The sequence below is a fragment of the Chironomus tepperi genome, unplaced genomic scaffold (genome assembly GCF_022539635.2).
Source record: "Chironomus tepperi strain 1889 unplaced genomic scaffold, CSIRO-AGI_Ctep_v1 contig_223, whole genome shotgun sequence".
In the NCBI taxonomy this organism is placed as follows: domain Eukaryota; kingdom Metazoa; phylum Arthropoda; class Insecta; order Diptera; family Chironomidae; genus Chironomus; species Chironomus tepperi.
Genome location: NW_027226345.1, coordinates 2,157,701 through 2,734,416, shown reverse-complemented (window position 1 = coordinate 2,734,416; position 576,716 = coordinate 2,157,701). Strand labels below are relative to the sequence as shown.

General features: G+C 32.5%; 12 protein-coding genes, 2 long non-coding RNA genes and 1 other non-coding gene across 19 annotated transcripts; 7 read left to right on the top strand and 8 right to left on the bottom strand.

Annotated features, from left to right (window-relative positions):
* Positions 1–3,043: 3,043 nt before the first annotated feature.
* On the bottom strand, positions 3,044–4,778 carry LOC139091062 (uncharacterized). Its single transcript, XR_011544481.1, has 3 exons — positions 4,704–4,778; positions 3,647–3,797; positions 3,044–3,581 (listed from the first exon to the last, which is right to left on the bottom strand). It is a non-coding gene; the product is annotated as an uncharacterized lncRNA (long non-coding RNA).
* A 16,765-nt stretch (positions 4,779–21,543) lies between these two features.
* On the top strand, positions 21,544–23,734 carry LOC139090942 (alpha-2-macroglobulin receptor-associated protein). Its single transcript, XM_070640833.1, has 3 exons — positions 21,544–21,844; positions 21,902–22,422; positions 22,495–23,734. Exons 1-3 carry the CDS (start codon positions 21,708–21,710, stop codon positions 23,001–23,003), a joined length of 1,167 nt encoding a protein of 388 aa, XP_070496934.1. The 5' UTR covers positions 21,544–21,707; the 3' UTR covers positions 23,004–23,734.
* Positions 23,735–50,434: 26,700 nt separating this feature from the next.
* LOC139091074 (uncharacterized) lies at positions 50,435–56,464 on the top strand. Its single transcript, XM_070641011.1, has 3 exons — positions 50,435–50,553; positions 51,200–51,667; positions 51,723–56,464. Exons 1-3 carry the CDS (start codon positions 50,469–50,471, stop codon positions 56,309–56,311), a joined length of 5,142 nt encoding a protein of 1,713 aa, XP_070497112.1. The 5' UTR covers positions 50,435–50,468; the 3' UTR covers positions 56,312–56,464.
* Positions 56,465–60,963: 4,499 nt separating this feature from the next.
* Positions 60,964–79,708, top strand: LOC139091129 (uncharacterized). The gene is made up of 4 exons (XM_070641071.1): positions 60,964–61,033; positions 76,804–77,788; positions 78,372–78,508; positions 79,479–79,708. The coding sequence occupies exons 1-4, from the start codon at positions 60,964–60,966 to the stop codon at positions 79,706–79,708; spliced, it is 1,422 nt and encodes a 473-aa protein (XP_070497172.1).
* An 11,080-nt stretch (positions 79,709–90,788) lies between these two features.
* Positions 90,789–408,389, bottom strand: LOC139091076 (neural-cadherin-like). Of its 3 annotated transcripts, XM_070641014.1 has the most exons (18): positions 408,263–408,389; positions 315,858–315,892; positions 280,653–281,182; positions 127,238–127,381; positions 117,856–117,971; positions 117,496–117,582; positions 116,502–116,579; positions 112,016–112,153; positions 108,390–108,521; positions 102,233–102,925; positions 100,741–101,239; positions 98,686–98,787; positions 95,146–97,336; positions 94,476–94,646; positions 94,068–94,309; positions 91,908–92,117; positions 91,454–91,627; positions 90,789–91,362 (listed from the first exon to the last, which is right to left on the bottom strand). In XM_070641014.1, exons 3-18 carry the CDS (start codon positions 280,684–280,686, stop codon positions 91,238–91,240), a joined length of 5,136 nt encoding a protein of 1,711 aa, XP_070497115.1. In that variant the 5' UTR covers positions 280,687–281,182; positions 315,858–315,892; positions 408,263–408,389; the 3' UTR covers positions 90,789–91,237. The 3 variants fall into 3 exon arrangements, with proteins under 3 accessions (XP_070497115.1, XP_070497114.1, XP_070497117.1); XM_070641013.1 differs by lacking the exons at positions 280,653–281,182; positions 315,858–315,892; positions 408,263–408,389 and adding an exon at positions 247,300–247,356; XM_070641016.1 differs by lacking the exons at positions 280,653–281,182; positions 315,858–315,892; positions 408,263–408,389 and adding an exon at positions 247,300–247,356 and having other exon boundaries at positions 91,223–91,362; positions 91,441–91,627.
* TRNAS-GCU (transfer RNA serine (anticodon GCU)) lies at positions 267,716–267,797 on the bottom strand. Its single transcript has one exon. It is a non-coding gene; the product is annotated as a tRNA-Ser (tRNA).
* Positions 408,390–461,143: 52,754 nt separating the features above from the next.
* Positions 461,144–479,783, top strand: LOC139091025 (sodium/potassium-transporting ATPase subunit beta-1-like). 2 transcript variants are annotated; one of them, XM_070640949.1, is made up of 6 exons: positions 461,144–461,231; positions 462,716–463,357; positions 477,263–477,520; positions 477,589–478,023; positions 478,083–478,159; positions 478,227–479,783. In XM_070640949.1, the coding sequence occupies exons 2-6, from the start codon at positions 463,159–463,161 to the stop codon at positions 478,266–478,268; spliced, it is 1,011 nt and encodes a 336-aa protein (XP_070497050.1). In that variant the 5' UTR covers positions 461,144–461,231; positions 462,716–463,158; the 3' UTR covers positions 478,269–479,783. The 2 variants fall into 2 exon arrangements, with proteins under 2 accessions (XP_070497050.1, XP_070497051.1); XM_070640950.1 differs by lacking the exons at positions 461,144–461,231; positions 462,716–463,357 and adding an exon at positions 472,684–472,950.
* An 820-nt stretch (positions 479,784–480,603) lies between these two features.
* Positions 480,604–488,495, top strand: LOC139091075 (uncharacterized). The gene is made up of 3 exons (XM_070641012.1): positions 480,604–480,729; positions 481,259–482,939; positions 483,320–488,495. The coding sequence occupies exons 2-3, from the start codon at positions 481,266–481,268 to the stop codon at positions 487,304–487,306; spliced, it is 5,661 nt and encodes a 1,886-aa protein (XP_070497113.1). The 5' UTR covers positions 480,604–480,729; positions 481,259–481,265; the 3' UTR covers positions 487,307–488,495.
* Positions 488,496–521,975: 33,480 nt separating this feature from the next.
* Positions 521,976–523,103, bottom strand: LOC139091128 (slit homolog 2 protein-like). Its single transcript, XM_070641070.1, has one exon. The coding sequence runs from the start codon at positions 523,101–523,103 to the stop codon at positions 521,976–521,978; it is 1,128 nt and encodes a 375-aa protein (XP_070497171.1).
* Positions 523,104–524,455: 1,352 nt separating this feature from the next.
* Positions 524,456–526,880, bottom strand: LOC139091026 (apyrase-like). The gene is made up of 5 exons (XM_070640951.1): positions 526,730–526,880; positions 526,324–526,672; positions 526,072–526,108; positions 525,163–525,869; positions 524,456–525,107 (listed from the first exon to the last, which is right to left on the bottom strand). The coding sequence occupies exons 1-5, from the start codon at positions 526,735–526,737 to the stop codon at positions 524,586–524,588; spliced, it is 1,623 nt and encodes a 540-aa protein (XP_070497052.1). The 5' UTR covers positions 526,738–526,880; the 3' UTR covers positions 524,456–524,585.
* A 4,167-nt stretch (positions 526,881–531,047) lies between these two features.
* LOC139091050 (leucine-rich repeat-containing protein 15-like) lies at positions 531,048–536,863 on the bottom strand. Of its 2 annotated transcripts, none has more exons than XM_070640984.1 (6): positions 536,731–536,863; positions 535,060–535,922; positions 533,724–533,924; positions 532,644–533,007; positions 531,826–532,043; positions 531,048–531,387 (listed from the first exon to the last, which is right to left on the bottom strand). In XM_070640984.1, exons 2-6 carry the CDS (start codon positions 535,741–535,743, stop codon positions 531,157–531,159), a joined length of 1,698 nt encoding a protein of 565 aa, XP_070497085.1. In that variant the 5' UTR covers positions 535,744–535,922; positions 536,731–536,863; the 3' UTR covers positions 531,048–531,156. The 2 variants fall into 2 exon arrangements, with proteins under 2 accessions (XP_070497085.1, XP_070497084.1); XM_070640983.1 differs by lacking the exon at positions 536,731–536,863 and adding an exon at positions 536,489–536,724.
* An 8,295-nt stretch (positions 536,864–545,158) lies between these two features.
* LOC139091052 (uncharacterized) lies at positions 545,159–548,163 on the top strand. Its single transcript, XR_011544477.1, has 3 exons — positions 545,159–545,282; positions 546,858–547,016; positions 547,077–548,163. It is a non-coding gene; the product is annotated as an uncharacterized lncRNA (long non-coding RNA).
* A 7,464-nt stretch (positions 548,164–555,627) lies between these two features.
* LOC139091126 (uncharacterized) lies at positions 555,628–562,905 on the bottom strand. The gene is made up of 4 exons (XM_070641069.1): positions 562,575–562,905; positions 561,862–562,512; positions 556,509–556,754; positions 555,628–556,431 (listed from the first exon to the last, which is right to left on the bottom strand). The coding sequence occupies exons 1-4, from the start codon at positions 562,776–562,778 to the stop codon at positions 555,757–555,759; spliced, it is 1,776 nt and encodes a 591-aa protein (XP_070497170.1). The 5' UTR covers positions 562,779–562,905; the 3' UTR covers positions 555,628–555,756.
* LOC139090983 (brachyurin-like) lies at positions 558,434–559,574 on the top strand. Its single transcript, XM_070640902.1, has 2 exons — positions 558,434–558,733; positions 558,792–559,574. Exons 1-2 carry the CDS (start codon positions 558,521–558,523, stop codon positions 559,326–559,328), a joined length of 750 nt encoding a protein of 249 aa, XP_070497003.1. The 5' UTR covers positions 558,434–558,520; the 3' UTR covers positions 559,329–559,574.
* An 87-nt stretch (positions 562,906–562,992) lies between the features above and the next one.
* Positions 562,993–564,328, bottom strand: LOC139090982 (brachyurin-like). The gene is made up of 2 exons (XM_070640901.1): positions 564,077–564,328; positions 562,993–563,783 (listed from the first exon to the last, which is right to left on the bottom strand). Exons 1-2 carry the CDS (start codon positions 564,284–564,286, stop codon positions 563,145–563,147), a joined length of 849 nt encoding a protein of 282 aa, XP_070497002.1. The 5' UTR covers positions 564,287–564,328; the 3' UTR covers positions 562,993–563,144.
* Between the last annotated feature and the right edge of the window lie 12,388 nt (positions 564,329–576,716).

Below are 576,716 nucleotides of genomic sequence, written 5' to 3'. Positions count from 1 at the left end.
AGAGGTTAGAATTTTGTAGTAAGGTCAACTTTTATCCACAGAATCGTTAAATGCTTACGATTTTTGACCACTATTGAACCACAAAACGGTCACAAATTCGCTTACAGAATACGACTTTTGGCAACTTTTCATGTTATGATCACAAATTCGTTAACAACACACGATTACTGACCACTTTTTAAAATATGGTCACATAATCGTTTGCAGCATACGACTTTTGATAACGTTTCAAAATATGAACACAAATTCGTCGGCAGCACACGATTACTGACAAATTTAAAATAAATTGTCACAAAATCATTTGAGTCACACGATTCCTGAACAATTTTTAATCTGTTTGACCACAATTCAATATATTGTCACAAAAACGTTACCACTAAACGACTATTGACCACTTTGAAATATTCGACCACAAAATCGTTAACAGCACTTGAACAGCACATGATTTTTGACCACTTTTCAATGTATGATCAAATAATCGTTTGTTACATGCGATTCCTGACCAATTTTCAAAGTGTGAGCACCAAACCGTTTAAATCACACGATTAATGAACATTATTTAATACATGGTCACAAAATCGTATGAAACACACGACTATTGACAACTAACTTTCAAAATTCTGGACACAAATTCGTTGGCAGCACACGGTTTTTGTCCAATTTTCTAAAATTTGGTCACAAAATTTTGAACAATACACCACTACAGACAACATTTCAAAATCTGGTCATAAATTCGTGGGTATCACACGACTATTCACCACTTTTCAAGATTTGGTCGTTAGACACAATTTCTGGTCATTTTCAATTCATTCACCATTTCCTAAAGCAGAGTCCGAATTTGACTCGGATTTGTATGAAAAAGTCAACTCAAGTCGACTTGACTCTAAAGCACTTCTTCCAACTGAAACCGAAAACACTCAAAAACCCATCCTATCGTCATTCAATAATCCCTAAAAAAGCACAGCGCCATGCCATGACTTTAATTCTAGTAAAACAAGAACGATATCTAAATGTATCCATTGGCATCATGCTGTTTTATAGCTGCTAAACAGCAACTGTGCTTGAAGCCAATATCTAATTGAACAACAACAGCAACAAATACTAAAAATGAAACGGCACATGGCACATAATGTGGCGTGTTTCCATCTGTGACATATGTGCGAATATTTTTATTTATTTTTAAGGCTTTGAACTTAATCTGAATGGACTTCTATTGTGATCAATATAACAATAGCGATCGAGAATGACAGTTGAATGTGTATTTTGGTGGTGTCAATTAGCATTTTCGTCTGGTAACTGGATTGGAATTGGTTATGAATTATGATTTTGGAATGGATATGAAGGTAATGAAAATGAGCACTGGATATAAATATATGTACAATATTTGTCTGAAACTGTTGAGATGAGAAGTTTTGTAATAAGAATTTCGAAGTATGTAGGATTCGGCAGTGTTGTTCTATCGGAACTGTTGTCATTGACCAAAGATAATTTAAGGTCATCATGGATGTCAAAGTTAAACGGCTTCCATTTTTTATTAATAAAAGAGATTAATTCGATAGTGGTGGAGCCTTCTTCATTTGTGTTGCTAGGATCCAGACGTCTAAACTTACACAATTTTGAGTTAGAAGACGTCAAAGTTGGTAGGGCTTTAGGAATCCTGATTCTAAAAGTCCGAAATGGCACTTCTTCTGGAGTCTGACTGGAATCGTGAAACCAGTGCAGATGGCTTCACATTGGAGTCCTGTCAACTTTGCAAGACTTTTTTAATGTCTTGACTAACAGTACAATATTGTAGCTGAACCAGACAATTCCGAAAGAATCAGTCTTCGAACAGTTGATCTTATGTCTAGAACTTGACATTTCAGGAGCTAGCCAAAACCATGTTTTTAACTTGATCAACCTTTAAGTGCCAACTGTGATTAATCACAGTCTATTCCACTCGGGAATGCTGAGTCGAGACTTTACATTTGCAATGATTCTTACTAACCATCTGTGAACTGTGCTTCACATAAACATCTGAATAAGCAACACTGTGCTTTCAATTTTCTTTCTTTTTACTGCTATTCGAATTGATTTTTCTTTATGGATTTGGCTCATGTTGAATCGTAATCGTAAAGTGATGTGAGAAAAAAAAAATGAGAAAGTTGTTGAGATGCTTGTTAGGGATTTGAAAGGGTGTAAAGGCGCATTCTACTGGAAATTGGTAAGTGGAAGCCAGCGATAGAGTTAGCTTGAGTAGACACCTGTGGGAGGTCAAGAATCACGATTGATCTGTACGATTAGCTAAGTAAGTGAGTAAGTAAGTAGGTAAGAAGTTAAGTAAGAAAAGACCAAGAATGCGTCCTTAAGGAGAAGACCTAGAATTAGGTGGATCTTAATTTGCCGATTTGAAAATTGAGTTGGGAATATGTGTCATTTGACAATATTTTGTGATTGTCCTTTAAATTGTTAAATCATTGATAAATCAGTAATAAAATACGACTTTTGCCTACTTCGCTGGCAGTACAGATTAATCGTGACCCTTAACCTCTCATAGATATCTCCTAAAGTCAGTTCTATCGCGGGCTGTTTGTCAATTCCAAATTCCACTCTGACTTGGACAAGCTTGGTCCAGAATTCGATTGATATCAACAGCTTCCTACTTCAACTTCAAAACTACGATTCAATCTAAAGAACAATCTCATCTAGACAAACCAGCAACCCCAAAAAAATCCAAAACCAAATACTTCCATCATCCACACAAAAATAAATAAATATTAAACAATAACATGCAGCAACTGCACAACAATGGCATTGATTGAATTTTTTTCAGTTATCGAATTGGCATTTCCTGAAGGATATTGAATTGAATTCGAAAATTGCAATACGGTATGGCTTAAAATCAATCAGCACAAAAAGCATTCACAAGAAATTTTTCGATCCTTTTTACTGCTCGGTTCATTATTAATTTTATGAGGTCAATGAATGTGCTTTTTTGTGTATTGTGTTCCTGATAAAAGAGCACGGAACAAGGTAGCTGCAACAAAAAAGGAGATGAAAATTGTTGGTTTCAATTGTGAAATTGTTTAATTTGTAGGTATTCAATCAATCAAGTTGAGCAATAAATAATGTGGATTTATATATATACATGGAAGAATGAGCTGTTCCGGGCTGTTTATTGTGTTTCTACCTTTTATTGTTTTTAACGCCTTAATTTATATTTTTTTTGGGATTAATTGGCATTCACCTGCTGTGCTTTCCCATTATGATATTGTTTCAGATTTTATTTATTTATTAACTGGCTTGCTTTTGATCTTTTTGATTGATATTTATTTTTATACAGGCTGATTTGATTCATTTATTGTTGCTGTAGTAAAAGCATGTAAACGCGCAGCTATGGACATTAAGGAACAGCTAATGTTTGTTTTTTTAATGTTGTTGTAAAGGCTGAATTTAAGGATTTACTGTTTTTTGTTGAGAATTATGATGTAATTATGAACTTTGAAGTAATAGTTGAAGTCAATTCAAAACGAATACAGGACATCTTCATCATTTTTAAATATAAACATAGCCGGTATGATATGGATAAGTGTGAGCATAACCTGTTAGCAAAGATTATAATTTTTAATACAATTTCTCAATAAATTGTCAAAATGAATTGACTTACCAGTATGATAATAATATGGGCTTGGATGATAACTATAGGAGTTGACATAGCTGTAAGATGGTATATAGGAATAGTATGGACTTGCAAAATATTGTGGTTTGGCCATTATGGATGGAATTGCTGCTGCAATCACTCCAATGAGTAAAATGATCTGAAAATAATTAAAGTGATAGTTGTATTGAAGTTGATGTGAATTCAAATGCTATTTTAGTAACTGTAAAACTACTTGTTTAAGATGCCTAATGTTGGTATTCTGTAGCAGGCAAAGAGCGTGCACTTAAGAGCAAATTGGGCTAAGGTCAACCTCACGAGTATGCTCATTCAGTATAACTAAAATGAGCAAGCTCTGTATAGCATGCACCTGTCCTGTCAGCTTTTAACGCTGATCACTTTCCTATACCAAATGCAATACTGTCACTATTGACAGCATACTTCCATGAGTTCTTTGATCATCCACTTGTTCTTTTATTTCCTTGAGCACAACAAGCTGTGATTAATCGAAGTCTAGTTATAAAATTTCATGTTCTAATTTCAATTTTATAACTAATCTAACAGACTATCGTAAAATCCAATTTGAATTTTACTAGACAACCGGTCGACAAAATCACTGTCTGTTCCGCTCGAGTTTTATGCATCACCAAAATCTAAGCTTCTCCTAATTTACAAGGATATGCACAATGAGCACTTATTTAACTTGCAATGAGCTCACTGGGTACAGTAAAATGCTCATTGAGCATATGCTTATGTGTTAGGGTTCCATTTTGAACATGCTGACAAATTCAAGGATTTTGCAAAACTGAATTTATTCGGTAAATTTAAGATGCGTAAGCCTGCAGGTTGTTAGTGTTTCAGAGGTTTTTTAGTGCACACTCTAGTAATTTTGAATAAGATAAAGTTAAGTATTGTCGGCATCAAACTTTGATTGCCTTAATTGAATCGCTTATGACTCAAATTAATTAATATTCAATGAAATTCATCTCAAACTTTATAATGTCATCAAAATTTTTTAATATCTCCAAAAACTAATCAATTTATTCACAAATCCAAGCTAACTTACAGCCAAATATTTCATCTTCAAAATGAAAAAAAAAAAATCCGGAACTTCTTTTTTGCTATAAATCAAACTTAAAACTGACACATGACGCAGTCATAAATACAAAATTTATATGTTAAATATTCTTGCAAGTCATTATCATTCAAGAACGATAAAGTTGCGTGCATATTCTGTCAAACCGGAAGTCTGTCATGAGCAAAGACAAAAGTCACGATTGTCCGATGACAATTTTCTTTCAAGGTCGTGATTATAGATAAAAACAAGTTTTGGGGTCTGATGAGCTTGCTAAAATTGTTGTGACTTCACGGAACTGATCAGACTAATTAAGATTTGTTCATGCAAATCTCATAAAATTTCCAATAATGCAACAAGCATAGAATATGCTCATAAAATGTGTATCAAGTCATGCACTTAAGTCATACCACATCTCTCATCGGATGTCTTCACAAGACAACAACTAGCAATTTTCAATCATAATGCATTTCATTAAGAATGTAGACAAAAGCTCGGAGCACTATCAAGTCTCTCTATGTCTTTCATTTCATCAGTAATTTTGATATTCAATTAAATATGTATGAGGATTATTATGTATCTTCTTGCTTACTTCAACAAGTTGCAGTTGTGAGGTTAAAGGATTCACCCTTGTGGAATATTTGAGTGGGATGAATTGGAAATTTTAAGGAGTTGAGCTGGAACTAGGTTGGCAGTATACATTGAATAAAGTATAGAAGAGGATCTTTAGAATAACAACGAATAGAACAAGTCGGCTACAAGTTCTCAGGTTGTTCAACAAACTTGTATTTCTGTCCCAGCATTGACATTTGCGGGAAAGGGGAAAAGACGTCTAGGAACACAAAAATCTTTATGACGCAGAATGATGAAAAACAGTTTGACTTTCGAACTGAGAACGTATGCAATTAACCCAAACAGCACAGCGAAGACGCCTGTACGACATTGCATAAGACGTGAAGTTGGCCTGACGCATGATTTGACGTCACAATGAATTCGGATTTCTATGGTGGAAAATGCGGGTCGCTGAATTTTAATGTTCGGATAGATGACAAAGCCAGTAACAGACTTAAGTGAAAAGCATTTAGTTGTAACAGTTAGTAACCACAAATTGATTAATCGATATAAAATCTAGTGGACTAAGGCACAAAGCTGACTAAGACATTAGGCGGACTAGAACACTTAGTAGACAAGGCTATTATGCGGACAAGGCCACTAGGCGGACTTAGTCACAAAGCAGATTAGGATACTAGGCGGACTAAAGAAGTAGGTAAACTAGAGTACTAGGCGAATTGCAGCTTTAGACAGATTACGGCACTAGGCTGACTAGGGCACTATGTGGTTTAGAGCACTAAGCGGACTAGAGTACTAGACGGAGTAGAGCACTAGGCGGTTTAGGTCACTAGGTGGACTAGGGCACTTGACGGACTGAAACTTTAGGCTGACTAGGGCGCTAATTCGTTTTGGGCACTAGGCGGACTAGAGCACTTGAGCGGTTTACAATACTAGGCGGTCTAGGACAAGAATTAATCCTAATCCAAAGAAACACCCAAAAAATCTGACAAAATTTCTCACAACGGTCAAAAACTGCATAGATGTATGTTCATTAATATTTATTGAACAAGGAGACAGTCTTCTTGTCTTCACTGTAATTCATATGTATAAACACTTAAGAGCATTAAAAAGAATGCAATATTTTTTTTTCTACAAAACTAATATCGTCGTTGTTCCGTAAAATTCTTATTCATCGATGATGAAAAAATTTCTTTCAGGAACAAAAAACCCACGAGAAAAAAAATAAGAATTTCTACAGGTGATTCACATAAGTTCTTGATTTAAAACAAGAATCTCTTAAAATGTGAAATTTATGCATGACGCTCGAAGTGATTCAATGACGGCGCCTTGCTTTGTGATATTCGATATATCCGATTGTTGACGCTTCTCAATAATTCTAATTTCAATGTTTTGAGATTTTATGGAATTGATTTTGGAATTGGTGAAGGGTTTTTACCGAAAAATGACACAGCTAATTTTATGAGGTGAATGTGATTTTTTAAATGCAAATTTCAAGGAAATTCACAGGAATTTATGTTACTATAAATTATAAAACATGATTGTTATTGTTTGATATTTGCAAATATTCATGGAAATGATCAATGGAATGCAACATAGTTGTTACTCGTGTGAAGTTAACCTTTAAAAATATGTTCTTTTCTCTAGAAGTGAGTCTTGAATTGCCTTGCTTAGGAGAATGCCAACTCCTCCGCTATGATCGGTTTCTTGAACAGAATACGACAGCAGAATAGGTTGCAGGGTGATTTTGATAGACCAGCACAAGTCCACCTCAGTCCCAGCCCATCTAGTCCATATCTGCTGAATTGATTATTCACCTGTGCTAGTTCTATCGACTAATCATTGTCTGTGTTTGTTTGCATTGGGCCGTCATTGTTGTTCGAGTCCTAATATCCTTCTGTAGTCTTCTTTCTCTCATTACCAAAGAGCTCATGGGATTACTGTGTGAGAAACGATGCAAAAATGCTGGGAATTAGAAACTGACAAAAGTTATCTAAAGGCAGATCTAGCTTCCGACGAATTCTAAATGCAACCATAGGTCCTCGAGCGCCTTCGCCAAGGAAGTAAGTAAGTAAGTCTTCTTTGTACAGGTTGGGTTAAGAGATAGAAAGTTGTAAGCCTAATATCACTAGCATGTTTGATGGGCTGCCAACCTTCAAGCGAACGGTTTGAGTAAAGCGCCCATCTGCTGAATTAATGCCAGGACGCCCCTAAACTTTTCTACATTGCTGCTGTGTGTCAATAAAGCCTCAAAATGTCCCGATTTTTCAACAAATTGAAAACTCCATACAAATATTGGGATTTTTGATAAATTTTTGACAAACCGGGGCTCAAGCCCAGAACTGCAAGTTTCTAATTTAATTCAACTAGTTCTTTGAATATTAATACTCAAAATAGTCCAAAATGACTCCAAAAGTACCAAACTCAGAAATGTCTCGATTTTTTACTAAAAGTGTCCCGATATTTTGTGAAAATCTTCTGGCCACCCTAGGTTTGAGTAGGATTTTAATCTACTCTTTTCAGTACATATCCCGGCACAGCTTCGGTCTTCAGCGGTGTGCTTGGTGGAAACAAGGGATACCACGTGATGGTACACTCTTGACGTTATGTCAGCTTCTGAGTCAGGCTTCGGCTCAACAATCTCCTAAAAATTCATTTTAAAACTTAAAAATTTAGGTAATTTAAAAAATTCAAATTTTTTTTTCAAAAATTCACATAATATTTTAATAACTATATTTAAATAGTATTCAACACCAAACCTCAAGCATGTCTTAGACCATATTTAACGACAAAATCAAGCTACTAAACCCAATCCTAACATTAACAACCATAAATCTTATCTCACACACACCCCTGGTTCTTTTAAGGTGAGGAGTGAACGTTAATTAACAATAAAAATTAATTCACTTTAATATGCTACATTTAAGGTCACAAACAAACAGCAAAATTTCTTTAAATTCGCATGAGAAATAAAGCCAAGAGAGAATATATTCATCATTGTAACAATTACAGCAACAATAAAAGCAATAAATGTATCATGTTAAATTTTTAATATGAATAAATAAAAAAGGAATTAATTCGACATATGTGAAATGGCAGTTACTGCATACGAGTCGATATATATTGCCTTTATTTGTTACAAATATATAAATAATTTCACAAGAGCATTATCCACTTCACAAATTGCGAGTTTTTTGTGCTTCGCAATAATTTTTAAAATATTGCCAATTGTTGACTATCAAAATAGATCTGCTGGAGATAAAAAATTACAAAAGTACTCGTTCTTATCGAGTTACTTCAGCGCATTTTTGTCCCAGCGATCAGTAATTGATTTTTAAGTCAGCTTCCTGTCTATAGAACAAGATCCAGTAGGATCCATATAACTTCCAGATCCACAAAAACAAGATCCAGTAGGATCCAGGTCACTTCCAGATTCACAAAACAAGATCCAGTAGGATCCAAGTCACTTCCAGATCCACAAAACAATATCCAGTAGAATCCAGGTCACTTCCAGATTCACAAAACAAGATCCAGTAGGATCCAGGTCACTTCCAGATCTAAAAACAAAGATCCAGTAAGATCTAGGCCACTTCCAGACCTAAAACATAAGATCCAGTAACATCCAGTAAGATCCTGGTCACTTCCAGACCTAAAAACCAAGATCCAGTAAGATCCAGGTCACTTCCAGACCTAAATCATAAGATCCAGTAAGATCCAGGTTGCTTGCAGACCTAAAACACAAGATCCAGTAAATTCCAGGTCACATCCAGACCTAAAAAACAAGATCCGTATATAACTTCCAAAAATTTAAGAACTTCATCATTTAACGGATTTTCATAATTCAAACCTCATAACGGTCAAAAAAATTCAAACATTGTTCAGTAAACACTGTAAAAACATCGAAAAACATTGAAGAACACTGTAAAACAATGAAAAAACGTGTTGTTGTTTTTGTTGTTGTTGTATATGAAAATGAAAAATTGTTAATTATAGCATTTATGCTTTGATTTGAAACTTTTAAATGCCCGAGGCGCCAATAACTTTATGGAACTGATCTTTTAAAACCATTCCGAGCTCTCTACGATGTCTAGTTTTCGAGATCTCGCGTTCCAGCCGACCGACCGACCGACCGACCGACCGACCGACCGACCGACCGACCGAACAAAGTGTCTTATTAAGCTACCTTTTTGAAATAAATTTCAAAAATGCGCTAAAAAATGTGCTACGAATGAGGAACAAAAAAGAGAGAGCAAGTGAATTTTTTATGAAATATGAACATGCACAGGAATAAAAAAGTATTCATTTTATTGAATTTATTGATTCAATTTGTTGCTGGTTGTAGCTGCTTGTAAGTGCATGGAACAATTTTTTGTGAAATTTATAGCTGACTTATTTGGATGAAAATTGGGTTGGAGTCAAGTTGGAGCACATTTTGGGAACTTTGGTGCTTTGACTTGGCTTTAGCATTTGGCGTTCTTAAAGGTCGTGCATGTCCAAAATTACTTATTTACTTACTTTCTTGGCTGGAGTGCACGAGGGTCATTGCCGCACGTTGGAAACATCTAAAGTCAGCTCTATCCTTCGGAACATTCTGCTAGTTCGGAATATTAAAGACTAGGGTTCTTTACAAAACATCCAATTCAGGAATTCTTCGGTCTTCATCGTGATATCTTGCCATTCACGAAGTCTGCAATTGTTACTTTAAGAACAAACTTATCAAAGTTTAAGAACACACAATTGGTATCCCGAATGTATAGTTAAGGATTCATTCACTTATTATGTAACGTTGTAAGGGAAGGAAGGTAAATGATTGAGATTTTGTTACCGAGGGGGGTCAAATAGTCAAATTTTCACATACGTATCGCCTTTATCTCTAAATTTGTTTGAAAATTACAGTAAGTACAGTAAGTACAGTAAGTACAGTAAGTACAGTAAGTACAGTAAGTACAGTAAGTACAGTAAGTACAGTAAGTACAGTAAGTACAGTAAGTACAGTAAGTACAGTAAGTACAGTAAGTACAGTAAGTACAGTAAGTACAGTAAGTACAGTAAGTACAGTAAGTACAGTAAGTACAGTAAGTACAGTAAGTACAGTAAGTACAGTAAGTACAATATTGTCCATTGGAGAGTCTGACCCTTCCTCTAAAGAACTAGAACACTTAAAAATTCAAAATCCAACTCATTTAACTGCCAATTCCCCACCTAAAATTACAAAATGCGCTCCATACCTTACCCACCCTCAATTCCACATCAATTATTAATTCTCGTCCATGAGATACAAATTCATTTCATCACTAAAACATTTTAATTTCTCACACCATTGACCCACCCTGAAGTACTTGAGCTGCAAAAAAACACAAGCACATGATAGCAATCAACGAGTGCAATTTCTCGTTATAATTAAAAAAGCACAAGTGGATGATTGTTATGAATAAGTTGTGTATGACTAGCTTCGGACATGCAATAATATGAAAATTTATAATAATTTTGCTGTTGAAAGAAGCAAAACACGGTGCATTTTAATATGCTGTACTTTTTATGAGGTTTTTAATTTATTTTAATCTAAAACTTTTTTGTCACGACTTTAAATGACTTGGTCATAATTGTAAGGTTGAAGTGGGATAGATATTGAAAGTTGATCGGAACCTTGGGATCAAGGGCGTATCCAGAAGGGCTTAACTTCCTGCCTTAAACTTTTTGGTTAGAATTCTTCAATTAAGGACGGAAACTGCGCCTTATTCCCCACAATCAAATTTGCTACAAGATTGTTCCTGTCTAAATCAAGATGTGTCCATGTCTGACCCATTAGGAGCCATATAGGGCTATATTGCCCTCGTACAATACAGATTTAGATCATTCCTATTAACTTTGACTTAACTTTGCATTTTACTTAACAATTCGGGACTAAATACTGGTTAAATGCTCTTTGTGTTTCTTAGCGTTTGGTTTAAGAATACCGGCTTGCTAAGTCAACGCACCCTGTATTAACCAGGGCCTCGTTTGACTCCACCCCACCATGTGGCTTGGATTGACCTTGCTTGGTCTGCACCGCGCGAAGGTAAGATTGGTACTTAATTTGGTCAGGCTAAGTGCAGTACGTGACTGCATATGTTCCGCATTCGCACACCTTACAGAGACCACTTAAAGCCCTAAAAACACAAAAAATTGATTACCAGAATTTCAATAAAATGCTCAATAAATCCAATTGCACCTCAAGCAACTTTCAAACCTCAGTTCCCCTTTTTTCAATTTTACATCCCATCACAAAAATTCAACGGAGCTGCCAATCTACCTTAAAATGGTCATTAAATAATTTGCATTTACACGATACAGCATTCATCGAACTATAAAGACATTAAAAAATTGACCATAAAAATTCCCACAAACTTGCCTGCTTGTTATTTAATCTAAATTTATTTTTATATATTTTTGCACAAAAATGCACATTTGGAAATATTTTCTTGTTGAACAAATGATTTTAATGATTGTTTTTTATTGACACGTTCCTTACAATTGGCTGCAAATTAAAATATTTACAATTTTTGCAGTAATTTTTGAATGAAATCTATTTTTATTGGTAATTAGGAGGAATTGTATGCAATTTAATGGCATAGAATTGCAATCATTTTGAATTGTTTAGCTACCGAGGTTTATGTTTCTGTTTATGTTTAACTACCGAGGTTAGTGCTTAGAATATCTTGATGATGATGAATTGAACTTGAATTCCATCAATACCTTTATGGACTTTAATATTGTTTTGGGATCAGTTTTTTATGATGCTATTGTAGCAAATATGCTCCATTTGTTAGGTGACTAACTTTTTCGATGAGTATTTTGTTGTATGGATGACCTAAGCGCACTCAAGCGGCACAATGCGGTGAATCACATGTTTTGTCAAAAAGACAGATTGAAATCAGTTGCCATGATGCCATCATGACCACTTTGAATATTACCGTTAATACTGTTAATACCGTTAATAACCCAGGCTGAGAAACTACGCGGTAGTACCGCGGTACCCATACAAATACCGCAAAATACCGCCAAATACCGCCGATACCGCCTAATTTCTCAGTCTGGATTAGTACTGTAAGATACAGCGATGCAATTATGAACACTCTGTGCTGTTTGGATAAATGACTGACTGCCAATCAGGATAACTGTCTTTAATCCCTAGTATACAAAAAGAATTCTCATTTCAATAACCATATATATGAGACTACTTAACTTACCTAGTTACTTCGCTTGCCGATCAGATTAATTGCGTTCCATGGCATCCCTCAGATGGCGTTAAAATTTGGCTATATAACTGTCTTCCGTCCGTCAATTGACAATACCAAGCACAATAATTTTACAATAATGCATCTATTTACAGCTTCCTTCCAATAGTTCTTTGATCGTCCACGAGTTCGTTAAGTTTGCTTTATTAGACAGTTTCATGATGCAGGGTATACCAATACAATGTACCTAGCCACAATTTGTGTGTCGCGAATACGCAAATCGACTTAGTTTGACTAGAAATCCGTCTAGACTTTCCCTAGGATCTAACCCGGGTCCTTAGAACGGTAGGTGCTTTTTCGCTGTCTAACATGTTTTATTAGTATAATTAGGTACTTTAACAAGCAAAGAGCATATGATAGAGAAATACCACTATGGTATCTAAAAGCAGTCTCTTTGCCTGTCTGGGGTATGACTGTAAAAATGAGGATACTTGCTCAGATCCCAATTCAAGCATTGCATCTACAAAATTCTAGATATCCCCTATCTATACCCATCTGTCTTCCCCAATGCCTCATCCACTTTCTTCCGCTCATTACCCACTATAATCCTCAACATTTTTCATTTTAAATTCATTGTTTCATTCACAATTAATACACAACAATACAAAAATAAAAGAACGCAATTGAGTGAAATCCTCATTGATATATAATCCATTATTCACCGCACATCCATTCAATAATATTAAGTTATTTACGATAAAGTAATAAAATGACATTAATGGACCAACGGATGATAATAATTTGTTGTTAATTTGAGGCACAAAACTTTTTATTTTCAATATTTTATCATTTTTTATTGTTCATGTGATTTGTGTGACTTAATTCGATGCTGATATAGTGTTTAAATTAAGTTTGCTGTTATAATTTATGTCTCGTTGACTTTGAACTTCACAAATACTCCTTCCTCAATTTTTTTAAGTTCGACATTATGGCATTAAATATCATTACATTAAATCTCTGCCGCACATAAATCAGTAATGAAATTTATCTTCTACGGAATAGTTGAACAGTCGGTTTTTGGAACCATAAAAAGCGTCCCTCTGTATAGTGTTTGATGGGAATGGAGGTGGTTGATGCTGCTGCTGCCTGGATGACGGCGGTTTGAAAAATATTGAGAATGGTGGAAAATAATTCAATTGCTTTATGGAGGAGAAGAATTGAGGTTGGGATTTTGTTTTGGGAGGTTTTTGGGTTTAGGAAGCATTTTGAAGGATTTTACTGTCAATACTCAGAGTATTGAGCACTAGTGGGAAACCTGTGTGACGCGGAACACTAGTGTGCAACTTTGGTCTAGACATACCATAAAGATGTACTTCCTTACTTACTTCGCTGGCCGTACAGGTCAACTGTGATCCATGACCTCTCGCAGGTGTCGCCTACAACTAGTTCTATCGCCGGCTTCCGCCTGCAAATTGCCAATACCAAATTCAATGCTGTCTCTATCGACAGCTTCCTTCCACGAGTTTTTCGGTCTATCTCGAGCTCTCTTACCATCAAGATGTGTCGCGATGAATTAAATGACTGCCCATAGAGCCATATTTAATGTGTAAACTCTCTAGACTCGAAGTCAGGATTGGTGTGATGCCATCTTGAGCTAAGATTCAGTAAAATTCGACTTTAAGCTTGACTAATGCCAGCCTCGGCCATTTTATACCAAGTGGAGTGTCGGGATATAGTTTTAAATTGAAAACAACCACCAATCAATGATTCAAGCTTCTCTAATGTCAATCTGGGCCATTTTGCAAAGAGTGGAGTGCCGATATATAGCTCTAAAATGAAGGCTATGACCAATCAATTCACCATTCTTAGGATTCTGCAAATTTTACAGTGATACTCCCTTAAAAACATCCAAAATCAGCTTTTATACAGTCAACTGCATATCATCGTCTCAAATAAGACACAAACATGTCCAAATTGACATAATTAAGCAGATAAACTCACCAATATATGCTAAAGATCCCCAAAAATATTCCACAAGCAGTTCCCCAAAATATTTACAATTCCAAACACTTTACAAACATCCCCAACTCTACACAAAAATCCAATAAAAATTTTCCACTCAAACATCCGATGAAAAATCGCAATTAAAAATGTTTAAAATGGTTTGAAAAAAAGACCATAAAGCATGCACGCTTTTGCAAGTATTTAAACAGCATTTCCAACAGTTCAATGGAGTTTCACTTTTCAATATTTGTGCTAATTAATGGGCCGAGCAGATGAATAATTTTTTGTTTACACTCGTGCTGCATGCAATCTATAGTGCCATTATTTTTAGTCATTTGACACTGGCGTCGCGAGCACTCAATTAACGTTTTTAAATCTAATTATTGGATATTGAGGGAGCTATCAAAATGTCTATTAATTAATTAACTTTATACGAATGCCTAATGGACTGTTAAGAATGAATTTTATACTGGTATAATTTAAAAGTTTTTAGTAAATATTGGATATTTGAGTTAATTGAAATCTGTGACAGTTTTATTGATGTTGATGATACTTGTTCTGAATGTTTTGTATGGTAATGTATGGGGGGTATTGAGATTTGATATTCCGTTTTAAATTGAATTTTGAAGCTTCGTTTTGTATCGAGGATGGTGACTTGAAGAATCAAGAAGCATATCAACTTGATGTCAAAATTGAGTAACTTAATCTCAAAAATGAGCAACTTAACCTAAAAATTGAGCAACGTTTAAATTGATCTTTCAAATGTAAAACTGAGACCACTGCCGTTCGCTGCTTCCATAAATGTAAAACTGAATTCTCACGAGATTGATTCCATTGTTAATTTATAATATTTAATCGACATCGGTGGACTGGATTGTTATTCTATTAATAATTCTCCAAAGGGAAAATGAATCGATTATTTAATCTATTAATCTACGATGTAGAAATGGAAAAAATATGGTGCCAAGACTGGGATCAGGTCCAACTTCTTGCCAAAGACAAGTCGGACAATATGTGACCGGATTTTTTTCCATTTCTCCACCATGTGGCTTTCCGGAATGGGTAAGTTTGAAAAATAACGTTTAGAGGTTGAGGTTTCTAGAAATTTGTTACAAATTCTTAATTTTAGTCCATAATTTTGTTACAAAGTGATACGGTAGGGAGAGAGGCTATTTTAGGCACCACATAATTTTCGAACATTTCCAAATCATCAAAAATCTAGAATTAGAAATACCTGGAATTATATCGAATCTTCTTTAATCTTTCTGAGTTTTCTATTCTTAAATTAATCTTGTTTACCCCTTTTCGGATCATTGGATTAATTATTGAAGTACTTCTGCCAATATTGTTATAATTGATGGCTATTTTTGCAATTAATAAGATAATAATTCATGTTATCTTAATTATAATCTAATTTAATTGGATTTTTTTATGCTTTATTATCATCGACACATGTCAAAGTCCTCATTACAATCGGGTATGTCTAGCAATAGTGGGAAGTACAATTTAATTGCTTTAATTTTGTTGAATTTTATTAAATTTTATTTTTTTAAAATAAAATTCCTCAAAATTTAGCCAATAAAAATGTTTAAATCCTGTTGATTCTCCTGTCAAAAATCAATTTACGTCCTAATATAAATTGTCAATTAAATCCGCATGTCAATAATTTCAGTGGCTTATAAAGAATCACCGGAATGTTTAAATTATTTAATCCTCAAATACCACAATAGACTCATTCATTCATTATTTTGACAACACAAAAAATGCAAATTTTGCATAAAATATTTCAAAAAAAAAAATTTTTTTTCCATCCAATTTGCAGCTCTATTTTTCAATTATCGGTCCGGTATGAATAACAATAAAAATTATTTTGTGTTAAAAAAATATTTAAAGCAGTTTTTTGAGGAAGATTTGAATTCAAAAATAATATGGCTGACTGTCTTGAATTTTAAAATTTTAAAAGTTTGAAACTTTAAAAAAAAAGTTTAAAATTTTTAAAAAAAATTAAAATTTTTTAAAAATGAAATTTAAAACCTTTTAAAAAAAATTAAAATTAGAAATTTTAAATTTTTTTTAAAAAAAAAATTTGAAATTTAAAATTTTAAACTTTTCTAAAATTCAAAACTTTTTTAAATTTTAAATTTTTTAAAAATTCTAAATTTTTAGTTTTTAAAAATTAAAATATTTTTTAAATAGCTCTAAATGCGCCGCGTCATCCAACCCTTTAACATTCCTCATTTAACAACATTTAAAAAAAATTCATTTTAATTAAAAGAATGAAAAATCCTACGATGATTGCTCTGATGAACTTTTATATTTTTTTCATGTTGTTCCAAACTTCGAAAGTATTTTTTGGCCTTTTTTTTCATGAATTTTAAAAAATAAAACTTTTTTTTGTGCAACTCTCAGAACCTATTCATAAAATTTAATAAACTTTTTATTCGAGATTTTTTTTTTTTGCTGAATAAATGAAATTTTTGTTCCACAAAAAAAAGCACGAAGGAGACAAAAAGTTGGATTATGAAATTTAAACTCATCCTTTGGATAGGAATCTGTGAAAATCCAATGAAATAAACAAAATAAGCGATAAACTTTTGTTAATTTTATTTTTATGGGGAGTTAAAAGACTTGCTGCATCTTTTTGAGATATTTTTGCATATTTTTGTGCTGGATATTTGATTATCTGATTATGATATCGGAGGGGTTGTTGACTTTTGATGGATAAGATTGATGATTGAGGTAATTCAAGCAGAGAATGCTCAATTTTGAGGTTAAGTTGCCCATTTTTGAGATAAAATTGCTCAATTTTGAGGTAACGAAAGTGTAGAGTTTTCTCTGAAATATTTTATGCAAAATTTGCATTTTTTGTGTTGTCAAAATAATGAATGAATGAGTCTATTGTGGTATTTGAGGATTAAATAATTTAAACATTCCGATGATTCTTTATAAGCCACTGAAATTATTGACATGCGGATTTAATTGACAATTTATATTAGGACGTAAATTGATTTTTGACAGGAGAATCAACAGGATTTAAACATTTTTATTGGCTAAATTTTGAGGAATTTTATTTTAAAAAAATAAAATTTAATAAAATTCAACAAAATTAAAGCAATTAAATTGTACTTCCCACTACTGCTAGACATACCCGATTGAAATGAGAACTTTGACATGTGTCGATGATAATAAAGCATAAAAAAATCCAATTAAATTAGATTATAATTAAGATAACATGAATTATTATCTTATTAATTGCAAAAATAGCCATCAATTATAACAATATTGGCAGAAGTACTTCAATAATTAATCCAATGATCCGAAAAGGGGTAAACAAGATTAATCTAAGAATAGAAAACTCAGAAAGATTAAAGACGATTCGAAATGATTTCAGGTAATTCTAATTCTAGATTATTGGCGATGAGATTGATTTTGGAATGTTCGAAAATTATGTGGTGCTTAAAATAGCCTCTCTCCTTACCGTATCGTTTTGTAACAAAAATCATGGACTAAAATTAAGAATTTGTATTAAAATTCTAGACACCTCCTCCACTTATTTTTGCAAACTTTCACAGTTCCGAAAGCCACATGGCGGAGAAATGGACAAAAATCCGGTCACATATTGTCCGACTTGTCTTTGGCTAGAAGTTGGACCTGATCCCGGTCTTGGCACCATATTTTTTCCATTTCTTCATCGTAGATTAATAGATTAAATAATCGATTCATTTTCCCTCTCGAGAATTATGTATAGAATAGCGATCCAGTCCACTGATGTCGATTAAATATTATAAATTAACAATTGAATCAATCTCTTGAGAATTCAGTTTTACATTTATGGAAGCAGCGAACGGCAGTGGTCTCAGTTTTACATTTGAAAGATCAATTTAAACTCTACACAGACTAAACAGTGTTAATTTTTTTAAAAATACAATTCCAAAATTGTTGGCAACTTCAGAGTAGATGAGAAATTTGAATGTTTCAGAACTGTTTAGCATATATTTCTTATATTTCATATATTTCAAAGACAACAATTAAGCTTAATAAAGTAACCAAAATTAATTTTTGATATTATTTTAAAGCTTTTTTATAAAAAATTACTCGATTTAAAATTCAATTAAAAATATTTATTTCAACTTATATACTTGTCAATTTTATTTTGAAAAAGTGTATCCACTAGTGCCTTGACTACACAATTTAAATATTTTATGTTCGTTATGTATAAATATGCATCAATTTAAAATGGTAAATCAAAATTCAATAAATTTTTCAATTCTTCAATAATAATTTATTGATAATGTCAACTTGATATTATTATTTAATGATTTAGTAAATGTCATATGTTTATGGCATTTTCAGAAAGTCAATATTAATGAGACAATCTCAATGAAATTCAGCCAGTTGTCTTTTAAATTCTATTTTTTGGAAACATTCTAAATTTATGAATTTTTCTTAAAAATGGAAATTTAAAATTTTAAGGACAACTTTTTCGGTAAGTTTTGAGTAATTTGCTTATTTTTCAATTTATTCGCTTTTCACGCAAATTAGTTTTGGTCCAAGACCATCCAAAAATGCCCTGAAGTTTTATCACTAGCTAATGCTTAAGTATTTCTAATTATAAATCTGACAATTCTTTTTAGGGCTTCAAGCTTTCCTTAGAAACAAACCCAGACAAAGAGCATGCTCTCGAGAGTTTACTCACCATAAATATACTAGATGAGCATGCTTACTCAGCTCTTGGGACCACGCTCTTTGCCTGCTAGGGTTTGAAATTTCAATTGTTGGCTTGCAATAACAATGCAAATTATAAAGCCAAGAAGCGATTAGATTAGATTAAAAATTATTGTTTTTTTTTTTTAATTTTTTAATATATCAAAAATCCAAAAATACCACAAAAAATTATTAAAAATAACAAAAAGCTGTTGTCATGTCAGAAATTTTCAATTCTCATAACTTTTCACCTTTCATTTCCATCCAAAAATTTGTAATATTTTAAAAATAAATAAAAACAATTTTCATTCTCATTAATGAAGTACAAAGGAAGAAGAATAAGAAGTAGTTAATAAATTCCCGAATAGCAATTACGAGACACAATAAATTTCTCACTTCCATCTCATTTCATTTTCAACTCCTTCATTCATAACAACACCATTACTGTTCATTATTCAGTAAAATAAAAGAAAAGAGGAAAAATAATTAGAAAAAAAATATGAAAAATGAAATGAGCATAAACACCTGGAGCTATCTATACTGAGCTGTTCCCATTCTCATTCCTAAAGCAATTCTTTCCACTTTTTCATTATTATTCTTATTTCTGCCATATCACTCAACTCATCACTCCATCTCGTGAACGATGAAGAGTGTTGAACATTAAAATGAGGGAATGAATGAAAAAGATGAGATGATATTGGAGTCCTTCCTACAAATAAATAATTTTTGGAAATGTATCTCATTAATTTTTTCTAGAGCTGTGTAAAGGCGGTGGGGGGGGGGAACTTGCAAGGTTAAGATAGATGAAGGGAATGCTGTTTTTATAGACTAGTTTGGGGAAAGTCTGTTATTAGGAGCAGTCTACTACGTCAAGTATTTCTTCCGAGTGTGGACACGAAATTCGTCGAGGGACCAACGAGAATTTTGCAAATCATTAAAAATCTTGAAATATTTGAATTTTTTAACGATATTTTTCAAAAATTAACGGTCACCGTTCTCGTGTTTACATTCAGTGTTTTTAAAAAGTAAATGAATTTGGAAGCCTATCCTGAATGACACCTATCATAGAAAAGTTGAGAAAATGGTACCATGATAGTATGACTCTAGCTCAACTCTAGCTCTGAATTTTTCCAAATTTGATTCCGCATCAGATTCACCTTAGCCTGAATATGCATCTTAGTTGTCTTATCTACGCTAGGTGCTCTTCGGATCGAGACATAACATTGAATAACATTGAGGGAGAGAGGAATCAGGCAAGGTTGATATTATTTGGTTTGCAACCTAAATATTTTGGGTAGGGGAGGCAACCCAAACACTTTTAGGGAATTTTCTCGAGTACGACCAAAGAACTCTTGGAAATAAGTTGTCAATAGAGATAGTATGGCGCTTGGAATAGGAAAATGACAAATGGATAGAGCTAGCTTCAGACGACTCTCGTGGGAGCTAATGGACCACAATTGATATTTACAACCGGCGAAGTAAGTAAGTAAGTATGGACTTTTCTCAAAAAAGATCCAAGGAAAATTAAGAATTTTATCCGAAAACAAGGAATCTCTTTTCCATCTCGTTCTAGGGGGGTGAGTTGACTATCTGAATACACTAGATAGCATAATCCCACCTAGAGGGTTGACTACCTTCGATACATTAAATAGAACAATCCTATTCCAAATAACAAACTATTTGAATATTATGGTAGTTAAAAGTTTTGTAAGAACTTTTTAAATCCTAAATGTCATTACTTTAAAGTTAAAAATTACTTTAACCCCATAAATTCCCCTACATCATCAAATACCTCCAAATAAACCCAACCCCATCCTCATTAACCAAATCCATCTCCCATTCCATCTGACCACAAACAAGCAAGATCCATCCTCATTTATTTAAACTTGTTTTTCACAATTATTCTCTTTCGTGTTCACACAGCACTTTCATTCTAGGGGAGCATTGGCATTATTATTCAAGATTTTATGTTTTTTTTTCTTTTGCCACAAGCTGTTTGACGATTTTGTTTTAATTAAAAGAATCTTGATGCAATTTTTATTCATCACAGCTTTGGTTTCACACTTTTTTTTTCTTGGCTCTCTTCCTCATTTCAATTATATTCTGTTTTTTATGTCCTGAAGTGGTGATATAATTAAATAAATTAATTGGATTGAAGAATAAATCGAAGACGTCATTCAAAATGAGGACATTGGACTTGCTTTTTTAAGTAGAATCAAGGATACTTTGAGAAATTGTTTCTGAAATTGCAAAATAATTCAAAAATAATTGCTTTCATTGTAACGGATTTTTAAAATTCAAATAAATATTCAGGGGACTATCAACTACCCAAAGTAGTAACATTTCATCTTTTCTATTGTTTAGAAGTTTTCCTGTTGATTCTTAAATTAATATCCATTTATTAATTGAGCTAATTGAAATTTGATCAATATTTGCTGACGTAACACAGCAGCTACTTACTATAGTGTCAATTTTCATAAATTCCACCTAATTAAGAACCATGAAGACTGCTTTTTTGCAATTTTCTATTCTTCTATTTATAATTTCGTGTATTGTATTTACTTACGCTGATAAACACGACAAATATTCAAAGAAGGCAAACATCCAAGAGTCTGAAACTTATAATTCTGATTTTAGGTAAGTTAGTTCCTTTAAAAATAGCTCAAAATTTAATTCCAATTATTTTTCCGATAGAAATCTTCAAAAACCTTTCCGGGTAGCTAAACTTAATCTATTATGGTCAAAAGCAGTTCACCGATTGACAGAACCAAAGCTCAAGTCATTATTTACTGAATTAAAGTTACATGACAAGGAGGAACTGACATTTAAGCACCTAAAAAGTGAAAAGCCGAAAGAGTTCAATGATGGACTTAAAGAAGCAGAACTGCGTAAAAAATTAATTGGAATTATGTCAACTTATGGTTTACTGGAAGTACTTGACTTTGATGAAATTAATGATCCAGCCAATCACAAGCATCATAAGCCAAAAGAAGGTAAAGTCAAGACTGATAATTACAAGAATAAAAGTTTATTTAAAGACAAGAAATTGAACAAGTTATGGGAACGAGCTGAGGTTAGTGGTGGATTTACTCCAGAGGAGCTGCAGACATTAAAGGAGGAGTTCCAGCATCATGAAGATAAAGTTGACTTTTACTTCAATTTGATTGAGAATCTCGATAATACCAAGAATAAGAAGGATGATGATCATCATAAGAGTAAGTAGACATAAGATCATAGCTTTACATGCTTACTGACTTATATTTCCATCATCTTAATTGAATCCACAGATGTCATTAATGAAGAAGAACTCGATACATTCAATGAAATTACAATGAACGATGAAAATGAATCAAAAGACATTTATCATGATCAAAAGCGTAATAATAAGCATGATGAGTACATAAGTAAGGCAAATGAAGTAAGAGACAAGCATCGTGAAATACGCGATAATATTGACCGTCTTGAAAGAATTGTGGCACGAGGCGATGATGAATCTGATTTTATTGAACCAAAAGTTCAAGGCTTATGGAGAATTGCACAGCAAAGTAACTTTTCAGCCGAGGAACTGGCATCAATGAAGATTGAATTGCATCACTTTGAATCACGATTCTTAAAGCTTCGTCAGTTACACGCCGAACATGCATTGACTATGGAAAAATTTAAACATGTCAAGCCAGGTGACAAGCATCATGATCACGTTGACGAGCTAGAATCTAAAATTAAAAAGCAGTCAAGAAAGGTTGAGAAGCTACAGGAAGACATTGAGAATCGTTTAAGACGACATAGTGAACTGTAAAATGTGATGATTAACAATAATTTGCTCATACCTATTTCTGATGCCAAAAAAGAAGTCAAAAGAAACAAATAATGTGTGTTACAATGTTGGGGTGTCCATAGGTGAGGTTTTGATGGGGAATGTAAAGGGGAATGGATGAATTTTTTGGAAATTAGGGATTGATGGGTTCATAGGTCAAGAATTTGCTTTCAAAGGTCATCCGTGTCTTATTTGCATTCTTAAGTTGACATGGAAACTAGATACAGAGAATCAAATCAAGAAGTTTTGTCCAAATCAACCCAGAAGTCACATGACGTAGAAATGTCCAAAAAACCAGCCAAATGCTGACTTGCCATAAGCCTGAAGCCAGATTTCATCAAATCTGGTCAAGCCCAGATCCATGTTGGCCTAGTGCTGGATTTTTCGCCATTTCTACGCATTGTATCTTCCAGGCAAGAGACCAGACCCCTTTTGCACACTTCAGACAATACAAACCCAATTAAGGCAGCTCCAACAACCACCAAAATCTCAATGGTCACCCCACACATTGTGCAACATTCACTGATGAAATCTCACGTTAAAAAAGTAATTATATGTATGTTTTTTAAAAGATGTAAAGTATATGTGTGAAGATCTGTAGACAAAAATTTTTTTAGATGCCTTACTGATGAAAAGTTGATTTATTCCTCTCGTAATTTTTGTATTCGTAAAATAATGAAACAATAAAATAATTATTTTTTCCTTTGAAACTATTTTTTATGCGGTTTCTTTTTGTAATTAAGAGAGGTTTTGCATTTCTTTGAAGTGCTCGGATGTAGGCAGGGACGAAGTTAGATATTTTTTGAGATGGGATCAGTTGATTTGAATTTTTTTGTTGTATCCTCACTTCTTACTTTCTTGGCTGTGGCGCACGGAGGCCTATTGTCACGTTTAGAGAACGTCTGTAGACAATTCAATCTTTCGATATCTTTAACCAGTTCGGGATATTGAGAATTCTAGCGAATTCTTATCAACAAATCCAATTCAGGAACTTTTCGGTCTTTCTCTTGATCTTTTGACGTACACAAATTGGACATAAACTAAGGCATCCTGTGGTCATCTGTTCACATGATCTGCCCATCTCAAGAGATTCACATGTAGAACCATGACACTATCAACATCCTTTTTATTATTACTTACTTACTTACTGGAACAATGCTCCGACTTGGGGCCTAGGTTATTACATGAGGCCTTCCATCTGACTTTGTTACTGGCCACATCACAAAGCTTGTACAGATTCTCTGTTTTGACATCCTTTTTGTATGGACCGAATAAATTTAGGGGAATTTTAGGATTTTTTTCACGAAAACCCGACTTTTCGCTTCTATTGTACAGGACAGATAAAATAATTCTGCAGAATTCTGAAACACAATACTGCAGAATTATTCTGAAAAATTCTGCAGAATTATTCTATCTATCCTATGCAACATACTCGAACTTTTTCCAAAAAAAGAGTGGATGGGAGGGGTTTGACTTTACAAATTTAGCTAAAGAACGTAAACTGGTGTAGGAGACACTATGTATCCCTTTCAGCTCTGCTTTGAGAATGCTTAAGTAGGAGGGCAGGATTTAAAAATTTGTTATAGATTCTAAAGTTTGTCATAAAGTGTTTCGACCAGTGGAACATGAGATTATTCTAAAAATGCTATTTATAGCCCTACATAATTCCAGAACATTCCCTTTAAAGGTTTAGTGGACTAAAAATATTAATAGAAATTTGAAAGATTGACTTGTTATCATGGCAATCAAACGTTCCCTTAAAGAATTATTTTACCTCGTATTCAGCAGTTAGCATAGAATCAAAATAAGGTTATGGAGCTTTTAATTGACATTTTTATTAAGCTCCTCATTTCCTTGACTAATAAGCTTCTTATTTCATTTTCCTTACTACCAGTACTTCTTACAACCGTGTTAATGCTGCAGTCTGACCTGTCATTGCTACACCAACGGTCAATGCAGAAAGTAATTTAGAACAAAATGTTAATTTCCATTATCAGAAGCATGAATCATTGCAAAAATCAAACAAATTAATCAGAACTCATTCGTCCCCAAAAATATCTTTTGATCTTATCAACTTTCATCGTCCATCATTCATCCATCGTCCACTCATTCTCATTCAGATTCATCCAAAACTTATTTTAACATCACTTCATGTTTACTCTAATATAAAGCATATAGATATGTTCTTGATGAATGTGTTACGAAAGTTAATGAAAACTTATCCGCTTCGCCCTTTTTTTTCATACATTCTTCGAGGGTTGTGTGACAGTAATACTTGGCTTGATATCAAACTACTGTGATACGGTGGAGATATTCATTCACATACGAAAGTTTTTCACTATCAAATATAATTTAGTTTACTCTACATGACATTCATGCTATGCATTCACCAAGTGTTCATGAAAAAAAGAATAAGTTGAGTTGAAGAGGCATTGCTGGGTGATGGAATAGGGTGCATTTTGAGGTTTTTAAGAGTTGAGGTGTATGCCAGAGTTGGCATAATGGTTAACCAATGAATAGACTCCGATCTTCATTAGAATTGAAATTTGGAGTCTATATGGAGTTCGAGAATTGAAAAGTCGAACTGGAGTTCAATAAAATCCGAATTCTACAGCCAAATCTGGGATATCCACCATATAAAACTTTCCGCAAAACGGTTTTGCCCTATATAAAGTTCCCAGCAAAATGATTTTGCCCGCATAATAACTAATATTCAATACTCAGATGTTTCAGATGAAAATCGAAGTCAACCCTAAGTTTCAAGTTTACGTTAATAGCTAGTTATTAGTGGAAGGATACTCAATATTTGGTGGAATAACAGTCCAGAGGATTGGCCTTCAAATGAGAAGCTTCTGCCAAAAGCAGGTCAGCAAGACACCAATAAGGAAATACAGATGAGTAAGTACAGCTAGATATGACATACAATTCGAAAGAAGAATAGCAGAGGAAATGTCATCGCTGGGACAGAAACACAAATTTGTGGAAATCCGCCATTGATTGTAGTCCACAAAGCCAACGACGATCGCGAGCTCTTAAAGCTACTTGATGCAAAACAGTCAAAGAATGTCAACTTAACGTCCAGACAGAGAATTACACTATATTTACACACTCCATGACAGAGCCGGATACTATGGATCATAATTGATCTGTACAGCCAGCCAAGTAAGTAATTATGTGATAGAGCCAGCAACTGAGTCAGATGAAAAGCCTTTTGTTGAAACATAAGCTGCACAGGCTACAGTAAGTAAGTAAGTAAGTAAATATTTTGGAACTCCTCAAGTATTCATTCCTGGTCACTTTATCATCATAATCTACAATATCCCTTAACAGGCAAGATGTATGCTTTCATACTACAGAAAAACTCATAGGGCACCTAAAAGCAGCCTCTTTGCCTTTTAGGAATCACCTCTAAAATCAGACAACCAGTCAAAAAATCCCTCAAAAGAGCACCCCAAAACTTTCACAACATCAAAAAAGAACTTGTCACATAAAAAGGCATAAGAAGAAGAGTTAAACTTTCCATACCAAACACATACATAGCACAGCGAAACAAAGAGACAGAGAGCGTATAGCACATCTACACATAGTGATAACATAAAAATAAGTTACGTACAAGAAATACATCAGATCAGAATAAAAAGAAGGAAGCACATGTAAGGAACGAACAAAAATTCTTCATTCGTACGTGCATTGCTGTTCTTGTACACAACATTGCCATCCATCCTCTAAAGAGTCGAGAAACATTCTGCTTTATGTATACATTCATGAAAAATTAATATTCGAGTGAAAGCGGTGCCATAAAAAAAAGGAAGAAAAAAAATAACAAGTCAAACCAGGCAGCAATGGCAATGAAAAATAAAAAAAAAGCCAGTCGCAGTCGTCGTTTTGTTGGTTACTTTTAAAGATTATTTAATCCATAATTCATGGCTAAAGGAAATGACTCTTACTGTGTAGTGGATGTTATAAACATTTTCTGTATTTTTTTGCAACGTGACTGCACATATTTTTTCGCTATTTCATCGCTACTCAGTGACACTTTTTTTTTATAGGCTAAAAGATAAGACAGTGAATCTTGTGTAAACGGGTGGATGATGCTTCCACTGACTCACTTCCTCTCCACCATCGTCTGTACGTCAATTAAAATTTACATCCGGCTTCTTTTTTATGGACACTTCATGTTGCTTTTTATCGGACGTTCTGAATTATTTTTTTCTGTGTCTTCAGTTTTTTTTCAACTTTTGGAAACTGTGAAAAGCTTTTTATCATCATCAGGTCGGCTCTTTTTTGTTGCTTTTGCTCTTGAATTTTTGTGCGTGGTGAATGTTCTCATGGGAATTGTGTTAAGAGCTTTTAGCTATTTGTGAATATTTTCAGTACTTTCTTTTTTGTTGAGGAGTATGGTTAGACGCACATGAATGAACAATGTGGCTTTTTGTTGATGGCTGTAAAAAAAAAGTGGGACGAATTGAATTTTTAAGGGAAGATTTTTTTTAATCGGAACTAAATTTTTTTGATGTTGGATTTTTAAAGTTGTTGTGGAGTATTGGATGGATTGATGGATTTTTTTAATGGATGTTGGTTGTATAAGGAGTATGACTGAGTAGTTGATGAAAGTGTTATGTGTAATTGGTCGGCAACTCTTTGTCTATATGCAATTTATTGCAGAAGTTAAGTGTCTATATGGAGTAACTGGCAAGACGTTTGGCTCACATTCGTGGGTTCAAATCCTAGTCATATCCAAATTTGTCCTTTTTCGAAAGCGCAGATATTTCTACTGCTTAATTTACGAGATTAAGCAATGATTCCCAATTGAACAAAAATACGTTGTAAGTAGTTGATGGCAAATAAAAATGTTCAGTTGATGTCTTGCTTACTACTTGCTGACTCTTTTGCTAGCCGAATCACGAAACTTGAACAAATTTTCAGTTTTAACATCTAAATTGGAGCACCAGGACGCCAATTACCTTATGGATTCCAACCAAGTACAGAATAGATTGTGTTTCTCCCCCAGCTACAAACAGTTGATGTCTAGTTCTTAAGTTTTTTTTTTTTTGCCTCTCGGAATTGAGTCTTGTTGAAATCTGTAAATGCTGCGCTGTAGAATCTGCCCCTGTCCTGCACGAAACTCTTTTATTTTTTGGGCAACGTTTGATTAAAGGCGAGGAATTTGAAGTATTGCGGAAGAAATGGGATGTGTGCTAGTAACACAAATAAAGAAGGTTTATTTTCACAAAGAAAATACAGATGTTCTGTCTGTAAAGGCTTAACCAAACCTCATTTACTAAAACCAAATGGAAATCGCCTCTTTGGCAGCCATATGGACACCATTTTCGAAGCCTTCTTCATTTGTGTCGCTCGAAACAATATTGTCAGAACGGACCTAAAAACATCACATCACGCTCTCAGAGGATTGTAACAAGAGCCTTAAAATTTATGTTAAAAATGCTTTAATAGCTTGAAGCAAGCTTGAAGCTCTAGTTTCTCCATTTTATTCCAACATCGCAAGTGAATTTTATTAATATAAATCCTTTGATACTGTGTAATATTTCTGCTTTTTTCTATAATTTTATTATACATTTCTTTTGAAAAAAAAAGCAAACACAGACAACTGTTCAACACATAACAAGTATAAAGCATCCCATGTGTTTGAACATTAAAGCGAGTCTCACTGATACTCAAAAGAATCAAAAGATAAATAAAAAAATTACAAAAGTCCTCGTGTTATTGATCGAGGGACTTAAGCGCATTTTTGTCCCAGCGATCAGTAATTGATTAATAAGTCACTTCCAGACCTCCAAAACAAGATCCAGTAGGATCCAGTTTACTTCTTGGCCCACAAAACAAGATCTGGTAGGATCTAGGTCACTTCCAGACCTAAAAACAAAGATCCAGTAAGATCCAGGTCACTTCCAAACCTAAAAATCAAGATCCAGTAAGATCCAGTTCACTTCCAGGCCTAAAACACAAGATCCAGAAAGATTCAGGTCACTTCCAAACCTAAAAACCAAGATCCAGTAAGATCCAAGTAACTTTCAGATCTTAAAACAAGATCCATATAAAACTTCCACAAATTTAAGAACTTAATCATTTAATGGATTTTCATAATTCAAAACTCATAACGGTAAAAAAATTCAAACATTGTTCAGTAAACACTGAAAAAACATCGACAAACATTGAAAAACACTGTAAAACAATGAAAAAACGTGTTGTTGTTTTTGTTGTTGTTGTATTTGAAAATGAAAAACTGTTAATTATAGTATTTATGCGTTGATTTGAAACTTCTAAATGACCGATAACCCAATAACTTGATAGAACGAAGCTATTAAAACAAACCAGAGCTCTCTACAATGTCTAGTTTTTGAGATCTCGCGTTCCAGCCGACCGAACAGACGAACGAACGAACGAACAAAGTGTCTTATTAAGCTACCTTTTTGAAAAAAATTTCAAAAATGCGCTAAAAAAAGCTGCGAATGAAAACTACAAATATTTACAGATGAGAAGTCAAAGGTAAAATTTTGCTTTTTTTGAAGGAATAAGCAGCAGAAATTAGTTGAACGTAAAAGTTTAATCTTTAGTCAAATAAAGTAAATGATTTTGGTGTGGGAAATGGATTTTAAGTTGTTTTCTGAGAGATTTTTTGGAATTATTTTAATTTCTTGGAGTTTTTTGATTGCTTTTGGAGCTGAAAAAATAATCAAATGATCTGAAAATTGAAAAATTTTGTTGATTATTGAACTTTTAAGCAATGTTGCCATGCTGGTAGATGTGATTAGCGAAAGTTAATTAAATTATGGCTTCCATAAGCAATCAGAGTAAAATAGGCTGCGAATAGAAAAACTTATGTCTACCAGACCAGATGAAAGCCCATCGAATCATGATTACCACAAGGGAAGCAGATTCCTGCGAAAATCTTATCAGCGGTCTGTGGAAGTCGACAATATATTTGTGGAACAGACGATCTATCTGTGGAAGGAGCCATCGACGGAAGTCGACAATCTGTCTATGGAAGGGTCCACAAGCTAGAAGTCAACAATCTTTCTGTAGAAGGTATCATCAGTGGAAGTCAATAATCTAACTGTGGAAAGCATCATCGTCAGAAATTGACAATCTGCCTGTGGAAGAGATCATCGACGGAAGTCGACAATTTTTCTATGGACGGAGCCATCAGCTGAAGGCGTCAATCTTACTGTGTAAGGGATCATCGTTGGAAGTTGACAATCTGTTTATGAAAGCGACCATCGTCGGAAATCGGACAATTTGCCTGTAGAAGGGGCTATCGGCAGAAGGCTTCAACCTACGAAAGTATCCATGTTCTGAAAATGAACTAGTAAGTAGCAAAACACGACTTTATGCTGAATTCTGCTTTTCAATCAGTTTTTCGTATATTTTCCTTTATCCTAATATAGAACTAAACTGAATCTACTCAGATAACCATCCTCAATTTCCAAACTAATCCACAAAATCAAGGAGTAACTCCCCAAGCAATAACAATGCAAAAATCCAATTTCTATGCAAAAACTCTAAAAATTTATAGACAAAATCCATTCCAACAGTTCCAATTCATTAAATAACATTGCACTGCAAGATTCTATAGCAATAAAAGAAATGATTTTAAATTCCACAAGTTGAAAATTCGCAGCGAATCTAAAAAGATGAAATTTCTTTCATCGTCTCCGCAATAAATGAGCAAATTTTTAGCTAGGAATATAAAAAAAATCTTCAATTACACTTTCAGCAATGATTTTTCATTCAATTTTCATTTTCATGTCTCATAAATTTTAAAAATCTCGTCCTCGCAATTTCCATAAAAAGCACTGAATTCTTAAATGCAGAAGCTAAAAATTGCATTGTGATAATGCAACATCCTCTGTCTTTTTGCCATTTATTACGACAAGTCACAGACGAAAAGAGTTGTGAGTGCAATAATTTAATATAGAATTAAAGTAGCAAAATTGAAGATGCAGTGTGCAGTATGTGTGTCACAAGTTGTACAGTGCAAGATACAATTCAGCAATTATTTTGCAAATGGAAGTGAAAATTTTTCCTTATGTGTAACTTTTTGATTGAATAAATGAAGAACAAGGTGGTTTGTGACACATTTTGTGACAGGATTAAATTAAATGGATTTTGAACAGTCTTAGCATCATAAAGACTTTAGTGAAGTTAATTGAGCCGAATTGAACCGAATTCAACTAAATTGATTTTATTAGGACTGCATTGAACTGCATTGAACAGAATTTAACTGAATTGAACTTAACTAAACTGAATTGAACTAACTTGAATTAACTTGAACTAAATTCAGACCTAATTGAACTGATGTGAATTGAATGGAGCTTATTTGAATTGAATTGAACTAACCGGAACTGAATTGAGCTGTCTTGAACTATATTGAACTGACAAAAGTTGAATTGAGCTGAATTGAACTGAACTGAACCGAATTTAAGTAAATTGAATTGAGCTAAATTGAACTGAATTGAGTTAAATTGAGTTAAATTGAGTTAAATTGAGTTAAATTGAGTTAAACTGGGTTAATTGAGTTGAATTGAGTTGAACCGAATTCAACTGGTTTGAACTGATTTGGACTGAATTGAACTAAATAAGACTGAGTTGAGCTGAATTAAACCGAATTCAACTCCAAAAAATGAACTGAATTCAACTTTATTTAACTGAAATGAATTGATTTGGACTGAGTAGAACTGAATAGAACTGAATTGGACTGTATTAAGCAGAATTGAACTATATTGGACTGAATTGAACTAAATTTAGACTGAATTGAATTGACCCGAGTTAAATTGAGCTGAATTGAACTAAAATCAACTGAATCCAACCAAGTTGAACCAATTGAAACTCAGCTTTGCATCCATCAACTACAAAACACTTAAAATAAATTAATCATAAAATTTACGCCACACGCACGACATAAATTGCCGCAAAAACGTCACTCTAAATTTCACATAAAATTAATAATGCGACTACACTAATAAGTCTTCAGTTTCATTGTCATTTAAATGCGAATATGATGAAATATTATCAAAATTAATTGCACACTTCAAATGCAAGACAATGGTTTATCCTAATTGTATATTCAAATGACATAATTTACCGTCCATACGCATCACTTATTCTTCAAGATTAATTGCATTTCAAGTTGAAGTGTTTCGAACTTATTTGAGTTGTTGAACTCATTAGATGTGGACTTGGAGAGCTTTTGGTTGATTTTTTAAGGATTCTTGTTGGGTGATTTAAGGATGTCTTTGAAAAGTTCAAAATTGACGCTATTTGGTTGCCAGCTTTCCATTTTCAATAGAATTCATCAGAAATAATTCAATTTTTTCAACTTTTTTGATTCATTTTAAGCACCATCGTCCTTAACGTCAACAAAATTTATGCTGTAATCTCTTTGACATTCAAAAATCGTTAAGGTACAAAAAAAAAATCGTTCAAAGATACATAATAAAGTATCATGTAGCTTGTTGAACGTTGTTCAAGTGACGTTGTAAAACATTAAATATTCTGACGCTTTGTGCAAATATTTTCCGAGTGTTTTGATTTCAGGTTGAATCCTTTGTGATGAAATTTTGTTGAATTTGTAGACAATTTAAGAATTTATATGATAATGGTTGACTCCAGCTCATAAGGCTGGGCCCTTCAAGCATTATACGATAAAAATGGAGGGTTTCGCGCTTAATTATGTGCAAAACTTGTCTTAATCACTATTTAGTCTCTTTTAGGACCTCAATCAAACAATTGCATATACTATCACACGTCGAACAGGCTAACCTAGAGTTCGCATGCAGATAATTGTCAAAAAATAGGGTCCTATGTTGACGTCATCAGAACCCAACCACGATCTATATCCCCGACAGCCGGCACTCATTGTCAGCCTTTGTGTCCTTTGAATGATGGACATTGGGCGAAAAAGACAGTAATTAGGGTTGTACATTCTTATGGGATTGCTGTGTAAGTAACGATAGAAAATTGCTGGATATTAGAAACTTGCAGAAGTTATCTACAGACAGATCCAACTTTCGACGAATTCTAAATGCGTCAATGGGTCCCTGTGCGCCTTCGACGAGGAAGTCAGTAAATACATTCGAATTGGAATATCGTTTTGAGGAGCCCAAATGATTAGAATGAAGATGGCTCCTCCATGGCGGAGTATAAAGTCCTCCAGATGGAACTCAGCTATGGAGCTTTTAATACTCCACGATCGAGCTTTAATACTCCGCGATTGAGCTTTTAATACTCAATCATGGAACTTTTAAAGCTCTGCCGAGGCTCTGGTATAAAAACCAAATGATAGCCCCCTCCATATCGCATCCATATAGCTGTCATATGGCTTCCAAACAGAACCGGCTTCTATTTCGTATTATTTAAAGAGCTTTGGTCTAGACTCAACGGTACCCTCCAGAATATTCTTCTAACAGACAAATCGTTAGCTCTTATGGTAAATAGAGACCACTAAGGTACCTAAAACCGGTTTTTTTGCATTTTAGGGTTCTTCATTTGTGTCCATTGGGAGAAGAATGTTAGATTTTCGAATAAGACCCAACTGACTAAATCTCATTAAAATATTAACTGACACAAATCGCAAAGATAAGACTCAATGGACATATCCCCTAGTAACCAGCTAAATATTCTAAAATCACCACAAGGACCATCATCTCAAAAAAGTTATTTTTACACCAAAAAGGAATCCTTCACACTCAAACAAAAATTTAACAAGAAAATCAGATTATAATTTTAGCTGTCTTTTCCACTTCCTTTAGACATTTCTTTTTTCCCTCTTCTTTACATTTATGATGTCATTCTTTATTGACATTAAGATGAATAAAAGAAGAAGAAGATGAACAAAAAAAAAAGTGAAAATGGAAGCAAAAAGCGTCTGCTTTTGATTGATATCATAAAAAATGTCATGTATGTGTCGTTTATATTATTCGAGGAACAGAGAAAAAAAGAAGAGAGAACAAGAATGATGAAAAAGGATGAAGATATTAAGAAGTTAAAATTGTGTTGAGGATGGGAATAAAGCGCATTTTTTAAAAAGGTTGGAAGATTCAGTGGGGGACTTAAGTCAGAAATGAGGTTTGAAGGTGGTTTGAAGCTCTTCATTAAAGAGTCTCGAGGATCTTGGGAGAGATGTGCCGCGAAAAAAATAGATTGTCCACCCCTGATTCTATTTTTCACACCTACTTGATTCAAGCGTCTTGAGGATCTTGGGAGATACCCAGAAACCACGAGACACCGCGGAAATGCCATGAACCGTGTGCAGCTTCGACATGAGCTTATCGCCATGATGTGCCTGGAAAAACAATAGATTTCCCAATCCCGACCTAACAGATACTCAGTTAAATAGCACAATTTGGTTAATCGATCCAAAATTCAGCATCAGACCTGCATGACTTGAGCATGAAGCCAGATTCAAGCCAAATCAGTTACCAAGTCACCATCATGTCATTCTGGTGCCCGAATTTCAGATCAATTACCCAACTTAAGCTATTCTTGACAGCCCAACACTTCCTAACACCACACAACACCCCCATCCAAAATCCCAACCAACAACATTCTGACAAATTGCCGGAAATAACATAATTTTTTCCACCAAAAAACCTGTCCAAGTAAATCATAAGAGGTAGTATGTAATGTGTGATGAATGACATTCCATACAAATGTGCGAATGTACACATGAGTCTATCTATCAAGAAATGAATTCATGATGAAATCACAAAAAGGAAGAAGAATAAATATGGAAGGTTGAATTGTGCGTACATTTACGCTTTTTTTATTTTGTTTTATATAAACATATTAAGTCATAAATGAGAGATAGAAAGTGAAAATAAGGAAGGATGGAGATGAAATTGACAAAAAAGGAGGGGAAGTGAAAATGAAAGTTTTATTTATGTAATGATATTTGAAGTGCTAATGAAGATTTTTCATATTGATAGTTTTGTAGAATTTTGATGGTTTGTTTGGCATGGGAATTGGATGTTAAGGTACAATGTTTAATAGGGAGCCGTTCAGTCAAAACATGGGATAGGCGAGATTTTGTAACAGAGAGGAGAGATAGGAAGTAAGTTCAAATTGCCATTTCACTGCCATTCACATACAAATGGCCGTTCACTTATTACGTTACGCAAAAAAACGAATTTCTAGACCACCCCTCCCCCTCGTTACCCCTCGTTAAAAGCGAACGTAATAAGTGAACGATCCCTTAACATCAGAGCTTTGGTAGAGCTTTAAAAGCTCCATGTAGAAGCCTTCTTCATGCGTGCCACTCGGGTTTCTCAATTAAGTAAAACTAAAATAATCTAAATAATGCAAAAAAAAAATCATTTATAGCAAGTGACCGAGATTTTATTTAAAAATCGAGATTTGAACTCAATATTTAATTGGACTTCATGATTCTTAAACGTATTGTTTTTAATTATATACCTAACAATTTATTGCAATTTGTCTTACATATTTGAATTATTAGATATAGTTATGAAGTTGTTCAGAGAAGGGAAATTAGGATCTAGAATTATGAGATCCTGCATATAGGAATATAGGAGATTGGAGAAGCAATAGAGTCAGATGATGGGCTATTTCTAGCAACCTACCCTAACAGGCAAAGATAATGATATCATATAACGGAAAGACTATTACAATATCTAAAACCGGACTCTTTACCTGTTAGGGCTAGGCTTCAAGTTGAAGCCTAGTTCCATGACGTAAGTAAGTATAAGATTCCGTATGTGACCTAAAATCGAAATTATTATAAAAGGAAAATAATAGAAATGACTAGAGAGCATTATGATGTTGGGGCTTAATTCATCAAATTATAGAACGGATTCAATAAAATCCAGCTCCAAGTAAAGTCAGTTTGACTTAAGCACACATTTTTCTCAAAGCTAAGCGCTGAATTTTTGAATCTACCCGAGCATACAAGGGAAATCTTTATGAGAATGCTCACAAAAATGGATTTTCCTTAACTATTTCATATTTTCTTGACTAAGGCACTCGTAGGCCCATTGCCCCGTGGATAGAACGTCTAAATCTGGCTCTATCCTCCGAGAACTTCTGCCAGTTCGGAGCAATTTAATCTGCTCACTTATATTGATTTATTTTATTTATGAGCACAATCACTTAAGTAAGCATGTTTGTGTCTTAATGCAATCTCAAATCTGCTATACTTTACAACCCACATCTCCTAGTATCTACATCAATATATGCAAATCTTCGAGTTAAAAAGGCAAATCAAGAAACAAAAAATCTTCACTAAAATGATAACATTTAAACTTTTTGCACATACAAGGATATTTTACCATCAAAATCATTCCATTTGAATACGATTAATTAAAAGAAAAAATAAATTTTTCGTTTCCTTCCTTTCCTGGGATTTTCCATTTCCGTTAATTAATTTTTCACTTTGTGATGTGAAAAGTTTTTTTTTCTATTCTGCCTCTAACATTATCCATTCATTTATTCATTCATTCGTTTATCCATTTATTCTCATACATATGAGGTGTATCTAATGGAAATTTATTAGATTTTAAGCACATATACATACATATCTTTAGATTTTCGAGATAAAATTAAATTTTAATGAAGTTTTTAAGCTTTAAGAATGTTTAGAATGCGTATTGTGGTTGGAAACAGTCGGAAATGTCCGCGAGTAGCTTGTCTGTTTGTCTGTTGTGGGGATTGGAGGTTAATGTGATTCAAAACGAGCAGAACAATGTGACCAGGCGCATTTTTGGTCGTAAAATGGGTGAAATTCATCCTTTACGGTACCTGCAGTGTCTTACGCTTAATACAGCGACTTAGTGATGTCCTAGACAACACAAAATGTAAACTGCACCGGGAAATAGTAAAAAAATGCAAGAAAAATTATGATTTTCAAAAATTTACGTCAAAAATGCGCTATTAAACCTTAAAAAGACTTTCTTACTTGTTTTTTTTTCTTTCATGTGATTTAATCAAAATTTCCTTAACGAGTTCATCAAGTCGAATAAAATCAAAGAGAATGTTTTTTTTTTTTTTTCAATGTTATAAAAAATCTGTTGCCTAGAATTAGATTACGGTATGATATTTTGAAGGTTAAATACGTAATAAAATTATCTTGTGACTTAATTTTGAACAAAAATCCTAATTAATTAATTAGGATGAAAATAATTTTGGGGTTTTAAATGTGAAGTATTGTGGGATGGATTTAAAATGTTTATGTGTTATTAATTTCAAAGGGTTGAATTTTATGTATTATGTGGATATATAAAAAATTATTGAAGCATGAATATGTGGTGAATTTTGAAGGTAATTTTCAATATGATTAGCTTAAGTATTATTTGGATTTTGATTTTGAAATTGTTTAAATTTGTTGGAAATTTGATAGGTTTCTGAGGAAAAAAGTCGGCTTCAGACGTTAACTACGCATAGCAATCAACGCTGAGCAATAACTGAGGACTGAGGACCAAGGGACTTTGGGACTGTGGGACTGATGGACTGATGGACTGAGGAGATTGAGAACGGGACTCCGACCGAGACTGGGTCCAAACTGAACTACTTACGTACAAATGAAGCACCTTATACAATTTAAAATGTTCAACTCAAATTCAATTTAGAATTTAAAACATTCAATTTTTTTTTATAAAGAGATAAATTAAGCATCAGCACGTTTTGAATGTCAATGACAAATATAATATATAATGTCAAAGTACACATTCTTGAATTTTTCATTCTTTATTGAATATTCTCGTGAAAAAACAACGATCTGTAAATTTTCCATGAAATATTTTTTAAATTGAATGCTCAAAAAATCTTTTTAAAAAGAGAAATTTGACGGAAATGAAGAAAATTGATTCGATCATGACTTTTTTCCAGAACAAATAAAGAAAAATGGAAAATAAAGTTTAAAGGCAAAATGTGACAATGCTAAGGTTACAGAACTGACAAGTTTAATTCAAAAGTGCATATTGCGCAGCAAAAAATAATTAAAAAAAATTTTCGCAATTAGCAACTTAAATTTAATTTCTGTCGGATACATTGTGTGCTTTTTGTAAACGGAGAACACTGAGGTGGGTTGTGGGGTGAGTCTCAGAACGTTTGGGAATACAAAAAGTACATTTTTTTTCATTCAAATTTCGTGGGTTCGAATCCCGTCAAATCCAAAAAAAAGTAAAAAGAAAAATTTTTTTTTTCATACAAAATCACCATTTTTTGGGCATTTTTCACCTTTTTCTGGAGAAATTTGCATTAAAATTTTTTTTCTTTGATGCACAATTGTACATAAAATAATTCTACACATTTTCTGCCTTGACGAAAATTTGTGTTACACAGCGTAATGCGCAGAAAAACAAAATTAAAAAAAAATTTCGCAATTAGCAACTTAAATTTAATTTCTGCCGGATACATTGTGTGCTTTTTGTAAACGGAGAACACTGAGGTGGGTTGTGGAGTGAGTCTCAGAACGTTTGGGAATACAAAAAGTACATTTTTTTTCATTCAAATTTCGTGGGTTCGAATCCCGTCAAATCCAAAAAAAAGTAAAAAGAAAAATTTTTTTTTTCATACAAAATCACCATTTTTTGGGCATTTTTCACCTTTTTCTGGAGAAATTTGCATTAAAATTTTTTTTCTTTGATGCACAATTGTACATAAAATAATTCTACACATTTTCTGCCTTGACGAAAATTTGTGTTACACAGCGTAATGCGCAGAAAAACAAAATTAAAAAAAAATTTCGCAATTAGCAACTTAAATTTAATTTCTGCCGGATACATTGTGTGCTTTTTGTAAACGGAGAACACTGAGGTGGGTTGTGGAGTGAGTCTCAGAACGTTTGAGAATACAAAAAGTACATTTTTTTTTTTCATTCAAATTTCTTGGGTTCGAATCCCGTCAAATCCAAAAAAAAGTAAAAAGAAAAATTTTTTTTTTCATACAAAATCATCATTTTTTGGACATTTTTCACTTTTTCCAGGAGCAATTTGCATTAAATTTTTTTTTCTTTGATGCAGAATTGTACATGAAATCATTCTACACATTTTTTACCTTCATGGAAAATTGTGTTACACAGCGTAATGCGCAGCAAACAATAATTAAAAAAAAATTTCACAATTAGCAACTTAAATTTAATTTCTGCCGGATACATTGTGTGCTTTTTGTAAACGGAGAACACTGAGGTGGGTTGTGGAGTGAGTCTCAGAACGTTTGAGAATACAAAAAGTACATTTTTTTTTCATTCAAATTTCGTGGGTTCGAATCCCGTCAAATCCAAAAAAAAGTAAAAAGAAAAATTTTTTTTTTCATACAAAATCACCATTTTTTGGGCATTTTTCACCTTTTTCTGGAGAAATTTGCATTAAAATTTTTTTTCTTTGATGCACAATTGTACATAAAATAATTCTACACATTTTCTGCCTTGACGAAAATTTGTGTTACACAGCGTAATGCGCAGAAAAACAAAATTAAAAAAAAATTTCGCAATTAGCAACTTAAATTTAATTTCTGCCGGATACATTGTGTGCTTTTTGTAAACGGAGAACACTGAGGTGGGTTGTGGAGTGAGTCTCAGAACGTTTGAGAATACAAAAAGTACATTTTTTTTTCATTCAAATTTCGTGGGTTCGAATCCCGTCAAATCCAAAAAAAAAGTAAAAAGAAAAATTTTTTTTTTCATACAAAATCACCATTTTTTGGGCATTTTTCACCTTTTTCTGGAGAAATTTGCATTAAAATTTTTTTTCTTTGATGCACAATTGTACATAAAATAATTCTACACATTTTCTGCCTTGACGAAAATTTGTGTTACACAGCGTAATGCGCAGAAAAACAAAATTAAAAAAAAATTTCGCAATTAGCAACTTAAATTTAATTTCTGCCGGATACATTGTGTGCTTTTTGTAAACGGAGAACACTGAGGTGGGTTGTGGAGTGAGTCTCAGAACGTTTGAGAATACAAAAAGTACATTTTTTTTCATTCAAATTTCGTGGGTTCGAATCCCGTCAAATCCAAAAAAAAGTAAAAAGAAAAATTTTTTTTTCATACAAAATCATCATTTTTTGGACATTTTTCACTTTTTCCAGGAGCAATTTGCATTAAATTTTTTTTTTCTATGATGCAGAATTGTACATGAAATCATTCTACACATTTTTTACCTTCATGGAAAATTGTGTTACACAGCGTAATGCGCAGCAAACAATAATTAAAAAAAAATTTCACAATTAGCAACTTAAATTTAATTTCTGCCGGATACATTGTGTGCTTTTTGTAAACGGAGAACACTGAGGTGGGTTGTGGAGTGAGTCTCAGAACGTTTGAGAATACAAAAAGTACATTTTTTTTCATTCAAATTTCGTGGGTTCGAATCCCGTCAAATCCAAAAAAAGTAAAAAGAAAATTTTTTTTTTCATACAAAATCATCATTTTTTGGACATTTTTCTCTTTTTCCAGGAGCAAAAATCTCCAGTTACATCACCAATTCTCATCAAACATTTTCCTCATGCACATAATTCACTTCCGTCCATCTCTCATTGACCCTTAGATTATTTTAATTGAAATTTATTTGTATCAAAAAGCATTTATCATAAAATAGATGATATGCGACGGATGAGATGAGAAAAATGAAGAAGCAAACAACACAAAAAAATTTCCACGGCATAAACAGCATAAAGGAAGCAAGGGACACTGAAATAAAAAAAAAATGGTCAGCAGATAATGGTGATTTATAGCCATGTTTCTGTATTATATTTCTCGCCTTACCATGTCCTTCTATCATCATATGCAACGTCTACCCGCCACATACACACACATACATACATAATATATATAAAAAAACTGTCAACTATCCTATTGCTCTTTATAAAATTAATATAAATCATTTATGATCATGACAAAAAGTCAATTAATGTGTATTGTAACATGGCAGCTGAGAAGCAAAGAAAAAAAAATACATCATCATTCATTTGTTCCTTTCATTGTTATGTGTATCTAAATTTTTTGATGGCTTAACAATAAAAATGGAAAGGAACGAAAAAAAAATGTGTAGATAGAAAATTATTATGTGAAAGATGGAAAGAATGATCGAGAAAGGAAAGAAAAAGGGTTACAATCATTTTTATGTTAGACAGCTCGTGTGTGACTAAATTATGGTGGAATTTATTGGGGGTTCTGATTTATAGGCTTTTTGGAATTGAGCTTTTTAGGAACAATAATGAAGATGGTATCGCTTTGGAGGTTTTAAGGCTCGATTTTCCATATGCAGTGGAAACGCGGACCACAGCCTTCCTTTGCATTGTAGAGACAATAATCTGATAATTGCGTAATCAAAGGAGTGCTTCTGATTGCACTTTAAGCTGTAGGTCAACTGAGTGAAGAGCTCCAACACACCCTCACTCGTAAAACAATCAATAGCAGCAAAATATCCTAGTGCAGCTCTGGATCCCAATGATCTGAATAGCTAAATTTTTTTTAAGGCCTCACAAAATCTCTTTTATTAACACTAAATTCAAGGAAGTCTTTCTATTTTTCAGGCATGAGCAAGCTAACTAACATTTCTCTCAGCCAGGCTCTCAAATTAATATGTTCTTGAGAGCATGCTCTCTGTCTGCTAGAGGGAGCTAATAGGGTTCCATGGCGAAACCTTCTTCATTTGAATCGCTTTGGGTTTTAGAAGTCAAAGCATGGATGCTAGGAGAGCCAATATGGCTCAATAGCGGAGACTTCTTCATGAATTCCTTCTTCAAGCATGGATTCCATTTGTTGTGTTGATTTATTGGAAATTATCTGAATAAACGTATAAAATAATAATTCACAAAGAGATCTTACTCTTCCCTTAAATATATTAGCTGATCATTCTTGTGATCATTACTCTTAGCTTGCTCAGCTCTTGAGAGCATTCTCTTTGCTAGTTAGAGCCTTTTTATCACAACTATTGACTCAAAGTGTCTTATTGCTGTAGTGTCTTTGTCAGAGTCTCAAGGTCGACTCGAATTTTATATGGAAAAATCGACTTAAGTCAGCTCGACTCAATATAAATTTTGTATCGACTTCGAACTTTGGTTTTTGTTAAGTTTTAGTCCATCAGGACTCAAATTTTCACACTCCGATTCAGCGAGCATAGGTCCTGGCATACGTTCGAAGCTTGATAGCCCCATTCCAATAACAAAAATATACAATCATTCACCATTACTCATCACATCAACCCCAAAAGTCAATAAAATATTAATATTTCATGCTGTATTCTATCTCATCAAAAAAAGTATAAATTGTGAATAAATCATGTGCTTCGTCGCAAAGCTTGAACACTTTAAAGAACCGAGTTTCTCTTTTTTCTCGATTTTTCAGTCTGAATATCTAAGCCTTGATGACTCATGTCCATCAACAGCCCCAAAACCAATCATTGACCTATAATATGCACAATAATCTCTCATCATTCATATGCTACCCATGCATGCTCAACACGAATTATGGTTTTCCTAAATTTTAATCCCACCAGAACTAAGATGTGGTCATTTAAGGATGTGATAAAGTCCCAATGTCACATAAATATGATTTATTCTTAAAATTGGACTGAATTCAAAATTAAGTCAAAGAAAATTCATCAAGTAAGTCTAACTGTAACTATTGTGGTCTTTTTTTGCAATTCCCCATCACTTCAATCAGGAACAGCTTGTAAAATTGGAAGAAACCGCAAATTAATGAGTATGAACTGTAAACTTGAAATTGACAATTGGGAATACAAACTTGTGGTTATGAATTTTGTATTGAAGTGGTTAAGCTTTTGTTGATGATTCAAAGTGAAAAATTTTACTCATTTGAGGTCAAGTCAATTTTCTAAAGGAAGTAAGCATGAAGCATAAAAGGTACCACATTCAATATTCTCAAATGCATTGCAGAAAATCATGATAAATGGACACAAGATTCAGTATTAAATTACAGCATAAGACAGACAGCATGATCAAGAAGAGAACAGAGACAGACTAATAAATGACAGTAGACAGACACTTAAATGAAATTGGATGATCATGGACATGCTGAAGATGGAGAAATATTATTAGATGGAATGAAGAATCTAATACAAAAAATTACAAATGGAAAATGGAAAGATTGAGGATGAGCTGTATTTTTTAGGACAGAAGAAAAAGTATCGTAAATTATTTGCTTTGTTTGACTAATAACAAAAATAATTTTCGGTCATAATATGAATTGTGGATGTTCAAACTGAAAGCTTTGACCAAGAACAATGTTCTGTAATATTTAAGAATGCAAAGTAAGGTTTGATGTTGTTGACTACTTAAATTTGTCATTTAAATGTTTTGATAGATAATTCATCGTAGTTGGTATCTGTTGTTTACTTACTTGGACACTAGTTTGCTTCAAAAGACCGTTTGACTGGGAAGCTTTTTCCCTTATAGATTCCAGCCAAGGGCGGTAGAGCAAGCTTGTGTCTCTCCCCTACCTACAACACTATTCCATTTTTTTTTTTTTGTTGCATGACTTCTTGGAATAGAACAAGTCGGAGAATCTATCAAAAATCTGACACCAAGAGCCTCCATGATTCTGGTTTAAACTTAATCCAGCATCAAGTATGAGCAACGGTGGCATGATTGATTAACTGATTTATACAATTCGAGTTTCCTGACAACACAAGATGTAGAAATGGCCGAAAATTCGAGATTAAATGGACTTGATTCTTGCCTGAGATGGATTTCTTCGAATCTAACTTTAAACAAAAGTTACGCTGACCTGGTGCCGGTTTTGCACCGAGTACCTTACGGGTTTATAGCTTAAATTTTAAATCCAGTCATAGGCAGTGTAGTGGAGTGGGGTTGGGAAGTTTACTATAGCAGCGTCTTAATAGATTTATCATATTTTTGATTCTATTTCTAAAGACACTCATCGTGGAAAAGGTGAAAAAATTGTGCGGACTCGGTTTCAACTATCTGCACACCAGCCTTGGGTCAATTTTTTCTTCATCTGAATAGCATGTGCCCATCGAGATTCTGGTTATCATATTTGTCTTTTTCTTTGAATCCCTAACAGACTAAGAGCATGCTCTTAAGGGCTTACTCTCCTAAAATATACTACAATAGATTAGTATGTTCGTAAGCGTTGTAAGATGAGATCTTACTATGCTCTTGAGGGCACGCTCTTTGCTAGTTAGGGAATGTTTTGTCCAAGTTATCCTGACACAGACCTACATTAACAACCCTGTAAAAAATTAGATCAAGTTAAGGGTTATATCTCACTTTTTCATCGACATTTGTCGAATCTAGAGTAATTTATATATAGAATTAGATTACAATCCTACTGATCCTTAATTTAAATGTCATTTTATCATAATATCTCACATTTCAATTGCCATATCCATAATCTCATATTAATAATTTTTAATACATTTACTAAAATAATTTTACCACATTGATTTTAAATAACAAATTTATTTTTCATTAAAACTATTTCACCATAAAATATTTTGTAATATTTATTTCCACAAAATTATGTGCTCATCTCATCCTCCCTATTAAATTAATTCCATCTCCAATTTTTATAGGTTAATGAAGGAGGTTTAGCTGAATTTTGCCATAATTTTATGGTATCAATAGAGATGATGAGAGCATTTTAAGGTAGTTCCGTTAAAGAAATTTAGAACTTCAAATGAAATTCAATGTTAATGAAGCCACAAAATCCACATAAACATGCTCTAATGTGTGTATGTGTATATATTTTAAGAAGTTAATGTTCACCAACGATAATTACTAAATTTTCGCTAATAGCTCTAATAACAATGTAATATTAAATATTGAACTTTAAGCTCCCCTTCGCTGAACAATTGTGAGCAGGCAATGTCATTAATATTTTAATTATTCATGAACTTTATAACGAGCTGAAATGAAGGGAAGCTATAAAAATGATTAAAAAAAGAAAAATACTTGTTCTTTTGTGGGAAGATGTTAAGATGGAATGTCACGTAATAGTCGATGAATGCAGAGTTGGGGATTTGAGTTTAGATGATTTTTGATAAATTGACAGGAAAAATCGACTGATGGATGGATGACTTGAATCATAATCATATCGTGAACAGCTCAATATGTCCACAAAGGTATGCTTCGTCATCGTTTTAACCGTAAATTGCTCAAATGGCATCGTGACGTCAATGTGTAACAATTAATGAGATAAATGCATTAAAATGATCATTTTCGGGTACCAAATACTCCGTTTAGAATCCCACCTTTCTTCTAAAGCTAGAGCTTTGTGCCATCCATCCGTCCCTATGACGGACATTTCATCCACAACTATCAACCCTGACTCACAAACTTTCATAAAATGAAAAAAAGTTTCTCAAGGAAATTATTAAGAGTGGAATTCATTACATCAACATTAAAGTTGTTTCACAGGAAGAATAAGAAATGAATAAAAGTGAAAAAAAAAGAATAAAACAGAACTTTACATTGATTGTTAACACTTCCGTTCATAATTAAGACTCCTTGCTGCGTATTCATAATTAAGTGCTACAATTATTGTGATTGAGAACAATAAGGGGCTGGAACAAGTAAGAGAAGCATTAAAATGCATTTTTATTGACCAGGAAGTGCTTTATGGACTGTGACTGTGTGGAATTCAGAGTTAGAGGACGATTTGACTTCTCCGGATAGACAACAAACCGGGACTGCCAGCTAAAACGTCCAGACATGCCTGTAAAGCCCTATTCATGTGTTCAAGTTAAACACGGTAACGAAGTCCATCTCTAGAAGCTCGAAAATAGGCACTTGAGTACGAAAGGCTATTGCAACTGTCTACATGAATTGCACATCATGTCCTTAATCCCCAAATCCCCCAATAAGGCCCACTAAATTCTACCACAAATCTGTCAGACATAATAAAATCAAAAGACAAATTTATGCATTAAAATTTTAATTCTAAAGAATATTAAGAAACATTTTTTTAAATACTTTTAATGAGCATATCGTGCTGTGTGGGTAGAAAAAATTATAATAAAACTTTTTTATTTTAATGGCAGACGCAATTTTTTTTTCCTTGAATTTAATTTTTTAATCACTTTTGACTTCGCGACATGCCATTCACTTGTTAATTGTTCTTATTTTTTTTTGGTGGCTTTTGGTATTGTTGGAGCTTTAAAATGAATTATAATGGATGTTGTTTCAGAGGTTTGGTGATGAAGAACTGGAAGCGTATTTAAGGGGAGGGTTTGGGGAGTCAATGTCACCCTGAAACTCCCTTATATTAGGAACGAAGTGTTTAATTTGCTAGGATTTTACACACTTACTTAATTTTCAAGTTGGGGTGCACGAGATCTTATTTCCAGGCGTAGGGAATGTCTAAAGACAGCTTTATCTTTAAAACCATCTGCGAGCTAGGAGTTTTAAGAACTATAACGTCCTTTTCATCTCTTGCCATCCACAAAGTCTGCAGTCATTACTTATGAAACTAGGTTATATAATGCTTGAATGGCCCATCCTAGTGAGCTCCTGCCAAGGAAGTAAGTAAATAAGTAAGGAAGTGTGACAAATCCAAGCAAATTAAATACTTAATTCTAAAAATAGGACAGTTTGAGGAGGATATTGACCCCCTAATTCTCCCAACTTTGTGAGCTGGAGTCACTGCGATTTTAAATCTGTTGTACCACACCCTTTAGACCTACAGTTTATAGAGAGATCCGAAACACTTGCAAGCTCTGCACATTGCAAAGACACGAAACTAGGACATCACTTGGCCTTCTGTTTACATGGTCTGCGTTTCATAAGCGATTAGCATGTAGAACTGTCACTATATCATCATCGTGGAACAACGGATAAAGTTCATTATTATGTCTATTTTGAAATAATTCTCCTTCTTTCACAGGACCATAAATCGCTCGTAGCACGTGACTCTCAAAGACACTTAGTCCTTGTACACCCTCATCCGCTTGTGTTGAGTTCCAGGTTTCTGAGTCATATATTTAAACGATTCGGATAAGCGTCTTGTTCACACACATCCCTGCATTTTTCGTATTTTCCTCAAATCCCCCTAATAATTCTTTTACTACGTCCTTGAATTCGTAGAGTAAAAAGTCTACATTCAAATAACTTAAAGCTTTAAAGCTCTTTGCCTTAAAAAATTCCACAAAATTAATTCAACTATCTCAAAAATTCCCACCTGCCACACGACAAAAAGAAAAAATACCATCACATCCACATCCTCATGAGCTTTCTCATCATTTATACTAAAAAATATTCCATGCAGTCATAAAGCTCAAGATTAAAATCACATCCATATCATTCACATACAAAGTTTCTCATATGTTTCATTAGTTCTTCATCTGACATAATTTATCATAACTTTGTGTCCTACCTTGACCACTTGTATAATATTTTTTTTATTTATTTAAATCCTCTTGTTCTGCTGCAATATGCTGTTGACCTTGTTACTCATTTATTATTTTTTCATGTAGAAACATAAAAAAAAAAATCCTTTTTGCTAGCTTTTTAATAATTTTATGTGTTTTGTAGAGAGATGAATATAAAGCATTGCAGAGGATTTCTTTTTTTATTGTTGGTCATGTTATGTGTCTTCAATCATCAACGATGAACGGGTATGGAATGGAATATGTGAGTGATTTTATAGATACATGAGAATCTAAAGTGCTTGAATTATCTGGGGTAGGATACCGTGGAAGCAATAATATGATTTTGAGGGGTTTGAGCCAGTGGTGGTACAGACCTGAATCAGAATTGGTTCAGACCTGAACTAGAGTTAGGCACTCCAATATGGAGACGCTTTTGATGGATTCTGGATTCCTCTTTTTTGAGTTCGGATTTTATTGAAGTCCGAATCCTATTAGAGTCGAATATACTTTTTTTTGGGCGGTGACCCCATAATGAAGGGAATTTTTTGGAATATTGGAGTCCGGATTCCCAAAGTCCTACCAACTCATACCTGAACAAAGTAGAATCTCTAGAATCGAACTAAATATATGTGATTCTGCTAGTGTATGAGTAAGACCACTGTGGTTGAGTTGTTAGGCAGCAGACCAATATATCTGGATCATTCTTATTTTTTAAGTACATGGGTTCTAGTCTAATCAGAGAACGATCTCTCAATCAATATCTCAATCATTAAAGAAGGACTAAGAAAAAGCTCATGACATTGCAGGCATTGAGTATTTAATCCTTAAAAACCTGTGTACCAGGGATGTCAAATTGTCAAATTGTCAAATTGTCAAAAAGGAGTTAAATTCCGTCTTTTTAAATGGAAAACATTAGGAATAGACCAAAAACTTGAAGAATTTTGTCCAAAATTACAAGCCTGATGTTAAAAAAATGCAGCAATGCAGCCTTAGACCAACTAAAAGGTACAACCAAACACTACAGGCCTGGCCCCATCAATTTAAAATAAGTAAAGAGCAAGTTTAGAGAAACGAGGCAAAATCCAAGATGAAACTTGGGTAAAACCCATACAAAATCTGAAAAAATTCAATTGTTCCTCAAAGTATCCTACCTTCCAAAACCAAATCAACAACCCAAATAAAAAGTCAGTTGTAAAATAACAATAAATTTTAAATGAAATACAGTTTTAATGGCCGGGTCGATATCCTTTTGTATTATTTTCTAATACTAGCTTAGATGCGTACCATCTCATCCACGATATGAGACATAGAATTGAAAATAACCGAAAAATGGAAATAGAATTTTTTTTATGGCTACTCACATATATGAAATAGCAATTCGTGTAGCAGGGAAAATGTCGAATAAACGTGTCTCGCTCTAATTCTTCATGCTGGATATATACGATGAGAAAATTTGCCGATTACTGTTGTTTTATTTAATGGCACTATATTGAGCATAAATTTCATACAAAACACGCACAAAATTCAAGATGAACATTAATTTAATGTTCAATTGTTATGAATTGATATTGTTACTGGACAACGTGTTCATGTGACTATGGATTTCTATTTGATTTACGGTTGGAAATAAAAATATAAAAAAATATTAAATTGGATTAGGTGGAATTAAATTGTGCTGAGATGGTTTTAGTGTTGTTTGTGTGCTAAATTAGAACTTTTTGGAAGTTTGTACAGAATTCTGACAGATTCTGGTTCTTTTGCTTCTAATTCTGACAGAAAGTCAATTTGTATGCTGAATTCTGAAAGAATCTTGAATTCTGTCCTAATTTTTGACAGATTTTTGAATTTTGTCCTGAATTCTGACAGATTCTGGTTCTTTTGCTTCTAATTCTGACAGATAGTCAACTTGTATGCTGAATTCTGACAGAATCTTGAATTTTGTCCTGATTTTTGAGAGATTTTTGAATTTTGTCCTGAATTCTGATAGATTCTAGCTTTTTTGCTTCTAATTCTGTCATAATGCCAATTTATATGCTGAATTCTGACAGATTTTTGAATTCTGTCCTGATTTTTGACAGATTCTTGAATTTTGTCCTGAATTCTGACAGATTCTGGTTCTTTTGCTTTTAATTCTAACAGAATGACAATTTGTATGCTAAATTTTAACAGATTTTTGATGTCTGTCTTGATTGTGACTCGTGGATGTTAAAAAACTAAAATTATTCTTTTTTTGATTCCCCATCCACACTATATTCAAAACTTCATCTATTTTTACATCAACAATGAAAGCTTTCAACGCCATTTCAACATTTACTTCCATAAAATTTAATATCATTCAATAATTATGATGTTAGTGACATTAAACAATATTATTTTACTGGAAAATCTCACAACTGTATTAATGCTCGAAATGCGAATTTGTAATAAAAAAATCATTTCATAAAATTTGACTTGATTAGATGCTATAAAAAATAACGACTTTTGTTAACTTTTCAGCGCATAAAAATTACTTCATTAAAATTGAATTCAGTTGCAAATTTGGTGGATGAAAAGTCAGTAAATTTATTTGTTTTTTGGAGTGCATGCAAATGTAATTTTGCTTAACGATTTTTAGCGCAATTTATAAAAAAACTAGATTTTTTTAATTTTAGAATTTTTAAAATAATAATTTAGAATTTTTAATAAAAATTAGAATTTTTAATAAAAATTTGATAAAAATTAGAATTTTTTTTATATAAAAATCTAAAAAATTTAAAAAATATTTTTATGTTAAAAATTAAGAAAAAAGTTTTATTGAAAATTAACAAAAAAATTAACATAAAACTATAAACAGCTAATTTGTTGTGATCAGAGTTCAGCGATGAGAAGAGAAGAATAGGCCCAAAATCTCATTTTTTTTAACTAGACACAATGAGCGAATGACAACAAAAAGTGGAATTAAATTTACTGCACAACATCTTTTTCTCTCATTCAACTTCTCGTCTTTATCATCATCACTTTTAACAAATAGATTTGCATAAGCACGTTTTTTTGTTTGGTACCTCAAAAAAACATATATTTAAATAAGTAAAGTTTAATTTTTCAATATGTAAAGTGATTATGTTTATATAAACAATTAAAAATGAGTTACAAAATGAGAAATAAAGATGTGCAATTTCAAAATGTAGGAAATTGGAATGAAAAGATTCCGAAAGAGCAAATTCCTAGTGAGTACAAACAGGTTTTTGATGGTGAAATTATTAAAAATAGACACGATAATTGGATACACTCTGCAGCTAGAGGCTCTAAAACAGTGGTGAGCAACGTTTTATTTCGCAGTACACCTTTGTGGAGAACTACGACTGAAGCCGCACATGATTTACGGACCATGGCATTTCAAAAAAAATTTTTGGCGGCACACGGGTTGCTCACCACTGCTATAAAATCTCCGTTCACTTAAGGGGCCGTTCACTTATTGCGTTACGCAAAAAAACGAATTTCTAGACCCCCTCCCCCTTTTTAACTAAATATCTATTCAAAAAAAAAAATCTTCAGGCTATTACAAAATCTTAGACCCCTCCCCCCTAAAAAGCGAACGTAATAAGTGAACGGCCCCTAAGCTCTTCGAGATTTTTGTTCCTGATTGCAGATCCCCTACAATTATTCATAGTTCACAGATTCACAGATCAATTGTGATCCATGACCTCCTATAAATGTCGGCTAAAACTAGCTCTATCTCTGACTACTGCTGGCCAATTCCCGCTTCCAAGTGCAATACTGTCTCTATGTTCAGCTTCCCTTTATGAGCTCATAGTGCTATCCAACAAATTTTAAATCCTAATAAATTCAATCTTTTTTGTTCATTTAATCTAGCTTCTATTGAATTATCCATCATTCATGAAAAATGCGGTGAACATTTCATAAAGGAAGCACACACCAAACAAGTACAAAATAATGATCAATCCAGTTGGTTCCAAAATATAAAAACAATTGAGAATATTCATCTGATCCTTAATCAGTTTGAGAATGTTACAAAAGCTTTGAGATTCTTGAATAATCTTCAATATTCAACGATTATACAAAAAGTGTTAGTTGTCATGCTAAGCATCGATGAAGACATCGAGTCAGTCAGCCAAACTAAGTTAAAAATGTTGGGATATAAGTTGTCCAAAAAGTCAGTGATAATAATAATCATATGCAAAGAATTAGACAAGCCATTAATATTTTGGAAGTCAGAGGACATTGGACACTTTTTGACGCTTAAGAGCTACAGCAACATGCTTAATGTTTACGAGTTTATTGGAATGTTTTTAATTAATTCACTCAAAATTGGACATTTAGGTAAGTGATAAGAAGCTTTATCCTTAAGCATACTCTTAATTTACTCAAAATTCAGGAATCTTCAAGTTTATCTCAGCACATCAGGATACAAAAGTCATTGAACTTAATTTTCTGGCTGACTTACGTGACTACAATCTTCTGTTACTTGCTGCTGAGACTGGTGATGTCATAATAGCTGAACGTCTTTTAAAATTAGAAATCAGCACTAATTCATCAAATAAAGACATCGATGCACAACTTTTGGCCTATAAAAATGGACATTATGACGTCCTTTTGATGTTTTTGCAGAATAATTTAACATATCCATCGACTATAGACATCAGCAGTTGTTCTGTTGACATCAAGGAGTTCCATCAAGTCTCCGTTAAGCTTCATAATTCAATAGTAAGCGGCAACGAAGACAATATTCTTCAAATCATGTCACAGCATCCAAACCAGCGTCATTTCTACAATTCAAAAAACCAATCAGCACCAACAGTTGCTTTAATCAACAAACAGACCGACATCTACAAGCTTCTAATCACCAACAATGTCCATTTTGGTCCACATGAGAGTACAGACGAAATAATGGAGAACTTTGAATATGCTGAACGTCGAGACTTGCGAGAATTTCATAACCAGCATGCCAAGGACTTACCAGAAAAGCATTTGAATGCTTTAATGACAAGTTCTGTGGTTGCACATGATGTAACGGATGTCAATCGTAAGCCTGACTTGGTTATGGGTGCTTTTAAGTTACTCAATGAAATTATGCTGATTAGAATCATCCTTAAAGTCGTTGCGGCATCGAAAAAGCTTCAAATGGTCTTTGACTTTAATCGCGAGTCTGTTGAGGTTGCGGATCCAACAGTAGACTCGAAAACTTTTGGACTATTTTACTTAACGGGACGAATTTATATTGGAGCATTACAATTGCTTAATAATGGCACTAAATACGAAACTCTTGGAACTATGGCACATGAACTTTGTCACTATGCTATGCACTTGACATTTGGCAATGACGCAAATCCCTACCGGAAAGATGATAAAGTAACTAAAGCTGAATTTGAGAAAATTTCTAAACATTGTAGGAAGAACTGTGAATCCAATGGATTTATTAAAGCTGTTTATGATGAATATCCAGATGAAGCACATCATGCTGAGCTTATTGTTCGTGTTCCTCATATTCTTGCATTTTATGCCGATGAACCTGAAGAAATTGAAGAAAATCAGCAAATTTTTAAGCCTTTGTTTGACTTCTATGAGCATAAAGTTGTTCCTGAAATGGAAAAGGCACTGCCAGACATTGAAACCAGAATTGAACGAGAAATTGAACAAAAAGATAAGAAAATTGTAAATTTATTTAAGATTATTGTGATATTGGTCATATCATCTATTGTTGTTGTTGGTCTTTTGGTACTGGTACTTTACAAACCTGAACTTAAATATGAGACATTGTCAGGTAAAGATCAACAAATTGTAAGAAACTCCATCGTTAAGTATAAAAATGTTAAGGTTAAATTTAATGATTTAATTCCTGACAATTCAACGGTTTATAAGAAGTTAAGCTCTGATCATTTGCGGACGTTAATCGATAATGATGTTTTAGACCTAAATGACCCCCTTCTGAAATTTACGGACGATCATATCAGTCACAAATGGCAAACATTACCTAAACAGTTAAGACAGAAATTTTTAAGTTCAAATTTCACTTTTCAAAATCATACTTTGAAGCTCAATGACTTTTTTGAAGAATTTCCAAAAGTTTTTGATAAATTGTCCCATCAACAAATTTATGACGTATTAGATGGATCTAATTTGACCATTGGAACTCTCCATAAGTCGAGCATAGACAATTACATTGAACGAAAGTTTTTGGTTCAAAATTCAAAAAAAGTTAAAAATTTAACTCAAATTATTGAAGTAAGGGAAAAATCAAAATTGGTAATATTGTCAGCTGTTGCTGGGGCTGGAAAGACTGTGACATTTGAGTACTTGACCTATAAGATTAAAGACAAGTTTCCTAAGCGATGGGTGTCTTATGTGGACCTTAAAAAATACACATATTTATATAATGAAACCAATCCTTTTGTACTTTTAACGAAAATTCTAAATTTGGATCAAAAAAGTAAATTTGAGCAGGAAATTTTTAAAAAAACTTTTGAAATTGGAAAGGTTGATATTTTGTGGAATGGCTTTGATGAAATCTCGCCAACATATTCAAAATTCGTGACTGAAATTCTTAAAAATATTAAAGAAAAAACCAAAAATATTCAATTTATCAGCACAAGACCTTCATACGCACAAGAGCTACAATCTAGTCTAAAAGTTGTTCCATATGAGTTGATTCCTCTAAAAAAAATTGAACAGAATCGTTTTCTTATTGAATATTTTGGCTCACAAAGTAAAAATACGACAATAATTAACCAAAATGTTGAAAAAGTTGAGAACATTTTAAAAACCATTAATGTCGGTGAATCGAGGGACTTTAATACCCCTCTAATGCTAAAGATGGTTGCTGAAATTCTTGACGATCCAAAACTTATCAACTCGACAAATTTATATGGAATTTATGAACTGTTTATTATTAAAAAGAATCGAATTTGGTATGAAAAAGGTGAATTGGCTAAAAGTGCAAGCACTGATATATTTTTGACAAATTCTAGGGTTAATATTGTCCAGATTTATCAAAAATTTGCAATTCTTCAAGAAAAGTCAATGTTTGGCTCGGATGGATTATTGGTTAAAATGTTAAGCTTAAAAGTTTTAAAAAGGACAACATTTAATGAGGCATTGTTTCCTGAAATAACCAGAGTGGGTGTATTATTAATTGACGATGAACGCAGTTATGAATTTTGGCACAGAACCTTTGCTGACTTCTTCATAGCTCAATATGTCATTGAAAATATTTATTCATCAGATGATGACATTGGTCCTTATGAAGCTGAATTGAGATTAATTTTGCTGTATCAAATTATTTCCAGTGATCAGACAAATTTGATTATTAACCTAATGCATGCACATATTAAGGCACAAAATGAAAATGAAGTCGCATTTTCAGAATCAATTTTACAAAATTTAAAAACAAAATTTCGAGATCTTTTTCTTATTTGTTTAAAACGACATCCAAGTCAATTGACCTTTTTGCTTGATTTTATTAAGAAAGATCATGAACTTTTATTAGAACTGCTTCAAGTTAATCAAAAAGAGACGCTTTATACAAGAACATTTGATTTTAGTGAAGGAATATCTTTGAAATTATCACATAAATTAAAAAATATAACTCGAAACTATCTGACAGACGAAGAATATGATAAGTTTGTGAACGGTGTGGATCAAAAAGGCAAAATTCTAGTTGGTAAAAAATTTTATGAATTAACACACCAAGTAGAATCAACTGACGATATTGAAGGATCTGAAAATCATTCTATCAGGGACGATTCATATGATGAGGAAACAGAAAATTCAGAAGAATACGATGACGAGAGCAATGAAGAAGAGTCTATAGAAGATAATTCAGACGACTACAAGGAAAGTTCACCAAATGAAGGAAGTAGTGAAGACTCGGAAGAAGAATATGAGGAAAGTGATTACGGTTCGGGTGGAACTGATGACAATACCGAAAGTACAACACATGAAGGAACCAGTGAAGACTTCATAGATGAATCTGATGACAATGAGGAATCTGAAGAAAGTGATTACGATTCAAGTGAAAATGTTGAAGGCAGTGATGAGGAATTAGGTGAAGATAACGTTGACAAGTCACAGCCTGATTCCAACAACTCAACACTCTCGTATAATTCAGATGAATTATGGTTTTTTATTAATGAACTTAAGCAAAATTTAACTGAATTTGAAAGGAAAGAGCTTCTTTTGGAATTAGCTAGTCCAGAATTTTGGTCAAGTTCTTTGGTTCATTGGTTTAACATGACAGAATTTGAGCTTATTTGGAAAGAAATTAAAGATCTTAATTTAACAAAAGTTGAACTGAAAAAATTTATAGCAAAAATATTGTTTGATGTAGTCAAATGTCTCGTGTCCAGTCCACCAGTCCACCGCATTGATTGTGGTTCGATGTCTAATATGCTAATGAATATTACAAAAGAATTACTTTCAAATGATGAAATTTTTGAAATTTTTTATAACGAAAATTTACTTCATGAATTTATAAAATATGGTGGGATTGACTATAGTAAAGGATTCAATCCAATGCAAGACTTTTTCAATTCAGTCACAAGTTTTGAACAGCAACAAAAAATGAACGAAAAGTTTGACAATGGAGCTGATGTTTATTCTTCGATTGGATATCCGCCACTTAAAATTATACATCTCAGATTGATTAATACTGACGATGATAGTGATGTGAAATATTTATTTGATGGACAATCGAAAGAAAAATTACAAAAGTTATTCATGAGTTCCCAAAATTTTTTACTGTTTGCAAAAAATACTCTTTGTAGAAAGCTTGCACTAATTTTAAAAGAATTTTTTGAACTTAGTCAAATCCGTGAACTTTTAGAGCAAAAACTCAAACCATTAAATGTACCAATATTTCATTATGGATCAATTATGAGGGATGATCAATGTCTAAGATGGTTGTATTATTTAAAAAGTGGATTTGATATTGTATCATCAGAACATAGAGGCATAAGACACAAGAAATAATCTAATTTTCTGTGACAAAATTGATCATATTCTGAACTTTTGTATTAATTTCAGTCGGATTTCGTTCTCTGTCGTCAAAATCTGACAGATTCTGGCTTTTTGAGTGAAGTTCTGAGTCATTTCTGTCAACCACATTAGACTAAATAATTTAAAATGTCCAGAATTTAAAAAAAATTCCAAAAATGTTAAAATACATAAATTTCAATTTCTTGAATAAATTTCTTATTCCAAACAATCAGCCAAACTTATTCTTCTACATTTAAAAAAATTTTTGTTTACAGCAAACCGAGGAAAAAGAATTTTTTTCACCGACAAACCAAAAAAAAAAACTTTCCAACCAAATCAGGAAGCATTAAAACGTCATGTTGCATTTAGAAGCTCTGAGCAGACTTATTCATTCCATTCACAATCATAAAAACTTCCTACATCCGCTTGTCGGACGATGACTTGAGGCACCTTCATTAAATGAATTGTTCATAAATTATTTTATTTTTACTTCTATGTTTGTATAAAAAAAGCTTACAATTTAAGTATGGCAGAATTATGAATTTTTAAAAGATGTTCAAACTTCCTCAAGCATAACAGACAATTGGAAGTAGTGGATTTGAAATGAACAACAAGTTACCACAGCTCAGTTTACAAGCAGTTTGGTATTTTTTTGAATTTTAAGCTCTTTTTTTTGTTATTTTTATAATCCTATTGTGGCTTTTTTTGGATAATTATCTCAGCATAAGTTTGTTCTTGATGTGGTGAAGTAAAGTTTCATGGATTAAAAGTGATAACATTTATTAAAGCTGTTAACAGACAGAAAATGGATTTGTAACTTGAACAACTTATTTTGAAGTGAATTTTAACAAATTTTAACAGATTTCAAAAAAAAAATTCAAAACTTAACAAATTTTCAAAATGTAAATTGCATTAAAATTTCAAATCATTCAAAACTTAATTTAAAAATTTAAATAAAAATTCTAAAAATTTAAAAATTTAGAAATTAATTAAATCTTAAAAATGTTCAAAAAAATTAAAATAAATTCTTAAAAATATTAAAAAGCTTAAAAATTTAAAATTTTAGACATTTATAAAATCTTAAAATTTTAAAAAAAATTTAAAAATTTAAAAAGGGTTAAAAATTTAAAATATCAAAAACTAAAAAAATCTTAAAAATTTGAAAAAGCTTAAAAATTTGAAGAGTTTAAAAATTCCTAAAAATTTGAAAAATCTTAAAAATTTGAAAAATCTTAAAAATTAGAAAAATCTCAAAAGTTTAAAAAATTTAAAAAATCTTAAAAGTTTCAAAAGTCTTAAAAATTTGAAAAATCTTAAAAATAAATTTGTAAATTTTTATAAATTTTAAAAAAAACCTAAAAAATTCAATAAATGTTTTTAAACAAATTTTTCTCATCATTTCCTTCATTACCTTAATTCCAATATTTTCCAAAAAACTACTTCCTCCCAACCATCTACAACTCCTCGAACCACGATTGCCATTTCATATTTATGTTTCTCGTAACAAAATGTTGTATTTTTATTCAACAAACACCATATATGTATGTACATGCGATATTTCATCATCATCCATTCAGCTTAAATGTTTTTGAACTAAGCAACATTTCATATCTTTTATTTCCATCTTACATTTTCATCTCTTTAACCATTTTTTGATGCATGCATGTGAGCTTTGCGTGAGTAGTAAAAACAAATAATGATGAAAATACTTGGAAAATACAAGAAATGGAGATGAGTGTGGTTTTTTGGGTATTTTGGAAGTTGGAGTTATGAGTTTGTTGGAAAGCTTCAACCTTCCCCTCCCTTATGCTCCATTAGCTTCTATGTATTCAAACAATATCTTCGTTTTGCAAGAGATTTTCGAGGCTAAAATTCATAAAACCTGAAGGAAGTGGGGGTACCTTAAGGTTCACTTGTATGCTCACAAAATAGTGGTACCGATATCCGGTCTGATGCGTAACCACATGATTGCAGAGGTCTCATTCTTGAACTGGCACAACCGCCTGTATATGCCTTGATACCCAAGATTATACTCTGTTCAGACAACCACGAATTATTTGGGTAATTCTCAGTAATTCTAAATAGTCTCAGCAGACCCTACACAGTAAAGCATTTGGTATTAGTGAATGGCATGGAAAGTGGAAGCCAACGATAGAACAAGCTTCAGGCGACTCCTGTGGGAGGTCATGGATCCCAATTGATCTGTACGACAAGCGAAGTAAGTAACATGACATTTTAGACACAAATTGACAGAAGTCATGGATCACAGATGATCTGTACGACCATCGACTTACCCGGATCTAGACTTACTTGACGGTACCTGATGATCCACCTTCATGCTGTTATCCACCAAATCCTCAACATCCCCAAACAAACAGCTAAACTACAAACATTCCCATAAATTCTAAGAATCTTCCATATCTTCATACACATCATCCCTTTCAAGTCACTTCCTCCATTTCATCATTCATAAAGAAACGTTCTGGTTGATGTGGTAAGCCTCTGTTTGCTCTCCACCTTTTTCCAACACGTGAGATAAATTATTTTTCATATTTTTATACTTTTCATCATCTCGTCATCAAGTTAAGTACTCTTCTATCCCTAGTTGACGGGTAGATGATTTTCCGGATGAAAGACGATTGAAGATTATGGATGGGATGAGAAAGGTAATTTTTAAGGCTTATGGTGGGAAATAAGAGTTTTGAAGGTGTTTTAAAATGTTTTAAGGTATGGCTTTTTGTGGCTTATTGGGTGATTTTTGAGGAGCTTTAAATTCTGTGCATGTTTAATCATATTGGAATCTGGAGAATCGAACCCAATAATTCACAAAATTGTGGTACAGATGGACGGCTTGATGCTTAACTACTCAGCTGCAGAGACCTCATATTTAAATCGGAACAATCGCATTTATAAGAATTTATACCCAAGATTACACTCTATTCAGACTCTCAAAAATTCTTTGGCTGCTTGTGCAGATTGGAATATGGAGAATCGAACTTAGACTCTCAGGTCTGATGCCTAACCATTCGACTATCGAGTCCACATTCTGAAACTGACACAATCGCCTATGTATGACTTGATATCCAAGATTACACTATATTCAGATATCCACGAATTCTTTAAGTCCCTGAGCAAATTGGAATTTGGAGAATCAAACCCAAACTCTTAGGTCTGATGCCTAACCAGTCGGCTGCTAAGGCCTCAATCTTGAATCGGCACAATCGTCTATATCTGGCTTGATACACAAGATTACACTCTATTCTGACAGACATGAATTCCTTGGGAGCTTGAACAGATTTGAACCTGGAGAATCGAACCCTAGAACTCACAAAATAGTGATACTGACATCCTGTCTGATGCTCAACCATTCGACTGCAGAAGCCTCAGTCTCGAACTTGTACTTACTTCACTTGGGTTTACGTGGGCCCATTGCCGCATTATAGTGCAATAACTCGAATCAGCATCTTCTACAACATCCTCTTGGTTTCTCTTAGAAAGCTCCGTATGCCGATTATGTTGCGTAACTCCATGCTGAACTGGCAAATTCACTTAAACAACCAAGATACCACTCTGTTAAGGCACCACAAATACTTTTCAATTCTCAGTAAATTCAAATGTTTCCAGAAGCTTAAAGCAATTCCAATCACTCATAATTCTATGAACTATAAACTAATATTCATCTTAACTTTACAAACAATACCGTCCACAATAGCAACTTACTACAATGTCAATGCATTTAATTAGGTGGTCTGAACAAACTAGATGTTAATTTATCATCAGATTCACAGTCTTTAACAATAAATTCATTTATAATCAGCATAGAACAACCGCATGTTTAATTAATAGCAACATTTTCTATTTGAATTAACTTTAATGATTAAACACTACAAATTAATTTTCGTATCATATTGTTGTTTGGCTGTTTAACTAATCCTTAAACAGTATGAAATTGAATTCGAAAACATAAAGCTATACTGTCAGATACAAATATACATAGCTTGAAATATATTTTCTGTTTGAGGTTTTAATGAACTTAATTACATCTGTTTCTACTTGATTCTATTAATTATTGTTATCAATAAATTTCAATTAAAGATCGATTTTTTTGTTTTTCGGGTAAGTGAATGGAAGTAGCTAGTTTTTTTTGGGTATTTAATAAATATTTAATGGGATTTGTTTAAGGACTTTTGAATTATTTAAGAGAATATCGACAATTGAAAAATTAAGCTTACTGGATGATTTGTAACCCTGCCCTGGACAAGCAAACTGGATGGCTTGTCAACTTATACTGCTAACTGACTAGGCAGCGGCGTAGCTAACAACTACACAAGGTTGAGATGTAGGGAGGGGAATTGAATGAATTGCAAAAATTATGGATGGATTTTGGGATATTTTTCACAAAAACCCCTAGGTTCCTTCTCTCTAATTTTGGTGATTAAACCCCTCTCTGATGATGTCACTATGACTAACGTGAAGGATTAGTGTGTCATGGGTTAGGAGGTTAGGAGATAGACATTGTTCAGAGTTCATACTTACATAATTCAAAGCTCAAACCAGAGTTGACAGACCTCCACACTCTAAACGTTCAAAAAAGGACCGTACTTCAGTAAAGAAACAAACTTACACGGAAGACACACTTCGAATAAATGGCTGAAAATTCAGGCCCATGCCAGCGTGACTATGGTTTTAGTCCCGATTCGATGAAATCTAGTCTGAGTAAAGAGTCAAATTCGATGGGAATTTATTTTCGTCTATTTCTATGCCGTGTGCTCTCAGGGTTAAGAAATTGAATGATAATGTTTAGTCGAAGTACTTTAACAGAAAAAGAGACCATTTAGATATCGTATCCCTAACATACAATAATCATGCTCACCTTAATGAGCGTGCTTATGAGAACACTCAATTAATTTAATTAAGCATGCTAAATTTGTGATTTTCATTAGCATGTTCCTTGTCTGTTAAGGGTGGATGCTTTTCTGCACCAAAAAAATATGTTCTTTGCCTGATAGAAGCTTTACAATAAACCTCCACACTTTCTCTTATCACCATTTTACCTCTAAAGTTCTTCAATCACTTTCAAAAACAAATCAATTTTATTTTATTTTTTCCAATTCCTTCACTTGCCTGAGGATTCTACTTTGTCATCTCATTTTTTAGTGACATTTTTTCACTTTTACTTTCTCGTCATCTCATGACCGTCTCTTGACACAAGCAGTCGAAACCATCTTCACATTCATCCTTTTGACATTCAGATGAATAAATCATATTTCACGGTTCAATTGATGACAATGACTTTTTCCAATTTTTTTACTTTTATATTGAGTTGCTCTTGAAATGATTGAGGCTTTGAAGGGAACAATTTAAGGGCATGAAAAAAAGAAAAGAAAAGTTATTTGTTGTAGAAATGGAAATAAAATGATGTTCAAGATTGAATTGATTTATGAGATGTGATGGAATAAGTGCGATAAAAGCTTATTTTCGATGGTGATAATGTGGGATTGTTGATAGGGTGGGGATGGATGAAATATGAAAGTGTAAATTTGTGAGGCTTAGTATTCATAAATATTGTGAAGATCGGTAACAGTGTTCATGATTGGTTGCGTTATTCGTTGAAGTAAAGCTTTTAAATTTTTTAGAAGTTCAGTTTTGTGGATCATGTAAAGAGTCGAAGATGCTCGGTGTTGGAATGGTTTAGTACTTCGATACCTAGTTATTGCAATATCGACCCTGGGATCATTGGCTCGAGACTCTACTAGAGAACTCGGATTCGAGAGGAAATGCGACTCACAGCCTTCATTTGTAGGTTACAGGCAGTAATGTCATTAAAGGAGTTTTTGGGATCCGAATACAAACTATAGATCTAATCCAGCGTAAATGGATCGAGAATTCGTTTTAGCATTCAAGAATTCGTTTTAGCACTCATGTTTGAAATTTAGAAAACGGTTAAAAATTATTACAAAAATATAACTTTTTCTTGAATTTAAAACAAAAATTTTAAATTTTACTGTTAATTAGTTGATAATTTACAGAAATTGTACTATATACATGGTTAATTCAGTAAATATCAATTTATTTTAACAATAAAAATTTCGTGTTTTTACCGTTAAATTTTTATTCAAATTTTTGGTGCTAAAAACCTTTCAAATTCGTGCAAAACCGTACAAAATTAACGGTCAGTTTTTCTATTCGTTTACGCTGGGATCTAATGAGTATAAAGGTCTGTAGGTACGAAGTCCACTTCTTAAAAAATTGCTATCAAAAAATCAGCATGTCGCATTTCTGGGTCCTAATGATATGAACAGCCGAGATTTTTTATGCACGGTTAAAAGTCACAGTTCGAGGATTTCTAATCCACCAAAATCTAGGTCACAGATTGATAATAACTCAGATTTTTAGCTCTTTGATGGCTTTAGGTGCATACTCTTACTTACCAGAGCAACACAAATGAAAAAAGCTCAACCACGGAGCTTTTAAGGCTCCGCTAAACCTCTTTTAGTAGCACCAAATGGTAGCCACTTACGTTTGGCAGCCATATGATTGCCATTTGCCATCCACATGTAGCTTTTTTCATTTGTGTCGCTCGGGTGTACTTACTTACTTTGTTGGTCGTACTGATCAACTGTAATCCATGACTTCCCATAGATGTTGCCTTAAACTAGCTCAATCGCTAGTTATCCCTTGTCAATTCCCGATTCCAAGTACTTTGCAGCTTTCGATCGACAGCTTCCTTCCATGAGGAGTTAAGTCTACATCATCTCAAAAAACATTACAAAATTTTCAAAAATTTTTTAATTAAAACAAGTCATAGAACTTTCAAAACATAACAAGTTTAATAATTCTCCACATGCACATCCTCGTCAATATCTTACTACTTCCTACAAATTTAATTTAAATAAACTATTTACTCTAATTATTCTTGCTTACACAACATAATTAAATTGTAAAGTTTTTCCATCTCAAATACCAAGAAAAAAATGCTCAAGTTTAAAAAAATACACAAGCTTCTTATTCCTTACTACCAACAAGAATCTTAAAGTCATGAAAGCACGTAAAATTAGAGTGGATAAAGAAGAATGTTTCGGATAAAAAGGAAGAACATGAGACATAAGCGACATATGCTGTACTAAATTTGTAATAAAAAGTATTAAATTGTGTAGCTGAATGTTGGATGAATCAAATGGATATAAGGTGTCCATTTCCTTAGCTGCATGTGCATGTTTAGAGAAAAACGATCACGTCTTATGGCTGGAATGATGTTATTGGGAATATGGTTAGGTATGGCTTGACAGGAGGGATGAATAGTCACTTAGCAGTCGAATTACACCTTATACACCTAGATTTTGGACATCATATGCTTAACTAGTCACCAACTCTGACCAAAAAATCTAAAAAAATATTTCAAGTCATCTAACCATGTTTGCAGAACAAGTAGAAAAGCTTACAAACATAAAACACACACACAAAATTCCTTCTTATTTCATATCCATTCCATCCCTTTTTTTACTCCATTCGTTGTTGACAATTCCTACAACTTTCTGACACAAGACAACATCCATGTATTGTTGTCATTTGCCAATGAAAATTCTGAAGAAATAATGGAACTAAGGGGTGTGGGGGAGACTAAAAAAAGACACTGAAGGAAATATCTTATGCATGGTGCATGTCCGGAATTTTCTAAGGAAAAAAAAAATGTATAAATTTTAAAAATGTTCATAAATCATCGGATGTCATTGCAGGAACATCATGAATGAGTAAAAAAGAAATATTAAAAAAAAAATTTTTTTTGCTTCCTATTCTCTCTTTTTTCCCGTTGTGATTCTTTTTCCGTAATTTGAATTATAAAGGAAGAAAAAAATGTGAATAAAGCATTAATTTAGAGGAGAAATTGAGAATGGACGAGGCTTTTTGGGTAGAATGAATTCAAATTTCGAATTTCTAACGAACTTATAAAATTCAATTTTGTGAAGAAATTTTCAAATTCGAATTTCCAACTAATTTTTTAAAATTCAAATTTCTAGCGAACTTTTCGAAATTCAAAATTCTAACGAATTTTCAAAATTCAAATTTTTAAGAATTTCTAAATTCAAATTGTTAACGAATTTTTAAAATTCATATTCCTCGCGAACTTTTCACATTCAAATTTCTACCGAATTTTTCGAAATTCCAATTTTGGACGAACTTATCGAAATTTAAATTTCCAACAAACTTTTCGAAATTCAAATTTTAATGAACTTTTCAAATTCAAATTTGTAGCGAACTTTTCGAAAGTCAAATTTCTAACGAACTTTTTGAATTCAAATTTCTAACGAGCTTTTGAAATTCAAATTTTTAGGGAACTTTTGAGTTTCGAAATTCTAACGAACTTTTAAAATTCAAACGTATAAAAAAATTTCAAATTTGAATTTCCAACGAACATTTTAAATTCAAATTTCTAACGAACTTTTGAGTTTCAAATTCAAACTTTTAAACTTCAAATTTCTAACAAACATTTCAAATTCAAAAGAATTCTTCAAAACACTAAAGTTTCATCAAACTTCAAAAATTCGCTGCATTCCCAACAACTTCCCCATATCCATCAAACTTTCAATTCATCACACTAACATCCCGTCTCATGCAAATGAAAATTATTCAAAAAACGTTTTCATTTGTATGTGTAAAAGCATTTTTTGATTCATTTCATTTTTATTTCTCTTGAAGAAAATTGAATATGAACAGCAAGAAAGTATCAGCAGCAGTAGCTATACTGAGCAAAAAAAAAAAAAGATGTTCCTTCCTTAAAGTGCTTATGACGCATGAGGAAATATGAAATGATACTATTGTGTATAAATTTTACTGAACTAAGTATATTCAATTCAATATTATGTTCATACACCTCTCATTCATATTCACACTTTTCAACTGCCATTTGCATACGTGCCTTGAATTGCATTGTCATGATCATCGTGTATTTTACAAGGATGTGATTTTGTACTATCACTAAAAATGAGTAGCGAAGTCATTTGCGTATAGGATAGGAAGCGAATTATGTTTGGCAGAGTTGTGAGATTGGTTGTCTCCTTCATGCCCCGTCCTCCTTCATACCCCGTCCTTCTCCATACCCCGTCTTCCTTCATACCCCGTCCTCTTCCATACCCCGTCCTCTTCCATACCCCGTCCTCTTTCATACCCCGTCCTCTTTCATACCCCGTCCTCTTTCATACCCCGTCCTCTTCCATACCCCGTCCTCTTTCATACCCCGTCCTCTTCCATACCCCGTCCTCTTTCATACCTCGTCCTCTTTCATACCTCGTCCTCTTCCATACCCCGTCCTCTTTCATACCCCGTCCTCTTCCATACCCCGTCCTCTTCCATACCCCGTCCTCTTTCATACCCCGTCCTCCTCCATGCCACGTCATCCTCCTAACCCCATTTGCCATCTCTTAAAAATTCATCAAATCGACAAGAATCCGAAACAGATTGTTCCAAAAAAACTAACAATAGCTCTAAGTACAGCAATACAATGTAAATATATCCGTGCATATTAAAATGAATAGAAATTGTACGAGGAACATTTCCGATTCAAAAATGATAGTAACATTAACTGTGGAATAGAAAATAAAAAAAAGAGAAAATTTAAAATTTCACCACATCATTAAAAGTTTAGCATTCCACATGTTTCACATGCTGTAGATGGAAAGGAACAAAAGTGAGATGGAGAGAGAGAGTTGGAGATATAAGAATTAAAATAACATAAGAGATTTCTTTTGTCCTTTTTTTATAGTGAAACTATTTTTAGGAGAAAATGAGGAAATGTTGGTGGATGAGTTGGGATGTCTTGGGTGATGAATTTAATTTTTGATGTTGCATTTAGTAGACAATGTGACTATTTATATTTCAAATTTTGAAATTTGATGAAATTTTTGGATTTATTGAAACTTTTAAATTCAACCTAATTTTCAAATTCATCCAAATTGTCATATCCATTAAGATTTTTAAGTTTTTTCAAATTTTTAAATTCCTTCAAATTTTTAAATTCTTTCAAATTTTCAAATTCTGTAAAAGTTTCAAAATCTTTCAAATTTTCAAAATCTTTCAAATTTTCAAATTCATTCAAATTTTCAAATTCTTTCAAATTTTCAACTTCTGTAAAAGTTTCAAATTCTTTCAAATTTTCAAATTCATTCAAATTTTCAAATTTTTTAAAATTTTTAAATTCTTTCAAATTTTTAAATTCTTTCAAATTTTCAAATTCTGTAAAAGTTTCAAAATCTTTCAAATTTTCAAAATCTTTCAAATTTTCAAATTCATTCAAATTTTCAAATTCTTTCAAATTTTCAACTTCTGTAAAAGTTTCAAATTCTTTCAAATTTTCAAATTCTGTAAAAGTTTCAAAATCTTTCAAATTTTCAAATTCATTCAAATTTTCAAATTTTCAAAATCATTCAAATTTTCAAATTCTTTCAAAATTTCAACTTCTGTAAAAGTTTCAAATTCTTTCAAATTTTCAAATTCATTCAAATTTTCAAATTTTTTAAAATTTTTAAATTCTTTCAAATTTTTAAATTCTTTCAAATTTTCAAATTCTTTCAAATTTTCAAATTCTGTAAAAGTTTTAAATTCATTCAAATTTTCAAAATCATTCAAATTTTCAAATTCTTTCAAATTTTCAAATTCTTTCAAATTTTCAAATTCTTTCAAATTTTCAAATTCTTTCAAATTTTCAAATTCATTTAAATTTTCAAATTCTTTCAAATTTTCAAAATCATTAAAATTTGTAAATTTTAACTTTTAAACTCCTAAATTCATTTAAATTTATAAATTTTTAAATTTTTAACTTTTAATTGTTTTGAATCTGTGAATAAAACTTAAATTTTAAAATTTAATTTTTAAGTTTTTGTAATTTTTGAAATCTTTGCCATATTGTTACTTTTTAAAGAATCTTTCAAAATTATGTCAATTGCGCTCCATATCCCAAAAAATCTCTCAAAAACTCTCCCCAATTCTATTACTATTTTACTCCATTCTATTCTATATATCCGTTAGTATCTATCGCATTCATGCAATAATAATAGTATCACGAAGGAATTTAAATGTAACAAAAGATAAAAAGCTCTCATCGTCAGTCCAAAAACATCTGTCGTATAGCTGATGAAAAGGAAATTGTTGTACCAAAAAAAGATGGATAAAAGTAAATAGAACTGAAAAGGGGACGAATGACTTAAAGACGTATTTTGTGGAATCAGATTTATTACAATGGACATATTTTGTTAAAAATATTCAAGCTTTATAGCACAAAATAAAATATTTTCATTTCCACAGATTTTATTTCCTAGAATTCTTCGAATTGTATGTCAAGGCTAGGGCACTTTTCATCATCATTATCATAAAAGTTGATATCCCTAAAAATAAATTTACCACAAACATTGACCCCCATTGGGACAATTTATTCCTTTCTATTTTTTGGGACACTTTTAGTCCAAATTAAAATCGATGCTTAACATTTCAAATGTGATAAACACTTTTATGAGTCTCATGTCATTACACAAAACATTTTTCATTTGATGCGCTGGAAGTTGCTTTAAATTGTGTGAGATGAGAAAAAAATAAATTAAGTTTCACAAACAGAATTATTTCTTGCTGTGAGGATTTTTTGTTTGCTTTTATTTTGAATTTTTGTGTATTGTTGATGATGATGATGAATTTAAGATGTCTGGAGGAATTTTTCTGGGGAATTTCTTGAGTTTACTTCCGGTTTTAGTTAGTTTGTGACAGTGGTGGGCAACTTGTATCCCGCCTTTATGTCTTGTGTGGTTTCGGTCGAGGCTTACTTCCAAAGTCTGTCGAGAAAAATAAAACGTTGCTCATCACTACTTTATGTTTAAATGGGGCTAAGCTGTGTGTGATGTCTGATCAGAGTGGAATCAAGAATATCGAACTCAAAAAGGCGAATCTGCTGTGGTCGTGTGGCCGAAGTACGTCGGCATGATATCGAAAATCGAAATAAAAAGTAGTCTATAATTTAGTCATAATTAGACAACAGACTGGATATCTGTATCACTATTTTGTGAGTACGTGGGTTCAATTCCCAAGAGTGACCAATTTCTCATCATTATATAGAAAGTGCTGTCGATAAGACACAAATAAGACATTTCTCTGATTAATTCCGAAAAAAGAAAGCTAACTTGGAGCGAGCTACTTGAAATGACTTATTGCTTGAATCTGTCAAAGGCTAGGATGAAGATTGGCCAACACTCTGACACTTTGCACCGAACAGACAAGGAGTATGCTTACAAAATTGATCATGATCGATTGGATTGAATGACTATAGTCAACGAACATGTTCATTTAGATGAACGTAAAAGTGCATGACTGTATTTCCAACTCTAACTGAACAAACTACAACAATTAAACCTCCATCAACATATGAAACATTTGCTTCATCATAATTTTACATTAACAATGACTTTTCAATATTGATTTTATAATACACCTGAAGTGAACAATAAACGCATTTAAATTTCCATTAAAAAACTTCACAGTTAATGAAAAGCATTTGAATGAATGCAATAACTGAGCAGTAACTATGCGAATAATAAAAAAATAGTGTAAATAGAATAAAAATGCAAATTTCCATCATTTGTATGACTTTTATATATTATTTTGATATGTGAAATCAACATGAATGTAAATATGTAAGCAATGAAAATTTAATATGGAATGTAAATATTTTCGGGGATTGTTAAATATTTTGGACCATACCCTTTAGACTTATAGTTTGTAGTGGGATCCGAAATACTTGCATGTTCAACACATTGTAAAGATACGAGTACGTCATATGACCTGATGTGCCCTGGAATATATTTAGTTACAATTTGTATGCTGGTAATGAAAGTCTAGTATTAGATCTATGCTTTCTCAAAATCCCGTTCCCGACAAATTCTCGGGATAACGAGAAAGCATAATTAGATCTCAGCGGCACGTGAGTAAAGATTGACTTAAAAATCAGTTCGGCTTTTTAACAAATTTTAACAAGATTTGCTTCTTATTTCGTCCAAAATAGAATAAATCGGCTATGTGATCAGGAATCCGGCTTAAAATTGGTGTGACTCTGTATTGGTGACGGATTTGGTTTGAATGTAATTTACAAATTTAGGTAAAGTCACTCTGGCTTGGGCCCTGATTTGGATCGATTAACAAGCTTGTGTTTGTCGTGTAAGAACCAGTAGTGTGCTAATTACCAAGTTGAGTTGCGTCAATAAGCGAGTAACTTAAAGAGGATAATGAGAGAACTAATATAATAAATTAAAGGGATAGAGCCAGCTTGAGATGCAAACTAAGGGCGGCCTTGGATCCCATTTGATCTGTACGGTGTACGAAGAAGAAGAGAATACCGTGAATTACTGTTTAAGCCGTAATCTGCTGTATTTTTGCCATGACACTTCTGTATTCAGGGCTTTACTTTTCTACCTTACTGCTGTGTCTCGACAAAGCCTTAAAATGTCCAGATTTTTTGCGAATATCTTCTGGCCACTCTAGGCTTAAATGGATGAATTTGGTAAAAAAACCACATAACATCAGCTTTAATATGGTCACCTTGACATCATCGCCGCACAATCCCTCTCTTAAAATATGCAAAATTTATTTTGATCAAAGATGTTTTTGAATGTCATAAGTGAGCTTCAGTTCATAAAAAAAAAAAAAAACTTTTTTCATAGATATGGGAACGTAATATGAAATGTAATGTGACATTTATGTTTACATGAGGAACATATCGCATAGTTTTTTTTTGTGGCTTTTGCATGTGAATTTTAGATTACATGTGAATAAAAATGTGTTATTTTCATAAATTTTGTGATTCTTAATCCACAATATTTCTGAGAAATAATGCATTAAGCTTCTCCCAAAAAGTATATCCACACATAAAATTCAAACAATGAAACTATTTTGTTGACGAAAAACACGAAAGTTTTTTTTGAGCAGTAAAATAAAAGAACAAGTTTATGAAGCGTCAGAAGTTATTTTCTATAGTTCACAAAACTCAACATAATTCTGACAGTTTTTCGGTTGAAGGAAACAATAAAGTTTTGTAAACTTTTTTTTTGGAAATTTGCATAAATAGAAAAAAAGCCACGGATTTAAATCTAGATTTAAAAGCTGAAAAGCTTATGGGAGGAAGTAATTATGAATTCTGTTATGGAAACTTTCGGGCGAGAATTGGTGAAAAATTATTTAGTTTAGTGAAATTTAAGAAGTTTAAATAAAAGTTAGGACATCATTGTTAGATTATGTTGTAAATTTTGAGGTTTCTATGAAATGTAAGCTTTTTTTGACAAAATATGTGTTGCGATACTTTAACATTCTAACGATATTTGGATTTTTAGAAAAATTTCTATCATTGAAGCACATTGAAGTATGCTGTTGCACAGAAAAAGTTGCTCACCATTGATTTACGAAATGTTGGAGTCATTTAGTCTGGTGATGAGATGGTGCTGTATAGGTACATCCCTGTTACAGTTTTTAATTACTATCTTACTTTGCTGGGCGAACAGATCAACTGTGATCCATGTCCTTTCACATATAACGTCTAAAGTTGGCCTTATCGGTGGCTTTTGTATGTCTATTGACAGCTTACTTCCAGGTACAGCACGGTATGGGTAAACCTTTGATGCAGTATGCTATAGGTAGATCACTAGCATAGGTACATCTTTGATATGGTACGGTAAAGGTATAATACGATCTTGGTGCACCAATGATAAGGTACAAATTCACCGATGGAACGGATAAATGGTACGACATGACAGTACAGTGTTAGGGTATAATTGCATCAATTCCGTAGCATCGCAACACTATACCGCGCTACCGATCAAACATTAGTACAAATGCTCTATCAGGTAAAACCATCGCAGCATATCAGTGGTGTACTTATACAATATTGTTTCACCATTGGAGAAATCGGCTCCAGGATGCAAGTGAAACTATGAAATGTTAAACACAACTTCTTCTTTCAAGATATCAAACGAGCCCGAACAGCACAAAGTGTTCGTAACTGCTCCTTGATGTCGCCGCATTAGCTGCAAGATGCGTAGTTACCCTGGCGACACCGTGATGGCTGATTAAGACCAATTATTATGGTGATATACCCAGTTTGATGCATTGTGCCTCTCCCGACCCTCCTCTTGATGGATAGGATTTCATTTTAAAACATAACATTGTCTATCACGCAAAGAACTACATATCCATTTCAATAAAGCTCCCAAAACTTCACAGTCTAAAACAATCTCCTCCAAAAACTATCCAACTCTCCTAAATCCTTTTATCACAATATCATTAACAAGAAAAACTCTTGATTTTCTCTATATCCAATCAACTATAATGTAAAATTAAGAAGGGATCGAGTAATCGTTCAATATCCAATTCAATCTTCATACATACTCATATAATAAAGAAGAAGGAAAGTTTGCAATTTTTCAGCTCAATGACGAAACTAACATCAATCAGAAATCGATTTTTTTGGGTTCCACGACATCCTTACTGCTGTCCTCATTCGATGAAAATATCATCTGTTATGGTGATGAAATGCCAAATAAATGGAAAAATTTTAGTCTGCACGGAAAATTTTATGGCAATTTTGCTTCCTTCCATCTTAAAATCAATAATATGGTAAAAAATAAGAATTGAATTTTCTGCTGTATTGCAATGTTGAGTGCCATTATAAGGTTGTTGATTTCATAAAGTTTATCGAGCTTAAAGAATCATTATGCCAATTTGAGTGCCATTTAATATCAATGGTAGTTTATGATGGAATATTTATTTTCCATTTTCTCATTTTCATGTTCAATTTCAATGAAGAACTTGAGTGAGACTTTGTTTTGTAAGACGAATAGCTTCTTTGTCTGATGATTGCACTATTGGGTGAGTTTGAAGTATTGAAGGAATTTAAAAATTGTGGTGATGTTGTGATTACGTTGAGAGGTTCAGGATACCCTGACAGGCAATGTGCATACTCATCTAAATTAGCATACACATGAGTATGCTCTATCAATACAATGTCTATGCTTAGACTATTTCGTGAGCATGTTCCTAGTTTCCTCTCTTGGGGATAGTTGTAGTTGGTGGTGTAAACAGAGACGAAGTCATTTGTCACCGACAATCAGCCATAACTGACTATGTTTTCAACTGTCAGCCATAACTGGCTATCCAAAACCATATCGAAAAACATTATTTGGTGCAAATCCAGCACCATGCCAGAGTCACGATTACTTAATAACGGAATTTGAGATCATCACTAGGTTCATCAATTACTGGCAGTACAGATCAATTGTGATTCATGGTCTCGCTCAGACGACGCCTAAAGCTGGCTCTGTCGCTGGCTTTTCTCTGCCAATTACCAGTACCAAATGCAATATTGTCTCTATCATCCAAAAACAGAAACAGGATTCAGCGCCATGTCAGAGTCTTTGGCCTCCCAAGAGTCTATGTATGTGATCTATGACCTCTCTCATCGACAGCATCCTTCCAAGATAATCAGCCTAAATCTAGATTTGATAATCAGTCTAAATCGAATTCAATGCAAATTCGAATTCACTGCAAATCCACGCCAGAGTCTTACTTACTTGTTGGTGGATTTTGGATCGTTTAACCAATGTTCACAATTTGGGTTGATCATGGCTCATGAGTAGAGTGGCCAGAGGATTTTTGCAAAAAATCGGGACACTTTTGGACTTTTTTGAGTCTTAATATTCAAAGAACTATTTAAATTACGTTAGAAACTTGCGAAAAAGTTCAAAAAATAATCGAAATTTCGAAAAAAATATTTTCATTCCTGGGCTTGAACTCGGACCTTCCAAAGAAAAATTTTCAAAATTTATCCAAAATTCCAATATTTGTATGGAGTTTTTGACTTTCTTGAAAAATCGGGACATTTTTAGGCTTTGTCGGGACACAGCAGCAAGGGAGAAAAGTACAGCAGCGTCTCGGCAAAAATACAGCAGATGACCGACCTACGCATGACCCAAAATAAGCAACTATACCATTTTCTAATAACCAGCAATCACAACCCCTAGACACATTAGCAACCAATAAAACATCAATGCAACACCAAATTCAACTATCTAAAATTCCATCACACATCACATCCAAACATTTGTCATTTATTATGAGTCTCAGTTTGAACTTAAATTAGCACACATACATGAATAAAAAAATAAAATTGTCAAATGATGCATGAAAGATGATTACATCTGATGATTCTTCTTTGTTCTTTATGGGTTAAAGAAAGTGAGACGCAATTTATCACAACTATTTTCACATCAAATTTTTCAGCTATGGATCAGTGACTTTTTTATGTGATGTGAATACATCTTTTTTTATGTGAATTATTGTTAGTTTGTGGGGGGAGATGTTGGTGGTTATCAGGTTTGGGTATTGATGGGAAAAGGAGGAAAATTGTCTGGATTGCTCAGTTAGGCAAAAGGTGTGGGTTACGATAGATAGTGCTGAATTTGAAATTCTGGGTTCGAATCCCACCATCACACCTAGTGCTTGTTCGGAAGATCATCATCACTTCGGCTGAGTCGTAAGATTGAGTAACGAATGATGTAGTGTAGAATGAGAGGTGTGATTCACCAAGGTGGGCTTTTACTGAAATAGATCTAAATGCACACGCTTAGAAACGCCAGAAAATGCGGCTATAGACCACCGTCAATCTGGCTTCAGATTAGTGTAACTCTAGCTCAAGTTAGCTTGACTTGGCTCAGGTTAGCCTGGCTCATGCTCAAGTTAGCCTGACTCTAGCTCAGGTTAGCATGGCTCTTGCTCAGGTAAGCTTGACTCTTGTTCAAGTAAGCTTGACTCTTGCTCAGGTTAGCCTGGCTCTTGCTCAAGTTAGCCTGACTCTAGCTCAGGTTAGCACGGCTCTTGCTCAAGTTAGCCTGACTCTTGCTCAGATTAGCTTGACTCTTGTTCAGGTAAGCTTGACTCTAGCTCAGGTTAGCATGGCTCTTGCTCAGATTAACATGACCTGTATCAAATAAGAGTCAAGTCGATCTTCAGCCTTATTTTTAGGCATTCCTACATCATGTGCTTTCCGAGCTTACACCATCCAGGCTTATATGCTGGTATCATAAGCTATTTACAAAGTTACTTCCAAACTTAGTATTGAAATCGATTTAAATTACATTTTTCCCAACTTTTCTCCACAAAGTGCGTTCATATCCCTAAACTTTAATACATACTCAGCATCATCATTTTCCCACCATTATTACCGCAATACTTATTTGCTGCTATACCCATTACCACATTTCGCCCTACGGTTCATATAAATGATATAGAAATGTTATTTTTTTTTTCACATGCTTTATGTGTTGTCTCAAATTATGGTTATTTTCACATTGCGGCATCAGCCAGTAAAGTCATAAAAAAGGGTTGATATATAAACAGACGACTTCACATCTCCCGGTACCGTTCCTTTTTAACCATTCATCGTCTTTTGTCGCACCATAAAGTATCTAATATGTAAATATTGCCGACTTCTTATTTTTTTTTTGGCTGTTTTTCCTTATCATCTTCCTTATCTCTTATGAATATTTTTTTTGTACTCACATCTATATATTTTTTGGGTAGATAGGATGGAATGGAATGAGGGAAGAAAAATTGAGATATGAAGATGGAAAAAAGGAGTGGAAAAATTGCTTAGATTTTATTTTTATATTTTTCATGGCTTCTTCTTCTTCTGCTTCTTATTTAGACCTACATTTTTTCTAGATCATAGGATATGAAAAAATATCATCAAAATGATTTGGAGCTGCCTCAATTTATTTTGTGTATTTTTGGGAACAAAAATATAAAATTTGTTTGCATTTTGTCCAAAACTTGAATTCATGAGACTTTTATGAGCACTAAAATACTGGATTGACACATAAAATGCAACTGTACATATTTAAAGTGGTCAATAATCTTAAAATGATATCAAAGAGACATTAAAATGCACAAAAATAAGTGAAAGAAGAGAAGAGTTTTGAACAAATTAATGTTATGTCCCGATCAGCACAAATGACGCAAATTCTTACCAATTAATGCATTTGTTAATGTGATTCAGAATTTGCAGGACTTTAAGAGTCATCCGAAAATGGCTCGATGAGTCGAAGTCGTTCGGTGGCGGAATGATTTAGTACTTCGGTACATAATTATTGCAACACCGATCCAGCTATCATGGATTCGAGACTCGGCATGGTCAATTTTTGACGTGTCCTTTTTCGAATCATATGTAGTGGAAACGCGTCTCATAGGCTAGAGACAATAAGCTGATAATAGCGTCATCAAAGGAATGGTTCTGATTCCACTATAAACTCAGTAGAAGAATACAGGCACATCTAGCCTCCACATCATAGTCTTGGCAACTCTGATACCAATCCGAAATAATAACGACTTCAAAAATTCCGAAAAAAGCTTGTAGATTAGAATGAATCTAGAATTAAGCCTACATCGGCTAGATTCGGTTCCATACCAAAGTCATGTCGCTATTTTCCGACTCTTTTAGGCCGCGTACCTTTCGCGGAAATTACCAAATTTGGCGTTTATTTCGCTCGGGTCAGAGTGTGGCTTTCTCAAAAACGACTGTTATTTTTTTTTTCAATCAAATGTCGAAAAATTCGAATTTAAGACGGCCACACTCTGGCTCGGGTATCAAAATTGTTGTTAAAGTGTGAACTTCACTGGAATTGATATAAATTTGTTAATTTTCTGTAACAAAGTTCTCAGTTTTGCTTTATATTTTAAAAAGTACAGTGTGAAGTGGAAAATGATCAACATTAATTTGGTGGTTTTTGTGGTAACTATTACAGGTTAGTGGTAACTGGTATTTTGTATACTTCCTTAACATGCAAAGATATCATAGTAATCTTTCTGTATCCTGAAAGCATACTCTTTGCATGTGTAGCACTAAAGAAATGCTCACTATGCAGTTTCTGTTTGTGCTGAGTCATGGAGTTACAAACCTCCTGGTTGGCGTTCTGTCTATGTTTACTACACATGTTAAGGTTTGCATCAGACCCGAACAGAACAGGTGGAATAATCGTTCAAAATCCGGCACCAGATTGGTGAGATTCAGGCATTTTGTTGGATTTGAGCTAATTCCAGCATTAAGTCAGAGTCATTCTAGTGTTATATTTTTGACAAGGGTCTTTTGTAACCTTATAAACTTGTTTCCTTGATTTTTTTTTAATTAATTATCTACTAATTGAGTTCCACATTTTTTCGTGTATGACATCCAAAACTAGGCATCCTAGGTACAGTAAGTACAGCTGAAACTCAAAATAATTATCAACCAAAAATCCAAATCGAAATAAACATCAAATATCGCTGTCCAAAAGCTCTTAGATGTGGATCGTATCAAATTTTCGACTATAAAAACTGCGTCTGTAAGTGCATCATTTCATCATTAAAATGTAAGTATCAAAATAAAGCATAATTGAAAAGGTACAGGATTTTCAAATAATTCCATCAAATAGGTCAACTAGCATTATCATTGTTTACAACAGAACTACCAACCTTGGTTGGACCTACAACAACCTCAGTTGAAACAACAACGACTTTAGTAGATGCAACAACAACAAGTTTGGATACAACAACATCTAAGTTGGGTATAACAACTTTAATAGATACAACAACAAGCATGGATACAACAACGACTAGCTTAGATACAACAACAACTAGTTCAGATACAACAACAACCAGTGTGGATACAACAACAACTAGTGTGGATACAACAACAACTAGTTCGGATACAACAACGACAGGTTCGGATACAACAACGACCAGTGCGGATACAACAACAACTAGTGTGGATACAACAACGACCAGTTTGGATACAACAACAACAAGCATGGATACAACAACAACTATTGTGGATACAACGACAACTAGTGTGGATACAACAACAACAAGCATGGATACTACAACAACCAGTTTGGATACTACAACGACTTTAGTAGACACAACAACGACGAGCATGGACACAACAACAACAAGTACGGACACAACTACGACAACAAGTATGGTCACAACTACAACAACCATGGATACAACAACGTCCAAAACCAAACCAAAATGTACAAAATTCACAATTTCAACGACCGGCCAATCCAAAACACTTTGTATAACTGAAGAAAAGTTAAAGACCTCCGATGCTGCCCTTTATTGTAAAAGCAATGGAACTGAACTTTTTACAATTCCTGATGCTGATCATTTTAATGCATTAAAGAATTTTCTTGATGACTATTTTGGAAGTCCAATTCCATTAATAATTGGTAATGCTGTAAATGATGCAAATAATCATTGGACAATATACACAAAACCAGCTGTAGCTTTATATGCTGACATTCCGTGGACATCAAAAGCTGGAAAGGCCAATTCATGCATGCTCCTTGGTGGTCCAACACTTCAGGCAAAGGCACATGACTGCTCACAAAAAGGAATTGTTATTTGTGAATTTTAGTAAGCCTTACAGTTAAGAATGCAGCTTGTTGCAAAATTCCCAGCTTCGATTGCTAAAAAAAGTAATAAAAAAATTTTTTTGTGCATTAAAAAAATTCACTTTTTATGGATGTAATCAAAAAAATCTCTTTCAGATGGGAATATTAACTCAAATTCCACAATAAAGGTTCTCAGTTTTAATTCAACTTTTGTGTCGAAAAGTTTTCAGTCAATAAAAAAATGAATAAGTCTTCGTTATGGGTTATAGTGTGGATGATCATGAGTGGTTAGTGATGTGTTCAGAGCTCGAAGTCGACTTGAATCTATTCAGATATAAGGATCTATTTAGATTGTCGAAAAATTCGAATAATTCGAACTCAAATTATTTCAAAAAAAAAAAAAATTACGTTAAAAAGTAACGGTCAAAAAAAATTTGAATATTAAAAAAAAAAATATTTTGAAAAATTTAACGGTCGCTTTTGAGAAAGTCTGTTCGATTTTAGTTCGAGTCGTCTTCGAGCAGCTCTGATTTTGTGCATAATTTTATCAAATATGACATAATTGATGAATAATTTAATTAAAATCTAGAAATTTTGCTCCAAAGCTACGGACAAATAAACAACAACAACAATAATAATAATGGTCCATTCCGTTGTCCTATTAGAGGCCGTCGATGTGGTCTGTTACAATTTTATGATATCAAAGAATGTGCTTGTAAATGTTTGATTCAATTTCCAAGATGTAAGTGCTTTTGTGTGACATAAAGTTAATATAAAATCAATTTATTGTGCTATGTGTAGCAGCCAGTAAGCGTGTTCTCAGGATTTTGCTAAGAACACGCTTGCTAGCATGCTCAACTACTATATTCAGATGAACTATGCATTTAAGAGCATGCTAATTGTCTGCTAGGGATCTCGGTTAACTAAAATGTTGTTCTTTGGCTCTAAATCAATATTTTCTCAAAATAATCCGTCCTCGTAATGTTCAAAAGGAATTTGACGCCTAAATAGCAAAATTCGATTAATCGATCAAGAATCCGGTATCATATCCATGTGACTGTGACTTGATGACAGATTTATTCTCAATTCAAGGCCATGCAAGAGTATCGCCAACAATTTTTCTATATGTTGGATCGATTAACCGACTTGTGCTATTCGGGTCAAGTGTAGTGAACAAAAGTTTCTGAAAATTCTTCTTTGAGGAACTACAATGTAGCATAAGAATGATCACAAAATCTAAAATTTTTGAAATTAATACTTATATTAGTTTTCAAACGAGACCAACAGGAATAGCAGTGATGTAATCTTTCCAAAAAGAAATGCACTTCACTTTTTAACGATTTTGGAATCTCGAAAAACTCATTTGGGAAAAATGGTAAAAAATTCGGTGCCAGGTTGATGTAACTCTGATCTGAAGCCAGAGTTTGTAATATTAGAGTCTCAAATTAAGTTCATACTAATTTTGGAGTTGATTGTTCTCATTTTCTACGTCATTTGATTTCTGGAAAATTTTACAGTGTATAAAATTCATCTTTGGCCCTAACAAGTAAAAATCATGGGTTGATGGTATGAATAGACCTCTAATGTACCTAAAAGCGATATCTTTGCCTGCTAGGATAGGATCTTATTTAGTTCTTAGTCACTAAGTGTCAATAAAATTAATAAATCAAGAATTTCTTTTAAAAATGTCAATTTTTATAATTTTAATACAGGTAAATTTACTACAACTACAGGCACAACAGCAACGACAGCATCGACAGCATCGACAGCAACAGCAGCATCCACAGCATCAACTTCATCGATGTCTACATCAACCTCAAACCCAACAACTACTGTTTCAACCGATCCAACAACTACAGCTAGCTCTACAACTTCAACAGATCCAACAACAAGTATGATCGAAGCAACAACAATGCTAGATGAAGAATATTATGATTCATAAGAAGTAATTTTGAAAAATTCGAATAAAATTTGATAGCTTGCAAAAAGGAACCGAATTTGTTGAATTTTTATTTGAAATATTTTAAACTTTTCAGCTTTTCACTGATTTTACCTCAAAATTGATAATGTCTACAAAACAAAATATAAAGGATCAGCAAAAAATTCTCCAAAAAAAGTACAATAAAGGCATGAATAAAAAGAAAGTTCCAAAAAATGCAATTCATCACATTCCAACATCATGTTTTCCCATTTTCCTCTAATTTGTCTGGAACGGTTGTTGAAAATGTTGTTGGACAACATCAAGGCAAACGAAAAAACTTTGTCCTTTTAAACCAGAACGACTAAAAATGGAAATAAAAATTCATATTTATGTAAATTTCATCTTCCTTATGCAAATTTTTTCCCACCTCAATTGAGGAATTTTTATATATTTTTTTTGGTCGGATGGAGGGGATGAAAAAGAGACACGCTTGGCAGAAAGTATGTTCGGTTTTGTGAAATTCCTATTCAGCACCTTCCTCAGAAATGACAGTAATGTGTACAGGACGGAACGAAAGGAATTGAAAATTTTTTTTTTCAAGTCAAAAGAGAATTTTCTTTTAAAATTCCAGTTTATGTTAAAATGTCATTCGAATGCCTCGAGCGGAAAGTTTTTAGATTTAGGAATAAAATTTTGTGTTTTTGGATTGAGTGTTTGCAGGAAGTATTGGTGGATTTTTATCGACTACGATTGTTTGCTTACTTACTTCGGTGGTCGTATAGATCAATTGTAATTCATGACTTCTCATAAGTGTCGCTTGAAGCAGGCTCTATCGCTGACTTTCCGTTGCTAATTTCTAGATTCCAAGTGAAATGCTATATTGATGAACAGTTTTCTACTGCGACTTTATGAAACACTTTTGACGTATGTAATGACTTCCAAATTGGATAAATTGGTTAATAAATCAAAATTCTGGTCACAGACTAGCATGATTCTGATTTAATGTCGGATTCAGCTTTAAGTCTGTCAATTAAGGTATAAATCTGCCTTCTTAAATTATTTTAAAATCACATCAAGTTGGTGTTACATTTTGGATCAATTAACCAATTTGTGCTATTCAGGTGTATAATAAACCTTGCTATATCAGTTAGAGCTAAAGTGAACCTTGTTGAGCCATTGCTGAGAAATATGAGACAATACAGACTAGAATAAGACTCATAAGAACAAAAAAAATGAAGAAGAATTCACCACAGAGCTTTTAGGGCTCCTGTAAAGCTCTTTTATCAACATCAAATTTAAGCTGCCTCCATTTCTGTGGCTCATTGAATTGATTTGGAGTACATTTAGGAAAATGATCATTATGAATATAATTTAAGCTAGATTTTAATCTAGGGTTCGCCCAGATGCGCAGGCCTACTGTTTTCTGCATCTATTCATCTATGCGCATCTAACATTGGGAAACCCTATTTTAATCTATGAAGCTTGTTTAAGTTATTATGAGTTAAACAGGTTATTAATGCTGACTAAAAGGCTATTTCTGCTAGTTTCTTGTGTTGAGGCTCTGCCTCCTTCTATATGGTTGTCTAGAAATATAATATAGATGATACTAAGTCTCATTATGTCTGCTAGGACTAGATAGACCCTAAGTAAGGCAAACAAAAATCAAAAATCACATCGTATGCAATTTTCCACTAAGAAACTCCCAAGAAGCTGCCTAATACTCAAATACAGAGCATAAAACTGACAGAAATCATGTTATTGACAGGAATGAAGTCTTCTCAATCCATAATCTTATTCAACTTCGAGCTCTGCTCAAAGAATTACAAAACTTTTTCTCAAGGCCAGCAACAAGAAAAATTTTCTCAAGGACATGACAACTCAACATAAATTCTAGAACGTAAAGAAAAACCAGAAGAATAAGCAGAAATAAATAAAAAATATGAAATAAAAATAAAAATTCTCCATCCATCCATTCAACAGGACATTCATCTGAGAATCATTCAATTTGAATATTTTTTCCTTCTTTATCTCATTTTAATCTTCGTAACTGATATTATTATTGCTGAATACCATGACAACTTAAAAGGTTGTAGGTAAAATGTAAAAAAAAGTTTTTAAAAGGGAAAATGGATTTAATAAATCAGGCTTGCTGAGTTGCAAATAGCATTGTCATTGGAACGGATTCATCTGTAACCTTGAAGATAATGTTCTTATGAAGGAAAATTAGCGGCATTAAAATTTTCTTTCGGAGAATCCCTTTGAATGATGAGGAGACGTACTATTGTGATGTCATGTAGATTTTTGGGGATAAGGAGGATCTGAAACAGAGCTTGAAGTTCCTTATATGGGAAAGTCGATTCAACTTGACACGACCTTATACAAAATTCAAGTCAATTTTGACCAAGCTCTGATCTGAAGCATGACTTTAAGAAACTAAATTTTATGAGGAAAAAGGCTTTTAAGTCTTTGAAAATTGTGAATCTTCGACTTGATTGCTTGCTTCTCTAGTCGTCCAGATCAATTGCGGTCCATGACTTCCTTTAGATGTCTCTTAAAGTTGGCTCTATCAGGAGCTGGCAGGACTTTGGGAGTTCGGACTCCCAGTATGGAATTAGCTCCAAAAAAAGTTAAGGTTGCCTCCAATGGAAACCACATGGCCTCCAACTGGAAACCACATTGAAATCCTGCCAATTCTGGCTCTATTGCTGGCTTCCCTTCTGCAGATTATCGATACTAAATGTCATCCTTTAATTTTTGAAGCTCTTTTTTCATTTCATCATTCTAGTTACCAAGCTTGATTCGTGTGTAGGGTGCAGTTCTGAGGTCTTTTGCACATGATGTGTCTCCAATGTTAGATATACAAGGGTATACTAGTATCAAGATGACTTTCTTAACGAAATATTGCGCACACGAATTGTAACTAGACACATGGCAGTGCTCATCAGGCCTTACGACAAACTCGTGTCTTTGCAATGTCCAGAGCTTGTAAGTGGCTCGGATCCCACTATAAACTGTAAGTCCAAACGGTGTGGGACTACAGATTAATAATCGCAGTGCCAAAAGCTCATAAGGCTAGGCCCTTCAAGCATTATATATTAAATTTCATGAAATATTCATAAACATCATCTTCGATTTAATCTACGTCATTTGTGAACGATCCCCCCAATTTATTGTTAGAAAATCCTAAGCCTCAAATTTTTTAAAAAATACCAGCTTAAAGTGTTCATTCTAATTTCATTATGAGTCTGCTTTTTTCTATATAATTTTCAAGCTTTACATTCAAGCAATTATCTAAGCTTAACATCTGGATTAGAATATGTAGAATGTATGTCATATGGATATGGTACGAATATATTTTCACATGTGGAAGTTGTTTTTTATGTGGTTAGACCTGAAATTTTTATTTTGGTGTAGGATGAAAATTACTGACGTAACGAGAAAGAAATGAAGAATTTTTATATCATTTCAAGTATTTAAATTTGATAAGGAAATTGAGACATATGGTTTTTACATGAAGTAATTTTTTGAATTGCTGGGTTTTTAATTCCAAATTATGAATGTGAAGAAATTTAATTAAGTTAAGTGATTTTTTGAAGTAATGATTCACAAGCTTGTCAACAATTAAAAGTCTTTAGGATATTTATACATTATTGTGTTGGCTTCAGGAACAGGAAAATCTAAAAGCAAAGATAAATTCATATGGACAAGCTTTCCTAAGAGACATTGAGTATACTCATCTAAATGAGTACCATACCTTAATCAATATAATTAAATATGCTGGAATTATTGAGCATACGTATGAACATGCTCCTTGTTTCTTCAGACATACGACTAGCTTTTAACTAACGCACCAATGTAGTTACTAGAGTAAACGTAAACGACATGACCTTAATCAAAAATCAGAGTATTTCTGGATATGTAACAATGGGCGCTGTTAAAAATGTAACAAGAATCCTTGCGAAATCCTGAAGGGTTGATGAAATTGCAGTCTGATCTCAAAGCATTTAAAATGTCAAGTGGGTTCTTGTGTTATGCACTCTGTGTCAGGATATGTACTTGAATGGATAGATTAAAAGCTATTCAAGCCCTCTTTAAGGTCAACATCTCCACAATCAGAATAGAAATGTTAAAGCTCCAAAGTATTTAATAAAGCAATACAAGCTTTAATGATTAGAAATGAGAGACCCAATACAAATCCTTTCAAATTGAAAGAAATATCAGTTGAAGGAGAAGACTGTTGAAGAATGTGGACCCACTTTCCTGACCACATCCCTTTATTTTTCTGAATCACAATCCCACGATTTCTTGAAATATCTTCATCAATTTAAATAAAATTCTAATCTCATTCTCAACCAAAATCTTTGTAAAAATCCTCGCAAATATTATTCAATCCTAAAAAATTTAAAAAACATTTCAATAAAACCTCATTCACATAAATCAGTCGAGAAAATAACACATTTTCTAACCACATTCACGAAAAAAAGAAATCATTTCCATTTATTAGTTTCACGGATATTGCTGAAAAATAGAATTTTCGAATTGCTTGATATTCAATCCAAATATTTTATTAGTTTTCCATTAAAACGATCAAAAAGTCATTAGATTAAACACTTCACGTTGCACAAAAGCAAATAAATTTTAGATTTTTGTATTTTTCGGGAAGGTGAGGATGAATAAAGCATGCAATTTAATGACGAGAAGCATGCTCGATAGTTTTTCACCTTTTTGACTTTTTTTGGTTGGATAGCTGATTTTGGAGGAAAGTTGGGGATGAAATGTGGAGCAGTTTGAGATATTTTGATGGTTTTTGTTGATTTTGTTGCTTATTGATGCTTGCTAGGGCATAGTTATGTCCCCGTGTTGATGAAACTTGAGGGACTCTCTTGACGGGCTGTCTTGACGTGCTCTCTTGACGGGGCTGTCTTGACGGGGCTGTCTTGACGTGATCTTGACGGGCTCTTGAAGGGGCTTTTACGAGATTTTGACCGGTTTTTGACGGGCTCTTGGGGGGCTCTTGACGGAAAAAATTGAGATTTGCTTCATGTTGCCACATGAGCTTCCAATTTTCATCAATTGATGTCTAAAATGCTATAAAATTAAGCATCTTGTGCATTATTTCAAAGGCATTAATCGACACATTTCTCGAATTTGGTCATAAAAATTCACAATCTCCAAAATTTTCATTTCTCAAAATAATTTCGCTTCCAATCGTCTTTTCCACTCCATAAATTCCCAAAAACTCATCTTCCTTTTTCTTCCAAATACTGCCATGAATTTTACCTATCGTGTTAAGCGAGTACGAAAGCATAAATTTAATATAATATGTTATGAGTATTCATGCATGTTCAGTTATAGATATCAAACTCAAAACCATAAATTGAGCATATATTCATTTTCTTTTTTTTAATTCTCGAATTGAAACGTGTTCAGAATAAAATAAATGGTCAATTCTTATATTTTTTTATTATTTTGGATAGTGGTACATGTATGAATGAATGTACCTATTCTGCATAAATGGTATGGTTGAGCTGGAAAGTGCAATGCATTTTGTGGGAGAAACAACAAGAACAGGAAAAAAAAGTAAGAAGGTGAAAAAGGTACGAAGTTGTGGTGTTTGGTGAAATAAAAGAGTGGTAAGATTTAATGGGTATTTTGGGGGCTTTTTGAGGTTATGGCGCAAATTCCGGGAATTTTTTGCTCAATTTTGTGATTTTTTGCTTAATTTTTGTGAACTTTTGCTCAATTTTTGAACATTTTTCTCAATTTTTGTGGTTTTTTGCTCAACTTTTGAGCAATTTTTCTCAATTCTTGTGGTTTTTTGCTCAACTTTTGAGCAATTTTTCTCAATTCTTGTGGTTTTTTGCTCAACTTTTGAGCAATTTTTCTCAATTCTTGTGGTTTTTTGCTCAACTTTTGAGCAATTTTTCTCAATTCTTGTGGATTTTTGCTCAACTTTTGAGCAATTTTTCTCAATTCTTGTGGATTTTTGGTCAATATTTGAGCAACTTTCCTCAATTTTTGTGGTTTTTTGCTCAACTTTTGAGCATTTTTCAAATTTTAAGCAAAAAATGATGAAAAATTGATGACTTCAGCTTCAAAATTGCCAAATTAAACTCAAAATCTATCAATCTTTAACCTAATCTCCTTCAAAATCAACAACTCCCTAACCCAACCACCCCAAACCGTCCACAAACTCCCTCGTACCTCTCATAATTCTCCTCAATAAAGCTCATTCAACATCAACAAAAGCCGAACATTCTGTAGGTTAAATAAAAGAAAAACTATAAACTTCTCGGACTGTTTTTTTGTAAAAATTTATGGTCAGCTTTAACGCTCCACATTCGGACGGGTTGTAAAGCCTCTCTATTCCCGAATCTCCCAAATTCTTTTATTTTTCCATTCTTTTATGTTGAATAGCACATTGTGTGGATTTTCTGTTTGGATATAAATTGCTGTTTATTTGGAGATGATGAATTGGTCATGGCCGATGTTTTGAAGATCCATTAATTTTGGGTGCTGTTCGTCTTTTGTTGTTGATGCTACTTACGCTTACTTTGTGGTTTTTTGAGAGTAGCTTTGATATGAATACGTATTTTTGAGGGTGATTTATACTTTTCGTGGATAGATTTTTGTGTGGTTCGGCGGGATTGATGGATTTTTGTGGTGAACTTTGTTCGTTCTGTAATAGGTTCAAAGGTTGGAAATGTTCGGAAATTACTGAAACTGGCCAAAATATCATTTATAAGGCCCTGTTCCCAATTCAACGTTATGTAGCAAAATCATAGACCAACATGTGTGTCTGTAACAAAATTGTAGATTCCCTGCACCCACTGCGGTACGTAACATCTGAACAATCCAATAGAATTTTAGAATTATTTTAAAAAATATTCTTATTTTGTGACTTTTATGTATATAATGTTTGAAAGGCCCAACCTTTTGAGCTGGAGGCACTGCGATTTAAATCTATTGTACCACACCCTTTAGACCTACATTTTATAGTGGGGTCCGAACCATTTGCATGACTTTTGTGTAAAAATTTGCAAAAATTATTCAAAAAATTCCTAAATTTTAAAGAAAATTCAAAAATACTTTTCGAAAATCCTTGAACAAATCACTTACTTAATATTAATTCCAGTATAAATCCAGCCTAAAAAATACAAAAAGGAACCGCAAATAATTTTTTCCTACCCAGCATAAAAATAACATAATTTATTCCTGAAGGATGAATCTTTCCATTGTTAATCCAGCATTTTTTTTCCATTATTATTATGCTTTTAAATTGCAAATTATCCCTCATTTTATTTATATTCTTTTTTTTAATAATTTTTTTAATATATTTTTTTTAATAAAAATTAAATCAATCACAGAAAAATTGTGAAGTTTTGTAGCATTATTTATCTTGAAAAGCATAATGTGTTATAGGCAAGGTTTATGATGGTAAACTGGTGCCGTAAACTGATGCCGACGTCACTTTGCGTACAATCAGAGAGAAAGAGACAGAGCGTCAGCACAAGAAACTAGAAGACGGAGCCGTTCTGACCAGGAACAGAAATCAGCTCGACCAATTCAACTTTAATTTTTAATCAGACTTTATCCTGATCGACACTGCTCATGAGCTTTTTAAACTCCCTTAAAAACATTTTATCTACACCAAATTGAACTACAACTCGGGTGTCACATGTGGCATGCATGCAGAAAATTGAATGCTTCTAATTGAAATGTGTTTAGAATTTCAGACAATATGGCTTTTCTTATACATATTACATATTTTTCTTTATAAATTAATAATTTAATCAGTGAACGTAATGGTAATTATGCTGTTATAAATCATTAATGCACTTATTGAATGTGAAGTATTTCGTTTATTGAAACTATTCGCGTGAATTGGCAATTAATATGTATTTTTAAAAAAATATACATATTAATATTTTTTTTAAAAATATATATATATTTTAATGAACCTTCTCACATTTTATTATTTACACTGAATTTTGTTTTAATATTTTTTGTTTAATAATTTATTCGTTAAGTTCTTTGAGCTTTTCATGAAAGGATGGTGGTGGAAAATTAAAGTTGAATTTTAAACTGGAAGGATTGTATTAAATTAATTCAAATTTGATAATTTATAAATAAAGGTTTTTAAATTGTCAAGTTTATTTTTATTTTTTTTTTAAATTTTAATAATTTTTAAAACATTTTAAATTTTAATAATTTTTAAAAACTTTTAAATTTTAATACTTTTGAAAACTTTTAAAATATTTAAAACTCTTCAAATTTCAAAATTATTTTTTCAAAATTAAAAAAACTAAAATTTTCTAAAATTTAAAATTTTAATTTTCTAAGAATCCAAGATTCAAATTTTGAAATTTAAAAAACTTAATTCAATTTAATTTATTTAAATTCAAATTTCAATCAAAAAGTCAATACTCCTACGTACATAGTTTCATTACAACAACAACAATTCATTCAACCTAGACACAAGAATTTCATAAATCTTCTACGACCATAAATGAAAGTATTTCAATTTTCAAGAAAAAAAAAAATGTCTGAATAATTTTTCCATTAAATGCTTGAAAATTTCTCTATTGTATCAATTTTAATTTATTGTAATGCTATGCTTGAAAGTAATTTCGAACGAAAGAAAAGAGAAAAAAAGGAAGAAAAATCATTTCCATAAACATTTTTCTTTTCACTGTTCAGTTGTTGAATTGTAAAATGTACAAAAATAAGCTGCCGCTTAAAATGATGGAATGAATGTTGCATGAATGGGGAATGGCATCAATTGGAAGAGCTGGGCATTTAAAAGATTTAAAAAAATTGTTAAAGGGAATCTGAAATTTTTAAAAATATTGAATTTTCATCAAAAAAAATTTTAATTTACAAATAAAAACTCAATAAAAAATATATTTAAAAGATTTGATTTTAGAGAAATAAAACAATATTAAAAATATTAAAAAAATAAAATAAAATAGGAAAAAAAAATCATTTTGCAAAAACATTCAAAAAAATTTTTTTTTTTAAAAAAATCAATTCTTCAAAAAAAAAAATTAAATTTTTATAAAAATGATAACTTTGAAGATAAAAATTAAAGTTAAAAAAATTAAATTTGAATCGAAATTAAATTTTAAGAAATGCTGAATTTTAAAAATTTCAAAAATTTAGATTTAGATTTTCAAATCTGAATTATAAAAATATGAAAATTAAATTTTGAAATGTTGAAAATAAACATCTAAAATAGAAATTTTTGAAATAATATCTCGTTTTAAAAATCAAAACGGAACTTTTTTTTAAAAAAAAATTATCATAAAACTTTTTTAGAAAAAATTATGATTTTAAAAATTTAAATAAACTTTAAAAAAATTTAAAATATTCTTCAAAAATTTAAAATCCACAAAAAATTTTGAAACAAATTGAATATTTAAATTTTATAATAAGTTAAAATATTTTTAAATGCTAAATAGACTCAAATTTTACATAATTTTTTAAAAACTTACAAAAAACTTATATTAAAGAGAATTTTAAAAATGTTAAAAATGTTTCTCCATCCCCTGAAATAAAAAATAGTTTCACTCTTTTCCTGCAATTTAACATTTAAATTATGTAAAAAGTTAGTAAAAACAGATTCTTTTTTTTGTATTTTTTTGCATTAAAAATTTATTTGACATTACTTCATTTGATATTTTTTTCATCGCTGTTTTTTGCACAATACAGTTTCCGTTCTTCTCTATTGTTGATTTTTAGTAATAATAATAATAATCATGAAAGTCTATTTACAATTTTTCATCATGTTTTGCTGATTCCATTGGCAAACTTCAACTACCAGAGAAAAAAAGGATTCTTATGCAGTTTTACACAATGGATTTTTGCAATTTTCTTTTTTTTTTTTGATTCATTCTCAACTTTTTCCATCTCATTTTTTTCATTCATTTTGATTTTATTTTTTTGTTCGCTGTGAAATCGATTTTTTTTTTATTTTTCTTGTCATAAATTTATTTATTTTTATTCTTAAACTTTACAATTTATATTTCATTTAAATCTCTTTTTATTGTTATTTCCTATTTTCTATAAATTTGATTTTTTTCAATGGAATTTTTTCACTTTTTTTTTGTCTTAAATATTTCCTTAGTTTACATTTAGAAAAAAAATTTCAACACAACGAGTTTTTTATTACATAATTTTTATTAAATACAATTTTATTTTTTTCGTTTTATTTTATTTTTTATTTTTTTATGTTTTTTGGTTCTCTAAATTTAAATTTATTTTGAACATTAAATCAACAAATTTAATTTGTTAAGGTGTGGGTGGCTTGTGGGGTCCTTGCATGGATTTTTGTCAGTATTATTTCTATTTATAATAGAAAACTAAAATTTAAATAAAAAGTTAAAATCATAATTTTTTCACAAAATTTCACATAAATTTTGAATAAAATTGTCAATTTTTTAAGATAAATTTTGACAAATTTCGCACTGGATTTTCTTTTTTTAAATTTATTTGTCATAATTTATCATAAAATATTGACATTTTAGACATTATTTTTAAATATTTACAGGCAGTGATAGTGAAATTTGATGAAAAAATTATGAAATTTAACACTTTTTTAATTTTGGATAGTTCAAACAAAATTTCAATTTTAAAAAATTTTAAATAAAAATTCAGTTTTGATAAATTTAAACAAAATTTCAGTTTTGAAAAAATTTAATCAAAATTCAATTTTGAAAAATTTTAAATTTGAAAAAATTAAACAAAACTTAAATTTTTAAAAATTTTAACAAAATTTCAGTTTTAAAAAATTTTAAATTTAAAAAAATTAACAAAACTTAAATTTTGAAAAAATTTTAACAAAATTTCAATTTTTAAAAATTAAAACAAAATTTCAGTGTTGAAAAATTTAAATAAAATTTTGAAAAAATTAAATAAAATTTTGAAAGATTTAAATAAAATTTTGAAAAATATCAACTTTGAAAATTTTGATATTTGAAATTTTAAAATTTTTTAAAAATTTAAATTTAAAAAAAATTGAATAAGAGATTAAAATTTCGAAAGAATTTAAAAAATGTCAAAAATCGCTTTTTTATTAATTATTTAATTATTAAACCTTATAACTATAGTAATTTATTATAAATTTCTTGACATATATTTACAAAATTCAGCGACAATCAGCATTTTTCCAATTCTTTCAACATAAATTTCTGACAAAACATCCACAAAGGTTCCCTAATTTCATCCCATTTTGATGCTCATTCAATTAATTAATCTGGTTAGTCATCCAAATCCACCACGCCATTCCCAAAACAAAATTAAATTTTTTCTGTACAACAAAAAAATAAAATTTAATTTTTCAAATAAAAACGTAACATTTTTATTTTATTTAACTTTATATGCTGATTTCTCATCATTCGTTGATGAATATTGAATTAGATGATTTTGTCTATGCGTAGGCATATCCATCAACGAAATGGACAACACAGCCATTAAATAATAAATTACGATATACATGAATTTATTTAATTAATTTACAAAATAAGAAAAAGTTGAAAAAATAAATTAATTTTAGCTAATTTCATCATTCTCGATGTTATTTGTGCTGTTTTGCGAGTAGATGCTGGCAATTTTATCGAAACGTGGACCCCACTTGGCAAGGAACTTGCTGTACTCGTGGGGCTCGTCGTCAGTCCCTAATTTTTAAAATTAAAATTATTTAAATTTTAAAATTTTTAACGACTTTTTTTAAAAAATCTAATTTTGATAATTACTTAAGTTTTGTACCTGACTCCAGTACTGAACTTAAAGAGCCAGCCGTTGATCCTGCACCCTCGTACGCATAATTCCGCAGATCATCAAAGTGCTGCACAGTTATCTCATCGTTCCTTCGTTTCCTCTCATTTAATACGGTCGTGTCAACTTTAATTATTTGATCTGATACGACTGCTATGTCTGGTCCTTTTTTGGTGATGTTAATGATGAGAACGGTCGATGGATTAGGATTGGAGGTGATTTGGTTGAGAAAGGGGATAGAAAATTGAGAATTTTAATTAATTCTTTAGATGTTCAACAATTTCAGCGGTTTGGTTTGATTAATCAGGGATATCCAGCTTAATCAGAGCTTAATTCATAAGAATCAGACTCAAATCTACACAACAAGTGCAAAATAATCTTCATTTCGACTCAAAACTCTTTAATTTCCCTCAATTAATCAATATCAAGTTACAAAATGACTTACTTGATGTTGCCTTATGTTGTACGAGTTCGGGTAGTTGTGTGCTTATTGGAATCTTTAATGTCTTCATATCGAATGTCATCATATCATTTTCACCGCCACCCTCATCACAATAATTAATAATATTCTCACGAATGTCTTCTTTTGTGACTGGTTTCTTGACATTCGTTGTTGATCGTTTGCGATTGAATGAGAAGTATAAAAATAATAAAACTGGAAGGAGATAAAATGTGGGAAAAATTTGTTAGTTTTAGTTGGTGATGTTGGGGATGGTGCTGAATAGCAGATCCTAATGGATAAGAAGCATGCTTTCATGGTACAGAAATATCAATTCGGTATAATACCTAAAAGCGGTATTCTTGCCTGTTGGGGATGTGGGTAGTATACCCTGACAGGCAAGGCGCATGCTTTCATGGTACAGGAATACCAATTCGGTACCTAAAAGCTGTCTTTTTGCCTGTTAGGGATTAGTCGGTCAAATGATCCGAAATTCGGTTTCAGGTCAATGTCACTCTGACATGGTGTCGGATTCAAACCAAATCCAGCACCAAATTAGAATCAAGCTGACCTGAGACCAGATTTTTCAATCGATCAATCGATTTGTGCTATTCAGCAATTATACTGATTACTTCTGATGAAAATTGGGCTCACAATCGTAGTCAATTAGTCGTATCCATTTTTAAACAATTAATAAGCTTATTGACCATAATTCTACATAATATGCCTCAGTTGTTTGATCAAAAATACAGCAAAATTCTCAGAAATCATCAACAAAACCCAAACGTCTGCCCTGTAGCCATAAAACTCACCAAAATTAGCCTCACATTCCACCTCAATAGTTTATTTTAAAATAAATCTTATCACATCTCACAGCACATATTGAAAACAATTTAAAATCATTTAGTCTCAAGAGATGTAACAATAGTAAAAGAAAATTTATTTTCCTATCGGAACTGATTATTAATCATCCTACGAATGCTCATTATTGCGTGAAAATTGCTCTCATTTCTATAATTTTCCATCTCCCATTCCATAGTTATTAAATATATAGGCACAGGCAAAATAGGAAATTGATTATTGTAAATGGTAAAATAATTTTCTTGTGGCTTAGCATATGTATTTTGTGGGGTCTACAAGCAACAGCAATCGAACAATTTATAATGCGGCTTTATACAATTTATAAGAAGATTTTCTCCATTTCATATCAATTAAGGAATCAGCGAGGATATTGTAAGCGGAATTTTAATGAGCTATGAGCGGAGGTAAAGTGTTGTTGGAGTTAATTTAGTTCGTGTTATGTTTTAAATTCCAGGATGGGAATATCTTGTTTTTTGTATTTTAGAGGTTACCGGAGGAAACACTAAATTTAGCTCGACTCAAGGAGATAGAATTTGGCTCGACCCAAGATCACAAGATTTAGCTCAACTTAACGGGATAGAGTTTAGGTCGACCCAAGGAGATGAAATTTTGCTCGACCCAAGGAGACTGAATTTAGCTCGACCCAAGGAAATAGAATTTAGCTCGATCCAAGGAGATAGAATTAAGCTCGACCCAAGGAGACAGAATTTAGCTCGACCCCAGGAGATAGAATTTAGCTCGATCCAAAGAGATGAAATTTAGCTCGGTCCAAAGAGATAGAATTTAGCTCGACTCATGGAGATTGAATTTAGCTCAACCAAAGGAAATAAAATTTAGCTCGACCCAAGAAAACCAAACTATATTGATGCTATGCGACATCCAACCCCAAATTCCATTTCCTTCACTTCCTGAGCATTCACAGCAATTCATTCTTATTTCCTATTTTCATAAATTACTCTACAATTAATCATATTAATTAAGATCATCTGCATAAAAACTATTCTGGCAACAATAAAAAAGAGAAAAGTCTGCAGTCGTAAGCCTTAACCGCAGCATCGCCATAACAACATTCGCCATTAAACAGCAAAATTTTTCCAACTCATTATGATGATAGTAAGAAGAAGGAGTGTGTATAGTGTGCATGTTATGTAAAACAGAGCATTAATATTGTCGTCGACGACGTTTTTCGAGACTCAAAAAGGAATGAGGACTTAATTAGCATAATAATGTGTAGGCCCATTTTCCATTTCTCAGTCCTCATGTCTAATTAATAATAATTAAATTTAATTAAACGTAAACACTCACTTATAATGATTAATAAACATGCAATAACGGCTGCCAAGGCACTTGTACTAAGCTTCAATGCTTGTCTTTCCTTCATAAATTCACAATTTTCACCCCAAAAATTTTCGGGACATACACATCGATAACGTAGTCGTGGCTCTTGATTTATACACGTACCACCATTAAGACATGGCATATCAAGACATTCATTACGATCGACACATCCTTTACCTTCTGATGATACGACCATGCCATCGCCACAACTGGAAAAAATAGAAATTTAAGCAATTATAAATCCATTGAATATTCATAAAGCGGATTACGGATGATGTTCGCTGGTTTATGGACAATGCATGCTGTATTGCATTCCCACAGCGTCCACACCTCCAAAAAATAAAATCCAGCATGCTAAACACATGTCGTACATACCTGCATTCATACTTATTCCATAAATCTACACATTCAAATGGCTCGGGACAGAATGCATTCGAACATGGATTATTAGATGCACAATATTTTTCAACATTACGAGCCGCTGTCGCTTGTCCCCATTGTGTACCATTTGAATGTGGTGGCAATGGTAAACTTTTTCCATCTAACCTGTTGTCCATTAATGTTTGATGACGAAAAAAAAAATGGAAGGAAAAAAAAAATGTTGGAATATAGATTATAAGTTTTTTTATGCTGTATGTTCATTGAGTGCTGCTGATGACACTTTATGAATAATCTCTATCACTATGTATGGTCCTTTTATTTGTCTACATCAATGTTATGTCATGTTATTGAAATGGCACTTTATAGCAGAATGTGAGGTGTGAATTGGATTTCAAAGGATATATTGATGGATTGTTTGATGCATAACTAAGTCGATGAGTGGGTAGACAAATATTGTAAGAAGCTTTGTATGCATTAAAGGTTCTCTAGAATTTCATATGACTTCTAAAGGGATTATCCCTACTTGAGGGGATCCATTGTGACTCAGTATAAAATCACCAAATCCCCAACAACCACAAATCATCTAATTCACATCCCACAATCGTCATCAGCAGTGCCATCCCATAAATAATTAACAAATTACCAAATCATCCCATAAACTTACCTCACATCATCAACACAGCTATTCTGAAAATCACTGTTAACCTCCAACGACTTAATACCAGTAAATTCTGGCTTTCCACCAACAAAAATTCCTTCCTGCTTATCAATCGACAGCCATTGATGTCCTTCAAATACAAATGTTTCATTGTAATTTTTACCCTCACCACCATCAATTTCCATCATGACTGCCGATCCATATCGATTAATCTTTACAAAATGCCATTGACCGTCGTCGACTTGTACAGACGTTAAACTTAATTGCTGTTCCTCAATTTGTGCTGAATTTAAACTATAACGAAATCTTAATTTAGCTTCAAAGACTTCAAGAATGCCATATTCTCGTGTCTGTTGATCACTCATTCTAAATACTTCACCAAATCTCTCGCGTGTACGGAATCGCATCTGTAATGTCGTACTAAAGCGATTTGGTTCAAAACTTAATGCATATTTAATGTAACTTTGTGATTTAAATGTTACGGGTACGGTTGGTGTATTACAAAATTGTCCAGTCCATCCAGCATGACATTCACATTTTGGTTCATTCATGCTACCAATGCACGTACCATGATCAAGACATTTATTTGTTGGATGTACATTATAGCATATATCTTGTATAACCGGACATCCGGGTGCCGTATTCTTACTCAATCCCGGATGTGCTAAATCAATATAAACTCCATTATGCTTTATGTTACGTATACATCCATCAAAATATTCACCAATTGGATTCATTTGCCATTTTGGATTGATATAATCAAATTTCTCACGATATAAGCCGCCAACTTGTAGTGGCGTATTGACATTGAGATATTCATTGAATGGTTTTGTTTTTGATTGCGATTGACATGAGGTCAAATCAATTTCTGGCGCTGTGCCATCATCTGCTTCAGTTATTTCAGCTGATTTACAAAAGTCGACGACCATACGAATATTTTCCATATCCCAAAAAACATCAATTTGATGCCATTCGCCATCATTGAGGAGTTTCTTTGTGCGGACAGTTAATTCAGTTGTGCCTGATCCGTAGTCGATAAGTAGTCGGGCATAACCACGATCAAGTTCAATTGATATAAAATCAGATAAGTCTGTCTCATTTGATGATCGAATTGGACCATTATAGAGTAAAATTCCATCAGCCTTTAATGTCACAAACTCTAAACTTAGATGACTATTGTCACACATATCCAATGATGGATACCATGCCCATCCATTACCACGAAAACTTCTCGTTGTTTGTTGACATCTTGGTCCAGCATAATTAGGTAGACAATGACATCGAATACCATATTTATTCTCAACACATTTACCACCATTTAAGCATGGATGTGTCTTACATGTCTCAATTTTATTAAATGTTTTTGCATCACACTCACAACTGCCGGTTGCATTGATATGAAGACCAACAAATGCTGTTTTGTTAGCATTAACCACATATGGATTGGCATTAATATCAAGACGATTTGAGCATGAACCATTACAATTATTATTCTCATCCATACACTCATTTATATTGACCATTGTTATATTTAGTCCAACAGTCGATTCAATATCCATTTTATGTAATAATACAATGCCATTTAGACGTACGGCTTTATAGAAAAATTGTGTATGTGCACTAAATCGTATATCAGTTGTCGGTGGATTCAGTTGACGCATTTGTATACTAAATATATCGATATTTTTTCTATCTATACTCAATAGTTCCGATAATTTATCTTGTAGTCTATCTATTTTACTACGATACGTCATTTGCGTCTTGCTATCCCAATTGCTTATCAATTGTTCATCCGTTAAACCAACAATACGCATTGAACCCGAATGAACAATTGCCTCATAGGGCAAATGCTTAACAGAAACAGTTATGTTGGCTGATGTCTCTTGGATGTGCTTACGATCATAAACTTTAAAATGTAATCGGTATTTTCCTTCACGTGCACCGCGACGCATTGTAAGCATACCCGTCTCTTCATCCAATTTAAATCGATGATTTTCAACATCATTCCAATAAAATTTCTTATCCTCTAAATCCCAATCATCCAAGTCATTTACAAATATACGTCCAATAGGTGTGTCTGGTGATTGACCAAGATAATTATAGACTGTTATGTCTTTAGCACCAGAATGCATCATGTTGTCATTTACATCACCGACAATTACTGTTAGTGTACTTGTACCAGTTTTTGATGGTGATCCTATTTAGGAATAGAGAGTAAAAAAGAGGAAATTGTAGAAAATCATTTGGGTGGTAAGTAATTTGTTGGTTAATGAAAATGGGTGAAGAATGAAAAGATGTATGGAGTAAAACGGATGCAATTAAGAGACGTAAGATGAAAAGTTGATGATGGTTTTTTGGGAGGTTTTGTAAGCGCATATGGATGCTGGTGTAGTGTACAAACTGACTTATAGCTACAGAAATTTCCATTTTTTGAATTTATTAACCGACTTTTTCGAGAAATCTGACGAATCCGCTCTAGTTAAACTATTAATAGCCATGAAATGCATATAAACGCGCAGCTAATGACCTTAAAGTCTAAACAACTAATGTTAATTTTTTATTTTCAACCAACTTTTTGCTATCATTCGTATGCTTTCTCGAAATCCCGGTCCCGATAGATTTTCGAGATCGGGATTGGCATCGGAATTGAAATTTTCGAAATTTTTCGGGATCGGGAAATCTCGAGGAATCCCAATCCCGATTTCATTAGCGAGAACGTATAATCATTCGTATGACTAGACCGAATAGCAATAAGTCAGTTAATAGAATCAATAAAGTCAGGATCAGGTCGATGTGACTCCGACATGGTTCCGAATTTAAATTGAATTAGGCACCAAGTTAGAGTCATTTCAACCTGAGACCGGATTTTTGGATCAATTAACTGATTTGTGGTGCTGTTTGGGGGTTGGATCCTTAGATTTCTTGAGACTATGCTTATGATATAATCACTCATAAGATTATATATTGGTCACAATCTGATCAAGTATGTGAAGATGTTCCTGGGATGTCAAGATCTAAGTCTACTCGAATTTTTTATGGATAAGCTGGATTAAGGTGACTTGAATGACGAGATTATTAAATTGCACTTAGGACACACAGTATTGTGTCAAGTACCATGGGTGCTATGGGTGTGACAAATACCATGAGGACCATGGGTGTGTCAAGTACCATGGGTATGATTGGTGTGCAAAGTACAATGGGGACCATCGATGTGCCAATTACAATTTAATGCTCGACATCTCCCGGGTGTACCTGGTGCAAGGATATACCCTTATTTGCGTTTTTATCGGAAGCAAACCAAGAGTATACCTAACAAACACTCAATTCAGAACATGACCAATCTATAATCTGACAAACTGCATCTAAAACCACCGCTCCTTATTGACTAACAACTCTCTATACAAATTGCACTTAAAATCTCTCATGTGAAGCAAAAATTACAAAATCAACACAAAAGAAAAAGATAAATGAAAAGTGGATGATTAAATGCTACAATGCATCGTATCCAATTTTGTAGCTTTTTTTTTTTTTCTTTCTTTTAATTACCTGAGTCTTTAATTACAATTGGCAATAAATACTCTTTCTGTTGTTCACGATCGAATGATGATAGTGATGAAACAATTGCAACGCCTTCACCATTTGCGCCTTCTGTTTCCATTCCACACATAGCAACATATAGATGAACGCAAAAAAGAGTCATTGATGGTATTTAATACATTGTAGATGTTGTAATGGATAGAAACAAAAAAAGTGGATAAAATTGAGTTAAAAAGTGCTTCAAATTGATTGGCTTTTGTTGTTGTTGTAGAACATTTCGTGTACAAAGAATTAACTTTTGATCGAAAAAAGATTGCTTTTTGCTTTGGTAAAAAGGTGTTGATGGAAATGAGGAAATAAAAATGCGTGGGTATTGCATAAAATTAACCTTTTGTGGTATAAATGGAATTTTTTTCGAAGTAATTTGAAATTTGGATGTTAAAGATTATTTAAATAGAGGAATAACAGCTGGTGGATATGCATAACAAGATGGATTGGATGTGATATTAATTGGAAATTGAGTGAATTTTGATGAAGGCATTTGAGCGTTGGATGTTTGAATTTTGAGTTTGTTTTAAAGAGTGGAACTTTAATTTACTGAAAAAATTGAATTTTTAACGGACTTTGAAAGTTTGAATCTTGAATTCAGAGTTGACAGGACTCCTGGAGTCGGACTTTACTTCACCCCAAAGACAGACGCATGTGCTTCAATCCAAAATGAAATTCTGTCAACTCTGCATGAATTACCGTACTACATTGTAAGTTAAATTTGAAAATTTGAATTCTAATTGACAGTTAAGTTCAGACTCAATGTGACAAAGCTTGAAGTCAACTTGAATTTTGTATGAAATCGATATGAATTTCGTTTGAAGTCTAGTCGACTTTACCATGCAAAATTCAAGTTGACTTCAAGCTTAAAACTTTGACATCTTAAATTTTGAATTATTAATGACCGTTAAAGACTCAAACTTCCAAAATCTTGAAATACCCCTCAAAATTTCATATCAATATCCCACACAAAAATCTCTAATTTCATATAAATTCACTCCCATTTTAAAAACAATTTTCAATTTTCTTTCTCAAATAAAATTATTTCCAGTCTGTCGAACACCATGAAATAAAAGCTTTCAACACACACAAAAAGTAACATCTTAAGCTTGTGAAATTTTAAGATCCTCTCATGAAACACAAAATTCATTGGAATTTAAACTTCAATCTTCAAAACTTTTTTATATCTTCATTCGCACGAATGACAAAGCATTTAGAATTCCTCTAAAAATTTTCTAATCCCACATCACTCGAGATACCTTTTCTTAGAATAGCTTAGCAACAATGACAAATCCTTGTTTGAAAAGATGGAATTAAGGAATGCTTTTGAATTGCAGAGAGAAATAAAAGAAGGAATTTTTTTTAGCATCGCTTGAAATTTTTTTTTGTGCACACAAAAAATGGAAATTGTGGAAAAAAAAATTTAAAGGAATTCTTATTGCTCTCTTTGGGTAGAGAGAACAGAAAGAAAACGTGCGATGAGAAATAGCTTGCAGTTGAAGAGGTGGAAAATACTTCTGTGGCACAAATAGAAATAAAATATTGTCGCAAAATAGAGAACAAGTAACAAAATCAGTGATTTTTTAAAAAATTTCTCCACCTCGAAAAGTTTTTTGAGGATTTTTATTGGAAAACTCTTGAAAATGAGCTTCAAATTGATTTATATACTTTCAAAAAAGTGGCAAGCGTCATATTCAGGTGCAAAACTTGTAAAAAAGTTACAATTAAAGCTGAAATCCTTGAAATTAATATTGTTATTGCAATAACACGTTAACCATTTTTTGTTGAAAACCTTTTATATTTAGAATTGAGATGAATATTCAAACAATATTAATTCAATATCCATTCAAAAATATACTGAAACGGACATCAAACCCTAAAATGCCACCAGCCGTTTATATAAAAAGAAACAAACTTTTTCCATTGACTGAGCAATCCTACACATTTTCTGTGCACACGACAACCGAAGAAAAAAGCTCTAAAAAATTGGCACGCAAATGTTCTTTATCTACTCACTTTGATTTTGTTCAACCTTAAAGGACGATCTTATCGTATCGTCAGCAGATGGATCTAATCGAAATTGAAACGGTGCCCCATTTCCACGAAGTGCATCGTCACGATCCAATGCACGTAACTCAATAATCTTTCTTGGCGGTGAATTCTCTGGCACAATTGGACGATAATTTTCAGCAAACTCTGGCGCATTATCATTTACATCCTTTACAATAACAATTAATGATGCTGTTGCTGTTCGCGGTGGTATGCCATCGTCAATTGCAAGTATTTCCAAATCATGTCGTGCACTTGCTTCACGATCCAATGGACGTTGAATTGTAACAATTCCATCGGAATTTATTGAAAATTGTCGATGACGATCTGTCGTACGATTAATCATGTACGTTAATTTTCCTTTTCCACCCTTATCCAAGTCAATGGCCTTAAATGTTCCTAATACTTTTCCAATCTCTGCACTCTCGTATACAGATGCTTCAATCAATGGCTTCTTAAATTTCGGCTATATTAGATAAAAAAATAGAGCAAATGAAAAATGAGAATTGAGAAAATGGAGATTATGGAGATGAGATAAAAAAGTTCGGTAAACAAGTCAATAAATAATGGAATTTTGAAGTGGAAATGCATTGGGGCTCCTAAATTTTGTTTCATTTCTGCTTCGGGGGTAGATTGTAAATTTATAGTTTGTTGGAATTTCTAATTTAATAAAAGTTAGATTAAAAATACTTTATTATGTTTCTGTCTGGGTGTATTTATAGAATGAATTAAGTAAATGAGTAGCTTTTGGGGGGTATAAGAGAGCTAGTGATGCTGTTTGTTGGTTTAATTAATGAATTACGTCTGATTAAAGTCAAAAAACTTGAAGATTTTATGGATTTTGATTAGTTTGAACTCAAAAGCTTAGTTTTGATATCTTCACATAGTTCCTTAACTCTTATACAAGCTACTAAGGCTACAAGTTATCTTAGAATGGTATATTTGACTATAAAGCTACTCAGACTGTCTTTAAACATGATAAACCAAGCTTATCTAGTTTTTAAAGTCACAAACTGACTAAGACTGACTTCTAGGACCCCAAACTTAATTGCAATGACTCCAATATCCCAAAATTAACTTAAGTTGAGTTTCAGAACTCTAAACTGACTTAAATTGACTTTTACGACCCCCAAACCTTATTACAATGACTTCAATTTCCCAGAATCAATTCAAAATGAATTTCAGAACTCAAAAGTGACTTCTAGGACCTTAAATCTTATTAAAATGACTCCAATATCCCCGAACCACCTTAAAGTGAGTTTTTATACTCTAAAATGACTTTTAGGAACATAAACCAACACACACTAGCTTCTAAGACCCCAAAAGAACTCTCACTGCCTTTAAATACCCCAAACCATCTCAGATTACCTTACAAAAATCACAAAACCCATCAAAAATGTCATAGAACCCCTAAAAAACCCCCACTCCATAATTCCCGTTCCATCCAATCAAAACTCACCGTATTATCGTTAATATCCTTAAGCTTAACAATGATCCATGAGTGTGCTAGATGATTCTTGTCCGTATCATTAATCTTCTCATCATCCTTCACTTGAATTCTGAATCGAAATCCATTCATTTGCATTGGATCTTCATAGTCAAGTGGTTGAACGACTCTAAGGCTTCCCGTTCCATCCGTATTTTTAATCATTGCAAATTTATCAGCACCATATCCGCTACTCTCAATAATTTTATATTTAAAATTATTTATTTCATCATCATCACTAACAGTAACGGTAAGAATTGGAGCATCTGGTAGTGATGTTCCATCTGTCTCTTCAACTTCAACAAACCATTCATCTTTTGTGAAATGTGGTGGCATGTCATTGAGATCTGTTACTTTGATGGATGCTGTTCCCGTTCCTTTGAGACCACCACCATCTGTCGCAACAACTTGAAGGGAATAATCTGGTGTCTTTTCACGATCTAAACAGCATACAGATGTTTTTATAACACCCGTATCAGGATTTATCTCAAATATTGGAAGACCTGTATCTTCTTCTATTGCATTCTTTTCAATTGAATAAATCAATTTGGCATTTGTTCCCTCGTTGATGTCATCATAGTCATCTGCCTTCATTGTCATGACATACATACCTTCTGTTCCATTTTCTGTTACATTACCATGGTATACACCATGTGGGAATACAGGCTACGAGTGAGACATCGAATTCGTAATGGAAATGAGAATGAAAAAAAGGAAAAAAGAAAATTGGAATTGTAAGAAAAAAAAATACGGAAATTTTTTGACAACAAAAAAAGAGATGTTTTTTTCGGAATTACTGCGTTGGTGCAACTTGAGCGTGATTTTGAGGCTGAGATAAAGATTTTGAAATTTTTTAATTTTTTGAAACTTTTTCAAAAGTTCTTCAAAATTCTTGAAATTCTTAAATTTTTACAAAACCCTTAAATTTATTAAAATTCTTAAATTTTTTAAAATTCTCAAAAATTTTTTTTTGATATTTTTAAAATTCTTAAAACTGTTCAAAATTCTTGAAATTTTTCAAAATTCTTAAACTTATTCAAAATTCTTAACTTCTTTCAAATTTCTCAAAATCTTTCAAATTTCTTAAATTCTTTCAAATTTCTTAAATTCATTCAAATTTCTTAAATCTTTTCAAATTTCTTAAATTCTTTCAAATTTCTTAAATTTTTCCAAAATTCTTAAATTTTTTCAAATTTCCTAAACTCTTTCAAATTTCTTAAATTCTTTCAAATTTCTAAAATTCCTTTAAATTTCTCAAATTTTTTTAAATTTCTTTAATTCTTTCAAAATTCTTAAATTCTTTCAAATTTTTTAAATTCTTTCAAATTTCTAAAATTCTTTCAAATTTCTAAAATTCTTTCAAATTTTTTAAATTCTTTCAAATTTCCTAAATTCTTTCAAACTTCTTAAATTCTTTCAAATTTCTAAAATTCTTTCAAATTTCTAAAATTCTTTCAAATTTTTTAAACTCTTTCGAATTTTCTAAATTCTTTCAAACTTCTTAAATTCTTTCAAAATTCTTAAAATTCTTCAAAATTCTTCAAAATTCTCAACATTTTTTAAGATTCTTGAAATTCTTCGAAATTCTTAAATTTTTTTAAAATTCTTCAAATTTCTTAAATTCTTTCGAATTTCTTAAATTCTTCCAAATTTCTTAAATTCTCTCAAATTTCTTAAATTTATTCAAATTTCTTAAATTCTTTCAAATTTCTTAAATTCTTTCAACTTTCTAAAATTCTTTCAAATTTCTTAAATTTTTTCATTTTTTTTAAATTCTTTCAAATTTCTTAAATTCTTTCAAATTTCTTAAATTCTTTCAAATTTCTTAAATTCTTTCAAATTTCTTAAATTCTTTCAAATTTCTTAAATTCTTTCAAAATTCTTGAATTCTTTCAAATTTTTTAAATTCTCTCAAATTTCTTAAATTATTTCAAAATTCTTAAAATTCTCTCAAATTTCTTAAATTCTTTCAAATTTCTTAAATTCTTTCAAATTTTTTAAAATTCTTTCAAATTTCTTAAATTCTTTCAAATTTCTTAAATTCTTTCAAATTTTTTAAAATTCTTTCAAATTTCTTAAATTCTTTCAAATTTCTTAAAATCGTTCAAATTTCTTGAAAGCTTTCAAAATTTTTTAAAATTCTTCAAGGTTTTTAAATTTCTTTCAAATGATTGTCTTGCATGGCGTCGACATAATTTATGCATAAATTATGCACAATTTATGCATAATTTTGCGTGAATTATGCATAATTTATGCATAAATTCTGCATAATTTGTGCATAATAATTCTGCATAATTTTTCAAAAAAATTATGCATAAATTATGCATTAATTTTTTCAAATTCTAATTTCCTAATTTTTTTTTCAAAATTTTTCCAAAAATTATGCATAATTTATGCATTAATTATGCATATAATTTTTTTAAAATTATGCATTAATTGTGCATAATAATTCCACACAAAATATGCATATATTATGCATAATTCTGCACAAATTATGCATAAATCATGAGAAACGCATGCATAAATTATGCAAACCGCATGCAAAAATTATGCAGAACTTTTGCAGAATTTTCAAACTTTATCGAAAAAAAAAGTTCGCCCATGCCAAGGCTTGAACCCAAGACCTCATGCATAGACTTAGTTGTAAAGCTTAGCTGTTACCATTGCGCCATCAAGACAAATTAACTCATATTTATATAATGGCAATTTCTCATATATAAAGAATTTATTTATTATAATGATTTTAATTATAATCAATATAAATTTATTTTCACATGATTAAAGAATAGATTTTCCGTAAATTTCCATTATTATGGCAAAAATGTAAAATTATATACTTCATAAGAGGATTTTAATTCAGAAATTTCGTATGAAGCACCACTAAGTACCAACCCCACCTTCTCGTATCAAGAGGCTTTAATTCAAGCCACATCTATCAATGACGACCAAGGCTAAATGAAAACCGATTAACGATTGTAAACTCAGTAGCTGAAACGTGAGAACGTTATCAGGACCAATAGCGTTGTCAGCACTAGTAGATAATTTGTATGGCTTTGTAAGAAAAACCATATAAATTATCGAGAATTTGTACGGTTTTTGTCTGTTTTGCAACTCTGATTCAGAGTCTTCTTCAGTGGCGGAACCAGAAGCAGTTTTGGAACAAGACTCATTGCGAACCCGAAGTGGTTCGTTTAGTTTTAGTAATCTTTCCTTTTACAAAATATTCCGAATTAAAATCCTCTTGTGAAGTATATAATTTCATATAAAATTTACGAAAAATATCCTCTTGTGAAGTATATAATATCATACAAAATTTCTGAAACAATTTCCTCTTGTGAAGTATATAATTTTACATTTTTGCCATAATAATGGAAATTTACGGAAAATCTATTCTTTAATCATGTGAAAATAAATTTATATCAAGGGTCAGACACTATTGAAAAATTTTATAAATCCAATTTTTACAATTTCTTCCATACAGAAATTGTAGAAATTGTAAAAATTGCAATTTACAATTTTTCTCCATATAAAAATTGTAGAAATTGTAGAAATCAAATTTCACAATTTCTTTTCATACAAAAATTGAGAAAAATTGTGTTTTTACAATTTTTATGGAATTAGTATGCTACACGTGTTTTCTATAATTAACAGAGATTAAAACGGATAATTGCATTTTTTTAGGGGTTTTTACCTTAGTAAAAGAAAATTGAGTCTTAATTTGGTTTTTTTGTGGATTTTTGAGCTTAATATACGAAATTCAATACAAAGTTGGATTTATCCGATGGGTTTTTCACCTCGAGTAAGAAACCCGAAGCAAAATTCGGCTTCTTTGAAAGGTTTTTCGCCCTTAGTAAGAAACCCGAGGCGAAATTCTGCTTTTTAGAGAGTTTTTTCGCCCTTAGTAAAAAACCCGAAGCAAAATTCGGTTTTTCTGAGAGGCTTTTCGCCCTTAGTAAGAAACCCGAGGCGAAATTCGGCTTTTTTGAGAAGTTTTTCGCCCTTAGTAAAAAACCCGAAGCAAAATTCGGTTTTTCTGAGGGGTTTTTCGCCCTTAGTAAGAAACCCGAGGCGAAATTCGGCTTTTTTGAGAAGTTTTTCGCCCTTAGTAAGAAACCCGAGGCAAAATTCGGTTTTTCTGAGGGGTTTTTCGCCCTTAGTAAGAAACCCGAGGCGAAATTCGGCTTTTTTGAGAAGTTTTTCGCCCTTAGTAAAAAACCCGAAGCAAAATTCGGTTTTTCTGAGAGGCTTTTCGCCCTTAGTAAGAAACCCGAGGCGAAATTCGGCTTTTTTGAGAAGTTTTTCGCCCTTAGTAAAAAACCCGAAGCAAAATTCGTTTTTTTTTGAGGGGTTTTTCGCCCTTAGTAAGAAACCCGAGGCGAAATTCGGCTTTTTTGAGAATTTTTTCGCCCTTAGTAAAAAACCCGAACACAAAATTCGGTTTTTGAGAGGTTTTTCGTTCTTATTAAGAAACCCGAAGCAAAATTCGGCTTTTTTGAGGGGTTTTTCGCTCTTAGTAAAAAAACCGAAGCAAAATAAGGATTTTCTGAGAGAAATAATACCATAATTTGAAAAATTTAAGGCTAAATTTAGCTATTTTGATGTTATTTAAGTTGAAATTAATGGTTGATAAAAGAACATCGACTAATTTTTTATTGCTTTGCAACATATTTGAAGAAATAAAGAGGAAATTGGATTTTCCAGAGTTTTTCGCTCTGTTTTAAGGAAATCGACCCAAAATCAAAATGAATAAATATCAATTTCAGTGTTTTTAACAACATTTTCTACGTGTAAACAGTTAAAAATATATAAATTTGATGAAAAATATTATATTTTGTCATCATAATCATTAATTTCATCAAAAATTATAGAAAGAAATCAGAAAAAATATTTTTCTCTTGTTAAAGACTTGAAAACATTTTCAGTTAAAATCAGAAAGAAATAAAATTTTTACAATTTTTCACAATTTTTTCATACAAAAAAATTATAAAAATTGTAGAAATTGTAAAAATCCAATTTCACAATTTTTTTTCTAAGAGAAATTGTAAAAATTGTAGAAATCAAATTTTTTACAATTTCTCCATACAAATTTTAAGAAATTACAATTTCTACAATTTTAAAAATAGTGTCTGACCCTTGATTTATATTGATTATAATTAAAATCATTATAATAAATAAATTCTTTATATATGAGAAATTGCCATTATATAAATATGAGTTAATTTGTCTTGATGGCGCAATGGTAACAGCTAAGCTTTACAACTAAGTCTATGCATGAGGTCTTGGGTTCAAGCCTTGGCATGGGCGAACTTTTTTTTCGATAAAGTTTGAAAATTCTGCAAAAGTTCTGCATAATTTTTGCATGCGGTTTGCATAATTTATGCATGCGTTTCTCATGATTTATGCATAATTTGTGCAGAATTATGCATAATATATGCATATTTTGTGTGGAATTATTATGCACAATTAATGCATAATTTTAAAAAAATTATATGCATAATTAATGCATAAATTATGCATAATTTTTGGAAAAATTTTGAAAAAAAAATTAGGAAATTAGAATTTGAAAAAATTAATGCATAATTTATGCATAATTTTTTTGAAAAATTATGCAGAATTATTATGCACAAATTATGCAGAATTTATGCATAAATTATGCATAATTCACGCAAAATTATGCATAAATTGTGCATAATTTATGCATAAATTATGTCGACGCCATGCAAATCCCCCCTTTCAAATTTCTTAAATTCTCTCAAATTTCTTAAATTATTTCAAAATTCTTAAATTCTTTCAAATTTCTTAAAATCTTACAAATTTCTTAAATTCATTCAAAATTCTTGAAATTTTTAAAATTTCTAAGTGTTTTAACCTTTCAACTTTACCAAATCCAAAAACCACGCTCAAAAGGAAATCCACAAAATTCATTTCATATGTTCTTTTTTTCTTCTTTCAATAGGATTTGATTTCCTTTTCTTTCTTCTTCACGTTGGCTTGTTTCTTTTATTTCACCACCAATGAAATCTCACGAGTAATGACAAGGACATGAAAATTAAATTCATAAGTGTTTGTCACACTCTTGTCAGATTCCATTTCAAGAAGATGGATACAAGTTTCATCTCTCATGTCTTACCGCATTATCATTAACATCTTTGAGATTTATTTGAACTTCTGCGAAGCCAACAAGTCCTTCGCCGCCTTCATCCTGTGCGAATACATTAAAGCGCCATTGTGAACGGCCATGTGGTGGATCTCGATTTAAAGGCTGTAAATGAAAGGAACGAAAAATATTCATGACAAGTTTGTAAGATTATTCAAAAGTTTTTCATCAATTCTGTACGGGTTTTGTGTAACGGAAGTTACGGTTGAATGAATTGTATTAGTTACATAGCAATATTTTCTACTTCCATCATCATCATCATCTCTTGTAAACATTTGAAAATCAAAAAAGAATTCATGTGTAAAAAATTGAAACTTTTTTTTTCTCATTGATTTGAATAATTTAATATTATGGATGGAAGATTTATGGAAAATATTGAGGAGATTTAAATTGTGCGTGTGGGTTGAAAGTTGGACTATAAAATGTTACATTTTTGTTGAGTTTTTACTGCTTATATTATCATAAATTTTTTGAAAAAACATGATAAGAGGATATTTATGGGAGTTGGTAGAGTGGAAAATTGAAGATTAAAGCTTTAATTTTGATGATGGATGACTTTGAGATTATGTTTTGTGGTGGAGATCTTGATCTTTAGATAAGATAGCGGATATTTTGATAACAACGTCCATAATAGACACAGAATATGCTCAATTGTACTAACCGATAGTATGCAAGTGTAGGCTAATTGAAATGGACACAACTGACGAGGAGCAATTCACTATTCAAATCTAGATCAACCAGAACAAGAAGTCGACTCGAATTTTGTATTAAGACAAATCGACTTTTCCATACAAAATCTGAGTCGAATTCGAACTGTAAGATCGACAGTTTTTAAAATCTAAACCATCTCGGAAAACAAATATGGTGAAATACAGCACTAGTCTGGAATCAGGACGACATAAAGCCAGATTTTGTTTTTTTTTGAACACTGACTTCAGAACTAATTTAGACCATTCGAGGTGACAGATGTCATTTCGATCTTTGAGATCCATTGACAACTGCGCTAGAGCTTTTCGTCGCAAATGATCACTAAACGAGTGAGGGTAAGCCAGACCTCTGTACTCAGTAGACCTTCAGTTAACACTGTGATTAGGAAGCATTCACTATCATCACGGAAATGGTCCACTGACTACAGAGGTCTGGTTCACCCTCTCTCGTTTAGTGATCAGTAGCCACGAAAAGTTCTAGCTCAGTTGCCTATAGTCTACAAATGACGGCTGTGAGTCGAGTTTCCTCTAAATAAGATTCAAAAAAGGACAAGTTAAGCATTTCTCCTGCCGAGTCTCGGAACTCATGATCGCTAGATTGATATTGCAATAATTAGGTACTATTAGGTTCTGTCACCGATCCACTCCCTAGAAGACATTGAGAATATTCACCTAAATGACCGTGTTAATGAATATACTCAATCAATACAATTGGGAATGCTCAATTTTGTGCTTGTTTCTGTTCTATTTGGGACTACGGCTCACAGTATTGAAGACTTACTTCGCTGGCCGTACAGACCAAGTGTGATTCATGGCCTCCCTCAGTCGGTTCCTGAAGCTGGCTACATCTTGCCAATTACCAATATTGAAGGTTAAAACCATGTCTTTTCCTGAGCAATGCCCCATTCAGATACCAAAGCCCTTTACATCACAAAAATAGATCAACTCATCTTTAAAATTTTAAATTTTTTCCATTTCAATAAATTTTAAAACTTTTCTTATCGATTGCAGTACTAAAAGCTCCCAAAAGAAACCTGTCATCTTAACTGAAGACATTAAAAATTCAAAAAAGTTTTTATAAATCCTTTCAATATAGTTTTTGAAATTCATGTCGAATTACCTTTACAAATTCGATATTTTCTCAGAAGAAGCTTTTCTGAATTTTCCCTTGGAAAAATTGTTTTGTAAAAAATTTTCCATAAAAAATCAACTCGAAATATGATAGTAAAGTAAATTTAGGATAGAGAATCCAACAATATTACGTCAAACTTTTTCGTTTGCTGTGGAAAATACAGAGATGCTGTACATTGAGAGGGGTCATATTACCTACGTTTCTGAGATTCTTGTCTGAATTCCACTCTACATCTTACGCTTGACGGAATCTACATCTAAGATACTAAGAAAAGCTTAACGCTAAAGTTTATTTATTGATGCAAACATAATAATGCTGTAGATATGTTGGAGATGATTTTTGAATATCAAAGCATCATTTGAATATCAAAACAGTACATGATGGTAAATACATACTTGCTGAAAATGCATATTTAAATGTATATTGAATTTGGCATTAGCATTTATGGAAACTTTTCATATTCATATTCATATTCATGGTTAGATTTTGTGTTGTAGGTTTTGACACTTGGTATGCATTTTATGAAGTTTATTATGAAGTTTATTGAGATAGTTTGTTGGGAAAATCAGGAAGTTTAGATTTTTTATTGCTGATTATTGTGATTTTTCTATATAAAATTCTATGATGTTCTATGATTCATGAAGTTCATTATGACACACAACTTCGAAAAGGATGAAATTCTAACGAAAGATAGTACTGTACTTGGCCTCACGTTGACTAGTCACCAGGATTGAATGAGTTTACTCAGGAACGGAGCTTTTGTCATCATAAAAAATAAACATTAGCTGTTCAGATTTTAAGGTCCATTGCTGCGTGCTTATATGAATTTCATGGCAATTGATAGTATAACGAGTGAATATACGCCAGATCTTTCGCTCAAACCATGCACCGAAGTACTAAATCAATCCGCTACCGAGCCACTTTGACTCACTTTATACTCGCATCATATGTAGTGAAAATGCGGATCACAGTCTCCCTCATTGAAGCCTAAAGACAATAAACTGACAATAGCGTCATCAAAGGAGTGATTCTGATCCTATTATAAACAGTAGCTCTACTGAGTGAAGTGTTCATATGCACCTTCACTCGTTAAACAGTCATAAGCCGTGAAACGCCCTAGCGAAGCTCTGGATCTCAATTATTTGAATAGTTAAAGGTATTTTTCAGGGATGCAGCTAAACTACTTTGAACTCTGTATTATGAGGAATCATGAGGAATAATTGATTTGATATTGGCAATTGGGAGGCGGAAGTCGGCGATCGAACCAGTTATAGGCGACATCTGAGGGAGGCCATGGATCACAGTTGATCTGTACGGCCAGCGGATTAAAGTAAGTAAGTAAGTAAGTAAGTATGATGAATAATTCAGACGGCTGTCCAACGGCTTTGACCTTCTCATCATTAACCATTCTTAATATCAAGTAAGTTTTAAAACTAGTATCCAATCTTTTCAATTTTTCCATAAAGCATGTAAAATATCCTTCATATTATATGAAAATAAAAGCACTAAATTTTACTCTCGCTTCCTCAATTTCCTCAATTTACATACAAACCCCAATTTTTTACTATCAAACTCCACCAAAAAAAACCCAATTTTTTCCTCAAATATCTTAATTTTAAAATTGCATGAAAAAATATAAAATTTCATTTAAAATATATAAAAATTCACACATGAAATTGCCATCGGCTCATTTCACTCCGTAATTGCTAGTAACTTAACACAATTCCTACATACTTTTTTTAAAATGTACATCAACTTACCTTAAGCACAAAAATTTCACCAGTCGCTTTGTTAATATCAAAATTACTCTCGGATGGATTTTCAGCATTTATGCCCGGTCCAGTCAAAAAGTATATTATATTATTTGGTCTATCTACATCAGCATCATTGGCTGTTACCTGAAATATTGAATGTGGAATTAGCATGTGAATATAGAGTGGATGTGCGAGGGAAATAAGAAGAATTTTAGATGAATCCAGTATCCATAATCAGGCAAGAGAAGCTTTTCTCATTTTCCAAGCTTAATTCCCTTTAAAAAATCTTTTAACTTCCACCATGACTCAATCAATCGAGTCACTATTCCGTCACCACAAAGTAGAGCTTATTGATTGACAATAATGATTATTGCTGACAAAAATTACATTTAATCATAAAAAATGATCGAATTCAGCCTCAATGTCTCATATTTCACTTAAAAAAATATAATTTTCAGCTCCAACGCTATCGCATTAACCTCGAAGCTCCTTTTTAGCGCATTTTTGAAATTTTTTTTCAAAAAGGTAGCTTAATAAGACACTTTGTCTGTTCGGCTGCCGATAAAAACTTTTTATCTAGACATCGTAGAGAGCTCGGAATAGTTTTAAAAGATCAGTTCCATAAAGTTATTGCGGCGCCGGCCATTTAAAAGTTTCAAATCAACGCATAAATAGTATAATTAACAATTTTTCATTTTCATATACAACAACAACAAAAACACGTTTTTTCATTGTTTTACAGTGTACTTCAATGTTTTTCGATGTTTTAACAGTGTTAACTGAACAAAGTTTGAATTATTTTTGACCGTTATGTGGTTTAAATTATGAAAATCCGTTAAATGATGAAATTCTTAAAAATCTAGTATGATGACTTGGAATTTACTGGATCTTGTTTTGTGGGTCTGGAAGTGACCTGGATCCTACTGGATTTTGTTTTTTGGATCGGGAAGTGACCTGGATACTACTGGATCTCGTTTTGTAGGTCTGGAAGTGGCCTGGATCCTACTGGATCTTGTTTTATGGGTTTGGAAGTGATCTGGATAATACTAGATCACGTTTTTTAGGTCTGAAAGTGACTTAATAATCAATTACTGATCGCTGGGACAAAAATGCGCTTAAGTCCCTCGATCAATAATACGAGGACTTTTGTAATTTTTTTTTGCATTATTGTTATTTTTTTTATTTCACAAAAGTGATTTAATTAAAATTGCCATAGAGAGAGTGATTGTGTGTGCATTGCATCCATACTGGTACAGCATGAATAATTAAATGAAGCTTCAATAGTGTCTGTTGCCGCTATTCATGCTGATCCTCCCTTCAACTGACAATGTTTTTCTTTTTTTATCAATAAATTTTTTATTATATGCAAGTTGATGGGGAAGTTCATACCCATTGAATGAAAGCTTGTCGTCAAAGTGTATTTAATTTTTGTTGTGCATTTATGGATGTGGAAAATTGGAAAGGAGGATCGAGATGATGATTTTTTGGGGGAGGGGGATCATTTGAAGATTCTATCGGTAAAATAGAACAATGGATGAATTGATTCTTGCACTATGGATGCATTGTAGGCAGTAGGTGTGATATTATGCAAGGTTTGGTGGTGAAGCGGCTGCTGGGTTTAGTGATGCCTTGTTCTGCTCTGTTTCATTTCTCTGCAGTTGGAAATTTGTTGTTTATTTAGGCAATTTTGTCATGAAACTCAGTGTCACCAAGCAGGCTAAATGCAGAGTTCTCAAAAGCAGAACAAGCATAAGTGCATGACCGACAACATGCTCGACTAGTATATTTGATTGCAGTGAGCTCTTGAAAGCTTCATCATTGTCTGTTAGGGGTGTCATGGGTGCATTCACTTGAGGGGTGGATTTGGAGGTTCTAGTTCCTTAAAATAACTCAAAAAATCGTCGATAGCATCACCCTAAGCACACTCTATATTATTAATCCCTAAACATGAACCCCACATCCCAAAACAATCCTCCAATTCCCCTCAATTTTTTATAACATTTCTTTAATCTCACTCATTCATTTAATTTTTCGGTGGCTATTGCCATGTTGGCTGCAAGCAATATTACGAGCTGCTATTATATTTGTCTCTCTCACTCTTTTTCATCCCTTATCACATTATGCATACATTATGCTACAGAATATGAGCAAAAAAAAATCTCTTTTTTTTGGCATCACTGAAAAAAAAAATTACTCGTACAAGACCAGCATTGCTACTGCATACATCCAACATGCAGAAGAGTTCAAAAAATATATATATTTTTTAAATTAATTTCATTTACGTTCATGACGTAATGAATGAAAGTTTTTATTTGGTGCTATAATGCATGTGACTGTTTGATGCTGAGAATGATGTATGACTGATGGTGATAAGGTGGGATGGAATTAATTATGGGAGTTGGGGTTGGAAACTTGGATGTATTTTAAAACAGGAAAACAGTCAGTTAGTTAGTTCTTTGGCTGGGGTGCACGTAGGACTCATTGTCACGCGTAGGGAATGTCCAAAGACAGCTCTATCCAGGAAATCAGTAACTAGTGCTATTTTGGGGTTCTGTAGCTTTATTGCCATGCTGATATTAGCAGAGCTCGAAGTCGAGTCAAGTTGAGTCGAAGTCGAATCAAGTTGAGTCGAAGTCGAGTCAAGTGGAGTCGAAGTCGAGTCAAGTTGAGTCGAAGTCGAGTCAAGTTGAATCGAAGTAGAGTCAAGTTGAATCGAAGATGAGTCAAGTTGAGTCGAAGTCGAGTCAAGTTGAGTCGAAGTCGAGTCAAGTTGAGTCGAAGTCGAGTCAAGTTGAATCGAAGTCGAGTCAAGTTGAGTCGAAGACGAGTCAAGTTGAGTCGAAGACGAGTCAAGTTGAGTCGAAGACGAGTCAAGTTGAGTCGAAGACGAGTCAAGTTGAGTCGAAGTCGAGTCAAGTTGAGTCGAAGTCGAGTCAAGTTGAGTCGAAGTCGAGTCAAGTTGAGTCGAAGTCGAGTCAAGTTGAGTCGAAGTCGAGTCAAGTTGAGTCGAAGACGAGTCAAGTTGAGTCGAAGTCGAGTCATGTTGAGTCGAAGTTGAGTCAAGTTGAGTCGAAGTCGAGTCAAGTTGAGTCGAGTCAAGTTGAGTAGAATATAGAAAATTCACAAAATTTTTGTATTAATCACAGCTTCCCTAAACATTACATAATATTCAAATAACCGCAACATAATATGCTTAATTGATATCAAATTGAACCTTTCATACTCAAATTGTATAAAAAATTTTTATTGGATCAAAAGTTTAATTGAAAAATAATAAAATATCAAGCCTCAAAAAAGAATTTTTTTCTCATATTTTTTCCCGAATTAATATTGAAATTTCCGGTTGAAAAATGAAAAGCTCTTTATAAATGTTCTCTTCATTATTTTTGTTCAGTCTTCCTTACGCGACCGTCACCTTTTTTTCTCTCGTTTTTTTTAACAAGACTTAGCCTTAAGACCCATCTTTATAGTACAGACCAGAAAATAGAATCTTTCTATAACATCTATGTTAATTATTCAAAGGAAATAAAAGCGGAACAGCTGCCAGCATCATAGTCTTTACTCATTTTATGTAAGGAATTTTTTGAATATGTAGAGCAAGTTGGGAGTCTAGGTGAGGTGATGATGTGGATTAGATGCATTTTTTGAGGATAATGTTAAGCTATAGGCAGGAAATAACTAGTATCTGATTTGAATTTCCAAGAGGGTTTCCAAGGTTCTCTAAGAATTAACAATTACTGAAATTGGAAATTGAAGAGTCCAAGAAGGCACATGGAGAACAAATAGCTGAAAATCTGACCCAAAAACAGTTGAAATCCGGGTGAGACTCTGGATATAGGCGAAATTCGATGAATTTTGGCTTCAGAAAAAAGTCAAGTTGGTGTTAAGTTGAAGTCAAGTTGGTGTTAAGTTGAAGTCAAGTTGGTGTCAAGTTGAAGTCAAGTTGGCTTGGGATCAAGCTATCAGCCATATCTGCACCATGTAGCATGAGGATTCGCCAGCCATGGAGCAAAGACAAATGGTTGGTTTAGTCGCAAAACTCAACGACTGCTCCGATTTTGTAGGGAGGAGTCGGCTCGACTGTATTTAACTTTAAGTTGACTAGTTATGTGTGTTGTGCTTACTAGATTGAGTGGCACTAGCATGAGGCTGCTATAGCACCTGAATATTTCAATTTTTCGGTTGAATTTCAGTACCAAGCTGACCTCAGTGCTATGTTGGAATCATCTTGATAGTGCTATGCTGGATCTCTTGTTAATCCAATGTGCAATACGGTCCACAATACCTCATATCATTAAATAACCACCCAAACTGACTCCTATCTACTCTCATACACTCAAATAAAATAATTATCCTAAACTTTCTCATTTCTTTTCATTCTTCTTCCTTTTTTAATTCATATTACATCTACATCTTCTTTCCTTATTTTCTCCTCTCGCACATAGTAATATAATATTTACAGCAATGAATTTTTAATAGGAAAAATGCTCACCTTTAGTACTCGCTTTGGAAGAGCACGATCATCCTCTTCGGTGATTTGTGTACGATATGAAGTTTTTTCGAAAATTGGCTGTTGTTGAATTTTTATATATTTTTTGGAGGGGGGAGTAAGTAAAGTTGGAAATAAAATTTTATTATTAGTTATATAATGAGGGGTCGGGTCGTTCACTTATTACGTAACGCTATTAAGGAGGGAAGGAGTTGGGATAGGGTTGAGATTGGGTTTGGATGAGGTTGGGATGGAGTTAGGATTGGGTTGGGGTTGGGTTGGGTTTGGATTGGGTTTGGATTGGGTTTGGATTGGGTTGGGATTGGGTTTGGATTGGGTTTGGATTGGGTTGGGATTGGGTTGGGATGGAGTTGGGATGCGGTTAGGATTGGGTTTGGATTGGGTTGGGATTGGATTGGGATGGAGTTGGGATGCGGTTGGGATGCGGTTAGGATTGGGTTTGGATTGGGTTAGGATTGGGTTTGGATTGGGTTTGGATTGGGTTGGGATTGGATTGGGATGGAGTTGGGATGCGGTTGGGATGCGGTTAGGATTGGGTTTGGATTGGGTTAGGATTGGGTTTGGATTGGGTTTGGATTGGGTTGGGATTGGATTGGGATGGAGCTGGGATGCGGATGGGATTGGGTTGGGATGGGGTTGGGAGGAGATTGGGATGGGGTTAGGATGAGGTTAGGAGGGGGTTGGAATGAGATTTGGATAGGGATTGCAATGAGATTGGGATGGGGTTGGGATCGATGGTTCATAAGACTAGTGAGGGTCAAAAGTAGAGTAAGCAAGACTCCATTTCCTGGCCAACATTCGTGGTAGCCGCCTCCCGACAACCAAAAAGGAAACTACTGTCTTTGAAAGACCGGCCTCCATGGAGACCTGCCTACTCTAGTCAACAGGGGTCAATAGGGGTCAACAGGATCAATTTTTCGAGTTACGTAATAAGTGAATGGCTTAGAAAAATTGAAATTCACAACATTTAACTTACAGAATTATCATTTACATCTCTAACGTTTATCACAACCGTTGTGTAGTTTTCCTTAAAACTATCGGACGCTGTAATGCGCAGCTCGTACTGTAAAAATAAAATAAATTTTTTTATTACTTCACAATTTCTTCCAATATTTGATCGTAAAAAAAGCGTAAATTATCAGCAAATTTTCCACATGAATAAATCTTTTTTCCATCAAAAAACTGAACGGTTGGTTGATGAAAGGAGCACGAAAAAAAAAAATTAGCAATTAGAGCTCAAATGAGCATGAAAACAGAAAAGAAATCACAGAAAATCCTTTTCGATGACACAAGAAATAATAAAAAAAAAATAATATTAAAAAAGGGTCATACTTACTTTTTTGATTTTCTCATAGTCGAGTGCGCAGGCTATAAAAATTTGACCCGTTGTATTATGGATACGGAATGTTCCGTCGCTATTACCACTACTTATTTTATACTGAACAGGAGATGCTGAAAAAAAGAGACAATAAAAATTATTATGAGGAAATGTCAGAGACGAGAAAATCGAGAACCAAAAAGTCAAAACGATAAACTTTATTATTGGCACTTTTGTTATGGATGTAGAATATATACGTTCTGAACAATGTCGATGTATGTGGATGAATGGATGGATGAGTGGAACAAGCTCAGACAATAAATTTATTTATATATGAGAATGAGAAAAACATTTTTTCTTTTTTGGGAAAATGATGATAAGGAAAAGTTTGGATGTAATATCGATTTATGTGTTGCTGAAGCAAGTAAGGAAGTTTATGATTTGGCAGGAAGCTAGTTTTTAGATAGGAGGAAATAAAGACTGTTTATAGACAAGTTATGTTGAGATTTGTGTTGAGCTAAAATTATATTTTCACGAGTCGATCCAAAGTTAGATACTCTCGGGTCGAGCCAAAGTAAAATATTCTCGGGTCGAGCCAAAGTAAAATATTCTCGGGTCGAGCCAAAGTTAGATTCTCTCGGGTCAAGCCAAAGTTAGATACTCTCGGATCGAGCCAAAGTTAGATACTCTCGGGTCGAGCCAAAGTTAGATACTCTCGGGTCGAGCCAAAGTAAAATATTCTCGGGTCGAGCCAAAGTTAGATCCTCTCGGATCGAGCCAAAGTTAAATACTCTCGGGTCGAGCCAAAGTTAGATACTCTCGGGTCGAGCCAAAGTTAGACACTTTCGGGTCGAGCCAAAATTAGATACTCTCGGGTCGAGCCAAAGTTAGACACCTTCGGGTCGAGCCAAAATTAGATACTCTCGGGTCGAGCAAGGTCAACCGCACCTCTCATCCTCAACATCCAAAATGTTCCAACATTATCAACATCCTTATCTAAACTGAAGCTTTATACTAAATAAAACAAACAAATTTGGTTATGTCTGTTGTAAACAAAAGAACCAGAAGACATGAAATTTGAATCTTCTCAGGCTAACTTAACATTTCGGAATAAAACTATTCATTAGAACATGAGAAGCATAGCATGTAGTAGTTCCAATTGACTTATTATGCTTTAGAAATTCTATACTTTTTTTTTAAACTTGAAACTTTTTACCAAACATCTGCAATAAATTTTAATTTGGTACTCAACATCCTTCAACTGTGCCATTTAACAAGTCAATAGTAATTACATCAGTATTACAACAAAAATGTGATTATTCAACAACTCCTCATACGATATGAAATGGAACAAGTGCTGATCGATATGCAAAAAAAGTTTTATCAGTTTCTAACCTCATTTTGACTATTATCTGCTTAAATTGAATTGAAAACCTTCAGAACATTTATGGCGAAAGTGTTCAAATAAATTTTCGATTTGCATTTTTTTAGCTTCTTCTCTTTTTGGCTTTGGATTCCTTTTTTGGATGATGTAAAAGGGATGTTTGATTTGGATTTTATTGGTTTGAAGATTGAAAATGGTTTTGGAAATTTAATGGTTTTTAACAGGTTTTTGAAGATTGAGGGAGTTGGTGAGGAGTCTGCTCAGTGATTATGTATCGCGAATAATCGTCGAAAAATTGACTTTTTGGGACCTGTAACGAGTGATTTGTATCCAAATATCAACCCCACTTCATCGCCATACCCCTTCTTTGGATTCAAATCTTAATCCTAGTCTATACGTCCATCCATTATCCAAATCACAACCCTTCTCCATTCTCCTACCACTTCTCTGTAACCAAATCTAAACCAACTCCATCCCTCTATCCCTTCTCCATAGCCAAATATTTAACCCAATCGGTCCCTCTACCTCTTCTTCGTAACCAAATCTCAATCCTAATCCATCCCGCACCCCTTTTCTGTAGATAAAAATCAGCTCCACACCATTCCTCTACCCTTTCTCCGTACCCAGATTTCAACCCTATTCCATTTCCTTACACCTTTTCTGCAACCAAACCTCAACCACACTCCATCCTTTTTCTCCTTCTCCGTAACCAAATCTAAACCCTAGTTCATCACTCTACACCTTCTCTGTAATCAGATCTAAAGCCAATTTCAATCCCCACACCTTATTCGTTGCTAAGCCTCAACCTTAGTCCATCTTCCCATCCCTTCTCCATAACCAAATCTCCACCCCCCTCTATCTCCCCATCTCTTCTGCGTAACCTAATCTCAACCCAACTCCATCCTCCTTTCCCATCTCTAGAACCAATCCATCTCAACCCCACTCCCACTCCATCCATATACTTCTTCTCTATAATCAAATCTTAATTCATATTCAATCAGATCCAACTTCAACCCCACTCCACTTATTCGTAACTAATTCTCAACCTTTGGCCATATCCCTAACCTTACCCATCTCTAAGAGCATCACATAACAAGTGAACAACCCCTTTACAACCGCAAACACGAAACAGCCTAAATAAACAACCGTCAAGTTGACTTAACCAAACAATTCAACCAAAAGATTCAAAAATTTTACCACTTTTTGCAACAATTAAAATATAAATATTTCACTTTTCATCATGAATAAATAATTTTAGATGGAAAAACTTTATTAATTATAAATTTTGTGCATACTCAAAAAATTTTGAATTCATTAAAATAACTTTTCTTTTATGCATATAAAGTGAAGCAGCTTCCACCGCCATCAATTGCAAAAAGTTCAATAGAAAATAAATTGAAAAAAAGTCTAGCTGAATGGATGTTCAATAGTGTAGTAAAATCACAGGATCTAATTAGTCAATTCAACTGAATGAAATAATAGTAATTCACCACATATATTGAGTATAAAACTTTATTTTGTACCCCCAAGTGGTTAAAAGCATTTTAATTACATTCTATTATAAGGCTTTAGTTGAATGATTTCATTAAATCACATGGTGTGCTGAATGAAAAATGGTTATTTTTTATGGAAAGTTATTATTGAGTTTAATGAGATTTGAATTAGATTAGACTGGGTGATTGAGGTTTCATAGGTTAATTGGGAGTTAGTTGTAGATAATTTGATTAATATTTGAGTATTTGGGAATTATTTAAGTCGCTGGAAGGATATTATGTGCTTTAAATTCTCAAATATGCTCAAATTCATGATGCGGAAGTGATCAATTAGATTTTGCATAATTTTTTAAAATTTTTTAATTTATTCTGCATTTTTTGACCATTTTCTTAATTTTTCTGAATAATATAAGGAACCGTTCACTTATTACGTTCGTTTTTTAGAGGGAAAGGACATTTTGGACATTTAGGACATTTTGTAACGAGGGGGGAGGGGGTATCTAGAAATTCGTTTTTTTTTTTTGCGTAATTTAATAAGTGAACGGCCTCTAAAGCACCGCTACCTCACTGTATAACTCTATTTTTTAGGCAACAAATGATGTTTGACGAGATTTGAATATATTTTGATATTTTCATCAATTAAGCATTATTTTGATCATTTTTTGGAATTGCACAACGTTCTCTGTAGAGCACAAGTCACTATATTAACGATCATATCCAAAGTTGGTCTGATGACACAATGACGGCTGTTTTCGACCCATTTTCTTAGCAAAAATGCATGTCTAAATGAAATATTTAGAATATTTTAAGAATTGCTTCATAAAGATTGATATTTGCTCAAATTTCTAGAATAGGTCTTGGATTTTGTAAGTTGAAAAAAGATTGGAGATTTCTAGCAGTAAATATACACATCAGTATTGGAATGAGATTCCTGTAGAGACCTATTAATGTTATATCATTGGGAGTGCAGTAGTAAAAATGTATAATTTATAAATGACACTTTACCATGTTTTCGAATAACCCACGGTAGTTCAGTGGTTGAAGCATATGATTGAAAAATTTTAAAGACAAAGGCTCGAGTCCAGAGATTAGAATTATGCTTTTCTGTCAGATCAATAATCAGAGAATCCAAATCACCCTAATTCAGTCACTCACTCATTTCATCGTTTCAAATCTATTTTAGTGTCTAAGTCCCCCCAACTCCATCAAAATTCCCAAAACAATTGTATCAAATTTTAAGCAATCCCATTCAAAAATCCACAAAAGAGCTCTCATCACTCCATAACTTCATCAAAAATCCTCATTTCTATTCAAATTGATGTTATTCTACCCTAAATTTATTTTATTTAAAAAAAAATCAAGTTTTTCTCATTTAAAAATCACAACTTCTCATTCCTCCTTAATAGACCCACCCCTAAATAATAATAAAACAAAATCATCAGACAAGAAGATTTTTTGTGATGATCTAAAATAAAGATGGTTCATAGAATATTTATCATCAAATAGACTTAATGTTTATTTCTCTTTGAACTCAATTTTCTTTTCATTTGTCTCTTGAAATATTAAACAAACAACTCGATAAGTATAAAAAAAAGAGGAAGGCACAGAAAAAATTATAATTTCGTACTGAAATAAATGACACAAAATTTTCCGCATTATTTACTATATCACTGACACATAAAATATCAACATGAACAAAACAAGAAATATTTTTTTATTATTTGTTTTTATTTGTGATAGTAAAAAAAATACTATGCAGGAAAATTGGGGAGGTAGATTGAGAGATTTTTGGGGTCATTGGGGGTTAGTGACGCATTATTCATGAATTTATGCTCATATATGGAAAATTGACATTAATTTGAACTGTAATCCAAAATATTGAACGTTAAACTAGTTCCCGGAGTGTAAAATGTACCAGAAAGGTCAATACTGTGTCTCTAGGACAGCATTGTCACCACCTGATGCCAAAATCCACTCCAAAGTCGACTTTATTCCGAACTGTCATCATATTGCTTCAAATTGTACTTTTACGGAATTCGGAATTGATTTCCCGATTAAAACAAGTCGATTCGATTCAAATCCAGTTTCTTTATATAGCTTTATAGAGAGTCAAACAACCGTGAAGCCGGATTTTTGATCGATTACCAGAAAGACACATAGTGTAGATAAGTCGAAAAATATTGTCCCACACCGGTGAGATTCTAGCTTGTGACCGGATTAGGTGAAACTCAGCCTAACGCCAAGTTCATTCTAGAACGTGTGTCTTTTGGATTAACCAACTTGTGCCATTCAGCTTTGATCAATATCTCCCCAAAACCTCCTCAACCCCCCAATCTGACTCCACAACTCAACCCTCCAAAAAAATCCAGCTAATCTTCTCCAAAAACAAAAGGGAAAGAACGGATAAATGAAACAGTGCCATAAAAAAAAAGTGTTGGAAGTGCTTCAATCTCCTATAACAATGACAATGTTTATTATTATGCTCATCGTTGATAGAGTAAACTTCACTACAAGTATTGATTTCACAAAGCTATTATATGAGTTTGAGGAACTTTAGGTGATAATTTTTTATATTGTTTGCTTTGTCATTTTTATGATACAGGAGGGTGATTGGGGGGAGAAGGCAGGGGGTTGATAGGTATAAGTTAAGATATTGGTGTATTAAGGCAATTTGTGGGAGATATGCTGATTGTTTAGGGTTTAGATGGTCTATGTACATATGAGAATCCAAGTACATATGAAACCGAATGTTCTGGATCTGTATCCGAGCTTCACAAATGAAGATGGCTCCATAATTGAACTTAAAGGCTCCTAAAATTCTTTTATTAACACAAAATAGAATTCTTTTACTTTGGGCTGCTATATGGGCCCAAAAACGTGGGTTAGCTTATTAAAAATCCATCCCTGGTAACCAGCAATGTTGAATTCATATAAACTAGAGTTAAGGCTGTTCAAAGCTCATTTTTACCACACTATGTGCCAAAAATCTCAAAATTGCACACAACACACGAGCCGAGCTTCATAACAAGAACGGTAAAATGGAAAAAGAGCTTCAAAAATTAGACATGACCTGGGATTGAATCCGGGATCTTTGGCAAGTAAGGCCAAAGCTCTACTTCAGACTTTGTGGATGGCAAGAGATCGCGTGGAAGACCGAAGAATTCTTGAATTGCATGTGTTGAACTGGCAGAAGGTTTCGAAGGATAGGGCTGTCTTCAGACATTCCCTACGCGCGGCAATGGGCCCTCGTGCACCCCAGCCAAGGATGTAAGTAAGAAAGGCCAACGCTCTATCATTTAGGCCTTTGAAACCATTTCACAGCTCACGATTAGATTGCTTAATTACGAATTAATTCAAGAAAAATGCTCATCACCTTAACTACAACCTTTAAATTTCAAACAGTATCATAAACATCAATTCAGTCAGTCCATACCACCCTCTAATTTAATCATCACCCACCAATCTCTCCACCTCATCAACTCCCATTACCACCCATCACATTTATCACCAAAAAAAGGATAAAATGTAACAGTAAGTACACAATTCAATGAGATCACTCCAAATATTTATTTACAGCTTCTCTTACTAATAAATGAATGAGAAAAAATGGGGTTAAAATCAACATTACTCGATAAAAGGGAATATTGTAAACAACAACAAAAAAAAAAGTTTACAGCCATAGCCTTTTATGTCATCATCATCATCGTCGTCGACATCAATTCCAATCGTTACGATTGGATATAAAATGAGAGAAAAATAAATAAAATAAAGAAATTTACGCATCAGATGGATTTTTTTTGGGATGGAACTGGCATCGAAGATGAAATATTAATTTTGAATTAATGAGAAATTTCACATTCGATGCAGTTAAATGTTCTGCGGAACTAATTGGAAATTGCTATTTGGTGCCCGACAACTGTCCAGATTTTTGCACGTCTATATATAGTTTCTATGCAAAACTTATTGAATAGGATTAATGGGAAATAATAAATTGGCATTTCTAGGAAATTGTTAATTAGGCATGCAACTTTGATGAGATGATATTGTATATGCGTGGTATTGATTTTTGTATACGGTTACTGTCTAATAATAATGAAAATAATGAAGGTGAAAGGTTACAGCGATGAGATTTGTAAATGCACGAAGCGAAGAGACATAGACACTGCAATTTTGATGGTTGATTGAATCTATTGTATCGTAAATATTCTACCAAATTATTAGAGGTTCTCGAGATGGATATGAAGGTTTCTCATTCATAGATCGAGGCTTGTAGTCTCATGCAGTAACGTTCTGTGTCTATATCTCGGTCTTGGTCTCTGTCTCATTGTCTCATTCTTTGTCTCTAGTCTCTGGTCTCTGGTCTCTGGTCTATGGTCTCTGGTCTCTGGTCTATGGTCTCTGGTCTCTGGTCTCTCTCTCTGTCATGGTCCCTATCTCGGTCTCGATCTTGATTTCGGTCTCTGGTCTCAGTCCTCGTCTCAGTCTAGGTCTCTGTCTCAGTCTTTATCTCGGTCTTTGTCACGGTCTCTGTCTCGGTCTCTCTTCGGTTTCTGTCCTGTTCCTAGGTCTGTGTCCATGGCCTCTGTCTTGGTCTCGAAAATTCGTCAAAATCGAGACTTTAGGAATCTCCAGAGCTTGAAATCGACTCGAATTTTATATAAATTCAAACTTTGGGAAACCCTTCTAATTATGACATGAAATGCAATATTCAGTAAACTGACCTTTAAAATTATAATATTAAACTAACTCATGTAGGTAAGTAGCCAGTCGTTGACCATACCATAAGCTACACTTAGCCCTCAGAAGCACACAAAAAAGTTAAATTTCCCAACTCAAAGAATTCAAATAAAATTTATTCATTTAATTTTCCTCACAGCCTCCCAAAGCTCACATCCAAAAAATGCGAGACATTACGCACATTTGCTTCCATTTCTCCCCTCTCGACAGATCAACACAAAATAAAAAGAAGTTTCGCTGAGTAAAGAAGTCAAAATTAAAACAAAAAAAGTTTTTTGGCTTCTTTTTACTTTCATCATAAATGTTTTATGACTTTTATTTACATTTAAACTTTTTATTTCCATTTTCAATCCTTCCTCCCTATCACATACAACATTTCTGTTTGTTTTTTAACTGAAAATTACGTTAATGCTTCCACTTTTTTTTTGTTTTTTTGTCTTTTCAACGTAATTTTTAATAATAAAAACAAATTAAACTTTCACATTCAACGAGTTCGGCTGACTCATTAAAATTTTAAATTTTTGTTGTTACTGATTCTCGTGTAGGTGACTGGATGGAAATCAGATTTTTTGTTGTTTTTGAACGTTTAAACCTTCAATAAAGTCTGAATTAATTTTATATGATTTTATTTGCAAGCTTGTCTGTAATAAAGCTCAAATTCTAACTCATTCCTTATGACCCCCCAAAATTCAGCCTCTGTCTTAGAACTCAAGATCCCACTCATTCCTTATGACTCCCTAAAATTCAGCCTCTGTCTTAGAACTCAAAATCCCACTCATTCCTCATGACTCCCCAAAATTCAGCCTCTGTCTTAGAACTCATTATCCCACTCATTCCTTATGACTCCCCAAAATTCAGCCTCTGACTGTCTTAGAACTCAAGATCCCACTCATTCCCCATACTCAGCCACACCCAGCACGATGAATAAATGAAAATTATGTTAGGCGTCAAAAAAAATTGTGATGAATGGAAACTCTTTGTGAATTTTTTATGATCAAAAGTTCTCCCTCGGTCCATTTTTACGTCCATAAAGAACTTTCATCTGGCTCCTCACAAGACGCATCTTTTTCATTATGGTAGATCTCAAAATTGCGCCTCATTAAGTGTCTTGAAGCTCATTTTCTTTCATGCTGTTCCTTAATTTTTTCTTTTTTTCCTTTTTCATCATCTATAATTTCCATCCATTCCATTTCACCATCATCATAAAAGTCCCAAGTCATAAATTCCATGAGGATAACACAAAAAAAATGTGTACAAGTTTGAATGATAGTTGGGGATGTTGAGTGGGGATTTATGAGCATTTTTTAAGGGATGATAGGGATTATGGTGATGATAGCGAAAGGGTGTTAAGTGAGGCATGGTTTTAGGTAGGTTAATGTAGTCGGTAGACTGTTTATGGCAAGATAATGGATTATTTTAAAGAAATTAAGGTTTAGCATGGTTTGCTGTCGACCTTGGACTCAAAAATGATGATTGTGCGACGAGACGTGGGTGTTTGAACCCCTAGACCTATGTCAGTGGTGGGTAACCTTTGTGTCGCGGCCTCTAAGTGTGCTGCTAAGAAATTTCGGAAATGTCATGAACCGTACGTCGTGTGACCAAGATGTGTACCAAGATATGCCGCAAAAAACAATAAGCTGCTCACCACTGGTCCAAGATAACACAGAATCTACAGTCTTAAGTACCATCCAGTCAAAATAAAACCATATTTCCACTTTCCATCCACATTTAAATGTGCCAAAAAAAAAATAAAACATAAAAAAATACCAAAAAAATATGTACTCACATTCATTGTGCGTTCGAGCTGTAACTGTAAGTATCGGATGATTAATTTCCTCATTTTCATCGACCTCTGTTTCGTAAAATGCTTTCTCGAAGAATAGAGGATAATCTTCCTTATCAGCAATTCCAGTGCGAATGAATTTTGTAACTGTAACAAAAGAAATAGAAAAAAATGAGTAATCAAAGGCGAATTACTTATGTTTTGTTGTGTGATTAATTTGCGAGATTGAAATCACAGATGTTGCTACCCATTATTATATCCCATCAATTCCCATTTCTATATCCCCCCACACCCAAATTGAGATGAAAAAGAAGCTTTTTTCATTCTAGTCTTTTGTGTTTGATTTCTTCTTTTCTATCATGATTGTGATTCTCATGACAATTGCTCTAGATATATCTTAAACATGCTTACTTACTGATTATTTACTTGCTAAAGAATGAAGTCGCATGGTGGAGGAATTTTTTGGGGGAATTTTATTGTTGGGAATTTTGTAAATAATGATTTTAGATTGAATATTTTGGAGTACGGTTGGTTACTGCGATTAAAATACAATAGATAATACACAGTTAATGATAGAATTGTTATTATAAGTTGCCAGGTCTGAGTATTGAATCCTTAAGTATCAACTATCCAAACTGGCTCTTTAAAGCCTTAACCAGGGAGGATACCTCAATTAGGATACTTAAAGCCTGACCTACTCAACATTTGACTTAATTCATACTTGACCTACACCAGATTTGACCTAGTCCAAACTTAACCTACAGCAGACTTGACGGACTCTATACTTAATCTACACCAGACTTGACTGACTCTAAACTTTACCGACTCCATATTTGACCTACACCAGACTAGACCTAGTCCATACTTGACGTACTCCAGACTTGACCTACACCAGACTAGAACTAGTCCATACTTGACGTACTCCAGACTTGACCTACACCAGACTTGACCTACACCAGACTTGACCTACTCCATACTTAACCTAATCCAGACTTTGAGCTAATCTTGAGGTTCAATTGTTCCAAAATTCGACAACATTCCAACATGAATCTGGCATGCTGTCGGATTTAACCTTAATCAAGCACCAAATCAGTGTCATGACGACCTGATGTTGAATTTTAGATCAAATAATCGATTTGTGTTATTCTGGCACGAATCTAGATCCTTTACGATTAAGGACAGTCGTTAAAATACTATATTCCAGGTTTTTAGTAGATTTAATTTTTTTAATGCTGTATGTTGTCAAGTCAAGTCCAAAAAACACTATAACTGAATTTTATTGCAGCATTTAAGTACCAAACAACCAGACCACAACACAACCGACTATCCAATTCATCACATACCTCCCAAAAACTCATCAACTTACCAACTATAACCTTAAATACTATAAAAAGAAGCAGAAGACATTCAACTGTGGATTTAGTCCGGAAAACTTTTTTCATCCAATTCTCTTCATTTATATTGCACAATGGATATATGTGTGCTGTACACACTTTATCTGATTTCATTCTATTGACATAATCCACAATTTAATATAAAATTATTCTCTCTTGAGTGCCATAAAACATAATAAAATATAAGAAGTACAGCACAGAAATTGCTTTTGAACAATTGAGGACATGAATGAAAATTCAATGAAAAAGTGACAGAAATGTTTAATTACGGAACATTGCTTAGGGCAATGAAAAATCCATTAAGTAGACATGCTTGCATAGAGGGAGCATTCTCTGTGCAGCATAAATATTGAGAAGAATTTACAAAGCAATTGTCGGAAGTAAGCATGAAACTGCAATAACCATGGTGAGTGTTTTGCAAACATTTGCACATTATGCATATATACTCACACGTTTAGTCATTCTTCTTCGATATTTTGAGTTCTGCATCCCTTCCTCCCCCTGTTTCCTTACTTTTTCTCATGCCTTCCTTACTGTTTCAAATGAGACACCCCGGGAGAGGGAAGCGATGGGAAATAAAAAAAGTTTTTTTTTGTGACTATTTTTTTCATTCATATTTCGAGTAGCTGCAATTTACAACACATAGTATGCTGAATTTGTGGTTTTTTAAGCTTTGGATGATTTTGTGGGAATTTTGGATTTTTTCGGTGTTTTGCTGACTTTATTCTTGGTAAGAGCTGCTCTTGTAGTAATTAGTAAAGGTCAGTCAGTGATAGAGCCAGCTTAAGACGCCAATTTAGAGAGGCGTCTCAACTTAGAGATCTCTATATTTAGAGAGATCACAGATAGTAAATTGAAAAAGCTGAAGTCTGACTTCGAAGCTAACCGAATGTCAAGTGTATACCTTCTCGTGGTATACCCTGAAATTATATATTAATAGCTAAATAAACCGCTGCCGACCAAGCTTTGTGCCGGAATATGTACATTAAAGGATGGAGTAAAAACCTATCCAAACTACCTTGTCTGAAGGGTGGCAACCCCACAATCAGACTAGGGATGGTATGGCTTGCAACTGACCATTTCCAAAATCAACATGTACAAGAAAAGCAACAGCATAAGGGATCACAGATGAAACGGCTTGAGGAGTCAATAAGTAGTAAGCTGACTTCATTTGAAGTCTGAATAGAGAATCCAATAGGCCATTTTCGTAGTTTCTTTAAGAATCACTAAGTAACTACGACCTGGTCCATCCAAAACCATCCCAGACCCCAAAATATAGCTTATTACATGCCAATGACTCAACTTCATCCAAAATAACATGACAAACATCCAATAAATCCAACTCCACCCCACCTATTGACAATAAAATTCATACCATCTACAAATCATAAAATCCAAAGCCAAATGCTGACACAAATCACCGCAAGAACATGAGAATATATCACAAAAACACAAAAAAAGAGAAAAAAGATGAAAAAGATTGCATTGCTTGCGGGTAGATTTTGTTGTACATTTTTCATTCACTACATTAGAAGATTCATGTATGCAAACAGTTGTGTGCTATATATCTAAGGACATAGATATGAGAGGAGAAAAAGAGAAAGACTTGCATGACAACTTGAGGATGTATATTACTACTAATATATTCTATGCTTTACCCACTAACAAACGAAGTGATTTCTCATGTAAAAAATATATATATTTTTGAAATGGATTAAGTTGTGAGAGTTATGGGGTGAATGGGGGTTTAAGCGAATTTTTAGAGACAATGGATTTTCTGATCTGGTGCTGGAATGGAATATAGAACTCTGGGTGTTGGAAAATGAAGGACATATTACATATTCATTCGTACAGTGCTGATTATGCAGTAATTTTTGCAGACATGATTAAAATAACTTCATTTCTTGCATTCTGATAGCTTCTATGTCTGTATGTGGAGCATAGCTATTTTTCAGGGGGATGAGCACCTTCTTGAGCTTTTTAAAGGTTCCTTTCCTTTCTATCTAAGTCTTTGAGAGAATTGAATTTGAATTTTTGTCAAGTTCTAGTCACTTAATGTCTCTTTTGCTCATAATTCATGCAAACGATTCCAAAAAAACACAATTTGGTCAATCAACCCATAATCCGACACAAAACCAGCTCTACTTTGCCCTATCGCTGCATTTAAACCGAATCTAGCACCAAGTCAGAGTTACGCCGGTCAGATAGAACATTTGATCAATTAATGAATTTGTGCTCTTCGGTTTCATTTTATTCTGCAGCTTTAAACAATGCCCACATAGAAGCCACAACAACACAAAACTCATTCCACTTCCCACATCCACCCCAAGTAGCCCCAAAACTACTACAATTCGATAAACATCCTCAAAATTTCTCCATGATATTTACATTGTAAACTCAACAAACAGAAAAAAAGCTCAAAAAGGAAGTCAGTTTCTACAAAGAGGAAGTTAATGTTTGTATTGAATATTTTTTTTTATGGTCAAGCTTCAGTTCCTTCTAAATATAATTATGCCTTCATTTTCCTCATCATTTGCGTCTAGAAATAAATATTTCCTTTGATATTCTAAATTTGAATATTCAGATGGAAATAATGACTTTTATGTGCCATGAATTGTGTATAAGAAGAGATCAAAAGAATGTCTTAAGCTGTTCCATATTATGTTGGGTGACCAAAGGATTTTCGGGACATTTTGAGGCTTTGTCGGGACACAGCAGCAAGGTAGAAAAGTACAGCAGTGTCCCGGCCAAAATACAGCAGATGGCCGCCCTAATATTATGTCATCAAGTTTGTCTTAAAGTCCTTCACATCACAGTTGAGCATCTTCATGAAAGAAACAATAAAGCCATAGCTGATGAAGTAATTTAATTAGTTATTTTTTGTTATCCTTGTTGACTTGAGTGATAAAATGCAAGCAATTCATCAGATTAAGCTTTGATTAAATCATGCAGAGTTGATGAGACTTGATGCATTCATTAGGATGGGGATTAAGTGCATTAAAATTGAGAACATTGGATGAAAAACGAGAAGCTTGGCCTTATTTTGAATATTTCAGAAGGTTGTGCTGCAGATTTCACTTAATGCATTTAAAAGGTAGAAATAATTAAGCTTTAAAAGCTTCTTATAGGAGCTGAAATTTTTGGAAAACATCATTTTCCCGCCCCTTACTCGAAAATCATCAACGGTCCCTAGGAAATTGTTCAAGACACAAAAAATCATCATCTTTAAGATGAACAAATTTAATTGAAAGGAAGAGAAAAAAAAAAGTTTGTTTTAAGACATAATGGTATAATTAATTCCTAAGGAGAATCTCACAGATTTAATCCTATTAAGAACCTTTTGTTCTTCTTCATCAAATTAAGGTAAATTTTTGTTATTTTTGTACGAGTTTTTTTTATGGGTAAAAATATGCATTTCTAAAGATGTTTGCTCTAGGAAAACCATCAAGTTAAGCAGTGAAGCTTAAAATGTGAGGAAAATTTGTAAAGCAAAATCAGGGGTAGGGTCTGGATACATCCAAAATCCTACTAAACTTGCCCATCTTTTTGGAGGTTTTTCTATTGGTTTTGGAGACAAAAATCCTGAAATTGTCTTAAAATCCAGCAATCTGTACAAAAATTCCAAACCTAGACCCCCATCATCAGCAATCAGTTCCACACACTCATATTGAATATAATGAGTTCATCTTAAAAATTAGCAATTGCTTACTCAGTGTAAAGAGTGCTTCCATACAGACAGCATGAGAAAATTAGGGAAAATATGCTTCAGAAACAGGTACCCCATTGAGTCCATGACCTATAACTCTGTAGTCTAAAGAGTAGGAATGCGCAATACAATTGTTCATCGCCCTCCAGCTTCTCCTACTCAAGCACCTTCTCCTTCGTTCCGTGATGCATTCTAACTATGCCAAACCGTCCATGGCAAGTGCACCCTCGTTAAACAACGCATTCTAGCAATGCCAAACGATCCAAACAGCTCGGTACTAACTGAGAAGGATAATTCTGAGTGTGAGGCCTGACTAGTCCACCATCATTAAACAATCAATGCCATAACAGGCAAGGAGTATATTTTCATATTACAGAAAGACCACCTAGATACCTGAAAGCTGTCATTTTGCATGTTATGAATAATCAGGAAATGTAAAGAGAAAAGTCAATGGACGGATTTTCAAATGAGATTTCAATTCAGATGGCGGCCATCTGCTGTATTTTTGTCAGGACGCTACTGTACTTTTTACCCTTGCTGCTGTGTTCCGACAAAGCCTCAAAATGTCCCGATTTTTCAAAAAGTCAAAAATTCCATACAAATTGCGGAATTTTTAACAAATTTTGACCATTTTTCTTTTGAAGGTCCTGGTTCAAGCCCAGATTTGAGTCGGCTCGACTCTTTATAAAATTCGAGTCGACTTCGAGCTCTGCCTTGAACTAACCCCCAAAAAACTCAATTCCACCCATCTAAAACCCCTCAAAAATCATCACATCCCCAACACAGTTCATTTTCCTTATTCATTTTCATCAAAATATTCCACTTTACTCTAATTCATTCAATAAATTTATTTCGGTACCCTTTTTTGTTCCTAATTCAGCTCCATTCAAGCGCGTGTAATCCGAAACTGCAAATCTTTTTACCCAATTAAAATCCACTCACCCATAAAATTCAGCGATAATAATCACTTCATTATTGTTGATTGCTCCAACAGAGTTAAAAAAAAAGTTACTAATTAATTAAAAAGCTACTCAATCAATTAGTTTGTAATCATCAGCTTTTTTTATTAATAATTTTATATATCATCGCATATGCTACTGACAATCGATTGATTTACATCGTGTGTTTTTTAATTAAAATGTAATTAATTGAAAATTATTCGGTATATGGTGAAATAGAGAGGTGGTCTGGAGATGTTACATGCTGTGATTGTCATGTTGTGCTGGATGGAGTTGATTGTGTGTGAATTGAAAAGTAGCTTGAGGTAGAACAAACTATTTAATTTAAAAATGTTGAATAGATGGGTAGGTGGTAAGGGGACATTTGGAAATTGGGTAACGACTAAGGGGCGAAGCTCGATGTCGACTCAAAATTCATATTGAATCGAATCAATTTGAGTTGAATTTAATATAGAATCGAGTGGATTAGAGTCAAATTTTAAACGGAATCGAGTCGTCTTGGGTCGAATTTCACATGAAATCGAGTTGACTTTAGTTGAACTTTATATGAAATCGGATCAAATTGAATCGAATTTTATAAGGAATCGAAACGAATTGAGTCGACTTTTCAAAGCAAAATTCGATTTGATTTCGAGTTCTACTAGGAGAGAGGGATGAAGGGGTTAGCAATTTTGCTACAGATTGCTAACTTCGTTTCTTGGATTTGTTACATAACGGTACAGTAAAGGGGAGTAAGGCAATTCGACAAATTTTCAAGACTGAGACCAATACTTCCCGGGTAGTCTCGGTTTCGTTCTCGGCAGCGAGAACCCTTATAGGGTAGGGGGTGTCAAAAGCCTAGTTTAAGTGTATTTTTCGAACATTTCATACTAAAAACTACAATTTTTGACCCATCGAACTCCAATTTCGCATCTCAAACTATTCTAAACACCTTCAGGAGCCTCATGACCTTCAAAATCCTCAAAATATTGCTTCACCTACTTCCCACAACCCAATTATTCATCAAAACATCTCCTATCACTTCCCATCCACCCCCCACAAGCATCTAGGTAAACAATAAATTAAAAACCATCCATAATTTCCAATCAGAATCGTCGACAAATTTATGTCACTAAAATATCTACAATGTCAATACTTCCTCCTCACGATTGAATAGCGGAAAACAAAGTTTCATTATTTCCATATTCATCTCTCGATCTCTTTTCATTCTTTCTGTGGTGCCAGTCGTCTGACTTATTCAAATCATTCTTGTCGCACTATTGAAATATTTTTTCATATTCACATTCTTTTGCTGGTTCAATCGGATACGTTTCTTCTACTTCTTCTTTTTTACAGAGTATAACAAAAGACCTTGTGGGGTAACAAAAAAAGTACACGAAATGAATCAAACAATGATGGGAAAAAATACGACAAAAAAATGAGGAAGACAAATTGGTTGGGATAAAGGATGAGTGAGTAATTAGAGGGGATTTTTGGGGATGATATGGCTGAATTTGTGAATTCTTTTAAAAATCTCTTCATAAAAACTTCATATCCCATAGACGGACACCAATTTCCACTCAAAACTCAACAAAAACCCTGTTGCAACTAAAGCGGACGACTAAAGCGATGAAAAGACAAAAAGTGACAAGGAAAAGCATTATTTGTTATTTTTCCGTCTTGCTATGTTTTTTATGCAGTCTATTATTCAACATCTACGCTTTGTTTGAATGATGAATTAAAAAAATATATATACGAAGCTAGAGAAGCGAGAACAATAGGAACGACATGCGGATGAAGCTTGTCCACATCAGCACTAGCTAGTATAAGATAATAGAATGAGAATAGAGGGGAATGGATTGTTGGGAATGAATGTGCTGAAACTGTTAAGTTGAAGTTTTGAGATTTTTTTATTATGGATTGGAATAATTTAGGGAAGGTTCTTGAACATCCTAGGTAGAATGGGAGGGGTTTGACCCCAAAAGGCTTACTTAAACCAAATTCTACTTTTATTGAATGCCCTTTTGATGCTTATTACCAGAGTGTGGCTTTCTCGAAAACCACCGTTAATAAAAAACGACATCTAATATCGAAAAACTCGAATTTGAGACGGCTACACTCTGCTTATTACATCCTAGCAAGTACAGAGACATCACACTTGGAATTGGTAATTGGCAAGCGGAGCCAGCTTCAGGCGTCAACTGAGGGAGGCCATGAGTCACGCTTGATCTATACGGCCAGTAAAATAAGTAAGTAAGCTCATAACATGCTCACATCAGCAGATTAAGCATCGAATACCGCTCAGAATCACATATCATAAGCTCAGCATGTACCCCAACCCCTCATCCATATTAAAGCATTCCAACATCTCCTTTCAGAAAGTCTTTAAGTATGCAGCGAGTTAAACACTTTGGTACGGACTTTGCGGTTGTTAAGGACACACCAAAACAACGCTATTTAGACACTGTTAGCTTTATCAAGAACAAAGGCATTTTGTAGAGAATTTGGGATGGTACAACAGATCATAGATCGCAGTGCCATTGCTATAAGCAAACTCAAAATTATATTCTATCCTAACACCCTTCTCAAAAGTCAAACGACTTGACATGAACTTGTCACACAACTTTCTCATATCCAACTATTCCCCTTTTGGCATCGAACATTCCAAGCTAAAGGAAATTCATTATTTATGATTTTTTCTATTATCAGTACTTGAGCAACATACGGCAATGGCACTATTTTGGAGACATGCACACACACAAATGTGCATTTCTCTTTCATGTTCTCGATAATTTTTTGTGTCTACAGAAGTTTTTCAATGAGTGTTGCCAATAAAAAAATCAGAGCAATTGATGTAGATTAAGGGCAATAAAATGCCATTTTTATGGCTGCCAATTAACGGCTTTTCATCTACACAGATTTTTTTTATTTTTTTTCTAGCCATTCGTGTATGTCTGTTTTATGTGCTCGGAGTGAATGATGCAATTCAAAAGAGTCTGTAAAGCAGGAGATTTAAAGCGGAGAGAAAAAAGTTGTTAAATGAATTCAAATGAAAAATTGTGGGAATTTTTAAAGGGAATTTAAAGGAAGACGCATTTTGAAAAATTGAATTTTAAATTTAACTTTAAAAATTTTTGAGTTTTTTCATTTTTTAAAATTTAAATTTGTTGAATTTTTATATTTAAATTTAAGTTTGTTAAATTTTTAAACTTTTTTAAACTTCAATTTTTTAATTTTTAAAAATTTCAAATCTAATTTTTATGAATTTTTCAAATTTCAATTTTTTGAATTTTTCAAATTTCAATTTTTTAAATTTTTAAAATTTTAAATTTGATGAATTTTTAGATTTTTTTTTTAAATTTGTTGAACTTTTAAACGTTTTGAATTTTTAAATTTTTTAAATTCATATTTGATGAATTTTTAAATCTTTTAAATTTAAATTTGATGAATTTTTAAATTTTAAATTTGTCGAATTTTTAAATTTAAATTTGTTGAATTTTTAAAGTTTTTAAATTTAAACTTGTTTTGTAATTTTTTGAATTTAAATTTGTTGGATTTTTAAAAAATTTTAAATTTAAATTTTTTCAATCTTTAAATTTATTTTTTTTTTCAATTTTTAAGGATAAATTTGTTAAATATTCAAAAATTTCAAAATTGATTTTATGATTTTTTAAATTTTTTCAAAATTCTTAGAAATTAGAATTTTAATTAAATTTTCAAGTTTCACAGACAATCTGAACCTCGATTCATCCATATCCTACACAAAATCAAGCACTATAGTCTAAAAAGTGAAAAGAAAAAGGCATTAAAAAATAGCCTTATAGATAATTCGATATCGTAACTTAACAGCCTCGTCCCATACATTAAGTGCCAATTTTATCTATCCAAGCAACATCATTTCTTCCTTCCCGGCAGCAGCAATTCATCGTCAGGAAACTCATAAATTTTCCTTCCTTACTCTATTTATAGCCATAAATATAAAAAAATTTCTTCCCTGCCATTCCCTGATAAATCAATTAAAATGATTCACATGAAGAATGGCTTGTAAGCTGGGCATGTTAGTTACATTTTCATGGGATTTGTGGGGATATTGAATTAAAGAAATTTTATGGGTGAGCATTTATGATGGAGATTTATTTGTGGAACATAAAAATGTGGAAATGTGGTCGTCGTTAATGAAATTGAGGGGAATTAATTGTATGGATTTGGGGTGATTATTTGTGACATTTTTGAATTTTTGAGGGGGATTTAGGGATTAATTAAGTTAATTGTGAAAGGTTTTTTGGGGGTTTTGGGCACAATTTTGTGGTTTTAGAGAGTAATCAGGAGGAGTGTGAGGGGGTGGGGGTGTATGATGGTTCATTTTAATCTCTGCATGCCTTGACCTCTTCTATACTAATGTTCAAGGCCTGTCTTTGTCTTTAAATTGATGAAATTCTCATTCAGTTCATCAATACATCCCTTGACCTCTCCCATACTAATCTCTAAGGACAAAGGTGTCTTAAAATTGATGAAGCTCATACACAGTTCAGCAATACATCCCCAAAAGTCCCCAAAAGTCCCCAAAATATTCAATTTACATCACTAAATCATCAATAACATCCAAAATTCATTTAACCCTCCCCCAGCCATTTATCCAACATTTTTAATTCCACCGAGACTAACAAAAGCTCCACAAAAAAAATCAATTTGATGTGGTGAAAATTGCTATCAGCTAACAATTTTTTTTTGGCTTTCACTGCCACTTTCCTATTTATTTTAATTTGTGTATGGCAACAAAAAAATCTCTTGTATGTGTGCCTATATTTTTTTTTATGTACAGAAGAGATAAAGTTCAATTTTTTTTGCATCCGGCATATCTGCCTATATTTATATTATATATATACATTTTTTTTTCAATTTATTCATCAATTGATTGGCTCGGTTTATGCCTCTCTTTATCATGCACGATTTTTTTTGTTGTTGTTGTATAGTTCAATATGTGGTAAATATTGGGCAGGAAATTTGTGGAGGGATAAGCTTTATTCGACAATTTATAGTGTTAAAAAATATATATTTGAGGGGTTGGATGGGGGAGGGGGTCCCTTGTAGTGAATTTAGGATGATATTTGGTAGACAATTTGGGGAAATTTGGTATAATTTAGATTAAAGGCTGTAATTGAAGAGTTTGAGGTCAAATGGATTAGAATCAAATTGAGTCGGCTTTTAGCTAATTAATATTGTTGAACTAGACCCACAAAACCCTCTAAACTGTTAATCATAGTCAATAATTCACTCTTTAATCCCCAAACTATCTATAAACCCACAAATCTCTGCAACATTCCTCACAAGAATGCAATCCGAGAGTCAATTATCATTTAAATTATAAATTGCTGAGCGAGACCCCTTAAACCCCCTAAATTGCAAGGTTCAGCTAGTCTAGCTAGTCATTGCTAGTCAATAATCCACCTTTAAATCCCTAAAACTACCCATAAACCCAACAATCTCTCCAACAATCCCCACAAGGACACAACGCAAGCACAGATGAGTTGAAAATGATATTCTGGTGAATTAAAAAAAAGAATCGAACAGAGTTGCGAAGGCCGATGTCGGCGGCCGAGAGAATCGGCCAGTCGTTCGCCGTTTTTATCGGCCATCGTTTTTTATCGCTCGCCGTTTTTTATCGGCCGCCATTTTGAAAAAATAAACGGCTCGCCGTTTTTATCGCTCGCCGTTTTTATCGGCCGCCGTTTTTTATCGGCCGCCGTTTTGAAAAAATAAACGGCCCGCCGTTTTTATCGCTCGCCGTTTTTATCTGCCGCCATTTTTATCGCTCACCATTTTTTATTGGCTAACGTTTTTTAAAAATTACAAAAGTCCTCGTGTTATTGATCGAGCGACTTAAGCACATTTTTGTCCCAGCAATCAGTAATTGATTAATAAGTCACTTTAAAATCTACAAAACGAGATTCAGTAGGATCAAAGTCACTTCCTAACTCACAAAACGAGATCCAGTAAAATCCAGTTCACTTTCCGGTCCACAAAACGAGATTCAGTAGGATCCAGGTCACTTCCAAATCTTAAAAACAAGATCCTGTAGGAATCAGATCACTTCCAGACTTAAAATATAAGATCCAGTAGGATCCAGTTTACTTTCAAACCTAAAACCAAGATCCAGTAGGATCCATATAACATCCAGACCCTTAAAAACATGATCCAGTAGGATCCAGTTCACTTTCAGACCTAAATAACAAGATCCAGTAGGATCCGTATAACATCCAGACCCTTAAAAACATGATCCAGTAGGATCCAGTACACTTTCAGACCTAAATAACAAGATCCAGTAAGATTTAAGTCACTTCAAACTTTGTTCAGTAAACACTGTAAAAACATCGAAAACATTGAAAAACACTGAAAAACAATGAAAATTCGTGTTATTGTTTTTGTTGTTGTTGTTTATGAAAATGAAAAATTGTTAATTATAGCATATATGCGTTGATTTGAAACTTTTAAACGCCGTTTTTTATCGGCCGCCGTTTTAAAAAAATAAACGGCCCGCCGTTTTTATCGTTCGCCGTTTTTATCGGCCGCCGTTTTTTAACGGCCGCCATTTTGAAAAAATAAACGGCTCGCCGTTTTTATCGATCGCCGTTTTTATCGGCCGCCGTTTTTTATCGGCCGCCGTTTTAAAAAAACAATCGGCCCGCCGTTTTTATCGCTCGCCGTTTTTGGCCGGCCGATAAAATCAGGCCGTTTTTCAACTCTGGAATCGAATTGTATTAAATAATTTCATAGTTATCAATATATGAGGTTGTCATGATGCCGCGACACTGAATAAAATAATTTATTGTTATTTTTTTCAATTTTAACAAAAATTCAATTCTCTTGTTTTTTTTTGCATCCACAGACAGCTCAACCCCAAAAAAAAAAAAAGCTTTAATGAAATTGAAGTTAATCAAAATTGTTTTTGACAGCTACTCGAGCTCAATTTTTAATGGATTTTCTTTCCTTTAATTTATAACATTTTCATGTCGGATATCTGCTCTAATAATAGTACTTTGGAAATTGTCTTGAATTATTGATTGTGATGTTGAAAATGCCAATTCATGAAGGCTGTCGATGAGTGTTGGTTTTTCGATTGAAATAGAACTTCTTCTTTGTGGCTTTTTTGAAGGAAAAATGAGCTTAAAGATGAAGCTTTTAGGATGAAATTTAAGATTTTTTTTGTAAATGCTTTACTTGAACTTTTGGAAAAGGTTATCGAGAATTATAATCAAAATCAGAAGAAGAGTGATGTAGGTTGGCATTGGGAGGGAGCACTGGGCAATAGAGGTGGATTAAGCAGTGGAGGTTCACTAGGGTGTGGAGGTGCATTCGGCAGAGGAGATCCATTGGGCAGTGAAGGTTCTACACTGAATGAATCTGTCTTGAGATCAGAATTGGTCGATTCTGGCCTGGGCTCCGTTCACGCTGGCCTGAAGTCTGATTTTTGGATATTTCTTCGTTATTTGCTTTCCAGGTAAGTAAAGCAGCAATTAGGGATTTCAATCTCGGGACAAAATCTCAATCCCGAGAATGCAGGACCGGAAAAACGTCCGGGATTCCGCATCCTTGGATTGAAATTCCTAGTAACTATCCATATAGTCAACATAATGGCCCAACTTTGAATACTTGAGCATCATTGTCATTTAGACTAGTTAAGAATCAACCTGAAAGGCACACAGCGTGAAAAAGTCAGAAATCATTGTCCCCAAGTCGGCGTGACTTTGAATTGGTGTCAAACTCGGCAAAATTTGACACAAATCATGATCGACAGTCCAGCAGACAGGAGTGTGGCAAGTGGAGGTTGGCGTACAGCTCAGATGACCAGTAATAAAGAGTGTTGGTCACCGAAGTTATCGAAAGATAGAGCTGTCTACAGAGGTTCTTTAAACGTGGCAATGGACCCCCGTGCGCCCCATCCAAGGAAGGAAGTAAGGCCAACGACACAACGGAATACCTGCGGGAATCCGCCGGTAACCAACAATCTTAATAAAGATGACAAAAGTGATAAAAAAAATATACAAGCTTTGCCATCTAAGGTACCCTACTCCTGCAATCACACGCCCAATATTCCTCATACTTCTCCAAAGTCCTCACAACTAAACACCAGTCACGAATCCGGAACCAAAAAATATCCACCTAAATACCCAAAAATTACTTCTCATATCCCACATAATATCTTATCAATTTGCACCCATTTTCTATATAAATTGCCTATTTCAACTGCCTGTTGTTGCCATTTCTATTTCATTCATCCTACACACATTCAATTTTAGTCAGGAAAAGAATTGAAGAAAGCAGCATGCTGTAATGAATTTATATGAATCAGTTATCTCGTGTTACTCAATTTTGATGATTGTAATTGAATTGTGATTCACATTTGGTGAGGATTCAATTGATGTATTTTGGATGGTATTGTGTGGGATGGTGGCAGGAGGTTGCTTGCCATTTAGATGCTCAACAAAAAAATATTGAAATACGTGGAAATTAATTTAGTGAAATTCAATTCTCAATTTCTTTAAAGCTTGAATGTTAAGCATTAAATTTTCAGTTCCCCGTGACTGAACAAATTTTTTCCCATGCAGCACATTTTTTTAATTTGTTCCTTATTCATCCCTACTTAGAAAAGTTTCAGTCGACATAATGTTCAGAACCAACCAAAACAAAATAGAATCTATGCCTGCTTAAATTACCTTCAAGATAATGTAGATGAAAATAGACATCACCTGCTAGATAAAAGAAGAATCGACGACCCTCATTAATTTAGTTGCTGAAGAATTTTTTCTTTTATTTTAATTTAGAAGGTAACAACTGGTAAGGGTAAATTCAGCAGGTTGTTCTGGTTCTTTAAGGTTAGGGGATAGTAAAAAAGATTTGTGAAAGAATAAAATGAATTTTAGAAAGAGATAATCGTAGATTATAACAGGAGATGAGGCTTTAATTCTTGTGAGCTTTAAGCAGGTCTATAATTCTTACCAGCACATTATGTTCGCTGGACTGGGGGGTTGACAGAAACCATTCAACCATAGATTATAAGAGGAGATGAGGATTTAGTTCTTGTAGTCTTAAGCAGGTCTATAATCCTGAGCAACAAACTGTTTTTGCTTGGACAAAAGAGCTTCAATCATAGATTATTATAGGGGATGAACATTTAATTATTGTAGCTTTAAGGAGATCTTTAAGACTGAGCAGGAGACCGTGTTCGCTGCACACGAGCTTAGCCAGTTCGACCTTCAACCCTTCAACCTCCTTCTTCCCCTAAATACTCTAAGGCAATGATTAGCAACCTTTTATTGTTCACGGCACACTTTGGTGGTAATCCTCGACTGCAATCGATCACGGCTCACAGTTCATGACATATCCATACATTTTGAGGGATCAGGAGTGTGTCGAGGTGCAGATGTTGCCCACCACTGCTCTAGGGTATTGCTGCGTTGCGTGCTAAATACGTGCGTGTGTGAAGTAGCCATTGCAGCACTGTGACGGAATGTTTTGACCTATTTTTAAGGGAATTGATCTGTACGACTATCTAGCGAATTAAGTAAGTAAGTAAGTTTACGGCATAAAATTCAATTCATCGCATTGAGCTCCTTGGAATACTCCTCTGTTTATAATGTCGCTGCGTCTCTGTATTAATGCTAAGACAGTAAGTTGTCTTGCCAGCACTGTGACAGCATATTATGACCCATTTTTCAGAAGATTTTCAGTATCGGAACGGGACCGTGACGGGAGTTTCCTGGGATTTCACAGTCTTGGTCCCGACATTGAGATAGCATAGTACGACTAGCGAATTAATTAAGTAAGGTAACAGCAAAAAAGTGCTGCACATCATGCTTCTCGGCAATCCATACCCCCATATCAATTCCTTCCAAATTCTTCTTCAAAAACTTTCTAAGAAATTTTCCTTTTTTCACATCCTGATTCCTGTTTAAACATCCGTTTCCCCCAAAAAAAGCCCCAAAACTTTTTCTTTCAATTCTTTAAAAAATTCCATCCTTAATTCCTTTATCGATGCCATACATTTTAAATACAAAAAAAAAACTTTGATTACTTCTGTCAGTTTTGTAAGCTTTTAGCATACATTTTACTATCTTATTCATTCCCATTTCCTTCGCTCAACTGTCATCAAATATTTATGGGCATAAAATTAAACTTTTTTTTACTTCCTTTTTTTCCATTTTTTCTTTTTGTTTCAACTACAAACTTTAAGAAATAAAAGCAATACAAATGAAAAGGTTGAATGGAAATAAGAAAAAAGCTTAAATGTTTATTTGACATCCAATTTGTACTATCCAGCACAAATGTTGCTGTAAAGGTCTTCAAATGGTAGAAGAAGTAAAACGGATGTTTTGCTGAAAATTTGTCAGGTTTTTAATTTTGGAACAAAAGGATGTGAATGGAAAATTTACGACTATTTTTGCTTGCTTTGTTTATTGTCATGATTTGAGAATGCTTTAATTTGTAGTGAGGAATTTGTGATTATGCTGGATTGGGGATAATGCTGGGTTTTTTGGAGTGGATGGGGAAATGATGGCTTTATTGATGACTAGGTTAGCTTGTTCTTTACTACATTTCATTTCCAAAAACATTTTAATGGCTAATGATTGAGCAGGACAGAACCCTAGCTAGGAAAGAGCAAGTTTTCAAGTGCAGAGTATGCTGAGAGCAACGCTCACGATCTCATCCTCATCCATCACATGTAGGATGAACAAGCTCTCGAGAACATACTCTTTGTCTGCTAGAAGAGGATTACAAGGCATTGACTCCAAAAAAATCTAAATACATTGAATGCAGGGTCAGGTTCATGTTAGCCATTCGAACAGCTCATTTTGTCTACGTGCTTTCTCGCTATCGGGATCGGGATTGGTATTTCCAAGGATATCCCGAAAATTTGAATCCCGATCCCGATCCCGAAAATTTATCGGGACCGGGATTTCGAGAAAGCATAATTTTGTCAATTAAGTGACGCAACCTTGTCAACTTGAACATCATTGTCGTTTAGAATAATTAAGAGCACTAAGAAGAGCACACGGTGTGAATAATTCGTAAAATAGTGTCCTTATATCGGTGTTGCTCTGACTTTGAGTCGAATTTGGCAAAAACTGACTTCACTTTAGAGTCACGCTGATCTATGACCAGCTTTCGACGAATTCTAAATTCGGCTATGGACCCTCGTGCGCCTTTGCCAAGGAAGTGAGTAAGAAGTCACGCTGACCTAGGAATACTTTTTACGGTAGTATCTGATCCTTAAACAAGCCCTAAACACAGAGGCATTAGACAGAGAATTTGTACAAACTAGGTGACAGTGCCAGCAACAGAGGCAGATGGAAAGCCTTCTGTTGTAGCCTAAGCTCCACATAGGAACATGGATGCAGTAAGTAAGTAAGTAAGCTAGCCCTAAATGCAAAGAGAATCAAAACAGAGGCTAAAACTGTCCCTAAGTCTCTTATGGGCATCCCTTGTTAGTTTCCACCATTCAATTAAACTCACAGCAACCTTCGACATATTGTTCAATTTTCCACCTCAGTAACCATTCAATCAAATAAACAATTCATCCCAAAACTCTCCCAAAGGACCGAAAAAACTAACAAAAAGTATAAGAAATCGAAAAGTCATCTTCATTTCCTGAATATGTGATCAAATGAGGATTAAGCCTTGGATAATGAAAGTGAGTATGCCAAAAACAAAAAGTTTTTCTTGTTATTTTTATGTCCGAAAGATTTTGCTAGGCTAGGCTATCGTAGATTGATCCTCGATAGTTATTTCCTTCTTATTCCTAGTCATTTATTCATGTTGAGCTTTATAAATAATGAAAATCGATTTTTTTGAGCTTTAATTTAAAGTCGTCTGACAAACTTCCATTTTAACCCCTTTTAAACTGAATTTTTAAAGGATATTCCCCATCCCACCTCCCATCAATCCACCACCACCTGCAAGAATTCATCACATTAAGTCACTTTCAAGTATAAATCTTAAAGGAATATTCACGTTCATGTGTATAATAATGATTGTGGTTTAACCGAAAGGTTTCGCTTTATTAAGCATACTGTGCTGTATACATTGTTGCTTCCTATCTGTATACATATGTGTGTACATTTCCCGTGCGTATGTTTGTTGATGTTATTTTGTGGTTTTCCACTTTAATTACAGTTGCTTTCTCATTGTGAGCGTGGTTTGAAAGATATGCTGCCTAAAGGGTAATATAGAGTAGATCTTAAAGCTGACATGAAGCATAAGGAATTCGATTATTTTTTGGGGAAAGCATTTTAGTCATAATAACACATTGAATTTGATGTGGTTTTTGGGCTGTATGTTGTTAGTTATTAGTAAGCCACATCCTGTTGATATTTTGTATTTGGTGAAGTAGCTTTTGAAGATAAGGATATGAAGGAGGGTTAATTTTGATTAATTATGACATGGAATGTGTATACATGTGCTGTAGTTCGTAAGTGTGGATGAGAATTTAGTCTTAAAGCTGTCTGTCTTTAGGCAGACAATGCTGCTATTTTGCCATAACATGAAATGTGCTTGAGCACCCTATTTGCATACGCCTATGCTACACATTCAATCCAGAACAATTCAAAGTAGTTAAAGACAATAATTTATTGACACGCAAGACATACGACGTAGAAATGGCTGAAAATCCAATTTCAGGCTTTTGTGACTATAGCGCTAAACTGTATTCGTCAAAATCCAGTCTCAAGTCAGAGTCCAGTCGGTCTGGGGCCGAATTTTTGTCGATTTCTAAGTCATGTGCTTTCCGAGTGATCCGTACAGAGCCTTTTTAGCTTCTAGTGCCTTTTAATTCTGAAACTTGCTTCTGATTGTAAATTGAGACCTTGTGTCACTCGGAAATAATGCTAATCTGTTGTAAAAACTGCTTATTCTACTCAATTTTATAATTAAGGACAGTTCATATATTAAATCCAAGATTAACTTCCAATTTTCCACTACCAAACTAAATCTAAGTCAACCTTCACCTCAAAATTCCCAACAAAATCTACAACCACATCCCATTCCTCTCAAAATTCCCAACAAAATCACTTCCAATACAAATTTAAAAGCAATTTGCCTTTAACATCATTAAATTCACCTTAAAGTAAATATTTTTACTCTTTAACTTGTCATGACAAATATGCATCAATGCATAAAAGTATCTGTTTTCTCGCTTCCATTAATTATACGAATTTCCTTTTTCCGACAATATTGATCTATCAAATTTCGCATGTATAAATTGAGCTATACAAAATAGTTTTAATGTAAGATAGTAAGATGTGGATGTAAATGTAAGCAGATTGTCTTATGTAATGGGTGTAGATTGCTATATTAGGCAAAGAATATGGTCTAGAGAGCTTGATCACGACTGATTTAATAGATGAGCATGCTCGAAAGCGTTGTTCTTAGCTTACTTTAGCTGTGCTACTTGCTAGTGCTACTTTAGCAATGTAAGCCTCTATTTGGGCTAAACTTTCGATTGTGACTGTGCTTGCCTGCTATATGTTGCTCGACTGAGCTATTGACGTCAGTCTTCACTAGTTAATTCCCAAGATTGAAACGTGAAAGCTCCTATTTCTTCATAAAATCAACTTCAAATGCGCTCTAACCCCGAAACCTCTTCAAAACCTGGTAAAATGTGCACAGGGACTGGGTTTGCCTGCTTTATGTGCTCTACTATCCTATTGAAGTCAATCCTTGTTCATTAACTACTAAGACTGCATCATTAAAGTCTGAATCTACATACAACCAACTCCAAAATGCGCTCTAACCCCCAAAACAACTCAAAACCCTTTCACAACACAATTTTTCCTTCTTTTTTCATCTCTTCCGATTACTTCAATACATCTTCTTCATCTGTTTCCATTTCCACCCATTAAAGTGTCAATTTCATTCTCATCTGAATAACTTTTCCTTTTTCCTGCTGTCGCTCAGTTCATGCATAAGAAGACATAAATTTACATTAGACAAATGATGTTGCATGTTGTGCAACTTTTTCTTTTTTGTTGCTCTATCTATGTCTTTTCTGTTTCGATAATCTTTCAATGACAATCATAATATTGTAATGACAGCTAATTGACATGCCATCTTAAGTTTCAAGATGCTTATTAAGATCCCTTTTTTCTTCTTTTCTATTGTTTGGATAATCGCTATTATGTGAATGAAAGAAAAGAAATTATTTGATGATGATAATGAAGATGAGTTGAGAGGAACGTGAGAAAAGTTGATAGGAAAATTGTGGGAAATTCTGGTGCTATTTTCTCGTATGGAAAGGTAGTTAAAGGGTATTTTGATAATTTCAATGATTTTATTGGTTTTTGAGTTAATGAATATTTACGTAATGCTGCTCAGATTTGGATGATTTCTAGCTACTCTTGAGAGTTTCGTGATCAACTCAAATGGACAATAAACCGCTAGAATTACTCATTAACTAGGCACTAACTAGGCGGCATCTGAGCGAGGTCATGGATTACAGTTGATCTGTACGGCCATCGAAGGAAGTAAGCAGGTAACTAGCCTTTATAAATTATAGTGCATTTTTGGTCCAGTCGGGAAATGAAAGCTCAATATAAGAGAGATTATAGGTCAATCCACTTTAAATTTATAAATTTCTTTAAACCTATAACTAAACAAGATCGATACACAATCCAATGTTGCCACTGCATCGCAGAAGCAGCATTACGCTTGAAGTCAAGTGGCATTACATCGAAAATTCAGCTTTTTTTGACTACTATCTCCCACTTGGTCCTTAATATTCTGCATTTATAAGGAATCTAATGTCTCAAAAAGCAATTAAAAACTATGCAGTCATTATCAAATTTAACAATCTTCCTAAAGTCCTCAAAAAGTCTATAAAAAGACAAACATGTCCAAACTATAACACCACACTTAATGCAACAATCAAATTAAAATTGCACTCAAAATTATCTGATTATTATTATTTTTATTAAGATAATCATCATTTGAGTGATAAAAAGAAGAGATTTGACTCAGGATTTGACTAATAATCATTATCGTTTATCGTATTAAAGTTTGAGTAAAATGATGCACATTACATTTATTTGGAGAATTTCTTTTTTTGTAGAACATGATGATTCTGTACTGTAAAATGAGAGTAATGTGAGGGAAGTGGGATTACTTTAAATTATTCACTTTTGACGTAATTGAAGCTTGGAATTCTTGAAGTCTCAGTTTTGACGAGTTTTAGGGTCTGAGATCTAGACTAAGGCCGGAATCGGGAAAACGACCAATGCCTGGATCGAGTCTAGAATTGAGATCGAGACTATAAGGGACAATTTACTTATTACGTTCGCTTTTTAGAGAGAAGGGGGGTCTAGGATTTTGTAACAGCCTTCTTTGAATGGACATATTCTAACGAGGGGGAAGGAGGGATCTAGAAATTCGTTTTTATGCGTAACGTAATAAGTAGGTCGTTAACATAAAAGAATTCTTCAAAATTTCTATCCCAAATACCTTTAAATTGAGGCATGCAAATCGATACAAATGGAGACTAATGAACAGTAACTATGAGCAACTTTGAATGCAATCCTTTTCCTTAAGGACACGTTTTATTTAACAAGTTGCACGTCTAGTTCCTTGAACAGTAAATTGCATAATTATGACATCCTTTGAGCTGCACACACAATTAGTCATAATGATGACATTAGTCGTCTTTAGAACAAGAGATGCAATTAGTCTCATTATGATGATATTAGTCGTTATTGAGCTAGACTCGAATGGAAAAATTTAAGTTTGAACCAGACATCAAGTGGACATTGACTAGTTCTTAAGTTATTTAGCGAAGGACACACATCTAGTTAAGTATGAGCCTACACTCTTAGAAATAATTCTAAAATTTTAGTTTTAGAATAAATTTTTTTACTTTAAAGATTTAATTTTTAATTTTAATACTTAATTTTAAAATACTAAAACTTAATTTTAGATTCTAAAATTTTAATTTTTAAAATCTAAAACCCAAATTTTAAAATTCTAAAACTAATTTTTTAGAAAAAATTTTCTCATAAAACTTCACAAGAGCCTGCAGAAATCACTTGATGAAGACTGTGCCAGCTTTGTATGAAAAATTTAGAAAAAGTTGATACAAAAATATCAACTACTAATGAATGTTTGCACTTCCTTACTCACACATGTGTGTTGTTATTCTTAATTAATTGCAACTTTGAAATTTTTCTGTTCCTTTTTCCAGGAAATAAAAACCAAAAATCTAAAATTTAATTTTTAATTCTAAAATTTAGTTTTCAACATAGCACCTAAAACTTTATTTTAGATTTTAATACTAACATTTTTGAATTTTAAAATTTTAATTTTTATTTCTAAAACTTTAATTTTAGTTTTTGTAAGGAAAAATTTTAGAATTAAAATTTTAAAATTAAAAATTTAAGTTTTTAAATTTTAAAATTTTAGTTTTAAAATCTAAAATTTAGTTTTAGGTGCTATGTTAAAAACTAAATTTTAGATTTTTTCATACAAATCTAAAATTAAATTTTAGAATTTTTCTAAGAGTGTATATACTCAGTTTTTCATCAAAAATATTACAAGTAAAATGGCAGCCCAGCCAAAAATTCCAACCAAAACCCCCAAAATGCCTTCATCTCATCCACAATCCAAAGATACAAGAGATCCCAATGAGTCTCAAAAATAACAATCATAATCCCCCTCTAAAAGCATCACATAAAAGCTCATTGTTTCAAATTAAACGCACACAAAATGAAATTCGAAAAGCATATAAATTTATTCTTTTAATCTCAGCATGTACGCTATTTAGCTCCCCCCCACCAAAAACCCTCCTCAAACATTATATCCTCTACATTTATGTTCTACTTAAAATTATGAGAAAATTGCTCAATGCCACAAATTTTAATCCAAAAAAGGCGATGTATATATGTGAAATATTCATTAAAAAGGAACACTTTATAGTCGAGTGGTGGGGGGTAGGGGGTGGGGCTTCACATATATCAAGAAACTTAATGTTGAGCTAATTTTAAAATTTGCAATCACACATCTAATTAATTTACATAAATGAATAAATGTGATTGTGGGGATAAAAAAGAGAACTTCCGACAGAAAAAAAAGTTTCAAGGGAGGGTTCGAGCGGTTGAGGGTAATTTGCATAATTTTTTTTATGCTGTTATGTGATACGATGATGAAAAAGTTATCAAATTGTCATAAAATTAACAAGTTTTTTTTTTCTGCTGCTGTATGTACATACATATGACGGAGAGATAGGAAACTCATTCATAATGTTGTTGGATAATGGAACCATATTAACATATGGTAATTCATATTTTTTATGAATGAGGGTCGTGATCTAGTCAGTATGTTTAGGCTGAAAATGTTAATATGATGAATTGTTGTGTGAATTTTTTAGAATTTTGGTAAATTGCTTAGAGCTTTTGAATTTTAATAATTAATTGGATATTCCCGAATAGCACTAATTGGCTACTCGATCCAAATTTAGACCCCAGGCCAGGCATGACTCTGACTTGCTGAATTCAATTCAAATTTGGTACCATCAATTAGCCGATTGTGCAATTTAACGCCTATTCAATGAATTAGTATGAGGTGAGCTAGTTACTGTGGTACTAAATATAGCTGTAAATAATTCCAACCGCAATCAAACCCAATCACCAACTGAATCCATCAAAATTACATAAGAACAATATTATATCACCAAATATAATCATTCAATCGCATCCTACATGTGTAATACAAGTTTCATTCAGATGTATGTATGGAAAAGTCTGATTTAATCAATAATTCATTGCCAAAAAATGACTTCATCGTCGCATCGTCTTAATTTAGATCTGGAAGACGAAGAGGGGTATTGAAGTAAGGAGGGGGTTTATTGTGTTTTAGGGGTCAAAACTCCCATTTTTGAATCAGATTCTTCAATTTGCTTGTGTTATTTCCAACGCTTTCCAAAATACTGGCAATAAAATTCAGGCCAACACCCTTCTCCTCTTCTTCCCTGTCCCCCTTTACTCTCTCTCCTTCTACTCCTCATCTTCTGCCCTCTTCTGGCCTCTTCTACCCTCTTCTCCCTTCTTCTACCCTCTTCTACCCTCTTCTACTCTCTTCTAACCTCTTCTACCCTCTTATACCCTCTTCTCCCCTCTTCTACCCTCTTCTATCCTCATCTTTGCTCTTATTCTCTTTTCTACCCTCTTCTACCCTTTTATACCCTCTTCTACCCTATTATACCCTCTTTGCTTCCCTCATCTACCCTCTTATACCCTCTTATGCCCTCTTCAACCCTCTTCTACCTTCTTATACCCTTTTATACCCTCTTATGCCCTCTTCAACCCTCTTCTACCCTCTTTTACCATCTTATACCCTCTTCTACCCTCTTCTACCCTCTTCTACCTTATCCTACCCTCTTATACCCTCTTCTACTCTCTTCTACGCTCTTCTACCCTCTTCTACCCTCTTCTACCTTTTTTTACCCTATCCCCTTCTACCTTCTTCCTTTCCCCCACCCCCTCAAATCCTAACTACACCCCTGGCAACCCATAAGAAATTTAATTTGATTCTCTTTTGGAAAGACTGCTGTATACACATTTGCACATAGCAAAAGAAACAATTTTCTATTAGATTATTATTGTTATTATTGTTCATGTGTCTAATGCCTCACAGCGTAGGCAAAAGCATCATGAGGCAAAAAGCAATCGTATCTAATTAATCCATTGCAAAACATGCGTGTGCGTGCTGATAAGAAATCGTATTTAAGTAATATTGAGTAGCACAATTAAATGTATCTAAAAAAACACAGCAAAACTGTTAAAGGAGATAAGATGAAGCAGCATCAACAACAATATTGAGAGAGAAGCAAGAAAAAAAAAATTGAAATTAAGGCATTAAGGTCTATGGCAAATGATGAGGGCTTGCTTATGCCTTCTCATCTTCCTCTTCAATTTTGATTATCATCACGGAGAGATGTTTTTTTTTTTGTAAGCGTCTGTTTGGATGAAAGTGTGACGTTGTTTTTGTTTCTTAATCTATGTGAAAAAGGGAACAAGTTGGAAAGGCACTTTTGGGTTGGGGGTTTAAGGCGCATTTTTTAGAAATTTTTCTGATTTTTAAATCAAAATTTCTTTAAATTCTCAAACTTCTCACAAATTTTCATCCATCCACATCATTACTTCTTATTTCCTTTACAGCCTTAAAGCCCCAAAAAATAGCCATGACACTCACAATCCCCCCACAGCAAATCATCTTCTTCACCATCTACTGATGATTTTCTCATTTAGTTCCTCTTTTTCCTCATTTATATCTATAGATGCCTCTTCCAACATCATCTGTATATTATCATTAATTACAAATGCTTGAATAAAATTTACATTAAAGACTCATGGTGATTATGTTTCGGAGAAAAAAAGATGCGAAACTTGTAAAGATATAAATATGTATACATATATTTGAGGTGGATTGAGATAAATTTTATTAAGATAACTGTATGGATGGTAACGGAAGTGGAAAGAAGGTGGAATAGACAATTTGTATGGGGGGGATGCTATGAGAGATTGTTAGGGATTGACTTTGAAAATTAAAAGATAATTAAAATATTCTTGGATTTTGTGTGTGGAAGAGGACGAGCTAATGTCCATTTTATCTTGAATTAGAGGATAGAGGAAGGTTATAGGCTGCTACAGGCTCTTGCACATACTTCATTATCTCTGACTGAGAAAGAAATTCAAGATTGTCACAACGCCCTTGCAAGGGTCTTGGTTGAAATCCTTGGCCTTGATCAAGGCCTTTATTGGAATCCGTCCTGAAAAAATGACATCCTGGAGCTCCAAAAGCAACAAGGCGCAAAACAGTGATGAAATGATGTAAGCTCAACTGCGGAAAGATAACTTATACAAATTAGGTACAGAGCAAGCAACAGAATCAGATGCTAAGGATTTTGTTGTATCCTAAGCTCCAAATGGGAACATAGTTACAGTATGTCAGTAAATACAGTGAAAATGACGCTATAGTCCTTAATATACCAAACTGACAGAAATTTTCAAAGGATAGAGCTGTCTTTAGATTATCCTTATCGCGGCAATGGCCTCTCGTTTACCCCAGCCAAGGTAGTCAGTATGAAAGTTATTACAGCTAATTGTACAGAGCTACCAATAGACTCAAATGGAAAGCATTTTGTAGTAACCGAAGGTCCACATCATGCTTTCTCTTTTCATATAATTCTGCACATTTCATCAATTTTGATCGGGATCGGGATATCCCGGAATTCACGAAACTTTCAAAAGTCCGAAAATTTGTCGGGACCGGGTTTTCGAGAAAGCATAGTCCACATATTAGCATGGTTACTATAAGAAAGTAAGTTCATTGAAAAGGACACTAAAATCCTTAATATCCCGAACTGGCAGAAGGTATCGAAGGATAGAGCTGTATTTTGACATTTTCTAGGCACTGCAATAGCCCCTCGTTTGCCCAAGCCAAAGAAATCAGTAAGTAAGTAGGTACAGTTACTTATTTACTCGAACTACAAAAGATCAACTTGTTCTTAAACCAAGATCCAGAAGATCCAGGTCACTTCCAGCAAGTCCAGTAAGATCACAGTTACTTGTACACTAATACAAGCCGTAAAGACCCACAAATTTAAGTACTTCATCCAACGAAGACAGTAACCAACCAATTAAATTATTTAATTAAATTTCAAAAAAAGCCGACTTTTCCTTATGTCGAATTTGGAATTCTGAACATTTCATCAATTTTGATCATCTATCTAAGCTAAAGATTCATCTATGAATAAAAATAATTACTAAAATTATAATTAAACTAATTAAATCTACAAAAACTAGGTCACAAAAAAAGCATAATTTCATCTCAACAAACGTCTTTCTATCAATATTGTAAAATTCAGTCATTTCCTCAACATCACCAATTAATTTCATTAATTAAAGTAACATGTATCCCTGCCCCTCTTACTGCCTATAACCATAAACACTGACATGAAAGTTATTAAAATTATTAAAAAAAATTATAATGAACAATGTTGATGCTTCCTGTAAATGTATGTGCCTCACAAATGACATGGCAATATGGAAATGTAAAATTTTTTTTGTGGTTAATGGAACAAGTTGACGATCATTAAAGTATTTAATGTATTGTTAAATAATGCGGTTAGCCAATGGCTGTAAAGTTATAATTAGAAATTTTTTTTGGATGGTGGATGGCATTGGGATGGAGCAAAAGTAGATTTTTTTTTCAAAAAGGGAGGAGGAGAGGTTGAGTCCAAATACCCCAAGAGTGGAGGATTAGAATCCAAATACCCACTTCCCCCATCCTGAAGGTGCTCATGGATGGCATATGTTTGAATGGAACCCGGAAAATCGTGAATTTGGGATTTTTGCTTCGAAAAAACCTAACAAATTAGAGAATTTGATACAACTGTGGGGACCAAGCTGGACCTCCCAGTCTCAAAACCATCTTGGATACGCCTTTTCCTTAATTATAATAAATGTTTTTTCAAAAAATTCAAAGATTTTAGGAGAGTATTCTTGAATTTTCATGTTTAGAAAGAATTTTGATGTTTAAAACATTCTTAGGTCCATCAGGAAGTTGTCTAGGATTCTGATGTAATCAAGTCTTATTCCTCAATGATTGAACCTCGAATTTTAGGACACCTGAATCTAACATTTGGTAAAAGAGCTCATGGACGACCAAATAACTCTTGAAAGGAAGCTGTCGATAGAGATTGTGCTAGATTTGGTATTGGAAATTGTCTAGCGAAAGCTTATGATATAGCTAGCTTCAGGCGACACCTGTCAGAGGTCGTAATTGCTCTGTAGGACCAGCAAAATAGGTAAGCAAGAAACTCTAATATTTCTAAATTTTTACTCAAATTAAAATTCCAAAACTGATAAAAATTAATTAATTTATTCTTAATAATTATGCTCCTTCCTCTTTCTCAAACATGAGCTTAAAGTTCATCTGTAATTATGTAAAATATACACCTTTCATCTTCCATAATTACATCATCCAACACGGTACCTCACCCGACATCTACAACTCACTACAATTCATGATAAAACTCGCTTAAAAAAATTAAATTTTAAATGAGGAAAAATACTCAGCATAGCAAAAAGCATCAGCAATTTACATAAACTTCTTTTTCCATACTTTTTTTATCATCCGTATGTCCATTAGAAATTACATTATGTTACGTTCATTCGATGTTATATTTTTCCTCATTTCCTTTTTTTTTTGCTCCTTTCATTCAATTTTGCATGAATTTGAAAGCATTTTGCTTCGTCTCTTGATGAATACAGACATGATTTAATTTTGCTGAGATGAAATGGAAGCTGTTTGTTAGTGCTACAATTATTGAAGGTCGTGAATGTGCTGCATTAAAGATTTTTTGAATTTTTACAATTTTTTTAATTTTTTTCGATTTTTTTAAATTTTTTTCAATTTTTTTTTTTTTCATTTTTTTTCAATTTTTTTCAATTTTTTTCAATTTTTTTCAATTTTTTTCAATTTTTTTTAATTTTTTTCAATTTTTTTCATTTTTTTCAATTATATCAATTTTTTTAATTTTTTTTAATTTTTTTCAATTTTTTCTTTTTTCGTTTTTATCAATTTTTCTCAATTTTTTCCAATTTTTTTAAATTTTTTTCAATTTTTTAATTTTTTTCAATTTTTTAAATTCAAATTTTCAATTCAAAAACCTTCAAATTCCATTTTATTAAAGCATTAAACTTCACTTCCTCAAAAATTCAGTCCAATTTGACCCAACAATCCAAAATTCAATTCAATCACAATCTCTAACAGACTCAAGCACGCACTCGTGCAAAACATGAGATTATTACCGAAACATTTTGTGAATTTTGATGATCCCATCATAAAGTAACTGCCATTTAAATTGGATTTATTTGAAAAGTTACTTTTATGAATGAAATCAATTTGATACAGAAAAAGTAAGGAAAAAAAAGTTCCGTACTTGAGGATGTCTTTTATATTTGCATTTATTATTTAAGAGATTGTAATGGAGGGACTCGGGTGGAAATAGGTGGATACTTTTCAATCACATTTGGTCGATTTGGTAAATTTAATTATTTGAAAAATTAAAAATCAAATTTTGAAAAGTTGAGTAAAATTTAGAAAAATTAAAGAACATTTTTTAAAAAATTAAAGAAAATTTTAAAAAATATTAAAATTGAGGAATAATTAAAAATTTAAAAATAAAAGGAAAATTTGAAAAATTTAAAAAAGTTGTAAAAAGTAAAAAAAATTTTGAAAATAATTAAAGAAAATTTTTATACAATTATATAAATTTTATAAATTGAAGAAAAAGAAATTGAAGAAAAAATTTGAAAAAAAAAAAAAAGTTGAAAAAGAAAATTTAAAAAAATTAAATAAAATTTGAAAAAGAATTTTAAAAAAAAATATTGAAAAAATTTTAAAAATTATTGAAAATTTGAAACAAATTAAACAACAGTTAAAAAATTATTTAAAAAATTTAAAAAACTTAAAAATAAAATCAGAAAATTAAGAACAATTTTCAAAAATTTAAAACCGAAATAATTAAAAAAATTACAAAAATGAAGGAAAATTTTAAAAAAATCAAAGAAATTTTTGAAGAAATTAAAAAAAAATAAAGAAAATTTTAAAAAAATTTGAAAAAATCAAAGAAAATTTTGAAAAATATTTTAATAATGTCAAAAAATCTCAAAAACTTATTTTTTCAATCTAACTTCACACAAATCCCCCAATTCGCAAAAGCTTAATTTTCATAGGACACAATTTCATGTCGAAACTTTTTCAGACAAATCATATTCCATGTCCATATCCAAAAAGGACTAACATAATATATTTCTGTTGAATGATCAAAATTACAATAATTTTATTTTATATTCTCTTTTTTTTCATATACATAATCCAAAGGTAACTTCCTCTCTATTTAACTGAAATGTCCATCATAAAAAAAGCTTACAATTTTTTTTGATTTTTATCTACATAAAAAAATTGTGTGTGTGTGTGTGCGTGTGGATGTGTTCATATCGTTCAAAGTCCAGAAATTGCTAAAACGTGATGCAATTTACTTTTTTTAAGCTCAAATATTCAAAGCTATATGTGATGTCGATTGTTAATTCACACGAGAATCAGACACAAAAAATTAATGTTTTGATGCTTTTTATGGATGGAAAAGTTGATGGAATTGAGAAAATTCTGAACCTTTTGGAGATACGTTTAACATTGGATAGGATCAGTACCCCCCCTTCACACCCCCCCCCCCCTTCCACCTCCCATCCCCTCAATATACTTGAATTTATGGTCTATTTCCAAAAATTCTAATTAACTTAATTTCAAGATAATTTCCTAACCACAATCACAACCTCCACTCATCAGCCTAACACATGAACCTCCACAATCTCAGCACCTAATACACTTCCTACATGCCCAATCATTCCCATCAATCCTACATGCGAAAACCACGCTCCAACACAAAAAAAGTATCCATTCTTTATTTCCAGCAATGCTAGGTGTGTAGGTAAATATTTAATAGCACAATCATTCATCATGTTAAAAAAAAATTTCCATCTCACTTACTTTTTTCCCATGAAAATGTTATTTTCATCCTTTGAAGCAATATATGAAAGAAAAAAATATACACGCGTGTGTATATTTTGCAATTGTTGGCGTTAACAAATTTGAATTTGAGTTATGATCGAAAAAAAGGCAGAAAGGAAAGGCTATGATGAGGGGATAGGGTCGATGAAGGGGCATTTTTGGAGGTGCAAAATAAGCTGTTGGTCTATGAAGTTGCAAAAATTGGGGACTTGGTTGCCGAAAAAATTCGTGAAGCGTCAATCTGAGGAATTTCGGAATTTCAGCAGGTAGAAACCAGTGATAGAGTCAACTTAAGACGGCTACTGTATGCTTTCTCAAAATCGGAATCGCGATTGAAATTTTCGGAATTTCCCGGGAAATTCCGATCCCGATCCCAATAGCGAGAAAGCATAGGCTCCCGTGGGAGGTCATGGATCACAATTTATCTATCCAACCAGCGTAGTAAGTCAGTCAGTCTGTCAGATGCGATCGGCAAGTGATTAAGCTAGTGTAGTAGACATAAGCAGAATGTAATTATATACCACTAGAGAACTGCTCACTATGCAGTTTCTGTTTGTGCTAAGTAATGGAGTTTCCTGTTTCCTAGGTGGCATTCTGCCTATGTCTACTTCACTAGCTTTAAGCGCCATAAAAATAGAAAGGTCAAAGATTTCTATTGAAAGCTGCCGTCATGGCAACATAACATTGGTATCACGGCAATATGAGACACATGACAGTCATGTGGGCCAATAAATTTGATGATACAGCAACAATGTGTCCCAGGGGTGTATTCAGAAGGGAGGATTTGGCTGTTAGCCTTGTTCCTCACCCTTTTCGGATCAAATTCTTCAGTTTTCAATAGTTTTATACCTTAAAATGCAGCCTATGTCGATTTTAACCTCAATGTACCTCAATATACCTAAATGTACCTTAATGTAACTCAATGTTACATTACCAAAGCCTCAATTTCAAAGCATTCACGATTTATTGCATAAAAATTCCCATTTTATCCATAAAAATTACAAAAGTAATGCCTGAAAATTTAAAAAATATAAATTCAATTTTGTTTCTCATTTTGCGTTTGAGCTTTTCATCCCTTTTTCCATCCTATATTGTATACAACTAAGTAATATTGTTAAATGTTCCCTTTTTTTATGCATTCATCACCCATTGAATATTTCAAATCATCGAACATAAAAATGCGCTATTCAAATACATAAATTTAGAATTTGAATGTAAATAAACAACGCATGAAGACTATTGGAAGTGCTGCTAAGCTACTATTGTATTGGATACTCAAGTGAAAAAATATATGAACAGCAACAAAGTATATCCATTCATGCAGTTACATGAGCTGTTTTGATTTATTCACATCAACGATTTCATGCGGATGAATAGATTTGTCTTCATGATAATTGCTTTGATTTGATTCTAAAAACAGAATTCTTTTTTGATGTACAGAAATGTTCAGGAGGTCGGATGGTAATTACGCATGGTGAAAAGTATTGATTTTTGGGTACCTGATTTAAAGAAGAGAAGTTCTTTAAGATTTTGGTATAAAATTTCCAATTTGCAACACCTTGACAGCATAACTTGTTTACTATGGCACCGTTTGGTCACCATATTAACTGTAAGAAGTGGAAATCGCTTTAAAGACACTGCGGCGACTGATTTCGATTCATTTTATGATAAAAATTTGAAATTTGTAACTTTTCGCATCCAACATTGTCCTTTATCAAATCATATGTAGTGGAAACGCGGTTCACAGCCTCCCTTTTAAGGCTACAGGCAGTAATGTCATCAAAGAAGTGATTTGCATCCCACTATAAACTGTAGGTCTGGGTTTGAGCTGGAGATTTGATGAATCTTCTCTCATTGAACAATCAATAGCTAAGAACAGAGTTGGCAGGACTTCAAAGTGGAGTCCGTACTTTCAAAGTCCTTCCAACTCTGGCCATGCAACGTATATAAATGCGCAGCAATGGAACTTAAGGTCTAAAAAGCTAAATTTTAGTTTTTTACGATAAAAAATTCAGTTAACCACGCTGTGAAGCTCAACACAATACCTCATTAGACATTCCATTCACATAAATCAATCACAAATAACTTAAAAACAAATCAAAATGTCAATTGCCCATTAAAATATAGACCAAAAAATCTATATTTAGACTAATCCATTCAAATAACAACTTGAGTACCACACATATCTCAATTAAAGCTCAATAAAGCTCAACAAAAAAAGTAAGCACTGAACGAAAAGTTTTTTGACTAATTTCAGTATGATATCCATTTATATCCATTTACAGTTCATTTATGTGCATGTGTTTTCAATTAGAAGTTTGGAATAAGTTTTTTGTACGGCTTTTTATTGAGATCGATTGGTAAAATGTGTTAAAAATATTTTTGGGTATGTACGGAATATTTGCAAATTTATGGGTGGTTATAGGAACATTTTGAATTTCGAAATTGTTAATTGAGGGGAAATTTTGGGAGCCTAGAAAAGAAGCAATTTATTTTTGGGTGTATAAGGGAACGTCTGGAAATTGTGTAACGCTAAAAGTAGGATTATTAGACTCATCTCTAACAATAATGTTGAATCATGAACCAAAATTCATACTCTGTAACAAAATTGCAAGCTCATTTCTTCACCTAGCATTACATAAATTCAAAGCTTTCACTCAAAGTCCTTTTATGAGTGTGCGCTTATGTCAGCTTAAGCAAAATGACAGCTGAAATGAAATTTCAGGCAAATCTGAGCTAAACTCAAAATTTGAGTCATTTAAAAAATCAGTTGCTTGATATTTATGCTGAAATAGCTCGTTGATGGCTTTGTTTCAGATTCAGCATGTGAAATTTAGCCGCAAATTACTTTTTCTAGTTAAATTCCCCTGACAGGCAAAACGACTGCTTTTAAGGTGCCATAATTGCCGTTCTGTACCCTAAAATCATACTCTTTGCCTGTTATGGTACTAGAAATGAGCTGACAGCACCTCGAGTATACAACTAGTGTATCGGGTAGAAACCCAATGCGGATATATTCACACCGTCCATAAAAAGTCTCGCGGGTAGGCCAAGCTTCGCTTGGCACAAGTTTGAGGGATCAGGCTACAGCGGATAGGCCAAGCTTCGCTTGGCAAATGTTTGAGGGATCAGGCTCCAGCGGAAAGGCCAAGCTTCGCTTGGCAAATGTTTGAGGGATCAGGCTCCAGCGGGTAGGCCAAGCTTCGCTTGGCATATGTTTAAGGAATCAGGCTCCAGAGGCCTTCGCTTGGCATATGTTTGAGGAATCAGGCTCCAGCGGGTAGGCCAAGCTTCGCTTGGCAAATGTTTGAGGAATCAGGCTCCAGTGGGTCGGCCAAGCTTCGCTTGGCACATGTTTGAGAGATCAGGCTCCAGCTAGGCAAGCTTCGCTTGGCATATGTTTGAGGAATCAGGCTCCAGCGGGTAGGCAGCTTCGCTTGGCAAATGTTTGAGGAATCAGGCTCCAGCGAGTAGGCTAAGCTTCGTTTGGCATATGTTTAAGGAATCAGGCTCCAGCGGGTAGGCCAAGCTTCGCTTGGCATATGTTTGAGGAATCAGGCTCCAGAAGGCCAAGCTTCGCTTGGCAAATGTTTGAGGGATCAGGCTCCAGTAGGCCAAGCTTCGCTTGGCAAATGTTTGAGAGATCAGGCTCCAGCGGGTAGGCCAAGCTTCGCTTGGCATATGTTTGAGGAATCAGGCTCCAGCGGGTAGGCCAAGCTTCGCTTGGTAAATGTTTGAGGGATCAGGCTCCAGCGGATAGGCCAAGCTTCGCTTGGCAAATGTTTGAGGAATCAGGCTCCAGTGGCCAAGCTTCGCTTGGCAAATGTTTGAGGGATCAGGCTCCAGCAGGGTAGGCCTTCGCTTGGCAAATGTTTGAGGAATCAGGCTCCAGTGGGTCGGCCAAGCTTCGCTTGGCACATGTTTGAGAGATCAGGCTCCAGCGGGTAGGCCAAGCTTCGCTTGGCATATGTTTGAGGAATCAGGCTCCAGTAGGCTGCTTCGCTTGGCAAATGTTTGAGGAATCAGGCTCCAGCGGGTAGGCCAAGCTTCGCTTGGCAAATGTTTGAGGGATCAGGCTCCAGCGGGTAGGCCAAGCTTCGCTTGGCAAATGTTTGAGAGATCAGGCTCCAGCGGGTAGGCCAAGCTTCGCTTGGCATATGTTTGAGGAATCAGGCTCCAGCGGGTAGGCCTCGCTTGGCATATGTTTGAGGAATCAGGCTCCAGCGGGTAGGCCAAGCTTCGCTTGGCATATGTTTGAGGAATCAGGCTCCAGCGAGTAGGCCAAGCTTCGCTTGGCATATGTTTGAGGAATCAGGCTCCAGCGGGTAGGCCAAGCTTCGCTTGGCAAATGTTTGAGGGATCAGGCTCCAGCGGGTAGGCCAAGCTTCGCTTGGCAAATGTTTGAGAGATCAGGCTCCAGCGGGTAGGCCAAGCTTCGCTTGGCAAATGTTTGAGGAATCAGGCTCCAGCGGGTAGGCCAAGCTTCGCTTGGCATATGTTTGAGAAATCAGGCTCCAGCGGGTAGGCCAAGCTTCGCTTGGCAAATGTTTGAGCGATCAGGCTCACGCGGGTAGGCACATATTTGCAGAATCAATTTTCATACAATGTTCAATGTTTCAAAAATCATAGAAAACATTGATTTTGAAATTTTGTATGAAAACGAAAGTTTTTTGCTTTTTTAGAAGCAACGGCTGTTCCTGGCATGCCCAAAATCTAATCAGCTCTTCTATAGAGCAGCACGGATCGATTGCAAAAAACTAGAAGTCTCTACGATGTCTCGTTATTGAGATTTCTTGCTGATTAACTTGTTTGTTTGTTTGCTTGCTTACAGAAAGCGAATTTTTCGATTTTCCCAGCAATGCCTCAACCAATTTCAAATCTGTTTTTTGATTATGGTGAGGAACTCCAGGCACAAACTTTTTGCGATAGAACAAAACTTGCCATTGTGCTTAGTTTTGCTGAAAAATCCATAAAACTGATTTTTCAATCTGAACAAATTCAATACATTCACACGTGAAAACGGTGTGAATATAATAAATCGTTAGTACTAGTCACTATTTATGCCATTAGTGGGCAACCAACTCACATGACGTGTGCAATTTCAGTTCAGGCTTACCACCAATTTGTGACGCAAAACATAAAATGTTGCTCAACACTGATCTAGGCATTAACTTGCCTTAAACTTATGAAAACATATTTTTGTCAACTCAGTGCATTGATATGTTAGTGAAATGCAACAATGTTACCAAAGAATCGGTTCCAATTCCACCATCTGTCACAAAAATTGTATCTTTTTCCATTCCAAAATTATGTCCCAAACTATTTTTCATTTTAAATAAAATTTAAATATAAAAGAAGTCGACAACACAACATGGAACACGAAAATAAATGAAAAATTAGAGCACAAGCAGTAGAGGTGACTTAAAAGCGACCCGAGTCGTCGACTAAAATAAAAGTTTATGCATAAAAAACAATATATTCAGCCTTCATTTGTTCCATCCACCTCCCCTCAATTGCATTGTTGAATTTCAATTTGAAAACAAAAAATGTGTCGGATGCTAATGAATTTGCATTCAGAATCAGTTGGAATGAGATGTGGAAAAAATTGTTGATGGGAAAAATTTGCTGAAAAACGAAAAAAACTTTGACTCTTGTGCAAGTTCCTTTAGATTGTTTGGGATATGAAAGAAAAATATATTTTATCTGAACCTCTAAATTATAGCACAAAGTTTCTCATTCCCTTCATTTCCATTTCCCCAGAAAATCGTACAAAAAAAATAAATTTCAAATGCAAATTGCTCTTGCGGTTTTCTCATCGTACAACTTTTTTCTTTCCATCTCTCTCTCTCTTTTTCTTTATTTGCGAACCTCATCTGTTTCCATAATTGAGTCCTTAATTATTTTGAATGAATACAGATAGTAAAGATTTGGATTCTGATGATGACAATGATGATGAATGTAGAGTTAATGTCGTGACATTGTGCAATTTGTGGATGAATTTGGATGGTGGATTGGCATGACTACTGAGGAGTGCTGTGTTTGTGTTGCATAGGGATGGGGGAGACATGGGGATTGGAGAAATAAGGGTATCTACTTCTTGCAGACAAAGAGCGTATTCTCAAGTGCAGACTAAGCTGAGAGCAATGCTCATCTAGCATATATAAAATGAACAAGCTCTCAAGAGCAAGATCTTAGTCTGATAGGGTCCAAGTCCCAAAAAATAGTAATTTACAGCTAGTCTTTTGCATTGTAGTGTTTTATACAATTTAGAGGGTTAAGAAGGCAATATCCCAGGTTTTACTACCTGAACAGCACAACGTATTCGCTTTGACACGACTACATCGCCGTATAGTAAGACATAGTAAGACACAATGTTGCCATGACGGTATCTTGACGACTGATTTTGACTCAATTTTATGGCAAAATAAGTTTTAAAATCTGAGTTTGAAAATGGGTTAGCAAAAGGCGTATTCTGCAAAATTCTTCAATTTTGTCGGGTTTTTGAAGACTTCAATTCAACAAACACACTTCAACCCTTAGAATTGCAAAATTCTCACCAAAAATAATATATGACCCAAAAAATTCATAGAAAGAAGCTGTTAACAGAGACAGTATTGCAAGTAGTATTGAAAATTAGCAATCGGAAACCAGAAATTGAGCCAGTTTCAAGAGGCGTCTGCATGGCCAGAGAGACCATGGATTACAATTCATCTGTACGGTCAGCCTAGTTAGTAAGTAAATTTATGGTGATAAAATGCTCTTTATCGCAGTGTCCTGTTCAGGATTGTCATTTAAAGATGTCAATCATCATAAACCTTAAATTTTAGACCTTCTCAGTCCCCCTTAACTAGGGTGATTAGAGGATTTTCGCAAAAAATCGGGACATTTCTTAGTTTGGACATTTTGAGGCTTTGTCGGGACACAGCAGCAAAGGTGAAAAGTACAGCTGCATCTCGGCAAAAATATAGCAGATGGCCGCCCTGCCCTTAACACAAAATTGCAAACTAAATTATTGAAATAAATCACACAACTCTTAACTTCTCTTCCAATTCAATATTGGACATTTAAGTCGATCAATAACATCCAAAATTGAATAATTCTCAAATATTTCAATTTATTCTGCATCATTTACTGTCAAAGCATTCCAAAAAATTGTGCAAAAAAATTAGAAAATTCAAATTTAAATCCTGAATAAATTTCTCCAACTAATCCAGTCGTTCAATTCACAACAAAATCACTAAATTCACCCATTCCCAAACATTTTTTTCTATTTCCTACAATAAAATAGACCCCCCATCTACATCTCATATATCCCTAACAAATCTCAAAATTAATTCAATTCTTCATTTCCTCTCCATTTCTATTCATTCAGTATTATTTCCTTCAAACTAAACTTGAGGCGTGTCTGCGAACTTATATTTAAATAAGGGGCATGAAATTTGTATCCTACATGTCGTTCTAATGTCATACTGACATAATGTGAGACATTTTAGTATGAATTGAATTAAAATTGAAATAAGTGAACGAAGAATAGAGATGGGAAATGATATTCAAGGATGAAGGAGATATACTTGGTATTTTTTCACGCAGCAGGAATAAAATTGAAGTTAAGATTGGCAAGTTGAGGCAAAATTAGATGATAAGTTTGAGTTTGGTTTTGGGTTGAATTGGTTTAGAGAGCTTTTGGAATTTAAAGGAAATAAGCCTTTTTTGGATTTTTAAAACTTTTAAGAAATTTAACAATTTTTAAATTATTTTAAGAAATTTAACAAATTTCAACGAAGATTGGTTCAACTTTTCAAAATTGATTATTCAATTTAAAATTTGAATCAAAAAATTTCGCTGAAAATTTCAAAGTATTTTTTTAAGAAAATTTTTAAAAAATTTCAACTTTTCAAACTTTTTCAATTCTTCAAACTTTTTAAATTTTCCAAGTTTTGTTAAATTTTTCAAATTTTGTTAAATTTTTCAAATTTTGTTAATTTTTTCAAATTTTGTTAAATTTTTCAGATTTTGTTAAATTTTTCAAATTTTGTTAAATTTTTCAAAATTTGTTAAATTTTTCAAATTTTGTTAAATTTTTCAAATTTTTTCAAATTTCTTCAAATTTTCAAATTTTCAAATTTTTTAAATTCTTTAAATTTTTAAATTATTATTTTTTAATGTTAAAAATTTTTTAATCTTTCAAATTTTTCGAAAATTTTTAATTTTTAAATTTTCCAATTGTTTTAATTCTTTAAATTATTCAATTTTTTTTAATTATTCAAATGTTTTCAATTTTTTTAAATTTTTGTGAAATTTACATTGAAACACTAAGTCACAAAATGGACAAAAACATCACACTAAATTCCTTAAAAAAAGCTAGTGAGAACAAAAAAAAAGCAGCAAATTTTCTATGAAAATAAAGAAATATTCCGTATTCACTTGGCATACATTCAATTGTGAATTAAATTAGGCGTGTCATATACCATATATTTGCTCCAACGAATCTGCCATCCATGCACTTTTTTCATTATATTATTTTTTTATCCAGCCTTAGAATGTAAATTTTATGTTTCTGGTGAATATATATATGAATATTTTTTTTTTGACTCTCTCCATCTCACTCACTCGACTTCTGCTGCTGTGTGTCAAATCTCAATGATCAAAACCTTTTCTTGTATGTACCGTAATATACCTCATAACTTTACCTCTTATACAGCTACTGTGGGGGATGAAGTGTAAATTTAATTTTATATGCCACATCATGTAGCATAATAAGTCTTCAAAGAGTGAATTTTATGTGTACTTTTTGCCTACTTGGCACTTTCTCATTAGCATGAATTCCTATACAGCACATAATGTGATTGAATTTAATTCCATGTTGACAATTGTTTAAGGATGTCTGGATTTATTTTTATACCAAATTATTGCTGACCTAAATTAAAGCTTACCCAAAAAATTGATCTTTAAATTTCCACTGAGTCATCAACAGACTTCTTCTTGGATGTCCCCCCAGACATTTTATGACATTTTCAAACCAAGTTAATTTTACTGATAGGTTCATTAAGTCTAGGCTTAGATACATATTATTTTAGATTTTAATGATTAATTGCTTTTGCTTTGAGGAATTTTGATGAGCCTTTTTTTTTTTTTTTTGGGAGCATCAAGCTGAATAAAATTAGATTTTCTGAATTATCTCGCAAGTTGTGCTGAATCATCTGTTTTAGATATGGCAAATTTAATGAGAAATCATGAGAATGACGGTAATTCTAATTAGAAAACAACAAAATGAGGCATTACTGTTTGGATATATTTGTGAGATGTGCTGAGGTTAGAGATATTGGGAAAAGTTCTGTTCCTGACGTGAATTTCAGGAGAAAGGTATGAGATTTTCGAACAAACTCTAAAGTGAATTATTCTCTCCAAAATACCAGAATCAGTCAACTTAACCTAATGCCGGATTTATGATCGATTACCAGTTCTGTGATATTTAGCAGAGTTGCAAAACAGGCACCTGTGACAAGCAAAAACCGTTCAAATTCTTGATAATTTGTAACGTTTTTCTTACAAAACCATACAAATTATCAAGAATTTGTACGGTTATTGCCTGTCACAGATGTCTGATTTGCAACTCTGCTATTTAGGGCTGTAATATGAACGAGTTTTGAGTTGAGAATTGCTCAAACATTTGGAAAACCTATGATGACACAAGAATCTCCAAACAATTGCAAAATGCTAATTGATTCTACTGAATCGAGTGTCTTTAGTATCATTTAGTCGTAACGTATTCAGTGAGGGGTTTCGGAATCAAAGTTTGTGGAAAATAATTTTCAATTTGCTATGATTTTTCGTTAAAATGGGTCCAAAAAGTTCTGGCTACGCCACTGATTCTAGTTATAATAGGGACTTAAGTCGTTATTCTAAATGACACTCTAATTTGAAGAGTATGGCTTTTGGATGACTTTAAGTTAGTCTGTTAGGCTGTTAGGTTGTTAGGTTGTTAGACTGTTAGGCTGTTAGGCTGTTAGGCTGTTAGGCTGTTAGGCTGTTAGGCTGTTAGGTTGTTAGGTTGTTAGACTGTTAGACTGTTAGGCTGTAAGACTGTTAAGTTGTTAATCTGTTAGTCCAACCATTTTTGACCACGGCACATTATGAGCGTCATACTCGATACTCAGGCTGACTATTACTGCTTGGAGTGATCAAATAAGAGAACAGTTCCTGCAGGATCCTGTAACATTTCAGAAAATATCCTAAAATTCACATTTAACTCAACAATTCCTCACAAATTCATCCTATTGGATCTTTTCCTTCTAAATATCAACCCACACATCCACCTGAGTCCATTCTCATGTCAATCAAAATAATGATGGACGTGCTCTCTTGGAGACTTGATAATTAGTTTTTATCTTACTTCTTTCTAAATTTAGAAGCTGAGTCTGAATGATGTGCAGATATATGATTGATTTTGATGTCAGTCAATTCTGAGAGTAATAAACAAAACTTTTTCGCACAATTCCCACAGCCTAGCATCCCTCAAAAAAATTAATCATCCCAAATAAATCCCCCGAAATTCAATTCCGATTGCCAACAAATAATAATAATATACTCTCATGTATCTTCCGTTCTTTTATTTCATATAATAAGCAAATATGGCAAGCATTCAATTGTCATGAGATGGAGAGCATATGTCACTTGGCACATACACACATACACATTATTATGTGACACATATTACCCCCAGAGGTGCCAAAAAGTAATCAAATGGCAATTGTGTGCCTTTTTTTCTATTGTTTGTCTTATTTTGTGCCTGCCATATGAAATACTTTAATTAATGTGAATATGTGTGTATGAAGTGGAAATGAAATTAAATTGAATCAATTGTTTTATGAGCTTATGGGAGGAAGATTTAATTGGATAAATTGGATTTGGGATGCAGTGTTTTGAATGATGTTTAATGTGAAAAGGCATTAGCATTAGCATGAGCAGAAGCAAGAGGCATAAGAGAACAATTCAGAAGATTTAACAAATAATAATTTTGGATTGAGAATGTTGTGGGCTTCTGATGGGTCGAATTTGGAGAATTCTCTAGAGTTAGGAAATTTTGGGGCTGAATAGCAATTCAGGTCTTGAGAAGCTCAATTAGACAAATAGATGAATCTGTTGATCAATCAGCCCGAAACTTGCTTGATTCTGACTTATCATCGAATTCTGTTTGAATCCGGCAATATATCAGAGTTACACTAGTCTGGTACCGGATTTTGGATCGATCTAGTTGTAAATCGACTTGTCGTATTCGGAACAACAACTCGATCATGTTTCTAGAGTCTTGAGAAGTTCAATTGGATAAAAACATGAATCTATTGATCAATCAACATCAGGCTGGCGTAAATCTGACTTAGCATCGGATTCTTGTAGAATCCGATAATATACCAGAGTCTGGTCAGTCTAGTGCCGGATTTTGTATCGATTAAGCTGTAAATCGACTTGTATTCAAAAGGACAACTAGGTATTCAAAAGGACAACTCGATCTTATTTCTAGAGTCTTAAGAAGCTCAATTAGACAACAATAAGTTATTACTACCCTTGAGCCAAAATGGAAAGATTTTCGCCAGACTTTTTTTTTCCGTCCGATTTTGCCAGATTTTCGCAAGATATTGGACGATTTTTTTTCGCACGAAAAACTCCGTCCGATTTTGAAAGATTTTTGGACGATATTGCCAGAAAATAAATCTTGCATTTTCTGGCAAAAATCTGACGAATCTAAGACGTCCGATTTTTGCCAGAATTTGCCAGACAAATTTTCTTTGAAAACCTACAAAAAATCTTGCAGTTTTCGGTCCGATTGTGCAAGATAAATCTTGCAAAAATCGGATGAAAAAGTCTTTCGAATATCGGACAGAAATTGAAAGATTCTTGAACGATTTTGCCAGATATTTTTTGAATTTTTTTCGGAATTTTCAGAAAGTTTACCAAGTTATATATTTTTGATCTGAACGAGATTATACCGGACACATTTTTTCCTAGATTGACTAGAAGTTGAGACTTCGCTTTCTTTCTTGATTATAAATTCAAAATGACTTGATTAGAAGATCACTATAATGCATATAGGGAATTTTGCAATATCCTCGCAATCCTTCTACTAATCTCAATTCTGCATGTAAATAATGATGTAGAATTAAAAAACAAACTTATTACAACTAACTGTAATTTACCATTCGTTAAAAAACTAACTTCCGAATCTAAAAAAATTCATTACATTCACATGTGAATTCGATGTGAATAAATTATTTAATATAAATATTTTGAAAAATTAAAAAGAAAATTTTTTAAAAAAGGTTAATATAAATTTAATTCAAAAAGTTATGTTAAAAATATAACTATATTTCATGCTTGAATTTCATTAGTAACTTATATATGTCTTTTGCCATATATAAAGTTATATAATTTCAGATAGCGGTAGCTCAGCGGTTAAGTGTAGGACATCAAACAATTTTCAAATCAAGCGATCCACGGTTCGAATCTCAAGACAAATCTGGCATAATCTGGCAAAAATCGGACGAGTATAAAAGGTTTTAAAAAGATTCAAAAGCTTGTGAAGTATATGAGAAAGAGAAAAAAAAGATAACAAAAAATATAATTTTTAAAATTTTTTAATAAAAAATCTTGCAATGTCTTTCAAAATCTGGCAAAAATCTTCCATAACTTGTATGCAAGTTGATCAAGTTATGGACGATTTGTCTGGCAAAATCTTGCAAAAATCGGACCGATAAAAAAAATCGGTCCGATTTATAGCTGTTTTCTTGCATTGTCGTGCAGTTAAGGATTTTCATTGTATGGAAAATCTTGCAAAGTCTGGCAAAAATCGTTCTCGGGCAAAAATCTTGCATTCGAATTCTGGCAATATCGTCCAAAAATCTTGCCATTTTGGCGCTAGGGTAGTCGATAGTAAGTTAGTGTTGAGTTGATAACTAATTCTAGATGTCATTAAGCATTACCATAGCCCTTGAAGCAGCAGAAATCAAAAGTAATGTGTTTTTACCTCAATTTTGCAATTGGATCTTAAGAATTCTCAATTCTGTAACATGCTCAACTCCAATTACACTCAAAATTCTCTCCAAAAATACACATTTTTTCTTATTATAACCAAGGCACCACCCAAATAGAAAGCATATCCGTCGTAAACAACATTTTCTAATACCTAAAATTTCTCAGAACTTATCTCAAATTTCAATGATATTGTTGCCATTATACCTTACGTAATCACTTCTAAGAATGTGTCATAACAAAGTGTCTTCAAATGAACAAGAAAACAAGGTAAAAGAAAAGCTTTAAAAAAGAATTCCTTGAAGCACTTAAAAGAACTTTAAGTACAGCTCTTTGACTTTCTACAACTGCAATAAAGTTCCTTTTTATGTAGCTTTTTATGGCTGCAGTAATAAATTTTTTCAACTATAATGTTAAAGTACCAGCAATTATTTGTTATTGTTGGGTAATAGTTGAGATTTTTCGGTTCCAATTTTTAAAGGAATTTTCCCCTAAAAATGACTCCAAACGTGACTCAATCAAAATTATTATTTTTTGGGGCGCGTGTTGCCAAAAAAAATTATCAACACGGGTTGAGTCTCTCGATAAACATGAGACACATGTGCGAATAAAGCTAATGTTTTACGATACTAATGCGACTCTTGAGGGGTGAATATCATCGTTTTGGAACATCTGCTGCCGCAATCATCTTTTATCATCATAAATTTTAATCAGTGAACTTTAAAATTCTAAATATTTATAAAGAAGAATTAAGTTCATGTGGGAGCTTTAAAGCAATTTTTAATATTGCATGGCATTAAAGAGGGCGATGAACTGGATGTTATGGAATCTAAAGCACACACGAGTGACGTAAGTCTGGAACCATGCTTTGAGCTTATTTTGCTACAAAATGCTTTCCATCTGACTCTGTTGCTGTATCACAAAGCTTGTACAAATTCACAGTTTTGACATCAAACTGACATTATTATTTTATTATTATTATTATTATTATTATTGTCTTTTATTCATTTCTGAATTGAAGGAAAGGAAAAGCCGCCTGAATAGTATCAAAACTAGTTCAGACTGCATAAAAACCTTCCTTATCATTTCCTGTTATACGTTTACAAATACATTATGTTCAGAGAGACATTCTTTCATAACCGTCCTGCGTCATGTTGCTTAAGTCTTCGTTAACCCAGTTTTATTAGCATCAAATGCAAACTGGCTATTTTAGGCAGCCATATGGAAGACTACATTCAGTAATGTCATCAAAGGAGTGCTTCTAATTCCACTATAAACTGTAGGTCTATTGAGTGCAGTGGTCTGGCGCACCCTCACTCGTTAAGCAATCATTAGCCGCGAATCGCCCTAGCGCAACTCTGGATCTTACAGATCAGAATAGTTAAAGGTTTTTTTATATGAATGCTAAATGGAGCCGGCTCCAAAATAAAAGTGGCTCAAAACGGCACCAAAAGGCTGCCATAAATAGAGAGCTTCTATTTGGTGTTAGTAGAAGCAGTTGGGTGGAGCTCTAAAAACATCGTTGCGGAGCCTTCTTCTTTTGTGTTGCTCGGGACAGTGAGCTTATTTTAAATAATACTAGACTTAACTGGGAGTTACTTTTTAATAATGTTTTACGTGAATAATACTGGAAGAAGTTCTGCAGAACTTCTGTCGACTCAAAAAGTCACAAATGACTTAACTGATTAATTACACATTAATTGTGTCTAAATTTGGATATATTCTGGAGATTCCACGATAAAGGGAAGGCAAAACAGAGCTAAGCCACTCTTTAAACAGCACAAAACATCAAATTTGATGTCACTGCAGTCTTTCCTACACAACATCTTAAAATCACTTTCCACCAGACTGAATCTGCACTCAAGTACCACTCCCTCAAGTCCTCATTCACCATTGTCACATCCCACAAATATACAAAGTTCTTATTATACATTATTATTCGACACACAATCGACACAAGTACTTATCTCCTCATAAATAAAATATGTATGCATGCATCTCATCAAAACCAAAAAACTTGAATACAACATCCATAAATATGGTGAATGATAACAATAATAAGAAAAAGCCAAAACGAGAGCAGCACAACGAAAAAGAAATTATTTTCCCATTTCACGCTCGATGAAGATAAAGATTGAATATGTCGTGCGAAAAAAAAATGTTTATATTCTGTTTAGCGATTAAGAGAGCTTTAAGCAAAATGATAAATTGAATTCATTGTAAGTAAAAAAGGAAAGTGATCGTAGGAGATGAAAAGAAAAAAGAAAATAATTTCATGTTCGTGAATTGAATTTTGAGACTCTCATGAGAAATATACATACGTAATATATACACATGGAGATGAGTGAGACACTAGAGAAAAAGTGAATTTTTTGCTCACGGCAAGAGATTTTTTTTCGTTCTTTATTCTAACAGATTTGAAATGGGGTGTCTATGGTGTCGGGAATGTGCAGGCGTACTATTGTGTCGGTTGTCTATTTGACTAGTTGTATGTCTAGGTGTAAGGATGATAAATAAGATTTGAGATCCAAACAACATTTAGAACGAAGCTTTTGATTAGAGAGTGGATCATATAGCAGAAACTATGTAATGGATTTTGTGGAATCCATGGGAAAAATTATGGAAATCGTGGAATTTACGGATTTTTTGGTGAAATCAATGAAACCCATGGAAATTATGGATTAGTTTGTGGAATCCATGGATTCTTTTGATTTTTTCATGGAATCCATAGAATCTATGGATTCATTTATAGAATTTAATGATCCTATGGAATTTGTGGAATTCTTTGAATTTATATCCGGACTCTTTTGATGAGGGTTCGTCCATAATTGCAGATCTACAGACTAAAACACGCAGACCTACTATCTTATTCAAAATTGGAAATGCAGGCATGCTATCTTAGACGAACTATAAGGTGATACCAAAAATTGGAATTGCAAGCATGCAGCTTTTAGCTCTCTTTTTGATAGAAACGGAAATGCTCTTGGATTTGGAAGTTGGCAGAAAGAAGGATGCTTTAGTTATCATCTAAGGATCACAATTAATCTGAACAGCAAGTGAAGTTAGTAACTAAGAATTAGAGCAATTCTATCAATACTGAGAGTTGCGGTACACCAGAATACAGCAAAAAAAAATCTCAGGGATGTCGTGGTTCAAAAAAGAATTTCCATCAAATTCAATTTATATTGATTGCTATTAATATATATATCACAATTGCATTATTAATTAAGGATTCGAACCAAACTTCCCAAATTACTAGTATTGACTATGAACTTATCCAGCCATAGCTAACCTGAGCTAGTCAATAATTTACATACTTATAACAGTTGCAGCAAAATCACCTTTTTAACCAGCCACAAAATCTCTCTAGAAACCCCTAAAATTTCCCTTACATCCTTTCAATTCATCCTCTATATACACATACTCATGATTCACTTGCGCATAAAAAATGATGATACAATAAAAATTTCCTTCTATCTTTCCAACTTTCTCCTTTATTCATTCTTTCTTAAGTCTCATCCATCTACAGATCAATGCAAATTGTAAGCATTATATGATAATAAATGACGAGATAAGATCGGTAATATACAATAAATCGTGTAAGGTATACAAAATAGATCGATATACTTTTTTATATAGAAAAATTTTTTAAGGCACACACATCTAGCTAACATTATTACGTTATGTGAGGCATGCAAGGCATTCATTTTACGCTTGCTTATTTCTTCATATTCACATCTATCTCATTAGATTTAGAGGAAGAAGTAACTTTTGATGGATATGTGATGAAATGTTGTCAACATGAGCATCGTCTGGTTGATATGGTGATGAAAATGTGTGAATTCTGATAAATGTTTCCATGTGGGATGATCAATGAAAGTTGAACACTTGAGGTGTAATTCAGTTTAATATAGTTGAAGTAAGCAGTAATTGAGGGGTTTAGAGATGATTATTATTTTTTTAGGTTAGTTACTTACTTTCTTCGCTGGCCGTATAGATCAAGCGTGTTCCATGACCTCCCGCAGTTGGCGCCTGAAACTGGCTCTGTCGCTGGTGTAGTAGACTTAGGAGGGAACGCCTCTAGGAGGCCTCTAGGAACGCCTCTAAGAGCGTTCTGTCTATGTCTACTACACTAACTACGACTTGCCTTTTTTTAGGTTAGCTTAAGGAATGCCAGATTAACGTATGGACAAGGAATTTATATCAACTAGGCCCAAGGATTCATGGAAAGAAGCTTTCAATAGAGATAGCATCACACCTGGAATTGGTATAGATAGGACAGTCAGCGACAAAGTCAGTTTTAGACGTTAAGCCATGAATCAAAGATGGTCTGTTTGGTCAGCGAAGTAAGTAGGTAAGTAAGTAATGCTTTTCAAGTAGGCGTTAAAGCCAGTATTACACTTTATGGTATCGGCATTTGGCTTCTAAATATAATCATGGATCAAAATAACCAATAAAATGTCTAAGAATCCGAAAGCTATTCAAATGCCACACGAGTGACTATAATCTTTAAAATACCAATATCCAGCCAACCACCTAAACTAAAGCATTTAAAGTACACAAACAAATCAATACAAGTAAATAACACAAAACCCAATTTAAACACAAAAAAAATCCTCGAATCAATTTTTAAAGGATTAGATATTCCTTTTCAATTGATCTATAAAAAGCAGCTCTCTTGAGACGAATAAATCACATTCATGTACGTACATAAAGTAGATGTGTAGATATGCACAAAAAAAAATGGAATTTCTATTTACACGACTATGTGTGGGAATGAAATATAGCGATAAATACTTTTATACTTTGTTTGTATCGAGATGAGTCTACTTGAGATATTTTTAAGTCACGACAGAGAAGATGGATTTATTGACATTTTGTGAAAATGGATTTTTTGTTGGGATTTTCCTGAAAATTTTGTTTCTCGTGCTTGAGACTTAAGGAAAATTATTTTAAAGTTTTGAGGTATTTTCCAGAATTTTTGAAGCTTTATTTCTAAATTTGAGTCTCAAATCTCGAAAAATTTGAAATTTTTAAGCAGTTCCTGCATTTTGACCTCATTCAACCTACCCAGTAACCCCCCAAGACCCCCAAAAACATTCAACATCCTCCCTGAAACAGTTCCTCATTTCATTCAAAAAACATCCAATTTTTCCTCACAAAAATCTCACAAGAGAAAATGAAAATGAGAAGCTATTAACGCCATGTGTGCTTAAAAATGGCATTCAGTGTCTCTGACATGTAAAATATCTTCCTCATTCCATTACTGAACAATGGTAATGCCAAATAATCATAGCACAAAATAAGAGATATTGTTGTTTAAGTTGAAATAGCTGGAAGATATAGCGAGGCAATTCACGAGAAAAAAGAGAGCTGGAGGAATGTGCGTGTTTATCTGTGTATTCAATTTTTATGCGAGGGTATATGAAGTTGAGGAAGTTGAGGATGGTGAGAGGGGGTTGGGGATTTTTTAAGAGCTTAAAAAATTGTTTTGAAAATTTTAAACTTTTTTCAAATTTTTGAATTTTTCTCAAACTTTTAAATTTTTTAATTTTCTTTCAAAATTTTTAACGTTTTTTCACATTTCTAAATTCTATTCAAATTTAAAATTCTTCGCAATTTTTTAAAGTCTTTTCAAATTTTAAAACTTTAAAATTTTTTCAAATTTTGAAATTATTTTCAAATTTTGAAATTATTTTCAAATTTTGAAATTATTTTCAAATTTTGAAATTATTTTCAAATTTTGAAATTATTTTCAAATTTTTAAATTCTTTTCAAATTTTCAAATTCATCTCAAATTTTTAAATTCTTTTCAAATTTTTAAATTATTTTTAAATTTTTAAATTTTGTTCAAATTTTTTAATTTCTTTAAATTTTTAAATTTTGTTCAAATTTTTAAATTTTCTTCTAATTTTTAAATTTTCTATAAATTTTAAATTTTCTTTAAAATTTTAAATTTAAATTCTATTTAAAATTTTAAATTTTGTTCAAGTCTTTGAATTTTTTAAAATTTGAAATTTTTTGAATTTTATTAAAATTTTTAATTTTTCAAATTTTTTAAATTTCTTTAAATCTTTAAATTTCTTAAAAATTTTGAACTTCTTAAAAAATTTCGATTTGTTAAAATTTTTGAATTTCTTAATTTTTTTAATTACTTAAAAATATTTAATTTTTTAAAACTTTTAAAATTCTTTAAATTTTTAAAGTTCTTTAAATTTATAAATTTCTTTATATTTTTAAATTTCTTAAATTTTTTGAACTTTTTAAAAATTTTAAAATTTTTGAATTCCTTAAAATCTTCTAAGAATTAATTAAAATTTCCCTTTTTTCAATTCTGTAACATTTTAATTGTTCTGCAAAATTAATTTCCAAAATCCACTTTACCCCATCCACTAATCTTCACTGTATATTTGCTGTATATGTTTCATATTATAAAATATTATTTTCCCATTCCTCCAAGCTGACAGAACAACAAGCCGAACAGATTAAAACTAATGGCACATTAGTTGTACGAAAAAATAGCTCAAAAAAAAAGAAAAAAAAATAGGAAAACAAGATACAAGCAATTGTAATAAATACACTGAGCATATACATACAAATATTATAAATCTATTTTAAGTGTTTACTGCTCCATTTAACAAAATTTTTTTAGCTTCCTTCCAGCACAAGTGCCTCGTTTTTTTTTGTGAGTAGCTTGCATTTTCAAGTACTAAACATGCTGTACACATATGAATGTTTCTCTATTAAATGGGTAGACATGACGAGATACATACATGAAAATAGAGTGAGAAAAGGTGGAGCATCTGGATGATACATCAATAAATTTATCTTTAGGGAGTTGAGGATGCTTCCACGATAAAAATCAAAGTCGTTTATTTTCTCATGATGCTCTCTCGACTATCTCGTGCTATCGTTTAAAAGTCTTTATTTTTTTGCTGGCTTTTTTACTGATTCTTTCATCCTTTTTTTTTTCATTCCGTCTATGAAGTTATGTTGTTAGCTGACGATATTGATGGTGTGTGAGAGAATCTTGGAATGCAGATTGTCATGTTTTGGATGAATTTTATTGAATTTAAAGTTGAAAGTCGTTCATGAATGTCAATGATCTTTTCAAGGGGTGGACAGTTAAGGTAGACAAGTTTTGTCACTATTTTCACATTTTTGTCACTTGTCTGAGCTGTGAGAAGCAGGAAAGGAGCCATTGAAGTGGACAGAGGTCAATTAGGAAGATCCACAGGGCGAATAACTCAGATGACAACGATTGTCATTTTTGTCATATTTTTGTCGCTTGTCTCTTGAGTTCGTCACGCTTGTGACAGGCAGATAGATTAGACCTGTCGACAGGTGAAGAACTATGTCAAACGAGACCTGCGACAGGTCAAGCCTGTGACAGGTCAAATCTGTCTGTCTGTCAACAGGTAACGACCTGTGACAGATGGACTGTTTCTGTTGACCTGTCACAGAATTTCAGACACAAATGTCAGATTGCAACTCTGAGCAATAGAACATGCTTTAGGCGACATCTGAGGGAAGCCATGAATCATAGTTGATCTGTACGAAGGAAGTAAGGAAGTAAGATCTTCCCAGAGAATAGAAAACTCAGGTGGTCAGGTTTGTCATTTTTCAACTTGTCTTCTTGAGTTTTTCGAAGTAGTTAAGTAGCTGGTCAGAGATCAATTAAGAAGATCTTACGCACAACTCTGGTTGACAAAGCTTGTCACTTTTGTCATATTTTTGTCACTTGTCACCTGAATTGTCCGTCCTCGGATCTTTCTAATTGAATCCTGACCACTAAAATAGTTACTTTCCTGCTTTGGACCATTCAGCACAACCATTTGATCTCTGACAATACCACAAGCTCCCTTTCCTTTTTCAGTCCTACTTAATTGCTCATTAACACTTCAAACTTTGACTAAGAATCTAATTTCCTATCTCTAAACCAATTTTCATCTCCAACTTAATGACTTTTGAACTTTATTTCCTGATTTTTCACCTCAACAACCCCGTCTGACCTCAAAAACAACCAAAACAAAAAAACTGCGTCAATATCCTTATCAATTTGATCCCCATAACAAGCCCTAACTTTGACTTCCTTCATCCTAATATACGGTAGCTTAAAAAAGGAACAAGAAAGAGCAAAAAAAAAACTTTTTCTTTCATTTCCTCATCATCTCGTTTATATATAGTCGGTATATAGTCTCTACATACTTTTATTGACTGCAAATTCAATCTCATAAGGAATAAAAAAAAGGAGAACTTTTCTTTCCTATTTTTTCAATAGCTTTCCATCAATTGGCAGTTTATTTTATTTTTCCCATACTTTTTTTAAAGAAAGAAAGTGGAAGTGGAGTGTTTATGATATGAGAAGGTAAATACAGATGATAAAGGGGAGAATATTTTTTGAAGTAAGTATAATCTGTAGAAAAATTTGAAGTATGTTAAGATTATTTCATACTTTTGAAATTTGAAGAAAAAAGGGAATGGATTGAGTTTGATTTTTTCGAGTGGATCATGTCAATTTTTTGAGAATTTTTTCAGATAAAAGGTAAAAAAATAGACATGGTCTTAAATTAAGCTTGGAATGATAAAGCTTAGATTCATTCGAGTCGAATCTAAATTAGATCCTCTCGAGTGGAGCAAAGGTTTGATCCTCTCAGGTGGAACCAAGTTTCAATCCTCTCAGGTCGAGCCAATGTTCGATCTTTTAAGATCGAGCTAATGTTTGATCCTCTTGGGTCGAGTTAAGATTCGATCCTTTCGGGTTAATGCCAAAGTTCAATTCTTTTAGGTCAAACCAAGGTTCGATACATTTGGGGTAAGTCAAGTTTCGATCGTATCGGGCTCGAGCTAGATCAGTTGAGTCGAGCCAGATGAGTTGAGTCGTTCCAGATTCAATCCTTTAGAGTCGTGCTTGGGTAGAGCCAAGATTCAATCCTCTCGAGTTAAAGCCAAGTTTCGATCTTGTTGGGTCGAACCAAGGTTTGATTCATTCGAGTCAAGCCAAGGTTCCATCCTTTCGGGGTCGATTCATGATTCGATCCTCTCGAGTTGATTAAAGATTCAATGTTCTCGGGTCGAGTAAAGGTTCATTTCTCTCAGGTCGAGCTTGGGTCGATCTAAGGTTCTATCAACTCGAGTCGAGCCAAGGTTTGATCTTCTCAGGTCTAGATTAAGATTATATTACCTTGGGTCGAGCCAGATTATTACCAACCTAAAGTTTGATCATCTCTGGTCAATCCAAAATTTCACCATCCCATCTCACAAAAACAAACCCATTCATCCGTTCCAAAAACCCAACTCATTTCAAACTCATATGTTCACATGAAAATAAAAGAAATCCATGATATATGGCAAAACGTAAGCTTTTTTTTCTTAAGATTTTCTTAAAAATGTGAAAAGCAAGTACTTTTGATAAGTACATCAATAAGAAGTATTTTACTTATTTTCGATTTCAGTCAGTTCTCTGAAGGTGAAAAAAATCCCCTTTTTCTCGTTTAACATTTTTTCATATTTTTTTTTGTGAAGTTGTTTCTTGAATCAAAATTATTATGTATGTATATTCTCATAACATGAGTGAATGAAAGATGTACTCAAAAAGTTGTTTTGAATTGAATATTTGAAAAAGAAAAATATAAAAGCTGATGGCAAAGATTTTTTCGAGAATAAAAAAGTTAAGAGGAGTGTAGGATTGTTTTGAAAGAATTTATGATGTTTTATGAAAATTGTTTACTAATATTAGAATGATAGGTAAGATAATGGTTGGATTGAGGATGTGTTTAAAGAAAGGGGTGTATGGATGAGTGAATGTAGGGACGTAGGGACTAGAAGGTTGATCTATATTGAACTCAGGTTGGCTTAGTTAACACACAATAATGAAAAAGACATCAGAAAAGTTCCTGGATTGGATGTGCTGATAAGGACGTAAAATTCTCAATATCCCGAACTGGTTGAAGTTATCGAAAGTTAAAGCTGTCTACAGACTTACACTAAACGCGACAATAGACTCCTGTGCGCCTCAGACAATGAAATAAGAAGTAAGTAAGGTATCGATATCTAGTTATTTGCCTGATATTTGTATAGTTTGTCATGAAATGTTAAGTTGATGACTAGACATACGGTTTACAAATCGGAGCCGTCTCCACTCGATTAGTGCTTATTTCCTCAGCTTTATAGAAAGACTGATATCATAAGAAAAGTCAAGAAGAGTTGCAAAACAGGTGCCTGTGACAGGCAAAAATTGTAAAAATTATCAATAATTTGTATGGTTTTTGCCTGTCACAGGTACCTGTTTTGCAACCCTGTAGTCAAGTAGAACAAGCTTTGCTTCGATGGACTGGACATGTTATTAGAAAACCTTAGTGGATGACTAAAGAACACTTCCAAGAAGGCAGTTGATAGAGACAATATTACACTTAGTATTGGAAACTGTGAAGACTAAAGCCAGCTACAGTTAAGGGGTTTTGGTGTCGAGACAGAAACCGAGACTTCCTGTACAGTTTCTGTCTCGAGAATTTGTCTTTAGCTGCAATGACCCTTTGAGGGAGATCATGTATCACAATTAATCAATGTGGCCAGCTACATAAGTAAGTAAGTACCAAAAAATTGGATGAATCTATAAACATTCGTAAATTTCAACAGACGATAGCAACAATTGCAACTCAAATCAAAACTTAAAGTACATTAGAATAGCTCAAATCACACCCAACCATTTATAAGTACATCCAATCACATCGCCTTCCTAATAATAATAAACAAGATAAAAACAGCCCCTCGAAAAAATAAATATCCACGTGAAATGATTAACTTGATTTCTTTTTATAGATATTTTTTGTAAGCATAAACAACAGCATGTAGACACTAAGACCTTTTCCAATGAACCCAATACATCAATATATATCCATCCACCTACTTAATCCTCATAAAAATGAGATCTTTTGTTTATGTTATTCCTAATCCAAAAAAAGAAAAGTAATAAGAAGTAAACGGACCGTGCTTTTGGCGATGGTATTGAAATTATTTATGGTGCTTTTATTTACTTTTTTCATTCATTTCTATTAATATGTGAGCATGTATTTTTTGTGGACGAAAATCGAGATTATCTCATAGTTTAAGGGCATTCATTTTGGCTGTGAACCACTTATGAGATGATTAATGAGTTTGGATAGATGAATGCTTTTTTTGTCGATATTAAAGGCATGTGGAAGTGCTTTAAGGTTGTTGAATTGAATATATTGGGGGATGGTTATGGAATGTTGGAAGGGTGGACGTGGAGCTGTTGGGATGTTCAATTATTTTGGTACACTACGAGTAGAAGGAGGCAACATTGACTTTTTGAGACCCCCCATCCCGAAAGACCCTTCCGCAGAGCTCAAAGCCGATTTATATGGATTGAATCCTACTTGAGTCGGCTTTTTCAAACAAAATCCGAGTCTACTTTGAGTTCTGGGGGATGGGAACCTGTCTTGTGGAATGGAAGTCTCAAAAATTAAATTTCTCATCCCGTAAGACCTCTCCGCAGCGCTCAAAGTCGACTTACATTTTATATGGATTTAATTCGACTTTAGTCGACTTTTTCATACAAAATCCTAGTTGATATCGAGCTCTGTTGGATGAGATCCTGTCTTGCGGGATGAAATTCTGAAACAGTCAATTTTCCTTTTTCCTTAATAAATAAACGACCCCTAATTTGATCGTTATAGCTTTTGGAATTATTAAATTCTACCACAGCACTGACCATCAATTTATGTCCCCCAAAATAGCCGACCATTCTGACTAAGCACTAAAAATCAAAAACTATGCCAAAATGCCTAAACAAAATTTTCACAAAATTACCTCCCCCAAAAAAGCTTTTTAACACAGCACAACAAAATTTATGAACCAGATGAAAATTTAAATGGCTGATTTGTTCATCAGATAGTCGGAGCTATGACTACGAGCCACAATTTTTAGCCTTTCCAATTTAGACTGAAACATATGCCTTTTTTTTCTCTGTTTAAAACAATTTTCATGCAACATTAGTCACAATGTGGAAAATTTCTTTTTGTTCTTTTTTTTATTTTGATCATTCATTTGGGTTAGTGATGCTGATTTAAAGATGTGAGGCTTTAAGGTTGAAAGTATTTTGTGAAAGCTTTTTGGGAAAATTGATTTTAAATTTAGGTGATTTTGGTGACCTAAATGAGTTTTGGAGGGTGTTAAGTTCAGGTGGAATGTTCTATGGCTTTGTGGGATATGTCTAGCTTAAGTAGGCAAAGAGGATGCTCTATATAGCTTGGTTACCTTAAATATACCAGATGAGAGGGCTCATGAGAGCTTCTTTAAGTCTATTCTGCTCTTTAGGCCATGCTCTTTACATTTTAGAGTAAAACAACTCATAGAGTTGGGCACAGATGAAAATTTGCTCAATATTGATAAGCATGTACAGCCATATGGCGTCATATTTATTTAATACACAAATAATAAGGTGAAAAACACCAAAAAACTCAAACTTTTTCCAAAATCTCACTCTTAATCTTTAAAAAATTTGACAACAACATTCCTAAGACTTAGTCTAATCCTCCCCTACTCCTACATCCCTATACACATCAAAAGTATCAAGTGCCCCCCACCCTCCATGTCTTTAATACAATCATGAAAAAGACAAACACGTTTTTAAAATTTTTTCAGCATTTTTCCGGGAGAATTTACATTACTTTTTCTTGGATTTCCCCAACCACTCGCCACATTTACTTCTTTTTTATATATTCAATATCAACACGAGAAAATTTATCCATTATTTTCAAATTTTCGCTTTGCCTGTACATCATCTACATCTCTCGTATATCCATGCGAAAATAAAATAAAATAAAACATGAAAATTTCTTTTGATTTTTATCGGAATGAAATATTAGAAAAGAAGGCTCGATTGAGGAAGAGGGATGATGTGTGGAAAAAAATGAGGGAAAAATGTTTGAAATTGTTAATGTTTTTCTTATTGATTGTCGTTTTGCTTATCAGTTGGTAAGGGGGCGGAGAGAAGATGTTTTATTTGAATTTTTAAGGTTTTTAAAAATTTTGGAATTAAATTTTTTATTAAAATTTTGTTTAATTTTTTAATTACAGTCTTAAAATTAAATTAAAATTTTATGTTTTTCAGTGTTTTTTGGCGATTTTTTTAAATCAAAAATCCCTGAATATTAAAATTTTTTAAAGTTTTTAAAATCAAAAATATTTAAAAATTAAAAATTTTTAAAATTTTTGTATAAAAAAGTTTATAAAAAATCACAATTTTTGAGGTATAATGACAGATCCTGGCTTATTAAACCATTTTAAATTCTTAAATTGTTGCTTTAAATTTACAAACATTTGCAAAAATGTTTGTGTTACTTTTACATGTTTACAAAAACTCAAAAAAAAAAAAAAACAATTTTTAAACATTCAAATGTAATTTTAAATCAATCTAAAATTTTGAAATTTTGTAAAATTTTATTTTGAGTTTATTTTTAAATTTTCAAAAAAAAAATTAAATTCTTGAAACTTTTAAATTTAGTTTTATTTATTTTCATTTTTAAAAACTTTTTATAATTATGAATATTTTTAAGAATTTTTTGCTTTTTTCACTTTTTTCTGATTTTTGTAGAATTAACTTTTTAAATTTGTGATTTTCAATTTTCTTAAATTTTGTTAAATTACTAAATTTTGCGAAATTTTCTAATCATGAATTTAAAAAATTTATATTTTCGGAATTTTAAATTAAATTTTTATTTTATTTATTTAAAATTTGAAAAATTTGAAAAAGTATTTTTGTTCTCTATTTTCATAAAATTCTATTAAAATTTCATTTTTTCAAAATTTTAAAACCTTTTTAAAATTTATGAATATTTATTAACAATTTTTAAAATTCATTACCACAACAGTAAACTCCATTAATCCCTCCAAATAATAAACAGTCTATCCCAAAATCATTAAACCACAAAGTCACATCCATTCCTATTATTTTTCCAAAACATTAAAGCTCAATTCTTTTCCTTTTCATTGTTTTCATCCCTAAAAGTTTGCCCATGCCTAGCAAAAATAAAAAAGAAAAGTTCTTTTGTTGTTATTCCACGAGCAGTTCTTAAAACCAGCTTATGTCCCCTTTGTTTTGATTTTTTAAACGCATTTATCGAATTATTGAATATTTTCTTATTCTCACCATGCAGTCGGTCCTCTTGAGACACGGAAATCAATTTAGAGATCCTGACAAATGGTTTTCCTTTCAAATTCACTTTAAAGATGAATGAAGCTGTGCACACAAAAAAATATTGGGTTAGTTTTTAAGGAATGAGTGCTTTGTGAATTTATTTATCGCTTCTTATTTGTTTTCTCGTCACTACGTCGACTTGTGTTCGGACCATTTTATACCATTTTTATATCCGGACTCTTTTTTTTTACTCTCTTTTGTGCCCTTTCAATGCTGTTTATGCTATTTTTTTTGTGCCTTCTATTTTTACTACTGGTGCTGCTGCTGATGCTTGTCAGCTCCTAAAAAAATATTTTCATAGCAGATTGGGACAACAAAAAATATTTTTTTTTTCAGCCTCTTCTTGTAAGTTTTTCTTATTTTGTCTATTTGCTTGATCATTTTTTGTACATTTAAGAGATATTAAGGGTGATGATGGGATTAGGATGCGTGGATCAGATTGTCTGGGGTAAGATGAAGGGGATTTTGTGGATTTGTGAGGGTTTTGAGACAGTAATGCACTTGATATTTATGATTGGCAGGTGGAAGTCAGTATCAGAGCTAGCGTGTTGCGTCATCAAAGCATGGCCTTGGATCACAATTTATCTGTTCGGTCAGCAAAGCCAGTAAGCATGAATGAAGGTTTCTTAAGAGTTTGGTTCAATTCTTGGGCAGTCAAGTAGGATATCCATCCTCTGGGATTCATTACAAAATTGGGATCAGCTTGAAAAATATAGGAAATAAAGCTATCATGGCTATCAGGTGTCATTTAGGGAAAGTCATGGATCACAGTTGATCTATGCGGCCAGTGGAGTGAATAAGCAAGTATTGAGATTTTTTAAGTAGTCAGTCAAATTAAGGACAGTCTAGTAGAATTTCTATCCCTCTGAGCTTCGTTGCAAGTGGGATGGGAACAGCTTGATATTGTAGGAAGATGGTCAACATATTCTGAAACCCAATTCTTGTCATGGTCACTAATGATATGATTTTAAGCTCAAAGTCAACAAAACTCAACTTTAAGTACTGGCTTGATTGATCTATTGGTACGAAAACTCTGAAAATTCAAGACAATTTTCAAAATTTTTTTGATAATTTTCCGCATCAATCCACACTTTTTTCGTAAAAATGCGCCTTATTCTCCACATCCCAACAATTCCTTACTCATTTTCCAAACAGTTTATTTTCATTTCATCCACTCTTATTATTATTTATTCTCAGCTTTCACGGCCTTAAAGGATGACGCAACTTTTTTCATTCATTCATCTCCTCTTTTTGGTCGTTTTATTTTCTCCGAAGGCATCGCAAAACAATTTCAAGCTTTTCGGACACGTCCCTTGCTCTTCTTCCACCTCCCTTAAAGTCCGACCCATTGTCAATTTTATTTTCTGATTATTTGATGTCATAAATTTCAATTCTAGACTTTAACCCAAATATTTTTTTGGTTGATGTCTATTTGTAGAGACTTTGTAAATGATAAAGCTTTTCGGAGGGATTTTATGAGATGGGAAATTGATTTTTTAATATGACATGAAACATTCTTTGTGAAAGGGTATTGGGGATTAATCAATAAAATGTTTCAAGGACATTATGTGATGTGCTGGTTCAATTTAGGGCTGATATTCTTACTTTCAGGTCGAAGGAGCTTTTATGAATCAAATTGAGTCACAATAGATCTTATAATGCATGATTAAGCTTGATTAGATCCTATTAGAACTGATTTAAGCTTATTAAATTCATTTAATGTACTAAACTACATCAATCCTCACTCTATAGTCATAAGTGACCCCTAAAGCTTCACCACAAATATTCTTCAAGTCCACCAACATTCAAAAAAATCAAACCCAAAGTCGATGTCCGTTCATGCCCAAAAATAATTTCCAATTTCATTCAAACTTGCCTCAAGTGTCACCAAAGATATATTCTTTATTTAATGGAATTGTTAAAACTGTTTTCAATTATCTTTCATTCCTTTTGGCTTATCTTTCGAGTTTGGAACCAAAATCCTTTGTCGTTTGCCATAAAAGCTCAAATGATAACGACAACGACGTACACGAAAGGTCATTTAATTTGAATTAAAAACTTTTTAAAAAAAAAATAGTTAATTTTGGGTTATGATGAAGACAAGACATCAGAAGTCGAAGCTGTAGACATTGTCTTGAGTCATTTGCATTTTTAAGGAGGGATGTCATGGTATTAAGAGGAGTGTTTGATTAGTCAGGGGTGTCAGGGGTGTCAGGGATGTCAGGGATGTCAGGGATGTAAGGGATTTCATGGATGTCAGGGGTGTCATGGATGTCAGGGATGTCAGGGGTGTCAGGGATGTCAGGGGTGTCAGGGATGTCAGGGATGTCATGGATGTCAGGGATATCAGGGATGTCAGTGATGCCAGGGATGTCAGGGATGTCATGGATGTCAGGGATGTCAGGGATGTCAGGGATGTCAGGGATGTCAGGGATGTCAGGAATTTCAGGAATTTCAGGAATGTCAGGGGTGTCAGGGGTCCCTGACACATGTCAAGTGAGGAATCACTGTCAATAGTCATGAAAAACTCATAAATCCTGATTTTATGAAAGAAATCCACAATTTTGAACAATTTTCCCACTTAAATCCCAAATACCTAACAACAAATCCAGCACATCCTCCCATTACACCCCTGCATCATCATCACATTACCATTTTCATGCGATAACAAGTAAGCTCTGCTGTAATAATATTCTTCGTGGCGACTAATTGAATGTTCATACCTTGAGACACATAAAAGAACATCTAGAACAAGCACAAGACGAGTAAGATAAGAGAGGAAAAAATGAAAATGTCTATAATTATTACCAAATGAATGAGGCTTTCCTGTCCTACTTTTTTTGTGTGTTCCTTTACTAAATAATTTGATGTGTCTTTTAAGTGTTTTGTATGTTGTATTCTTTTTTTGGTCATTAATTTGGTACTTTTGGAGATTAGTTTTTTTTGAAGGATGGTGGTATGCATGGGAATGGTATACATGAATATTTTGTGGAAATTGTGAAGGAATTCTCACTCTTGCTGTTGATTAGGGGAGTAAGCTACACTAAAAATGACATTTTTACACTTAACGCAGCACTTTGTGACCAAAATGAGCTTAAACTTGCATTCTGTGATATACAAGCCCCTCTACCCTCTACCATCTACCGTCTACTCTTACCCCTACCCATCACATAACCTCCGCACTCTCCCCTAAATCCCTCCACATCTCAGCCATTAATTCCCTAAATGGAAAATATTCATAAACAAAATTGCTAGAAAAATATAAAAATATACTCGAGCTACAAATTGCAGGCATCCGAGTGAGGAAGTGCACATTAGGATGTCATGGATGGAATAGAAGAGACAATAAACTTATGCCTCATAATGATTACAAATGTTCATTGCCATTCTTCTTCATTATCGTTTTTTTTTTTTCTTGATATTCACACCGTTTTCACGTGTGAATGTATTGAATTTGTTCAGATTGAAAAACCAGTTTTTTGGATTTTACAGCCAAACTAAGCATAATGGCAAGTTTTGTCCTATGGCAAAAAGTTTGTGCCTGGAATTCCTCACCATAATCAAAAAACAGATTTGAAATTGGTTTGAGGCATTGCTGGGGAAATCGAAAAATTCGCTTTCTGGTAAGCAAGCAAACAAGCAAACAAGCAAACAAGCAAGCAAACAAGTTAATCAGCAAGAAATCTCAATAACGAGACATCGTAGAGACTTCTAGTTTTTTGCAATCGATCCGTGTTGCTCTATAGAAGAGCTGATTAGTTTTTGGGCATGCCAAGAGCAGCCGTTGCTTCTAAAAAAGCAAAAAAACTTTCGTTTTCATACAAATGTCAAAATCTAATGTTTTCTATGAAAATTTCTATGATTTTAAACTTTGAATTTTTTGCAAAATTTGCAAGCGAAGCTTGGCCTGCCCGCTGGAGCCTGACCTCAAACATCTACCAAGCGAAGCTTAACCTGCCCAAATACATTCCTCAAACATTTGCCAAAAAGAAGCATTTTTAAATGGATGCCTGATTCCACTCACATTTGCCATTAAGCTTTATATGGAGCCTGATTCCTCAAACATTTGCAAGCGAAGCTTATTTAATGCCTGGAACCTGATTCCTCAAACATTTGAAAAGCGAAATTGGTGCCCACTTGTTAGCCTGATTCCTGAAACATTTGCCAAGCGAAGCTTGGCCTTCCCGTGGAGCCTGATTCCTCAAACATTTGAAGCGAAGCTTGCACCAAAAAAAGCCTGATTCCTCAAACATTTGCCAAGCGAAGCTTGTCCTGCCCGCTGGATCCTGATTCTCAAACATTATGCCAAGCGAAGCTTATGCCCACTGTGATTTCAAACATTTGCCAAGCGATTTATGTGAGCCTGATGTCCTCAAACTTTGCCAAGCAATGGGATTGCCCGCTGGAGCCTGATTCCTCAAACATTAGGTGAAGCTTGGCCTACCCACTGGAGCTTGATTCCTCATGAAGCGAAGCTTGTTGCCCGCTGGAGCCTGATTCCTCATGAGCCAAGCGAAGCTTTGCCCGCTGGAGCCTGATTCCTCAAACTCTTTGCCAAGGAAGCTTGTGGTGCCAAGCTGGAGCCTGGTTCCTCAAACATTTGCCAAGCGAAGCTTGCCTGCCCGCTGATTTGATTCCTCAATGACATTTGCCAAGCGAAGTTTGTCCTGCGGGAGCCTGATTGTCAGAACATTTGCCGAAGCGAACAGCACGACGTTCTGGAGCCTGATGTCCTCAAACATGTGCCAAGCGAAGGTAATGAATTAATCCCCTGGAGCCTGAAAACTGTAACATTTGCCAAGCGAAGCTTGGTCTACCAATGGAGCTCAGATTCCTCAAACATTTGCCAAGCGAAGCTTGGCAAGTGGAACCTGATGCATTAAGCCAAGTGAAGGCCGGCCTCAAATTCGAGACTTTTCGACATTAGGATTGTGAATAATCCGCATTGGGTTTCTACCCGATAACTATTTTTGAATGAAAATTTTTGGAAGTTACAGTTGAAGTTGGATGGTCAAAATGAGGGTTAAATTTTGGAGGGGTTAAAAATTTGTTGAGATGGCGTTAAAGGGGATGATTGGGATCGGGTTTAGAGGGGGATGTTGTTGATACGACGAACAGCATTTTGGGTATGCTTGAGGGGAATCCTTCTGATGAAGCTTGGGTTGTCTCCAAATTCCAACAAGATCTCATTCAATTCAAGCTCTAATCCTCACTTCACACAATATTATACAGATTGCAATGCAATTCAGTCATTATACACAAAAAGATAACATTTTTCCATGATGCTCTATATCCACTTCACATTTTCATTACTTTATATGTGCATCATCCCCTCCATTAAAGTTTCAATGGGTCGAAATTTATTTAATGTCTGTAACATTCAGCTTGAATTTTTAAGAAAAATGAAATTGGTGTTTTTTGTTATTAATTTGATGAAATTTTTATGGCTTTTTTTGGTGTTGTTTTTCTCGAGAAGCGAACAGCACCAAAAAATATTGTTGTTTTTTACTTTCTGACATTGACTTTTTTGTGTTATCATCTCAACATTATGGTGTGAGAGAATGGATTATTGTTCATTTTCAGAAAAATGAAATTTATGTGAAATTGTGTTAAACTGAAAATGGGATTGAAGATTGAAAAAATCTGATGGTGTTTAAGCTGTGGTAATTTGTTTTGTTTTAAGAGAATTGTTGCAATCAGCATGAATTTTCATGAGAAGTTTTAAGTATCCTTCCAACCTCTTTTCATGGAAGATTGATGGTGTGCAAGTTGGAATTGGTTGAAGAAGATTACAAAGTGTTGCAAATGATTTGAAATTTTTAAACGAATTTTAAATTTGTAAATATTTCCCGAGTGGCACGACAGCACAACGTCCTGATACTGTAAAGGCAACATGACATAAGGGATCGTTCACTTATTACGTTACACAGAAAAACGAATTTCTAGACCCCTTTCGTTACAAAATGTCCATGGTGATTTTTTTACTTAGGCTGTTACGAAATCCTAGACCCTCCCCCCTCTCCCCTAAAAAGCAAACGTAATAAGTGAACGGCCCCTAAGATGGAATGAATTAATGCCCGTTTGATGTCAAAACTGACAATTTGTACAATTTTAGCGAATTGGTCAGCATAAAAGTCAGATGGAACGCTTGTAGCACCAACCTAAGCTCCAAGTAGGACCATGGTTCCAGTAAGTAAGTAACAATAATACGACCAACATCACTTTTTGCTGGAAAACCGGAATCCTCCGTCATGAAGCTAACAGAGCAATTTCCCGTCTTCCCGTTAATACTGCGTCCTATCGAGCATGTTATGCTGCTCGGAATATTCTCTTCCAAAAATTAACACTCCTCCCAACCGCCCATCTCCCAACCACCCTCCATCCCAACTCCCCATCACAATAATTGTCACATAAAACTTCCAGCATCATCATAAACATTCACAATGAAGTGGAAAAAATAATGAAAATTAAATTACTGAGAATCATTTCCAACTTCTTCTTTTTGCCTGCCTGTTCGTCCTGTTGCTCATCATAAAATAACTTGTGTTATGTGATCATTGCCATCATCATTGCTAATTTTACTTTAGAAAGAACAGAAAAAGTCCATTGGAGACCTGAAATATGCTCAACATTTACATAGTTTGTCATTGTGACGACGGGGGTGGCGAGTACAGAAGCATGTAGTCCAATGAATCATGATGATATGTACAAATTTCTCTTTTATAGTACCGAGAGGGATGGGCCTGTATTGCAGTAATGAGTGTCCACAGTGGCATAGCGAATGTCATTACACTCAGTAATAATGATAATGATAAAGAAAAAGGTGCAAAAGGTGGATTGTAAACAGCATGTGGATATAAATCATGTTGCTCAAAATACCCTTTTTTTTGTTTGATTCCCAAAGCTTCCGCAAAATTACATATTCACATGACGATATAAACGGTTTATTACAAATGTGAACATAAATACGTGGGGATCATTTTTGTGGATAAAGGGATAGCTTGAAAAAATATAAAAAATCAAACGGGGGTTTTAAAATGAGTAAATAAGAATTTTCTTTTTGGATAAAAATGGAGATAAGCTGTAATAAGTCATTGTGTCCATACTAATCGAAACAACTGCTTTTTTAAAAAAGTTAAATTTAAGGAAATTTTTATAAAAAAAAATATATATAATCTAGAAGAAAAATGAGTTCACTCAAAAACATGAGTTCACAAGACAAGATCACTCAAAAACCGGGATTTGAACCCGTAAGTATATCGTCTAACAATGAAATTCAAAAACTCAATAAATCAACAGTAAAGTTAACTGTAACAAAGTATTTATTTATATGAATTTAGAGATTGTGATTATTGGCTCAAATTCTCTAGTCCGGAGTTCGAACATTCAGCAACAAAAAGCGTCAACAGTTAGCTAAAAGCAAGTCAATAGGTAATTTTAGTTCAATTTCAGCACATAAACATAAATTCATAGTTATTGGAGGAATTCCAATTAGATGTCAAAATTGAGAATTTGTACAAGCTTTGTGATTCGGCCAGCAATAAAGTCAGAAGGAAACCCTTTTGTAGCAAACTAAGCTTCAAGTAAGAGCATGGTTCCAACAAGTAAATAAGTAAGAACGGATTTTTCTCGGATTTTTGTATGGAAAAATATATTTGAGTCGGTTTCGAGCTCTGGATTCTAATTTATTCTATATTATGAGCTTTGAATCAAGAATTTGGTAAGTCAATGAAGCAAAACTAGTCAATAGATCATTTTTAATAATTTTGTGATAACTTTTTGATAGTTTTTTAGCAATTCTACATCCTTATCACTAACAGACAAAGATCATGCTCTCGAGAGCTTATTCATCTGAATTATAGATGAGCATGCTTGTAAGCGTTGCTCTCAGCTAACTCTGCTCTTGAGAGCAAGCTTTTTACCTGCTAGGTTGTATGACTTAAGCCTAGTGTTGAGCCTAGTGTAACTAATCAGGGTTTATATCTCAAAACTCAAATTCCTCATTCAAAAAAACTCATGGAATTACTTTGTGAGCAACGATTCAAAACTGCTGGGAATTGGAAACAGATCCAGCTTTTGACGAACTCAAAATGTGGAATTGGACCTTGTGCGCCTTCGCCAAGGAAGTAAGAAGAAAGTAAATTCCTTTTTATACTTTTTTAATTTTTATTTCACAACCATCACAACAAAAAAGCCCTCACATCCATTTTTTTGTGCTTGTGAAAATAAAACAGCAAATAAAAAAAAATGTTCAACTGAGTCTAAATATCAAGATAATCTTAAATTCCTAGCACGCATTGGTGCGTTGTTGTAAAAAAAAAGTTTAAGGGAATGGACGAACGAGAAGCATTGATAACAATGCCTAAGTTTATCTTCTATTTTTTTTCATTTATGACGCCTGTAGCCATCTTTACATATTTTATTCACCATTGCGGTCTTTTACGTTACGCGTCTGATGGCTCTTTCATGAAATATTAAATTATGTGCGTATTTATGGAGGGTAATGCACGCGTGCGACCCAATTTCAGTTTTTATAGTGTTGTTTTGTTTACACACACATAAAGTGTGACTCAATTGTTTTGATAAACTCAAAAAGCACTCTCTATAGACCTTCCTATATACCTAAAAAATACCCCTTTTTCACATCCTATCTAAATCCATTTTCATCATGTCCCGTGTGACGCATAATTTATTGCACAAATAACAACTATTTGATAGTTTGTTAGAATTGTGTTGCGCATTTTATACTTTAATTTAATTTATCCTGCATCCAACACACACACAATTTGTGCAATTTTTGTTTTCATTGTAAATATAATATAAATATGTTAATGCTGTTGCTAGAGTTTTGGATTTGAAATGTATAAATGTGGAGAATTTTGCAGATGTTGTGACTGGACTGTGGGATTTTAGAGGAAATAAATAGTCAAATTTAGAAGTTAATTTTGAATTTTAAAATAATTTGTTATTTGTAGCTTAAATTAAGTTTTTGTCATAATTGTTATTAGTAAAATTTTGGCAATTTTGGCTAATTGTCAAAAAATTCAAAATTATGATAAGAATTTGATGGCTTAGGTTCAACTCCTAGAATTTAAAAATAGATTTTTTCGACCAATAATGTTCCAGTCGTCACTTTTTTCCAGAATTTTAATTTTTTAGACACCAACCCCCCTGAACCCCCTCCCCACTTTTTCTACTCAATCATTTTGTTTTGTCGTTGCTATGACTAGGTTGGTCAGAGGATTTTTGCAAAATATAGGGACTCTTTTGGAAAAAAAACGAGAGATTTCTTAGTTTGGCATTTTTGGGGTTCTTTTTTAGTATTTTATGTCTTATTATTCAAAGAACTAGTTAAATTACGTTAGAAACTTGCAAAAAAATGCAGAAATTAATTGAAATTCCGAAAAAAATATTTTCAATCCTGGGCTTGAACCCGGACCTTCAAAAGGAAAATGTTCAAAATTTGTCAAAAATTCCAAAATTTGTATGGAGTTTCTTCGGGACATTTTGAGGCTTTGACGGGACACACCAGCAAGGGAGAAATATCCAGCAGCATCCCGGCAAAAATACAGCAGATGGCCACTCTAGCCTATGACTTAATTCTTCCAAAACCTCCTCAAAATCCCTTCCAAACACATCTAATTTATCTACTGCAACAAATCCGCATCATTCACTAAATTAAAACATACATCCTCAATAACAACATCCTCACTACTACTTTTTATTATTTTATTTGCTATTTTAACGATTTTTTATAACATAAATATTTTTAGTGGCTTTTTCACTATGCTGTTTATGGACCTTTTGGCCGTTGCATACACAAACAAACACGCAGTATAAATGAGGACTGTGGAAGAAGTTTTTTTTTTGAAACACACAAAAATGTTGTTCTGAATGTTTATGATGTTTAAGCTTAAAACACATATGTGTGCCATAGTTGAGATTGAATATAATGTGTGCAAATATTCTCATAACCTCGAAAAAGTTGTTTTTGTTTGGTTTAGCGCGTTTTTTTGGGGTGGATTTCATTTTTGATGGGGAGGGTTTATGGGGTTATTAGGTTAAATTGCTGCAAATTTGAACGCGTTTTTTGTGAAATGAAGAACTTTTTTGAAAATTTAGTGCGTTTTTCACAATTTTTAATTTAAAATTTGATAAATTTCTTTCATCTTCCCCTAAAGTTTTGAGTTTATTCGATCAAATTGTTGTAAATTTGAACGCGTTTTTTGAGGAATGAAGAATTTTTTGAAAATTTAGCGCGTTTTTCGCAATTTTTTAATTTGAAATTTGCTGATTTTTTTGGAAACTAAATTCATTTTTATTCTTTTGGACTTCAATAAAATTCTCAAAAATGTCTTACAGACCCCATTACCCCCTTAACCTCCAATCCACCCCAACTTCCCTACATCACATGCACAATCACATATGAAAAATTTTTCTCATTTAAAGAATTGTTATTTTTGTTCTCAGATTCCTTTTTTTTTGCTCTGTGACATGACATGACAGCAGCATTTTTATGCAGCATTGAAACTGAAACAGCTTGTAGTGATGCTCTATATATGTGTATTATGTTCAGTATCTAAGAAACTTTTCTTTCTTGATGCGGATTCTTATAGTTATACATGCATAAGTTTTTTAAGAGATGAAAAATAAAAGGCAAAAATTGTGAAAATGTTAAAGTCAGATAAAGTAAAAATGTAATTTAAACACAAAGTTTTAACGCAGCTTTTAAGCTTGAAACTATGTGTGCCATAGTTGAATTGATGTGATGTGTGCAAATTTCTCATAACCTCGAAAAAAGTTTTTTTTTTGGTTTAGCGCGTTTTTTTGGGTGGAATGATGGAGATTTTTTATTAGAAATTGTTGAAAATGTGAAATGAAGGAGAAGTTTTGAAATTTAGCGCGTTTTTCGCAATTTTATAATTTAAAATTTGATGAATTTTTTTCAACTTCTTCCAAAGTTTTGAGTTTATTCGATTTTCGATTAAATTGTTGTAAATTTGAATGCGTTTTTTCAAAAAAACTTTTTTTGTGAAATGAAGAATTTTTTTAAAAATTTAGCGCGTTTTTCTCAGTTTTCAATTTAAAATTTTATGAATTTTTTCATGTTTGAAGTTTTGAGTTTATTCGGTTAAATTGTTACAAATTTGAACACTTTTTTATTGAAATGGAAATTTTTTGAAATTTTAGCAATATTTTTTTGCAAAATTTCATTTTAAGTCAGTTTAAGACTTCAGTAAAATTCTCAAAAATGCCTTATAGACCCTCTCAACCCCCACTAACCACCAATCCACCCCAAATTCCCTACAGCACATGCACAATCACATATGAAAAGTATTTCTCATTTAAAGAATTGTTATTTTTGTTCTCAGATTCCTTTTTTTTTGCTCTGTGATATGACATGACAGCAGCATTTTTATGCAGTATTGAAACTGAAACAGCTTGAATTATTTTTCAATTTAATGCAATTTAGAATTTTTTGAGAAAAAAAATTCTTTTTTTAGTGATAAAAATTTTTTAAAATAAAATTTTAAAATTAAAAAATTTGAAAAAATTATGAATTTATTTTAAACATAAATAAAAAATAAAATTTTTTCAAAAAAAATTTAATAACCAATTGTTAAAAAAGTTGTATATTTGAAAATAATATATTTAAAAAAATTAAAATTTATTTAAAAATAATCTAAAATTCATTTGAAAATTTTAGCTAGTTTTTTTTAATTTTTATTACAATTTGGTATTTTTTTTAAATAAAACTTAATTTTTACACGAATTTTAATTTTTTAAATTTTCCAAATAATTTTTAACAATTTTTAATCATTTCAAAATTTCAATTTATTTTCTAAACTACAAAATTTCAAAATTTAAAACTTTAATTCATTTTAAATTTTAAATTCACCCACCAAGTTTTTAGTTTGCAGAAATTTAAATTTTCTATTTTTTCCACCAAACTGTCACCTGTTATCCAATCTTATTATGTTTTTTCCTATTTCAAATTCCCAATTCAATTTTTGCAAAATAGTTTTCCATACAAAAAAAAATATTTTCTTATTTTTAAAATAAACTTTTCACTTTTCACAAAACAAGATTTTTGTTACATAAAAGAAATAAAAGAGTAAGTATGTAAAAGTATAACTAAGTAACTGAATAAGTAAGCTCCTGCAAATGATACAACTCAGCTGATGTTACTAGCAACAAATGTGGTTCAATGAAAAAACTTTTTTTTCTTATTTTTTCAATTTTTTGTTTGAAAAAACAAACTTTTTTTAGGTTAAGAAATAGACAAACATACATTCGCATACAAAACATTAAATGGATAAAATTTGGAGCACAAGAAAACGAAAAAAGGTTGTTGTAAGCTTGAACTAAACTTTAACTTTATCAGTTTTTTCAATTTCTTCTGTTTTTCTAGTTTCAAATAAAAGTTAAAGAAGACATGGACTTGGAATTTAAAAGTTTATCGGAAGCACAATTTGTTGTTTTAATAATGTGAAGCTTTTAAAAGCTTTTTGGAGATTTTTTTATTGAATTTTTAAAATTATTAAGATTATTTTTTTTGATATTTTATTTAAACTGTCCTTTTAGAAATTAATAAATTTTAAAATCTTATTGAAATTGAAATTTTTTTTAAAATTTAAAAATTTTCAGAAATTAAAAAGCTTTTTAAAATTTTAAAAATTTTAAAAATTTAGTTTTTTTTAAAATCTTATTAAATTTTTAACCCGTTCTTCTTTTCAAATAAAATTTAAATGTTTCAAAGCTTAAATGTTTAAAAAATAGTTTTTTTTTTAAATTTAAGAATTATTTTAAAAAATTTTCGTGATTTTTTTAAGTTTTTTTTTCTATTTTGAAGCTTTTTGATTGAACTGATTTTAAAAGCTCCAAAAAAAGCTCCCCTCAACACACTTAAGTGTTACATAATTCCCTTACATTCCCCAAAAAATGCGCTCTAGTCACCAAACCCCTTCATTCCTCTCTAACCTCCTCAAAAATCAAGCACACATCCTGCACAAGATTTCCATTTCAGAGAATTGAAATGAAAGGGTATTCAGGATGTCTTTTATTTAATCTCCTCGTGGGTCTTCATTTTTCTTTCATGCTCGTGTTGAGGAAAAAGCATCCGAAAAAGCATGAAGCATAAAAATTTAAAAAGAAATGAAAAGTAATGCCTTAATATTTTAAGAAAACTATGAATGTGCTTTATCTCAAGAACATAGACAAACTTGAAAGGCATCACAAAAATATTTAAGACAGATTCTTAACTTGAAGCCATAAAAGGTTAGTTCCTGATAAAAATTTGACCTACAGTCATTAATAATCCTACGGCTGAAGGCGATAACATGGATCTATTTCAAATTTTTATTGCCACATTATTGTACTTGAAACTTTATCGTCTTTATTGCTCTTGTGAGATTAATTGAGACATTGATAAAATAATCTACAGATTAATTGTTGCATTAACTAGCTCAGAGGCTTTTTGATTGCTGCTGTGGGGCGGTTTTAAAGGCTGGATTGATTTGGGGAAGTGGAAATTTCATGAATTTTGAATTGTTGCTTGGTTTTGTAGCTTTAAATGCTTTTTGATGCCTCAAAAGTGTGTTTGAACAGCAATAGAGTCAGATGGAAGCTTCGGCTAGAAGTATTTGTAGCTTGAATGCTTTAAGTTGCCTCAAAAATGCGTTAGGCCAGCAATAGAGTCAGATGGAAGCTTCCGGCAGCAGTATTTGTAGCTTAAATGCTTTAAGTTGCCTCAAAAATGCGTTAGGCCAGCAATAGAGTCAGATTGAAGCTTCCAGCAGCAGTTTTTGTAGATTGTGACTTAGTAAGTCGAAATTTCGCATCTAAAGTGCGTTTAGTGACTCATTAACCTGAAAATTTCAGTCTACAGCTTTTAATTCACAACCTTATTTCTCAGTAAAATCATCAACTCACCAATTCCATCCTCAAAACTGCCAATAACTTACAAAATTTACCCCAAAAAAATTCCTCCAATCTAAATAAACAAAACTCAATTTAAGCACAACAAAGCCCATTCCAAGAACACTAAAATACACCCAAAAAATAAGAGATTTCAATAAAAGAGATATCATTGTCGATTAAGGAACAAAAAAGGAAAAACTTTTATGGCTTAAAATTTTATTTTATTTTTGAGACAACAAAAACATTAACGGAATCGCTTACTCTTCTTGATAGTTGAATAATATAAATTATTTTATAATGATTAGTCATCAATATTGACTTAATCCCTAGCTCGTGTAAGAATTGTGTACATAACAAGATGTTGCCTGGGAGGAAGATGGAAGGGAGCTTTTGTTATTATTTTTATTGGAGCTATGGAATGATTCTTGGAAATTGTTTTGGATCCTTGTGGTGATGTTGTGCGGAAATTTTGGTATATTTTGAGATTTTTTAGGGTATTGAGGATATTTGGTGTTTTGGAGACAAGAATGCTACATTCTATAGGAGGATAAAGAGCCTGACGAGGTTCTGCAACTTGAAAAGGCTTTGACTACTTGATTAAAGGTGGTAAATGAGCCTTGAATCCAAATTTTGATCAGATCCTGTCCCAAATCCACATGTCGGTTAATGAATCCAAAATCCGACACCAGGACGGCATGATCCTGACATGGTATCGGATTTTAACCGAACCCGACTCCATTTTGGCATGACCCTGACATGATATCGGATTTTAACCGAATCAAGCTCAAATTCAGAGTCATGTCAGCCTAGAACTGGATTTTTGATCAATTAACCGATTTATGCTATTCGTACTAGTTCATATTGGTCAATAATTGACATCCAACTGACACATATCCTTAATCATATCAAATTAATCCAGCATCATATCCCCTATAAATTCCTGACTCACATAAAAAATTGTCAATTCAACTATAAACATTATTAACACTCCAATCAACTTAAAAACCTTATCCATGTTCTATAAAATGACACAAATTAGTTCAGATGTATCACAAAACCCTATAATAAAGGCAGACATTAACACATATCAACAGTCATAGTCCATGATAAGGGACATATCAAAATCTAAAAAGAAGTAAAATGTCAAAGACAATTTTTTAAAAACTTTTCTATTAATTCAAACTCTTCATATTAATAACATATAAAATAACTGTCATAAATCAAAATGTTAAGAAGAAAGCGGCTCAGTTGCTGCTTCTTTTTTTATTCGTTTCTACTGTTAATGTGAAAATAAAGTTTTATGATTTTTTTGCTTCTTTTTGTTATGAAAAATTTATTATCTTTATTTCTGAGAATTTTTAATAAGAAGGGGGAGATAAAGTGGAAATTGATGGATGTGGAAGTTCTGATTTTGATGGGAATAAGGCGCAGTTTTGAGGATCTATTGAGGCAACCCGAACATACAAAGAGCGCACTCTGATTGCACTTACAAAACTTAGTGATGGTACCTTCACTACATATATCGAGTTGACGGGCTACTTGACACAGTGAAGGCACTTTCTGAGTGCACTTTTTGTAGTGATGGTACTGTGATGGCACTATTGACTATACTCACAATTTCCATCACTCGTAGTGACTGCACTCTTTGTATGTTCGGGAAATATTTTAAATTTGTAATTTTTTGTCAGTTAAAGCAATTCTAGAAAATTAGCAAACTGTAGCCTGGAATTGAGTTAGTTTTAGGCGACGTCTGAAGGAGGCAATGGATCACAATTGATCTGTACGGTCAACAAAGTAAGCAAGTAAGTAAGTAGGTAAATCAATTCTAAATTGGCTCGGATTCCATTATAAACTGTAGGTCTAAGTTTGAGCCGGAGATCTGGCAAATCCTGACTCGTTGAACTACCAATAGCCAAAAAATGCATATAAGGCGCAGCTGTGGATCTCAGAGTTCTGAACAGATTAACTTTAATTTTTTAAACCAATTTTAAGTCGAATTCCAAACCAAATTTGAGGATTTAAGTAAGTTTGCCATTAAGTTTCCTGAAAAACACAAATCTGTTGATCGATCAATATTCCAGTCCAGGCTGGAGTCTAATTTTGGACTCTAAGTTTGTTCCAAATTCGGTTTAATAGACGCATGAGTCACATCAGCTTGTTGCCGGATTTTAAATTGATCAAGTCATTTTTTCTGTTCAAATTTGCCATATTCAATTGACTTAGTCTAATTCTACCCCAAATCCACAATATTAAAGCATTAATCTACACCCCCAAACCAGCACATCACTACCATTGAACTACAATGTCCAATAATGAACCCAAAATTCAATTACTTTCACCTCAAAAAACTTTCAAATCCACCTTCACAAACAAACACAAAAAAAGAGACTTCACTTCTCATAAATCCATAAATCATGTCATCTCCGAAGCACCTCACAAGACTGAGCACAAGACAAAATAAGAGCATTTTTATCATGTCACAAAGAATGGAAAAAGTAGCGTCAAGAATGAAAGTGAGAGAGACAATAAAGATGTGTTAAGATGTCATTTGTTGTAATTTTTTTTTTGAGAAAGGTTGACAGCTTTATTACGCTTTATCAAACTTGAAATAATTTAAAAAAATGGGAAAATAATTTTCTTTTATTTTCACATCTGAATCATCGAATTTGAAATTGAGAAAGGAATGGCAATAAAAAAAGAAAATTTTTGCAGATCAAAATATAAAAAAATTTAATTTTTTTCGATAAAAAGACAAATCCACGTGGAAAAAATTGCTGTTGATTCTTGTTTAGTTCCCTTTTTATCTGATAGGAATAAAATCAAAAAAATAAATGATTGTCGTATGGGGAGTAATTTTTTGTGAAAAATAACATAAAGAAAATCGCTGATAAAGGAGATCCTTAAAGGAAGAAAAAAGAAAAGTTTTTCAAAGTTCTGTCGCCAAAAGACATTTATTTTCCATCATGAATGGACTTGTTTAGGGGTTTCGGTTTGGGGATGTTTTTGTATAAAGATTAGACTTCAATTGATAAGAATTTGTAGCTTTTATTGAGCCTGGGGAGTGATGGTGGAGCTTTGGTATGTAAGGAACAATTTTTGTTTAGATATAAATTGATTTGGTGTGTTTTGAAATTGATTTGAGAGCATTTGGGGAGCGTTTGAGATATTGATATGAATTTTGTGGATATTGGAAGGAGAATTTTGGGAATTTGGACACTTTTAGTCTAAGAAGACGTCTTAACCAGAGTCAAGACACAAAAAGTATGAAACTTAGCTAACTTTGTATGGAATAGTCATCTTGAATCAACTCGACTTAATAAAAAATTCGAGTCGACTTTGAGTTTTGGTCTGAAAAATTCAAGTGAACTTCAAGCTCTGGTCTGAAAAGACGACTCATCTGGAGTCTGGACTACCTACAACAGTGGAATTTGGACTCCAGTAGAATTGTTTCATACAATGGAGTCTTGTCAGCTCTAGTCTGTAGATATTGCATCCTCCATGATTGCTAAATGAATTAGAATCAATATTTTGATAGCTTTTTGTCGATAATTCTATTAGATAAAAGCTAGGCCCTATAGGTTTGCTATGAAGAGACTATTCTACTTGTACATTGGGGTAATAAGCTATATCTATGAAATAAGTCAATATTAGACTGTATCAGATGACTTTTAGGAGGCACCAAATCACTTTCTGTACTTAATATATATTCTACCTTGTACAGTCTTGGTACAATCCCATACATCCCTGAGTACATTAAACAATGAAAATAAATCCACTCCAAGCTCTTCTATTTCAAGATCATCTGCAATATTCCACAAACACCACTAAATATTCCTCCAGATATCCCATAATCCCACCACAGTTTTGCCAAACTACCATAATCTAGAACCCCCAATAGACACCCAACGGCATCCAACAAGCTTTATTCAATATCTAAGAATTCAAAAGAAAGAAGAAACTGAGTAAAAAAACTAAATAATCACTATAATAAAGCTTCATTCAGATAATTTGCCTGCAACCGTAGAAAAAAATCTATTTATTTTATTGTATTAAGAGCAATCTACTCACATACAACAACAAAAAAAGGCAGACGACGACGAAGATAAAGTTCCTCTACTCACAACTTTTTTTACCCCCTTTTGTTTCAGAATTTACGGAAGGAACCTCCTTACGAACTATATTAAACAAAGCTTTTAAGAAAAAAACGTAGGAAAAAAAATGAATGAAGATTGAGATAAATGTATCGAAATAGTGTGGAAATTTCATTTCTTGTGTGCTAGAAAGAAATTATGTTGAAAATATAAAAAAGAGAATGTAATATGAAGGAAAAGAGTGGAATGAAAATTAAATTTATAACAAAAAAGCATTTGTATGGACTTTTGGGGTACTTTGAGCAGTTAGGGTTAGATACTGATAATTAGAATGTCTCTAATTTTGGATTTTCCGAACAGTTAACTATTTATAGACAATTTTGAATAAAGGATGACCAAAGAACTTATGAAAGGAAGCTGTTGATAGCAGAGCTCAAAGTCGACATGGTTGAAATCGACTCGAGTGTCGACCCAACTTAACTCAAATTTAGTCGACTTTGACTAGACAAGACTTCGAGCTCTGGTTAATAGAGACTGTATTGCATTTTATATTGGAAATTGACTAGCAGTAAACAGCGATATAGCAAGGTTCAGGAGACATCTGATAGAAAACATGAACTACAATTGATCTGTATGAACAGCTTGGTGAGTAAGTTAATAAATCAGAGCTCGAAATCGAATTGAATCTTGTATGGAGTCGAGTCAATTTGAGTCGACGTTTACATAAAAAATCTAAGCAAACTTCAAGCTCTGGTATCAAAATTTGTTTAATTTTGTCCAGTTTTTGTTAAAAATTTGCTTGACTTTTGTCAAATTTTTGAATGGATTTTCACAAATTTTTAGTAAATTTTAATTAATTTTGCAGTAAAAATTTACTAAAATTCTATCAAATTTTAATTTTTTTATAAATTTGTGTCAATTTTCGCTCAGTTTCTTTTAAAATTCGCTAGAATTTTGACAAGTTTTCTGAATTTTTGTCAAGATTTGTTTGGTTTTCAATAAAATTTGTTTAAATTCTATAAAACTTTGTCAAATTAACAAATTTTTGTCAAATTTTTTTTAATTTTTGTTAAAATTTGCTCAGTTTTTGTTAAGATTTTGCTTAAATTTTGTCAAATTTTCACAATTTTATTAAAATTTCTTTAAAACTTTTCAAAATTTGTTCAGATTTTCTCATTTTTTTGAAAGTATTCTTTTATAATTTCTAAGTTTTTATCGAACTTTATTAAATTTTTGTCAATTTTTTTCTCACAATTTTACAAATTATTCAACAAATTTAAATCTATTTTTTCTGAAATTTGGTGAAATTCTAAAATTCCATAAAATTTCCGGAATTACCCCATACAGCTTCTTTCATCCACTGGTGCTTCTTATTCATCTCTCATTTCATTTTTAACACACAAAAAAAGCTGTAGCAGACGGTTTTTATTCCTATATCCATTTGGGGAACAATAGAGTAAAATTTTAAATAGCATCTTAAAATCCCATTAAGTTGAACTTAAGTTAATGAGTTAAAAAAATTAGGAAATTACCTTTGTGTTGGAGCTTTTTTTTGTGAATTTTAAATTTTTAAACGTTTTTGCATTTTAAGTTTAATGAAAAAATTCATTGTGGATGAATAAAATGAGGTCAATTTTAGTTTCGAACTTTAAGTTTTTGGAGTTGAATTTTGAGTGAAAAAAGACTAGACAAGATAAAAGTCTTAAAAAGCATCCAAACTAAAATTCGAAAATTATTCACAATTTCAGCAATTTTTAAATAAATTCAGTAACACTTCAAAAAAGCTCATTTTAAATTTCATCCAACTATTCTACAAATCTTAACATCCAAATTTATTCTCAAAACATAAAATTCCTCCTCTTATTTCATTCCTTTTCATGTTTTTTCTATCTTAATCCTTTTTTTTCCTTAAAAAATTTATCTAATCAGCAAATTTTCTACTTCATATTATTCTCCAATTTTTGTTCTATAAATTCCTTAAATATTTAATCCAACAAATTTGTTATTGTATTGAAATGATATCGAAAATAAACATATTGAAACATCCTCCCGAAAAAAATAAAATCCATTTTCTCTTATAGCCATTCGATATTGCTTTTGCTGCTTTGTCGCTTTCGTATAATAACAAATAAGATGAAATTAAGGCTGGGGATGGAGTGGGAAAAATAGTTGGAATGTGCTTTCTGATGGGGTTGATGGGGTTTTAGAGCGAATTTGTTTTGGAAATTGAGTTTTGAAAGACAAAAAGCTTAAATTTTTAATCAAAAGAGAATTTTTCAATTTCATAATTTTAAAAATTTGAGAATTTTTAATTGTTGAAAAATTGAATTTTTCAATTTCTTAAAATTTTAACTTTTTAACTTTTTTTTCTTTAAATTTTTCAAATTCTAAATATTTTAAATTTTCAGTTTCTAAATTTTTGAATCTTCAATTTTCAAAAAGTTTGAATTTTTCAAGTTTTAAAAATTTGAATTTTTTAATTTTACAAAATTTAATTTTTTTTTATTTTAAGATTTTGAATTTTTCAATTTTTTTCAAATTCTAAAAATTTGAATTTTTTTAACTTCTAAAAATTTGACTTTTTCCAGCTTCTAAAAATTTGAACTTTTGAATTTCTTAAAATTTGAATTTTACAATTTCTATAAATTTGGATATTTCAATTTCTTAAAATTTCAATTTGTTAATTTCTAAAAAATTTGAATTTTTAATTATAAAATTTGAACTTTTCAAATTTCAAAACTTTAAGTTTTTCAATTTTTAAAATTTTAAATTTCTTTAGCTTTAAAAAGTTGAATTTTGATTCTTTTTTTAAATAAAGTTTAATTTTTTTTAAGTTTTCAATTTTTTTGCAATTTTTTTAATTTTCTAATATTTAAAATTTTTTTTGAAAAAAATATTTTAGACAATTGAATTACAATTTCAACATTTCGCAACCTTTTATAAGTGCAAAATGTACAAAACTCTTTAAAAAAAGCTCTCAAGTCCACCAGACAGCCAGTCAACTGAACCCCAATCTAATCCCAATTTTCCACGACAGTAAAAATAACAAAAGAAAAAAAACGAATTGAGAGAATAAATTTCAAGAATGTTGTCGATTCAATTTTTTTTATTCTCCCTTTTTTTTCCTCATCATGCTTCATCGTTCTGTATTGTATTTCAATTTAATTTAGCAGTTTTTTCAATTATTGGAGCTTATTTATTTCATTCACTCGAATGTGCACTGTGTTTTGTACTTTTTGTCGATTCCTTTTTTTTCTATAGAAAAATAAAACTTTTTTTGTTGTTGCCGAGAAAAAAAATGAAAAAAAAAAAAGATTTATCTATTTGTGGAGATTTGAAAGGAGCAGCAGCAGCAATTGGATGATAAAGAAAAATAAAATAAAGAAGAAAGATTGCCATTTTGTATAATGGATTGATAAAATAAGCTTTTATCATATCAAATTGAGTTTTTTTTTCTTTTTCTTGTGCTTTTTTTGTTGCTTTTAGAATTTTTTTCAAAATCTAAAGATTATATGAGAAATGAATTTGATATCCATCTGGCTATAGCTTATCTCTTATGATAAGATGATGAGTAGCTTCAAAGGAATGAAAAAGAATTAAATGAAAATTAAATTTGAGATGATGACGCGATTTTCTTGAGTTGATGGTTATGTTGAACTTTAGTTAAACTTTTGACTGAAAGCTCTGCAAATTTTGAAAAAAGCTCTTCAAATTTTGACTAAAATTTCTTCAAATTTCTGTTGAAAGCTCTTCAGTTTTTGACTAAAAATTTCTCATATTTTATTTAACTTTTGAAAAACTTCAAAAACCAGGAAAAAAAGCTTTCAATTTATTTTCAAAAGGCTCTTAATACGAGATTCATCAAAACGCTTTTTGAAGCTTTCAATCAATTTTTACTTAAAATCAAAAGTTTGCAAATTTGTTTCAAATATTTTTTTCAACTTTAAGTCCAAAAGCTCTTAAAACTTTATCAAAAGTCTTTTTTATAGTAAAAATTCTTCTTTAATTTTCAATTTTTAAGTTTTTTTTTTTTTTTTTTACTCTAAAATTAAAAATGACAGATCTTAGTCACATGAGATAATCGCACTACAGCAACTTTAAAACTAAACTTCAGAATTAAATGATACAAGAAATGTGAATAAGGATTAACATTTTTTTTTTCATCCCATTTTTCCTTTAAAACTTTAATGAGCTTTTTTTTTAAAAAAAAATCTTTGTTCATGTTTAATCCTTTCAGTTCTTGTTTCTTTCTGCTTTCTTCCCTTCTTTTAATATATCTTCTTCTTTTTATTATGCTTAATACCAGCAACTAAGTTTTCATCATCAACAAAAAGGAGAAACAAAAATGTTAAATAAATATGGAAACGGAAACAGTTTTTTATATCGGACGCAAATTTTTTATGTAAAATACAAACATGTGCTTGTTGTTTGTCAGATGACTTGTTTACACTGTTTTTATGTTGACAGAGATTTTTCATGCAAATAAAGTTTGTTTTATTTAAATTAAAAATGAATACTCTGGAGATTTTATGGTTATGTAACGTTTTAATGTTACGGGAGGAATTTGAAAAACATAAAATTTTGAAATATTTAAGCTTAAAAATTTCAAAAAAGTTTGAAATTCTTAAATTAATTACAAATTGATTTTTTTTAAAATCATTTAAAAATTTTTTATTGTGTTATAAATCTCATTAATTTTTTAAATTTTTAGAAATCATCAACCTTTAATATTTTTCAAAATTCATCAATATATAAGATTTTTAGAAATTTACGAAAATTTCAAAAATTCTTTAAAATTCAAATTTGATAAAATTCATAATTTTCTTTAATTATCCTAAGTTTAAAAATTCAAAAAAATTTAATTTTTTCAAAATAGATTTAAATTTGAAATTTTTGAAATTATTTGAAATTCAAATTTTTAGAAGTTATAATTTTTAAAACTAAGTTTAAATTTAAAAAACTCAACAACACTTAAACTTTTTTCAAAATTTATTTGAAATTAATTTTATTTAAACAATTCATTAGAAATACATTTTTTTAAATTAATTGAATTTAAAATTTTAAAACTCATCTAAATTTTAATCTTTTAAAACTTTCTAAAAATTAATTTTAATTTAAAATTTTAAAAATTCATTGAAATTTAAAATTTCTAAAAATTAATTTTAATTTAAACTTTTAAAAATTCATTGAAATTTAAAATTTCTAAAAATTAATTTTAATTTAAACTTTTAAAAATTCATTAAAATCTAAAATTTCCAAAAATTAATTGAAATCAGAATTGAAATTTCAATTTTTTAAAACTCATTAAAGTTAAAAACTTTTAAATTTTTTTAGAATTTTAAAATTTATCAAGTTTTTGTTTTTTAATTTTAATTTGTTTTAAAACTTCAATTGAAAAATTCGTTAATTTCAATTTGAAGACTTTCCTACTTTTAAAACGGCGCTTCATTTCCCAAAAACCTCTCCAATTTATTAATTCCTTGAGACAAACGAAAGCACACGGAACAGATAGAAAGAAGAGGGATGAAAAGTCTCAAGAGAACATAAAGCATAATTACTGTCAAACAATGGGAAAAATTTTCTACTTCCTTCATCATTTCATATCCATTTTTATTTTCTTATGACTTCTTTCCTATGTCTGTACATTTACTTCTGTTGCTAACAGCCATTTGTTGATGCTCATTAAAAAACGTTATAAAAAAATGAAATTAAATTCAAATATCTTATTCAGTGTGTATCTATGGCTTTAATGGATTAAGGTTTTTTTGTGTTGATTTCATTTTTATAATTTCGAAGAATTTTTTGGTGTGGTTTTGATGATAAATATTGGATATAAAATATTGATTTTGAAAAAGTTGGGAACATTTTGTGGTGATTGAGTCAGTGGCGTAGACAAGATTTTTTAATGGTGGTAGAGGATGTGGGATTGAGTTTGAAATTCAAATTGTGCAATTTAAAATTCAATTTTCAGAAAAATATTTCAAAAAGTTTATTAAATTTCTATTAAGCAACCCCAAAGTGTCCACAAAAAAACTTTAATTCCTCCCACAAAACTTGAGCTTTTAATGCTATTGTGATATAAATAACTGCATTTTTTTAATGAACTCCAGTGGTTTTGTTTAAAAAATATTAGCCGTAATGCAAAAAAAAGTCCCATAAACCTTTTAAAAGGAAATTCGCGTTTCATAAAAGTGTGAATTCATTTGTGTACAAAAAAGTTGCAAAAAAGAAATATTTTCGCAGTTTTTCTGTTACATTTTTGCATTAGCATAATAATGTGGCATTTTTATACAGCCAAGCTACAGTAATGTTATTAAATGCAGCATGAAAAAGTCATTGTAATGTAAATTTAGAAGTTGTAAAGTTTGAGTTTTTAAAGGAAAATAATGTTTTGTTTATTGTATCCTCTCTGATTAAGTATTGAAGCTTTAAATCCATAAAATGAGAATTTAAGAAGCTAAATACCGTCAATTTGCATCCTTCAATTCCCATCAATTAGAGCCAATACGGTCAGAGCCTTTCTCTAACATACAAGCATATGCTAAATGTGCACATGCGGTTACCAATAAGTATGCTCACTAGGTACTGTAAGATGCTTATTGAGCATATACGTGTATGTTTGAGCTAGAAGACAAATAGTGTGCCTTCAAAAGCAGAGTTAACAGCAGAACAACGATATTGAGTCTGTTTATTTAGTATGTTTAAAGTGAGCAAGCTCTCAAAAGCACGATCTTTGATTGGTAGAGAAGTGGTACAATTTAGAGTAGAAGCTACCCAGAAGAATAGCCAGAAATCTTTTAATGGAAGAGTTTGATTTGTTGTTGTCTAAAATGCAAAAAAATTAAGTGGTTTTTCTCGTAAAACCCGAACTAAGACACAAGGAGCAAACTCATGAGACCACCCACAAAATTGAGCATGCTTAATCTTAGTGATTGACTTTACTTATGAGTATACTCGTTCTCTGTTAGGGAAAACTAAGTACATTGATGTAAGTACCAAATATCCCCTCAAAATAAGCTCCTAAATGTCACTCTAATTCTCCTTGAGATTCTCCTTGTCACCTTGAAAACAGGAAACCAACCCACACATAAAATTTCCCAATTCAACCTCAAAATTCTGTGAAACAAATTCAATTTTCTTCTTGAAAAAATCCCTTTTTGCAAGCCTCAAAAATACGCCTAATTCTTGTATTCCAGCAAAAGTAACAAGTCTCATGGAAATTCACTTAAAAATGTCATTAAACATCAAACAAAATTGAAAAAGTATCAAACAATTTCCATGTTATCAAAGAATAAATTTCATTTGGCCTTAAAAAAATCAAGAAAAAAAGAGACAAAATTTCTTCTTTATTGTCGGTGACATTTTATGTCATTTTTTGTTGACTTAATTTTAATGCGACTTTCGGAAACGAAACATAAGCACTTTTGTTAAGAATTCCCCGAGGACCATCGCATCTCTTTTCTTATTTTTCCCTTTTGATTAAAGTTAAGTATGTACATACAAAAAGGAGTCGAAACAATAAAAAAAGGAATGAAAAGAAGTGAAGGATGTAAAATAAATGAAAGATGAAGAAGTTCAGTGATGAATGAATTGGGAAGAATTTGTTTTTAAGAGGACATAAATAGGAATGGAATTAATTGAGGGTGCTTTGAGTTTGTTTTAGTGATTTAATTATTTTGGGGTTATTTTTCAGGGGACGGTCAAGAGAAAAGTTGGTCAAGAGGTTGTCAAGTGGGATCGAGGAGGTTGGTCTCCAAAAATGTCAAACCTGATTCGTACACATCGGCTTATAGATCTAAAATTCAATTTCAATTCAGCATGACTCTGTGACCAATTTCTACGATACTATCAAAGAACACAACTGATAAGGTACAGTGGCAAACCGGTTATAGCAAAGTGTATCATACCAGTGCTGCACCTATACTGTGCCGTATTCTGAATTTTGTATTTAGTCACCGGAGAGCCACTGAGCTGTCATCTGTTACCAAATTTTGAGATTAATACCAGGCCTGATACCGGATTTTGAGATTCATGCCTGACCTGTTGTAGAATTCTTAAATTCATGAAATGCCTGGTACCGGATTCTGAGACTCACTCTGATTTGGTGCCAAATTCTGATATTCATGCCAGGCTTTTTACCGGATTTTAGGATTCATGCTGACCTGTTGTAGAATTGTGTAATTCATGCAAGACCTCGTACCAAATTCTGAGACTCACTCTGACCTGCTGCCAGATTCTGAGATTCATGCCCGGCCTGGTATTGGATTTTGATTTCAAGCTGACTTGTTGTAGAATTCTGAGATTCTTGCCTGACTTGTACAATTCTTAAATTCATGCCAGGCCTGGTACCTGATTCTGAGACTCACCCTGACCTAGTGCCTGACTCTGAGATTCACTTCGTCCTGGTATCAAATTCTGATATTGTTGCCAGTTTCTAAGATCCACTCTGACTTGGTATCAAATTCTAAAATTCACACCAGACTTTTGCCGGATTTTGGATTCAAAATTCATCAAAAATTCAAAATAATTCACTTAACAACTAGCATCCAACAATTTCCAGCAATTCCTCCATCCACCATCACCCAAAATCATCACTCAACACTCCAACTTCCTCTAAATTCAATCACAATCTAACAATTTTGTTCCCCAACAACCACTCCAGCATATCATATTTCAGTTGATGTTTGTTTACGGCAAATATCATAAAAAAATTGAAGTGTAAGGAAAAAAAAAGTTTCTACCGCTGCTTGTGTCTTAAATTAACTATAGTTTCTTATATCTCAATTCCCGCATCAGCATCAGCAGTAGCAAACAACAAACAAGATACACACAAAAAATTGAGAAATTTTTATAGTGTGATATCGTCGTCGTCATTCAACGTTGTCGTCATTTTGGCCCCAAATTAGGATTCAATATTGAGCCAAGTTTCTTTATCTATTTGCTGTCTTTTTTTTCCTGCAAACAATAAGGAAGGAGAAGGAAAAAATGAAAATTAAAGTTTTGTTCACTTCCTTTAATTTTCCTGCGTTCCATGATGATATGGGGTGCAAAAATGAAGACGAGAAAATTAAATTTTTACCATAGCAACAGCAAAACTGGATGGAATATTGATTAGAAGGTCAAGCTGAGTTGGCAGTGTGCTGTTGTAAGAAATATGATGCCAGATAATTTTCTGAAAGAATTTCTTGACGATGCAGTGAAAAATTCTTGGTATGAAATATTAGAAGTTGATCAGAAGTGAGTCTTTAGGGGTGGATAGGAGGATGATAAGCTGATGAAAGTAGAACAGTGTATATCAGTGCTTCTTATGCTTTTTAATCTCGGTATAATTATGTTCTGAATTGTGGGATTAATCTTGAGATTAGATTCAATTCAAGCTCTACTATTGACTATTCACTGTTGATACTAAGGCAGCTAGAGTTCCTGTACAACTCTTATACTGTGTGTCTCTACATTCACTATCTAATAAGAGCACAACGTGTTCGATTGGACATCCCTACGTCGCCGTATTAACGGTTAGACTCGATTCTATGCTTTCCCGAAATTCCGGTCTCGGAAGGTCCATATCTAAGCAAGGGACAAGACATTCCCGAGATTTCCCGGTCCCCGAACTCGAGAAAGCATACTCGATGCTATTCCCTGACGTTTAGCCTGATTTTGAAACATTATTTCGAATTGTGTTGCTCGGCATAGTGACAAATAGTCAATTCTCAAACCTCAAATGAATTTACATCCCCATAACTCAGTCCCTATTCGTGTGCATCATTTGAGATGGGCAGGTCACGTGAACAGACGACTACAGGATGCTCCAGTATATAGAGTAACCTTTGCTGACTTTATGGATGGCAAAAGATCAAGAGGAAGACCGATAATGTCCTGGATTGGTTGTGTGGATAAGGACGCTAGAGTTCTCAATATCCTTAATTGGCAGAAGTTATCGAAAGATAGAGCTGTCTACAGACGTTTAAAGAACGTGCAAAAAAACATGCACCCCAGCCGAGGAAGTAAGTAAGAAAGAACTCAGCCTAACTTACTTTAGTTCAGCCTTTTATCTAGTCACAAAACAAACTTTCCTCATAACCATAAACTGCATCACCTCATGAACTTAACAGCTAATTTAAATGATTGAAATTATTTTATTCATTCTCACTTTTCATTCCGTCCTTATTAACCGTGATGAATTCAAATGAACCTTCCAACAGCATCGTCGACTGTAAATTCTTGTATTAGCCTCTCAGGCATTTTTCTTTTTATATCATTGTGGATATAAAAGATACGAGAACCACGGTTGAGTTTCATCATACACAACAATAAAAAAAAGTATGTGGTGATGATGCTATTGTTACTCCCAGTGCCATTCTCCCTGCTCTATACCGTAATCAACTACAATTCTTATGAATGCCTTTTTTTCTTCTTGTAATGTTGTCTCACCGCAAGCAACAGCCAACTTCAAAACATTTTTTTTTATATATATTTTCCATTCGTGCTTAGTTTTGTGAAAGGAACGGCTGTTGAATAAAATTTCGCGATCCTCAATTTACTTTCTTTATTCTTCAGCCCTACTGCACACGAGTTTGCTCCGTTGATTACATTGAATTCCACTTTTTTTTTGTGCTGTATTCGTTAAATTTTTAATGAAAAACTTTATTTTAATGTTAAACGAGGCTCCTTTTATGAAAAGAAAGAAATTTCTGAATATTCCTTGTGTTGCTTTAAGAAAAGAAGCAAAAATGTGGAAAAGAAGAATTTTTTTTTATGTTAGGGCTCTTAAAAGAATATTACAAGTGTGTTAATATGGAGGAGTTTTTTTTTCGTCTGAATGAGCACTTGAGAGATTTATGAATTGTTTGTAGATTTTTGCAAGGTTAGTCATACAAGTTGTGTATATTCCTATTTGGCAATGAGAAGACTCATTTAATTGAGCGTACTTATGAGAATCCTCAATCATAACAATTGAGCATGCTCATTTGGGAACGTCCTCATGAGCATGCTGTTTGTCTGTAAGGGATAACCAGAAATTACTTCCTTATTTAATAGAACCATGCTCCGACTTGGAGCCTAGGTAATTACAGAAGATCTTCCATCTGACTTTATTGTTGTTCACATCACAAACCTTGTAAAAATCCTCTGTTTTGACATGTTTGACATTCCCCATTACTGTCCTAAGTTGCACTTACTTTTACTTACTTACTTCGCTGGCCGGAATGATTAATTGTGATCCATGACCTCCCTTAAATGTCGCTCAAAACTAAATGTCGCTTTATCGCCGGCTACAGTTTGCCAATTTCCGATTTTGTTCTGACCAATTTGCTTAAGTACCATGGGAACGTGAAACACTTGACATTTGGTCAGCCAGCGAGTCAAATCGATGGACTCCCCAACTCTTATAGCCAGAAATTGAGGTGTAACAAAATTTCAAATCTCCCTTCCTTCCTCTTGCTCCTTAAAACGTAACATGATAAGTGAACTAGTGAACGATCTCCTAGCAAATTTGAGAATTTTCCAAAAAAGAGAGGAGGGATTGTGGCTGTTTGAAGATTAAGCATGGTTCATACCAATATCCCATGTTTATAGCTAGGAAGCAGTGAATTCAACACTATAATCACCTGGCTAAGCCACTTCCCGTTACATGCAATGAGCGTGCACTCAAGAGCAGAATAATTCAAGACCAACGCTCACAACCATGTTCATCTAATATCCTTAAAGTGAGTAAACTTTCGAGAGCATGCCCTTCATCTGTTAGTGTTCTTTATCTCACCCCTGAACTTAAACTTTATTTTCCATTCACAACACTTCCTTATTCTCTTACAAATCCAAAACCAACCTCGGATATATTACATGATACTCTGTACTTTCATTCCGTGCATTAAGGATGGTGGAAAAAAGCCGCAAAACAACAAGTACCAAACAAAAGTCTAAAGAGGAACTTTTTTATATTTTTTAAATTAAAAATGTACTTGTGAACCTTTTTCATTCCTTCTCTTCACAGCAGCACAGCTAGCTGATCTAAAAAACTTGAATGACTTACTTTTGTGTGAGCGTAAATATTTTTTAGTGGAAAAAATCGAGTTCATTAATTTATTCGCAAAATTGATTACATGAAATTTTAAAATAAGGTAGTAACTGCTTTTGTGGCTCGAGAGAGATTTCCTCGTGTTCATCAAAACAGCTTTTTTTTGTGCTCTCTTGTGATAATGAAGTGGGTGCTTAAGTGAAATTGAAGGAGGCACAAAAAAGGTGAACTTTCATTTTTTGCGTTATGATGTGATGTAAAGGGGATGAAAATTAGGGGTTAATGCATTGTAATGATGAGGATTATATGGTGGAGAAATTGATTAAATTGAAGAATTTTTGGGGTGTTTTTAGGATTTTTTTTTTTTTTTTGGATCTAACCCTAAAATATAATATAATGTAGGGCTTGCGTATAGCTAAATCGGCATTGCGATCGATGATCTGTTGTAGCGTCCAAAATTCTCTTCAGAATGCCTATGTCCTTAATAAAACCAACAATGTTTCAATCGTTTTGGTATATCTATATGCTTGGGACCCTAACAAACATAGAGCATACCCTCATACCCTCAGGTCAGGGAGAAAGCAGCTATAAGGTTCAAGCCCTATAAAGCTACCCCTGGCTAAACACATACCTAGAGGGCTTGTTCCACTCAAATGTACCATAAGAGCATGCTCATAAGCTTTTCTCTCAGCTCACTCTGAAAGCAGTCCTTGACTGCTAGTGAAACCAAATTCATTGGCATTACAAGATGCAAGGGAAGGGTTAAAGGTCGGTTGCAATTTTGTGACAAATTAAATTTTGGCCCATCATTAGTAATGTCATTCCAGTAGAAAGGGAAGGTCTAAAAATGCTATTTTTACCATAACGTAATTTCTGTACAATCCCCATCTTCAAAAACAAAAATCTTACGGATGTATAACCCTTATCCTCTTCATTCAAAATTTTTCATTCATTTTCTTTCTCATTCATAAGCTAAAATTAGATCAAAAAACTTAGCTCAATACCAAACAACATCTTTGACATCCCACATATTAAAAAGCAAGCAAGAAACGCTTTGCGAAATTTATTAGAAAATTTTCTAATGAATATTAAGCTTTCTGTAAGAAAATTTCTTATGATATGAATTTTTAACAACAATTTTGCTTGCTTTTGCAGTTAAAAAGAGAGAGAGCTTCAAAAGGAGCCCGAGTGATGCAAATGAAGAAGGGACTGTAAAGGCTCCTAAAAGGTGGTTTTAAGGCTTTACTAATCTTTTTTTATTAGCACCAAATGGAAGCCGCCTATTTTGGCACAAATATGGATTTAAGACATTCATTTGATGCTAAACTGAGGCGGCTTCAATTTGGTGTTAATTAAAGAGGTTTAGCGGAGCCTTAAAAGCACCTTGAAGGAGCCTTGGCAGCTCCATGCCGGACCCTTCCCCATTTGTGTCCCTCGGCCATCATAATTCTCATCTGAACTCTTCAAAGCTTTTCAAAGCTAATTCAAGCTTAAACTGTAAAAAAGAATTAATTTGATGCTGTTGAGGATTAAAATTGATACATTTGGGTAAATGATGTCATAACTTTTTTGCAAGAAAACATTAATCTGTAATTCTTAAGAGAAAATGTTTTTTAAGCTTTCAAGGAGGAATTCAATTAATTTGAAATAAATTTGTGAATTGAATGAGTTAAGTTAAAGTTAAAAAGGAACTGAATTATTTTTGGAAGAATCTTGAATTTTGTATGAATTTTTGAGGTTTTTTAATTATTTTAAAAGGTTTTAAAGAGTTTTGTTGAGATTTTTGGACATTTTTTAGGCAATTTTGTGAGCTTTTTGACATTTTTTGATAATTTTGAGAGCTTTTTTGACAATTTTGTGAGTTTTTTTGTCAATTTTGTGAGCTTTTTGACAACTTTGTGAGCTTTTTGACAATTTTGTGAGTTTTTGACAATTTTGTGAGCTTTTATGACACATTAATGAGCTTTTTTGACAATTTTATGAGCATCTCTGACAATATTGTGAGCTTTTTAGACTTTTTATGATGTTTTTAAATTACAAGGGGACCGATGAGGTCATTGCATCAGCATTTGAATTAAACTAAATTTAAGCCATTTCTTCGATATGCTTGACTTCTATTCATAAAAAAGCTAAATAAAGCAATTGTTAATATTTTAAAATCTAATTTAAACTTTTTTAAATGATTTTCCACTCAAATTTGATACAAAAAAGTCTTAACTAACTTCACACAACTTCATAAGACTTAATTTACTTTTCCATCATTTACAGGGATAAAAGAATGAAAGAAAACTTTACAATTTTCCACTCAAAAGCTTTCACAACTCAGCTCAACTCAAATAAAATCCATTTCATAACAAAAAAAAGCTCCTTCCTCTCGTCACTCGTTAAATAAATCTCATTTAAACTCATTTCAAAATCAAAATTGCACTTTCGAATAATGCAAGAAACAATGAAACAAGAAACTTTTCAATTTGCTCCATTGGAACTTGAAAAAATAATAAAAAAAAAACTTTATATTTTCCCCAAATGCAAAACGAATGATTTAAAGTTGAGCTTTTGTGTATGAGAACAATCACAGCTAAGTTTGCTTTTTTTTTATTGTCGAGGAAAAAGTGAAGAAAATTGAAAAGTTTTTGTTTTGTTTTGCTGAAAGATTTTTATTTTTATGAAGTTTATAATGCAATTTTGATGAATTTTAAGCTGCATGAGTTTGTTAAGAATGTTAACTGATGTTGATTTTGAAGCATATGGTGTTTAAAATGCATAAGGAGCGGTGAGAAAGAGGAAGATTAAAAGCATTAAAATCACATACTAATGAATTTTATTAACTTAACGTTTCATACTTTAACAGGAAAAGAATATGCTTTCATGGTTCTGAAATATCACCAAAATACAACATGGTACATAAAAGCGGTCTCTTTGCCTGTTAAGGATAAATGCATCTCATCGAATTTTGCACTATATTTTGGATGTATTTGATCATTTTTATCAATTTCAAGCTGTTCGGAGAAATTTAACCACGGTTTTGTCTCAAATCGTGCGAATAATTCGGTTAAAATTAGCTGGTCATGCCCACAGAAGATCAGTTGATGCCTCGAAATTTAAATTAACAACTGATAACTTTCTGGATGAAAAAAGACCTCTAGGTAAACCTCAGAGCTCATGAGATTCCTGTGTAAGCATCAATACAAAAGTGGTGGGAATTAGAAACTGACAGAAGTTATCTAAAGACAGATCCAGCTTTTAAGGAACTCGGAACTTTAAATGTGGAAATGGACCATCGTGCGCCTTCGCCAAGGAAGTAAGTATATATGGCTTTGACTAGACACATTCAAGACTAGATCAGGATTACTCAAAGGACAAGTGACAAAAAAAGTTACAAAAATGTGGCAAAATTGACAGAATTTGAGACAAAAGTTACGAATTTGCAAGAAATTTCTTACAAAAGTGACATAATTTCTAGGCTGATTTGTCCCTTCTCCTCTAGAGTTGGACTAAATGTTAAAAAATCGTCCCCAAAGTAATAAATTGCTCTACTTAATAGAATAATTTCTAAGCAATGCTAGTTTGCACTCATTTCAGCATTTGAAGCTATTCAACCTATTTCAACTTATGTAAGAGAATTTATTAAATTTTACCTTTAAATTAATATTTCAGGCATAATATCACATTTTCCTACTCTTCATACAGCAGCACCATGTCATCCTCAATTTAATTCCATTCATAAAAACTTCCAAGTAATACAAAAAGACATTCATAAAGTTTTGTGCATATAAAACCTCATCTTATCAAAACAAATGTTTTTTGTTCCTTAATTTGTTACATAATAATTACGAAAACTCTTGTTTTTATCATTCCAGCTACTTCCCAAAAACATTCAACATCCCCTTTTGTTCCCTAATTTTATTAACACGTAATATTTCATTTGTCTAATTTTATCATATCGCAACAGAAATTGCTCCTTGAGGGAGTGGCACAAATGAGCAAAAATTAAGGCATTCCTGAGTAAGTACACATGAGCATTCATATGTATGCGAGGGAAAAATAAATTTAATTTTTTAAAGGAACAAGACGAAGAATTTTTTTTTAATTTATTTGTTGTTCTTCATAAAAGTCAATTAAAACTTTTACCGCATAGCGAACGGAAAGCTCACCACAAATGAATCCATTAAAAAATTAAGAAAAATCTTTAAAAAAATTCCTATTCTGCTCATAATTGAGTTAAGAAAATTTTGTGATGATAAGAATGTGCTAATAAATCAATTTTATTCAACTTTGCAGGCATTTCGGATATTTTAATTGGAAAAATATTTTTATTTCCATTTCGACTTGGGACATTAATTTTTTGGAACTTAAGGAAAAGTTTTTTGTTTTGATAGAATTGGAATGAAAATTTGATTTATTGCTTTTTGGATTTTTGTGTGAAGATTTTATTAGGATTGAGGGATTTATTGTTGGAGTTAATTGATTAATTGAGGGGGTATTGTTGAAATTTCTGGGATGGGTGGCTATAAATTACAGTTTTTTTAAGTCTTTTAGGTAATTTCATTAGTTTTTTTTTTGAAATTGAGAATTTACAATAATTTAAATTTTTTTTAAAATTTATAATTGAAATTTTTTAAAAATTTAAAATTTGAAATTTTTAAAAATTTAAAATTTGAAATTTTTAAAAATTTAAAATACGAAATTTTTAAAATCTTCAAAAATTGAATTTAAAAAAAAATTGAATTTAAAAAAAAATTGAAATTTAAAAAAAAATTAAATTGAAATTAAAAAAAAATTAAATTGAAATTTTAAGAAATTTTTAGTTGAATCTTTAAAAAAAAATTCAATTAAAAGTTTAAAACTTATAAAAATTAAGTTTTTGTAGAAATTAAAAAATTTAAAAATTTCGAACCTTTAGTAAAGCAAATAATTATTTCACATTACCTTTCCATTTCATAATTATTATTTATATAATTATATAATTACACTGCAACCTACATACTGACTGTTTAAAAATTGAACAAAAACAGAAACTTTTATTAAAAAAATAATTTTTTTTGAACTTTTCATACCGTAAAATATTTTTGTAACAAATGTATATTTGTGAATGTATTTTTATAGCACCCATGGAGATGAAATTTAAAATCAGCAGGATTTAATTTCACAGCCTCAATTTACAATGCCAGATAAACAGCCTTGACATTTGTTTTTGAGCTTTTTTTATTTAAAATAATGTTGAAATTAAATTTTTGATGCCTTTTTGTGTTATGGCAACTGAAAGTCTGGCAGTTGAGGGGGTTTTGGATTTTTTGGGTGCTTTTTTGGTATTCTAGCCACGTCAACTCGGTTTGTGTAATACGCGACGCAAATTGTGGTTAGGTACATTGTATTGATACACCCATGGGGTATGTATTGTTAAAAAAATAACATTTTTCAATTAAAATATTAGAAAAATGTTGCGATTTTATAAATTCAAATTATAAAGTTATTTTAGATTTTAAAAAGTTTTTTAAATTTTAAATTTTTTTTAAGATTTAAAAATTTATTTAAATTGTATAGTTTTTTTTTAAATTTTAAGCTTTTTTTAAATTTTAAGAAAGGTTTTCCATATTTTTTTAAAAATCTTGAATTAAAAATTTAACAAAATTAAAATTTAATTTGAAATTTGTTTTAAACTTTTTTTATAAAAATTCAATTTTTACTCCCTAAAACTTCCATACCTCTAATTTATGTCTTATCTTCCAACACTCTTATTCCTCTTTTTACATTAAAATAACTCATTCAACATCCATAATCCATGCTTAAAACAGCACAAGTTCAAGACTTCCGAATTTTTTTGTTGTCTTGTTTCCTCCTGCTGCTTTTGTTTTTAACACTAATCTAATTTTTCATCCCATTTTCTTCACATTTATTATTTCGTGTTTCACAAATTTTTTGTTCTTTTTTTACTCGCATCCACATACATATCCGCTTATGTTTTGTCTTATCAGCGTTGAACAATGTTCATGTAGATAAACACACGAGAAAAGAAAGTTCTTTTAGTAAAAAATTAAAATTAGATTTACAAGAAAAAAGAAGTATTTGGAACGTAAGAAGGAAGTTGTGGAGAAGGTAATGGAATAAAATGGTAAGAATGAGTCCAGAAGTGATCGATTTTAAAGCGCTTAATTCAAAAAAATTGAAGTTTAAAAAAAAATTTTTTAAATTTTAAGATTTATAGTAGAATTTTATAAAAGTTTTTTCAATTTAAAATCTCAAAAAAATTTAAATTTGTTTTAAAATCAAATCAAAATGTAGCAACTTTAAAATATATTTTAAATTTTTGTTTTTTTTTTCAGATTTTTTGACTTTTTTTTTAAATTTTTTGGTTGTTTTGAATTTTTAAATTTTTCCAAAGTTTTAAAATTTTTAAAGGTTTTAAATTTTCAAAATTTAAAATTTTTTTTAACTTTTGAAAATTTCATAATTTTTAATTGTTTTAAAATTTCTAAATTTTTTAAATTTTAAATTATTGAATTTTTTAGAAATTTTAAATTTATAAATTTTTTAGAAATTTTAATGCTTTTAAAATTCTTAAATTCTTAAATTTTTTTTTTGTCTTTGTCAAAAACATACAATTAATTATTTTAATTTTTAAATATGTGAACAAAGTTTAAAAGATTCCTTTTAAGCCTTTGAAAATGTTAACAACTTAAATTTTAAAATATAATGCTAAATTACAATCTTCCCATTCATCCTTTAACTCCTTCTTCCTGAACACATGATAAACAAAAAAGTATAAAAAAGAAGAAAACATAAAACAAAAAAATTCGTCGCTTTCGGCAAGAAAAAAAAAAACTCTTTTGTGAACAAGCAAAAACACTTAAAACAAAGCTCGTTTGAAGCTTAAAATAAGAAAGGTTAAGGCAAGTAAAGTAAAAAAGATGTAAAACTTTATACTTTTTGTGCTAATTCTCTCGACAAGAAATTTTTGTTTTAATGTTCAGTGAATTTTTTTTTAAATCAACACTCAAGTTGATTGTAATTTTTTCTTGCCTTTTATGTCGTTTTTTTAAAGGTTTTTGCGCTTTGAAGTTAATTTTCTAGATTATTGTGGATGCTTGTTCTAATTTGATGCACTTTAAGATTGTGTTATGCAGCATAATATGTGTGAATTGAAGCCTATGTGCTTCATAGTAGACCCCCCCCCCTCCTCTTCTCTACAAGACCCCCCCCCCCCCCTTACTGCTTAATTGAAATCAGCAATGCAGCCCTATTGAATCCTCCTTGACATCTCCAACAGACTCCTCATGAGTCATGACCCCTCCCCCTCATACCTCCACATCTGATTCCCACTTTCTATCTCTCAAAATCACATGTTAATGAGCTTGTACACGTTCCACTTCAATCAGCATTTACACAAACATATATTTTCATATTAATTTGTATAATTTTTCATTTTCATGCTTCTGTGAGCACTCATATACACGTGCATCCCAGTTTAGTTATTTATGGTCGACTGTTTATTATTTTTTTTTAATTACGATAAAAGCATCATCATGTTGCGAGTAAATGCACACAAATAAGATGAAAATTTGTCTTGCTTTTTAGATTTTTTACTGCTTAAAATGAGGTGGAAGTTTTACTTGTGATTAGGGGGCAGGGTTGAAATTTTTTTTAAAAATTTAATTAAAATTTTCTTCAAAAATTCAAATTTTTTTGAATTTTTTCAAATTTTTTAAAATTTTTTAAATTTTTTCAAATTTTTTCAAATTTTTTAAATTTTTTCAAATTTTTTTAAATTTTTTCAAATTTTTTAAAATTTTTCAAATTTTTTTAAATTTTTTAAATTTTTTCAAATTTTTTTAAATTTTTTCAAATTTTTTTAAATTTTTTCAAATTTTTTAATTTTTTTAAATTTTTTTAAAAGTTTTCTAAATTTTTAAAATTTTTTAAAATTTCTTTTTTCTAAATTGACAAAATTCGTGAAAAATTTGTAAATTTTTAAAATTCATCTCCAACCCTGTCACTTAATACCCCCTCCCCTACACCACTTCCCCACCCCCCCACTCTCTGCACAACAAAGCACAACATCTAACAATAATCATAGGAACTTGTAAAAGGAAGCGACAATTAAATGACGATTGTTGCGATGATAATTAAAACAACTTTTTTTTTTTGTTCCTCTCATCCCATCAATCTCATTTAAAGTCGCGTTAATGTCTCCGTTTTGTGACAGAAGAGAATTTCCTGTTTTAATGCTTTGAGAGTGGCATTTTCATTCTTTTTGAAACATTACGCAGATTCATGAATATTTTATGTATTTTAATATTATAAAATTTTTTTTGAAATTATGAAAATGAGGTTGTTAAACAAGTGGATAATGGAATGTTGAACAGGGAATTCAAGTGACATTTGAGTTGGTGGAACTTGCGTGGTTGAGGAATGTGGAAGTTTTGGGTTTTATTTAGAGGCAATTTGGAATGAAAACTTTGAGGTCAGATTGTGGATGGCAAGAGATTGCGAGGAAGTCCAAAGAATTCCTGGATTGCATGTGTTGAAAAGGACGCTAGAGTCCTTAATATCCCGAACTGGTAAACGGTTTCAAAGGACGGAGCTGTCTTCAAACATTCCCTATGCGCGACAATGGGCCCTCGGGCGCACTGACCAAGGAAGTAAGTAAGTAAGCATGTTAAGATATGGTTTGACCTCTAACCAGGGACTGGAAGGGTAAAGCGTCAAACTCAGACCAAACTTTAGTCACCTGAATCTCTAAAGAAGGCTTAGATCCTAAAGGGTCTCCTAAAATTTTAAATATGCATTAAATGTGATCCCCCCCCCCCTTCCTTTATCTACAACGAACTACCCCTTCTCGTGGTATAGACCGACAATCTAAGCCACATAGTGAGGTGGAGTCAAAAGAGGTTCTGGTTAATACCAAGTTAATACATTAAGTGCATTGGCTTAGCAAGCCGCCATCCTCAAATACAAGCGGAAACCAGCATTTCGACCAATTCGACCAAACCCAAGACTGGTACTTGCTGTAGATCACAATTGATCTATACAGCCAGCATAGTAAGCAAGTAAGGAACTAACTACCATGCCAATCTTATGTACTTTATTCAATCTCATCAACTACCTTTTCATCACTTTAATTCCCAAAATATTGAACATCCCATCCAATCTCAAAATCACTTCATCTTCATTTCCACAAAATCCCCTACAATAATGCCTATAAAGACCACTTCAGATCCTTCCTTTTTCATGAACAATAAAAGGAACTTTTTTCTAAATTTTTCTCAACTTCCGATGCGGTCCATTTTCTTTGAAAAAAAATCAATTTAAAACAATTGTTTGTCCATAACAGAAGCCAGCAGTTTCTTTTGTACGAAAATTTCCCACACACATACAGGCACAGAAGCTTTTCTTTTTCCTTTGTAAATCAGATTTTTTTTTCCACATTTTAAGCAAATAAAGTAATTTACTTTTCCTCCCTTTGAAGAATAGAAAAAGAATTGAAAAAGTGCCCTTAAGAGTGGATAAAGCGGAAAGAAAATAGCAACAGGATGATGTAAAGAAGAAACCAAAGTTTATCAGTTTTTTGTGAAGCTTGAAAAAAAGGAAAAATATTTTTTTTTTGCGTCAATGTGGCTTCGATTGATTTTTTTTTTGGGCTTTGCTATGGGATTTTTATGAGATTTTTTTTTTTGGAAAATTTTGATTATTGTGGGTAGGATCCTCCTAAAAGAGGGATGAGGGGGGTTATTAGGGATTATTGATACTAGGATGAAGTCATAGTTATATTTTGGTATTTTAATAAGTTAAATGACTCGGAAAATATTAAATTTTAAAGTATTTTATAGAATGACTACTCTAGATCAGGAGTGTATTCAAGGTTAGGGGTGTGTTGGGGGTTTGGGAATCAATCTCCCCTCGGTTTTGAAATTACATTCTTTAATTTGCTAGAATTTTTTGTGTTTTTGATCATTTTGGATGAAGTTCAGTATCCAAAGTGCATATTAAGCAATGACCTATTCAATTCAGTGGCACTTTAGACATTCTTCTTTCCCAGATGCATAGCAAATGGAGTGACAACCATTGGACACTGAATTCTTACCCCTTGAGTCGAAAACCTTAAATCACTGATGGACAGTCTTTATTTTTTCGCAACACGCCTTAGTGTTAAGCATCGAAAAAAACAGCACACGGCTTAAAGTTCATGAAATTTTTAGAAAAAAATCTCGACATACAGGTTACCTACTACTGTCTTAAATCTTATTGAATATAAGAAAGCAGTCTGTCTCCTCAATTCTTCAGCTCTTGTCTTCTGTCCCTCAAAAATTCAACAAAAGAAAAATGATGCAAAATAGACACCCCTTACCCCCTCCCACCCAAAACCAACAAAAACTTTCTCATCCCTCAAACCATTAGACCACCACATCCGGTCTTGAAACTCCCCATATTCTCTTCATCCTCCTTCCCTATACTCAAATACTTTGTTTTTCTTTTCTTAAAAATAAAAAATATAGAAAAAAGGATCGAAGGATATTCAATAAAAAAAATCATCATTATCCTTTCTGGTCTTCTAACTCATTCCTTTGGTGGTGCTTCCATGAATACACACAGCTTTACATTCCTTATCTTAGACTTATTTCTTTTGTCATGCAAGGCTTCTCTTTTAAGCTTTTGTTGTTGTTGTTGGGTGTTTTGGTAAGCAATAAAGAAATTTGAGGAAAAGAGGAAGGAAAGTATTTTAGCTTCTATTTTGTACTTAACACTTTGTGTGGAGCATACTGTTGGTGGAGGATTTTGTGGATGAAGGAAGAGTTTTTTATAAAGTTTGTGGTGACTTTGTGTCATGTTTGGGAATTTTTTAAATTTTTTTTTGTGACTTTTATATTTTTTGAAATTTAAAAACTTAAATTTTTAATTTTTTAAAATTCTAAAATTTCATTTTTAATTTTTTAAAATTTTAAAATTTCATTTTTAATTTTTTAAAATTCTAAAATTTCGTTTTTAATTTTTTAAAATTTTAAAATTTCAATTTTAATTTTTTAAAATTTTAAAATTTAATTTTTAATTTTTCTTAAGTTTAAAAATTTTTTTTTTTAAATTTAAATAACTAAAAATATTTTTTTATTTTCAATTTTTGGAATACAAAAAAATCTCAACAATACGCTTAAAATATTTTAATATTTTTTAATTTTTAAAATTGTTCTTAAACAATTTAAATATTTTTACCTTTAAAAATCTTTTTTTTTTTAATTTTTATTCCTTTTTTTCTTCAATTTAATTCCTTTTCACTTTTTTCCTAACCTTCAATAAAATTCTCATCAATCTCTTTAACCCACAGCATTTTTTTTTTTTTTCAATTTAATTCCCAATATCTTTATCCTTCACATGCTTATAAAGGTTAAAAGGTTCATGGCATACCTTTATGGAAAAATCATTTTGAGGTAAAAAAAAGATTCGAAAAATAATAAAATTAATATTTGTTCATTTTTCACTTGCTTTTGTCCTTTCACTCCGTAGAAAAGTTTTTCTTTTCACCAATAATGTTATCGTTTTAGCTTTCAGCGATTATGTTAGAATATTTGGGGATGGTTTGGCAGTTTTGGGGATTGAGGTTGAGTTTGGGAATTTTTAGGGAATTTTAGAATTTTTGTTCAATTTTCCTGAATAACATAAGTTGGTTAATCGACCAAAAATCGAACCTAAGGCCGGTATGAGTCTGATTGTTCAGGTCTGGCGCTATATCAGAGTCATACTGGCCTAGTGTTCGATTTTGGGCCAATTAACCGATTTGTGCTATTCAGGGGAACTCGATATAGGAAATTCTCAATTTATCCACAATTGTTCCTCCCACAAAACCTCTTAATCCACCTATAATCATCATTTCTCATGCCATGACATCCATTTCTAATTCAACCTCCAATTATTCACTGTCCTCATATCCTCCACCCTCAATAACCTAAAAGACTTTCATAAACTATTCCTAAAGAGCTCTCATAAATCTCATATATGTGAACTAAAACAAGATTAATTTTCCGTAATCACAGCATAAAAAATTTTTTGTGTAATAATTCTCCTCATTCAGCCCGATTACTAAACTTATTCTTTTCCTTTATCCTTTCTTTCTGTCCCCTATAAGAGCCTTGTTGATCAATAATTAAATAATTTATGAAGTTAGTCATTTTGTTGAGTGAATAACCGCTTTATTTTCAATCTGATAATCTAGTTAAATCTTGTTTTGAGTCTATTCATGCTTAAAATAATTTATGAGGAGGACTTTTATGGGGATTTTATGTAAAATGATGACCTAAATTTTTTCTTTTTAAAAATATAAAGTTTTAATGAATCACTTTTGAAAGTTTTATTTGGGGAAAATGCATTGGAATGAGGTTTTCATCTGTTGAGTATTAGACTGGAATTTTAGATAGCAGGGGTGCTGTGGAATGCAGAGGAATAAAGTGGAATTTTAGCGATTTGAAGGAGCGCAGATGAGTTTTTTGGATGATCGTGGATGTAGGGCATGTTTTGGGGGTCAATAATTGTTAGGAAAATGCTTAACATGTCTAGGTAAGTCACACAAGCATTTAAGCACCCCATTTCAACCCACACAAACCATTTAAGACCCATTTAAACAACAAGAACTTGCAGAAGTCATGACAATGGGAACACATAGCTTTAAAATGATTCAGGTTGGATTCAAGTAACACTTAGCTCAAGTAACACGTAGCTCATTGGACTAGATTCGTCTCTAGTCTAAGACACTGTCACTAACAGACAAAAAGGTCGCTTTTAGGTACCGTATTGGTCTTTTTAGACAATTAAAGCATACTCTTTGCTTGTTAGGATGTGCCATGTAGGCTAGAAATTAGTCATCTAGATGCTATAGTAGTTCTTATACAAAAATTGAAGAATTGTCAAAATCTTAAGAGAATCTTTCACAAAATTAATAAAAATCTGGAAGGAATTAATCAATTTTTGACAATTTTCAACAATTTTTGATCATTTTAATCAATTTATTTACTTAGTTTTTACTTTTCTGGACACATAGATAAACTGTGACTCATGTCCTCCCTCAGATACCACCTAAAGCTGGCTCTATCGCTGGTTTCCACCTGACAATTACCAATTCAATACTACAATACTGTTTCTATAGACAGCTTCCTACCAAAAGCTCTATGGTCTACCACAAGTCATCCTATATCCTTTTAAACTTTCCTAAAACCTTAACCAACGTCACAAAACCCCCCACAACCCTTTATCATCATCATCATCTTCTCGTCATAATTCTCTTCATTCTTTTCACAGTACTTCCAAAAGTCATCCTTTTTCTGTTATATTAAAATAAAAATGACACAACAAGAAGAGACATGAAGTAATAAAGACGATAAAAATGCAAATTTTTTGTTTTCCTAGTGATTTTAATTTACATCTCAATGAGTCTTAGAGGAGATGAACATATTTTGGTGACCTTTGTGGTGATTGTTTTGACTTGATATAATAGGATGGGGTGCATTTGTTTAGGAACAAAAAATTATCATTAGAATAAGATAAAAAGTGAAAATTGTTGATAAATGGAAATGTATGGAAGGATGTGGGAAGGTTTTGTGGATTAAATTTGCAGTTTGAATGGGAATTATTCAATTTTTTGTGACAACCTGGACAGCAGAACGTGTATGATAAGCTCCTTAACGTCCCTGTATTAATGGTAAATTGCAAGGCTGCCTTGATGTTGCCGTAACAAGTTGTCAGTCTTTAATAAAAGTCGCTTGTGGTTCCAACTGTATTAGCCTAAATTTCTTCAAATTCCATGACTACGCAAGCAGTAGAACGTGTTTGGTAGGGCAAGGCTATGTCGCCGTACTAACAGTAAGATGAAATGTTGCGCTAACAGCACTTTAATGGCTGATTTAGCCCCTATCAGCCTAAATTTCTTCACTATACCCCTGAGTTCCTTACAATCACACAAAATTTCACTCAATTTTCTATCAAAATCTGTCAAAATTTCCAAAAACTCATCAAATATGAATAAGATACACTTAAAGAAATCCCCTCAAAAATAAGCACATCGGAAGCATTTTCAAAGAGATTCCAACATCTTTATTAAGAAAGAAAACCCGGAACCATAATAGAGGCATAAGAAGCAAACACGAAAGTGAATAAAATTAAATTAAATGATCCTCATATTTTCCTATGCATGTATATGTGCTGTGGCCTTTTATCTCCATATTTTATTCCACATTTTAGCTCCAACAGCATCCCATCAATTTCTTTACCGTGAACATCATATAGAGATGTATTCATAAAAAAAGAAGAAAAATTGCTCAACCACTGCTGGCTCTTATGAAAATGATCCCGTATGGATTTTAGGCTATAATACTCTTATACGAAAAAAGATTATTATAATGTCTATTCATAACATTCATAGTCATAAAATACATGAATCTCTCCTATGATATTTTTTGCTTCTTTTTGGGGCCAAAATTTTTGTTAAATGTGAAATATTTTGATACGTTTTGGGGGAGGTGGATGGGAAGTTGGGTGGTATGTTAAGGAATATTTGGTATTTTATGAGACAACAGAAGTGGTCAGGAACAGTACAAAATTAAATTTATTTGGAAAACTTTTGAAAATTCCATAAACAATTCTGATTTGGTTTATATGTTCCAGATGGTTGGATGTGGGGGGTCTAGTCATTTGAATTTGAGTTACTGCCTCAAGTCTCCTCAGTTGTGACTTTATAATGTTACTTGGGTTAATAGGGAAGCTTTACCACGGGTTATCTGTTGTATTTGTAATCTAGAGTACTTAAGCTGTCTCAAATATCACAAAGAGTTCGCCAGCGCATCGAATAGCGAAAAAGCGGCAATGGTCAAATTGGTTTGGAAGCCAGGGCATCGTTTTGATGCTGTACTAACGGAAAAACCCAACTTTCAGCCTTGACAGCTGATTTTGAACTATTTTGGCATTAAAAATCTGAAAATATGTAAACAAACCTCAAAAACCTCACTATGGGGCAAAATGAAAAAAAAAGGGACATTCACTTTGTTTTTTGGACTTTTTCGAATTAAACCTAGTGGGTATTATTTCCTTGTAGTCCATATAGCAATAGACTTGCATGCCAAATTTCAGGTCATTTGGTGCTGTTTGGGTTCTGGAGCTGTTTGAAGTTGAAAAATGGTGAAAAAACAGATTTTTTCACATCCTGTTTGACTCGAAATCCCATATTTAATTAAAGATATTGAAAAACGGTTTTCGGTTTCTAATTATACTATATAAGAGCTTTAATTTCATACCGTGGAAAGTTTATATATACTGATTTTAGTGGCAGGGCTTTAGAAAATGTATGAAAATACCAGGAAAAAAAGCTTCAAGCGTCTGGAACTATACATTTTTAGGTCGATTTCATACGGAGCTATACTGGCTTAAAGTACTTACATTTCTAGTTTTCAAAACCGTTAAAACCTTTACAATAAGTACTGGGGAGCAAAAGTTATTGCATTTTAAGTTTTGGACGAATTTTTTCTCAAAACTAATATTCTCATATAAATTTAGAAAATATCGGTTGATAATAGTTTTATGTTTTGTATAATTTAGCCATTTAAGAACGATTAGTGAAGAATTTTTACAAAAAGTTCAAAATTCGCCGAGTTAGAGGTACATATGCTATTTGACGACTTGACCCTTTTTCTCATCACTCAAACTGCTATAACTTTTACATGACTAAATATTTTCAGTTCTGTTTCTTGTTTATTGTAGTTTATTATTATAATACCTTCCAACAATATATAATACTTAATAGTTGGAAGTAGTCTTGGTCGATAAAACGGACCCTGTTTGTGACTGACCCTTTACAAAGAAATTTTCAAAAAGTCATTTCTAAAACTACCACTTACAAATTAAATAATATAATGTTTTGTGTTTTTTAGGTCAAAATATGATAGTTTTGAATCTCAAAACACAAAAAATCTCATTTTGTAAACTTTCGACAACTTTAGGGGCTTTCATAGTAATACTCAGGTAATCTCAATTCTCAGATATGAAACATTTTTATTGACTTTTTTGATTGATATTCAATATTAACATTTATTTTGTGCAAAATATATCAATTTTAAAAGTTTGGGTAGAAAAAGTGATTTTTGACTATTTTGTTAAAAACAGGCTTAGGTAGGCCACATTTAAGGCACTCCAGTAGCCAGTATGATTAAGTTCTACACATGTTTTATACATATTTGTAAAGGTAATAGTAGTAATTAGTAATAACAGAAAACAGAATGCAAAAATATTGGTTTTAAAAAAAGTTATAGTCATTTGAGTGGCCAAAAAAGTGTCGAGGAGAGCAACCAGCATAGGCAAAAACACAAAAATTCAAAATTTTACGTTTATTTTGACAAAAAACGCAATAATTTGAATTATTACGACATAAAAATAGTTTTTATTCAAAAAACTTCAAGAATTTCATTAAAATTTTGAATTTTTGTGTTTTTGCCTATGCTGGTTGCTCTCCTCGACACTTTTTTGGCCACTCAAATGACTATAACTTTTTTTAGAACCAATATTTTTGCATTCTGTTTTCTGTTATTACTAATTACTACTATTACCTTTATAAATATGTATAAAACATGTGTAGAACTTAATCATACTGGCTACTGGAGTGCCTTAAATGTGGCCTACCTAAGCCTGTTTTTAACAAAATAGTCAAAAATCACTTTTTTTCTACCCAAACTTTTTAAAATTGATATATTTTGCACAAAATAAATGTTAATATTGAATATCAATCAAAAAAAGTCAATAAAAATGTTTCATATCTGAGAATTGAGAGATTACCTGAGTATTACCTATGAAGGCCCCTAAAGTTGTAGAAAGTTTACAAAATGAGATTTTTTGTGTTTTGAGATTCAAAACTATCATATTTTGACCTAAAAAACACAAAAACATTATATTATTTAATTTGTAAGTGGTAGTTTTAGAAATGACTTTTTTGAAAATTTCTTTGTAAAGGGTCAGTCACAAACAGGGTCCGTTTTCTCGACCAAGACTACTTCCAACTATTAAGTATTATATATTGTTGGAAAGGTATTATAATAAACTACAATAAACAAGAAACAGAACTGAAAAATATTTAGTCATGTAAAAGTTATAGCAGTTTGAGTGATGAGAAAAAGGGTCAAGTCGTCAAATAGCATATGTACCTCTAACTCGGCGAATTTTGAACTTTTTGTAAAATTTCTTCACTAATCGTTCTTAAATGGCTAAATTCATACAAAAACGTAAAAAAACTATTATCAACCGATATTTTCTAAATTTATATGAGAAATATTAGTTTTGAGAAAAAATTCGTCCAAAACTTAAAATGCAATAACTTTTGCTCCCCAGTACTTATTGTAAAGGTTTTAACGGTTTTGAAAACTAGAAAGTAAGTACTTTAAGCCAGTATAGCTCCGTATGGGGGAAATCGACCTAAAAATGTTAGTTCCGGACGCTTGAAGCTTTTTTTCCTGGTATTTTCATACATTTTCTAAAGCCCTGCCACTAAAACTCAGTATATATAAACTTTCCACGGTATGAAATTAAAGCTCTTATATAGTATAATTAGAAACCGAAAACCGTTTTTCAATATCTTTTAATTAAATATGGGATTTCCCGAGTCAAACAGGATGTGAAAAAATCTGTTTTTTCACCATTTTTCAACTTCAAACAGCTCCAGAACCCACCAAACAGCACCAAATGACCTGAAATTTGGCATGCAAGTCTATTGCTATATGGACTACAAGGAAATAATACCCACTAGGTTTAATTCGAAAAAGTCCAAAAAACAAAGTGAATGTCCCTTTTTTTTTTTCATTTTGCCCCATAGTGAACCTCTCAAATATCACCAAAATATGCGCTCTAATCCCCCATAAGCCCCCAAAAAAATCTCAAGATTTGCCCATTCACAAAACTTTCTTCTTTTATCCATTTTGAACTCTTATTCTTCTACTTTGCTTATGAGGAAGACATAACATTTTATTTCTCTATTTTCCTCTTCCTATGGAAGCAACGTAGATGTTTCCATGGGGGCAATTCAAGCAGCACAGAGGCTGACACCCCCTTTCAAGCAAATGAACCAATACTAATCCCTTCCATCTTCATGATATTGTTATTATTATTGTTATTATTTTTCTATATACATATTTTTAAAGGATAGAATAGGCATACGTATGAAAGGATTCCTAATCATCATCATCATCAAAAAAATTCTTTCGTCTATAAGATGAAGCTACGAAGGAAAAGCTCTTCTTGAAGGTAAACTAATGCTGATAATTATTTGAAATTGTGGGCACATAAAGCAGTTAAGAAGATAAATTAAAATTAGATTTTTGGTGTGAAATTAAAGATTTTTTTCTTTTTTCTGTTGTGGAAGGTCTTGATGTTGTAAGTTTTAATGAAATAATTTGTAAGATTGCGTTGAGAAAATGAGGCAAAAATGCTTTTAAGTCTGAATGGGATGTATATAAGATGTTTTGGATCATTTAATTGATTATAGTTGGGAATTTGAATGAAGTATCAGAGTGTGGAGGGTGCTTTGGGTGAAGAAGGGTGTATTGGGTGTTAGGGGGATCAGTTTGGGTTGAGGAGAGTGTGTTATATAGTGGCAGGATCAGTTTGGGGAGGAAATACTGGGGTTTGATGAGAAAATTGCAGTGAAGAAGGTCATAACGGGGACAAAACTTCATTAATAGGGAACGCAATGTTATTGGAAGGTCGAAAAGTTCCTGGGTAGGATGTATTGATAAGGACGCTAGAATCCTCTCGATATCCCGAACTGGCAGTTATTGACCGAATATAGAGCTTTCTACAGACGTTCTCTAAACGCAGCAATGGGCCCCCATGCGCTCCAGCAGCCAAAGTAGTAAGTAATTATTATTATTCAAACAGGACAGCATCAGATCCACCAGTACCAGTACTACGTCACAGCATGAAACCTTTAAAAATACATTAACTACACACAAACCACTCAAACAGCAATAAAACCTCAAAGAAACAAAAAGACATCTTCATTTATATTTAATAAAAATTCGCAATTTTCCTTCAAGCGCCACAAAAATGGCACCAAAAAATTCTTATTATTTCCACTTCTTCAACTTCAAGGTAATAAAAATAAAAATTTATTATTTCTCGAAATCAATAGCGACACGAGACTCGCTACAGGTTATATCGACATGAAAGACAAAAAAAGGACCAGAAATTCGATACAAATTGAAAGAGCAACAATGTTCAGACGGTAAATAAAATATTAAAATACATATCGGCACTTGAAGTTTGGCACATGTAGGAATAAAACAATTTCAATAAATGACAAAGATATCTTCTTCTTTTTTATCGATGACTGACTGCTATAGATATACATTTTTATGACCATTAGAGTGTGGATCATGATAAAGATAAAGAAAATCTGCTGCATTCAATATTTTTCGTGTGATTTTCATTTCCATTTTTATAGTCAAACACTGATTTTTCCCCCAACTCACATATCCAAAAAAACAAAGCTCATGGATATTTCTATTTGTGCTGCTATCAGCATACATAAAAACATAACTTTTCGATGCCTTTTTTTTCATATCTATCTACTCATGTATACAATAATGACGATGATGATGATGATGGTCTTCGCATCATAAGATTTTTTTTTTAGCGCATTTTTGAAATTTTTTTCAAAAAGGTAGCTTAATAAGACACTTTGTCTGTTCGTTCGGCTGGAAAGCGAGATCTCGAAAACTAGACATCGTAGAGAGCTCTAGTTTGTTTTAATAGCTTAGTTTTATCGAGTTATTGGGTTATCGGTCATTTAGAAGTTTCAAATCATAGCATAAATACTATAATTAACAATTTTTCATTTTCATATACAACAACAACAAAAACAACAACACGTTTTTTCATTGTTTTACAGTGTTCTTCAATGTTTGTCGATGTTTTTACATTGTTTACTGAACAATGTTTGAATTTTTTTTGACCGTTATAAGGTTTGAATTATGAAAATCCGTTAAATGATGAAGTTTTTAAATTTGTGGAAGTTTTATATAGATCTTGTTTTTAAGATCAGAAAGTGACTTGGATCTTACTGGATCTTGGTTTTTAGGTTTGGAAGTGACCTGGATCTTACAGGATCTTGTGTTTTAGGTTTGGAAGTGACCTGGATCTTACTGGATCTAGGTTTTTATATCTGAAAGTGACCTGGATCCTACCGGATCTCGTTTTGTGGGTCGGGAAGTAAACTAGAACCTACTGGATCACGTTTCGTGGGCTAGGAAGTGACCAGAATCCTACTGGATCTTGTTTTTGAGGTCTGGAAGTGACTTATTAATCAATTACTGATCGCTGGGACAAAAATGCGCTTAAGTCCCTCGATCAATAACACGAGGACTTTTGTAATTTTTTTTTTCATTCAACTAACAATAAATAGATCACGTACAGTTTTAAATTTAAACGTGATGATTCATAAAATACAAGTGTGGGGTGTGAGGAAAATAGAAATAAAAAGGAAGATGTGAAATGAGTTCTTGACTCGTTTCTAGACTTCTTGAGATGATATCTGTTTAGTATGCTTCGATGGATTAGAGGTTCTTGTGACTTTTTTTGTGGGCGTTGTGGGAAATTTTTTATTGCTTTTAACAGAAATGAGATGATTGGTGTACATAGAGACTCTTTGGAGTCGTTAGGTACTCATTAGTGTCGACAAAAGCTCATTATGGTCGACAGAAGCTCATTAGGGTCGAAAGAGACTCTGAAGGGTCGATAGAGACTGATTAGGATCGATAGAGACTTTGTTGAGTCGATAGAGGCTCTGTAGGATCGATAGAGACTCTGTAGGATTGATAGGGACTCTTTAGGATCGATAAAGATGCTTTACAATCCATAGAGATGCTTTAGAGTCGATAAAGACAGTCATATACACCAAAACATTACGAATCTCATGCATTTTACTAAAAAAGCTGCAAAATTCAATCAAAAGCTCCCCAAAAAATCCAAACATAGTCTCATCTCATCCAACATAATTCATGAACTCATTCAAGCTCAACATCTCCCCCTTCCCCATAAAAAATAAATCTACATGTACACAAGAAATCCTTTTGTATCCCCTAAATCAAATTTTCTCACTTCGTTCCTCGTCTACTCATAAATTGTTATTGTACACAAAAAAGTGTGAAGATGAGATACATACACGAAAGAGGATAGAAAAGACATACATGCATATATTATGAATGACCTGAAAGAAAGAAGCTTTTATCTTCTTCCTATTTCATACAAAAAGAATGGGGGTGGGGAGGAAGGCAAAAATATGAATATATGCATGAAAAAATTATAAATAAATTGTCTATGAGACTTGGGCTGTTTTGAATGTTCTTTTGTGTATAAAACTATATTTGAGACATAAAGTTGAATTTATTTGAAATTGATAAAGCTTTTTTGGGGAAGATTTTGTGATTTTTGAATTTGGAACTAATGTGTTAGGTAGGGTATGTCGCTGTATTAACGGTAATATGCAAAATTGACCTGACGGCACCATAACGGTTGATTTGGACTCATTGCCCTGATAGAACCATGACGGTTGATTTGCATCCATTTTAAAGCTAAATTTGTAATTCCTCTGATTGTGCTGCTTGGGACATTCTCCAAAAAATCACCAAAAATCCACCAAACATCCTCAAAATCACCACACATCTCTGTTCATCCCCATTTAATCAACATTGATAGAATAACTGCATATAAATCTCCTCATAATCTTCCCAAAAAAAGAATAATAATAAAATATGAAAATATTCACTTCATATCGACGACAAAGCTTTATTTTGCAGCACCCCATACCCCAATAAACAACAACAACAAAAAAAAAATCTCGATATTGATCGCATTAATAATCTGTCAAAGTGTGACATAAATAAACGACACATGAACGCCCTGCTGGCATTTTTTTGTTGTTTATGATTCATAGTGAGACAGAGACATGAGAAATATTCAGCATAAATATGAAAAGCATAGAAAACTAGTGATGGAATTGGATGGAATATGTAAGAAAGATTCTGATAATCAAAGTCATAAGTATTTATGAGGGAAATTGTATTTGCAGCAATGTGATGGCTTATGGAATTTATTTAGGGTTAAAAGCTGTGATTTTTTTATTGAAAAAATGTGGATGGTTGAGTGATTTGGAAGGGCATTTGGGATGACGGAAATTTGGGACTTTTGGGGTTTTGCCAAAGCTTGAAGTCAACTCGACTGGACTTGACTCCATCCAAAATTCAAGTCAACTCAACTCTGGTTTTTCTGTGAATTTCTGACAATTTTTGCATCCAAAAATTCTGCAATTTAATTAATTAGAAAAAATAATTAACAAAATAATCCAATTTACCCTATAAAACTGTCATCCTTATTAATAGCACATCCTCTATAACCCCAAAAATTCCTTCACCACTTTTAAATGCAAATTTATTCAAATTATCGTCATAGAAACTACCTCAAAATAATCACTAAAGCTCCATACCGTTCAATTACAGTAAATGAAAAGCCATTGACGATAAAGGAACAAAAAAAATATATTTTTTACAGACTCTCGCTATAAATTTTTTAATCCTCGTTAATTGCCATCATTTATTGCTGTTAATTACTTTCAGTCATCATCATTAATGTTCGAGCTGAAAATGCCTTGGAGACATTAATTCCTTTAAAAAAAATTTTTGTTAATTGTTGCTCATATTCAAGATTAATGAAATTTAAATTATGGGTGACTATTAAGTTAGTTTGAAGGAAGAAAGTCTTAAGGAAGTGATCCTCAGGCAATTTCTATTGCTACATGATAGTCAGCCTTCAAAAAGACGAGATATTAATGAGTATTTATGACAGGTTTGAGAAGAATTTGGCATCAATTACAAAAATTTCATCAATCAAACAAGTTAAGTCTAAATGACGTATCGTGGTAATTCAGAAATATTCAAGCATTAAATTAATAAAATTTAAATCAAAATTCTAGGAAGAAAATTTCGAAATTAATTATTTTTAGGCTTGAGAAGTAAATACACTTCGTTAAATATTCATGCTTGTTTTAAGAGATATTTTTAAAAAATTAATCTAATATTTTTTTTTTTTGAAATTTTCCACAAGTAGCACAAATTGGTAAATCGATTAAAAATCTGACCACAAGCCGACCCGACTCTGACATTAAACTAGACCCTATAGACAAACAGGATGCTTTCAAGAGCTTTGTCTACTTAACTAAACTGGATGAGTATGATCATCAGCGTTGCTCTCAGTATACTCTGCTCTTAAGGACACGCTCATTGTCTGCTAAGGAGATTTGATTTAAATTCAGCATCATGTCAGAGTCACCCCAGCTCGGTGCCGGATTTTGGATCAATTAACAAATTTTGGTGTATTCAAATTTCCTCAGAGCAGTAGTTAAGTTTCTTAAAAAATAATTTTTGCATGTCATTCTGAGATTACAACAATCTTGTTTTGCATACTGGTCAATTTTTGAAAATTTTCGGATGACAAGCGGTATCCAGCGATAGAGCAGGTGCTAGCTAAGGGAGGTCATGAATGACACTTGATACGTATAGCCAGCAGAGTAAGTAAGTAATTAAACATCAAACACTCAATTTTTATTCTTCTTTCCTAAAAAACTCACTTTAACACAAATAAAATTTAATGTTACAAATAAAGTCCTTATAAAGTTATATAAACAAAAATTGAAAAGTTTGTTCCACTTATTGCTGAAAAGTTCAAGGAAAATCACAAGATACTCATTAAAAAATATTTACTACGCTTTTATTTCTCGAAATAAATTTTTGAAGTTCAGCACAGAGAAACTTTTAATTAAACAAATTTCCATGAAAAAATCATTCTTGTTTAATTTTTTTAAGATCATGTTAAATTAAAGTTGTTCGTTAAAGATGTCTGTAGATACATTAAATTTGCATATAAGCATAGCTTAAAGTTGGGTTCAATTTTATGTAGAGAAGTAAATTATTTTAGAACGTAAAAGCAAAAGGAGTGTTGGAAAAAGAACAATCACTTGGCGTACAGCCGTAAAGAAGGAAGCAGAGCAACAGAGCAAGGAACTAGCAGAAGAAGCCGTTTTATCCAGGATCAATAGGTAAGCTTAACATCATCATAGCAAGGACTCCGAAAGTCAAAAATGAAGAAGGCTTCGCCATGGAGCTCAAGGCTCCGTTAAACCCCTTTTACTAACAAAAAATGGAAGCCGGATCCACGTAGAGACCACATGGCTTCCATAAGGCTATCAAACGAAGGCGGCTTCCATTTTGAATTGATAAAATAATTTTTGCAGAGCCTTAAAAGCTTAATGGATCCATTTTAATTTATGTTGCTCGGAAGCAGAGCTTTAAATGTTCCTTCGTGCAGTATTATTTAAATAAATCACTCTAGGACGTATCCGAATAGAGGTCAGAGGTTTCAAAAGAGACAAACTTCCTGAATTCTCATAAAAATAAAAAAAAACTCTTCTTTTTTGAAATAAAATCAATTTTATGAAATACAGCAATACATCATTAATATCTTAGACAACAAACATTAGTTTTGTTTACATTCTTATTATTTTTATGAACCCCATCACCCCCATACCATCGATATTATCAAGAAAACAACTATAAAGAAGCATCACCGAGCCTCCCATCAAATAAATTAATTAATTTCCATCCACAATCACAGTAAATTTGACTATAATAATTTCAGCACATTATCCCGCTCCGACATTGGCATTGACTGAATGTATATATAAAAAAAATTATTGATCCACTCAATAAAAATGATAATATATTCTCATAACATCATTACTTACTTACTTACTGGAACCATGCTCCGACTTGGAGCCTAGGTTGCTACAAAAGGCCTTCCATCTGACTCTGTTGCTGGCTGTATCACAAAGCTTGTACAAATTCTCAGTTTTGACATCTAACTGGCATTCTTTCATTACCGTCCTACGCCATGTTGCTCTTGGAGCACCTGGACGCCTTTTCCCTTGTGGATTCCAACCAAGGGCAGTATAGCAAGCTTGTGTCTCACCCCCAGCTACAACACTGTTACGTTTTCGAAGTGTGTGACCTATCCAGCCATATTTACGTAATTGTATTTCTCGATTGATGTCTTCTTGGCCTGCTCTTCTTAATAAAGCTTGATTCGATGGCCATTCGGTTGGATTCCCAGTCCACCAGATGCGGAGAATCCGCCTGTAGCAGCTATTAACAAAAACTCGAAGCTTTTGCTGTATCTCTGTAGTTGTGAGCCAGGTTTCACAACCATATAGCAGTACTGACTTGATACAAGCATTGAAGATTTTCATCTTCAAGGCTTTGCTGATGCTGGTGGATCTCCAGATATTTGAGAGCTTCGAAAATGCTCCTCGTGCTTTCTGGATTCTTTGCTCAACGTCCTTCCTTGTACCGCCATCTGCTGATACGTTACTGCCTAGGTACGTAAAGTGCTGAACTCTTTTGATGGTTTGTTCGCCAATATACAGTGGTGCATTGTTTTTGGCATTGATTCGAATCTCTTCTGTCTTTTTAACATTGATGACCAAGCCCACTTTAGCGGATTCAAATTCCAAGTCTCTGAGCTTTCCCTGCATGTCTTGATGTGTGTGTGTCAACAAGCACGCGTCGTCTGCGTAATCAAGATCCTCAAGACGGTCATTTAAAGACCAAACAATCCCTCTAGGCTTGCCTCTCGTCACAGACCGCATTACTTTATCCATAATTACCAGGAAAAGTAATGGTGATAACAAGTCACCTTGCCTGACTCCTGTTAATGACACAAAAGATTCCGATTGCACACTCTCATGTAGCACTCTACATCTAAATCCATCGTACGCTTCACGTATAAGCCTTATAAGCTTCTCGGGAACACCTAAATTACGTAATTCTGTCCAGATACACTCCCGATCTATTGAGTCGAAGGCTTTCTCGTAATCAATAAAGACGAGATAAAGTGCTGATTGCCACTCGATTGATTGTTCAACGATAATCCTCAGCGTACTGATTTGATCAATGCACGATCTATACGGCCGAAAGCCTGCTTGCTCCTTCCTCAATCTTGTCTCGATTGGGTCCATCAACCTCTGTAGAATTACCGACATAAACACCTTGCTTATGACTGATAAGAGGGTAATTCCTCTCCAGTTACTGCAGCTACTCAAATCGCCCTTCTTGGGAAGCTTAACAATCAATCCCTCCTTCCATTCCTCGGGATATTTCTCAAGGGACCAAATCTCATCAAAAAGTGGCTTGAGAAAATTAGCGGTGACATTAGCATCAGCTTTGAGGACCTCTGCTGGTATTTCATCCATTCCCGCTGCTTTGCCACTTTTAAGCCTTTTTACCGCCTCAATGATTTCCTTCTTTGTAGGTGGACGCGTGTCGATTGGCAAAGCTGGTGGATTCTCCACCGCTTCTATGCAGATACCATTACGCTGGACATTCAAGACTTCCTCGAAATGTTCCTTCCACCTAGCCGCTTGCTCATCAACGGTGACTAAGATTCTACCCTCTTTAGATTTGATTGGGACTTGCTTTCGGCCTGACCGGTCACTAAGCTCTTTGATTGTGTTATAGAGGTCCTTCATATTGCCACAGTCAGAAGCAGTTTGTGCTTTCTCTGCTAATCCATTAAGATGTCGTCTCCAATCATTCCTTACTTCCCTCTTGACTCTCTTATTCAGCAATGCATACTGCTTGCTTAGTTCCTCAGCTCTCGACTCGTTACAGTTCAAGAGTTTCACATTCACTTCTTTCCTTTGGTCAATAGCGTTCCAAGTACTCTCTCGGATATAGTCCTCACGTTTATCTTTCTTTATCCCTAGTTCAGTATTGCAGGTGTTCACAATACCTTCCTTAATCTGTCTCCACCTTTCATCAATAGAGATGTTGTTGCAATTCGAGGTACTTTCCTTAACTTTGGAGACAAACCTGGATCTGACTTCAGCAGACTTCAGTTTTGTGAGGCAAAACTTCCTTCTTGTATTAGCGCTCTTCTTTAATCGCTTGAAATAGAACCGAAGTTTTCCGATTATTAGATGGTGATCTGAACCTACATCGGCTCCACGTTTGTTGCGGACATCCATTAGTGCTTTGCTCCATTTACGACTGATGCATATGTGATCTATTTGATTTTGGTCTCTGCGATTCGGCGATTTCCAAGTGACTTTATGACATTCTTTATGGGGAAATAAGGTGCCTCCGATCATCAAATTATGACTACCGCACAGTTCCACGAGTAATTCACCGTTTTCATTTCTCACACCTAAGCCATGCTTGCCCATAACATGCTCCACATCATCATTCGAATCCCCAACTTTGGCATTGAAATCTCCCATTAGCACCACTATATCCTGTTTGGGAACCTTCGCCAGTGCCTGATCTAATTGGCTGTAAAAAGCTTCTTTGACCGTCAAGTCCTTGTCTTCAGTAGGGGCATAGCACTGAAGAATCGTCAGCTTCTTATACTTCGTTTGTATTCTGGCTCTAATTATCCTATGTGATATTGGCTCCCATTCCAGCAGTGAGTCTCGAATTGTCTTGCTTAGGAGAATGCCAACACCTCCGCTGTGTTCGGTTTCTTTACCAGAATACAGCAACAGGGTACCGCAGGGTGATGTTAATTGACCAGCACCAGTCCATCTCACTTCACTCAGTCCCAGCACACTAAGTCCATATCTGCTGAATTGTTTATTCACCTGTGCCAGCATGCCTTTTTGAAAGAGTGTCCTTATGTTCCATTGACCAATCATTGTCCGGGTTCGTTTGCATTGGGTTGTCATTGTTGATCCAGTCCTAATATCCTTTTGTAACTTTCTTTGTACAGGTTTGGTTCGGAGATAGCAAGTTGTAAGCCTGCTATCCCTAGCTTGTTTGTGGGGCTGCCACCCTACAAGCGAGGGTTTGAGTAGGATTTTAATCTACTCTTTAGAGTACATATCCCGGCACAGCTTCGGTCGCCAGCGGTGTGATTGGTGGTAACAGGGGATACCACGAGAAGGTACACACTTGACATTTGGTCAGCTTCGGAGTCAGACTTCGGCTTCCCCAATCCCCCTCATAACATCATTGGCTTTGCTATAAAAATTGGCTGCGATTGATATATCAACAACAATTTTCATTTTATGGAAATTTTGCTTCTTTATTTCTTTACTGCCTGCTTTTGTGTTGAATCTTCTTTTGTTTTAATATTATAGGAATTGCCATGGAAACAAAATCATCAATTTCTTGTGCCTATGGCTGTAAATAGAGTTGTGGACTTTTTTTTTGAAAAATTATTGAATGGATATTTTTTTATGGAGAGGGTCGTGAACTTTTATTTATTGTCAAATTGAATTAATTTTTTCAGAAAAGTAAGGTTCATAAAATTTGTGAATTTAAAAAGGGGAAATAAAAGTTGGAAAATCGCCAAAATTTGTTTGGAGCGTCAAAGCTCTTTTAATTTGATTAATTTTGATTTTTATTTGTTTTTATTATTTTAAATTTTTAAAGTTTGGATTTTCTTTGAAAATGTTAGAATTTATATTTTTAAATTTAAAAATTTAAATTTTTTAATTTTTTTAAATGTTAAAATTTAAATCTTAATTTCAAATTTTTTAATTTAGAAATTTAAATTTTTTAATTTTCTTTTTTAAAATGCTCCTAATTTTGAATTCTTCGTAATTTTAAGCAAAAGTTTATTTTGTACAATTTTAATCGAAATTTCGAATTTCTCAACAAATTTGAAAATTTTTATCAAATTTGAAGACTTTTGTCAAATTTAAAAACTTTTATGAAATTTAAAAAATTTTATTAAAATTTAAAATATTTATCAAAATTGAAAATATATAATTTGAACAAATTTGAAATTTTTCATCAAATTTGAAATTTTTTACCAAATTTTAAATTTTTTACCAAATTTGAATTTTTTTATCAAATTTGAAATTTTTCATGAAATTTGAAATTTTTTATCAAACTTTAAAATTTTTTCAAAATTGAAATTTTTTAACAAAATTTCGAATTTTTTTTTCAAATTTGAAAATTTTGAAAAATTAATTCTTCATTTTTAAAATTCTTTAAATTTGCGACCATTACTGATTTGAAGTTGAATTATTCGAACATTTTTGGCTTTATTGAAGAAATAAGAATCTTAATCCATATGACACAAATCTTAAATCCCAAAATTCCTCAAATTTACCGTAGCCAGAAAAAGGGACCACAGCCCCTTCTCTCGAATACACCCCAAATCACCTAATCCCCCAACAACCATCCATTATCCTCTGACATCCCACAAAAAAAAAAAACACTTAAAAATCTACTTGTAGATTCATCAAAATAACATAAAATAACCCAACAAGAGCTTCATTTGTCAATGTTAATATAAAAATAATAATGATTGACATAAAATGTAAAAAATTTAATTTTATCACAAAAAAAGGAGGAGGAAAATAAGAAAACAGCTTGAAGCCAACTTGAAGCTTTTCCTCAATCTCAAATTTCTGCTCATAAAAAATAATTCTTTTTTCCCTAAACGATTTGAATTAAAAAATTTTTTCATTCTCAATTTTTTTATTTTTCAGTCATGAAAAAAAAATAAATTTCCGTGTAAAAAATATTCAATTTATTTATTCAGTAGAAGTAGTAAGAAGAAGGTACAGGCAGTGATATATTCTAATAACGAGTATCGTAAAATTTTCTTCGTTTAAGGAAGTCGCAATTTTTATCATTTGAGCTCATTTTTTTTTTATTGTAGCAAAGTGTCGTAAATTTGTGCTTCTAACTTGAAGCTTTCACGTCTATTCGAACTTTACTTTTTTTTTATTTGATTGACGTTTATGTTGCTTATATGAACTATAACTAGAGTGATGTGACTTGAAGATGATGACGATGATTTGTGAAGTGTTGGAAGGAAAAAGTGTTTTTCGTGCGATTTTTAAGGTAAAAAATTGAAACGTTTATTGATTTTTTTGTCTGATATTGCTGCTTCGAATTTTGATAAGCTTGAAGGTGAAATATCAATTTTTTTATGTGGAATTTAAGACTTGTGGGAGGTAATGGAGAATTTATTTGAAGGTTAATTTTTATTTTTGTTGTGGGTAGAATTTATAATAGGGAACCCACCCATGGTACAAAGTGGAGCCTGAATATTTTGAATAAATTGAGACTAAATGACAAAACTAATATTTAGCGAAATTTCGAATTTAATGAATTTTTGAGACAGAAATCGAGACTAAGACCAAGAACAACACAAAGATCGAAATCAAGACCGAATTCCACACCAGAGCAGGGATTGAGACCGATACCGACTCCAGAGCCGGAATCGAGAGCGAGACCAAGACCAATACCGTTACCGTTCTCGAGACCTAATTTGACATCTTAATTGTAATCTAGACTGTTACCAAGACCGAGACTACAAGGGTTTCTTCGAAGTCTTGATCTCGATCTCGAGAATCATTAGAAAAAAGCTCATTAATTTAGAAAAGTATGACTTGGTTCTGTGAAAGTCATTAATAATTTTGGATTCAATAATAATATATATCCTTTATTTATTAAATGAGATAAGGAATGAGGAACAGAAATGAGATGTCTTAATGTTAACCTATTTGGTTTTAAATTAAATGCAAGTTTTGATTCAAGTAGAACAGTCTACGATTAGTTCGTATGTGTAACTAAAAACTTGACAATTTATGGCAAATTTCATTAATGTCAAGTTTGTAACTAGACATTCGGTCGACTCATATGGTTGTCTGTTTTACTCATATTAGTCATTTAATCTAACTTTTCTTAGGAACACAAGTTTATAACTAGACATATTGTCGAGAAATCTCAACTTGTTTCACTCAGACAGTGAATATTGGTCATCTAATTCAATTTTTCTTAGAATCCGAATTGCAAAGGTCGTTTAATCTGAACAAAATCCAACGCCAAGTTAACATAACTCTGACTTGATACCGGATTAGGTTTGAAATAGAATAAATTTGCTACTGATTGAAGGAACGCACCAGATCGCAGTCATAAAATTCTAATAATAACAACCATTCACAAAAAAGTACCATTCAAGTCTATTTTTGAGCATTTAAAAAAATATCCAAATATAAAACTGTTCAGAATAAATTTGACATTTCTTGCCATTCTCAGAAAATCGCTCGCATAATATTTGCTTAAAATTGCGTAAAAGTAGACAACTTTCTCTTATATTCAACATAAATAACTCATATATCATGTCTAACATTTCAATTAGTATTTTCCCAGAAGCTCATTTTTCGATTCACAAGAAATTTAATTTCAAAGAGTAAATAATTTATTTACAAATAAATAAATGCTCAGGTAGCGTCAATAATACATTTTCAAAGAACTTCAATAAATTTATAATGTGATATGTGGTTAAGAGGTGCTGGAAGCTAACGAAAAAATTAAATTTATTGCCTTTTTTTGACGTTGTTTTGTCGGTGGCTTTAGAAGCAATTATTTACTTTTTCATGCGTGCTACTGAGTCTTGACAAAACCTCAAAATGCTTCGATTTTTTTAATTTTTAGAATTTAATTATTTTGACTTTAATTCAATTTTAAATCGAATTTTAGATAAAATATCAACAAAACATGAATGTATGAGGCTAAATTTGCATTTTTCATTGATTAAACAGTCAAATATGCTTGCAAAATTCATTATTTTGCAAATAATTCAGTCTTTGTTCATTTTACTGACTAATCTAGTCGAATCTGCCACAAAATTAGAATTATGTCACCTTAGGTCAGATTCTTGAACGATTAATCGATTAGTGCTATTCATAATAAACCAAAGTTCCCAAAAAATAAGCATATTTGCCTTGACTATGAAGACGACATACTAAGAACTACTGAGAACTGTCAAACGACATCAATTTGGCGACCTTTGTGGATGTTTGTCATCTTGTCGGTAAAGAAACACCAAGAAAATTGGTTAATATTGAGTTAGTCATATAAAATTTGACTAGAATTTGGATAACTTCTTGGTACCAAAGTGGTATGTCGGTACCATGAAACCACGCTCCTTGTCTGTCATGGTAAATAATGTCACACCATGACTTCATAAAATAAGTAAGTAAGCATGGAGATATATTCAAGAAACATTAATTTACCCCAAAAACCCTCTGAAAACTTCAATATTAAATCTAAAATTCGACCTACCTAAATACGATGAATTTGTCAATACCCAAAAAATTGCAAGGGGATCCATGTCAATTCCTCGTTTTAAAATATATGCTTAATATCTAAATATTTTAATATGAATGACTACAACTCGGCTTCTCTTCTACTTCCGTTTCACTTTTTTTCATTTTCTTTCAATTTTTCTTTTAAATATTTCACTTAAAATATTAAAGTTCTTTCACAAAAATTGAGAACCTTAATAAATAAGAAATTGGGCAACTTTACACACAGTAAATTCCGGAAAAATTTCACTCATTTGCACATTTCCATCAGCAAATTACACATTATGTGCTTCTTTTTATTCTAATTTATTCACACAAAAAAAAACATATTTTTTTAATCAAACTTTTTTGCTTCCTTTTTTTGGACTAACTTTAATTTTTCTCCATCTTTTTTGACACCGAGAGATATGACAAGTTGCATTCTACGATGAGAATTCACAAATCAATTTTCATTTATATTTGCAAACACAGTGTTATTATCTCGTTTTTGCTATGGCTATGTTACTGGATCTTTCTTTATTATTATGGCATATATCTTGGATATAAATAGACTAGTATGTAACTGTGGGCAGTGAGTCGAATTTATGGTAAATTGTTTTGGGGTTTGATTAGGGTAAAAAATATAATTTCTTGCGCAAAATGCAGTTGAAATTTTTAAATGCTCATAACTTTTGAACGGAAGCATGGATTTTACCAAACAAGGTTTGGAGCCTGAAAAATACGAATACAGTGAATTTTCAGATTCCGCTGGAGAAAAATATTTTTAAGATGCTTGGCCATTGCTTCAAAAATCGATCATTGGCCTACCTGCTGGAGCCTATGGAGCCTCACTGAATTGGCCTACCTGCTAATTTCTTGCGCAAAAAATATAATTTCTTGCGCAAAAATATATAATTTCTTGCGCAATTTTGGACAAGTAGGCGATTGATTTTGACGACACAAAACTTCAATTTTCGGACGATTTACGCATCTTTCAGACGTTGTTTTGCTTCCAAATGGTTTGAAGATGCTTCTTGATTATTTTACTCCATCTTTTTTGACACCGAGAGATATTTACGATGAGAATTCACAAACAATTTTCATTTATATTTGCAAACACAGTTTTATTATCTCGTTTTTTGCTATGGCTATGTTACTGGATCTTTCTTTATTATTATGGCATATATCTTGGATATAAATAGACTAGTATGTAACTGTGGGCAGTGAGTCGAATTTATTGTTTTGGGGTTTGATTATATTTTTTTGGTATTTTTTGGAGTCTTTATTCTGAATTAAATCCAGAAAAATCTTTGAAATTTGTAAATTTTTTGATTTTTTTTTTTGATATTTTGTGTTTTTGAAAATTAAAATTTTGAATCGAAAATTGTTCAAATTTTTTAAAGATTTTAAGTGAAGTTTCCAATTATTTTGTCAATTTTGAAGAATTTTGTTAAAGTTTCAATCAAATTTGTTTTAATTTAGACGATTTTTAAACAATTTTAAATTTTTTATTTCTCAATTTTTAAATGTTTCCATTCATTTTTGCAGAATTTTTATTAAATTTTTGACAACTTTTTTATTCAATTTTCAATCCAAATTCCACTCTTTATTTCACACTCTAAATAAATCCGACAAAATCCTGTCCGAATATTTCAATTAATATACTTTTTTTCACATTCATTCGCAATTCAAAAATCTTATTTAATTTTCCATAAATTCCTTTACATATTTTTCAACTCACGATGGAATTTGTTTCATGTAAAAATTGTTTTTAATCTTCTTATACAATGTAACATGAAGATTATACACAAAAAAAAAGATTATAATTTTAATTCTTAATTTTTTTATGTGCTGTTGGATATTTTTGCTTTCATAACACTTGAATATTTATTTTTTAATCCAATTTGTTGGGAATTTTATTAGTTTTAATTCAATTTTTTTAAAATTTTTTGAATTTTTTATAAACTTTTTTTGACACTTTTTGGCAGTTACAATTTTTATAAAACTTTTTTATGATTTTTAAATTTAATTTTCAATTTTTTTGCAACATTTTTCCAACACTTTTAATTGTTTTTTTGATAATTTTAAAACTTTTAATTCACCCCAATTGAACATGATTGTGAATATGATTGTTTTATTAACAATTTCGAAACTTAAAGTTGTTTTTTTTGTCAATTTTTTAATATTTTAATTTGTAAATTTCACAGAAAAAAAGCATTTTTTAACATTTTCGTTGCAGAAGATTTTCAAAAATTTTCATTTAGTTTTCCATACAATTTGTGCAATATTTCGACACATTATTCAACAATTCAAGTTAATTTCAATTTCCTCTAAATTTCATCAACATTTTCTAAATTCTTCAACATCACAAATTCAATTTAAATCTCTTAAATATTCACGAAAGCTTTCAAATAATTACAAAAGCTTCATCATCTGTTCTGTCAACGTTCCAAATTTTATCTTATAATCTTCACAAATTCGTCAATCTCAATCCACACACAAAAAAATTCTTTTCGTTCCTATTCACTGAATTTCATCCATAGTCATCCAATCACCCTCCAAAAATATTCGTCTTTATTAAATTTTTCCATCAATTTTTCATTAAATTTTCCATCAAATTTCCTCGTCATTTTTTTTTCATCACCAAGTAAATCCATATCCGTAATTCAAAAAATTACTCCATAATCACACATCATCCCATGTCATTAAATATCCACATGAGCATCCATGAAGGAAATTTTAAAATAAAAAAATTGTCACTTTAAGCACAAAAAATCACAAATTCGCGCGACACGAGGAGTATTGGGAAAGATTGACTTTATGCATCGGGTAACGGTAATCAAATGAATATTTTTCCTCCCAAAAAACATACACACAGAGAAAAGAAGAGATCTTGTTCGGTAAGGTAATGGTTTTTGTTCGGTAAGAAGAGGAGCAAAATTTGTAGAGATTTTTTTTATGCTATCAGAAATGAGGGGAAGCTTGGGTGCCGAGATGTGAAGCTTCTTTTGAGCATGCGTACAAGAATTGAGAATCGGATGAAATTCTCTTTAGCACTGGATATTGTTTTTGAGAGTAAAATTGAGCTGTTCTCGTTGATATAATTTGGCGGGCTTCCCAAAGAAGAGTTTCAAGGATATATTTCGTTTATAATTTGCCTGAAAGATTTTTGGAAGATTCTGGATCTTTTAAAGAACAATATTTGTGTAATGTTTAGGCTTAATGATTGTTTTATATGGTTCGACTAAGAACCGCATAGGCCGAAACACTGACATTTCTTGTCTGAAGACTTTCAGTTTTAGACGATTTTAAATTACCAAAAATGACAAATTTACTGTTAAAATACTCAACTGACAAGGTGTCATATGTGCTATATTAAGTTTCTGATGGCCTCAGCCCAGCTAATTTAGCTTTCTAATTTTTTTGAGAAAAAAGCATTGTCTAAAATTAGAAAACATTTTTGAAGTTACTCAAATGACTTCTGAATGTTGTGTTGCATAATTAATATAGAATATAATTGTTATTATGCTGAAAATATCAATCCTTTATCAAAAATGAGCAATTGAGAGACAGATACCCAAATAAGTAAAGAGCATAGTTTTATTATACACAAATAACTCCAAGGTACCTAAAAGTGGTCTCTTTGCCGAATAGGGGGTATGGAAAAATATGTGTATAATGTCAAGGGCGGTCAAGGATCAGATTCTGTCGAAAAAATTGTTGTCGTTCAGATTCTTATGATTTTAAATTTGTATTTTGACTAGTCAATTTGACTATAGATAAAAATACATTTGCACAGTTAGTAAAGTAAGTAATCTCTCCATGCTTGCTAGCATTTTAAAGGCAAGAATTGTGAAGGCGCGCAAAAATAGCTTTTTAAAAAGAGACTCAATTTTTTCTCAAATTATAGTTTCAAAAGCTTTTATCCATTAATGAACAAATATGTGCTTATTTAGTTTCTATTTCTCTCCGAAAATTTCCTTCTCAATTTTTTCCAACGTTCTCTTTATTAAAAGATCTACCAAGTTCACTACAAAAAGCTTTAACTCCAATTTTCGAAAAATATTCATTTTCTCATCGTTTAACTTCAACCATGACTCTCATTTTCTGTCGTACACAGCAAAGTCTCTCATTTATATTTTTTTCCCACAAAAGCTCCATTAAGTGAACTCTCTCAAAAGTATAAAAATACAGAACAAAAACTCTCTCAAGCACAAAAGAAAAACACACAGAAAAAGTTTAAAATTTATGTCCTGCAATATCGAGTCGAATGTGGCAATAAAATTTTTTTCAAAAAACACATTCACATCACTTTGCGCTTCTTGCTGCTGTTTATGACATCTAAAAAGAAGTGAGACAAATTTCTTTCCCTTTTGTTATTGAATGGATATCAAAAGAAAGATATTTAATGTTTCAGAAGTGGAATGAAGCAGTAGTTGAGGCAAAAAAAGGAAGAAGAAAAGAGCACTTTTAGATTCAATTGTTAACACACAAGAAAAAGAGATGGAATAAAATGAAAGAAAATTGCTTCATGATATAGTGAATGCTATAATAGTCTACTCATTCCGTGATAGTCATCGCTTGTTGTCGTGGTATCTCGAGCATGAAAGGAATATTTACAAACTTTTCCCATTTATTTCGATTTCCATTCCATTTATTATGTGACAAGTTTTTAGCTTATTTCTTTTATACTTTTTTTTTCTGCCCTCCTTTTCGTGCTTCATTGTTCATCAATGACTGTTGTGTGTGGGTGTATGTGAGGGATTGATGTCGGTTAATGAGACGGATTAGCTTGAGATGAAAGTTTTTTCGAAATTTTAAAAGAATTAAAAAATTAATCACGGTTTTGGTTAGAGTATTGTAATGAGCTTTCGATCGGTTCATGGTTAATGGACATGACTTGATACCCTTTCTAGTCTCCATCTTGATTTTAGATCGTTAAACAAATAAAATAAATTAAGTTAAATCAGACAGAACATTTAATTTGATTTCGATGGTTCAATCCTGGTCTCTTTCGAAGTTATACTTAATTTTACAATTTCTGATTATTTCCACGTTCAACAAAGAATCTTGATATTCGTGATCTTGGTACTCCAATCCTGTCTTCAATTTGAGTCGACTTGTATTACAAATTTGTCATTTTTTTGATTACAGACCAAATGTTGGAAGGAACATATGGTAAAAATTCGGCACCAGGCGGGCGTCAGATCAGTATGAATCAGGATTAAGCATGAGAGTTGTTGATAGATAAAGAAATCCTTTTATTTAATAGAAAGTGACATAATGGCGGAACATAATGAAAAATTCTCGATGTTCACCTAACACATAAGCATGAAATAGGCGCAAGGCAGCTTGATGCTGTCCACATACTTGTGTGGACATCAAAGGCGAATTCAAGAGGGGCTTTGGGAGTAAAAGTTGGAAAAAATTCAATAATGCTAAGGTTTTTGGAGCAAACACCCTAAAACTTCCTAAATGTTTGCAATTCATACAAATTCAACCAGAGTTGCAAAACAGGTGCCTGTGACATGCGAAAACCGTACAAATTCTTGATAATTTGTATGATCTTGTAAGAAAAACAATATTAATTATCACGAATTTGCACGGTTTTTGCCTGTCACAGGCACCTGTTTTGCAACTCTGAATACAATCCCCCTACTTCAAAAATATCCTGCTTGTTCCCCTTTGCTAAATTGATTCCTTCAACTTTTGTTAAATATTTACAACAGGATTCTAAATTTTTCCAATCATTTAAATCCCTTTACACTTCCTTATTCCCGTAAAAAAATTCCTAGAACTATAAACCCTTCCTTAAATAATTCAAAAAGTCAAACCAACCTGCAATTTTCTTCCCTATTCATCCAATATCCAATGCATTATTTAATCTCATCAAAACGTGTTCGCATTGAAATTACTTAGAGCATTTTTTACATTTACACCATATTCAGCACGCGCCAAATAAATGAAGAAGAAAAGAACAAAAGTGAATTTGAATCCAAAAAAAAAAAAAAAAATTAAGCGGTAGGAAATGAATATTCTAGAATCAAATATTGATGATCGTAGCAAAAGTGAGAAGACAGACAGGCAAGCATTGATTAAGAAAGTAGCACAAAAAAAAGTTTTTTTTCATTCTTTTTTTTATTCCTATTCAATTTCGTGGGAGATAAAATATGCTGACTCAAATCAATTTCTAAAGCCTAACCTCAGCACTTGCAGTACCAGCAAGAAGCTTTATTTTTTCACATTGTTTTATTCGGTAGATATTTTTTTTTTTTTTGTTAGTTGATAGTATGTGGACTCTTTTTTGTTCGGGAAAAATGATGAGCTTTTTTAATGGAAGGACAGAAGAGTGGCTGGAGTGTTTAATATGATTTTTTTGAAATTAAGTTTTTTTGTGTAAGTATTTTCAGGACTTTTGGAGTACAACTGAAATTGAATCATACACAACACTTTTAGATACATCCAGGGAGATTGGCGAAGCAGAAATATGGCTTCGAAGCTGACTAAATGCCAAGTCCATATCAACTTGTGTTACAAGTCAAGTCCATACCCTGTTTCCACAATAATGACCACTATCATCCAAGCGTTTTGCCTGGATATATCCGTGAAAAGTTAGATTGAAAGTCTATTAAAACAACCCTTTCTAATGAGTGGCAGTCCCTAAATCAGGATAGGTATGGTAAGAATTACAACCTATTTTATCCAAACACTGCTGACATACTGGATGGAAAGTGATCTCGGGTAGATCAAAGAACTCATAGGACTACAGTGAGCAACGATGTAAAAGTTCTACCAATTAGAAACTGGCAGAAGTTGACTAAAGACAAATCCAGCTTTCGACAAACTCAAAATACGGCAATAGACCCTCGTGCCTCTTCACTCAATCTTTGCCGAGGAATTAAGCAAGTATCTCTAAACACAACATGCATAAAGAAAACAATAGAATAAATATAAGGATGGACATAGGAACACCTGAGATTTTGAAACGAATTTTGAAGGAATTTATGAGGAAAGTAGGTCGGAAATCATCGGTAACTCCACGACTATGACAGAATTTTGAAGATTTTATGCAGAACTTCGAAGGTTTCCCTGCAAGTAAGCCTGCAACACCTATCTAATGACTCCATTTGCATGACTCCCTTAATGACTCCATTCCCCTTTATAAACCAGTATCAAAAACGATATGGACATCAAACCCTCAAAATAATCCTCAGAATCTATGTATTAAAGAATTAAAAAATTCATTCCTTCCGTCACGAAGAAAAAGGAAGAACAACACAAAATGAGGGACTTAAATAAATAAATTTAATTTTTTTTACTATCTTAAAAATCACAAGGAACAACTTTATCTGTTTGTCTATATTCTATAAATGTGTATATTCATAGACATCCCCTGAATTGCATCATAAAAGCCTTTATAAGGATTGTACATAACTTGATATGAAGAGACATGTGGTTTTGCTGCTTCAACAACAACAAACTACAAAAAATCTCATCAAAATTTCATTATGAAAAATAATTTTAGTTCAACCTGTACTTTAATATTATGCATGTACATGGAACTTGAATGTTGTGTATGTGCGTTAGACTTTGTGAATATTTTTGTGAGATATAAATGAATTATAAAGAAATTAATTCGGAATTTATTTAGATACTTTGTCAAACTTTTATATTCAGCTATGAAAAACTTTGTCCTGATGATATTTTTCGGTAGGGACTTAAAATTGGATTTTAGTGAGCTTTATGAGATTTTAATTTGATTTTGTGTATTATTTGGGATTTTTTGTGTGTTTGAATTTTTTTTAGGTTAGATTGACTGAAAGTTTGCAGATTAGATAAAGTTTTAATGCTTCAAGTTGTTGCATCCCTAACAGATAATGAGGAGAGTTTGAAGAGCTTGCTGTACTGAAATAGAGTAGCTAAGCATGCTCCTGAGCGTGATCTCAGCTTACTTTTGATATCATGCTCTATGTCTGCTAGGCAGAGCACGAGGTCGATATAGTTGAAGTCGACTCGACTCGACTCAAATGTGCTGACTCAATTCAAATCTCTCTGGTCGAGTAGAGTCGAGTAGAGTCGAGTAGAGTCGAGTAGAGTCGAGTAGAGTCGACTCAAGTTGACTTCGAGCTTTGCTGCTAGGGAATCTACTATTCAGCAATTCTAGGTCACTTAAGGGCATTCCAATCCCAAAAAAGCATTCCCTTAAACAAATATCCATCATCAAAATTAGTATCATTCATAATAAATCCTTTTGTAAATCTTTTGATTCAATGCCAACCTCCCCATAACCTATTTATCCTCCTCCAAAAAACACAAACGCAATCATGCAATAATCCCTCATAAAATATTGTTCCTTTTTTTTTACTTCCATAAGAGACATTTATCCAGACATATTTGATGTTAAGTATAAAAAACTTTCGTCATTTCCAATAATCATAATGTCCTCATATAGAAATAAATGACTTTCCATTCATGACATGTTCAAGTCAATATGTATGTAGAACAGGATGAGGGAACAAAACACATCAAATAAAAAAAAAACTTTCATGAAGAATTGCTTCATTGCAGAAAATTCATTTTACTCATTTTCATTATTATTGAACTACTTACAAGAATGTAATGGTAACAGGAAAAATATGGAGAAGATGAAAATTGATGTAAAAAATGAGGTCATTTGATGGTTTGTGTGGGGGATGAGGCGCATTTGTTGTGTGTTATTTGGAGAATCAATTGATTTTTTATGGAAATAAATGAACGTGGTGCATAGAACCTTATTTATTTACTGTCATCATGCTGCTATGGGAAGTTGAGGGACCTAGAACTATTTTTTCTCGAAATCCCGGGCCGATATATTTTCGGGATCGGGATTGAAATTTTCGGGATCCCGGAATTTTCGGGATGTCCCGGGAAATCCCGATCTCGATAAGGAGAAAGCGTACCTAGAATCGAAAATGTGTAGTTGATTAATCAGTTATTGATCATTTTTGAACATTTATAAATCCTCGAAAGATACACGTCGTGAATAAGTCTGAAATAGTGTCCTTGGTCCTACTTGAGTCTTGATGGAGTTGGATTCGGATAAATTGGACCCCAAGAAATGCATTCGTGTTTGCCTATTCTTATTGTGACCTTGAACGCTGTCTAGGTTCCAAAGCAGAGCTTGTCTGCTCAAAATAGTCAATTTATGAATGTTAAAAGGATCAAATGAGACAGGAGAACCCTCCGGAGTGGAACAAAAGAGTTCATCGACCGAAAATCCGGTCCTAGGTCAGTTTGAGCATAGCGTGACAATGCCTTGTTGCTAAAGTCACGTCGGTTTTGTGTCGAATCTTCGAATCGAAAGGAAAAGAAATTGAAAAATTTTGACTAAAAATCAAAATTTCAATTCATCAATCAGAATATCCTCCAATCCACACACCAGACCATCCTCGAACACTCACAAAATTCCAAACATCTCAGAAAAAATTTGCATTGCCAATTCACCAACTACAGAATGCAACGTTCCATCAGACTGTGCACACACAATAGCCTTAGAATTGAACAAGCAAATACAAGTGATGAAAAGAAATCAACAATAATAAAGAAGAACTAAATTTTTCATCATCAGCATAAAGTACAAAAAAAGGAAAAGAGAAGAAGATTATTTGTTGTTATTGTATTTCTCAAATCATCTACAAGATGAAGTAGAAAGAAAAAAAGAAATAAAATGAAATCAATATTCAAGTGTCGATACTATTGATGGCATGGATCTATCAATAGAACGAGAAGAAGAAAAGAGGAGAAAATGAATGAGAGTAGCAAAAGCATCCATGAATTATTAAGGCACGTACAAATAAAAGGTAGAAATGAACTTATCGACAATTCACAAGTCGTATCAAGCAAACTTGAACAGTGAGTTTTTCCATGCAATTTTCCTTCTAGTTTTATTCATCAGTGATGATTGATTGTGTTTTTTTGGGAAATTGTAGAGAAGTTTGGGTGTTTTTTGATGTTTGGATGAATATTTAATTAAGGATTCTGTCATAGTTTTTGGAGTTTTGTTGAATATTCAATCAAATTCAGTTGATAGTTGGACAATTTTTGACAAATCCTTTCAGTTTATGGCAAATTTTTGAACAAATGTGAATGATTATGTCGAATTTGTCAAAAAACTGTAAAATTCTGCTTGAATTCGGTCAAATTCAATCATCTTCGTATTACAATTTCCTCCAAAATTCTATAAAATTTTAACTCTGCAAGAAATTTTAATTGACTCTGAATCTGCAAAATTTTCTCTAACAGGAAAAGAAACAGCATTTGGGTACCGAAGTGGCATTTCTGGATCATGAAAGCACGCTCTATTTGGAATTAAAATCATTAAAATTCTTCGATATTTAAATCAAATGCAACTAACCCGAATAGCACAAACGGTTAATCGATTTAATATCCCGGATCATACCGATGAGTCAGAGTCATGTCGTCTTATAGCCAGATTTGGTCTTTCCGGTTTGTGCAGTTCGGGTAAAATTCTGTGATAAATCGATCAAATGCTCCTTAAATCTTTGTAAAACTATGCCACGATTCGGTTAGATTCAGAATTTTGTGTCAATTTCTTTCATAAATCTATAAAATCTCTCGATTTTAATTCAAATTTCAACAAAAATTCTGCCAAAATGTAGCCCAAATTTTATCAGTTTTTGAAGTTATTAGTCAATTTCTACATAAAATCTATCAAATTTTCTCGGTTTTTAATCAAATTCTCCCAATTTTCAGTCAAATTCTACCAAAATCTAGTCAATAATTCGATCAAACTCTCCCAAATTCAATCATTGTCACCAAAACTTCTGTCAAAACTTGCAAAAATATCCAAGAAAAATTAAATTTTCTCTTTTTTAATCAACTCCCGTCAAATCAAAATTCGTCCCAAGGACTTCAAACTCATCACACATCTATCCCCACCGTACACCTACATAGTTGTACACTCAAACAGGAAGAATTCTATATTTTTTTTTATTGAACAAGCAGCAGCAGCAGCAACAAGAGCATGGATAGAGAAAAAAAAAATAAGAAATTGCAATTGCAATTTTCATTTCGAATGACATTATACATCAACCTCGATATTAAACTACTACAAAATGAATGATACAGTACAATGCGAGAAAGAAAAAAAAAATTTTTTCATTTCACAAAACTCAATGATATCGATTCGTGACTTCATCATGTTCCGATGCTTGTGGCTTGTTGTGTATTTGAGAAACTGTGATACAAAAAAATTTCTACTTTTTTTTCTAATTTAAGTGCAAATTTTTTCTGTATTTTCCAGTTTTTTTCTTCCCTACAATTTGCAATGAAATAAGTTTTTCATTTTTTTAATAATTTTGCAACGTGTTTTGTGCTTTTTTCCGAATCAAGGCGATTATTTATTCAATTTTTTGAGTTACTGTTATCGTACAGCGGAGGAAGAAAACTGTCATAACTTGTGAATTTGCCGGAAAAATTCATTGAGTTTGAAGTGGAATAAAAAAAAAAGTTGATGATTGAGAAAATATTGCTTGGAATGGCGCTTTCTGAAGTGAATGAGTTTATTAATGTTTGTGGTATTGGATGAGATAAGAAAATTTATGGAGTTTTTGATCAGTTGGATGAAGGAGAACAAATTTATACAATTGACTATAAGTCGAGATGATTAAATTCATTTAAGTTCCTTTTCTATGGACTGGATGATCAGGATATTCCTTTTGCTGGGTAAGTCTTGAAGCTTTATGAAGAATGCTTTAGTCAAACAAGATTAATTGTGGAATAAGAATACTTGGTATGGCGTTAAAAGGGATTTTATGGTTAGAACATTTTGATTAAAAAGGATAAGTGCCTTAATAGGTCACTTAGCAAGGTGCGAATCACTAAAGTTAGTATTAAATTTGAACTCTCTGGTTCGAACCCTACAATCCAGCTTTAATAATTTTTAGTTTAGATACTTTGGCTTCTGAAGTCTAATAAGTTCAATGACGATACCTAAGGGGCAACATAAGATGTTAGAACGGATGAGTGATGTATTTTAAAAATTGAATAGAAGCGAGAATTTTTGAGTCCTTACTTGACTCTTATTAAATATTTGATTATAAGTTAATCTACTTTTTACCCATTTAAAAAGGAAAGTCTATCAAATAATTGCCTTAGATATGATCTATTTAGGGTTTTCGTAAGCTGTATGAATGCGAATTATATGCCTCACCTTCTCGCAGTGAAGATTTGGTCAATCCAAACCACAAAGTTTGTCAGATTCAAACAAGGCTCTGGTTAATGCAGCGTTCGTTGGCCTAGCAAGATACCATCCTTAAATCAAACGCCAAGAGAGCTAACAAGAAAGCTGGACTAGAATTAACAACGATTTTGAGCCAACTTTAAGCTTCATCTGAGGGAAGCCATGGATTACAATGAAGTAAGGAAGTAAGTATTATACTCTATTTAGGGACGTATTCAGGTCAAACCCTTTACTTTTTTGACACTGTCTAACATTTGACACTAAACAAAAAGTTCCTAAGAACATAAATATGACAAATGTCAATTAAATCAGCCCACACAAGCTCTCAATTAATAAAATCAAATCTTATTCACATAAAAGGACATAAAATTCACAAAAAAAAACCTCTTCAAAAATTTCCAATTCTAATTTTGTTCATCCACGTTTTATTAAAATAATAACAATTCAGTCAATTCTACCATCAACAGCCATTCGACTTACTGTAATGAAAATTTAATTTGTTGAATTTATTTTCTCATTTTAATTACAAAGTGGCTTTTTATATTCACACCGTTTTCACGTGTGAATGTATTGAATTTGTTCAGATTGAAAAATCAGTTTTTTGGAGTTTTCAGCAAAACTAAGCACAATGGCAAGTTTTGTTCTATCGCAAAAAGTTTGTGCCTGGAATTCCTCACCATAACCAAAACACAGATTTGAAATTGGTTGAGGCGTTGCCGAGAAAATCAAAAAATTCGCTTTCTGTAAGCAAGCAAACAAGCAAACAAGCAAACAAGCAAACAAGCAAACAAGTTAATCAGCAAGAAATCTCAATAACGAGATATCGTAGAGACTTCTAGTTTTTTGCAATCGATCCGTGTTGCTCTATAGAAGAGCTGATTAGTTTTTGGGCATGCCAGGAGCAGCCGTTGCTTCTAAAAAAGCAAAAAACTTTCGTTTTCATACAAAATTTCAAAATCAATGTTTTCTTTGATTTTTGAAACATTGAACATTGTATGAAAATTGATTCTGGAAATATGTGCCAAGCAAAGCTTGGCCTACCCGCTGGAGCCTGATCCCTCAAACATTTGCCAAGCGAAGCTTGGCCTACCCGCTGGAGCCTGATCCCTCAAACATTTGCCAAGCAAAGCTTGGCCTACCCGCTGGAGCCTGATCCCTCAAACATTTGCCAAGCGAAGCTTGGCCTACCCGCTGGAGCCTGATCCCTCAAACATTTGCCAAGCAAAGCTTGGCCTACCCGCTGGAGCCTGATCCCTCAAACATTTACCAAGCGAAGCTTGGCCTACCCGCTGGAGCTTGATCGCTCAAACATTTGCCAAGCGAAGCTTGGCCTACCTGCTGGAGCCTGATCCCTCAAACATTTGCCAAGCGAAGCTTGGCCTACCCGCTGGAGCCTGATCCCTCAAACATTTGCCAAGCGAAGCTTGGCCTACCCGCTGGAGCCTGATCCCTCAAACATTTGCCAAGCGAAGCTTGGCCTACCCGCTGGAGCCTGATCCCTCAAACATTTGCCAAGCGAAGCTTGGCCTACCCGCTGGAGCCTGATCCCTCAAACGATTGCCAAGCGAAGCTTGGCCTACCCGGTGGAGCTTGATCGCTCAAACATTTGCCAAGCGAAGCTTGGCCTACTCGCGAGACTTTTTATGGGACGGTGTGAATATATCCGCATTGGGTTTCTACCCGATACACTAGTTATTTTTTGCTTTTACCATAATTAAGATGAAGTATAAATAAGGCGGATAGCAAAAAAAAAAAAAAAAATTAAAGATGAGATGAGGAAGTGAAGAAATTAAAAATGGCAATGTAAATAGGAAAGGTCAGAAAGTAAAGAAAAAAAAGGTTCGAAATGTTTATTGAAAATAATGCAGGTCACTTTTATTTTAACTTCTTTTTATTTGTGGGTTTATGTTGATTTTGATGAGATTTTTTTTTGGAATTTAGATAGCTTTAAGGAGACTTTTTGTGGATTTAATTGATGGATTTGTTGCAATTTCAACTTCAAATGTCTGCAAAAGCTTCATTATACATGAGCTGACTAGGAAGATACTCTTTGAGCAACACTTGCCTCAAATTTTCTAACAATTGACATAAATTGAGCAAAATTTTACCCGAAGTGGGGAAAACTAAACAATAATTGAGCAATACTTGAATTAAACTGAGCAACACTTGATACAATCTGAGCAACACTTGAAAGAAACTGAGCAACACTTGAAAGAAATTGAGCAACACTTGAAAGAAACTGAGCAACACTTGATACAAACTGAGCAACACTTGAAAGAAATTGAGCAATATTTGAAAGAAACTGAGCAACACTTGAAAGAAATTGAGCAACACTTGAAAGAAACTGAGCAACACTTGATACAAACTGAGCAACACTTGAAAGAAACTGAGCAACACTTGAAAGAAATTGAGCAACACTTGAAAGAAACTGAGCAAGACTTGATACAAACTGAGCAAGACTTGATTTTAATCAGTTTTAAAACTGAAATTGAATTGCAATGCACACTCACGAAAATGAAAATGCTTTCATATATTGAATTAGTGTGATTTCCGTTTGAGATGGGCTGGAGATGCATACAGGCACCCACAAGATGTTCCAGTTCATAGAGTGACATAACTTCTAAACAAAGAGGAGTTAAGACATGGTTGATATAGCGATAGATAGGTATTAGATAGGGCCACGTTTCATCCAAAGACATTAAGGTAAGAAAGTCCTTCACTTATCGGACTTTGTGGATGGTAAGATATATCTTGGAAGACCAAAGAATTCCTAGATTGAATTTGTAGAAAAGGACGTTACTGTCCTTAACATTCAGAACTGCCAGAAATTCTCGAAGGATAGAATTGGCTTTGCATGTTCTCTATGAGCGGCAATGGGCCCAAACGTGCACCGCAGCCAAGGAAAGAATTTTTGGATTGGATGTTACGCTATAGTTCTTAACATTCCGAACTGGCAGAAGCTTTTGATAGGATAGAATGAGTTTTAGACGTTCTCTGAGAGCAGCAATTGATCCAAGTGAGTATCAGCCAAGGAAGTAACTAAAAATTCTCATTTAAGCGTGTTTGTTCACTGTCTGTTAAGGATAAATCCAAAAACCCTGACAATTCCTTAATAAAATCACAAAAAACAGCTTCATCTCCCATAAAACTCATCGTCATTAAAACAATTTAACTTTTATTGCATACATCCACACATCGCCCTTTAATATCCACATTCACAAGGAGGTCAATCGAATGTTTATCGATGAATTTAAGAAGAACTCCCCTCATCTTGTGGATATAAAGAATCTGGAGTGAGGAAATGAGCATCGAAATAATTTTGTTGAAGAGGTCGAAAGGTTGTGCCGAGTGAATGATGAAATGGAGAGTAATGATGATGATGCAAGCTCATTAATAATGAAAAAACCTTCATGTCCTTCTTAAAAACAGCACAAGGAATGAAGGATGGCAATCATCGGAAGGAGCTGCTCGGAAGTACTTCTTAAAATGAAGATGAATTTTTTATAAATTTTTTTTGTTTTATTGTTTCCTGGAAAGAGAAGTGAAAATGCCGGCGGAATTTGAAACAATTGTGGATGAACATGCTGAATTCCTTGTTATTTTTATATGCTGTGTTGTTGCTAATTTATTTATTGTATAAATGATTTGTGTGAGATTTATGAGGAATGAAAAGGCATTCCAGGAAGGCAGAAACAGCTGAAAATCCGATTCCAGGTAAGCATAGCTCTAGTACGAGACCAAATTCGATGGAACTCCTGTCAGGCTGGTCTAGAGCTTAGATTCTTCCAAATAAATAGTCATTATGCCTTCATTTTTAATGAGGATTTCAAGTAGAAGATTCAGAGCTGCTTAACAGATCCAGGAACTCGAAATCCTGTTATGATGAGTTTTAGACGATTAAGGATTCTTGGAAATATTTGAGACCTTATTTTGATGCTAAAATAATTGGCTAGCAAATTGAGCGTGGGATATTGGAGCTTATATCTCAAAAATCCTAATCATCAACTCATTATGTGCATGGAAAACATCTTAAGCCGGTTCAATGTTTCGAGAACTTCTGACAATTTTGGATATAAATGATTCTAGTGCTATTTTCAACACATTTATTCCAAGAATAATTAATTTATATTAAGCTTTGAAAATTATTATTTTACATACTTTTTTCTGCAAATTTTCTAATTTACATCATTTCCACAAACTTTTTAACATTTTGTTTAGAAATAACAACGTAATAGAAATACAATCATTGTAGGTAGACTTCAAATTTTAAAACATCATAAATGTCAAATTCAATGACGTAAAACATTGTACTTAAGAGACATGAGGCAATATTACTAGGAAATAATGAATTTTTTATGGATGCAATTTGCAGGAAAAATGGAACAAACTTGTAGGTTTTATAAATAAAATTGAATTTTTGAAATAAAAGTGAAAATTGTTGAAACAAAAATGTGTCGATTGTCAATAAATTTTGAATAAAATTGATGATTTTAATGAAAACTGATAATTGTTGATATGTAGGTTGGAATTGAAGCCTTATGATGCTAAAAATAAATTAATTTTACTAGTATTTTTATTTTAGTAACCGTTGTGTTTATTACATAACGTAAAATATAAATTATTTGATCATTGTAGCCTGGAGCGTAGACAGAAATATTTGAGGGGGAAGTTGTGAAATTTTTAGGTATAGAACACAAAAATTTTGGGGATTTTTGTCTCAAAAAACCCTGTCAAATTGAAGATTTTGTTGAAAAATTGTATGATCTTGACCCTCAACCTTATTTCCAACCCTTTTTTCTTGGATTTGCCCCTGATTTTACCCTTTTCTCACAACGCGAATCAGATTGAGAAGTACAATTGCGTAAATATGGCTGGATAGGCAACACACTTCGAAAACGGAATAGTGTTGTAACTGAGGGGAAAGAAACAAGCTTGTTCCACAAGGAAAAAGACGTCCAGGAGCTCCAAGAGTAACATGGCGTAGGACGGTAATGAAGGATGCCATTTAGATGGCAAAACTGAGGATTTGTACAAGCTTTGTAATTCAGCCAGCAACAAAGTCAGGTGGAAAGCATTTAGTAGCAATCTAGGCTCCAAGTCGGTAAGTAAGTTAATAAGGGGCTTGAATGGTTACACAACCGAGACACATTCTTCCTATTAAATTCGTTAAGTTTCATGGAATCTACGACTCAGAAATCTACTCTTTTACAACAATAGCAAACCTTCAGAACACAATAATTGTGAGAGATTTTCTTAAAATTCTGATAAGAATTGCTAATAATAATAACAAAGTTACAACTTCCAACAACCCGTAATTAACAAAAGATAATATAATTTCAATAATTATGTTATCGTAAGTTTATTTTAATTAGTTGTTCACGAGTTTCCAATTAACTTTCGATTAATTCATAAATTCAATATTTCTTCTCATTTATTATTCAATTTTTTACAAAGTCTATAAAAATAATTCAATCAATTTCATATTTTGGGTTTCCATGGAAGCTATTATCAAGCTATTACTTCTCAAATAGAACGAATTGGTTAAAAGGTCCGAAGTTTAGTACAAGGACGTCGTGACTAGGTTCAAATTTGTTACTAATCTAGCTTAAAGTTTAAATTAAATAATCCAAAAAAGCTTTCCAAAAAATGACATAAATTTAAATGCGCTCAACCATTTCAATAAATCAAGAGTTTCACCATCAAAACTGCACAAAAAGAAACCCTTTCAACATACAAATTACACAAAAAAAAGAGAGAGTACCAACATGTCCCATAAAATCGTCAAACAGCCACCTAAGCAAATACGAGATGGATATAAAAAAAAGAATTCGATTTTCATTACTCTGCCCTTTGATGACATTCATTTTTCAACTGACACAGAAAATTCACATCTTTTTGTGTACGGCTGTGTGTGTCATGCATGAGAAAAAAAAGTTGCAATCAAATGAAATATGTCCACATGTGTGACTGCCGAAATGTCTCTTATTTTTTTATATTTACACACATTTTTTTACTCTCAATTTTTATTTTGTCGAGTAGCAATTGATGATGATGATGATGAGGATGATGTTGGATATGTTACATATACTTTTTTTTTTGTTGCTGTACATTTTTGTAATTTATCACATATGTAGACGCAAATTTACACATTTTTTTTGTTGCGATACTGATGCTTCACTTTGAAATGTTGTGCAAAAAAAGGTAAAAATTTGATCAAAATTGGAATGTTGAATGAATAATTGAAAAGTAAGTGATGAGGTAGAGGAGAATGGAAATGAATATTGGAATTCATTTGTTGAGGTATATACAGAATATATACAGTAGCGTCCAAAAAGACAGAACCACCTATGAAAATATTAGTATTTTGGCTATAAAATCGTTAAAACTCAACCAATTTTGATGATTCTTTCGGTTTCTGAATCATAATTAAATATGTGATCAAATAATATAGAGCTTTTTGTATGGAAAAACTTAATTATAGTACAATAATTTTTTGAATGATTTTCAAGTGGGTCAAAAAGATAGAACCACTTTTGTCTTAAATAAATTACATTATTTTAGGACTTCACTCAATATAAATTACAATTGTTATGTATTAACAACATGTTTATTGTTGTATATAAACATTGAAATTTATGCCACAGTATGTTTATGCAATGTTTTCAGCATAAAAACATTCCATGCTTTTTTTTCAATGTTTTACTCGATTTTCTTGGAAGTCTTTAATTTAAAAATTAAAGTTTATCCATAAATTGATAGCACTTTTAAAGACCTTTCGATTGATGTACAAAACATTATCACAACATAAAGCATTAAAAAGATATCAATGAAAATCTTTACAAAAATCCAATATGGCGGCTCCATATAAATGAAATTTTGTAAAATTCTTTAAAAATAGTAGTAAGTTTTACAGTTTTTGGACATCATTTTGTCAATTAGATACTATTCTTTTATTTTATGCTCAGTTTTGTGAGCCTTGATCCATTTTTCAAGAGTAAATTTATGGTTTAATATTGACATTGCATAGAAACTGTTTCATACAAAAACTCGATCTCAAATTTTTTGGTGAAGAACCACATTGAACTCCAAAGTTTGATTAAAACAGCTTACAGTAGGTATTATTCATCCAATAAAATGATTTCTAATGTATAAAACTTGATATTTGCCAAAAAATTTGAGATCGAGTTTTTGTATGAAACAGTTTCTATGCAATGTCAATATTAAACCATAAATTTACTCTTGAAAAATGGATCAAGGCTCACAAAACTGAGCATAAAATAAAAGAATAGTATCTAATTGACAAAATGATGTCCAAAAACTGTAAAACTTACTACTATTTTTAAAGAATTTTACAAAATTTCATTTATATGGAGCCGCCATATTGGATTTTTGTAAAGATTTTCATTGATATCTTTTTAATGCTTTATGTTGTGATAATGTTTTGTACATCAATCGAAAGGTCTTTAAAAGTGCTATCAATTTATGGATAAACTTTAATATATAAATTAAAGACTTCCGAGAAAATCGAGTAAAACATTGAAAAAAAGCATGGAATGTTTTTATGCTGAAAACATTGCATAAACATACTTTAGCATAACTTTTAATGTTTATATACAACAATAAACATGTCGTTTATACATAACAATTGTAATTTATCTTGAGTTAAGTCCTAAAATAATGTAATTTATTTAAGACTAAAGTGGTTCTATCTTTTTGACCCACTTGAAAATCATTCAAAAAATTATTGTACTATAATTAAGTTTTTCCATACAAAAAGCTCTATATTATTTGATCACATATTTAATTATGATTCAGAAACCGAAAGAATCATCAAAATTGGTTGAGTTTTAACGATTTTATAGTCAAAATACTAATATTTTCATAGGTGGTTCTATCTTTTTGGACGCTACTGTACTTGCAGTTTTGGGAATTTTGTCTGGGAATCTAGGAATATTTATGAAAATACTGAAGATTCTGAGGTTAAGTTAGCTAGAAAGCACATTGTTCTAGATTTTACAAAATCCTAGACCCCCCATCCCACCTATTGAAGTAACTGATCCTATTGAAGCAACTGACCGATTCCAATGACTCTACTTTAACATTTCTCACTCAAATTCCCTCAAAAAACATTAAATTTCCAAAAAAAATTACAAAAAACTTCTTCAAAAAAGATCGATGAGGATGAGATTCGAACTCACGCGGGCAGAGCCCATTGGATTAGCAGTCCAACCTATTAACCACTCTAGCACCTCACCATCACAAGTTAATATCGTTTCGACAAATTTATCTACTTAAACTCGTGTTTTAATTTTAAAAGTATTAAATTAATATAAATGAGTTGAAATTAAATATTTACTGATCATTAACAGACAAATAGTTAAGTTCCATCGGTACATCTGTTTTAGGCATATTAAAACAACAATTCTCAATGACTATATTCAAAATTGCCCACATTTCCTTTTGTATAGCTTTATATTTTTGAAAGAACTAAATGCTGTCTAGCACCAAAAAATAATAAATTCTTTGACACAACTACGTACCAACATTTTTATGTCATATCATGTGTACCAAAAAAAAATGTTTCAGCATCAAAAGTCACAAAAGCCACCTAATTAAGCGGTTTTTTTTGTGCCTAATTTTAAAAAAATATGCAAATATTCAAAATCCCTTTTTATGTTCACATACACAGCATATGTCATGTTTACAATTTTTTTTTGTGGTCCTTATATCTATGTAAAAAAATCAGTTCTTTTTGTGTACCACCAGCTCAATTACAAAAAACGAGCTTCCAAATATTCAAATTTAGTTTTGTTTGCTGTTTTTTGTAAATAAGCTACATGAAAGACTGGTCCGAGATACAGAAAAAAAGGAGATATTTAATGTCTCACATCTCATTTCATTTATTTGTTTTAAAAAAAAATCTTTTTTTTTTATCTTTCTCGTATTTGGTTTTGGAATGAAAAGTTAAGAACAGTTTAACATTCTTTTAAAGGGATTTGTTTCCAAAATGATGGAGTAATTTTCATTTTTTGGATGTCCTCATCTTAATTTTGTCAAGGTTTTTATATGTAATTTAATTTGTGAAGGACATGGGGATGTTATGTTTGGATTTTATTGCATGTGATAGTGGGTGTGGTGCTTAATAGGATTATAAATAAGGAAAATTCATGATAATGATCGAGAATTGGTTAGATTAGAGATAAAGCAGCTCATTTATTGAATATTGAGGTTATTTATTGATATTTCAATCTAAAAAGAGATTTTGGATGACCTATATAGGAAGATTGTAGGAGGTTGTGGCCCAATAACCCTACCACAAGCTACTCAATGAGGAAAACCGCATTTTTCGCCTTAAATATTGGTCAAAATTAGTTGTACTTAGCAATTTAGATAGAAATTTTGGTTTGACACCCATACACCCCCACCCTACACCCCCTGGTTATCATAGTATTGTCAAAACAACGATTCTTCCTGATAAAAAAATTATATAGCCTTACCCTAGCTAACACGTTGCATTGAAATGGTCCAAACCATTTATTAATGCTAAATATGCCTGTCTTGTCTAGGGCGGCCATCTGCTGTATTTTCCATACAAATTTTGGAATTTTTGACAAATTTTGAACATTTCCGTTTTGAAGGTTCCAGGTTCAAACAAAGGATTCAATATTTTTTTCTGAATTTCAATTATGTTCTGCACTTTTTAGCAAGTATTTAACCTAGTTTAGTTCTTTTTCTAGTGCCAAATTTTGCAAAAATTCTCTGGCCTTCCTAGACTTGTCCAGTTTAACGTTAAATACGTCTTTATATCAATTAAATCTGCTGTGCTGGATATTTTTCCACATGAACATTCCTAGTGTGTGCTCTATAAATTGAAAATCTGACTGCATTTTCATCTCAATTCATCCAAATTTTAATTTAGCCCCACATTTCTATCTTGACCTTCCACGACAAGCTCCAAAAAAAAATTCAACCAAACATCATCGCCACCCAAAAAAAAACTCAAAATTATCATATTCTCCATTCTATCCATCGTTTCCGTGTCAAAACATATCAAATTGATGAAATAATGTTTTATTCATATTCCAGAAGGATCATCATCCGCAATTGTACAATGTCCAATGCCACACACAAAAATGCGAATAATTTTTTTCTTTAAATGGATGATACTCACCCAGGGAACGGCATTAGGAATGATAAATACGAGAATATTTTTTGAAAAAAAAAAGAAAATGTAAATAAAATTAAGCATAAAACAACAAGAATTTATGATGAATTTTTTACAAGAACCACAGCTTATGCTGTGTACAAAAGGAGATGGAAAAAAATAAATGCGATTTTTATGATTATTTATATAAGCAAAAGAAGAAGGTTTTTTATATATTTTTGGTGGAAACTTCGTGCTTTTGAATTTGAAATAAGTTTTGGAATAAAGGTTCGGAGAAGAAGATTCTGATTTGTGTAGGGTAGACGATAGGAAGTTTTGGTATATTTTGAAATTTTAATTCGATTTTTAAAATTCAATTTTTTCAATTTCTCAAAATTTTCAATAAATTAAATTTCAATAAAACTAAATTTCAGTTCCAATAATTCCAAAACAATACAAATGTCATTTCCTTTAATTCACCCATCCAATACCTAAAATCACATAAATTCTATCCATAATCTTAAAATAATATTCAATTTCACAGCAAATGAACTTAAAATTGTCGTTTTTGTTGTGAGTGAATTTAAGATAAAATATGAAAATTGAGTTTATTCCTTACATCACACACAGATAGACGAGAAACATAAAAACAATCTTTATTTCATTTCTTGTTCAGATCAATTTCGGATGAGCAAGTTTTCGCTAAACAAAAGTATAAAAAAAAGAAGAAAAAGGAGCATAAAACTATGATAGAACATAAATTGTGATCTCTATTTACATCACGTTGGAGATAGTTAATGTAAACGTGGGGGGATGGTAAGATTGGAAACTTAAAAGTTATGAGGATTAGAAATTTGAGGGAAATTTTCAAGTTTCAAGTTTAAATTTGAAGAAATTTTTAAATTTGATGAAGCTTTCAATTTTGAAGAAAATTTCAATTTTGAAAGAAAATTTCAATTTCGAAGTAAAATTTCAATTTTGAAAGAAAATTTCAATATTGAAGCAAAATTTCAATATTGAAGCAAAATTTCAATTTTGGATGAAAATTTCAATTTCGAAAGAAAATTTCAATTTTGAAAGAAAATTTCAATTTCGAAGTAAAATTTCAATATTGAAGCAAAATTTCAATATTGAAGCAAAATTTCAATTTTGGATGAAAATTTCAATTTTGGATGAAAATTTCAATATTGAAGCAAAATTTCAATATTGAAGCAAAATTTCAATTTTGGATGAAAATTTCAATTTTGAAAGAAAATTTCAATTTCGAAGTAAAATTTCAATTTTGAAAGAAAATTTCAATATTGAAGCAAAATTTCAATATTGAAGCAAAATTTCAATATTGAAGCAAAATTTCAATTTTGGATGAAAATTTCAATTTTGGATGAAAATTTCAATATTGAAGCAAAATTTCAATATTGAAGCAAAATTTCAATTTTGGATGAAAATTTCAATTTTGAAAGAAAATTTCAATTTCGAAGTAAAATTTCAATTTTGAAAGAAAATTTCAATATTGAAGCAAAATTTCAATTTTGAAAGAAAATTTCAAATTTGAAGAGAATTTTAAAATTTGAAGAAAATTTTGGAAAAGTTTGAAAAAATATAGAAAAAAATTTAGATTTTAAAATTTTAAAAAAATTGTTAAAAATTAAGTCATTTCCCACCCTTCTGCCCAAGATCGTCTTCAACTTTACTTTATCGTGGATACATAAAAATCAACATAAGATATTCCAACGTGATTGCCACAAACACAACTCAATTTAAAGTTTCTTTTATTCCATTGATTTCTGTTTCAACATTGACTAGCATAAAGTGCAGCATAAAGAAGCTTACGAATCATCAAGAGAAATTCAAATAAGAACACATAATGAATATTGATGGCGCTAAGACGTTGTTAACCCACTTTTTTTTCCCTGCTTTACCCAACTTTCTCTTTTCATACTCGTCCCTTTTCTTTCTTTTTTGCCACGACTCTTATTGTTACATCTATGGCTGTTCTTAGAAAATTTATTTTTCCCAATTGCACATTCAAGCTCGATTTATAAACATACATGCGAGTGCTCTTTATTGAATGTATAGTTAACATAAAAATGAAATCAAATCAACGATTCTTCTTTCTTTTGAAGCTTAAAAATAAGAAATGGAGGGGTTGATGTCAGTGGAAGGAATTCAAGGTGAAATGGATCTTAGTTGGGATTAGTGTTAAGTTTTTGAAATGGGGTAATGGTGTTGAATTTTAATTCTGTAAGATCAGTTTGATGTTACAGTTTAGACATCATTGGCTTCTTCAAGGATGTAGGCATATTATGGAGACTTTGCTGATGATAAAAGGGGTGTAACCAGAGGGAATGGCGTATGATTTACACCAAAAATTCAAAAAAATTGAAAATTTCATCCTAAAATGGGTTTTGACCCCCAAACCTGTAACATAACTTGAAATTTTTTCTTAAAGGCTTATTCAGGGACATAGGCATAATATGGGGATTTGCGATGGTACAAGTGGTAAAACCAGAGAGAATGGGGTTGGATTTTCATCAAATACCCAAGAAAATTGAAGCTTTTGTTCCAAATTGTAGGTTTGGGCCCCTCAAACCCGTAAGATCACTTGAAAATTACAATTTAGACATCATTGGCTTGTTCAGAGACATACGCATATTATGGAGGGTCTGGGTTTGGATTTCACTAAAAACTATTGAAAATTGAAATTTTCATCCCGAAAAATAGGTTTTGATCCCCAAACCTGTAACAAAACTTGAAAATTACAATTTTACACGTAAAAAGTTGATTTAAAATAATTTAAAATCTCTCAAACTCTCCAAATCTTGAATAAAATTTTAAAAAATTAAATATTCCTTAATTTGCTATTTTATCTTCAGTTTAACAGCCCCAATTATACCTATTACCTCTTCCATAGCATTTAAAACTCATGAATTCTATAAAATATAATGATGATCATAAATTAGGTAGTAAATTGCCTCATATCCCACGCGACATTCTATTTTCATTCAATATCACATGAGAAAATAGAAAAAAAATTGTTTATTTTACATCCTGTTTAACTTCACGTCGATGTTCTTTTGTGCTGTATCTAGACGAAATATAGACAAGAAGAGTGAATAAAAAAAAGTCAATTTTTATGTCATGTGGGTTGAGTCCCATTAGAATTTTGTCATTGCTCTTGTTACTAGGACGTTTTTGGGTTGCTATTTGTGAATTTAAGCTTTTTTTAGCTTTTGTGAAGGATTCATTGAGAGAAAAATTTGATTTTTTCGAAAATTGCAACTTTTTTTAAAGGATTTGTTGAAAATTCAAGGATTGCAGGCAAATAACGAAGGTCTGCAGCCTTGGGTAAGCTATAAGTCACAGTCCAAAATTGCAGACTTGTGTATCTATCATGCAGGCCTGCGATTCTTGCCCAAATCAAACTTCCCAATTCTTCAAGAATTTTAAAACATATTTTCAATATTAAGTACAATTACTTGACCCCTAAGATCTCCATATCTTTAATAAATTAAACAAGAAATTGAAATTAAATTCACAAACTCACAAATTCACAAAATTTGCATGAACAAGTCTTTTCAATAAGACATACAAAGTTTAATGAAGGAAATAATATTGATGATATGAATCTTAATTGATATTAAATTTCTTCGATATTCTCATGCATAAAATGCAAGTAAGTCTTTGAGACTACATAAATATGCTCAATAATTGCTGAAAGATGCAACAGAATTTATTTTTGGTCCATTTTATTGTTTTCGGGTTTATAAGTTTAAATTGAAGCATTTAATGGACTATTCAAGGTAAGAAAGTCTTTAATTAAGATAAGGTCTAGTTCAAAATAATTAAAATATTCACATTTGCATTAGTTTTTGTCTAAATTCATTCAATCTCATCATTCAAAGACATCCAGCAACTGTGAACAGTAAACCAAAATAAATTAAACATGTATGCATGTCCAATTCGATATATATCCTCAACATATTGTTTCGATCGTCTCAAATTCATTAAAATAATGATGCATGAAAGTGAGAGAAGAAGTTTTCGGACGAAAAAAACAGAAGACAAAGGTCGAGAAGCTATACAAGCATAAAATTTTTCAGTCATAAAATTTATTCATGATTTATTGAAAGGAGAAAATAAATAAAATTTTATAGCAGATGAAAAAAACTTTATTAACAATTCAATATAGGCAATAAATGTCTTATCAATTATTTAATTCAATATATTAGACCGTAAGCCTTACTATAGCCTATCCGGCATGATATCTCTCATCATTGTCGAATAGATTTATTGATTGAAAGGATTCTCGCATTTTCACATAAAATTTTCATCCGTAACATGAATTTATCAAATATTTATTCGTGGTCCGGCAATAAAAAAAAAGACGAAAAATAAGGAACGAATGCCTTCTTCATGCAGGTGGAAAAAAAGGTCTATCGACATACATTTCTTTCCTTTTTGCTGTGTTGAAGCGATTTACTTGTTAGAATTTTGTTCAAAAAATGTTCACGCAATGAATTCGAAATGTGGACGGACTATTCTATTTCATTTCTTGTAATTTTTTTGCTTCTTATGCAGGTTCTTATGTTATCTATTGACTTAACACTGATACCATTTTTGGGAAATGTTTAAGGGACAGTTTGTTTGTGTAAAGAAGTTGCTTGAAAGGAGGTTCAAGATGGTCATTTCTGGTTTTTGAAGGTGATTGAGAAATTATAGTGATTTTAATGGAAGCATAAGCATAGGCAGGGTTGTTAAAAACAGAATCTAGTGTGTTTTGAAAATATGTCCCATTTTTAAGAAAATGTGTGAATTTTCAATTGAAGTCTGGCTCAGAAGATGACCAAATGTCAAATGTATAGCTTCTCGTGGTATCACCCTTTAGAATTAGATGTGCCGCTGGCGACTGATCTCTGTGTCGAGAGATGTGCTTGAAAGTTAAGATTAATTGTCTACTCAAACAACTCTGCTTGAACCCATGGCACCCTTACAATCAGGATAAGAATGGTAAGATTTACAATCTACAGTCGACGAACCCAACATGCAACAAGAAGTTAACAGAATGCAACTCGACGATCAAACTCAAACGAAGACATCGGAGAATGAGGAACTCTAGTACGGAACTTTTGCGGAATTGAATAATTTTTTTGTAAAAACACATCGGAATTCTGCAAAAATTACCAAAAATTCTTTCAAATTTTTGACTAGTAAGTTCCGCAAAATTACGTTTCCAAAAAAGGAGTTAGCCTTTATTTTACCGTTCTAGCTAAGACTGTCGTGTTTCTCAATTTATTGTTAATTGCAGTGCCTCGAGCTCATAAAACTGGATCCTTTAATTAGTATAAAAATCCGGAATTACCTAATAACAGACCTAACAGGAGTCTAACACTTCCAATACCAACAAATGAATCTTCTCTTTTCTAGGAGAAGTTATTTTCAATTCCCTTAAAAATATTGTCTGAAAACTTCACTACAACTTCTTCAACTTCATATCGAGTAAATCCAAAGTTTATCTGCACTAAAACATAATCCAAATGCGCCAAAAACCCGCAAAACCCGCAAATCCCTGTTATCCTTTTTATCAAATCTACTCAATTCACATTCTTCTTCCTTAACAATTTGTTTATCGTGTCTTTTTTCTTTACAAACAAAAAAATTTTCTTTTTTTGTCTTCTTTATATCGCTTCCAATAGTTGTGAGTATATTAAACATGTGTGACTGTAAATAGCAATAACAATTGCTTAACATATAAAAATTGCTTACATATGAGAGAGATTATATTAAATATATGTTTGGACTGTGAGTTGTATTTCTTATTGGATATAAAATTGAAGTTAATGTTTATTGACATTTTATAAGTGTTTATGACTATTGATTCTTGGGGGGGATATAAGGATATAAGGGTTTGTTATTTAAAAGGATTATTTGAGATAAAATATTGATACCCAAAAAAAATTCCCATTTTTGTCTATCCTTAAAAACCATTTAATTAAAGTCCACAAAAAAAAGTGTTCAGCACATAGGGGAAACAATGTGTCGAAAGTTGGTACGTGATAGAAATTTATTTAGAGTTAAAAATCTTTACAAAAACCTGCTACATTTTAAAATTTTTATTCCCTCAACTCCTGTCCCTAAATAAAAATTACTACTTACCTTTTTTGTGTGCTGCATTTTCAAGCTTCTGGCATCCGTTGCTTTGTACACAATTTTTTCAGTTACGAGTATGGCAACAGGAAATTTTTGCAAATAACTATCAACAACATTTGTTGCCTTAATCACTTTATGACGACAAATTTTCATTTATTTATTTATATTTTTTTCGCCATTCTCGACTTTTGAAAGTTTTGTGCATGAATATAAAAATTTATGGAGACATACGGTGTGAGGGTGGTCGAGTGTTAGTCGCGAGAAAGTTGAGATTGGAGGAAATTATCATTTGAACTCATTTTTGGGTCATAAATTAACAGCTTGGAGTTGAATTTGATTTCATGTGGAGTCAAAATGACTTGTTTCAAGCAGAATTTCAAATCAGGCACCTGTGACAGGCAGAAACTGTTCAAATTCTTGATTATTTTGTAAGAAAAGCCATACAAATTATCAAGAATTTGTTCGGTTTTTGTCTGTATCGGGTACCTGATTTGCAACTCTGGTTTCAAAACTCAGGCACTCCAAAGGTATTGCAGGACTGCACAATACTTACAGAGTACCCAAACCTTGCCTTGTCAATAAAAAATTCGATTCGATTGTGCGTTCTGCTTTAATGTCATTTTAAGGGTCGCTTTACTTGAAAAAAGGATCCAAAACCATGAAAATGGAAGAACCTAGTTGAAGTTGATGGGGCAACTAAGTATCGGAGAATGAAAGTTAATCAGTGAAGGACATCTTGTGTGTTTAAAAAATATTTGGAAATGTCATGAACCATGTGCGCCATGTGCGGTTTCAGTCAAAACTGATTGGCAAGGCGTTCCGCGAAAACAAATGGTTGGCCTCGGGGCTGCCCCCTAGGTTGCCTTCTGAGTTGCCTACTATGATTTATATTACTATACCCCGGAAAGCACCTGTGGTAGAAATGACCTTAACCCAGTCTAACTCTAACCTGAGGCCATATATCCGGCCTCAATCCAGATTCAAATCAGCTTGGAGACTAATTTTCAGACATTTCTCCTCCTTATGCTTTCCGCTTACAATCGCGTTAATTGAAAACCTCAATAAATTATCCTATAAACATCACCCAAAACTGCCCACAATAATTATAAACCGTTGACTTCAGCAATTTAACACCAAAAAAAAAAGTTCACATTAGCTCTGATGATGATTTATTGGCCATAATTAAATCATCTAACAGTTAACATATGCGTTGGAATTAACGTCACATAAATTTAATTGTGGTCATTTTTGAGTTTAAAATGTGTAAAAAATTGCATAAAATCTAACCTTTGCATATGTCATAATTCACGCGATTTCCTTTCATTTTTTTTTGTTCTCATTCACGATCCACATTTCATGTATGTGAGAAGATATATGGTACATGTGTGTGAATGTGGCATTGCATGAAAGGATTAAAATAAGTCATGATAAATGTCTGTGTGGATTTTCCTTTTTTGCATTTTTAAAGGGCATTAACCGTACGTGTTGATGCAATAGATGAGCTTTAATGGATCGACTAGAAGCTTCAAAGGGAAAGTTGAGGTTAGGAGAGGGGATGATCGAATTGAGGGGACATGCTGGCTTTTGGGTACAAAATTTCATGAAAATCTATTGAATATTCTCATGAAAATCAGCAATAAAGTCTGAATTTGGTCTAACCACACCCCAATGTCCCCAAAAATGCGCCTTATCCACCCCACTACCTTAAAATTTTCCAACTTCCCTCCATCTGTTTCTAATTTTTATTCCTTCTTTATTCACTTTTTTTATTCTTATTTAAGCTCACCGCCATCAACCACCACGAGGAGTATCAAGCAAGCAGTAGCTGCATCAGAAGAGATTATTCAAGTGCAGTGAATATTATGCATGATTTATGCAATTAAAGGGAAATATGATTCTCATAAATTATTCATTTTTCACTTCTTTTCAGACTTTTTATTTCTCTCTGTGTCTTGTACGTCTTTAGATTTCTCGATCGCAGTTCCAATCACATACGAATAAGTATAAATGAAGAAATATTGAATAAAAGTTTAATTGAAAAATTTTTTCATTCCGTGTTTTTGAATTCAATTGGGGACATTGAGTGCAATTTATTTGAATTTATATATTTTCATTTATGCGACAAATTGATGAAGTTGAAATTTGAGGTTATAATTCATCAGAATTGGAGATGTGCGGGTGGGGGATGCAGGAATTTGATAGTATTTTCAGGACTGCTGTATTTAAAGCATTCAAATTTGAATTTTTTACAATAAAATTATGAATTAAATTTATCGAAAAATGCGCTTTCGACACTCACCTTTAATTGCTCTCTAACTTGCAAATTCATCCCTCTAATTTCCATTTCATTCCAGAAATTCGAAATTTTGAATATTAAATCATGAATTGAATTTGTCAAAAAATGCGCTTTAATCACACAACCTCAATAACTCTTTAACTTGCCAATTCATCCTCTAATTTCAATTTCCTTTCACTACCATAAAAGAAGAAACTTTCCCAGAATTTTGAAAATAAATTTGACTTGCATGCTTAATTTTTTTTATTCCTTTGTAATTGAGAGAATGAAAATTTTAATTGAGCTCAAGGCGAGCAATCAATTTGTAAAGAAGAACTTTTTTCTCATCTGCTTTCTAGTCTTTTACTTTATTTTTTTTACATCATCTCCATCGATGCTTTATTTCTTCTTGATTACTTCGTTATTTCGAATAGTTTTTTGTTTTTTTTTGGATTGAAATAATCGAATAATCTTTTGATGACTGTGGATAATCAAAGAGCTTGATTGGGAATGTTGGAATTGGAAATTCTGTGAATTCTGAGAATTTTGTGGATTGAAGAGTTGGAAAAGATATTCTGGAAATTATTTGAAATCTAACAATTGGTCTAGTTTATTTTTATTGAAGCAGTTTTGCATAAAATGTGTATTTTGGACTAAGACGCAACAGTTTAGGGGCCGTTCACTTATTACGTTCGCTTTTTAGAGGGGGCCCCCCTAAGTCTAGGATTTTGTGACAGCCTAATCAATAAACTATTTTTGCATGGATATTTTGTAACGTGGAGGGGAGGGGAGATGAACGGCCCCTTAGTATTTTTGCATAAATATTCATAATTTTTCATTAAACTTTTCCAATTTCTGAGTTAGATTTTTAAAAATCTGAAAACCTTAAGCCAGAAACATCAGTAAAACGCTCCTTCATACCAATACTCTTTGGTAACATCTTTAACATCATCACTGCTTTAGCAATATACCAGAAAATGTTATATTCAATAAAATGAGGGGAAAATGATGTTACTAATGCTTATTTATTTCATGTTTGTGTGACTTTCTGGAGAAATTCTAGTCCAATAAACCAAAATTTGAAGTTCAGATGGCGCCACTTATGGAAAGGAAGATTTAAGTAACAAACAAACTTTTATTCGATTTCCCAACTGATTTATTCTTCTCTTGCGATATGTGCCTTTATGCTTGCTAAGAAGTAAAATCTCAGACATATGCTGATTTAGCAAAGAAACTAACTTTTTATGTATGAGATAAATGCTGAATTGCAAATTCTTCCAAAGGACTATGTCTTCGGTAGTCTTGGGTAAGTGGATTACTGAAGCAAAGTCACTCAAGATGTGGAGTCACTCAAGATTGAGAAAGAAAAGCAGAGATAAAATTGTGCTTCTGATGAGTAGTTGAAAGTAAAGTTAAGACACAAATGCATGGAATATTAAGAATTGGTATAAAGATTGTGTTTGATGAGAAATTCAGTGCATGAAATGCTATTCAACGTTTGTTATTTTTGGACATGCACTGAATTTTTGCATCAAACACAATCTTTATACCAATTCTTAATATTCCATGCATCTGTGCCTCAACTTTAACTCCTCATCAGAAGCACTATTTTATTCTCTGCTATTCTTCCTCAAAAAATTGTGTCTAAACTAAGTACTAAACACCCTAGCATGTGTCTAGGCTAAGAAAAATCCAAAAATGAGTCCAAGGATAATTTTGTATCTTTCTCACTTGTGTCTCAACTTTCTGTACTAGATTCCAAAGTTGACTTGAATTCGATGGAAATATTTGTGCAGGTTCCATCAATTATGTTGTAAATATTGTTGGAATTTTGAATTTTTAATTATTTTTAAAGATTAAGGTGGTTTTTTTTTTTAAATATATTGATCAATATTTGTTAAATACTATAAAAAATTCTAAATCATGTAGTTTTTAATTGTAATTTTATAAATATTTAAAAAATTATATGAATATGTCGTAGTAGATTTCAATCTCGCATTATATTATATGAAGTAATATATTTAAATAATTTTAATTCAAAATAAAAGTTATTTTAGTAAAGAAGGAAAAACTGAGGCTGGAAATTTTAATGATCTGAATGGGACATACAAAAAGGAGATGACTGGGGGTCAATCTCCTGTTTAATTGGATATGATTCTTAAATTCTTTATTTTGACCAGGAACCAGCATTGAGATCGAGACAATGAAATTCTTCGCAGTCTTGGTCTCGGTACTAATGTATCTCTTACTTATAGTCAAACCACATATGAAGTTTGCGGATTTAGCAAGAATTCAACTTAAATTCTATTTCTTAGTTAGAGACGTTTATGTCAACCAAAATATATCAAATTTGTAGATAAATCTTAAATTCACTCATCTCTCATTGATTATTCTTAAATTCTTAAACATCAAAATTTAAAGCTGTCTACAACCATGGCTAGCTTTAAAAAGATTCAGCCACGAATCATCAGTTTTCCCTTCCATACTTCATTTTAAGAAAAAATCAAACTTCTCTAAATAAATAAAAATCAGTTGAGTACTCACCACTAAAGATAAAGAGCAGACACACAATATTCATCTGGAATGACTTTAATTTGGTCCTTCACTCCCATCAAAAGTTAATCAAGTCAATGAATGAATGACTTTTCACCGTCGTTCCTAAACTCTAGTTAAATGTCGATAAATCTAGCATCATTTACAGACAAAAAGTATGTTTGAAGTTGCACTTGCTTTTGCACCTTACAGCCTCCAGCTCCAACCACGTCTCTGTGTCTGTTTTAATGTTCTTATGTGACTCTTGTGACTCTCGCCGTCAACAATATTCATTCATTTCATTATTATATCATAATACAGATGTGAATGCTTATGTAATGACATGTAAGTAGCTCTAGAGACATCAATTGTAATTGAAACCTGTCGTTTGCACACAACAATGAGCTTTCGTGCTCCTTTTTTTATATATCCTATCTCAATTGATTCACATTGAATCAATGAATAACGCACTGATGCTGTTACTGCTTATTCCCTCCAAGTGATGCAGCTGCTGCTGCTGTTTTTTTCAAATTCAATTTATTCTGAAATAGACGAAAGCAAGAAAAAAAAGGAATGAAAAGAATGAGATTGTGAGGAAGTGCATATACGTCTGAATGAGTCTGCATAACTAGGATAAAATTGCTTGGAAAATAAATGACGGGATGAATTAAGTGGGGAACAAAAAAAGAATTGATTTTTTTAAAGCATAAAGGGGAATTTTCTGCAGTGGATTGTTGTGGTAGGATTCATCAATAGATGAACTTTAAAGTAATGATTTGAACTGGATTTGATTTAGTAAAATGAATTTTTTGAGTCAATCCAAATTCTCAAACAGGCAAATAGACCGCTTTAAGGTACTGTATTGGTCTTTCTGGATCATAAAATCATAATCTTTGCCTTTTAGGGATTGTCAGTTGTCGCTGTGATATCTTCACTAAATAGCAAGTTTTAGGATCAATGGCATGTTTTTATATATCTGGTATTGTCTTGATTAATGCATAAACTAAGGACATAGCTTACAATAGTAATAATTGTCCTTAAAACTGCTAATACAGGCAAATAACATGCTTTCAAGAGCTTATTCTACTTAAATGTAGTAATTGAACATGCTCGTGAGTATTCCTCTCAGCTCAGCCTGCTCTTGGAAGCAAGTTTTTTGACTGTGACGGAATTGCTCGTAGTCCGGCCATGGCCATAAGTCCATGAACCATAAGCCGAGGACTATGTATTAAGTTTGACTAAATTATATGATGATAATCCATTTATGGCTCCTAAATATTGAGTATCGAGCAAGTATCGAGTACAAGTAAAGTGTCAATCCCTAGCTTTGACATATTTCATGCCATACACCTTGAACATTCCTCTTACCATCCTTTTTAGAAATATTTGCCCTAATTAACGTAAAATGATGCAAATTCTCCTCTAATTCTCTTGACTGTGTATGCACAAAATTCTAAAATTCCACACAAAAATTAACAGGAAATTTTAAAAAATATTTTGCAACTTTTTAAATTTTCCTCATTTGCTTACTTTGATTAATTAGAACTTTCAGAACAAACCCGAGGAATTTAAAAATGTTCTTTTTAATAAAATTCCATAGCAGTTAAAAATTACATAGTAATCATTGTGAGTAATCAAGTCTTCCATGGAAGCTGCATTCTCTGTTAAAAATTCAAACTATTTTGTACGATGGAGAAAAATAGAAAGGGGGACAATCAATAGTGATGACACTCAAAAAATGAGAATTTCTGCCTCAAAGTGCTACTTTCCCGGCATTTCCCCTTTCCGTCCCAGTTCCGTCCCGGTTCTGTCCCGGTTCCGTCCCGGTTCCGTCCCAGTTCCGTCCCAGTTCCGTCCCAGTTCCGTCCCAGTTCCGTCCCAGTTCCGTCCCAGTTCCGTCGCAGTTCCGTCCCAGTTCCGTCCCAGTTCCGTCCCAGTTCCGTCCCAGTTCCGTCCCAGTTCCGTCTCAGTTCTATCCTAGTTCCGTACTAGTTCCGTCCCGATATCGGGAGAGCATAGTTGCGACAATAATCATGAACAGTTGAAATATGAACAATGGGGTCACTTATTAAGGAACATTCTTAGGGATGGGGGAGGGTAGAAAGAGTTTGGAGGTTTGGGATCTTGTTACGGAGGGGCTCAAAATGTCGATTTTTGAGGTTACTCAAGAACTGAACCCCAACCAACAGTTAACCCTCAATATCCATGACATCACATCAGCACAATCCCCAACACAACTAATAAACCTTTCAGCTTAGTTGTCGCATTTTACAGAAAATATTTTACATTATCCTGATGACGATCATCAATTGAAATATTTTTTTAATGCCATAGGAACAATATGCAGTCATAATAGGAAGAAGAAAAAGAAAAATCAGTACAATGGCACTAAGCGTAATTGAAACGGAAAATGTTCGCAGTCTGGAGAAAATGAGAAATTTTTTTTATATGAAAATTCAGTTCAGATGATGTCTCAGTTTCTTTTCATTTCCTGTGCTGTGTTGAGATCCAGACGTATTAAAATAAAAAAAAATTTTAAAATTGAAGCACATGTGAAATTTATAAGGAAATTTAATTTGAAAAAGATTGTGAGTACCGAGGAGGAATTGATATTTTTGGATATTTTTATGGTTATCCTGTACTTGCTGGTCATTTCTTGTTTGTAGGCTGAACTAGAAGGTGTAGGTCATTGACTTGATGAGAATTTTGTGGGGTTAAATCCACAGTAATTCTCAAGTTCCTGTCGAAATAACGAATAATTCAGATATTGCTATTGATATCCATGGATATATGGAATTCTTGGCATGTCCTTAATGTGGAATTTTAAGAACTAATTTTTAGAGGATGTAGAAGCTAGATAAAGCCTCTTTCCTCCCATCAGCTTCAAATTCTCTGACTAAACCACATCCAGAACCATTTTTCATCCACAGCTCGGGCTGAACAAATGAAAAAAGCTTTGCATGTGAGAGGATAGACTATATAAAAAGAAAATACTAAGAATGATACATTATTTTGTGATTTATGAATTTTTTTCTCCTTTTTTTCTGTTCTAGCTTTCATCATAAAATATTTATTCAACACTCTTCATGTGAACAATGTGTATTCTATGTCTACTAATGTTATGTCTTTATTTTATTGTTACACGAGAATGGCTGGTTCTTTTGTGTTATTTTTTTTAAATATTAATTTTGAAAAATTCTTTTGTTATGTAGAGGAAGTAATATGATTGGTGATGTTGGGTATTTTTGTAATAAACAGCAACAGAATGTAGAGTAGCTAATAACCTACTGTGGCGAGGTAGAGTGAAATCTGGGGTATAGTGTCATCTATAGGCGAATTTGCAAGAACAAAAGGAAGGACTCAGTGGTCGATAGATTAGAAAACTGACAGGATATCTAAAACACTCCATTTTGAGTAGGAAAGTTCGATTCCGACCTGAGATACCGTCCCTCAATCATTATGGATGGCATTAGGTGACAAAGCCAGCAGCAGAGTCAGATGGAAAGCCTTCTGTTGTAACCTAAGCTCCACATAGGAACATGGTTGCAGTAAGTAGTAAGTAATCATTATATAGAGTGGTGTCGACATGACAAGGATTCTAACCATGCCCACTACATTATGCTGATCAAAAAATACTCAAAAATCATCAAAATTGCTAAAATTGTGAACAATCAGTTCCCCACACCCTAAAAGTTCCCCATTTTCACTGCCAAAAATTCCCAAAATATTCATTCCTCACTGTCTCATTTCCCTTCACTACCTACTCATGTTCAAGCAATAAGAAATCTAATCTACACACCAAAAAGCTCAAGAAAATTGAATGTTTATATGTCTATGTGAATGTTGTGTACATATGCGAACAGCAATGATTAATTTTGCATTAGAAATCTCATACGAAATTTATAATGTTGAGCAATGTGTGTATGTTACAGGTGAGGATGAATTGGATTTAATGGTCTGTGACGATTTGAATTTTTTAAAACGATAGGGTATTGGAGCTGAACAAAAAAGGACGGAAATGTAATTTATTTGATGCAATTTTATTTGTGAGGCTCAAGTGAAGCTGTGAGGAAATGAACATTTTATATAATTTTTTATTTGGAGCTTTTTGCGAAGCTTTTGGGAATTTTTTAAAGATTATTTTTTGTGAATTTAAAGGCTGTTTTGTCAAATGCCCTGGATTGAATGTGTTGATAAGGACAACTCTAGCGTATCCTCTGTCAAAACCATGAATTACAGAAGTTATCAAAAGATAGAGCTGTCTACAGACCTTTTTCGGGGCAATAGACCCCCGTGAGCCCAAGAAAAGGAAGTAAGTTCGCAAATTTTGGTGCTGGTATTATGAACGACAATCTTGACTTCCTCAATATTTTTCTTGATGTTAACTTACATCGAAATGACCTTCCTTGAACAGCCCAGAACAGTCATTCATATTTTGTTATTAAATTAGTAACCAAAATTACAAAAGATTCTCGGAAATAGACTATTTATAGAGCCATGATTATACTTAATATTGGAAGCTTACAGGTGAAAGTCATCAATAGAAGCAGCTTTACAGCTAAGGGAAGCAACGGATCACATTTCATTTGTTTGACCAGAAAGTAAGTAAGTAAGTAAGTAACCCAAAATTACTCTTAATTAATTCCGCAAAAACAACAACAACAATCTATGATAAATTGAAGAAGTTTGCCCAAAATACTCAGAAGATTCTATTTTTATATCAATGATTTCCCCCCAAAAATTACAGTCAATATTATTATCTCATTCTTGCTACTAAAACCGCCCACATTTTCATCCTTAAACTCACCAATTGTGGTTCATAAACAATATCTCTTTATTAACTTTGGTTTGTTTTCATAGCAACTTTTATGTCTACTTAACTTTTTTAATATATTTTTGATTGAGAATTAAAAAGTGGTTAGCAAATGAATCTGGGAAGAAGCATGTTGGTGTAGGGGATGATTTGGTGGGATTGGGGAAGCTGAAGTGTGACTCTGAAGCTGACCAAATGGTAAGTGTGTACCTTCATTATGCAATTAAAAGAGGAGATTAATATCCTATATATCACTTGGAGGGTCGCAGCTCTCCAATTACATCTTGCTATCTCCGAACCCTCCGGCCCTCAAAGGTGGTAAATGCGGAACACATGGAGCCAAGTGCTTCACTTAGCCTAACACTACTAAGTACCAACCGCACCTTCCCGTGGTGAGAGACCGTTAATCTAAGCCACATAGTTGGGCGGAGACGAACGGGACTCTGGTTAATCAGGGAGCGTTGGTCTTCATGAAAACCCTAGCAAATTGAAAAATTTGGTACAAAAAAGTGGAGGAAAGAGGGCTGGCTCAGAGTGTGGCCGTCTCAAATTCGAGTCTTTCGATATTAAATTGTCGAAATATTAGAACAATTTGAACTCAACTTAATTTAAAATAAAAATTTACGTTACGAAGAAAAGGAAAAGTAACCAAAAAAAATCACACTCTGGGTTGACCAATACATTAATTCATCCTTCAAGCTCGATTACACGAGTGCTGAATTCCCCAAGGCTACACATAAAGCATTTAAAACCTCAATAAAGAATACAGATTTAATTTCCATATTTTTTTAGAGCAACCACTGCGGTACGAGTAATAAGCTGGAGTAAAATTAATTAATTACATCATAAGCACATCCTACAGTGAAGAGCTGACTGATAAGCTAAAGAATTTAGCGGGAAATCTCATTGAGGAAAATTTTTATTTTCATTAATTTTTCTTCACGGAAATTCCTGAAGTAGAAGCACAAAGTACAGAATGATGTGCAACCGAGGAAACAGGAATATGTGCCTTTTATGTCGTCTGGATTCATTAATTAGAAGTACAATTTGAAAGGAAAATTTATCTGAACAAAACACGGCTTTCTATATAATATTTTCACGTTAATTAGGAAATGAAATGCATCACTGATTATGGCTTATAATTTTCTAATTAACAAGCTTGAAATATGTTCTTTGAATTATCTACGACAGCCCACAAAAGGTATTGTGGAAAATCTCTTGTGCAATTATTGTGAATAGAATTTATTCATGTTTGTGGAATTTTGTTCGAAGCTATATTGAAGGTGAAATGAGGCGGTAAAGGGAAAATGATGAGTGTGAAAATTTTGAAATTATCGAGAATTGATTGGAGAATCTTCAAAATTTGGGAACATTAAAGTTTGGGAATATTTAAATATTTTTGGGTTTTTTGTGATTTTGAAATTTTTAAATTTTAGATTTTTAAATTTTCAAAATTTGGATTTTGAAATTTTTAAACTTTGAATTTTGAAATTTTAAAAATTTGGATTTTGAAATTTTTAATGTTTTTAAAGGTTTTAAGTTAAAAAAAAAGTTTTTAAAAATTGGTTTTTAAATCTTTTGAATTGAAAACATAATTTATTAAATTTTAGGTTTTTATGAAACTTAAACCAAAAAGTGTATTTTTATAAATTTTAAAATATTTTGAATTTTTTTAATTTTTCTAAAGTTTGTTTTAGTTATTTGAATAATTCAAATTGTTTCAAAACTTAAGCTTTTAAATTTTTTTGAGAAAATTCAGATAAATTTTCAGATTCTAAAACATTTTCAAAATTCCAATTCTTGTTAAAAATTTTAAAAAAATTTCAAATTTTTGTTTTTAAATATTTTTGAAAGTTTCAATTTATTACTATACTTTTTGAAAATTTCAATTTTTTGAATTCAGATTTGAAATTTTGAATTTTATATTTTTTGTTGGAAAATTTGAATTTTTCAAAAAGTTTAAAACGAACCTTTTTAAAAATTGAAACTTTTAAACAAAATTTGTTTATTGTTTTAATTTCAATTTTCTTTAAATTTTGTAAAAATATAAATTTTTTTAAAATTTTGTAAAAATTTTAATTTTTTCAATTTATTCAAAAATTTAAATTTTTTCAATTTATTCAAAATTTAAATTTTTTCAATTTATTCAAAAATTTAAATGTTTTCAATTTATTCAAAAATTTCAATTTTTTAAATTTTTTGAAAATTTAAATTTTTTTTTATTCGAAGATTTAAATTTTTTTAATTTATTTGAAAATTTCAATTTTTTAAATTTTTTAAACTTATTTGAAAATTTCAATTTTTAAAATTTATTTGAAAATTTCAATTGCTTAAATTTATGTGAAAATTTCAATTTTTTAAATTTATTTGAATTTTAAATCCAAGTTTCCTAATTAACGAGCCATCCTTGACAGTGCAACTTAAAAATAGATATTCAATTAGCTCTTTATGCTTCACATCACTCCGTAAAATCATCCATTCCCAATTTTCAGCTTTTCCTTTCCATTCATTCGAATGTTGAGCCACAAATCAACATAAAACACCAGACACACATGCATACACAGAAGATAATTACTCATGAAATATAAATAACAAATAGAATTAAAGCGCTTGAAAACAAAATGTTCAGCATCAATAATAATGACGATGATGATGATGATGATGATGATGGTTTTGTGATAATAATAATGAACATGTGTGTGCAAATATTTTCATTTTACTAAATTCAGCTACAATTGATATATTATTGTTTCTGTTACGCTCCTTTTGCTAACTGATTGTTTGTTCTGAACTCGTAATGAGATTTTATGTAACAGCAAACCAAATTTTGAGGATTTTAAGATTTATTTCTGTTACACATAATGGGAAATATTGGAGGGGATGGGTTAGAATAATGAGAGAATTAGCATAAATACATTAATTAATTTCATATAAAGATTTTTGAATTTAATTCTTATTTAATTAAATTTATTTGACTTTTGATGATAAATTACTTTTTTGAGTGAGAGAAAGGAGGTAAATTATGTGAATTTATTGTTTTAGGGATGCTTCAAACCTCAAATATGCGTTAGATAGGGATAATATGTAACAGTAGGGAGGGGGCTACAATTTTGTTAGGGAATTTCGGTTTATGATTCATGATTTTGTTGCAAAACCTTACAAAACGGTAAAAGGGAGGATAGCAGTGACTTAAAATCCTATTTTTAACCGTTACTTAATTTTCGAACATTCGGTACAATTAAATAAATTACCACACCCTGTAATAACGAATCATCATCATCATCCCAAGTATGGTTGTGTAACTGCTCCCCATCAGACGAGATGGTTTGAATAGTCTTGTACTCTATCTCTAACAGATAAAGAGCATGCTCACTATAAATATACTTGATGAGCGTGCTCATGAGCGTTGCTCTTGTCGTACTCTCCTCTTGAGAGCACGCTCTTAGATTGCTAGGATATATAATTTACGGCACTTATCCCGGCTCATAGCTCGGACACCAGCAGCTTCCCCAATCCTTGCCTCTAGTCAGCTCATTGTAATATGATAATTTTACCACTAAAAACTTGCTTCTATAATTTTCAAACTGCTTAAACTGTTTGAGTAAACTTAGTTCTCAATTTGACTTGCATGACTACCTTTACAAGTAGTTTTGAAGCTAGAAAAATTTATTTGAAGTTGAAAACTTTGAGAGCAATTAAAATTTATGAAGAAAATTTCTCAAAAATCTAATTTTAAGATTAAAAGTTCTTTTTCAATTCAAACTTTGTCAGGAAAGTTAATCTACGATTTCCAATCCAACTCATTTCCAACAGCACTTAAATCCAGCAATATCAATGAATCAAAAAACACAAAAAAATTTCTAATTGAAACATAATGAGTAAATTTTTGGCAATCAACTGTCAACAAATAAAAGAATGATAATAAAAATGCTAAATAACAACGGAAAGGGATGGTTGAAGAATAAGAAGACGAGCTTTTAATTAAATGCCTCACTGGATGCTTTTTTTTTTGCTTCCACTTCTTAATCTCAACTCTCATATTATGTGATATTAAATATATATGTTGCAGGCACAACATATGTATGTCATGATTGTTGTTGTTTTTATAGCTGTCGCTGCTGATGCAGAGGGGGAGGATATAAAATGATTGCGAAGAATATGATGAAGAATATGAGAAAAGAATGTTGAGGAAAAGAAATGAAAATAATATCAGAAATAGGATAAGATATGAAATTTTGTATTTTTTGTGTTACTGTGCAATGGGTGGACACTGGATAGTATTGGTAGTGGTACAGTAAAGAGATTAAGAGACTTTAAAATCCTGAAAAACAATTGGACACATTATTTTATTGCAATTGACAGTTTGCAGTGATGCTGGCATATTAATCTGGTCTGGTACACTCTGAGGTACAATCTGAGATACAGTCTGAGATACAGTCTGAGGTACAGTCTGAGGTACAGTTTGAAGTACAGTCTAAGGTACAGTCTGAGGGACAGTCTGAGATACTGTTTAAGGTACAGTCTGAGGTATAGTCTGAGGTACAGTCTGAGGTACAGTCTGAGGGACAGTCTGAGATACTGTTTAAGGTACAGTCTGAGGTACAATCTGAGTTGCAGTCTGAAGTAGAGTTTGAGATACAGTTTGAGGTATTGTTTGATGTACAGTTTAAGGTACAATCTTGTAAAATCTGAGGTCCAGTCTGGCTCAGTCTTAGCAAGAACGTATATAGGAGTAAGGTGATAGGGTGGGTTAGGTCCATCTATTTTTGAAAAAATTCTTAAATTTTGGTAAAAAAAAGTACAATTCCCATAAATTTTGGCAATGTATATGTTCTCTACCCCCACATTTCTGCATTTGCTTCTGTGTCCTTGCCCTATCACCATCCCATCCTTAAACATGAAACCCCAAAACCTTCCACTCATGCCTTAGTACTTTTTTTTCACTCATTTTTATCTTCCCAAATATTTTCATACAATATTATAAATCCTTAGCATAAGTCGTCGACATATCACTCATTTATTCAACAATAATATATAAATATGGAGCACAAAATTTACGTTCATACTCATAAATATGAATTGCGTAAACAAAAACAAATGCTATTGTGGCTTTTTTTTTTTCTGTGTGTTATGCCATATTGCTGTTGTATATTTGTTGATTACGCTCGCATATGAATTGACTTTTTTTTTGTTGGATGTTGTTCTATGTCGTTTGTGTTAGAACTGTTGAAATGCCTCTTTTTTTGATAAATGAAAACAAAAATGCTTTACGATGTTTTGTACAAAAATCATGAAATATGAATAATGTGAATTGAAAATAAGGAGGCTTAACCCTCTATCGAATTGGGTCCCGTGCGGGGGAATTTTGGGAAGATTTTTGGAAACTATGATGAGAAAAGTAGGGCAGTGTTTAGGGGTCTTGGTGGTTTAGTTGGGGTCAGTCCTCAAATTCTTCACGAAGGGTTCCCACCAACGGTCTTCGAGGAATAAACTCAAAAACCTATTCCAAAATTTCAATTTTTAGAATCAGACACAATTTCCACCCAAGGACATCCACCAATAAAGCAACAAAAACAGGGATCAACGAAGTATACAAAAATTGTCAAGGCACAAAAGTGAAAAAATATGCATTGACTTGTTTACATTTCATTTATTTTTCTCCATTTCCGCTCATGTTACATTGAAAATTATTTGTTTTACTTTGATTTATTGTTCTTTTGTGTATTGAGCCTCCTTTTGTATCAGCAACACGAGCTGAAGGAATAATAAAAGGAAAAAATGTTTCATTTTTTTGTTAAAATGAATCTTTTTACATGGAATGTGATGTCAATTTTGATGTAGCTATGGAAAGAGTAATTTTTGAAAATTGAGAACATGAAATCATTGAAATCGAACGTGCATGAATTATGCGGAACATCTGGAAGTCAAGGGTGAGCTGGATGGAAACATGAAGAGTTTATTTGGATTTTTTGATGAATTGTTGGATCCAATTGAAGGTAGGGCTGATTATGTGCAATTTTATGGGATTTATCTTCAATTGTTGTCAATTTTATTGACTAATCTCTGGATAAAATGGGCTGGTCATGTCCATAGAAAACCAGATGATGCTTCAATATTTAATGTGCCAACTGGTAACTTTCTGGGTAGAAAAAGATTTCGAGGTAGACCAAAGAGCTCATGGGATTGCTGTGTGAACAACGATGCAAAAGTGCTGGGAATTAGAAACTGGCAGAAGTTGTCTAAAGACGGATCCATCTTTCGACGAATTCTAAATGCGCCAATTGGCCCCTGTGCGCTTTCGCCAAGAAAGTAAGTAATCTCTGGTTTAATTTTCCAAAAACACGAACAGACATTGAACTTGTGAGCATACTTATGAATAGGGTTTCCAAAAACGGGAATTTTCCCGGTTTTTATCCAAGATTTATTTAAGTTTTATCAATTTTTCTCAAAAAAAAGTTCAAAAATTTGGAGTAAAAATTGCCCGGGAATATTCCCGTTCCCGAAGGCCATTCCCGTTCTCGATTCCCGAAATTCCACGGGAATGAAAATTCTAAAAACCCTACTTATGATGATACCCTTTAGAATTTTCTCTACTTTATTGACACCAGAGTTGTGACAGAGCTCGAAGTTGGCTCGAATTATGTATGTAGTTTGATTCCGATTCGTGTTGATTTTTTCATACAAAATCCGATTCGACTTTGAGCTCTGATTGAGACTTTTGTAGGAATTCTAATTAAAAAAGACATTTAGAGTTGATATAACCCACTTAAATTTCATTTATTTCCTGAATTTCGTATGAAAACTAAGTTTACCAAAACTTCTTGGAAGGAGAAACCTGTGTATCACTAGGAGTGGTTCGAGCATGTGACCGGAAATCGTAGAACATGAGTTTGAGCCCCACTCGAGATCCGTTATTCAGATTAATAATTTTTCTGTTAGATCAACAAGACCTGAATTTCACCGATTTCCAAAAATTTTATATTGTACTTTGATCCAAAGACTTCTTTCATCACACTTTTTTCTAATAATCATATACATTTCAATTCCACATCACACATCCATAATTTAATTTGACAAAAAAGAAAGAAAGAAAGAAAAAAAAATCTCAATTTATACAATTTATTTAAGAACACGACCGGAATCAACATACTGACTTAAGTGAGCATAAATTATGCAAAAGTCGTATTCTTACATGTGATTCACTCTCATTCAGTACCTTAAATTCCAACGACAACTTATTACATCTTCATATTCTTCATTAAAGGAGAAGCTCTTGATTTTCAAAAAAGTTCACACAAAATTTAATCCCTTTTTTGCCAAGAACGATGTGTATATATGTTGAATATATATGCGGCTGTGAGTACATAAAAAGCAACAGAATTTACGATGTGCAAAGATTCCATAAAACCACTTCATCATCAACATCAAAGCGAAGACTAAAGTACTAAATCACTACATTATCATCATCATAAATCATAAGCAAAAATTTCTTCATATTTGCCTAATTTATTTACTCGGAAATCTTTTATTTTTATCTTATTTTGAGGCAGCTACTCTCAGTTATTTATTTGTGTATGAATTAATCCCTTTTTCTTTCTGTTTGATCAGCGTCCCATTGTCTAGACAATTCGCATACCACCAAAAAATTCTTTTAGTTAATCTTTAATCAATTTTTGGATGCAATCTGATGAAATCAACAACTCGTTATGCGTGATTTCATGGTTATTGACATTGAAAATGAGATTTTTTTTTGAAGTCGTAATTTTGTTATTTGATGTTGTGAAGCGGTGATGGGTTTGATAAGGCATGGATAAGGGCTGAATGAATTTAGAGATTGATTAGGATTTGGATTAGTGCAGTTTACATAATTCAGAGAGAAATGTGGGATTCTCAAGAGCTATCCTCAAAGTAAGGTTCGCCCAAATACGCAGGCCTGCAGTTTTCTGCATCTGTGCATCTATGCGCCCCTAATTTTGGCAAACCCTACTCCAAATAGACAGTGGACAACTTGTCATTATGTCTAGTTAACACAAAACTAGACCTACGGTCGACTAATGCCATATTTTATGGAACATTATTAATTAACCTTAACTCTAATTATTAACAATATTAGTGGTGGGCAACCTATGTGCCGCGGCACACCAGTGTGCTGCCCAAAATTATTGGAAATGTCATTAACCGTATGCAGTGTCCGGTTTTGATCGAGGCTTACCACCAAGATGCGCCACAAAAAAAAATTGATTGCCCACCACTGAACTAAACATTATGTCAAGTTATCCACCCAATAACAAGCCTCTCCGACTCACAAATCTATCCAAATCTCATCAAATCTTGACCAAATCTTATTTTTAATTACGCCTTTATTTGCAACATCCTACAACCAACTATATAATGTCTCTGATTTGTCTCTGGCATTACACAATGAAAAAAAAAGACAACATTGTAATTAAACTGCCATGTCTCTCTTGTCCTACGCAGTTGTCACAAGACGGCATAGAATTTCTTAAATGATTTTAAATCTGCACTGACGTAATGCGATAGCTACGGAGGTTGAAAAAAATCTACCCGAATTCTGAAAAGCTGTCATCTGCAACAATTTAAATCAGTTGTGTAATGAGATTGGCTAAATGATGGGATTTGGACAGAATTAGGATTCTCGAGGTGCACAATGTGGGGAAATGAAATTTTTGGCCTGCAATGTGTCTAAGACAGTTGTCACAGTGTGGTTAGGGTGCATATTCATGGGAAGGGGTGGTTTTGAGGATATACAAAACAATTTTTAATTTTTCTATGGTTTTTCGAGGCAATAATCCAAGATTGCCTACTCAGCACAGCATGTTCCCGTGGGCTTCACTGTTAATACGACGACAACGTGGTATCCACGCGAACATGTTGTGCTGAATGGAAATTTTTGAATTTTTCCTTCGAAAATCCATACCAAAATTAACAATTGTTATGTCTATCCTCCAATCCACCTCCTTCCCCAGATTATGTCTCTAATATTTATAAATACTCATCAAATCTGCTTCCCTTAACAGTAATATTGCCCAAACTAATCACAAAAAACAACATTTTAAAATTATATTAAAAAATCCAAGAAAATTGTGATTCATGTTGACATTTGTCTGTAATCCATAGTCACAATAACAAGATATCATCATCAAGTCTCAGATAAATATCCCCGGAACATCACAATTTACAAGACCAGATGTAAAAACATTTCAAAATCAACGCAAACAATCCCAATATGATTAAAAAACTTTGACTTGACACGAAAAAACAAAAACGAATTAATCAAGTTGATTAAATTTTTCTTTTCCTTTCGTTCCTTTTCGCTTCCATTTTTCATCAAATTTTCCATGACTTGACACCACCTTCCTGTTCTTCTTCCGCTTCTTCTTCTTTTTTGTTGCCGCTTTTTTTTAAAACTTGTTTGTTTTTAATTCATTTCCATTGTCTAAAAGTGTGTGTAATTTAAAAAGTTCTAATCTAAAGTGACAGAATTCTCGTTTTATTTTCCTGATTTCATTCCAATTTTTGTAGAATTTTTGCAATGACCAACTTTAAATCTCTTTGCTTTTCTCACGGTCTTATTTGGGAGGATTTACTTTTTGTGACTGATTGTTTAACTGGATTTTATAGAAGTTATTGTGCTAGAGTTCACATTGAAAGCATAAAGTTCATCTTGCATTAGCCTTAATCCATTTACGCTGAACTTTATCACTATTCAGATGAGCTAAGGGCGGTACAATTCAGCCTTACTGAATTTAAGCTCAATTCAGCTTAGCTGAATTGCTGAGCTGAGCTTAGTAGAATTGCTGAGCTGAGCTCAGTTGAATTGCTGAGCTGAGGCTCAGTTGAATTGCTGAGCTGAGGCTCAGTTGAATTGCTGAGCTTTAGCTCAGTTGAATTGCTGAGCTTTAGCTCAGTTGAATTGCTGAGCTGAGGCTCAGTTGAATTGCTGAGCTGAGGCTCAGTTGAATTGCTGAGCTGAGGCTCAGTTGAATTGCTGAGCTGAGGCTCAGTTGAATTGCTGAGCTGAGCTTTGCTGAATTGCTGAGTTTAATTGAATTACTGAGCTGAGCTTAGCTGAATTGCTGAATTGAGCTTAGCTGAATTGCTGAGCTGTGCTCAGTTGAATTGCTAAGCTGAGCTTAGTTGAAATTAGATACTAGGTATCCCTAATTACTCGACAATTACCCTCTAATTAATGCGCTCTAAACCCAATCATCCCAAAATCACCCAAATTCCCATTTCCACATCCTTCCATCCAGCTATTTCCCATTATTACCATCTCCAAAGAAACGGCACAACAAAATAGCAGCAAGACAAAAAACTTTTTTTTTTGCATGATTGTGCTGCGAGCTGGTCTACGATGAGGGCGCACAATGTTATGGCAATTTTGTTTCTGACAGTTCCGTAATGCCTTTACGTGTTGTGTTTGTGTCACAATAAAGCGAGAGGAATGAAAGGAAGAAATAAAGTTGGAATATAGGGAATGAAAATAAGTGTAAGCAATTTTACACAATAGAAAAAAAAACGTGGACATGAAAGACGGTGCACAGATACCGGAATGTGAAGCGTCAGTTGCACAAACAATACGGGAGATGCTTAAAAGTGCACTTTTGTGCTTATCTAAGCACTTTCTCACCATTGGATGCTGAAAATGTCACAAATAGTCACAGTTTTTTTAAATAGCTACATGAAAATGCTTCGTAAACATGTAGTTAAAGTTCCACTTCTCGTAAAGTGCATAAGACGGGAAGCTTTTATATTTAATGACATGTTTATTGATTGTTGTGTGTATATATATAAAAATAGTAGCTGTTTTTCTCATCATTGTCGACTCCATTGTCATTGTCGTTGATGTAAAAGTTTCATTTCTTTTACTAGTTCACGTAAGATGAGTGTATAATAATGTTGTTGAGTTTTACATCGATAAAAAAAGTAGAACTTATTTATTTTCCGACTCATATTATTCTCGATGTTTAAGTGGATGATGAAAAGTTTTTGTGGTTGAGGCTGTAGTTGAAGTTGTTATGACTGACTGTCGAGTTTGGTTGGAGGTGGAGATAGTTTTGAGGATTTAGCAATTTGAAGGGGATTTTTGAGGAACTGAAAGGAAGCACGTGGGTTGAAATGGGATTTAATGATTTTGAACTAATTAACAGTACATACAGCACTTATGTACAGCTGAATCGAGGCAAATTTAAGTTATGCTTATATGAGTCACTCTTAACATTAATTCACACTGAGAATCAGATCAAACTTAGCTGAATGTCTTCGAACTTTGATGCTACTTAGCTGAATTGCTCTAAACTTAGATTCAGCTTAGCTGAACTTTGATTCAATTTAGCTGAATTGCTTTGAATTCTGATTTTAGCTTAGCTGAATTGAACTATATTTTGATTCAGCTTTGCTGAGTTGCTTCAATTAGTTAGTTCAGCTTAGCTGAATTGCTCCAAATTCTGTTTCAGCTCGGCGTAACTGCTCTGAACTTTGATTACACTGAGTTGAATTGTTCCCAATTCTGATTCAGCTTAACTGAATTGCTACAAACTCCGATTCAGCTTAACTGAATTGCTTTAAACTTTGATTCAGCTGGACTTAATTGCTATGAACTTTGATTCAGCTTAGCTTATCTGCTCTGAATTTTGATTAAACTGTGCTGATTACTCTGAAATTGATTCAGCTGAGCTAAATTGCTTCGAATTTTAATTCAGCATTGCTGAATTGTTCCAAACTTTGATTTAACTTAGCTGAACTGCTTTGAATTTTGATTCTTGGTTACCTGAAATGCTTTGAATTTTGATTCAGTCTATCTGAATTGTCTTTTATTTTGGTTCAGCTTTGCTGAATTACTCCAAAATTGGATTCAGCCTGGCTATATTGTACAAAAAGTTGATCCTAATTAGCTGAATTCTACATAATCTGAATTTGATTGGCTGAAATTCAATTCAGCTTTTCCGATAAAACCTGAACGTGGTCTTTTCTAGTTTTATGCCGCTGGGTTTGCTCTTTTTAAACTGTATATCTCTGAACTTGAAGTTTTGATACCTAATTCGCGTTTAACATCAAATAATTTTATTCATCAAGTATATTGCTGAAAGCTCACACAAAACTCATCTTACATCAAGATAAAAAAGCGTCAATTTCCACCATCCATTCCACATCCATAAAATTCAACTTAAATTTTTTTTTTATTTCAACACACTACAGCTGATGTTTTAGAAGCTTTCAAATAAAAGTGTTACGAATACAACTTTTTTATTGTCACGTTTCAACTTTATGCCATAATTCACAGGCTTAGCGATAGTTTATCGCTTGTTCATTGTAAGTAGAAGAGAAGTAAGGGAAGCAAAAGGAAGGGATGTATGTGAAAAAAGAAAGAAAATTGCTGCAATACAACTGTGACAAGTGAAATTGGGAATGGGAATTATGTAATCTTATACAGGCTTTACAAGTGATTGAGAGAATGTCTATTGCCGTATTCTGTCTCTTATTTCTCTGTTGCGAATACAATTGCGTGAGTTTTAAGATTTATTTCTTAATTCAATCGTATGATAACCTTGGATTACATGATGATAAATTTTTTATTTAATTTGCTGCATGGAGGGAGACAAAAAAAAATTGAATTTTTTGGCTTATTTGGCTTTGAGATTTTTGAAGGTTTTTCGGATGGTTTTTGATGGATTCTGTCGATCGAGATGGTGTTCCAGTTGGAATCGGATATTGGCAAACGGTAGCCAGCGATAGAAATTGTTTTAAGCGACATCTGAAGAAGGTCATGGAGCACAACTGATATTTACGACCAACGAACTAAGCAAGTAAGCAAGTGGTTTGATGGATTTGAATTTGATGACTGTTAAAAGTGCTGACTTGAATTTGAAATTTCTAATGTGAATCGAATTGTATCACATTACAGTTCTCCGAGTTAAACGTTTGAGATTAGTTGGACATGCATACAGGTGCCCCAGCATATAGAGTGACAGTATCCAGCTTTGTGGATGGTAAGAGATTTCGAGGATGATCAATAAATTCCTAGATTGAATGTGTAGAAACGGACATTAAAGTCCTTAACATTGTGAACTGGCAGAAGTTCTCTAAGGATGCAATCAGCTTTAGAGAGCGGCAAAGGGCCCACATGCGTCGCTTTCGAGGAAGTAAGTAAGAAGCAACGTGAATCTAAAATTGGAAATTTTTGGATTCGTAGCCACAAATGTGTTATAAAGCATTACAGTAGGGTAGTAGGGGGTCTACTATAGGTCTTAGAGCTAATTTTAGCGTTACATAATTTACTAATATTCCCAAATTAACATCAAAATTTAATTTAAGCCAAACAAAATCAACAAAAATTTAACATTCTACCATTTTTGGTTACCGACTGTTCCAAAAACTTGAGCTTAAAATTTCATTACAACCAGCGGCACCTTTTAGGATCGTCAAAAAATTTTTGCGCGCCAATGAAGCCTCATAATTTTCTTTTTTTTCAATTTACTCCTCTAGACATAAAGTTTCTTTTTATTTAAAATAAATTAAAACTTCCGAAAAAAAAATAATTTTTTGGAGCTTAAAAAAACAATTTTTCTCCTTCGACCGATCTTTTTAACCTCAAAATAAGCATAACGTCAGAAAAAAGGGTGAAATTTGAATGTTAAAGCAATCGGAAACTTTTTTACATCATTACGGCGAACCTTATCGTGGTCGTGCCTCAACTGACCAAAAATAAAGATGAACTACAGTTAGTAACGAGAGCGGATGGAATGTCTAACGTCAAGAGGTTGCTGTTGTTCTTGAATAAGGTAAAGCTTGAGGAATAAGTCGAGAAATTTCCGAAAAAAATTTAACTAATTATCTTTTGGATTTGAGTTTGAAAAATGAAGAAAGCTCCTCCGCTGAGCTTTTAAAGCTATAGTAAACCTCTTTTATCAACACCAAATGAAATCTGCATCCGTTTAGCATCCATATTGCTATAAAAATTGACTGGTTCCATTTATTGCTAATAAATAAGGTTTAGCGGAGCTTTAAAGGCGGAACCTGAAAGCTCCGTATCAGAACCTTAAAGCTTCTTGGCGGAACCTTAAAGCTCCGTGACGGAACTAGGGTTTTCAATACCGGTATTGAAAACCTCCGTGGCGGAATCTTGAAGCTCCGTGGCGGAACTTTAATGCTCCGAAGCCTTCTTCATTGTGTAGCTCGGAAATTACTGTTTTGGACAGAAATAGATGAGGAATGACGAAAATGATAATTTCGAGGATTAACTGTCTCCAAACTTATGTAAAAAATTCCTCAAAGTTTAAGAAATTTTAAGAAACTTTAAGAATAAGAATAGTTGAATTCAATTTTGATTCCATCTTCAGTTTTCATTATTTTTCAATTTTCTCGTGTTCTCAATAGTAAATACAGGTGTGCATTCAGGAGTGGGTGGCTTAAGGGTCAACTCAAACCCCTAATCATCCAATTTTAAAAGAATTCTTCAATTTTCTTAGAATTTACGTCAAAAAAATGCTAAAATCCTCTTAAAATTTTACAATCCTACACAGCATTTTTGGCTCCGTCCCTGAGTAAATAGCTGTGAAAATCTCCAAATGCAGCACACGGAAAACAAGCAGCAGAAAGATAATTTTTCGATCTCCCAAGTTTCTTTTCCGTACTTAATTCAATTTATTTTTCAATCTTCGGAGACTTTATTATTATTTTTTTCTGCAGCGCTGACTGTAAGAGCCTCGGGCATAAAGTCAAGAAATAAGAGAAAAATAATTTTTTTTTGTTCTAATTTGACAAGAAAGAAAATTTTTTTTTCGTCAACAAATTGTGTGCCTTAAGATGGATTTGTTATGACAAATATTCACATTAAAGTTGAATCCGTGAAATTGTGAATTTAAATCCAACAAGTCACATCCAGAATATCCAGCATAAAATTCAACAAAATCGATTACAAACTTCATCGAGTACTAAGCGGACGGAATCAATAAAAATAGCACAAGAAAAATACCTCACGGGCAGTTGCTTTATTATCGTCAATTTCATCTGTCTTTATTGATAAATGGAATCAAATTGAACTGAAAAAGTGATTTAGTTTGACTTTACTTCTCTATTTTTCTGGAAGAACAAATCCTGTTGGATTGAAGTTTCTATTTATTTATTGACATTGAAGAATTGCGGAAAGGAATAATTGAATTTTTTCGAACAAAGTACATAAAGCAAGGAGTTTGTATTGAGGGTTATGAGATTGTGGATTGGAATTATATCGAGTTGCACTGAACAGTTGCTAAAAAGTAAACAGGGAGCTGTTACGTTACCCTGAATGGACAATAATACGTTGGAACTATACATCAACTAGAAATTACCTTGCCATCAATTAGTTATAGCGTATTCTTGTATAGTCGGGTTCTATATTGATGGTGAATTATCAAAATGACATAAATGTGTCTCAATGACACCGTGACATCTGTTTTAAACCTATTTTGATGATAAAGGATTATATATACATTAAATAACCAAGTTCTACACATTGCAAGTGCATGAGTACGACATGATCCTTAATGCACCCTGCAATATACATAATTATAAGTCATATGCCCAAGGTTCCGTAGAAACACATTATGTACCAAAAGACCTCAAAAATGCAACCAATACACAAATCGAGCTCTTTAGGTAGAACCGTAAAATGGAAATAGAGCTTCAAAAATTAGACATGGTATATGTAGACCTTAATCTAGAACCCTTAGGGTATAATGCTCTTTAATTACTAATTGATGCGATTTCACTGCTTAAGTGGTCTAAAACTTTACATACAGAATCAAGATCGACCATGTCCTGACCAAAAGTCAGGTACATCAAAATTTGGTCGACCATGCTTAATTCTTGCCAGGAACGTAATATTAAGTTAGTTGTTAACCTCCAAGTCAAATAGAATTTCCAATAAAGTCTTTAGTTGATTTTGCTTATTATCTTGCTTATTATTTTGATTATGTTTTCCCGGAATTACGGTCCCGGAAGATTTTCGGGACTCGGGACGAGATTTTCTCTGAATTTCCTGTTCCGGTCCGAGAAAGCATATAGTTGACTTCAAATCAACTCAATTAAAGTCAGCTCAACTCCATATAAAATTCAAATCAGCTTCAAGAAAAAACCTCAATCTACGCCCCTATGTCATATATTTCCAAATATTGCCATATTCATTCAAATTCAACCATTTTTTTTAAATCCATAAAGTCATATTCCACAGAAAAAAATCATTTATTTATTTTTCTCATTCAGCAAGTCTTCATTTCCACCGAATCGCAAAATTCCCGCATTTCATTAAACACGCAAGAAAATAGAAGAACGTAACTTTTCATTCTTGACACACAGCAGCAAATAATATCTGCTGAATTTTTATTGAAGACAAAAGAAGCATAAAAAAATCATTCAATTTGCTTTCGAGGCAAGAACGTCAAACTTTTTGATTGATTCTCGTCAGTCGAAGCCAGAGTTGCAAAACAGGTGTCTGTGACAGGCAAAAACCGTACAAATTCTTGATAATTTGTATGGTTTTGTAGGAAAAACCATACAAATTACAATGTACAGAAAACCGTACAAATTCTTGATAAATTGTATGTTTTTGTATTGAAAAACCATACAAATTACAATGTACAGAAAACCGTACAAATTCTTGATAATGTGTATGGTTTTTTTCCTGCAAAGCTTGTATGGTTTTGTAGGAAAAAAACCATACAAATTACAATGTACAGAAAACCATACAAATTCTTGATAATTTATATGGTTTTGCAGGAAAAAATCATGTAAATTATCAAGAATTTGTACGGTTTTCACTTATCACAGACACCTGTTTTGCAACTCTGGTCGAAGCAAAAATATTTCCATCTTTTTGCACAGCAATTGCTGATACAAATGCTGATGCCTACACGGGGTATATTTGACAGTAAAGGAATGTTCGGTTTGCGGCATCAAATTCTCATTTTTCATGTGTAGCATAAACTGAAATTAGTTGAACGAGATATGACATTTGGTAGTCATAACGTTGATTGCCAGAGGATAATAATTAGAATTATTTCGGGTGTCTGATGTCTGTAGTGCCTGCTGCTGTTTTGAAGGGAATTATTCCTGTTATTTATTCCTATCATCTCATGGCTTTTATTCACATGAATAGAATAATGAAGCAGAAATGATGTTCATGACAATGATTGAGATGTGTCTGTGATGTTGTTATAAACTAATTAGAGAGTTTTTGGTATGAATTGGATGGGAATGATCATCGTCAGGGAATTTTATGACTGAATTTTGCATTGTCTTATGATTCATGTACTGGATTAGGATCAGATACATATTATTAATGACTTTAACAATAATACTAATTGGATGAGTTCATTGAATAACGAGTAGACACTAGGAATGATATTTGATCTGCTTTACTGTACCTGAAACCATACAAATTAAGAATTAGAAATTTGTTTGGTTTTCTTAAAATATCAAGAAATTGTACGGTTTTTGTCTCTCACAGGTGCTTGTTTTGCAACTCTAAATACCTCAATAACTCAATAAAAAACAAATTATAAGATGTTGTATGGTTTTAGAGCAAATTTATCTTAATTCAATATACTTCACAAGAGAAGGTTACCATGACAAGTATATAAACTTCTGTTGGATGATTCTAAATTATTAAATTTGAAATAAAATTTTACCTTGCTTTGTTTTGCATTGAAGGCGTTTTTTTCTTCGGCATATTAAGTGCCGGTTTTTTTTTGAACAGCATCATTGGGGTTTATACTCATAGATGCTGCATAAGTTAGGTACATAACAATAATAACAACTAGAGTGTGGCCGTCTCAAATTCGAGTTTTTCGACATTAAATTGTCGAAAAATTCGAACATTTCGAACTCAACTTATTTTAAAATACAAATTTCCGTTACGAAGAAAAATATAAAGGAAACGGTCAAAAAAAATTTAAATATTACAAAAAATATTTTTTTGAAAAAAATTAACGGTCGTTTTTGAGAAAGCCACACTCTGGCTGGAACAGTAAGCAACATTAAGACAGTAAACGCGGATTCCCAAAGTAATTCAAGTCTTTGACCCGTAACTTGAAGATGTAAGGCATCTTAAAACGTTATTCACTTGACCTGCCAAATCCAAATGTTTGGATGCTGACGAAAATAAACAAGCAGCATTCCAGAAAATTCTACGAAAAGTAATTCCAAAAAACATATTCTTAATTAACAAGTTCCGAGGAACTTACTACAAACTTGATACTGCTTGATACCATCAAAGTTAAATCAAATTAAATTGAGCATCAACATCAAGTATTTTCTTACATTTCCCTTTGATCTCTTTGAGAAAAGCATTTTCCGGAAAAGTTCTTCACAAACTTTTTTGATGTTTCCATGTTAATGTTTTTTCCATCTCTAAAACTGCTCTAAACAGGCACAAAAACAAATGCTTTTAAATGATTGGCTCTTGAATTATTTTTTCTCATTTACAGTTGGGAATTTACAGCTGCAATTTGAAAAGTGATGTAGAAATCAAACAATTTAGCTGTAGCTAGGCTGCAGAGCTACACGTTGTTAGTTAACAAGTTTTGAGTATTTTTGAAGGATGCTTAGTTTGATTGACTTATTAAAACGTAATTTCCATGATATAGACTAGCTTTTAGACTGTAATTTGGTGGCATTACTGCGTATGTAACAAGTGGTTCGGATATCACTTTAAGCTGGGTGTGGTACAACAAATTAACAATCGCAATGCCTCCAGGTTGCAAGACTGGGTCCTTCATGCATTATTTATACATATGCCTATACAACAGTGACAAAGCAGCAATTACTGATTTGTGAGCGTCACTAGAATAGCACAAATCGATTAATTTGATCCAAAATCCGACACCATTCCGGGGTGACTCTAGCAAGTGTACTAGACATAGGCTTAACAAATAGGCAGCTCCAGTACTTAAGCACAAGTTACATTTACATTGGAACAGAAACTGCATAGTAAGGCTGCTTACGCTGACATCATTTTGTTAAATCTAGGTGTCTCTCGGTATTCTAGTCACACAATTAGGAATGTAGCAGCTGGTATGTGCAGTTTTAGGAGTCAATCGTATTTGAGAACTGAATAGCAGGAATCATTTGTTCCATATTTGGAGTGCCTTTGCTTGTGGCTCCACTGAATTATATTAATGCTAAGAAATGAGCTTCTTTTATTCCAGAATGTAGCTATAGTGACAGTTCTTCGTGCTAATCACTTGAGATGGGCAGCCAATGTGAGCAGAAGGTCAAGTGATGACCCAGTTCTTAATGTAGCAACTGCAAACTTAATGGGTGGTAAGAGATTGTAAGGAAGAACAAAGAATTCCAGGATGTGTTGAGAAGGACGATAGAGTCCCTAATATTCCGAACTGGCAGAAGGTTTCGAGGGATAGAGCTGTCTCTAGATATTCCCTACGCGAGGCAATAGACCTTCGTGCGCCCCAGCCAAGGAAGGAAGTAAGTAAGTAAGCCTCGCAGCCTTCCTTTGAAGACTACAGACTGTAATGTCATCATAAGAATGGTCCGAATTTCACTATGAACAGCTGTAGCTCTTTGATCAAATTCAGTGAATTACTTCAGTTCCACATCCCTAATTTTCATTCGCTATACTACCATTAGCCACAAAGCGCTCTTTAGCAGATAAGAATCACAAAACTTCCCAAAAAAAAGAAATTGATAAATTAAACAACAACTGCACAGTACCAAACCATTAGCATCAGCAGCAGGCACCATCTTTGACCTAATCGCAACGTGACACAAATTTAAGTGCATTTTCTTGCAGCTCCTCATTGTTTTATATTTGAATAAATTGAAATATTCAAGTGAGTGATTTCATATTTTTTAAGCAAGCACAACTTAAATAATGCACAAGAAAAATTCCTCCTTTATCCACGCGAGTTCACTTTTGTGCTTCGCATTTCTTCATAAATATTCATATTTTCTTTTTTTGTGTTTCTCTGATGCTGATGCTAATATGCTGTGCTGTTTGCTGATGCCACGTTTATGTTTATTGTTGAATAATTCATGAAAAGAAAATATATAGTGAGGAAGTGGAAGAGTTGGAGGCAGTCAGTGGTTATTTTTTTTTTTTTTTTTGAAGATTAATTCATTCTTATTTTTCATTAGCAGTCAGAATCAGCAGCGGCATAAGAAATTGCTTTGTTTTTGTTAATATATTGTATGGGGGACGGCTAGGGGTGCATCTTTGTGTTTTACAAGGAATAAGGGGTATCAAATTTCAATTGGAATGGAAAAGGACACTAATCTGGAAGGTTGGCATAATCATGAAGCGACAGATGGCTTTTAAGATTACCAATGCCTGTATACCATCGACTTTGATAAGCAATTGCAAAGTATTACTAAATTTGATATTAAAATTAAAAACAGCGAAAAAGCGGCAGCGGTAGAGTTGATTTGAGAGTCAGGTCATCGACTCAAAGATCCCGGGTTCGATTCCGGAGAAAGTCTGATTGAGTTTAGGTGCTTTTCCTTAATTTCATTGCTGGAACTGAAACACAATTCTGTCAACAGCATCAGAGATGCAATCTGTGCGTTGCATCTAAAAAGTCACTGACTGTGAACAGGTATTGCCTGCGAACAGACAGTTCCTGTCACAGTCAGTTTCTGTCACGAGCATTGCCTGTTCGCAGGTAGACACAGAATTGCCTGTTCATAGGCAAAACCAGTGATAGATCTGTTGCCTGTGTCTGTCACAGGCACCTGTTTTTGCAATATTGATGTAAGAATGTCAGTCAAATGTGATGAAAGTGAACTTGTCCAAAGCAAATGGCAGATTGATCACTCGAATCAGATGGAAAATCTTTAATTGTAAACTAAGGCAAACCAATCATAATAAAGACATATTTTAAACCTAGAGACTGTAGCAGTTAGCAAGCTTGACACCTAGACTTAATTCAGGTCAATTGCAAGGTTGTCTGGCCTAGATCGTGCTTAATTTTGCCATAATGTCTTCCTTATAATGAACATCTTAGTCTGGGTGTCTTAGAAAATCCTTGATTGCACAATTTGTTGCAAACTGACGCTCCAACCCCTGCTGACTACACTTATAATCAATTCTACCCCACGACTAAGATAAGACACTTAAATAACAGATTTTTATTGTGTCACTTAACAGTTTTTACATTTGAATTTCATTTTCTAGCTGATTAAATTTGATTATGCAATTTTTTCCATCTTTCTTCTTCATCCGTCCGTAGATTTCTTTTTCATGTCTGCATAGTAGCTCCGTTGGACGATAATTTAATTGAATTATGAATGAACTTGACTTAATTTCTTATTTTTTATCTCATCTTAAATAAATTTGAATTACATATTATGTAAATGCTGATGAGTAAGATGAAAGACTTTTTACATGCTATGCAGCTTTAAGGCATACAGTAAAGATGATGTCTCATTGAGACTGGGATGTAAATTTCCATAAATTTGAGGGGGTATGAGGTATCATGATTGAAAATCGATTGAATCATCAAATTGCCTTGAATTTATGTCTTTTCGAGTCATTCACTTTAAAGTCTTCAACTTGATAGCATATAAAGCCTCAGCAATAAAACTTTAATATACTCACAAAAAAAATATTTTAAAGCTGTCATGTTGAATTAAAATTAAATTCCCATGAGAAAATTGATTATGTTAAATTTTAAAACCAAAAACCCGTCACAAATATGCCATGAGTTATTTAAATTCACAGCGTGAACGGAACCGCTGAAAATTGATTAATTAAATATTCTGAAATTTTTACTTGAGCCTTTTTTCTTTTTTTGGAAAAATGTGTTCGGATAAAAAGTTTTTAATCTTTTTAAGAACATTTTCATTTCCACGTTTACATTTATCAATCTTAGATGACATTGGAAGTTCCTGTCTTGGGACTGAATGTTTCCTTTTTGAGTCGTTGAATGTTGTGTCAGATTTGGTCTGGCTTGTTTATGTTTTTTGTTGTGTTTCTTAATATTTTGACTATTTATTCGGTCTGGAAAATGATGTCACGTCTTCTGTCCCTTCCGTCCTATCTGTCCCTTTATTCCCTTCTGCCCCTTTTGTAAATCCTGTCCCTTTTGTCACTTTTGTTCCTTCTATCTCTTCTGTCTCTTATGTCCCTTTTGTCTTTTTTGACCAATCTGTCAATTCTGTCCATTCAGTCCTTTCTGCTCCTCCTGTCCACCTGCCCCTTCTCCCTTCTGACTATAAAGTCACCATTATTACCATCAAAAAAGCTCATTAATTTCCAAAAAAATTTTTCCATCCCCAAAAGTATGACAAAAACTGCCAATTACATCCTCTACCCCAAAAAAACAAAATTGAACAATTTTTGTTATTGCTTTGTAATCACCAAGCCTTAAATGTCCTAAAGAACATTTTACTAGCCTTTTTCATAAATGTCTCCAAAAGCCCAGCAATAAAGAAAAGAAGTAGACGCGAGAAATTTAAGCATTACTAAACATAGGCGAGGATTAAGAACTAATCCAATCTTATGAGGAGACAGAGAGGAAAAATTTTTTCACTTCCTATCGCATTTTGTGCTTCAACTTCCAATTTTTTTTTTCTCCTTCCATTAATGAAATCCAATTTTAAGGGATTATGCAAGGCACAGGCAACAGCATTGACCATAACAACAAACAATAACAGCTCATTTTATGTATCAAGTATAACACACGAGGACGGGTAGGAGAAATGAGATTGAAGTGAGGCAAGAGAAAGTCATCAACAGCATGTTACAAGAGCTTATCCGGACGGATAAAAAAGAAGTTTTTTTAGTGAAATTTGTAGTGAATTGGAAGTGCTTTTTTTGGGGGAGATGGAAGAAATTTTGTTTAAAGCGATAATTTTTTGATGTTGTAAAAAATTACAGAGATAAGACAGGATGTAGATAGTTATGGGAAGGTGAGAACTTGAATTTAGAGTTGAGATTCTGTTTGCATCTAATAATTGAGGTAGATTCGGATTAAAGGGATTGTTTGAATCAAAAGTTGGCTGTCTAGTACTCTAAACACTAGGCACTGTTTCCTTAGATATGCACGCTTTAGACAAATGGTGCGAAACGTGCTATTTTTCACGGTATATCTTGGTGCTAAGTCTCGATCGAAACCAGCCACAGCATACGGTTCATGGCATTTTCGAAGATTTTTGTCGGCACATACGCAACTAGGGTTTCTGGAAGCGGTTTTCCAAAAACCGCCAAACCGCAAATTTGACACTAAAATTTTTAAAAAATCGCTTTACTGATAGATGTTATCTTAGAGAAGTCCTAGAAAGTGACCTTATGTATATCATAAATAAATATCCCGGAAGGCACATAATGCATAAATGGACCTAAATCCGACACCAAGCCATCAAAGCACTGACTTTAAGCCAGATTAGATGAAATCCAGCCCCAAGTCATTGTGAAGTCTGCCTGGAGTTGGATTTTTGGTCATTTTTTCTTTGTGTGATTTCCGGACATGAATTATATCTGGAAAAACTCAAGTCAATATTCCTACCCAGAAGCATCTTCTAAGCAAAGGAGTGTTGAGGGTCCCCTATCACTTTTTGGATAAAATTCTTTAATTTGTTAGGGTTTTTCCTGAAAAATCCAAGAATATCCTCTAATGGCTCCAAATTAGGCGACATCTGAGGGAGGCCATGGATCACAACTGATCTGTATAACCAGCGAAGTAAGTAAGAAAATAGACCCCCATTGAGTCATACAATTGATGCTATTTCATGTGAATAAATATTAGCGAAAAAGCGGCATTGATCAAGTTGTTAGAGCGTCGGACAGATGTGAATAAATGTAAAATTTCTAATAAAAATTTAAAATTATCACTAAACTGTTAAACAAACTAGAAAATCAATAAAAACAATTTAATCCACAATATTTGCATTTAGGAAATATAGAACATTAGCTAGTAAATAATTCATCATTAATGTTAATTTTCAATTATAATTTCAAATCCAGATCATTAAAATTTAAATTTTTTCTAAACCAATATTTCCTCAAAAAAATTGATTGAAAAATTATCTGACAAATAAAATAACCAAAAATTGGTTTAGTTTTTCAATTTTCAGCACCGCAAAAAGCTATCAAAAAATTTATTTTTATTTCCACTATAAAAATCATCGTCGATGCCAACAAACCACATTAATCATTTCCCATAATAATGATGATATAAAAAAAAATTGAAAATTTATTTATTGAGTGACATTTACAATTTTACAGCAGTTATTTTTTTATATCTCAAAATTAAGTGTCATGTTTGAGGCTTTAAATAATTTTTTTTTTTTTTTTGTTGTGTCGCTTCCTTCAATTTTCTACGTTTGTTGAATTTATAACAAAACACAAGGAGAATAGTAAAGGCAAAAAAGTCGACGATGATAAGAAGTAAAATGAGATGAGTAAGGAACTTAATAATATGAGGGTTGGTTGTGTGATTTTGAACTTCCACGTTTTTGGTTTTTGAAATTTTGCAAGTGGAAGTTGAGGAGCTTCGATTTGGTTTCCAGAAAATCAAATTTACACCCACCAGTACCCCCCCTTTATTGCGAAAAAATTATCAACAATTTTTTAATGAATTTTTGAGATAAAAATTCCAAAAAATCTTCTCAATTTTGGGATTTAATTTAAATTTGTTTAAAAAACTCCCTTAAATTCAAAAGTTAAATCGTTAAAAAAATATTCAAAATTTTTTCAACGAAAAATTTTCAAAAATCTTTTAAAAGACTTTATTTAATGTCTTTAAAACACTTCCAGTACCCATTTAAAGTAAAGTCGTGGAAGTAATTTTACCAAATGAAGCAATATAATGGAATTGCATAGAGTGTGTCGACGATGTCATATTGGCTTTCAAGCTTATTGCTGTGATACAAATATGGCACAAATTTTTACTCTCTCTATTTTTGTGTCATGCTGATTTTAGTGCACTTAAATTCGAAGGCTAAAATCAGAACATGCTTTTATTGTTTTGATGTTGTTTTGTTTTATTTTTGTTTTCTTTTAAATTTGATAAATTTTAAATTTTTTCATTATTTTTCTCTTAAATTGTGAAATAATGATGAAATAAATGAAAAATTGATATTTTCAGATTGAAAAAATTATTTTTTTTTATTAAAGTTATGAAAATTAAAGAATTTTTAAAAAAAAAACATAATAAAATATAAAAAAATGTTTTTAACAAATTGTTCAAAACTAAAAACATTAAAATTTTAATATTTTTTGAAATTTGAAAATTTGAGAGCTTGAAACTCAAAAAAAGTCAAAAACTTAAAAATTTAAAAATTCAAAAATTTTAAAATTCAAAAATTATAAAATTCAAAAATTATGAAATTTGCAAATTATAAAATTTAAAATCTAAAACTTTTAAAAATTATTTATTTTAAAAATTTAAAAATTTAAAAATTTAAAAATTTAAAAATTATAAAATTAAAAAATTTAAAAATTATGAAATTTAAAAAAATTTTAAATTTTAAATTTTTATGAAAAAATTCAATTAAATCGAATTAAAATTTTTATATTCAATGACTTTTCATAATAATAATTGAGACAAAATTTGAATTCCCGCTCCAAAAATCCAAAGTTCAACGACTTTTTCCAAAAAAATGTTCACTAGCTCCGCACAGCTGCACATAATATCTACACCAGCATACAATCTCATTTTTGTCCCAAAAAAAATTCACATAAACGATAAAATCCATTCAACAAAACTCCCCAAAAAGATCCTCAATCCACAACCATGTGAGTATGTCTACATGGCGGAACATAATTTTTAGCACTTGAAATATAAAATAAAATTTTTTTTAACATTTACTGTGTATGCCTTGTAATCCCTGCCTTGACAATGGTTGACATTGTGTGATAAAGTTAAATAATATCAACGAAAAGTTGGTTTTTTGTACAAAAAATTCAACATTGGTCGTGGCCATTTATGTTTCGGTTTTGTGCTTTCTCGGGAAAAAAGGAGTGGAACGAAAGGCATTTTTTGAAGTGGAGGAAATGAGAATTTTTGTGACATTTTTGGGGTGCTTGAAAATTGCATTTTTTTTTTGAGAAAATTTGTGGGATGTTTCGCGAATTTTCTTTTTGTGATTTCTTTTGAAGATTTCTGTTGGATTTAGGGTTATTTCAAGAACAGAAATACTTTTTAAAAATTTGCGCATTAGTCAAGCAGTTGTTATTATTTTAATGGGATGTGGACCACTTTGGCACCTCAAATTAAGTAAGAGAACGTTTGCAAATTATGTAGCGCTAATGAAAGCGTTTTTAGACTCAATTTTCTCTATCATAAAGCTTTGTAACACAATTATGAACCAGCACTAGGACTCCGAGACAAAATTGTAATCACCCTTCATCCCTAAGTGTTACGTAACTTCCTAACAATCCTGATGATATCCTAAATGATTTTTGAAGACACACCAATGCGGCACACAGCTTGCCCACTACTTGTTTAAACCATCTTACCCCGAAAGCACAATCGTGGCTCTACTCTGAGTTAGATTACGTGAAATCAGGACTCAATCCTGACTAATGCAGGTCTGAAGCCAGTTTCTCTGCCTTTTGTACGTCCTAAGATTTTTGAGTTATTCGAATCGTCAGTTATCACCAAAGAAAAATTCAGTAATAATGCATTTAGTGCCCTTTAGTCCTTTTCCTTATGATTTGTAGCTTATGATTGTTTAACGAAATCGGACTCGCTAGAATGAGAAGCCTGATATATTTGCAGTTCTGCGAATAAATCGAGTAAAATGGGCTGGTCATGTGAATGTGATTTAAAAACGGGCGTAAGTTACCTAAAGACAGATTCAGCTCTCGACGAACACTACATGCGGCAATGGGTTTCCGTTCGCCTTCATCAAGGAAGTAAGTAAGTCCTCCTCCTCTCCCATAAATATTGAACATCATCAGTTAATGACCCCCCGAAAAAAGAAGATGTGATTCGAATAAATTTAACAAATTCACATCCTACACTTTATTATGAAACAAAAAGCCAAAAAAAATATGTAAAAATTCAACGAAAATGAAATTTAGCATGAAGGAAGAAAAAAAAATCCTTTTTGATTCGTTCACGTGCTTGTCTTCGTCATTTTATGAATTTCATTTCCTTCACCAATCTTTTTCATCTTTATTTCGTCTCTTTTTCTTTGCCTCAGGCGTTCATGCCTTTCTCTTCTTCTGCTGGTGCCAGATGCTAGATAAATAACAAGGAAGTCGAAGAAAATGAAAAAAAATTTTTTTCACATTTTATTCTTGTGAAATTCATTTTTTAATCTTTTTCATCTTCATCGTCACATTTTGTGTCATTTTTTTTTGTGTCTCACATCTTCTTATGGCTTTCTTTTTAGCTTTATTTAAGGCGATTTATGTCTTATTTTCATCGTCATGAGCTGTGATATTTTTCATGATCTTCAATTGGGTAAAAGATTATTTTAAATATTTTTTGGGTAAATTAACTGATTTTGAGTGAATTTGGATGGATTTTCATCAAAATTGATCGAATTTTCAGAAGTTTCTTGCAAAAAAATTCAAGAATTTATAGCGTTGGACGAAATTATGTTCGAATATCTATATTATAAACATCCAATTCCTTAGCTGATGCAAGAACAGAAGCCATGTTAAGCCATTTTGTGAAGCCATGTGAAGCCATAAATTGAGGGGTATTAGGGGAAATGTGGGTGTAATGTGATGCCACGTGAAGCTATGTGAAGCTGAAAATTCTGAAGATGGGGCGCCACGGGCGCTTCCAATACTCTGGTATTCGAATGTTTGTCCAACCCTAAGAATTTGCCTCAAATCCTTCATCAATTTTCGATAAAAATTCTCATTTGTTTCAGATTCTCTTAATAGAGCTCCAGGAAAGCATCTTAAATCCTACACCCCTTATTACATCTCATCACAAAAATCACTTCCTACCTAGCTTTATTTTCATTTCCATTTCCACGAAAGCAGCTTTTCTCCTTACCCGGACAACACATAATGATCACTAAGGCATCACTACGTCGCTGTATTAACGGTTATTAGAACTTGAAGTCGACTCAAAATTTTGTCAATTCGACTCAAATTCGACTCAATTTGACTCAATTTGACTCAATTCGACTCAAATTCATACAAAATCCGAGTCAACTTCAAGCTCTGACAAATTCCGACCCATTTGTGCCACAAAAAATCCAATTCACCTCATTGCACCACCCGGGCATCTCCCCACAGATCATTACAACAAATTACTTTCGTCTACTTTTCTCCGATTGAAATTGGCATTTATTGTCATAACAATTTTCATTCTATTTTGACGTACACTTCTTAAGTTTAGATCCTTTCTCATTTTCTTATGTCAATTTAATTCATTCCCCACCCATGAACTCCTTTTATTATTCTCACGGGTCGAAGGTTAATACGCTTGACGTAGGTCAATTTTCATCATTTAGAAAATATAAAAATTGGAAAATAAAGAAGAATTAGGTACAATTTAGTGGAAAGAACTTTTTTGTTCTCTTTGGACTATTAAAATTGATTCAATTGTGAGGAAAACAAAAGAAAAAGTTTGGTAAATGTGATTTAGAAGTTGATGTCGAGTGTCGAATTAAGGAATGGGTTGGAAACCCTCTTAATTTAATTGTTGAGTTAATTGTTATAGAAAATGATGATGAATGGTAAGAGTGGAATTAAGGAATAAATGATCTGATTTGATAGATGTGATTTCAAGAGTTTAGCCAATATTTGAATATGTTGGCCAGAGGATTTTTGTAAAATATAGGGACACTTTTGAAAAAAATCGGGAAAATATTTTCAGTTCTTGGCTTGAACCCGGACCTTCAAAATGAAATTGTTCAAAATTTGTCAAAAATTCCCAAAATTTGTATGGAGTTTAAGACTTGTTGAGATATTGAGACATTTCGAGGCTTTGTCGGAACACAGCAGTAAAACTGAAAAGTACAACACGTCCTATCTTTAACTCGAACAGCAAGGAGTATGCACTTGAAAGTGAGAATGCACAGTTAATTGACTATAAAATGTGTATATATAATGAATATTAATTGACTATACTGAGCTCATTTAGGTGAGTAGTGAGTTAGGGTGAAGATTCATAGATTTTGATTTGTGCTGTGGTCTAATACAACGATATGAGCTGTGCTATGAACACTGGACAGAGAAGAAGGCTTGTGTATGTATTGTATCATGCTTCTTATCAACCCCAAGTAACTCAGCAAGTAGGAACACTTGATATGGAATTAAGAGGAAGTGAATTCGGGTTTCACTCGGGATATGCAGTAAGGTAGTTAGCTTTTTTTTTTAGAACCTTAGTAGCAGTAAGATTCCGAACAGAAAGGCGATTCAATACAATTTAACGCAAGTTGACTCGATTTGACTTAAATCTTCGACTATTTTTTGCATGAAAAGTTGAATTGAGACTTAAGTCGACTCGAATTTAACTGAAAATTCGACACTTTACTCTGGTTGACTCGAATAAATTTCTTCTATTTCTTCAAATTCCCACTCTAATCGCGAATCTCGAATCGACTTACTCATTTAGATACCAGCACCAAGGGATAGACATCCTAGTGATTTTTTTTGATTTTTCCATATAAATTATAAGAAATTGTGATTTTTACGATAGTTTCTGACCCTTGACCAACCGACTCCTATTATGCTCTGTCTCATGTCCTGAGTACAATAGCATAGTTCCAAATGAAGATGTAATCTAGCTCTACAATCTACTTATTAAGTTGTTCAGATTGACTAGTTTTAAAGCCATTTTATGGTAATTCAACTTCAAATTTCCATTTTGATTCATTTAATTTTCAAAATTAAATCTCAGAACATCCAAGATTAATTTCTTAATCCATCAACCCCGCGAAAAAAATGATCCTCACTTTTTCAACTAACAACAATGATTTTTCACTTTTGTTCATTCCAAACACCATTCAAGAAATTCAAACAAAAAAATAAATTCAGCACCAAGAAAAGAAAAATCGAAAGGTTGTCCGAAAAAAAAGTGTGGTGAAATGAACCGGAAACAAATTGTATCAATTCAATTTTTTTATAGCATTGTTTTGCAATTCCCATCCGAAATTTTGTTAAAATGAATTCTTTTCAATTTCATTGTTCCATTTTTCTTTCTGCAAACATCGACAGAAAGTGACGATAATGAGAGAGTGAGAGCGAGCAAATGAAAATGAAATTGATGCTGATGAAGTGGATGGGACGAGAATTATATTTGGGGGCAAAAAACCAAGCACAAAAGAATGAGAAAAAAAACATCAGCATTATTGCTGTTGAATAATTTTTACATTATGCTGTATGTTTTCACATTACTTAAGTTTCTTATTTTAACAACCACTTCGTACCACTGCAGAATATATATAGTATATACCGTACATGAATAAAAGACACTTACCGACTCGACTTGGATGATGATGATCGCAAGTAGAACTGAAAAGAGAGCAAAAAAGGAGAAAAAAATGTTGTCATTAAGGATGAATAAGAAATGTAAAAAAAAGAGAGATGAACGAGGAATTAAATTGAGTGTCAATAGCACATTCATCCACTTAGCACTCGCGCGAGAAGAGATTTATTCTCATTCTTGAATAAAAAATATAAAATTTATCTTCATTTAAACTAGTATGAATGGTTCTTTTAAACAAGATGTGATGAATCAGCGTTAAATGAAGTTTTGTTGAGGATTTTAATAAGTCTTAATGAATGCTGGGCTGCTTGGGCTTTTGGAGGTGTTAAGCTTAATGAGTATTGAGTATTTTTGAATGAGAAAATGCTTCATTAGAGTCGATTCAATTCAAATCTTGTGATTATGTCGCTTTCTAGCTATAACAAGAGCATATCTTAGAGATTTCAGTAAAAATTGACATTTTGGGACAATTTGAAGGGTTAATGGAGAGAATATCAAAATTTGAACCCTAAAATTTCAAAGCTTCATATCCTTGAATTGTCACAAACAGTTTTAAGTGGAAAACAACTTGATGGCTAATTTAAACTTAAATCCCAACAAATAACATCAATAATAGAATGTGTAATATTGGGAAATTAGTTGGAATTTCCCAATTGAGTTGATTTCTGACTGCACAATGTTCTTGAGCTCAGAGTTGGTCTCCAAGTCCCCCACTCTAAAGTAGAAGCATTTTCATTTTTGTCCAGATTCCAATGGATTTCGTGGTCCATTTTTGTCCCAAATTTAGTGAAGTTCGGATTCCCAGGCTGAGAAACTAGGCGGTGTCAGCGGTATTTATATGGAATTCCGCGGTGTTTTGCGGTATTAAGCGGTATTTGTATGAATACCGGCGTTATTATCGCGAAGTTTCTCAGCCTGGCTGGATTCCCTAAACGTGTGGGCTAGAGAGACAACTTCATAAAGGAGACGGCTTTTTGAACTTTTGGAGTCTGAAATCATGCCTATTCTGGTCCAGACTCCAGTGGAGACTTCAAGTTCGTACTCTCAAAGTTCTCCCAACTCTGGTCCAGACTTTTTTTTTATTTATTTGATGATATGTTTCATATTTTAGTTTATTCAAACTGTTTAATACTTTGCTTATTAACTAATTTAATTAACTGACTTCATGTGGACTTTTATGAACTTCATGTAATTTGTGGATTTTTAGGCTCCAGACTCCAAAAGTCTTTCCAACTCTGCTTAAACCTCTAAATGAGTGGCATCATAAGTGAATAACCCTAATATTGCTGTAAAAAAACAATTTCTGATTCTTAAGAAAGCAGAAAACTTTCCAGACATGATGCTGCAGAGCAATTTTACTTGATATTTGAGAGTATTCAATTGCACGAATTATTAAGAATCGCTGAATTTCGATGAAATTTCAGCAAACTTCAGAACTTTGTGAATTGTAGGTAGGTTCTTCTGAAGTCTTGCTTTTGACGAATTTTTGACTCCAACGAAATTCTTCGAAGAGTCCTACTTACTTACTGACTTCGCCAGTCGTACAGATCAACTTAGATCAATGACCTCTCATAAAATTCTTCTAAAGCTTGTTTTATCATAGGCTACAGTCATAGACTGTGAAATCTTGGCCTCAGTCTAGGATAACCTTGAATTGTAGCACGTTTACTAAATCACAAGGTCACTGCTCTAACCTCTGAGTTGAAGGTGATTCTTGTTTAATTCAAAATGATAAAGCATCAAGCTACACAAGATGAGTTACCCCTAAATAATCACCAAACCCACAAAAGCTCATCACCGGTGCTAAATAAATAACTACACCTAATTAGATTAATGATACCATAAAGTGTAGGAAAAAATGAGGCACAACAAAGCAAAATTATATGACCATAAATCTCATCTTTTCAGATTCCATTTCACAAACACACACACACACACTCATCACCCAAACTTAAGTTGTTAAATGTGAAAAATTCCAGCAAATGAAAAAAGAGATGTAATTGTTAGTAACTGAAAATAAATGAGAAGACACGGCAAGTAACCGACAGATAATCACAGTGAATGTTATAAAGAAATAAATGCTGATGGAAGCTCCTTCGACAGTGCTCAAGACAAGGCGAAAAACGATGTGGCGTATTTATCTCAATTAACAGCCGTACAAAAAAGAATTCAGTCTGACGCTTGAGTGAACATTAATTACAAGAAAAATCGCCTTCGATATTTCTCATTTCGACGTATTTTTCTCCATTCTTATATGCCTCTCGTCTGCCGATGCCACTGTGCCTCAAGACTTACAATTTTCTTCTTCATTCCTTTTTCGCTTTTCTTTACTTTTCTCATTTATTTTCCCATGTCTAATTCATTGCTCTATCTGTCTCTCTCTTTAGTTTCTTTGCTGTATTTGGTCTTGGCGCGGGAAGTAGATGTGGATGGTAAACTTTCTTTGGGTGATATGTAGATGGAGAAGCTTTCAGTTTGTCTGGGGACTCATGTTGGGAATGGGTAAGTGATTGAAATGGAGGAAAATGGACGGATATGATTGAATTAACTTGATATGCTTGATTTAGCATAGACTGACTTGGGATTGGGATGAATCTGAGATTTTTTCGATGCATTGGTGTTTTGGGGCTCATGGGTTGTCCACTGCTGGCTTACAGGAATGACGGTTACGCTCTTTGTCTTCTTAGATCTAGGATTCCAAAATTGGTAATTTAGTATTTGTCCAGATTAACAAATTCAGGCATTTCCTTCATATTTTCAAGTACCATCCACATCACCATCCGCACTACCATCCAAACTACCATCTACATTACCATCCACATTACCCTGCATATTACCCCAGTCACAAAATTTCACATTTTTACCATATCTCAAAAACAAAAATTGTTCCAAACTTCAAATCTACTTTCGAAATTCAATTCCACCTGAAGAAATTTATCAATTTATATTTATTACCTAAATTTTTCACCCCATCGCTTCCGTTGAATAAAAATAAAAAGAAGTTCCATCACAAAATACGGAAAATGTTATCAATCTACAGTAAAACATTACAGACACTTGTAGAATGGAAGTGAAATTGATTGATGTGACATAACCTTGATGAAAAATGTGTTATAAAAGAATTGAAATAAATATTCATTGCTGTCGGAAGCTTATTTTCATACTGGAAGTTTCTTGGGCTTGTAAAATGTGCGAAATTTTCAATTTAAAAATTCTGAGGAATTTTTTTATTTGGGAATTTGATGAATTATTGTGAACTTTTGTGATATTTGATTTGTAACATTTGATTAATTTTACTTGATTGCTTTTTAAAATATTGAAAAAGGCATGAATAAATAAATTAGGCATTTTTGTAGATGACTATTTAGTACTGGGAAATTAATATTTGACAAATAAAATGAAAATTTTGAATTTTTTATGACTAATTAAATTGATTTGTTTGAATTCTCTCAGATTCTCTCAATTCACAGTTAATTTACTCTCAAATTCTCTCAATTCACACTAAATTTTCTCTCAAATTCTCTCAATTCACACTCAATTTTCTCTCAAATTTCTCTCAAATTCTCCTAATTAACTCTCAATTTTCTCTCAAATTCTCTCAATTCACACTCAATTTTCTCTCAATTTCTCTCAAATTCTCTCAACTCACACTCAATTTTCTCTCAAATTCTCTCAACTCACACTCAATTTTCTCTTAAATTCTCTCAATTCACACTCATTTTCCTCTTAAATTCTCTCAATTCAAACTCAATTTTCTCTCAAATTTCTCTCAAATTCTCCTAATTAACTCTCAATTTTCTCTCAAATTCTCTCAATTCACACTCAATTTTCTCTCAAATTCTCTCAATTCACACTCAATTTTCTCTCAAATTCTCTCAATTCACACTCAATTTTCTCTCAAATTCTCTCAATTCACACTCAATTTTCTCTCAAATTCTCTCAATTCACACTCAATTTTTTCTCAAATTCTCACAATTTTCTCTCAGTTTTCTCTCAAAATTCTCTCAATTCACATTAAATTTTCTCCTAAATTCTCTCAATTTACACTTAATTTTCTCTCAATTTACACTCAATTTTCTCTCAAATTCTCTCAAGTTCCTCTAAAATTCTTTCAATTTCTCTAAATTATCTCTCAAAATCACTCAATTTAGATCCAAATTTTCCCTACAATTCTGCGTCTAATGATCACATCCACCTCATAAATCTTGTCCTTTAAACTTTACTTTCCTCTCTCATCTCTAAAAATATATATCAGAACTTTTCCTCATTCTACAATCATCCTTATACCCACCCCTAACAACCATCTTCATTTTCTGACTTTCTAACTTATTTTTCTTGATATTCACTTTCCTAGCACGCGGCAGTCGACCCGTTAGAATGCCATTCATCATCTTCAAGAAAACATGTGACTTTCAATTAAGTTCCATTCCGATTCCATTCATTTCTCATACATGGCTTTTACTCAATAGAATTTTTTTTATCTACAATGCTATTCATTCTACTATGTATAGCATAGATATATGCATAGTACGCATATTTTCAGCCTACAGGACGACGCCTCAATGGCATTTTTATTTGTTATATTCTTCTTCGTTCATTTTCTACTTAATGAAAATTGAAAGAATTCTCTACTTTTTCTCCAGTTCCATTGTTGGGCAGCATAAAGGAGGAAATTCTTTATGAAATGCTATGTCTGTGGAAAAATAATTATGGGAATTAAAGTGAGAGATAGTAAATGGGTAGGAAGATGTTTAGATAATTAAAAATTTAAAGAAAAATTTAAGAAAATGGGAAAAATATACTCTGAAAATGTAATGTATATACAGATGGAAGTGACGGTTCAAGCGGAACATCTCAGAGACGTAGGTAGACCCCAAAACAAGGAGGAGTGGAACATCGTTCAGATCGCAATTATTTTGATGAAATTTCACTTCAAATCAGCCTCAAAATGATCAGCATACCAATCAACGTATCAGCCTAGCAAGCAAAGTGACCGTTTTTAGGCATCAAAGTGGTATTTCTGTCACAAGCTTGCTATACTGCCCTTGGTTGGAATCCACAAGGCATCCACAAGGCGTCCAGGTGCTCCAAGAGCAATATGGCGTAGGACGGTAATGAAGGAATGCCAGTTAGATGTCAAAACTGAGAATTTATACAAGCTTTGTGATACAGCCAGCAACAGAGTCAGATGAAAGGCTTTTTGTAGCAACCTAGGCTTCAAGTCGGAGCATTTTTCCAGTAAGTAAGTAAATTTCTGTACCATAAAAGCATGTCCTTCGCCTGCTAACGTCATTCCCAATTCTGACAACATTTAACTCCTAAAAATTGTATTTCATACCCCATCCGACAGCCTTAATCTCCTCACAACCTCAATTCCCTAAATTATAACATCAAGCACCTCCATTCAACTTATATCCTCATTACAATATCCCCCAAAACTATAAAATAACACCAAAAAAAAATATAGCCATAGCCCATCACCATTACGATATCTGACATAAAATTAAACATCGTTCAATTATGACGACAGAAAAAGGCAACAAAAATGTAGCAGAATCTACAGCAGTACCAGATGTGATTTGACTTTTTTCTCGCTTGCCATGCTTGTAAGTATATGTCTCATGTACATGTTTGAATATGATAAAAGAAGGAATGGAAATGACAATGAAAATGGCTTTGGAGAAAAATAAAGTTTAGGGGAGGTGCTGAGGTGCTGATAAAAAGACAAATATTTATTATGCTCAGCGTCACATTTATCGCGTTAAAGTTCTCTCTTGCTTTTTTGGTATCTCTTTTGTGAGGAGGACTTCCATTGTGGCGCTTTTGTGAGATTTATTCATGGGTCGATGTTGAGCTTTTTGACTTTTGGATGTGTCTAATTTTTGGGTAATTTGTTTGACAATGACCAGAGGGGTGAGGAGTCAGAATAGACTGTCTTATCAGCTTCTTACTTGCTTACTTTACTTTTGTCATTGACCGTTATTATGAATTGTGTCTCTGCCTTCCCTAGATTGCGTCTGAAGCTGGATGCAGCTTATTATGATTCCAGGTTCTTCAAAGTCAGAGCTTAAATCTGTCTAATCAACCAATTTTTCAAATTTTGACTATTTTCATCTCATTTTCCCAAAATTTCCACACAATTTTCCCACACATAAAAAATCACACTAAATTTCCATAACTTTTCCCATAAGAACTGTCAATTCCTATCTTCTATGAAGCGAAAAAATTTGTAAAAATGCAGCATGTAAGGAACATGATATGAGAGAGAATATTATAAAAAAAACTTTTCCTTTTGTCTCTATGTAGCTCAAAGCTTATGATTATAATATTCAACTACGCTACACCAATATCATATACCATGAAAATAAAACAGCACATCAATTTTTGGGTGTTCTAAAGTGTCGAGAGTCCGAGAGATGGTGGATTGGAATGGGTTCGAGGAGGGAATGATGGGTAGAGCTAGAAATAGCTTGGTAATCGAATTAAACTGGAAGAAGGTATCCGAACTGACAGAAGGTTACGAAGCATAGTGTTGACTTTAGACATTCCCTACGCGCGACAATAGGCCTTAGTGCGCCCTAGTCAAGGTGATTTTGGATTAAAAGATTATCCAAAATATCCAGCCTGCAGGTCAGCAGTTCCACAGTCAGACTAAGGATGGCATAGCTTCCAACTGATAATAAGAGTTCTAGAGACTGAGATCAAGACCTAGACTTTCCAGTTTCGATCTAAAGATTCGTCAATACCGAGGCTTCGAAGAATTTTCTTGTATTCACTGACTCAGTTCTAATTTAGGTTTTGATCCTGATCTCGACCTCGGTAGTAGTCTCTATCTCGGTCTTGATCTCCTTCTCGGTCTCGGTCCTGATCACGGTCTCGATATTGGGCTCTCTTGTAAAAAGAAATCATCATAAGATTATCAGTTCTGGTCTTATACATTATTTCCAGGCATTGTCTCAAGTATGACAGGATTAAACCTATTAAATGGATCCTGGAATCAAACTCAAGACCATTAGTTCATCAGCCCATAACTCCAATCCCTGAGTCAATCCAATATTCCACTAATTATCTCAACTTACAAAATATCCCCAAAAAACCATTGACATTACTCAATTTCACAACAAGCTCCAAGCAAACCTCTATTCCATCACATTTTCCATCATTCCACTATGTAAAAAACAGAATGACTAAAGTGGCATAATAATCATAATATTGGGGAAGAGAGCAGCTCTCCTCTATCGTCTAGAGAGATTCATGTTATTAGGCAATCTCTTTTTATTGGTTACCGTAAAAAAAAAAGTTCTTTATGCTCCTTTGTCGCTGCTGCTTTATTGTTAGTAGCAACCATTTTCCATTTCCTCATTTTTTTTTTCTCATCCGTTGGATGTCAGCCCTTTTGGCACTTTTCAGGATTTTTTGCTCTCTCTTCCTTTCTCTGTTTTTTCTATCAGCATATATGCTGTCTCGTATGCTGGCTTGAGCAGGAAGAAAAATCAAAGCATATTTGATGTGCTTTTTTTAAACGAAATAATGACATTGTAGAAAGAAATTCTCTTCCTTTCGTATCGTATCTACTTTTTGTCGATATCATAGCTATAGCTATTGTTGAAAATGTATATAAAGATCCATAATAAAAGTGGGTGATGTGAATGACAGTTGTGGAAATAATATTCAGTTTTTTTGATATAAAAAACAATTTTTTTTGTTTTCTATTGTGTCGTTTGATTTTTGTCTTCTTGCTGGATGCTGGCTTTATGAGTGTCTTGAACTTTTATTGAATTGGAAATTTATAATGACATGATTTTGGAGAGGAAAGAGAGGAAATAATTTTGAAGTTCTTGGGTAATGTTTATGGATGTAGAAGAATAGATTTTTGGAATTGTTCCGATTAAACCCAACTTGCCAGCTTCAGATGCCAATTAAGAGAGGCCATCCATGGATCACAGTGCAACCACAGTGATATGTGAAGTTCTTTTACTTCATACTGGATGTCCTCACTTATATTAGCGTCTGAAACTGCCATCTTGTGTTTAATCAAAAACTATTCTCTTATATCCAAAAACAGAGTTGTTACCTATCGATTTGCCATAAAAGGCAAAAATCTATCACAGATAAAATTTGTTTGCCTTTCCATAGGTAATGCCTAGGCAAAGTCAAAAGCTACCATGATACAGCTAGGTACCTACCCACAGGCACCCATCTGACAACTCTGTCCAAAAACATTCCCTAGAACTTCAAAAGCCAGTGAACCCAAGATAGCTAATATTTGTGGACGTATTATTGAAGGGTGGTCTGAAAAGTGCATTTACTAACATTAGTGTCTTATGAACAGTTCAGTCCAAATGTTGATTGAAGAGCCTGGAAGAGCCAAACATTTCCTAGTTATAATTCGTATGCGCAAGATTCTTCTGTGAATATCATCCAAATTCCAGTATATTTTTTTTAGACATACTTAACAATCTAGGCACGTTATGTGCCAAAGACTTCAAAGTTGCATCCATTACATGAATAGAGCTTAGCATGAACTAGAACAACGAAACAGAAAATGAGCTTCAGGAAACAGACACAACCTGTGATTGAACTATCATAATCCCAATACCAGGTACGACAACATTCCATAGCAACCATAAAAATTCCCAAAAAACACGCGTTTTGTTTTCAAAGCATTAATTTTTCGCCGAATTAACCATCAATGCCTGCTCGTGAAATACAAAATTATTCAACCAAAATCGATCCACAGCAATGACATTCACAAAAAAAAGGATAGGGAAATTAAACTTCTGTCGATAAAATATCAATAATTTCTGAAAATTTCAGGCATGACATTTTTTTGAATAAAGCACGCGAAAAAAATATCCTTGAGCTGATTTGTCCTTTATTTATAAGCCAAATGAAAAGAGTTGTCTGTTACATTTACGAAATAAAATGAAAATTTGCATTAGAATGGATCTTGTAATATTCAAAATGTAAATTTCCTCGAGGAAAAAATGTCAAGCTTTCAATCACGCGCGGCTCACAAAAATGGTCGTCGTTGACTTTCTGAGAAGGAAGACATTTTTGCTTGCTTTTGTCAATCACCATGTTATCAATGTAAAGGTATGTAGAAGAAGGGTTAGTGACTCTAGACTGATATGGTGCGGGATTTGGATCGATTCCGGCATCAGGAGAGTCATGTCGGTTTGGTGTCAAATCAGAGTCATGTCAGCTTGATGACAAGCCATAGTCACGTCGGCTTGGTGCCAAGTCAGAGTTTCATCGGCTTGGTGTCAAGTTAAATTCATGTCGGCTTGGTGTCAATTCAGAGTCACGTCAGCTTGGTGTCAAGTCAGAGTCACGTCAGCTTGGTGGCAAGTCAGAGTCACGTCGGCTTGGTGTCAAGTCAGAGTCATGTCGGCTTGGTGTCAAGTCAGAGTCATGTCGGCTTGGTGTCAAGTCAGAGTCATGTCGGCTTCGTGCCAAGTCAGAGTCACGTTGACTTGGTGCCAAGTCAAAGTCACGTCAGCTTGATGCCAAGTCAGAGTCATGTCGGCTTCGTGCCAAGTCAGAGTCACGTTGACTTGGTGCCAAGTCAAAGTCACGTCAGCTTGGTATCAAGTCAGAGTCATGTCGGCTTCGTGTCAATTCAAAGTCACGTCAGGTTGATGCTAAGTCGATACCATGCCGTCGTGGTGCCGGCAGAAATTGACGAATCTTTCTATTGTGCTGCTTTGCTAAATCCCTAGCTAAGTCCTTCTCTATATCCCTAAAAAAATCATTAATGCCAAATTAAAAGCTCTTCCTAGAAATTCAAAAAATTAAAATTTTAGTCAATCAATTTGAAGCTTCAAAGCAAGTCACAAACATCAAAGTCGAAAATATAAATTCCATTCAATTCTCGCATAAATTCCAAACATTCTCTTATTGACATATCAATGTCAAATTTATTTACAAGGATATGATTTACAGCAAATGGGGAGGTAAAAAATTCTTTGAATTCTCGCATGTAAAATACAACCTCGGGAATTGAATTTCAATAGAATCGATTTTCGTAATGTTATCTTATGTGATGTTTATGAGCTTATGCATTTTGGTAGAATTTAAAGTGATTTGTTTTTTGATATATTTTAGGAAGTATTCGTTTGAATTATTTTGGAATATTTACAGCAGCTATTTCATTTTAATTGAAGATTTAAATTAAATGCAATTTAGGATTTTGATGCGATGATATTCAGTTGATAAGTTTTGAGTTTTTGGCAATGAACATGATTGATTGGAGACAATTTGTGAAGTCTGGAAACACACACTAAATGAGTAGAATGGCTAGTGCAACAGGAAAGTGACTAAGTCCGACTGGAAGCATGAAATGTTATTGTAGTGAACACGAGTAACCCTAACAGGAAAGAGGCATACTTTTATGGTATAGAAAGACTATTTTAGTACATGATAGGTGTGTGTTTGCCGGTTAGGGTTGCTATCTCAAGACAAGAGGCTAGCTCAAGTTGAGTAGCAAGCTCAAATAGAGTAGTCAGCTCAAATTGTGCATCTAGCTCATGCCGAGGAGCTAGCTCAAGTCCAGGAGCTAGCTCAAGTCGAGGAGCCAGGTCAAGTCGATCTACTGATTGATCTCTATCTAAATGCGCGCTGCACTATGACGCCAGCAGTTGCTTTACTCTTAGCACCCTTTATTCTCTTCTTTTTGCTGCTGGTCGACTTCACTAGTTTATTATAAAATTGCACTTTCTAGCCCTTTTTGTGAATATGAAACTGTGCTTCATTACCAGAACTCGAAGTCGATTCAAACTTTTTATGGATTTGAGTCAACTTTTCTCTACAAAATCCGAGTCAACTTCGAGATCTGCTCATTACAACTGTCATTTTGTCTTGTATCTTAATCCCAAAAAGTTCAATTCATCATCTTCTTCCTTGATTCCCAGTCACATGAGCTGCGAATAAATCATAAAAATCATCCCAGATTTTCATTCAAAACAAAATTTTTCTCCCAGAATTTTCCAACATCAACAACATTTTTTTGTGTTTTTTTTATGAAAAAGTAGAATTTAAATAATTTATGAAATACAAATAGACTTTTTAGAAGATGATAAAACAAAGTGAAGCTTATGCTTACGACACCGAGCTATGAAGGAAGATAGGAAGTTTATGGAAAGTAAACAATTCTTTTCCTATTCTGTCTTTTCTGATGTATTTTATGTTTCTCTTTTTTTCATCCTCCAGGGAAGATTGTTGAGAATGAATAACAATAAGGGAAGAAAAAGTCATCGCATCTACGTTGCATGTATACCATTATCAAGTGCTATTGTGTATGGGAGTTATTGTATATAAATTTTTACACACCCTTGAGAAATGACAAAGAGAGGAAGAAAATTATACAATTTTTTTTTCAGATATGGAGAAAGTAAAAGGAAGTTTAAGAGTGTTTTTATAGGATTTAAGTGGATATAAACATGAAAGTTGATGATTATAATTTTTTTTTTTGGTTCAAATTTAAGTCAAAATAAGGTTTAAAATGTCTATGAGAGTGGTAAATTCAAAACTTATATTCCAGTGGGACTATTCAGTTTTTACAGCATTGCTATGCCATCATGTTGATGGCAAAATATCAAAATGACATAAATTTGCCTTTTCAGCACCATTATGGTTGAATTTTTTGAATTTTGACGACCTAAATTGAAATTTATGGCAGCATGACGCTTGAGAAAATTGCAATTGCCTACAAAAAACCCAAAATTGAAGAATTTTGTCAAAAAAAAGGCATTAAGGGGTTTTGACCCCTTGTGTTCTTACAAGAGCTCGAAGTCGACTTACATGAATTTGGAATGAAAGTCAAGTTAACTCAAATCGACTTTTCCATCCTAAATTCAACTCGTTTTCTAGCTCAGATTATGACTCTGAATGCCAGCCTTACTTACTTAATTACTTCGCTGACCGTACAGATCAATTGTGATCCATGGCCTCTCGCAAATGTCGCCTATAACTGGTTCTATCTCCGTCTTCCGCCTGCCAATTGCCAATACCAAATGCAATGGAATGCCAGACTTATTGCTCGATATTCAAATTCAAATAAACAAATTTCAACAGGTCTTACCCCACCCTCTCTAAATCTATATCTACGCCCATGGCTTCAACCAAAAAAATAATTTTTGTCCACTTATTCTAAATGTTATTCATAAAATCATAATCCATGAAATCTGTTTATGTTATTACAAGTCATAATGCGTAAAAAATTAAAATTTACTCGCGATGAAAAAAAATTTCCATATTAATTAACGTGATCCACTTAAAAAGGTGAATAATTATGAGTTTTTGATCAACGCGATTAAATTAACAATTATTTGCATTAAATTAAGGCTTTTAAAAGTCAACCTTAGGCAAATAAAAAAAAGGGTTTTATGGCTTTTGGTGATGCCTACATATGAATTGAAGATAAGCGGGATTTTTGAGTTTTTCTGAACAAAATAATTCTAATTTGTGAGGATTGTCGAGGTGAAATTTGAATTTTGTCGTTTATGTAGGGCGGCCATCTGCTGTATTTTTGCCGGGACGTTGCTGTACTTTTCAGCCTTGCTGCTGTGTCCCGACAAAGAAGAAATCCTCTGGCTTCCCTACGTTTATGTATGTGTTTGTCACAAATGTCACTTAATCAAGAACTTAGTCAGTAAGGTAAAGCTAAATATGTGCATTTTCAAGCTTGTTATAATCAGGCTGACGTGGTTCTGGCTGGATTTAAGCTGAATCTGGTATCAAGAGAGAGCCTCATTAGACTTTTTGGTCGATGGCTCGATTTTTGCAATCTTTGCTACTTCATGTTTGTTTCCTAATAAGCAAAAATCTACTGATTTTGATGTTGAAGATTTGAATCACATGAACCCATCAGAATCCTCTCTGACTGCATCCAATTATGCTATCTCGCTATCGGGACCGGAATTTCGAGAAAGCATACAATCAACATTCTGTGACATTTGAACAATTCTATGTAACGTCATACATCCTTAGACAAATCACTCAAAATAACATCTCATTTAACTTAATCATCCTGAACAATTGCTCCACATACCTCCATATCCAAAAATATTTCACTAAAATTACTCAAAAATTCCTTCAAGACCCAAAGACTCTTCATTCTTCTTATAAAATCTCCTCACATTTCATCCAATCTAAATTTGTACCAAAAAAATGCGTAAAAAAATCACAGATATGATGAAAAATGGACTCAACAAAAAAATGTCCATCAACTTTATCTTTAAGCTCATTTAAGAATTCCTTTCCTTTCTTCATTATTATTTTGTCACATTCTCATAAGGCTTTCCATTCATGTGAGTATGAGAATGATTCAATGTTCTAACGAATTGCTTTTGATAGAAACAAAATCTTAGATAAGAAGGATGAAATTATTTATGAGGATATTTGAGGCGAATTTTTTATGTGTCCTGTTGAATAGGATTTTTCTTTTTTCTTTTGGATGATGACAAATAAATTGCAGGGAGGAATAGGAAAGAAATATTAAAGATGACTTTCAATAGAAATTGATTAGGATGAATTTATTTGATTAAAGCTGAAGACAAATTGATTAGAAAACCCTTAAAATTGCTTAAAATATACAGAATTGACGTTTTTTAGGACAGAAGCAAGACAGAGACTCGCATAGACTTTGTTAGGTTGCCATCATCAGGCATCATTAGAATGTCATCATCCCAGCAAATATTGCAACATTTCCCTCAATTTTCAAGTATATTTCCCCAGTTTTGTCTTTAAAATTTTCAAATTTTCTTCCTTAAATCTTTCAAATTCACTAAAATTCACTAAAATAGGATAACCCTTCAAATTCTTCCTGCTATCTGCCATCTTATTTCATATCTTCTTGACTGTTTAGACTAAAAATTTGCTAAATTTGTCAAAAGTGGTTCCTTATAAATATTACTTCAAACAACTTATTAAATCTTCCCTAAATATCATTTAAATCACAACCAATTCCGTTTCCATTCGTTCTCCTTTAATCTCTTATTTCTTTTTTATTTGAGTTCATAATCTTTTTTCTTGGCATTTTTCATTTATTTTTCGTGAATATAATATGTTGTCGTCTTCGTTTTTGGGCAAGTGAGGTGAACTTCTTGATGTAAGCAAATTGTTAAATTATCAATACAAATGATGGTGAATCGACAAAGCTCACACCAGAAATCAAAGACTTAATCAGGACGAAAAGAAGTCTTCGACGAAGATGGCAACGTAGCAGAGATAATCAAATCAAAACTGAATTAAACATTCTACAGAAAGTCATCAAAGACAAAATTAAGGAACTCAAAAATACAAACTGGAATAAGCGGCTTTCAGAAATCCAACCATCAAACCAAACAGTCTGGAGGATTGCAAAGCATTGCAAGAAAGGTTCAAAATCGATGCCACCGTTGATTGATGCAGATAGAACATTCATCACTAATAAGGAAAAAGCCAGCGTTCTCAGTGACTATTTTCGTAAAGCTCACGAAAATCCACTTGAGGACAACAACCCAGTACATACCCAGGAAGTAGACAACGCAGTGAAGGAAACATTGGAAGGAGAAAATAGTGACTGCACAGAACTTACAAATGTAGAGGAAATCTCATACATTGTAAGAAATCTGAAAAATCCTAAAGCACCAGGATTAGACGATGTCAACAACATACTCCTCAAAAATCTTCCACCAAAAGGCTTCGAATATTTGAAGTTCATCACCAACACGTGTCTCAAACTTAACTATTTTCCGAAAGTTTGGAAAAAAGCTAAAGTAATCCCGATCCCAAAACCTGGCAAACCAGCAAACGAAGTGAGCAGTTATAGGCCAATAAGCTTGCTTAGTTCCCTAAGCAAAATATTGGAGAGTATTGCTGAATAGAATAAACGAGCATCTGGAGGATAACAACATCATTCCGACTCAACAGTGTGGCTTTCGCACAGGACGATCAACATCTCACCAACTCATCAAAGTAATCAAAACAGCAAAGGAAAACATAAGCAGGAAGAAATCAACAGGAATGATCTTCCTAGATGTGGAGAAAGCATTTGACAGAGTCTGGCATAACGGACTCTTGTTTAAAATGATCAAATTAGGGTTTCCACTACCACTTATAAAAACTGTAAGATCTTTCCTAAGTGAAAGAACTTTCTCAGTTTTTATTAAAGGTCAGTTCTCAGAAACCAATGAAATCAAATTCGAGTACCACAAGGAGCAGTGCTTTCACCAACTCTCTACAACATCTACACATATGATATTGTAAGAGAAACAACCAACAATATCGCACTCTTCGCAGATGATACTGCATTGTATCATTCTGCAGAAAACTCAGCCGATATTGTAACACATCTACAACACACTGGAAGAAAAGTACAACAATTCATGAACAAATGGAAAATAAATCTCAACAAACAGAAGACTCAAGCCTTATTCATCACAAATAGGTACTCCAGGCAACTTCCTAGAGACAACATCAAATTCCTCAACGAAAACATCAAATGGGAAACCGAAGCTAAATATCTGGGAATGATAATCGACAAGAGAGTGACATTAAAGCAGCATGTAGAATATGTGACCAACAGAGCTCACACTGCACTAAGACTACTTTATCCCCTCATCAGCAGGAACTCACATCTCGACGTTCGAAACAAACTTCTCATCTACAAGCTAGCCGTGAGACCCATCTTCACATACGGCTGTCCAGCATTTGAACGGATGGCAAAAACACATCTACAAAAACTACAAGTACTACAAAACAAATTCTTGAGAATTGTTCTCAACAAAACAAGATATGAAAGGATATCAGATCTACATACTGAAGCAAAAATACCCTCTATTGAGGACTACGTCGGAAAGTTGCAAGCGAATTTCAACACTCGTCTTGCGTCGCGAAACACCGAATAAACCACAACATAAATTAAAGCAAAACAATTTCAAAATAAAATCAAAAACTAAGTGATTGAATGCGATAAGTCAGAATCCTTAAAAATTTAAATACAAATAAAATGTATCCAAACTTTGTACATAATTAAGTTAAAAATTTAATGAATAAAAAGTTTATTTAAAAAAAAAAAAAATACAAATGATGGGTTGTGACTCATCATAGGAATTTGGAAACATTCGGAAATTACGTGGCGGTTAAGATTGCTAGCACACGTTGTTTAGACTCTCTTTACTCCTGAGTAATGAAAGGCAACAGAATCATGAACCCAAATTTGAATTCTGTAATAAAATTGCGAGACCTTCCCATCTTCCACATACTCACTGGAACCCTGTCCAAACTTCGAGTCTAGGATATTACCAAATTCTTTTACCCCTTTCACATACTGTTGCGTAATTTCCGGTTGTGAGCATTTTTTAACTGTTTACAATTTTTGCTCTCATTTACCATAAAACTCTCACTTTAAAGTAGGAACCAAGCCACTTCTTTGACGGCATTATGATCCGAACCACTTTTTTGACGATATTGCTGCAGGTAACCTACAAAGTGAGACTGTGAACCGCACTTATAATGCATAAGATTCAAAAAAGAACATGATAAAAAATTCCCATGTCGAGTTTCAAGCCGTTGAAGACCAAAGAACTCCTGGAAAGAAGCTGTTGATAGATACAATATTGCATTTGGCATTAGCAGACGGAAGTCAGCTTTAGGCGTCATCTGAGGGATGACATATATCACAATTGATCTGTACGGTAATTAAGAGTCTCAAACCTTTGATCACTGAGTCGATGTGTAATGATTAAGTCCTGAATAATAAAACCATAACACCACCGAACCACTTCAACTCAGATTCTAAGAAATTCTCAAGAAACCCGTTGGCACACCACACCTTGAAAATTTCTCCCCCATCTTTTTAATCTTTATGTGATTTTAATGCGCATAAATAACATATAGACATGAAGTATAGACACACAAAATAAAATCCATTTTATGATAACTCAGACAATTTTTACCCCATCCTACACGCGAGCTCAAGTAACTCGCTCTCATAAATCCCATATCTACTTTTTTTAACATTTTTTAATCTCCTCTTCTGTTTGTGAATATGCGTACGTACATATATGTTAAATTTTTATTTACAATGTAAATTTTTCATCCATTTTTTTACGCACATGCCGGATGCCATTTACGTGCTTTTTTGTTTGAAGAAGAAAACTTTTGCTGTTTGCTTTTTTTTTTGCGTCGCTTCCCCTCTTTTTTTTTCGATGGGGCTCTTGAACTTTTTATTTTGAAGCACTTTTTGCTTTTTGTGTTTTAAGTGATCGGGGACTTTTGTTTGAATAATATCAGGTGATTGTTGTGCATAAATGGTGGAAATTTTAGAATGGGTTTATCTTGTTGAGGATCTCTGTGCTGATGATGCTTTAAAACCTCTTTAAACTTTTGTGAATTTTGTTAAATAATGGAATATATAATATATCAGTGACTATACATTAACGACATTCAGCAGGCTAACTGAAGAATTTTTAGGGTCTAACTAAGAAATTTGTAGATGGAACTCGGGAGGCTCATAGTGTAGAAATGACCAAAAATGCAGCATTATATCTCCGTGTCTATTGCTCTGAATCAGATTTAATAAAATCAAACTCCAGGACATCGAGACTCTAGCGACAAGCCTGATTTGATAACATCTGACAACAGGCTAGATTCAAATTGCCCTGAGGGTGGATTTGAGGCCATGTCTATTGAACTTGAAAGCAAAAATAGTCAAGCGGTAGCAAGTGAAATAGAACCTGCTACAGACGACATCAATAGGGGGGTCTTGGATCATGTATTAAGCCACTTACTAGAACTCAGGGAGAAATAGTCGAAAATGTATAACCCTAGACAGTCGTGACTCTGGCTTCGAGACAGATTCGGTCAGGATTTGACCAGAATTTGGAAGAATCTGATCCTATGCAAGAATCATTAGTCTTTTTCACGGAGTGTGTATTTTTGGTAAATTTTCGGATACAGTTACCTTTTTCTGACTATATTCTCGTGAGAACTAAGGTAAGTGTAATCATATAAAAGCCAATTTTGTCACACATATTTTGAAACTCCCTAACAGGCAAAGAGACCGCATTTAGGTGCCGAAGTGGTTTTTTTGATATTATGGCAACATTTTCTTTGCCTGTTATAGACTGTTTGTGCCAAAAATCAGGCATGAGAGCATCTAAGCCTTGATACTCATACCTTGCTTCTATCTACGCTCATCAATTCCATTTCTATCTAAAATGCGCTCAAAAAGACTATTTCCATCCTTTTCCCTACTTATTTTCCTCTTTTATTTGTTCCTAAAGTATTCAAAGAAGAAGAATATTTTTTTCCTTATTTTAATGGTTTAAGATATTGTTAAGGAGACTTGCTCGTGCAGACAATAAACGTTTATTATCATAATTTCCACATATCGATGAATATTGAATGTATAGCATCATTGTGCGTTAGAATATTCATGGAAATTATCAGCCTCAGATGGTTCATATTTGTGGGCAATTTTTAATGTTGTTTTATACAGAAGAACTGCTTAAATTCGAAATTTAAGCAAAAAATATTTGAATTTTTTCAATAATTAATCATAAAAGTTTGCACACACATCCTAATGGGCCAAAATAAGCTTCACGGAAATACCAGAACAAAACATCAAAAAAAAAAGTTTGCCGCAGTTTTTCTTCTTCTTTTATTTTAAGACTTCCGCTTACCGCATTAAATAAAATTATGAGAAAGTTCAAAAAAAGTTGGCAAACAAAGAATCCACAAAAGCTTCTTTTTTTCTGTTTCTGCTGCTTTTTTTGTGATTTTTATTAACAGAAAAAAACGAGAAGAAAAATTTTTTGTTCCCATGCGACATTTTTATTAATTAGGTCAAATGAATGGCACTTCTTGTTGGTGCTTATTCGTGTTTATGCTTTAAGGCTTATTTTATGCCGTAAAAAATTCATTTTTTGTGGGGGAACGTGCATGGTTGAAATTATTTTATGGAGGGAGAATTGAATGAAAAAATTGTTTTTTAGTGCTATGCTGCACAGCATCATGCAATTGAAATACTTGTTTTTACAAGTTGACGACCATTTAAGCCATGTCAAGCTTTTACTAAAAATAGTCAATAGCTTGTTTAGCAAAAAAACACAATTTTTGAGAGAAATTCCAAAACTCACAGTATAAATCCCACGTATTCATGTTGTAATACCTCGCCATCCATAATCACCTCTTACTCTACATTCAACTCCAAAAATAACACACTCATCATCTTCTACGTGGAAGTCATTAAGCATAAAATTCATTCGAATATGTATCCATTAATACAATATTTTCCCCGACTATTGACATCATTTAATCGCACAGAATTACGTACAGGACAAAAAAAAAATATGAAATACACCCTCAAATGCTACAATAGCCCACGGTTATCATCGGTATATCACCTGAGTTTGCTCAATTACAGGGGACATATTACAGATTCCTATTTCCTAGTAATTTTTAGATTTCTATCAATTCTATACGTGGCAGAGTTGGTATGGTGGAGGGAGATACTGACTTACTGACTTACTGGAACCATGCTTCGACTTGCTTAGGTTATTACAAAAGGCCTTCCATTTGACTCTGTTACTGTTCACATTACAAAGCTTGTACAAACTCTTTGTACTGGGAAAGCTTGTCAGATCATGGATTTCCATCAACAGAAGGTGGCAAACTGTGGAAGAAGCAACTTACGGAAGCTGAACTGGTAAAGGAACAGTATGGAGAGTACATGGCGTAGTAATGACTCAATACCTGACCTAAGACAAGCTTAACCAAAGCTTAAGGCTGAATTTTATCGAATCCGACTTGAAATCAGAGTCAAACTAGCCGGAAACCAGATTTTTGGCCATTTCTACATTGATGCTTTCTGGGAAACCCCAAATTTTCACCAACTCTGGTCAACTCCAATCCAAAGCGTAATTAAAAGACATTTCCGAGTTGAAGAGGGATGCCAACAAAAAAAAATTACTCATGAGACATCTCATGTAATCATCTCGGTCCCTTGACACTCATCATAAAAATGTATCTCATTCACCGAAAAAAAAAATGAGAAGAATGAGTCCACATGCTGATAAATAAAGGAAACAAGAAAGAATAATGAAATCATAAAAAACGAGTCAATGTGAGCGGAAAATTTGCTTACAGATCATATTTTATTTTGTATTTTCTTGTTCATTATTTGTAGATGTAAGAATCTTTTGTGGATAATAAGAAGTATTTTGAATGGAGAGGATGATGATGGATTGGGATTCTTGAATAATGAAGACTTTTGGGAATTTTGAATGACAATTTTGAATATTTAAAGGAAATTTGATAAATTGCAAGAGTTTTAAGCAATTTTAAGTGACTTTTTGATCGATTTGAGTAAATGTGTTAAAATTTAGCCAAAACTGTTCTAACTTGAACCACGTTGGCCAAATCTGAGCAAAACTGTTCAAATCTAAGCAAACAATTCAAACTCGTGCAATACTAAGCAAATTTGAGCAAAATTTAGCAAATTTGAGCAAATTTGACCAAGATTGATCGAATATGAGCAAAATAACTAAGCAAATTTGAACAATATTGATTGAATTTGAGCGAATGGTCAATTCTGAGCAAAAAATGTTTGAATTTGAGCAAAACTGAGCAAATTTGTCAAGAATTGATCAAAAGTTTTACCTGATTTGCCAAAAATTAAGCAAATTTTGAATAAAAATTGGAGAAAACTGTTTAAATTTGAGCAAATACTGAGCAAATTTGAACAAAACTGAGCAATATTGATCTAATATGAGCAAAAATTTTCAAAAGCTAAGCAATTTCAATCAAAATCGACCCAATTTTGAGCAAAAGTAAACAACTTTAACCTGCAAGCATCCATTCTTAATACACATTTCATCCAGAAATTACTCCCCAAATTCCCATTTCAACAATAAACATCTTCCTCATATTCAACATCGCAAATCATCTTTAAAACACTCCCGATATCTTCATCCACAAAAAAATATAATCTTCCGGGCTCATTTTCCTGTTCGGATCTCCTAATTCATCAGGAAATATTGTAAAAATATTCAAATGTATCCAACATCATCACAGGATGTACGCATAAATGCGTAGTAAGTTCATAAATTTGTTTTTATGCTCTTCCTTTATAAAGAAAGAAACACAAAGAAGATGAAAAAAAATGAATTGAAATTATCATGGGAAAATTGTTTTTCCTTTGTTTTTTTTTCTGCTTTTCTTTCCCTCTCATAAATGTAAGTGTTGAGATATGAAGTGTCAGTCGTAAAGTTAAAGCTCTGCTGTTCTACTCAAACTGTATTATGTTCACTGTACACAATGGAGTGAATATATTTGAGGATGGATGTTTTTGTGGGGGGTGTTGAGGGTAATAGGCGCATATTTTTAGTAAAGGTAGGCACATGTAAGCAGAATTGAACAAAACAGACCAATTTTGAGTGAATTAAAGTAAGTTTTGGATCAAAATTGAGCAATTTTTGTTTTAACTTTTCAGAAATGGGCAATATTGATTAATTAAAAGCTCAAACTGGTCCATCAATACTGACTCAAATTGAGAAATCATAAATTATGTTGCATAAAACAACAGTCAGCAAATGTTAGCAGGACTGAGCAATTTTTGAGTCAAAACTGAGCGAATGTAAGTAAATTTAAGTAAAACTGAGTTATTTTGAACAAAATTAATCGATTTTTTAATCAAAATTGAGCAATTTAGAGTAAATTATTCACAAGTGAGCAACTTCGAGTAATCATGAACACAAATTGACCTCCGAATGAAGCTACAAGTAAGGAAAGGTAGCTTTAATATCATTCAACAAAGCTAAGCAGAACTGAGGTATTTTGAATCACAACTGAGCAAGTTTAAACAAATTAAGGAAAAACTGAGAAATTGTGCACAAAATTTTGAATGAATTGAGCAATTGTGAGCAATATTTAGCTAAAACTAAGCAATTATGAGCAACTTTTAGCCAAAAATTGAGCAATTTTTAGCAAAATTTTGTAATTTTTCATTCAAAACTGAGCAAATTAAAGCAAATATGAAAAACAATGAGCAATGATAAGCAAAAATTTTACCAAAACTGAGCAATTGTGAGCAAAATTTTGTAAATCTCAACCAAAATCCCCTCAAAAACCATTCAAGTTAAAAATTGACATTTTTAAAATCCAGATCCATCAGTCATCAACCACTTATGTCACATTTTCACACCCAAAACCAATTTACGCGACAAAAAATCTCCAAAAAAACCTGACGATGAGCATAGAATAAATGAATGCATGCATAAAAGTAAAGTTGTTCTATCGAGAGCCCCAGCACAATATTTTGGCATAAAATGTTTACCATTGTTGGTTGCCGTACGCTCATATAGACACTTACAGACACTCATAGCTCAATTTTTGTTCCATTCATTTTTTGCTCTGTTGTTTATATATTTATTCCTTTTTTTGTATCCATCCGTATCCTGCCTTTTTTCCTCAGCTTTTCATTACAATATCAATCGTTCTGTTGGGATTGATTCATTTACCAATCCATAGGAATGACGAAATTATTCAAATTAGAAATGAAACAAGAGAAATCGAAGATAATAAATTTTTTGTTCTTATTGCTTCTTGCCGTTGCCTTTTTTCTGTTTTTCTTTCGACTTTTCTTTCTTTTTTTGTATTTATTTGTAATTTTATTTCATTTTCTTATTCTTTTGAAGATGATGGATTTTTGTTGGGGGGTAATGGCCTGGTATTTGGGTTATGGATGGGGAGTATATTAAGGTATTGATGACAGATTGAATTTAAGGAGATTTTTTTGATAAGTATCAATTTACTTTGAATATTTTAAAATATTCTACTTATGAATTCTTTGCATTTTTGGTATTTGAGGGGTGTGCAACTATGTCAAGACTTTTTTCACTAATTTAAAATAAATTTGAACATTTTAAAGTTTCCAATAATTTTATTAACTAAATTTACCCTTCAAAATCATATTTTCCTCAATATATCCCCTTAAACACCCCCAAAAAGTGCGCTCTATTCCCCACCCACCAATGACTTTCTTACTTTTCACAGTTTTTTTCCATCTTTTTCTTTAATTTTTATTTCGGATGTGCTCAGCAAAAGTTTGTTTTATTATCACAAGCAAAAAAATAAAAAAATATGAGTTGAATGAAAGATTGCAGAAAAAAAAGTGAATGGAATCATTAAAGAAGGGATTATGTTGTACATAAAACTCATTGCGAATGAAAAAAAACTTTTTCTTGTACTAAATTGAGCAATGCTCGTCAAACATTTAATGTAAATGTCAATAAATGACGACGATCTTTGACTTGATTAAATTACTTTTATTTTTTCTTTCCTTTTCTTTCAATAATTTTATTAGTTTTGGTGGGTAAATTAAATTAATATGAATGAGATGAGTTGGTTTGATTTTTGGGGTTATTTGGATGATGAGGTTGATGAACTTAGAGAATCTGGGTGATTTTTGGCGCATTTATTGAATAATAATCAAAAACTCATCTTAATTGTGGATTTGATTTGAAAAAGTGAGTAAAATTGAACAAAACTGAGCAAAATCGAGCACAACTGAGCAAAACTGAGCAAAATTCAGCAAAATTGAGCACAACTGAGCAAAACAGACCTAAATTGAGCACAACTGAGCAATACTGAGCAACTGTTGCAACATTGAATAAAACCGACCAAACCTTAACATTACCAACTTTATAATAGCATACAAACATTTATTTTCAAGCTCGTGCGTGGATGTTTTATTACAAAATAAAAATCTTTAAAAAAAATTTCTTGTTTTTCTTTGACTTCTTCATGTTTTTTAAAACTTTTTAATTTACACCAAAACTTTTCATGTATTTTTCATCAAAAGAAATTGCCCGCGAACCATGAACATTTATTTCCTCCTCATGAATGAATAAGACATTTAAGTAGAAAGTTCAATTATGCTCAAATTTCAGAAAAAGATGGAAAAATCAGAAAGTGAAATTAAATATGAGGAAAGATGGTCAAGGGATGGTGACTTTTTTGGGGTTCGATCGAATATTTATAATTCTTGAAGGACCCAGCCTTATGAGCTGGAGGTACTGCAATTTACAATCTGTTGTACCACACCCTTTAGACCTGCAGTTTATAGTTGGATCCGAACCACATACAAGCCTCTTGTTTGATCCTTGTTTGAGGCATATCAAAATCTTAGTGCCAGTAAGAGGTCATTCACTTATTAGCGAAGCTGTTAAGAGCCTCTGTAGAGTAATCGACAGGGCTCTTGGCTAAAATTTGATGTGATTACTCGAAGATCAGGCATTTTGCATTAAAAATTGGCGAGCGATTGTCAGCAACAGATCCAACCGCAGACGGAAACTAAGAAAGGTCAGATCACAATTGATCGTGACGGCCAACTAAGTATGTAAGTGAGTAACTCGAAGATCTTCGATTTGAATCCAGTTATTTCCAAATAGAAGCTTTTCAGAAGTTCAGATGTACTTAATGCACTAGATCAAGGCAAAATTGGAGCTCTGGGTAATGTTGGATTAAGGTACGGGTCATTAACGTGAAGTGAAGGAGTAAAATTCGGAGTGAACGACCATTTAACTGAAAATTGGATTACCAACTAGAATTTTTCAATTTTTTCAATTCAAAACCCTAACAAAATCTCTCAAAATTTGCCCACCACTTGCCATCATCATTCACAAATCATTGCTTTTTAAACTTCATCAATTTACAGCATTCGCACGCGTACCACTCAATGCAAAATAAAATTGACAGTCAAGAATGAAAAAGCACGGAAAAATGAGAACAAAAATAAAAAAAAAATCAAATAAGATGAAAAAGACTTTAAATCAAAGATTTATTTTCACAATTGTCGAGTTGGATGACGAGATGGAAATTTCTGTGTTCCTTTCTGTCTCTGTTTCAGTCGATAATCCTCAGACCGGAAAAAAGTTGACGTCGAAAAAAAAAAACATTGTTTTGTTGTTTACGAAAGCAGCATGACAGTGAGTCAAGTATACATTCACATGGCCTTGAGGATGTAACACGAACAGCAATAGAAAGAATGGGAAAAATGTGAGATAAATCAATAGAAATGAGGATGAATGAATTAGGTGATTTTTGGAAGGGATGAGGGCGTGTTGTGGCGCTTTTTTGGGGATTCTGAAATTTTAGAAGCTGGAAATTGAGTTTTTGGCATTTAAAAAGTTGTAAAAATGAGTAAAAAATTGCTGGTTGAGTTCCCAACCTCATCTAATCCGCTCCACATAATCCACTAACAAAAGTAACCTTCAACGTGTTTTCCCTATGGATATCCATCCATGAATAAATTGAAGACATAAAACATCCCTTTAGATATTCATGAGAGTCACAAAATATTGAATTGGTTGACACCAAAATGAAATTTGCAGACTACAATTTATATTTTTCGTGCTGTTTTGTTGTTTATGACTTGATTTATAGACATTTCCTCGTTTCATTCATCGAATTGAAATACGGATATTTTATTGGAAATTTTTTTGTGGCATTTAAAAATAAATAAAATAAATTGATGGAAAGTAAATATGTGGAACAAAAGGGGGGCTTTGAGGGAAATGTTTGGAGCAGTGTGTGAGACGAAGTGGCTCGGTGGCGGAATGGTTTAGTACTTCGGTACATAATTATTGCAAGACCGATCTGGTGATCATGGGTTCGAGACTGGGCATGGGAGAGACGGTTTAGAGCAATGTGAAGCAACTTGTATGTTGCGACACACTAGTGTGTACCTCAAAAAAAAACTGGAAATGACATGCCTCGAAAAATAAAAGGTTATTTAAAACTAGTTCAGAGAATTATCTCAGGGGAACAATAGGGATTTATTGATGGGAATTAGGTCTTAGTCAATTGACAAGTGGAAGCCAGCGATAGAGCCAGCTTCAGGCGACTCCTGTGTGAGGTCATGGATCACAACTGATCTATACGAACAGCGAAGTAAGTAAGTAAGTATGAACTTTGTACCAAAATTGCAAAACCCTACAACACTCGCCCATAAAACCTACAAAATTTCTGAAAGTTCCCATACTGAAAATTTAGAGAATTTTGAGATGTTTGCCTCAAAAAAATCCTACAAAATTTAAGAAATTTGTTCAAATAGGGGATATGAGAGTTGTTGACAACAAACCCACCCATTGCCACCGTTTTGGGTCCCTCCTCCGTTTCACTATTTAAATGCTCAAAAGATTATCCTTAGTAGGTACAGAAAGTGCTCTCAAGAGCATATGCAAGCTAAAAGTAACGCTTCCGAGTATGATAAGCTAGAATATACTATGGAGCACGCTACTCTCATGTATGCTCTTCACCTGATAATAGCTTGTTAATATTTATTACGAATTATTAACTCATTTGAACCCGACAAAAACAATTTCAATTCATTAAAATTTATTCCCAACCAATTTTTAAAAAAATCCACAATTCAACACTCAATTCCAGCACTACCTCAAGCGAAATTTCACACCACAAAATCCATTATGTGTCAAACAAAAGTCCAATAATTGACACAGAAACACCAGTTACGGGCGACAATTGATGACTGTAAAAATAAAGCACCGAGCGCATTTATTGCAATAAATTTTTATTTTCTCCTGATCTACGAAAAAAAAGCACAGCAGCAAAAACCCAGAAGGAACTGAATTTTTTTTTTGTTCTATCCCCATTCGAAATCATAAATCGTAAATCGTGCGATGCTTTCAAATGGATTAAATTTTCGCCGTCTCAATCCGCAGTTTCATTCTTCCGCAAAACAGCTTTCGATGTCGTCCATGAATTTTTATATTCTTAACGTCTCACTCTTTTATCGTTTCCTTGAGTCTTGACTTGCATAACTTGATATTTTTTTTTTATTCTTGTAAAAATATTCAAAAGCTTGATGAAATTGATGGGAAAAATTGAGAATGATATTTTTTTGTGTCATGCGAAATGGCACATAATTGATGAATTCAATAAAAATTATTTGTCTGTCGTTTTAAGTAAATTAAGTAGGCACAAAAGAAGAGAGTTAGAAATGGAAAAATGTACGATGTGGATAAATGGATTGGAGATAATTGTTTGATGTTTGGCTTGAATTGGGACATGGTTGAATGGTTTATGGGTCTTAATGATCTGTTTTTAAGGCATATGTTTTTAGAAACGCCACAAATGTTGCTTTAAGGCAGTATCAGAGTTCGAAGTCGAGTTCATTTTATGTAGTCGTCTCAAAAAAAAACCGTGTCGACTCAAGTCGACTTGAAGTCGGCTACATTTGAGTCTCTAATTGAATTTAGAGATGATTTATGACTCATTGAATGAGTTTAGTTCAAGCTTCACAACGATTCTGGTCTTTACTTTTGCCTGATCTGGATAAATGCTTAATGTACTTTCTGGTTGTTTATATTTTGTAATGCAGATCACTTTCCCGGTATATGTTGCAACCATGACTACGAAGTGGCAATTTACATTACATGCTATGGACATTTTAGTGTCGAAAAAAGTTGACATTTTTGAAAAAAGTCGACTTTGTGTCGTATTTGGAATTTTTTGAAAATTCAGAATAATAATAATAATTTAATAGAATATTGATTTCAAATTCAAATGACTTTTTCAACATGTCCGTAATGATACATTATACCTAAGTTGCAGTCAATTTCAAAATTTGGCTGTTATTTTCAAGTGCCTGCTAGTTAGTTCAGTATATTGCCGCCTAGGAGCTTAGCCAGAAATCGACCCCCACCCCTGGTTTCACCCCTGTTGTCGTCTTGTAGCTGTGCACCCTTGTTGTCACAAACCTTGTTGCAACATTTCAATTTATGTTAATCAGATTTAAATCCATTATTAATATTTACCGGAACAGCAAGTTGATTAATCAATCCAAAATTCAACACCGGCGTTACTCTAGTATACACCAAATCTCTCACCAATAGTCCAAAAAACTCATGGAAGGAGGCTTTCGATAGAGATAGTGTCACACTTGGAATTGGTAAATGGCAAGCGGTAGCCAGCGATAGAGCCAGCTTCAGGAACCGACTGAGGGAGGCCATGGATCACACTTGATCTTTACGGCCAGCGAAGTAAGTAAGTAAGCATTAAATCAGAGTAACGTCAGTCTGGACCTGAATTTAGGATCGGTTAGCCGATTTGTATTATTAGGGTTAGGTTCAAAATTTATTAAAATTAATTACAAATGCAAATCACAAAAAGCCATAGATCATGAAAAAGTCAGATAAATGTCTGAATAAATGGACCCCATTATTATAGTTCCAACAACTAAAAAAAAAATATCAGCCTTTTATCCAGAACAGAAATGAATAAACCAATTTACACCCCATTAACACCACAGAAAAAATAACTTTCCAAAAACCAATAATTCATAAAAAAATTTTCCCAATTGATTTAATTTACACGAACAACTGTGTCCATAAATTTATTTCAGTAAGTCTCGACACAAATCAATTTCCATAATAAATTTAAGCATTTTTTCTGTTGTCATCCAACCCACAAAATGAATTTCGCATAACAATCTGACACAATTAAGATGTTTACTGTCACAAGAGTTCCTGTTAAGTATAAAGGCATTTCCATAATCATCATAATAATCATCATTACTGCCAAAAGCAGTTATATTGATAAAAGTATACAACCTAGATATATTATGGATTTTATTTGGATATACAAATTTATCACCACACAAATCATAATGATTGTAAACGAGCATCAGCTTGTATGAAGGAACACACCAAAAAAAATGTTAAAGGAAGTCAATAGTAATAAAAATTGTCATTCAGCGAGCTGAAATGTAAATAATAAAAATTTATGATTTACTGACTTACTGTATGATTGTGGAACAGAAACAAGCAGCTACCGGAGATCGGAATATGTAGACAGTAAATGACAATAAATGTTTCCGACATCAATCATATTTGCAGTCTTTAAGACGTTGTTTTATTGCATTTTGTACGACGATATTTTATATTACTTCCAATAAAAATGAGGTTAAGGAATTTATTGTGTTGGTTGTGCTAATTGTTTGGGCGCCAATATGACAAATTACTTTTGCTCATTGTTTACTTCCTTAATTGCAGTGTTTGGGTGTCATTAAAACTTTTGTGGCATTTTGCATGTTAAAAGTTGTAGGAAAAAACTTTTGGTATCAATTTGTGAAAGATTTTTTTTTATTATTTGTGTCATGCACAGGGAATCCATCGAGGAAATGAGTTCTGGCTTCTTGAAACCCAAACATATAATGAGCATGAACAGAAGTATATTGATTTAGTAATTGATCATAATCATGCATTGTTAGGGAAAGCGAAGGGAATATCGAAAAGTGGAAGCGGAAAACATTCAGCAATAAGGCGGAATAACGTCTGTCACAGAGCTCTCGATTTTTGGATTGTTGTTCGTACAACTTGTTTTGGGATGAAAATTGCACCGAGTCGACACGACAAGACATCCTTTACTGTTCAAGTATTCTTTATCTTTACTGTTCTTTGATATTCTTTGAGCTGCGGATGAGTCAGTCGACTTGTATTAGGGTGACCAGAGAATTTTCGCAAAATATCGGGACACTTTTGGAAAAAATCGGGAAATTTCCAAGTTTGGCACTATTGGGTTAGAAAATACAGCAAATGGCCGCCCTACTTGTTGGATACATTGATGATTTGATTTTATAATAAAATATCTAAATTTTGTTTTAAGTATATTTAGATTGAGACCCAAAATTGCCATTCCTTGAAATCCCTGGAGAATTAAGAAACTAAGACTGAAATCTGATGATGACACATTTTAATTGCACACTCTGTTGTGGCAATTCCTGATCAAGTTGTTGACCAGGATAAGCCTTAAATAAAAAGTCAAATTTTGTGTGGAGTCGAGTTGACTTTTCCATACAAAATCAGAGTCGACTTCATCCTCTGATTAAAAGATTATTAATACAGACATGCCTGTTGACTAGTCTGTAGAACAGTGGCTTCAAAGTCAGGCAAAGATTGAACATGTTCAAAACTGACTGATTCTGAAGTTATCTTGATCAATATCATCAATCTTCAGACAAACTTTTAGAAATTAATCTATTAATACTCTTTAAAATACACACCTACATCCATATGGTGGGCATTATGCATAACAAATATTAAAACATCTCTCAAATATATCAATAACAATTCCTTCTAAACATCCAGTTACTAAGAATAGCTTGAAAAATATTTTTCTTGACATTCTCAATCACCATACACGCTTTACTTAACAATATCTATTTTGGAGACAATCTGATGTTTAACAAACAAATTTGTTTATCAGCATAAATATTCCACTTTAGCTCAAATGCCTCAAAACAGAGACGACAAAAAAAAATCCTTTTTCTCTTCGATTATTCTGTCGACTTCTTTCGTTCCTTACTTCTATTATGTATGAGTTGTAAGGAGAAAAAAAGAGATTTATGTAAACATATGGTATCATATGTCATGAATTATGATTGAAAATATATATCTATATACTGTATATATTGTGACATTCATTCCGATGTACATACGCCCATACAAACACACTTTCACGATCAACAATTCAACATTGTCGAATCATATTTATGCATTTGCTATGTAATCAATCAGTTATAAAGCTTACAGTCAACCACATGCCACAGATAACTTGTTTACGTGCATAAATCAATGCGAACAAAAAAATAAGTCAATTTTGTTAGATTCTTCATGTCAAAAATGGTAGCAAAAATTCTCTAGGACGGGTATTAAAGTCACCTGTCAGTGACGAAAGATAATGTTAAGCTATAAACGGGTCATGGTACTTCCGAGAAGATTTATGATAGCAAGGAATAAATGTACGAAAGAGGATTAAAGTTGACGAAAGAATTTTCATTAAATGTTGTTGGGGATTTTTTTTTTTGCGTTACAAAGTTAAGGACTGACTTTTTGTCATTGAGTTTTGCTGTATATGGGGTGTCATGCTACTTGTTGGAGGTTCTTTTTTTTTGGGATCAAATGATGGAGGGAAATGTGAAATAATTCAATTAGGGAGGGTATGGTTATTATATTAGAGGATGACGAACTGTCGAGGGATATCCAGTGATTAAATTTGATTTTATCCCCCCAACCTCCAGCGTGTAAAACACCTTGGAATGGAATTCGCGGTTGTTAAGGATATACCAAAACAGCGCTATTTGGACATCGTTGGTTTTATCAAGGGCATAGGCATTTTATAGAGAATTTGGGATGGTACAACAGATCATCGAACGCAGTGCCGTTGCTATAAGCAAACCCAACATTATATTCCATTCTATTCAATTCCCAACCCCTCCCCTTGATTGTAATAAGTGAGCGGCTCTTTAGTGAATATTGCTGGGGAATTATGGAAGCCAGAGTCTGACTCCGACTATGTGCCGACTCCGACTATGTGAATATTTTTCCACACTTTATCAAAAAAAAAAAAAGGGATAAGGATATTAAAAAATAGAGCAAAATCCTATCCAAACCATGATGTCTGATGGATGGCAGCCCCTATCCAATCAGGCTTGGGACGGTAAAGCTTACAACCGACAATTTCCGATATCAACTTGTACAAAGAAAGCAATTTAAGGTAAGGAACATGCCAAGAATTTAAGAACAAGCATTACAATCCTTTAATTCCAATAAATATTTAAAATTTTAATTTAAGGTCAACTTAAACACATAAATCTTTAAGAAAGTATACAATTTACCACCATCAATACAAAACTAAATTCCATTCACATTGCCCCTCCAGCATAAAGTCCTTGACACTCAAAATAGAAAAAAAACTTTTCATAATCTTTTCGACAAACAACAAATCAGTTCCTTTTCGATATTGTAACTTATCTACAATTAATGCTACCCATATACAGAGCAGCTTATAAATCAGAATCATGAAACTTTTTGGGTCAAGAAAAATGTTTCGAGACGAAACTTCATCATGTGATTGAGGAGGAAGAAGATTAATAAGAATGTAGAATTTGAATATGTTGTGGATGAGGGAGTGATATGGAATGAAAAATGGGGCAATAGGATTGGAATTGCTTGGTTTAAGGATGTATTTTGTGATAAGATTGTTGTTTGGGAAGATTGAAGTGATTTGAGAGGAATTTTTCAATATTTTAGGTCTAATTTTTCATAGTTAAGCTTGCTAATATCCAATTTCACATATTTTAAACTTAAATCTACAATAAATCCCTTAAAAAAGCTTCAAAAAAGCACATCCAACTCCCAAAAACTTTTGTCACCAATTTCCAACAAATTCTCTCAAATCAATCAAAGAAATTTGTTCCTTTTTTCTTTCCAATATCCCCCATTTTTCCATCTTACACCCCTAATCCCCTCAATATTTATTTCGAAGGAAAAAAGGCAACAGAAAAAAAAACTTATTGACATGAGATTTATTATTCAAAATAAATGATTTCCTTTACAACTGTTTCATCATCGAATACAGAATAAGAGGAAGAAGGAAGAAAAAAAAGGTTCGAAGCTTACCATAAAATATATTGAGCTTAATGCTTTTAAAAAGCCTAATTTTATAAAACTGCTTAAAAAATCCCTTCCAGTAGGAAACGACCATATGCTTCATCCTTAAATAAAATGCCTTTAAAGCTTTTCTCAATAAAAAAGGAAAAAATCTTCAATAATTCATCTTTAAAATTATCATCCATGATTCGGTATTGAATGGAGTTCATTGATGTTTTTTTGGGATGGATCTGAGTTGCTGTAGTGAGTTGTTCTTTTGAGTTGTTTAAGAAATTTGTAGGTAAGGAGGGTTTGATCAGTCAATTTTTAATGTTTTGTGATATAATTTGAAGATGTAGGCATTTGGGAAGTGAGAACTAGAAATAGAGCCAAGTTGAGGTGCCAATTAAATGTTTCATAGATTACAATTGGTCTATTCATCTAGGGAAGTAAGTCATCAAGAATATTTAGTGACCCGAATAGTCACAAGTTGGTTAATCGATCCCAAATGCGACACCAGGTCGGCATGACTATTGCATGGTGTCGACTCTGGGTGGAACAGGTTGCGATTAGTTGACCTTATATAAAGCAATAAACTCGACATTTCTAAAACTTGCGGTAGAAAGTCGATTTTATAACTAGACGTCCGGTTGACTAACTTGCATCCTGTCTCTTCTCGCATTTGGAACCATGTTAGCGTCATGTTTGTCTGGTATCGAATTTTGGATCAGTTAGATGATTTGTGCTATTCTTCTCGGGTGATGGTAATAAAGAAAGTTCAAATAGCCTCAAAATTCATAAAATCGCAAAGAAAATCACTGTTTCCTCTTAGATAAAGCCACGCTCATATTATTACACCCCCTCAAACGATTTCTTATATTTTTTTCTAAAAAAAGAAAAGAAATTGTATAAAAATAAAATTTTATTTACTTCTTCAAAAGGCGATCATAAAGCCTTCGGCAAGTCATTTAAAGTGATTGATTTTCGTATTTGAACTTTTTTTCTGACTGCTCACATTTTGTTGATGTTGGAAAGGCAAAAAGAAGATTTTTAAATAAACACAGACATAGAAGACATATATGTGGATATCCTTTACATCCCATTATTTGAAAGCTATCTCCTATCATGTAATATTCACATACTTTGTGTGTATTGGTTTTGTGGATAGGTTATTTCTGGCAATTGTAACCCACACACACACATTTATTTCTGATCAATAAATTTTTTTAAGACATTATCAAACAAATGATGGAATTGAAATGGATTTTTGTAGTCGAAGGAACAAGTAATAAAATTGGTATGGCTGAGTGCATTTTAATGGGATTTGAAAGAGAATTATTAAACGATTAATGATGTGGATATTGGAATTATTTTGGCAAAGTATTGGCAGGATTTTAATAAAAATAGGCTTGATATAATTTACAGAGTCAAATTTGTGGATGTGAATGAGTTATTCACATGCTGGGAAGGGATAATTGTCCAAAAAACTGGAAATTTAGACTCAATTCGGTCATTGAAGCTGTAAAAATACTAAAATCGGACAAAATGACTTAAAACACCCGCTAAACAGCTGCAAAAACACCTAAAACGAACAAAATAGCCTAAAACACCCTCCAGACAGCTGCAAAATACCGAAATCAGACAAAATGACTTAAAACACCCTCTAAACAGCTGCAAAAACACCTAAAACGAACAAAATAGCCTAAAACACCCTCCAAACAGCTGCAAAAATACCAAAATCTGACAAAATGACCGAAAAAACTCTTCAAACAGCTGCAAAAATACCAAAATCGGACAAAATGACCTAAAACACCCTCCAAACAGCTGCAAAAATACCAAAATCGGACAAAATGACCTAAAACATTCTCGAAACAGCTGAAAAATACCAAACCACGACAAAATGACCCAAAACACCCTCCAAACAGCTGCAAAAATACCAAAATTGGACAATATGACCCAAAACACCCCCCAGTCTCATCATTAAATCCCACATAATCAAAAAGATCAATTTAGTCCGGGACTTGTTCCATTAAAGGTTCAATTTCCTTCCTTTCACTTATTTCCTTCTCTCCCTCATTTTCCTTAAACGTCTTTAACTTCGTCTTATTTTCCGATCGCAAAAATGTATTCAGATTTAATGTATTCATGCATACATGTAGCATATATGTAGCAATATTATTTTATATCAACACATTTAGTATACGAAGTATGTGCTGTAATAGAATTTAAGGAATTTCCTGTCTAAATGTCATTCAAAATTAAAGGCAAGTGAGAGGAGGAAGACATTTTTTAACCCGAATTCTTTTTTAGAAAAAAAAAATAAAAATTATTACTTGATATTGTAAATTTAAGCTCTGTCACTTGTCATGTAGATGTTATTGGCATTTTCAGAATGTTTTTGTGTAATTTTATGTTTGATAATCGACATGGAAAACTTTGAGCTTTTGTTGTTGAAATGTCAAGGTTGTTTGACTAATTTTGTTTTGTTATGGCTGCTTAAAGATACAATGTGGATGGAAATTAGATGAGTCATTCACAAATGTCGTTGATTTTAGTTTCAAGGTTCACAAAACTTACAATTTAAGCATCTTAAATGCTTTATCCTTTAATATTCTCATCCTAAATCGCGAACTTAATCATGAATTCCACTTAAACTTGACTTAAATCCCCAAAGCAAAAACTGCGAAAGTGAAAAATTGTGTAAACGTGAAAAGAACACAAAATCAGGCAAGAATTAAGGTTAAAAAAATTTTATAAATCTTTAGTTCGCCATTTTCCGAGGTGTTGTACTCATTTATTAACTGCATTTAATGTTATTGTAATTTATGGGTTACATGGGAATTAATTTTAAGTGAATGTAAAGAATATAAATTTAAGAGGGGTCAATGGACACGCAAGGATAAAGTAATAGCCTCGTAGAGTGAGTTTAAAGTCTCATAAGATAGAGTAATTGGTCCCGAAAGACACATTCTTTAACAGACAAAGGGGATGTTCATCAGGATACTCTTTAAGTTAAATATGCTCAATACTATTAATTGCTCAAGAGGCTGTCGATCTGACTCGGTGACTGACAAAATGTCAAGTGCTTCACCTTCCCGTGGTACTTCTTATTTTCACTATGAATACTGTTTGTGACCGAAGATGTACCGGGACAAAGAATAGATTAACATCCTATTGAACATCCTACCCCCTCGCCTATAGGATATCAACCCCACAAACAGGCTAAGCATAGTAGGTTTACAACCTTCTATATCCGAAACTAAACTGTACAAAGAAGATTACAGTATTTAGGTTAGTATGTTGTTTCTCACTTAGAGATAGGGCGGCCATCTGCTGTATATTTACCTACGCTACTGTAATTTTCTACATTGCTGCTGTGTCCCGATATTTTGCGAAAATCCTCTAGCCACCCTACTTAGAGATAACACAGAATTCGCGAAAAGTCTAGTCTCAGGTCGACTTGGGACAATTTTAGAGCCAGATTCGGTCTCAAATCAAGACCCAGATTTAAAGCATTTTCTACTTCACATGTCTTTAGTGGGTGTGATACAGAATGAAACATCTGTAAACAAAATTCACAAAAATACACAACATTATCAATTTCTCCGTGAAAATCATTAACACCTCCTTTATAAAAACACTCATAAGCTTCTTAATTTCTCAAAAAAAGTTTTCAAAAAGCTTGAATTTCAAAAGCTCATTAACATAATATACTTCACAAAACTTTTTTTCAGCATATTAATTTCATTAAAGCTCAATTATACCTTAATACTTAATGAATTTCAAATTTTCATTGCCATAATACCATCATTAGGCATAATCAACTTCCTCCCCTATCCCGCAAAATAATCAATTATTAAATGTATATATATCGAACAATTAAACAACTTTCAAGTGATTATTTAAATTTTATATGTTGTGTGCATCATTAGAGGCTCAAAAAGTTGAATGTTTTATGCGTTTGAAATGGATTAATTTATTAAATGATGGAAAATAAATGAGAGAAAATTAGAATTATTTGCATAATTTTAGTGATTAGATGTAGGGGGTGTATTTAGGGGGCATGGGGGTAGCTAGAAAATTTTACTAAGGAGGACCCTACCGTTTTTTGAAATATTTTTAAAAAAGGGAACAAAATATTTAAAGTTAAAAAAAACGTTACAAATTATCGGTTTTCCTATTCCCGCAGATGGGGTCCGTTCCTCCAATGTCACTAACCCCCCCCCCCCCTTTTGCCAACGCCCCTGCAGTGGGATTAAACCCCTAATTAAGTGTTTGGATGATTATCCTCAATTTCTGTGAATCCCACCCAAAAAAAGGCTCATGATTTAATAATTTAAAACAATTTCACATTTCAATCAATTTAATTAAAATTAAAATTCAAAATAATTTAATAAATTATTCACCCCCAAAAACAATAAATTAATTTCACATTCATTCGTTAATTATGCATGCATCCATACCATCAATTAAAATGTGCAAAGTGTATCAATGCACTTTATATTATGTGAAAATAAATAAATAGCATAAAAAATGAGAGCGAATAATTATGTAAATTGTGGGATTCTGTGAAAAATTGCTTGTGTGCTGTTCATTGTGCACTGCGAGTCTCTCTTTACATACACTTAACATCAGTAATTAAAAATAATTTTTTTTTCTCCACTCCATTGCATTGCTGCAAGTTCGTGATAGAAAATAATTATCGAGGATGTGGAAGTGCAAGTAATTCATAATTGTGAATAATTTATGGTTTGCTTGAGTTGAGTATTTGAAGGATGGATGGAAGAGGGGAGGTTGTTAGGTAACAAGTTAACTTAGAGAAAATTATTTAAAGTTTTTGATGGCAGTTTTTCACTTCTTTGAAGTAAAATTTCATTAAAATTTAATATTTCTGGGAAACATTATTTGCAAGAATTGCTCGGGAATGACCTTGTTTGCTTCTAGATATTGAAAAATACAGAAAAATAAAGAAGTATTTAAAGTTGGACAACCAATCCCTCCCTCATTACCATCTTGATTCTCGATGAAAATTCAGGACTGAAAGATCTAAATGTTAAAGTATGGTTTTCAATTTCGGGAACCCGAATACCGAGATCTCGGTATTCTGCACGATTTTCTAATACCGTTATCCTGGAATTGGAATTTTAGACCGGTATTGAAATCCCTAGCTTAGTGTTATATGCGTCTCAGGGCTAAATACAGTTTTACGTCAGTTTAGAGTGAGAGTTCGCCAATTTACCGCACTCAAACCTAGACCTTCATTAAATAGTGTGATCCGATCAATTCCTTTGACGACATAATTGCCTGAAGTCTACAAAGAGAGGCTGCAAGCCACGTTTTCACTACATATGGTCTACATATGATCGCAGAGTATTGCAATAATTATCCATTCCAGATAAAGAGCATGTTTTCATAGTACAGAAAAACCACAACCGTACCTTTTCAAGTGCCAAAGAACTCTTGGAAGGAACCTGTCGATAGAGATAGTGTTGCTTTTGGTATCAGAAATTGACAAGTAGTAGCTTGCGATAGAGCCAGCTTCAGGCAACTCTTATAGGAGGTCATGGATCACATTGGATCTGTACGATCAGCGAAGTAAGTAAGTAAATACCTAAAAGTGATCTCTTTGCCTGTTAGGGTATGTATTGAAGTCCTAAACCATTCCACCATCAAGCCACTTCGACTCAACTAGCTCAAGATTCTAACGATTCTCCATCAGAAACTTTAAAAATTACAGTATATTAATTTCATGTTATATGCAAACTCATACATCAAAAAACCTTAAATACAACTTTTTGGAAGCTTTAATTCATTAATTCAGCAATCGCCACAACTCACAAACTTTACAATATTTTTCCTCGTATACATACAAACAAATTATTCTTATTTTATTTTTCCAGTATTTTTATTTACTCAATTCCCATTCATCGTATCGTGTTATATTATGCATATACATAAAGTGAAATGGAACTGAAACCCATTCATTACTGTTACTTTGATGGTTTATGCTCCATTCATTTTCAAGTCTTTTTTCATGTTGTATGTGATAATTTTGTGTGTTATTTTGTGCAGGGGAGGGGGTTAGTTTACTGTTGGAAATTTTGGTTCCCTAACAGGCAAAGAGACCACTTTTGTGTACCGTAGTGGTATTACTGTACCATGAAATCATGTTCAGTGTCTTTTGCTGGATATTATCAGAAAATGGGAAAATAAGTCAAATTAGCCCTACGCCCTACCCCCTAGAGCATAATAGACACACTATAGCTAGGTTCAATTAGCAATCTACACTCGGCTCCAAAGACTGGCAATCAAGAAAGTCAGAAACTAGAATCTATATTATAAACACCCAATTCCTTTGCTGATACAAGAACGAAAGCCTTGTGAAGTCATTTTGTGATATCGAAAATTGAGGGGTATCAGGGGGTGTAATGTGATGCCACGTGAAACTATGTGAAGCTGAAAATTGAAGGGTCATGTGAATCCATTTTTAAGCCGTGTGAAGCTGAAAATTCTGAAGATGGGCGCCACGGGCGCTTCCGATACTCTAGTTAACTATATTAAAATTAAAATTTTCATTAATTTGACTTCAACTTGACTTCCTTCATCCAAAAAACAGTCAACCAAAAACCCCACAAATACATCCAACCCCTCCACGAAAAAGTAAACACAAAATAACAATAAATACAGCACAACAAACAACGAAAAAAGTTTTTTAATTGCTATATGAAAATCACATTTAAGGCATCGCATCCACCAAAAAAAAAAATTTCCTTTCATTTCTTCCACTCCATTCAATTTTCAGTTCCTTCCATTCTCGCATTTTATAAATAAAATTTTATTCCGTTCTCGTCTTCTTCTGTTTAATTGTATATGCTCTTTATAATTAAATTTAATACTTCCGAGAGACAAAACTCTTTTGCAAGAATTGTACTTGATATGTCTCTTATTTCTCACAGACTCTTTTGTGATATGCTGGGGTGTTGTATGGAAGAGAAATGGATGGGAGCAATTTTTTTTTGTTCGTTCTTTTTTCTGGTTTCTGGTTACACAATAATGTGCAATGCATGCTCAATGCCAAGAATTAAGTGGTAAATGTCATTGGTTATGGGTATGGAGCGCATATTATGAATTTTAAGGCTATTTAGTAGTTGAAAATTAAGAAGAATTAAGGAATGGAATTTAAGAAATTCAAATTTGTCAGTTGATTTTCTTCAGGCAATGGGATTTGAACTGTTGACTGTTAAATCTAATTAGGGTTTGCCTAGATGCGCATTGAATTGCATCTACGAATGTTTAAAATGGAAATTTTTTCGTGAAAAATGAAGAAAAATTGCATTTTTGAGAGTTTTTAAAGTATTTGATTAAATTTTTAGATGCATTTAGAAATGCATCCAGATGCGCAGGCCTGCAGTTATTTTATATTTAAAATTGAAATAACTTATTTAGTATTGGCAATTGGCAGGTGGAAGCCAGCGATGAAGCTAACGATAGAGTCAAGCTTTAGGCGTCATCTGAGATACTTCATGGATCACAATTGATCTTCAAGACCAGAAAAGTGAGTAAGTAAGTAAGTAAAACTGTAATATTGTGAGTACTAAGCGTATCCTGGTCATATCGGCAACGATTGATATAATGATTGAGAAATCGGATCTGTGGTGAGAATCGAACCCAAAATCTCACATTAGAGTTGTAGAAACATCCGATCTGTTACTTAACAACTCGGCCAGTAAAGCCTTACTCTCGCTTTGGAAGGATAGCCTTTATATGACTCGATACCTCATTTTCCACTTACTTCTTTGTCTGGGGCGCACGTTGGCCCATTGTCGCATTTAGAGAACGTCTGTAGACAGTGCTATCATTCGATAACTTCTGCTAGTTCGGGATATTGAGGGAATTTGTTAAATATTCCAATATTTGTATTGGGTTTTCGACTTCTTGGAAAATCGGGACATTTAGGGCTTCGTCGGTACACAGCAGCAAGGCTGAAAAGTACAGCAGCGTCCCGGCAAAATACAGTAGATGGCCGCACTAGGTATTGCGAACTCAGACACCAAAAGCTTTAAAAATCATGACCAAAAAGTAGCAAAACTCTAAAAAATTCTAAATGTTCAATATCCTAAAAATACCAATAAATTAAATATTTATCCCCATCACTTCCATTTTGTAAATTTCAACAAACCCAAAATTCAACAAAAAGTGCAAACCTCGAAGAAGGAAGAAAAAAAACCTTAAGAGGAAATTAAGCGAGAAGGAAAGGAAAAACTTTTTCCATGTTTCTTATAATTAAATTTAATTTATATCGATATTATTTAGAAATACGAGAGGAATTGAAAGACTATAGAGACATGAAAATTAATGTCATGATGCAATGGAGCATCATTGCATTTGTTAGAGCTAAATTGCTACTTTCTGTTGTTTATGGGAATGTGTGTTGGTCTCTGTTATGGGAGTTCTTAAAAATAACTTAATATGCTTTCAATTACGGAAGAAGAAGAAAAAGTTTTTATTTTTTTTATGGCTCTGAAAATTGTTTCTGTGAATGTAGACGGTAAATTGTACCTTTTGTAGGTGGATTTTTGTGAATAAAAAATTGCTCTTTGGAGGATTTTTCTGTGAAGTATGAATAGGCGTATAATTTAATGCACAATTTTATTTTAAATGAGAATGTTTTTAAAATATAGCTTGTGGAATTGAAAAAAAGCTCGCAGATGGAGGATGAGATTTAATTTAGGTAAATACGACTTAAAGGCTTAGGAATTGCTTTAATTTGCACGATATGCTCGAAAAGTAGAATTTAGTGGAATTTTTCTTGAATTTGGTGAAATTCACTTCTATTTTTGTAGGTTTTTATTCTTGTTGTTTTGCTGTATTCATTGCAAATATAGATTTTTTGATAGTCAGGATGGAAGTCCTATTATCGATAATTCATTATTACTAATTCTGATTTAGACAGCATTGTACTTGGAATTAGAAATTGGCATGAGGTAGCCAGCGATAAAATTAGTTTTAAATGACACTCATGAGATATCGAGGAACACAATTGATCTGTACAGCCAGCGAAGTAAGTAAATGAGATTCAGACATGGACTGAATCAGACTTACCCAAACAGACAAAGATGTGAGCATGGTATTGAGAACTTGTTCATATTAAACATACTAGATGAGCATGCTCGTGAGCGTTGCTTTCACCTTACTTTGCTGTTGAGAGCACGTTTCAACTAAATTGAGCAAAATGTCAACTAAATTTTGTTGCAGCTATTAAATCCGAAAACAAACATCTTAGATATGGCCTAAAATCCGGCACAAAACCGACTTGACTCTGACTCGAAACTGGATTTCACCTAATCTGGCCTGAAGCTAGGGACATACTTGCCAAAAGTCAAATTTCCGGATATTTCTACTTCGTGTCTACTTTCCAGCCCAAACAGACAATGAGTAGGCTCACATGGTACCATTATGCCAACACTAAGCTATGTAATCATCACATAGTACTATGACATCTTCACTGAACCATATAACCATGCTTATTGTTTGTAACGACGGTTAATAGCTCCATGAAGTTTAACTTTTTCTTCCATGTATTTCCCAAAATTAATGGAATTAACAATCCCAAAGTTTCACTAGATCCATATAATTCTAATAACAAATTCATAGAAATTTATAATTCAACAAAACCAAAACTTTATTTCCATCCATTCAGGTATGCTGATAATTTTCAACAATATTTTTCTTTCTCCAATTTTTATCAACGAATTTGCAAACTTTGAATTTCGATCTTTTCCACATAAATCAAACAACCCCACGACTCTCTGATTCACTAAAAAATTCAACAGCAAAATTTCATTAAAGTTTTTTTTTCTCCCTTCCAACTAAATGCATTTAGAAAATTTTTCAATATTATATTTTTTGCTTAAAAATTTCTGCAATCATGTGCTGTGCTTTAACACTCTGTAGAGAGTGCAAGATTTTTTTTTTTTTTTCATTCTACTTCTTCTTCTTCCATCCGATCTTATTTATTTCATGCCAAAAATTCCATTAAAATCTTTCTCTTTCTAAAAAATTTCCATTCATCTAGCACTTGGAGCTCATATGAAGATATCTTCATTGGTCCGTATGGGGATGTAATGAGGAGGAGATGCAGTTATGGAGAATTATGGAAGTAGAAGGAATTTTGAAAGGTAAAACTGATTCATAATTAAGATTTTAAACTCAATGAGGATATAAGAGGAATTTGCTAGGTTAAACCTGACCAGATTCTTGAAGACCTCTTGCTATGCTGCCCTTGGTTGGAATCCAGAATGGAAAAAGCATCCAGGTGGTCCTAGAGCAACATGGCGTAGGACGGTTTTAAAGAATGTCTGTTAGATGTCAAAACTGAGAATTTATTCAAGCTTTGTGATACAGCCAGCCACAGAGTCAGGTGGAAAGCATTTTTTAGCAACCTAGCCTTCAAGTCGGAGCATGGTTCCAGTAAGTAAGTAAGTATTCTTGAAGACCAACCATAAATCTACTTTTTTTCAAAGATCGACTGAGTCGATCAATTAATCAATCAAAAATTCGGCGGAGGCCAGCCTAACACCGACTTGGTGACGGATTAGGCTCAAATCTCAGATTTTGAATCGATTGATCGACTGCTATCCGATAACCTACCTTTCCTTCTCTTTCCTTCCCCTCCAATCCCTATCCTTCGACACTCCACCCCTGACTACGATCCCAAAAATACACCCAAAAGAAAACATAAGAACCGAATGGCTAAGGAGGTTATGAATCTATGTAGCGTAAAGTTTTCGATAAATTCTTCCTCACACTCCTCCTCCCTCCGTTTTTCTTGATAGTTTGATGTTTATGTGTTGTTTAATGGCTTTTATGAACACAAAAAACAGACCGTAAATGAAGCAGATTAGATGAAGAGCTTTTTCTTCCTTCTCTTGTTGCCATCATTGCCATTATAGATCGATTATCCTCAAGTGTCAAACTAGGATTCTATTGCAATTTTCTTCATTTTATTTCTAAGATTTTCTTATATATTTGAGTTTATATATGTCTTGTTGTGGAAGTATGGTTCGGAGAAAAATGGGTATGATTTGAATTTTTAAGAATTTTTTGAGATGCAGTCATGTGATTTATGGGATAAGAGGGGTTATGCCCAATATTTGGGGGATCAAATTGGGATTTTTGGACTCATTAAGGTAAAATTCGATTTTTAAGCGAAATTGGCAAACAAAAGTCAACGATAGACCTAGCATTGGTCGCCATTTGAGGGAGACCACTGATCACAGTAGATAGGTATGGCCAGTGAAGTACTTAAGTAAGGATATTGGAATTTAGGCCTAGTTAAGTTAGAATTTTCGTAGTTTTTTAGGTTCCAATTAAGTGTATCCTCTTTAAGGGATGTCAAACTCACAATCATTGATCATGCTACCTTATTAACAATCCTCTAATTCCTCAGTCTAGTGCTTAATACTGGATATGCTTTCACCAAGATAATTACCTGCAATGAGACAAAATAAAATAATAATACATTAATTTTAACCTAAAAATTGACATCATTCTTATAATAAAGTATAAAGTAAGACATTTTTCTCGACCATTCCATTCCGATCCCGACAATACACAGCAATCCCATGCAGCTGCTTAGTTCACGTAGTAGTTTATAGTTGCAAAATAATGATAAAGTTTCATATTTCACATTTTTTTTTTGAAATATTATTAGGAAGTTCAGCGATGGAAGTGGAGCATGAGTATAGGGAGAAAATAATTTTTTTTAGAGAACATGACACTGGCACTTAATCATTTCTGGATATTTTGCCATAAATGCTATTAATTGCAATTCTTAAAAGCATCTTGGGATACATGAAGTGCCATAAAGAATTTATATCGCTTTAATCATTAAAGCAGAGCGATGTCTTTAATATTTTATGACATGGATCGACATATCGTCTTGAATAAATTCATGTAATCATTCTCAACTTCCGTATTCTTTCATCCATATATTATTATCAGCAATAGCACATCGATGAACAACAGATGAATGCCTTTACATGTGTGAAAATGTGTATGTGTGTGCATCATCAAAAATCTACAAGTCAACGGTAAAATAAGAAGGATGAAGAATTATGCGATGAGCACGATGAGAATAGGAAAAGCTTAAAGCACATTTCGGTCATCATTTATCCATCCATCGTGAATATCTTCGTTTTTTTTTCATGTGCACGTCTTCTTTTTAATATAGTTTGTGTGTTCTAATTCGGACTGTGCTTTTTTTAGGGTACATAAATATTTCATGCATGCTATGGACATTTCAGTGTCGGAATAAGTCGACTTTGAGTCGAATTTGGAATTTTTTGGCATAATTTTGTCTAAATTACTAAAAATTTAACGGTTATTTTGAAATTCAAACGAAAAAATAACGGTTTTTTTGACATGTCCATAGCATGACTTGATGGTTTTTGGTGGGGTGTCCTGGCACAATTTAATGAGTCAGCCTTGACATACAGACAAAACGCACACATGCGTAACTCATTTTCCAGCAATTTAAAGCTTGCCTTAGCATCATCCATAAACAATAATATCTCATAAAAGTATCAAGCTATTAAAACCCTAATCTAAAATCATAGACTAATAGCTCTCATATTTTCACTCATCCCATATTGCTGAATAATCCATTAAAGCTTTCATTTGCTCAATTTTTTTGCTGCTATTGTTTCAGCAACTGTTTCATTCCCACATAATGAAGAGCAAGAAGGATGGAAAAAGTGCGAGCAAAAAATTTGAGCATGTATGTTTATCAATTGTTCTTATTATTAAATAAATATTGTCTGCTAATATTAAATAAAGTGATGAGTAGGATCAGATTGTAGGGGGTCATGTTGACGCATTTGAGTTTAATGAAAGAAGGTTAATGAGGGAGTAAGATTGGTAATTAATCAGATTGTCAAGATAGACTCGAAAGGCACACGCTTAGAAAAAGTAGGAAAATAATGTCCTAAGGCTAGCTTGATTCAGAATTCCAGTTGAGTTAGACAAGGTCTGACAGAACGTTAGATTCACATTGCCTTGAGGACACTACTCTTCGACATTCTCACACAGTTTGCCTTTCGATAGGGATAACAATATGAAAGTGTAGGGGTAAGGCTCGAATAGCAGCGAAAAAGAGGAGCAGCAAATTGCCGCGGTCAAGTGGTTAGAGCGTCGGACTCCCGTTTTTTTTTTTTAAAAAAAAGGTAAGGCTCGAAAGGATCAAAAGATAGAGCTGTCTACAGACGTTTTTTAAACGCGGCAATGGGGCCCCGTGCGCTCCAGCCAAGGAAGTAAGTAAGTAAGTGGTAAGGCTATTAGAGTTAAGGATATATCTGAAAGCGAGCTTTGTGTTCGTAATAATTTCAATATTGGACCCAATTCATCTTCTCATAATGACACTCATAAGGGTGGGATGGGTTTTGACAACTAATTCCTCTGATCATTACCACAAGTCTCTTCTGAATACGCCCCTGAGCTACTAATAAATAAAAATTCCAGAATTCCCGTTTCCGTGAAATTTTGGGAATCGAGAACGGGAATGACCTTCGGCCACAACTCTCTTCTGCATTCCTAGTCTTTCCCGTATTTAGAAGCCCTAATATGATTTTTACACGTCTTAATCCTCATCCAAGAAATGACCTTCGGGAACGGGTCATGTTCCCGGCAATTCCCATTAAAATTCCAGTTTTTAGAAGCCCTAATATGATTTTTGCTCGTCTTAATCCTCATTCATGTAAACCACCCAAAGTGACAAATCAACAGCTCAATCCCCACCTACTCCACACAAAACCACTAAACAAGAAACAAAAATATCCAAAAACAAGTATTTTACTACACACAAATAACAGCGTTAATTAAAATTAAGAAGAATATCCTCTTTGTTGCTTTTCGCACAGCTTCCTTTTCATGCCTGCTTTACACAATGAGAGCAAAGACCCAAACGATTATGCTATTTTTGGATAAGATGAGTGAGACATAATATTGAAGCATAAAATCTAATAGATCACACTCAATTATTATCTTCATAATCTTCTTTTTACATCCTTACTTGTTCCTCAACCGTAAACTCCTTCCTCATGCCTTAAAAATGACATAATTGTTTGGGGTTAAAATTAAATCTGTAAAACTTTTCAAATATTAAAGTCGGATGTGATGGCTAATGATCATCATCTCATGGTGTGAATCCTTAAACTACTTATGTTGCTACATGTAGAGACCATGACGATTACTTTTTTAAGAGACTTGATTACTTTCTCGTTTTTCCATTTGCTCACCAATTTTTGAAGGACAAATCAGTATGGACTTAAACTTTTTCACTTTCTAAACTTTTTTTTTTCGTCTCAGTGTGAAAATTGCTCATTCATTCATGAGTTAAAGGAGCTTTATAGTTGAGAAGATTATTGAGAATTTGTGATGAAGTGATGAGCAAAAAAAAAGGCTCAATGATCAAGGAAAAATAAAATGAATTTCCGAGAAGGTGTCGTTTGAAAATCTGCTTGAGTTTCAAGTTTGAAGGAGCCATGAACGAGAGGGACCTAACATTATTAAGCAGTTTTAGAGTTGTTATTAAATACGGAATTGTGATTCAAGTGAAATATTTATCAGGAAATCTGTTTGAAGTATTTGAAAAAAAAATCGACAAGTGACTTTACAGATGAATGGGAATGGGCTGTAGTGATGGAGTAATGGATGACACGTGTACGTTCTATTTTTAGTCAATATCGAGTATCGTAGCAGGGGTTTTTGGGGTGTTCCTGTTACAAATTTGTGTTACATACAAAGAATCTTACAATGCTTTGTATAAGAGTCTTGAAAAGAAGCATTTATTGTATTTTCTGCACTTTCTGGTTGCTCTTTTAGAACATGTTCCCGTACAATACCATAGCATGTTTGCTAGTGCACCCCTTACTCAAGTGTGATCAATTGCCTCCCTTAGTCAGCTCCTGAAACTTGCTTTATCGCTGGCTACCACTTGCCAGTTACCAATAGGGCACCCCTAAGATGACATAATTACGATAAAGACTCAAAGATACAGTGAGTTTGACTTTTATGATTTCCATTCATTTTTACGGCAAAAAAATGCGATTGCAAAGCAAAAATAAGTAAGTTTATCAACTTATCTCAATAGGAATCGAACCTAAGATTTTTTATTAGAAAATGCTTATTAATGAGCATTTACGGCTTGATTATAAATTTGGCTTAATGCTTATTTAAACTATTTTCTACACTGTAACGTTATTTTTTATATTATCATCGATCCAGTTTACTAAGAGTCAACCCTAACTGGCAAAAGGCAAATAGAAAGACCTCAACGGTACCTATAAGCAGTATCTTTGGGCGGTATTTTTGACAATTTTTGAATATTTTCCTTTTAAAGGCTCGAGTTCATGCCCAAGACTGAAATTATTTATTTTTCCAAAATTTCAAATATTTTTTTTTCAAATGTGTCACGATATTTTGCAAAAATCCTCTGGCCACCCTTAAGGCTACAATCATTTAAAGTTAGTTCCGACCTTTAAAATCCTACAAAAATTCTAAATTTTCATCAATTTTCATCAAAAAATCACCCCCAAAACTGCTTATTTCACAATTTATCAAAGCTTAAAGTCATCGAAGCTTGAAAAACAAAAAAAAAATCGATTGATTAATAGAGAGCCATGGCACTGATAAGCCCGAAAAAAAAATCCATCATCTATCAAATACATATTCCACATGCATACGCATTCATATCTCCATATAATACCTACAATTCCTCAATCAATCACTCTGATTAAAAATGCTTCGAAAAATGTGTTTTTTTTGTTTTTTGCGATACACGTACTCGTGTATCACATGCTGTGCTGTAAATCATCAATGTACACAAAAGCTTATGACGTCATAGATTATAAAAAAAATTTCCCTCACATGAACGATTTAGGCTTAATATATTCTGATTTCAGTGCCTATAATCCGTGAAAAAAAAGCAGCTATATGAGCCAAGGCTCATCATAATATTTCAAATAATCGCACAGTTGAGAGATATAGCTGTTCTATAAAAACATAAAAAAATAATATAAAATGGGAGAATTTTTCTGCTTTTTTTGTTCTCAAATTGAAGTGAGTGAGATGGAGAGAGAATTTTTTATAGCTTAAGCTATTATGCAGATAAACAAGATTTTCATGTTGGGATTAACAACTGCACAAAAAAACAACAACAACAAGCAAAAATAATAGGAATTTATATCCATAGACATGATTGTGCTCCACACAACACTAAATATAATTTTTTTAACACATTCTTCATGAGGAATGAAATGAGGTTGGGGTGGGGTATGGGGGGTATAGAGCGCATTTATGGGGGGTTTAGGTTAACTGTCTATAGCGTGTGATTGAGGGGTTTTGGATGACATTCAAGTACCAAGAGATGAGGTATTAACAATTTTTATAGGTTTTAAACATTGAGGGTATCTTGGAGTCATCTGGGGACCTTGTATCGGTAATTTTTAGGAGGAAATGGACGTTAATGGCTAAGAATTGATAGAAGAGGATCTAAATTTCCTATAAAATCCCAAAACATTGAGCTTTAACAACTTTTAATGCATTATATACAAACATATGGACCAAATGACATGACCCTACCTAAGGGGGGGACTTGGATAAATAATCAGCCAACCCAGTCAAGTAACAACATAACCAAGAACCAAATGACACAAAATTCACCTCTACCTCCCTTAAATCAAGTTTAACAAATTCCCTCATTCAGCTTTTGCGGTTAATTTTTATTCAAAAGTCATGATTTTTCATGAAATAATTTTCATTTCATTTTCATTCCTTTGGGAATTTTCATAAATTTATGACGACTGCACACAGTTTTTTTTTGTACGCCCTCCTCTTTTTTTGCACACACTCTCAGATCATATGAATAAATGAGTGAATGGCATATAAAAATGTAAACATGCATAAATGAAAATTGCACTTAACCGCAAACAGATGCGATAAAAAAAAAGAGAGAACTTAAAGGCGGAGAAAAAAAAAGAGGCACGATGGATTTTTATCATCCATGAAATTAACTTTTTTCGTTCGGTGTGTGCAGAAAAATATTCCACGTGTATGGACTACATAACATGATTGTAGAAAAAAATAAAGCTTTTGCTTAACTTGTTTCGGTGCAAAATAAAATTTCATTTTACTCAATGATTGTTGTTGAAGGGAGGAAGAGAGGGGAGAGAATGTTTAAGTGAGTAGTTTTGGGGCATTTTGGCTGAATTAAATTTGAATTTTCTCAAATTTTCCTTAAACATTTTCGAAAATTCTCTCAAATTTTGTTCTAATTTTTTTCAAAATTTTTGTTTCAATTTCTTGAATTTTTACAATTATCTTGCAAATTTTCATACATTTCTTTCAAATTTTTTCACAAATTTCCTTAAAATTTTCACAAATTTCTTTCAAATTTTCATAAATTTCTTTCAAATTTTTTCATAAATTTCCTTAAAATTTTCACAAATTTCTTTCAAATTTTCATAAATTTCGTTCAAATTTTCATAAATTTTATTCAAATTTTTCTTAAATTTCTTTCAAATTTTCACAAATTTCTTTAAAATTCTCATAAATTTCTTTCAAATTTTTATCAAATTTTTCAAAATTTCACTTTAGAAATTTTCTTCAAATTTTCTAGCAAATTATCTTCAATTTTCTCTCAATTCTTCACAAACCCCCCCAAAATGCGCTCTATCCACCCTCATCTACTTCCCTACTTACTCCAACAATATTTTTTTTTTATTCTCGTGCATATATAAACAAGGAATTGTAATCAACGTTAAATTTTATTTACCATTATAGCAATGAATGTAAATTAAACCACCGACAATGTGTTAAATGGGCGAAAATGAGTTGCAATGCAATTTACATAACTCTTGAGTATTTCCATCTTAATAAAAGCTCTCAAAAAAAAAAAAGCTTTTTATCATAAAAAAAAGTCTTATTTTCTTAATTTGTAAAATTGAAATTTGTTTGTTTTTATTTTCATTTGTCTAATAAAAGTTTTAGTTTTGAGTATTTTGTAAATATTGGGATTACTTTTAAATGCTGTATGTGGAAGACATACATGTGCATGTTGCAATTTAAAATTCATTGTTTTTCATGCTTTTGAGGATACATTGTTGATGTATTTGGATAGGTTTGAGTTTATTTTTGCAAGTTTGTAGTATAAAAATACCTGAAAAACAATATTTTACGTCACAATATTGCAATGTTTTTGTTATTTACAGTTTACCAATTTTTTTGCCTGAAATTGCATTTGTCTGTGTTTGAGCTTCTCATTTTTCACTCATTTTTCGATTGAAGATGAACCTAAATAAAGATTGAAGCCAGTCAATTTTTGAGACAGAAGCTTCCCTAACAGACAAAGAGACCGCTTTTAGGTATCGCAGTGGTCTTTCTGTAATATGAAACCATACCCTTTGCCTGTTTGGATTCCTAGATGCGTAACACAAAATTACTTATTTCATCAGTTTTATACCCAAACAAATAAAGAGCATGCTTTGATACATGAATACAAAAAGTCCACTGCGGGGCATAAAACCGGTCTCTTTGCCTGTTAGGGTATAAAAATCAAAATCAACTGTTTCATATCATTACAATCCAAAGTAACATAACCCAAACATCACAATTCCGACGTGACTATGACTTATTCCCGAAATTACTTGAAATTTCAAACTCACTCCCGCCTGATGCCAGTTTTTAAATCATCCTAACCAACTAATACTACTCTAATAATCTATTGATCCAATAAACAATCAACAGAAAAACTTTTCCGTCTCATTTTCAAGCTATTATCATGATTTTAATTCCATACTTAACAAACATTTTCTGATCAATTTAAATACATAACTTGATGGAGAAATGTGAAAATCATTCAGAACTTTTTTTTTGTGTGTGATGGTGAATTTTAGGGAATCACTTCCATTTTCTATGGTAAAGTTTTTGAATTTATAAATGAGGAAATAAGAGTAGTTTGCTGATCAGATTGTCTGCAGGGTTGTCTGATGTTTGGTTGATTGATCCAAAATACGTCCTCAGGACGACGTGACTCTGGTGAAAGATCGAAACTAGCACGAATTTTGAGTCCCTACGGCCTAGTGTCTGATTTTGGATTGCTTAACCGTCTTTCAATGTTTATAAACTTAATTAAGGATTAAGATATTACTAATCAAGTATTGATTCTATCAACGATCACGATCGTAGTGCCTCTGGAACCTCGTTTCATAGGAAAGGCGTCCTAGTGCTCTAAAAGAAACATGGCGTAGGACGGTAATGAAGTATTGTCAGTTTGATGTCATAACTGAGAATTTGTACAAGCTTTGTGATTCGGTCAGCAATAAAGTCATTTGTAGCAACCTAGACTAAAAGTCGAAGCATGATTCCAGTAAATAAGTAAGTAAGCAGGTAAGTAAGTAGCTTTTATACAAAATTCACAACAAATTCATCAACAAAATCCCAATGGCCCCTAAAATATGCTCAAAAATACGCTCTAAATTCCCAATAACATCCCCAATAATTTTCACTTAAAGCTTGTTCAATTCAGTTTTTCGGTCTTTAAAAACTTCTATGAGCTTCTTTTTCCACTTGAATGCATTTCCATTCATTTCATTATTTCACTCGAATGAGAGATCTTAAAAGGCAAGAATAAGAAATAGATGAAGTTTAAGGGGGGTGAAAATAGCTAGAAAAACTTTTCAATATTTCATAATCACTGAAAATTTAATTACTATTTTCCCAAAAATTTTCCATGACTTTAAGGAAAAACTTTCCTTTTTTTTTTGCTTATAAGCTTACGACTCGTGTACATAACAAACAATGATTTTCGTATTATTTTGTGTACCATTCTCTACCATTAACAATTTGCTGCAAGTCATTTCTCAAGTGGTGCCGTGGTTTGAGTGGGAATACGGAAAAAAAATATTCAACAACAACGAATGGAAAGCTTTATTACTGGAAAGAGGATCTGTTTGCTTGTAAATCCCTTTATAATGAAAATTATTTTGAATTTTTTGAACGAACAAAGAAAACTTTTTTTGAAGCTTAAGTCAATGGATATGTAATTTAGAGATTATCGGTTTGTATCAATTAAATAATTTTGTTTTTGTAGTTTTTAGGGAGGTGACAGTGGGGTAGCTACGATAAATTAAGTTATCATGCTTGACAAAGCTTTGTCTAGGATGGAACATGCTACATTGACTTATTAAATATACTCAGAAGTAAATATGCTCACTTATTCGAATAGATGAGCATATGTACTTGTGAGTATATTTTATTATAAATTTAGGGAGCATGGAACATCCTGGATGACACATAACGTAGGAAGAAAAGCAAAAAATCCAGCATTAGGTCGGCGTGATTCTATTCTTGGACGAGATTCAGAGAAATCTGGTTTCAGGCTTTGTATCTTCTGAGAATTCCAAGAATAAATTTATGAACATGCCTTTTTATAAAAATACACATAAGGTCCACAAAACTGGTAACTTACTCATCTTTTTATAATATTTTTAAGTGATTTGTCTCTGCATAGTTGCATGGCCCAGGATATGTATACCAATGCAATGTACCTAGCCACAATTTGTGTTTGTCGTGAATTCTAGACTTTCCATCGGATCGACCCCATGTCGTTAGAGGGTTAGATCGACGCTCTAACCACTACGTCAATGCTGCTTTTTGGCTTCCTTTCTCAATCATCTAGACTGGTTGCATTGGCCCTAACAGTAGTCAGTAACTACTGGAATAAACAAGTAGAAACAATAATGAACAATTAAAGAGTGTAAGGATGAATACTTTTTTGAATTTTCGACTTAATTTGCATTGTTCTCTTAATTTTTTACAACACCCTTCAATGCACATCCATCTATTCCTTTTCAACACCCCCAAAAAAGCTTTTCATTTTGTTCTTTTAATTTACTAAAGCATGCCAAGGGGACGTTCAGTTGTTGGGTAAGGTGAAAAAATTAAACTAAATACATTCGAGAACGATTTTGTCCACAATAGAAAAATTGATTTTTTTACACTCTTCCTTGACTCTTCCTTCTCTTCCTCCCTACTTATTTACATACTGGAACCATGCTCCGATGTGGAGACTAGGTTTCTACAAAAGGCCTTTCATCTGACTCTGTTGCTGGCCTTATCACAAAGTTTGTTCAAATTTTCCGTCTTAGCATATAACTGACATTCTTTTGAAACCGTCCATGTTTCCCTACCTCCCTGCTCCGTATTAAAATCTCAGCTCTCATTCCTCTATTCGCCTTCTATAATCATCACGTAATAACTGAACGACTCCCCCAAGTTAAAATTTGATTCTACAGCATCCAGTTCATAACATCCTTACACAAATTTACTTTACAAAAATCCACACATACTTCCCATGATAAGCTGTTTACAGACAGAAGCAAACATGAGGATTTTCTTCTAAAAAAAAAATGTAATGTTGCATTTATTTCTGCATGTTGTATGAGATGTAATACATAGAAATAAATGCATTCTGTAAAGTTAAAGTTAATGCAATGGGAATTATGTAAAGTTTAAAAAAATGAGTTGTGCATACAGTATGTTCTGTGATGAAAGTTAAAGCATGCTTTCTTTCAATGGATGTAAGTAAATGTAAGTAAATTTAAATCAAGTGCATTAAACTTGCTTGATTTTACTTAAGATAAAGAGTTTTGTAAGAAATTTAAAAATCTTAAATAGAATTGAATTTTAAAAGCTTGGAAATTTGTCAAATGGAATTGAGTTCGGAGCTTTTGAATCGTTAGTCGTTTTGGATGACATTTGAGTCGTTTGTAGTAATTTCTAATCAGGCTTCAATGTGAATTATCCAGCAAGCTGCGACCATCTGCTGTATTTTTGCCTGGACAGGGCTCAAGTCCAATGCTGAAAATACTTTTTTTTGGAACTGCATTTTTTTGCAAGTTTTTAACAACATTTAACTAGTTTTTGGAATGTCAAAACTCAAAATAGTCCAAAAGAACCCAAAAAGTGCCAAATTTAGAAATTTCCCGATTTTTATCAAAATTGTCCAAAATTTTTGCAAAAATCCTCTGGTTACCCTACGTAAGGGGCTGTTGTCTTATTACGTAACTCTCTTAGGGAGGTCGGAGGGGAAAGGGATCATCTGGCAGAAACTATGGATTCCATTGAATCCATGGATTTTGTGGAATCCAGGGAAAAATTTTAGGAAATCATGGAATTTATGGATTTTTTAGTGGAATCAATGGAAATTATGGTTTAGTTCGTGGAATCAATGGATTCAATTGATTCAAAATTTCATTGCTCCTTAAATGAAAGCGTTTGTAATGGATAAAAAGAAGGGGTGCATGAGGAATGTCAAACTGAATTAGTGAACGGATCCAGACAACAAACTTTAAATGCTACGTCTTTAAACATCTCTAGACTTACTAAAAAACCAATTAATTAAACGTGAAAAATAATCCTCTCCGCTTAAGAATAAATTTCAAGCTTTTTCACAAAGATATCAATTAACTTTCTCTACCTACATAAATTTTAATCATTTCCATAGAATCACTTATGCTTTTCTACTTTCCATTCGTCTCAGTTTCGATATTTTATTTCAACGATACAAAATTAAAATTGTTTCTACTTCTTTTCCCATAAAATCTTCTAGAAAGCTTTGTTAAAATAGAATTTAATGTGATTCTCATCCATAATTACGTGAATTTATAATTTCATCTCTAGGTTCAGATATTGAAATAAAATTTTCATGAGAAGTCAGTTCCGTTAACATTTTATTTTGCTCATTGTATTATTCATTATGAGAAACAAGAATGAATGGAAATTGTTATAAAGTATAGTATGAGAATTAAAAGTGAATAAAGCGCATTTGAGGAATATTGTAAGTAATGAGACATCGTCGTTACTGCTGTGTCCTGATAACGCCTCAAAATGTCCCGAATATCCTCATGTCATAACATTGACTCTTATTTACTTAATTCCTTGGCTAGGTCGCCCAAGGGCATATTGCCGCGCATATTGAATGTCTGCAGAGAGCTCTTAAAAACCTTTTGCCAGTTCGGGATATTAGGGGCTCTAGCGTCTCTTTCAACACATTCATCATTGACTCAGTGCAACAGAACCGTAGCAAATTGAAGAATTTTTGAAAAAATCCCCCTAAATACGCTCTCGGAACCGATAGACTCGGCTAGGGTCCCTCTTAAGAGCATAAAGCAATAAGTCAACGACCTCTTAGCGCTATTGCAGTTCTTAATATCCTGTTTCCCGCAATATGATGAAGTTATAGACGTTGACATTCTTTAAACCAATTATAAAGCGTCTAAAACTGCATTGAACTCTAAATTCAACTTTAACACAGTTCAACAAGCATTCATCCTCAACATTTCTCTGAAATCATTCAATATCAAGCTTCTTTAATGCAAATTTGTGCTAACGAAAGCAAGAAAATACAGTAAAATTCTAAAAAAAAATGATTAAATTTGATTTACTCAAAAAGAGTATATAGAGCTGCATAGCTACAGAGTAATGTTCCTTAAATATGGAAGCAAGCAAAGAAAATTTAATTCTTTACTGAGCAAAAGCTTCTTTTTTTTCATCTTATTTCTCCTTTCTTCCATTATTCTACAATTTTTTTTTTCGATTTATTCGAAAATTCTTTAAAATACACGAGTTGCAATTTAAAGAGGCTTAAAGCTCTCTTTGAGGAAAAAAAAGTACTTTTTAAACAGGCAGTTCAATATGTACACGTGTAGGTAGATGAATACCTACTCTTTTTCTATTCCTTTTTTGTTTTCGTAATCTCACATTCTGTATTTTATAATAAATGTGAAGGAGGTTGATTTTTTTTGTTTTTTGAAAACAACGGAAGTTTTTGGAAAATCAGATTGTTTGATTTTCTTATTGCTGCAAAGCCTATAAGGACTATTAGAAATTCAGAAGACAATAAGAAGCTTGTCAGAGCTTTGTGGAGTCAATTTAGGTCATGACGATACTTTGAAGAGGCTTTGAAAGTCAATCAAGGCGCAAATGAGTCTATCAAGGCTCTTAGGAGTCTGTCAAGGCTTTCTTGAGTCCGTCAAGGCTCTCTAGAGTCTGTAAAGGATCTCTTGAGTCTTTCAAGGCTCTCTAGAGTCTGTAAAGGCTCTCTAGAGTCTGTAAAGGCTCTCTAGTGTCTGTAAAGGCTCTCTAGAGTCTGTCAAGGCTCTCTAGAGTCTGTCAGTGCTCTCAAAAAACTCCAAAAACTCTACAATCATAAAAATTCTTTTCAGAAACAGTAAAATATCATATAAAATGCGGTCTGGATCGAAATTCTCAAAAAATCTAACCTTGATAACTTTTTTCCCCCAAAATTTTCCCTTGCCCTTCCCCATTCACCCAAAAAATTCCTTTTAACGTTTTCTCCTTTGTTCTATCCACAACAAAACAAAATAAAAATTGATTCAGTTAAAACTTTTCCCATATTTTATCAAACATAATACATGCAGCACATGGAATTTGTTTTTTATATATTTTTTTGTAAAAGAACAAAACTTTTGGTTGCTGTGGTACCCGCCTAATATGAACAACAGCACAACATCCAAGCAGGATTGTTCAAAAAACAGAAGCAGTAAAAAAAGGTGATCTGAAGACATGAAAGCTCTTTAGTTTGAAAATCCTATCATCTTTTCATTGGCAAAAGCATTAAATTTTTAAACAAAAACTTGTTTTTATGCAGCAAGTACGAAAGTGGATTGGAAAATGGGTACGAAAAACAACAGCGAAAATTAACATCAATTTCCCTGTGGAAATCGTTTCAGCTTTTTTAGCAGTCAGTTTTGTGTTGGTGGGTAAGAGATTGATAAAAAAAAATGAGTGTAAAATGGCAGTATGGGTTTGTGGCTGCATGATTGTTTTCCAAAAGAGTCATCAACAGCATTGTAAGGTTGTTTTGGGTTCAAATTATTTCTTTTTAATGCAACCAGATTCTCAGTTTAGCATTTAATGAACAATTACATGCGGTTTTGTGGAGAAAGGTGAACAGGCAAGGAGCATGGTCATGAGGATGCTCATAAAATTGAGGATGGTTGATTATATTGAATGAGGATGCTCATGAGGACGCTCTGGGGCATGTTGAGGTATCAAACTGTATTTTCTTCTCAAAAAAGGTCTGGCCATGCCCTCGAACATGCTAATTTAGGCGAGTATGCTCAATGTCTGTTAATTTTTGCTGAAATTTCCAGAAATTCTCACAAAAATCCTTTGAAAAAATCAAAAAACCCTCAAATGCGCTTCCGGCATTTCCATCCATAATTTTCCATCCCAACCCCAAGCTGTTCCTTCATGAATCATACACACTAAGCCCTCCATATGCATACATTCATATAAACATTGAAAAGTTAAAATAGAAAATATTGCGGCTCGACGAGAATTAAATTGAACAAAATATGAGCGATGCTGTGCCATGCAGGCAGTAATAGCACATTATTATTTCAAAGTAAGATGGAGAAAGTTCACATGTCTGTAGATTCATAGCAATAAAGGCTGTGAGTAACATATGAAAATTTTTTTCTTATTTTTAACCCGTTCTGTTTGGATAATTTAAGGGGTGTGGATATGTGTTTTGGTGTATGTTAAATGAGAATGAAAATGAAATGTGTGCTTTTCCGAGCGCAATAAAATATGGTTTATTTTTATTTTTTTAATGTAAAAAGCTTTTGCAACTTTTTTCTGAGATTTCCTTTTTGTGTCTTTATTTACTGTGTGTATGTGTACATTTTTATGTGAATATTTATTAAATTACTTGAGTATAATAAAGGAAGTGGAGGTTAAACAAGCTTATAATTTGTATTACGTTGAGTTTTGTGTGCATAATTAAACGCATACTTTGGATAAACCTTTTTTTTGTGTTGCTTTTGTTGCTTTTTATGGTCGTTTAAAAATTAAATGGTGAACATTTTTGTATTCAAATTTTTCAACTTTATTTTAGTAAATGATTGGACGTAAAAGAGGATTTGTAGATGCATACTTTGTACGCTACCAACGATTTTAAGCAGAGAGTGCATGTTTACGTCAACAGCTGCTATAGAAGAGCTCTTCTGATTTGGTGGAACGGGAATCCCAAACAGAGAAAAGGCATGCTTACAACAGCTAGTTATGGATGCTCTTGAGCTACTAAAGAGACTACTTTTAGGAATCGATGTGATCACTCTGTAATATTTAAGCCTACTCTTTGTCAGTTAGGGATGCTTGCTGAAGAATTCAGATGATTGGCCTATAAATTAGAAGCTTCTGTAAAAAACAGGTCATCAAGACATCAAAAAGAAGATAGAGATGACGGAGCACGGCTATATAGGACATACACTTTGGAAGAATAATACAAGAGAAAATATCATTGCTGGGACAGGAACTCAATTTTATTACACCGTCCTTGGATGGAATCCACAAAGGAAATGACTACCAGGAGCTCCAAAAGCTGCTTGGTGGAGAACAGTGTTAAAAGAAAAGCAGTGAAAAAGCGGCAAGAGTCTAGTTGGTTAGGAAGTGATAAAAAAATGTCAGCTTTATGTTCGGACAGACAATTTGTAATAACTGGGTGACAGAACCAGCCACAGAGTCAAATGGAAAGCCTTTTGTTGTAGCCTAAGCTCCAAATAGGAACATGGTTCCAGTAGGTAAGTAATATTGTGTAGGTCGAGTATAATTTAGTACGTACAACAATTAATTTCAAAGCTTTTTCAAACTTCCAATTAAAAATTCCAAAAAATTACATAATCCTCTATACTCAAATTACATCACCAACAAGCTCACATGTTCAAATCACCTGCCATCCGTCATTAAAAATTATGTAAACTTACAAAGTTTTTACAGCACATGTATCATAAAACAGTAAAAGTTATCACAAAAGAAAGCTCATTTATGAATATTGAAGCTAGCTAACATATGAAGGATACACGTGTGTACGGCATCATCATTATTATTTTTCTAAAGGATCAAAAAAATCGTTGTGATTGTTTGATAAAGAAAAGCTTTAACTTACTGTCAGTATTCATCAATATTACATGTACTAAAAGTATTTTAAGATAGCAAAATTGGATGGAACATGGATAGGATGAAGATTGAGTTCCGACCACATAAATGCTCATGTAAATATTCATCGAAGAATGAAAATAAATTACATTGAAAGGGAAAGGGTTTTTTTTTCTTGTGGATATCTGACTTGATGATGTTTATAAAAAAAAAATCTGAAAAAGCAATCAATTTCTGACCTAGAATACATCTTCAACATAAATGACCAAGTTTTGTGTGTCTATAAAAATTTTGTTTTCCATTTCTTCTTTGCTGTCTTCCTCTTGAAATGGGAGGCACATGACCGAATCGACATAAAAGTTACAAAAACGGGAAATAAATTTTTGGTATTTTTTCTTTCGTGTTTTCTTCGTGTTTTTTTGGGGGGAATTGGAAGAGTTTTTGGGTTTTTAGGAACCAGTCATAAATGATGTTCATCATCAAATTTGACAGTTTCACAATCAGGTCTAAGATTAGGGTGGCAGGGGTTTTCGCAAGAAATCGGGACACTTTTGGAAAAAAAATCTTGGCTTGACAAAAGGAAAATGTTCAAAATTTGTCAAAAATTCAGCAGATATACAGCTGATAGGCACCCTATTTAAGATGGGCTTATCGACTGCATAGTGCCAGTTTAAAGCCGTATTTAATGAATCAGTCCATCTAAACTGACCATCTACCACCTTAAGAACACGCAACATTCAACATAATACTTCCTCTTCCCATACAAAGTCCTCCCCAACATTTCCCACAGCAACCTCCAATAAATCCCGACCACCTCAAAACAAAAAATCCCCACAAAATCCACCAAAGGATTTTACATACGCTCAAAAAAAGGAAGAAAAAAAGGAGAGACCATAAAAGTCGATTAAAGAGAATAAATACAGTCCATAGAGCTTTTCCATGTGAATGGCTTCCATCCGTGTGAAGATAGAAAATTAAAAGGAAGGAATTTTGAGGATGTGAAGTTTTTTGAGATGAATGCCATTTTTAGACAAGTTTGTAGGAATTCAGAGAAATTAAAGCCTACATTAGATAGATTAGGCATGAGAGGCTATCAGAGGCTATGAAAAGTGTGAAAATGGTCGGAACCAACAAAAATAGATCAAGAATTCATCCAAACCCGACACTATCAACTGTCAATTTTCCTATTCGCTTATGTTGGGGTCCGAACAGCAAAACGTGCTTGCTATGGCAACTCCAAGCAGCAGTATTAACCATAAGATGAGAAGATGCCCTGACGATATCATGACTGCTTATTTCGACCAATTTTTATCGTGATGAATAGAATTTGTTGCATTGTGTCGCTCAAATTGTCCTAATTTTCAAGAATCAACACTAATACAGGAATGGCTCACTTAACACTAATATATAGGAATGCCACAGTAACTTGTACAAGCTTTGTGATGTGGCAAATAACAGAGTCAGATGGAAGGCCTTTTGTAATAACCAAGGCTCCAAGTCGAAGCATGGTTCCAGTAAGCAAGTAAGAAATGGCTCAGAGATTGTTTACATTTTAAGGGTCAGTAACCCTTCTAGACTGAATAATTCAATTAAAAACAGTTCGTCAAATCATATTTAACTTCTTTCTCCTAACCAGACCTGTAAATAACATACCAACTTTTACTGTTACCCCACTAAACCAAAAACCCATTCCAATTGTACTTTCAGGAAAAAGTAAAATTTTCAGGTTAAAAAAAGTAAAACCATAGGAAAGTTTATTCATCATCGGTCATGTTGAATTAAATGTGCGATGAAGAGGGAAAAAAAATCATAAATAAATTAAAAAAGGAAAAAAAAATTGCAAGAAAAAGGAATGAAAATAATTTTTATTTCAATTACGACGTACTTGAGGCACGACCGCATAACAATGAGCAACAACAAGAAAAAAGCATCCTAATTGAGAATAAAAAAAAGTTGTTTGTCAAATTTACATTAAAATTTGTGCTCGTTTTTATAATTCAAGAATTGAATTTAAAGGAATTTTGTATAATGAGAATAAAGTCCTAAATAGCTTTGGGGGGACTTTATTGTTGTCAAAATTTAAGGTCATTAAAAGTGAATTTTGAATATTTTCTTTAACTTTTGGGAAATTCGGAGAAATTTTCACTATAATGTAAATATTTGGAAAATATTTTAATATTATTGTATGAAATGTGGTTGTTGATAGAGTCAGGTGTAGCCAACAATAGAGTCAGCTTCAGAAGCCATTTAGAAAATATACCAGTTCAAAGTCCAATTCAAAAAATATTTAAAATTCTCAATAAAATATTAATGTAAAGTTAATTTAATATTTCTAATTTCAACTGAATTTGAATGGATTTTTAATTTGAAATTATTAAAATTTAGTAAAATTTGTGAAAAATCCTAAATTTCGAATTCAAAAATTCTAAATTTTATATTCAACAAATCTAAGTTTTAAATTCCAAAAATTTAAATTTAAACTTTCCAAAGCCAACATTTTTAAATTAACAAAACTGTGAAAATCTACAAAAGTTCAAACATCCACGACAACTCAACACAAAATAAAAGTCACAACAACAAAAAAGCAGGAAACAGCATCAAAAAATTTTATAAATTATTCATGATTGCAGAAAGAAAAAAACTGCTCAGTTTCATAGCAAAGGACTTAACATTCCTTCTGTCTCTTTTGTAAATATTTCGTTGAATAAGCAATGTAATGAACCTTTTGACGTTGTTGCCTTTTTTATTTTTCCTTCTTTTTTTCACTTCATCATCATCATCATTATTATTGTTGTAACATTTGGTTCTTTTGTGAAAGCACAAATTTGAGAGCAAATAATGGAATTTATGCTAATTGATTGACAAAAAGGCTATTGAAAGCTTAATGTGTGTTGTTTGTGCAATTTAGAGGCATTTAAGATGAAATTGACTAAGAGGATTAGAGATTATTGATGATATTTGAATTAAAATTGATGAAAATTCAGCCAAAATCGCACAAAATTATTAAAAGAATCAACATTGAATTTTTTAGTTCTAACTCAAAGTTCACTCCTAATTCTATTGATTCATCTCAAATTTAGAGTATTTTTTGAGTACATAAACCAGTGATGGACAACATGAGTGTCACGGCACACTTGTGTGACGTCCAATCTTTTGGAAATTCCATGTACCTTATGCCTAGCGAGATATTGGTTACGACATTCAACATAGATGTAACGTGAATTTGTTGAGGTTGCTCACCACTTACCAAAATGATTCCGTACCGCAAACAAACCCATTTTCAACATAATCAAAGCTTAAACGTCCTCAAATACAATTCAGATATCATGAATCATTGAAATCAATAATTGAAACATGTTCGATCAAAATTCACGTGTCGAAGAACAAAGAAACTCATTAAACCCCAAAAATGTTTGATTATTCTCTGATGTTGCCTTTCCGAGAAGCACAAGTTGGTTGATTGATCCATAATTTGGCTCTCAATATCCGGTTCATAGCCTGTGTGACTGTGACTGTAACAGTGACTGTGACTATGATTATGACTTTGACTGTGACTGTGACTGTGACTGTGACTGTGACTGTGACTGTGACTGTGACTGTGACTGCGACTGTGACCATGCCAGATCCGACGCACACAATCAGAGGCAAATCGGCTTGTTAATGCACCGAATAATGCATCGATTACTCAACTTGTGCTACTCGGGCTTAAATAAAGGTTCAAAAACATGGCACATAAAATTATATAGGAATAAATAAAATATCAATTACTCTACTGAACCTTCAATCTACATAACAAAGAAGGATTCTTTTTTTGTAACAAAAAATATTCATTACTCGAAAATGTGAAAAGGTTTGTCCTTAAATCTACACACATCCACAAAGGGTAGAAGGAATTCGATATGTCTTTTTATTTTCTCTTTTTGAAGTCAAAACAGTGAAAAAGAGAAGTTTCGTCACTAACATCCCCAGCAAATCAATACCGAAGAAAATATTTGATATGTCAATTGACATGAATTGAAGTCAATCGTGTGATGAAAATTTGGCATTTTCCTAGAGACAGAGAATTTTCTTTTGTCACAAAGACATTTTTACTGTGATTGACAAAAGAGGGGAATTTTTCAAGGTTATTTTGGTTTTCGATCTGATTTTTTTTTTTTTTTTTTTGTCTTTTGCTTTTGATGGGAGATGGAAGGAATTTTATGTGGTTTAGGACATATTTCGGATGAGCAAAAATTTACTTTTGTGGTGAAACATTTTTGGGGGTTGAAAATTGTTGAAGGTTTAAAAAAAATTTATTTGATTAAAAATTTATCTTTAAAGTTTAAGAAATTTTTAAATTTCAGCGTTTTTATAATAAAAGTTTTCGAATTTCTTAAAAAATTTTAATTTCTTGAAACTTTTCAAATTTTCTTAAAATCTTTCAAATTTCTTAGATTTTTTCAAATTTCTTAAAATTCTTCAAATTTATTAAAATCTTTCAAATTTCTTAATTTTGTCAAATTTCTTAAAATTTCTAAATTTTTTCAAAATCCTTAAATATTTCCAAATTATTTAGAGTTGAATTTTACTTTCAAAGATTATCAAAAATTAAAAAATTTGAGTTAAAATTCCAAAAAGTTTAAATTAAAAATTCTTTAAATTCCAAAACAACCTTCAAATTCAATTTTAATCAAACTTCTCCAACATACCTCTCAAAACCTCCTTCATCCCACCACAACCACACCTCCAAATTCACCCCCAACATAACAAATTTCAAAATAATAATAAATCTCCCATGCATCTACACCATGAATAAAAATCCATTGGAATGTAATCAATGTTAAATCAACTGTTTGATGAAATTTACACGCTTAATTTGTCAATAAATTTTCTATTTTTGCTGTTGCTGTCGATGAACTTTTCTTTCTTTTTCCTTTTCTCATTTTCATTGCCATTTAATCTCTCGCAGTTCCGCTTTCACACACGTTTTCTGTCACATAGACATAAATTTAAATTTAATTTATTCCCCAAACAGTAAAATTTTTTTTTTGTGATGCTACACAAATTAAGATTGTGACTGTGTCATCATCAACATCAAAATTATTATCATCGTACATATCACTTCATGTCATGCGAGTTGTCATAAATGATTTTCATTTCTAGTAGACTTTTTGGAGTGCCTTTTTTGAAGGTAAAGCTGTTGAATGAGGGTGGTTTTTGGGGGGTTGCTGGGTGTTTATTTAGAGTTTAAATGGTAGAGCATGCAAGCCATAGGTGCCAAAGGTCCTGGGCTCAATCTCAGATTATGTCAAGGCTCAGACACTCAACAAAAAATTGTAAAAATTGTACAATTTTCACAATTTCGCAATTTTTGTATGAAAAAATTGTACAATTTTTACAATTTTCACAATTTTTTGATGTTAATTTCAAGAAACTAATAATTTGGGAATCCAATTAATAGATGGAAATTATAGTTTTCACAGCAGGTAAATTGCTTTGTGAAAACATGGAAAAGGTAAAAAATGTTTATTTTAACTGAATTTCTTGAAAAATCATGTTTTGATGCATAATTTATTGGCAAAATGTGAAAATTTTTAATGTTTTACTTACAAAATGGGAAAAATATCTTGTAAATTGCTATTTTTCGCAATAATTTTCTTAAACTAGGATAAAAACTCCAACCGAAAAACGGAATTTTACCTCGGTTTTCTTATTAAGGGTAAAAAATGCCTCAGAAAAGCCGAATTTTGCCTCGGTTTCCATATTTGGGGTGAATTACCCCTCAGAAAAGCCGAATTTTGCCTCGGTTTCCATATTTGGGGTGAATTACCCCTCAGAAAAGCCGAATTTTGCCTCGGTTTCCATATTTGGGGTGAATTACCCCTCAGAAAAGCCGAATTTTGCCTCGGTTTCCATATTTGGGGTGAATTACCCCTCAGAAAAGCCGAATTTTGCCTCGGTTTCCATATTTGGGGTGAATTACCCCTCAGAAAAGCCGAATTTTGCCTCGGTTTCCATATTTGGGGTGAATTACCCCTCAGAAAAGACGAATTTTGCCTCGGTTTCCATATTTGGGGTGAATTACCCCTCAGAAAAGACGAATTTTGCCTCGGTTTCCATATTTGGGGTGAATTACCCCTCAGAAAAGCCGAATTTTGCCTCGGTTTCCATATTTGGGGTGAATTACCCCTCAGAAAAGACGAATTTTGCCTCGGTTTCCATGTTTGGGGTGAATTACCCCTCAGAAAAGCCGAATTTTGCCTCGGTTTCCATATTTGGGGTGAATTACCCCTCAGAAAAGCCGAATTTTGCCTCGGTTTCCATATTTGGGGTGAATTACCCCTCAGAAAAGCCGAATTTTGCCTCGGTTTCCATATTTGGGGTGAATTTTTTTATTAAGGATGAAAAACCTCTTGAAAAATTCAAATTTTGTTTCTATTTTCTTATTTGGAGTGAAAAATTCCTCGTGTAAGCCAAATTTTGCCTAATTTTTCTTAAATTAAAATTAAAAATTCTCGGAAAAGTCTAACTTCACTTCAATTTTCATATAAAAATTTGAAAACCCCTTGAAAAATCAATTTTTCACTTACATTTCCCAAATATGAAAATCATTCAAATCAGTTTGTGTTGATTTGAAAATTGTACAATTTTGTCAGTTTTGTATGAAAAAATTGTGGAAATTGTACAATTTTTACAATTCGTATGGAAAAAATTGTGAAAATTGTAAAAATTGTACAATTTTCATAATTTCGCAATTTTTGTATGAAAAAATTGTAAAAATTGTAAAAAATTACAATTTTGATTGAGTGTCTGAGCCTTGGATTATGTCTAATTTTCGAAGCTCTTTTCCCATTTTGCCTTTCTAAGTAAGAAGCTTGATTCGTGTTTTGGGTGGAGTTTTGAGGTCTTTGACACACAATGTGCCTGAATTGTAGGACGGCCATCTGCTGTATTTTTGCCGGGACAGCGAAGTCGAAACTCCATACAAATTTTTCAACTTATCTAACATTATTTAAATAGTTCTTTGAATATTAATGATCTAAATAGTCCAAAATAGCCCCAATAGTGTCAAACTTAGAAGTGACCCGATTGTTTCCAAAAGTGTCCGATATTTTGCGAAAATCCTCTAGCCACCCTACTAAATTGGATGATTTTCCTGACGGAGAATTGCATAAACGAATTGTAACTAAGTATAATGCAGAATAGTTCTCAATATCCCAAATTGGTAGAAGTTATTGAAAGATAAAACTGTCTACAGACGTTTTTTGAACGCGGCAATGACCCCCGTGCGCCCCAGCCACAAAGAAAATTAGAAGAAGTAAGTAATAATGCAGGATACATCAGATCGATACGAGGATAAGACGTATTCATGTCCTCATACAATATACAGACCTTACAAAGCGCTCATATTCCACTATAAACTGTCAATCTAAAGGATATAATACAATAGATTCCTAATCACACTACCTACATCCCCAAACAACAATTCAAAAGCGCTTAAGACACAATCAAATCAGTAATTCCCTAACTCTCTTTATTTAAGAGCTTCCTAATGCCATAACATTTTGACATGAAATGAAACTTTTTCTCTTTCTTCTTACTCACACCCATTCCAACATTTCGTATGGATTTATAGCTTACGTTCATTTTGAAAGCTCCTTAATGAATGTTTTTTTTTTCTTACGCAATACATTGAACTCATGAGCATCCTACACACAGACATAAATAGCTAGATAGATCATTGGATTTGTACACACTCAGTTGATTCACACATCCGTATTTCATACATACTCGTGCGGATATATAAAAAAAGGAAAGAAACTTGACGTGAAGTCTTCAAACACGTGAACTTTTTTCTTAATCATTTTCAGTTATGAAATGCTCATGGGATGTCTCAATTCAATTTACGTTGGATGGATAAAAATAAATTTCATTAAGAAGAAGCGAAAAGTTTTTTTTTTTTTCATTCGAAGAAATTAAAGTTGAAGAGAATTTAAGTTGTGCGGAGGTGAAATTTGATATTATTCGAGGATGGAAAGAATATTTTTGGATGCTGAGATGCTTGCTTTAGGATTTTTTGTGAGTTGTATAAATAAATTCAGAATTTAAAGGTTTAAATTTGCTTCCGGTTTCAAATTTGTTTAATTTTTTGGTTGATTTTGGCTTAAATTTGTTTAAATTTAACTAAATTTAAAAGCCTTCAAATTTGTCTAAATTTAACTCAAAATTTGGTCAATTTCTATCAAGTTTTGGTCAATTTGAGTCACAATTCAAGTCAATTGAGACAATTAACGTCAATTGACAATTGCAGGCAATTTTACGCAATTTTAGGCAATTTTGGTCCAAATTCAAATTCTATCTTATCAAGTTCTGACAATTTTTAATGAAATTCTGTGATATTCCATGAAAACCTCCAAAATTTGACACAATAAGCTAAAAACCTTCCTCAAAACCCCTCAAATCCACAATACACATCCCATAAACCTCCAAATTCCATCGAACAACCCCATCCTCTCCTCCAATTTAATCCCTTTATCCTTAATACTCAACAACGCACATTCTCATCACCATTAACATCATCAGCATACATTAAATGAAGTATGATGATTTACAATGTAAAAAATGTATATCATTTGACTAAGCAGCTACAAATTCCCTCTTGTGATTCCAATTGAAAAATTCCAAATGACTTCCTATAAAGCATATTCACGAAAAAAATTTGATGCGAATAATATTCATAATCGTACTCTTGGTATTTACATTTATCCCGCTTAATTTTGTTTCGAAATGAATGGAGTTGAAAATCCAATGACACGTGTGTGCTGATTTTATTCTGGGATGAATAATTTTACTGCTGAAAAATTTTATGAATTTTCAAGTTTTGAGGCTTATTTTTTCAATTTAAAAATTATGGAAATATTTGCTCCGTTTCAACAAATTCTTTCAAGCTTCTACACGTGCTTCATATTTCCATATATAGAACTAAGCACATCACTTGCTAAGAAAATTCAATAAAAGACATGCTCCTGATGTGGTTCTAAGAACTTCTTTTTCCCCCCAATCAATCAAGATCATTGAGTAAATTTAAGCTCGTACATGAAATGAGTAAGCATTAGAGGCAATAGATCAATATTAATTAAAATTACATTTCGATATTCATACGCAACACCTGAAGAGAAAATAAAATTGATGTGTGTGCTTCAAGGAAAATGATACATTCTGTTGCTATTTATTTAAAAGAATATGGCAACATAATGTAATGGAAATAGAGAAATACAAGGGATTAACATTATTGAAACTAGGTTCAAAACTTTTTCTTTTAGACATCCTGGCTGCTAGATGGCAAAATGTCACGTGAACGGCCAAAAAACTAATGGAAAGAAGATGTAAGTCGAGATAGTATCACATTTGAAATCTAAAATTGACAAGCAAAAGCCAGCGATAGAGCTGGTTTTAGGCGACATCTGAGGAAGGTCATGGATCACAGTTGATCTTTACAGCCAGTGAAGTAAGTAGGTAAGTACATCATGGCTGTCATTTGGTTGACAACACCGTGTTGTTCACTTTCAGGTCCTTTGACAGCTGACCCTAATAGGGACGTAGCCAGAAATTCAAACAATCAAATCTTGGACACCTAAACTTCAAATACTTACTTACTTACTTGGCTGGGGCACACGAGGGCCCATTGCCGCGCGTAAAGAATGAAGAAACTTCAAGTTAGGGGTTAAAATTTGGACCAGATGAATTATTTTATCAAGGCAACGGCACGACACTGCCATGACATTCTTCACTACCAGACTTAATATTTGCATCAAACTTTAGTTCTTTTAAATCACTTCATTAATTTGAATCCTAACTGAACCGTTTTGGAACCGACAAGAACGCAGCTGTCGTGGAGTTATTAGAGAGTTGACCAATCGATCCTAACGACTTAGTTTCAACACCAGGGAGAGTTTAGTTGAATTGTGGTGCATTTATTCAGGTTTAACCACATCAACTCGGTGATTCGGTGATTCGGTCTTTGAGTGATTCGTGACGCACATATTGTGGTTAAGCATATTCTTTACCAGAATCTTCTTCCTCAATATTTGAATTAAAGATATTACAGAGGTACATAAAAAGAACCATATCATGCACAATGACACATATCCTCCCCTTGATCCTCAATCATTCCATTCACATTCATTACAATTCAAAAAGTATGCCAATGATTGATGACTAGTTTCATCATCATCCACACCTTCCCAGAGCCTCTTTTTTATTTCTTATCCTATCCTGTGCGTGTGTGCAGAAATTCTCATTGTTTCTTATTGTTTCCATTACCTCATCTTATTCTCATTTGTTTTATTTCCATTTTTAAGAACTCTGTTTTGTTATAAGTAGGATGTATGCAGATAACAATAAAGAGAATAGACTCCGGAAATGGAAACGGCAGCAGCAGCAGCAAGCAAGCAGCTCACAAATTTTCAAACCAATTTACTTCTAAGAAAAGATTTATTCAACATTTTAAATATTATTATGTCTGGTGCCTGTAAATTGTATATTCTCATTACGCTTTTATTGCTGCTGCTACTTCCCATTCCCATCTTCATTCTCGCTTTTATTGTAAAAGGCACAAATGGGATGGAAGAAGAAAATTTTTCTATGCCAATACACAGGAAAGAAAAAAAAATTAATTTTTCACATGTGTGTCGGATTTCTGTATAAATTTAAGATTATGGAGTGAATTTATTGGAACTTTATGGGGTCGAATCTAGGATGAAAATGGAGAAAATTTATTTGACATATTTAATCGTAAATTGAATGGCAGCTCTTTTGATATAAAGTCAATACAAATTTATTTCAAATTTAGTGTGGGAAAAATGTTGATTTTTGAAAGGAATTTGATTTGTTTTGGGGTTTATGGTTGGTTGTGGAGAGTAAGGTGACTAGGATGGACCTAAATTTTTTGGCCAAAATTTTTAGGCTAAATTAGGCTAAATTTTTGGGCTAAAATTTAGATAAAATTCAATCATTTTTCTCCCAATTGTGGACCAGAAGAATGTTTTAACTTGTACAGCATTCACTACACCAGCAAGTAGGGCTTCGAGCCCTGGAATTGAATTGTTTGTAATTCCGAGATCTAAATCGAGATTCAGGACATTGTAATTTTGGGATTGAAACCACTACCTGGGAATATAAACTGTGAAATCGGATAGCTTAGAGATGCTGCTGATCAATCGTCAGTATCCGATTAAGTTAGCAACCTTGGTCATCATGGTTCAAGAAACTTGAACTTGACAAGCCGCTCAATCAAAATTAACAAGTTTAAGATAATAAAAAAATTGGAAAAATTGGCAATTGGAAGGCGAAATCCGGCGATAGAACCAGCTTTAGCCAACATTTGTGGGAGACCATGGATCACGATTGTTCTGTATGGTCAGCGAAGTCAAGATAATAAAAATAATAGTTTAGAGACCGAGACTAGAACCAAGACTCAGGGTAGCAATTTGCCCTTTATTGAAGCGGCTTTAGCAATTTATCTTGAAAAACAGCCTAGCAGGATGACTTTCAGACCACCCCCATCAACTTCCAAGACCACAAGGCATTACAATACCAAGAAGTCTTTGTCTTGGTAAACAAAATCCTCAGCAACATAATTCAAATTACATTGAAATTTTGCTCAAAGCTCAATATGATACAAACAGCTGCCATTGTCTCTCTAAAAATTTGACTTTTTCAACATCATTTTATTATTCATCAAAATTTAGAAAAATCACAGAACATCAGATTATTGCCCGAAACAATTGTTTTTCTCAAAAATTTCGTAAACAGTCTCAAACTCACAGTCAAAACTTCTCTTAGAAATTTTAGCAAGCAAAAGAACTTCTTGAGAATATTACTGATTCAATTTGTTAAGCTAACAAAGCGAGAAATTTTTTCCCCACAGTGTAAAAACATTAAACATCAAAAAGTAACGAAAATTACAATGAATAAAAATATATATATAAAGGAATTCCATTCAAGTAAAATGAATAAAAGAACGACAATAAGCAAATGAGCTGATGGAATGAGAATTAATTTTTGATGAGGTAATGTTGCTGGGTTGGGGACATTTTGGGTGAATGTCGGGGAAGCACCATGTGGGTGAAGCACTTACTTATTTAACTGGGTATACAGATCAATTGTAATCCATTACTTCACTTAGATGACGCCAGATCTAAGTCAGATCACAGGCTTTCTTATCAAGTACAAGTGCAGCACTTGGTATGCGCAATTGGCAAAGGGCAGCCAACGATAGATCCAGTTTTAGACGTCAACTGAGAGCAACCATGGATCGCAACTTATCTATATGGCCAGCGAACTAAGTAAGTTATTATCAAGTGTAATACTGGCTCTATTGGAGAAGCACTAGTGAGGCTAAAGGTAAGGGTAAGGTCTACATGGCTACATGGTAGAGTTTTTGAGGAAAACAGTACAAAATTCAAATTTCCAAAAATTCTACGGTACTGGTACAATGCACCATCGATGTATCATTAATTTGGTAAAGGCATACAACTTTGCCATACCAGCTGCAGGAATCCTCACTCGTTAAACTATCAATTACCATGAAACGCATATAAACGCGCAGCTATTGACCTTAAGGTCTGAACAGTTAATGATACCAGGTGCATCATTTTATCTCAACAGTGGTTTACCTAAACTGTTTCAAAACAGTACCGACGAAATCGACCTAGAAGTTAGACGTTAAAAATGCGCTTTAAAACTATGCACTTTGTCAGCTTTCTAACTTGATTCTCTCTTTTTCGTGCTTTTGTTTCGCCACCAGCAAGACAATAAGAACAAAAAAAAAATTTCTCATCTCAAAAATAAAATTTTTAAATTTTTTTCTTTAACTTCAAAATATTCACAAAAGTATTTAATTAAAGTATCATTGCCGTCATCTTATGGTTGAGAGTTCTTCAACACTTTTCGTTTTTTAGAGTATTTAAAGTCACTTGAGGAGAAAGAAAACTTTAATGAGACAAGATTTTTGAGTCGTACCTTAAGTGCCTCTTTAAAATATGTCTCAAATTCCTTCCTTCATTCAGGCTTCTTACTCCTTTTTGTAGATGCGAAACATTCAAATGAAAAATTGGATGTTGTGGATAAATTTATGGGAATTTAATATGATGAAAATGGAAATTTTTTGTGATAAGATAAAAAATATTGTTTATTAAAATTTTATTTACTTTTTCGTGATGTTATTTATTTATTTTTTGGATGCGGGTCATGAAATATTCTTAGTTTGCATCATGAATATTAATTAATGAAATTTACGTTTATGCTTATCGCTGTTGGTGTTTTTACCTTAAAATGAAATTATTGATAAATTTTGAACATAAATTTAATAAAATTATAGGGATTTTTCTTATTTTTTAAAGTAAAAAAAAATAATTTTTTTAAAGTAAATTAAGATTTGAATTGAAATTTAATAAAATAAGATGAATTTTTTAAATAAACTTAAGATTTAATAATTTAAAAACTGTCCAAAAATAAAAATTAGAAAAAAATTTAAAAAAATATACAATTTTCATTTTAAAAAAGTTTAAAATTTCAACTTTTTAAAAAATTTAGAATTTCAATTTCTATAGAAATTGAATTGGAAAATTTCAGTTTTTAAAGAGTTTAAATTGCAGTTTTTAAAAAATTGAAAAATTTAAATTTTTAAAAAATTTAAAATTTCAATTTTTAAAGAATTTAAAATTTCAACTATTAAAGAATTAAAAATTTCAACTTTTAAAGAATTTAAAATTTCAATTTTTAAAGAATTTAAAATTTCAACTATTAAAAAATTTAAAATTTAAACTTTTAAAGAATTTAAAATTTCAATTTTTAAAGAATTTAAAATTTCAACTATTAAAAAATTTAAAATTTGAACTTTTAAAGAATTTAAAATTTAAATTTTTAAAGAATTTAAAATTTCAACTATTAAAGAATTAAAAATTTCAACTTTTAAAGAATTTAAAATTTCAATTTTTAAAGAATTTAAAATTTCAACTATTAAAAAATTTAAAATTTAAACTTTTAAAGAATTTAAAATTTCAATTTTTAAAGAATTTAAAATTTCAACTATTAAAAAATTTAAAATTTCAACTTTTAAAGAATTTAAAATTTCAACTTTTAAAGAATTTAAAATTTCAACTTTTAAAGAATTTAAAATTTAAACTTTTAAAGAATTTAAAATTTCAATTTTTAACAAATTTAAAATTTCTAATTTTTTATAAATTTTGCTTTCTTAAAATGTTTAAAAGATTCAAATTTGAATTTTTGAATGAAAATTTCAAAATTCTAATTTCCATCAATGAAAATTGCTCTTTTTCAAATAAAACTTGACAAATTTCATTTCAATTGACTTCACTAATGACTTTTTACGATAAATTCAATTAAATACTTGTAATTATCAAACGATACAAAACATTTGCTGAAAAACAGAAAAAAAAATGTTTTGCAATAAGTTAAATCATTTACTAATTACTTGATAATTATTACAAATTAATGTAGAATTATTGAATTTTAATTGCAAAATTAATTTACTTTAATCTGCAGTAATGAGAATTTATCGAAAAAAAAAATCTGTTCAACAACTTTGTTGTTCGTGATAAAATGTGTATTTTTGTATTTCAATGGGCTTTTTTTAATGACAAATTGCTGTGGTACAAAATATGTTTAATAGACAATTTGAGTTGAAAAGTTAATAATTTATTATTTGGTTGATTTCATTGTTTCAGCAGTTTGTATCAGATTTTGAAGTGGAGTCGGATTTTGTGTCGAAAAGTCGTGTCTCCTAACAGGCAAAGAGCATGCTTTCATGTTTCAGAATGACCATTACTGTACCTAACAGTGGTCTATTTGTCTATTAAGAATCAGGATGACTCGACTTTGTGTAAAATTTGAATAAAATACGACTCGACTTCGAGCTTTGGCTTGCACTGGATTTAAAAGCCATGATTAGAAATTATGTGTACAGTTCCTTGATTTTATGTGTTGATAAGGTTGCTAAAGTTCTCAATAGCCTGAACTAGCAGAAGTTAACGAAGGATAGAGCTGTCTTTAGACGTTCTATAAACTCAGCAATGGGTCCACCGTGCACCCCAGCCAAGGAAGTAAGCAATTAAGTAAAAAAAGAGGAAAATGCTCAAATTCAAAAGCTTCTCGGAAGACATATGTCGTAGGATACTCGAGTATACGACTCTAGACCAACAAGACTCTTGCCAGATTCAATAAGATCTGATCGCAAACCGGAGGTAAGTCGACCCGAGGTCAGATTTTCAACAATTTTTTCACAGTTTAATTTTCGCGAATGTTTTTGGTTTATTGAAAATTTTGACGTTACCACTGATCTCTATGATTATTAATTTCTTTTAAATTTCCACACAAAATTGAAATTAAACCAAAATACAAAAACCTCCCAAATGCGCCTAAAATATAATCCCTTACAATAATCCCCAAACAATGTAAAACAAAACAGCAAACAAGTTCCAAAATTTCATTTTAAATTGCTACCCAAAAAAATCCAATCGAAAAATAATTTACAAAATTGTATTCAATTACCACCTAAATGAGACCAATTTGAATTATTTTTTTGCTATCAATTAAGGATCATAATTAATTTCCGAAAATCAATTTATGCGTTTTTTGTGATAATTTATGTATGAAATCAGAGTGTGGCTTTCTCAAAATCGACCGTTGAAAATTTCAAAAAAAAAAAAAAAAAATCCGTAATATTCAAAATTTTTTTGACCGTTACTATTTCAAAATAAGTTGGTTTTGAATTGTTCGAATTTTTCGAAAATCTAATGTCGAAAAACTCGAATTTGAGAAGGCCACACTCTGCATGAAAAATATTGAGAATCGATTCCAAAAAATGAGACAAAATTTTCAAATGATTTTTATCAATTTATCAATAAATAATAGACGAAAGGCACAAAAAGGAAGGTGGAAAATAATGAAAAAGTTTTTTCATTGAAACAAAAGGAATTAAGTCGAAGATGCTTGAAAATTGATAATAATTGGGTTATTGAAGGATCACTTTTGTGCTTGAATAATTTTTCAACGTTGAAATTGATACCAGCACAAACTTGAGACACTGAAAATTCATTGAAACTGAACAGTGATTTATTCATTGCTATTTCCATCTCACTCACTACGTTTTGTTGTTAAAGAAGTTTTTTTTCTTTTTTTTTCGTTCCAATGGAAATGAGATCTCTTATGAGAAAGTAAACAACTTAAATAAAGAGGAAATTTTAGTTTCTTTTTACTTTTTTTTATTCAATGTTAGTTGTGAGATGAAATTCTTCTTCTTCCTTTTTTATTAGTTTTATATGTTTAACTAGAATATGAAAAAAAAAGTTTTGCTTATATTGGATGGGTTGAATTTGAGAAGAACATGCAGCATTTAGTGTCAGTTTCTTCTTCTTTTTCAGATTGTTCAAATTATGTTCGAAAAATAGAAATACTAATTTACAGTATGAGAAACTTCATCTGTGACGTCAAACTGTTTAGAGTTGCTGTGGACAATCTGTGTGTCATGGGACAGAATGAGTTGCCCAAAACTTGTTTAAAATGCAGAATCTTAAAGCAAAATCTAAGAATTTAGGTACAATTTAGAACCTATAAGTGTAAACTTATAGCAATAAGCCTTCTAGGCGCCACAAAGAACTTATAGGGATAATTTGGGAATAATCAAATCAATAAAGTTTCACACGGACTAATTTTGAACATTATCTCCAAAAATGCAAATAATTGGATTTTATAATTTTTATGTCTGTTCAACCCCTCTTTAGCAACATCACTATATTCGCTTATAATCAGTTTGCTTCCATCCACCAACTTTTGATGCCAATATTTTAAGGTTCGGTTATGGATTTTCTGCAATTTAGTCGTGTTTTTTTTTTAAATTATTTTATTCATTCTTCCTCTTAAATCAAATGACAACGTTACATACAAGAACTCTTAAAGCGCTACGATTTTAAACTTAACAATAATTCTTAAATCTATATTATGGACATATAAGCTTAAGTGTTCAGCACATGCAGTGGTTGCCTGCAGTTTTGGGTTTTACCTTAAAATTCAAAGCTGTATGCCTGCGTTTTTTGTCCGCAGATTTGAAATTTTGATGTTTTGGACGAACTCTACAAAGTTTACTATATCTAAAGTTAAGGATCATATAATGTTAGGCTTCGTTCTTAACTGTAACTGCTGGAGCTGACAACAGCTGGAAATTAGCTTGCTATTGACTAGTTATAGCATTTTTTCATTAGAGAATTATAAGGTGCAGCTTGGGTACAGCATAAATCTGCATGCTAGCTCATCCAAAACACAGAAAATGCAGGTCTGCAGTTCTTAACCAAACCCTATGTAATATTCAATTTGATAGAAAATAGAAACAATTCTATGAACTCTCACCGCCCCCAATTAAAAAATTCTTAAACATTTAATATGACACTGGACAACAGCTATGAACTTCCCCTAAAATCATTGAGCTTTCATGATGTAAAAAAATATTGAATAAAGTTGCAGCAAAATGCAACATGTTGAACATGAAATGTAATTTATCAACTTATAGAAAAACTTTTATTATTTTTATTTTTTCTGCTTCAATTTCCATCTCTTCTTTTTTTTCTATATTGCGATATTATTATTGACATTATTATTGTCATTTTGCGGAAGTGGAGTCTGTGACATGCTCGAGAGGGATGACAATTTCCCCTCAGTTCATGTTTAAAACTATAATTTTATTTCAAGAAGCACTCAAGTGGAATTTCAGTTCAGTTTTTTTCCTTTTTGTTGCGAATCTTTCTTTCAATTTTAAGAGATGAAGAAATTTATATCAGCAATTTGTGTCTCTTTTCATATGCATTGTTGCATCAAATTGCGCAGTACTGGTGATTGTCGAGGGATTGGGAAATGCATGCTTGAATATTCATTATTAATATTTTGTTGGATTTTCTGAATTTTTGAGCTTTTTAATGTGGATGAACTTGTCTTTTGATGCTCTTAAAGTTTGATGCTCTAAGATGAGAATTGGATGAGGATTTTTGCAATTTTTATGAATTTTTGAGAGAATTTCATGAATTTTTGAATTTTTTTCAATATTGAATTCATGAAATTTTCCAAAAAATTCTACCTTAAAATTCCTTAAATCTCCTCAAAATCCCAAACTTCCATTCATAACATTTTGTCATCCTACAAGCTCTCATATCACAACAATTGAGCTTGGTTAGCAGAAATCTTACCATCATTTCAATTCTCAACAGTGTGGCTTTATTGAAGTAAGAAAATCAACGTCATATTTATTGAAAAGAATAAAGCAAAATGATGATATAAACAAATATTTTCTCAAGCATATAATAAAGCAGCTATGAGAACTTATAAAGTTATGATGAAAATGTACAGGGGAGCCCTCAAGTGCTTATTTTGATGATGACATGAAATTTTGTTAGTTATTTAATATTAATGCAGTTTGTAAATATTTTTGTTGTGGATTATTACCTCGTTTTTTTTGAAATTATTTTGTGGTATTTGATATAATAGAACATTGACAACCTGAGTCCTTTTTTTTGGAAATGCCATGAATCGCACGTCTTGTGCGGCTTCAGCCGAGGGTTACCACCAAGGTGTACTGAGAAGAGTAAAATTGTGGAAGGCACTTCTATAATAAAGTGACTATCAGTATTAAGGTTAATGATGCAAATGGAAGGGTTGGGGATTCAAATTCAGTCAAAGAACATAACCAGAGATTTGAAGAACTTCAATATAAGATTTCTAAAGTCAGAGATGTCCTAAATCTAATAAACAACCCTAACAGGCAAAGAGCATGGTCTTCAGGTACAGAAAAACCACTAAGGTACCTAAAAGCTGTCTCATCTAACAAGCAGTAAGGGCAAATAGCTAAAAATTACAGCAACTCCCAATCTCAGATCAACCTTGAACTTGTAATGAAAATTCTTAATAATTTTCAAAATGAAGGAATTTTGGGAATGTAAAGGATCTCATTTAACCCAATTGGATACAGTCCAAATGGACGTTTTGCTATCCCCAACTTAATATGCTATAATATATCAATGCAACGTATCTAACCACAATTTGTGTGTCGCGAATCACACAAACCGTGTGACTAGAACAGCGAAAAAGCACCCCGAATCCAACTAGACTATTCCTGAGATCGAACCAGGGACCTTTGAGTCAAAATTTCCTAACAAACTTGATCATTGGCGCTTTTTGCTGCTTTCAAATGGATACATATTTTAAAAAATTATTTGCAAAATTTCAAGAAGAAACTTGCCTTAGCTACCCCTAGCTGCAGACCTGAATATCTTCAACATATTCAAAAAACACCTACAAACACACACACAAACATACTAAATATTCTTCATCCTTTCCGACTCTTCTTCCTTTTAAAAACTAGTCAATAACAAAAACATTTCTTTATGCTATCTAAAAACGGAAGGAAGAGAAGAAAAACACTTTTGATGCTTTTATGCTTTAGAAATGAAAAATATAGAAAAAATGAATTGCATCTTTTTGTAGTTCTTGAAGATTTTCTTCCTTTCTTATATTCAAGTAGAAATAAATTGACATATTTATTGACATAATTAAATTATTCTTGACATGAAATGAAATGTTTTGAAGCTCTTCACAGTCATGAAATAAAGTTTTATTAACAGAATGTATTGCTACTTAAATTGACATGCTTGATATGTGCATGAGGATGTGTGACTGGTTTGTGATGTTTTATTGGTGGTTTTGGGTGAGTTGGAAATTTCATGTGGGTTGGTTTTGTGGCATTTGCAGCAAGGTGCTTAGTTTGCTTTATTAGCAGATGGATTGAACTTATTACAACAACAACTCAACTCAACGACGGTCAACTAAAGTCTCAAAAGGCATTCATTTGAGTTTAAATTAATATTAGGCATAAAAATCGATTGTGTTTCAAGATCTTCTCTAAATGAAGGCCCTGAAATAATATTACACGATTTTCAGGTCCAATGGGTGATATGCAGGATGCGAGAAAGGACCGGGATGCAAAATTCCTACTTTGAAGGCACTCAATAAGCTTGATGACCCTTAAATTTGGGAGTTTAGTCCACTATGGAGTGTAAGCCGTTACAGAATCTCAAAAAACATCAAAAAACTGCCAAACCCCCAAAAATGATCTCCAAAACCATCTTAAAATCCACCAAAATTCACCAAAAATTTCTTCTTATTTAACAAAAAAGAAAAATAATTTTCCATTTTCACAACTGCAGTTTTATGAAGTTTTAACACAATACAAATTCCTTATCACCATCTGCATCTCCATCTCCCTCAATTCCATAATTTTCTCCACTTTAAAATGATAACAAAAAGAAAGAAAATTCCTTCGTATTAACTTATCAACCCTTGAAAATCTTTTTCCACTTGTAACAAAGCTGAAAAGTTTTGTTGTGGTGGATTCGATGAAAAGGACAGAAAAATAAAAAAAATATTGTTAAAATAGCAAATTTCATAATATGAGGATATTTGTACGAGAGAACAAAAAATAGCTATCTTGATTGCTGTAATAATGCTAGTTGATGATAAGTAAGTTTTTTTGGGGTGGCTAAGGATGTTTAGAGAGTGAATGGAGGAACTGTGTTTATTGGGGAATTAAAGGATGTCGGTAAGAGAATCAATTCAATAGAAGGATGTCTGAATTGCACAGTTGGTTGATTGGTCCAAATTGCGGGACCCGAGGGTGTGACACCATGCTAGATGCCGGATTTAAATCGAATTCGACACTTAGCCATAGTCAGATCGGTCTGGAATTGGATTTTTGATTGATTAACCGAATTGTGCGGTTCGGAGCAATTCAAAGCTTGGAATTCTTTAGTTTTTATATTAAGGACGCTAAATTGTATGCAAATCCACAATTTATCAATACAAAAAATCCAAAAAATGCAAAAATTCATCAAAACACTCCAAAAAACCTTCAAATCTTCTTCTCAACACCAACTCATTGTGTCTGCAACCTACTGCTGATGCCACTACTGTCTCATGGAAATTTTTTCTGGTTATCTTCTTTATCATTTCTGTCCTTTTTTGTCCCCAGCCCACGCACATCTCAAGTTGCGAAAAAAATAAAATTATTCGCAAGAAGGCACGAGAAGAGGAAAGAAAAAAAATTTGTGAATGATAACTTTTTATATTATTTTTCGATTTGCTGTGCTGTCATATAAAAAAGTAAAATATATTTTTATTTAAATTTCTTATTTTTCCCTTTTTGTTTTTATTATTTTTCACATTAATAAATTTTCGGGATTATGGAGAATGAAAAGTTTTTTTTATTTTCAAGAGCAAGGAGCCCCTTTCATCCTTGCAAGGAAAAAAAGGGGAGATGAAAATAAAGAAAAAGTGATGCGGAAGGAAATTGAAGACATGATAAAAATTATTTAAAGATTATTTGGTAAAATAGTTTTTGACATTTTTTTTAGAAATTTTTAAAGATTCTTTTTAGAAAATCTTAAAATTAGGGGAAATATTGAGTACAAAATTAGATTTAAAGACATCTTTCGAGAGACTCTAAATGCGGCAAAGCCGTCTTGTGCCTTTGAAAAGGAAGTAACCAAGAAGAATACAGAATTTAAAGCATAGCTAACTGTATTTGGAATACAAATGATGTTAAAATGGCTCAAAATCTGGCCCAAGACCGATATGACACTAGACTAAGACCTGATTTGATCGAATCGGAGCTGAACCAAAAGTTATGCTTTATTTTTAGCCATTCCTAGTAAGTAAGTTAGTAGTAATCTTTGTTTACCATAAAGGTATTTTGATTTACAAGTACAATTGAATTTATGGACACATTGATATGAAGGATCAAGTTAACAATTTTCCAAGTCAAGATATCGAATAAATGGATTCGAATCTACGACTTTCGAGTTACCATACCAAATTTTACCCAAGCGCCTTACTTATTTGACCAGCAAGGCACTTAACTGCTTTTCTTCACTGTGTCACTTTCCGGATCAAAACCGGTTCCAAATCTAATCTTAAAATAAAGCAAAATGAGGAACTTTTTGCAAAAGGGGGGGGAAGGTGAAGAATAGACCTCCTGAATGCCTATTTTAAAAAATCAATTTCAAGTTAATCTACAGCAATATTTTTTCCACCCAAATACCCCCCCTTATTACTTATTTTTGTATTTTTAATTAAATTCATTTTAATTGAAACAAAAAAATAATGAAAATTGAATTCAATGACGAACTTTTTCTCTGAACAATTCGCACATTTTTTGTATTTTTAATTTCCTCTCTTTTTCAATCAATCAAATTAAAATTCTCACCGAAAATAGGCACTGAAAAATAAAAATCAATAGATTATATTTATAAAATATTTCATACGGTATATGTAGTGACAATTCATTCGATGAATGAACAATTTATATTTTTTGGATATTTTATTATTTTTTTCCTCAACTCCCGTCTGATGATTATTTTCGACACATACGATAGTCAAATTTTGAAATACAAAAGTTTTTTCATCAATATTTATTGAATAAAAGCTTTTGATTTTGAGGATTTTAATTGGCACAGAGACATATTCATTTCAGTTATGGAATTATTGTCTGTTGATGATAATAGAGTATTATGCTATTACTGTATTTAATTGATGAAAATTGACAGAATCAGGTCGAATGTCTTTTTCAATGCAAAACATTTTGTTTGAAAGATTTTTTCATGCAAAAATCGAATCGATAAAATTCGACCCTCAAGCTAAATTTATTCTTTCCACATTTCTTCTTAAACTTTTGCTTTATCTTTAAATTCGTTGAACTCGAAATAAAAAACCTTGGAATTTTTTTTATCCACCTTTAGGGATGTGCAGATATTGAGTAACATACCAACAGCTGTTATTCTATAGCAGTGGTGGGCATACTGATGTTTCTAAGGATAAGATGTGTTGTGACATAAAGAAAGGTTGCCTATGAATGAGCTTTGGTGTTTAATTGAGTGATTGGAGAGGTGAGTGTTTGACTTTGATTAAGTGTTAAGTATTGATGATGTAGAATTAAGAATGTAATTTTTCAAATTCAAAATTAGAGTAGATCAAGACATTTTTGGTTATTTTTTCAATATTCTCAGAGATCAAAGTTGATTTTGGTTTTGAATGAAATTGAGTCGACTTGAGTCTATATTTCCTTAAAAAATCCGAATCGACTTCGAGCTATGAATATTCCAATTGTGAAATGATATTGTAACTATTAATTTTAATTTAACTATTTTAGGCTTGGTTATTTAGTAGTTGAAGTGTCTAAACTTGAGGCTTAAAATGGTCAAAACTTAGTAATTATTGAATTCAAAATGACAATATTCAAAATATCAGTAGATTTGAGTCCCTAACCCTAACGATTCTTCCACAGAGGCACCTAACTGCTAATATATGCAACTATCAATTCAACCCATCAAATGCACACAGAAAGTCAACCTTACCCTGTTCTGAAAAAAAAAATCTTCAATTTTTTGGTATATTTCAACAAAAAAACCAAAAATCCCCTAAATATTTGCATTCTTTACAAAAAATTCCACCACTTCCTTCCTAATTCACTGTAATCTATATGACCCTTTCCCCTTGTAATCCATCAATCCATAATCCATCACACAACACCCCAACAACCCCCATTCATGAAAAACTTTAAAATTTACCCTCATATAAAACCATCTTAAATTTTATTTCCAGTTTATCTTTCGCTATTTTCTTCATACTTTTAAAGATTAAAAAAAAATTAATCAGACATCCAGAAGATGTAAGAATATCGGAAAAAAAAGTTGGTGAAAAAATTATAAAAAATTTCTTTCAACATCAAATTAATTTTTTGTTCACATAAAAAAAAATGAATGCGAAAATGATGTAGGAGCTGGATGGAAAGTAAAAGGAAAATAATGAAAACCATGTTACATCTCATCATAATATTACATCCAACGAGTGAGTGTATGTACGGTTGGAATTTTTTTCATGAAAAATTCATGGATAAAGCGAAAAAAAAATTTTTTTCTCTTTTTTGCTTCATCGTTTATGATAAATTTTCTCATTGCTGGTTGTTTTTTTTGTTGGAGTCTCGGGTGAAAAAGTAGACAAAAAATGAGTCTTTATATATTGGGCTCACTTTTTTATTTTGCATAACTTTTGAATGGGGAGCTGGCGAAAGGCGGATAAGCTTAATAAATTGGGAATTTTATTTGAATTTTTAAGTCAGTAAATCTTTGATGGTTTTGACTTTTAAGTTTTTATCTTTAATTCTCTCAATTAGGGGTCGTTTTCTCCCCTTACTTCCTCCTTGTTACACGAACATAATAAAAGCGAACCTAATAAGTGAACGGCCCCTAACTAACTTTCTTCGCTGGCCATACAGATCAATTGTGATCCATGACCTCCCTCAGATGCCGCCTAAAACTAGCTCTATCGTCGGTTACCAGTATTTTCTCAATTATTCCTAATAAATTGCTTAATCAGAATAGAACAAATCAGTTAATCGATCCTAAATCCGGAACCAGGCGGTTCTGACTCTTTGATGGTTCCAGATTTAAGCCAATTTTGCAAGAAGTCAGAGTTACTCAGACCTGGGGCTAGATTTTGAACGATTAACCGTTTAGTGCTTATAGGGAGACATATGGTTTGACCCCTAAACTCTCCTCCCTCCCTGAATATGCCCCTAATTAGAGCCACTCTGACTTTAGGATGGATTTTGATCAATTAACTGATTTTTGTTACTAGAGTGACCTATGGTTTGACCAGCAAACCCTCTTCTCTTCTGAAATAGGCCCCTGATCATGAAATAGACAGTTTTTGCAATTTTTGTCACTTTTACTTTATATTCCCTAAATTGTGTCATCTCATGCAAATCTTCAACACTTCCTCCCTTTGTTCCAACACTGCTCATCCTCTTTTCACCTTAAACCATCCAAAATTAAATCCCCTCAATTTTTCATCACTTCCCTTCACATCCAATTCTCTTCCAAAGAAACCCGATAAACTAAACTTCTCCGTCTTATCTCAATACACACTTATATCCTTATGAATATCCATATAATAAAAGGCACTTTTAAATAAATAAAGTGAACTCTTAAAGCACATTTCCTAGGTCATGTGTGAGAATAAGGAAGGTGGGTTGAGAATGAAGTGCCATAAATTTTAGCTGCTTTCATCCACATACATATATAGAGATTTTTATATATGAATTTGATAAATAATAGGTCATGAAGATGATTGATGTGTGAAACGTAAAAAACATACACGGATGTAAACGAATGGGAAGGTGGCGTACAAAAACGAGTCCTGAATGAATTGAAAATGAAAAAGTGAGGCAAAAGAGCTTGCAGCAACAACATCAGTTGGAGAAGCATAGAAAAAAATAAATTTAAAGATAGATAGCATCGTAAATGGTATTGCTGGCATAGGTGAAACATTTTCTGTTTGAGGTGAATGTGTGAGCAACTTTTTTTATTTAAAATACCGGCAACAGCAGGCAAACACATCATTTTTGTGTACTTTTTTTGTTGTTATAAACAAAAAAGTTTGGTTCGGAAATTGATGGGCTGGAAAATTTAGAGGAAAATTGATCTAAACTTCCAAATTTAGTCGGAATCTAGAAATTTTGAGATAAGATGCTCTGACAGACAATGAGCATAATCGTCTAAATGAACATGAGCATAAGGATACTCAATCAATATAATTGAACATGCTCAATTTTGGGAGAAAAAAACTTATCGACTCCAAATCGACTCCGATTTTGTACGAAAATTTCGACTAAAGTCGAGTGAATTTTATACTTTCTGTGAGTATTTCTAATAGGAATGCTCTTGAGAGCTTGCTCACCTTAAATCTACTGCATGAGCACGTTCGTGAGCGTTTTTTCAATTTAATCTACTCTGTTCTTAAAAGCACGATCATTGCCTGCAATGATGTGTTTCTTATGAACCTAAAATGTACTCTACTCGTCCTCACGTGTTCTAAACAAACTACCATTTGTGAATACAGACATGTACTAACGAAGCATGCTCATAAGTGAACTCAATGCAATGGACTTCCTTTTAAGACTTTTAAGAAAATTAAATTTCCAATTATTTTAACCCATAATCACAAAATTCTCAAAAAGCAATCGAGCACATTCTGTCTCAAGCCGTCCACAAGATGATCCTTTCGCCTAAAGCACTCAACAACTATTTTCCAAGACACATCAGTTCTTCATGAATAATTCAACAATTTCTATTTCAAGTCTCAACAACCTTCCCATCAATGTCTTCTTTTTCAGTCTCCGAATTTTGTAAATTTTCCGAAAAAAATTCTCTGTTTTTCAATATAAAATGGAAAATTTTTGTGCTGAACATTCGCAAAAATGAGAAAAGGATATGAACAGAAATATTCCGTGTAACCAAATGATGAAAAAAAATGTCTTGAATATTTTTTTTTGTTATTAAGTCATAACTTTTAATTGTTATTATACAAAATTACTTTTATTGTTATTATTATTTCAGCTCGTAAACAAGTCAATAATCATAAATAATTTGCTTTATCATTTACTACAAAAAACGGAAAGCTTAAACACTCGAATGATTGGGTTAAGTCATTTTTGTTGATTATTAACAACTGCACAGAAAATATTAAAGATAGTTGGATATAATACAACAAATTAAAATTAAATGGCTATCAAAAATAATGAAAATTTTTAGAAGTGAGAAAATTTTTATCCCAAAAAATGTTTTGTTGATAACTTTCTGTTGTTTTGTTATGGGGTTTAGGAAGTATTTAAGAATATTTTTTGCTGTATTGTTTGATGTCCATAGATAATTGGTGAATAGATAAAAGAACAATCGGAACTAAAATGGGACAAATTTTTGTTGGAAACTGTGTCAAACTTTTTTTGTGCTATTTAAAATTTAAATATTTACGTATTCTAGGGGTGCAATCAGGAGTTGAGGGAAATTCGAATAGCAAAAATGGTTCATTGATCTGGAATCTAGGACCAGGCTAGTGTAAGTCTGACTTGGTGCTGAATTTGATGTAAGATCCAAAATCCGTTCACAAATTGACATGATTCTAGTATGCCGAACTTAAATCGGAATCAGCACATAGTCAGAGTGATATCAGAGCTACTCTTATGATGACGCTATTGTCTTTAGTTTACAAAGAGAGACTGAGAGCCGCATTTCCAGCGCATATGATTTGAAGAAGGACAGATAAAACTGTTTCTACAGCCGAGCTTCAAACCCATGACAGTTTGGTTTGTTTCACAATAATTAGATACCTAAGTACGAAACCATTATGCCACCGATCCATCTCGACTCTTACAGAACCGTCGTAATCGATCAGAAATCTAACACCATGCCGGCCTGTGACCAGAATCACAATTAACCATTTTGTGATTTTCGGCAGATTAGTCAATTCTCATTTAAGCTCCAGATGACTAAAAATTTGAGATATAGTTGAGTATGGCGTAAATAAATTTAATTATTTCCAAAATTCACAAAATGTACATGTTATTATAAAAATTCAACATTTAAACCCAAAATTCTCACCCAAAAAACACACATCTACTTTCTGAACCACACTCGACATCTTCTCGCCAAAATGTATAAATATTTAAAAATGTACATATGAAATGCTTTTATTGTTATTTTGCTGCTCTCATAATTTTTTATATTCCTCTATTTTTTTGTGATTCTGTCATTTTAAACATTGCCAATGCATTGCTCCATGCTTGCCGTTGCTGTGTTAAGCTTTAGAAAATTTATTATTTTGAATTTTGCACCCTCCCTGTCGCTCGACAGGATGAAAATGAATGGAAGAAAAAATTTGTACTGTGTTATGATATCGAAGCATTGAGCATGAGGCACAAAAAAAATAAATGCAAATTTGCTGCCAAAAATAAAAAATTGTCCTGGTGTGTATGTGTAAAGTGTTCCTACAAACTACCTCAAAATACGGTAGGTCACGAAAGGTTTCATTTCATATGCAATTCACAGATGAAAGAAAACATTCACCACAGTCACAAAATTGTGAAATGTGATTATGGCTAATGTCTTGATCCCTACTTTTTTTTTGCTCTTCTTCGTTTCTTTCTTGTGCTATATCTCTTTTTTTGTTGTGTATGCCTACTACATCTTGATTCTACCAAAATCCACAATCGTGTATGTCTGCATTAAGAAAATGACAAAAGAGGAAATTGTGACACGAGAAATCGATATAGAGACAGAATAAGAAAAACATCCTTTTTATGGTATTGTGCTGATGCTGGATTTTTGAGTCAAATGAGGCTGGATTGGGGTAGTTTGTCTCGGGAAATAATTTTGCAAAGTGTTAAGGTTGATAGTTGCGATTTAAATTGTCAAAATGATTTTTTTGTCATTTTTAAATATTTTCTTAAATCTAAGTTATTTTCAGAAGTTTAAATTTTTTCAAAATTTCACTAAAAAAAATTTTAAAAATGTTCATAAAAAGTGTCTAATATAAAAATAGAAAATAAAATGTAAAATTTTAATAAAAAAATTGAATAATATAAGATTTTAAATTTTTTTCAAAAACTGTTCAAAATCAAGAAAAACTTTTGAAAAAGCTAATATTAAATAACAGAATATAATCAAATAAATTCAAAATTATTTAAAAACTTGTCATTTTTTAATTATTGCATTTAGAAATTTTTAAATGTAATATAGAAAACTCTAAAAATTCAAAACAAAATTTAAAAAAAATTGAAAAGAAAATTTGAAAACTCAATTTAAAATTTAAAAAAAAATTGAAAATTCAATTTAAAATTTTGAAAAAATTTAAAATTAAAGAAAGTTTGAAAATTAATTTAAGCTTCAAAATAATTTGAAATTTGAATTTAGAATTTTGAGAATTCAATTAAAATTTTGAAAATTTAATTTCAAATTTTGAAGATTCAATTTAAAATTTGAAAATTTAATTTAAAATTTGAAAATTCAATCAAAAATTTGAAAGTTTGAAATTTGAAACTGGTGAAAATATGATTTAAAATTTGAATTTTCAAAATTTTTGCTCTAAAAATTTTCAAAAAATTAAAAAAAAAATAGAATTGACGGACAAATTTCTATAAAACAAAAATCAATAAATTAACACCTAATAAATTTTAATAATTTCACAATAAAAATTAAAAAATTTTAATGAACCCTTCAACTCCAAATTTAGTCCAATGCCAAAGCAACCAATTATGTCAGAAAAATCCATCTTTCATCCTTATTATATGCCTTCTAGCGACATATTCCTTTCATTGTAACTTCCTCAAAAAAATTTCCTACTTTTTTACAAGTTCTTCCTTTACTTTCATCTTCTTTATTTTCTTTCCTCTCCTTTCCTTTATTCTTCGAATTACAATAAAAGTGGATTGAGCTCTTTTTATGTTCGCATATATATTTTTGTGCTATTGCTGCCGCTGCCGTTGTAATACAAGTATGTATTTTTGTGTGAGAAAAGGCAAAAGCATTGTTGAAGATGTTTGTGAGGCAATTTACACGATGATTCTATTTTTTGTGCTTAGTTGCGATATAAAAAGAGACTTTTTTTTTGCTAGACTTGAGGATTTTGAAGGAATTTCGATGTTTTTGAGATGGTATATTTAGCTACATGTCTCAATGGGAGAGCTTTAGAGGTTGAAAATGTGTTTTTCTGACGGATTACAATTTTGTAAGCTTTAATGCCGTTGTTGTATTTTTATTGTAATTTTCCAGCAATATTAAAATGAATTTAATGAAAATAAATCATATTAAATTGATTTATTGCATTAAAAATTTAAAAGCTTTCATTAAAAAATTAAATATATTTTTAAATTTTTATAAATTTTAATTTTCTTATATTTTTATTTTCTTTAACATTTTATTTATATTGTTGAACTGTTAAAAAATATTTTTTAATTTTTTAAATTCTTAAAAAATCTTTCTTAAATTTTTAAGATCTTTAGAAAATATTTTTTAAATTTATGAAAAATATTTTAAAATTTTAAAATTCTTAGAAAATATTTTTTAAATTTATAAATTCTTAAAAAATGTTTTTTAATTTTTAAATTTTTTAGTTCCTAATAAAGATTTTTTAAACTTTGAAATTCTTGGAAAAAAATTTAAAATTGTTTTGAAACTTTCAAAAATTAATTTTTGAATTTTGTAGATTTTTAATAAAAAATTCTTTAAATCATCAAGTTTTTTTCACAATTTAAATTTAAATATTTTTTTTTTTTCAAATTAAAATTTTTTAATTTAGCATCAAAGAAAACAATTCCCTAAATATCATTTCCACCATAAATTTCACCCCAGAGAACATCTGAATAATTTACAAATTAAAATTTTCCATCACGAACAACAAAAAGACGGACATACGAAAAATCAACAAAGCACATCGCATTGCTGATTCAAGCAAACACAGGAAAAATACGAGTACCTTCAATACTTTTCGTTTCCTTTTCCTGTTCATCTTTGTTTGAACAGAACTAAAGTAGCACAAGTAAAAAAAAGAAGAAATTCATTCATCTTGCGATAAAAAATATTTTTTTTTTCACAGACTCACTGAAAGTCGCCCACATTTGGAGAGCACAAAACATGGAAGAAGTGAAAATAATAAGGCATCTTTAAGAATTGAAAGGAGAAGCAAGAAAAGTAAATAAAAATTTATTTTTCCGGCAATTGGAATTTCTCGCAATGAAGTGGAAACTTTTTTTTGTGTGGACTTTGATTTGTCGGGATGAGTTTGGGATGTCATGAGTGATACTTATTGAGGATTGCTGTAATTTTTGAAGGATTTTCTGGATTTTTGGAGATGTTTTTAAATTTTTGATTCTTTTTCTGAATTTTAGAACTTAAATTAAAGATTTTTGAAGCATTTTTTAAGGATTTCTTAATTTTGAGAGCTTTTTTGAGCATTTTGGAACTTTTTTCAGTTTTTTTCAAATTTTTTCAAATTTTTTTAAGAATTTTTAAATCTTTTCCGACTCATAGAGGGATGCTGTCAACAAAGATAAATTTGCATTTGGTCAACATTTGGTATTAGTAAATAATAGTCAGAAGCAAGCGATAGAATTAGCTTACGAAAACATTTAAGTGAGGTCATGGTTCGCAATTGATCTGAATAATCAGCGAAGTAAATAATTTAAGCTTTTTTTTGGATTTTTAGGGGTTCTTAGGACCGAGAATGTCGTCCTGGATTGGTTGTGTGGATAAGGACGCTAGAATTTTTAATAATTCCCTAATTTGCAGAAGTTATCGAAAGATAGAGCTGTCTACAGACGTTCTTTAAATGCGGTAATGGGCCCCCGTGCGCCTTCGCCAAGGAAGTAAGTAAGTGTCTTACACATAAGCTTATCATCATCTCATGTCCTACAAATCTATTTTTTATTTCATTCTTATTTCATCGCCTTTTTCATCACATCGAGCACTGTTCACTGTTCACTGAATCACAACACTTTTTTTTTTCTTACTTTTATTCTCAATTTTTCAGTGCTAACAATTCGCGTAGAAATATTCTTTTTATTTCCTCCTTCTTCCCTTCTTACTCGTGTGTAAAACCGAAGGAAGCGAGTATTTTTCATCCATTCATTCAGACTCGCAACATACGCACAATTTTCACGTTGTAATGCATGAATAGAAATTGATATAAGAAAAAATTGTAAGAAATTTACGTATGAATAAGCATACAATGACAAGGCACAATAAAAGTAAATGTAGATATAGATGGCAAAATGTGATAAAGGGATATAGATTTTTTTTAAGAAATATCACTTTCACATTTGGATGACAAATCAAATCATTCATTCATGGAATCGAATTAAGGACTCAATATGAATTAGGACATGAAAGGTAATGGAATAGGTAAAAAAAGGGATAATGATGACAATTTATTGGTCGAAAGTTTTGTGGAAATTGGGTTAGGATTAAGTGAATTTGAGAGCTATAGTAGTCATTGTGTGCTATCCTTCATTTTCTATAGAATTATTATTCGTTTTTATGGAATTTTAGTAAAATGCTATGGAGTTCCTGCCTACTGACGGATGTCTTTTGTGTTCGTACTATTTAAATCGCTATTTTCCATTGTATTTGTTTCATTTCCCTTGTATTTATTAAACCTTTGAAATTAACTATAATTTTACAGCTTAGAGTGGTAAAAAAAGCCTAGTCATTTAGAATATTTTAACGATAATGTGAGAATAAGACGACAATAAAGTCTTAAGGTCAGTTTCAAATAAATCAGGCTTGTCAAGTTGGCGTGTAATCGAATTTTCAGACATTTTTAACTTCCACAGCACGTATGACAAAACTAAGGATTCTCAAGACCGAGGCTAATCCTACTCATTATAGAGCAGAGTTATTTTGATAGGCACAAAGGTTCAATGATGTTTATATCTAAAAAATAGCCACATTTTGACATAAATTTCAAAATCTTAACTCTTAACGTGATCAAATTAAACCATAAAACGAGCATTGACCAGCATAGGCAATGCCTTTTTTTGCATATAACATATTTATGCTCCTAATCCAATTCCTTTAAGGGTAAGAATTTTGAGATTAATGTTAAAATTTTGAAAATTAGAGACTTTTAGCTTAAAATTCAAGTTGACATTCTGCCTAGCAAATCAACTCTGGTATAGAGATTTGTCAAGACAGGCTTCAAACAATTCTCGTGATTCTGAGAATGTTTCAAAATTACTCTAGAATAAGGTCTTCTAATCCTTTTTTTGTTAATAGCTATTCCTAAAAATCTATCCGAAATACCCAAAATATTGATACAAAATAACTGCATATTACCCAAAATCACACCCTAAAAGTTACCCTTTACCCAAAATCCCACCCCAGAACCTTCCAAATAGAGTTTTAAATTCTCCAGTTAAATCCAGAAAAGAAAGTCGAGAAAAAATAAATTTTATCCACAAAAGGTGCATAAAATTGTCACAATTGTGTGTTAATAAGAATGGAAAAACCTTACCTGCTTATAATGTGGATGAATTCCTTTCAATTTTGTCGATTAAATTTCAATTTTATATATCTTTGAATTTATTAGATTTTAGAAGGGAGTAAATGGTTGAATTAATCCAATAATAAGTTTATCTCTTTCTTACAAGTAGTAACGATAATGCTGATGATAATTTTTTCAATAGACAGGATTTTTTATAATAAGATTAAAAAATTTTTCTTATTTTTTCTAACACTGAATTAATTTCTCGATTTAATTTAATTAACTTTTTTTTCTTCTTTTTATATTTTTTACTTTAGATTTTTTGAACAGAAAATTTTGAGATTTTCACACAAATTTACACAAACACAGACACTTTTAGACTATAGACATGAATACACCATGAGATGGATTTATTCACTTTTAATTAGATTAATTAATCTCTTTTTTATGAGCACTTCTGTTCGATGAATTTAATTTTAAAAGACTTTTTTGAATATTTTCTTGGAATTTCTTTTTTGAATTTTTATCAGTTGAAACTTTTTTAAAATTTGATTTTTCTTTTAAATTATTTTAGACTTTTTTTATTTTATAAAGATTTTTCTTTTAATTTTTATTTTGTTGAATTTTTCTTTCAATTTTATTGCATCAAATTCAAATTTTTAATGCTTTTATTTTTTAAAATTGTTAACTTTTATTAATTTATTTTTTCAAATTCTAAATGAAAATTCTGCACTTAACAATTTAAATTAATGGAATTTTTTCATCTTCACCAATTTTCATGTTTTATTTCCATTTATTTTTTTTTCTATTTTGAAGATGTTTTCAATTTGTGGAAAGCTTTTAACTGAAAGTGGTTCGGTTGTTTTTTAAAATCCTGTAAATCGATTATATTGAAAGCTTTTCTATTGAAAAATGTATAAATTAATTTACATTAATGTAGTGAAATGTGTATTGAGTGTAAGTTGTGGGGTAGGTTATTAACTTTGTTTTTAAATTCAATTTTTGTTTTAAATTTTATTTTTAAATTTCTTTAATTTTTGTTTTTATTTTCAAATTCTTCTTTAATTTTTGTGATTTTTTTAAAACTTTTCTTTTTATTTTATGAATTTCTTTCAAACTTTTTTTGAATTTTTATGTTTTTAAAACTTTTTTTTAAATTTTGTTTAAATTTTTTACACAAATTTTATTAATTTTTTTCAATTTTTGCATTCAAAAATGTTGTTAAAAATTTCAATATATTTTACAATTTTAATCATTCAACATTTCAGTCATTTGCACTTAATCTGATTATTTTTACTCAAATTTAAATTTCACTATTATCCGGTTTTTGTTATATTTATGCAATTATTTATCAATAAACAATTTTAATTGAATTCCTTTAAACACAGTTATACACAGTCATCTGTTCACTTTATGTTGTTATTTGCATACAAACATTTAAACAATGTTTGGACTTTTTCGAACATTTCCTTTCACAAATTTTCAATTGAAATTTATCTTTTTTGTTGATTTGACTTTTCAGAATTGATTTTTGTGTTATTTTGGATTTAAAGGTGTCTATTGAACCACTTTTTAACTTTAAACTCACTAAAAGTCTTTAAAAAAGAGTCAATTTTAAATAAATTTGCAAAATTTTTTGAATTTCACTTTGAATTTTTTTCGACACTAAAATTGCAATGTTTACTTAGACACGTTCTGTTTGTTTACTATGATGAAGTAATGACAATAGATTTTCAATGTCAAAAAAGTCCATAATTTTGCATACTTTTGGCGATTTTTTCAAGTTCACTGCACTAAATTTAAATTATTTTAATTTATTTATTTTGTTTGAAATTCAATTTTAATCGCCCAAAAACCTGTGATAATCACTAAGTTTCCCACGAGTACATTATTCCTCTGGTCGTGCACATGGAAATTTTCATTTCAGATATAAAAAATCACAACAAAGGAACTGAATTTTTTATGTTGGACGAATTCATTCGCTCTATAAATTTTTGTTGCACTGTGGACTAATTTCACTCAATTCGGAGTGGATTTGTGCACTCTTGTATTCACATATCTCGGCTATTCCATCCGCTGTGGGTTTTTTTTGTTTAATCTCCTTTATTTTGGCCACTCAAACATTTTATTTATTTATTTTAAATATTTTGTGAATTTTTTTAAACTTTTTTTATATTCACTGATTTGCTTATTTGACTACACATCCAAATCCACAATCAATTTGTGATAAAAATTCACCAAATCCCATTCATTTAATTTATTTCCTTAAAGCTTTCCGCGAATGTTTTGAAATTTATTTTTATTTTCATTCAATTTTTTCTTTCAATTTTTTTATCGAGCGAAAAAGTCAAAATTGATGCAATCTTGTGGAGACCTTGATAAATACTAAATAATTTGGATGCTGGAATCAAAAAATTTTTTTTGTGTTTTTGTACTGTTCACAATACATTATCGCTATCAGGAATGGAAATGTTTCCATGATTTTTCCATTTTCCACCGACAATTGTTGGAATGGAACTTCCATAAATGAGGGGAAATTTTGTGCTTTACTGACTGGAAATGAAAAAAATATCTTTGCACATTTTTAAAGCTTCTGTTGGATGTTTTTGCACAATTTTCATGCTTTTAGATTTTTTTATTTATTTTGAGATGCTTTTCTGGGAAATTTTGTGTATGTTGTGATGAATAAGTTGACATAATTAGGGATTTATGAGTAATTTTCTGACATTTTAAGGCTCTCTTTTAAGGAAATTGATGAAATTGACTTTTTTTTTATTTGACTAGACAGAGGCTTTTGTCACAGCATTTTCTATAATCCTTTAAAACAAATTATGTTAAATTGTTTACGGCAATTATGATGACTTTCTATGGGGATGAACGTATGTCGTATATTGGATTTTTAGGTAGTTATCAAGGAATTAACTCTGGGCAAGAAATATGTTAAATTTCAAGTAGCACATATAGTCGGTTAATTGTTGAAAAATTCAGCCTTAGGCCGGAATGACTATGATTTAGTTAGATCGGGTTTTAATTCGGAATCTTGCCAGGTCAACGTGACTTTGAGTTAATTCCTAATTCGGCTTGAATTCATTTTTGGATCAATTAATTGAATTCTGCAATCCGAATAAAACTGTTAAATAAAGACAGAATTTAACTTTAATTGAAAATTGCTAAATAATAACCAGCAAAAGCGTCATCTCCAAGTTTATGTCCCATCCAAGGTAACCTGTAAGACTATAAACTTACCAGGTCAGCAACGTAAGAAAATCATCCAAAATGAGATAAATAATTTTCTCTAATCAAATTCCCAGAAATGAGGAAATTCCATGAATATAAATACCATTAACAAAGCCGTACATGCACAATGTAGCAACAAGCATTTGAAAAAGATTATGCAACTAAATACAATTAAAATTAATTCAATGTAAATTAATAACAATATTGTTTCTAGTTTGTAAATCTAAATAAGCTGATTATGTCTTGATTTTTGTTCAATTAATTAGCATCGCTATGTAAACATAAGCATTTAACTGTTGCATTTGTATAGCTGAAAGGGATATGGTGTTAAAAGGTTGGAAATAGTGTGTCGAGGTTGAGTTGACTCTGGCTTTGAGTTAGATTCGTAAAAATCTGACCGGACATTTAGATAGAATAAAGATTAGGGTCCGTCGATGACGAAAGGGCACTGCGATCTACGATCTGTTGTACCATGGCCGGACATTTGGAAAAAAATCAAAAATTCCTTCAATTTCAGAATTAAATGCAAACAATTTTCAATCCCCACTTCCCTGCCGTCATTCCTTTCAAGAAATTGCTGGCTTCACCCATGTGACATTCCCGGGAAGAACATGGCGCACAAATGACCCGAGATCAGTGTTAAACTTCATTTTAGACCGAAAATGTTTAAACTCAAGTATTTCATTTTTAAATTATTTGTTTCAATTCACATCCAATTTATCTTTAATTTCTTTAACACTTCAAAAACCCTAACAGAAAAAGAGACAGCATTTAGGTATCGTGGTAGTCTTTCTATACCAGAAAAACATGCTCTTTACCTGTTAGGGAAAACTCAATAATCCAAGAACAATTTCAAATTAATTAAAAAGAAATAATCTCAAAAAAAAGAAATTTGAAAATAATTTAAATACAATTTAACCAATTTTCCCATCCAAAATCCTCCTCGTCTACTAAAAATAAACTTAATCATCTTAAATTTCAAAATCATAACAACGGACAAGATTCTCGGGAACTTTTTGATAGCATTAAATAAACAATCTGAAAGTTTTTCCTAACAAAATCAGCAACAAAATAAAAAGTTTTTTTGAGAGTTAATGCAAATTACATTCACGACTCATTTAACTCACCTCATTGTGAATGAAATTGAATCAGAAATTTTATAATTTTTAAATTTATTCCTCGACGAAAATAAAATAAATAAAATGAGAGATTAACGGGGTCAATGAATTCATAAAATGAGATAAAGTTTCTCGTCCAACGAGCAAGATAAGTTTTTTTTTTTTTTCATAAAAATAAGTCAATTAATAAGCAAATAAAATTAATATTTTTTTATGCTGAAGTTGTGATAAACGATGATGAAAAAATAAGCAGTTTTCAATATGATTAAATTTATTATGATTGGCTGATGATGATGATGAGAATGATGAGGATTATGGAAGTGGAAATTAAAATATGCTCTACAATCACTACTGTTCTTTGAAGATTTATGTTAAGTGGAACTAGAGTTAGAAGTCGACTTGGAAGTCTTGTATGGGAAAGTCGACTCAAGTTGACTCGAATCCATATAAAATTTGAGTCAACTTAAAATTCTGATCAAGACTGTAGCTGTGAAAATTAAGAAACATTGATCGGGGCAGTGAAGACTTGAAGGGGTTTGCCAGGATTCTTTAATTTGATCTCTTATTGGACAATTCCCAGCTTTCCCAAAAATATTATTCAAGTTATTAACCTTTTGGCATTTACTTCCTGTGTTTGCCACACAGACCAATTGTGATCCATGGCATCCTTCAGATGCCGACTGAAACTGTCCCTTTTGTTGGCTTTCGTTTGCCTGACAACAGCTTCTTCCATGAATTCTATGGTTAAAACCTTTGGAGGTCAAAATTTCCTCATTTTTGAAAAAATTCGTAATTTCACTCGATTTTTTTCCAGACAAAAATCCCATGCCACCATCTCATCACCCTCAAACCTACCATCAGTCCAATGTAATATTCAAAAAAAAATACAAACAAAAATCGGATGTAAAGAAGAACACCAAAAAGTAATCCATTAAGCGGATTATTCGAAAAAAATTACTTAACATTAGAAATTACATATAATGACTTTATGGCCGTACAAAGGAGCACCAAACACTTCGTTAATAGTTGAAATTTATATTCACGCCTCACTCTCACATCCGTTCAAAGTTCAACAATAATAATTTTCATTTTCTCCACATTGATGACATTGAAATTTATGCTATTAATATTCATGTCAATGATCACTTCATTTTCTTGGCTGACGTGCTGAAAATTTGTCGTAATTTGTGATGGAGTGAGAAAAAGTGATGAGAAAATTGGGAAATTTAGAAATAGAAATTACTTGGAAGTTGTGCGATGTAGAAATTAAGCGATAAGATGACATGGAACTGGATTTTTGTGGTTTATATGATTTGAGCTATTCGGGGAATTTATGACGAAATCTTGGTGAAACTAAGGATTCTCAAGACTGAGTCTGGTTTACCTGACCTACTTGACTCTCATCTGTGACCAGATAAAGTAAAATTCAGTCTATTGTTCCAAAATTGCCCAATTGTGTACTATATTCTTAATCTGATCCACATACAAGAATATTATCACAATATATTTACATAGATTGATTAAATATCACAAATTACCAAACCTGAACACACATTATGTAGATTTGCAAGATTTACAGAGACATGACGTTACACTGTGGTTAATTACAACCATACCAAATGTATCATGATTTAACACAGTAATGTCAATGCAAAAATTTCATTCAATTTATTTTTACTTAAATTCATTTGAATTATTGGAATTTTGTCATGGATGCAAATTTATCATGTGACTCGACATGTGCTTTTCCACTCTGTGTGGCCTGAAGGAAATGTGACTGATTGAAATGGATGAGAAATAAAATTACCTAATTCATGCTTGTAAAAGGTTCCGTGAATGAAAAAATTTGAATAAATTAAGAAAATCTAAAACAATTCTTATAATTTTGAATCTTAAAATCTTTTACATAATCCAATACTTTGGCAACAATAAGCAGTGAGAAAGAAGAAACGCAATATCCAAACAAGAGAACAAACTTGAAAGCGGAAAATTTGTTAATAAATTTCAATTTTCATTCAATGCTGTTATTCAAATAAATAATTATTAAATTTACTAAAGAAGCTAAAGAAAATTTTACTTTCCTTCTTCTTTTTTTATATTAAATTCAATAAAATTTGTTCTTCTTTTATTCGTAATTCCTGTGAAAATATTTTTACCTGACTTTATTTCAAGGTCTTTTGAGATCGTTTGGATTTGGAGGGAATGTTCATTTATTATGTCATGTTTTGAGGGGTTATTCAAGTTATTGGTCTTTGTGGTAATACCTTTAATGGCGATATAGATAGTATCACACTTGGAATTGGTAATTGACAAGCGGTAGCCTGCGATAAAGCCAACTTCAGGCGCCGACAGAGGGAGGCCATGGATCAAACTTGATCTGTACGGCCAGCGAAGTAAATAAGGAAGGATGGCGTTTCCTCCATTAAACTTCCTTCTTTTGGAAATCGTACAGAGCTACTGTGATTCAAGACCTCCATCAGATGCTGCTTGACATCGACCTGGGCCCTACCGGTGTCTCCAGCTTTCAATTTCCAATACCAGATGCAATGCTGTCTCTCGAAATGGATTATTTTCATGAATTCTTTGGTTGTTCTCTTGACATTCAACCTACCTAGGAGGGGGGCTCAAAAAGACGATTTTTCTTGTTACGCAATAATTAGACGGTCCCTTAGTGAACGACCCCATTGAGAATATTTTGTCAGAATTTTTTATATTCTCTTATAAAATTAATTTTTAGGAAAATCCAAAAAATCGTTAAAACTTACACAATTGCTCTAAAAAATCCCACAAAATTCCCATAAGCCCCCCAAAAAAACTTTCTTTACGAAAAATCCTTGTTGATTTGTTGATATAATTATGCGAACAGTCATTTCACCCAGCATTATTGCTTCCTATGTATTCATCTACTTTTATACTTACGTACACAATTTTTTTACTCTGTTATTTTCCCATTCCTCTTCAACTTTTCTTCCCTGGCTTACAACCCTCGCCAATTGATGCGGAAATACTTTACTCTTTAAAAAAAAAGAGAATGAGGAAGAAGAAGAAGTGGAAAAGTAAGAAAATGTGAGGGAGTTAAGCGAAGGAGAAGGTTGTGAGTAATTGCAGTGGTGCAATATCGCAATGAAAAAGAAAACAATTAACAAGTTGTAAATGTGTTGACTTTATGATGACATTGTGGATGCAAATTATAGTTTTGTCATTATATCGACTTTGGAAGTGATTGAAACTGTCAGAATTTATGTAAAAATCAAGGTGTTTGGGAATCAATCAAATTTTAAATTGGCGGAAAGTTTGAAAAGACAGAATTGACTTCAAATGTTCTCGATTTGCTAGAATGAGCCCATATGCACCCCCACCATGACAGTAAGTACTTAACTTGAATTTACAATATTTTCAAAAATTTACCGGAAAGGCTCACGGCTTGGAAATGTCGGAAAATAGGATCTCATGGAAAGTGTAAATTCGGAGAATTTTACCAGTAGGAAAACGTACCTCAATGACTCTTCTGGCCAATGTGCCTCTATGCCACTGTCTCTAGGCCTATGTGACCCTAAATTCCAGTCAAATCCAGCTAGGGTTTTCAATACCGGTATCAAAATGCATGTAATACCGGTATTGAATACCGGTTTTTCATACAAATCAATACCGGCATTGAAAACCCTAAATCCCGCAATATTCAACTCCTTGCCGAGAGTCACGTTGCCTTGATGACACAATTTTCCAACTTCTTCTCGCGCTCTGCCTTTCAGCTTCAACTTACGCAAAATTCAATAATATTTTTCCTTTATTGATCCTTTTCTACTCTATTTCATCCTCAATAAACAACCTCATAAAGCTTACCCAACCAAACAAACTGAACCCCATAAAAATCCATCACATCCCCTTCTATATCCATAATAAAAAAAATACTCAGGCATTAAAAAATTTCCAAAAAAAAAAAAGACGGCACCAAATGTAAAAGACAAGACAGTATAAAAGTAACAAAATCGAACAAAAATGCGAGACAGTGAATGTAAAATTTACTCGTGAGGCAATAAATCAAGCATTTAGCTTTACTTGAGTAACATTTTTACGGTATAGATAGATTTTTTTAGCTCGCGCTATAAAATGAGTAATGAGATTAGTATAATGATTTATTAGAAGGCTGAAGTATAGGAAAAAAGTATATGCCGAAATTGTAATAAGAGTGACGGGATGTGAGAATCGACTGACTTCTTAGTGTGTATCGTGTAATTTGGCATAAACGATAAGTGTACTTCCAATGATGGAGATGTAAGCTTTTTAGATGATTATTTTCAGATTGCTCATTTAAGGGTGAAAAATACGTTTTGAGGAAATTGGTGGGAGATGAGTAGTATTGTAGTGGGGGAAGCCAAAAGGATGTCCGGACAATTTAGTCAAAATTCAAATTTATAAGATTTAAATGAACAGCAACAACTGAGAGAGTACTTATTTATTTACTGAAATCATGCTCCGATTTAGAGCCTAGGTAGCTACAAATTGCTTTCCATCAGGCTCTTTTGCTGACCGAATTAGAAAAGGTGTCCAAATTCTCAGTTTTGACATCTCATTTCTCAGTTTTTACTTCCGTCCTACGCTTTGTTGCTCTTGGGGCACCAGGACGCCTTTTCCCTTGTGGATTCAAACCAAGAGCATTATAGCAAGCTTGTATTTCTCCTTCAGCAACAACACTATTCCGCTTTTGAAGTGTGTGACCGAGAAAGTGTCGACCTTCTACGTTTACGATCCTGGCTTGATCTTTGGGAAAGTTTGGTCGGATTTAGGTAATTTTTTGCAATTTATAGTCACAATTCTAGGTGCATTGCATTGATATACCCTGGGTCATGCAATTGTGCATATTTAAAAATTCACAAAAAATCATCTGGATGTCATCGCGTCAAAATCATTAAATAATTACCAAATCTTTATTTCACATGATTCAGGCTACACCTTTTTAGTTACAGCTTCTTTAACTATCTCTGCTTAGGACAAAACTATCGACTAACTAAAAATTCTGACAAAATCACCTCAATTAACTTCAAGTCCCCTCAAAAATCCTTTCTTCCAACGTTCTTCCTCTCATTAATATTCCTCCCTCATTACTGCATCAATGATGATCCCCATGCTATTAGCATACTATCATTATTACTACACTGCTAGTCATGTATACATTGGCAGCATCGTCATCAACATAATAAGCATTAAACATCATCTATTTCTCAACATTAAATAGACGTTCAATAATAATAAATATGATAATAATAATATGAAAGTATTTGCGAGTCAGAGCCAAAAAAGAGCGAGGAATAGCAACGGCACTATTAGGGGGAAAAATTATAATAAGGAATATGAAATGGTGAGTAGGAAAATTTTGTCAGAATTATTTAAATTGTATCTTAACGCCAAAAAAGACTAAGGCATAGCCAATGAGCACTTAATTCTACAAATTACTGAGAAAAGCCTTCCAAAATCACCACAATATTTTGATACATCGATAAACATTCAAGAATATTATGAAGCGGAAATTGTTAAAAATGATATTCTCCACCCATAATTCCTATTGCCATTATCATTGGACTCAATTCAATTGCTCTCAATACTCTTTGATTCTTTATGCTTTAGTATTTATGTTTTTTTGCTTATTCTATTCTATTCCCTAATAGCTATAAATTGTTAAATTGCCATTGAATACATAAATTTATTTAAATTAATTGAATTCGATAGAGTAGGAAGTTGTCGTTCGGAATTGTTATTGAATTTATATAAAAGGATTAAATTGTCTCTTGAATTTTTTTTTTTGTTTTCTTCTTTTTTTGAGTCTTGCAAAATTTGGAACTGATTTTTGTGAGATTTTATGTGATGGAGTTTAGTCCAATTGTTGTGTCTTGATGCAGAGAGGTAAGGGGGGGGGGGGGTCATTTGATACATTTTGAGGGATTTCTACTCTTTTGGACCCTCATGATGAAGCATAAGGCTTAAAGAGCTTACAAAATGCCATAAACCGGTCATGGTACCTTATAGACCATCGTCACATTATCTCCATCAACCATCCAGGAACCTTAATCGTACTCTAACCTCAAAAGCGCCCTAAATTCCCTACCAAATCGTCTTCTAACTTTATATCAATTTCTAATGATTTCAGAGCCAAGTAACTTTCCAAAATTGTAAATTATTCTGCGGAATGAACATCTTAAGAAGATTCGAAGAAAAGTTTTAAAAGATTTTCTTGTTTCTGGTTTGTATTTTCAATAGAAATTGTCAGAAATTCAAATTTTTTTAAAAATGAAAAGCTTTTCTCAAATTTAAATCAATAGTATTTATAGATATTATTTATATACCTACTTACATGCTTCTAATTTTGTGAATTAATTGTTTGAATCACAAAGCATGTCTGCTCTTCCTTATTTTTGGAATTTGATTCCTTAGAGTTTTGCAAATCTGTGTAGACAAAGGCATTTGAACTTTCTTTGTGATACATGATTAGACTAGTCTTTTACTCATTATTATATTTTGATATTAATTGAGTCTCTTTGATAATAATTATCTATTCATTAAATTTTATGCAATTAGTCTGGGGTTGTTCAGTTATTGTGTGACGTGAAAAATCTACATTTGGCATCCTCTTGCAAAAAAATTCTCAGTTTGAGTTGCAACGAGAATCTCGCAAACTGAATTGGCGTGAGTAGAACAGACAAAAAGCTCCCAAATTCAACTAGACTTTCCCTGGGATTTGGTTCGTTTCGGTAGAATTGGTAAGCCGGCACTCTTACCAATACGCCACTATGCCCTCTACAAGAGCGTTTCATAATAAGTGGACGATCCTATTTGAAATTGCAATCAAATTTGTTTAGTTTTGAGCTTATTATGATTATTTCCTTAGCTAATCTCCAGTAATTCTCAAACAGTAATTCTTAGAAAGTGCTTAATACTGAGGACAATGACTTTAGTGAATTTAGAAGCTTGTTTTATGTGATCAAATTTAATAATATGAGAATTATTTTGAGTTCTATTTAATAGTTGACTATTTACAGCAATAGCAGTGCATATACTTTCTAACTTCCCAGGAGAGGCGGACGAGGGCCCATAGCCGCAATAAGGAAATAAATTGCTAGGGGCCGTTCACTTATTACGTTCGCTTTTTAGGGGCGGTGGGGAAGTCTAGAATTTTGTAACAACAAAATTTCTTTTGCATGGACATTTTGTAACGAGGGGGGAGGGGGGAAGTCTAGAAATTCGTTTTTTTTGCGTAACGTAATAAGTAAACGACCCCTTTATTAATGTATATTTAAAGATTTAACTTCAAAACAAGCAAACGTTGGTCAATTTACAGGAAAAAAATTGTTAAAAATGAACAAATCTCCATCTGATCTCCATCATTCTCCAATATATTCTCCAGTTGTACTTACCAAATGCCTTAAAATTTCACCAAAAAATCCTTCAACATTAAAAATGTTCACATTAATATTTACTAAATCTCATTAACGTTGTCATCATTAAAAAATTTTCCATTTTCCTTTTTTCAACTCTTGACTTAATATTTAATGAGCACTTTTTTTCTGTCGTCTCACATGGCACTAATGTGGAGCAGCCTTATATGAGATTTAAATAATCCGCATAAAGAAATTTTAATGAGATGACTTTCTGTATTTTTTAATAAAAATGAATTTCGTGTTGAAAAATGGCTGAAAATTTAATTTAATGATTTGTTGAATTTTTTGGAGATTTTTAAATGATTTTTATAGGAATGCTAAAGAAAATCACCAAAAAATGCGTGAAAATGGTTTTAAAACTCAAAAATTTGTTTCTTGTGAAATTGAAAAATTGAAATTATTTTATATGAATTTCAAAATTTTCAGGGATATAGGGTTTAACCCCCTACACCATCCTTTTAATAAACACTTGATTTTTAACTTTTAAATAAATTTTATAACGATTATTTGAATTTTTATTAATTTTATAAAATTTAATTTATAGTTAATAATCCCAAAATTGACCAAACCCCCCAAATCACACCCCCTTCATATACATATCAATGACTAAAAAAGTAAATTAGCTTTCAAAACAAATGTCCCAAAACAACATTATTATCTTCATTTTAATTTTAAAATGTCAACATTTTCCATTCATTTGTATATTTTGCATTCAAAAAATTTCAAAAAAAGAATGGAAATCTCAACACATAAAATTTTATCTCCATTCATATAGTTCTCATATCCATATTATCATAAATTGACTCGAATCTCATTGACATTATAATAATTCATATAAATATATATAGCGTGGCATTATTTGTTCAATGTAATAATATCGCATTTATGTTTGTAACGAGTGTATATTGATCAATGTTTACATTGAATGCAAATGGATACAGAAATATGTATAGAGAAAAAAAGGGTTGAAAAGTTATATTTGAATTATTGATGGTTGGAGCGCTTGTGGGGATGATTTAAAGTCTTGTAAAGCTGACTCTGGTCTAATGGTGTGAACTGGGTCTTTAGACTCGTACTTTGATACTTCTGAGACTTTATATTAAAACTGATGATTTGTCAATCCTTAACCTGAATGAAATTTAAATCTTGACAGAATTGCACTTGGTATTGGTAATTGATTGATGGAAGCCATGTGTTTCTGATTTAGGCGTCATCTAAGGGAGGCTTTGGATCAAAATTTAACTTTTTGGCCAGCAAAATAACTCTGTAGCGCCCACTCGCTCGCACGAACGTGTTTAGTAACTTAACTACTCGACTTGACTAGTTGAACCATATCATGAGCTTTATAGTCGAGGTGTAATGGTCATATGTTCCGGAGTAGCAAACATAGAGTAGTGAAAGAGCTGGATATGGGGGTGTAGAGACCTAGACACTAAACTCAGAGTAGGGTTGTATGTGCTAGATGTCCTCTTCCCACTTATTAATCTTTTCAAAACTGGTTTAATATTAATCCATAGTTAATCTAATTTAATTGACATAGCGCATCCTTAACTCCACATGACCTCAAAAAAATTGCACTTCAAAAAATTTTCAACATTGGTAGATGATAAAGCAGTTCATGTATCATGTAATGCATATTTGTCAATAAAAAAGCGGATTTTGTTCATCTGATTATGTGATCTCAAACAATGAATTGCTGAATGAAAGATGATGAAATAAAAGAACGACTGTATGGAAACATGACGAAAAAAAAGCAAGAATTGAATTGAAATTCTTTCACGATATTTCACTTTTCTTATTCTTATCATTCCATCCCTTGCAATGTGATTCCATCACGATCAAATCGTTCATTTCTTTACTATTCATGCACATTTTATTCTCATCGCTATTTTGACATCTTGAAGGAAAAAAATTGGAAGCAAGGAGAAAAAAAAATTTTTTTTTTTTTTTTCATGGAGCAATTCTGGTTGAAGAATTCTATTGTGTGCATATTTATTGCTTATTTCTTTCTTTTCGCCTCTCTCTCGCTGAATTTGAATAAGAATCAAATGTAGGGTGACGATGTAGATGATATAGACGTAAACAATTCAGAGACGATGTCAATTACGTAGGTTATTGTGCGATAATTTCTGAATTTGGTTATGATGAGGGAGGTTTGTCAGGTAGGCTGTCTTAATGAGAGCAGGAAAATGCAGTCGCTAGAGCTTCTCAATATTGTTGGCAATAACTTGTAGTGATTAATGGAATTCGTGTCTCAGTCTTGGTCTTGGTCTCGGTCTTGGTCTCGGTCTTGATCTCGGTCTAAGTCTCGGTTTAAGTCTCGGTCTAAGTCTCGGTCTCGGTCTCGATCTTGGTCTCGGTCTTGGTCTTGGTCTTGGTCTTGGTCTTGGTCTCGGTCTTGGTCTCGGTCTTGGTCTTGGTCTTGGTCTTGGTCTCGGTCTTGGTCTCCAATTCTCCAAATCTTTTGCGTGTCAAACAGTCAAATTGCTGAATAACAAGAACTTGTTGTACATCTGAACTGAAACTTAATGTTGTATAGCCAGCAGTATTAAGTATCATGTATGTCATAGTACAGTGTACTGGTTAATGAACCAGAAATATGTAACAATCAAGTAAAGACATGAGTTTAATAGCCATTAGAGACCAATCCATCAATCATAATACAAAAACATGTCGATATGACAAGGATCAACTTAAAATTACACAAAATTCATCAAAATGCGTTTAAAACAGCCCAAATATCCTCATAATCACTAAACCTTCCTTATTATTCAGCATCTTTTCTTATTTATCTCTTCTCTCATTCAGTCATGCTGTTTCAATTCATTCTGAAAACTCCGAGTCGATTATTTTCACATCATTTTTATGCACACAATTCAATGTAATAAATATTAATGGAAGTAAGAATGGGATATGGAATGAAAATTCATTCATTTTAATGTTGTCTCATAGGAGAAATGGAGAGAAATCTGTTTAAATAAAAGATGAACTAGGCACTAAAAGATGGTGACTGTGAAAACTAGGCCAAATGATATGCCATTATCAGTGATGAAATTAAAAAAGTGTCACGGAATTTCATTTAATTTTCAGATCACATTATTTTGGGGTAGAATTTGAGTTTGTGTGGAGTGGTTTTTGCAGTTTGGGTGTGGATGTGAAACGGATTGTTGTTTCTGGTTGGATATTTTGGAAGTGGCAATTAAGTAAGAGAGACTCAGCTTTGAATATATGCATTTAAAAGTCGTGGCACCATGTGATACGCCACAGAGCGTTTTCGATATACAGTTTTCTTTGTCTTAATTATCATGACACAACAATGTAGATTAAGTGAAGGATATTAGCATCCCAGTGACCATAATATTCTGTTAGGCATCTCCTAATGTCAAGGAAAATTTTAAGACATGCTAAATTAATCATGTATAAGACACTAATCCGCCCAGGAGTGCTTTATGGCTCATATTCATGGAATATGACTGCTGCAGCCGAATATGCAAGTGGTGTCTTGTGAGAGGAAGGTCCTTAGAGTCACTATTGGAACCAAGAGAGAAGGTGACCAGTATAAATTAAGAAGCAACGCAGAATTGTTTCAATTCTATCAAGAGACTGACATTTTAAGAATAATCAAAGTGAATAGGCTCCGATGAGCAGTACAAACTTCTAAATGCGCTTTATTCCAATTATTGACTACATAACTTACCAACCTAATTTACCCTCAAACATACATTTGCAATAAAATGATAGAAAAATCAGAATTCAAATCAAATAAAAAAACTTTTTTTCCTATTTTACTCAATCTATGCACATGTTAATCACAATAGTCATCTACACACATGTGCCTGGAAGTTAAACACTCTAGTGACACCGTAGCATAATAATGGAAAGGAATGTCGAGGCATTTATCTACATTTCAATTTTGAAATAATCATTTTTTTAACACAAAAGCTTGTTTTTTATTATGAAATTGTGAGAGCTGTTACAACCACTGTCGTCTCTTTTTTCTGCTGCTGTTGCTGCTCTTGATGATGATGATGATGTGCTTTTGCTGTTATGTTTTTTTTTTCTCATATTAAAAATTCTATACATGTGAGAATCAAATATTTTTTCATCTACTTGACATTTATACGTGTAATCAGATTCGCTGTGTGTTCATGATGTAAGGATCACATGACGTACATTTACTCTCTTCTATTCTACAATTCCTTTAACATTTTCCATGTGTGTATTTTTTGCTTCTTCCTTTTGTGTAATCTTAATAAAATTAAAGAAAATAATGGAAGAGATAAGTGAAAGAAGTTAATGATATTTTTTTGTATGTGTGTGTTGAAATGAGTTAATTTAAATAAAATTGTTGCTTCTTGGCATTTTGGGTCTACATATTGTTAGGAGGAAGGTTGAAGATTTAATGAAAATATTGACTTAAATATTTAAAATTCAAATTTAAATTTTGAATTATATTTTTGATTTTTTTTCATAAGCAGTTAGACGTTTCACTCAAATTTCACAAGAGCTCAGGATGGAGCTGTTTATGAGTTACATTATTTTACTTACTTACGTAAATGGCCGTACCTATTAATTGTGATCCACGAACTCCTTCAGATGTTGCCTAAATACAACACTATCGCTGGCTACCGTTTACTTTATCCAGCAAACTATAATATGGAGAATTTCCAGTGACAGACAAGTTGTTCCCAGTCTACTGAGTACCAGTAATCCACTAACTTTACTTCGTTAGTCGTACTGATCAACTGTGATCCATAGTCTCTCTTAGTTAGGGTGTCAAAAGTTCCAAAATTTTTATGGAGTTTTCGTCTTCTGGAAAAATCACGACATTTTGAAGTTTTGTCGGGACACAGCAGCAAAGTAGAAAAGTACAGCAGATGGTTGCCCTACTCTTGGTTGACGTCTGAAGTTGGCTCTTTCGATGGATGCCATCAGTTAATACCAAATGTAGCACTTAGGGGTGTCGATTACAAATCCCAAGTATTTGGGATTTGGGGTATTTTATAAGGATTTGGGGTACCCCAAATACTTGGGTTTTGGACCCAAGTACTTGTACAAATCTTTATACAATAGAATTTTTCCTATATTATTATATTTTTTCATATTATTATTTTTTAGTTCTTCAAAATTTTATTATTCATTAATATTTTCATAAATATTTGGTATGAAAAATCTAGGGTTGGCCATAAAAACTACAGATCGGCATTTTTTTGCCGGTCCGTAGTTGAAAATGCATCCAAGTGAATTTTTGTTATATATGAAAATTTGTTTTGGTTAATTTTAAGTAAATCATAGTGAAAATTCCATTTACGAGACTTTTTCAATTTAGTGTAGGAAAATCCAGTCAAAAACTTACAATTTTTCATAAATTTTTACTGTGATAAAAGAAATTTGAGGTAAAAAGTCACAACTTTCCAGGATTTTTGAAATTTTTAAGATAATGTTGGCCAAAATTGCCATTTTTTGCAATTAAAAAAAAATTAATATAAAGGTTCACGTTTTCGAGAGTTTTATAACCTACTTTAGAAAATTCAAGTGAAAAATCGCAGTTTTAAGGATTTTAACCAAGATTTACAATAGTAAATAACAATATATGGTTAAAATTTGACTTGCATCTGGATGCGTTGGCCTAAAATCCCAGAAAAAACGCCTATTTATAATGATATTTTGTTATTATTGGGGATTTGGGATTTGTACAAGTACTTGGGGTCCTGGGATTTGGGTATTTGGGATTTGTACAAATCCTGAAAACCCAAATAATCGACACCCCTAGTAGCACTGTATCTATCCACAGCCACTTTCCAAGAGTTCTTCGGCCTTTGTGTAGCAATTAAGCTTCAATCAATTTTTCAACCTCTTTATGCTCCAAAACGGAAGTGATAGATACTTATTTGAAGCTATTCAACTTCAATTTTCAAATATCATTAGAATATTACACATTTCCCCATAATTGGCTCCGGAATTTCACAGAAAAATAATTAACCTAATTAAATGTGACTTACACAAAGTTTGACTCTTTATTTTGTGTCATTCACAAAATTTGTTAGTATAATATCTTAGAAGCTTACAATGTAAGATATGCAAATATTATAAAATCTTTTGAAGACAAGATGAGAAATAAATTTGTGAAATGTAAGATGAGGAAAATGACATTTTCATTAACAAATAAGAACACAAGGTAATGCATATTTGTTGGTGTCAAAGATTGAAATCTTGAGTTAAATTAAATACATTTGAAATTAAGAAAAAGGAGAGCTTGAGACTTTTGATACACAAAGTATCACTTAGTTGACTCGAGAAATCAATTGACTGGGGTCGAATAGAAGTTGATTTGCATGAGTTGATACAAGTTAGCTTCAACAATATAGATTTAAAGTTTAAGGAGCAGTGTTGATACAAAATGAATTTTGACACAATTTTGCCTATGAAAATTTGATACCAAGTTAGATGGAGGGGTGATGACAATTTAATTACTGAGTACAAATTTTGGTTCATGATTTGATTACAAACTGTTACGGTGGGGAAATGGGACCTACAAACGCTATTTTTAGCTTTCCGTTACTTTTCTTTAAACCAAAGATCTTGCTTTCATGGTACAGAAAGACCACTTGATTACTAACTTTTGTCGCTGGTTGTACAGATCAGCTGTAATCCAAAGTCTTTTTCAGTTGACATCCAAAAATAGCTCAATAGCTGGCTGCCCTTGGCCAATTGTCAATACCAACTTCTAGCAGAAAAACCACTAATTACTTACTTATTTAGAACTCGTCGAAACTGGATCTGTCTTTAGATGACTTCTGCCAATTTCAAATTCACAGCATTTTTGCATCGTTGCTCACACAGCAATCCCATGAGATCTTTGGTCTACCTCGAGACTACCAGTTGAATGACCACTACAGTACCTAAAAGTAGTCTCATTGTCTGTTAGGATTCCGAACATTCCCTAATATTTTACACATCATCACTGAATGATCCTTGATAAACTTGATTTCAATCGTACAAATCGTTAAAAATTTCTAAAAAATTCCCAAGGACTTTTAAAAACAGAGCAATAACGAGAAGAAGTTTAAAAAAAAAATAAATAAAGAAGACAAGATAAAGTGAAAAAAAATTCCAAAGAAAAATCAAGCGTGCATGCATCATATTAAAATGACATAGACAAGATGTCACGAATTATTATCGTATGTTGTTCTTGCCATTTTTTTTCTTTCTCTTCCGTGCTCCTCCGCATGTATGTGCCTGATGAAAAACTTTGTTGTTGTTTGAGATAAAAGCTCTTCATTTTACAAGCTCTCATTCGTTTCGTGATGTGATATGTACCAGTTCTGTTTCCAATTTTTTTTTTAAATTCTCTTTATTGTTCTATTTGTTACAACTTTGCCTTAATTTTGTCACGAATTTTAAGGAACAAGAAGACTTTTTTCATAGAAGTTAAAGTATGAAGTGAGATTGTAGACAATTTAGGGGATGTTCGGAAGTTACGTCACACTGAAAATTGTTTGTAGATCAATTTTATAGGCTATGGCATCCAGCAATTCAGCCCACGACAAAAGGAATTAAACTTTTATTCCATTTTTTCAAATTCTTAAAAAATCCCACGTTTTTAAAAACAATGAAACTTTTCTTCTATTCTTAATATTTATAATCAGCAGGCACGACAACCCAAAGCAGTCAGGAACGAAAAAGATTCTTCAACAAAAAAATAGGACGAGACTGCTGTTATGTAATGCGGGGGGAGTTGAAAAGTTGAGCGTAAGAAGGAAAATTGTTGAACAACTGTGTCCATTGTGTTGCGTCTTGAAAGACATTTTTTTAACTGAAGGCAGAGCAGAGCAGAAGGGATGACTTTTTTTTTATAAAGCTTAACCTCACTTTGTTGAATTTTGTACTTATTTTATTGTAAGTTAAATATTACAATGGCAAGAAAAATGCTTGTAATATTACGATTGTTATGTAAAGTCATGGAAAATGTCGAGTCGCTTTCTCGAAAAAAAAGAAAAGTTTGCTGAATTAGAAGAATATGAGGGTGGTGATCACTTGGTGATTGGAAGAACTAAGGCGCAGTTTTAAATAGAATTAAGTTTGGATTATTCGGGTAAATGCTGAAATTAAATGAACTATAATTTTCGCCTTAAAAAAGGAATTGAATCAGTCGTCATGGGTCCTTCAAGGCAACTTTGCTTCTTACCGATAGTTTGGCGACTTTACAGTGCCTTAACGAACATGTTGTAGTCAATAAAGAGCTTTTATGTTCTTACTGTAGTAACAGGTACCATTGACACATTATGATGGTTTCTCTAAAGCCATTGCCGCCATCAGAACCTCATCATTATGTAATAGTGACAAAACTGAATGCTACATCTTAAATTTCGGTAGGCTTGCAGACAATTCAAATAATTGCAATACTATCCCGAGTAAAAGAGGGTACGTCGAACATATGTCTAGTTATAAATATGATATTTAAAGAAATGTTCCAAAAATTACTAGAAATAAAGTCAACTAATCGCAGGCTGATCCACTCGGTCACCAAACTATATAGACATTCACAAAAGTTGGTTACATAACCAAAAAAAAAAGGCTTTTCTCTAGAAATTACCCAATATTAGAGGCTCACAGACAAAAACGAATGACTGTAACTTTGGACGAACTATAAGGTCCAGCCCAAAACTGCAGTTCTGTTCATATAAAATACAGACTTGCGATTCTTGACTAAACTCTAGTTTCCTCTAGTTTGAGGTCAAAATCTGTAGATTGAACCTCATTTTCAACATATGTAACTAGTCATCAGACAAAATTAAAACAGTTAATCCAAAGATCACCAAAATCATGTCATATTATTTTTATTCAAGGGACACAAAAAAAATCAAGTTATCTACAGCATTTGATAAAAAAAATCGAGAGGAGGCTGCATAACACAAAAGAGAATTTTTAAAACTAGTAATGAAGCGGATCACGCTTCATGGGAATATTCACACCATACGTAGATCAGAAAACTGTATCTGTGCAAGAATTAAAAACACAACTTGAACAAAATAATTGATTTATGAAATAAATGTGATAAATAATTATTACTTATAGAGTAACTAAAATTATTTAAATGAATGAACTGCGTCCGAACCATTTCTCTACTCACGGCAACATATTTTCATAGATATGCAGTTTCTAATGCTTGGGAAAATTTTCACGCCTTCACTCGCTTCGCTCCGTTCAGGTCGCAAAAATTTGTGAGCTTCGCTCAACCAAGTCCGAACTGCGTTCGAACAATTAATGTTCGAGCTTCGCTCGAACCGTCTAACTACTCACGGCAACATATTTTCATAGATATGCAGTTTCTAATGCTTGGGAAAATTTTCACGCCTTCACTCGCTTCGCTCCGTTCAGGTCGCAAAAATTTGTGAGCTTTTCTCAACCAAGTCCGGACTGCGTCCGAACTAATTAAGTTCGAGCTTCGCTCGAACTATTTTTCTACTGAGCTTCGCTCGCCCGACTTGGGTAGATTATAGTACTTTTATAGATCACTATACGAGCCAGAATGAGATTCTCTCGCCCGATTTGGGCAGATTACTGTACTTTTATAGATCACTATACGAGCCGGGCTGAGCTTCGCTCGCCCGACTTGGGTAGATTGCAGTACATTTATAGATCACTATACGAGCCGGGCTGAGCTTCGCTCGCCCGACTTTGGTAGATTACAGTACTTTTATAGATCACTATACGAGCCGGGCTGAGCTTCGCTCGCCCGACTTGAGTAGATTACAGTACTTTTATAGATCACTATACGAGCCGGGCTGAGCTTCGCTCGCCCGACTTGGGTAGATTGCAGTACTTTTATAGATCACTATACGAGCCGGGCTGAGCTTCGCTCGCCCGACTTGGGTAGATTACAGTACCTTTATAGATCACAATACGAGCCGGGCTGAGCTTCGCTCGCCCGACTTGGGTAGATTACAGTCCTTTTATAAATCACTAAACCTTATAGTCTAGTAGGATCCTTATAACTTCCAGACACATAAAATCAAGATCCATACAACTTCTAGACCCATAAAAATAAGATCCAGTAAGGTCTAGTTCACTTCCAGGCTATCAAAATGAGATCCAGTAGGATCCATATAACTTCCAGACCCATAAAAATAAGATCCAGTAGGATCCAGTTCACTTCCACACCATTAAAAAGAGATCCAGTAGGATCCAGTTCACTTCCAGACCATTAAAATGAGAACCAGTAGGATCCATACAACTTCCAGATACATTAAAAAAAGATCCAGTAGGATCCAGTTCACTTCCAGACCATTAAAATGAGATCCAGTAGGATCCATACAACTTCCAGATACATTAAAAAAAGATCCAGTAGGATCCAGTTCACTTCCAGATCATTAAAATGAGATCCAGTAGGATCCATACAACTTCCAGATACATAAAAACAAGATCCAGTAGGATCCAGTTCACTTCTAGACCATTAAAATGAGATCCAGTAGGATCCATATAACTCCCAGACACATAAAAACAAGATCCATTAGGATCCAGTTCACTTCTAGACCATTAAAATGAGATCCAGTAGGATCCATACAACTTCCAGATACATAAAAACAAGATCCAGTAGGATCCAGTTCACTTCTAGACCATTAAAATGAGATCCAGTAGGATCCATACAACTTCCAGATACATTAAAAAAAGATCCAGTAGGATCCAGTTCACTTCCAGATCATTAAAATGAGATCCAGTAGGATCCATACAACTTCCAGATACATAAAAACAAGATCCAGTAGGATCCATACAACTTCCAGATACATTAAAAAAAGATCCAGTAGGATCCAGTAAACTTCCAGATCATTAAAATGAGATCCAGTAGGATCCATACAACTTCCAGATACATAAAAACAAGATCCAGTAGGATCCAGTTCACTTCTAGACCATTAAAATGAGATCCAGTAGGATCCATACAACTTCCAGATACATTAAAAAAAGATCCAGTAGGATCCAGTTCACTTCTAGACCATTAAAATGAGATCCAGTAGGATCCATACAACTTCCAGATACATTAAAAAAAGATCCAGTAGGATCCAGTTCACTTCCAGATCATTAAAATGAGATCCAGTAGGATCCATACAACTTCCAGATACATAAAAACAAGATCCAGTAGGATCCAGTTCACTTCTAGACCATTAAAATGAGATCCAGTAGGATCAATCCAAACTTCCAGATACATAAAACAAGATCCAGTAGGATCCAGTTCACTTCCAGTCCATTAAAATGAGATCCAGTAGGATCCATACAACTTCCAGATACATAAAAACAAGATCCAGTAGGATCCAGTTCACTTCCAGTCCATTAAAATGAGATCCAGTAGGATTCATACAACTTCCAGATACATAAAAACAAGATCCAGTAGGATCCAGTTCACTTCTAGACCATTAAAATGAGATCCAGTAGGATCCATACAACTTCCAGATACATAAAAACAAGATCCAGTAGGATCCAGTTCTCTTCTAGACCATTAAAATGAGATCCAGTAGGATCCATACAACTTCCAGATACATTAAAAAAAGATCCAGTAGGATCCAGTTCACTTCCAGATCATTAAAATGAGATCCAGTAGGATCCATACAACTTCCAGATACATAAAAACAAGATCCAGTAGGATCCAGTTCACTTCTAGACCATTAAAATGAGATCCAGTAGGATCCATACAACTTCCAGATACATAAAAACAAGATCCAGTAGGATCCAGTTCACTTCCAGACCATTAAAATGAGATCCAGTAGGATCCATACAACTTCCAGATACATAAAAACAAGATCCAGTAGGATCCAGTTCACTTCCAGACCATTAAAATGAGATCCAGGAGGATCCAGTTCACTTCTAGACCATTAAAATAAGATCCAGTAGGATCCATACAACTTCCAGATACATAAAAACAAGATCCAGTAGGATCCAGTTCACTTCCAGACCATTAAAATGAGATCCAGTAGGATCCATACAACTTCTAGACCATTAAAATGAGATCCAATAAGATTCAGTTCAATTTATTTTTTTGTTTGTTTACAAAAATGTATTTTGCAATAATCGACTATAATTTGGACCAAAAAAAGACAGTTTTTTACATCTTGTGCCTCAATGGAAGCATCTTATGGCTCCAAAAACAATACAGTTCTTGCCATACCCATTCCCTACCAGAAGCAAAAAACCCGAAGTCTTAGTATTGAGTTTGAAGAGAGATATCGTGCTGATTAACTAACTAACTAACTAACTAACTAACTAACTAACTAAATAACAGAAAGTGTTTTTTTGCGATTTCTCGGCACAGGAAGCACCAATCAAGATGCGGTTTTCACTGTTGGATTGGTATTTTCAGGCACAGACTTTCCACCATTGGAAATATTTGTCAGTTCTGTAAGCCTGATGCAGGAAATTAAAAAAACTGAAATTTCAAAATACCAAAAGCAATATATTCACCCAAATTGAAAATTTGGTGTGAATATGATTTTCATTCTTATTCTTCGGTTATGCCTCAGTTGTTTTGAACTTCTCTTAAGCTTTTTCAATTTGTTAAAAAAGTATAAAAACTTTTTCCAAGAAGGTCAATTGAAATGTTATAAAAAAAGAATCTGTGCAATAATTTTATAAATAAAATGAGACAAGTTTTGAGCTTTTCATTATTTGTGTTGCAGTTGTGACATTGAGTATGATTAGATTTCTGATGATTTGTGCTGATTTTGACATGAAATAATTACTCTTTTGTATTGTCAAATTTGAAATTATTAATTAAATAAGTCAAAATAATGCAAATGAATTTATGCTTGAAATGACATGCAAAATAGAATATAAATGAAGGTATTGGTGAATTTGAATGATTTGAAGGAATTTGACTAATATGAAGAATTTTCAATTTGAAGCTTATTAAGCTAAAATTTCAGCAATCTGAGCCAAACTCATTACTAAACCCAAAAATACTCCAAATATTTCAAACAATCCCTTTCAAGAAGTAACACGAGCCTCTCTTCACCACTTAATACCCGCACATTTCAACAAAAAAAGTCAGATCCAATTCTCATGACTTCTTCAAATTAAAAAGTTTGCTTTTAAAAGGTTTTCAGCATTTCTTTTTCACAGCTACGAGAATTTTTTTCTTTGAAATAGCCGTTTGCGTTAATTAAAAATAACTTTTTTTGTGTATTTGAACGTTATTTACACTTGAAAAGTTGAACAAGAAAACAACCTCAGATCAAATCAACATCAACCTTTTTTTATGAGAAAGAAAAAACCTTTCTAAGACTGATGAATGAGTCGATTCCTTTTTTTGTTTGAAAATTTTACTTCCTAAGTCAAGAGATGTTATAGATTACTTTTGTGAAATAGAAACTTGTTGATGAATTAGTTTATGGATGAATAGGGACATTTCTTGAGAAATCCAAAGATACTTTTTGTCCGACAGGAAGGAAAAGTTAGGGAATTCTTAGCAGAAGAAACAAGCAATGGGTATAACTTTGATTAACTACGAGAAGAGTCTGGAGAGCACAAGTCGAGGAAATGGTCAAAAATCTGGGACAGGCCGACTTGAATCTGGCTTGAGGCCGAATTTTATCGAATCTCACATGGGACTAGCTTGCGTAAAACCGGATTTTCGACAATTTCTACGACGTGTGCCTTCCAGGAGCTATACTAACTTAACATAAAAGATATACCAATATTAATCCTATAAGCAGGTAACCTAGTATCAGCTAGAGGAGCCCGAATAGCACACAGCTGGTTAATTCATCCAAAATCTGGCATATAGTCGGGGCCATTAAGCCATTCTGCTATATTTAAAACGAATTCGACATCAATTCAGAATCAAATTGATTTTGGGTCGGATTTTTGATCGACCAACCGATTTACGCTACTCGGCTAGCTGTTCATCCACAATGTAAGCTCAACACAAGTCTTTATTTAAATCTTAATGAGGTCTGATCTAGAGATTCTTTTACCTCTCGTTAATGAGTTAACTTCCAATTAAAGACGCCAAAATCATATTATCCTCCAAAATCCACCAAACCGCTCAATTCAAGAGTCAAAATTACAGAATCAAATTTCACTCAACACCCACTGCAACCATTACTTGATCTACAAACAAAACAATTGAGAAATCAACTCAAGCTTCGTTCAAGTTTCTTTATTTTTTCCTCTCAATATCAAAACCGATAAATCTTTTTGTGCGTAAGGCCAAAAATTTCAACAGTACTCATTCTTCACATTACATAATGGACTTTCCAATAAAGAATTCGAAATGGGACGAAAAAGTAGAAGAACAAAAAAAAACAAAGTCTTTCTCTTTGTTTGTTTATTGATAAAAATCATGAAATGCGTAGACATTTCGTAACATAGATATTCGGAAATGAAAATCAATGGATGGTTGGGGAATGTCAACATACGAATAAAGAATGAAGCTTATGATGCTTGGAGTGAATGTGATGATGATTTGGAAAGTTTATGGATTTATATTTTGGGGATATTTTTAATAAATTTAATTGGCTTCTTTAAATTTTTTGCTTGATTTTATCAAATTCTTAGTTTCTTCTGAATTTTATTGATTTCTAGACTTTTTTGAAATTTTCAATTCTTTTAAATTCGTCGATTTTTTAAATCCTTCAATTTTTTTAAATTCTTCAATTTTTTAAAATTCTTAAATTCTTTCAAATTCTTCAATTTTTTGAAATTCTTCAATATTTTAAATTCTTTAATTTTTTAAATTCTTCAATTTTTTTAAATTTATCCAATTTTTTTAAATTCTTTAATTTTTTTAAATTCTTCAATTTTTATTAATTCTTAATTTTTTGAAAATTTATACCTAAAAATTTTGATTTTTTTTTTATTTTGAAATTTTCAAATATTTTTGTTTTTGTTTTAAAAATTTTAAAGCTTTTTTTTAGATTTTTTTAAATTTTTCTTGACTTTTTAAATTTTCTTAAAAGTTTGAGATCATTTTATTCATTTTAAATTTTAAAATTTTCTTAAGCTTTTAGAATCTCATTTAATTTCAAATCATCATGTTCTTAAATTCTTAATAAAACTCTGGAAAATAATCATCTGACCCATTTCTTCTTCCAATCCACACCCCCCAAAACAACGTTCATTTCCAAGCAACACACAAGAATCTAAAAGAAAAGTCACAAAACTTAACATCTTCTTTTAAATAGCACTAAACAGAACAAAAGTAAATAAGCAGACTTAAACATTGAATATGAAAGAGAATTGGCATCATTAGGGCGGCTATCATTATCTAAACAAACCTTCTCATCTTTATTTTTTTTCCATCTTTTTCTGTTTCTTTTGTGTGCTGTTTTTTGCTCCTTCTTCATGTCAAGTTTGTGTCTCCTTCCTATCCTTATGATGATATCTTGATTAAATTAATGTATTTTTGAAAGTTTCAGTATTGATGCTCGTCTTAGATTCTCTTATTTATGCCGATATTATGTGATGATAATTTTGAGGGGGACTCTTGGATGCTTAAAGATGTGTAAATGGAGATTAAATTGAGTGATGATGGATATTTTTGAAATATTTCTATGTTTTGCAGCATTTAGTTTGAAGTGGTTGTCTAAATTATGTCCAGTTTTTTGGAATACTTTAAAATAGTGTCTAAAAGAGACTAATCAATGCTTAAAATAGGAAGGTATGGAACATGCCCGAGTGTACAAAGAGTGTACACGCTAAGAGAATGCTCAAATTTTTGCTGAGCACATATGAGCCATATGGCTGTGATTTGACGTGCATTGGTGGCTTATTGGTTTCATTCGTGGGGACTTAATCATTGCAGATCGATACAGTGACCATGGGCCCAATACTTGGCATGGGAAATTATACACATGTCCTTTCTTGCATCGTATGCACTGGAAATACTGCTCACAGCTTCCATTTGTAAGATACTAGCAGTAATGTCGTCAAATAAGTGGGAAAGACCTCACTATAAACTACAGGTCTAGGCTTGAGTTCGGAGATTTGATGAAACTTCACTCGGTTAGCTGTCATTAGCCCTTAGACACATATAACACGAAGATCTTGACCTTTAAGTTCTGAATAGCTATTTTTATGGAATTTGATACATTATTGTGCGATGAACGAGGATTTAATAATTCCGAAGTAATTTTTGACCGAATCTTCAGAAAAACACACTATTAAATCATGAATCCCACTCCTTTCTCCATTTTTAACTCAATCAATAACACCACCCCTTCTACACTCAACATTCCTTTATCACACAAAAAAAAACCTCTTTTCAATTCATTAATGTAGGTTAAGTTCCACAAGGAATGCTTTACACAAACTAAAGAGAACATAAAAGCAAACAGATTGGAAATAAAAGAATGAAAAATACTCAAAGGCCTTTGAGAGAAAATTTCTTCCTTTTAGTGTATTTTGTAGGTCGATATCTTTTTATTGAGGTAAAACTTTCATTCAAATTCATGATTGAAAGTGCACTTTGTGGGATATTAGCGTTGTGATAAAAGTGGTCGCAGAATGACACAGAGAAGCAATTTATTGAATATATAGACGACGGTGTATTGCTAGCCTAGGCAACTACTATGCCTTTGTGTCTATTGAGTTACTTACTTACTTACTTCCTTGGCTGGAGAGCACAGGAAGGAGGGAGGGGTCATTGACGCGTTTAGAAAACATCTGTAGAAAGCTATATTTTTCGATAATTTCTGTTTATTTGGGATAATAAGAACTCATGTCTTTACAGCTGGTCACCGATAAAAATCTAGACCAAATTTGAGAAAATCATAAAATTTATGAAATTTTTAATTTAGACACCACAAAACCTTACAACATTTCCACCAAGGAGGACTTCACAAAAAATATTCTGTTTATCCATAAAAGTTGCATAAAAGACGGAAAATTTGGATGAAAAAATTCAAATAAAATTTTCATTACTCAAAAAGACAAAATAGCTGCGAATGAGCTTGACAAAAAAATTCTTTATTTCTTCACGCAATTTTTTATTGCGAAAATGAATTTTTTTGTTCTTTATTTGGTGATAATAAAATTTTTTTATTGATTTGACATAGAAAAAATATGAAAAAATTTTTATATCCATTTTCAATCTTTGGTTTATTGATTTTTATTGAAAAAATATTTTTTTATAGGCATATCGAACTGAGAATATTGCTGCTAGGAACTTGTATGTTATCTATGAAGATGTGTCGTTGAATTTCTGAGTAGATCTTGTTGAGATTTATGAATTTTATTGTTTTCTTTATGGCATTGGATTGGAAATTGCGACTGACGGCGATAAAAATTGGATTTCATGTTTTGTGTGCAGAATGGATTGAATTTATTGGGATTTTTAACACAACTAGAAATGCAGCAGAATCAAGTCTGAAAATTCACATAAAATTCGCAATTTTGACCCAAATTAAAATGATTTTTAATACCTCTTAAGAATATTCATTAAGAATCTTTAACAACTTAATCTTCTTTGACATTCATTGTTTCACTAGACGGTAAATTTTTAGTAATTTTTGACCTTAATTATTAAGTACTTATAAAAGTATATTTTTTAAGTCTCTTCAAATTAGCAATTCAACCTTTTTTGTACATACAACACAATAATAAAAATATTAGGAGTAAAAAGGGTGGTGTATGAGTTGTGTATGGGTGCTTAACAATGGGTGATTTTACTGAAAACAATTTTAATTGTGAATAAATTGTAAACATATGGACATTAAGGAACTAGTTTTGACAATGTTATGATTTCAGTTTCAGAACACTTATTTATTTAGTTGGCTGTACAGATCAATTGTGATCCATGACCTCTCTCAAACAACTATCCATCACTTGCCAATTTCAAATAAAAAATGGTCTACTGTCTCCATGATTTCAATAAACAGACTGCTAAAAAAACTAGTTTTAAGCAAATTTATGACCTAGCTGAATTCATAAGGACTTAATTTGAGCCTGAACTTAAAACTAAATTTTAAACTGTCAGATCTAGAGTTTTGAATTCCGATGTTGATTTGTATGAAATGCCGGAATTACATGCATTGGTTTTAAAATATTCGAAACCCTAGCCAGATCTCTTGACATCTCATAGTTTAAAATAGACGTATTTGAATAGGTGTCAGACCACCATCTTACCTCATTTAGAGAACAAAATTTGGACTAAATTCTTTAATTTGAATGGTTTTTCGAGACAAGTATCCCAAAACCCTGTAAATTTTTGCATCTCATGCAAAACAATTTCAAAACCACCTCCTCACAATTTTCTGGCTACGCTCATCAGCAGCACAATAAGCAGTAAACACAAACTCTACAATTGCTGACACCAGTTTCCCTCCCTTCATTCCCCCAAACAATTACTCATTAACTTCCATTTCCCAAAAAAATATAATATCAAGAACACAAAATAAAGTTAATAATAACAAAGCTTTAATGTTTAAGCCACGGAAAGCCAATTTTAAGTTGCTGTTTTCCTTAAAAAAAGAAAAGCCTCATAAAAATTATTGGCATACCGAAAAAAAACGAAGAAACTTAAAGCGACCTGGTCGAAAAAAAATTCTACGTCAGTAACGGATAGTTTTTGCTAATTTACTCGAATATTTTCCATTACACTATATAATTGTATATTTTTATCGTATAGAACTCGCCGAATCACACAATTTGGTACCACATTTACATACTTTCGATGCTTGGTTCCTTTGCTAGAGCCATTTATATCACCGTTACTGACGAAGAATTTTAAGGATTTAGTAATTTGAGGTTTCGAAACCATTAATAACTTTTTTGTGGACCAGCTAATTTAAAAATTTAAAGACTCAATGGCACATGAGCTTCTCGCTGACATTTCTGACTATTAAATTTATGAATTAAACTTGTTTAAGATAGTTAAATTAACATTTTTGTTGAAAAATTTTGTAACGGTTGGCCATAAATTTGAATTTTTTCAACGAAATTTAGTCAGTGAAATTATTGTAAACAAACCAAGATTCATTAAAAACTAATTAATTAAATAGAATTGAACTTATATTAAGGCATAAAATGATTAAATGAATTGTATTCTGTGCGATAATCGATTTCAATCAAAGGTAATGGAATAGATTTAGTGATTTTTTTGTAAAACAAATTTTTGTTGCATTCACACAAATTGTTCAATAATATTTGAATTATGAAAAACCGTTATTGAAATTTCCTCAAATTTTCGACCAGGCCGAAAGTATAATTAAGGATTAGATGTGCTTTAAAAACACATTTTACATTTTTTTCTTCTTTTTTGCATAAAGAGACGTCTGTGTCGGGTGCTCCAAATTTTTAAGCTTAAAGGGAGGCTCTTCAGTTCTGTTTTTGAATGAAAAATGTTTAGATATTGAAGGTTACTCAAGAGTTTTTCAATTGCTTTGAAGGATATTGCAACATAATATAAATGAAAAAATTCCAGCTGAAAAGTTTGTTTTTGGTTATATTTAGTTACCCTTAAAATGTTTTCGATGATAATGGTTTTGGATAAATTGGAACAATACGGGCTGTTATCCTGGTTTAGTCATCAAAAAATGTATTTTTGTTTTTGTCTGGTTAGTTTTGGAAGTTTGATGAGGTAGTTTAGTAAAATTGGGTTGTTTGCTGATGTAATGTAAATTCAGATCAGATGCAGAACGAATCAGGGAAATTGTGGAACTGAAAAATCGTATTTTGATCAGTTTTGATCTTAAATGATCATTTGAACTTTCATACTTACTGGAACCATGCTCCAACTTGGAGCCTAGGTCATTTTAACTTGGACTTGGAGGTCTAATTCGAACTTTGAACTTATAAACTCATAAACTCAAGAAATTTAGAAAGTTAAGGATACTTAAGGAGTCAGGAAGATTCAAAAATTCAATAATTCTGAGATCAAGCAATGGAAAACCGAATTTTTCATTTTCCTCTCACTTCTTTACTTTATAGCTGGACTTATTGATCAATTGTGATCCATGCCATCCCTTTGTTTGCTTCTGAAGCTGGCTTTATATAGCAGGCAACCAATTGACGATGCCAATTGTAATATCATCTCTATCGATAGCGTCTTTGCTGATGACAACGTTTTTGAAATAACCGGAATATTACAGATCAATTAATCGATCAAAAATCTAGACCCAGATCAGTTTGGCTCTAACTTGTTACTACAGTTGATTTGCCACCATACCAGATTCACATCGACTTGGAACCTCATTTTAGATCTACTAAAAAATTGTGCAATTCTAATAACAGACAAAATAAATTCCACACATTCAAGTCGTTTTTTAATTAAAATTTCAAAAACTAAATCAGCCTTTTATGCCTCAATAAAATCTCCTGGCACTACCCGACACGTTTCACGTTTTCATTTTCATTTTCATTTCCACAACAAATTTAATTTCCAAAATAAATTCTTTACACTAAAAACAGTCGTGACAATTCACTTTCAAAAAAAAGTAGCATAATGCCTGCTTTTATTTCCCCTTAAAAACTCTATCTTCACTAATTCCCATCCATTAAACAAAATGTGCTCAAAAAAAAAAGTTAAAAACTTTCATTTCTCTTCATTTATATTTGTTATGTTCCATCCAGTAAAGCACAACACAACATAACGGTACAGAAAAAAAGTTTTTCAATTTTGAGAAAAGAAAAATATTTTCCATTTCATGAAAATTGCCATATAAAAGCATTCTCAAGTGAGCTCCCGAGTGTAAACTTCTTTTTTTTTATTTCTATTCTTTTGTGTCTTCTTTATTTGCCTCAAATAGCCTCAATATTGTAAAGAATTGATAAGAGAGTGAAGGAGATGGAAATTGAAGGGAATAAGAAATTTTTTTCAATATTTTTTTGCTTTTATATGTTGTTTTTGTGTGTGCTTCAAAGATGCAAGTTTTGTTAAGGAAATGAGGACAATTTTTGGATTTTTGTCTGGCAATTTGTGAAAACTATTTGACAGTCTTTTTGACTATGGGGGGAGGATATTGTTTTGTAATTTGATAATGCTGGAATGTAAGGTTTAGTTTTAAGGATATTTTGTTGATATTTAAAAAGAGAATAAGCTATTAAAGCTACAAATTGCATTTAAGGTCACAACCGTAGACGAAATGAATAAAAAGAGGGAATCAACCTCTAACATAGTCTGAAAGGCACTTGTCACAGGCCTGTTTTGCAACTATGATATGAACAACTCATAGAAACCCTTTGAGGGTTACTTCCTCATATGAAGTTGTTTCAAATGTGAACCAGGAAGACACACAGCGTAGAAATGGTCAAAAATTCAAATTGACTCTTACCTGTGGACGGATTTTATCAAAACGAGTCTAGTGACGGAGTCTCGTTGTCCTTGAGGGTTGTAAACCTACTATACCTAGCCTGTTTGTGGGGCTACCACTCTACAGGCGAGGAGTTTGAATAGGCTTTTAATCTATTCTTTAAAGTATTTATCCCGGCACAGCTTCGGTCGCCAGCGGTGTTCTTAGTGAAAACAGGAAGTACCACGAGAAGGTGAAACACTTGACGATTGGTCAGTCACCGAGTCAGATCGACGACCTCCCCAACTCCCCAACTCAATTATATTGATTGATTATACTTATGAATATGCTAATGTTAGCATGTTAGGAAGAATCTGTTAGGAAGTGTCTGTTAGAAAGAGTTTTACAAGCTTATTCTGTTCATAATCTCAACTAGACAACTTGACATAATGTACAGTTAACAATAACTAGACCTACTAATGTAGACTTACCTTTTCAGAGCATTATGTCAAGTTCTTGACTCGAGAATGATCTTCAAAAAATAGAATTGCAAGTAACTGAGCTCTTAAGTCTAAACTGTAACTAATAAATGCGCATAATATCCCACAATACCCCAAAAAGCTCTCTCGAATTCCTTTAAAAACACATTTCTTTTCTTCTGAAAACCAAGAAGTAAAAAACTTTGAAGAAGCTTTTTTTTTTTTTCTTATGACAAGATTGAACATAAACATGTGTGAGTAAAAGACTCTTTACATTAAGTACAATCAGCAACTCCCAAATGGGAATATAGAAAGGAAAGTTTTATTTTATTTTTTTCCTTACAAAAATGAAGAGAAATCTACTTAATCGCATGTGAACATTACAATTCCCATAATACTCTTCCATTTAATTATGTAATTGGTAATATTGGACCTAATGATGGGGACATGCATGAGAGTATAATTAGAGATGATGCTTCGTGATTATTGACATTTGAATGTTTTCTTGATGGAATTTGAATCTCTTTTTCTGGGTTCTTTAATTTCATTTTGATGATATGTGCTGGATGTGACTTGAGAGTTTAATGATAGTTTTAAAATAATGGAAATTATGATTTTGATAAAGGCTAGGGGATTAAGGGGGTTAGTTACTTATTATTTTCTATGGCCGTACAGATCAACTGTGATCCATGGCCTTCCTCAAATGTCGTCTAAAGCTGGTTCTATCGCCGACTTCCGCCTGCCAAATGCAATGCTGTCTCTATCGACGGTTTGGTTCCAGGAGTTCTTCGAACTACCATGATTAATTGGGTTAGTTACTTATAATCAGAGCTCAATTTTGACTCGAAATTTCTATGAAATCAAGCAGATTCAAGTCAATTTTTCATACAAAATTTGAGTCGACTTTGAGCTCTGCTTATCATGATGACCAATACTGAATAGCAGAAGTAGAATAATCGATCTAAAAGGCCAGCGTGACTCTGACTTACTTCCAAATTCAGTTTGAATCACGCCGACCTGAAACCAACCCGGAATCGTTTTATTGATCGATTAACCGATTTGTGCCATTTGAAAATGATGCATTGTATGTATGCTGCATCAATGTCGATGAGTAAACCTCAAATCCATACAAGATTGTCCACATTACGACCTTAACGACCTCATATGCAAATGATCTTCACTTAACCAACAGTTCCAAAATATTTGCATATTCACATACTCTCAAGCATGCCTTTTTTGATTCCATTCTTTACATTTGACCTAGAAAATTCTTAGAAAAGTCATCGCATAAATTTTTTCACTCTACAGAAAAGAAGTAACAAAAATTCTACAGCATTGAATGTTCACAAGTTATTTCCTGTAAAGTATCTTACAACTGACTTGAAGTTCTCTTTATAAAGTTCATTTGTGTGGAGGATATAACGACGAAAAGTATATTAACATTTTATGCATATTTCTCGGTGGAGCTATGAACGGATATTCATAATGACATGAATCTTGAGATAGAAAAAATTAAGATTTTTTTTCAGCTTCTTCTTCCAAGAAGGATGTGACTTTTTTTCAGCTTCCCTTTAAGGACATTTTATTCTTTTATTTCTGTGGAAATTCCATCACAAAACAGAAAAAAAGGGAAATTTCTTCTTTTTCATCATCACAAAAACAAAAATTTCCTTCTTGACTTTTATTATTTCTCACATTTTTATTTTTATTGACATGAAACATGACGAATATTTAATAATAAATTGTGTGAGATATGCATTTTTACTTCCTCTCTTTCCTCTTTTGTTGCGGTCATAAATTTTCGGTTTGTTATTCGGTTCATATACATGTGATGTATATCATGATATGTGAAAAGTATGTGTGTGGTATGGTGTGTAGAGGGGTGTGAAGCTGGTGAAAATTTGAAGGAATGTTTCTTAAATTCTTTAAATTTTGAGACTTCCAATAATTCTCTCAGACTGTCTAAAATACTCTTATGCTCTCCAAAAGTCCTCTCAGAAGGTCTGATAAACTCTTGGAATCTCTCAAATTCTCTCAGACTCTCCCGAAATTCTCTCTTACTCTCTTGAATTCTCGTAGACTTCCACAAGTTCTCTAAAACTCTTCAAAATTTTCTCAACTTCTCCCCAATTCTCTCAAACTCTTAAAAATTCTCTTAAATTTTCCAAAATTTTCTTAAAATTGTCTCTAACTCTCTCAAATGCTCCGAAACTAACTCAAACTCTTCAAAATTCTCTCATTATCTCCCAAATTCTCTCAGACTCTCTTAAATTATTTCAGATTCTCTAAAGCTTTCTCAGACTCTCCTAGACTCTCCCAAATTATCTTAGATTCTCCAAAATTCTCTCAAACGTCTTAAAATTGTACCAGATTTTTCTCAGAATCTCAAAAATTTTCTCATATTTTCCAAATTCTCTAAAATTCCGCCGAATTCTCTAAAACCTTCCAAAATTCTCAAATCATTGTTGCTCACCCTCATCCAAAAAAGTACGATATTTACACATTTAAACATCATGTCACATATTTCACTTTTACATATATGCCCTGTCTCTATGCTTCAGTTTGTTCCACCGACAAAGAATACACAAACAAAACACAAGAAAATATAAAAATGAAAACAAGAAATGTCGAAAAAAAAGGAATAAAATGCGGAAGGAAGCAAATGAAAATTTATTTTGATTACGCGCGAGCAGCAAAAAAAAGAGCGATTCTGATTGAAATAAAGGAAGAATAAGAAGAAGAAGTTGAGCAAAAAAAAAATGTTGAAGTGAAAAGATCCTCATATCCTTTAACTTATTTATTTTATATTCGTTCTGTGATTTACAAAAGTTCCTCCATCTCCCCCATCTCCCTTCAATTCGTGGCAATCTCGCGTGCGAGTGAGATGAAAAAAAATCAAATCACTTTTATGTGCATTTTCATGTTCCTTTTGTGCTTTGCATGAAATTTTGCTTCTTTTTGTTGCTTAACAATTCCTCTTGACACATTTGTATTGGGTTGAAAATGAAAACTTCTAGTTTTATTCTGTGGGTTGTACTGTTGTCAGTTTGGTTGATATTAATAGTTTGGGTAGATTAGTCGGTTGTGAAGTGACAAAGTTTTGGACATTTTTGAGTGGTTTTGTTGAGCTTAGGGGATATTTAGGGGGATTTGGGATAAGAAATTTGTATTATAGTTGAGAATTGATATAAGAATGTTGAGCATGGATGGTAGACTGAAGGAATAGGGGTCATCCGTAATGCTGCTAAAAGTCCTTCATTCCTACTTTAGTAACGGATTGAAATTTTATCGCAAGCTGAGATTATTGGATCTACATTGCCATTTATAGCAATTTTAACGCAAAAATCTAAATTTTTGCAGTATACTTCAATTTTATAGATTCAAAGCCAATCTAGTGACCATCCTAAAACATGCCCGAACAGCACAGCTTGTGTACTTAAGCATCGGTATGTCGCCATATTAAAAATATAATTCAAAGTTGCCTTAACGTCAGATTTCCACCCTTTTTTGCATTAAAATTCAAATTCATCGCTTTGTATTGCTCAGAATGGTAACAAACCCGAGTTACACAAAAGAAGAAGGCTCCGCCAAGCTACAAGGGTGCCACAAAGAGGGGGGAGGGGTAACCCAAGAAGTCGTTTGGACTTCCCTACACCCTTGATTCCTCTAGACCAGTGTTGGACAATCTTCTGTTCATCGCTGCACACCTTGGTGGTAAGCTTCGACCAAAACCGCACACAACACACGGTTCATGGCATTTCTAAGCATTTTTCGAAGCTACACACATGAAACCCATACCAAAATCACCTATAAAATTCTCATTAATGAACACCAGGTGGAGCCTTAAAATCTCCGTGGTTGAACCTTATTCACTTGTCTCGCTCGGAATAGAACCATAGCTCATCCACTGTTACTTCATAATTCTCTTTCCTCTTCATTAAATCACAATATCGACTCAATAAATTTCAATCATCATCAAAAACTGCGCATCCCTCGCAAAAACTCCTAAAACTTTCAAATTTAATACTTTCATCCATAAAAGGAAGCGAGATAGGAAGAGTATGTGATGCTCATTGTAACAGTGTAATGTAATGATATCGTTAACACATTTTATACTTTATATTCACATCACCTACGCATTGACGATAATAAAAATGAACTTTCTTTCTTCCCTTTTCATCTCTTCCTGTTTCCATTATCCACTTACACAATTTATTTATTTATTTTTTATCTCTTTTTGTCTTTCCTTAATCTTTTCATTCTTTTTCTTTATTTATTCCCTTTACTTCTTTTTTATGGGCTTTCTTTTTTTGGCATGAAATGAACTTTATACTTGTGTGAATCGGGTTGGTACTTTTCATAGGAAATGATAGTTTTTGGGATACTAGAGGTGGGGACTCATTGAATCATGATGAATTCAGAAATTTATTTAAAAAATTAAGCAAATTTAAAGTTTTAATAAATTTTTCAAATTCTTTAAATTTCTTTAAAATTTTCAAATTTCTTTAAAATTTTCAAATTTCTTTAAAATTTTCAAATTTCTTTACAATTTTCAAATTTCTTTAAATTCTTTAAATTTCTTTAAATTCTTCAAATTTCCTTAAATTCTTCAAGCTTCTTAAAATTCTTCAAATTTCTTAAAATTCTTCAAATTTCTTTAAATGTTTCAAATTTCTTTAAATTTTTCAAATTTCTTTAAATTTTTCAAATTTCTTTAAATTTTTCAAATTTCTCTAAATTCTTCAAATTTCTTTAAATTTTTCAAATTTCTTTAAATTTTCAAATTTCTTTAAATTCTTCAAATTTCTTTAAATTCTTCAAATTTCTTTAAATTTTTCAAATTTCTCTAAATTCTTCAAATTTCTTTAAATTTTTCAAATTTCTTTAAAATTTTCAAATTTCTTTAAAATTTTCAAACTTCTTTACATTCTTCAAATTTCTTTAAATTCTTCAAATTTCTTTAAATTTTTCAAATTTCTCTAAATTCTTCAAATTTCTTTAAATTTTTCAAATTTCTTTAAATTTTCAAATTTCTTTAAATTCTTCAAATTTCTTTAAATTCTTCAAATTTCTTTAAATTTTTCAAATTTCTCTAAATTCTTCAAATTTCTTTAAATTTTTCAAATTTCTTTAAATTTTCAAATTTCTTTAAATTCTTCAAATTTCTTTAAATTCTTCAAATTTCTTTAAATTTTTCAAATTTCTCTAAATTCTTCAAATTTCTTTAAATTTTTCAAATTTCTTTAAATTTTTCAAATATCTTTAAATTTTTAAAATTTCTTTAAATTCTTCAAATTTCTTTAAATTCTTCAAATTTCTTTAGATTCTTCAAATTTCTTTAAATTTTTCAAATTTCTTTAAATTCTTCAAATTTCTTTAAAATTTTCAAATTTCTTTAAAATTTTCAAATTTCTTTAAAATTTTCAAACTTCTTTACATTCTTCAAATTTCTTTAAATTCTTCAAATTTCTTTAAATTTTTCAAATTTCTCTAAATTCTTCAAATTTCTTTAAATTTTTCAAATTTCTTTAAATTTTCAAATTTCTTTAAATTCTTCAAATTTCTTTAAATTCTTCAAATTTCTTTAAATTTTTCAAATTTCTCTAAATTCTTCAAATTTCTTTAAATTTTTCAAATTTCTTTAAATTTTTCAAATATCTTTAAATTTTTCAAATTTCTCTAAATTCTTCAAATTTCTTTAAATTTTTCAAATTTCTTTAAATTTTCAAATTTCTTTAAATTCTTCAAATTTCTTTAAATTCTTCAAATTTCTTTAAATTTTTCAAATTTCTCTAAATTCTTCAAATTTCTTTAAATTTTTCAAATTTCTTTAAAATTTTCAAATTTCTTTAAAATTTTCAAACTTCTTTACATTCTTCAAATTTCTTTAAATTCTTCAAATTTCTTTAAATTTTTCAAATTTCTTTAAATTCTTCAAATTTCTTTAAATTTTTCAAATTTCTTTAAATTCTTCAAATTTCTTTAAATTCTTCAAATTTCTTTAAATTCTTCAAATTTCTTTAAATTTTTCAAATTTCTCTAAATTCTTCAAATTTCTTTAAATTTTTCAAATTTCTTTAAATTTTCAAATTTCTTTAAATTCTTCAAATTTCTTTAAATTCTTCAAATTTCTTTAAATTTTTCAAATTTCTCTAAATTCTTCAAATTTCTTTAAATTTTTCAAATTTCTTTAAATTTTTCAAATATCTTTAAATTTTTAAAATTTCTTTAAATTCTTCAAATTTCTTTAAATTCTTCAAATTTCTTTAGATTCTTCAAATTTCTTTAAATTTTTCAAATTTCTTTAAATTCTTCAAATTTCTTTAAAATTTTCAAATTTCTTTAAAATTTTCAAATTTCTTTAAAATTTTCAAACTTCTTTACATTCTTCAAATTTCTTTAAATTCTTCAAATTTCTTTAAATTTTTCAAATTTCTCTAAATTCTTCAAATTTCTTTAAATTTTTCAAATTTCTTTAAATTCTTCAAATTTCTTTAAATTCTTCAAATTTCTTTAAATTCTTCAAATTTCTTTAAATTATTCAAATTTCTTTAAATTCTTCAAATTTCTTTAAATTTTTCAAATTTCTTTAAATTTTTCAAATATCTTTAAATTTTTCAAATTTCTCTAAATTCTTCAAATTTCTTTAAATTTTTCAAATTTCTTTAAATTTTCAAATTTCTTTAAATTCTTCAAATTTCTTTAAATTTTTCAAATTTCTTTAAAATCTTCAAATTTTTTTAAATTTTTCAAATTTCTTTAAATTTTCGAAATTTTTTTGGATTTTTTAAATTTCTTTAAATTCTTCAAATTTCTTTTCAATTTTCAAAATGTTCAATCTCTTAATATTTTGTTTTAATTTTCACATTTTCAAAATCCCAAAACTATATAAACCTAAATTTTACCAGCTCCAAAATACCATCAATGAACAAGAAAGTAACTAAAACAAGAAGTAAAAGTAGCAAAAGTTGTGCGTGCTGATGATGATGAAATGTAATAAAAAAGTAGAAATAAAATTGTAGACGGAACATATGCGGATGTGAATTAAGCATCTCTAACAAGTAATCTGAAATTAAATGCCGTGAATGATCAGTCAAAATGAACATTATTATCCACTATATAGCCAGAGCCTGTAGAATATAAAAATGAGAAAAAAATATTTTCACATCACGAATACTAATTTCACATTACTTACCTTCAATTCATATCCATTTGTTGATATTGTGCCATAAAAGATGACCATTAAAAATGGAGAAATGACAGGATGTGTCTGAATTTCATCATGTATATATGAATGTGAGATATATGTACATGACCGTGGATATGAGAGATGTATATGAATTCCTTTCGAGTGCTGTTGTGCTATGATGAGGAAAATAAGCTGTTTGGGTTGTATAAAGATAAATGTGATGAAATTTTTATTTCATCTGTATGACTGTGGGTAGTTTTTGATGATATATTTTTAAAACATATGAGAATATTTTTTTCTAGACTTTTTTGAATATCAATTGAATAGACCATTTATGACATTTATCTATAAGTGGGAATTTAATGTCTACTGTTGCTGTACACACCCTCTTCCTAAATTAGGACTGTATAAGGCAGTTGTGGGCAACATATTTGTCAATAAAAAATATTTGAAATGCCATGAACCCTATGCTTTCTCGATACCGGGACCAGGACCGGGATTTCGGGAAAGCATAATGAGCATGATGAGCATAATGAGCCCCTGTATCAACCGTTTGTCATTTACGGTTATGGTCGGGGTTAACTAACAAGGTGTGACACAAGCATAGAAGGTCCGCCACCGTTATAAGGGAACAACTTGTCAGGGCAGTAGTTTTGGAACATTCAGAACACGGCAAGCTATACCAAAATTGAAACACATCACTAATATTAATTCCAGAAAACACACGACGCAGAAATTGCCAAACATCCAACCCCAAGCTGACTTGACTCTTCTCTGAGGCAGAATTTCTTTGAACCTTGCCTTATCTTAAGGTTAAAATAGCCTGAATCCGGATTTTAGGTCATTTCTACACCATATGCCTTCTAGGAATACCAGATACTACACAACAGTGTGTAAGGGAGCATAGTTTGAGTAACATAGCCTTAGAGGATTCAATAATGTTTGAGAATACTAAATGATTTCTCAGAATAACTAATGCAAACTAGGAGGATTGAATGAAAATCCGAAATGAATATAAACCGAAATGCTAAGTTATTTCCAAGAAGATTGAATGAAAACCAAAAGGATTTAATAACTTAAAGATATATTGAATACTTCCGAGAAACCAGAATCAATTCCAAAAGGATTAAATGATTTCTCAGAAAAATAATCCACTAAAGACTGAGCAATCAATAAAAAATACAAAAATGCGCCCTAAAATTCACCCCAAAAAGGACATCCCAACATGTCCACTCTTCCGCATTAGTTTTCATCTTTCATGACGGATCAACTCATGCACGCGTTTTTACAAACGTTTTAGTACGTCAAAGCATCTGGCATGGATTAATGTCTACACAATCTGTCTATGTATGAGTGAAACGTAGACCTTAAAAAACGAAGCATAAAAGGTATCATATGCACTTCATCCACGCGTTCCATCATATTCATTAAATGATGAGCTTGAATGTAATAGGTTTTCATGTCTGTCTAGAACATTTATGTGTATGTCTCTCACATTGATGATGACGATATTATGATGTTTTCCTGTCTACTGTCTTGTTATATCACAAAATATTCTATCAATATCTATACAACATGTGAAACATTCATTTAATTTGTATCATCATTGCATATTATGCTATATTATGTCATTTAATTTTATCATCAGAATTTAATGTCTGATGAAGTTGAAGGGGCGGGTGGTGTGCTTAATGGCAGAGACAAGTTGGCTGTTTTGAGTATAAATGCCAAAAATTTGCAATTTTTTTGAGAAACTTTAAGAATTTCTTTCAAGCTTTTGGAGATTAGCAAGGTGTCGTAAGTCAAAAGGTTGTCATCGTTCCCAAAAGTCTCCTCAAACCATCTCCCAAAAAGCACTCCCATCCCAACTAATCCCCACAAAATGTTCCACACTCTGACATGAAAATCATACATGAACATGTCTGCAAAATTCAACATTGAATGAAAATTAAAATGGAAAATTATGATCATCATGATGAACATTCACATTTATGAAAATCATCTAGACATCATCCATGTGACTTAAGATAAAGAGTGAAAAAGATTAAAATTTAATTAAGTACGAGTCATGACATATTGAAATTGGATAATTTATGTGGTTTTTTGCTGTTACCAGATGAGATGGGTTAATTGTTCGTGGGAAAAATGTTATTTTGATTTATGAGATGAGTTTTGTGGAGTTTTGATGATTTTGTGAAAATTAGGAGTTGGGTCGGAGCTAGACAGGATAGTAAAATTTGGGGTTAGAATTTCCCGAGCGCAAACTGATATGCGACGACGTTCTCAGAAGCTACATGACGTGGAAAAAGGCTGAAGATCTGACCAAAGGCCATCGTTGTTCTAGACTAGATTAGATGAAATCCGGACACAGACCAGAATCATGTTGGAAATGGATTTTGCATTTTTCGCCATGTGCTTTTCAGGATTTTCAATTTCGCCACAGTAAAAAAAGCGATTTGATGCATCTTCGGCTATCTTGAGACAGTATGAGATTTTTACTGCTTTGGTAATAAACAAACCTAACAAACTAAAGACATTTGATTATTTTTAAGGAACTTTACTCCAGACTGGGCGCAAAAAGTCAACAATACCACAAATTTGATGCATCTGAGGCTACCTTAAGACAATTTTTAGATTGGTTCTTCTCGAGTTATCTACAAACCTGTCAAATTAAAGACATTTGATAGTTTTTGAGGTACTTCATTCCTTAATTCTCGCAAGAAGTCAACAATAACAATAACACAAATAAATCTCAAATAATCCCATAAAACAGCAACAAAATCATCGCAATTTCCCATTTTCAAAAACTTTACAAATTTCTTAATACAAGAAGCAGAATAAAATAGGAAATTGCTGTATATATCCCTTCCAAACACAATAAAATTCATAAAATTTAAGCCGTTGAAAGCTCTTTTCCGTTTTATAAAAGCTAAAACACATTCTTATGCTCCTTTATCGTCTCATTTCATCATCGCCATTATCGTTTTCATTACAAGCTTGTAGAGTCATTGGCATTTATTCCTATGTAAAGATTTTGAAGTGATTTTTACAAAGCCTTGGGTAACTTTTTATGAAAATTCAACAAAATTGTCTCAAAATTTTAAAATTTCCATCTCCAAAATTTCATTAATCATTGCTTATAAAAAGCTATAACATCAAAGGACACAAGAGGATATATAAAGCCAATTTTGAGAATATTCCCCACAAGGACCAATCTTGTCAAAGCTTCTGACAGAAAACTATAAAAATGAATTGTCCTTTGAAGCCTTTCATCCTCATTCTTTCCCCTCTTCTCTCAACGGAATATGTAAGGATCTTTAATCTCCGATGTAAACTCAATGACGACAATGCTATAAAAATGTGAGTCGGAAGTGAAACGATGAATGAGCGACTATTGCAGTGGCAATAACATTCATGTTTTTTGATAAACAATGTCTTTACTACAGACATAATGTGATGTCATTATTCAAGGCTTGTATTCTTTACAACTATTCTGATGAAGCTATAAAATTGTGAGGACGACTGATGTATTGAAAAGGGATGAGCTGATGGCTCTGTGGCAATGACTATATCATGAGAGCTTGTAAAAATGCATGAAAGGATGAGAAAAGAAAATTATTTTAATAAATTCCCATATCAATTAATTTTTATTAAACAAGTTGAGGATAAAATCACAAAGGCAAAAAGCGATGATGTTGTGGATTGGGGGTTCTGTTTGAAGTTTGCAAAAAACTTTGAAGTCATTGTTAGAATTTTTATAGTTGGAACTTTGATGATTATAATACTTTGTGCTTACATAATGCAGAGTATGCAAGTCTCTGGACAACTTTGTGTTTATTGCAAGATACTAAGGTATATGCATCAACAGTGGATGTTCAAGCTTCAAATTTGATAAAGTGGGAAAGACTTAAATAGGGATTGTTCGGGAAATATTTAACGATTCAAGAGAAGCTTTGATGGCTTAGAGCATAATCTCAATACTTAGAGCAGTAATGGGAAACCTATAATTTTTTATGGCACATCTTTGTCATCAAGGCTTAGGCCTTGATTGAAACCGAACATGGAAGATGATTCATGGCATTTCCAAAATAAATTGAAGGCACACAAGTTGCATTCTGCCTTAGGGACATGAATTTAGATCTTGTTCGCTTAATAAGCTCCTAATTGCATGCGGAAGCCATCAATAGAGCCAGTTTTAGGCGACATTTCAGATATAGAAGTGAATGAGTAAATATGCTGCTGTATGCTGCTGATTGAATCACGATAAGATCAAAAGATTCCTTGTCAATGATATTTTGCTGCTGGGAATGTCTCTACATTCATACTCCGTCTTTTATCTGCAGTTTTGTCTGATTAAGTTACTCGTGGTCGTCACTTAAGTAAAACATATCAAAATTTTAAAAAAATCCGATTAAACTCTTCTAAATACATCACATCCACCTCAACAGATCAATTTAAACCTCAAAATTCCTTGAATACCCTACAACATATTCCATCGTCTCTACACGCCATACAATATTGACTATATACAAACTCAATTTTTCATCATGGAAGAATAAAAATATTTTAATTTAAAAAAAAGTCCTCTTGTTCATCATAAGCAGCCTCAGCAAGAGCCATATCCAATGTCACTGTTTCATGTTTATCACAATATCAACTTAAATTTTCTTTTATGGTTTTTCACATTTTTTTTTTTTTAACTTTTTCATCAAACAATAGCAAAAGATGAGAGGCAACAATCTACATGATACAGAAAGGAATGCAAACACACAAGAAAGGAAAAAAAGTTTACAGACAAAACCACTTTTATTGATATTACTCGGCATCAAACTCTATCAAAATGAGTTCCAAAATCGTAAATACATGTATGTGCGGTTTTGTACCTTTTTTTTGTTCCTTCACATTCAAGCTTTTATTATTTCCAACATTCTCATACATACACGACATGCTAAAAGTTGTGTGATGTAAATTGCATGAAAGCTCTCGGTTTTTTTTGGATGTAAATGAATTCATGCGATATTCACATCCTCATCATCGTCATTTATTTTTACCTTTTTTAAGCTCCTTCTAACTACAGCATTAATATGATTACATGATGATGATGGTACGAATATGTACGAAAGAATATGTAGTTACATGTTTAATTATGTGTTAATTTCCTATTCATGGTTGAATGTTTAGGAACTAACTTCTTTTAGGGGTGAAAATTTCTTTTATGAGCTGATAGTTTAAGATCGGGGGTTAAGGTTATTGAGTAAGAATTGTAATTTTTTGTGGTTGAATTTCATAACTTTTTTAAGGACATTTTATGCTCATTTTACATGAAACCCCTAAGTACTTAAAGCAGGTATAAAACTATGAATGTAGAAATAAAAATTAAATTTTCACTTCCTCCTCATTCAAAAGCATCCATTTGTGAGCATTACATAGGGTTGAAATAGCTGTGCTAGAGCACACATTTAACTGCTTATACAAATTTTTTGTGAGCTCATAACTATATACGGTATATGTGTTTGATAGTCTAGTGTAGTATAATCATCATAATAATGTAGAGTAACTGAACACCTTGCTTAAGGGCATACTCAGTGCTCCCATAGCGCTATGAAAAAATTAGAATGGATTTTTGCTCAGTAGGTGAATTTTGTCTGAAATTTTGATTTTTATTTACAGATTTAAAGCTTTGCAAGCAATAATATCGTCACCTTAACAGGCAAAGGGACCGTTTTTGGTACCATATTGGTATTTCTGTAATATGAAAGCATCCTTTTTGCCTGTTAGGGTCACTTGATAATTTCCAACATATTTCAATAAACCTAGACCTAAGCATGAGTTTTTCCTAGATTTATCTCATAATTGATCATATTGCCTATAAAGGCTATCATTAGGCATGTCGAGTCAGGCAATGGTAATGCCTAACTTTTCATTATCTATGCAATGTATGGGTAGACATGGCTCGAAAATAGATGGTGTATAATTGGACAAAAATCTGACCACAGGGTGACTTGATTCTCGACTGAAACCGGAATTTATCGAATAAAAATCACTCTGTTTTGGGGCTGGATTTTAAGTCATTTCTAAAGCAGATAAAGAGCATGCAAGAGCTCGAGGTTGACTTGAATCATGTAAACTCGAATTGAGTTGACTTTCTCATGCAAAGATGCCCTGAGTCGACACCAAGCTCTGAAGCATACTCACTTTAGTGATCAATCTCCTTGTATCTAGATGCATCTAAATCAGTGTGTCATGAAAAATAAATGGTTGTATACCACTGATCAAGATAATGCCTGCTGAGTACCTGCTCAAATGCACCTTTCTGTCAAGTCACATCTGTCCACATATACAGAGCTGTTACTACATCAGCAAAAATTACATCAATTGATTATGACTGATTTTAATATTAAATTAATCATCAAATTGAAAATACCAACCTTAATTAAACTTTCAACACAAATATTCCCTAAGGATATCCACATCATCTGAAAAGGGTCTCTCAACAAAAAAACAGAACTAAAAGTGATGGGAAATCATGTAACGTATAACACCGTAGGTGAATATTTGATGACTTTAATAACTCCGAATTCACCTTAATATCCTTCGTTTTTATCGTCATTTAAGTGTACTGTAAGATGTGAAGCTACAAGAAGGAAAAAAGATTGTCGACAAAAGGTGAAACTTGTGAAGGGAAAAAAGAGGAAGTGGAGAAACAAAAAAGAAGGAAAAGATTATTTAATGTAATAAAATGTACAAAAGTATGGCTCATTCCAGTTGAATGGATGAACATAATAGCAACAACGACTTGCTCATTAATAAATGATAACTTTTCTTCCTCGTCTCTATTCATTTTCCATTGGTCGTGCTGATCTGAAACAATTGAGCAACAATGAACGAAACAACTAAAAGTGATATCAAATTAATCGCCAATTAGAAGCGTACGGAGGGCAGGAAATGAGTTTGGGATGTCTTGGTAGATGAAAGTATTTTTATTGGATACTTTTCTTTTTGGTTTTATGTCTTTTAGTTTTATGAAAGAATTTTTTTGAGTCTTTTTAGGGCATTTTAAAGTGAAATCATTAATTTTTGAATGTTATTTTGAAATAATTTTAAAGATAGCTAGACACAGCTAGGCACTAGGGCTTCAAACTGTCGTAGTAATTGAAAATGACTCTATTCTGGGTTTATTCCAAAGTGTTGTCTAATTTTGGAAGTTCATTTTCTATTTCACCGTTCCAATTACCAGAGCTTCAAGTCGACATGGTTGAAGTCGACTCGACTTGACTTAAATGTATTTGACTTCGAGTCGACTTATATGTATTCGACTTCGAGCCGACTCGAGTCGACTTCAAGAAATGAACAGGACTTGAGTCGACTCGAAGTCGATTGAAAAAAGTCAACTTCGAGCTCTACAATTTACGAAGTTTATGTACTGTGGAAGTTTAGATGTCTTAAGCCACATGATGTGTCTACATTGTTAGGAATACAAAGATTTACTTGAATCTTGATGATTTTCTTTACGAAATCTTGCAAACACGAATTGAAACTGAGTTAATTGCAGGGTACATTAGGTCTTATGACGTACTCGTGTCTTTGCAATGTGCAGAGCTTACAAGTTGTCTTAATACCACTCTAAACTGTAGGTGGGAAGTTGGGGAGGTCATCGATCTGACTTAGTGGCTGACCAAACGTCAAGTGTTTCACCTTCATGTGGTACTTCCTGTTTTTACTAAGAACACTGCTGGCGAATGAAGCTGTGCCGGGTTAAGTACTTTAACCAATAGATTAAAAGCCTATTCAATTTGTGGGGTGGCAGAATGGGTGTGGTACAACAGAATGTTAATCTCAGTGACTCCAGCTCATAAGGCTGGAACCTTTAAATTATTTTTCCCCGACATACAAAGAGCATGCTAACATTAATGAGTCCATCTGTTAAAGATATATGTCGTAGTGATGGACAACCTATGCGTCGATGCACACTGGTATGAAATTTAATATTTTTCAACTTCATATCACTTTCAACAGAAGCTTTTTATAAGGAAATGTCAAGGCTTTATTGATTTCTAATCATTATTAATTAATAAAACTGTTGGAACTTCTTCCGAGAAAACCTCGCTCAACAAAAAAATAATATTGATGAAAAAGAACAAATTCAAACGACATGAGAAAATAATTTTCCAAATGAGAAAGAAAAGTCAATGAAACTTAATAATAGAAAAAAAAAATTGTATAAATGAGAGTAAAAATGCCCCTCCAGACGGATGGAAAATGAGCGTTAACTTAATACAAAGCAGCTATATTGAGACACATATAAGAAGACCAGGAAAAAATAAATGAGGGTATGAAACTTAATTAAACCTGAAGCGTGATGAAATCTTGATAATAAAAGAGAATATGAGCAATTGGCGCCACATGCTGTTGCTACTATTATTTGAAATTGTACTTCTTTTCATAGCAATTTAATATGATAACAAATGACAATGAAAAATGTCTTCAAGATGATATAATAAAATTCTTTCCGTGTGTGGACAATTGTGATGCGCATATGAAGGAATTTTACAGGACGTGGATGGAATTTTTCACAAAATAAATTGAATTTTCACTTTAAAGTTTCATAAATTTATTATTTTTTTCAATTGCACAAAAAAATTTAGCAACAGCTGCACATCAAATGCATAACAGTAATTATTCACACAGATCTGTAATTATACAGCAATTTGTGTGTAGTGTGAAGTAATTTAAAATTTAATGACTTAAATGAGACAAGTTTATCCACACCTCCTACATATATGAACTATAATTAAGTTGGCTTTTCTCACTTGTATGATGGTAACCGTTGGGTGTAGTTTATGAGGCAGAGATGTTGCTAGGGGGGAGGGAGTAGATGGGTAGATGCCGATATTGAGAGGTTAAAGCTTGTGATTCCATTTTTGATACTTAAATTCATTTCAATTCGAATAGCACCAGTCGACAAATCTATCAAATATCCGGTACTCAGCCAGACAAGCTCATGGATTCATCACAGTATTCAGACATCACTTAAAAGAATTTTAAAGTCTCATAAAATAATATTTAAAATTCCTTTTAACATTTGCCAGCAAAACTAGCAATAAACAATAATTTTATCGTCGTTTGTGTAGTTTGAAGCTACAGTAACAATAGGAAGACATCACAGACCTACAAAAATCGTATATTGCAATAAAACTGCATGTGATGTCAAATGAATGATCATAAAAAATTTATGAATGCATACTGAAAATAAATTTGGTAAGGCACATCAACTTTGAAATATTAGAGAAGTTTGAATTTTGCTTATTTGAGGCCAAATTGGCAAGTGGAAGCCAGAGATAGAGCTTCAGGCGACACCTGTGAGAAGTCATGGATCATATTTGATCTGTAGGACCCTTAACTTTACTTATTTGAGGCTAAATTGGGGTTTGACCAGTAACAGTGACAAGAGCAGACCCCCTACTAGATATCCCCTTAATAAACATAGATACACAAACTAAATAATTTCTAAAATCGTCATAATAACTTCCAATTGCACAACATAATATTGTAGGGCAGTATGACAAGGCATAGAGTAAGGGAAAGAAAGTTGAGCATGTAATTTTATAGGAAAATTGTTGAACGTTCCAGAATGAACAAGATGTGAGCAACGTGAATGGTTGTAGAAATAAAATGAACATGTGCATTTTTATGCGTAGATTTCTGTATTATTGCTGAAGCGTGTGTTGGTTGGATTATATGGAAATTGTCTATTATGGAATTTTACAGAATGTTTTACAACATGTGCTGGAATAGGATGATGACTGATAAGTTTTATTGTGGACAGGATGGTGTTTTTGAGTCTTTTATAGCCTCTAATTTACACAAATCTGGTTAAAGTAAGTTGAACAATCAAAAAAATCTCAACACAAAACAAGAATTCTGGAAAAAAAAATTCTAGTTCCATTCCAGCCAATAAATCAATCAAGTTCAATCCAGTTCCAACACAATATTCTCAAGTCTCTCAATATTTTAAATTCCACACAAAAATTAACCACAACCTGTCATAAAATATCAAATCAACCAGCTACATCACCTTCAAATACACGAAATTGAAGTAGTTACGCCATGCACAGTGCCATAAAATCACATTTTCTATTATGAATAAAATGCATTATGGAACGAAAAGATAAAATAATATTTTTCAAGGTAATTTTCTGTGTTTTAATGACTTTATTAATGATTTATTTAGTTGCGCTTTGTACTAAATCATGCAATTAAAGCATTTAGTAATGAATTAATGAATTTATGAGTGTATTATTTATTAATAATTATAGATTTTGTTCTCATGGTGTTAAATAATTAGCCTACGGCTTTGAAATTTAAATTTATTGGAATTTAAATTATTTTTAGATTTTTAGATTCTGATTATTTGGTTCCAATTCAGCTTATAACCCGAGGAATCAGTTATTTGATACAAAATATGAAACTAGGCCAATGTGAGTCTGGTATGGTGCTGGATTAGGTATGTTCTATCCCTACTTGAACTGAATCGACCACCAAATCAGAGTCACGCCAGCCTGCGCCCACTTTTTGATCGAATACCCAATTTGTACCACATATGCCCCCAAATACCCCACAATAAAATCACAAAATATCACTAAGCAATCACGAGCAATTTTCGCACCAGAATTGAATTCCATTTAAATCCTAATTGTACTTTTACACCAGAAAAAAGTAGCTAATTAATTAAAATTATTGTTATTAATTTCACATCAAAGCTATTGATTGATTGAGTTTAATTGATAACACAGTGTAATAATTATCAAAAAAAAGAGTCTTTAAAATGGCATTATCGTTCACATGTGATGTAGAACACATGATGAATTATGGATTACATTTTTTTTAGGTTGTCATCAAAGTAAGAAAAACCGATTATTATGCTGCAAGAGGTGGAACTTGTTGATATGAGTTATAGTTGACTAAATGAGTAGTATAATCTGGTATAAACTTTATTTAAGAATCAATAAATGGCATTTAAGCTGGCAAATGGCTTTATTGACGGTTAGATACCATCAAGGCACACGGCATAGTCCACTGGATTATACATTCCAGACCAGAATCGACCAAATCCAACTTCAAGACAGAGTCATTTCTACCTAGGTTCAAATTTTTGGCCATATCTGTGTCGTGTCCGCTTTCTGAGATGATTTTGTGGTTACGATCGACTTCTTGATAGATTCAGCCATACAGCCATTCTCATACATACCAGTCCAAATACGTGAATCCCTGGATTTACCTTGAATTCTTGAAATTGCGGAGCACAAATAGAAAATTCTGTCAATAGTTCGTTGTCAGACTGGTACACAGACAGATTCGACATGAAACTGACACTAAGTCGACAAGATGCACTTTCAGTACCTACATTGGTGCCGGATTTCGGATCGATTAACCGACTTTGACTAAGTCCTATAACTTGACTACCTCCAGAACATTCCAATCTGTCATACAAAGTCATTCTGATAATCCTACCCGATTCCAATTAGAACCCTAATCTTGCCCTAATCTACTCAACTTTACAAACTTCATGTTTACTAACAAACAGTTCCAATACCAAATTACTCATCAAAAACACAAAGTTTACAACCCCATGTTGATCATGTGTCATACACAATGTTTGCAAAATTATGATGTCTTCCAAAAATAAACGTTCATCAAATGTGACTATAATCGTCAATAAATGATTGATAAAAAGTCAACTGACAGAAAGTCTTAATGAGAATTTTTTTAAGTCCATGCGGTTGAATGACAAAATTTCGTACATTATCACAGTTTGCTCATTTTGTACCCATGTGTTTACCCAGGGAGACTATATACTAATAAAAAAAAAGAACAATATTATTTTTTTTTGAGATAATGAACACACACAATGACAAATTTTACACTAATACAATCAAAAAAAGTCTTAAGAAAAAACTCAGTCCCTTCGTACAGTTACAAAAAAATATTTTTATGACTTTCTTTTATCGAAATTAGTCAGCTGATTAGTTTTTCAAATAAGCCATAAACTTGTTGCATCGTCGTAACATGCTGTGGTTGTGTCTATACTTTTGTATTTGTTTCTATTCTCTCGATTCCGGCTGTTTCTCTCTCTCCCAACAGAGTCTATTGTTTTTCTATCATGTGTATTTCGTTAATCACTCAAAAAAGGCAACAGGCACATTTTGAAGTTCAGTCAGTCAGTTTGTAGTTATACGGTGCAATAGACAGTCGAATGTCTTATACATGACGGTTGGGAGAGTTTTTCCGCTTATTGTTTACTTAATTAATTAAGAAAATTTAAGGTGTTAGTGATGGCTATTTTTAATTTTATTTTATTTTTAAAAAAATTTAATTATTTTGTTTGTCTCTGCTGTAATGAGAAAGTTTTTGTGATTTTTTTGAAGACATATTGTGGATGAGTTTGAGGAAATTTAATTTTTATGTCATAAATGCAACAGTGTATTTTTGAATAAATTCAATTTAATCAAGAAGACAACGAAACACAAAATTGTAAAATTGATCAGCATTTGTTCCCATATGATTCCGAACTTAAGTGTCACGTCACAATAAAATATAGTGAAATACGTAGCCTAGTGGCTGTTTTTAATTCAAGGTGTTTAATTGAGAATTGAGGTGCCAAATAAAATTTTAGTTCCACTAATACGTGATATTCGATTTTGAAATTTGTGTCAGCATTCCACGTTTGTTGCGCAACTCAAAAGGCCTGTTCAGATAACTTTAGAAATTAATATGTCAAAGCCACTGAAAGACTAGATTCTTGTAGATTCATTAAGGTTATGTGCAAGGCATACAATAGCATAAATCGCCCAAAATCCGGATTCGGTTCAAAACCGGCAAAATTTAAGACGCCAACCTGATGTCGGACTTTAGATCGATTTACACTGATTTGTGCTTTTTGGAGTACCTCGTCTGTTTTATTCAGGCCTAGACAGTGAAATTAGAAACTTTTAACTAGGTAGTTGCAAGTGTTCTCAAGTGAAACTCTAGCATATACCTGCATTTCATCGAATCCAACTCAAAACCAGAGTCACCCGGCCGGCCTAGAAACTGTGTTTTTTTTATCACTTTCTCAAGCCATGTGCCTTTCCAACAAAATCTAAAATGCATTCCCAAAATATGTGTCACAATTTTTTAAACCAATTTATACTGTAACTAAATAACTACTTCCATAAATCCACTTAAACTACAATTCATCATTTCAATATTCTCCGAAATTATTTGACATAAATTCCTTCCTGCTTATAAACGAAGCTACTCATCCCAAATAATCATGAAATTCCCCTTAATCAACCTTAATTGAGTTGCCAAAATAATGCAAATGTAAATACATTGAATGTCAAAATTTAATACAGTTGAGCAATTTCTGGTAAATTATGTGGGGATCAAGTGCTTGAATGTTGAGTACATAGAATTGACATAGAATGTTGTTGTTGGTTTAGAAGCTGAGATGCAATTTAATTTAATTTGGGATGTGAAACTTTAGGTATTGGAGGAATGGTTGGATGTAGTTTTTTGGGGGGTCATTTAAGAGACATTTTCGGGATTTTCTAGAAAAATGTATTAGAATCTAGAATTTTTTAAGTCATGACGTTCATGACGTCACTTTATGGCTACTCTAATACTTCAAAACAATAAACTTTACTTCAGGTTCTTAATAGTTTTTTAAAAAATCAAACAAAAACTTCACTTTTTAAAGCTTCAAAAAAATCACAAAAAAATAACAAAACTTTAAATCTCACAAAACCAAATCTTTTATTCTCATTTCAGAGATGAAATCTAATCGAATTAGTGCTTAACATTAACAAGTATTGTGATATTCTCAATAAAATTTATTAACTAAATGCTGCTCAAATTTGCAACGAAATTAATCAAGAAACAAGAAATTCAGCAGCTATAATTAAAAAACCAAAAAAAATACACTCGACTTAATTTTTTATCTTCAAAAGTTCATCGAACATTTTCGGTTTTTTTACATCTCATATAAAATTAAATAAGAGACACAAGTGAGTCAGTGAAGAGAAATTAAATGTGTATAAGTGAAATAAATAAAATTTCTTCATTTTATTCCACTTTACTTTTATCAAAGATAAAATAAAAAAACAGTTTTGTGCCTTGTTGTGTGATTTACGGTGTACAGGCACACGCGTTAATTAAATATTTTCTCTTAATTGATAAATTAAGTAGTGCTAAAAAAAAATACACAATTAAACATGTCAGCGGGTCAACAAAATCAAACCGGCGAATCGGTGCCGTTGAAATTATTTAAACGCCAAAAGTCCCGTGGAAGTGATTTAGTGACGACAACTTATGAGTTTCCGTATATGAAAAAGCCAGAACAAAAGAGTTTTGGGAAACTTCTATATGATCGAGAGCAAGGAAAAGTCTTTGGACGGACGCCGAAAAATTGGGGTGAGAATTTTAGTTCCGATTTGTAGTTGAGTCTTTAAATTGTACTGCAGTCTGTTTAATGATGTGAGTTTATGCAATTTTGTATGAATGAGATTAAGTTTTTTGTTTCTCTGCCTGTGAATTTGTGTCTGTGAGCTCTAAGAAAATTTTGTAAATTATTCTGAGTGTATCTCAATGAGCATAATGACTTCATTGAGAATGAAATTTTTTGTTGCAGTAGATCATTTTAATCGAGTTATTGTTTTGTAAATTGTGTCAAGTTCATGAGCTTGGAGGCGGTTGGAGGGTCAGTTACTTAGTGTTGAACAGACTAGGAACAAGCTCATGAGTGTTTGTACTAGACACTGTTTGCAATATTGAGAGTACTGAATTATATTAACTGAATGTACTCATGAGACCGCTTATTGATTGTTTGTAAGGCTAAACGAACTTCTGGAATTGTTTGTCCTTAAGATCCATGAATTTTCAATTTACCATGGCTAATAACAGTTTACCCCGACATATAGCGCAACATTCTCATGAGTTTATTGATGAAATAGAGCATTTTTAGTCAAATAAACTGAAAAGTGATTGAATGTTAACAATTGTCCACTTTTAGTCATTTTTAGTCTCTGTTAGTCACTGCAAGTCATTGCTAGTATCTGCTAGACATTTCTAGTCTCTGGTTGTCTCTTCTTGACATTGCTAGTCTCTTTTAGTCACTGTTTGACACTGCTAGTATCTGCTATACATTACTAGTCAATGCTAATCTCTACTAAACACTGCTAATCTCTGCTAATCACTGCTAGACACTGTTAGTATCTGCTAGACATTTCTAGTCTATGCTACTCTCTGCTTGACATTCCTAGTCTCTGTTAGTCATTGCTAGTCAGTGCTAGTCACTGCCAGCAATTGCTAGTATTGGTTAGACATTACTATACTCTACTAGACACTGCTATTCTCTGAAAGTCACTGTTAGACACTCCTATTTCCCGTTAGTCAAATTCAGCATAATCTTGACAAGCCTATTAAGGCTAACCTTACTTTAGTTGATCAGATCTCCCACTCAAACCTAGAATTACCACTTATTACTAACAGGGAAAGCTATAAACGTCATTTTCATTGTTATCAGATTAAAAATGCCAAAGTGTCATTTGAACTCATGATCGATATGTCAATGTGCAATAATTAAGTACCAAAAACTCGAAATTACTACGTCAACGAACCACTTCAACTCACAAATTTTTTCTAATAAATCATTCAAAATGCTCAGTTCCTCCATAAAAATGTTTAACAAATTATTTACACAAATTGTTCTCTTGATGAAATATGAGAAAAAGTTTACCTAATACAAGTCAAATATTGAATTTATTTCTGTGTGTCAAAATAAGCCCTTGTTTAATAAATATTGTAAAATACCTTGAAGTTCTCTCATTAATTCATGATTAACCGGTTTAATTTGTTTGAGATGATATTTCTTAAAAACAATCTCAGTTTAATTTTATTGATATTAAAAAGCTGAACAAAACTTGTCATTTCTGGTAATAACCAAAAAGTTTTTATACAAAACAATTAAATATTTAAAAGTTAAAGCTTGAAAAAGCAAAGAAGAGAAGAAAATTTACAATGCAAATTTCAAATAAAAGCAGTCTGACAAGCCGCGCGATGTGTTTTAGTTTTTTATTACACTTTTGTTTATGTCTAAAAATGTTTAAATAAGAAATAGTAAAATATAGGGCTTTTGGGGTCATTCACTTGAGGTGTTTGATGTTTTTATGGGAAATTTGGAGTTTAGAGCTGTTGGATGTTTGGGAATAATTTGTTTTAGGTTGAATTGTAAGTCAAAATGATTAATTTGTCCAAAAATTCAATTTGAGATTGACATCAATTCTGTACAGACCCTCTAAGCTATGAAATGTGTGAAAAACATCAGCTGTGCTATTTTAGGAATTTTAATAGATTAAACATGCAACAGCAGTGCATCGATTGACTTGAAAAAATCTCTGTTATGTGTTAATAATAAAACAATTAATAGCATTCCAATAAATCAAAACAAACTGTATCGAAAACCTGTCATTCATACTCATAAGTATTCCATAAACATCCTCGACTATATTTATATCATTCAAATAAACATTCTCTAACTTAACCCTCATAACAACATCATTAAAATCACCAAAAAAATAATAAAAATCAGCAATTTTTCTTTCGACATAAAAAAATATAAGAATCGCAAGGAAAAAGCCCAAACTCTCATCATACGTACAGTTCTGATAATATTTGAATTTCATATCAGCGAATACTAGCGAAGAAAAAAAGTAAACATTCAGGCACATTACTATTTTATTTTCATACAATTTGTTTCACTATCTGATCATGTATGTGTGTTTATATTTTACTCTGAGAATGTAATAATAAGAATTTTTTTTATTTTCATTGTCATATTCTCAATTTTTTTTTACAAGTAGCAACAAGTAGGAAAATATAATATAATTTTTTTTTGATTATGGTATGAAATTTATTTGATGGCGCTGGGTTATTGAGGAATTTATGGAGAATTTGATGGTTTTGGAGCTGTATTGTAGGGAAAACGGGGTGGATATAGCAATAATCAGGGTCTTTGAGTCAAAGTGATCCTATTATGAAATCGGACTCGGTACAATAGGGACCTTTAAACGAAGTGGGGTGTTAAGATGTTGACTAAGTTCATTTAACTGCAAATATTACTAAAATATTATAAAAAGACTGGTTTACCGTTTGAAATAAAGCATATCGATTGTTTTATCCTCATTTTGAAGTAGAATTAGTCAAGAATTTGAACAAAAAATTAAAAATTGTGGTTCCTAAAGAAGCAATTAGCTAGATTAGAGCAATATATTCGAATTACTATCAATTTTAATCTAGATTTTGGAATATAAATTGTGGGCATCCTTTTATTTTGTATGGCATACCTTCTAGGTAAGCCTCGACTGAAACCAAAATCAGAATACTCGGCACTAACCATGGGTGCCCAAATACACTAGTGTACCTCGGCACAAGTTGATCACCAAGGTTGTAAATTAAAAAAAAAAAAACAGACAATATTATCTTAGTTCCAAACAGGCAAATAGCGAGCTTTCGAGGGCTTGCTTACCTTTATTACACTAGATAAGCATGCTCATAAGCGTTGCTCTCAGTTTATTCTGCTCTCTAGAGCACGCTCTTTGTCTGCTAGAGAGTTGTCCTTGTAAATTCAAAGATCCATAACAAAGTACATCAATGTCACTCGTTTAATCTTCTTTTCAAATCCATCAATCCCTTATCCATCTAATAAAAACCACGAAAACTATAAATTCACAAAACATTTTGCAACAATATCACTGAATCAAATAAAAATCTTCAATAAAGAATTCCCTTTTTTTATTCACCATAAAAGTTATGATGAAATTTCATTACTTCCCTTAAGAAGCTTCAAGGCGTTACTATTAAATAGAATTTATGTTGTCAACTAAACAGAAAAAAATTATGTTGCTATAGTCATCATAAAAATTCATCAATAAATATCAAATAAGTATCTTATTGCTTACAACATTGACTTGATGAACCATAAGGAATTTGATATACAAGTTGAGAAGTGGTTATTGAGTGTGAGGTTCATGGGATTCTATTTATAGTGATTTGTAGCTGTAACTAGCGACATTTTGTCACAAAGAAATTAAGATTGTGCTGGTTATGTCCAATTTTTCATCTAAATTGAGCCTTTTTAGTTTCTGTTGCTATACGCACAACAATAAATATTAATCTACCGGCATTTTCTCATATTATCAAGCTTAAGTCAGTAAAAAACTATTTCCACTCATAAAAAACACCTGTGAATACCGACATACACTGGAAAATTCCAATATTTGTCAATATCAAGTTATTCAAAAAGCACACGATAATGAGTTGCATTTTCTACTATCATACCACATGATTTCCTCATTTATTATTCATATTCATGGATTAATACTGTCAATTATCTAGAAAAGCATAATAAACCTTTCACTTTTAATACCTTTTCAACTTCCATATTTGATCATTCAATATTTGCATTTAAATACACCTAAAAAACAATCAAAATGTAATCAATCATAAAGTTATACATTGAAACACTCCCAAGGCAATAATCAGATTAACTTACAAAATCTGTTTGCATCCAACAATATCAACATCAGCGAGTCATTCTAAAGCAAAATGCAATCAATTCCTCTACTCTCTATTTTTTTATTGTAGCACCAAATGCAATTTTATTTACATCAGAATATTAAAATCTGAAAATCTCTGAGAGAATAAACAATCCACAAATCTATGCAGTCGCCGTCTATCGTTTAGAATTGAGACGAGAGCAAACATAAAAAAAATAAATTTAATGAGTGAAATGAAAACAATGAGAATAATTTATCAATCTTGTTTACGGATCGAATTTAATTAAAAAGAGTTTTGTTGGATGTCATTAAATTAAAGAGATTTTGGATGGCTTTTGGATGGGGTAGTATTGTTGATTGTCAAATTGATTGACATAATTTACTAGGAAATTGGAGTTATATTGTTTTGGATTTGAATTTGAAAAAGGGATTAAGGTGATTGTTTAGTGGTTGTGTTTGGTATTTGAGATGACTGACGATCAGGGGCGTATTTTGTAGGAGGGGAGCTCCCTTGGATTCTCTTGCTGTGTGGTCAGGTCTGGCTACGCTCCTTCTCATGACCATTTACAACCATCATCGATTTTAACTTGTTTTCAGAACTTTAAATCAGTAAAATTATTAAAACACCCAAAATGATTGTCCCAAATTGCTTGAATAGGTTTGCTAGCTTTAAAACCACCAAAAATCCCTCACATTTGCTTAGTCATAAACGACATACAAGCAACTATCTTAAAGTCATCTCAATTACATTATGATACGAATTCATGAAAATTATCCATATCACTTTCACATAATTATATTCATAAGACACTCTGACTGTGTTCTTGGAAATTGCCTTGAGTATATTTCATCCCACAAAATAAAATTAATTTCCATATATAAAATATATTTCTCATATCAACTTTCTACATGAACAAACTCAATAATCATAATCACATTCATTATTTATATGAAAAATATTTTATTGCTAAAAGTATAAACAAAATCAACACGAGTCGGTGAAATCGTAAAAGAACATTAATTCATCATAATGATTGCATTTTCGCTTCCCATCACGAATGTGACATCAGAATGTGTTAATTTCTTCAGTCATAAATCACGTTTATTCTCGCAATATCACCAATCGATACAGCAAATAAAATTCTTTTCCTTCACTTATTTGACTTTTATGTTCGCACTATAACTGAAATAAAAAAAAAATTTTTTTTGGTTAGATATGGTACGTAGGCAATTTATTGTTAGAGTTGGTGTGTGACATGCTTATGTGATTAGGTAATAATTGCTTGATGATTAGCGAATTTTGTGATGTAAATTAGAATTTTATGAGATTTTTTGAATTGGTGATGATGTTGAGGTACATTTAAATGATTTTATATTCATACTCATATCTAGCAAACTAGATTGAAGCCAGAGCATGATGTTGAGTTAAGTTTGATTCAAAGAAATAGCACAAGTCGGGTAAACAATTCAAAATCCAACAAAAAACTTGACTGAATCTTGTTTAACCGAATCCGGCATCAATTCAGAGTCACGCCGCTTCCGTTTTGTGGTGTTTTCATCAATTTACTACAAATCTGATCTGTTTTAAGTAAGATAATGAAGTCAATTTTAATCCGAGTCAAAAAATCAAGGACACTCAAAACTAATTAAACCACAAAGTCACTTCATCAACCTCTAATTCAACACAAATCTAATTTATATCAATTTCTACCACATTTATCCAACACATTTCTAATATTGCAAGTTATAAACCTTGTTTTGATGCTTGAAGATATTTATTCATCTCTGAATTTGAATCAGTCTCATCGTTTCTTAACAAAATTGCATTTATTGATAATCAGAGATAAATATTTACTTAAATGTACCAATTTGTCGTCAAAACAATTTCATTTTATTTATTGTACTGTATCTGCTAATGTATATTCCGCTAATGATTGCAATCTACATGACTTTCTTTGAATCGAGCTCTGCAGAGTTGAGATTTTAATTGTGTCTGATTTTAATTTAGAATATTGAGTAAAAATGGGATTGGGTAGATTGACAGGCATTTATTTAGAGACAGTCTTTACTAGAGCCAATTTTTTTGGATGGCGTCATCAATGGATGAGGGCTTATCATCGCAAATAAGACAATCAAGGCAAAATTCGACTTTTTCAAATGTTTTTCAACCCAAATAAGAAAGAAGCTTTAGGCAGAAAGCAGGTCCGTGTCATATCTTCAGAACAAGTCTTCAGGACCGAGACAAACCTTGAGACTGGGACTAGGAAGTCTCTTACTCTCGATCTCAAGAGCCCTTACCCTGCAAAGCTCTCTATTCATGTGTAGACATTGATCAAATAATTTAGAATTTTTTATTGCCTCGTGTAATTTACTTTATGAGATCTTGAAATATGATAGAAAATCAAAGGGAAATATATGAATGAGTTAAATCAACAAATTAGACAGCTGCATGTAATGATGCTTATTGACATTGTACAACCCAAGTACAGCCAATGTGTAGCGAAATGTGAAATAATAATTTATTACATCTTTTTGATATGACATTGAATGTTTGTGGTTGAAATTTGATTAATTGAGGCAAGCATGTAAAAGAATTAAGTTTCATCGTGCTGGTTTTCCAATTAAAAGATGATTAAGTTTTTCTCGTGAATTTCACACAAATCTAGTTTCAAGTCAATCATCACCCTTCAGTCAGCCACAAATACAGGAAGAAATATCTCACCAGAAACTTATTAAATCAAATTGCATATCACTTTTGTCATCGTCAGTGCATGCTCATTGACATGAGAGTGAAAAAATATTTACTGAATAGATAACAAGCTTCCCTGACGAAGCTAGAATGTTTGATTGATAATTCACATGTAATAAATTGCAAATATTTGTTGACGAGAAGTTTTTCCTTTTTTTACTGGAAATGATGAGATGCAGCTTGTTAGTTTGCAAAAAATGGAAATTTTTATTTTTCATTCAATTTTCTGATGTTGTAGGTGCAAATTTAGTTTGTGGATATTTATGACAAACATTCATTGATATTGGCAACACATAAAGGCTTTTGAATAATTTGACCAAGAATTTATGGAAATGTATTCAGCATAATATGCTGTAAAATAATAAAATAATGTCACTGAGGCATTTCATTTGCATCATATATGGCATCGAGCTACATCCAATCTGTACATTAGAGTTCGATACTTTGTGACTCAAAATAATTAAATCGAACTTCGTGGGTGACTTACTTACTTCCTTCGCAGGCCGTTCAGATCAAGTGTGATCCATGGCCTCCCTCAGTCGGCTCCTGGAGCTGGCTCTATAGTTGGCTACCGCTTGCCAATCACCAATTCCAAGTGTGACACTATCTCTATCGACAGCTTCTTTCCATGTGTTCCTTGGTCTACCGCGCGATCCCTTGCCATCTAAAAAATTTGGATTCGAGAAAGACAAATTGCTTAAAATATCGGGAAAGTATCCAGAAGTTGATCAGCAAGACTATGATTCTCAGTCAGATTTGACGAGATCAAGTTCAATGCTAGAATCTCGCCGACACCGGGACACTATTTTCCGATTATTTTACGCACTATGTCTGTTAGGATTAGTCAAATCGAAGTCGATTAAAATTAGGGTGGCCAGAAGACACTCTTAGGCTTTGTCGGGACACAACAGCAAGTCTGAAGAGTACATGAAAAAGATGCGCCCTAATAGTCATAAATTAAAATAGTCATGTCAATTGTTGGACGTTCAAAGAACTCATGGACTAAAGCTATTGATAGAGACAGTATTGCATTTGGTATTGTAAATTGTCAAGCTGTATTTTTTTTATAGACAAGTCCAAGTGGCATCTGAGTGAGGCTATGCTTTCTCGATGCCGGGATCGGGATTTCGGGAAAGCATAAATGAAGCCAAGGATCAAAATTGATCTATAAACCCATCAAAATTAGCACATAAAGAAGACAGTCATGGTAATCGGATCCATATGTAATTTCTCAATAACTCTATCTTCACGTGATTGTCACTTAAGCAATAAATCGATAAACCAAACCCATAATGTTCAATAACAAACATCATGAACTATCTATTGTTATCATTATAGTGATAGCACTCTAGCCTTGAAACAATCATCACACAAATATTATTTCTATGTAGTTTTCATGCGAAAAACTTATCTAAATCGTACTTCCCATGTCTTATCATTATTTTTTTGTTTGATTTTTTATTGCTCATTGAGTATTAATTGCAGAGTGATAGGTGTATGGTGAGATAAGAATTGTAAACTTTTACGCTTGCTTCTGAATTTTGTAAGAAGAATTGTTATTAGGTTTGGAACTGCATGGAAAATGCTGTCCATTATCAGTAAATCAGATCTTAACGTGACATGAATTTTGAGTCAACTCGACTTTTTTCGAACAGAATATGGGTCAAGCTATGTCACTGCCTATGGAAATCATGTGTATTAAAATTAAATGAATTGAAATTTAATTTCAACAGCTAAAGGAAGTGCTTATAAAAATCCAATTAACATACATTACAATTATTGTTGTTTAACATAACGATATTAAATGTTAAAAGGCTGTTCCTTTACTTTTTGAATCTGATTGACATTTTTTTTTAATTAGCAGCTCTTTTAATGATGCTTAATCAAATAAAGAGAGTCGATTTTTAATATTGGATTACTGCTTTTTTAAAGCATTTTAAAATTAATTCCGAAAAAACCAAAAAAAAAAATTCATTTCTGGAAATTTCCAGTCATACCCAATATTATATCCAGTATCTGTTTACCTATTTCATACTGTCATTTGAATATGACGCAATAATTTCTAGTTCAAGCCGCATTACATTCCCTCTAACCTGACGAACATTGACTTCGACGAGAAAGCCGCACACATTTTTTTTGTATCTCTAATCTATTACTTCACAATCATCATTGACTGTGTATAGCATGTTAAAGAATCGAAGGTAGCAGGTATGAATGAATAGATGCGAAGGCACTTGTTGCTATTGACACAATATTTATTATGTTTCATTCGACACTCTATTGCCTCGCTACTCGACAATGTTTGAATATCAATTTTCGGTAATCTGTGGATTTTTTTTGTATTCTTCTTATTTATTTTTTTAACGTTTGAAAATCATGGATAAGAAAATAAAATTAAATCACAATTTGATTCTTCAAAACTGGATTGATTTTCTTCAGTCTTTACGTGATTGTCGGTGGAGCAACGAAGATTATTTTTTGCTCCAATTTTATTTTTTTTTGCAAATAAAAGTTTGGAAATTTTCTGGTCAAGATGAGTAAAAGTCATCCTGGTAAATTGATCCGTAGGTCAATTGCATTTGACAATGTCAATTCAACCTATGACATGATGTTAAATATGAAGCCAAAGGAGAAAAGCTTTGGTGAATTTTTATGGGACAGCAAAACTGGAAAATTCATGTCAAGAACTCCATCAAGCTGGTGTAAGATTCTTTTGACTATTTTAATTTAGCTTATAAATCAGGGATTTTTGTATCGGGTGTATTAATTAAAATTAAAACATTGCATAAAGTGTTATTACTGGATAGCTTAAAGCAGTGGTGGCTTAAAGGATGTTAAATCATCCACAAAAATTAATCTAGTGATCAAGATTTCAAGTTGGTAATATTAAAGGACTATTCATACTTATCAAGGATCGAAGCATATCCTGAGTGACATTGACATTGTAATAGCATATTTTGCCAATTTGTCGCTGTGTCTTGACAAAAGTCAAATTACCAAGCTTTTCCTACAAATCATCATGTGATGGTCATCACAAATTCGTGATCAATGCTTATACAACACCATCATATAATATGTCCGGGTATACATTATCATTATGGTTTGTAGTCGAGCATTTAAAGTTCAAACAGGAATTTTAAAATCCTTTCTGTTAGAAGGAACAGAACTCGAAGTCGACTCAATTTTTTATGGAAAAGTCGACTCGTTTATATTTAAAATTCGAGTGGACTTCGAATTTTGGTGAGAAAGTAGTCGCTCGGGTATCCATGATGTGTACGGTTATGCAGCATACGAGCTTTTAAAACTCAAACCGAAAATTCATAATCCTCTTACAATTAAGGAAGTAGTGTTCCCACAAATGGTGAAAAAAATTCAATCAAGTGTTGAAACTATGACAAGTATTTGCATTAAGCTCACGACAATTTATGAGGTGTTTTAAATGACAGCACGAATTGTTTCAAAAAGCATCTACACAATTGCTCATTTTTCCGCCAATTTCCATGACTAAAAATCTCTTCAACAAAACAAAAAAATTATTTCTATGTATGTATTTCTTCTAATAAAATTTCATGCTGGCTTAGTACTTTGAGCTTCTCAAAATTGCTCACATTTCAGTACTCTTTCTCTTTCTCACTACATTTTCTCATATCATGTCACCCTTTAAACTTTATTTATTTTTTTTTTTCGAGAAAATTTCTCGTGGGACTTTATAGAAATTGAGTATTAACGCTCTCATGCCATGTCTATCTCAATGCCGGCTTATAATTTCCTCACAATGAGCTTTTAATGTTGACAATAAAATGTAATGAGAGAAATGTAGGACAGCAATTGCGTGATATTCTTCAATATTTTTCATTGAATGACGAGAATTAAACATGTTTAAATTGGATTTTAATCTTATCACGCTTACAACATCAATCACAGTTTAATGGCTGATTGGAGTTGATGTTAATAAATATTTCACCGATAATAATCCAATAATATTTTAATTTTAAATGTTGTTGCATTATGAAATGGATTAATTTTAATGGTGATTTTTAAGGGATTTTACTAAGATGTATGAAGCATGTGTTATGAATGCATGAAGCTGCTAGCAAGCAAAGATACCGTTTTGAGGCACCATAGTCATTTGTTTCAGGACTATGAAAGCATACTCTTTGCTTGTTGATGCTTAAGGGGTTGATTATCGGTTGGTTAAGGCTGTATGGTGTCTTGGTATTTGGTATGCTAAATGTAATCCTTTATTGTTCAAGAGCTTGATTATTGCTGGCAATTATCAATTTTAGAGCTAGATTGTTGTACCTAAGGTGCATTCTTAGGGCACCCTAGAGCATTATAGTCTCGAATTGACAATTGATGTCCTATATTCTGACGTGTAAATGAAATCAAACTATTTTTTGAATAGAATGCCTCAAATTGATCAAAAAAATGGCTCCAGCCTGTAGACATCATTAAGAAATGACTGTAAAAATTGTAAATACATCAAAAAATTGAAAAAAAAATATTCAAAAGTCTTAAAAAAATCCATAATACCCAAACCCATTCATTATTATTCAATACCCAACTCAATAATTTGTCAAATTTTTTCACACTCTACAAAAAACTCCATCAAGTTCATCGACTCCCTAATTAAGCAACTGACAAAAAAAATTTTTGCTGTGAATAAGAAAATATCAAGTCTGCCTCAATATAATTTATTACCATCTGCAATGTATGTTCGTCATAGTCTGTCTTTTCATTACGGTGATTATGATAATGCATTAACAAATATCTACACCGTCATGTACTAGCTTGTTGTCAGTTTACACATTTTTTTATATTCTGAAATGTAAATATGTAGATTTTTTATTAGATTGACAGTAATGAATGTAAAAAAGTTTTTGGTGGATGTGATGTTTGAGTTTGAATTTTTTTGTAGGGGTTTTTGCTGAAAAATGAGATTTTTTATCAAATTATCACAAAATTCTCAAAATTCAAAAAAAAAATGTTTAAGAATGCTTGAATTAATTGGTCTTTAAATGCACAGACCCACGGCTATTTGCTGTACTTTATAGTTCATTCAATACTGTAGGTCTGCGTCCTGTTGTCGGTTGTCCTCCAATTTAGGACGAAACTTAATTAAAAAGTCACATTTTTGCATATTTTAAAGAAAAATTTAAAGCTACTTACATAATAACCCGAGCAGCACACTACAGCAAATCCCACCCTTCCCCATTTTTCCCCTAGCTGCTGTGCTATTCAACTAAACTTCTCAAAAATTTTCTATAATTCCTTTAAAATTTAAATTTTTTTCCACCCAATTAAAATAATCCAATTTTCATCAAAAATATTTCCAATTAAATTTTCCACAAACTAGATTTTTCATCCAATCTAAATTATCGAGTGGATAGATCATAATCAAAATTATTACGTGACGAGATTAAATTGTTTGAATACACATTTATTATGAATCTATTGAAAATTGTTTGTGTAAATAACATAATATAATGGATCTGCTGAGCTTATAAAAGAGTGATTATGATGATAGGTTTTGCATGAGAAAAATGATATTGATGATTTTGAGCTTTGGATGGATTTTTGAAAATTTAAGTTGGTAATTGAGTTGGAAAAATAATTTTAAAGAGATTATTTATGATTTAAAAAGTTTTGGAATTAAGGGGTAGGCATTTCAAGAGTGTTGTTATTTAATAGACTATTTAACAGCCCCATTGACATTATTAAAATGCTGGTCGTACACATCAATTGCAATCCATAGCCTCCCTTTGGGTTCTAAGCTATTAATTGAGGATAGCGACTTGCTAGGCCAATGCACCTTATAATAACCAGAGCATAGTAAGATTCCGCCACACTATGTGGCTTGGAATGACGGCCTTGACCAGAGTTGCAAAACAGGTGCCTATGACAGGCGAAAATCGAACAAATTCTTGATAATTTGTATGGTTTTGTAGGAAAACCCATTGAAATTATCAAGAATTTGAACGATTTTTGCCTGTCACATGCACCTGTTTTACAACTCTGGCCTTGACCACGAGTTAGTGAGGTTAGTGCATGGTGATGTAAGGCTCAGCATAGAGCTGCATATTTTGCGCGTTCATTACCTGTTGAACATGGACAACTTTCAGAATGTAAGGAAACAACGTTACGCAGACATTATTATGGGATAGTACAGCAGATCTTAGATCCCAGTGCCTTTTCGTCATCGACGGACCCTAATCTCTATTCTATCTACCTATCTATATGAGACTCTCATTCATTAAGGTGTAACCAAATCTCGATAACCCTTCTCCCTCACTCTTTAAGAGCTTTACGTAAAGACTGAACGGCTTCTAATCAGAAAATAACAATCTTTAATATGCGTCATTTATAGACTTCTTCAATTAATATATTTCAAAAATCCAATTTAATAGACTTTCGATAATCTACAATAAATCAAATACTTCTTCACAATTCTGTCAATTTTTTTCAAACCAAAAATTTTTTATTTATCAACCCAATTAGAAAGTAGCAACAACAAAATATTGATAAGAGATTACTGGCACAAAAATTGTGTAACTTTTTCTTTAATGACGTAAGTTTGTTTATTATCAAAACAAACAAAAAAAAATAAGAATTCTTGTGATAAAATGTTTTACATAATCTGGCTCATGACTTGGATTTTTGTGTGAATATTAACGACTTTTAAATTGGATTAAATATGAGAATGAAGAATGGAGTGTGAATTGGTAGTAATTGATGATCTGTGTGATTGGTTTTGTGATTTAATTAGAACATTTTTAACAATATCTGGTGTGATCTGCAAAATGAAGGAATTTTAAGCTTTTTGAATGTCTTTTGAATTTGAAAGAAATCATGAAAAATAGAATCTGGACTCTAAAGTTGAGTGTGGACTCAACAGAGTCCAGGAACTCAAGTGGAGGCCTCCATTAGGTCTTTTGGAGTCCTGGAAATTTTTACAATTTTCTTAAAATTTTTCCAATATTTTAAAAACTTTTAAACATTTAAATCCATTTCCAGGTCAACTCATCTTCTTCTACTCAATTTTCTATGCCGGTCTTAGTGCCTTATTTGCCATATGCCTTAAAGGACTTTTATCCACAATGGATCAAACATCACCAAAATGGAAGCTTGGTGAGTCATTGATCGGAACAAATCCTGGTCTTGGATTCCGACCAATTGCCCATGATGTTGATCAAGGATCACTTATCTGGTATGATTCATCAAATGAAACACAAGTTGATTACTGGATTGAGCAAGTCGATAAGTTCTTGAATGGTAAGTACTTTAAAATATTCTTTAAAATTCTTAATAATTCTTCATAATTTTTCATAATTCCTTAACAGAATCAACAAAATCATTGGGAAAGCAGAAAATCTGTGACTTTGGTAATCCACCAAATGGTAATCAAGTCTGCAAACTCGACACAACTAAATTTGGTGAATGTATAAAAGAAAATAAATACGGCTATGACAAAGCATCTCCATGTATCTTCTTAAAACTCAACCGAATCTATGGATGGGAACCAGAATACTTTAACGATCCAGCAGATTTACCCGCTGATATGCCAGAATCATTGAAAGCACACATAGGACAACTTAATGCAACACAAAGAAATCAAGTATGGGTAAGCTGTGAAGGTGAGGAAGGTATGGATAAGGAGTTACTTGGACCAACTGAATATTACCCAAAACAAGGATTCCCATCATATTTCTATCCATACACAAACAAGCGTGGTTATGTCAGTCCATTGGTTGCTGTTAAATTCTTGAGACCAAGTGGTAAGTTTTGGACGAAAAATGAATGAATTTTGAGGTTAATTTTCTTTTATATCCAACAGTTAATCAAATCATCAACATCGAATGTCGTGCATGGGCTAAAAATATCGTTTATTCCGGCAGTCATCGTGACAGAAAGGTAAGCATAACTTTTCTAAAAATAAACTTGCAATTTTTTAATAAATCATTTTTTCTTCATTTTTAAGGGCTCCGTTCATTTTGAGCTGATGATTGATGCTGACGTTTAAGAATGAGTTTTAAAGCATAAAACATAATAAGAATTGGAAATAGAAAGAAGTAAACTTATTTATTGAAATGTCAACAAATTGAAATCAAGGATAATGAGAGGTTCTTTGGATAGCTGAAATGTGCATTAATCTCTGAGATTTTGCTACTTTATGCTATCTACAGCTCCTCTTTTTAATGAAAACCATTGTGTGTTGTTAGTTAGAATTTTAAAAAATCTTTATATTTTTTTGTTCAAATCCGAATGACTTGTTAAGTTTCTATCAGAAATCGAAATCGACTTGGATTTTGGAATCGACAAGAGTCGACTAAAATTCGAGTCGACATCATGCTCTGATTTCTATAAAATACATAATTTCAACATTTAATTCAAAAAGTAAATAATTTTCAACGGATTAAAAGTTAAAAAATTTAAAAAAAAACTGTAATTTAAGATCACATCCATTCCTCAATGCTTCCCCTAATCTACAAAGATCTAGATCTAAGATTGATAACAACTCAAGGTTAGGGTTCCTCATCAATCCTAAAGACCCTTTTTCCTTAAACTTTGTCCATCCATGAAGTATAAGATCTCGTTCATAAATGACTTTTGAGGTTAAGTAACCCGAAAAGCACAAATCGGTTAATCGATCTAAAATCCAGCTCCAATTTGTAGTGACTTTGATTTAGTTCTGGATTAAATCTGACTCCCTGCCCCAAAGAATGGCAATTGGTATCGGATTTTGGATCAATTACCCTACCTGTGCTATTCGGATGACTATTCCATACACAAAAATCTAGTATAAACTAGTACTAGCATTTGGTGTCAAATAAACCATAAAGTCAAACATTTATGAACGACCCCTTTTAGTCAGTGTTACTCAAACTATGCTCCGCGACACATTACTGTGGACATATTGGTTATTTTATTCAAATATGTTCAAAAATTGCGGATTATTTCATAATTTTTAAACCAAAAAGTTTGACGACCACTGCCTTGAATCCTAAAAGCTCCCTGAGATTATTACCATTCCCAAAACTAAAAAAAAAATGTTAAAAAAATTATCAAAAAAAATAATAAAAAATCAAGGATAAATATTTTTAAATTTTTTTAAATTTTTAACGAAATTTAAAATTTAAAAATTAAATTTTTGATCCTTGAATTAAAACAAAATGTGAGAATACATCTCAATTCATTACTCATAAGCACTTAAAATAATAAATTTTTAATTTAAATCAATGTTAAAAACCTTATTTGAAGATTCTTAGCTTTGGTTTAATTCTTATTGAATAATTGAGAATTTTTTTAAAATTATCAAGCATTCAACTAAATCATTAGAATGTCAGCAAATTTATTTAAATTAAATGTTTCGATTAAAAACTTAAACTGCGTTTTCAAGTGACTTAAGGCGAAATTCTCCAAAACAAACATAATGCAAATTAAAGCTTAGGTTAGTTTAAAAAAAATGTCAAAAATTAAGTCAATTTTATTGAAGATCCAAAAAATGTTAAATAAAAACTTTAAGAAAACCAGAAAATGTCAAAGTTGTTTGATTTTTTTTTTGTACATCCTGAGCAGCACAATCTAGTCAAAATAGTATAAAATTCACAGGTTCTTTAGGCATTAAGCAAAATTCTATATGGATTTCACATCTACATTTGATTACTTTAGGTCACTCACTTCTACTTATTCCGAGAAGCACAATTTAGTCACTGAGGCATCGCTACGTCACCGAACTCATGACATGTTGTCAAATTGATGAGAATATTGCGATAACAACACCATTTCAGAGCATATAGGCTTTTAAATAGCCGAAAATCCGGCCTTACACCGACTTGACTCTAGCCAGAAACATAATTTAATCGAGTCTAACCTGGGATCAGAGTCAGGCTTATCAAATGTCATGACAAGTAACTACAAATGGCATATAAATTGACAAATGTAACAAAAGAATCGAAAATATGTCAAAAATGATAAAATTTATTATCTAAGCCTGTTGTCCGCTGCATTTAAACCATCATTCAGTTAAATTCATATGATCTTGAAAGCATATGTTCATAGACAACTAAAATTTATACCTTCAAAGAAGTTCATCACAATAAATTCTGATATCCAACGCTGTTTTGCTGCATATATTCAAAATGAGTCATGTTTTCAACTTCTTCTTCTTCTTCTTCTTCTTACTCAAAGCCGCATGAGAAAACAAAATGCATGAATTTAACAACAATTCTTTACTCAGCTGCTGTTCTCTTTTAAGTTTATTATCTCCCAATTCTTCTCACAAAATCGCATGATCATTTTATCTCTCAATTTTTATTTTTGTTTTGTTTTGCATCAATTAAGATCGTTTGTTGAAGCCAAAAAGCAGTATTAATGGCGTATCGGATATGAGTGGAAGTGAAGATTTTTTTAAATTTTGTGCAAAAGAATTTCACAACATTATTGTTTTATTTATAAGTTAGTTTAAGAAGGAAATAGTACAGGTAAGAGTTTTTGAATATTTAATGCAATAATTTGGTCAATTTCTTGTCTAAATTCAATTATAATTTAAGTTTGTAATGACTTTTAAAGTTTGAACTGATTAAGATTGCGAAATTTGCTTTAAATTTTATCAGAATTCATTTCTTGTTCATTTCAATTTTTATGAGCAGTTCAAGTAAATACAATTTGACCTTGAATTTGCGACATTCTTTTAAAAATAATAAAGAACTGATTCGCATATTAATAACTTGTATATAACATGTATAACAAAACCTGATCTACTCCCACGGATAATCTTCTCTTCTATATTTCATAATATTGTAAAATAAAGCAAATCTTAAAAGAAATTTCAATTTTTTATTGTTTTATAAATACTTTCTGTGACTAAAGTATTCTAAAGTTTGCATGATGCAATTCTGGTTATTCACCCAAATTGAAATCTTGGTGTGTATATGACATAGTTATCGGGGAATTACTTTGTACATTATGTCAAAAATGTTTAAAAATGAAATTAAATTGAATTATTTTCAGACTCAAAATGGAATATTCAGATGATCTAGACGAATCAGATATAGAAATTGGTGAAGATGCATTAGAATATTTAAATTACGAATATCCAACAGAATCTCAGCAACACCAAATACTCAATATTTTAAATCATGAATTCATAAAAGTTGATGAAAAATTCATCATTGAAATCACTAAACAAAACCAAAAATCTTTAGACAAGGAAGCAAAAAGGAACTGCAAAATTCTTAAATTTCCATTCGAATGGACTCTCGATGAAGTTTTCGTAAAAGTCAAAAAATTAAATCATAAAGAATTTTTAAATTTGTTTGTTTTCATCATCGAGTCACAGTTTGGGGAAGCACATTTAGACGCAACAATAGACCGATTCGTAAAATGTATTAATAAACCTACTAACGACCGTCCATTGGTCTTACAAATGACGTCAATCGATGAGAATGTGACAAAAATTTTCTACAAAGAAGAAAATTCAAGAAAATTTTATGAAATTAAAAAACAAGAAGAAATTGCTGAAAATTTTGAAACTTTTTTAGGTTTTCTTAAGACTTCAGAAATTGAAAATTTTGAGACAGTCATGCTGGAAAAATTACCAAAAGTACAAAATTCTTCATTAATAATTCGAATTTTAAGAACATTGAAGTTGTCTGATAATTTTTTCAAAAAGTTAATCCTCAAATGTGCTGAACGTGGATCAAAAACTGATCTTTTAGCTTCAATCAATGCTAATTTTGGTAATTTGCTATGCTTTGAGGCACAAGAATATTTATCCGATGTGATATATGAAGAGACAATGTCCAATGAGGAACTTATTGTACCAAATCAGGAAAATTCATCATTAAATGAAATTCCAGATACATCCAGTGATAATAACCCAGAAGAAGTTCCAACTTATGATACAAAGAGTACCAGCAGTGAATATTCATCTGCATCCACCGCCAGCCATTTAAATCCATCAATTCTTCAAGAAGCAATCAAAAATTCCAATAAGGAAGTCATCAGCTACTTAATTAGCTATTGCTCACATTTAATTCAGCAACTTTCATTCAAACATAAAGTTAGAATATCCACAACTGCATTTGAGACAAATCAGATTGATGTGCTGTGCGATTTAATTGAAATTTCTGATTTTCCATTTCCTGAAAATATTGTGGACATTGCCAATAATCACAAAAGACTTGCCAATATTATTAAGACCAGAAATGAATTTGAGATTGCAATTAATACTGAAAATTTTGATAAAATTTCAAAATTCATCGATAATGCCTCAAATTTAAGATTAGCTTACAATGTTTACAATATATCAGCCATGAAGCATTCCATTAATCATAAAAAATACAATGTCTACTTCCACCTAAAATCTTTTGGATTTCAAGCATCAGAATTCAGCGACCTTAGTGAAATTCTAAATGAAAATGAACTTAAAAAGGCAAACAAAATCAAAGTCCAACAAAGAAAGTCAAATGTCATCGATGGAATCAAAAATGTTCAAAATTCAGTCATGCTGCTGTGTACAAGATCAATAATTCATAATAGAAAAATCAAAAAAGAACTTGAACATGAATATCATGCAAAGATTAAGAAATGGTACGAAGATATTTACAAAATTGAGTATGGTCCAGAATTGCTTGCTGTTGCTGCATCGTGTGATCAATTAATGATCATTTTTGACTTTGAGAGCTATTCGGTAAGACTGCTTTGTCATACATTAAGAGAGCTTCTTCCAAAAGCTACTAACAAGCATGTCTCGAGTGGAATAGTCTGCGATTGTTCGACCAACGTTTGTTAGGGTATCGTAGAGTCGTCGTATTGACAATAAAACACAAAGTTGTCCAGACGGCACCTTAACCGTGGACTTCGACCCATTTTTATTATAAAATATGATAATTCGTATGATTCAGCTCGGGAAACTTGACATATCATGGCAAGTTCCACAAATGTCGATCAATTGCAAATGTTTCAGTTGAGACGGGTTTGGTCTGTGATAGCTTAAATGCTATTATATCATTCTATTAATACACTTGTTGTTCCTTATTACCAGCCTCTTAATTATTGTCATATTTTCAGGTAGAAAATGCCAGCTTAGAAGGACCGAATTCATTTGGGTCCACTTATCCCATCAGCAAATGGATCTTTATGGGTGCAAAATTATCTGACAAAGCGCGTGATCAGGAAATTAAGGGTGTGCTGGCGCATGAACTTTGTCACTATGTGATGCGTCTAGTTTATGAAAATGATGAGAATCCTTACTACAAGCATATGATTGAAGTAAAGAAATTATTTGAAGCAATATCAATAAAGATCGATCAATGGTCAGCAGATGATTCAGTATGTCCTGATGATGAATGTTTTGGTATCATTTCAACTGTATATCAGTGCTATTCTGAGGAGGAATTTCATTTGGAGTTGATTGTGAGGGTTGTGCAAAGTTACGCTCAATTTGATAACGATGGTGAGAAATTGAAGCATTTGGAAGAGAAGTACAAAGAATTATTTGAATTCTTTAGGATTCATGTCCTGCCTGATCTTAGAGTGTTCAATTTAAAGAATCGAGAGGATGTCAGGAAATCAAATAGAATTTTTGAAGTTTTATCTGACATAAAATCCAAAAATATTAAATTATCAGAATTAAAAAATATTGAACAGCTGGTTGATAAAGAATTAGTGATTATCATCACTAACATCCCAATGCTCTTACTCATCAACATCCACAGCTATCTCTGCGAGAAATTAGGCGACTTATTTGATACAAAAAATATTTTCATCGACCCAGAAAAGCTCAAAAATTCAGAAATTTTGAATGATTTTAAGAAAATCTTGACTCAGTACCAAAACCTGAATGTCTTCATCAATTCCTCCGAAATTATAGAAGTCGATTCGACAAATCTTGTCGATCAGAATTCAAATTTCATTTTCATCACATCAAATGAATCTCAAAGTTCAAGTCTTCAAGAAAATTTACCCGGAATCAGCATAAATCCAATAAAAGTGACCATCAACTACAATTGGAATGACTTAACATCAGCAACCCAAAAACTTTTGATGAAAACAAAAATTATCTTTCAAAATTCGACGAAATTTTCATTTTTTGACCTTCTTAAATCTGAAAATGATTCTGTGGACAGAGCAGATGAGTTGATTGCTGAAGAGGAATCTCGAATTTTAGAGAGATTTTCACACATAGTCAATGATCAGCTATTGAACTTATTACTGAACAATCATCAAATTGTCATAAATACAAAGCTTGAAGGCGAGAAGCCTGAAACATATTTTGAGATTCTCTTCCATCCAAGACAGTTTGCTAAAGAAAAATCATATGGTGTACCGAGGATCTTACAACAACAACTTCTTCTAGATGTCAAAAATCATAAATACATTCTAATCTCAGACATTGCAGGTTCTGGGAAAAGTTGGGTAATGAAAAATTTAACAAATACGCTGAGACAGCAGTTCCCATCAAAATGGGTGACTTATGTGGACTTGAAGCTATTTATTCATGAATTTAAGGCTATATCAATAGAATTAGAATTTTCTGAATTCATGGCTGATACAATTTTGTATCCAAAAAATAAATTTGAAGGGAAATTTTTTAAACAGCTGTACAGCATAGGAAAAGTCATCATCCTGTTTGATGCTTTCGATGAAATTGCACCCGATTGTGCTGAAATAGTCTCAAAATTAGCTGTATCATTCGCAACAAATGGTGGTAATCAGCTATGGATTGCGACTAGAGATTATTTTGAGGTTAACTTACAGAATAAGCTTCAAATTGAAACTGCATACAAGCTTTATGAATTTACTGAAGAAAATGGCATTAAATTAATTTCAAAGATGTGGCTGCTTAATGACTTAAAAGATAAATCAACTATCAAGTCAGAAGATGATTTTAAGAAGTTTGAGGCACAGTTAAGCAGCTATGAAGTCATTGCACGTCGAATGATTGAAAAAGTATCAATTTTATACTCACGGTCGATTGGATTGCCTCAATTATTCAAAATGATCGCTGATGCATTCATCAATAACAAGAATATGGAACTAGAAAGCAAAAAGTCCAAGATTTATGAGAAATTTGCACATAATCTCTACGAAAGATGGTCCTACGAGAAAGGCATAATAAGAAAAAATGCAAGCATTGAAAGTCAAAGCAAAGTCCTGAATTTTTGGACATTTCATCAACTTTCAGCTTTAAAAAGTTACTTTCCAGATATGGCCAAAGAATTTGATGGACATTCATGGGTGGATGAAGAAATAATAGCATGTGGATTAATGAGCAAAAAAGGCGGGAAACTGTTCTTCCTGCATGAAACTTTCCGTGAATTTTTTTCTGCTGATTTCATCGCTAAGAACTTGATGATGCCAAATGTAGACGAAAGAGTCATTGAATTATTCTCTGGGGTTCTTACTGATGAAAAAATGGAAGTCATTCGAATGTTCCTTAATGACATTATTGATGATTATGCTGTATTTGATAAATTAGTTCCACAAATGCAAAATTACATTAAAAAATTCTACAAAATGGAAAATTTCCATGAATTTTTCACGAAAAATCTTGAAAATCTTGGCAAGTTTATCATCGCAGTCCTTAAACATGGCGAATATGAGGAAGTAAAAAATATCATAAGCCAAAGTGCCTTAAAAATTGCTTCAGACACCAAAAATCCAAAACTATTCTCAATGCTTAAAGAATTTTTGTTTGATTTTTTGGAAGTTGAGGATCTTAAAGATTTGGTCATACAGCAAGGCATCTTGCAAGGAATAGTTGGATCATCAATGAATGTTGAAGTCTTTGATGAGTTTGCAACAGAATTAAGTGCCAAAATTGGCGAATCTTCAGTTTCTGAAGCTTTAAAGTCAATCAGCAAACAAAAAGGAAATATTTTTCCATGTCTATGCTGGTCACCCAATTTTGATGCTGATAAGGTCCATGAATGCTTAAGAATTATGAGCAAATACCTTAATTCAACCGAAATGTTAGCATTAATGAAGAAATGCAATAATGACGGAAAGAGCATCTTACACATTTGTGTACGAACCAAAAACATTGAAAAGCTCACAATATTTTGGATGGAAATTGAAAGCTTTTTTGAAGCACAAAACTCAACAAAGTCATTCAATGAATTAGTAACACAAAAGAATTCAACAAGGAGGAATATCCTGCATTATTCAGTCGAATGCGACAAGATTGAGTTTCATGAAGAATTATGGAAGTTCTTACTAAAGCTCTTCAACAATCGACAGGATTTAAAGAACTTCATACTGCTAACCGACAACAGGAAGAACAACTACGTCCATGATTTGGTTGAAAACAGTAAGAATCAATACATTATTGAGTCAATATTCAACATCTTTCGTGACAACTTCAACGAAACTGAATTTCAGGAAATCTTCAAGCCAAAAGGTCGATTCCAAAGAAATTTACTACAAACTGCTGCTTTTGGATCCAAAGGACTTGAAATTCAAAAGATTTTGTGGAAAATATTAAGAAATGTCAACAAATCAGACAAAGAGTTCTTCGAAGTTCTTAAGGAAGTCGACGGGACAGGCGAGAGTCTCATCCTCAACACCGTTAAGTGTTCATCAAGTGATGTCCTTGAATTCCTAATTGAAGAGTTAGAAAATGTAGCAACACATGACGAAATCAGAGAACTGCTAAGTAACTTGGACAGATATAGACAAAACCTCCTTCAAGCTGCTGTGTGGCGTAATAAGTCCTGGAAGCTCCACATAATACTATGGACAACATTCCGAAAGTATTTCAACGAGACAGAGATGAAACAATTCGTTGCACATGTAAATAACTATGGAAGTAATCTCTTGAGTTATGCAGTCCGTTTCAATACATTAGAGTTCACGGAATCAACATGGAATGAAATCAAAAGCTTCATGACCCATGACGAAATTGTAGAATATTTGAAGGTCAAAAGATATGATGGAACCAACCTGGCTGAAAGGTCATTAGCTAATAAGGGAAATCCAGGTGTTCATGAATGGATTAAGAAGCTCATGATTGAATATGGGATAGATGATAAAGATGAACAGCTGGAGAATGTTTGATTTTAAATTGACAGTTACTGTAGCTGATGCATTAAGAATTTAAAGAATTTGAATCTTAACTTGATGATCATTGATCATTATGAATTTCAAGAAGCAGGCTTTACTTTACTAACGTCGCTGGCCATGCAGATCAGTTGTGATCGATGACCTCTCTTAGATGTCGCCTAAAACCCTATAGCCGGCTAGATTCCGATTCCAAATTATACTTATATCTCAATCGACAGCTTCCATCCATGAGTTCTTTGGCCGCCTACACGACCTTTTCCAAGAGTCAAAACAATTTTTATAAAATCTGTCCTGGACCGTGGTTAGATTGAGACAGAGCCAAATTTGATGGAGTATAGACTTAAAGACAAGTATTCAGAGTTTCAAAGACAGGTGCTGGTGACAGACACATGCATATCCTAGCCATTTATACAATAATTAGCACTGATATTGAAATGAATCTCATCGTAAACTCTAAGCATGCTCTCTTGCTTATTACAGCCTTACTAAGACTGAACTACCTTACTTTTAAAAATATTTTATAACTTTATCATTTACAGTATACCAAATAAAAACAATAATCAAATAAAAAAAATCCAAATATAGTCTATTGAAAATAATCATAAAACCTTAAAGTCCACCTTAAATTCATTCCAATTTGTTTCCGTAAATTGCATCTATATATTCTCAAATAAATGTACACATAAAAAGACATCAGACTACAGAAATCGTCCACATAAGCCCAAGATATTCTAATGAGCTTTACATTAATTTATATCCTTTTTTTTCAACTCAGAAACGAGAAGCTTTTCTTATAAACGACGCACAAAATCCGTCCGACAAGAAGAAATGAAAGAACCAAAATAAAATTGAAAGTTATGTTATGAAGAAGGAAGGAAAATAGAGAGAATCAATGTTTATTGTCCACGCAATATTTTTGAGGATTACATTTTTTTATGGCTATAATGTTAAGGTCCAATGTTTCGTTGTCAAGAATGGATCGTAAAGTTTTTTTTTATATGTATAAAGAAAATCCCCAAATTTGAATTATCAGATTATGTGTCCAAAAATGAGAACAGCACCGAGAGAGATCATAAGCCGTCGCTTTACAAAATGAAAAATTGCTAGTTTGAGATTTGGTTGACAAATTTTTTTGTTTTTTTATATTTATTGCTGAATAAATTTGCTTTAAAATTGTTTCTAACTTTTTTTTTTGGGTTTATTTGATGTGAAAATGTTTAAAGTTATGCTCTCGAATGTCTTTGCTGGTTGGAGATTGTGTAACATTTTTATGAATTTTCCAGTAATGTATCAAGGTGTAAAGTCGGGATTATTGAATAAAACTGATCCCCCTCCCCATGTTTACTTACTAAGGTGGTCGTACAGATCAATTATGATCCATGGCCTCGCTTAATTTGCGTTTGAAGCAGGCTATATCAAGTGCATTACCATATCTATCGACAGCATCTTTCTATGAGAACTCCGATTCAGATGCATATTGGAGATTTTGGGGGTTTTGGGGTCCAAACCCTCGTCATCCCGGAATAAGTCATTAATTTGCTAAATTTGATAAAAATCCAAAAACCACCCACATTTTAACGAAACATACACAGCAATTTTCGACAATAACTAAATCCCTTCAAGCCCCTGACCCCAACAAACCCCTCTCTTTATTGGTGCCCCCAATATTCCACCCTTAATTCCCTTATTCACTCCATTATCTCCTCCATATCCCTTTAAACCGTTTATGCGTAATATTCATTTAATTAATTTTACATTAATTCACCAACAACATCAATAACTGATATTAAAATACCTGAAACTAATTAAAAACAGATTAATATATGAGACGAAATATACGGAAATAAGTTTTTCACTTGTTCATGAATATGACGGTTTAATATATCCCAATGGTGTAGTAAAATATGCTTCAACATTTTTAATAATTGTGCATATTAAAATAAAATTGGATGATTGCATCGTAATGTGAAACATTTAATGATAAAGTTTTTAATTGAAAGCTTTTTTTTAATGAAATTTGGTTTAATTTGTTGAGGATTGATTCTGAAGTGACATGGAGCATGATTATGTGAAAGCTAAACATCCTCAATTATTAGGATTTTATGGATGGTAAAAGAGCTCGTGGACGAGCAAAAAACTCTTGAAAAGAAGCTGTCGATAGAGATGTTGTACTTGGTACTGGAAATGGTGAGGGGTAAAATCCCCGAAAAATATTATTCCCACAGCCCAGCGGGATAAAAACCCCGAAAACCGCAAATTTTTATATATTCCCTGCGGGATAATATTCCCACTTAGAAATGTACGTGGGATTATTATCCTGCCGGGAAAATATTAATCCCACATATATTTTCAAGTGGGATTTTTATCTTCCAGGAAGATAATATTTCCACTTACATTTCCAAGTGGGAATATTATCCTCGTGGACCACGATTAAAATCCTACTTTAACTTAAATCCGGGAATTAAAAGAGTCCTTGTGTATAAAAATTCCACTTGTATTTTCAAGTGGGGTTTTTATCCTCAAAGATTTTCACGAAGATAAAAATTTCGCGTAATTAGACAATTTATGATTGTTTAAGTAATAAAAAATCCCTAGAATTGTCATTGATATTTTCTAGAAATCTTAGTCGCTAAAGTCGGTGGCTAAATGTTCGCTTATTTTAGCGAATATTGTAGTATTGTAGAAGGTTTAATTCCAGATTTAGTTCGTGGAAGTGACTTGGACTCTACGCGGAAGAATTGTGTCAACAATACTATTTTATGGATAGGTAAGACAAGAAGGAAGTCAGAAAGGATTGAGGGGAACACTTGGCTGGAAAAGCGCAAGCTGCTGCTGACTGTGGTAATATTAGCGGCCATTGTAATACTATTAAAGAGCTTGGTAGACATTCAATAAGAAAACAGGCGCCAATAAAATCAAAAGAGGGACCGCTGGGCTGTGGGAATAATATTTTTCGGGGATTTTACCCCTCACCCTGGAAATTGGCAAATGGAAACCAAAGATAGAGTCATGCGACACCTGTGGGAGGTATTTGATCACAATTGATCTGTACGGCAAGCGAAGTAAGTATGTATTAGGATTTCCAATCTCAAGATTGAATTTAATTAAACCTAATAGGCAAAGAGACTGCTTTTAGGTACCGTAACGGTCTTTCTGTACCAATAATGCACATTCTTTGCCTGTAATGGTAATTCAGCTACGTGCTCAATCCCTTAATCCCAATCAATCCCTTAATCAACAGTCCTATTAAGTTCATCTTCCATATTGGCTTAGGAGCACCCTCATGTAGAGTCTACAATGTAGACAACCATGCTTATTGCTTGATAGAGCCAATTTTGAGCTTGTCTATTGATGGACCAATAATCCGAATTTAATACTAAAACTGATTTTAAAGCTTCCTTCAAGGAAATTCTTCAATTAAAGTTCTTCCCCCAAAAAATATCATTCCTTCCATTATCGAGATGAATGAACTTCCAAGATGAAAAAAAAAAAACATTCTTCAAATGAGAAAAGAATGTCAAATGTTTAACATCTCAATTACATTTGACTTTGATTGATTAGATTTAGTTATTGGAACTATGAATAAAGAGAAAGTTTAGTGAAATCTTATTTTTTGCTGGTTTGCTTCTTAAATTTTTGGCTTTTTGTAGAATTTTTTTTGTGGGTGTATCTAGAATGTTTTCACATTTGAAAAGAAATATTGAGTAGATGAGACTAATTTATGGATGGGGTGTTGAAATGCTTAAAGAATTTTTGGATTTATTGCTTAATTCTTATGCATTTAAGACAAATGGAAGTAGCAGCTTGAGATGAATTTAGAAGATGTATACTGATTTATCTTTAATTTTCTCACAGAATAGCTTTAGCTGATGTAAAGAACATTAATTATTTCAAGTATTGTTGCTAACTGAGATGTCTGATGTGGATGAAAATTTTGAGAAATTTTGAAAAGTTTGAGTATGACGTGGATCAATCAGATTTAATTGGCTTTTGATTAAGCTTTGATTTTGAGCTTTTAGATTCTGAAATTTGATTTTTTATGGTTACTAAACCCAACTTGTGCAAAACAATCCCTAGACTAAGGTGCTCTGTTAGGACATTCATATTTCAAATCCAAACTACTCACTTACTTATTTGATTAAGGTGCACGAGGACGCCAGCTCTAATTTGGGATATTAATTTCAAATAAATTAATTCATTGGCTGGGGCGCACGAGGGCCCATTGCAGCGCATAGGGAATGTCTGAAGACAGCTCTATCCTTCGAAACCTTCTGCCATTTCGGGATATCAAGGACTCTAGCGACCTTAATCTAGTTTGGAATATTAGGGTACTTTTTAAGCACATCTAATCCAGGAACTCTTCGGTCTTCGTTGCGATCTCTTGTCATCCACAAAGTCTGCAGTTGTTACTTTAAGCCTACTGAAGCATTCTTCTCGTTTCTAGCATTGGTCCATAAATCTCAAGCAGCATTAGCACGTATCAACTGTTACCTAGTGCGTCCTCATCCACTTGTGATGAGTTCCAGATTTCCGAGCCATATACCTCAATGACCCACTTCACAGGACCATAAATCGCTCGTAGCACGCGTCTCTCACCTAGACACCTAGTGCGTCCTCATCAGTTTGTGTTTAGTTCTAGGTTTCCGAGCAATAGACCCTGATAAGCGTCTTGTCCAACATTACTTTGATTTTTCTTGACAGGCTCTTGTATGCAAATCCAAACTACTCAAAAAAAAATCATAAAATCAAGCTACAAAATGAACAAATGACAGATTTACGACCTTGACTATTTGTTTCATTTCATTCCATCACAAACAACACGATGAAAAATGAATCATTCCGACATAACTCAACAAGAAATGAAAATAAAATAAGATGAAAAAAAAAATCATAAAAAACAGAAACAAAAGTTGTCAATTGACCCTTTTCAATTTCCTTCCTTCCTCAATATTTTCAGCACTCACGGAAATAAAAAAAAAGGAAACAAAAGAGCAAAGTTTGATTGTCAATTGGATGTGTCAATGAAGATGAAATTCACAACAAAATAACTTTCATTAAATCACAATTCCCTTCCACCTACGCTACGCACAGACGAGTATCATCCTTGATTTTTAATTAGCCAACTACATTCATCCATTTGGATGCCAATGGGAACATTTAATTAAATTACTTGCGCATTATATCATTAAATTCCGTCTAAAAGTCACATAAAAAGAAATCAGTGACTTACGATTCTCGCTTGAGGGGATGGAATAATGCAGAGAAAGTAGGAGAATGAAAATTTGTTGACAGACATGATGGAAAAATCACAGAAAGTCAAAAAGGGTTTCATTTTTTTTTCGGTTCCTTTCATTCAGTTACTGGCTGTCACGGTGCTGTTGGAATTAAGTTGAGTTGTATAGAGTAATCATGCGAACAACTTTATTTGTTTGGTGAAATGAAACAGGGGATGGTAACTGATAAGAGATTTTGGTTTATTGGATTTATTGACTTTCTGGGTTTGATTGAGTTGTAATTGTGATAAGAGGCTTAGATGTAGGGCGACCATCTGCTGTATTTTTGCCGGGACGCTGCTGTACTTTTCACCCTTGCTGCTGTGTCCCGACAAAGCCTCAAAATGTCCCGATTTTCAAAAAGTCAAGTTTTGAACAATTTTGTTTTGAAGGTCCGGGTTCAAGCCCAGGAATTAAATTATTTTTTCCAGAATTTCAATTATTTTCTGCATTTTTTGCAAGTTCTTAACAAAATTCAAGTAGTTCTTTAATCATTAAGACTCAAAATAGTAAAAAAGAACCCCAAATGCCGAATTCAGAAATGTCCCGATTTTTTGCGAAAATACTCTGGTCAACTTACTTAGATGTCAAAACTGAGAATTTGTACAAGCTTTGTAATTCGGCCAGCAATAAAGTCAAATAAAAAGCCTTTTTTAGCAACCTAGGCTCCAAGTCGGAGCATGGTTGCAGTAAGTAAGTAAGTCAGTAAGTAAACATAAAGATAATTGCAAAATATTCAAAATTTTCTCGTTCCTTTGTGTTCAAAAACATCAGAAATGACTAAAAATGAGAAGGATTCAACCAAATGACGGGTTTTGCCCGCATGAACGTTTTGCTTTCCTCAACTCTGCACGTTGAATCACCCAGGATGTATCACTACAACGTACCTAGCCACAATTTGTGTGTCTGCAACGAGTTGGTGTGACTAGAACATCGAAAAAGCATCCGAATCCAACTAGACTTTCAATGATATTGAACCCGGGTCGTTAGAACGGTAGTCCGACGCTCTAACTACTTGACCAATACCGCTTTTTCGCTGCTTAAGACGGATCCCACCCCCTGACCCCAATTTCACTTTGCTAGCATGAAGAAATTTCACGACTTTTAGACGAGTCTCTAATAATCATAATAATAATAATAATGAAAATGATGAAGGGATAATAAGAACAAGGCAAAGGAGTAAATCATCAAAAAAAAAAAACAAAGATACACAACATAAAGCATAAAAGAGAGATGACGGATGGAGGACTTTAATCGAGTCGCAATGAATTATGTAATAAGAAAAAAAGGGATCTAAAAAAACAACAAAAACAATGACAGGAAAGAAGAAGAATTGACAAAAAAATTTTGTATTTTTGTCTTGTCATTCAGAATGTCGTCCTTTATGCTATGTAGAAATTTACAAAATGGTTTTAAATAATTTGCATGATTTGAAGTTGTTGTATGTTAGCTTAACCGGGGGATGGATGGGATTTGTATTTATTTGGGATTTTTTAGGGGGAATTTTTGAAAATTGTGATATTAAATTTGGGATTATTTTAATTAAATTTTGAAAATTGTTTTGAAGTTTAAATTTGAATTTTTTATAAAAAAAAAAGTTAAAAATATTTGTCAAGAAAAGTTTTAAAAATTTTATAAAATTGTTTTTAAATTTTTCAATTTATTTAATTTTATTTCCAAATTTAGATTGAATTTCAAAATTTAAATTTAACTTCAAAATTTCAGTTTAATTTCAAAATTTCAGTTTAATTTCAAAATTTCAATTTATCTTCAAAATTTCAGTTTAATTTCAAAATTTCAATTTCGTTTCAAAATTTCAATTTAATTACTAAATTTCAATTTAACTTCAAAATTTCAGTTTAATTTCAAAATTTCAATTTATCTTCAAAATTTCAGTTTAATTTCAAAATTTCAATTTAAGTTCAAAATTTCAATTTAGTTTCAAAATTTCAATTTAATTACTAAATTTCAATTTAGTTTCAAAATTTCAATTTAATTTCAAAAATTCAATTTAGTTCTAAAATTTCAACATAATTACAAAATTTCAGTTTAGTTTCAAAATTTAGATTTAAATTCAAAATTTCAATTTAGTTTCAAAACTTCAATTTAATTTCAAAATTTCAATTTAGTTTTAAAATTTCAATTTATTTTCAAAATTTCAACTTAATTTCTAAATTTTAATTTAATTTCAAAAATTCAATTTAGTTCTAAAATTTCAACATAATTACAAAATTTCAGTTTAGTTTCAAAATTTAGATTTAAATTCAAAATTTCAATTTAGTTTCGAAATTTCATTTTGGTTTCAAAATTTTAATTTAGTTTCAAAATTTCAACTTAATTTTAAAATTTCAATTTAATTTCAATTTAATTTCAAAATTTCAATTTAATTTCAAAATTTAAATTAATTTCAAAATTTCAATTTAATTTTTGACTTTATTTTAAAATCAAAAAAAGATTAAATTGTAAAACATTTCAAATTGAAAATGTCTCAATTCCAAGATTTAAGGAAACTAAGTCACACACAAAAGGGACTAACATCTCTCAACCCATCTACTCTATTATCTATTCAAAAAAAGTTTCTATCCTTTCTCCATGTCAAAATATGTTTATGTATGAAAAACATTTAGACGAATGATGAAATATTCTCTGTGTTATGAGATTATGAGCAACGGGAAAAAGGAATTGTAACGATGATAATGAAAACATCTTCATTTGTCAAACATAAAAATTCTCTTTTTTTTTTGTTCTTCTTCGTGACGTGCCGAACGTAATTTATGCGGCTTAAGGGAAACTTTTTCATGTACCATTTACATTTTTTGTGGAAGAAGTAAGAAAGATTCATAGTCACGGGCTTATGCTTTTAATGATAAAATTTACAATTAAATTATTATGAATTCTCATAAGACTCATTCGTATCTCAATTTAAAGGGGTTATCTTGAGTCAAGTGATGGAAGATATAAAGAGGTGGCCGTGCTGTATTTTGAGTAAGTCAGTGGATAGAGCGCATTTTTGAGAGATTTTTAACTTAAATTGACATCAAATAATTGAATTGAACTTGAATTGAACTTGAATTGAACTTGAATTGAACTTGAATTGAACTTGAATTGAACTTGAATTGAACTTGAATTGAACTTGAATTGAACTTGAATTGAACTTGAATTGAACTTGAATTGAACTTGAATTGAACTTGAATTGAACTTGAATTGAACTTGAATTGAACTTGAATTGAACTTGAATTGAACTTGAATTGAACTTGAATTGAACTTGAATTGAACTTGAATTGAACTTGAATTGAACTTGAATTGAACTTGAATTGAACTTGAATTGAACTTGAATTGAACTTGAATTGAACTTGAATTGAACTTGAATTGAACTTGAATTGAACTTGAATTGAACTTGAATTGAACTTGAATTGAACTTGAATTGAACTTGAATTGAACTTGAATTGAACTTGAATTGAACTTGAATTGAACTTGAATTGAACTTGAATTGAACTTGAATTGAACTTGAATTGAACTTGAATTGAACTTGAATTGAACTTGAATTGAACTTGAATTGAACTTGAATTGAACTTGAATTGAACTTGAATTGAACTTGAATTGAACTTGAATTGAACTTGAATTGAACTTGAATTGAACTTGAATTGAACTTGAATTGAACTTGAATTGAACTTGAATTGAACTTGAATTGAACTTGAATTGAACTTGAATTGAACTTGAATTGAACTTGAATTGAACTTGAATTGAACTTGAATTGAACTTGAATTGAACTTGAATTGAACTTGAATTGAACTTGAATTGAATTTGAATTGAACTTGAATTGAACTTGAATTGAACTTGAATTGAACTTGAATTGAACTTGAATTGAACTTGAATTGAACTTGAATTGAACTTGTATTGAACTTGAATTGAACTTGAATTGAAATTGAATTGAACTTGAATTGAACTTGAATTGAACTTGAATTGAACTTGAATTGAACTTGAATTGAACTTGAATTGAACTTGAATTGAACTTGAATTGAACTTGAATTGAACTGAAAGTTTTGACAAATTGATATCCAAAATAGTCCATTAAACCAATTTTAGCATAATTAAATCCCATCAAAGTTTATTTACTTTACTTACTTAATAGTCAAGAACTTTTTTTCATTTTTTGCACAAAATATAAAAACTTTTCGTTCATTGATCATCATAAATTTTCATTTGGAATGATACTTATTTACTTTTTCATGAGACTTTTGGGAAATTTTAAAAGTCCATCAGGAGTAATTACTGTGTTTACATTCCTAAGAATAAAACTCATTTTCTCTCTATATATTTGGATGGGTGTGAGGGTTAGTAAGAAGGTTATATTTTGTAGAAGATTGAAAATAGGACATAAAGAAGTTCGATTCTATATTTTCAGTAATTTATAGGATATTTTAATGGTTTTTTGAAGTCGTTTTAATTTTATGTTCAAAGTTTTCATTTCCTTTTTTAAATGAATAATTGGAAATAAAGTTTTTATTTTTATGACAGTGAAGATTAGGTCTGGCTTCCCATCTCGAAAACATCTTCAGAAAGCTCCTGACATGTATGTGACAAATAATTCCAAGTTCATACCTAAAAATAGTCTACCTGTCACAATCCTGCAGTGCAGGAAATTAATATTTTTTTTATAGCATCTTATAAAGCAGCACATGTTGTTTATCAACTCCGTTTCAATAATTCATAGACATAACAGCAAGAAAATTTATCAATAGTGTATCAGTATGTTTTATTTGTAGTGAGAACAAAGAAACTCAATATGAAGATGTCAGTATCATGATGAAGACACATGTGGAGAAAAATAATATAAAAATTCTTATAGCTTCTTCCTTTTTTTCTTGAAGAAATCGAGAAGCTTTTGTAGCAAATTATTCTTGGATTATCGACAATGTTCTTCTTTATGTTGTGACAAGGCAACAGATACTATTACAAAATACTATAGCATCTAAGATATTGATTTCTTGTCTGTAATCTACAGCTGGAATGATATAAATTATTTAGAAAAAAATAAATTTTAAGCTGTCCATATCGAGTTAATAAGTAAGACTGGTAGACATTCAGTGAAATAATGTTCATGTGGATGAAAATAGTATTAAAAATTCAAGTCATTTTAAAAATTTAAAGGAATTTAAAAATTCAAGGAATTAAAAATTCAACTGACCACCTTTAATATTGATTGCAGCTATTTTGAAAATTGTCTAGTACAAAGGTCGACAACATGTATGCTGCGGAGCATTAGTGTGCCGAGAACACTTTTATGTCGTGTGTGGTTTCGATCGAGGCTCATGACTAAGCTGTTCCGTCAAAAATAAAAGGATGACCAGCACTAGACTCTAGTATTAGGTTAAACTCGCCAATTGACTTATTAAATTTTTTTCAACAATTAGCTGTGATGGAACTAGACTAGGGTGGCCTGAGGAAAATCGGGACACTTCTAAGTTTGGCACTATTGGGATTCTTTTAGACTATTTTGAGTCTTAATATTCAAAGAACTAGTTGAATTAGGTTAAAAACTTGCAAAAAAGACCGGACCTTTAAAAGAAAAATGTTCAAAATTTGTCAAAAATTCCAAAATTTGTCAAAAATTCCAAAATTTGTCAAAAATTGGGACATTTTTAAGCTTTGACGGGACACAGTATTAAGGCTGAAAAGTATAGCAGCGTCCCGTTAAAGAAACAGCAGATGGCTGTCCTAAGCTAGACATCAACTTGAGTAATTAACAAGTTACAAGTGAAGTAAAAACTTGATGTTAACTTGTTGAAAGTCCACTCAGGAAAAATAAGTGCCCTTTCTTTTGTTAACTCATGTATTACATAATTAATACCAACACAACTACATCATTCTAAGTATTTGACGTGATCTATGAATGTATCATGATCCTCATTCAAAGTGGCTCCTAATGAAATGCCTAAATTCTGATTTGTGTCTTCATACCAAAAAGCCAACTCAATATAGCAAAAAACTAATGATATATCCTGCATCATCGTTCTGCTAATAAAATTATACAAGTGTTGATGAAATTTCCTTTCGTAATTTTTTGAGGCACTCTTAATTTATGATCTAAGATATGTAGAAAGTGAGTATGGAACACTAGAGATAGGAACATAATTAACTCATATTTTTCTCTATTTCATCATTCAAAATTAACGGATTTATGCCAGGAGAGAAATTGCTTAAAAATTTTGAGCGCCATTTTGAGCGTCACAATTGAAAAAGGTTCCGCCACGTAGTTTTAAAGGCTCCACTTTTATTAACACTGAATAAAAGCCACCTAAAATTGGAGTGAACTCTGTGGCTTCATGTGTGTCACTCGGGCAGCAAGTTGAGTATCTAGCTCAAAAACAATCATTTCATATTTGAATTCTGTCAATCATAATTATCGGTTTCTAAATATTAGGGGTTTCCTCTATTCACTCCTTGTTAAATGATACTTGAACTCATGTGTCATGAAACAAGGTGTCAGGTCTACGCTAAAAATTCTGTTAATTGTCAATTTTTAATTTAGATTTATATGAAAATTACCCTATAAAAGAGCAACGTATGCTCCAACTTGGAATATAGTTCCAGTAAGTAAGTAAATATGCTAGATGAGCATCCTCATGAGCGTCTGTCTTAGCATACTCTGCTATTGAATGATTTGATCAAATAATTTTTAATGACACATCTGGATGCACTTTAGTTCCCAAAATTCTTAAATTTCATAATTAACAATGCTTTTCTCCTTCCATAAAAACGCGTTTGCAAGCAGCACAATGAATAAATGAGTGTGATACATGAATATGACAACAATTCGAAATTTGTTATATGTATCCACATCATATATGAATCTAGAACCACTCATATACATTGCTTAATGAATTATGATGATAGATCCATGTAGCATTTTGTACGTGTTTATAACTCTTTGATAACATCACGTATCGTACTTGCTTCCCATACTTCCTGTTCCCCAAAAAATTATTTTATTATATATTTTTTTAAGCCGTAAATTAAATATAAACAATTTCTGTATTTTGAGCATTCAAAATTATGGAAGCAATTAGAAAATTTATCCATAAAAATGAATGCGAGAGAAAATTTTTTTAATTTGATAATAATTATATGGAGGGAGCTTTTGTGGCTGATTATGGAATTTATTATTTAAATAAATTTATTATAGCAATGGAATTTTTTGTTTGTGGGATGAAAAAAAAATATTTTTATATTATTTTCAGATTGGAATTGTTTGGGGTGCCCATGTCTCTCTCCTCATCGTATAGAAAAAGGGATATAATTAGTAATCGGATTTTTCATTATTTATTGTAAATATCTATGGGAAAAATAAACTTTTTTGTCATGCTTTGTTGGAATTTTTATTTCTCTCATTTTTTGTGAAGATAAAATTATTTATTGCTTTGAAAATTAAATTTTTTTTAATTGCAAAATATTTTTTTTTATTGTTTTTTTGCATGAAGCTTTAGTATTGGAAATTAAAGAATTTAGATGGATTTAAATTCAAACAGTTAAACAGGGATGTATAGCTAGATTTAACGGAAATCACATGGGGTACAACCATAGAGAAGAAAGCAAAGCAACAGCACAATAAACTATCAGAAGGAATAGTTTTGGACAGGAACAGAAATGTCAAATACTTTATTATACTAATGCCCTACGTTGTACAGAGGATCAATAAGAACTAATCATAGCTAGAAATACTTCGATGTAGATGACATAAGAACACCAAAGTATTCCTGGATTGAATGTGTTGAAAAGAACGCTAGAATCTTTAATATAACGAGCTGCAAGAAAATTTCGAAAGACAGAGCTCTCTTAAGACAATCTCTACGAGCGTCAATGCGCCCTCGTGCGCCCCAGCCTAAAAAGTAGGTAAATAAGTAAGATGACATGAGGCGGGTTGATTGTAATTATCTTTTTTAGGGGAGTTTTGGATTTTTGTTCTCGATATCAATATCAAGACCTCCATTGACCGAGGCTTCCAAGTTAGATCGATAGTTTGTCGACACCGAGACTTCGGGAAACTTACTCCTGATTACGCACCTGAATTAAAACCTCCCTTTGGTAATGCCTCTCATTTCTTAGAAATGATTGCTATACACCCAAATGAGTACCCAAACAAGCACAACCAAAAAAGAGGAATTAAATCATACATCAGACACAGCTTAACTCACCAACAATTAAAAACGTAATCAAGTAGCTGAAAAACCATCAAAGAAAGAAATTTAATTCCCAACCATTTCAATTAACCATTCCATACCCACAATATCCTGATAATCAACAATTTTAAATCAAAAATGAGGAAATGAAAAATTAAGCTACAAAATAAAATTGAATTTCGTGCCTCGGTCAAAGCTGATCTTCTCAAGCCATACACTTTATCGTAATTAAATCTCCTATAAATACCTATTGAATAATTTACAGACATCGACCAGAAATAAAAAAATAATATTTTTGATAAATGAAAAATGATTTTTATTTATTTAAAAAAACTGTAAAATTGAGATAGGAAGTAAAAAAAGCTGAAGCGTGCGGTTAGTGGAAATGAATTTTTATATCAACAATTCTTAGTCTGATTGTATACACTCTGTATTAATGTGCCATGCTCACATAATCTACTATCCTGCTACTGATTTTCAATTTTAATCACTACGGCATGCCACATAATGCCTTGTGGATATGAGGGTGTATCGCAAATTGAAAATTTTTTTTTGAATCGTTATGTAAATTTTTACTCATTCAATTTTATTTATTGTGTTTTACAACAAATACAGCATACAAATGCTATTTGGAATGTTTTGAATGGATGTGATATTGGAGTGGAATGAAAAATATAGAAGGGACTAGGCGCTCTTTGAGGTTTAATTTTGGATGAATTATCCACAAATTCAGAATAATTTGCCATTTGAGTGGCTATATACCAAGATTAACACATAATATATCTTGCTACCAACCAAAGAACTCTTGGAGTGAAGCAGTCGATAGACATAATGTTGCGCTTGGTATTAGAAATTGACAAGTGGAATCCAGCGTTAGAGCCAGCTTCTAGGGTCACCTGTGGGAGGGCATGAATCACAAATAATCTGTACGACCATCGAAATTGGTAAGTAAGTCCATCTTACTTGGTCCTTGGACGGCATGACTCCAATTTCAATCTGAACTCAATTTTTCCAAATTCATTCAAACCAAAGGACACTCAAGATCTGGAAACACCGGAATATATTCAAAAATATTCCCAAAATACGTGATTTTCCATGATATTTCTTATATTCACAAGTATTCCCAAATTTGTATGAAATGTTCCCTTTATTCCAAAGTATCCAGGCATGTGGGACACCTAATCCATCCTCAGGACAATCTGACATCCCTTACCCTACTCATCATCCCCAATAATTCAGTATATCAAATGAAATTGCTGCTTGTGATTAAGCTCAATTGAAAAAGTTTTACATTTTTCAGTTGTTTTTGCTCTCGCTCGTCTCTAGCGTTCCACATCAGATGATATTTCATGTTTTCTCGTACTTTAGGCAATTCAAAAAACTATATTTATGTATTTATATCCATTCCGATACATTTTGCCTCATCGTAACACAAATTCCAGTGGACAGTTTTTGGATTGACAAATTTTTCATTCCCACAGACATGAGGATATGGAAGAGGTTTTACTTTAATCGATTTAATTGATGTCTATATGAGATTTGAGTTTAAATAGTGGATGATGATGAGTGAATTAATTTTATTTGATTTTGGTTCTATTGTGTTTAACTAAATTATAACAAATATTTGGGAACAATAGAGATTTAATTTGGATTTTTTTTGAAATTTTTGACGATTTTGATATTGTCGTTGGGTTGGTGAATCCTTCCACTTATCACGTACCCCGAAAAATCAATTTTTTGACTCCATCCTCCCCTAATGTGGTCTTTCTAAATGAAATTCATTAATTTTTAATTTATATACGCAATTTTTTAATCAACAGAAGCAAAATCATACAAATCAGGCTCATTTCTATGCTTATAGCATCACATTTCCTCTTTTAGCAACTGTCTGTAAGAATTATTTTAAAATAATTTATTTGCTCGACTCACATTTGTTTCTGATATCAAAATGACTGTAAATTATGTTCCACTTCAAAAAATTTTAACAAATTAATTTGATTAAGGATTGTAGAGCTTATTAGATGCAATGAAGTATAGCTAGAACAAAGACATGTTTGGAATTTAATTTATTTAGAATTTGGAAATTTTTTGATTTCAGTTAAGTTTGTAAATGAATAAAAATGAGAAGATACTGAATTTTGGAAAAATTTTAGTGGATCTGAAATTGATTTAGAGGCTTTTGGTTAAGTATGTACTGGTATGTACATACGAAGGCTTAGCCGAGCGGCAAATCGCATTATTCGTTGTAAAATGAGTCAAAATCAACCATCAAGGTGCCGTCAAGGCAAATTCACTTCTTACTGTTAATACGATGACATAACGGCTTCCTAAATAACCAGGTTAGGTTCCTAAAAACGAGCAAAAGCTCAACAAAATTGAAAATTTTTCCAAAAATTCCCCAAAAACTCCTACTATCAATCTTAACCAAATATGTAATATTAAATGATAATTTTCTCAAAAATGCCCAAATTAGACAATCTTTTACTTAATTGCATACCTTTTTACCCAGTTCCTAAATTCCATTACATTAAACTAGATTTCAAAAAACACTAACAAACGAACCACATCAACTTAATTCAATAATTTTCTTTTCAAATCATTAGAAAGAATGAAATTGTACAGCTATAACCATCAACACTTAAATCTATTTCAATAATTTTCATTATTTTGTCTAACACGACTCCTTGTTCCACCCATTGATTGCCCTTTCATTAAACACACAATAAAATAACCTAAATCTACTTTCTGTTTATTGTGTGTACATAACTTACAAATTACATTTACCCCATTTTTTTCCTACCTCCTTTTTCTTCTTGTAAATCACATAAACGTAATGAGATTTTGCTCACTGAAAGTTCTTTTTTCTGTTTTTCGGTGTGGATGCTGTTGATGGTGATCAGGGTTGATGATATGGATGGAGATAAAATTGGAAATCAAAATAAGATGCACAAATGTTTAATGATGGTCCTTAGCTGTATTTATGAGCAAATAGTGGCTGTGGTCTGCGAGATCAAAGCATCCAAATGTCGAATTGTAGCTTATTCTAGGGTTCAACTACTTTGTTGCCTGTGTTTTAAGAATAGAGTGTGATTATAGGTTTATAGTACAAATCATTCAAAAAATTCACAATTTTCAATGTTAAGCTCCAAACCAGGAAGGTCCATGGCACCATATAGGTAATCAATGTGACCCAAAACAGCTCAGTCCCAACTTGGTGCCTGTCCAATGTAGAATCTGACTTAAAAATGACCTGTTTATTTAAGTTCCACTTGAGCTTACCAGGAAACTTTCAATAGCTGAATCAATGTTCATGAATTTGTTTTCTTACAGCATGATGAAGGATAGCAAAACTTACAACACAGCACCCCTGACAAACACACATCCTCCTTCTTATTTGACGCACTATAAAAGTTGAATACATAAAATTTTATTTCAAAATGGTCAAAAAATAAAAAAAGGAATGATTTTATTTTTTTTTTTTTGTTGCTTGTTAAAAAATAAAAATCAATTTTCACCTTTTTTCCCTATTTTTTAAGGGAAATTGAGAGCATAAAAAGGACTTTCTCACGCACGGATGTTGTGTGTTGTGTAAATTTTTTAAGATGATTGCATGTTTTGTGGTAATGTGTGTCAAATTTGCGAGGCTCGGTTTGTCTTTGGAATGTAATTTAGGTGCTTACCTTAGCAGGCAATGATCTTGCTTTCATGTATCAATACGTTACCTAAAACCAGTATCTAAATCTAGTCCTGTAAGAGTTTCTGAAGAATTAATAAAAAATTGTCAATTTACGAAGGTTTTGTCGTAAAATGTATGCTTTTGAGGTTAGTATTGTTGCTTATTTATAGCTGTCCATGACCAATCATATTGTATTCAACATTCTATATGTTCTCTAGGACAAAGTCCTTATATTGTCTTTTCAGAACCGCAGTAAATCAAATAACTGACTCAATGGTTCAAGCTTTGATGATTATGCTTAAAGCCTATACTTGCATCCCTCAACAAGCCTCAATAATCCTTCAAAAATGCGTCTATATCCACAGCTCATACAAAAAATAACAAGAACTTCAACTTCTTCTCCAAAACGTACAATTCCTTCATTGTGACGTAAATGTCGTCATTATTGCGTGGCAGTGTATTCACTACAAGACCAAAAGAAAAAAAATATCGGAAGTGAGTGTTGCCGATGTATTGATTTTTATCAAAAGTAATATAAAAGAAATAATAATAATCGTATAAAAATTGAGTGTATGTATATCCCATCGACTCATTCAGTTGAATGCGAAAAGAGGATATGTACACACCACATTATTTTCTTAATGGAACTCCATTTAAACCAGAAATTTATTGAAACTTCCATTGCACCATCTAGTCACGTTCGGACAATTTTGAAAGTGAGCATAATGTGTGTGGATGTGAATATTTTTTTTTTGTTCCTTTTATTTCTCATTCTCACTGAATTTTTTTCATCCCATCCTTAAACTCGCCATTTTTTTCTCTGTTTCTGGTTTTTCTTTCCGAAAGCCATCCGCCTTTCTTAAAAACCAACATCTATGGATATTGTATATATCAGTATATATGCGAATACAATCTGTAGATATGCTTGTGAATTTCACATATTATGTTTGCCGCTTTATAAATGTTATCACAATGCAAAGATTCAATTTCATCTAACTGACTGTGTAAGGATGTGAACATCTCGCTATTCTCTTATGGCTTTTTTTTATTTTGTATGTGCTGGAAAATAAAATAAAAATGCTAAAAAATGGAATAAAACTGTGAGAAGATTGGATAAGTAAGGGGTTTTGGGGGGTTTGGAGCGATGTTTACAAGCTGGCGTAGATGATGATGTGATTGAAGTGTGGATGAGCATATGTGACCAAGTGTATTAAATACAGATAGCTGATAACACGGGAATGACCAGAAATGAGGAATAAAGCTAAAATAAGCTTTGAAACAGCCTGGTAGCTCAATAGGTAATGAACAATTGACATGTTGCTAAGAAGGGATCAGTTCAGGTCCCAGTCAAGCTATGTTAAGTAGAAATGTACATATTCATCTAGAACCTAAGTTGCAGTACGATTCCGAACAAATATGTTCAACAAAAATATCCTGCTATCCTATTTCATTCACATTCATCCACACATATCCCACGCTGCATGCCTAAAAAAGTAAATATGACAATAATTTTTTCTAGCTTCCCTTTAAAATCAGCCACCACAAAATTCCCTCGACTCAACTCTTATCATACTATATTCAAAAATAACAGCTTAAAATAAATATATATGGATGTACAATCGAGTTAGATAAATATATCGATAGAAGAAAAAAAAAACCTCGTACATGTATACATTCACAGCCTGCCAATAACTGTTTGTCATTGAAAAAACATAAAATCCATTATGCCATTCCGCACATATGACTATAGAGTAAAGACTCTGCGATAGCTGACAACACATGTGTATATATATCGCGCGATATATACTGACATTAAAAAGCACACAATATACCCAACCGATCGACATATTGCAATTCCATTCATAGAATAAAGAAAAACCATTAAACGGTTCTATTTTTTTTTCGAGAATGTGATGACTATGGTATGAAATGATGTGAACTGAAATGGATGGAAAATATGTTAGAGATAATAAAATGAAGATTTTTTTTTTCTTCGTTCTCGTTCGTGCCATTCCTTTTGTATTTCTAATTGACCTACTAATCAACTTAATGGAATCATCGCTTTTCTTCTGGAGCCATAAAAATGAAAATTAATTTTCAGACATCGGAGAATGTTTTTCTGTTCAGAGAATGAATTCATGGTAAGAAAATAAGTATTATTGACGTAAAGGTATGGTTGAGGATGGTGAGTTATATGTCAAGGTCTCTTATTTAATTATCATGTTCAATAATATCGGAAACTGTAGGCAAAATTGAGAAGATCAGTGAAGGAAGTCGTATGGCGACTTGGATCAATTGGCAGGCGGAAGCCGGCGTTAGAACCAACTTTAGGCAACATTTGAGGAAGGCCATGGATATCAGTTGATCTGTATGGCAATCGAAGTTAGTAAGAAGGCAATCTGAGTGGTTGAGGATGTCGAATTCTGACTTCGAAACTAACGAAATGTCAAGTGTATATTGGATCGTATGGTATCCCCTGATATCGCTAAATACACCGCTGATATCCAACCTAAGTGTCGGTATAAGTACATTAAAGGATAGATTTCATCCACCAGACTATCCAGACCACCCTGTCTGAAGGATATCATCCCCACAATTAGACTAACGATGCCAATGGGATTACAATCGACCATTTTCTAAATCAACTTATATCAAAGAAAGCAGCATAAGGGGCAACATAAGAGGCAACATAAGGGTATCATACATGAGTTACTCCAATTGCTCCCCAGTCTAGTTACAGTCCCTTATCATCAATTATTAAAGACTTTTTTACTCGTTTTTCTGTGTCACCAAGAAAAACTTTTTTCCTTTTTTCTCTCCATCGAATGAGACATATTTATATGTTGAACAAGCAATCAATCATTTAGATGAAGGTTATTGTTGCTGGATCTTTCGTTATTGTCATTTCTTCAAGCATATAATTACATTGTATGCTGAATAAAAAAAATATGCTGAAGAAAAAGATTTTCAAAAGGCATCAGTTACTGAATTAAAAATACATTGTAAAGCAATTTGTTACGAAAAAAAAAATGTTGGACTTCTTTTTTTGATGTGTCATAATTTTTGTTGAATGTTTGTTGCCTTGAAATGGGGTTGACTTTAATTTTGAAAAATTTGTCGAATGATGAGACTTTTTTTGTGGGGCTTGAAGTATTCTGAAAAAAGTCTCGGAAAGCACACGAAATTGAGTAGAATTTGGAACGAGTCGAGTCGATTTGACTCAAATTTTCCTTACAAAATCCAAGTCAACTTCAAGTTTTGAGCACACTGTATGAAAATTGACGAAACTCCTGTCCCAGACAAGTCCCAGGCCGACTTGACTCTGTCTGAGGGTGAATTTAATCGAATCTAGTCACTGGGCAGAGTTAAAGACAGAAAATCGAGTCGCAGACTAACGTGACTCTGACTTACGACCAGATTTGATTAGATCCAGCCTCAAGCAAGGGTTAAGTCGTCCAGGGATCGATTTTCAGCTTTTATTATGCCATATGTCTTCCAAAAGGCTCTGTTTATTTGAAAATACAGACAAACCCCGACACACCTTTAAAATTTAAATTGTACTTTTTCAGTAAAATTGTTTAAATCCACTCCTAAACCTCAATTTGCATAAACAACATAATATATGACAAAAAAAATATAAAACACAACACAGAAACTTTTTCCCAACTGACATTTTTCATGCTTTTTTATGAATTCCTTCTGTCATCTAAAAATAATTTCCGTATTTTAATTTCTACCCTTTTAGTAACTTAATACGTATGAGAAGAAGTCATCAACAACAACAAAAAAAAAAAGTAAAATTCACTTCCTGACATAAAAAAAATGAGTGAAGAATTGCCTAAAAAAATACCCAAAAGCACACAGCGTGTCACATCACACACAAACGCTTTTGATGAAGGCGTGACATTACATTATCGAGTGGATTAGAGTCATACGATATGGTAACTGGATGCTGACTACTCAATCCCCAAATGTGTGGAAATAAAGTGAAATAAAGAAAACAAAGTTTTAGTTTGGCTGGATATGAGGGACTTGATGGTTTGTGTTGATTCCCATCGCTGTCATTCGGAATTTAATCGATTTGGTCAAATTTGTTTTGTTGTTGAATATTTTGAGGGACATTGTTGGTGAATGGGAATTAGAATATTGTTGGATGAGTTTTGGAGAAAATTTTTAAAATTTTTAAAGAAATTCTCAAAATTTTTACACAAAATTCTTAAAATTTGAACAGAAATTCGCAAAATTTATACAGAAATTCACAAAATTTCTATCATGGACGCTCAATATTATGTACTGAACATTCACAAGTGACGTATGCTCATCATGGGAATTTTCAAATCCATTTTACAGCCATTTATAGCCCAAATTTTGACCACAAAATGGAAAATTTGCAAGAATTCAACTTTTAACCCCTCAATCCCATAAAAACCCTCCACATCACTTTCAAACAATCCCAAACAACTCCACAAAAAATTCTCAATATGCCTGACATTCAGCCTCTCCATTACCGATAGTTCCTATGGGCATTCAAGTCCTTATATCTTCGATTATACCTCTCTATACCATAAATTTATTCAGAATTTGCCTATCTTTATTGTACAAGATTTATGTACTTTTAATCGTACAATATAAACACACATATCGAATACAGTTCGTACGTTCTGAGGATATGCATCGAGACATACATAAAGGAGAGCACAAAAATTGAACATGAAATAAGATTCAATAAAATATTGTCAAATATGGAACTTAAATTCTAACATTAAACATTCCTTTGGGGGGAAATGAAAGAATGTTAAATGCAAAAATTGGACATGAGGAAATGAAAACTACTACTGAACTAGGACAAAATGGGTTAAAAGACTAAAAGACTTCTTTTTTTGTTCTTTATACCTTTTTCACATTCTTTTCTGTTTTATGGCTTTTTGAGAGGAAGAATGGAAAAAAAACCTCAATTTCATTTAAAATGATTTTTAATCTTTTATGTTTCGGAAGGACATTCTTTTATTTTTTTCTATCTGTACCTTTTACCTCTTATTCACTCTATGAGTCGGTAATGTGTGAGTATGGACTTATGTCTGTTGTGAGTTTTGGTTTCTTGATTGAGTTTTGATGGGTGTTAATGTGACAGTTAGGTTGATACTGTAATAAACGACGTGTAAAGGCTTAAAATGTAGTTTAGGGGCTGCTGAGTTTTGAGTCGACTTGACAACGACCTGACTTTGACCTGAAGATGACTTGACGTCGATGACTTAATGTCAAATATTTCAACATTGCCTTCCAACAGCATTTAATAATCCCAAAAATGCACTTAATTCCTCAAAATCCACAGCAACTCATCTTCCTACATCCATACCCATAAAAACCTTCAAAAACATTTGAATCAGCCAGAATAAAATCGCCACTGCTTAATTGCATTCAATAAGTTTTAAAACATTCCCACTCATTCACTCAATTGTCGTTAACATATCGAGGTTGAGCATGTTCCTCACAATTTTTTTTTTATTCCTCTTCTATCTGAACTAAATGCTTTACTCAAGAGATCATTTATAGTTCCTCTCCGTTTTTTTCATATTCAAAAGTGGACATTAAAATGAAATGAGAATTTTTTTTTTTTTCATATCCGACTACAGTGGAGCTCTTTCAACATCCTGTCTCATCTCATTTTTTTTTTATTCCTCCTGTTATATATAGAGTGGCACTTATCATTCACTTAAATGTTCCTGTTCCTTTTCATCTCGTTTTCTTCTTCAGCACTCATTTAACCGCATGTAGAGATGGACGGACGAAAAAAATCCGTGTTCATATTTCCGTTCAATAATCGAGAAGTTTTTGCTGGTGTAATAGGGAGTTATGTGGATGTTAGCTATAGTTAAGACTGAGCTACAGTTAAGACTGAGCTACAGTTAAGACTGAGCTACAATTAAGACTGAGCTACAGTTAAGACTGAGCTACAGTTAAGACTGAGCTACAATTAAGACTGAGCTACAGTTAAGACTGAGCTACAGTTAAGACTGAGCTACAGTTAAGACTGAACTACAGTTAAGACTGAGTTACAGTTAAGACTGAGCTACAGTTGAGTCTGAACTACAGTTAAGACTGAGCTACAGTTGAGACTGAACTACAGTTAAGACTGGATTCTTTCAAGAGAGCTTTCTGACCATCGAAAGCCTTATCAATATGACTCCCTAATAGGCATGGCACAGATACCTCTTTTAGGTACCACAGCTTTATTTCTGTACTCTGAAAGCATACCCATTGCCTATTAGGGGCCTTCTTGAAAATCACAAATCAGTTAAGGGATCGCACATCTGGCACAAAGTCAGCACGACTTTGACATGGTCCTGGATTTGCCAAAGCATTCCAGAATAACAAGTTCCTTCAAAAATGTTGCAGTAACTTCAAAACATTCTAAAATATAACAAATGAGCATGAACATGTAATAAAATATCCCAAAACTCTCAACATAACCTACAAAAATGATTCCCACAAAAAATTCTTTCAAGGGATAATCTAGCAACAACAAAAAAAACGAGAGGTAAATGTGTGGCTAGAGATGAAATTCAAAAAATATGTTGAGTAAGGTAAATGAGAAAATATTGAAATGTATGATAAGAAGAATATGGAATGTATGATGATAGTTTTTGGCACAGGGGTCAAAAAAAATGTTCATATTCATGTGGATATTAAAAATTCCAAAATAGTTTTTTATATTAACAATGGAGAGGAAAAGAAGCATTTTAATGGATGCTTGGAGATGAGAAAAAATTGGGGTAAGTTCCAATGAGAGGTTTAAAAGGATTAAAGAGATTAAAATTTTGATATGAAAAGTCTTTAATGTGTATGATACTATGAAGTGCATTTATGATTGACGTTTGATTGAGGATTTATGTTAAATATTCGAGAGTGACTCTGACTTGGTGTCGGATTTTGAATCGATTGACCGATTTGTTGACCGTTCGGGATGTAGCTTTAAAGTAATTGACGAAGGCTTTACGTGTTATTGTAATGGAATATGATGTTGAATTGAATATTCTCAAAAAAACCTTTAACTATTCAGATCTTTAAGATCCAGAGCTGCGCTAGGGCGATTCGCGGTTAATGATTGCTTAACGAGTGAGGGTGCGCCAGACCACTGTACTCAATAGACCTACAGTTTATAGTGGGATCAGAACCACTCCTTTGATGACGCTATTATCAGTTTATTGTCTCTATTGTCTCATATGATTCGAAAAAGGACACGTGAAAAATTTCCCATGCCGAGTCTCGAACCCATGATCGCTGGATCGGTGTTGCAATAATTATGTACCGAAGTACTAAACCATTCCGCCACCGAGCCATTTCGACGAACGATATTCTCTAATAGATGTCAAATTCCATAATAAAACCCAATAGTATGCTTCTCAATGAATGTCAATTGTTCTGTCTGGCCAACGAAGGATGACTGTTATTAGTCTTGAATTTGACAAATTCTCAAGAACGTGATCAACACCGTGATTCATTCGGAAGTCCCGAGGAATCTTAGTTTCGGCCTCGGCAATGGGAATCATTAGATTCTACAACTTTAGAACCACAAAAACGGGATATACAACAGGAGAGATTCATGTTTATTCAGGAAATATCCTCAAAAAAATGCAAAATTTCTCATAAAATCACATCAAAAAGCTTCAAATTTATACATAAATTTATCATATAAATATTTCGTTTACTTTTTATCAAAAACATAAGCGTAATCATCCTACATGTAGGTATTTTGCTATATTTCACATGAATTTTTATTTTTGCTACATTTCTACGCAATATTAACATTCATAAGGACTCATCCACCCACATACCATAGAGTAAATAATTATTCATTTGACTCTTGCAGTAGCTAGAAAAAAGAACAAATTCTGAAGAATATTTGATGCTTTTGCCGATGCAAAATCAAGAACACTTTGTGCTCCTCAATTTATTTAGTATTCAAAATCCAACATCGCATTGCTAAATGCCTAAACATAACGTTAATAAAATTATTTTCACCCTCAAACTATCAATGGACTCATTTTCATTCAATAGAGTTGTATACAAGCTAGATTCATGAAATAACTTTGAGGTTGATAGAGGTCATAAATGATGTGTAACTTTAGGGGATTGGAACTGCAGTGATGTCCTGGAAGGCGTACGGAGTATTAGAAGGAAAATGTCGTGTAAGGCCAGAGTCACATCGGCTTAAGGTCACATAATGTATCTTATCTGCTTCGTGTGCCTTACGGATATGCTCAATATCATGGTATCAAAACATTGTATCAGAAAATCAAAATAACTCTATATCCAAGCTTTCATTTGACACCAATATTGGTCAATTTCAAAATCCAGCAAATATAACCCAAATATGTATATCAAGGACGTTCATTCATGACGTCATTTTCCATTCCATTTTAGAATTTCGGTATGAAAATTTATGTATAAAATGCCACATAGCTACATTCCCAACATCACCAATAAACGACGCCCATTGAAATCTACTAATATACAACAGCCTACATACTAATCGTGAAATTCCTACAGACAACCAAAATTCCCAAACAATACAAATTAATTTTTTCCGAGAAGTCACAATGGTGGTTAAATCGCAGCTAAATTTCTCAGAATAAAAAATTTTATTAACACAATTAAAATGTTGCCAAAAGGAAGAAAATTCTGAATATGGCATAAATCGCATAAACAGCTTTTTAGATTTTTATTGCTCTTGATTTCTCTGCCAAAAAAAAGAATTTTTCCATTGTAAAAATTTCGCGAATTTTTAACATGGCAGAATAGAGTGATATGTTGAATAAAAACTGCATGTGCATTCACATTTTATAATCAGTGCTTCACGGTGGGGATTATGAGGAACACATGTTCATAATAAATTTGTAGACTCAACATTTAATAAGCATAATGGACTGGATGAAATGTTGAAATCGAGATAATGTGAATGAAATGCAAAAAAAGAGAGAATCTGCATCAACTTGATAATAATTTTTAAATGAATGAAGTGCATATGGAATTAGCAAAATGTATTAAGCAGATTATTATGGCTGGGATTAAAGTTCTTTGAATTTTTGAAATTATGAATGATTAAAGAGTCTTTTTGAATCTAAATTTAGACTTTTTTTATGATAATGCTCATTTATAAATACTTTTGAAGCTTGTCGCTCCATATTTTCTAGATTATGCAGCACTTCTTCTGCTGATATCCTAGTAATATAGCTTATTAAAAGTCTCAAGTAAGGAAGTAAACTGAGTTAACTTTAAAATTTATCAAGAAATTCATAAAAAAATTTATAATTCCTTAAGAATTATCAATAAATATAGTGTTTGTTAGAAGGATATCCAGCGGAGTCTGGAGGGAGAGTGATGTTTAACTCCCTTTTTTCCTCAAATTTTTACATGTTATACATTGTATCAATTCTCAAGAAAATTGAAGACTTTTGTTCAAAAACGAGAGAAAGATATTTGGCACTAAACGACCCTCTTCTAGGCAGATACGCCATGATATTGCTCTTTTTTAAATTCAACTTGTGTACACAAAGCTAAGCCGTTGATCATGCACCAAGCAAGTCACCGCAGATCAGTAATGAGCACCCTTTTGTTTTCGCAGCACACCTGGGTAGTGAGCTTCGACCGCAACTGCACATGGCGTATCTTTCAACTTTTTTGGCGACACATACGTCCACCACTGCTCTAGATCATACTCAGGGTTGTTACAACATATTTTGTTTTACAGAAAATGTACACATATGCCACATAATTCATGTGTTCACAGGGAAATATGTGTGGATATGTGTGGATATATGTGGTTATTCACACATTTTCCACACACATCCACACATTTTACAGGTGACATATTTTCAAAACACACCAGATTCTGTTTTTAACAACACTGATCATTACCAGATGCAATTAGGATATGTTCCACCCAGGGTTCCACCTTCTTGAATAACCTGAAAAATTGTCAAGGCTATATCTGGCTATATCAAGCAAGCAGCTTCTGAACTTACTATAAATTTTCTCAAAATTTTGCAAAACTACAGCATTCACAAAACCTGTTTTAAATATCCCAAGCACATGAATTTGATAATAATCAGACCAACCACATAACATCCCAAAAAATTTTAAACTCAAAAATAAAACACATACAAAAAAAAAACTAAAATAAAAAATGATTATTAAGCTTAAAGCATGCAAAGCATCATCAAGCAATCTCCATTTCGTTTTCCGTTTCTGTTCTCTCTCGAGACGAATAATATGTGTAGATATGAATATATTATACACACAACATCCATACATGTACAATCACGAGGACGTGATAGTGAATAAATGTGTCATGTCTCTCACTCTGTCTCTCTCTCACTCCCTCACTTTTTTCCAACTTGTCTCTGTCGCAAAAATTTATATATTTTAGTGGTAATTTTGAGATAGAGGAGATAAAATTTTCATGCTGCGGTTAACATTGTAGTTTCGAGACTCTGAAAATTTTGTGTAGGTATGGCGACTGTATAGATATATATTTTATTTTTTTTGCTCTATAATAACCACTTTAATTCATTCAATTGGAACAGTTTCAAATATTGAAATCGAAAGATATATTTAGTGGAAGTGAATTTACTGCATAGATATGCAGATGCAGTTTTTGCACAAATGAGAGTTATGACTTTTTGGAATATTTTTGTCATTTGTGAAATTGAATTTATAGTTTTTGTGCTTTAAGGATTTTAAATTTTGTTGTGTATGTAGAAGGCTGCATAGCGATCTAAAAATAAAGCTGTGCATTTCCTAACAGATAGTCAGCATACTAACCAAAATGACTCAACTTGTTCATGAGTATACACAATCAACATAATTGAGCATTATTTTGGTATTTTGGGAATTGTAATGCTTTGATTCAAAAGAACAGTCTAAAGAACTAACAGCAATTAAGAACCGATAAGTGTCTTGCTCGTTAAGTGAGTCGAAGTGGCTCGGTGGCGGAATGGTTTAGAACTTCGGTTCATAATTATTGCAACACCGCTCTAGTGATCATGGGTTCGAATTATATGTAGTGGAAACGTGACTCACAGCCTCCCTTTGAAGGCTACAGGCAGTAATGTCACCAAAGGAGTGGTTCTGATCCCACAATAAACTGTAGGTCTATTGAGTGCAGTGGTCTGGCGCACCCTCACTCGTTAAACAATCATTAGCAGCGAATCGCCCTAGCGCAGCTCTGGAAAGATCTGAATAGCTAAAGGTTTTTTTAAGTGTCTTGCTTGTGGAGTTAGTAAGGTGCTGGATTCAAATTTGTTATTTTATAATTTTTCGAGGCTATTGGTTGAAATTCAACCTATACATAGCTTTTTCAGAAGTTTAGACAGTTCCATAGCTTAATCTACACAACTCAGGGCAACTTTAGATTGAGGAACAGGTCAGAAACTTGAAGTGTAGTGAGAAACAAATGAACGAGAGCTACTAGACCACCTGATGATTAGAATATTAATAGAACGAACCTGAAAGTATCACTTTATGCCTTTAGAAAAGATCGAGATGATAGCCTTACATAATCTTTACACTTGTAGATCTAAAATACTGTGCATTTATGCTGAAATAAATATCATTGCTACTTGACTGAGTGACATAAACTGACATAAAAAGCTTCCTTTCCCTCTTTGATGTGCTAACAAATGACTAAAATATTCATTTACATCTCTAAAAAAATTATTTCATCAAACTAATTGACTCGTCATTCCGTCAGAGCTTCTTAAAAAAAACATAAAAAAAAAATAAATTTCAACTTCCTAATAAAAACGAGAATAAGAAGCAGGCTTGAAACACAAGACAAAAAAGTTAAGAAGAAGTTTTTGACATACAAAAAGAAGAAGAAGAAATAAATCAAAAGTTCCTTTTTAATCTTCTTCGTTTTTCAGTGATAGACTGAATTATCTCACAAACAACGAGAAATGGAGATGAAAAGCAACAGAAAAAGCTTTCAAAAACTCATAATTTATTAATTTTTTCTGTTTATTTGTTTTCTGTTTTTCGAAACTTCTCCCTTGTTACTTAAGTAAGGTACATAATGAGGGGATTTCGATAAGAGCTGTGTTTGGGAGGTTTATATTGGTGCTGAGTACAATTGGGGTTAGTTATCGAATAGGACAAGTTAGTAAATCGATCTAAAATATTGGAGCCGGCTGACGTGCATCGATTCCAAATTCATACTGAATCCGGCATCAAGTCATGCCAGTCTGAGGCTGTTGACAAAATCCACCAAATCTAGAGATCGAATTAACCCTCTTGATCCTTTGTATGATACCAAATTTAAACTAAATCCAAAATTAAGTCATGCCGGCCTAAGGCTGTTGATTCTACCATCCCCAACATTTAGAGATCGAATTGACCACCTTGAATCTTATATGAGACCAGAAATGAATTGAATCCAACACCAATCAGAAGCTTTTGATTCCACAATCCCCAAAAATCAAGAAATTTGCCTTCCTCACTACACAACTGCCTTCCTCATCCTCAAGTCAATCTTTCATGGCGTTTTACAAGCAAACTGTAAATGAGGACATGAAAGAATTCCTTTTCATTTAATTTTCACTAATGGATTATTTATTTGAAAATGAAATGTTAGCTGACTGACTCTTGTTGATTTGTTGATCTTTACAAAGGAGGATTCATGAATGAAGAAACAAGTTGCAAAAGTAAATCCGTAACAAATTTTTAATTAATTTTTTTGAGTTTGAAATTATTTTTATTTACTTACTTAGTTATCCACTTTGTTTAATGATGGATGTGGGGGTGCTGTGGTTGATGTGCTAATTTTATTAATTTAAATTTTTTTGTTGTTTATTTGGAATTGAGGTTAAATTCTTTGGAATTGAGTGTTAATGTCTTGAATTTTGGTTTATTGCTTTAATTTTTCGCAATTTAGACTTGAGTAGCTTCAAATTTCTTAAAAGGGTTTGATTATTCGATAAGGGGTTTGAACTGCTAAACCGTTTCCGGCTTAAATCCGGCTCCAGTCCAGTATGACTTAAACATTAAATCCTCACTATCCATATCAGAGTCACTCAGGCTTGAAGCTGAATTTTAGATCAATTAACTGGCTTGTACTATTCTGGTATTAATGTTCATGTGTGTAATGAGAGTCCAGCCCCCCTGAATCCTCCTTGTTCCACCAACCCACGTAATAATTAGTCACGATTGCATTCCACGAAATTCAAAAAAAAAATCTCTAAAAATCTTCTTCTTACTACATAAATAATTGAAAATTCAATAAGACAGGAAGCATCAGGAACAAAAGAAAAATAAGTTTAGTATCCAAGTAAAAGTTTTTTAATGAAAAGCTGCAACAATTTTTTTTTGTGTCCTGATGGCTTTCAATTGAAATAGAATTTTCAATAAAATAAGGAAACGAAGCTGAACAAAAAAGTTTTGGTTGTGTCTGAAAAAGTTATGTGCAAATAATGGGCGATGAACTTTTGTTTTTAGTTTTGATCGTGAATATCCTCCATTATTTTAAGAATCGCAATAAAGCTATAAAAGGAACTGAAACTGAACTCAAAAAAGTTTCATCGAAAATTTGTCGGAAAACTTAATTTTTTTGTACAGGAACTAAAATTTCACACATTTTTTTGTGTTCTGTAGATTTTCACAGTATGGAATTGAAAAGTCAATTTATTCCGTGGAAGTCTTTTTATATCGATGTAATAATAAGCTTATATCATTATGTGTGGAAATTGGTGTGAATAAAATATTCCTTATTGACTGGATAATAGGGATCTTGAAGTGATGATTAAGAATTGCCGGAAATGAACGAAATTACGAAGAAATTACCGAAAATCTGGGTTCAGGTTGACATGACACTGGCCTGAGGATGCCGTAAAAGCTAGCCTGGAGCCAGAGTAATGCTTGCTTTAGGATTTTCAACCATTTTTACGCATACAGCTTCATAAAAGCTGAATATAAGAAAATAATGCCATAAACTCAAAATGTCAGTGCTTCCACCATAACATCATATACAATTACCAACTAACATCCACATCTTCTAAATCATGAACAATCATGAAGCCCTAAAAACCCAAAAACATCAACCAGAATGAAAGAATAAATGTTTAAGCTCCATTTCAAGCGAAACATCCAATTTTCATCAGATCGAATTTTGTTCTTGCTCACAAAAATTTATTCATTTTTGGTTCCCACTCGTATGCGAGTCTTCATGTATTCCATATACAGTTCCGTCTCAAATATCCTTACCGAAAAAAGTTTAATGCTTCTGCAATAAATCATTTTGGTGTGGAAAAAAAAGCGACGAGTCAATGATCAGAAAATGACGGATAATTTATGGCTTTTTCATGAGAGACAAGGCTACATCGATGTTGCACGGTAAAATTTTGTGAAGCGCAAAAACTGTTTCTGAGTTAAATTGGAAAAAGCTTAAACGAAAAAATAAAAAGTGGAGATTAAGTGTGAAGAAGATAGGCACAAAGTTGAAAAAAATTAGTTTTTGACTGCTTTTGGGTGTCTGCAATTTAATGAATATTTTTTCAGGTAGAGGTGGGATTGGGGTCATTTAAATGGCTTAAGGATGGACGGTAGACATGATGACGTGTTGATACTTAATATCTAGTCTTGAATACTCAATTAATCGACTCTACAAGCTATAAATGATTTGATTTAAATTAAAAATTCCAAAAAATTCTCTCCAAATTTCTCATTTAAAACTTAAAACATTTTCGTCATCAACTAAAAAATTTTCGCACTTCCAAAATTCCCTAAAGAAATAGTTTCAAACAAAACAAAGTGAATAAGTTCAGCGAAAATCTGCATCAAAATAGCAATTTAATACATTTAAGTTATAAACAAAAATATTTCTAATGAAGAAACAATTTCAATTTATAACAATAAAGTTTCTCATATCTTTCAGCATGTAGGAAATTATAAAATATTCAGAATTTTTTAATTTTAATTTATTCAATTAAATTTAAAATTTGCCAAAAAGTTTTCAGTTCATGATGAAATAAAAATGTTAATAGGAATGAATATTTTTGGGAATCATATGCATTATGGTGTGAAGGAATTTTCTTAGCGACACATAAACGGAATTCCATTATTTTTCAATTAAGAATAGTTTAAGAATGAATTTTTTGGAAGAAATTTGCTCTTGTGGGTGTTTGCGCATAATTATTTTAAGCAATTTTAGGTATTGAATTTTTGAGAAAATTTGAAAATTTTTGTTTTGATCATTTGCATTCAGATAGCTTTCTAATAGAAAGACACAAGTGAAAAAAAGTTCCACGATAGAGCTTTCAAGACTCCGCAGAAGCTCTTTTATTAACACCAAATGGAAGTCGCAGTCATATGGATGCCACATGGAGGGTGCTTCCATTTTATGTTAGTAAAGGGACTGTGGAAGAGCATTTAAAGCTTTCCTTCATTTATCTCGCTCGGGATTCGCGAACAGCACATCGATTTGGCTAGGGCACCACTGCATCACTGTTTAAATGCTAAGACGCAAAATTACCCCCAACGACAATTTTATGTCTGATTTCGACCCAATTTAATGTTAGAAAATGCGAATCGCTGAATTGTGTCACTCGGATTTGCTGATTAAGCCTAAGTGAAAACTCACTGAACAACCATGATTGAATATTTCGAACTGATAAACTGACTGCTTTTTTACTTACTTCGCTGGACGTAAAGATCAATTGAGATCCATGGCCGACCTCAGATGAAGCCAAAGCTGGCTCTATCCACGACTTCAGTGCCAATTACCACTACTAAATGAACAAGACTGCCACAAAATTATCTAAATTTGTCTAATTTCACCACCAGGAATCTTCAAAAAGAAGTCAACAAAATAAATTCACAGCAAAATGAATAAAAATTGAAAAAAATTCCGAAAAAATACAAAACTTTTTAAGTGCAACAGCAACAAAAGAATGAAAATATTTTCTCCATAAATGAAGATGGCCAAAATAAAAATGCTAAAAGTATATCCAAAGATATTTTAAGTTGAGACACACACAAAACATTTTCTAAATGACTTTATACTTTGGCCTTAAAAATGAAAACTTTTTCTATTAAATTGTTTGGAACTTTTAACATTTTTTTGGTCATCGTATGAGGAATAAGGAAGTAATGATGAGAGAGATTTAATGAAGAAGTATGGAGATGTTGTGGGTAGAATAATATTATTATTTGAAGCTTCTGAGAATATTTTTAAGTCAGATTACGGGTAGAGCAAGAGTTTTTGGAACTTTATGCTGTAACGTTCTTTTTAGAATTTGAATTTAAAAGCATTTCCTTCAACAATACCTTAAATACCCACCCATCATCCCACACAAAAATAATCTCAAAATCTCATCACAAACTGAACCAATAAACCGGAAAAGACTCAAAATAAATTTATAATACCGATCAACCCGCAATGGTTACAATTGTTTGCATTCTTTCAGCTACCGAAGAAAAGAAAAATATTTTTATTCATTCTTCTTTCGATAAAAAATAACAAAATGCTATTAGGAATTCTAATATTTTCTTTTTCCTACTTATGCAGCTTCTTATTCCTCTTCATAGCCATTATTTTAAATGCATTTCAAGTGAACGGAATTTGTCTTTAAGAAAAGTCGGAATGATTTTTGGAATTGTATTGCTTTTTGGGGAAATTTGAGGTTAGAGAAAATTCGATTTTGTTTTACCAATGGAAGACCTGTAGTTGGATTTTCGAATTTAATTAAGAAACTTCGCTAAAAAATTGGCAAGATTCCAATATAGTCCCGGACTCCATTGGAATAAATCATCCATTTTTTGGGAAGATGAAGCTGTCACTCAAGTCAACATTGTACTTGGAATAAGCAAACATTAGACAGCTGTAGAGCTAGTTTTAAGCAACATAAATTGGAGGTCATGGATCAGTAGAATTGACCCTCAAAACCCCACACGCACCTTACCCAATACCCATTACTCACCATCATCATCAGGTCCATATAATAGGAAGTTATGGCAGGTGTGGATCATTCCAAGTTTAAGTTTAAGTTTAGGCGGCTAAAAAATTGATGAAAAAAAAAGTTAAAAATTCAGATTTTTTTGATTGACAATAAAGAACTTAAGACTTATATCCACATGTCCACCTTGGGGACTGCTCAGTGACACAGATTTCTTGACATTATGGTTCTTGCACAGCTTTATTAAGCCACGGGTAAGTAATCCTTCATGAGAATATCCAAGGATGTGGACGCCTTCTGGATGTTTTGTAAATATTTCATCTAAATCTTCAAAAAATGAGTCAGTCAAATTGAGCATTTTCTAGGTCCTGCCAATTGTTGTATTTGTTGATTATGGAGACTTCTGTGCTTTGATGGTTCTGGAAAATTTTGATTAATTATTTGAATTTTTTAATTTTTTTAAAAATCTTTTTTGGATTAAAAATAAAATTTTAAAATAAAATAGTTTAACGAATCATTAAGATAATGATTTATTGATTTTCATATTACAATTTGTGTCATCACATATAATTTACTAGGTTCAACACTTCAACTATCAGCAATTCCAAGTGCTTTTATGATTTTATTGAATTTATCATCAAATTCTTCCATTTTAGCCTCAATTCTTTCAATTTTTCTTTCAAATGCATCACATCCTTCTTCGATGTATGAAGATCCACTGTTGACACCAGAAACACTTTGCATTTGAACGATTAAGGCTTTTAATTTTCGGGAAAAGACTGCAAGCTTAGATTTCAAAATGAATGATTCATCATGTTGTGTTGATGTTGAACACTGTTCTGGTTCAGGTGTTGTTGAGCTGGAAAGATTATTTGTTGTTTCAAGTTTAACTGAAGCTTCAGATGTAGTGGTTTCTAGCTTTTTAGCTTCTGATGCTGTTTTTTGGTTCAAAATAGTTTTTAAGTTTTGAACTTTAGCTTCAACATCTTTGTATCCACTGAGTTTTAAGCCTCTGATTTCAGTTTCCAAATCACTAAGTTTATCGTCAAATTTATCGGAACTTAAACTATCTGAATCTTCTTTAAGATTATCAAGTTTTTGCATTATGTTAATGTAAGCGAAATTTGTAAGTGATTTTTCGTCAACTGTGCAGTTGGTCTTTGCAAGTTTGATAATTTTTTGAACATCAGCCATGGTGTCAGCGTTTTGATTGATGCAAGTATTGCCACCAAGATAAAGATAAGTCAATGATGTTAATTTGTCAAACACATTAAAACCAATTTGATTAATTTTGTTGCTTGTTAAAGAAATATATTGAAGCTTTATATTATGCTCAAAAAGTCCTTGTTCTAAAACTTCAATTTTATTAGCTGGTAAATCCAGAGATACTAAGTCGGTAAGTTTTTTCATTTCTGATTGACGAATTTCTTTTAACTGTCCCGATCCCATATAAATAGCTTGAAGTGATGGATAAACTGAACCTATACCACTTGGAAAGTATTGCATTGTTCCACCAGACATCCAAATGGCCTTGACATGTTTATTGCCAAATCCAGACTCATGCGAACCAGATGCACTGCTAATGGATGCTGTAGATCGTGAAGATATGCTTACAGTATTTTGAACCCAACAATAGTATAAGTTATTAAGTGGAGTAAATGACCAATAATCATAAGTACATACAAAGGAAGCAGCATTTGATGTATCAAAAATCATAAAAACCAAGAAAAACAAAATTCTGTAAAAAAAATACCATAGATTAATTGTTAAATTTAATTTTAAAGGCGATTAACACCAAGATCTACAAGACGAGATTAAAAATTGATGAGAAATCCCAAACCAGGGTGACGTGACACCAGTCTGGGATGGATCTTATCATTAATTACTGTGTCCTTCTAAAGGTAGAACTCAACAAAGTCTCGATTCTATAATGCTTATTAAATGACTTTCCATTGCACATCCTCAAAATGATGTTAATCCAACGTTAATTTATAATACTTACTGAAAAAAATTTTTCATGTTTTTTTTCTTTAATTCATAGATTAAATTTAAAAAAAACCCAAAATATAATGTATTAGAGTAAGTATGTTTTGTGATAACAGAACGTACACTGAACTAATTTTACTTTGCTCAATTAAATGTTGATTTGGAACTGATTTTTAAGCATACGAATTTCTCAATTTATACTTCTTTTTGTACTAATTTTGGAGAGATTTCTTTCGGAAAGCTCGGAATTTTTAGTTTTGGAACACAAACACAAACTTCAATTTTTATCAGTCAATGAGGAATCAACAAATTGATCAATCAATGTCATATTTAGATGCCATGCAAAATTTATAAAAAAATGTAAAGTCCGGAGTCCTGTACTGGATTATGGATTGATTAACGGACTTGTGCTATTCGGACTAGATTCACAGCTCACAAATATTATGTATTAAAACATTTCAGACTTTATAAACAGCTCAAATCACTGCACATACATAAAATTACAAAAAAATAAGATAAAAATTAATGCAATTCCTCATCAACATCAGTATGTAGCCACATAATTAACCCTTAAAAATTTAATTTTCATTCTAATTCAAATAAGCCCTTAATTTTCACATACATACTCGCTACGTTGACTTCAATCAACAATAAAAAAAAAATACACAACCAAATAAACCTTGAAATATTATTCAACTCAACATCTCTGCCAGGGGATGTTTTTGGTTTTGCTGTTAGAATATTGCATGCAATTTATGTCCAAATATTTGCATGAATTTTGTTTATGGTCAATTTAATTTTATGTGGCATGTTCATATGATGAATTTTGATGCCAGAAATACAAATGCAATCAGCATTTTCAAAAGAATCTTTCTCATTTCTCCAAGCTGTATGTTGACATTCATGAAATGTCGAGAGCAATTCTTTTTTTCTTGTTCATTGCTTATGGAAATTTTCATGCTGATTTGATTTAATTTATGTTTTGATAAAGTGGATGTTGTTTTTTATATGGATGGGAGTTAGGTGTGGGCTATGGTGGAACTCAACTTGTTTTTTGAAGAATTTGCATTAAATTTACATGCTTTTTTGATTTTTATTGATTTTTTATTTCATTTAAATTAAAAAAATTGAGGCTTATTCACAAATACCGTCTACAGTACAGTCCATCACTCTTCAAATCACACAACTGCCTTGCAATTGTCACTCATTTCATCACACAAACTGAATGCGCTTCAACAAACTCGGTGTATTAATTGGTGATCGCTTTCTAACATATTCGGATAGAGCATCAATATCCAAAGGCCCTTCAAACATGTTGCGTCTATATTTTGGAAACATAGAGAAGCTATCGCCTCCATTTGCAAGATAATCTGAGAGAATCACTCGATAATATTGTTCATCATTTATAGTTTCATAGCGTGGAATTTCACATTTCTGACATAAAACTTTTAAATCAACTATTCGATTGAATGGATTTCGATTTAGGTCATATACAACTTTGATTCCAGATACTTGCATTACATGTAGGATTGGCTTTGATACGGAGAACTCTAAAGCTTCTCTAATTGCAAATCCTGGCAATTCCAATGACACTATTTTATTTTCGAATGGTGTTGTTGTAAATAAATCTGCTAATATGACTTTTCCTGGTGATAATCCAGCTCTTATAAGACCGGGTCCGTGAAGTGCGATTGATGCTCCCGTCCATTCACCTTCGGATCGGTTATTTAGGAACTATGAAATAAATAATATGAAATGTCTGATTTTATGTATCAATAAAAATACTTACCGCAAATGTCATTGAGTCCGCTATTAAATTTCCCATTCCACATTCACGATTGTAGCAAAATGAGTCATGCTGATTCTTCACAAATCCAACAGTTTTCTTTAAAACTTTATCAACAACAGTTTTCCATGGCTTAATTTCCTTCAATATCATTGGATCTTGTGGCACTTCATTTGACAAAAATATTGGTGAACCTTCATATCTCTTCACTTCCCCATCATCATCAAAAAATAGCTGAATATTTCCCAGATATTTATTAAATGCTGATGCCTGAACAATTAACACTTTTCGGCCATTTTCCTGTGTTTCGATTGTTGGATATTCACCAACTACCTTATCAGGACCGACTGGCTTTCCAGTGAACAGAAATGAATGTGTATGTCCACCAACAATCAAGTCGATTGGACCTCCATGTTTTGCCATTTCTTTATCAACTTCCAATCCGGAATGTGAAAGCACTATGATTATATTAACTCCTTGTTCCACTAGTTTATCAACTTCTTTACGGACACTTTCAATTTCTGGCAATACTTTGGCATTTCCCCAATCTGATGGAAATGTTGTAGTCACTCCAATAATTCCAATTTTACGTCCACTTCTTTCAATAATTATTGAATTGTTGATTTTTTCTGCAAACTTTGGTTCCGCTGTTGCATTGATGTTGCAGCTCAGGATTGGGGTTTTTATACGGTTGAGAAATGGCATTAAACCTGGATGAAATTGTCTTTAGAGTTAATCTTTAAAGTTAATTCAAATTCTAACAGGCAAAAAGAGCGTGCTCTCGAAAGCAGCTGCATGCTCACCTTAAATATACTAGATAAGCATGCTCTTGTGCGTTGCTCTCAGCTTATGCTGCTTATGAGAGTACGCTCTTTGTCTGCTAGAGAGAGTAAAATTGCATCTTAAACTTACCTTCAATTCCATGGTCAAATTCGTGATTTCCCAGAGTCTAAGTTCACAATACAAAACAAAACATTGCATAGCATTAAGATAAGAGTCTTTTGTTCATTATTAAGAATTAATAGGGAATTAATATTGCTGAATCGCATGGAAATACCCACGCATTCCCTTACTGGCATAGATCATGCTTTCATAGTACAGATATACCGGTACGATACCTAAAAGCAGTATCTTTGCCAATTAGGGATTAATATACATTCTTACCATTGCATCAGCCGGCTCCAAGTTCAAAAAATGCTGCGTTACATTCCATCTAAATAAATTATACCAATAAGTTCCTTGAAAGTTGTCAGCCGCATTTAGAAATATTGGATTTGGACTATTTGCCCTCAATTCCTTAACTTTAGTCACAACTCTAGCAAAACCTCCTATGCACTTGTCATTTTCCTTACAGGTATTTGCCAACATATTAGTTTCCTCAAACCGTGCGTGCATATCATTCATATGAATGATCGTTAAAGGAAATAAATCCTCAGACGAAAATACGCAGTTGTTAAAAATAAACAGCGTAAATATCACCAACGACTTCATCACTGCGACGATCAAATTGAAACTGAGAGAAATTTTGTATTTTAATTTGATTAGCATCAATTTAGGAACAAATACCTACATGTACATGCTGATCTTATCTTTATTCACTAATACATGTTTATGATTCTTGTAATAAACTTATGAGTGTCGATTTGAATATTTTGAACTTTACTCAATTATTGTATGTTTAGGTACTAGACTATAAGTGTGAATTAAAGGATTTCCCCCGAGATACTGAATATAAATATTAAACCTTTCAGTGTGTAAGTTTTGATTAATAAATTATCAATGTTTTAATTCATACAAATTACCAAAAGGGCAAATGTCAGTTCACAATTTTTGGATTATTTAATGTTTAATCATCTCACTAATTTATTGCTTTTAAGCTACAAACACAAATATAATTCATATACACTTTATTTATGGTGGTCGTTCACTTATTGAGTAACTCGAAAAATCCAATTTTTGAACTTGCTTACTTACTTTACTTCCTTGACAAAGGCTCACGGGGGTCCATTGCCGCATTTAGAACTCGTCGAAAGCTGGATCTGTCTTGAGATAAATTCTGCCAATTTCTAATTTCCAGCACTGTTACATCATTGCTAACATAGCAATCAAATGAGCTTTTTGGTCTAGCACGAGATCTTTTTCCATGCAGAAAGTTACCAGTTGTCACATTAAGTATTGAAGCTTCCTCTGGCCTTCTATTCACATGACCAGCCAATTTAAACGATTTATTCGCAGAACTGTAACTATATCAGTCAATCAATTTTTGAACATTCCCATGTTTAAGGAAATAATGGGTAAATATGCCCTTTCAAGCCCCTCCCCCTTCCCAATCCTTAAATGCGTTACGTAATAAATGAACTGCCCCTTACTTACTTACGCACATAGTCATGTATGACTATTTTTTAGTTTTTTTTCTTTAATCATGCTTGCAAAAATAAATAACATTTTATTTATTGGTAGTGGTCAGTTCCAATATTTGTTTTTTTTTTTTTTTTTTAGAAAAAAAAACCTTATTAATTATTTCTGTATTTCAATCTTATTAATCAAATAATAATGCGTTTTGTTGTTTCCAACACAGCACAGCTGTAAAATCATGTACTTAGTCACAATTAGTGTGTCGCGAATGCAATTGGTGTGACGATACAATTAGCGAAAAATTACCCGAATCCGACTAGATTTTCCGGATAATTTAGTTCAGCTGGTCGACACTCAGACTCAGAGTTGCAAAACAGGCACCTGTGGCAGGCAAAAACTGTACAAATTATTGGTAATTTATATTGTTTTGTAAGAAAAACCTCACAAATTATCAAAATTTGTACGGTTTTTACCTGTCGCAGGTGCCTGTTTTGCAACTCTGCTCAAACTTACTACGACTGCATGCTTTCGCATGCATGGTCAGTTCCAACAACCTTTAAACAGGAACTGAATTATTTTAAAATGCATGAAGATTTAGTAAACAATAATAACACGTGTTATTTGTTGTTCCTATAAATAAGTTGTTAATATTTTTATTTTCAAACAAAAAATTCCAGAAAAAGCCTTTGAGTATAAAAATCTTAACATTTACATCCGCAATAAAATAACAAATAATTCTTAATCAGATTTATTTTATTTTCGCATAACTTGTTTAAAAATAATTATATAATTTAAGTCATTTGTCCTTCTGTCTAACATAAAGCTCTAAGCTCCAACCCTTTTCCATAAACATCTTTTTTTCTAGCAAAACTTTGTGAAACTTTTTGAGATTTGTTTGTTATTATATAAATCCTAAAACTAATCGTTAAATTAAAATCTTCCCACCATGCTTGGTGGGGAATTTTTCTAGTATTTCATACATGCAAGAGTTAAAATGTGGAACTGTTATTTGGGACAATCCCAGCTTAATAAGAATTATACTTTAAATAAAATAACAAAATATCCCACTTTCTATGAATTATAGCAAAAGTGGTAAAATCCGTTAAGTGGTATTTTTTAAAAATATTTACCCAGCTGCCTGACTCTGGTCATTTGGTAAACATCGCGATATTTGCGTACGCAATTGAAAAATTTGCGATTTTTAAGACAGTATCTGACCCTTGATATTTACCTTAACTTCGTGTTTTTTCGACTACATTGTCACTATTGTTACACATGAATAGGGCGGCCATCTGCTGTATTTTTGCCGAAACGCTGCTGTATTTTTCAGTCTTGCTGCTGTGTCCCGACAAAACCTCAACACAACTGCTGTGTCCCGACAAAGCCCTAACACAGCTGCTGTATCCCGACAAAGCTCTAGCACAGCTGATGTGTTCCGACAAAGCCTCAATACAGCCCCTGTGTCCCGACAAAGCCCTAACACAGCTGCTGTGTCCCGACCAAGCCTCAATACAGCTGCTGTGTCCCGACAAAACCTCAATACAGCTGCTGTGTCCCGACAAAACCTCAATACAGCTGCTGTGTCCCCACAAAGCCTCAACACAGTTGCTGTGTCTCGATATTTTGCGAAAATCCTCTGGCCACCCTACACATGGATTAGTTAAGTCAATAATCTGCAACCTGTGGTTCACTTCCAGTCTGCAACTGTGGACAGAGATTTTGTCAAAGAAGTCAAGAAGTTCAAGTCAATTCACATCTTGTAAAGCATCAGTTCCTCAAATTTGATATTTTATTCAACAAAAAACATCAACTGCACTTACACGATAATCATCTATTAAAAAAGCAAGCTTTCAAATACTCGAACAACAGCCTTTCTTACCAATTGAAAACCTTTCAGCCATCATGTACTTGAAAATATTGTATGTGCTACAGTGTAGTCATAAAGCGTTTATATAAATGTATTTGTCGATGCATAAATTGCCATTAAATTGTGTATGCAAACAGTTTAAGCGATTTTTGGGGTGGAACAGTTCACACATACACAGCACGATGGAGAGAGCACAGAACTTCAAATATTTATCGAATCGGATCTTGAATGGTATTTACGATAATCATAATCAAATTTTCGATTGAAAATTTTCATTTATGTATGAAATTGACGTCTTGTGTAAATATTTAGAGTAGAAAATGTCGAAAATGTTGCTTGAGAGCAGTTCAAGTCATTTAAGCGATTATATAGATTTACTTTTGCTAAAGTGTATGTCCCCAGGTATGTCAATCTTGTAGCTGAGTAACAGTCAAAGTGTTTAATAAAATGACATTCATTACACTCCTGACATTGAGTCTCATTTTTTATAATTTTTCTTGATGAACGTAAATAAATTTATGGCTAATTAAAACAGCATAAAATTAGACGACCCAAATTAATGAGCAGGTGGGAGGTGATGATGTAAATTTTATTTTAAGGAATTTTTATATTTTCTGATAAAATTAATTGCTATGGAATTTTGGGGCAAGGGACTTTTTTTGAACCTTTTATTTTACGGAAGTTTTTCGGGTGAATTAGGTAGGCTAAATATAGCTTTCTGGAAAGTTCAAAGTCAAGTCGAGTCAATTCGTTTTTTGTCAGTCAACTTTACTAAAGACGACTTTGAGTTCTGATTTTAAGTAGGATTTTAAATATATTTATGTAGGTTATTTAAAGGACATCTTGTAATATTTATGACACACCTTGATGGTAAGCTACGACCACCACGACCGAAATCTGTATAGCATCCATAACGAATGATGTATAGTACTGTCTGAATATTTAATTTGCTGTGTACATTTTTAGTCATATTATGAATTTTTTCAATAACTATTCAATTTTTCCTGTTTCTTTTCGAGCTATTTTGACCAAATATGTGCATTAAACGCTGCTACAAGTTTGCTAATTCCCAACAAATCTAAGAACCTAAATCTAATTTAATAAAAGGCCCATGTGGACAAAACCGTTAGAACTGGTTATTAATCAGAGTCTAGTAGCAGGCAACCTGTGTGTCACGGTACATTGGTGTGCCGCCAAAATCATTCAGAATTGCCATGAACTTTATGCTGCTTACTGTTTTGATCATGCATCTTTCCGAGGTGTGCCGCGAGAAATAAAAGGTTTCCCACCACTGAACTAGGCATTAACTTGCCTTCATCTAATTTTAACGTATTTTCACTCAAAGCTATAACATTTTGACATCTTAAATCAAACAAAAAACCATTAAAATCAGTCAATTTTCTTAGAAATTTTTAAATGCATGGCAGATATGTATGTGTTTGTGTTTGTCTTGTCCATAATTAAATTTCACATTACATTTCTCATTTTATTTCATTTCTTTAAAACTCTGCAAAAAAATACGAAACAAAACATTTTTGTCTGCAATATTTTTATGATTAAGATGAATTTTTTTTTTCAGCATTCAGCATTTATTTCATATAAATTGCTTACACAACAACAGTGATGTAGCATAAAAATGGTAAGCATAAAATAAGAAAGAACATGCTAAGGTCAATGAATGATGAAAATTTTTATTAAATCCAGCTAAAAGATTCTTTAAACAATAAAACATCTTCATTTTAAGTACAATAATAGTAAAATATTTTATAGCTCAATTACATAATTCTTGACTCGTCTAAAGTGCTTGAAAAATTATTTTCACAATTCATCTTTAAATTTACCTCACTTTTCTTCTTAAACTTTGATCTATTCATAATACAACGGAATATAGTAAATGACAGAAATCCAGCAACAGTTCCGACAAGAAACCAAACCAATGCTAATCTGTAATTGAATTTTATGCTCGCTGTTGCCGTCGACTGGTGTTTCCGTGACAACTCGTCATCCTTAAATGAAAATTTCAATATAAAATAAATGTCAAAAAAAAAAAAGATTTGTGAAATTGAAAAAATTTTGAGGGTTGCTTGACATCCAGATGAGTGGGCATTAATATCAGAAAGAAATCACATAAAACTTGAAGAGTTTCTGGCAATCTGAACAATTTTTTATCATAAATTCTGAATTGGTTAACCTCTACCCTCGCTCCCGAGTGACACACGTAGAGGAAGCACCACCACGGAGTTTTTAAGGTTCACTGTGCCTGTTTAATTAACACCAAATGGAAGCCGCCTCCGTTTCGCGTCCATATGAGTGCTAAAGCTCCATTGTGATCCCTAAAAGCTTTGTGTCGCTCGGGACCATAAGCCAAAACATTCATAAATCCTCAAAAAACATCAAAACATCACGAAAACTTCATAATTTACTCTTCTTATCCACACTCTTACCTCAGAAGTCTCAATATCATCATCATTTCCATTTCCAGTAACACGTGTACTTTCGAGTACTATAAGTCGTCGAACAATATGTGTATTACGATCATGACATTCAATACCTGTCGTATCGAACAAATCATGTCGCGATTTCACCACATAATCCAAGCCATAATGAACGTTCTTTGAGGTGAAAATCTCTTCGGCAAGCCAATCACATATGAATGGATTTTCTGTGGAATAAATTGGAAAATAGGAAAATTGGGTTTTTGAGATTGAGAATTATTTTAGCAAAAGTTATGGTCTAAGCAATTTTCATTAGAAAATGTGTCAATATTTGTATGCATGTAAGAGAACCTCCCATAAGGAATTGCGGTGGGGATTGAGCCGTATGTTTGTGAGTAGGTTGGGAATGGTAGTTGACTGTTAGAGAATTGAGGCGCATTTTGAAAGGCATAAGGGGATATCCAAGTGGAATTTTAAGCAGGACAGTAAATTGCGGCAAATTGTCAATTTCCGCAGTAATAGTCGGACGATATCGGCCGTCATGTTGGACATCTTCACGATTTGCCGTCAACACGACGATATGGTGTACCCTAGGCGATTGCTGCTCGGATCAAGGTCAATAAACAGCATGAAAACATTATATTGCTAGTTAGCTAAATGCTCAAAGCTATAGTACTATGTACATGCATACAGAACTCATACAGTCCAAATAAATGAAAATAATCTTAAATCTATGACAAAATGTTAAACATACATCTACTCATCCATCTAATTTTCTCTCAAAATATTCCACAAAACCCAATACAAGTTCACTGATCCAAACTCACCATAGAAATCTGTCACAATAATATTCTCAAGTATAGACGAATTGATGCTTGTATAGGCATTATATGTTAAATTCAAATAAGCAATCTCGACAGTTTCCGACCACAAAAAGTTATCAGACGATAAATTATTACATGATAAATCCAAATGTTGCAATTTCAATTCACTAAACACAGCATCATCTATCGATTGCAATAAATTGTCATTCAATTTTATTGTCTTGAGCATTTGTGTTGTACTGAAGATTTTATCTGATCTTATGTGACTTATTTGATTGTTGCTTAGGTCAAGATACTCGAGATTTGTTAAATCGATGAATATTGCATTGTCAATGTTTTGTATCATATTATTGCTGGCATTTAGGATCTGTAATGAGGAGGAAGATGGAAAAATTAAAGTTGGGGATTAAATCAGACTTGAATGAAGCATAAGTGCAACATTTGAGTAAAAGTGCAAGTTCCTTTACACTCAAAACCACTGTTTTGATAGCTAAGCACTTTCCCGACCTTCCACAACCTTGCCTTCTGTTTACTTTATGCATAACATCCAATAAAAGACAAATCATTCATCAAATGAAGAACGACAAGGTGATTAAATGCTATTTTCAGTTCAATAAGTCTTCGTAGAAAAAAATTAATCTTTCTAGACAACTTGAATGCTTCAATAGTTCATTATAAGCACTTGAGTACCAGGAATTATGCAAGCACAGACATATTGATTTATAAAATTGTTATGCTGAATAGGAAAATAGAGCAACAAAGTATGATGTTGCATCATTAAAATGTTAAAATTTTATTCTATCCTGTTTTCGTAGAAGCGAATAATGATTTTAAAGGGATAAGTTTAAAGTACAGCAGCTGAAGGCAATTACTATGTAAGATAGTAGTGACAATATTGATTTCATTTTAAATTGAAATTAAGATAAGTTACAAACAAGTCCTAAATACCCAATTTTACATTAAATTCCATAAAATTCCAATAAAATCAATTTAATTTTACATCCAAAATGGAACCAAATTCAAATTTAATGTCATGACCCAAGATATTATTTACATAAATAATAGAAAATACAATTATTTCACCTCAAGCACTTCAAGTCCTTTAAATGATAACGTTGAGAAATCTTCAAATTTATTGTAACTCAAATCCAATGATATCAGTTCCTCATTCTTCTCAAATGTCTCATCCTTTATCTCATTCAATAGATTGTGTGACAAATTTAAATGATGCAATCTTGGCATATTTGAAATTAATTCTTGTTCGAATGATGTCAGCTTGTTATCCTATATACAATATACAATTTTGTGTGTGGTAAAAACGATAAAGATACAAACATTAATAATTATTGTCGGAATTAGAAATTGATATTCTTTAGCTATACAAGTTTAATTAAATTTGAATTGTGTGATGTTATTGATTAAGGAAACACATTTATTGTTAGATATTTATGAAGAAACATGTTTTCTTGGAGAAAATATTCAATTTGTGAGGTTATGAACATTTTAAGATGATGATTATGTGATGTTATGGACGTCTTAATTTCTAAATGTTAAATGAAAATTGATCAGATTCACAGAAATGGTTTTAAGACATTTAGGAGTTGAGATTTGGAATGGATAAAAAAAACTAGGCAAATTGTCAATCAATTAAAATTAAAATTCAAAAGAAGAAGGTTCCATTACAGAGCTTTATAAACTCCACTAAGACCCTTTTTATTAATAAGAAATGGAAGCTGCCCAATAGTAGCCATATGGACCTAAAATGTCGTGAATATTGTTGATTTTAACAGACTCTGGTCTGGAAAACTCTGGCTCTGGGAGTCCAACTCATGTAATCACAATTATAAATTTGTATAAATTCTACAAAGTTCAGGTTCAACTCTAGTATGGCGCAAAACCGTTTTGCTGAATTTTTTAAATTGGGCAAAACCGTTTTGCTTGTACTTTTATATGACTCGATACTTCAGATTCCATTCTGTTCGGACACTACAGTACCATATGGCATCCCTAATGGAGCCTCCTTCATTTATGTCACTCGGGTTTCATATCAATTTAAATTAAATTGAACTTTTGAAAATTAATATATTGGCCCACCCTAAAGTCCAGGTTTACCTTTAATTTTACTCAGAATTGGTTAGAAAATGGCAAACTTAATTAACCTCATAACAACCCCACAATTTACAATGCCATCTATCAAAAAGTACATATCTACGTCACAAAATTCCTAACAAAAAGTATTAAAAATTTCAGATCACATCAAGTTGGACTATAAACCAATCAACAAACTAATCTAACAGCAAAATAGTTACAAAATCCTCTCATGTCAAAATCAGCTTACACATGTAAATCGACCACAGTACATAAACCAAGCACAAAAAAAGAAACTTTTTCAATCAAGAAAATACCATCCCAGCATTACCTGCAAATGTAGCACTTTCATGTGTGTAAGTCCAACGAACGACTCATCTTCAATAAATTCAATTTCATTATGCTTCAATTCAAGATGAATTAACTTATGAAGATGCTTAAATGTATGGGAATCAATTGATTTTAAATTATTTTTACCAAGATTTAAGTGCTTTAGTAATGGAATTGATCGAAAGAGCTCATCGGGCAATGAACTGATGTGATTTGCAACTAAATTGAGTTTCAAAAGCTTTGGATAGCGAGTAAATGCAAATTTATGAACTTCCGTTATAGCATTACGACGTAAATCGAGTGTATGAAGTGATTCGAGATTCTCGTTCGTCCATGTCCGCACAAATGTGATATTATTACGTCCGAGATTTAAAATTCGCAAATCATTTAAACCGTTGAATGCAAAATCGCCAATATTCTTCAAATGACTCTCGGTAATTTCTAAAATTCTCAATTTATGGAAGCGAATAAACAATGCATTTGGTAAATCACCATACAAGTGACAATTGTGGATTACAATTTCATGTGGAGCCGAATTTAACAATGAAATATTTCGCAAGTCGTCAAAATTACAATCGTTTAAGTTAACACTGTCATCGACATTTATCAAATATTTCGCATTGGTTACGATTGTTGTCAATAATTGGATAAGCAGAATTGATGAAATGGTCGATTTGCGGAGCATAATTGTAATTTATATTCTCGGAATTTTGTAGAAAATTCTACAAGGTTTTTGGTGTTTTTCTATTTTAGCTGCAGTTATTGTTGTGATTGCTTCTTATCTTTATGACTGACATTCGTCACTAGACTATTAAACATGTGAGTCTGCTATTTACTTGACTTCGTTATTTTTATCTTGAAGATCTGTTGATAAATTAAATGTTTGATTAAGATTTTGTGAGATATTCAAAGTCAAGATAGAGATTGAGGTAATTTTGGCAAGTTTGACAAGAGTTCGAAGCCGGCTCGACTCATCAAAAAGCCTGAGAGCCTGAAGCCTGAAAGACTGTTCGACTCCATACAGAATTCAAGTCGACCTCGAGCTCTGACACTGACTTTGCTTTGATGCTCTGATGCTCATGCACAACCTCTATTGGTTTACCAACATGTAGCTATGATCATTTCCCATACTGAGGTTAAATGAATTATTAATATATCACATAGCTTTAGACACCCCTTTTTGATACATTAATAACTAAGCAAATTGAAGATTTTTGTTCTAAAACATGGAGGTTTGGATACTTGGATACTAATGCTAACCCTCCTCTCTCCCCTATTGAATACAACACTTATAATACACTGACGCTACATCATGGTGAACAGTGGCCTATCTAACAATTATCCAGAATATGTTCCCTCCCCCCTCCCCAATACACCACTAGAACTCATAATTTTCATAAAGTAATAACCTTTTTTGAAAACAAACATACCGTCATCCACAAGAAACTCATCACCTAATATCTTAAAACTTTCTTCAAGACTTTTCACAAGTTAAACATTTTCCAACCATTCAAGAAGAACTACTTCTCAAAGTAATGACAATTTTTCCACAACTTAACTTAATATTCACAACAATAAGCTGAACAACTTTTCTACTTCTCAAATTCCTATCTATGTGCGACTGTGAATAAATTAGCAGAATTAAAATTTTTCCTTTGTTCCTCAATCTCACCTCAATTGAGACTATTGTTCACAGTCTTTTCTCATCTGCTTTTCTCTTCATTTCCAGTATGTCATTATAATTTACTTCAGACTACAGCTTATGTACTCGACTTGTTGAGGGGGATTTAAAAACTGAGACTGAGAGATTTGTAAGTAAACAAGAAATACACACGCATATGTTATTATTTTCCCCACAATTGTAACAATTTAATCGCACAATTGTCTAATCTATTTTGTAATTGCCATTTTAAACAGAATAAATATTTGCCATCTGCTCCGATTATTTTTCTTTGCCGTACGGCTTTCAATTTGATATGTGTCTTTTGTGGATGTTTTATAGTTTTCTTTATTTTCTGATGGAGTCACTGAAGGAACTATTAAAGGCAAAAGGTAACTGAAAGAACTATTGATTCGAAAAGTTACTGAACGTTTATTTGATGCGAAGAATTACTGAACGTACTTTAGATGCAATAAGTTACTGAACGTCCTTTAGATGCGAGACTTGAGGCAAATAGTTACTGAACGTACTTTTGATGCAAAGAGTTACTGAACGTACTTTTGATGCAAAATGTTACTGATTATACTTTTGATGCAAAAAGAAACTGAACGTATTTTAGATGCGAGAATTTACTGAATGTACTTTTTATGCACAAGAGTTATTGATGCAAAAAGTTACTGAACGTACTTTAGATACGAGAATTTACCGAACGTCATTTTGATGCAAACCTTGACTAAATGTATTTTTGATGCAAAAAAAGATGTACTGAACCAACCGGAAGCCAATTCTTATCAATCCTCACTTATCGTCTCAAATAACGAGCAATCAGTCCTAATATCCATTAAAAATTAAGTTCATTCCTGAGTAAGACAGCATTCATTCAGTTCATAATTGTGTGTGACATTCCCAGGCATACGTATAGAGAAAATTGAATGACATCAAATGATAAAGTTTTCATCCAAAACCATATCTAGTCACTACAGTACGGTAAATATAGAAATAGAGCACAAAAAATAAAAAAAAAAAATAATTTTTTGTTGGAAAAAACTTGTGAAAATTCAACTAGGAACTGCTGTTTTTGTTTATTTAAAATTTAAATTTTAGTTTTACTTCACTTCTGTGTCTCATTTCCTTCCGTGTGTTTATATATGTGGTTGCATCCACAAGATGGATAAAGTTTTTTAATAATTAAATTGAATGCTTCAATATTTGTGGGGAAATTTTGTGTATTTTTTAAGTTAGCTTGTTCGGGTAGTGTGGATTTTAACTTTATCATATGAGTTGGATTTTGGATTTAGATGAAATATAAAAAAATTGAAGTCATTAGAAGTTTTAGTAATACTCATTCAATTCTGCAATAATTAAAGGTTTTAAGGGTTTAGGACAGTGATGGGCAACCTGTGTGCCGCGGGACACCTAGTTGATTACCTTCTATCGAAACCGCATACGGCATACGATTCGTGGAATTTTGAGAAATTTTTGGAGGCACACTAGGGAGCCATGGCACAAAGGTGGTCCACCACTGGACCTCTTCATGGAAATCTTTATTAATTCCTATACATACCCATGTATATAGCTACGATATGAATAAAAACACTTAGAATTAGTGAATAAAACAGGAAGAAAAAGATAAGAATATTTTATGAAGATTATTTTAATATCAGCAGATGTTTCCTTTCATCCAGAAAGCTGCATGCTTAATATTCTCATCACAGACACAATTTCATTTCTTTTCATCATCAGCATTGACCCATTTATAGTAATTGAAGGGATTTCACCTATTTTAATGCAAAGATTTCATCACAAGTGTGATTCTCATACTCGTTGTGATTTATTTAAGTACAACACATGTCTGATTGAATATTGATGAAGTGTTGAAGATTTTAAGCATGAATATTTTCATTATTCAAATTATGTGATTTTAATTTTAAATTACTTTGAATTTTATCGTTGAAGAATGAAGATGGAAGGAGTATGAAATGATGATGTTCTGTACAAAATTTCAATTTAACAGAATATTTTTAAAGATAACATGAATGTTATGCTTGAAGAGAATTACAAGAAAATTGAAATGATATTCTATACTTTGAGATTTTTGGGTTAAGTTTGGAACAGAGGAGGAAATATAAAGGTTATTGAGATTAGGGGGCAAGTTCTCAATGTAGGGAGGAGTATAGATCAAGTGGTTTCAATTTCTTACCAAAATATGCTTGATTCTTATACAAGGCTTATACAAGAAGAACAATTGATGGAAATTATCAAAATTGAGGGCATCATATGACGAATATCAGGTCTTACGACTTACTCGTGTCTTTGCAATGTGCAGAACTTGCAAATGATGCAGTTCCCACTATAAACTGTAGGTCTAAAGGGTGTGGTACTACAGATTGTTGATCGCTGTATCTCCAGCTCATAAGGCTTTTCCTATCAAGCAATATACATTTGATGCATGCGCAAATATTGCAAAATATTGATTGATTAAGTCTTCATCGTCCATATTTGATCCTTGAACTCTAGACTGACTCTACCCATAATAACAGGACGATTATTTACTATGACGATCCCTAACATTCAAAGAGACAAATTTTGGTTACCGTATTGGTCTTTTTCATAATGTCAAACTTTGTGGATGTCAAGAGATCGCGAGAAAAACCGAGGAATTCCTAAATTTATTCTGATGAATGAAAGGACGCTAGAGTCCTTAATATCACGAGCTGGAAAAAGGTTTCCAAGGATAGAGCTGTCATTAGACATTTAGACAGTTAGACCCGCGCCAATGAGCCCTCGTACGCCCTAGCCAAGTAAGTAAGTAATAGTCTTTCTATACTTTGAAAGCATACTCTTTATCTGTTAGGGGATCCACCAATATCATTCAAATTCCTAAATTCATGATAATCTCATCTCAATCCTAAAACCCCATTCAATTAAATCCACTAACTCAATTTTCATCCTCTTTTCATAATAAGCTTACATATTTCTCATCTTTATTGATATATCATAACTAAAAAGCTCAAATACCAGGAGCATGATTTATGAAAAGACGGAAGAGAAGACCATGAATGAATATTAAAAAGGATCTCTAATAGCCGTACATGCTTAACATTTATTTCCATTCAATAAAGTATTTTTTTTTTGTTCCTTTTTTATCAATAAAGATGAAATCAAAAGGATATTTCAAGGATGTTAAGATATTCGTTTGTGTTATTTAGACGTAAAAAAACTGCTGATACATAAATTTTTTTGTATTCATCGACATTTGTATGAAATGATAATGTAGAGGAGAATGAAAAGGTCCAGAAAATGTGAATATCTATATTTGAGTGAGTTTGAATTTTGGAAGTGAATGGATGATACGGTTAGTAGCATGTTAAGTGTTGTTAGCATGGATGTTAGTTTTGACTGTGAATTTTATATGAGATTTTAAAACAAAATTAATCAAATTTCAAAATTAATGTAAATTTTCGGGTTGAATCAGTCACCATCTCCCCTGTCACATCCTCCCTTATACATCTTTCTTACCACTTTTGGAACAAAATACTTCAATTTTCAATTCTTACCAAAAATGCAATCAACTGATCATCTATTTCTGTGGTGGTCAATATTTTATCTTTCGCGGCACACCTCAATGGTTGGCCTCATCAGAACCCACTCAACGCTTACGGATTATAGTAACTTCAAAAATTACTTACGCCACACCAATGTGCCGCGACATACAGCTTGCCCACCACTGATCTATTCACTCATAATTCATCAATTTTTCATTCCAACATAAATTATTGTTCTTCCAATAGAACTTAAATCCAAAATTCGGACGTAATTCCAAATCATCTGAATGAGTTAAATTTAATTGCGAGTAATCGACATTTATTGTACTCCCTACGGCCACTCCAGATATGATAAAAAGACGACTTTGAAATATATTTAAGCATCATAAGTCGCCAGCATTACATGACGTAATAATATTGATAGTCACAAACAGGAACATCAACAAGATTCCTCCATCAACAAGATTGAAAACGAGTAAAAGATGAAGTGAAAATCTCTTGTGAAAAAAAATATATATTTTTGTAATGGATATTCCCTTAATGCCTCAACCCTCCTTTTCATGTATATCCATTCCTTTCAATTCCATTCATTTGTGAATTCAATATCAGCAATATCATCATTATTCATATATGAAGGAACATGAATGAGCAGAACATCCGCACATTTCTAATTTCCTTTTCATATTTTTCCCTTCACCGCTTTCACTCTGTGTCTTTATGTCTGTATGTCTCACTTCTATGTGCTTCAAGAATAATCACATTGGTCTCATCTGGCACACTTCCTCTATTCAATGTTCAATATGATTTATTTGTGCTTTTCTCACATTTCATTTTTCATGACTCTTTCCCTCCAGAGAAGAGTTTTATTTTTTTTTTTTCTTATTTTCTATTGAGCTTTTGGTTTTGTAGATGAAAATCATAAAGCAACAATAGTTTGGGGATGATGGGTGAAATTGAAATGTTTTGCTATGGATTTTTAGTGGACTGTGAAAAGTGTTGAGCATTTTTATGGGTATTATTGAACATTTTGAAGTTGGATGTTGCTATCAGATGGTGGTGTAAGTTGGCAGGAGTGGAACAGGCTGACTGTGAATGATTCCAATATGCTGTATGGTTTGCATGTGATGCTGAGGATGCAGTTCTTGTCGTTCTCAAAATTATTTTAGTTGATTTCGCATCAACCAGAGCTCGAAGTCGACTCTAGCTTTGTTTGGACTTCCTACAACTTTGTGTTGACTTCGAGCTTTGGTATCAACCTCTAGGATTGGACCAGACACTCATGTCTACCAGACAAGGCTAAATATTCCCTGAATAATGCCCAAAATGTCCAGAATGGTCCTAAAACAGCCTTATCATTGCCATCAAGATACCCTCGTGTCTTGTACTCTAGACAGCATCTAAATAGAGCTTCTCGGGCTTCATTCTACCATATATCATCTTAAAAATCAATACATATTGTTCACACATCTTTCAAGATTAAAGCACAATATGTCTCAATTCCTTCTCACATTTCTCTTCCTTATTTCATTTTTCCTTCGTACTCATACGTCCTTTCCATGGTAAAAATTTACTAAAATTCGTGTTCATGAACAAAGACTCTATCAGCAAGCTCCTGTCATTCTCATATGTTGGTCATCGAACTAAATTCGAAGAAGGAATAAAATGATAATCATAGTGATTGTATTGACATCGTTTGTTGTATTATTCACACATCTTCATTGTTAATAAATATGGGAATATTTAAATTTTTTGAGAATGGTCAAGAAGTACTTTATGTCTGGTTGTGGCATGAAAGCTGGACTGGCCAGGTGTGGCAATAGATACCGAAATATTATTGAAAATCTCTTCAAAGCTTATTGTTTTAAATTATTCTGAATTTTACTAGAATTCTCAAAATTCATTCACATATGACGTTTATCAAAAAAGCACTGTGCAGCTCCTGATGCCAAGTCCTAAACTAATATCGGTTAACCCTCAAAATTTGATTATTTCTAGCAATTTTTAAACAAAAATTTTCCTCAATTTTCATTCCTAATTTTCCATCAGCAAACAATTTGTAAAAACCATTTTCATCCACACATTAAGGTCTAGAAATCACTGCATGTGATGCCCTTTTGTGACTCTTTATTCCTAATTTCTTCTTGTTCAAGCCATCCATGTCATTTGATAAGGAAATGAGAATGGAAAAGAGATATCAGACATAGCAAAAAAAACATATTTTGCATTTACATGTTTGGCTTTAAGATTTCCTTACCCAAAGCCAAATCATGCTTGTACCGAGAAGGCTTGGAATCATTGGATGTAGCATAACATCCGAAAATATTTTTGTGTGCAATGAAAAATCAAATATTTGCTAGCCAATTTCTCTTCTTTTTCTAGTTAGAGGGAATTTCAATCCTTGGAAAAAAGAAAAATCTTTGTTTTTGCTGCCTTTTTTTTCTGTGACTTCCTTTTCTTGTTATTTGTTCATGTTATCTATTCTTTAAGGTAAAATTGAAATTTATACGAGATGGATGTTAAACAAATTTATATTGTCTTATCTTATGTCATGGAACTTCTTAAAGTTTACTTATTCAGACATCTTTTCTAAATTATACATAGAAGGATTGCAGTAGCCAAGCTTAGCAGAAACCTGTAAGGGAACGTTCAGAAATTACGTATCGCGTAAGGGAGGAGGACTGACTTAAAATTTTGTTACACAATTTTGCTACACAATTTAATTCATGATTTTGCTACAAAAAGCTGGAAAAGGATGGAGATTAGTGGCCCTTAAACGCTATTTTCAGTATTAGGTAGTTTCCGAACGTTTCCTAATCACACCCAGATTGTGCTAGAATCTTTACTCTCTCGGCACAATGTGCCTTATTCCCTAACGGTACTTCATCTTCATCAGGGCATCACTAAGTCACTATATTAACGGTAAGATGCTAAGTTGCCTTAACGACACCGAGACGGCTGTTTTCGACTCATTTTTATAGCAAAATGCTGCTGACTGCATTGTGCCGTTCGATGTTGAGAAACATGAAAATTATTGTTAATAAATTCGTACTCTGAACCAGAGTCCGAACCCCAAAGTCCTGCTAACTCTGCTCTGAACTCAAAATTTACAATAAAACAAAAAAAAATCACTCGTTTTTTGTGTATAATTGCATTAAAAATCAACTTCAATTGACATTTTCTATTAACTTTTTTGTCTCCTGTAATATCATTGTGAGATACTACAGAAGTGAAAAAAATTCAATGAATTTTAACTTCCATTCATTTCAGTTGTAAGATGTTTCTCAGACATAAAACAAAGATGTAAGTCTTTAAATTTCATTCATTATATTTCTCATCTTTACTTTCATTGATTATTACCAGTTCAATGAAAGCTGTTGATGTAATGATTGTGCTGTATTGTGACTAGACCAGTACCTTGTAATGTTTTTTGGTTTTGTGACACTTTAATGGATTCTCGCGACTTATAATTCAATCTTAAGATTGAAAATAATAGTGTAGAAACATCGAAAAAGAGCTTGAAGGTAATCTGAAGGAACTGGTCATTGTTGACCCTTGTACAAAAATCTCGATACAAACCTAAAATTTTCACAACTCATAATTTCATTAAACACTTACTTACTTGCTTGGATGGAGCGCACTAGGGCCCTTTGTCGCGCGTAGGGAATGTCTAAAGTCAGCTCTATCATTTGAAACATAATTTCATTAAAAAGACATTATTTCTCTTATAATGAAGTCCATTGACCCCAAAAACAACAATATCATGAGTGATGCTTTACCTTTCAATAATCATAAAGCATGTATGCTTATGATTTCTCATTTTGTGAAATTTTCTTTAGAATATCTTTGGGACATCTTACATTATAAGATGAATTTTGATTTAAGATGAAATTATTCTTGTTGGATGAAGAAAACAGGTCAAGCGAGGATTTACAGATTATATGATGATGCTTATTATTTTCTTTAGAATTTTTTTGGGAAAATACTAAAGCTTTGACAAATGATTTAAAGCTTCAATTTATATGAATTTTGGAGCTTTTAAGCATTAAAATCACTCAAAATTCTCAAAAAATCCTTCCAAAAAAATTGATTTATCCCTAAATGCATTCAATAACAAGATATCCATTTAAAATCACAAATAACATCCTTAAACTTATTTTATTCCTTCCCTTAACATCCATTTCATCCTCGTCACACAACAAGAATACCAATTGAATATCCAGCACCAACCTTCACACGTCAGTAACATATTTTTCATTACTTTAACATAATTTTTATTCACAATGATATTGCCTTTACATTCCCATCTCTATTTTCTATTCAAAACTGAATATACTGAAGATGGAAAAAAGTTTTGTTTTCGGTCTCACGTAGAGAAATTGTAAACAGATTACAGCACACATGTCTCATTCTTCCCATGTTCCATGTATTTTTTTTTTATTTTTAAGTTTCTAACTTTACTGCTTTCCATGTTCGTTCATACACTTTTATTGTTGTATATTAGATTCATACATTGTTTACAGTGTTTTCTTATTTTATTGCGATTTTCTTCGAGGATATGCATGTGGGGGGTAATGCGGATGCTTAGTTAGGATTGTTGATAATTCTGAAATTTTTAAGAATTTTTCACCTTTTTTGCTTAATTTTGCATTTGTCGTTGGTATATTTTTGGTAATTTGTAGATGACAGCAAGGGATAGAGCCAGTTTAAATCGCCAACTGAAGAGTCATCAAGGGATACCATGGACCACAGTTGGTCAGTATTGCCAGCTCCCTTCTAAAATAGCACAAATCGGTTAATCGATCAACAAAATACCGGAACAAGACAGACAAGAATTTGACTTGGTAATGGATTCAGTTTAAATTGAGCGTCATGCCGGCGTATCTCTGGCCTTCCTGGTGTAGGACTGAATAAGAATCTAGTGCTTTTTGGACTCTTGCATGCAGTATCCATAACAGACAAAAAACATGCTTTCATGGTACAGAAAGACCACTATAGTACCTAAAAGCAGTCCATATGCCTGTTAGTATCCAGTAGCTATTTTCCAATCACAAAATCCACCCTCAATCATCTATCCTGATTACTTCCATTCATTTTTTATCCTTAATAGAAAAATATATATTTTTCTATACAATGACAGTAAACACGTTCATGTCTTACTTTCCATCCAGTAAGTAATGCATATTAGATTAAAAATAGATTTAGATATCAGAATGTTGAGTTTATGAGGACATAGCATATAAAGTTTATGAAAATCTTGCATAGCTATTGTGTTGCTCTACTGAATAGCTTGTCAACACCTGCACTGATGTGATTCTTTCTCTAATTCTAAATACAATGAAAATTAAATAACGTAAAAGCTAGTTTGGATAAAGTTTTTTTTTGTAGAGCTCCAGAGAGTAAAATGAAAGCTGTTGAGTATTGGATGGGATTAAAGTTTTGTTATGGGAGAAAATTTACTGTTTTGATAGCTTTTTTAGCGCATTTTTGAAATTTTTTTCAAAAAGGTAGCTTAATAAATCACTTTGTTCGTTCGGGCGTTCGGCTGACGCTAAAAACTTTTTAACTAGACATCGTAGAGAGCTCGGAATGGTTTTAAAAGATCAGTTCCATAAAGTTATTGCGGCGCCGGCCATTTAAAACTTCCAAATCAAAGCATAAATACTATAATTAACAATTTTTCATTTTCATATACTACAACAACAAAAACAACAACACGTTTTTTCATTGTTTTACAGTGCTCTTCAATGTTTGTCGATGTTTTAACAGTGTTTACTGAACAATGTTTGAATTTTTTTTGACCGTTATGAGGTTTGAATTATGAAAATCCGTTAAATAATGAAATTCTTAAATTTGTGGAAGTTTTATATGGATCTTGTTTTTAAGATCTGGAAGTGACCTGGATCTTACTGGATCTTGGTTTTTAGGTCTGGAAGTGAACTGGATTTTACTGAATCTTGTGTTTTAGTTCTGGAAGTGACTTGGATCTTACTGGATCTTGGTTTTTAGGTCTGGAAGTGACTTATTAATCAATTACTGATCGCTGCGACAAAAATGCGCTTAAGTCCCTCGATCAATAACACGAGGACTTTTGTAATTTTTTTTGTTGTGTATGGGAACATGATCAAGTAATCTAGCTTTTGTTGTGTTTAATTAAAGAATAGAAATTGGGGATTAAATATCTACAATGTGCTTGATTAAATTCAATGTTTAACAATTTTTTGGGGTTACTTTAAGAATCATAAATAGGACAGTATCCCTTACACTCCAGAAATTTATTGAAGTTTATTATTTTATAAACATTTACCCTAATATTTCAATCTCTTATCCCTTTTTCTATGTCAAAACTAAATTTATCCTCAATATTTTTCCTTCTAACCCAGTAAAAACACCAAAAAATTACAAATGCAGACGGAAAAATTCACACTTCATATTTTTCCAAACATACAAAATCCCTTAAATGTGACATACATATCCATGACATAATTTTCCGTTCCTTGGGGTTCAACCGATATTAAAAATCCCTTTTTTCTCTCATTTTTATTTTCTAATGTTTTCATTTTTACTTAACAATTTATTCATACATTGACGTATCAGAGTAAGTATGTGGGTATCAGGACGAAGAATTCTGGGAAGGAGGCTGTTGATAGAGACAGTGTTGCACTTGGTATTGGCAATTGACAAAGAGCAGTCAGCGATAGAGTTAGTTTTAGATGTCAACTGAGAATGTCATAGTTGATCTGTACGGATAGCGAAGTAAGTATGTACGTATCAGTATTATATTTAAAAAGACTAACTCGAGTGAAATATTGTTAGGAAATCATTTGATCGGTTAACACAGCGTGGTTTTGTGACTGAAATCACAGTCCAGAGCAGAGGTGTATCTAGTTCAGGACTTTTAGGGTTAAACTTCTCTTTTTGATCAAAACTCCTCTATTTGCTTGATTTTCTCGAGACATGAACTATAAAAACCTTCAAAATCCCACTAAAGAAATTTCTGGCTACTCCCTTAGTCAAGCATCTCAATTAAAGATTCCAAAATTTAGAAATTGAAATTAAGGTATAGAAATTCGTAACTGAGACACCCCTGAGCAACAGAGCAACTGTACAGCTCGGCACTGAACAAAAAGGTTACAAAATGAAAATTGACATTCTTCTTCAATCTTTTGTGCCTAAATAATTCAAATTTTTAACAGGAATCAAAAGAGGATACAAAAAGGAAAAATTCTGAGAAAAAGTATGGAAGATTGATACACAACCAATTGTTGATATTTGAAGAGTTATCGGAAGCGACGAGTAAGGATTCAGCCTAGATCTTTGTCTCGTTCTAGAAAATTCTTTCAACCCGAAACTTTAAGAAACCCTAAAAATGGCCAAAATATATTTTCGTATTTTTAGATGATTTGTTAGAATCATATCAGATGAATAAATGAACTTTATAAGCTTCTGGAAGCCTCTCATATTTTTATCAGCTTGAGTTCCAAGAATTAACCGAAAAAAGGAAAAATAAAAGCAAAAATGGAATAATAAAATGAAGATTCTTTTAAGTAGCAAAGAAAATGGAAGCATTATGCTTCCTTATCATCTCATTCATCATGATTTGAGTAAGTATATGTGCATATATGAGTATATATCTGCAATATAAAACAGCAAAAAAAAGGATTTACCGTTGAAAAATGATGCAAATATTCATATTTATAAATCTAAAGAGATATAAAAAGCTTTCCGCATTCTAGAATCTCATTTTCCAGATTTTTAAGTGCAGAGACACAAAAAAATAAAAGAAAAGAATGAATGAATAAGGAAAGAAGAAGATTTTTAAGAATGAAAATTATTCAAGTAGCATAACAAATTTTTATATTGTCTCTCACTTGAAAGATGCTCAGCTCAGCTGCAACTGATATTTCCACAATTTATATTTTTTAGTTCGCTTTGCTTTTATTTCTATAAAAATAAATGATTTTTTTCTGTTTCTGTGACATAGAAAATTTTTTATTGAAGAGTCGTAAAAATAAGATTTTTTTATTGTTCTTAGTTTTGGAATTTAGGTGCTAAATTTTTTGGATTAAAAAATAATTGGATCAACAGTTTGTCAGATGGTACGAGAACAGACAAGGAATATACTCGTGTATATATATGCTCACATAGCATTTTTGAGCATTTTTAATTATATTGATTGGATATACACATGAGTATGATCATTTAGATGAGTATGGCCATTGAGGGAGACCATGGATCACACTTGATCTGTACGGCCAGCGAAGTAAATAAGTAAGTAAGTATGGTCATTGTCTGTTAGGAATATTTAGCGTTAATTTCGAATTTACATGATTAACTTTACATTCTAGGGACATCATTTGCCAAAATGGTAAAATCTGTTCTTAGCCGTTTTTAAATAATCCAATGTTTTGTGAATCTTCGTCAAATTACAATTTTTGGGCAGTATTTATCGTCATACATCGTATAAAGTACTTAAGGATATGTCTTGAATAGCTGCAGGTAATGCCCAAATACCCTTGTTACGCTTTTGACAACTAGGGGGCAATCAATACATTATTGATGGAGAGTTCCATACTCATAAAAATGAATAACATTCCACCAAGGAGCTGTTAAAGCTCTAAAGTCCTTTCATCAATATCAAATGGAAGTTACCGCCCATATAGATGTCATATGTCAGCCATTTAGATGACTCGAGTGGGAATAAAACTTTTTAAGTACCATTTTCTAATTCAGCTTACAAAAATGCATTAAAAACAGAATTCATCAATATGTTGTTTCAAACTTCATGAAGGACGAAGAGTAGTGAACTTAAATTATTCCTAACAGGCAAAAGAATTGAGCGTTAGCATTGATTTCCGCTTACTCTGTTCCTTAGAATATGCTCTTTGGCTGCAACAGATTGAGAATCTTCAAAGAAAGTTACTTAAACTCTCATTGTAGATACACCAAAAAATTCTAATTTTAAAATTCATTCTTAAGTTCCAAAATTCACTCCAAAAACTCAAAAAAACCACGAAAATAAATCTCAATCCCCAAACTAAATTTCCCAAACTTGCTCCTCACAATGCAATATTCTTTTAAAAAGCGGAAATCTTTGTCATTGAATATCGACATGATAAGAATAGGAAAATTATTATCATCTAAAGAGAGAGAACAAGCAGGAACTTAAATCGCTTCCATAGATATTTCTTTCATAATAATAAAAAAACTGAAATAAATCGATTGACAGTAGGAAGTCATAAAACTCAACGAGAATAAAAGAATCATTCTTTTATGACTGCTCTTTTTATAGAAATATTTTAAATGGTTCTTCTGTTATGAATGAAGTGGATGTTAAGGTATTGTCGGTGATTTTTGAGCGGAAGTAGTTTTTGAATGGCTTTTGTGATTTTTTTAAAAAAAATTTCTTGTTGAATGAAAAGGATTGAGAAGATATAAAAGAGAGAAAAGGGAGATTCATGCTCATAATGTCTTTTTAGAGAGGTTAATCTATCGTGAAAAATTGTTCATGCTGATTTATTTTGAGAATCGATGGACTAAAATCGTACAAATTGGTAAGAGATGATAATTTGACCTGAATCAAGGCTCTACAATCAAAAAGTTGAAAGTCATTATATGCAGTGTCCATCGCGTCATTCGTCCTGAAGTGTTTAGCTTTAACCTTTTCGTGGAGGATTGGAAAAATCGCCCAAAGATAGAACAACAGAAGAGAATGAATGGAATCAAGACGAAAATAGAGCTCTGAGCAACGTTGGATTTAGAAACGAGTAAAGAATTCGAAGTGTAGCATGAACAATTGGATCAATAGTTACTTGATAGGTAGAAAGGACCTCAAAGTATCACGTTATGTCAATTGAAGATCGAAACGAGAGTCTAAATTTATTTAAAATTAAAATTGGAAAATTGAATTTTTGATCCATATTTAAACCGACACGGGTTAGGAATGGCCAATAATAAGGTCAGCGTCGCTGTCGCTTAGATTAACCAGAGAATTTTTGCAAAAAATCGAGACACTTTTAGGAGAAATTGGGACATTTCTGAGTATGGCATTAAAAAGGATCTTTTGGACAATTTTGGGCTTTTAGAAAAATTGGGACATTTTGAGGCTTTGTCGGGGATTAGTAGTAAGAGAGAAAAGTAGCTTCTTGCCAAAAACACCGCGGATGGCCGTTCTACTGTAGCTCCAAGTTGTCCTGAAACCGGATTTTCTGCTTTCTATTCTGCATTGTGCTTTCCGAGTAAGATGAACGCCTCCGTTCCAAATAAGTTCCACACAAGACTTACATATTTAAGTCACAATATTTTTCACAATACTCTAAAAATAAGTAACCGATAAAAAGCCTTTAAAAATATCCTCAAAATTGCTTACACATAATATCTCTTCACCATTTTCACAATCGGCCTCTTCAAGCCCAAAGGCATCTCACAACCCTCTCACAAAAAAATAATCTCATACATACCATCCCTTTTTCTTCTTTACTATCTTGATTTCCATCAATTTTCATTAAAAATAATTTTTTTTCCGCCGACTTTTCTTCCATTCAAAAATATTCATAAATCTATTTTTGTCAATTTTGTTAATACCCCATGAGCATCGCTCGTGTCTACTTTGTACTTCTCATCGTCTAGAAATAAAAGAGCATTAAAATGTCATCACAACAATTTTCATTCAGTAAAGTTGACATTTTATTCTTGTGAATCGGTGAAAGGTTGTACTTCATAGGTATGTAACAGGTAAAACAGGTGATACCATGAATGCGATGCAGAACAAAATATATAAAAGTCTTAAAATCACATAAAAATAAAATCCTCTTTTCCTTTACAAAAAAAAAAGTTACACGATCATGCCAAACAAGGTAATTTTTCTTCTCATCGCGTGCTGGATTTCTTCTTATTTTTTAAGGATTGTTTGCTCGGTTGGAGATAGAATATTTGAATTAGTAATGATTATTTGGAGTAATTTCTTTGAATAAAATGGAAATTTTTGAGAATAATAGGATTTTTAGTGAATTCCTACTGCGCATTCGAGAGAGAACTGTTGTGACACTGGCATGGTGTCGTATCTAGCAGCGATCGAAGTCGCTTAAGTCGGCGGCTAAAAATTGGCTTAGCTAAGCCGTTTTTTTAGGCTGGCTAAACTTTTTCGCTTAGCTAAGCCGATTTTTAGCCGCCACCGACTAAAAAATCAACGGCTTCGATCTTTGGTATTTACACTGAATCCGAAGTACCACGCCTGACCTGAGACCGGATTTTTGATAAATTTACCAGTTTAAACTTTTCGGGGAGACTTTTTAGGAGTTAAGAGGTCAAAAAGTCAATTTCATGTTAAGTAATCAGTGAACTGCCTCAATCTTTCTCCTAAAAAATGACAAAAATTGCTGAAAAATACAAAGTTTCCTTTATCTTCCTGGAAATTAAAAAGACATTTATCTTCCAAGAAAATATAAATGTCAAACTAATTTATTAACCACATTAATATTCCCTTTGAAGTCAAGCTAATCAAAAATATTCAAAAATTTATAATTGAACGTTCCAATATTTCCATCAAAATCGAATTCCGCGTAGGTGTCACAAAGCAACCCTCTCAAATATTCTGAATCTCAAAATTTTTTACAGCATTTCTAGCTCAATTTTTCCAACATTCCATCGTAAAAGGTTCAATCGCATCCCACTCACATCAAAATTACTCAACACCGTGTCATAACTTGAACAAATTAATCGACTCTTTAAAAGATTAACCTAATTGCTGTCTGAGTGACCTGAAACCTTTTTATTTCTCTCCTTCATTCAGACATAAATATTGAAATGAAGCTTGTTGTGAATTAAATTCATACAAGCAGAAATGTTCATCAAACGAAATCCCACAAAGAGCATTGGGTAAAAAGAGCTTTCATGTTTAGCATCAAAGTGTATTTTTTTCTGGAAAATGAGAAAAAAAAAGTGTAGCATGGGGATTAAAGCACAAGCACAGACGAAACGAGGAGGAAAAAGTGAAAGCACTTTTAATTAAAAATAAGCACAGAAACACAGCAAAAAGCTGCATGTTATAATTTTTCTAAATTACTGTCAGACGTTTGCTTTCATGTTGAAAGGCATTTTATGCATGCATTTACATTTTTTGGGTCTCGTGAGGTTCCTCAAAAGCTTCAGTGTAGGTTGTTGGTGAGTTGCTGAGTGATTTTTATAGAAATTGGTAAAATGTAGCTGTAAAAGCTGATAGAACAGGAACAATCCGCTTATCAACTTTGAGTTCGTTAAAGTGATTTGGGGTTCTGAACTGCCAAATGGTCAGCTACACAGAAAATGCTAGAAAATTCAATAATTTAGATGAAAAACTAATCGTGAATAGCACAAATCGGCTAATCTATCAAAAATCCGACATCAGGCAGGGATGACTCTGATTTAAAGCCGAATTTCCACAGTATTTTTTAATAATGCATTTCCCCGATTTTTGCTGCATAAATGCGATATTTTGGATATTTTTGATGAGTTTCTCAACCCTGCACTCTCCATACATCCACAAAACTATTCAACCTAAATTCTATCCACAATTCAACACCTCAAAAATTAACAAACAACAAAATTTCATCCAGTTTTATCTAAAACATTCTAAATTTAACCACTTCAGTCCATCATCCTACATCTCTATTGAGTATACTCGCGAACACACAAAAATGCCAACAAAATTGCCTTCATTTGTTACACGAAACAGCGTAGCTTCCGCATAGAGAGAGCAGAGCTGCGAAATAATTAAAAATAATTAATATTTATTGCGTTTTTAATTCCTTTGTTTCACATAGGATCGTCGCTGTTCTCACTTGCTGCTGCCACTTTTTTGTTGCCAGACGCGTTTTATTTTGTTTGCATGTTGAATTAAGAGTCAAATGAGATCAGGTGAGATGTGAAAGAATAGAATGGGAATCAACTATGATTGAGGATTTAAAGGGAAACAAGTAAAGCCTAACATGAAGGACACAAGTTTATGTACGGGAAGTCTAGAATATATTTTGTCAATTTATATGAATATAGGATCAAATTGTCATGTCGCGGTGGTATTTTTGAATTATGTAGTTGTATGTTGGAGAGGAATTTAAAGGTCAGTCATCTCAGAATAGCATGAGTCGGTTAAATGATCCAAAATTGAGCACTTTCTGGGCGTGACTTGCTTGGGATATATTTATATCGAATCGGGTCCAAATCAGAGTCACACCTGAATTGCACAGGTCGGTTAATCGATCAAAAATCCAACAGTGTGACTCTGATTTGATGCTGGATTCGGTTTTAATGGACACCAGGCAAGAATCATGAATTTAAATCAATTCCAGCACTCAATTAGAGTCATGTCTTCCTGTTAAATGGTTTTTGACCGATTAATCAATTTATGCCATTCAGTCTTAACCCAGGCTGAGAAACTTGTCAGTAATACCGTAGTATTCTTAGAAATACCGATAAATATCGCCAATTACCGCGGTATTTCATATAAATACCGCCGATACCGCCTAGTTTCTCAGACTTACCCTTAGATTGTTCAAGTATTATGTCATTCTATTGATATTTAACTATAGTATTCAATGACACTAGGCAGATTATAGCACAATAAATAACAATGATTCTATAAATATTTTCTAATTATTTATCCTTCCATGAAAAACTTGAACATGAAGAATAAAACATAAATATTCTTAGAAAGCTCTTCAACTTGATACTGAGACAACTAATCATCCAAGCATAACATCACTAATTGCCATTTCATATCGACTACTCTTAAAGTTCTTCATAACGAAAAAAAAAAAAAAAGTTCATCATACACTAATCCAATATCAATTACCTCCTACAGAATGCAGACAAGCTTCTTTTTTTATCATTCTTCATCTCCACACTCATTTGTCTTCATTCTCATGCTACGATAATAATCACAATTGAGTACCAGCAGTAGCAACAACAGAAGAAGCAGTAGCAATAACTTCATCATTATTATTTCTCTCTTGTCTCATGATTTTTGTGTAGAGATGCTACAAGGAGTAATTAAGAAGTAGAGCGAAAGCAATTAAAAACTTTCAAGTGTATCATTTACTGATAACAGAAATTAAATTATTTATTTTTTTCCTTTTCTTCTTTTTTTTGTGTCTTCATAAGTCTGAAAAAAATATAGAAAATGGGTGGAACATGGGGGGTAAGATGAGAAACTGCAATTTATGACGTAAACTCGCTTGCTGCAAACGACATTTTTTTCTACAATATGAATGAAAATAATTCACTTTTTATCTTATTTTCTAGTTTTTTGTGTAATTTTTCTTAGGAATTTTGCAGAATTTTGTTGAATTGAAGCTGTTGGGGGTTCAAGGATTGATCATTTTGGCTAGGAGATCATCCAAATCAACGACTGATTTGGGTAAGGCCTGGAAGAACCAAAAAACGTTAGAACTAGAGAATGACTTGCCTTCAACTAGTTGTAACCTATTTTTGTCCACTTAGGAAGGATTCCAAATTGGAGATGTCAATACAAATACCCAAATACCCAAATATTTGGGGTATTTCGTACTATTTGGGGTACCCCAAATATTTGGGTGTAAACCCAAATATATTTGGATCTGCTTTAAATTATCACTTTTTAGGTACTTAAATAAAAAATTTTATTAAATTTTATTAAATTTTTGATTTTACCAGTGAAATTTAACGAGAATTTTTTTTACCAATTTGATTTTAACCTCATATTTTGAAACATAATGCCTAACTTTCGGCCTAGCTTACATTAATAAAAGTTGTCAGTCATAAAGCTACATAGTATAGATATTTATATTGAATTTAAGTTATATTTTAGTGTTTTGTGATACATAATCTAGGCCGAAAGTAAAGTAAAGTTGCATAAATTCAGCTTTATCATTATCCAGACACAATAGGCGATCTACAAGAAGATAATGATATTTCTGTATGTAGATAATAAAAGATAAAATCTTTGATTGAAGAAGAATTTGAAAAATCTATTCAAGAATCTGCTGTCAATGTCTGTTTTAAACATATCTCGTGGGTACAACTTTGGTACAACGGGTACAAGAATTAAAATAATTATTAGATTGACTTTTTAATTTTAATTAAACTAAGTTGCGAATGTCTTTTGCAATGATGAAACAATGCAATGACTATTATTTGAGAAAATTTTTAAAAAAACTTCTTGAAATTGTCCATTTTTCTACTTTTAAGAACAAAATTTTTTAAAAATATTTGTACAAATATTTGGGGTTTGATATTTGGGTATTTGGGTATTTGTACAAATAGTAAAAACCCAAATAATTGACATCTCTAATTCCAATGATTAAACCACAGATTCCTTATGAATAAGTTCCTTAAAAATGAATAAAATTCAATATTTTTGTATTTTTCCCAATGCATATTCTACTTTATTGGACTAGTTTGACTCAATAGTCCTTTAACTACATAATTCCCATCACCAACTAAATGTCAAACTATCAAAATATGAATTTCATTTTCTTCAAATTCACAAAGAATTCTTAATAGTCATCATGATTGCAGCAGCAACAATTGCAAAACTGACACCAATCATAGATGATCCATTGATGGTGCGTTCAATCCAATCGCGATGTGCTGCAACACTTTCATAAATTCCAGGATTTCCAATTGTGCAAAAAGATGGAGTAATTCCAACAATTCCAACTAAAATTCTCCTTTCTGGATTGATTTGAATCGTCATTGGACCACCAGCATCACTTGCACATGGAGATCCACCAGTTGTAGTATCAACACACAAATTTCTATTGCTAAGATTAACGTTATAAACTGATTCGCAGACGTTATTAGCAATAATATCATGAGTAGTATAATGAAGAATTGGATCCCATAGATTAACATTATCAATTGTCCTTCCATATCCACTTGTTGTTCCAGTTCGTCCAATTAAGTTCAAATTTGCTTCAGCATCATTTGGCATTTCAACAAATCCAACATTAGGGCTGTTAGTCAATGTTTCAGGCATGTCACTGACATAAATTAATCCAATGTTGTTTGGAATCAAAGTAATATTGAATTCTGGATGTATGTGAAGATTTCCACGTGGAATTATATCACTTCTCCATTCGTGTGAGCCAGTAAATGCATTAAGTGTTGCAAAAGTCACTCTGAAGTTTGTGTAGATGTTGCGAATACAGTGAGCGGACTAAAAAGTAGAATTAAATCATTTGTTAGTCCAAGGAACCGAAATTAAGCTAATATAACCAATAAAAGTATTCTTACCGTCAATACCCATTTGTGCTTGATCAATGATCCACCACAAACTGCCTGTCCACCAGCCATATTCATAGTAATCGCAACTTGATAAGGAAATTGTCCAAGGATTGCTCTTGATCCGTTGGTAATTGTAGGCACAATATTTTGGTCTCCTACCTTCATCTCTCTTTCGAGGATGTTGGTGTCCTCAGATTGTTGTCCATGACAAGCAATCACCAATAAATTGAAAATTATGAAAATTTTCTTCATTTTTATTTTAATTAATTTTTATAATTAATATATATTTTTTATAAGTTGAATCTTAATGTCCGTTGGTTGAAAGATACTGTGCTATCAATGTTGGAACTACTTATATTTTGTAGTCCTGCTTTTTGATAATAAAATTTCTTATCAACAGCACGTTTTGATAACAAAAAATTGATTTTGTTTACGATAAATTCTCTGAATCACAATCAAATGCGTCACATTTATAGCATAGCAGGGAATCTCCTTTACGTCAATATTCGTAATCTAAAGAAAAACAGTTTAAAAATATTTAAACGCGTGATTAAAATGAAAACGTAAATGGTCAAATAGAAATTACAAAGGTGAATGTTGATAAAAATAGTATTTTTTATCAAAAAGAGATTAAAACTTTTTAAATGTCATTTAAAAGGCATTAGACTGAATAAAATGAACTACCAGTCACATGTCATGTCTAAATTTAGATCATGTTTTGTTATGATTATCATTTAATAGACCCACTATAAACTATAGGCATAAAGGGTGCGATACAAATTGTACTTTAGACTATTTAATAGCGGTGCTTCCAGTTAATAAGGCTGGGCCCTACACGTGTCTTATAAATGAAATTTATTATTTTGTTGTCGAAAAAAATCACTTATTTGATGGCTTGATATATCCTAACTAAGCGTTTGATTCTCAAAGACCCCCAAAATAATGAAATTTAAAAGGAAAGTTTGTAATCTGAATATTAGTATCAGAATTGTTTAATTATTTATAGGAAATGTCTGTATGAATCTATTAGAGCGACCATATGTTTATTGTTTTTCTCCCTTGCAGCTCTGACCCCGGCAAATGCTTCGAAAGGTCCCGAATTTAAAGAAATCGAGAATTCATAACAATTTTAAGTAATATTGGATAAATTATGAAAATTTTCCGGTTTCAAGATTTTTTTTCGGAAATTCAATAATTTTCCGAACTTTTTTGCAAGTTTGTAACGTACCCGATCGTCACATTTTCAAATGCCACCACAAGGTGGCAGAATACTTGGCAGTGAACCAAGTGGCAGCCAATTAGCTAAAACAACCAAATTTGCCAACATTTCAATATGTGTCAATTGGGGTTATTTTACTAATTTTTGGGATTTTTAAACTCAAAATAGCGATAAAATGTCCAAATTTAATCCAAAATTGTTCCGACGTTTTTCAAAAATCCTCTGATCACCCTATTTAAAGAGACAATTTTGAAAATGATTAACACTAGCTTGTTAGTCGAGTTGTTACCAATTTCTAGTCATTATGATATAATCTTGATGCCGTACTTATTATTCATTCAAACGCATCACGCTCTATTAATCATACCTTTTATTTCAACAATTCACTAACGAAATACGCAACAGACTGAAATTCATGAAATGAAAAGCCATGAAAAGAATTCAGTTAATCTATTTCAATTCTAATCTTAAAACAGACGTACTTAACTTACGTCAGTTTCAAGTATCTGAAGTATCTGATTAATAATTTCTCAACTCTCGTGACAGTCAATTGACGAAAATAGAATGTCGTCTTGAATCTCGGTTTGATAATTTTTTTACGGCATTTTATTAGTCATTTTAATCGGAAATAGAACAACAATTGGGTGTTGTTTATTTTACTATTAAATATCAATTAAAAATAGATAGTTAATCAACAATGCTAAAAATTAGTATAAAATAACAAGCCAGTTCAAACCAACATCATAATTGATTTGCAGTGCTTTAAGTCAGTTACAAAAATAAAAATCAGGAAAGGATTGAAATGGAGAAATTTGTGATTATTTTAACAATTCTTGCATTTGCATCAAGTGAACTGTTTTCTGTTGACAAATGGAAGGACATCAGACCTTTGATTACTGGCGGTTCTCCAGCCATTGATGGACAAATTCCTTATCAAGTTGCAATAGCGACGGTGAACAATGGCAATATTTCATTATGTGGTGGAACTTTGATCAAGCACAAATGGGTCTTGACGGTAAATTTGACATTATTTAAAATTAATTAAAACTTTTAATTTGTAAAATAAAATTTAGGGTGCTTCATGCTTACAAACCAAATTTCAATACTATTTGGTCGTTTTTGGATCACTTAGACTTATAGAAGATGAACCTGCATACCTTTTCAACTCGTCATCGTCATCAAACTTTATAATTCATCCAAATTACAACAGTCTCACAAATGCTAACAATATTGCATTACTTAAGATAGATGAAATGCCGAAAACCATTACAAATCACAAAAATATCGAGTACATTGGACTTCCAACAGAAGAAGAAGCCAAAACTAATTTAACTGGACGAGATATAACCATAAGTGGATATGGATTTAAAGATGATGGTTTCACCACTTTTAACATGCATTATACAACTGTCAAATTAGCACCAATTGATGTTTGCAAAAATTTTGTTTATTATGATATTAAATTTAATGTCACCGAAAGTACTTTGTGTATAGACACTGTAGGTGGAAAATCGCCTTGTGCTGATGGAGGTGGTCCAATGACAATTGAAATCGGTTCAAAGAAAGTTTTAGTTGGAATTATGTGTCCATCAAGTAGAACGGTGACCTAACGAGTTTAGTGAAACACTATATATGGGTTTTTCGTGGTAATTTGTGAAAACAAGAAAACAACTTTTAAAAATTTTGTGAAGGTTCCTGCACCGAGATATGAGCATTTAAAGATGCAATTTTTGACGTTCTGGATGTCAAAATGTAACTCCAACATAACAGCACCAAAAAATTTGAAACTTTGCTGGTTTTTTGTTCAACCCATACCTAGTAAAATAAGCCAAAAAAATTTTTTCAAAAAAGTTCCACTGCAGAGTTATATCCATTTTTCGATTTAAGTACCGAAAAAGTAGTCAAAAAATCGAAAAATTTTCACATTTTTTTATGTGAAATCTACAAACCTTCACCAAAATTCTTTAAACTTCACCTGTTTTTTGTGCAAGAGTTTCCTAACAAAATCAACATAAAAGAAATTTTGGATATAGCTTATATAGTAAGATACAGCAGTTTTCCCGTGCAACCTAAGGTCAAAAAAATTAAACTTTTTGATAAGTTTGCATTTAAATTACGCCAAACTTTACCAAAGTTATTGAAAATTCGCCAGATTATTGTACATATGTTACTTAATCATAAAAATTTAAAAAAAATTAAATATAGCAATTTTCCCTTGCAAAATAGTGAAAAAGTCAAAAAAATTTTACATTTTGAGCTCTAATTTCAACAGGAATTAACAAATTTTTTTGTAACTTTGTCTAATTTATGATTATGAAAAATAAAAATATATTTTGAAAGTGCCGTTATTGAAAAGTTACAGCAGATTTTTGGTGTAAAGTAGCAAAAAAATTAACAAAAAATTGCTACAAATTGCTATATTTTCATATATTAGCTATAGTTAAATATTTTTATAACTAAGTAACATATTCACAATAATCAGGCGAATTTTCAATAATTTTGGTAAAGTTTGGCGTAATTTGCATGCAAAATCATCAAAAAGTTTAATTTTTTTGACCTTAGGTTGCACGGGAAAACTGCTATATCTTACCATATAAGCTATATCCAAAAATTATTTTATGCTTATTTTGTTAGGTAACTCTTGCACAAAAAACAGGCAAAATTTAAAGAATTTTAGTGAAGGTTTGTAGATTTCACATTAAAAAGTGTGAAAATTTTTTGATTTTTTCACTACTTTTTCGGCACTTAAACCGAAAAATGGATATAACTCTGTAGTGGAACTTTTTTGAAAAAATTTTTTTGGCTTATTTTACTAGGTATGGGTTGAACAAAAAACCAGCAAAGTTTCAAATTTTTTGGTGCTGTTATGTTGGAGTTACATTTTGACATCCAGAACGTCAAAAATTGCATCTTTAAATGCTCATATCTCGGAGCAGGAACCTTCACAAAATTTTTAAAAGTTGTTTTCTTATTTTCACAAATTAGCACAAAAAACCCATATATAGTGTTTCACTAAACTCGTTAGGTCACCGTTCTACTTGATGGACACGGAATTATTGGTTATGGACTTATTCCTTGTACTTTTGGAAATCCAGTAGTTGCTGAAAGTGTTTTCTATTATCGGGAATGGATCGAAAAAGAAACTAGTGGATCATCAGAAAGGGTTTTGAACTTTTCGATTTTCATTGTTGTCGTTATGACGATATTTGGAAATTTGTTTTGAATTAGTAGAATTTCGTAGAAGATTGGCAAATATTGATAACCAAATTTGCTAAGTGGATGTCATTTGGTTCTAAGTATACTGCCGCCTCGTCAGCGTGGTGACAGCATTTTAACATGCCAGGTCAAAATTATAAATAAACATAACAATTTGAAGTTATTAAATAGGAATAAAATTCAAATATTGAATTTAGTAGCTTAATATAAGACTCATTCAGAATTTTCACTTGAATGACCATATTTCTATTCTTTAAATGCAAGTATAGTAGACAAACGCTTTTAGTGACATCGTCTCACAGCTACCTTGCAGCTGGTTCGCAAACCATCGTTCGCTACACAAGCTCCAGAAAAGGAAGTTCAATTTGGAAAACTTGCTCGCCAGGGTTGCACAAGGTGTAGAAATGACTGAATTTCCAGCCCAGGCCAACTTGACTCTGACGGTATGCCAAAGTTCCTGGAATATTTCTAGAGTCACGTTGGTCTGGGATTGAATTTTTAGCTATTTAAATGTCGTGAGCCTTCTGAATTTGAAGGTTGAAGGTTCTTCGTCTACAGCCAATATATTTTCACAGCTCTTGGGTTCAGGTCCTGTTTAAACGTCATAGACCATGATTAATTTTTACTACCAACAATAACAATAAACACGCTTAATTCTTCAAATTTTGCATTATATAAAAACTTAATAAAAATTGTTCATTTATTAACAAAAATTGAATTTTGTTGCAGTTACAAATCTTTAACATTGAAACACAGAACCGTCCACTTATTACTAAAAGTGAAAAATTGAGAATTTGATCCCCTACCCTCCTCTAACCTAAAAGCGTGGCATAATAAGTGAACGATCCCTATGTGTACCATTAATAAAACATAAATCACCATTCAGCACAGTCTTAAATTCCAATTTCAAAAGAAGTTTCTAAGAACCATCATAATCATTAATGCAGCAAATGAGAAGCCAACACTAACAACAGATGATCCATTCATTGTATGTAAAATCCATTCTCGGTGATAAAAAACATTTTCATAAATTACAGGAATTCCAACTGAACAAAATTTCGGAATGGCAGTTGCAATACCAACTAAAACATTTTTAGATGAAATTTCAACTGTCATTGCACTTCCATAGTCTCCTCTGCAAACTGATTTGTTGTCAATTGGAAGAGCACATAAATCATGTTCAGTCACATTATAAGTTTGTATGATTTGACAGACATCATTGCTTGTAATTTCTGTTATTGTGTGATACAAAACTCCTTCTGTATAATCGACAGTGTCATTAATTAATCCATATCCACTGATAACTGCAATCTTTCCTGTCAAATTAGTCTTTGCATCAGATTCCGATGGAAAATCAATAAATCCAACATTTTTGTGGTCTGTAAGATTGGCTGGCATGTCTTCAACATAAATCAATGCAATGTTATTTACATTTGTGTATCTGTCGTAGTCAGGATGGATTTTGAAGTTTGATTTTTGAATAACTCCACTTTCCCATGCTTTTTCTCCTTTAATTAAGTCAACGGAGCCGAAACGGAGAGTATAGTTTACAAAACCATAGTTTAGGCATGCAGCAGTCTAAAAGTTAGAATTTAAACTCAAATTAAGCAGCAGTAATGACAAAAATTAAGTCATATTACCGTCAACACCCATTTGTGCTTAATAAATGTTCCACTGCAAATTGAAGCATTATCTTCAGTGAACATTACAATCGCAACATGATAAGGAAATTCTCCGAGATCAGCTTTAGTGCCGTTGCTAACAAATGGTGTAATATTTCCATCCGTCAACAATTCGCAGGAAGCAACAGCGATAAATGACAGAATAATCAAAATATTTTTCATGTTTTTCCAAATTTTTAATGTTACTTCTCGAAAATCAAATACCAGACTGAGTGTTAATCCATTGATAATTCATTGTACTGTATATATTGTTTGATAAGTTATCAAAATTCAATTGCTGATAAAATTTAATCTTCAAAATAAAGCTGCGCGCGCATTGTAGTGCGCATTATGTGATTGAAAAAATGAATCATTTTGTATTTTTTGAGTTATTTATTTGCACTTTATAAGTTCGTAATACGTCAATCAACTTAAGTGTGACTGCGATAAAAGTAAAGTTAATGAATTATTAAATATGAGAAATTAAGACACATGGTCTTACACATAGGGGCTCTATAGAGACCCCCCCACAAATTATTAAGTCATTTTCTATACAAAATTCCTCAAAATCATCACAATCAATACTGCTGCAGTCGACAAACCCAAACTAACATTTGTTCCATTACTAACTTCCATAATCCAATTTCTATGATACAAAACATTTTCAAATAGAGCTTTTGAATCAGTAACACAAGCATTCGTCGTTAAACTTCCCATACCAAGTAAAACTCTTTTTAATGAAACTTCTGACGTCATTGGACTTCCTAAGTCTCCAGCACAAATTAATTTAGATGCTGTTGTTTCAATACATAAGCTGCTTTTTGTATGTGCATAAATCTCAGAGCATGAAGTTGTTGTTGTTATTCTCGTATCAAAATAATTTAAAGTTCTAACTCCAATGCTACCTGAAGCACTTGTTTTTCCATATCCACTAATCCTTACTTCTCTTCCTTCAAGATTAACATTTCCACTCGGAATTTCAATTGTTGCTATGCTTATACCATCAGGTACGGGCATATCCGCTACATAGATTAACGCAATATTGTTTTCTTTCGTTGTTGCATTATAGTTTGGATGAATTGTGATGACTGAATTTGATATTTTTCCACTTTCCCATTGTTTTGTTGTGATGTTGATCATACCTAGGATTATCTTGTGGTCTTTACCATCGCGAATGCAGTTGGCTGTCTGTGGATTGAAATTGAAGATTTGTTTTTAAGATTATTAATGTCTAATTATGCAGGATTGTGTCATATCGTGGATATAGTCATCTGTTGGACTTCCTGAGCATCAAAATGCAGCAAACAACATTTTTCGCAGTAGAAATCAGTCAAAATCAGCCGTCACAGTGACGTCAGGTCAACTTCGTGTCTTACTCATTAATACAGTGACGTAGCCGTGCCCTAGTGAGTCTGTGTGGCTTATTGCTTTAGTGTATTAATTATTCTATATTTCAGTCTACTTAATACTTTAAAACTTACCGTTAGCACCCACTTATGCTTAATCAGCGCACCATTGCAAACATCTTCACTGGATCCTTCTGATATAACAATTGCCACTTGAAATGGAAATTGATTAATTGATGCTGCGGTGCTGCCCGAAAGAAATGGTGTAAAATCCTCATTTCCTTCTACAAATAATTCACATGATAAAGTTGCAATATATGCAAAAATTGTGAAAATGTTCTTCATTTTTCGTTCAACTTCTATTTTTACTTATCACTTTAAAATTCAAAGAACAACTGAATGAGTGACACTCTATGTCAGTGTCTAATATTTCAACTCATAAAAATGGCAATAAATTTTTTTATCAGTTATGACACCTGACAAATATATTCATAAAGAAATTCATAATAATTTGAGTTAATACTTGTCCATGCTTATTCTAAAATTAGTCATATCTAAAAGTAAATAGTTTTTCACACTTTTGCTTTGTTTTTGGTGTGGCTTGTTGAAGCAGATGTGCTGAGACTTGATAAATTGAAGGTTGATTGGTTTTCAAATAGGCAATGACCATACTCACCTAAATAAGCGTGCTTATTAAGATAAGTACTCAATCAAAAAAATTGAGCATACTCAATTTTTCAAGATTCTTATATGTTCGAATTCTGCTTTTGATTCTCTCAGAAAAATAGATTTGCATGATTATTAGCACTAAAATGACGTTTGGCAGCTAACAATTGCATAATGAATTTGGGTTCATCAGGCCAACACACTAAAACCTAGATCTGAAATTACAGCTAAACCACTCCTTGTGTGCTCAATCTAAAAAACAATTATCGCATTTAATGATACTTTTTAAATGTGATTCCCTTTTGTCAATTTTTTTATGTTCACTAATATTTTTATGGACTCTTGGAATACATGTAGCAAAACAAATAAAAATACATGACGAACTTTCACGTTTCATAACAGATAATCCCGAATGGCACAACGTCTTTGCTAGGGCATCGGTATGGCGGCATATTAATGGGTAGACGATAGTTGCAATGAAGGAAACGCGACTGCTGATTTTGAAGCATTTTTAAGACGAAAATGGAAGTTTCTCGGTTAATCAATCCAAAATCTGGCACCAGACTGGCATGACTCTGACATGTTGCAGATTTTAAGCAGAACCCGCCATCAAGTCAGAGTCATCCCAACTTGAATGCATATTTTTAATCAATTTGTGCTTTTCAAGACTAATTACAAACATAACATATATCAATCACATCCAACTTCTCCATACTTAACATTTTCATTTCATCTTCTTAAACGTCTACCTTTCTCCGTCTGTATCCAAGCTGATTGCTTTCATGAAATGAAATTAAAGTATTTAATTGCCGTTCTTAAAAAAGATTCGTTTGCTTCTCTTTTATGTTCCATCTCTATGTCTGCTTCATGTTGACAATTTTTTTTTTTTGTTAATTCTGATGTTTTTCAACATAAAATGAACGTAACTACTTGTGCTTGATGTTTTTATTTGACTTGTTTATGTGATGAAAGGTAATTAGTAATTGTCATTGAGAATTGGAGGGCGTGCAGCAGTGGTGGGGAACTTTTTATTTTTTGCAGCACTTTGGTGAGTCTTGACTGAAACTGAACATGGTATACGGTTCATGGCATTTCCAAAAAATACAGGTTGACCACCACTGGCGGATGTTAAGGTAGAATATGATAGCAATTACCGGATGAAAGGAAAATTCGTAGAAAAACAGCTCAAAAATAGAAGTGCCTGGAATTTTCTGAAAAAAATTAAATTTTTCCTGTTTTTTGTAAGCTTTTTCGTCATTTAGACTCGACAAAGTGTCAAAATTTACCACCAAAATTGGCACTAAAGCAGACACAAAACGATATCACATAATTACTTCTAACATTCCCAAATTACGTCAGGTTTCCTCTCATCCTCATCCATATACTGCCTCAAAAATAACTGAAAGTTTAAATTGTCGTCGAAACTGCTCATTAAAAACTTTTAAATTGCTTTAACGAACAGCCAAAAAAAAAGAATTCCTGCTTATTCCGAAGCACACAAAACCAAAATTATAGGCAATTTTAAGGGAATAAGGAATTTTTTTTTATTTTTATCTCAAATGCGACAAGCGAGAATTTTTCACATTTTTTATTATCATCGTCAAAATATTTTCATGGCTTTTAATTTCATTTTCCAATATCCTCAACTTTTTTTTTCTTTCTTCTCCACTTAGCTCGCATCAACGTTGTTGTCGACAATGTCTTCTCGTGAAAAAAAAAACTCATTAAAAAGTCTAATGTTTAAACAAGAATGGAGATTCTTTTCACTTGTTATGATATTCCATCTCTTTTTTTTGTGTCGTTTTGGAAGGATGAAAGCTTGGGGGTTCTGAATTATTTAAGATTTTAAGCAATTTAATTGGTTATGGGCTGTTGTTAGCCGTTATGAGCTTGTTGAAAAATAATCGTGAAATTTTAATAGAGATTCTTTGTATTTTAACTAAAATGTTGGCAATTTGTAGTAAATTTTAAAAAAAAATTGAAAAAAAATTTAAAAAATTTGTAAATTTAAAAAATTTGTAAATTTAAGAGAAAATTGAGAATTTAAAAAATTTGTAAATTTAAAAAAAATTGTGAATTTAAAAAGTTTAAAATTCAAAAACTTTGTTAAATAAATTTTTTTTGTAAATTTAAGAAAATTTTGTAAATTTAAAAAAAAATTTGTGAATTTAAAAAAATTTTGTAAATTTAAAAAACTTGTAAATTTAAAAAAAAATATAAATTATAATTTTTAAATTTGTAATTTTAAAAAAAATTTGTAAATTTAAAGAAAATTTGTAAATTTAAAGAAAATCTAAATTTAAAAAATTTGTAAATTTAAAGAAAATCTAAATTTAGAATATTTGTAAATTTAAATAAATTTTAAAAATTTAAAAATTTTAATTTTTTAATAATTTCAAAATTAAATTTTTCAAAAGGATGCATTTTTTTATTTAAACTGTTAAAAAATCATGAATTAGCTCCCAATCACCCTCCCTCCTTCCCTGAATTCACTCCAATCTCTTCTTCAAAGAAATATTTTTAAAAATTATTTAAAAGTTAATTTTTTTTTTCGAATAAACAAATAAATCCATTAAAACAACCCCAAAAGCATCAACCAAAAACATTCATTTTATCTTATTTCTTTACTCCAACTTAAATTAATGTGTTGAAATATATATAAATGAGCGTATAGTCTTATTAATGTTCATGTATATTCATGTAAAAAACAATTTAAAACTTTTTCTATCACAATGAGGCAAAAAGGTACAAGCTATGCTCTCTTAGCTTTTCATCTTAAAAACTTTACCGAAGAAAATTGTTAAATTTAGTGAAGTAATCAATAAATTAAGAGGATGAGATGATGGGGGTGAGGAAGAAGCTTTTCAGGATCATGTCAGCCTTTTTTTTAGGAAAGTTTTGTGGGTTGTAAGTCGGTTTATTGTTCGATTGACTTGATGGAAAAATCTAATTTGTATTTGGGTATGGAAATTAAGCTTTTTGTCGAAGGTTTACAGATTGTAGAGTTCCAAATCGAGTCGAATTTGATCGAATTGCATATCCTTAATTATTTGCATACTTCGCTGGCTATGTTGATCAATTGTGATCCATGGCCACCCTCAGATGATACTTATTATGTTGCTCTATCGATGGCTTCCATCTACCAATTACCAATACCCGAATTTTACATGAATTAGTCGAATTAAGTCGATTGGATTTTATATCAAATTCATCTTTAACTATTCATATCATTGAGATCTAGAGCTGCGCTAGGGGTTTCGCAAAGCCGCTCCATTGATACCTCTATTGCCTAACCTGGCAACTCATTGTCAGCTCATCGTCTTTAACCTACAAAGAAAGGATGTTAGTCGTGTTACTATTTCATTTTATTCAAGAAGGAACAATTGAAAAGGTTACTTCTGTCAAGTGTCGTATCCATGACCGCTTAGTAAGTATCACAACAGTTAAGTACAAAACCAATCCGTCACCGAGCCACCTCAGCTCACCTCGACTCATGTCAATGTACAACAAAATGCGCATTAAATCCACGATAACCTAACCATACAACCTCAAAAATAAAGTTGTTTTAAATCAAAATAAAAAGAAGCCTTTATTGTTGTTGAAAGGAAAAATTACACGATGTTCTTTGACGGATAGAAGAAAGTTTATTAGGAAAACTTAAAAGCAAAGGTAAACGACTCGATTTTAACTCACACCGTAATAGACTTTATAAGTTTATTTTGACTTTATACAGTAAAAAATATTAAATTGAAGTCTGGAAGGATGAAAAGATTTTTGAAAAATTAAAATTTGTGAAGTTTTATTGAAAATTATCAAATTGCTTACAATTTTTTGAGAACCTAACCTTCAAACTTTAGACAAATTTTGGTTTTTCATTTGATGTTATTTTTTTATAAATTCTAAAAAATAATTCATGCCTTAAAGCATTATTAACAATATTCTCATATTTTTCATATTTTTTCCCAGTCGCAATTAAACCAGAAAATGTTAAGGCAGATCATTTCATCCATTATATAATTAGCGCAAAATAAGTAATTGTACAGATGATGCCGTGGGAGAATTTTTTTTATTTCTCTCATGTTTGCTGTTATTTTCTTAGTTTATAGCAAGAGAAGTTTGTTTTTTTCATGACCTCAGATGACTTTTAGTGCAGTTTCGTGTCTGGAATATAAACACGAAAAAAATGTTCTTTGGGAAAAAGTTTCCATTTAGGTTAATGAAAATTAATTTTAGAGTATATTAGTCGTTGTTTTCTGTTAATTGGTCTGAAAATCATATGAAATGCTGTATGAGTAGGGAGTTCATGTGAGGTAAATACTTAGGGTGATGTTAAGTTATGTCAGCTGTATGCCAGTTTGTTGCCAATTAGTAGCAATTTTGTTTCAGGCATCATCTAACAAAGGCAAGTAATTTTACCAGTAAGTTGATTAAGTGTCTAATTTAAGTGTCAGAAAGTTAAGTTAGTCGTGCTCAATGCTTTATCCATCTAAACTAAGGTTCGGCCAAGAATTGCAGGCCTGAATTTCCTGTATTTTAAACGAGCAGTTCTGTATTTCTCAGCTGTACCTTATATCTCGTCCAAGGCTACAGTCCTGCATTTTATAACTGCTGTATTGCATTTTTGGATGAACCCTAATCTATACCTATAGAAAAATGTACCTGTGCATGCATATATGGCAGTAATGATCAATTCATGTGATATGGCTTTCTCTATTCTAGAGCTATTCTAGAGCTATTTCTATTTTGCCATCAAAATTCAGTCAAAAGAGTTGTCACAATTCCATCAGAGCACTTTCACGTCATTTTAAATTTTTTTGCATCAACACAACAACATAGCTACATCCTAGCAGCTGCAAGGGTTAACTATTATGCCTTTTAGTGCAACCTCATGCTCAAATTCGTAAAGGTCACTCTTAAGTACACAAAAAGCTAAAAAAAAGTCTCTAAAACACCAAAAAGCTCACGACATAACAGCAGCAAAACACAGAAACCACAAGCAGCTCCTACAGATGCTGTTAACGATAATATAAAATGATGGTAATGATACGCGAATAAGGCAAAAAAAAAACTTTTCTCACAAACTTAAAGAGCAAAAGTGTGTCGCATTTGATGAAGTGAAATGACATCAAACTTTACATCGCTAATTGCATAATTTCTTTCCTATGTTTTTCCTCCCTCATCATCATAATAAGCCGTCGCATCATAAGCGGCACAAGATTCAGCTAATTACATTTTCCCGTAAATCTTTTCATTTTGTGCTTCTTCTTTTTTTTAACACAATCTCATGCTATCACGTCATTCGTGTCGTTGTCTTTCTTCTTAATTCCACTTTGCAATGAAAATGAGACAAGCATTAAAAGGAAGCAGCTTGATGTCTTGTTGAGATTGGAGTGAAAATTTTCATTTTCTGTTCTTTTTTTCTAGTTTTAATGCAAATTGCAAAAATTCTTTCTTTCCGCTTAAAAAAATGAAATGAAAAGTGGAAGTAGCAATGAAATTAATTGCAAAATAGATGCTTGAAAATTAACATATTTAAAAGAAAGTTTTGGAAAGGGTTATCTTGAAGGAATGGTGGAATTGGAATTGAGTTTTAGAAGCATTTCACATTAGGGGCTGCAGTCAGGAATCTTATGAGGGGGTTTTGTGTTGGAAGTCAAAATTTATAGGTGGGTTTGGATTTTTGTCCGGAAAAATCGTAAGAATTCGAAGATTTTGTCCAAATAGAGGAAGGTTTGACTGCAAACTCTTTTCTAGCTGATTCTCATCAAAAATAAATAAAAAGTTCATGTCGAGTGAGTAATAAACAGGAGCAAAGCGCCTCAAGCAGGAGCAAAGAGCCTCAATCAGGAGCTAAGAGCCTCAAGCAGTGGCAAAGAGCCTCAAACAGGAGCAAGGAGCCTCAAGCAGGAGCAGAGAGCCTCAAGCAATGATATAACCAGAAGCATAGCCACCCACGGCCTCTAGCCAACCCTAAACGAATCCAACACATTCCCAATCCACGTTAATCATCTCACGTAATTCTAACGTCCCAAATCAGAGAAAAACTTTAAAATTTTCCAAGAATTTTCCCCAGCAATCAAAAAAACTTTAACAGTCTATATTCCTCACAAGTTTTTCCATCTTCATCTTGAATTAGCACATTAACAGCATTTTATTAGCCTTATTCCCTTTCTTTTCATTGTCAAAGTCTCATTCTCGCTGCAATAACGTCGTCGTTTTCATTTGCTATTAAAGGAATGGAATAAGAAGGAGAAAAATGCATAATGGCAATATCAAATTTCTCTCTTATTCTTATCTTTTCGCTTTTGCGACCAAGACTATTTAGTTTTTCAGTGACTTTCCCGAGAGGAAAAGCAGATTTATAGCTATTTTAGTAGAGTGTTGGGAGTGCAGCAGTGGCATTTTGGGCATGCTTTCTCGATGTTGAGACTGGGACCGGAAAATTCCGGAACAGTCCCGTTCCGGTCTCGTCTAGATCCTCAAAAATCTTCCGGTACTAAGATTTCGGGAAAGTATAATTTTGGGATGTTTAATTAAAAATTGATGTTCAAATTAAAAAAATGCCCGAAAATTCAATATTTTTTAATGATTTTCCAGAAATGCGCTCTCTGCCCTCAACATTCCCTACTTGCTCGACTATTTCCATTCCAATTTTTCTTATTCTCAATGCACTATCAGCAACAACAACAACAACAACAAAACAATATGAAATGGAAATGAAGAATGCTTTCATATTACAAATTACGATTAAAATGGAACAAGCAGCAGCAGCAACATCATCAAGCCAGAGCACCGACACAGACACAGAAGGAATAGAAAGGATGAGTGAAGTAGTTGGAGATTATGAAATTCAAAGGACATTTAATTTGATTAAAAGCTTTTTGTCGTTCACGTTTTTCATCTTACTTGCTAATGTAAAAAATGTACATCCATAAAGTGTATGGTTGTATGTTGGAGAGATGAAATAAAAATGGGAGAAAGGAAATATTTAATTATTGTAATTTGTTATAAGCACTTTTCGTGCTTAGCTTCTTTTCTGTCATTTTTTTCTGTGATGGGGATATTCGTTTGATGCCGGTGAGGATTTTATGCTTTGTATTTCTGCTTAATTCTATTTTTTGTATTAATGAAGAATTTTTGTACATAATTTCAAATATGTATAATTATTTCTTGGCAAGCAGTAGCCAACGATTGAGGCAGCTTCAGACCAGACTGAGAAACTCAGCGGTATCGGCGGTATTCATATGAAAAACCGCGGTATTTGGCAGTATTTAGCGATATTTGCATGGATACCGCGGTTTTTTGTGGTATTTGTATGGATACCTTGACATTACCGCGGAGTTTCTAAGCCTGGGCTTCAGACGTCAACTGAGAGAGGCCATGAGTCACACATGATCTGTACGGCCAGCGAAGTAAGTAAGTAAGTATAATTATTTCCATTAAATATTCTGAATTTTCAGAGTTAATTAACACAAATGATTCAAATTGTATCAAATAAAGCTGATGCGGCTGACGTAAATCAATTAAAACTCTACATTTGATGATCCCGAATGACACATGACTTGAAAAAGATTCCAATCTTATATCTACACCCAACCATACCCTCACACAAAAATAAAAAAAAATTTCATAAACTGCCTGAACCTTCTCAATCTTTCCAGAAATTGCGACTTAATATCACAAAAGTAAACACATTTCCATAGTAATCGTGAGAGATATAAACTTTACAAGCATGACTTTTTTTCATCAGTCTTCAAATGAATAATATAATAATTCATACATAAATGAAAGAAGCATTTCCAAGAATCCTTTTATGTGCTCTTGAAATGAAATACGTGATAAAATGCGGAAAAAAGGATGTGATGAATAGAATGGGATGTTGTTGTATTCAGAGGAAAATGATGGAATCTTAAGATGATTTTGTGCTGAATGTGGGAAGATTAATAATAGATAGAGTTGACCTTGATGATGCAGATAGGCTGTTGGGATGTATTTCTGGAGAAAGGGAAGTGAAATGAGTTTAGTGTCCCCTATCTTGGTGGGCTTGAGGTTCTCGGGAGTTTTGAGACAAAAAATCCGAATGTACCACGTCTTACTCGTAACTAAACTCTCAAATTTTTTGGAAACTAAATCAATTCGGAACTTGAAACCTTTCGGCAAAAACCTTGAAAATTAAAAAAAAGCAACATTTTGAGTGGTTTTATATCAAGCATTAAAACCACTCTAAATATTCATATCCATGAACTTAATGCTTCTAATTCTAGTAATTATTCATTTCTAACTCTTCTCACTAAATTTCCCCAACATTCTTACAAGTCATCCCTAGAAAAAAATCATTGTATGCTGAAGTTCAAGGTTAATTCTTCAAGAACATTCCGTTTCATTGTTGCCGTAAGTACTAAATATTCTCATGGAGCTTATTTTCTTAAAAACAAAGTTTATGAAACTTTTTTTGAATAGCTCATGCTTTGTGTGCATGAATAATGGCATTGAGAGGAAGTAAGCTGCGATCTTGAAATTTAATATTCAGAAACACAATTTGTATGAAGGAACTGTTCAGGAACTGAATTTATTAAGAACATTTGCCATTAATTTACATATTCTAAATTATGAAAAAATTGTCAATCTCTTAAAGTAATGACTGTTATTAGAGGTATATCCAAAAATACTCAAAACACCTAAAATAATCAGCTAGTCCACATCCATAAACACCCACAATAATATCCAATTTTTCACTCATCATAAAAATCTTCAATAATTTATCTCAATCTCAAAATAATGTTCTAATTTTCCTCCTCAATAACAAAAAAATTATATCAACAGTAAGATTGTCGAGAAGCAGCAGATGCACCAAATAATGAAAAAAAAGACTGAAATCCATCCACATCATTTAATCATTCATTCTCAGTGAGTTTTACTCTCATATAAAAGAATTATCGCCTCGATGTTTAACATCATCCATTTAGCATCTTCATGCTGTTGTTTGTTTCATCTTCATCTACCATCCACCGTCATTGTGGATGAAAATTAATTTTGATGAAAAAAAAAAAATACTCAACTAAATAAATTGATGTGATGATGATGAGAATAAAAGCAAGAATGAGAGATGATGCAAGTAAATTCATCATGTTTTGTGCTTGTTTTTTTTCTGTGCTTGGATTTTTTTTTTGGGGGTTCCTTCAAGGTAGGTTGGGAAGATAGCATTAACTTGATCTTTAATACCTGTCTTTAGGTACGTATCCGAGTGCTATAAAAGTTCAGAATTTAAAGTGATTAGGAATCTTGCAAGATTGAAGACAGATTTGTGATTAAATTCAGGCTTAAGTTGACACTTTGCTGCCACTTTGCTGAGCTTGATTTCGAAATCTTTTTGAGATTTTCTGGGTTTAAGTCCAGTTGGTTAGATCATTACTTAAGTGCGACGGAGCCGGATTTTGCCAAATCCGATTCGGATTATTTTTAGTATTTTTCACATCGTTTGACTTTTGGATAGGCTGTATGGACAGCACTAAAGCAACGAGAGTCATTGAGACCCAATTTGCAACCCTAAAACCTGGACAAGCAACTTGTCATTAACCGTCCTTAAACCTAAAATTGCAACTGGTCAAATAAACCGCATATCCATCCACTCACTTGTCTAAACCATACCAATCTAGTCCATTCTCTCAATAATCCCATCTTAAAACAACTATAACCCCCAATACCAAAGAACGAACACAACATTTTTTTATATCTTCTCATTTGTCGAACATAAGCATTCAACTAGCACAGACAGACTGAATGAGGATCATAAAGAAAACAACAATGAAAAATATCGGTATTTTTTGTTTGGAATGAGAAGAACATTTTTAGGGGTTTTCTGACCTCCCTTAATTTATTTCTATTTTTTTGCTACTGCAGAATATTTTTTTTGTGCATTAAAATTTTCATCATGCATAAAACTTTTTCATCACGACTTTAGCAATCAATGCCTTTAATTTAATCAATTATGAAACATTCTGATATTCACCGTTTGTGCTTGATAAACAGACTACAACACCAAACATATCAAATTTCTAATTAATGATGAAAAGCATCAAGTCAATATGGAAGGCAAATCTGACAGAATTTGATTAATTTTCAATACAACATTATGCTTATTCATGAATATAGCTTGTTATCAATGCATTGCAGATACATGATTGGATATACACATTAAGAAATATTATTAAGGAGTCGATTTTAGTTGTCTTTTTGGGGTTAAAGGAAGTGAAATGATGATAATGAAAGGAAGAATGTAAGGATGATGACTTTGAGGTAGTTGGAGATATAGGAAGTAATGGTATTGATTGAATTTTGTAGGATAAGCAATGAGTGAACCAGATAAGCAATTAAATACGTGTCTTGAGAAGGTCAACCAGAGCAATGACCTTTAATATTTATATGGAGGAATATTGAACTATTGTAAACTGTTCAATTTCTGGCATAATATCTAGCTGGATCTAAATATGATTTGCATATAGCCAGCTCAGTCATATTGCTCAGTCATATTCCCGGTAAAAGGAACGCCACACGTCACAGGTCACGACGCACGTCACACGTCACGGCACAATTCACACGTTATGGCACACGTCACACGTTATGGCACACGTCACACGTCACATCACACGTCACACTTCGCGTCAACAAGTTCAACTTTCGCCTGGCCTGAACCAAATCTATCCCCTTTTCTGTATAGTGTACCCTTCCGGATTGCTTGTTTGTTATCTTATTTGTGCGTTGACAAATTCCATAAATTCGTAATTTTTTAATCCAAAACTCAAATTCCCTTCAATTTCCTCAATAATTTTTCATTGTCAAGATTAAACTGCATTAAAAATTATTTCTCTTAATTTATTCCTTCTCTTCCCGGGCGCCATGTATGCTGAAAGCCTTCAGTTATTCACAAAAAAAAAGTTCTGTTATTGGCCGATAAAAGACAAAAAAAAAGAGACGAAGCAAGAAAAATATACAAAATAAATACTCACAGATCATTGCCTCTTTGTACAATACTTTTCATCTCTTATGTATTTACCCAGTCAGTCTAACTAGTCACATAAAAAAAGCAAGCTAAAAGAGAAACATGATATCAAATCGTTGACCAAAAATTGCTGCCAAATGTGCTTTAAATTTGTTGTTGTTGACGCTACGAGAGGCTTCATTTTTGTTATGAAGACAATTAGGTCACAATTTACTATAATGTCATCTTTATGCTATGAATGCTTACATGTCATCTCGTCCCTTTTTTCCGTTGGGACAAATGATCAATTCATTATGGACATTTTCATTTCTGTATTATGAAACTTTATTTGTCATTAAATATCTTTTTTTTGTGTGTCATTCGATGAAAATGACAACAAGCAATTAGACATAGAAGAAAAGAATTGTTGATGAATGAAAAATGTGGTTGCCGGTCAATGATCTGGTCATTTTTATTGTTCAACTTTTACAACCAGTTGAGAAGTAATTTTTTTGTTTATGGGTGTAGTTTTAGTATAGTTTATGGGGTATTTAAGTAAATAATGTCTTTTTAAGTTGATGGTATAGTAATTCATGCTGTAGATGGAGAGAAAATTGGAGCTTTGGTAGACAAGACATTAAATTTTTCTAAATAATGTTCACAGTAGTTCTGTTAAAGCTTCGTCTGAAGTGACTTTTGATTCTAATTTTAGATTTAGATATGCTTTTTTAGTTACTTTTAAGGATTTGAGTTGACAAGGACGCTAGAGTTCTTAATATCCACAACTGTCCGAAATTATCAAAAGATAGAATTGTCTAAAGACGTTCTCTAAACGCGCCAATGGACCTTGGTGATCATCAGTAAAGGAAGTAAATAAGTAAAGGCTTTCACTACCGATCTCGATCTCGGTTGCAGCATCGGCCTTAGAATAGAATAGAATATAATGTTTGGTTTGCTTATAGCAACGGCACTGCGATTGCCTTGGTCTCGAACCAGCTTCGGCCTTGGTCTCGAGTATTTGTCTACATTGAGACTTCGTGGAACCCATGTTACTAACCGTTTCTGTTTAACCAGTGCTGACAGGACTCTATTTTGGAATCCGACTCCAGGCTTTAGAGTCAATTTGAAGTC

Bases quoted from the DNA above. Each gene is read 5' to 3' on its own strand.
- LOC139090942 (XM_070640833.1), top strand. From the start codon at position 21,708: ATGAAGACTGCTTTTTTGCAATTTTCTATTCTTCTATTTATAATTTCG. The intron at 21,845-21,901 runs GTAAGTTAGTTC...TTTTTCCGATAG, and splicing joins ACTTATAATTCTGATTTTAG to AAATCTTCAAAAACCTTTCC. The intron at 22,423-22,494 runs GTAAGTAGACAT...TTGAATCCACAG, and splicing joins GGATGATGATCATCATAAGA to ATGTCATTAATGAAGAAGAA.
- LOC139091074 (XM_070641011.1), top strand. From the start codon at position 50,469: ATGAGTTACAAAATGAGAAATAAAGATGTGCAATTTCAAAATGTAGGA. The intron at 50,554-51,199 runs GTGAGTACAAAC...CATTTAATCTAG, and splicing joins TCCGAAAGAGCAAATTCCTA to CTTCTATTGAATTATCCATC. The intron at 51,668-51,722 runs GTAAGTGATAAG...CTCAAAATTCAG, and splicing joins ACTCAAAATTGGACATTTAG to GAATCTTCAAGTTTATCTCA.
- LOC139091129 (XM_070641071.1), top strand. From the start codon at position 60,964: ATGGCTGAAAATTCAGGCCCATGCCAGCGTGACTATGGTTTTAGTCCC. The intron at 61,034-76,803 runs GTAAAGAGTCAA...TCCATCAAATAG, and splicing joins TTCGATGAAATCTAGTCTGA to GTCAACTAGCATTATCATTG. The intron at 78,509-79,478 runs GTAAGTGCTTTT...ATTTTAATACAG, and splicing joins TTTGATTCAATTTCCAAGAT to GTAAATTTACTACAACTACA.
- LOC139091076 (XM_070641013.1), bottom strand. From the start codon at position 247,348: ATGGATCCCCTTGCAATTTTTTGGGTATTGACAAATTCATCGTATTTA. The intron at 117,583-117,855 runs GTAAGTATGACC...TTATTTTTACAG, and splicing joins ACTATGAGAAAATCAAAAAA to TACGAGCTGCGCATTACAGC. The intron at 108,522-112,015 runs GTAAGTTGATGT...TTTCATTTACAG, and splicing joins GTGAAATTTTTGTGCTTAAG to CCTTTAAATCGAGATCCACC.
- LOC139091025 (XM_070640949.1), top strand. From the start codon at position 463,159: ATGTCAGCGGGTCAACAAAATCAAACCGGCGAATCGGTGCCGTTGAAA. The intron at 463,358-477,262 runs GTGAGAATTTTA...ATCCATTTCCAG, and splicing joins ACGGACGCCGAAAAATTGGG to GTCAACTCATCTTCTTCTAC. The intron at 478,024-478,082 runs GTAAGTTTTGGA...TATATCCAACAG, and splicing joins TAAATTCTTGAGACCAAGTG to TTAATCAAATCATCAACATC.
- LOC139091075 (XM_070641012.1), top strand. From the start codon at position 481,266: ATGGAATATTCAGATGATCTAGACGAATCAGATATAGAAATTGGTGAA. The intron at 482,940-483,319 runs GTAAGACTGCTT...TCATATTTTCAG, and splicing joins TTGACTTTGAGAGCTATTCG to GTAGAAAATGCCAGCTTAGA.
- LOC139091128 (XM_070641070.1), bottom strand. From the start codon at position 523,103: ATGATTTTTGATACATCAAATGCTGCTTCCTTTGTATGTACTTATGAT.
- LOC139091026 (XM_070640951.1), bottom strand. The intron at 526,109-526,323 runs GTAAGAATGTAT...TTGTGAACTTAG, and splicing joins TGGAGCCGGCTGATGCAATG to ACTCTGGGAAATCACGAATT. The intron at 525,870-526,071 runs GTAAGTTTAAGA...AATTTCATCCAG, and splicing joins ATTTGACCATGGAATTGAAG to GTTTAATGCCATTTCTCAAC.
- LOC139091050 (XM_070640984.1), bottom strand. From the start codon at position 535,743: ATGCTCCGCAAATCGACCATTTCATCAATTCTGCTTATCCAATTATTG. The intron at 533,925-535,059 runs GTAATGCTGGGA...TATTGTATATAG, and splicing joins TGAAAGTGCTACATTTGCAG to GATAACAAGCTGACATCATT. The intron at 532,044-532,643 runs GTGAGTTTGGAT...TTTATTCCACAG, and splicing joins TATTGTGACAGATTTCTATG to AAAATCCATTCATATGTGAT.
- LOC139090983 (XM_070640902.1), top strand. From the start codon at position 558,521: ATGGAGAAATTTGTGATTATTTTAACAATTCTTGCATTTGCATCAAGT. The intron at 558,734-558,791 runs GTAAATTTGACA...AATAAAATTTAG, and splicing joins AGCACAAATGGGTCTTGACG to GGTGCTTCATGCTTACAAAC.
- LOC139091126 (XM_070641069.1), bottom strand. From the start codon at position 562,778: ATGAAAAATATTTTGATTATTCTGTCATTTATCGCTGTTGCTTCCTGC. The intron at 562,513-562,574 runs GTAATATGACTT...TCTAACTTTTAG, and splicing joins AGCACAAATGGGTGTTGACG to ACTGCTGCATGCCTAAACTA. The intron at 556,432-556,508 runs GTAAGAATACTT...TCTACTTTTTAG, and splicing joins AGCACAAATGGGTATTGACG to TCCGCTCACTGTATTCGCAA.
- LOC139090982 (XM_070640901.1), bottom strand. From the start codon at position 564,286: ATGAAGAACATTTTCACAATTTTTGCATATATTGCAACTTTATCATGT. The intron at 563,784-564,076 runs GTAAGTTTTAAA...TTCAATCCACAG, and splicing joins AGCATAAGTGGGTGCTAACG to ACAGCCAACTGCATTCGCGA.